The sequence below is a fragment of the Lithobates pipiens genome, unplaced genomic scaffold (genome assembly GCF_037356315.1).
Source record: "Lithobates pipiens isolate NorthernLeopardFrog02 unplaced genomic scaffold, aLitPip1_a1.2 Scaffold_18, whole genome shotgun sequence".
In the NCBI taxonomy this organism is placed as follows: Eukaryota; Metazoa; Chordata; class Amphibia; order Anura; family Ranidae; genus Lithobates; species Lithobates pipiens.
Genome location: NW_027507758.1, coordinates 492,791,649 through 493,259,241, shown reverse-complemented (window position 1 = coordinate 493,259,241; position 467,593 = coordinate 492,791,649). Strand labels below are relative to the sequence as shown.

At 43.8% G+C, this 467,593-nt stretch overlaps 2 protein-coding genes across 4 annotated transcripts; both read right to left on the bottom strand.

Moving 5' to 3' along the window:
* Positions 1–54,244: 54,244 nt before the first annotated feature.
* On the bottom strand, positions 54,245–61,834 carry LOC143986756 (serotransferrin-B-like). The gene is made up of 5 exons (XM_077485161.1): positions 61,741–61,834; positions 59,139–59,283; positions 57,606–57,670; positions 55,460–55,644; positions 54,245–54,415 (listed from the first exon to the last, which is right to left on the bottom strand). The coding sequence occupies exons 1-5, from the start codon at positions 61,832–61,834 to the stop codon at positions 54,245–54,247; spliced, it is 660 nt and encodes a 219-aa protein (XP_077341287.1).
* Positions 61,835–118,431: 56,597 nt separating this feature from the next.
* LOC143988774 (thyroglobulin-like) lies at positions 118,432–427,349 on the bottom strand. 3 transcript variants are annotated; one of them, XM_077488625.1, is made up of 34 exons: positions 427,203–427,326; positions 405,933–406,096; positions 400,203–400,311; positions 387,390–387,599; positions 384,109–384,324; positions 380,072–380,281; positions 345,269–345,484; positions 319,394–319,603; positions 316,865–317,080; positions 310,555–310,764; positions 307,995–308,210; positions 302,016–302,225; positions 299,480–299,695; positions 293,422–293,631; positions 289,950–290,165; positions 284,820–285,029; positions 282,428–282,643; positions 281,667–281,876; positions 276,670–276,885; positions 267,540–267,755; positions 179,066–179,260; positions 165,669–165,807; positions 164,096–164,151; positions 149,991–150,154; positions 144,307–144,457; positions 142,877–143,025; positions 133,758–133,854; positions 128,231–128,272; positions 127,150–127,314; positions 125,644–125,794; positions 122,189–122,253; positions 121,069–121,253; positions 120,489–120,687; positions 118,432–118,575 (listed from the first exon to the last, which is right to left on the bottom strand). In XM_077488625.1, the coding sequence occupies exons 1-34, from the start codon at positions 427,243–427,245 to the stop codon at positions 118,541–118,543; spliced, it is 5,733 nt and encodes a 1,910-aa protein (XP_077344751.1). In that variant the 5' UTR covers positions 427,246–427,326; the 3' UTR covers positions 118,432–118,540. The 3 variants fall into 3 exon arrangements, with proteins under 3 accessions (XP_077344751.1, XP_077344749.1, XP_077344750.1); XM_077488623.1 differs by lacking the exons at positions 118,432–118,575; positions 120,489–120,687; positions 121,069–121,253; ... (9 more) ...; positions 165,669–165,807; positions 179,066–179,260 and adding exons at positions 233,375–233,886; positions 239,028–239,119; positions 239,605–239,672; ... (1 more) ...; positions 257,512–257,727; positions 258,271–258,486 and having other exon boundaries at positions 427,203–427,349; XM_077488624.1 differs by lacking the exons at positions 118,432–118,575; positions 120,489–120,687; positions 121,069–121,253; ... (9 more) ...; positions 165,669–165,807; positions 179,066–179,260 and adding exons at positions 239,027–239,119; positions 239,605–239,672; positions 256,743–256,958; positions 257,512–257,727; positions 258,271–258,486 and having other exon boundaries at positions 427,203–427,349.
* Positions 427,350–467,593: the final 40,244 nt, after the last annotated feature.

Below are 467,593 nucleotides of genomic sequence, written 5' to 3'. Positions count from 1 at the left end.
TACAAAAAAAAACACTTCTTTTTAAAAGAAAGCTCTCTCTATAACCACTTCCCATCTGGCCTTTGTACATAAACAGTTGGATTGAAGCTTCATCAATGCAGGAGGGTGTATATAGCATCCCACATCTGCCATTCCTGCACAGCTTCTACGGCATGCAGCAGTGTGCCCTGTTATCACAGATTGGGGTACAAGGTTAGGTTATGTTATGAAAGAGTCTCACACGTGGTACCACCATCCTCAGAAGGAGTAGCAGAATGTGTTTTGAGGTGTAATTTTAAAGCGGTAGTAAACCCGCTGAAATTTTTAATTTTTTTTCATACCTGTAAGGGAAAAGGCATAATGAGCGAGTATGCACCGCATACTCGCTCATTATGAAATACTTACCTTAGAACAAGGCCCCGACATCTCTCCCGATACACGCTGAGGGAGCTGACATGTTCCCTTAGCGTGCCTTCCAGATATTGTGGCTCCGGCACTGTGAGTGGCCGGAGAGGCCATATCATCACTCCTGTGCATTCGCGTGGGAAATTTCTTTCTGGCAGCCCGGCGTCTGCTGGGCTTCCAGCTGAGAAACCCCTGTGCGCATGCGCCGCTGCAGTCAGCGGCTCATTGCCAGGGGAATATTTCCGAAACCATACAGATATTTTTTTTTACCTACAGGTAAGCCTTATTATAGGCTTACCTCTAGGTAAAAGTAAAAAAATAGACTATACAACCGCTTTAAGAATGCCTATGCTGTGTGTTAGAAATATATTATTAATTGACACATTTTTGTAAAAAAAAAAAATTAATTTTCCTACATTTTCTAAATACTTGTGCAAAGGTTGCATTTTCAAAATGCTCACTATGCCTTTCAGAAAGGTGTTTGCTTTCCAAAATGTGGCACTTCAGGGACACAAGAAATATGATGGGTAGTCAATAAATTATCCTCTTTTAAAGTCAAAAGGTGCTCCTTAGATTTTGGTAGATATACGATAGTTTGTAGACTATAACTTTAACAAAGGCTAAATAATATACAGTAATACAGTAGCTCGTATTGCAAGTAACGTGGTTTACGTGCGTTTCACAATATGAGCTATTATTTTTTTTTTATTCTGACTCGGGTGGTTAGCGTTGTCTCGCAAGACGACCGGGATTCAAGCCTCTGGGGTGTACAGTACCGCATTTGGCCAGAGGTGTGGGGCGCCGATGATGCTCGGAGCTGCTCTGAGATATTTGGAAACACTCGAAAACGCTCCATTCCTGAGTGTCTCCGAGTCTCCCCGAGTGAATCCGAGGTGCTCTGATCGGTCTCTGATTGTTTCTGAGTGTCTCCGACACCCCCCCCCCCCCATCTCTAGCCACATGCAGTACTGCATACAATAGCAGTGCCCACTGGAACAAATTATCTGAGTTTCCAGTGACTCCTATGGGGAAACTACTTTGATATACAAGTGCTTTGGATTACAAGCATTCTTCTGGAACGAATTATGCTCGTAATCCAAGGTAGCACTGTACACTGATTTGTCTTTCTTTTCTCAAAAGAAATGTAGCGGAATACTGTTGGCCCAAATGTATGAAAAAATATTCTTTATTTGCAGTTTTTGTAACAGAAACTATTTTTTTTTCAAAATGTTCTGTCTTTTTTCCTTTTATATCAGGGGTGTCAAACTGGTGTCTCTCCAGCTGTTGTGGAACTACAAGTCCCATTATGCCTCTGCCTGTGGGAGTCATGCTTGTAACTGTCAGCCTTGCAATGCCTCATGGGACTTGTAGTTCCACAACAGCTGGAGGGCCGCCAGTTTTTTTTACACTTGCACCAAAATCTGGCATTGTACACACTTTTATAAAGCACTCTGAATACCTGTCACTAAATAAAATGGTTACCTTACAGTCCTGTTCACATAATGTGTTTGCTTTGCTTCTCTTCAAAAATGATACCCCACGTTGCTTTCCTGATGCCTCAAAGTGCCTGGAAAGCGGCCCGCTCCCGCTGTGATTACACACAGCAAGAGCTGATCGGTGCGTACCATGGACTCAATGTCCGCTGGCACCCGCTGATCATCCAGCAAAGAGAAAGAACAGCGGTTTGCTATGTAAACAAGGCAGATTGCTGTTCTGACAGGAGGAAAGATGAAATTTGTGTCCCTGCAAAGCAAGGAATACATTTTGCCTCTTCCCCTAATTAAAGCACCTCACCGAGTCCAGCTCCCACAGCCGCCTCCCGCACAAGATATACAGTCCTCAGTTTGTTCTCCTTTCAGCACTTATTATTATGGGCATTACAGGCCGAGGGGGAGGAGAGCGACTGGTATCATCATAAAGTGGTAACAGGCCAGACCTGCTGCACGTATTTCAGTTGGCAAAGGAGGAGCCTAATACTCCACCTACCCTCTGTGTTGGATCCTTACACTGCATCTTCTCCCAGCCCAAGCGGGGTCTGTGTGTGACGACAGGAGGAGGAGGAGAGAGAGAGGAAGACAAGGGGAACCCCCAGGCCGCAGCGAGATCAGCATTGCTGCAGGTACAATTAATTAGTTACTATTACTTTTGTAAGTCCTCTACCAAGCAGCCAATATAAAGTGCTAAATATGGATTGAATTAATATACAGATCGTATTGTAAGTAAGTGATCCGTGCTGCAAACTCATTAAACCGTCCACATTCAGTGAAAGAACATGTACTGCAAACATTGAATGTGGATGTTTTTTATTGATTTCAGCATGCATGGAACACTTTGCAGTAATAAACTTTCACTGAATGTGGACTATTTGCATTGATTTCATTATTTGCAAAGTGCTCCATGCATGCTGAAATTGCAAGTTTATTACTTAAAAATGTAGCGCCGGTACTCCTAAAGAGTACACGCTATGTCTGTAAATTTAGTTTTTTTCCCAAGATTATAGTTGAGTCTTGGGGTTAATTGTTCTATATTGTGGTTTTAGCATCAGTTTGGCTGGGCTGTACTAATGTTCTGCCTGGTCATAGGTGTAGGTAGCACCTTTGACAGGCATTGGAACACAGTCTGGTTGGACGCATTGGGTACCAATCTCTCTCACTGAGCCAATCAGTTGGTGTGTTGTCTCACTGTGTATTCTGGGAGAGAATACTTAAGATGCTGAGGTCACATGGTTCTGGGTTTCCGGTCCATAAGTATGTTCTGACTCCATGGTCCTGGTCCTCCTGACCAGCCCCCGGGGGCCCTCATGGCCTGGGGTGCGGATCCATCCATTTCCGAGTCTTGGAACTGGCTAGTCCGAGGCACAGTAACTGTAAGGAGGATTCTAAAGTGGTCCGGTGCCATCTCGGGTTTTGGAGAGGCTCAGCAACTCGTCATGCAGCCAGGGGAGGACTCTTCAGAAGAGGGCCACGCACGAGGCTGGCTGCTTGGATGCTGAGCTGTATGGACACTAATTGAATCCACATTTCTTATGGTATCGCTAGACCGGCTGCAAGATTCTGGTACCATAAGAAGGTTCCTATTTTCATCCTTCAGTTACAACTAAGTTCCTGTGTGAGATTTTCTGTGTTCATCTAAAGTTTTACAACCAAGTCTGTGGCAAAGACTTTGCTAAATTTGAGTCATTTGTCGGCTGCTAAGTCCATAAACCAGGATTTATCCGGCAGTGGAAATATCCAGTTGCGAGTGGCTATTCCCTGGATTACTTAGAGAGAGAGACATTTATTAAGTGTCAGCAATTTCAAAGTGCCTGAGCTTCCATACCTATACCCTCTATTCCCAACTGAGAGACTGTGTTTCTGTTCAACATTTTAAGCAAATAAAATTCCTAAAGGAATTCAACTGTCGGCCTCTGCAGTGATTGGGCTATCAACCTTGGGAACCCCTAGACAAGGACGACTAGTTACAAGGCAGAGGGGGTAAACAGTAAGCCCAAGAAAACCAGCCGCTCCTTCAGGGGTCAGTGATACACAAAATGAATGCAAACCCCTTAAACAGTCCACATTCAGTGAAAATGAATGTACTGAAAAGTTCCCCAGTGCTATAATCTATACATAAATCACATACACCAATAAGTTGTGATTTATAAGACTGATGTGGCTGGACTGATTGCCACTGATGATGCGGCACTCTTAAGCTGCACTGATAAAGCAGCATTGATGGGCACTGATAGGCTGCACTGGTGCCCCTTGATGAGGCTGCACTAAAGGGCACTGATAAGCTGCACTGATGGGTACTGATAAGGCAGCACTGATGGGGCTGCACTAATAGGCCGATTTGGTGGCTCCTGATGAGGCCGCACTGATGGGCACTGATAAGCTGCACTGATGGGCACTCATAGGCTGCACTGGTGACCCCTGAGGAGGCTGCACTGATGGGCACTGATAAGACAGCAATGATGAGGGCACACTGATAGGCTGCACTGGTGGCTCCTGATGAGGCTGCACTGATGGGCACTGATAAGCTGCACTGATGAGCACTAATAAGACAGCACTAAAGGGCACTGACAAGCTGCACTGATGGGCACTGATAAGGCAGCACTGATGGGGCTGCACTAATAGGCCAATTTAGTGGCCCCTGATGAGGCCGCACTGATGGGCACTGATAATCTGCACTTATGGGGCTGCACTGGTGACCCCTGATGAGGCTGCAATGATGGGCACTGATAGGCTTCACTGGTGGCCCCTGATGAGGCTGCACTGATGGGCACAGATAAGTTGCACTGGTGGGCACTGATAAGACAGCACTGATGAGGCCGCACTGATAATCTGCATTGGTGCCCCCTGATGAGGCTGCACTGATGGGCACCGATAAGCTGCACTGATGGGCACTAATAAGTCAGCACTGATGGGGCTGCACTGGTGGCCCCTGATAAGCTGCGTTGATGAGGCCACACTGATGGGCACTTATGGGCACTGATGAGGCTGCACTGATATGCTCCACCGATATGCACCGATAAGGCTGCAATGATGGGTACTGACAAGGATGCACTTTTCATTATTTTATTTTAGGATGACTATCTCTTAAAATAATAGATACAACATTTGAAATGGTATATAATACAACAAAATATACAAGTAGGCACTTGTTATCCACTTTTGATGTATAGAGAGGAAGAAAAGGTGAAGCCTAAAGAGGAAGGGGTGTGGTTTACAGACAGCAACTTCCGGGTGTCATTCTGACAGCTGGGAATTGATGGCAAGTGGGAGGAGTGTGTGGGGGTGGTAGATGGACAGGATGTACTACACACGTCTGGTGTACTTTGATTAAGAGTTAGGTCATGTGTATCACACCCAGGGATCTATTTAACCAGTTGTCGACTCAAAATAAAATTGTCGCTCTTTTTTTTGTTTATAGCGCAAAAGAAAAAAAAAAGGTGATCAAATACCACCAAAAGAAAGCTCTATTTGAGGGGAAAAAATGGATATCAATTTTGTTTGGGTACAGCATCGTACGACCACACAATTGTCAGTTAAAATAACGCATTGCCGTATCGTAAAAAATTGCCTGGTCAGGAAGGGGTTAAACAGTTGCACGAATGTCTGAAGCATTTGTGCATGTTGAATAAAATGTCCAGTATTTTCCTAAGAGAATAATGCATGTCAGCTCAAATCTACTGGCCAAAATGCATTATAGTTTTTTTTTTTAACTACCCCAATGAGAAAAATATACAGCATTTTGACCACTAGATGGAGCTGTTGATACAAGCATTAATCTCTTAGAAAAAATGTTGGACACTTTGTACAATTTGCACAAATGCTTCTGACATTCCTGTTAGGAACGTTTTATAAACGGAACCCCCCGGTGTCCACAACTGTTTAAAAGTATAGTTCACCTGTCTATGCAGGCAAATGATGTTTGTAGATTGAACAGCCACAAGCCCTGTGAGTGGGGGAGTTGCTGGGCGCAGTGGCTGCATATGATGGGCACAAGTTGCTGCATATGATGGGCACAAGTGACTGCATTTGATGGGCACAAGTGGCTGCATATGATGGGCAAAAGTGGCTGCATATGATGGGCACATGTGGCTGGATATAATGGGCACAGTGGCTGCATATGATGGGCACAGTGGCTACATATGATGGGCACAGTGGCTGCATATGATGGGCACAAGTGGCTGCATATGCTGGGCACAAGTGATGGGCACAGTGGCTGCATTTGATGGGCACAATGGCTGCATGGGCAGAGTTAGGCTGCAATTAATGGGGGGGTTCAGTATTTTTCAGTTCGTTTGTACCCCTCCCAAAAATGTTGAGCACCAGCCGCCACTGGATTAGCAGATGACTGATCAAGAGCACTTAAAGCGGGGTTCCACCCTAAAGTGGAACTTCCGCTGATCGGAACCCTCCCCCCCTCCGGTGTCACAATTGGCACCTTACAGGGGAGAGGGGGGTGGAGATACCTGTCAAAGACAGGTATTTACACCCACTTCCGGGCATAGACTCCCATGGGAGTCTATGTCATTTCCTGTCCCGCCGCGCTGTCTGCTGGAACACACGCGGGTCCCAGTGACAGCGCGGACAATTCCTATTGCGCTGCGCGACTTGCGCATGCGTAGTAGGGAACCGGGAAGTGAAGTCGATTCGCTTCACTTCCTGATTCCCTCACCTAGAATGGTGACGGCAGCAGCCGAGAGCCGAGCGATCGATCGGCCTCGGCTGCCGGCATCGCTGGAACCCGGGACAGGTGAGTGTCCATTTATTAAAAGTCAGCAGCTGTAGTATTTATAGCTGCTGGCTTTTAATATTTTTTTTTTAAGTGGAATCCCTCTTTAAGTTTGCTGATCAGAACTCCCCCCAGCTCCCCCCCAGCACTGCCACTGATACCACCCCAACAAGGAGCAAGAGAAGGGAAAAAAGAATACATGGAAGAGAGAAGAAAAGAGGGGAAGGAACAAAGAAAAAGGGAGAGAAAGAATTAGAGAAATAACAAGAAAGATGGATAGAGAGAAAGAGAGAGATGGGGAGGAAAAAAGACAAGAAATGAGGATAGAGAGAGGTAAATGGGAAAGAAAGGAGAACAAAGAGAGAGATAGTGATACATCCAAAAATGTACCAGAAGGGGTTTTCATACTGTATGAGTGGAAGGGACTCAGGAAGCACTAAATGTACATGAGTTAAAGAGGGATTCCACCAAAAAAAAAATATTAAAAGCCAGCAGCTATAAATACTACAGCTGCTGACTTTTAATAAATGGACACTCACCTGTCCCGGGTTCCAGCGATGCTGGCAGCCGAGGCCGATCGATCGCTCGGCCCTCGGCTGCTGCCGCCACCATTCTAGGTGAGGGAATCAGGAAGTGAAGCGAATCGGCTTCACTTCCCGGTTCCCTACTGCGCATGCGCGAGTCGCGCAGCGCAATAGGAATTCTCCGCGCTGTCTCTGAGACCCGTGTGTGTCCCAGCAGACAGCGCGGCAGGGCAGGAAATGGCGTAGACTCCCACGGGAGTCTATGCCCGGAAGTGGGTGTAAATACCTGTCTTTGACAGGTATCTCCACCCCCCTCCCCCCTGAAAGGTGCCAATTGGGACACCGGAGGGGGGAGGGATCCGATCAGCGGAGGTTCCACTTTAGGGTGGAACCCCGCTTTAAGGGTGCAAATTGCTGACAATCCACACTACGAATATAACTTTACCGTTAGGGGTCTCCATAACTTGAGAAATTTTATCAAGGGGTCACGGCACAAGAGAGGTTGAGAACCACTGATGTAGGCCATTTACATAACGTAAAAAGCCAGACTGGAATCTCCCAGGATGTTGCTAAGTGAGGCCTAGTCATCACTAGAACATGCACTTTCTCTCCTGATGCAGTGGCTCTGAGATCAGTGTTTGAGAGTTCACTCCTGTGATGGTGGAGGTGAGCAGTGATGACTAGGCCTCACTTAACAACATCCTGGGAGTACCTAACAATGTCCCGGGAGTGTTCCAGTCAGGCTTCATAGGGTATGTAAATGGCCTACACCTAGGGTTGCCACCTTTTCTTCAAGTCAAACCCGAACACTTTAGCGGCGCACAGCAATTTTTATTTTATAGTATAAATTATACATATATTTTGCTATTAAATAACATTCCTAATCATATGAAGTTAAAAACAAGAGTCTCCCTTTACATCTGAGTCCACAGAGTTCCCCTTTTACATCAGAATCTACAGAGCTCCTCTTTTAAATCTAAACTGGCAGAGTTCCCTTTCACTGTAAGGGGGGACTCTGCAGACTCTGATGTAAGGGAGAACTCTGGAGACTCTAACATAAGGGTTGCTCTGGGAACCCTGATCTAAGGGGGGATACTGAGAACTCTGATGAAAGGGGGAACACTTAGAACTCGGATATAAGGGGGAACTCTGAAGTAAGGGGTGCTCCAAGAACCCTGACTCACCCAGAGGCAGGAGAGAGAAGGGGGGAGACTTCAGTCACAGATAGGGATGGATGGTGAGCTCACTCACCCCTTGGCAGTCAGCACCTGTCATCCAGATGTATCTGAGGCTGCTGGACTTCAGATTTCTGGCCCCCACTTTCCTTTTCTGAGACACAGCACCCGGGATTGGAGTTTGGGCAGACACAGAGGGTTAGGGGGGAGGAAGAGGTGCAGGTCAATTCCTCTCTCCTCTCCCAACTGTATGTGGGGGGATTGTTAGGGCTGGCTCTGGGCAGTGCGAAAGAGAATGTAACAGACACTCAGCTTACACAAATGCAGCCACCAACCCTGCTGGGAAGCCATAGTCCAGTCTGAAACCCGGACGCATGATTCCAAACCCGAACTGTCCAGGTGAATCCCAGACAGGTGGAAACCCTACCTACACCCATGTCAAGGCCTTTATTCAACTTTAGTCAGAGCTGAACAGTTTGTTTTTTATCTATGGATGCCCCTTATCTGCATACACAGTTAAGTGGTAAAGATGAACTATCCCTTTAATGATAAAAGGTACAGCTTCTAAGAACACTGTTGCTGAACGGAAATAGTTCATGCAAGCTTGTAAAGAGAGGTCCACTTTGCAAAGTGGACTAAGGTGTCCGACATTCGGCCCGTGTGTTATTTCGGTCTGTCTGAAAGAAGCTGCCATGCTGGCAGTTTGTCCGACTTCTGTCGGATGAACATGCTGGAAAACCAGCAGCCGACCGGCTCCTGATCAGTACTCTCAGCCAATGGCAGAGAGCGCTGATTGGAGTGTTCTAGTGGGGGCGGGGGGGGGGGTCAGAGCACAACAGCTCAGCAGGGAAGATCGCTGTACTAATGTCAGATGGTTAGTACAGGGTCTCCAACAGGAGCTGACAGGTTTTTTTTTGTGCAACCCATCAAGCTTAAGTCTTTATTATAATTGTGTCAGCTCTCTGATAACTAGAACAGCTCCACGACTCACGTATTGCTTTGGTCATTGAGCCCGCCTTTCCATTGTGACAAAATTCATTGTGTCGTGTTGACAGTTCCAGGGGTGAGGAATTCTGCATCTATTCTGTCCCCACTGAACATAACCATGGCAAGTGACAAAGCCCTGGTGCTCATCAAGTGTGTGTTTGCAGAGGGGAAGTGTCATAGAACAGCAGTTTACATCTGACAGATGGATCATCTCTGTGTTTGTGGGACAGGAACAAGCCATCTGAGAGCTGCTACTAACAGCATCAACATTGTTATTCATTAACTATTCATTTTGAGGATACTCTCTACACGCCCCTGTCTTTGTTAGACAAATCATCTGCCCACAAAGGTAAACAGGACAATTTCATTAAGCAAAGAAAGAGGAGATAAATTTAAGTGCAGCTCTGTAGTAATTACATGGAAAAAAACAACCCACAGACAGTGTAGGGAGATCATTAAGGCTTTGACATTACTATTGTTAATGGCTGTGATGGTGCAGAGGTATGACCTGTGCTAAGCACAATTTAACCACCTCAATACTGGACACTTTAACACCCCCCCCCCCGTACCCAAATGAAATTTTTATAATTTTTTTCACACAAATAAAGCTTTTGGTGGTATTTAATCACTGCTCGGTTTTTTATTTTTTGCTAAAAAGTTTTGGCTAGTTTTTGTCAGAAAAAATTGTAAATAAGTAATTTTCCTACTTCACTGATGTGTGCTGATGAGGCTGCACTGATGGGCACTAGGGATGAGCTTCATGTTCGAGGCGAACATACGTTCGCCTCGAACAACGTCTGTTCGCCTGTTCGGCGAATATCGAACGTTATGGGCCGTTCGCGCCAAATTCGTGTGGCGCTCACGGCCCACAATGCACCGCACCATCGCAGTGCATTGCTGGCTCATGATTGGCCAAGCATGCACTGTGACCCCGCATGCTTGGCCAATCACAGCGCCGGCAGCGAGGAGAGTATGATTGGCCAATCATAGCTCAGGCTGTGTAGTACACGCCCCACACTATATAAGGCCGCCAGCGTAGCGGCCTTGTGTAGTGTGTTGGTGTCTGTAGCAGTTAGTGGGTGTTCTCTGTGTACCTTCAACACAGTATTTACCGTTCATTATCGGCCGATTTTGCGTTCTTGCTCTTCTGTAATTGAGCTGTTAGCAATCTGCAGGAGTTTGTGCCTATTTTCTGCATGCCCTGACCGCAGTATACACCATTATATCCACCTATATAGCTAGCTATATTGCTCTTTTGTAATAGAGCTTGCAGTCAGTTGTAGAAGATTGTGCGTGCTGTCTGCGTGCCCTGACCGCAGTATACACCATTATATCCACCTATATAGCTAGCTATATTGCTCTTTTGTAATAGAGCTTGCAGTCAGTTGTAGGAGATTGTGCCTGCTGTCTGCGTGCCCTGACCACAGAATACACCGTTATATCCACCTACATAGCTAGCTATATTGCTCTTTTGAATAGAGCTTGCAGTCAGTTGTAGGAGATTGTGTTTGCTGTCTGCGTGCCCTGACAGCAGAATACACAGTTATATCCACCTATATAGCTAGCTATATTGCTCTTTTGTAATAGAGCTTGCAGTCAGTTGTAGGAGATTGTGTGTGCTGTCTGCGTGCCCTGACCGCAGTGTACACCGTTATATCCACCTACATAGCTAGCTATATTGCTCTTTTGTAATAGAGCTTGCAGTCACTTGTAGGAGATGTTGCCTTTGATGATTTCTGCCCAGCGGCTGACTTCTTTTCCAGTTCTTCCTAAATTTGCGGCCGGGCCTGTAGTGACGTGCACTCCTGTCTGGACTGAGCTCTTATTTGACTCAAAAGACGGCAGTCCTGGGGTAAAAATCCAGATTTACCACCAGTAGCACAAGTAATAGCTGAATGATGTTTATTCCCAAAGAGGGAAGAGCCCTCAAAAGGAATTCTACACCATGCCTGTTTAGAGGCAGGGTCTGCAACCCAAGGGTGTGTGGGCTCCATCGGACTGTTTCCGTCTGAGTATCCGACGGACCAAGTTTTCCAGCTGGGCTATAAAATTTTCCGACAACATGATCTGATCGGACTTTGTCCGATTGTGTGTAGAGAATTCCGATCGGACAAAGTGCCATGCATGCTCAGATCAAATTCCTAGACAAAAGCTATTGGCTACTAGCCTGAACGTAGTCCCAACGTAACAAAATTACGTGATCACATTCTGAACGATCGGATTTTCAGACAACTTTTGTCCGACCGTGTGTATGCAACAGTTTCGGACAAAATCCAACGGATTTGGTTGTCAGAATGTCCGACCGTGTGTACAAGGGCTTAGAGAGAAACAACATCGAGAAGGATCCACAGTCTCAGGATCAGCCGTCTCAGGAATTATAGCTGGAACAGAAGGAGGAATAAATGTTCGATCTGAGTCTGTTTTGCTCAATGATTCTAGAACCACCTTTCTGACCAAAGCCTCCATTTGTTGGTCTCCTCCTCTCTCTTTCATGGCTCGGGAGTAACACAACTCACACAGAGACTTGACCTCTGGAACCTTAGCCCTACATCCCCAGCAAGATTTTCCTTCAGAGCGGCTGGAATGGCGGTAAGAATGATGACCGGATCTAGATTTTGATCCTTCCTTATGGTGTTTGGATGATGAGCTATGTCTAGAACTTGACATTGAATGACGGTGTTGAGATCTAGACCTGTCGATATCGTCGCGTGACGAAAATTGAGGTTCAGATCTAGAAGGGCTATAGGAAAGAAAAAGGATATAACCTGCTCCTAAACAAACCCCACAAAAAAAAATACACAGGCAAAAGGAATAAGAAATTCCATCCTACCTGCAGCATAAGAGTTGGCCACTAGGGGGCGGTGACACATCACACCAATAACAGCAAATGCAAACAGCTAAAATGATAGATCCCATTAGTGAGCAAGTAGGTAAAGAAACAATTTAAATTAAGAAAATAAAAATATACAGCAGGGGAACCATACCTTGAATAGCAAGCCTGTGAGTAGGGACAAGCTGCCAAACGATTGCAAACAACTCAAGGAATAGCTGCCGACTGACAGCTATTTGAATCTGCCGCCAGTGAGGTCTCCACGTCCATAGCGCGCCTGCTCTGTAAAATGATGCCGTTCCCGAAGCTCGCGCGCATGCGCGACTGCCGCCATCTTGTCCATAAGGCAAGAAAAACACCTTGGAGCACAAAAAAGGAACGCGGTTTCTAGAAGCAAAGAAAATCTGATCATGTGTAGATGGCATAAGACTTTGCAGTGAGTAATAAAATCTGTTTCTCACCCCAGGAACAAGGTAAAAGTAAAATATAATGCTGGGATATACTCCTGAGGAGAAGAGGGATGTTTGGGGGAACATTTTTTTTTTTTTTTTTAACAAGCCTGAACATTTTTTTTTTTAGGCTATAACAAAACCAAAAATAAGCACAAGTAAATAACATTTTATATTTTTGTTACTAAATTCTTTTTTTTCTGTGTCACATAAACCTAACCAGAATAAATTATAAACATTAAAGCGGACCTTCAGTCATTTTTTCATCTATCTATTAAATCTTCTACCCTTGTTGTTTTAACTTTGGATAGTAAAAACATTTTTTTTACCAGTATGTTATTCAGCCCACTTCCTCTTTCTTCATCTCTTTATCCTACATTGAAGACTATTGTGGGACTGTTTGTTTTCCTAACCGCTTAAGGACCACCTCCTGCACATTTACGTCGGCAGAATGGCACGGCTGGGCACATCAACGTACAGGTACGTTTCTCTTTAAGTGTTCACCCGGTCCTGAGCTCCGTGACCGTGGCTGTGGGACCCGCGGACCCGATCGCCGCTGGTGTCCCCTGATCGGGTCACAGAGCTGAAGAACGAGGAGAGGTAAGTGTAAACAAACCTCTCCTCGTGCTTCCTAGTGAGACTGTCACTGATCGTCTGTTCCCTGTTATAGGGAAAGACGATTAGTGCTGTCACATGCCAAGCCATGCCTCCAACAGTAAAAACACACACACACACACACGTCACACTTTACTCCTTCACTGCCAGTGTCATTTACAGAGGAATCAGTGCATTTAAATAGTACTGATTGCTGTATAAATGACAATGGTCCAAAAAATGTGTCAAAAATGTCCGATGTGTCCGCCATAATGTAGCAGTCACAATAAAAATCACTGTTCGTCTCCATTACTACTAGTAAAAAAAAGAATAGTAATAAAAATGCTATAAAACTATCCCCTATTCTGTAAACGCTATAACTTTTGTGCAAACCAATCAATAATCACTAGAAAATGTAGAGTAGGTACTCCTGCGCTAAAAGGGAATATACATATATTTTATAGGTGCTGCATCCACCATCAGGGCCAAACTGATACCCAGATGTGCGGAAGAAAGTGAAGGTAAGTGGTGTTGTGCTCCTAGAGGGTTATTTCGAATTGGGGTTCCTAGCAGATGCTGGTTTAGGGAAATATTGACTTAAAGTTGGGTATTAATTGGGGTTCATAACGTAATTGTCATGTATCCAAATACCAATGGGTCCAGATAGATTACTGTCTGTTTTCAATGAGGTATTAAAACCAGATCAAATCAATAATAAAAAAAAACAATAAAATCGATATAAGATCCAAAAATATATAAAAAAAGTTAATACTAGACAATAATTCTGTGCAGATAAACAAAATATACAGATATTGATCAGTGCCACTAATTAATGTGCAAAAAAGCAACCAAGTGCAAATGAGCAAATATATGGCAGAAATGTGCAAAATATGCAAAGTGAATAAATAAATACATAAATTCCAATGTGGAGTGTGAAGCTCTTATAGGGTCCACTGTGCAAAATAGTGCAAGTGTGGCAGTGTTTTCCAGGGACACTGAGTGATATCGTAATACTCTTCGGTGACAGTGTGACTTTTTTAATGTGGCAAAAATCTTCAGTGTCACTGACACTCGTGGCTGTGCTAGATCGTTACCTTACTGCATGTAGAAGAGTAGGGGGGGGAGGGTTTAAGCTCCTTCAAGCTGTGGTGTTCCTGCGCATCCCTATAGGGTATGCAGAAAAACCTGGGGGGGGGGGGGTCCTTTCGTTCTTTTTCCGCTGAATCAATCTCATATATTCAGTGTAACAGGGTATAAAGAGGGGATAGAGAGCCTACCATGGTGTAGTAGTTTTCAATCAAATGAAGTTTATTAACCACTTGCTTACTGGGCACTTAAACCCCCCTCAGTCCCAGACCAATTTTCAGCTTTCAGCGCTGATGCACTTTGAATGACAATTGCGCGGGCATACAACACTGTACCCAAATGAAATTTTTATCATTTTTTTCCCACAAATAGAGCTTTCTTTTGGTGGTATTTAGTTACAGCTCGGAGTTTTATTTTTTGCTAAACAAACAAAAAAAGATGCAAAAAAAAAATAAAAAAATCATGTTTTAATAGTTTGTTATAAAATTTTGCAAACGGGTCATTTTTCTCCTTCATTGAAGTGCGCTGATTAGGCGGCACTGATAGGCTGCATTGGTGGGCACTGATAGGCTGCATTGGTGGGCACTGATAGGCTGCATTGGTGGGCACTGATAGGCTGCACTGGTGGGCACTGATAGGCATAGTTAAGGCGGCACTAGTAGGCACAGATAAGGCGGCACCGATGGGCACAGATAAGGCGGCACTGATGGGCAAAGATGGGCACAGATAAGATGGCACGGATGGGTGGCACGGATAAGTGGCACGGATGGGTGGCACGGATGGGCACTGATAGGTACCACAGATAGATGGGACTGATGGGCACTGATAGGTGGCACTGATAGGTGGCTCTGATAGGTGGCACTGCTGGGCACTGATGGGCGGCACTGCTGGGCACTGATGGGCGGCACTGGGGTGCAGCACCTTTGAGGCAGATTGTGGGCACTGTGGGGGGCACTGTGGGTGGCACTGTGGGGTGGCACTGTGAGTGGCACTGTGGGTGGCACTGTGGGCACTATGGGCACTGACGGGGGGCACTGATGGGGGCACTTACTTTTGCTTTTACTTTTACTTCAGGATGGCACTGCGGGAGGCAGGTGGGCACTGGCAGGTGGCAGGTGGTCCCTTGTATTGATGGCCGTGATCGGGACTGATGTCCCGATCACGGCCGCCGGTGATCGGCTTTTTCTTTTTCTCCTCGCGCTGTCAGCGCGAGGAGGAATAATAGCCGATTACCGGCTCCATTCTATCACATGATCAGCTGTCATTGGCTGACAGCTGATCACGTGATAAGGGGTCGGGATCGACCCCTTGCACGGATCGGTGATCAGGCGAGTCTCATGGACTCGCCGATCACAGAGCGCGCCGCGCGCGCCCCTCAGGCCGCTCGTACACGGGACGACGTCAATAGACATAGTCCCGGAAATGTAGGTCCGCGCTAATGCCGTCAATTGGCAATAGCGCGGATCCCAAGTGGTTAAGTAAAATGATTTCCATATGTAGGTCGCACAGTGTAAAAACGAGCACTAAGCTCGTACCTGACCGTCTCTTCCGGTGTCTGTATGCCTCTGTATCCTATGCGTTACATCACAAGACACGTGATCCCAGTCGAAGTCACGTGTGTTGTGACGTAACGTAAAGTGGCAAATTTTTTCGTGTTTAGAACAGTCCTGCACAAAAGGACATTTCTAAAGGAAAAAAAGTAATTTAAAACTACTAGCTGCTATATTAACTAATTATCGGGTCATTGTAAAAAACGGGATCCCCCAGTCCAATACCAGGCCATTTGGGCTGGTATGAATATTAAGGGGAACCTCGAACCAAAATGTAAAAAAAAAATTGCTTGTGGGTCCCCCCAAATTCCATAGCAGGCCCTTCAGGTCTGGTATGGATATTAAGGGGAACCCTCCACCAATTTTTTTTATAAAAAATGGCGTAGGGGACCCCCTCAAAATCTATACCAGACCCTTCAGGTCTGGTATGGATTTTAAGGGGAACCTCGCGCCAAAATGTTAACAAAATGGCATGGAGTCCCCCCAAAAATCCATACCAGACCCTTATCCAAGCACACAACCTGGCAGGACACAGGAAAAGAGGGGGGTGAGAGAGCGCCTCCCCTCCAGAATTGTACCTGGCCACATGCCCTCAACATGGGGAGGGTGCTTTGGGGTAACCTTTGTCCGGTGGTTGTGGGTGTCTGCAGGCAGGAGGCTTATCAGAATCTGGAAGCCCCCTTTAACATGGGAACCCCCAGATCCCGCTCCCCCCTGTTTGAAATGGTAACCTGTACCATTTCACAAAAAAAGTGTCAAAATGTAAAAAAAAAACAAGACACAACTTGGGACAAGAACTTTATTAAAAAATAAAAAAAATAAAAATGTCCCACGAATTCCCCTTAATATTCATACCAGACCCAAAGGACCTGGTAATGGACTGGGGGAGATCCCATGCCATTTTTTTCAATGACTTTTATCTGTATTGCCGGGACCCGACACTTCATTATAGCCACTAGTAGTTTTAAATGAAATTTTTTCCTTTAGAAATGACATTTTGTGCAGGGACTGTTCTAAACACAGGAAAATGTGTCAATTTACAGGCATACTATAGACAACCCCCAGGTACGAAATTTAAAGGAATATTTCACTTTTATTGTTTCACTTTAAGCATTATTAAAATCACTGCTCCTGAAAAAACTTCAGTTTTGAAAACGTTTTTTTTGCATTGATACATGTCCCCTGGGGCAGGACCCGGGTCCCCAAACACTTTTTTTATGACAATAACTTGCATATAATCCTTTAAAATTAACACTTTTGATTTTTCATGTTAATGTCCTATAGACTTTAACAGTGTCCGGGCAGCTTTCGAATTTGGCCCGAACACCGCATATTGTTCAGTGTTCGCAGAACATCCGAACAACCAAAGTTCGGCCCGAACTTATGCTCGGGCTGAACCATTCGCCCATCCCTACTGCTGAGGGGGGAGGCTCTGATGGGGACACTTGCTGTGGTGGGGGGACTCTGATGGGGTCACCTGCTGTGGGTGGACTCTGATGGGGTCACCTGCTGTGGGGGGGACTGTAATGGGGACACCTGCTGTGGGGGGGTACTCTGATGGGGACACCTGCTGTGGGGGGGAACTCTGATGGGGACACCTGCTGTGGGGGGAGGGGACTCTGATGGGGACACCTTCTGTAGGGGGGACTCTAATATAAGGGGGTCCTCAGGTGGGGACCCTGACGTGAGAGAGGGGGGACTCTGATGAGGACTGTGATATAAAGGGGTCCTCCGATGGGGACCCTGATTTATGGAGGGACTCTGATGGGGACATCTGCTGTTGGGGGGACTCTGATGGGGACTTTGATAGAAGGGGTCCTCAGATGGGGACCCTGATGTGAGAGAGGGGGGACTCTGGTGGGGACTGTGATATAAGCGGTTCCCTGATGGGGACCTTGATGTAAGGAGGGATTCTGATGGGGGCACCTGATGTGAAGGGGGGACTCTGATAGCGACTGTGTTTCTGCTTTCCATGTACCACAGTGATCCTGCGTTCCATGTACTATAGTGATCCTTCCTCCCTTTCATGTATCATAGTGACCCTTCTTTTCTTTCTTCCATGTACCATAGTGATCCCTCTGATAGCGACTGTGTTTCTGCTTTCCATGTACCACAGTGATCCTGCGTTCCATGTACTATAGTGATCCTTCCTCCCTTTCATGTATCATAGTGACCCTTCTTTTCTTTCTTCCATGTACCATAGTGATCCCTCCTTCCTTTCTTTCCATATACCATAGTGGTCCTTCCCTCTCTCTCTCCACTAAGGGTTCATTCACACTGGAACACAGTGCAGGAAAGGGGATGTTCCATGTGCATTTCCCACACTGAATGCAACCATGCTGCCCTTGTGAGACGCACATGGTTGCCATTAATTGCTAATGGTAGTGTGTTTGCGGCCACCATACTATGTGGTACTGCAGTATTATGTGGTTTGGTGTGGTAGGATTTGAAAAAGTAGTGCTTTTCAGAACATCCCAATTCACTTGAATGGATTGTGGTCAGAGGGCAGTAATGCCCACCAATGCCTCTGCAGTTAAAGGGGGAGAACTTGGCGAGGTTGTAAAACCTTGTGGTTAAGTCACGGTTTTACCACTCCTATAACCACTAGTGTGAATGAACCCTAATGCCGCGTACACACGATCAGACTGTCCGGCAGACTTAGCCCGGCGGACAAACCGCCGGACTTTGAAGCGGAGATCTGCCGGACTTTCCGAACAAGCGGACCGGCGCACTAGCTCCGCCGGACTATGGCGGGAGTCTGCTGTACTTTTGAAATGAACGGACTTGCCCACACATGGAGGAAAGTCCGTTCATTTTGAACGCAGGTCCAAGTAGACTGGACTAGCGCAGAAGGTCAATGTCGCCGCCTTTGGCGGCGAGATTGACACTTCGCTGGCCCCGTCACCTGGTATGGACTTAAAGGGGAAGCCCTACACCGAACAAACGGTGTGGGGGTCCCCCCCAAGGTCCAAATAAGACCCTTATCCGAGCACGCAACACGGCCGGTTGGGAAAGGGGGTGGGGACGAGCGAGCACCCCCCGAGCCGTACCAGGCCGCGTGCCCTCAACATGGGGGGGTGCTTTGGGAAGGGGGGGCCCTGCGGCCCCCACCCCAAAGCACCTTGTCCCCATGTTGATGAGGACAAGGGCCTCTTTCCGACAACCCTGGCCGTTGGTTGTCGGGGTCTGCGAGTGTGGGCCAGGGTTGTCGGGAAGAGGCCCTTGTCCTCATCAACATGGGGACAAGGTGCTTTGGGGTGGGGGGGCTGCAGGGCACCCCCCCATGTTGAGGGCACTCGGCCTGGTATGGCTCAGTAGGGGGGGCACTCGCTCGTCCCCACCCCCTTTCCTGACCGGCCGGGTTGCGTGCTCAGATAAGGGTCTTATATGGACCTTGGGGGGGACCCAAGGCTTCCCCTTCAAGTCCAAACCAGGTGACGGGGCCAGCAACGTGTCAATCTCGCCACTGTAGGTGGCGACATTGACCTCCTTCGCTAGTCCCATCTACCTGGAGCCGCGTTCAAAATGAACGGACTTTCCTCTGTGTGCGGGAAAGTCCATTAATTTAAAAAGTCCAGCGGACTAGCACACACACGGCCGGATGGTCCGCCGGACTCGCAGTCCGGCGGACAATTTCTGAGTCAAAGCTACTTTCTAAGTCCGCTGGACTTTTGGGGAAAAAAAGTCCGCCGGAGCCCACACACGGGCGGATTGCCCGGCGGACTCTGGTCTGCTGGACCAAGTCCGCCGGATAGTCTGATCGTGTGTATGCGGCATAAGTGTTATGTTGCATATTTCTGACATTTGAGATACAATTTCTTTCTGATGTACATGCACTGTATACAGCAACTAGGCTCAGCTTCTGTTTAATCATCCCTCTTTAAGCCACTCCCACTGTTAGGGGCAACTTTACCATGACCATCATTTGCTAACTTGGGTTCCTCAGATCCTTCCTAGTCCTTTATAAGCTCTCTGTCTAATTCCAGATTATAAAAAATCAGAAACACAGTGGCCCCGATCATCCTTTTCTGGGGTCTCCTGGCAATGTTATCAGCTCCTCCCCACATCATATAACCCCCTGGGAGAAGCGATGTTCCGGGGGGGAGGGTTTGCTTGTGGGCACGCTTCTGAGTCTAGCTTTTGCGTCCATAGACGCAGAATGTAGGACTCGGCCCCACCCCCCTTCCCCCGTGTCACTGGATTTGATTGACAGCAGCGGGAACCAATGGCTGCGCATAGGTTGCATAAAAGGGGAAAAACATGAGGGTTTAATGATTGTGTTGAGGTTTATATGTAACCCTGAGACTAGGGTGACCAGATGTCCCCAGTTTCAGGGGACAGTCCCCGGATTGAGGACACTGTCCCTGGACCAAGTCTGTCCCCGATTTTGTCCCCGGATTTGACTTCAACAGGAGCTGGAGCAATTTTCAAAGACAGTGCAGAATAATAAAAAAAAAAGAATCTGAATTACACACCCCGCTCCTACTAGCTTAGGGGGTGTATTTTTTCCATTATCTGTGTCCCTTTCTGATGATGATGTGCTGGTCAGAGCGGACTATTTAGTCAGTTTCCGGCACACGCCCATTCAGCTCCGCTCACATGTTCTTCTGCCTTGGCTCAAATCCCGGCCAGCCGCCTGCCTGCTTATCTCCTTGCCTTCCCTGGCAAAGTAATTTTTCTCTGCTTCCCACCCAGTAGTATCCGGGGGCCCGGAGAGTGAGGCCGCGTACACACGGGCGGACTGTTCGCCCAACCTTGTCCGCTGAACAGTGTTTGGGCGGACAGTCCGCTCGTGTGTGGGCTTTCAGCGGACAGTTTCAGCGGACAGTTGGACGGACAAGGTTTTTCGGAATTTCCGAAAAACTGTCCGCTGAAACCTTGTTTGAGCGAACAGTCCGCCCGTGTGTAGGCTTGTTCGTCAAACAAAGTTGCGCGCATGCTCAGAAAGGATTTTCACGCCGAAAGCTATAATGCAGTGTATAGGATGTCGTATTTTTCGTCCCGTCGTACGTGCCGTTCACGTCATCGCGCACGGTTTCAGCAAACTGTTCGTCCGTCGTGTGTGGCCATGTCCGTCCATGCTAAGTTTGAGCGGACTGTTTGCCGAAACTGTTGGACGGACAAAGTTGGGCGAACAGTCCGCGCGTGTGTACGCGGCCTGAGACCTGAGAGGCTGTGAGGCAGGTGGCGGCGACGGGCAGAGAGAGGCAGCTTAGCTCAGCTGTCAATGTCCAGCAGCAGGAATAGAGGGGAAGCAGATCCAATGGTGGGGCTGCCAGTGCCTTCAAGGTTTCAACACAGGTGTGCTTTGGGGCTGTCTGTGAATAGACTACATTGCACTGTGTCTGTCTCTCTGGCATAATGAATGGTATCGGAAATCACAGGCAGCAGTCACTTATTGGTCAGAAATTAACAATATCAGCACCCAGCAGCCATGTTATGTGACACACTGTGACAGAGCCAGCCAGAGCCATGATAGAGTGCCTGCTGCCTGTGAGTTATAATAATGCTAATGATCTTAATCAGTTGCCGATCGCCTGATAGCTGATTTACTGCTACAGGGCAGTCGCGTTGCGCGGGATCACTTATATACGTGATCCTGCATTTCTGGATATCAGCGGATCCGGCAGACTCGCCTAGTGGTCTGCCTATGTAAACAAGGCAGTTCGCCATTCTGTCAGTGTGGAAGACATTGATCCTGTGTTCCTGCAAAGCAAGTACAGGGATCTATGTAGTAAAAAGCACCTGCCCCACAGTGAGAAAACACTTGTTAGGTACACATTTAACCCATTGATTGCCCTAGATGTTATCCCCTTCCCAGCAAGTGTCATTAGTACAGTGACAGTGCATATTTTTAGCACTGATCACTGTATTAGTGTCACTGGTCCCCACAAAGTGTCAAAAGTGTCACTAATACTGTGTACACACGAGCGTAATTTCCAACAGAAAAGTATTTTCATCGGATATTCCGATGGTGTGTGGGCCTCATCAGACTTTTTTTTTTTAGAAAATTCTGATGGACCTAGAAATAGAACATGTTTTCAATATTTCCAACAGAACCAATTCCTCTTGGGAAATCCGCTCGTCTGTATGCTGTTCCGATGGACCAAAAGCGATGCATGCTCTGAAGAAAGTACGAGACGGCAGCTATTGGCTACTGGCTATTGAACTTCCTTTTTCTAATCCCGTCATACGTGTTGTAAGTCACCGCGTTCCAGGCGGTCGGACTTTGGCGTGATCGTGTGTACGCAACACAGTTTCACCGGAACGCCGTAGGAAAAACCTTCGGTCTATTCCGACGGGGAAATCGGTCGTGTGTACGTGGCATTAGTCCACCGCAATATCGCAGTCCTGCTATGAGTCACTGATTGCTGCCATTACTAGTAAAAAAAAAAATGACCCAGATTTCATTTTAAAAATCTGGTCACCTTACTCATGAGACCACAGGACATGGTTCCAGTAATCCATGTGCTTAGTCTGCTTGTCTTCAACACACTGTTTGCCGGCTTTCTTGTGCATCATCTTTAAAAATAGCTTCCTTCTGGGATGACAACCATGCTGACCAATTTGATGCAGTGTGCGGCGTATGGTCTGAGCACTGACAGGCTGACCTCCCACCCCTTCAACTTTTGCAGCAATGCTGGCACCACTCATATGTCCATTTCCCAAAGACAACCTCTGTATATGACGCTGAGCATGTGCACTCAACTTCTTTGGTCGACCATTGCGAGGCCTGTTCTGAGTGGAATCTGTCCTGTTAAACCGCTGTATGGTCTTGGCCACCGTGCTGCAGCTCAGTTTCAGGGTCTTGGCAATCTTCTTATAACCTAGGCCATCTTTATGTACAATTTTTAATTTCGGATCCTCAGAGAGTTCTTTGCCATGAGGTGCCATGTTGAATTTCCAGTGGCCATTTTGAGAGAGTGAGAGTGATAACACCAATTTTAACACACCTGCTCCCCATTCACACCTGAGACCTTGTAACCTAACAAGTCACATGACACCAGGGAGGGAAATGGCTAATTGGTCCAATTTGGACATTTTTACTTAGGGGTGTACTCACTTTTGTTGCTGTGTGACGAGTTATTTTGAGGGGACAGCAAATGTACACTGTTATACAAGCTGTATACTCACTACATTACATTGCAGCAAAGTGTAATTTCTTCAGTGTTGTCACATGAAAAGATAGAATAAAATATTTAAAAAAATGTGAGGGGTGTACTCACTTTTGTGAGATACTGTATGTGCATGAGCCCAGAGCTGGACTTGCTAAACATGTCCTTGTGCCCATAATGCTTGTTATGCCCCATTCTGGTTTGTGAGGTGTAATGAGGAGTCCTAGCAGTGCTGAGAGCCTACGCCCGGGGAATGTATTCCTTACCTCTTGCTGCTCGTCTTCCACACAAGATTTAGTACTTATGGTGTGGAAGAGGAAGGGGCATCCATGAGGTATCTGGGACATTTTCTCATAAAGGAAACAGTAAATCTGACTGCAGCACCACCTTCCAGAGAATGGGATGAAGTATATTCTTGTGCTGTGTACTTGTGTGGGGAACTGGTTGTCTCTATACACTGTATCACCCCCTAGTATTTGTTGGGTGACCAGGTCAGTGGGACTTCCGCTTTACCTCCTGAATGCATTTGTGAAACAATAATTGTGCTCTACTCCTTTGTTTCACAAAGCTAGTATGGGAGTATGTGCGGTATAATTTCTCTCAGAAGTTAAAGCAGAGTAATAACACTGAGCCGTTGAACGCTCCCCCTAGTGTCTAAACTGCAAAATGCACTAAGATGTGTTGGGCCCCTTCCACATGGAGTCTGTCTGCACAGCAGGGAATCCGTCAGCTAATCCCCACTGAGCAGGCAGATGGCTGGTCCATGTCCACTCCGCTTACACAGACACAGCCTGCTCTATGACCCCTTTCACACTGGGGCGCTTTGCAGGCCATACATCGCAAAAAATACGCCTGCAAAGCACCCTGAAACAGCTGCTGCTGTGTCTCCAGTGTGAAAGCCCCGAGGTCTTTCAGACTGGAGCGGTGCGCTTGCAGGAAGTTAAAAAACTCCTGCTAGAAGCATCTTTGGAGCGGTGAAGGAGCAGCTCCTGCCTATTTAAATCAATGGGGCAGCGTTGCTATATCGCCCGCAAAGCGCTGCTGCATCGGCACTTTGCGGGCGGTTTTAATCCTTTTTCGGCCGCTAGCGGGGGTTAAAACATCCCACTAGTGGCCAAATAGCGTTGCTAAAACGACGGTAAATCGGTGCTAAAAAATAGTGCCGTTTTACCACCCAGCGCCCGCACCGCACCAGTGTGAAAGGGGCCTGCGGGCGGTCAAATGTAAACGGACCGACTGTCTGTCTAACCCGACTGTTATCTGATCCACCAGTTGGACAGGGAATGGATCCTGCCTGTTTTTAGCGGATGCCCATATAGCAGACTGGAGGGTCCAATTGAGTCCGCCCGATAAATTGACAGGTGGCCCTGATCGGTCCTCTCGTGTGAAAGGAGCCTTAAAATATCCTACCTATTTTCTGGATGAAATGTCAGAGATCCCGACACAAAAAAAAATCTGCAAATGCGTGCTCAAAAATAAACACATGGCAAAAAGTCCCTGCGATCTTTCATGCGTGAAACCCAATGTAATATTGTGCTATAATTATCCACTTAAAGTGGAGGGCCACCCTGAAAAAAAAATACATAAAAAATTTGAAAAAAATGAAAAAAAAATTTTTTTTTTTTTACTTGCCAGAAATGCCTGTTGCTAGGCACATAATCCAAATCTGCCTCTTCCTCCTCCGTGGAGATCTTCTCTCTTCTCTCCTCGTCACGTTGTCTTCTGGGTAATGGGTTGCGCTGTGTTCTGGGAACTGTGTGTCCCAGAACACAGCGCGTCCCAGTCACAAAGCGCTGCGCGCCTCACACATGCGCAGTAGGAAACGGGCAATGAAGCCTCAAGGCTCCACTGCCTGTTTCCCTTAGAAAGAATGGCGGCGCCGGGACCCGAGAGCCGAGGGACGGGTCGGCCTCAGGCGGCCAACATAGCGGGCGCCCTGGACAGGTAAGTGTGCTTATTAAGTCAGCAGCTGCAGTGTTTGCAGCTGCTGACTTTTAATTTAAAAAAAAATTTTTTAATCCTCTTTAAGCCCCGGACCAATTTGCAGCTAAAGGACCAGGCCCCTTTTTGCGATTCGGCACTGCGTTGCTTTAACTGACAATTGCGCGGTCATGCGACGTGGCTCCCAAACAAAATTTGCGTCCTTTTTTCCCACAAATAGAGCTTTCTTTTGGTGGCATTTGATCACCTCTGCGGTTTTTATTTTTTGCGCTATAAACAAAAATAGAGCGACAATTTTGAAAAAAATTTAATATTTTTTACTTTTGTCTATAATAAACATCCCCAAAAAATATATAAAAAAACATTTTTTCCTCAGTTTAGGCCGATACATATTCTTCTACATATTTTTGGTTAAAAAAAATCACAATTAGCGATTATTGAATGGTTTGCGCAAAAGTTATAGCGTTTACAAAATAGGGGGTCGTTTTATAGCATTTTTATTAATATTTTTTTTTACTAGTAATGGCGGCGATCAGCGATTTTTATTGTGACTGCAACATTAAGGCGGACACATCGGACATTTTTGACACATTTTTGGGACCATTGTCATTTATACAGCAATCAATGCTATTTAAATGCATTTATTCCTGTGTAAATGACACTGGCAGTGAAGGTCGTTAACCACTAGGGGGCAGTGTAGTGTTATGTATGACGTTATGTGTGGTTTTTTATTGTAGGAGGCGTGGCCTGGCATGTGACGTCACTGATCGTCCTTCCCTATAAAAGGGAAGAGACGATCGGTGGCAGCCACACAGGGAAGCACGGGGAGAGGTTTGATTACACAGACCTCTCCTCGTTCTTCAGCTCTGTGACCCGATCGTGGGATACCAGCGGTGATTGGGTCCGCTGGTCCCGCGGCCACGGTCACGGAGCACAGGGTCGGCGGCACGCTCCCGAACCTTGGCTAGGCACTTAAAGAATCACGTAATGGTACGTGATTGTGCCCAGCTGTGCCATTCTGCTGACGTATATTGGCGTGAGGCGGTCCTTAACCACTTCAGCCCGGACCATTTTGCTGGCCAAAGACCAGACCACTATATGCGATTCGGCACTGCGTTGCTTTAACTGACATTTTGCACGGTTGTGCGACGTGGCTCCAAAACAAAATTGACATCCTTTTTTTCTCACAAATAGAGCTTTCTTTTGATGGTATTTGATCACCCCTGCAGTTTTTATTTTTTGCGCTATAAAGAAAAATAGAGCCACAAAAAAAACACATTATTTTTTACTTTTTGTTATAATAAATATCCCCCAAAAATATATCTAAAAAAACATTTTTTTTCCCTCAGTTTAGGCCGATATGTATTCTTCTACATATTCCAGTGTAGGGGTTAAGTGTTTCTAGGGGTGTGTTACTAACTGTTGGGGGCTGGGCTTTCGTTTAGTGAACACTGATCTCTGCTCCAATCACATGGAGCAGAGATCAGCGTTGCTAGGCAGAACGGAGAGATGCTGTTTACAACAGCATCTCTCCGTTCAGCCGCCCTGTGAGACGATTGCGGGTATGCCCGCGGTGATCAAGTCCGCAGAACCCGCGACCGGACTCACGGGGGTCCCGACCAGCTGGCGGCACGCTCGTGATGGCAGGGCGGCATTAAAGATTGGACGTACCTGTATGCCAATATGCCTGCCCGCACCATTCTGCTGACGTACATCGGCGTGCGCTGGTCGGGAACTGGTTAAGTGGTTATATAAGTGAGTCATGGTCTGACTCACACAGACAACACCCACAAACTCCTGCAGATGGCTGATGGCTCAATTAGAGAAGAGCAATATAGGTAGATACAGGTGTATACTGCGCTGAAGGCACACAGACAACACCCACAAACTCCTGCAGATGGCAGATGGCTCAATTAGACAACAGCAACAAAGGGTAGATACAGGTGTATACTGCACTGAAGGCACACAGACAGCACCCACAAACTCCTGCAGATGGCTGATGGCTCAATTAGAGAAGAGCAATATATGTAGATACAGGTGTATACTGCGCTGAAGACACACAGACAACACCCACAAATTCCTATAGATGGCTAATGGCTCAATTAGAGAAGAGCGATATAGCAATATATGTAGATGCAGGTGTATACTGCACTGAAGGCACACAGACAACACCCACTAACTCCTGCAGATGCCAGAACACTACACAAGGCCGCCACGCTGGTGACCTTATATAGTGTGGGGCGTGTACTACACAGCCTTAGCTATAATTGGCCACAGGCATCCTGCCTGTGGCCAATCATGGCTCTCCTCTCTGCCCGCGATGTGATTGGCCAAGCATGCGTGGTCAGTGTATGCTTGGCCAATCATGAGCCAGCAATGCACTGCGATGGCAATTGTGGGCCGTGAGTGCCACACGAATTTGGCGTGAACGGCCCACAGAGTTCTGGCTTCGCCGAACAGGCGAACAGCCGGTGTTCGAGTCGAACAATGCGTTCGACTCGAACACCAAGCTCATCCCTAGTGGCCAGGCTGTGGAAGTCTCACACATGTGGTATCGCCGTACTCAGGAGGAGTAGGAGTATCTATTTTGGGTGTCATTTTTCGTATGTGCATGCTATGTGTAAGAAATATTGTATAAATGGACAACTTTGTGTTAAAAAAAATGCATTTTAACAACTTCCCACCCGCGGGCCATCATATGACATCCTTGACTTTGTGCGGGGATATCTGAATGATTCCTGTAGCTACAGGCATCATTCAGATATTAGCTTTTTCAGCTGGAGATTCCCTACACCATAAGAATGAACATTGTGGCTGTTCCGCTGCTTGATCATTCTAAGCCCCTGTACACACGGTCAGACATTCTGCCAACCAAATCCGTTGGATTTTGTCTGACGGATTTTGTCCGACGGATTTAGTCCGAAACTGTGGCATACACACGGTTGGACCAAGTTGTCGGATTTTGCGGTTGCCAAGAATGTGGTGACGTAAGCCGTGTACGGCGGGACTAGAAAAGAGAAGTTCAGCACCATGTCCGGCACCCTTTGGGCTCCTTCTGCTGATCTCATGTTTAGTAGAAGTTTGGTGAGAGAAGATTCGCGCTTTTCAGATTAGTGATTCAGATCGCTACTGCTCTTCAGTTTCAGCTTTTTCTTTCCGTATCTGATAATCAGTTAGTGTAGTCAGTAAGTATTTGTTTCTCATTGTGGACTATATCTTGGTATAGTACGCTTTGAAAGGCATTTTTTATTGTCTGCTTGCTTCTGCTATTCAGTTAGTTCTTTCAAGCCTTGCTGTTTATCGATGCTTTCTGGTGTCCGTTCTGACCAGCTGACCGTTTTCAAACCATGTTTCGTCTACGTACTCGTGGTACAGTCTGTGCTGTGCAGGGGCTTCGTGTTGGGGTTCTTACTTTGACACAAGCCCGGTCCATGAACAGGGAGGGGAGGCATTTGTGGACCAAGAATTGGTTGCGCCAGCGTCACCAGTTTTCGCACATGTATTTGCTCTGTGAGATCCGTGAGAATAATCCTGATGATTTCAGGAATTATCTCTGGATGACGGACCCCGTTTTTCACCATCTGCTGGCTTTGCTGACCCATTATATCACCAGGCAGGATACCTGCATGCGGCAAGACATCACTCAGGAGCAGAGGCTCATCGCCACGTTGCGCTACCTGGCGACAGGGAGAAGCCTTCAGGACCTCAAGTTCTCTACAGGCATCTCCCCCCAGGCTCTGGGGATCATTATTCCAGAGACCTGTTCTGCCATCATTCAGGTCCTGCAGAAGGACTATATGAAGCTAAGTTTTATCCTTTAACATCACATTCTATGTATTTAATGCTTGCTAATGTCTTGCATTTCTTTCCTCATTCCCTAATTACCATTATTGCAATATTCTCTAATTCATATGCTCTGCCCCTTTGTCCTCAGGCATATTTGCCTCACTAACTTCCCCACCATGCTCTTCTTGGCCCATAAAACTATAGTCTAGTCACTTACCAATGTTTTTTGTCAGCTCCATAGTATTGCTTTTCCTTAAACACCCCCTAAAATGTCTACAAATGTGATGTGTGTGCTTCAATTCATGCAGAGTGACTTTTTTGAAATTTTTGGGGTTGTGCCAAACTCATTAGTAACCCCCCTCCCCCCAACTGCTAGCTCAGCTATTAGCAATCCTCTATCTGATGACTTTACCAAACCCAATACACACTATACCTACCTTTTTGATGCTCACATTTATGGACGAGTTCACCTAAGTATGTAGTGTAAGGGCCTGCCTCAATACTTTCAAATGCTATTTTTTATTTTAACATATTAATTATCTTGATATGTAATAGCAGAATGTCAAAATGTGCTTCCATTTTGGTTTCATTTTGTTATTATGACAATTCTTACCTGTCCCGTGGGCTGCCAATAGTGTAAGTAAGGAGGGGCTTCCCAAAGTATCACACATTATTTAGGCATTCAGCTCTCAATCAAGTGGAGAGGGTTAAATGTCCTAAACATCCCCCCTCATTTTTTATAAGGGGACCTTATACTTTAGGCTTTAAATACTAATTTCCCAAAATGTTATACTAATTTTGACCAAAAATGTGGGTGTCTAATCTGCTTGCAATGTTGATTTGTCAAATTATTAATTTTTGATCTTGTTTCACTACCCAGTGTCCTTCAATGCCACAGGAATGGCAGACTGTGGCCTCCCACTTTGCCAGTTTTTTTCAAGTTGTGCCTTTTTCACCAACAGTGCAAACCCAAGTTCAGAGCAAGATGAGGGGACAGTCTCTTCTTCAGATAATCTTATTATGTTGTGGGTCTGCTACACACACACCTTGTTTTTGTAACTAATGTATGTAGTGCATTACTGACCAAAATAGTGCTCATTTTCAGCACCATGGCAGGAAAATGGCATGATTGTCCAAATTTACACCTCACTGTGGGTGCTTTTTACTAAAGGCACATCCACTATGCACTACAAGTGCACTGCAAATGTACACTTGAAACTGCACTTGGAGGGCAAAGTGGAGTTGCCTTTAGTAAATCGCACTCCTTCTCAGCACAAACTAAAATGTTACTACAAATACATTTTTTGCGCAATGAAAAAGGAAGCCACACATTATTGATAATTAAACTTTTTAATACAAGCACATTCACATGTGCGTTTAAAAAAGGTTTTTTACAACAAACCAAGAAATTGTGTGTATCTAAAACAGAGTTTAATCAGAATTTTGTTTACTTGTTGTTTTTGTGTAAACAGGCATGTATCAAACCGTAAAATACAGAACACAGGAACTTACAACTTTGAAAAGTGAAGACAATATCAGACATGAGTATGCACAAACTGGGCTGATATTGCCTTCATCACATCGGGTGTGACCCCTGAAAAATCCAAATTTGGAAGATGCACACAGTGTGTCAACATGTGCTATCTCCCATCATGGGGGATCAATGTACATGCTTTGGGGCTGCAACCCCTTCATCTCAGACACTTTACACAAAACATGTACATTGATCCCCCATGATGGGAGATAGCGCATGTTTACACGCTCTGTGCATCTTCCAAATTTGTAATTTCGATAAATACAACATTTTTTTTTAAAATAGCAAAAATAAAACCCTATCTATTTTTTTGTGTTTCACACTCTCCCCAAAACATCAATGATGTTCTTCATTTTATTTTTAACATCATTGATGTTTTGCTGTATGTTTTCCAAATCCCGATTGCACCCCATTATCTCCCCAATCAGGATCTGGGCACTTTCACTGGTAAAACGGGAATCTTCTTCCACATCACCTACAAAACAAAGCAAAAAAAACACACACCATGTAATCAAAATATGGTGACATACATTGCTGAGCTTACCGGAAGCTATGTTCTCCATCACTCACCTGTTGTGGTGACAATTTTCTCAACCTCCACGATCTCTCCTTCCTCCTCCTGCTCCTCTGTTTGTGCTTTTGGAAGTTGGCCTTCTTTGGGAGGGGTGTGGTCCCTGGTGTCCTCATACTTGCCGAGTCTTCTCTTCCCTATGAGAATGTAAACAAAGAATAATTAGCACACAGAGGGTAGAAATAGGAATCTGAAACATAGATTGGAAGAGTTGTACAATTGTATTTTTTGGCCGAGTTCCAAGGTGAGAACATTATTGTGGACACTTTGTTAAGCTGGAATACTTCCCTGCAGAACAATGTTTCTTACGAACGAATGAAACCATGAACTTGAAAGTGGCCATTTTAAAATGCACAACATGAAATCAAAGCACATGGAGCAGTATGCAAGCAAGAATAATCATATGAACACACGACAACTACTTACTTTTTTTAAGAACACGCTTGATCCTTAGGTACTGCTCATGCTCCCTCAGTTTCAGGTCTGACCAGCGTTTTCTCAGTTGATCCTTGGATCGGCTTACCCCAAAATTATTATAAAGACTCTTCACAACTTTAGACATGATCTTGGCCTTTCTGATGTTTGGGTAAGGTCCATACTTCCCATCATAGTCGGTCCTGTTCAATATGTCGACTATCTCCAACATCTCTCCAAAATAATATTTGAGGCCTTAAATCTTGTCTTCCTGGATCGGGACTTTTCAGGCTCCGGGCTTTCCTCACCCTCCTCCTCATTAGTGGAACTATTATTAGTGCGCACCTGCATTCTCTCTGCCATATGCTCTCCCCACTGCGCCGGAAGCGAAGGGGTGGGGAATAGTCTAGAACAGGGATATGCAATTAGCGGACCTCCAGCTGTTGCAGAACTACAATTCCCAGGAGGCATAGTAAGACTCTGACAGCCACAAGCATGACACCCAGAGGCATGATGGGACTTGTAGTTTTGCAACAACTGGAGGTCCGCTAATTGCATATCCCTGGTCTAGAAAGAACGTCAGGGGTGGGCGTAGTTTCACGCATGTGCACTGTATATAAAACGCAACACGCGTGTATCGTCCATACGATCTGGGAAGAGAGTGAGGTGTGGACGCGACGAACGTGCAAACTAAGGTAAAAATTTTAACTTGGTGCTTCACTAGACTAGACTGCTTCTATATAGGCCGATGTTGGGACAAGATTAGGAGGGTTTTTAATGGCATTATTAGTATTTGAGGGTTTGTCTTGTGTTGTGTCTTGCAGACAATATGGATCCATTCCAAAACCCAAATTTTATGGGGCTATTCCTAGAACTCTACAAGGAGATGCCCTGCCTGTGGCAGTTCCACAACGAGTTTTATGCCGACATAACAAAGAGGAACGCAGCGCTGGAGAAACTGCTTTCTTTGGTGCGGATCATGGTCCCCATGGCAGACATGGCCTATCTGAATAGGAAAATTGGGGCCATGAGGATTACATATTTCAGGGAGAGAAAGAAGTACCTGGAGCAGGAGATACAGATGCCGTTTATTACAACAGGATGGTTCACTTTGACAGGCTGCATTTTCTGGTAGACCAGGGGGTACCCAGGCCACCACTCAGGCCACCACTCTCCAGTCTTCCTTCAAGGCATCCTTCACCCCCAGCTGAGGCTTCCAACGTCCAACCTGGGCCTTCCAGGCAGCAACATGTGGTGGGGCCCAGCTTGAGACAGGCATTGCATTGTTGAACATACTTCTTGTGTTACATTGAATGATGTTAACTAGATGTTCTTATTGATCAGTAAGTTGTGATTTATCAAAGTGGCTTACATCTCAATAGACAGTAGTGACCAAAAATGATTGGGACGGCAAAGAAAAATGCTGGGCTCAGAATGATAGTCTGTTCTATTTGGTAACATTCAATTATCAAAAGCCAGGAGCACAAAATGGTGTGATTGATGATCAAAAAACTAAAACTATGTCCCCTTTTCATACACAGGAAGACCTCAGTCGGGGGGGGGGGGGGGGGGCTGTGGCAAGTGGCAGCCAGGAGGTCGACCAACGCCCTCCACCTCCTGCCCCAACTACAGGAGCCCAGCCACAGCCTCGAAGGATGCCTGGTGGGAAGTGCCCAAGGAAGACGAGTGAGTGATGGCCTGGGTTCAGTCTGGTCTGCCAGAAGATGCAGCCTCTTGAAGATCCACATCCTGTGGACATAAATGGCATCTGAATTTCCTGTTCTCTAGGACTTCGGGACCAGACTTAGCTCCCTGAGATATGTACTCCTCAGGCCACCAATTTTTTATATTCTAATTTGTTCATGTCTGCCCTGGGGGCCAAAGGCTGCACCAAAGTAACAAGTTTCTCCAGCGCTGCGTTCCTCTTTTTAGTTTATTGAGGCCTAAATAAAGGTATTTTTTGTTTGATGAAATACTTGTGTATGTGTTTTCCTTCCAAAAGGCCAGTTTATTTGTGAGCAGGCAGGTACATTTAAAAAAAAAAAGTGAAATGAATAACAAGGGGTACCAACACTAAACAACCTCCTGTAGATTAAAAAATAAAAACAAAATATCAAAAATACAATAATGTTGTTGTGGTAAGTTTACACACACAAAACACCCCAAAAAAAGGAGAAATTAGCAAACTGTCTTTAAAGGAGATTTTTACGGAATCCAAAAAAAGAAAACATTCAAAAAAGAATAAACAAAATCTAAAATTGTGTAGATGTGACGCAAACTAAAATTGTATTGCTGAAATGGTTAAAAAAGAGTCATGAAATACGTTCGGGAGAAGTGTGTGTGACTATGAGCATCAAAAGAAGTTCGTATAGATATATAAAAATAGCCGCGCTTATGGAGGTAAATACGAAGAACAAGAAATATATATATAAAAGGAAGGGGATAAGTGCTACTGCACGGAGAGGAGAAGAGGCAGACAGGTTGCAGCCGCCCCTAAGTACAAGGGCTTTTGTTAAAGTCCGTGCCTGAAAGTTAATATAGATATTTATTGGGGGCTATTGGCGCTACCTTCAAGTGTTGGTTGTACTATTAGACCTCCGGTAAGTGACCAATATCAATATGCCAAACTAATTTGATAATACAGATCTTTCCCTATTTTTTATCTGTATATATCTATTGTGGCAGCACGCAGGTAAAGTCACCTGGTTGTATCCAGGATGGGAAATATGTGTGCCCTAGATTCAGGCTTTATGCAGACCTTTACAATTAGAGGGGAAGAGTTAATGAGCCCAGCTGAAGTAAGTGGGCTCATTAAGACCTCTACAAAAAACCTGACAAAAGGGAAAGAGTCGGTCATGGTTAAATGGTCCCCAGAGGCTGAAGAAGCATTTCAGTCCTTAAAAACAGCCTTATGTAGCCAGCCAGTGTTGTACTCACCAGACTTCTCTAAGGACTTTGTTGTACAAACTGATGCATCAGACGTTGGGTTAGGAGCAGCGTTATCCCAGGTCTGGAACGGGGAAGAGCACCCAGTCATTTACCTTAGCAGGAAGTTGAAGTCCCATGAGGTAAATTACGCCACGATTGAGAAGGAATGTTTACCAGTGAAGTGGGCTCTAGATTCCCTTCGGTACTATCTGCTAGGTAGGCACTTTGACCTGGTGACTGATCACGCTCCTTTAAAGTGGATGGCTCAGAACAAGGAGACCAATAGAAGGGTAAATAGGTGGTTCCTGGCCCTACAAGAATTTAACTTTACAGTTAAGCATCGCCCTGGTGTTAAAATGGGGAATGTGGATGCTTTGTCTCGGATACATGCGTGTCTGACTGCTTGTGTTACAACCCCAAGGTTGAAACAAGAGGGGGGGGTATGTGGCAGCACGCAGGTAAAGTCACCTGGTTGTATCCAGGATGGGAAATATGTGTGCCCTAGATTCAGGCTTTATGCAGACCTTTACAATTAGAGGGGAAAAGTTAATGAGCCCAGCTGAAGTAAGTGGGCTCATTAAGACCTCTACAAAAAAAACCAGCATGCTTAGGGAGATGCTCCATCCTGGAACCAGTTTTGTGTTGTATAGACTGGGGAGTGTGATATCTGTTCTGTGCGGTGAGTTAACGCCTGTGTGGCAACCCTCTACAACAGAGACAGGGACTGGTGCAGCACAAGGCTGCACTCAGTTGTTAGACAGGGAATCTAAGTGTGTAGTTAGAGGTCAAGCTGACCAGGATTTATTTTCATGTTTTATTTTTTTGGCTGTTATATGTATCACTGCATGTAGCATAAATAAACTGCATCTTTTGTTTTTTGCACCTACAACGCTGTCTGCTGTGCCGGATTTTGTGTTGTGAACCCATCCAGGGGGTCACACACACCCGCTGCCGAGCTAACCCCTCACAGTTGGTGGAGAATTTTGGCAGTTTTTTTTCAATTTTTTTAAAGGCCAGCATGGAGGAGATACTGAGACAGCTGGCTCTAGCAAATGCAAACCAGCAGCAAGCAAATGCAAATCAGCAGCAAACAAATGCAGCTTTACAAAAGAGCCTTGCAGCTCAGCAGAAAGCTCACCTGCAGAGTCTGGAAGCTCAGCAACAAGCCCAGCAGCAATCTGAAGCCCGCTTTATAGACCTGTTGCAGAAGCAAGAGCAGAATTTTCAACAGAAAATAGAGACATTAATACAGCAACGTCCGCAGACCAATGAAGCAAGTGGTTACAATAATACCGCATCCTTTGGTGTGAGCCGTTTATTGACAAAAATGATTGGAGAGGATGATCCGGAGGTGTTTTTGACCACATTTGAAAGGACTGCTGAAAGGGAAAAGTGGCCTAAGGAGCAATGGGCTGGACTGGTGGCCCCTCTGTTAACTGGGGAATCGCAGAAAGCTTATTATGACCTAGAGCCTGACCAAGCAAAAGACTATGTGGTGCTAAAAACAGAAATATTGGCACGGCTGGGTGTCACCCTGGCCGTCCGGGCTCAGCGTGTGCATAATTGGACTTTTCAGGTTGGAAAACCCCCCAGGTCTCAAATGTATGATCTCATTCACCTGAGCAGGAAGTGGCTGCAGCCAGAGACTTTGACCGCACCAAACATTGTGGAACGTGTTGTTATGGATCGTTTCCTGAGAGCTCTTCCTACTGCCATCCAAAAATGGGTAAGCCATGGAGACCCAGAAAATGCAGATAAACTTGTGGATCTGGTTGAGAGGTACTTGGCTACAGAGAACCTGACCACCTCTTCCAGGGACTCACGGACTTTCCACCCTAAGACCAGATCATTCCCAGTGGCGGGTAAGATGACTCCAAGGGGTGAGGGTGGAGAGAGTGAGAGGGTGGGAGTTCTACCTAAGGTCTGGCGGGAGCAGCCCAGGAAGCCCATGCTGCAAGAGACAGCGAAAAAGATTATTTGCTACCGCTGCCGGCAAGAGGGACATATTGCCGCCAATTGCCCCGTTGTGGATGAGCCTATGCAATGTGACTTTATAAGGGAGAGACATCAGTCGCTGTTTGCGACAGTTGCATGCACTGCCATTCGGGGACCTGAGAAACATTTATGTAAAATGTGTATTAATGGTAGAAATGTTGATGTGTTGCTGGATTCAGGTAGCCTGGTAACATTGATAAAAGCTGAATTAGTTACTACAGAGGTCTCTGGGAAGAACAGGGTGGCTGTTATTTGTGTGCATGGGGACACCCGAGAGTATCCTGTAACTTCAGTGTTTTTTGAGACCCCCAAAGGTAACCTCTCTCATCAGGTGGGGTTAGTGTCTCACTTACCACATGATGCTATTGTGGGAAGGGATTTTCCAAAATTCTGGGAACTCTGGGATTGTTCTGAGCCCCCCACTGGTGCCCCTATAAACCAGGAAGATGACCAGAATTCCTCTGGGAGTGGTGAGGACTCTCCTGAATTTCCCTTGTCGGTATTGGCGGGGGAAACTCAAGAAACTGGGAGGAGCCAACATTCTCAGATGAAAACATGCCGTCTGTGGAGTTTTCGGATCTTGAGGTTCACAGGGAAAATTTTGCCACAGAACAGTTAAAAGACCCCACCCTAATAAAGGCACGGGAAAATGTGGTGAAAATAGATGGCGAGTTAGTGAACCCAGATAAGACTTGCCCTTATCCTTACTTCACTATGGAAAGGGACCTGCTGTATCGAGTGGCTCAAAGGGCAGAAGAAACCATTGAGCAACTTGTAGTGCCCAAACCTTACAGGAAGTTGGTGTTAGAATTGGCTCATGGGCACATTCTGAGAGGTCATCTGGGGACAGAGAAAACCAGAGAGAGGGTATTGCAGAGATTCTATTGGCCTGGGGTCATGAAGGAAATAGAAAATTATTGTTCCTCCTGCCCTGTGTGTCAGAAGTCGGCACCTATGCCACATTTCCGTAACCCGCTGGTACCTCTTCCTATCATTGAGGTCCCCTTTGAAAGGATCGCAATGGATTTGGTAGGTCCGATAATGAAGTCCGCCAGGGGGCATCAGTACATTTTGGTTATATTGGACTATGCCACCCGTTATCCGGAAGCAATTCCTCTCCGAAATACCTCGGCCAAAACCATAGCCAAAGAGCTATTTCTTGTTTTTAGCCATGTGGGTATTTGTAAGGAACTGCTTACGGACCAAGGTACACCCTTTATGTCCCGGGTTATGAAAGAATTATGCAAGTTGTACAAAGTGACGCAATTGCGTACATCTGTGTATCACCCCCAAACAGATGGGTTGGTTGAAAGATTCAACAAAACCCTTAAACAAATGTTAAAGAAGGTGGTGGATAGAGATGGAAAGAATTGGGACTGTCTAATACCCTATCTAATGTTTGCCATTAGGGAGGTACCCCAATCCTCTACGGGTTTCTCACCCTTTGAGTTGCTCTATGGGAGACACCCAAGAGGGCTGCTGGATATCGCCAAGGAAACTTGGGAAAATGAGAGTTCTCCTCACAGGAGCGTGATTGAGCATGTCACCCTGATGCAAGATAGAATTGCACAGGTAATGCCAATTGTAAAGGAACATTTAACCCAAGCGCAGTTAGCACAGCAGAGAGTGTACAACCGTGGGGCCAAGACCCATACTTTTTCCCCGGGGGATAGGGTCTTGGTGCTAGTCCCTACGGTTGAAAGCAAATTTCTGGCCAAATGGCAAGGTCCATATGAAGTAATTGAAAAAATTAGTGAGGTGAACTACAGGGTTAGACAGCCAGGAAGGCGAAAGCCGGAGCAGATCTATCACGTCAATCTGCTGAAAGCCTGGAGGGATAGGGAATCCCTAGTCGCAGAGACTTTGTCACAAGTACAGCCTGATTGCTTAGTTCCTGAGGTTGGAATAGCAGACACCTTATCGAAACCCCAACAACAGGAGGTTAAAGAGTTTGTACTTCGTAACAAAGAGATTTTCTCTGAGCTTCCGGGACAAACATCTGGCGTAGAGCATGACATTATCACCCCGCCAGGAGAAAGGGTAAAACTAAAACCTTATAGAATACCAGAGGCCCGACGGGAGGCAATACGTGGGGAGGTTCAAAGGATGTTGGAATTGGGTGTGATAGAGGAGTCCCAGAGTGACTGGTCCAGTCCTATCGTACTAGTGCCCAAACTTGATGGGAGCTGGCGGTTTTGTAACGATTTTCGACAATTAAATAAAGTTACAAAATTTGACACCTACCCCATGCCGCGTATAGATGAGTTGATTGACCGGCTGGGAACAGCCCGATATATGACAACTCTTGATCTCACCAAAGGCTATTGGCAAATTCCCCTGGCCGAGTCGGCCAAGGAGAAAACTGCGTTTGTAACCCCAGATGGGGCATTCCAATATAAGAGAATGCCGTTTGGGTTACAGAATGCACCGGCAACATTCCAGCGGAAAATGGATAAGATTCTGAGGCCCCATCAGAAATATGCTGCAGCTTACCTGGATGATGTGATTATCCATAGCACAGACTGGGTCTCACATTTGCCGAAAGTACAAGCAGTCCTAGACTCTATCCGGGAAGCTGGGTTTACGGCCAATCCAAAGAAGTGTACCATTGGACAGGTGGAGGCAAAATATCTTGGGTACACTATTGGGAGGGGGGTGATAAAACCCCAAGTCAATAAAGTCGAGGCCATACAGAGTTGGCCACGTCCCAACAGCAAGAAACAGGTACGAGCCTTTCTGGGAATCGCTGGCTATTATCGACGATTCATTCCCCATTTTGCTTCTCAGGCTGTGCCCCTCACCAACCTGACAAAAGGGAAAGAGTCGGTCATGGTTAAATGGTCCCCAGAGGCTGAAGAAGCATTTCAGTCCTTAAAAACAGCCTTATGTAGCCAGCCAGTGTTGTACTCACCAGACTTCTCTAAGGACATTGTTGTACAAACTGATGCATCAGACGTTGGGTTAGGAGCAGTGTTATCCCAGGTCTGGAACGGGGAAGAGCACCCAGTCATTTACCTCAGCAGGAAGTTGAAGTCCCATGAGGTAAATTACGCCACGATTGAGAAGGAATGTTTAGCAGTGAAGTGGGCTCTAGATTCCCTTCGGTACTATCTGCTAGGTAGGCACTTTGACCTGGTGACTGATCACGCTCCTTTAAAGTGGATGGCTCAGAACAAGGAGACCAATAGAAGGGTAAATAGGTGGTTCCTGGCCCTACAAGAATTTAACTTTACAGTTAAGCATCGCCCTGGTGTTAAAATGGGGAATGTGGATGCTTTGTCTCGGATACATGCGTGTCTGACTGCTTGTGTTACAACCCCAAGGTTGAAACAAGAGGGGGGGGTATGTGGCAGCACGCAGGTAAAGTCACCTGGTTGTATCCAGGATGGGAAATATGTGTGCCCTAGATTCAGGCTTTATGCAGACCTTTACACTTAGAGGGGAAGAGTTAATGAGCCCAGCTGAAGTAAGTGGGCTCATTAAGACCTCTACAAAAAACCCCAGCATGCTTAGGGAGATGCTCCATCCTGGAACCAGTTTTGTGTTGTATAGACTGGGGAGTGTGATATCTGTTCTGTGCGGTGAGTTAACGCCTGTGTGGCAACCCTCTACAACAGAGACAGGGACTGGTGCAGCACAAGGCTGCACTCAGTTGTTAGACAGGGAATCTAAGTGTGTAGTTAGAGGTCAAGCTGACCAGGATTTATTTTCATGTTTTATTTTTTTGGCTGTTATATGTATCACTGCATGTAGCATAAATAAACTGCATCTTTTGTTTTTTGCACCTACAACGCTGTCTGCTGTGCCTGATTTTGTGTTGTGAACCCATCCAGGGGGTCACACACACCCGCTGCCGAGCTAACCCCTCACACTATATATATAGCTATAATGATCTTATATATACATATATATATATACACTAGTGGCACCAATAGTGTGCGTCCACCATACATATAATAGCTTCCACAGATGGGTACAGAACTGTACATAAGAGAACTTCAGTTAAGAGCCTTATCCAAGTTCAAAAGGGTGTGCAGATATACCAGTAGGGAAATGTAAAATATAAAAGTGAGTATAGATAAAAATAAATAAATAAAGATAGAGCACACAAATCTGCAAGAACTTTTAAAGTGCTATGTGAATAATTGTGATTAATTCCTCTACATATATGAATAAAAAATCCTTATGTTTAATATTTATACTAACTCCCCCTATAGATAATATACTCAGTCGATAATAGTGCAATGCAGACCCTATATGACCTTATTACTATGAGTACCGGCTGGTGTGAATTAAACCGAGGATTGTATAGATCAACAACCCCTACATAGGTGATGCCTGTGGAAGATCCCAATATCCAACGAGCCTTAGTCCTGGTAGAGCGAAATATCCGGCTTCCAGAGAACCTCGCGGGCGAGTGGCGTGCGTTCCAGCTGCGCCTCAGTGGGTAAGACAAGCCGGAAGTGACGTAATGTGCACGGTGACGCTGTACGCATTTCGTCAGAGACGTCTTCAGCCGCTGAAGACGTCTCTGACGAAACGCGTACAGCGTCACCACGCACATTACGTCACTTCCGACTTGTCTTACCCGCTGAGGCACAGCTGGAACGCACGCCGCTCGCCCGCGAGGTTCTCTGGAAGCCGGATATTTCGCTCTACCAGGACTAAGGCTCGTTGGATATTGGGATCTTCCATATCCTGACAGCTATTGTTACTGGCTGTGTTCTTAATTTTTATTTTTAACTTTTATCTATTTTTTACCCACACTGGTGCTCTGTATCAAGCAAGTCCTCTGGGAATACAGTGCATATAGAGAGCAGGAGGGCTAGTCTCCATCTATGTACACCTTCACTGGGGCTCCAGTGAGGTGTTAACACTAGCTCTCTCTCTAAATATCTGCATAATAGGAACCTATCTTTCATGGTGTCCTTAGGCATACGTGCCATGTCCCCTACTGACTAAAGTGTGTGGCACTGCTACTTGATTATTATTCTGATAATTTTTTATTGTGACACAATTTTTTTATAATATAGTTTTTTGTATTTTTTCCTGTAATTTTGTAATAAAGCAATATACAATTTTGACTTTTTATGGTGTTTTTTTGATTTTTTATCACCACCTTACAAACCTCAAAAAAGTATTTGTGGTAAAAGGTTTGCCCTGAATAAAAGCGTGTTTCCTGGGTACCTGACATACTATACCATGAAAGCTGTTTTTTCTCCTTTTTGAGGAATTATCGCATCTGGCAAAGACCTTTTTCCTGCACGAAAAACCAAACCCTGAAGCAGAGTGTGGAGGTCATAGCCGGCAGGTGGAACCCTCAACAGCATACAGCGGAGTAGAACCTATACGCTTGCAACCCCTTAGGGGGTACGTGGATCTGGTGAGTGGGGACCCAAAAGGGGAAAAAAGCACGGAAGTCACTAAAGAAAATTATATGATCACGAAAGTCACCTTTCTTTTTTTTTCTGAGTTGGAATCTTACACACTGTTGGACGTTTATCAGAAGAATTTTTGTGGACTATTTTCACTTTAACCTATATATCTGTTTTTCACTGCATAATTTGCATTTTTTATTTTTTTCAATTTTCTATTTATATTTTTTTGCATTTTCTATCTATTATCTGGTTTATTTGCTATATGTGGATGGGAAGGTCACTGTAAACCTAAGTATAGCTTTCATCATTAATACAAGGTTTCACTTATTGGGGCATATATATATATATTTTTTTTTTGTGGTATATCCCTTGTGGTATATAATATTTTATTTTTGACACATTTTTTTGGTTTTGTTTTTAGACATATATATGTACTGCCTGCCTTTACAGGCATCACCTATGTAGGGGTTGTTGATCTATACAATCCTCGGTTTAATTCACACCAGCCGGTACTCATAGTAATAAGTTCATATAGGGTCTGCATTGCACTACTATCGACTGAGTATATTATCTATAGGGGGAGTTAGTATAAATATTAAACATAAGGATTTTTTATTCATATATGTAGAGGAATTAATCACAATTATTCACATAGCACTTTAAAAGTTCTTGCAGATTCGTGTGCTCTATCTTTATTTATTTATTTTTATCTATACTCACTTTTATATTTTACATTTCCCTACTGGTATATCTGCACACCCTTTTGAACTTGGATAAGGCTCTTAACTGAAGTTCTCTTATGCACAGTTCTGTACCCATCTGTGGAAGCTATTATATGTATGGTGGACGCACACTATTGGTGCCACTAGTGTATATATATATATGTATATATAAGATCATTATAGCTATATATATATATAGATATATATACAGATAAAAAATAGGATCTGTATTATCAAATTAGTTTTGCATACTGATATTGGTCACTTACCGGAGGTCTAATAGTACAACCAACACTTGAAGGTAGCGCCAATAGCCCCCAATAAATATCTATATTATCAAAAGAAGTTTGTTCTTGCAGCATTGTAAAGAACAAGAGAATGCGTTTCATGAAATAATTTTTAACATTGCAGCGTGACGAATGTGCTATATTGCTTACGAGCATTATTTTTGTCCTGAACAAGTGCTTCCACGTCGGAATTTGAGTCTGCATTCACACCTCAGCGTAGTGGTTTTGAGCGTTTTTACCGGCGTTTTGTCACGCGTATGCGCGCGTTTGCATACAGCGTTTTCCGGCGTTTTTTAACTTCTGCGGTTTTTTTTCAGCCAGTAGGGAAAATATTCATCTTTTTTCATCTGCTTCCTGGGTACTGTACTTGGTTATTGTACTTCCGGTTCAGCATTGTGCTCCCTGCTCCATATCTACTATCTACTACAAAGATGAGTGATGATGAGATGGCATGTTTTGTGGCAGCATCCGCTGTTGCACATTTTTACTGCACGAACGAGAGAGGAGGAAGAAGAGGGCACGCAGATATTTGATCCACCCCGTAATTGCCGATCGGGAAGAGAGAGGGCAATTTTGGGTTATGTACAGTGACCTACGTGACCATGAAGATACATTTTTGGACTACACCAGGATGTCCATAAAAAGGTTAGTCAAAATAGTTGGATTCACAATGTTTGACATTGTTCCTGTCTTATTTTATAACGTCCACTAATAAACGCCATATTTGTTATTTTTTTTCACAGCTTTGATGAGTTACTGGGTTTACTCAGTAGTCGGTTGCAACGAATGGACACATATTTTCGGAACAGTGTACCCCCTGTGGAACGACTAATTATCACACTTAGGTAATATTTTCATATTTCTATTTAATTTTTTAACCACTTACCACCTCATGTCAATGATCATCGGCAGAATGGCACGGCTGGGCACAAGCACATACCTGTACGTTGCTCAGTGCCCAGCCGTGGATCGGGAGTGCCCCGCCGGTGGTGCGTTCCTGACCCGGTCCTGAGCTCTGTGACTGTGGCCGCAGGACCAGCGGACCTGATCGCCGCTGGTGTCCCGCAATCGGGTCACAGAGCTGGAGAACGAGGAGAGATCCGAGTAGACAAACCTCTCCCCGTGCTTCCTACTGTGGCTGTCACCGATCGGAAAGACAATCAGTGACGTCACATGCCAGGCCACGCCCACTAAAATAAAAAAACACATAACGTCATACATAACACCTGCACTGCCCCCTAGTGGTTAACACCTTCCTGCCAGTGTCCAAAAATGTGTTAAAAATGTCCGATGTGTCTGCAAAAATGTCTGCAAAAATGTTGCAGTTAAAATAAAAATCACTGATCGCCGCCATTACAGGAAAAAAAAGATAAAAATGCTATAAAACTATCCCATATCCCCTATAAAGGACATAAATTTTGTTTTGGAGCCACGTTGCACGACCGCGCAATTGTAGCGACGCAGTGCCGAATCACAAAAAGGGACCTGGTCCTTTGGCTGCAAAATGGTTTGGGGCTTAACTGAGATTAATGAAGAACCTAATATGAATAATTTTTTATATGCATAAAATAAACACCAATCACACATTTTTAAAGCCAAATAAAAACTTAATTTTTTTTAATTTAAAATATTACTGAAATATAACTTTTTCTATTATAACCTTTTCTGTTCGTTTATTCGTTTTGCACATCTACAGCTCAACAAAGAAATAGAGCTAACGTAGCTCATAAACCAAAAAATAAATAAAAAATTAGAGGCGATGGAATGTTTGGGAGGAGTTGACTCCCTCATTGGGTGTATTCACCACATTCATTGCATTGCCATATTGTGACCAGGTGGAGGTAGAGGGATTCTCATTTTGCTGCCAATTAGTAGGTGGTGGTGGTGTTGGCAGAGGAAAGTAATTTGAAGGTGGTGGTGTTGGCAGAGGAAGGTAATGAGAGGGTGGTGGTGCTGGCAGATGGGGCTGGGGGGTGATTTGCATAGGGACCATAAGGTGGTGGAGGCTCTGAGGACCTATATGTGGGGGTTGGTGGAATAAAAGTCGCAATATAGCGTATGGTACCTGCCAACATGTCTGCCTGGAGTTCTGATGGTACCTTCTCCATCAGACATTCCAGACATCTTGCAGAAACCTGCACATGAGACCTGTTGCTGTTCATTTTTTCTGACGTACTGGCCATAATGTCCAGCATGCGGTTGAAGTCAGGTTCAGGAGCCCTCCTTCTTGTTGCTCTAGCAGGTACACAAGCAGAAATGGATGGTGGGGACTCCTCATCTCCCACAGGTGTCTCAGATGTAGACCGTGCTGGAGTCGATAATTGGCTCTCCAGATCTCGGCCTGCTTGATCACTTGATGCTTGGCTTGCTTGCTGACTTTGATCACCTGATGCTTGGCTTGCTTGCGGACTAGCATCTGTGTCCAAATCATCATTTGGATTACTGTCCTCCCAGCAGTTTTCAGTCCTGAAAATAGAATTGAATTATTATAACTTTCTCTTTACATTTTGTTTAATGACATTTGTACAGATGATAGCTTACCGCCCCAAAGCCAGAAATGGCCGAAGGAATTCCATTTCTTTTGCATGCAGATAATCTCTCCGAGCACATGCCCCAGATCCACTCCTAAATTCCCTTTGCAGTCTTAGATGTCGAGTGTAGGCATCACGTATACTCTTCCACTTTATTTTGAGCAGTTTAACTGTTAAAAAACACATTAAAATATATATGTTTATTTCTTTGTAGGTACCTAGCAACCGGACAATCTTTATCGAGTTTACACTATGCCTTTCGAGTTGGAAAATCCACAGCAAGTTACATAGTTCGTGACACTTGCTCTGCTATTTATGACATACTAAAGGATATTGTTTTCAAAAAAACCTACAGCGGAAGATTGGTCAAGGATTGGTCAGATGTTTTCTGGCAACGCTGTAACTTCCCAAACTGTGTTGGAGCCATCGATGGGAAACATATTCGCATCATAAAGCCCATGGGTAGCGGAAGCCAGTATTTTAATTATAAGAAATATTTTTCTTTTGTGTTAATGGCAGTGGCTGATGCTAATTATTGCTTCAGCTACATTGACATTGGATCATATGGCAGCAGCGCTGACTCTGCTATTTTTTCACATTCATCATTTGGACACCTGCTGTGTAACAATTCTCTGGACCTTCAAGAAAACAGGCCACTCCCTGGCACAAATGGCCCTCCCCTACCCAGTGTTTTTGTTGGAGATGAGGCCTTTGCTCTGAGTGAGCATCTTCTACGGCCTTACTCGGTGCACAACCTGACTGAACAGATGAGTGTGTTTAATTATAGACTAACAAGAGCACGTCGCATTGCCGAATGTGCATTTGGCATATTGGCCAACAAATGGCGGGTACTGCACACTCCCATTGTTCTGAACATGCAAAATGCAGTTTGTGTTGTTAAAGCTGCATGTGCCTTGCATAATTTTGTTCGCCAGTGGGATGAATTTGACTTCAAGGACCCAGTACATGAGAACATGGAAAGAGCTCATTGGACCATTGTTCGTGGAAGCAGACAAGGGACACAGGTCAGGGATCAATTTGCCTCCTACTTCATGTCTCCAGCAGGACAGGTCCCATGGCAGCTTGAGGCAATATAATAAATTAAAAACGTTAGTTCTTTGTAAATACGACCATATACTATGCTGTACTGAATTATTAATAAAAACGCTTGAGGTATTGATAAGAAGTCCCATGTTTTTTTTTTTAAATATATATTTATCTTTGTGTGCAGTATCCTTACAATATCCACTAGGCTTCAGAGTGTGTCATCATGTATTTATGACATTCTGCTAATTCTATACTCTTACTCCCATGCATAGGCCCCTTTCACACTGATGCATTGTTCAGGCAGAAGCAGTGAAGGAGCGGTGTATTCACTAGCTAGCGCACCGCTCCAGTGTGAAAGCCCTCCGGCTTTCACAATGGAGAGAAAGGAGCCTGTATAGCACCTGAAAAAGCGACTCCTTTCTAGCTAGCAGGACGGTAAAAAAAGTCCTGCTAGTAGCATCTTTGGAGTGGTGAATACCGCTCTTAACCATTGAAATCAATGGGTCAGCGTGGCTATACCACCGGCAAAGCGCCGCTGCTAGCGGCCGCTAGAACGCTGGCAAAGAGTCGCTGCAGCGGTGCTTTGTGTGCGATTTTAACCCTTTTTCGGCCACTAGCGGGGGTTAAATCCGCCCTGCTAGCGGCCGCTAGAACGCTGGCAAAGCACCGCTGCAGCGTTGCTTTGTGTGTGATTGCAGCCCTTTGCCAGCATTCTAGCGGGCGCTAGCAGGGTGGTTTTAACCCCCGCTAGTGGCCGAAAAAAGGTTAATGCAGCGGTGCTTTGTGTGTGATTTTAACCCTTTTCGGCCGCTAGCGGGGGTTAAAACTGCCCTGCTAGCAGCCGCTAGAACGCTGGCAAAGGGCCGCAGCAGCGGTGCTTTGTGTGCGATTTTGACCCTTATTCGGCCGCTAGCGGGGGTTAAAACCACCCTGCTAGCGGCCGCTGCAGCGGTGTTTTGTGTGCGATTTTGACCCTTTTTTGGCCGCTAGCGGGGGTTAAAACCGCCCTGCTAGCAGCCGCTAGAACGCTGGCAAAGGGCCGCTGCAGCGGTGCTTTGTGTGCGATTTTGACCCTTTTTCGGCCGCTAGCAGGGGTTAAAACCGCTCTGCTAGCGGCCGCTAGAACGCTGGCAAAGCGCCGCTGCAGCTGTGCTTTGTGTGCGATTGTAACCCTTTTTTGGCCGCTAGCGGGGGTTAAAACAGCCCCGCTAGCAGCCGCATACCGCCAACAAAACGATGGCAAAGCGCCAACCCACCAACACCCACACTGCCCCAGTGTGAAAGGGGCCTTATAATGTACTAATCATCCTATTATGTCCCTATTGTGGTTATGTTTGCAGGGGTTTCTCTTACCTTTCTCACCCTTCACACGGCCAGTTAGGTCTGCCCAGTTTGTAAAAACTTGGATGGTAATCTGGTTCCATGCCCTCCTCTTGCTCGCTCGCAGTTTGTAGCATGGATCTCTAGTCTCATACAGACAGGGGTGCTCCTTCACCATTCTTATGAAGCTCTCCTGATCTAGGAGACATACTGTCTCATCCAGTTCTCCTTCCATATTGCTGGTCTCCTTTGAGCTAAAAATGGTGATCTGTGCGCTTCCTGTGTATTTTTTATGTCCTTTATGTCATTTCCTTATGTAAATTATGTAATTTCTCTTGAGCAGATACAGCGACAAAACACCCATAGAAACGCTCGTTGTCGCGCTAAACGCTTGAATCGAGCGTTTCCATTAGTTTCTATTTTGAATAAAAACACCCAAATCAGCCCGATTCGCGCGACAAAAAAGGGTCCGGAACTTGTTTGAGCTTCAGGCGTAGGGCTTCAGGCAACTTGGAGTGGAGATGTGAACCATCTCCATTGAGAATAATGGATTTTTTCCCCTCCAGCGTTTTGTAGCTTCAGGCGTCAAGCTACAAAACGCTCAGGTGTGAATGGGGTCTTAATGTGAGCATACGTGCCACTTTGTCCGTCGGAGTATGTCCTATCGGACCAGTTTGTCGGAAAATATTTCCAGCAAGTTGGAAAATTTTGGTCCGAAGGATGTTCCGACGGAAACAGTCCAATGCATACCACACACAGTCGGATTATCCAACAACACGGTCCGATAGGACACATTCCGACGGATTCTCCGACCGTGTGTACAAGGACTTACAGGAGGCGAGAGGGGACTCCCCCTCCTCCCGCCGCCCTCTGGTGCTTCTACCAGCTCGCCAATACGATCAAAGCCAGAATCATTTTTTATTTTTTTATTTCAGGCTTCCCAGCCTAGAGGGGAGATGTGGGGTCTTATTGACCCCATATTTCACTGTAAAGAGGACCTGTCATGCAATATTCCTATTACAAGGGATGTTTCCATTCCTTGTAATAGGAATAAAAGCGATCAAAAAATTTATTTTTGGGGAAAAAGTGTCAAACTAAAATAAATAAAGTAAAATTAACAATATTTTTTTTTTTTTAAAGCACCCCTTTCCCCATGTGCTCGCATGCAGAAGCAAACGCATACACAAGTCCCGCCTACAAACGGTGTTCAAACCACACATGTGAGGTATTGCTGCGAACGTTAGAACAAGAGTAATAATTCTGGCCCTAGACCTCCTCTGTAACTCAAAAAATGTAACCAGTAAAAAAATTGAAAACGTCGCCTATGGGGATTTTTAAGTAGCGACGTTTGCCGCCATTCCACGAGCGTGTGCAATTTTGACATGTTAGGTATCTATTTACTCGGTGTAACTTCATCTTTCACATTATGCAAAAACATTGGGCTAACTTTACTGTTTTGGTTTTTTTAAAGCACAAAACTGTTGTTTTTTTTCCAAAAAAAACGCGTTCGAAAAATTGCTGCGCAAATACCGTGCGAGATAAAAAGTTGCAACGACCACCATTGTATTCGCTAGGGTCTTTTCTAAAAAAACATATATAAAGTTTTCGGTTCTATGTAATTTTATAGCAAATAAATTATGATTTTTACATGTAGGAGAGAAATGTCAGGATTGGCCTGGGTGCTCCAGAACACCTGATGGTGCTCCCTGCATGTTGGGCCTCTGTATGTGACCACGCTGTGTAAGAGTCTCACACATGTGGTATCACTGTACTCGGTAGTAATAGCAGAATGCGTTTTGGGGTGTAATTTGTGGTATGCATATGCTGTGTGTGAGAAATAACCTGATAATATGACAATTTTGTGAAAAAAAATCTTGATATTTCGAAGAATTGTTGGAAAGAATGACAATTTCAAAAAATTCACCATGCCTCTTACTAAATACCTTGGAATGTCTTCTTTCCAAAAAGGGGTAATTTGGGGGGTATTTGTACTTTTCTGGCATGTTAGGGTCTCAAGAAATGAGATAGATCGCCAGTACTTCAGGTGTGATCAATTTTCAGATATTGGCACCATAGCTTGTGGACTCTATAACTTTCACAAAGACCAAATAATTTCCACCAATTTATACTTATTTTTACCAAAGATATGTAGTAGTATAAATTTTGGCCAAAAAAAGAAAAATTACTAATTTGCTAAATTTTATAACAGAAACAAAGAAAAAATCTTTTTTTTTTTTTACAGAATTTTCAGTCTTTTTTTCTTTTATAGCACGAAAAATAAAAAACCCAGCGGTGATTAAATACCACCAAAAGAAAACTCTATTTGTGTGAAAAAAAGGACAAAAATTTCACATGGGTACAGTGTTGCATGACTGAGTAATTGTCATTCAAAATGTGAGAGCATCGAAAGCTGAAAATTGGTCTGGTTATTAAGGGTGTTTAAGTGCCCAGTGGTCAAGTGGTTAAAGCATATGTCAAGGCAAAAAAACCCCCCAAAAAAACATATTTAATCATCTCTGGAATACACACACATTTTTCCATGTTTTATCACTTTAAGCATGCTGTAAGTACAGAAATATCTCGGTTGGCATACAAGGAATTTAGTATGCTGTTTTAGGCTGGGTTTACCCTGGTGCACCGTGGTGTGGTTACAGCGCAGGTATAACAATGGTATTCATGTGTTTTGCCTGTGGCTTTAGCCGCAGTCTCATAGACTTCTATTAGGTCGTGTATCTTAGCTGAACTTTCTGAAAGAGCACAAAAGATTCAACAGGCAGGAATTTAATGTGATTTCAGAAAATGTGGCAAAAATGCATAACCTTATAGAACTCTATGGGACCGCGGCTAAGAAGGCAGGTAAGATGCACGGAAAAAAAAGGATACACCCGGACTGCCCAACCACAGTACACCAGTGTGAATCTGGCCTTCTTCCTCTTTGACATAATAACATAGCTCTGAATTCCAAAGCCTGTCAGCCATGCCTACATCATTACTGATGGGTTACAACGGAACTTAGACTTCTCCTTCCCATCTTCATCTTCTAACTAAAATAAATAAAGTAAAATGAACAATAATGCACAAGGCAGAGTGAACAGAAAGTTATCCACTCACAAGATCACAAGGTATTTTTTGCACTTATCAAACAGATATAACAAGACACCATCAATGGCATATTTAACAGACCAAAAGGGAGCAAATAAGTTCACTGTTAGAGTCTACATAAGGATTAAAACCCAGAGATCCATTTTTAACCTTCTACACCTTCTTAAAAATAATTTACTGAGGACTTTGGTTTTGACATCTACATTTTAGTACATAAAACCAAGATTATATTTGATTGTACGGTAAAGTATGAAATCATATCTGAGAAAAGGTGGATGAGCCTTATATTCACTATTCATTCTGTCTATCCATGTCTCAGGAATGACATTTACCAGACTGCTTAGTGCCATCAAAGGCAGCATTCATCAGAGAGTTTTAGTCTTCATTGATTTATTTAATTTACCTAATGTGTTCAGTGATGATTCACATGAATTAAGAAACTAAAAAAACTGCAGGCTGAGAAGCAAAAACAGTATGTTACCCCTGTAATTACAGGCATTCATATAATATACATTTGGGTTATACATTCAATAGTTTCCAATGTGAACAGTATAAGAAGCTGCATTAAATGGATTGGAGTAAATCAAATAACATTAAATTAAACATTAAAGTTATAATTTCCACCATTTTTATTATGTTTCTTTTTGTGATGCCATTGTGGATTTCTTTGCTTTCTTGCTTCCTGTCTCCGTAAAATCAGGACAATACATGAAATGTTGAGCATAGTTTTTTACTGGGATAAGAAGATGCAGACATCACTTAAAACAGGGGTCTTCAAACTATGGCCCTGCAGTTGTTCAGGAACTACAATTCCCATCATGCCTAGTCATGTCTGTGAGTTTTACAATGTCTCATGGGATGTGTAGTTCCGCAACAGTTGGAGGGCCGTAGTTTGAAGTTTCCTGATTTAAAACATTGCCTGACCCACCCTATGGGATTGTGTATATAGGATTGTATTTTTTTCCCCTTTTATTGGTTGAATAAACCCTCACGCTACTAAAAATTTATTTTGTTTTGTCTTTGACAAATCTATACAAAACAAAATGAAGTTTTAGCTGGAATTCAGCATTACAATGTTCCTTTATTTTAAAATAGAACTTTAGAAAAAAAGTGCTTCTCCTTGCCAGTGCTAATGTACATTAAGTCGTGCATGTACAGCTCAGTGTACATTTACGCCATGTTCTGTGCCCTGATGTTGTGACTCCCATGCACATTTGCAGTAGTGACATCATTGTTGCCTGGCCAGTCAAGTGATCGCAGAGTCCGAACCTGTAAGGAAGACCAGGAGAAAATGGAAGCGCCGTAAAAAGTTGAGAACATAGACACTGCAGTGCTTGAGGGGATCGTTTGGCAGGCACGTCTGCCATAATGTGCTAATATGTGGTGCATACTAGTACAATATGACATAAGGCAGAAAGGGACCAGTTTTATTTTTTTTAGACACAGGTTATACCTATGTTATAAATTATATGTAGCGCCAGCTCCTGAAGAGCATGACACCTGAACTGCAGTTTAGTTTGTGTACAATTGTCTAAATTTGGACCTTCGCATCGGTCTGACTGGACTATGAGATGTTCAGCCTGATAACAGGGGGCACTGTCTCTTCTGGCAGGCATAGAACTATGGTCTGGCCAGTTCCTCAAGTTATTCTCTCTCGGAGCCCACCCAGTGGGAGTGGCACTCTTTCTGTGCTTTCTGGGAGAGGGTATTTAAGATGCGGATGTTACGTGGTTTGGGATTCCGGTCCAGAAGGATGTACTGACTTCATGGTCCTGGTCCTCCTGACCAGCCCCCAGGAAGGCTATGGCCTGGGGTGCGGATACACCCGATCTTGTTGTCTCGGGGCTGACTAGCCCGAGGCAAGGAAACTAAAGGAGGATTCTGAGGTGTTTGGTTGCCTTCTCCGGTTTGGGAGAGACCCAGTGACTTCACGTTATCCAGGGGAGGACTCTTCAGAAGAAGGCCACGTACAGGTTGGTTTCTTAGCAAGAGCCTGGAGGAGTTGAAGTACCCAAGAGAACATGGTCTTGTGGATATCGCCAAGCTGACTGAAAGATCCAGGTATCATACGTGTGTTCTACAAGTTTAGTTTTCCTACGGGTTCTACAACAATGTCTGTGGCAGAGACTTAGCTTTGTATGTTCTACAACAACGTCTGTGGCAGAGACTTGTTCCTGAGTAAGCACCTTGTTGGCTGCCAAGCCTTGTGAGAGAGAGACTATCCAACTTTGGTGAACATCCAGTTGTGAATGGCTATTCTCTGGAAGCAGTCAAAGTAAGCAAGTTCTTCAATATTGACTTTGACACTAAGAGTACCTGAACTTCCTTTCCAACCCTCTGATTCCATTTTAAGAGACTGTTCATTGTCTACGTTTTTGCAAATAAAATCCCTTTAAGTGGATCTGTCGTCAGTTTCTCAAGTTACTGGCCCATCTACCACGGGACACCCCTAGACGTGAAGTCAGGAAAAAAGAAGGTAATGGTAAGCCCAATCTAACCAGCAGCTCCTTCGGGGGTTAGTGCTACATATAGATGGACACTATCATTTCTGTTAGTGTAAGTCTTTTATGTGCAGTTTTACCTGACAATAAAGAAAAAAAAATAGTAATATAATGCTTAAACAATGTTGTTTTTTTTATAAAATGAAAAATTTATACAGGATGGATTTTCTAAGCTGTCTGTAACATATAGTTTGGTAGCAGTTAAATATGTTTATGAAGTCTGTAAAGTGATTTGACGACTATTTGAAAATTAGCAGGGAGGCAAAAGTAAAAAAAAAGGTTTAAGATTTTGGATTTTGGATTTTTTCTGTTTTACAAGCATGGAATCTACAAATCCATGGCCAACCAGCATTTGTCATTTTCAAATGGCTTATTTGAGTGGGAGAGCTGTTGAGTGGCAATTAATTTTTTTTCCTCTTGGCTCTCACACTCTTATACCGCATACACACGATCGCAGATTCCGACAACAAAATCCATGGGATTTTTTACGATAGATGTTGGCTCAAACTTGTCTTGCATACACACGATATTGTCAGAAATTCTGAACGGCAAGAACGCGGTGACATACGATGAGCCGAGAAAATTGAAGTTCAATAGCCAGTGCAGCTCTTCTGCTTAATTCCGAGCATGCGTGGAATTTGTGCGTCGGAATTGTGTACACACAATTGGAATTTCCAACAATGGATTTTGTTGTCGGAAAATCTGATATCCAGATCTCAAATTTTGTGTGTCGGAAATTCTGAAGGAAAATGTCCGATGGAGCCTCCACACGGTTGGAATTTCTGACAACAAGCTCCCATCAAACATTTTCCGGTGGAAAATCCGACCGTGTGTATGGGGCATAACACTACCACTATGTTTTTTTTGTAATTTATTTAAATGAGATACATGTACCAGCAGTGATACTTTTAGTTGGTACATTGCAGGGCTGAGATTTTATGTGCCTTAAAGATTTTTGGCTAGATATGCACATTCAAACGCTGGCTACTACTGGCAGGCACAAGATGGAGCATTCTGATGTAGGCATCATTCTAAATGAGTTTGCTACAATGTGTTGGAATGAGAATGAAAGTTATTGAAGAATCCTCATGTAGGCAGAGGAAAGTGTGAGTTTGTGGGCAAGTCATTAGTCAAGACTCTGCAAAGACATTTAATGTAACTCTCGGACAGTTTTAGCTGTGTGATGGGTAGTTTTTCGTTTTACAGGTGGCTCTTAAAGAATGCAATGGTTGTGATGGTGGTATGCAGATTCTTAATGTTTGGGAATTTACTAATCAAATGCGTAATATAGCAGGATATTTTTCTCCAAGATATTCCTTTAGTGTGATTTTCTGCCCGATTTCCACCAAGCATTTTGTGTCATCGCCGAAGAGGAGATCATGGCCTCCTGTGGACTCAAACATCTGAAATATGTACCTTTGGAATGCATTTCTTCCATACAATGACTGTAGAGACACAACAATATGTGAAAGTGAGCATATCAATATGAAGACAGAATCATTTAAAATAAACATCTTTTGATCCCATTACTCCTATGGATATGTAAAACATAAAAGCCTAGCACTGAACTAAGAGGAAAAACAGGTTAGTGGCTCAATCAAAACATAATATAATAGTAGCAGTAGTAATAATTAATACTAGTAGTGTTTTCTAGTGTATTAAAATTAGGAAAGATCAGTCATAGTCATTCCTAAAAGTCTATGCCAAATATTACTAAATACAAGGTTGAAAAAACAATATAGTCATCTATGGTCCCTTATACATATTTTTGTTAAAAATTTTTTTTCATAAACTACTGTATTATCTAGCTTCAACTGTTCTCTAATATGTAAAAAAACTGCCTTCATTCTAATCACTGAACAGAGTTTTTTTTTTCTACCTTAAGACCAGGGCCCATTGCATTCTAACAAATCCTTCTTCTCTTCAACAGTAAAAACGTTATTCTCAGGTACTCTGTAGGAGACTTGGTGGCCTTATAGGAGATAAGATTTCTGGAGAGAGCTGGGATCAACTGTGGGGCTGGGATTTCTGAAGGGATCTGGCAGTCTGGCAGTCTCTTGAGGCAGCTGGAGGCATTGCAGGGGCACTGGGGGGTTACTGCATGCATGAGGTTCTGGGGCACAGTGGGACACTGTTGGATGTTGGAGGCACTCTGGGGGTCTGGAAGCTGTGCAGTAAGCTTGAGGACACTGCAGGCTCTCAGGGAGCCTGTGGGATGTTGAGGGGTCTTGCAGGCCACTGTGGGAGGTTGGGTGGTACTGTAGCAGGTTAGGAGATGTGCAGCTGGCTGAAGGCCCATGAGGAGGAAGGCTGCGGCCCGGCAGTGGGCCAGTGGTTGGAAACTAAAGACAATTGGGATTTCTAAGCGCTGTTGGCAGTTTTCATAATTTCCTGTAGCAGGGCCAAATAATTAAGCCGATCCCTGATTGGATACAGCAGACACCAGCTTTGATAAATCTAGCCTGAAGCTTGTCATAGCATATTCCTACCTGTTGATTTTTCAGAATTCCTGCAACAATGTCCCTCTTTTGAGGCAAAGTGAAGACAATGCCCGGTGGGAGCTCCGCAATATTGCACTTCTTGTATTCACTGACAGGGACACGTGAGCCATCAGGACACAACAGCTCAAAATCATCACATTTCAGGTCTTTTGCCCAGTCTTCAAGGTTATTACCTGGATAGTAAGAATATCATTAGCATATAAAGGCTAGGGATACCAGGAAGTAGATATATACCCTAACGTAAAGAGGAACTGCAGTCTGCTCCCATACTTTGTAATAAAAACATCTTTGCCATTCTGACGCTTCCCTCCAACTACTTTGCATATTATTTTATATATACTGTGATTCTGTACTTGCCAAATATGCTGCAGAAATCTCCCTCCACTAAGTTTGGCTGCAACATTTTTAAAGCGGGAGTCCGCCGGGCAATGCAGGAGCATAATTTGGAGACAGGGATGTTGGCAGTACATAATAGGCTTGTGCAATTCGTTTCGTAACGAATGGAAATTCGGCCGAATTTTGCATCTTTCGGACATTCGGTTGCATCCGAATGTCCGAATAAAAAAATAACAAATTACAACGAATACGAAAGAAATATAACGAATGAATTCGAATGAATTCGACATGATTCGAAATTATTTCAACCGCATTCGAAATTATTTCAACATGATTGGACATTATTTCAACCGCATTCGAAAATATTTTGTGACCCGACTTTAGGGCCATGTATCTCGGGGTCACTTGGTGCTAGACACTTCAAATTTGGATATGTTGTATTGCTAGTATTATTGTGTTTGCATACCAAATTTGGGGTTTCTAGCTATAAGTGACCCCAAGATATGTGGCCCCAAAATCGGGTCGCAAAATGTTATTAGTTATTAGAGCAGAGAATGACATTTTGCGACCCGATTTTGGGGCCACATATCTCGGGGTCGCAAATTTGGTATGCAAACACAATGGTACTAGCACTACAACATATCCAAATTTGAAGTGTCTAGCACCAAGTGACCCCGAGATACATGGCCCTAAAGTCGGGTCACAAAATATTCTTGAATGCGGTTGAAATAATGTTGAATCATGTTGAAATAATATCGAATGCATTCGAAATTATTTCAACATGATTCGACATTATTTCAACTGCATTCGAAATGATTTCAACATGATTCAACATTATTTCAACCGCATTCGAAAATATTTTGTGACCCGACTTTAGGGCCATGTATCTCGGGGTCACTTGGTGCTAGAAACTCCATATTTGGATATGTTGTAAAGCTAGTATTATTGTGTTTGCATACTAAATTTGGGGTTTCTAGCTATAAGTGACCCCGAGATATGTGGCCCCAAAATCGGGTCGCAAAATGTCATTCTCTGCTCTATTAACTAATAACATTTTGCGACCCGATTTTGGGGCCAGATATCTCGGGGTCACTTATAGCTAGAAACCCCAAATTTGGTATGCAAAAACAATAATACTAGCAATACAACATATCCAAATTTGGCCTCGAGATACATGGCCCTAAAGTCGGGTCACAAAATATTTTCGAATGTGGTTGAAATAGTGTCGAATCATGTTGAAATCATTTCGAATCCGGTAGAAATATTTTCGAATTTCGTTGAAATATTTTCGAATGTGGCCAATTTTTCGAATTCAGCAGAAAACTAAACAAAATCCGAAAACGAATTTAAGGAAGTTAACGAATATAACTAAACGAAATTAATGAATTAACGAATTAAAACGAAACGAAATTAAACAAATTTTTTCCTTTTGCACATGTCTAGTACATAACAGGGAGTCCTGAACAAGAACATTCATGGCAGGATCACCACATAGCATTTTAATGAAAGCTGCGGATTTAAAAAATATATTCTCATATTCTTGGGTGATTGGGTCTAATTATAGATGGATAGCTAGTGTTATTGAAGAAATGGACATGATCTCATCCACGCTTGATGTGCTGAAATTTATGAAGGTCACCAAGAAGAGGAGGAGGGAGCAAACAGCTTTAGTCTGTGTGTGTTTGTGCATACTCCACTGCAAAGGTGGTCAACATAATAACATGGTTGACCTCAACTCATATAATAAAGTGTCTGCACCATTTAACATATATAGAGTAGCCAAAGAATTATCACTTACCGTCTGTGTTCTCAAATACAGTACTATGCTTTGCAATGGCAACACCTCCCATTTCCACTAGACACCTAAAACCAATGGACAAATGTTTGCATTACAGTAGGCTTTATAAGTGTATTAAAATATGATTTGTTTCTTGACAAAAAAAATGGAGTTGGAATAATTGCTCAATACCCAAACACAAAACTCTTCCCTGTTACATAAAGATTTTATCAGTGGTGACTGGTGTTTAAATCTTTTGGGGGGGGGGGGGCAAACAAACTTAAAAATTCTGAAAAACATCAATTGCAGCCACACTGTGCCCATCAAACACAGCCACTGTACCATCAAACGCAGCCACTGTGCCCCATCAAATGTAGCCACTGTGCCAATCAAACACAGCCACTGTGCCATCAAATGCAGCCACTGTGCCCCATCAAATGTAGCCACTGTGCCAATCAAACACAGCCACTGTGCCATCAAACTCAGCCACTGTGCCCATCAAATGCAGCCACTGAGCCATCAAATGCAGCTACTGTGCAAATCAAATGCAGCCACTCTGCCCATCAATTGAAGCCACTGTGCCCATCAAATGCAGTCACTGTGCCCATCAAATACAGCCACTGTGCCCATCAAATGCAGCCCCTGTGCCCATCAAATACAGCCACTGTGCCCATCAAATGTACCCACTGTGCCATCAAATGCACCCACTCTGCACAGCAAATGCACCCACTCTGCCCATCAACCGCAGCCACTCTGCCCATCAAATGCCACCACTGTGCCCATCAAATGATGATGGGCTTTCCGTCTGCCCGGCACTTACCCTATCTTGGTGGGGCAGTGGGTGATGGTGGCGAGCTGTGTCCTCCATGCGTCTCCTTCCCTCCTCCTGATAGGCATCATATCACAGTGTCTGTCATTTCAGATAATCAGGTGACGGGTAACACACCCATGTTTCCTGATTGGTGGAGAGGCAGTTCAGTGTTAGAACAGCAAATATTAATTCGCTGTTCTAACACACCTGGGTGAACTGCGAGCACAATCTTCTGCGCTCACAGTTCACCCTTTTGAAGCCTATTAGAGCCTATGGCTCTAATCAGGTGCTTCAAAATTACACCCCCGCCTCTGGAATTCAGGTGCCTGGTGTCGGAAAAGGGTCCAGAGGTCTTACTAGGGGGTGGCAGCAGCAATGGATAAATTCATGCTATGCATGAATCTATTCATTATTCATGTAGGGGAGTGGCTGGAGAGAGGGGGCGTGCCCGTGCGCCCTTAATGGAAAAAAATAGTTCTCTCTCAAGTTTAAACATTAATTCTAAATAATTTTCTAGCAGATATTACAATATTATCCCATCTGTTCTGTCAGTCTCAGGCGTTCCTCGATTACGGTATGCGCTAACCATTATTGTGATGCTGAAATATATAATTCTCCCTTCTGAAGATAAAATACACAATATCCAGTTTAGGTTTGAATAGTAAGATGTGGTGAAAGTGTAATGGCTTAGCCACTGCATAGGAAGGTTCATAAACTTTTACTGCTGGTTTTATTTCCATTACCTAAAAGCTGCAGTAAAGTCTTGATGATTTTCTTTATCTCCAGAAGTACAAACTATATTTGACTCAGTAGGCAGTTTCTTCAGGTGATCATTTCTGTATAGCCTACAGAGATTTTCAGTGATGTCATATGATGGAAAATCGATACCTATATATTGAGAGAGGTAACATTAGTAGTTGATTTTTGCCTAATGTTCATTTTAAATGGCCCAGTTCTTTAGGCTTTTATGTCACTGATACTGCATACACACAATCGCACATTCCGACAACAAAATCCATGGGATTTTTTTTTCCGACGAATGTTGGCTCAAACTTGTCTTACATACACATAGTCACACAATGTTGTGGGAAATTCCGAACATCAAGAAAGCGGTGATGTACGGCGAGCTGAGAAAATGAAAGTTCAATAGCCAGTGCAGTTCTTCGGCTTGATTCCGAGCATGTGTGGAACTTTGTGCGTCGGAATTGTGTATACACGATCGGAATTTCCAACAACGGATTTTGTTGTCGGAAAATTTGAGATCCAGATCTCAAATTTTGTGTGTAGGAAATTCTGAAGGAAAATGTCCGATGGAGCCTACACATGGTTGGAATTTCCGACAACAAGCTCCCATCGAACATTTTCCATCGGAAAATCCGACCATGTGTACGGGGCATTACAGATCAAGCTACAGACACTCCAACTAAAGCTGATCAAAGATCACAGATTTTTTTATAAACTTATGTCAATAAATATTGATTTGATTCATATATTGATTGATAATGTCATAATTTCTTCATAAGCCATGAGCTCTCCCTGTCAAATATTTCACATGCTTCCCGCTCCACACACCACTATCACGTGTCAAGTGCTGGCTTGGCTCATCTTTACTGAAACAATCAACTGCATTATGAGCTCTTCTTGTTCCCTAAAGGCTTAGCCCACACTTTTGACAGTGTTTCGTGGTACACTTATATTTAGGGTATAGCATGAAGCATGGTGGCATGCATTACCCCAAAAACCCACCCCCCCCCGAATCACAGGATGCTTCCTACTGGAGTAATCTGTACTTTTTTCAAGCCAATCATCTAGGTCTGGGATCATAAAAATGATTAGATGTTCCCTTTGCCACTGTGCCTGCAATCTCTTCTCCCTCTCCCCATTCTGTAGTTCAAGCCACGTTTCCTCTAGCTGTTCCAGTAGGCCTTGAGTACCATTTACGAACAAATCTCAGCCTTGGTCTGTTTTAGAGAACTTTGGCCTCTCAATTTCTAGTTGAAGTGGTTCCAAAGGCAGGACATTTTCATTTTTTACTCAGTGCAGTCCTATATTAAAACAGTGTTGTGGCCAAGTGGGGGCAGGGCTGAGCCAGGCTGTGTGCATCTATAGACACACAGCATGGCTCTGCCCAGCGCCCACTTAGGCACAGTGCAGGGTCAAGCCTGCAAGTGCACTCCTATAGTTAGAAGCTCGCATTGTAGCAGACTGAGAAGAAGAGGAGGGGAGACCATTGGCAGGGGACCTGAGAAGAGGAGTTTTGGGGCCGCTCTGTGCAAGGCAATTGCAAAGAGCAGGTAAGTATAACATCTTTATTATTTTAGTAAATATAAGTAAGATTTACACTTATTTTAAGCCTTTTGTTTAGGAAGTAGCACATCTCTCCCTTGGATTGTTCCCCAGTATCCCCTAGGGATCTCAATCTGGTTCTCTCGACAGAAGAAATGATTTATTTCATATTTTTTTCTACATACTGTCACCAGTACAGTACAGTGTCATCATATTACTAATGTGGTGGTGATCAGGGACACTGGTGATAGTATGTTAAAAAAAGTATCCCTTTTTTAAACATTTCTTCATTATTTAATATATTTTTGGACATTCTTTATTATTTTTTTCATACTTTCATTATAGTTCAGTATCATCATAGTAACACTGAACTACTCTGAGGGGGTGATAAGGATTTTTTTTTTTTTTACCATTTTGTTTGCTGTTACAATGAAGATCATTAGTTTACATTTATAGCACCCAGGTGTTTACGCAGGGTTGCTAACAAATTTAGTTTTCCAGGTAGTAATTGTCTTGGTCAATTGTTATTAGATCCACTGATTCCTCTCTAATTCTGGAATTGCTGCACATTTTCTCTTCTGCCACTAGTTGGCATGGTGGCTGGTGACATTAGATTGACAAGGGCTCTGCAAGGTCAGATTATAAATGGATGGGCATATCAGCCAATTGGCAGGGGTTTCTTTAGTCTCTTGGCCTGCTAGGCTGAAAGCCTAAGGTCTATCCTGAGGACACCTGGCTGCTAGGCTGCCTGAGGCCTATCCAGGAGCAGGAGATGCAGCGTAGGGTTTGGACTGCAGGATTGGAGTCCAACCGAGTTTCGGAGGTTCAGCCAGACGGGGAACCATTTGTGGTCAGAGGTAAAAGGGAAGCAGTCGCCACTAAGGGACCGTCCACCTTGTTACCAGAGACCACTGTGAGTAAGCTTGAGCAAGTACCAGAGCAGTTTTTTCACCAGCCGGGGACGATTGGATCTGGAAGTTTAGTGAGAGACTGGGAGCTCAGCCAGTGAAGATCTACAGTGGGATACTGTGAGATAAGAGAAGAACTATTCTGTGTTACCAAGAGTTATGTTGCTGTGGGGACATTCCTGTTTGGCTGTACTGTTGGAACTGTGTTCTGCTAGGCAGAAGCCAGGAGTTCCCACTGGAGTCATACTGGCCTGTGTTCTGAAATCGCCAGTGTGCCTCCCTTTGAAAAGTGACAGGCTGATTTATAGCTGAGAGACTTGAGTGTGTTCTGTTTGTTCATTAATGACAAAACTAATCTCAGTTCCCAGCTGTTTGTGGACACTGAGATTACAAATGCAAGGGGATCTGTTGAGAGACAGTGCCCTCAAGAAGTACGGTCCCTTGTACCATGGCATGGTTTATTACTGCTGATTACAGCCATGTTTTTTTCCCCGGAGTTGTCCCTGTGAAGAAGGGAGACTGCTGGGAATGTTGCTGATATGTTATTGCACCACCTGTGAAATATTGATGGACTTTGGGGCTCAACGGACACTGGGGTGTTAGTTAGATAGGTAGGATAAGCTGTGGCAAAAAGGGCACGTTCTCACCTTAACTTTGATAATGGACTAAACGGGAAAAAATACTATGTACACACAAGGACTGTTCGTTGGATATCTTGGCCACCAGGTGGCGTGAGAGTGCCAGCCTGAGAAAGCTATTGTTCATATTATGCAAATGTTAGATAGGAATTGCTAGAGTAAGTTTATTTCTAGGATTGTTATGGAAAAGGGGTGGCACCCTCAAGGGGGTGGGGCCCATTGTCCTCTGTATAGATGTTTAGAAATAGTCACTGAATTATACGTGTAAAGTAAGATATGCTGTAATGTGCATTTATACTGCTTTACTGCTCTCGGCTAAGGGTAATTAACATTCACTAATGTATGAATGAATGAATGAATGAAATACTTGTATAGCGCACAATGCGAACTGAATCGCATCTAATGTATAACGTGCACTGTGCTATTGTAGGGATAGGATGTGTTTCTATGCTGTCTATTTTCTCTCTTTCAAATGTTCCTGCATCCATTGAATCTTCCTTGGCTAAGGAGAGACAGTGACTTCAGCTTGTATAACAATGCTAACATTTTCTATTTTTTCCTACAGGTGTATATAGTAAATAGATAGATAGTTAGGATATGAGGCTACTGTTTGTATTTCCCCTTTTATTTGTTCAGGTGGTATGCCACACATAAAATGATACATATTGTCTGCTATTTATCTGCCATTGTATGAAATGCCACTTGCCTATGTAGTTTTTGCCAGGACATCCACTCTCAGGTTCGAGAGTCCATTTTTGTTTTCCACAAACTCAGAGAGTTCGTTTCCTAGGCAGGGGGAGGATGTAGCGATCTGGTGTTTGCCAGGTAGTAATTGTGTTGGAAAATAGGGAACACTGCCCTAACACAAATCCACTCCTAAGCCCTTGTACACACGGTCGGAGAATCCGTCGTAATGTGTCCTATCGGACTGTGTTGTCGGATAATCCGACTGTGTGTGGTATGCATCGGACTGTTTCCATCGGAATATCCGTCTGACCCAATTTTCAAACTTGCTGGAAATATTTTTCGACAAACTGGTCCGATAGAACATACTCCGATCATGTGTAGAGAATTCCGATCGGACAAAGTGCCACGCATGCTCAGATCAAATTCCTACATCAAAGCTATTGGCTACTAGCCTGAACGTAGTCCCGTCATAAAAAAAATTATGTCATCACGTTCTGAAAGATCGGATTTTTCGACAACTTTGTCCAACCGTGTGTATGCAAGAGTTTCGGACAAGATCCGACGGACAAAATCCGACGGACAAAATCCGATGGATTTGGTTGTCGAAATGTCCGACCGTGTGTACAAGGGCTTACTCTGAGCTGCAGCTAGAAAGTGAGATACACACCAACAAAGAATAAAGCTGCGCTAAAAAATTTGAAACCATATACAGTGATATATGAAAAAATAAATCCTAATATAAAGCTCCACCATATGTGACTAATTAAAGCATTGACAAAAAATGTACGTAAACAGTGATTAAATATTGAAAAGAGTCCAAAAATAATCAAATGAAAACAGTTAGACTAAAGATGATTAGATGAGTGACATCCTAGGAATAAAGTCAATCCACAGAATCACCAAGAAGCACCAAGGGACTTGTGTACCTCCACCATATAAATTGCAAGCTTACCGGACAGCAAGAAAGCCTGTAGCTATGCCCCAGCCAGGGTCCCTGATCCAAGGCAGCAAGGCAGCATTTCCAGGTACAGCCGAAGGCAAGCTGCCAGGCAAGTATTTGCAAATACTCGGGCCACAGTAGTATTTGCATATACTTGCCTGGAAACTTGCCACTGTGCGGCTGTGCCCGATGTCTATGGCGCATGCACCGTAGACATCGGTGCCAATATTTCTGCAAATATTTCCTAAACCTTTTAGGTTTGGGAGATATTTGTTGCACCTACAGGTAAGCCTTAATCTAGGCTTACCTGTAGGTTAGAGTGGTTGTAATGGGTTTACAACCCCATTAATGTAACAATTGTTTTAGCTTTATAACCACTTTATGGCACACTGTACCAGATCTGTCAGTGCTTTCTGGGCTTTTTCAGCTTCTAACATCTGTCTCACAGATTTGCAAGGAGGCCACCTGGGTTACTGTTCAAACATTTTTTTAGTGGATGTTCAAGTTTTCTCCGATGCCAGTTCCAGGCGTAGGGTGCTACAAGTTGCTGTTTGAATCTGTCATGCCCTTCTCAACCTGTTGTTACATAGGCCTGTTAGCGTTGTTTGCTGTGTTGCCCATCCCTCAGATTGATTGACCCTGGTCATCCCAGACAAAATGATTTTGAGAAGCCCAGATTGAGAAGCCCATGTCCTGCACTATACCATCAGGAAAACAGGATTGACAACTTGCCAGTAAGATCTGTTTTCTGCAGTACAGTACAGGACATAGGACGCTCCCATCAGTTCTTATTATCTCCCGTTTTCTTGCTACAAAACTGAGGCTAACTGACTGGGAGTGGGAGGGGTTATACAGGGGGATGCCCCTGCAGCCTTCCTTTTACCAGTGTCCTGTCACCTGAAGGTAGTAGTGATTTCAAGAAGCTTGTCTCATGTACTGGACCCCAGGAAATGGATTTTACTGCTAAGTCAAACATTTTTTTTCCCCCTTAAGTGGATATAACTGCAGTGATGCCTTTTGAGCTATCCATGACATAGGTGGGGGGAAAGGCACATTTCTAAAATGGTTGCCTACATTTATTGTGCATGGAATCCTGCCTCTATTGCAGCATGTGGAAATGTCTAAATTGGTGTTAGTATTTTGAACTGAAAGTGTTTTAGGGAGTTGGAAATCACCCAAAGCTCAAATAATGAGTGTAGGTAATTCTCAGAGCTGGGATATTACCTCTAAGAGCCTCCCATGATATGGCTCTGTTCTTTTTCATTACGACTGCAACAACGTAGTAGGTGTCCTTCAGGAGATCATCTATTAAGCAATGGTTAATATTATAGTTATTAAATTAATGCAGACAAATCATAGACAAGACAAGTCTGTAAATGCTCACACTTAATCCTACTGTATATACAATATATATATATATATATATATATATATATATATATATATATATATATATATATATATATATATATTATCAATGACACACATTAGCACACATAATGAATGACCTTTCATCAAGACGATCTCTCAATATCTCAACCAAAAAAATAAAAAATAAATAAAAAAGATATTTTAATATACAAAATACCACCAACCCACCTTTGCTAGCCCACTAACCTAATCTAACCCTAACCCCTCCCATCCAGGTTATATTAGGCTAGGTAGGATAGGAATGGTGGGCTACAGTGATAGCCTTCTATAGTCTTTGCCTTAAATCTCCTCCAGTGTTTATTGTTTGAATATGGTGTGGTACAGAGCAGAATGAGGCGAGACCTATCCTGCCTTCTGGCCTGGGCGGGCCCCGGGGCCCCTTACAGTTGAAACTGCTGTACCCACCTGATGGCGGCCCTGACTTTAAACAGGGCTGCCATCAGGGGGTTACATCCCTTACAACTGTCAGGGGCACGAGGGTCCCCTCCAGGCCAGAAGAAGGCAGGACAGGTGAAGGGGAGCATTACAGAATCAATTTAGTCTCATTCTGCACTCTGTGGCATTGGGCTCAGTCATTGAGCTCTTTACTGCCATCTCTGGCTACTGTGTGCATGTGCACCCCTAGTGTACAGTGCTTCTCTGTGCCAGCAACATGTCAGCATTGTGAAACTAGCTGGGACAAGCAGGAAGATCTTCTTTACAAGTAGGGGCTGTGAAGGAAATGGAGGGGGGCTGTTTGTGTACAGGGCGGGGCCAGAACCTTGTGTGTTTACAGGTTTGTATATATGTAGGGCTTTCATATATACAGGCTTGTGGTTGGGGGGCTTTCATATATACGTGTGTGTGTGGGGGGGCTGACATACAGTGGTGTGAAAAAGTGTTTGCCCCCTTCCTCATTTCCTGTTCCTTTGCATGTTTGTCACACTTAAGTGTTTCGGAACATCAAACCAATTTAAACAATAGTCAAGGACAACACAAGTAAACACAAAATGCAATTTGTAAATGAAGGTGTTTATTATTAAAGGTGAAAAAAATCCAAACCATCATGGCCCTGTGTGAAAAAGTGATTGCCCCCTAAACCTAATAACTGGTTGGGCCACCCTTAGCAGCAACAACTGCAACCAAGCGTTTGCGATAACGTGCAATGAGGCTTTTACAGCGTCCTGGAGGAATTTTGGCCCACTCATCTTTGCAGAATTGTCCTAATTCAGTTACATTAGAGGGTTTTCGAGCATGAACGGCCTTTTTAAGGTCATACCACAACATCTCAATAGGATTCAGGTCAGGACTTTGGCTAGGCCACTCCAAAGTCTTCATTTTGTTTTTCTTCAGCCATTCGGTGGTGGACTTGCTGGTGTGTTTAGGATCATTGTCCTGCTGCAGAACCCAAGTTCGTTTCAGCTTGAGTACACGAACAGATGGTCGGACATTCTCCTTCAGGATCTCTTGGTAGACAGCAGAATTCATAGTTCCTTTTATCACGGCAAGTCTTCCAGGTCCTGAAGCAGCAAAACAGCCCCAGACCATCACACTACCACCACCATATTTTACTGTTGGTATAATGTTCTTTTTATGAAATGCAGTGTTCCTTCTACGCCAGATATACTTGGACACACACCTTCCAAAGAGTTCCACTTTTGTCTCATCGGTCCACAGAATGTTGTCCCAAAAGTCTTGGGGATCATCAAGATGTGTTGTGGAGAAATTGAGACGAGCTTTGATGTTCTTTTTGCTCAGCAGTGGTTTTCTCCTTGGAACTCTGCCATGCAGGCCATTTTTTCCCAGTCTTTTCCTGATGGTGGAGGCATGAACGCTGACCTTAACTGAGGCAAGTGAGGCCTGCAGTTCCTTGGACGTTGTTGTGGGGTCTTTTGTGACCTCTTGGATGAGTCGTCGCTGCGCTCTTGGGGTAATTTTGGGCGGCCGGCCACTCCTGGGAAGGTTCACCACTGTTCCATGTCTTCGCCATTTGTGGATAATGGCTCTCACTGTGGTTCACTGGATTCCCAAAGCTTTGGAAATGGCTTTATAACCCTTTCCAGACTGATAGATCTCAATTACTTTCTTTCTCAATTGTTCTTGAATTTCTTTGGGTCTCGGCATGATGTATAGCTTTTAAGGATCTTCTGGTGGACCTTAGGCCGCGTACACACGGGCGGACTGTTCGCCCAACTTTGTCCGTCCAACAGTTTCGGCAAACAGTCCGCTCAAAATTAGCATGGACGGACATGGCCACACACGACGAACGAACAGTTTGCTGAAACCGTGCGCGATGACGTGAACGGCACGTACGACGGGACGAAAAATACGACGTCCTATACACTGCATTATAGCTTTCGGCGTGAAAATCCTTTCTGAGCATGCGCGCAACTTTGTTTGACGAACAAGCCTACACATGAGCGGACTGTTCGCTGAAACAAGGTTTCAGCGGACAGTTTTTCGGAAATTCCGAAAAACCTTGTCCGTCCAACTGTCCGCTGAAACTGTCCGCTGAAAGCCCACACACGAGCGGACTGTCCGCCCAAACACTGTTCAGCGGACAAAGTTGGGCGAACAGTCCACCCGTGTGTACGCGGCCTTACTGTGTCAAGCAGCTCCTATTTAAGTGATGCCTTGATTGTGAACAGGTGTGGCAATAATCAGGCCTGGGTGTGGCTAGAGAAATTGAACTCAGGTGTGGACAACCACAGTTATAGTATGTTTTAACAAGGGGGGCAATCACTTTTTCACACAGGGCCATGATGGTTTGGATTTTTTTTCACCTTTAATAATAAACACCTTCATTTACAAATTGCATTTTGTGTTAACTTGTGTTGTCCTTGACTATTGTTTAAATTGGTTTGATGTTCCGAAACACTTAAGTGTGACAAACATGCAAAGGAACAGGAAATGAGGAAGGGGGCAAACACTTTTTCACACCACTGTATATACAGGTGTGTGTGGGGGGCTGACATATATACAGGTGTGTGTGTGTGTGTGTGGGGGGGGGGGGCTGACATATACACAGGATTGAGTGCGTAAGCTGTGTAAGGGCCAACAATTTCTGATGGCTTCCTGAATTTAGAAATGCATTAGAGGATTTATTTTTTGTTTTGAAGGCAGTAGTATGTCTGCTGTTAACCTATACCACTGCTTTACAAATCAGCCTATTAGTGGTGGAGTATGAGCCCTTTCAAATCTATGTACTGTGGCAGAATGGCTCGGCTGTCGAAATCGCTGTCGTTATTTAACATCACTTCACCCTGTGGCCACTAGGGGGGCCCTGAGCCGATGCGATTGCCCGGCAGTCACAATCACTGCCGGCTCCCACGATCGCTCTTGGCACATGGAGAACTGGGACCTGTATGTGTAAACACACAGTTTCCAGTTCTCTAAGGGGAGAACAGACAGATCGTCTGTTCATTCATCTCATCTGCACAGTCCCCTCCCTCCTTCAGTTATAACACACACTAGGGAACACATTAACCCCTTGATCGCCCCTAGTGTTAACCCCTTCACTGCCAGTGACATTTTTACAGTAATAAATGCATTTTATAGCATTGATCGCTGTATTAATGCCAGTGGTCCCACAAATGTGTCAAAATTGTCCGATTGCAGATCGCCGCCATTACTAATAAAAAAAATTAAAAAATGCCATAAAACTATCCCCTATTGTAGCTTTTGCGCAAACCAATCAATATTTTTTTTTTCACGAAAAATATGTAGAAGAGCCTAAACTGATGAAAAAAAAATATATTTTTATATATTTTTGAGGGATATTTATTATTGCAAAAAGTAAAAAATAATGTGTTTTTTTCAAAATTTACAAATTTTTTTGTTTATAGCGCAAAAAATAAAAAACGCAGAGGTGATCAAATACCACCAAAAGAAAGCTCTATTTGTGGCAAAAAAAAGGAAATCAATTTTGTTTGGATGCAATGTTGCACGACTGCACAATGGTCAGTTAAAGCGACGCAGTGTCGAATCGCAAAAAGTGCTCCGGTCAGGAGGGGGTAAAATCTGAAGCGGTTATTGTCTTTAATCTTTGTTTTAATTATCCAACCTGATCCAGCAAGATTCTCACACTTTCTTTATTATATTGTGTTGTGCTGTGCTGGCTGCTTTCCTTTAAAATTAGTTTAAAAAAAGGGGGAGGGGGGGGGTTGGCATTGCTAACCTGATAAAATAATTTACATACAAGGTGTAACACACATTTCTCTTTGCTTGTCCATATCCAGTCAGAGTCCCAACAAACTTTATTAAATATATTTGGAGTGGAGTCTAATTTTACATTTCTTATTTTAAATAATTTACTGTAGCAAGGTTTCTGGCCTCCTTCAGGCTAATGAGAACCTCCAGGGCAAGAGATAGCTAACATCCTTCTGTATGTAGTGGGTTGTGAGGCATAATGGGTGTAAGGTGCAAGTTATTGGGTGCCAGACACTTCTTGAATGCAAAAGAGATGTTTATTTCTCTTACAAACTTTTTTGGGGGACCAGGGTTAGGGCCAGGACACCCTTTAGTAGTTGTAAGTTCAATTAGCAGACTCCGAGACTTCAATAAGAGGACAGCCGTGCAGGGAAAGGCCTCCAGAAAGAAGCCACATCTGCATGTGCAGGAATGCTGTCTCCTATGGCAACAGTCTTTAACAGTTCCTAACACAAAGCATAACAGTTCTTTCATCTTCACTACAATGTCTCCTTGTAGTTCTTCAGCACACTGAGCTCCCGCTCTCTCACTAGACCTACTGATTCACTGCCACTGAATACCTTGATCTCCTCCAATCTTCAAGATGGTTTGACACACAAGGCTTCTCTGCAAGTGTCAGCTCTGCTGGCTGGGTCCCTGACTTAATCACCGTCTGAAATTTCCAGATTCTCCACTGTACCCATTTGGTGAGAATACTACTCCGGTACTTGCTTCAGTTACTCACTGTGGTCCCTGGTAATAAGGTGGATGGTCTCCTAGTGGTGACAGCTTCCCCTCTACCTCTGAACACTACAGGTTCTCTGGCCGGCAGAACTGTCACTTCTGGTTGGACTGCAAGTCGCAATCCCAACCCTGCACTGCTCTTTTGCTTCTGGATAGGTCCTCAAACAATCTAGCAGCCAGATGCCTGCGGGATAGGCCCAAGCTCTGGCCTAGCAGCCCGGGGCAACATGACACACATCCACCCAGACAGCTGTTCAGGTGGCGCAGAACATAGATCACCTGACTCCACACAGATATATAAGTGCTCCCAGCAGGCCAAGGGATTCAAGAAAACTCCTGCCCATAGGCTGAGAGTACCCCATATACCCATAACCTGAAATTGAGTTGCCCTTCTCATATCTAATACCACCAGGTACCCGGCCACCTAGTTGAAGAAGAGAAAAGTGCAACAAGGCCAAGCTTAGGAAGAAATCAATTGATCTCTAACAACTGACCAGGATAACTACTCCTGGCAAGTAAATTTGTGAGGAGCTCCTTGCCTAAACTTCAGTGTGCTACATTACTATTTTGGTAAATGGATATAGGACCAACACTATCCTAAATCAAGAGTGGCTTGAATAAAATTCTTTAAATACGAGGCAACATCTGAAGAGAAGAACAGAAGATGGCGACATCGGTGACAGAAGACCGGGCCGCTGTCTGTAAAAGAGCTAGAAGAAGGCGCGGTGGCCCGGCAAGAAAAACCGAAGAGGGGGACAAGACCCCCGAAGTCGGAAGAAGAGGGCGGCGGTGAAGAAGAAAGCCGGGCTCCTCCGCTAATAAAAGAGCTAGCAGAAGATAGCGGAGGAGTCCGGCGAGAAGACCCCCGAAGACGGACAGAAGACCCCCGGAGCTGTGCAATAAACTATTTTAACCCTTTTGTGTTGTGTTTTTTTTTTACTTTTTTTCACAGGTGAATGGGTAGGGGTACATTGTACCCCATACTTATTCACATAGGATGGGGGGCCAGTATCCGGGGGCCCCCTTATTAAAGGGAGCTCCCAGATTCCGATAAGCCCCCTGCCCGCAGACCCCGACAGCCAACGGCCGGGGTTGTCAGGAAGAGGCCCTTGTCCTCATCAACATGGGGACAAGGTGCTTTGGGGTGGGGGGGCGTGCGGCCCCCCTTCCCCAAGGCACCCCCCCATGTTTCATAGTTTCATAGTTAGTAAGGTTGAATAAAGACACCAGTCCATCCAGTTCAACCTGATAGTCTACAATTGCCCCATCCCTGTACATTGCACACTAACATCACACATCCCTACCCTCAGGGAGCCCGCAATCCAAGGTCCCCATTCCTATACCAGGGCCAATTTTAGACAGAAGCCAATTAACCTACCTGCATGTTTTTGGATTGTGGGAGGAAACCGGAGTACCCGGAGGAAACCCACGCAGGCACAGGGAGAACATGCAAACTCCAGGCAGGTAGTGTCGTGGTTGGGATTTGAACCAGCAACCCTTCTTACTGCTAGGTGAGAGTGCTAACCACTACACCACTGTGCCGCCCTAGGGCACGCAACCTGGTACGGCTCAGGAGAAGGGGGGCCGCTCGCTCATCCCCACCCCCTTTCCTGGCCTGCCGGGTAGCATGCTGAGATTAGGGTCTGATATGGGCCTGGGGGGTTCCCCTTTAAGTCCATACCAGGTGACGGGGCCAGCGAAGCCTCCTTCGCTGGCCCCGGCTACATGGAGACGCGCTCAAAATGAGCGGACTTTCCTCCGCGTGTGTGGGCGAGTCCGTTAATTTCAAAAGTACGGCGGATAGTCCGGCGGACTTAGTACGCCGTATTAGTCTGCTGAAAAAATGCCGTGTGTGGGCAAGTAGCTTGTTCGGAAAGTCCGGCGGACAGTCCGGCGGGAAGTCCGCCAGACTAAGTCCACCGGATAGTCCGCTACGTGTGTAGGTGGCATTATGAGTCTCTTTATGTGAGAACAAAATATTTGTTAGAAATGCTAGAGTAACCTTTTGCTGAGAAAAAAACAAAAACACAATCTCCTATGGGTGATCAATCTACATTGCAGGGCTTTTAACAAACTTTGTTGCAGATTCCTACCTGTTTCTGCTCTGAAGAAAAGCTGTTTGTCATCCAGTTTCTTTTTGATACTGATCCTGGGTGTGACATTTTCATTATTTTTCAGCTTATGTACTTGCAATGCTCTGATGAAGAGAGTGGCAGGGTCTGCATCCCTTTAGAAGTGATTAACCCTTTAGGAGCACCTCGCAAAAATTGACTTTTTTGATGTAGAAGATACATTTTTTCCCAAGAAAGTGGAGTCACCCTTTAAGGAATATACTAACCCTGCTGAGAAATTACCCACTGTGAGCGAGTGCAAAAATAAAAAGATCTGTGTTCTCGTTTACAAAAGGAAATCATTTTAGATCTGTATATCATTTTTTTGCTTGCAATCACTAGCAATAATCATGTGAGCATTGCAAGAAGTTTATTCAGGCCACTCTTGATTTAGTATAGTGCTGACCCTATATCCACCTTACAAAAAATAAATTATTTCAAATGAAAAATGTAAAAAACACTCCACACTTTTTATAAGATAGTTTTAAAAAAGTTTGGTGGGATATGAACATGCACAGAGGAATGTATATTATTGTATGCAAATTATTTAAGTTGACGGTCCAGAGTCAAAGTTTATATATATATATATATATATATATATATATATATATATATATATATATATATATATATATATATATATATATAAAGAAAAATCTCTCAATATCATTGCCAACCTGTGAAGCTGATTCACTAAACACATAAAATCAAAATCTAACTATATAAATTGAAACTTCCGCATTACCTTGATTATGTTGTGTTTTGCAAGGTTTTAAGTTATCTGTTAGAAATAAAAATAGAAGTAAGCTAATTCATATAATTCTAAATTAACATACAGTACATCAGCAAAACATACATATGCATACATATATATATTTTTTCACTTTGGCACACCATTTATTTCTAATGGAAGTATATTGGGTGAGGGGCAGGTGTCAGAAAGAAAATTCATAAAAATACCTCTTCCGAGAATACTATCCGTAACTTTGTAATCTATGGCCTTGGGTATATCACATAGTTCACAATGTCTCATCCACTGAATACATCTTTTTGACCCTTTAGCTGGTTATATCTCTTCATATGCACTCTTCCTGCTACTCTAATGTATTACTCCCATGTTGCCGATTTGTATTTATTTATTTAAGATTCTTTTGTCATATCTCTATCCCTAGGATCCTTTGTAATAAACATGGCTTGTTCATTCTTGACTAATATATTTATTTAATGGGGGAACCCTCTCCCCCTCTAGTGCTCTAAACTAGTTCATGATCTCTGTCCTTCTAGGGACCAACAGGCTCTAATACTTTATATGGTTAACCCCACATACTGCTTTGTAGGAGTTGAAGGTCATCATGGTTTAGGCAAAGATGTTCACCATGGATAAGCTGAGGACCTGCACTGCAAAAGGACACGTGGGTGGGAAGACCCCATTCCCATTTTACAAGTGAATCAATTAATTCAGCAGAAAGAACCAGAAATTCACTGTAGGTTGGTATGAAGGTTTGTAAATCTGAGTTCAAGCAAACCAGTTCATCAATACATTTAAGTGCGGACGTCAAATGCCACCGTTTTTAATCAACTGCTGCTTCACACGTGGTAGAGAACTAGGGAACTGGTGAGATGAATACTTCTGGTATGTTTTCATAACAGTTAACATGCTGACTTTGCTTTTAAACAAAATCATCAAATCACCACTAGAGATCTTGAAATTATTACTCAATTAATTTTTTCATCCCACTTGAACACTATCTAAATAGATAACAACCAGACAGAAAATCGATGGAAGTCCATGCAAGTACCACCTATTTGCAAATTAGGTTTGTAATGTAAATTAACACCTTTAGTTCTTTTCACAATAGAATGTGGTCTTACCCTTGTTATAGTACTCAGCCATTACTGGTACTAGGCCAGAGCATACTGCTAGGTGCAAACGTCCTGCATGTAGTGTCACAGCATCAGCTTTATCTGCCTGCAAGTAGATGGTAACACAAAACAAACATTTTTGTGAAGGCCTTAACTTCTTTTATAGTTTTGGATAGAGAATAATTGATGGCTAAAACTATGATAATACCCAAAGTGAGGGGAAATCTACTCTTAGCCCCTGTACACACGGTCGGACATTCTGCCAACCAAATCCGTCGGATTTTGTTCGTCAGATTTTGCCTGCCGGATCTTGTCCGAAACTGTGGCATACACACGGTCGGATTAAGTTGTCGAAAAATCCGATCATTCAGAACATGATGACGTAATTTCGTTACGATGGGACTACGTTCAGGCTAGTAGCCAATAGCTTTGATGTAGGAATTTGATCTGAGCATGCGTGGCACTTGGTCCGATCAAAATTCTCTACACATGATCGGAGTATGTCCGATCGAACCAGTTGGTCGGAAAATATTTCCAACAAGTTGGAAAATTGGGTCCGACGGATATTCCGACGTAATCAGTCCGATGCATACCACACACAGTCGGATTATCCGACAACACGGTCCGATAGGACACATTCTGAAGGATTCTCCAACCATGTGTACAAGGGCTTAGATAGTTGTGTTCAGAACATTTGACTCCACTTTATACATTTGAATTTCTTCTTTCTGTTTCACTTTCCGTCCCATTGACAGTGTGAATCTCCCCATAAGGGAGACATATGGCATTAAAAACCTAACAGGGTAAAAGCCTTATCTACTCTATTCAAAACTAAAGTTTTAATGTTAGATATACAGTACTATAATGTCACCCATAAATATTAAATGAAAACCATCCAGTTGAGAGGATTTGGGCCAATTTGAGCTATGATTGTTAAGTCTATGGGTACCTTTGGATCAGAGGCTGGCCAATGAGTCTTCAGTAAAAGTTAGTGAAACAATATTCAGGAACCAGGATTGGGCATTTTGCTTAGTGCCCTGTTTAAACTCACTGAGCGATGTATTAGAAACCCTGTACTAACAGTGGTGAGGGCTTCCCAGTTACTTTCAGAATATCCTCAGTTGTTTATGGCTTGAATTACAGTATCCACAAACATCGCTCTGAGAGTCTGGTCCATGTAACATGAATCACACAGTTTGTGAAGCCTTTTTGTTGCACAATCATGATACCAATCTCTCACACTATAATACCCTAAAGATGTTCTATTGGTTGCTGATCTGGTGACTGGCCTACCTTCTCTGTGCCTCAGGAGTGATAAAGATTAATCAAAGCAGACAATAATTTTCTAGTGTTTAGCTGTGTAGTTATGCTGACCTTATGCCCACCGCAGCCACAGCTTTCTTTTCTTGGCTAGTAGGAGTGGAACCCAACATGGGCTTCTGTTGTTGTAACCTATTTGTCTAACGTTTTTGTGCATTCTTGTGCAACCACTTCAGCCCCGGAAGATTTGGCTACTGAATGACCGAGCCATTTTTTGCAATTTGGCACTGCATCGCTTTAACTGACAATTGCACGTGCGACGTTGTACCCAAACAAAATTGACATCCTTTTTTCCCACAAATAGAGCTTTCTTTTGGTGTTATTTGATCACCTCTGTGGTTTTTATTTTTTGCTCTATAAACAAAAAAAGGGACACAATATCCCCCCAAAAATATATTAAAAAAAGATTTTTTCCTCAGTTTAGGCCAATATGTATTCTTCTACATATTTTTGGTTAAAAAATTGCAATAAGCGTATATTGATTGGTTATAGCATCTTCAAAATAGGGGATAGTTTTATGGCATTTTTATTATTATTTTTTTTATTAGTAATGGTGGCAATGCAATTTATATCATGGCGGACACATTGTACCCTTTTGACACTATTTTGAGACCATTGTCATTTATACAGCGATTAGTGCTATAAAAATGCATTGATTACTGTGTAAATGACACTGGCAGTGAAGGGGTTAATCACTAGGGGCAATGAAGGGATTAAGTGTGTCCTAGTGAGTGATTATAACTGGGGGGTGGGGCTACCTAAGATATGACAGCGATCAGTGTTCCCGATCGCAGGGAGCAGTAGATCTCTGTCATTACACAAGGCAGAATGGGGAAATTCCTTGTTTACAAAGGCGTCACCCCATTCTACCTCTCCCCACTGCAATTGCGGGCCGCTAGAGAACATAGAGGGCACACTCCTGAGGCGTGTGGTGGGCGTGCTTGCCCAAAAGGCGGCTAATTTAAAGGGATGTACCTGTACGCCAATGTGCCTGCCTGTGCCATTCTGCCAACGTACATATGTGTGCAGCGGTCGACAAGTGGCTAATGTGTTCCTGCCTGTCACACTTGTAAAGTGTTGTTATCTGAATAACTGTAGCCTGTCTGAGAGCTTGAAGCAGCCTGTCCAACAATTCTGAGTAAAGTCTAGAAAGCTGCTGCTCAGTAACTTCGGCCAAGTTGTTATTTTATGTGGAGAGTTCAATACAAGTTCTAATATAAATCTGCAAAGTCACTGTTTTCTCTGGTCCATCCAAGTTTATTCTGTTTTTAGTCCTGGTGAAAAGGGACCGTGTTTCCCCCTAAACGCGTTTTATAGGACTTTTCTACCAACAATTAAATTATTTGGGACTCTTTTTTTCTGGTTTTGACCTGGCACTTCTTTCTGTATTTCTATAGCTACTGTTGGGTGCCAACCGCGGCACATCTTGCTGTGGAGGAACTGCTTCACCGGTGCTTATGAATTTGTTTGAAGTTCTCCTTCATCTGATTACACATGCAAGTCTAAAAGTTCCCATTGCCTCCTTGGGTATGTTGTTCTCAACTCAGTGCACATTTTCATACTTTTGTTGGTTTTCTCGAAAGACTTTATACCACTTTTAGTCATGATATCTATATTACTTTGCATTGGCACTTCGCCAGTAGCCAGTCAAAAGTCATACATTAGACATCATCCAGTGTAAAAGAATCGCAAAAGCACAGAAACAGACATTGCTGCTGCTGGATACCGTGCAGTACGCTAGACATAGCAATGATTCTCATTTATGGTGAGTGCTACATCAACCATTCAATAAAGTACAGAAGGATGTCGCTTTAAGTGGATTTTGTCCTAGTAAACAGGTAAATCTTCATCTAGCCCTTTACATACTAAAGCTAATATGCTCATTTTTAGGGAATCTAATTTTGGTAGCTTATTATTTATACAGTACATGGGCACTTGCCACCTGTGCTTAGAACAGGCAGGCTTGCAGGCAATTTACTGCACCTCATTGGACCATTAGCACAAGTTAGAAGCTTAAATATTTTGGCCATTATATGAAGTAATTGCTATTTGGGGAATATCTAATAAAATACATTTTTAGCTAAACAGTCTAATGCCGCTTACACACGAATGGATTTTCTGACAACAAATGTTCGATGGGAGCTTGTTGTCGGAAATTCCGACCGTGTGTAGGCTCCTTTGGACATCTTTTGGCGGAATTTCCGACAACAAAAATTTGAGAGCTGGATCTCAAATTTTCCAACAACAAAATTCGTTGTCGGAAATTCCGAGTGTGTGTACACAATTCTGACGCACAAAATTACATGCATGCTCTGAATCAAGTACGAGACTGAATCACTCGTTCTGGTAAAACTAGCGTTTGTAATGGAGATAGCACATTCCTCACGCTGCAAATTATGAAATCTTTCAATGCAGCAATTCTCTTGTTCTTTATAATGCTAGAGTTCTGACAAACTGATTTCTTTCTTATTTCTTGTGATTTCATGAATAATTTTTTTTTGCCAGATCTCCAGAAATAATATTTTTAGTTTTTGTTTATAGTAATCTCCTTTTTTTTTAAATCAAGATCTTATGTTTTTTTTTTCTAGTGATCTCCATAGTATTTTTTTTTGTTTTGTGTGTCAAGTTACCACAACGCCATTATTATCTTAATGGCTAGTATTATTATTAGTATTTATAACCTTAAGGAGATATAACACATAGCCAATAATTTATTAAAAAATGTATACATTTATTAGAGGTCATAACAAAATAAAGAGGAAGGCAACGCTGGCTAAACTGGTGAAATTAGTGAAGTCTTTGTACCCCAGGGCACACATCAATTATTTGACAGGCAAAATTGGGAGCCTGAGGAGTTCATTTAATAGGGAGCACAATCCAGGCCAGGACTCCGAGAGATCAGGAACAGCAGCAGATGACATATATGTCCCCAGGCTGTGGGCTTACAACAGCCTGCGTCTTTTACCAGACCAAACTGAACCCAGGTCATCACTCTCTTGTCTTCCTTGTATTCCTTACACGCTTGCTTCCAGGCTGTGGCTCTGGTGTTGGAGTTGTGGCAGGAGGTGGAGGTGGAGTGGAGGATGGTCCAACTCACACAGGTGGGTTTTGCTTGTGATTTTGCCCCTCAACCCCTTATTTAGGAGCATTTATATCAGTTCCTCACAAAAGAGGCATTGGCCCACCTCCATTTCCTGCATTTTGTTGGCAGCCATGCAGGCTTAGGCCTCAAGAAGACTGGTGAGAGTTCAGAGGGCCGCAGAAGCCTGCTGAATTAACCCAAATGCTGACTCCTCCACGCTTCTCCCCTTCCTGGGTCTTTTTTGTGGAAGGCGGAGGGGAGGGACCTGGGAATTGGTCAGGCTACTGGGCCCGGCCGCCTCCTGGCTGCCCCTTACCCCCGCCACCTCCTGGCTGCCACTTTCTACAGCCTCCTCCTGGCTGAGGATTTCCTGTGTATGAAAAAGGGACATCATTTTAGTTTATTGATCATCAGTCACACGCAATTTCGAGAAATATGTTGAACAATGCTATACCTGACTCAAGCTGGGCTCCTCCACATCTTCCTGGGTGGAAGGCCCAGGTTGGACTTCGGAAGCCTCAGCTGGGGTGGAAGGAAGAGTGGAAGGAAGGATTGAGAGTGATGGACTGGATTCAGTCTAGTCTGACAGAAATCGCAGTCTGGGAACATAAATGTCATCTGCTGCTGCTACTGATCTCTGGGAATCCTAGACCTTCTTGCACTCTCTATTATATGTGCTCTTCAGGCCACCAATTTTGTACTTCAAATAGTTTATGTTTGCCGTGGAGATCTGCGGCTTCACAAATTCAAGCAATTTATCGAGCGCTGCCTTCCTATTTAGTCGATTTGTATAAAAGGGGTGCTTTGTCTGCCACAGACAGGGCAGCTTTCTGTACAAATCAATGAATTGGGGGAGGAAATCCTGATCGTTGAATCGATCCATTTTCTCTGCAAGACACAACACAAGACAAACCCTAATGTCAGGCTAAACTCGCATAATCTTGTCCCAATATAGGCCTCAAACCCTAAGCAGTCCTCCGCTCACAGATCGTACATACGACGCACTAGTTTTATGCTTTATATACACTGCGCATTCATGAAACTGACCTTCTTTACAGTATATTCCCCACCCCTTGTCTTTCGCCGCAGTGGGAGAGCACATGGCGGAGAGACAACAGGTGCATGAAGACAGCAGCAATGACGAAAGCCCAGAACCACGAACGCCCTGATCCCAGAGGAGATTTAAGGCCTCTATAGTGTCCTTTGTAGAGATGGTGGAGATGGTGGACATCTTGAGGGTTGACTATGATGGGAAGCATAGACCTTACCCAAACCCAAATGTGACAAAGGCCAAGCTCATGACTAAAGTTGTGAAAAGTCTGCAGAAGAATTTTGGGGTACGGCGATTCAAGGATGAATTGAGGAAACAATGATCAGATCTCAAATTGAGGAAGCAGAATCAGTACAGAAGAATCAAGAAAGTGCTGCAAAAAAGTAAGTATTTTGTCGTGTGTTCCTATTCTTCTTATTATGTTCGTGCTGCTCCATGTGCTTTTCCTTACTGTTGTACAGTTTAAAATGGCAAATTTCAGGCTCGTGGGCACAGCAATCATTTGTAGTAAGCATTGTTCCTTCATCCTTCATCCACTAATACAATGTTTTTGGCAGATGCAGGTTAACTACATTTGTTCAGACCTATTTGTATTAAAAGAAGTTTAGTACATGGTTGTCTAGATGAGTTTGTAACTAGAATGAAATGCAAACTTGTTTCAGCATAAGGAGAGGACGCTCAGCAGCTGTTTACACATCTGGACGCAGGAGCACTAGTGTGGGACACCAGAACAAATGTTTGGGTGTCCCACACAGGCGCTTCAGTGTATACTAGGGGTGTCTCTATGTGTGAAACTTTACCAAAAAAGGTAAGTAAGAGAAAAAAAATCATGTCTTCAGCTTGGATCTCTGCCAAAACAGACAATTTTACAACACTTCCAAGCAATGTTTCATATTCCTATTTCTTGCCTCAAATATCTCAAATATATGTGTGCTAAGTATACATTTATTTTATTCACATAGAGGAGAAAAGAATCGGGACATCAGAGGAGACCAGGGACCCTCAACCTTCTAAAGAAAGGGAAGTCACCACACCACAACTTCAGGATGTGGAGGAAGGAGAGGTTTATGAAGTGGGGGAAATAGTGACCACAACAGGTGAGTGTCTGAGACCACTGCTTCAGGTAATAGATGTGTGCCTTCATATTTCTAATACATGGTGTGTTGTTTTCTTTCAGGTGATGTGGATTTTGTGGAAGAAGAATCTAATTTCACAAGTGCAAGTGCACATGTCCTCATCGGGGAGATCATGGTTTGCAATCGGGATTTACAGAAGAACAAGGAAGACATCAATGATGTTGAAAAAAGACTCAAAAACATTTGATGTTTTAGGCAGAATATAAAACACACCAACATTTTTGAATATTTTTATTTTTATTCAAACTTTTCTTAAAAAATGTTGAAAGCCAAATTTTGAAGATGCACACAGTGTGTCAACATGTGCTATCTGCCATCACGGGATATCAATGTACGTGTTTTGTGGGTGCAACCCCTTCCATGCAACTCAAGCAGCTGAGAGGAAGGGGTTGTACCCCGAAACATGTCCATTGATCCCCCATGATGGGAGCTAGCACATGTTGACCTTAGGCATGGGATCAGGAGTGAAATCCCCATTTTGACTCCCAACTTGTGTGCATCTGAAAAAATTGGCTTTCACAGGGTGACATCACCCCATTTGATGAAGGCAATATCAACACAGTTTGGACATACTAATGTCTGATATTGCCTTAAATTTATCAAAGTTGAACTTTGTAAGTTCCTGAGTTTTGTATTGTTTTATGTTTTAAAAAATGTGCCTGTTTACCACAAAAAAGGATATTTCTACTGTCCCAAATAATATATATATATCCCCAAAAATATGTTGGTTTGTTCAAAAGCCCTTTTCTAAACACACATGTGAATGTGCACTGAGTAAGAATGTTTCTACTCAACAATGTGTGGCTTCCTCTTTCAACTGCTTTCAATAGCAGTTCTTTGCTTTAGTCAGTGTTTGCAGTGACCATGGCGGTTATTTCCTAAAGGCAAATCCACTTTGCACTACAAGTGCACTTTCAGTGCAGTTTCATTGCACTTTCAAGTGCACATTTGCAGTGCACTTGTAGCGCAAAGTGGATTTTCCTTTAGAAATAACACCCACAAGTGTTATAATTTGCATCAATCAGGCCATTATCGTCACTCCAAAAAATTAATTTAGGGTGCTGAAAATGATGAATATTATTATCATTAATGCATTACATACATTAACAACAAAAAGAAGGTGTGTGTGTAGCAGACCCACAACATAAATAATAGTTAGCTGAAGAAGAGATGTATCAAAGAAATTACATTGGAACTATTGAAGAAAATGGCAAAAATAAAAAAAAAGAACCTAGGAGACAGCTAAAAGAAACACAAGCAGTAAATCAAAGGAAATATTTTTCAGTTTAACCACCTTCAGACCGGACCATTTTGCTGGTAAATGACCAGAGGTCTTTTTACAATTTGGCACTGCGCTGCTTTAACTGGTAATTGCGCGGTCATGCAATGTTGTACCCAAACAAAATTTGCGTCCTTTTCTTCCCACAAATAGAGCTTTCTTGTGATGGTATTTGATTGCCTCTGCGATTTTTATTTTTTGCGATATAAACGTAAAAAGACCGCAAATTTTGAAAAAAAATGATATTTTCTACTTTTTGTTATTAGAAAAATCCAATAAACTCAATTTTAGTCATACATTTAGGCCAAAATGTATTCAGCCACATGTCTTTGGTAAAAAAAAAGTCAATAATTGTATATTTATTGGTTTGCGCAAAAGTTGTCACATCTACAAACTAAGGTACGTTTTCTGGAATTTACGCAGCTTTTAGTTTACGACTGCCTATCTCATTTCTTGAGGTGCTAAAATGGCAGGGCAGTACAAAACCCCCCCAAATGACCCCATTTTGGAAAGTAGACACCCTAAGGAAATTGATAAGTGGCATGTTGAGCCCATTGAATATTTTATTTTTTTGCCTCAAGCGATTGAATAATGACAAAAAAAAAATTTTTTTTTTTGTTTTACACAAAGTTGTCACTAAATGATATATTGCTCACACATGCTATGGGAATATGTGAAATGACACCCCAAAATAAATTCTGCTGCTTCTCCTGAGTACGGGGATACCACACGTGTGGGATTTTTTGGGAGCCTAGCCGCGTACGGGGCCCCGAAAGCCAAGAACCGCCTTCAGGTTTTCTAAGGGCGTAAATATTTGACTTCACTCCTCACTACCTATTACAGTTTTGAAAGCCATAAAATGCCAAGATGGCACAAAACCCCCACAAATGACCCCATTTTAGAAAGTAGACACCCCAAGCTATTTGCTGAGAGGCATTTTGAGTCCATGGAATATTTTATATTTTGCCACAAGTTGCGGGAAAATTACAAACTTTAATTTTTTTTTATTTTTTTTTCACAAAGTTGTCACTAAATGATATATTGCTCACACATGCTATGGGCATATGTGAAATGACACCCCAAAATAAATTCTGCTGCTTCTCCTGAGTACGGGGACACCACATATGTGGGACTTTTTGGGAGCCTAGCCGCGTACGGGGCCCCGAAAGCCAAGAACCACCTTCAGGTTTTCTAAGGGCGTAAATATTTGACTTCACTCCTCACTACCTATTACAGTTTTGAAGGCCATAAAATGCCAAGATGGCACAAAACCCCCACAAATGACCCCATTTTAGAAAGTAGACACCCCAAGCTATTTGCTGAGAGGCATGTTGAGTCCATGGAATATTTTATATTTTGCCACAAGTTGCGGGAAAATTACAAACTTTTTTTTTTTTTCACAAAGTTGTCACTAAATGATATATTGCTCACGCATGCCATGGGCATATGTGAAATGACACCCCAAAATAAATTCTGCTGCTTCTCCTGAGTACGGGGATACCACATATGTGGGACTTTTTGGGAGCCTAGCCGCGTACGGGGCCCCGAAAACCAAGCACCGCCTTCAGGCTTTCTAAGGGCGTTACAGTTTTGAAGGCCATAAAATGCCAAGATGGCACAAACCCCCCCCAAATGACCCCATTTTGGAAAGTAGACACCCCTAAATTTAGGGGTACACTAGTGAGACTAGGTAATAAATGGCGGGTGCCCTGAAACTATAAAAAAAAATAACTAACCAACCAGCGTCACCTGTAACAGTTATATGGTGATCACTGGTGAAAGGGTTAACTAGGGGGCAATCAGGGGGCTTTATGCGGTAGTATATGGAGGTCCCTGGCGCTATAAAAAGCTGCGGCGAACCTAAATACCTACCTGCCTAACAAGCGTCACCTGTGACACTAATACAGTGATCAGAAAAACGATCGCTTATTAGGCTGGGTTCACACTGGAGCGATGTGGGAACGCCACGAATGCGCGGCGGGTTCCCGCATCGCATGCCTCCCGGCGGCAGTTCACACTGCCCTATGCGAACTGCTGGGAGTGTCAGTGAAATGTTAATGACACCCCCAGATCAGTTCGCATATCGCAGTGCGATCTGCAAACTCGGATCGCATGGTGTGAACACCCATGCGATCCGATTCTGCTGCGGACCAAAAAAAGGGTCCCGTGCGAGTTTGCGGCGGGTGCGACACGAATTCAGCCATACTATCTGTATGGCTGAACTCGAATCGCACAGAGATCGGATGTGATTTGCACTGCAGTGCGGTGCGAATCACATCCGTTCTCATAAACCGCTGCAATGTGAACCCAGCCTTAGTGACACTGGCAACGGGGGGTGATCACGGGGTTAAACCTTTATTGGGGGGGTTAGGGGGGTACCTTAGAACTAAAGGGGGCTAACCCTAACTGCCCTAACAGTTATTACAGTCACAAATGACACCCGCCGGGTGATCAGGGGGTTAAACCTTTATTAGGTAATAAATGGCGGGTGCCCTGAAACTATAAAAAAATAACTAACCAACCAGCGTCACCTGTAACAGTTATATGGTGATCACTGGTGAAAGGGTTAACTAGGGGGCAATCAGGGGGCTTTATGCGGTAGTATATGGGGGTCCCTGGCGCTATAAAAAGCTGCGGCGAACCTAAATACCTACCTGCCTAACAAGCGTCACCTGTGACACTAATACAGCGATCAGAAAAACGATCGCTTATTAGGCTGGGTTCACACTGGAGCGATGTGGGAACGCCATGAATCCGCGGCGGGTTCCCGCATCGCATGCCTCCCGGCGGCAGTTCACACTGCCCTATGCGAACTGCTGGGAGTGTCAGTGAAATGTTAATGACACCCCCAGATCAGTTCGCATATCGCAGTGCGATCTGCAAACTCGGATCGCATGGTGTGAACACCCATGCGATCCGATTCTGCTGCGGGCCAAAAAAAGGGTCCCGTGCGAATTTGCGGCGGGTGTGGCGGGTGCGACACGAATTCAGCCATACTATCTGTATGGCTGAACTCGAATCGCACAGAGATCGGATGTGATTTGCACTGCAGTGCGGTGCGAATCACATTCATTCTCATAAACCGCTGCAATGTGAACCCAGCCTTAGTGACACTGGCGACGGGGGGTGATCACGGGGTTAAACCTTTATTGGGGGGGTTAGGGGGGCACATTAGAACTAAAGGGGGCTAACCCTAACTGCCCTAACAGTTACTACAGTCACAAATGACACCAATGCAAAAAAAAAAAAAAAAAAGCAATTGGTGTCACTGTGACTGGGGGGGCAGGGGTAATTGGGGGGTGATCGGGGGTAAAGGGGGGGTGTGAGTGTGCCTGGCATGTTCTACTGTATGTGGGGTGTGTTGGTGCAACTCACCGAACCTCTCTCCTCGGTGCCGGAACGAAAACTACCGACACGGAGGAGAGAATACATCACTTCCTCTCCTGTGTTTACATTACAGGAGAGGAAGTGATGTCACCGGACATTTTCATTCGCCGGGAGCGATCGAGAGGGGGTGGCCATGAATGAATGGCCGTCCCCTCGTCCGGGATCGCTCCCGAATGAATACCGACCGCCGCAGGCACCGGGCGGGGGCCCGATCGGGCCCCCGACCGGCGGGCAGGCAAGGACGTACATGTAAGCCCTTATGCCTGCCCGTGCCATTCTGCCGACGTACATCGGCGTGCGGCGGTCGGCAAGTGGTTAAAATACAAATTTATTTTAAAAATACATTTATTTAAATACATATAATGTGATGTTAAAGGATAAAACTTACCCTTATATAGTCCTTCTGCAGGACCTGACTGATGGCAGAACAGGTCTCTGGAATAAAGATTCCCAGAGCCTGGGGAGAGATGCCTGCCGAGAACTTGATGTCCTGCAGACATCTCCCCATCGCCAAGTACCACAAGGTGGCAATGAGCCTCTGCTCGGGAGTGATGGCTTGCCGCATGCAGGTGTCCTGCTTCGTAGTATAAGGGGACAGCAAAGCCAAAAAATTGTGAAAAATGGGGTCCATCATCCGGAGATAATTCCTGAAATCATCAAGATTATTCTCACGGACCCTGCGCAACAAAGGCATGTGCGAGAATTGGTCATGCTGGAGCAACCAATTCTTTCATCCATGAACTCCTCGCCTTGTTCATGAACTGGACTTGGGTCAAAGTAAGAACCCCAACACCAAGCCCCTGCACAGCACGAACTCTACGGTGAGTGCGTACCCACAACATGGCTTTAAAACGGTCGACTGGTCAGAACGAACTAACAGAACGCACTGAAAATCAGAAAGGCCTGAGAAGAGCGAGCTGAAATTCAGAAACGAGTGGACAAGAATGCACCGAAAATCAAATACGTACTATAAATAGCATGCACTAAAACCCAGATGCGAACTGACTACATGCACTGAAAACCAAATACAAACCCACAAGCACAAACTGAAGAGCAGTAACGATCTGAAAAGCACGAGGTTGAAAAGCGCGAATCGTCTCTCACCAAACTTCTACTAACACGAGATTAGCAGAAGGAGCCCAAAGGGTGGCGCACTGGTTATTGAATTTCCTCTTTATAGTCCCATCGTATGTGTTGTACATCAGAGCATTCTTGACGATCAGAATTTCCGACGTTTGTGTGACTGTGTGTATGCAAGACAAGCTTGAGCCAACATCCGTCGGAAAAAATCCCAGGATTTCGTTGTCGGAATGTCCGATCGTGTACGCAGCATAACACTACTGCAAACAATTTTCATGGTGGCCTTCAAATTAACACATGTACACTGTGTTGACAAAAGTATTGGGATGCGTGTTTTTACACATACAAGAACTTTAATGGTATCCCAGTCTTAGTCCGTAGGGTTCAATATTGAGTTGGTCCACCCTTTACAACTATAACAGCTTCAACTCTTCTGGGAGGACTGTTCACAAGGTTTAGGAGTGTGTCTATGGGAATGTATGACCATTCTTCCATAAGCATATTTGTGAGGTCAGGCACTGATGTTGGACGATAAGGCCTGGCTCACAGTCTCCGGGTATAAATCATCCCAAAGGTATTCTATCAGGTTGAGATCATGACTGTGTGCAAGCCAGTCAAATTCCCCACCCACCAAACTCACACATTATGTCTTTATGGATCTTACTTTGTGCACAGGTGATCATGTTGGAACAGGAAGGGGTCATCCCCAAACTGTTCCTACAAAGTTGGGAGAATGAAATTGTCCAAAATGTCTTGGTATGCTGATGCCTTAAAAGTTTCCTTAACGGGAACTAAGGGGCCAAGCACAGCCCCTGAAAAACAACCCTGCACCACAACCCCCCCCCCCCCCCCCCTTCACCAAAGGATTTGGACCAATGCACAAAGCAAGGTCCATAAAGACATGGATGAGCGAGTTTGGGGTGGAGGAACTTGACTGGCCTGCGCACAGTCCTGACCTCAACCCGAAAAAAACACCTTTTGGATGAATTAGACTGGAGACTGCGAGCCAGGCTTTCTTGTCCACATCCGTTTATTGCAGTTACCAGTGGTAGCAGCATTCACCTTCTTTTTTTATTTTCTTCCCTTTATTTTCACCTGGTGATCCTGTCAGTAACAGACTTCCTGTTTTTAGAGTGGCTCCTCTATCTATGGAGGAGCAACGGACACGGCCTTGGACAGCAGCATTGTTTGGGTAGTGTTAGATAGACTAGTAGCTTTAGATGGACTTTACTTGACTGACTAGAACTTTTTTGATGACTTTTAAGCAGTTATAGAAACAGTTTTTTTTCCTTTTGGGGTAAAGGTTTTAAGTTAATGAATAAAAGTTGATTATTGTAAGCACTCCTGTCAGTGTTAAATGGGTTGTCTCCACTCTATAGCTGACACTTTTGCTTCACAGCATGGTCTGTTAGAGTAAGTTAAAAAATAACAGTAGGATGAACAGGCGAAAAAAAAAAAAAGTTATGGGGAGACTTTACATTTTCAGCAATTTAACACTTTGAATGACAATTCAGTTATGCAAAAAGGTACCTAAATTACATTTTTATAATTTTTTAAGACAGATATAGCTTTTTTGGGGGTATTTAAGCACCACTGGGTTTTTTCTTTTTTTTTCTACATTAATGAAATAATACCAAAATTTTAAAAAAACAACCCATGCTTTTCTTAGTTTCTGTCATAAAATTTTGCAAATAATCTTTCTTCGTAAATTTTGACCAAAATGTATTCTGCTACATTTCTTTGGTAAAAAAAAAAAAATCAGTGTATGTTATTTATTCTGTGTGAAAGTTATATAATGTACAAACTATGAATATATTATGTATATATTTTAATTGACATTAAAAATGGGGGCATGCTTTTTTGGGTATGACTACAAATGGGGGTCTGATTTTTTTGGTGTGTATGATTAAAACTGGTTGTGGTCAGTAGGGTGTACCTGGATTTAATTTTAAATTTCCAGTTAAACAAAATCACAGTTTCCATATTCTCTCTGTACAGGTTTTCTTTAATCCTCTGATTTAATTTTGGTAACCACCTGCTGCATGGTGCAGATTGTATATCTGCTTAAGGACCACCTCACGCCGATATACGTCGGCAGAATGGCATGGCTGGGCACAATCACGTACCTGTACGTGATTCTTTAAGTGCCCAGCTGTGGGTCGGGAGCGCGCCACCGGCGGCACGCTCCCGACCCGGTCCTGAGCTCCGTGACCGTTGCCGCGGGACTAGCAGACCCGATTGCCGCTGGTGTCCTGCAATCGGGTCACAGAGCTGAAGAACGAGGAGAGGTCTGTGTAAACAAACCTCTCCCCATGCTTCCTACTGTGGCTGTCACCGATTGTCTGTTCCCTTTTATAGGGAAAGACGATCAGTGACGTCACATGCCAGGCCACGCCCCCGTACAATAAAAAAAACACATAACGTCACACATAACCCCTACATTGCCCCCTAGTGGTTAACTCCTTCACCACCAGTGTCATTTACACAGGAATCGGTGCATTTAAATAGCACTGATTGCTGTATAAATGACAATGGTCCCAAAAATGTCCGATGTGTCCGCCATAATGTTGCAGTCACAATAAAAATCGCTGATCGCCGTGCCATCACTAGTAAAAAAAAAATTAATAAAAATGACATACTACTATCCCCTATTTTGTAAACGCTAAAACTGTTGCACAAACCAATCAATAATCGCTAATTGCGATTTTTTTACCAAAAATATGTATAAGAATACGTATCATCCTAAACTGAGGAAAAAAATGTTTTTTAATATATTTTTGGGGATATTTATTATAGCAAAAAGTAAAAAATATTGAATTTTTTTCAAAATTCTCGCTCTATTTTTTTTTATAGCGCAAAAAATAAAAACCGCAGAGGTGATCAAATACCACCAAAAGAAAGCTCTATGGGAAAAAAAAGACGTCAATTTTGTTTGGGAGCCACGTCGCATGACCGCGCAATTGTCAGTTAAAGCGGCGCGGTGCCGAATCGCAAAAAGGGGCCTGGTCCTTTGGCTGCAAATTGGTCCAGCGCTTAAGTGGATACACGACGTTACAAGAAAGCCGGGGACTAGGGTATCTTGTCACATGTACAATATTTTTCTGCATTGCAGCACAACAACAGTAGCAGCCAGGTTGGATTTACCTCTTCATGCAAGTAGGCCCTTGGCAAAAAACAACAACGGCTTTGTTTTATTTCCTTTTGAAAAATTGCAAAATGTAGCTCACCATTATCAGCTGTACACAGTGTTCCACAGACAGAGCTGCTGTACATGTTATGGCATCTCCACTGACAGAACTCCAGGCATCACATTTTCTCTTCTCTGGTGCATTGAGTGTACACCACCGCACCTGTGCTACAGCAGAGATGCCTGTCAGGGTAAATAAGAACATATGTTAGAATTGTTTCAACAAGAATTATCTTTCCTAGCTGCCTTGGAGCCTGCTGCCATTAGGAGCCTTGGGCAAGCCATTGCAGGTCAATGATTGAGAAACCATTGGATCTGCATGAAAGCCAGGGAACTAGTGTTATCAGAAGAAGAGATGAGCAATGGCAGCATTCACACCTCCACAGTACAGTTTTCCATTAAAATAAACGCACCAAGTGTTGCTATTATGTAGTTTCCAGCAGGCTATATTCCAAGTACAGTAAAATCTTGGTTCGAGAGTAACTTGGTTTGAGCGCATTTTGCAAGACAAGCTATTTTTTTAAAAATAAATTTTGACTTGATATACAAGCAATGTCTTGATATACAAGTAGAGCTGCACGATTAATCGTAAAAAAAATTGCGATCTCAATTCCCCCCCCCCCCCCCCCCCGAAGATCTCTCCTGCTGAGTAGGCGATTCTTTCATATAAACAAGTGGAGAGATTATCTGCTCACTCAGCTGTCAAAAGAAAGCATCCTGGGCAGTCTGCCAAGTTTAGAACTTGAAACATTGTAACTACCGCTTACTTCTTAGATCAAAGGGATAGAACTTCTTGTGTAAACAAATAATCTGGGCAGTCTGTTAAGCTTTCAACCACGTGTAAATGCAGGAAGTTTAACCACTTAAAGTCTAAATCTTCTTAAAGAGGGATTCCACCTGCAAAAAAAAATATTAAAAGCCAGCAGCTACAAATACTGCAGCTGCTGACTTTTAATAAATGGACACTCACCTGTCCCAGGGTCCAGCGATGTCGGCAGCCGAGACCGAACGATCGCTCGGCTCTCGGCTGCTGCCGCCGCCATTCTAGGTGAGGGAATCAGGAAGTGAAGCGTTGCGGCTTCACTTCCCGGTTCCCTACTGCACATGCGCGAGTCGCGCAGCGCACTAGGAGTGGTCCGCGCTGTCTCTGGGACCAGCAGACAGCGCGGCGGGACAGGAAATGGCATAGACTCCCGTGGGAGTCTATGCCTGGAAGTGGGTGCAAATACCTGTCTTAGACAGGTATCTGCACCCCCCTCCCCCCTGAAAGGTGCCAAATGTGACACTGGAGGGAGGAGGTTTCCAATGAGCGGAAGTTCCACTTTAGGGTGGAACCCCACTTTAAGTTAAAATGCTAGAAAATTACTTGGAACCCCCAAACATTTTTTATATATATATATATATATATATATATATATATATATATATATATATATATATATATATATATATATTAGCAGAGACCCTAAGGAATAAAATGGCAATTGCTACAATATTTTATGTCACACTGTATTTGCCCAGTTTTTTTATATACAAGTAGCGTCATGTCACAACTGGGTATAAAAGAGAAGACAGTCGCCTCAAAGCCCCCGTACACACGGTCGGACATTCTGACATATTTTGTCCGAAACTGGTGTTGCCTGCACACGGTCGGACAAAGTTGTCGGAAAATCCGATCGTTCGGAACGTGATGCCGTTTGTTTGCTGCGACGGGACTACGTTGCGGCTAGTAGCCAATAGCTTTGGTCTCGTAATTTGATCTGAGCATGCATGGAACTTTGTCCGATCGGAATTCTCTACAAACAATCAGAAAAAGTCCGATCGGATTTTGTTATCAGAAAATTTGAGGTCCTGCTCTCAAATTTTTTTTCTTCAGAAATTCTGACGGAAAAAGTCCGATAGAGCCCACACACGATCTGATTTTGCGAGAATATAATCTGATCGGACCTTTTCCGTCTGAATTTCCGACCGTGTGTACGGGGCATAAGTGTAGAAATATGGTTACATTGAATGAAGGTACATTTAGCAACTCACATGGTTGATGATTAAAAAGGCACATCTAAGTATACAGGCATCCTGGGTAAAGCTGTTCACATAAACCATCCTCTTCACCGCCATCGACGTCATCCCACTCTGCGCTCCACGAGCGGTTCAAGTCATGCTTTCAGATCGCTCTACTGCAGGGTAGTCTTGCAGACTGACAGCGGTGAGAGCCGATGGTGGTGCAGAGGATGGATAATGGGGACAGCTTTACCCCAGATGCCTGCATACTTAGATGTGCCTCTTTTAATCATCAACCATGTGAGTTGCTAAATGTAACCATATTGCTGCACGCTTCTCTTTTATACTCTGTATCTCCTTCTGGATTTTACTTCTAATCCCCTTGTGGAGGCTGCCATTTGTGGATGGGCATTTTATGGTTACACAACCTATCATATTGCTATCATCTTTTTATATGGACTATAAACGGAAGGACTTGTGAATAAAAAGTTGTGGAACGAATCATTTGAGTTTCCATTATTTCTTTTGGGGAAATTTGCTTTGATATACAAGTACTTTGGATTACAAGCATGTTTCTGGAATGAATTATGCTCACAATCCAAGGTTTTACTGTGCAGTTAGATGATTACTAGTATATTAATACATTATGTCAAGTTAGTAATTTTTTTAAATATCCAGGATTTTGACATCTTCTGGGATGCTTTCTGGGTATTACTGCTAAATAGGTTGCATCTAACTTTCAAAGTACCAGTTATTTACTTTGATATAATATATATATATATATATATATATATATATATATATATATATATATATATATATATATATATATATATATATATATCAAAAAATATATAATAAAGCTACAGCATGTTCACAGCTTGGCAAAAGTTTAATATTACTCATTTTAACACACAGTTTTTAACATTAGCACAACAAAACAATTTTGGAGTTTTATATTGTAGTCCTGCAATTCTTACGAATAACTCACTTAAATCTGTCCAAACCAGAGTCTAGCAGACATCTCGGGTATGATAAAGTTTGAAAAATGAAATCATAAATTATAATATAGTAAATAACTATAAATAATTTTACCAAATAATAATATAACAATCATAAAAATTATTCAATAATGTAATAAAATCAAAAACAATGAAATTTGCTCAGTTGCAGAATTGTCACTGTCATTACTTTTCAGTGTTTGATGACGGATCTCCCCACAAATCACTATCGCTCAATTCTGCGAGTGATTCCAATTTATTATCGCTGTTTTCTAGCTGGTCTAAAATCACTTTTGAAGTAAAGGGACAGTTTTGGTTGCTATGGACAATCTCCAGTTTCCAGGCAGAGAGAACAGTTTTTATAATATAAAACTACATGCAGGGCACTGGAGAAACCACTAGTGACAAAGGGGATGTGAAATAATTACATACAGCAATGTAATGTGTGTGTTTTACTTTTTGAATTTGGTGCCGTTCTCCATCCCTGTGCGTCGCAACGCTCGCAGGGAACAGAGCCCAGCGATGTGGTAGATCGAGCCGAGGACGGCTTGCTTGCACTGCGGGGAGACATCGCTGGATCCAGGGAACAAGGTAAGTAACCTCTTCGTGGATCCAGCGATGCGGTCCAGAGTCTGGCTCAGGGTAACCACTAATGGTACTAAATTTTCACACCAAGCCAGACTCGGGAATACTGCCAGGGGGGTTAAACTAAATCTCTCTAAAACTGAGCTATTAATATTCTACCCTGCACATGCCCCCTTCCATGACTTTTCTATCAAAATCAACAAGGCAACCATCAGGCCCTCCCCTCACGCCAGGGTACTAGGTGTAATCCTAGACTCCGACTTGTCATTTCAGCCCCAAGTCCAATCGTTGTCAAACGTTTGTAGAATTCACCTCCGTAACATATCTAAAATTCGCTCCTCATTCACTCCCTTGTTATCTCTCGCCTTGACTATTGCAACTCCCTTCTCATTGGCCTGCCTTTCCATAGGCTATCCCCTCTTCAGTCTATCATGAATGCTGCTGCCAGACTTATCCACCTTGCCAACCGCTCAGTGTCTGCCAACCCTCTTCTCCAATTCCTACACTGGCTCCCAATAACCCAGAGAATTAAATTCAAAATACTAACCACAACATACAAAGCCATTTGCAACTCAGCCCCGAGCTACATCATCAATCTTGTCTCCAAATATCACCCAAATCGTCCTCTCTGCTCTTCTCAAGACCTCCTACTCTCAAGCTCTCTTGTCTCCTCCTCCCATGCTTGTCTCCAGGACTTCTCCAGAGCCTCTCCCATCCTCTGGAACTCACTACCTCTACTGGTCTGGCTATCCCCTACTCTCGCTACCTTCAGGCAATCTCTGAAAACTCACCTCTTCAGGGAAGCCAACCATGTCTCCAACTAATCTCCTACCACTTCCATCAGCTCATTCCCCACAGTTACAACCTTTTGTACCACCTTCCCCACCTTATTAGATTGTAAGCTCTTCTGAACAGGGCCCTCTTAATCCTCTTGTATTTTATTGTATTGTAACTGTATTGTCTCCTTCTATATTGTAAAGCGCTGTGTGAACTGTTGGCACTTTATAAATCCTGAATAATAATAATAATAATAATTTTTGAGATCTTCGGAACTATTTCTGAACGTTCTGACTTCAGTAAGCTGAAGTCATATGTGTTTTTAGGGTAAAACTTTAAAGATCAGCACACTCATCACTTTTTGTGCTGTTTTATGGAATGAGGCAGAATCACTGTGCAGAGTCACTGTCAATCCTGTCTAATCCTGTCCTTGCACTGCATGTGCAGTAATTTAAAAATAATTCCCAGTAGGTACATCAGTGAACATTGTGCAGTGCCGACCCCGTACCAGGTTAAATGAACTTCATACAAGCAACAAGTTGGCCATCAACATACCAAAAGACTGGCATCTCACTTACCTAGCATGACAAGACAAAGGACTGCTGAGATGTAGAAAGACATTCTTCTTTGTCTCTGAAGATGAAATGTGAGCACACAAAGGTAGGAAAGATTTTATGTACCTGGGATGTTTACCTAACAGATCTTCTTAAATCTAACTGTTCGTTCCCATAACATGTCATTTTATACGGCAGTTTATGTTTTTCTTCATGTTAGATCACACTTAAAATACGAAATTGAATACATCGCAGCTTATCAATTCATAGATGAGGTAGTTTCATGAGTTTACTTTTTTTACTTTATTTTCAACTGATGATCCAGCCATTAAGTCTGTTTCAGCAAAAGTGGTTAGAGGATTGAAATAAGCCATTTAACAATGACAGTGGTGCTTAAAATGGTTAGCTTTGATTTGCTTATGTAAAATCTTTATCCCAAAAGGGGAAAAAAAAACTGCCCCGTAACTGCTTGCAAAGTGTTAGCTAAAGTCCAGCTTTAATCTCCCATGCCTCGTACACACGATCAAACAATCCGGTGGACAATCCCCCCATGTGTAGGCTCCGGTGGACTTTTGTTACCCAAAAGTCCGGCGGACTAAGAAAGTATTTTTGCACTCCAATCTGTCCGGACTCGCATTTCGGCGGACAATCCGGCCGTGTGTGTGCCAGTCCGCCGTACTTTTTGAGCACGTCTCCAGGTAGCCAGGGCCAGCGAAGGAGGAGTTGCTGGCCCCATCACCTGTTATGGACTTAAAGGGGAACCCCTACGAAAAATCGGCGTGGGGGTCCCCCCTAGGTCCATATCAGACCCTTATCCAAGCACGCTACCCGCCCGGCCAGGAAAGGGGGTGGGGACGAGCGAGCGCCCCCCCCCCCCCCTCCTGAGCCGTACCAGGACCCCCCACCCCAAAGCACCTTGTCCCCATGTTGATGAGGACAAGAACCTCTTCCCGACAACCCTGGCCGTTGGTTGTCGGGGTCTGCGGGCGGGGGGCTTATCAGAATCTGGGAGCCCCCTTTAATAAGGGGGCCCCCGGATACTGGCCCCCTACCCTATGTGAATGAGTATGGGATACAATGTACCCCTACCCATTCACCTGTGGAAAAAAGTCAAAAAAAAACACAACACACAAGGGTTAAAATAGTTTATTGCACAGCTCGGGGGGTCTTCTTCCGACTTCGGGGGTCTTATCCCCCTCTTCGGGGGTCTTGTCCCCCTCTTCGCTTCTTCTTGCCGGGCCACCACACCTTCTAGCTCTTTTACAGGCGGTGGCCCGGTCTTCTGTTGCCGCTGTCGCCGTCTTCTGTTATCGGCAAGAAGAACGGAAGAGGGGGACAAGACCCCCGAAGTCGGAAGAAGAGGGCGGTGGTGAAGAAGAAAGCCAGGCTCATCCGCTAGTAAAAGAGCTAGCAGAAAATAGCGGAGGAGTCCGGCGAGAAGACCCCCGAAGACGGACAGAAGACCCTTGTGTGTTGTGTTTTATTTTTACTTTTTTCCACAGGCGAATGGGTAGGGGTACATTGTACCCCATACTCATTCACATAGGGTGGGGGGCCGGTATCCGGGGGCCCCCTTATTAAAGGGGGCTCCCGGATTCCGATAAGCCCCCCCGCCCGCAGACCCCAACAACCAACGGCCAGGGTTGTCGGGAAGAGGCCCTTGTCCTCATCAACATGGGGACAAGGTGCTTTGGGATGGGGGGGCCACGCGGCCCCCCCTTCCCCAAGGCACCTCCCCATGTTGAGGACACGCGGACCTGGTATGGCGCAGGAAGGGGGGCTGCTCGCTTGTCTCCACCCCCTTTCCTGGCCGGCTGGGTAGCGTGCTCGGATAAGGGTCTAATATGGACCTAGGGGGAACCCCCACGCCGATTTTTCGGCGTAGGGGTTCCCCTTTAAGTCCATACCAGGTGACGGGGCCAGCGACGCCTCCTTCGCTGGCCCCGGCTACCTGGAGACGCGCTCAAAATGAGCGGACTTTCCTCCGCGTGTGTGGGCGAGTCCGTTCATTTCAAAAGTACGGCGGATAGTCCAGCGGACTTAGTACGCCGTATTAGTCCGCTGAAAAAGTGCCGTGTGTGGGCAAGTAGCTCGTTCGGAAAGTCCAGCGGACAGTCCAGCGGGAAGTCCGCCAGACTAAGTCCGCCGGATAGTCGGCTACATGTGTATGCGGCATAACACTACTCCCCCACCCCCAGTTTGACAATGCTGCTGTCCAAGGGTGCCTCTTTTTGTCCTCCATCCAGAATGGAGACACTCCAAAGCAATGGTTCTCAACTCTGTCCTCAGGACCCAATAACAGGTCAAATTTTATGTACTACCCCCGGAAGATGCAGACGAGAATACTGCAATCACTGAACAGAAAATGATATCACCTGTAATATAATTCAGTTGTCTTGCAACCCTGGCCTGTTGGTGGGTCCTGAGGACAGGAGTTGAGAACCACTGCTCTAAAGCCTCATACACATGATCAGATTTTCAGCAGGGAATTGTTTGAGGACAGACTGCCTAAAATCTGACCATTAGAAAGCTCATTCAGACAATTTTTGGCCAACTTTCCGCCGACAAATGTTTGATGGCAGTTTAGTAAAATTTTGTCGGACAACAGCCTGTTGTCATATTTTCGGTGTGGAGTGGACACAGACACAGCCGGCTTTCCTCTATGGGGCGGTCGGATGTAAATAGACAACCTGTCTATTTCCATTCAATTGTCATCTGATCCGCCAGACGAATAGGGAACAGATCAACTATCCGTCTGTTTTTTTGCTGACAGGATCTGATTGGATATTACACAATGGGGTGGATTAATAAATATTTTTTTGTCTCAACAGGGGCACAGCCAATCAGCTTTTACATAAAGATAGAACCTGAATGCTTGTTATGGGCAAGTGTATCAGTTGATTCAGAACTTATCTTTAAAACACACAGTCAAACAGAGATGAGCAAATATTGGAAAATCAGCTGTCAGTAAGTCCGAGGGGACACCATTATTTGTATATGTAATTTGAGGATCAAATTTTTACCGGAGGCTATGAGATGGAAATCCCCAGCCCTGTAATGTAACTGCCAAAATAGGGAGCTTAGAGCCTTATTAAGTACCCCCTGTAGTAGTTATTAGGGCAGCAACATCACAAAGCATACCTGAAGGTGGTTGGAGCACAGGTAGGTAGCGTGGGTTGTCTGAGCCCGGGGCAAAGCAAGTCCCCCTAACCTGCAGACTTTAGCATTCCTTTACTCTAGTACAGTAGTTCTAACCTACCTGATTTCTACACTGACCTAACTGACCATTAAATTGACCTACCTTCCCCCTACACTGACCTACCTGACACCTACACTGACCTACCTGACACATACAATGACCTACCTGACTCCTACACTAACCTACCTGACACCTACACTTACCTACCTGAAAATTATACTGACCTACCTGACATTTATAATGACCTACCTGACACCTACACTGACTGATTTCTACTTCCTGCACCACTTACACCCCCCACCCCCACACACAGTACGATGTAGATCAGTGGATCCATCATCCTCCTTACCTCTTAATGGTCTGATCATCTATTTGATCAAAGGTCTCCCCAGCACCAGGTGGGCAGTATTGTAGGAGTTCCCGCTATCCAGCCACTCCTTGGTATCCCTGCTACATACCAGAGGGACAGGCTGGACCAAAGTAGTCCCAGGGCAGGGGGAGCTGGAATAGGGTGCCCTAGAGAGCAATGCCTAACCAGAGGTTTAACCAGGGGAAGCAATAAGCTGCAGCACAGACCCTCGGGACGGCAGAGGAATAATTTTGTGCCCGCCTAAATGTTGCGCCCGGGGCAAGATGACCGGCTGCCCCCCCATGCTACGCCATCGGTGGGAACCCTCATAAAAAATATGCTGTCCCCTTTAAGTGAAAACTCATTTACAAATCAATACTCATGGTTAAAACATTACACATCAGTGAACAAGGTTCAATATATATAATCCGTGAAACCTGTGTAAATTCATATCTTCATATAAATCAGTACTTAATATTAAAAAATGAATAGACAAATCACACATTCAAAGTCCGTGACCAATGAATTCATAATTCAACAAAATGGGGTTGATCTACTAAAACTGGAGAGTGCAAAAATCTGGTGTAGCTGTGCATAGTAGCCAATCAGCTTCTAATTTCCACTTCAATTAATTGTTGACCAAAAAAAACTGGAAGCTGATTAATTTCTATGCACAGCTGCCCCAGAGTTTTAGTTACATAGTAAGTGAGGTTGAAAAAAGACACAAGTCCATCAAGTCCAACCTATGTGTGTGATTATATGTCAGTATTATATTGTATATCTCTGTATGTTGCGGTCGTTCAGGTGCTTATCTAATAGTTTTTTTAAACTATCGATGCTCCCTGCTGAGACCACCGCCTGTGTAAGGGAATTCCACATCCTTGCCATTCTTACAGTAAAGAACCCTCTACATAGTTTAAAGTAAACCTCTTTTCTTCTAATTTTAATGAGTGGCCACATGTCATTAAACTCCTTCCTGTGAAAAAGTTTTATCCCTATTGTGGGGTCACCAGTTTGGTATTTATAAATTGAAATCATAACCCGTCTCAAGTGTCTCTTCTCCAGAGAGAATAAGTTCAGAGCTTGTAACCTTTCCTCATAACTAATATCCTCCAGACACTTTATTAGCTTTGTTGCCCCTCTTTGTACTCGCTCCATTTCCAGTACATCCTTCCTGAAGACTGGTGCCCAGAACTGGACAGCATACTCCAGGTGCGGCTGGACCAGAGTCTTGTAGAGCAGGAGAATTATCATTTTATCTCTGGAGTTGATCCCCTTTTTAATGCATGCCAATATTCTGTTTGCTTTGTTAGCAGCAGCTTGTCATTGCATGCCATTGCTGAGCCTATCATCTACTAGAACCCCCAGGTCCTTTTCCATCCTAGATTCCCCCAGAGGTTCTCCCCTCAGTGCATAGATTGCATTCATATTTTTGCCACCCAAATGCATTATTTTACATTCTTCTACATTAAACCTCATTTGCCATGTAGTTGCCCACCCCAATAATTTGTTCAGATCTTTTTGCAAGGTTTCCACATTCTGCGGAGAAGTTATTGCCCTGCTTAGCTTAGTATCATCCGCAAATACAGAGATTGAACTGTTTACCCCATCCTCCAGGTTGTTTATGTATAAATTAAATCTGAATGGTCCCAGCACAGAACCCTGGGGGACCCCACTACCCACCCCTGACCATTCTGAGTACTCCCCACCCTCTGAACTCGACCTTGTAGCCAGTTTTCAATCCATGAACTTGCCCTATGGTCCATGCCAACGGACCTTATTTTGGGCAGTAAACGTTTATGGGGAACTGTGTCAAATGCTTTTGCAAAACCCAGATACACCACGTCTATGGGCCTTCCTTTATCTTTCACGCTCCAGTTTTAGTAAATCATCCCCAGAGTGTCCATGTGCCTTCAAAGTGCTCTGTGCTCAAAAATGCAAAGATGTTCCAGTGCAATATTAATATTAAAGAGGAGCTCCAGTCTCCTGTGACAAAAATAAAAGTCAGCAGCTACAAAAAACTTTAACTGATAGCCACCTGTCCAATGATCCAGTGGTGTTCTCACCACCATCAATTTCACTCACTGTCTTCTTTCCTCAGCGCTGGCATCTTCAGTATGGGCACCCGGCTGTGACAGCTTTGCAGCTGTGTGCCCACTGCACATGCACAAGTTGAGAGCTGCGCATCGTGAATGGTGGATGCAGTTTTTTGGGACCTGTCAGTGTCTCAGAACACTGCAGAGTAGGGGGAGGGAGAAGAGCTTTCGGCGCGATCACCCAGGAGGTCGGAGCGGAAGTGGGAGTGGGTACCTGTCAAAATCAGGTACCTGCCCCCCCCTTTCTCAAAAGTGGCAATTCTTCAAGAGGACAGGTGGGACAATTCCTTAAAGCAGAACTTCCCCTTTTGGGTGGTGCTCCGTTTTAAGTAGATGGATATATGAATTTACAAAGGTTTTACAGATTTTCTATATATATATATTTTTAATTCTAATGTGTAACGTTTCAATCATGAGTATTGGTTTGTGAATTAATTTTCACTTGAAGGGACAGTACACTTTTTTTAAATTTGCTGTATTCTATTCGGTCCAGTATTCAGGATTAAATTGCAGCAATCCTGTAGCCACAATAACTAAGCACAAGGTTTCATTATCCGAGTATAACTATTTGTAATACTCATTGTTCTGCCTGTGTCAAAAGTAATATCTGATGAAACATGAAATTGGTCATAGCTAAAAAAAACAAGATTTAAAGCATAAGTGTAGCTAAAATTAAAACCAGAAAAATCAGCACAAGAGACAAACTGCAGCCTGCATAGGTCGGATCCAGGCCTTAAAAATCATGTTTTGTTCATAAAAACTATAGTACAGCTTCTATGAATGGAGGAGCTTGGTGGAAAGGACAAGCATAGTCAGGATCTCATGATGAGAGCCTTTAAGCACTTCCAGACTGCCGCACGCCGATGTACGTCCCTATTATGGGGATGGATATTGTTAATATGGCAGCAGCTAGCTGCCATAAGCCCAGTATCCCCGTGTTCGGGTAACGGTCCAGTACAAGATAAAAGTGGTCTCTGCGGCTGATTCGCCACATGATCACATTTATCTATGGCGGGAGAAGGTCCCCCCCCCCTCCTGCCGCAATCCGGTGCCCTCCGTCACTTACCGCAGCTGTCGGAAGCGGCAGAGGCGATCGCGTCTGTCCCCTGGGCTGACATGGAGACAAGTGAGGGGAAGATGACCCTCACCCGTCTCCATGACACCGCAGGGGGGAAGGGATGTCATAAAGTCACTTCCGCCCATAGCTCTTAAAGGGGCATTTTATTTTTTAAATTTTTTTTATATGACAATTTTTTTTTTATTGCATTTTAGTGTAAATATGAGATCTCGGGTCAAAAAGACCTCAGATCTCATATTTACACTAAAGTGCAATAAAAAAAAAATTTGTCATATAAAAAAAATTAAGAGGTCCTGTCATGCTTTTTCTCTATTACAAGGGATGTTTACATTCCTTGTAATAGGAATAAAAGTGATAGATTTTTTTTTTTTAAAACAGTGTAAAAATAAAAAGTAAAAGGTAAAATAAATAAGAGAATTTTTTTTTTTTTAAACGTGCCCCGTCCCGCCGAGCTCACGCACAGAAGCGAACACATACGTGAGTAGCGCCCGCATATAAAAACGATGTTCAAACCCCACATGTGAGGCATAGCTACGATCCGTAGAGTGAGAGAAATAAGTCTAGCCCTAGACCTCCTCTGTAGCGCAAAACATGCAACCTGTAGAATCTTTTAAATGTCGCCTATGGAGATTTTTAAGGGTAAGGCCGCGTACACACGCGCGGACTGTTCGCCCAACTTTGTCCGTCAAACAGTTTCGGCAAACAGTCCGCTCAAACTTAGCATGGACGGACATGGCCACACACGACGGACGAACAGTTTGCTGAAACCGTGCGTGATGACGTGAACGGCACGTACGACGGGACGAAAAATACGACGTCCTATACACTGCATTATAACTTTCGGCGTGAAAATCCTTTCTGAGCATGCGCGCAACTTTGTTTGACGAACAAGCCTACACACGAGCGGACTGTTCGCTGAAACAAGGTTTCAGCGGACAGTTTTTCGGAAATTCCGAAAAACCTTGTCCGTCAAACTGTCCGCTGAAACTGTCCGCTGAAAGCCCACACACGAGCGGACTGTCCGCCCAAACACTGTTCAGCGGACAAAGTTGGGCGAACAGTCCGCCCGTGTGTACGCGGCCTAAAAGTTTGTTGCCATTCCACGAGCGGGCGCAATTTTGAAGAGTGACACGTTGGGTATCAATTTATTCGGCTTAACATTATCTTTCACAATATAAAAGAAAAATTGTTGTCTTATTTTTTAATTAAAAAAAGTGTACTTTAAAAAAAAAAAAAAGTGCGCTTGTAAGTCCGCTGCGTAAATACGGTGTGACAGAAAGTATTGCAATGACCGCCATTTTATTCTCTAGGATGTTAGAAAAAAAAATTATAATGTTTGGGGATTTTAATTTTCTAGCAAAAATATTTTTTTTAACTTGTAAACAACACATCTAAAAAAGAGGCCCATTCTTAAAGTGGTTAACAGCACCTTAGTTATATTAACTTCTGCTTCACCAGAGGATTACAGCACAAGGGTGAGAGGGGGTTGCAGGGACAGATGAGAATTTCAACAGTGGAATCAGCACAAGGGCACATCCAACTGACTGTATCTTATGTCCCTTGTGCTGATTTTTCTGTTTTTAATTTTAGCTTTCATGTTTCATCAGACAGCCCCTCAGTTCCTTTGACTGGGGTGGTGGGGTGGGGGTGCAAGGACAGAGGAGTATTTCAACTGAAAGAAGAGGAATGAGCACAAGGGACACATCCTACGGACTGTACATTATGTTCCTTGTGCTGATTTTTCGGTTTAATATTTTATTAAGACCAGGGCAGACAGAATCTGGAGCAGCTGTGTATAGCTTCTAGCTTTCATTTTCATATCATTTTCATATCTAAGGATATTTAAGGCTATGTTCACACTATTCTGACATAGAAGTTTCAGACTTCTGATCTGACTTTTCCCTGCAACTTCATGGCTGACTTTGATTTAACTTCAATGAACAGGATCCGACTTTGAGTCTGATATGGATCTTGAGGGGGGAACCCTACTCCCCCCCCAAAAAAAAGCAGTGTAGGTGTCCCTCCCCTAAGACCATACCAGGTATGCATTTTAAGGGGAACCCCAACACCAAAATTAATAAAAAAAAAGTGCGGGGGGGCAGCCAGCCCTTAGCCCCTGTTCACATCGGGACCATTTGATATGTCAAATCGCATGCTAAATTGCAGCCTTTTGCCGGCATCTGCACTTTCCAAAACGGTTTTCAAAAATAGTTTCTGCACTACTTTTGGCGACTTCAAGGGTGGTTTCAATAGACATCTGTGCATGAACCTGCACAGATGTCTTTCAAATCGCCCCTGAACTGGCAATGAAATTCAGACCCACCTTCAATGTGAACGAGGGCTTAACCGAACAAGCTGAAGATAGAAGCTGTATGGTTATTGAGCACAGTTGCTCCAATTTCTGTCTGCCTTCAGTTTTAGGAAATTCCCCCTTTAGTCCCCTTTCACACAGCAAGCCCGCTTGGATTCCCCTGCCCGTTTTTCAGGTGGATCCGAGCGGGCCATTCATTGACTCCTATAGGCAGGCGGATGTCAGCAGAGCGGTGTCCACTGACATCCGTCTGCCATCCGATCTGCTAAAATCAGAGGTATGGTGATACGTTCGCCATCCATCTTGGTGGATCAGATTGGCTCGGCTGAGATCTGATGAAAACGGACACGCTGTTAGTTTTCATCCGATCTCCCCATAGGAATCAGCGGCTCTCTGGCAGGTCCCTCCTCAATCAGTGAGCAGAGACAGACCTGTCATCTGCCGGCTCAACAGAGATTAATGAAGAGCTCTCCTGCTGAAATGGTGGACTCCGCTGAAACGGATATGACTCGTGTGCAGGGCCGCTGATAGGCCAGTACAACTGGCCCTGTTGTACCGGGCCCGGCCAGCAGGGGGGCCCGGGCAAGCTGAGCAGATAAATAATTAATATATAAAAAACAAAAAATAATCCTCCAGCCATGGCCGATCAGAGTCCGTCCGGCTCAACTACCAACCAAATAGCCCCCACCACCCCCCGGTTATTTTTACGTTTTTTTTTTTTTGTGCAGATAGGTGGCGGCAGGGGAGGGACTATTTCCTCTATTTCGGGTGCGGAAGAATACCTCTTCTGCACCCGCTCTTCATGCTGGCTGTGGCTCAAGTCCCACCCAGTGCGTCCTCTATCATGCCGTCCCCCTTGGCGTGGAGTGATTCCTCCCCCTCCTCTTGCGAGAAGTGTCAGTGAGGCGAGCAGCGGTGGCAGAACACAAAAAATAAGTAGCTGGCATAATTGACATCGCATCTGAATGGAATCATTTGTGGACACTCCAGTCCAGGCAGCAGCAGGATCAGGGAAGAAGTGTCTCATGGAGCCCAACTAAAAATGACACAGGTATGTGCTTACTTTGGGGGGAATTCAAAATCTACTACTGATGCAGCAGCGTATATACATTATGGTATTAGCAGCATGGGTGGCACTGTCTGCAGCAGAATATGGCATTGGTGGCATGGGTGGCACTGTCTGCAGGTAGCACATGCATTATGGCCCATAAGACATGTGCTGCCTGCAGACAGTGCCACCCATGCTGCCAATGCCATATTGTGCTGCAGACAGTGCCACCCATGACGCTAATGTCATAACGCATGTGATGCCTGCAGAGACAGTGCCATCCATGTTGCCAATGGCATTATGCCATTGGCGGCATGGGTGGCACTGTCTGCAGCACAATATGTCATTGGCGGCATGGGTGCCCTGTCAGCAAGTAGCACATGCGTTATGCCATTAGTGTCACGGCTGGCACTGTTTGCAGCAAGTTACAGCATTGGCGGCACTGTCTTCCCGTAGCACATGCTTTATGGCTCATAACGCATGTGCTGCCTGCAGAGACAGTGCCGCCAATGCCGTAATGTGCTACAGACAGTGTCACCCATGCCGCCAATGCCGTAATGTGCTACAGACAGTGCCGCCAATGCCGTAATGTGCTGCAGACAGTGCCACCCATGCCGCCAATACCGTAATGTGCTACAGACAGTGCCAGCCATGCCTATCACTTTTAGACAAACCTGCACTTTGTTTCAAGGCGGGGTCTTAGGAGGGGCTGGGACAGGGTGGGGCTGAAGGAGGGACCATGGGCGGGGCCAGGGGTGGAGCTGAAGGGGGCCCCGTCAGGTAGGCTGTACGGGGCCCCATGATTTCTATCAGCGGCCCTGCTCGTGTGAATGAGACCTTAGGCTTTAAATTGGTAATGCCCCACAAATAAAACATGTTGTCATCTAAAAAGGTTTATGTTGCAATTTCAGGGTGCAAGATAATCAATAAGGGGAGCTTCGCATTCTGCCATTCTTTAAAAATAAAAATGAAAAAACTCGGTTAGCGACTCACAGCAAATTATTTGTTGTGACTTACATATAGGGCAGATCCCAGCTTTGAGCTAATCTCCAGTAAAGTGGCCTTGGCATGCTTTGCTAATCACTAATTGCAAACACTGGAGGAAATGGATTACTGGGTATAGTACTTGTTAATGCTTCCAACTGATTTTCTTCAAGAACAAGAAAAAAGAAAAGAAAACATCTTATCTGTTTTCAAATATGGCACTGTGCTAGGAATTCAATATTTACACAGTTTGTTTTACTTAGCATTTCGTGTCTCACAATGACCTATATATCTTTGAAGAAGGCTTTATTTTATTTGTTTTTAGGCTATGAGTGTATGCACTTGCACTTGTTTTGATATTTGTACATCCCACCCTAGTTTGTGAAATTATTTTGCACAATTAGTAAACGCCAAAAACAAATTACAATCTACTCCAATAAGTAAACACAATATTTTACAATATTATAAAGGAAATATTATTACAACCCTCCCCTAAAAAAGAAAAGAAAAGTGAATTGCACACAGAAACAACTTTTTCTTGTGCTTTTATTCAAGTTAAACTCTAGCTTACAGCTGAATACACAGACAATTTTTATTTATTTTTTTACCTGCCAAAAGTATTTTTTTTTTTTTTGATAATCCAGCCCTATAATTTACACAGCTCTGCCGCACAGCACAGCCCTGGCTAGCAACTCTTCTGTAGTTCTACTTTACCATACAGGTCCCTGCCTACTTCCATCTTGGGACTGGAGAGTGAAAAGAGGAAAAGAACATTGATGAACTCATACTGCTTTGTCAATCCGCTCTATCTCCTCCTAATAGCATGCCTCTTGGACTGCAACACACCGGCTTGGCTCCTTGTGCTACTTTTCTTACACTACAAAGGGCTGATACCTTTTTAAATGCAAGTTTTTTTCATTTTGGATAGAGCAAGGAAGGGTTATAACCCCTATCAGATTTTGATTTGTCATCTGTGACCCATTGCAGAGATTTCCCATCATTTCCTGTCCCATAGTTAAACAGGAAGTGAGAGGAAATCCCTGCAAATTAAGGGAATTTCTAGTACTAGTACTAGGGTCCTAGTGTACCCATTAGAAGTTTTCCCATCTGTTACTTTTCTGGGGACAACCCAAAATTTTGGATTTTCTTTTTACTTTCACTTTCAAAGATAATGGTTTACAGGGCAAATAGAGATGGCAAATCTCCAAAATGGGGGCACAGACAGCAATGGAAACTGTCAGGTGTTTAAATTCCTCTCCACTCCATCCAAAACTAAAAAAAAGTGTTTTACTTTTTGTGACGGGCTCCCATATTCAAGATGAGTCTGTACACCGTAAATGCTTCCTCTGTCTGGTACCAGCACAATTAAAGGTCCCTTAGCCCACCCAGTCACTTGTCGAGACAGCAGTGTAGGGTGGAAAACATCAGACATCATTCAAACACATGAAGCAAGAGATATACAACTCAGGGGACAATCACCCCTCCCTTTCATTTAGGGTGGGGTAATCAGCAATAAGGGATACACAATTAAATCAAACATTTCACCAATAGACCACCTTATCAGCAGGGAGGGCTGTTGGAGGAATTGCCCCCCCCCCCCCCCCCCCGCCCCTGGTCTTCCTGCAAGATACACATAATACAAACAGTAAGGAGGAGACGGGCATGGTAACAATGGTGAGCGATAATAGTTTCACAAGCCTGGCTGGGAGAAGTGTGACTACCTGGTAACTTAGAGACACGGGACAGCAGTCACACGTAAATCTGGGTAACAAAGTGCTGTATGGTCAGTGAAATTCTCTTACAAGAGTCCTGCAGTCTTAAAGTTGAAGGATATTGCTCACAAACATTAATGTTAGAAGTGAAAAGAGCCCCTTCACTTCTTCATCACAAACCACACACAGAGAATCCCGGACAAAGGTATCAAAAAGTGTGGTTGTATGGTGAGTTCCCAGACGGATTGACTCCGAAGTTAGTCTGTAGTTCCTGTCCCCTAATGCCGGTATCCACAGTGTACCCCAAATAAATTGTCTCAAACATAGCCAACCTCTGCCTCTCTCAGAGGACATACCCGCCGCTGGGGAGAAGTGCGGACTGACCCTTCTCCCTGGAGTCCTTTTGGCCGCTGGATAGAAGACAGGGTGACTGGGCTCATCTTGCTGTTGGGGATCGGGACCGACCGCCCAGCATCCCTGGAGTACACAGATGGACACTACATCCCCTGTTGGCCAAGAGCAGAGGCCAGCAGCACTCTGCTCTGTTGCCAGCTCTTCTGCTGGGTTGGTGGCATCAATCGGGGGTGCTATCTACTGCTGGGAAGGGAATCTGGCTGCTCCATCTCCCTTACTCTCATCTGGCTGCTGGGATGACATGTCTCTGGTACTGTTTCCCAGGTGCACTGATCTTTGCTGGGGAGGAAAGAACGCTTCCTCCACCCTGGCCAACCATTGTGAAAGGAGGACGAACAGCTCCTCTCCCTTCTCCCCCTGGATACAAATGCGCTGCTGAGAAGTGTCCACCACCTTCTCACCCTGGGCCTCCTGGAACTAGCACAGGTGTGGGACAGAAGTCTTGAACCCTCTGTCCATTTGTCAGTGCTTCAGCTGGGGAAGTTTCTGGCAACTCCACAGATGCTGCTGGCAGAAAATCCCATGCACCTGTCAGTATAGTGGGAAAAAGGCCGACTACCCCTTCTCTCGAGGAGGCTGAAGCTGCTGTTGGTGCTGGGCAGAGCTCAGTGATGTTTGGCCCTGATGCCAGCTCTTCTGCTGGAGGCTCACCAGGTTGTCCTTCCTCAGCAGAGAAGTCTATTAAATCCCCAGTCTCTGGAACTGGTGTCTGGGGACAGAAGTTCACCATCTCCTGCCTGTAGAAGGAAGAAGATGTTACCGGTGCTGGGCAGAGGCTAGCACAGCTCTGCCCTGATGTTTGCACTTCAGTTTGAATTTCAGTAAAGGTTACCTCCTTCAATGAAAAGTCAATCAAGTTCATACTTTCTGTGATCTATGGCTGGGGATTGAGGACAGCTTCCTCTGGCTGCTGGACAGACAGATTCCTCCATTCAACCTCATCTTGTGCAGAAACAGGTTAATCTATATGAGTTAAATTTTACTTCATCCGCTCCGCCTCCATAGCTGGAGGTGAGCAATGCACACTGTTACTCTGCCCCATTGCCAACACTTCAGCCATGATTTCAGGACTGTTGATGGTATTTCTGGATGGTCCCAGGCAATGGGAGCCCTGCCCTGCTCCTGAGCAGAGTCTAGCAGCTGTCTGTAGGCGATCTCAAGATCCCATTCCTGAATGGCCAGAAATTCCAAATCTTTCTGTGCCCAGAGCACTTCCAAGACATTCAGTCTTTGATCTCTGTACTCTGTTATTTCCTCCAAATGCCACTCCAGATCATTCCCAGTCAGGGTCCTTGGACAGCCTCCAGTACAACAGTCCCAGGCCACCATAGTAAAGCCTTCCATGGGGCTGTCATCCACTGTCCATGGGTACACTTGGGCTACATACCACTGGAGGGCTCTGTAGCTCTCGTCCAAGTGCATCTCTGCCTGGATCAGGCTGTTTAACTTAGCTGTCCAATCCTGGTTCGGTTGTTTCCCCAATAACAGCACTCGCACTTCATACTGCGACCAGTACCTTACTTGGATTGAGGGGAGAATTTTTCCCTTATAACGCTGCTCAAGAGCTAGCATATTCTTCCATCATTGCTGGTGGACAGAATCATACCATCCCAGCAGGACCTGCACTGATATTGGTCCCCTGTGCTGTATCCGCATTTTCTCACAACTAGACATGAGCATTCGTTTTCGTCTGAATGCATTTTCGTCCGAATTTTGGGTATTTTCGTTATCGTTTTAACAAACGATAACGAACATGCAGAATCCGAAAACCGAAAGATCTGACATAAACAAATGCTTTATTTTTGTTTTCGTTGTGACAACAGTTCGATATAGATAGGAGATTCGACATGACGCTGACAATAGCAATCTGTGTCCATCGAACCTGTGGTCGAATGTGCCTAATCTTAGCTCTCTTAGTCCAAGATTATTCTGCATAGAGAGAAAAGATTCGACATAGAGAGAAAAGATTCAACATTATAGAGAGAAAAGATTTGACATTATAGCACCCTCCTGCCTGCCCCTGGTCTTCTTGCAAGATACACATAATACAAACTGTAAGGAGGAGATGGGCGTGATAAAAATGGTGGCCGATAATAGCGCCACAAGCCTGGCTGGGAGAAGTGTGACTGCCTGGTAACTTAGAGACATGGGACAGCAGTCACACTTAAATCTGGGTAACAAAGTGCTGTATGGTCAGTGAAGTATTTTTACAAGAGTCTATCAGTCTTAAAGATGAAGGATATTGCTCACAAACATTAATGTCAGAAGTGAAAAGAACCCCTTCACTTCTTCAGCACAAACCATACACACACACAATCCAGGACAACAGTCCGGTATAATTGTACAGTGAGTTGGGTTAGGCAGACCCAACTGGAGTTCTCGGTCACCCTGTGCCCCTAATAGACACACAGCTAACATACACCTAGGAGGGGCCGAGGAAGTTGGACAAGGACCTTCCAGTGCTCTTCAAGGTACGTTGGATTCCACAAGCACCCTGCCCAAAGTGACTCCCGTCACACCTTTATTTATACTTTAAGGTACTGACTGAATTAAAAACACAAACAAAACCAAAAAAAACATACATTTAACGATGTATTGATTATGAATACAGAACTTTGTAAATTTGTGTGTTATATCAGGCTGAAATTCAGCTTTAAAGTGAACCATGCTGGTATGCCCACATCCCACTAATATGTGTAGCACACCCCCTTAAGAGCTGCTGAGTTAGGGTTCCCCACTGTTGCACAGCCCCTCACTTAGTATTTCCTCCCTTCACTCCAACACAGAAAGATCAGTCTTTGTAGTTTTTTTTTAAAGGATGATAATTTGGATGGGGTAGGGAATTTATGGGATGCCCAACTTAAAAAATGTCCAAAACATGAACAAAGGGACAACTTCCTCCCTATTTACACAGGTTGTCTTGTTTCTTCCTTCTGCACAAATTTGGTTCCTTTGTACAGCACCCGCTGCTCAATCCTGTTAGAACTAGCAGAATATTGTTTGTTCAGCAAAGGCCCATTACAGACAGGAACTCTTAGTCCCTTGACAAAAGTAGCACAAATGAAGTGAACAGCATAACATTTCCCCTTCTGCTCCCCTGTGGCCACTGATCCCAGTTCCATTTGCCTGCAGAAGGCTAGCCCATCTGGCTTCCACCAGCCACGCTTGGCTAGTCTTCTTCCAGTCCTCACAACTGACTCTCTGCACCAGTCTTGTCCAACTGAAACACACATGGAGATTTCCCAGGGCAAGGTTAGATGAAGACTTGGCACAAGAGACCACTGTTATAGCTGACAGTCTCTCCCTTTGTCAATTCCCTGCAATGTGCTGATCTACTCACTGTCTCTGCTTGCTCCTTCTCGCTGCCTCTCCAGCATGAATCCCTCTGACTGCCTTGTGTGGTAGGATCCTTCCAGGCCAGCTTTCCTGAGCTTCAAACCCAAGGTAAAACCCCACCCCAGCAGGGGTCACTTTAAAGGCCACCAACAGCCTCTCCTCAACACTGCTTCTCCATCTTCCACCCAACTCCCCTGCTGGCACATCTCTTGTCTATTTAAAGGCTTCTTTAGCTCCCCACCAGGCCCCCAACCTGGGGATTGGCTAAAGACCCCTAAATATTCAAGGCAGCTACTCCTCACCTCCACCCACTGGTTCCAGAACATTCTCCAACATTCCATTCCAGACATGGGGGGAATCAGTGAGCTGCCAGGATGAGTCATCCAGCCCTGGCCTCTAGTAACCCTGACCTATTTTAATGACTCAGGTGTAGCCCACGGCCAGCAATGCTTTTACCTACTCTCACTTTTAGTAGCATACACTAAAGGGTGCTACATATGTACAACCAAATGTAGGAGATTTACTAAAGCTGGTGCACACAGAATCTGGTGTAGCTGTGCATATAACCAATCAGCTTCTAACTTCAGCAATTAGGTTTGAAAATAAAACCTGGAAGCTGATTCTGATTCTGTGTGCACCAGTTTTAGTAAATTTCCCCCAATGTGTGTTGTAGCAAAGGAATTGTAAAAGGGCATGCATGTAGTGACCAAAACCAACAAAACAGAAATATATCACAAACAATTCCAAATATATTATACAAAAGTTAAAAGTTTACATCTATAATACAAAGGATATTCCTGTTTTTACAAAACTGGTCCACATAAGAAGCTTGACGGGTTTCAAAAACACTCTTTTGTTACCAGGAGAAAATGTGAACACATTCAAAAACACATAACACATTATTGTAAAGAACCATATCAATAGAGAAATGGTTGACACACCAGCAGACAGTCTAGTGCTATGGCATTGCTACAATCAGGGGCACAGTGCTAAAAAGATGTATAAACAATTGAATAATATAAAAAAAAACTATTCTATACCAAAAAGTTCATGATTTATCTCCTTACATGAACATATATTCAAACCATAAATATATGAGTAAAATATTACTACAAATCATAAAGTACACGGCTCAAAACCGTGTTCTAAAAAAAACAAATAAATGCATAAATAAATAAAGTGCTTATAAATATAGCACCCTGATGTCTAGGCAGGGATGCAGTTAAATTTAGTTGCCAGGCAGTAGTTGTCTTGGCCAATTGTTAGGCGGTCAAATGATTTCACCCTAATTCTGGAATTGTGGCACTTCTCTCTTCTGTCCCTAGGTGGCCGGGTACTTGGTGACATTAGATAAGACAAGGGCATTGCAAGGACAGATTAGTAATGAATGGGGTGTCTCAGCCAATGGGCAGGAATTTTCTTTGATCCATTGGCCTGCTGGGAGAGCTTATGGGTGGGGTCCGGTGATCAGGGTTTTGTGCCACCTGGACATCTATCTGGGTGGATGTGTGTTGTACTGCCCTGGGCTGCTAGGCCAGAGTCTGAGGCCTATCCCGGGGGCATCTGGCTGCTAGGCTGTCTGAGGGGCCTATCCACAAGCAAGAGAGCAGTGTAGGATTGGGACTGAGGCTTGCAGGCCAACCAGAAGTGACGGTTCTGCCAGCCAGAGAACCTGCCATGGTCGGAGGTAGAGGAGAAGCTGTCGTCGCTAACAGACCATCCACCTTATTACCAGAGACCACTGTGAGTAGCTGAAGCAAGTACCAGAGCAGTGATCTCATCAACCGGGGATGGTGAACAATTGGGAAACTTCAGCAGGTGCAAAGCCAGGGACCCAGCCAGTGGAGGTGAGGTTTGCAGAGCAGTATTGTGTGTCAAGCCAGGGACTGAGCAGGCCAGTGGTGTGATGCTTGAGGAGTATCTGTGAATGCCAAGCTAGGGACCCAGCAGGGACATGGGAATGACCCTTGAGGAAAATACTGTGTGAGAAGATCGGAAGAGCTCAGGGAATCCAGTGGCAGTGGATCACTAAGTCTAGTGAGAGAGAAAAAGAAAAAGGGCAAAGGACAGCCCAGGGCCAGACTTTAGAGGTACATTGGACAATATTAAATATAAAAATATATTTTATTAACAATTCATATTACAAACAGAGCAAAAATGGAGAGTTTGATAAGGTAGCTATATGGGTTTCATGCATGTTACTCATATATGATGATGATTCATGTTTTTATACCTATGTTGTTATTATTACACAAAGTCTTCCCTCTGTGTTTAATCTTAGGCCGCGTACACACGCGGGGACTGTTCGCCCAACTTTGTCCGTCAAACAGTTTCGGCAAACAGTCCGCTCAAAATTAGCATGGACGGACATGGCCACACACGACGGACGAACAGTTTGCTGAAACCGTGCGCGATGACGTGAACGGCACGTACGACGGGACGAAAAATATGACGTCCTATACACTGCATTATAACTTTCGGCGTGTAAATCCTTTCTGAGCATGCGCGGAACTTAGTTTGACGAACAAGCCTACACACGAGGGGACTGTTCGCTGAAACAAGGTTTCAGCGGACAGTTTTTCGGAATTTCCGAAAAACCTTGTTCAGCGGACTGTTCGCTGAAACTGTCCGCTGAAAGCCCACACACGAGCGGACTGTTTGCCGAAACACTGTTCAGCGGACAAAGTTGGGCGAACAGTCCCCGCGTGTGTACGCGGCCTTAGATAGTGAGACCTGTTTTTTTCCCAACAACCCCTGAATGTGTCCTGATGAAGCAAAACAGTGAAATGCGTTGACGCACAGGAGCTCACTGTTATTCACATGGTGCATATACTCTTTTGCGCCCATGTATCCTGTTTAGTATGTGCTACATGTTTTTAATTCTTTATCTTTTTTGCTCTGTTTCTATTATGAATTGTTAATAAAATATATTTTTATATTCAATATTGTCCAATGTGTCTCTAAAGTCTGACCCTGGGCTGTCCTTTTCCCTTTTCCATTTTCTTTAGTTACAATTTTGCCATATGAATGTGGCCATAGGAGTGTTGTCTTTCTCTAGTGAGAGAGACTGGGAGCTCAGTTGAGTGAAGATCTACAAGAGCAGATTGTAGAGGAAGTAAAGGAGTCATTCCAATTTGTATTAGAAACTGTTACAAGATTGTTGCCATAGGAGACAGCGATCCTACTCATGCAGATGTGGTGTCTTGCTGGATGCCATTCCCTGCATGGCTGTCTACCTATAGAAGTTTTGGAGTCTGCCAATTAACATTGCAACTACTAAAGGTTGTCCTGACCCTAACCCCCTCTCCGACAGTTCTGTTTAACCACTTAAGGACCGCCGCATATAAATATACATCACTAGAATGGCACGGACAGGCACAAGCACGTGCCCGTATGTGCCTGCCTTCCAGCGGGTGGGGGGTCTGATCGGACCCCCTCCTGCTGGCTGCGGCGGTCCGTTTCGCTTCAGGAGTGATCCGGGATGAGAGGATGGCCGTTGGTTTCTGGCCATTCCCTCTCGACCGCTCCTGGTGAATGAGAAGCTTCCCCTGCCTGTGTAGTGTAAACACAGGCAGGGAGGAAGTGATGTCATTCTCCTCGGGGTGGTCTTTTTGACTGGAAGGCGAGGAGAGAAGACATAGTAAGTGCACCAACACTACACTGACATGTAGGTACACATAGGCACACTGTCACCCCCTGATCACCCCCCGATCACCCTGACCCCCCCCCCCCCCCTCTCAGTCACAGTGTCACTGATTGCAATGATCATTTATTTACTCATCACTGCATTTAGTGTCAGTTGTGACTCTAAAAAGTGTCAGGGCAGTTAGTGTTAGGTCCAGGGTAGCCCCCTACCCCCCAATAAAGCGTTTAACCCCCTCATTGCCCCTAGAGTTAACCCTTTCACCCCCTTTTGCCAGTGTCACTAAGCGATCGTTTTTCTGATCGCTGCATTAGTGTCACTGGTGCCGCTAGGTAGCTAGTTATTTTTTAGGTTCACCGCCAGGTTTTTATAGCGTTAGGTACCCCCATATACTACCTAATAAAGGTTTTAACCCCCTGATTGCCCCTAGAGTTAACCCTTTCACCAGCGATCACCGTATAAGTGTCACTTGTGACGCTGGTTAGCCAGTTAGTTATTTAGGTTCCCGTCAGGTTTTTATATAGCGTCAGGGACCCCCATATACTACCTAATAAAGGTTTTAACCCTCTGATTGCCCCTAGTTAACCCTTTCACCAGTGATCACTGTATAAGTGTTACGGGTGACTCTGGTTAGTTAGTTTGCTTTTTATAGCAGGGACCCCCATATACTAGCTAAAAATTTTTTTTAACCCCCTGATTGCCCCCAGGTAACCCTTTCACCCCCTTTTACCAGTGTCACTAAGCGATAGTTTTTCTGATCACTGCATTAGTGTCATTGGTGCCGCTAGGTAGCTAGTTATTTTTTAGGTTCACCGCCAGGTTTTTATAGTATTAGGTACCCCCATATACTACCCAATAAAAGTTTTAACCCCCTGATTGCCCCGAGAGTTAACCCTTTCACCAGCGATCACCGTATAAGTGTCACTGGTGACGCTGGTTAGTTATTTAGGTATTTAGGTTCCCTGTCAGGTTTTTATATAGCGTCAGGGACCCCCACATACTACCTAATAAAGGTTTTTAACCCCCTGATTGCCCCTAGAGTTAACCCTTTCTCTAGCGATCACCGTATAAGTGTCACTGGTGACGCTGGTTAGTTATTTAGGTATTTAGGTTCCCTGTCAGGTTTTTATATAGTGCCAGGGACCCCCATATACTACCTAATAAAGGTTTTAACCCCCTGATTGCCCCTAGTTAACCCTTTCACCAGTGATCACCGTATAAGTGTTAAGGGTGACTCTGGTTAGTTAGTTTGCTTTTTATAGCATCAGGGCACCCACCATGTATTACCCAATAAAGGTTTAACCCCCTGATCACCCGGCGGGTGACATCAATTAGGTTTTAGGGTCATGGTCTGTGTCGCCCCAGGCAGCGCTAGGTTAGTGCCAGTACCGCTAACACCCACGCGCAAAGCATTCACCTCCCGTAGTGGTATAGTATCTGAACAGATCAATATCTGATCTGATCAGATCTATTCTACCGTCCCCAGCAGTTTAGGGTTCCAAAAAAATGCATTGTTAGCGGGATCAGCCCAGATACCTGCTAGCACCTGCATTTTGCCCCTCCGATCAGGCCCCTCAGTCAGGCCTGATCCCTGCGATCGCTAACAGCTTTTTTTGTAGCGTTTTATATTTAAATCCTGAAGGCGGTGCTTGGTTTTCGGGGTCCCATACGTGGCTAGGCTCCCAAAATTTCCCCACATGTGGTATCCCCGTACTCAGGAGAAGCAGCAGAATGCATTTTTGGGGTATAATTTCCCATATGCCCATAGCATGTGTGAGCAATTTATCATTAGAATACCGGGCTGGTCGCTTGACTCCTCTGCGGCAGAAGAGAGGAGGAGTCCGAGTCAGCAGTGCAGCAGCGCCAGGCCAGCCTTTCAGTGAACGAGCATGGCCAAAGCACACCACACTGTAGGAAGAGCGAGGGCTGGTGGCCATGCTACAGTGCTGTGTACGTGAGCTGCCTGGGCTGGACTGACTTCACTGCATCACTGAAAATAGTATATGAAAATAGTGAAGAAAGTGATGTCAGTTATTGTGAGCAACTGAGCTTCATAGATTCGGACACTAGCGATGAGGAGTTCTTGGGGTTCCCATAAAACTAGAAAATTACTTGTACCTTAAAGTCTCTCCTCATTTGTTAATGACAGTGATGATGGTTCCTAACCTCCCTGGCGGTATGATTATTTCAGATTTTAGGTGCTGTAATTCTTAGAAATAATTCACTTAAATGCATCCAAACAAGAGTCTTATAAACATCCCGGGTATGATAAAATTTTAAATACGAAATCATAAATTATATATATATATATATATATATATATATATATATATATATAAAATAAATAACTATAAATAATTCTAACAAATAATAATAATACAAATTATTCAATAAGGTAATCAAATCAAAAACACTGAAATGTTCCGAGTTACAGAATTGTCGCTGTCATTACTTTCAGTGTTTGATGAAGAATTTCCCCACGAATTACTATCGCTCAATTCTGAAAGTGATTCTAATTTATTTTTGCTGTTTTCTAGCTAGTCTATAACCACTTTTGATGTAAACTGACATTTTTTGGTTGCTATAGACAATCTCCTGTTTCGTGGCATAAAGAACAGTATTTATAATATAAAACTGCATGCAGGACACTGGAAAAACCACTAGGGACAAAGGGGATGTGTAATTATTTGATACAGTACTGTAATCTGTAAGATTACATTATACTGTATCTATACTGTGTTTTTTACTTTTTGAATTTGGTGCCGAACTCCGTCCCCGTGCGTTGCAACGCTCGCAGGGAACGGAGCTCGCCACTGTCACAGATTGGAGACACAGGAGCTTGCTGATCACAGCGGGGAGACATCGCTGGATCCAGGGGTAAGTAACCCCCTACATGGATCCAGCGATGCGATCCCGAGTCTGGCTCGGGAATACCGCTTATGGTAATGAAATCTCACCCCGAGCCAGACTGGGGAATACCGCCAGGGAGGCTACTGCCATTGTTGACTGCTGTTCACTTTACATGGTTAAAATATTATTCTGTTAAATTTTATTAAATATTTTAGTACACCATTTGGATCAGAATATTATTTTTTCTTGTTTTCCTTCTCTAAAACCTAGGTGCGTCTTATGGCCAGGTGCGTCATATGGAGCGAAAAATATGGTACATAAATTAGTCTTGTCAAGTTATTTTTGATAGAAATAGTGGAGAAAGCTATATTCAAGTTCATATAATGGATGGCATCTGACCATTTAATTCCGTATTGTTTGTGGTTGGCTGTAAAAGGGTAGTGGGAGTACACAGCTTACTTTCTGTTTTATTTAATAGATTTAGTAGAGTATGAAGACTTACCAAACTGTACTGGAGCAGGAGTATATAGGAGACCCGCGATGCTATTTTATCACATTATTACCCCAACAGTTTTACTTTGATGTATACATTTGATTGTTTCTGCATCTAATGTGAATTTCTGTGATATCTGAATCTGTTTGTTAAAAAAATGGTGCCCTGGGAGATGTATAACTGGTTGACATGCATAATGAAGGGCCAGTGCAGGCATTTCATGACCTGAAAAATCTCTATTTATGGTGGAAAGGTATGTGTTTATCCCAGCATAATTTATTAGTACATCACAAACACCACAAATGCAATTTGCATGGTAGGCTAAATATTTATTTAAAAAGAAAACAGAAGTGATATATGGATTAAAAAGAAGATCAACGTGCCAACCAGGCAGAAAGTTATAGCACAAATGTCTTCTTAACAGTGTTTAACTGTGCAGGCAGATATCAGTTCTGTGAAAAGAAAAAAAAAGAAAAACAGTGATGAAATTATAAAAATCTAGCAACGATAAAACATGAGCTGAAAGACACTAGTATTTCTAGTCTTCATTAATAATATTCATGTATTAATACCTAAACTCTTAGCGATGTGCTAAATATTCAATATATGAGTGACTACATATGCAACGCATGCAGTAACAAATGTTTTTAGTAATATATTGGCTGGTCAGGTATTAATTGGTAGATGACAGTAATTTGTAAAATACTATTTCAGACTGAAAAACCTTACATACAGCAAAATGTATTTAATATAACAGAACACGTTCAGATGACTAATACTACTGGCTCTACCATGTCTTGGATGAAAAAGAGCCTTTACAGACTATTAAACATGTTTACATTTTTGGTGTTACAGCAGATCCTGCTGAAAATATATCTCCTTGTTCAGTGTATTATTTTAGTGTTATGCCCTGTTCACACAATCGGATTTTCCGCCAACAAAACCGTGAATTTTTGTTCGAAGGTTGTTGGCTCAAACTTGACTTGCATACACACGGTCACACAAATGTTGGCCAACAATTACAAATGTAGTGACGTACTAGACGCACTACATGGTTTTCCAGCTTTTTAGAGCCACCATTTGGGTTCTTTCTGCTAATTTCGTGTTAGTAGGGGTTTGGTGAGTGTTGATTCACGCTTTTCTTTTTGCATTTTTTATTTTGCGCTATTATTATTATTATTACTATTATTCTTGATATCACTTGGAAAAAAAGCCTTTGAAAATTTGTTTGCAATAACTCCATCAGTATCACCAGCAAAGCAGCTTCATTATTATCCCATTGAAGAAGAAGAGAATTGTGCGCTGCATTTGGAGATTTCCCAATTTGTCACGTCACGAATGTTAATTCTCCATTACGAACGCTAGTTTACAAGACCGGTCGCTTCTGCTTCTGAGCATGCGTGGACTTTTGTGCGCAGACTTGTGTACGCGCAATCGGACTTTCTGACATCAAAGTTTTGTTAGCGGAAAATGTGAGAACCTGCTAGGCAACATTTGTTGGCGGAAAGTCCAATAGCAAATGTTTGATGGAGCATACACACAGTCGGACTGTCCGACAACAAGCTCACAGCCAAGATTTCCCGTCTGAAAATCCGACCGCGTGTACGCGGCATTAGACTTTTCATTTATGGGCAATTCTGTAATATCACTCATTTTATTTTCATACCATACTGCAAAACAATTTCATGCACAAAAAAAGTATGCCATGATATGATGACAATAGTATTTTTATAGATAATATGCTCTCTGCCAGCCCCAGAAAAAAACAACAACACAGTTGCTAAACAGTTTCCCCCAAACATGGCAAACATGTACGATACAACTTTTGTTGTGACATCCAGTCAACACTAAACCTATTTTGCATGCAAAATGAAACATTTAATGCCGGAGTTTGTGGAGTGTGTTCTGTAATGGTTGATGTCTACTCGTTTACTTCATAACTCTCCATCTTCTAGTAGGAAGATATTTTCTGTTCAGTCATAAGAACACTTGTAGGGACCAGTTTAATTTTTAAATGTAGCTTTGGCTATTTCATTCTTGCTTTGTACAATTAAGGAAACAGGACTTTAAAATCCCTAAGTAATAAAACAGACCATTTCAAATTGACAAGGCTGTGGAGTAGAGCCAGAAACTTCAACGCTGAGTCGCCAAGGAAAATTAGAAGACAATGAAGGATCAAACCTTCTTCCACCAACTCAAAACTGGTATAACAGTCCTCAGTAGACTTCAAATTGTGTAAGTTACATATGATTTCTTCATCACTGACCTCAGTTATTTGTAATTTACCAATAAACTTAATGAATTACAAAGAAAACAGTTCATTATATAGGTTATCTTTGGAGAGAGGTAAAAAAAACGAAAATACCTGATGACATGGCAGATCTGCTCGCACCATACACTGTAGTGTAGTAGGGTTTCCCAAAGTAATCCTCCATAATGTCTTTTGGTTGTCTATCAAATTCAACCAGGCACTGAGTGTTGTCATTGAAGAGGAGGTTTTTGCCTTTATTTGAAGAAAACAACTGGAACATATCTTTTTCAAATCCATCCCGTCTATACAGTGACTGAAAAAATACATAACAGTGCAAGTGAACCAACTAACTCTGTTAACATGCATATAGTATATTAACTGTAACATACACTGAACTCAACCAGCGTATCCCGTCAGTAGTCAAAAACTAAAAAAATCTAAAAAAAAAAAAACCTGTCCCTACCTGAAAAATTGTCTTATTTAAGTGGTCACAATACCACAATTACTCTCTTCACCATCCTCTTGAGAAGAGAGGGGGGCATGGTTCTACAGCATTTCCTTACTACTAGTATTAGTACTGTCAAAGATGCAAGCCCATGGTAACTAGCTATTTGAGCTGAGGGTATCATATAAACTAATCAGATCCTCTGCAATTTATGTACATTCTAATGAAAAGCAGCAAAAAATGATTTACCTGTTGATTAGTAACAATTCTTACAACATCACTGACGCTCTCTTCCCGGGTGACAATGGCAGGTGGTGGGATGCCTAAAAGTTTGCAGCTCTTGTAATTACTGACAGGGGCACGTGAGCCATCCAAACATAATAGTTCAAAATCTTCTGATTTCAAATTTTTTGCCCACTCTGCTGGATTTTTACCTGCAAGGTACAATTCCTTTCTTCAGTCAAACACTTAAAACCAAGCAACTCACAGGTTCTGAATTTTAATTCAAATCCCATTGAAGTCAATGGGAGCCAAATCTTTAAAATCAATTTTAACCACTTACAAGCCTAATAGGCAAAGGATTATCAAACAAATGGCATGCATGAGACATGTAGCAATGGAAGAAAAAATATTAACATACCATTTTGCAGGGAGTGTAGTAATGTTTGAAGTGAAACATTCAAAATGCCCAATTTCTTTCAAAAAACATTTTACAAAAGAAAAGAACGCGACTGAGAAAGGTAAGTTACTGGCAAATGTTTTTTTTTATCTAAAGAGTCATACCAATCCCTAATCCAAGCATACAGCAAGGGGGCACAAGCATGTGCCCATGCCCCCCCCTGCACCATACAAGTCCACATAAATGACATAATTTTAGGCAGGTGCCATTAGAATACATTATCCAACAGCTTCTTAGAGGTTTATGGACTACAGTAAACAAATCTCTATATCTGAGGTCTTAGCTCTTCCCATTCGCCCATCCTTAGACTTATTGCTCTGTATGTATAATTATTAATTTAATGGGACAGAGCTAGAACCTCTGGCAAGGTGATTATATCCCTAGGGTCCCTGTGAGATATAAGAAGCCTCTTAAGGAATCTACATACTGAAACATTCTAACCCAGTGTTTTAAAGAAAAAGAAGCAATATATTCATCACTCAGGTGAGGACTTGCTTAGGATTTTATACTACTTAAAATAAATATATTTTGGAAAACTATACTGTAAGTTTTTAGTAGATTAGACTTTTTCAATATATCTTGCTATGATTGAGCAACATATCCAAAAGCAAATTTAATTAGGAAACTTTACAGACTTTTTTACTTGGCATTAGACTGTGGCAAATGATTGGTATCAAATTATTTGCTTACCATCTGTGTTTTCAAATACAACAGTGTGAGGCACAAATGCCACATCTCCTTTTTCCACCAGACATCTAAAATAGAATTGAAGCAATATAAAATAAAATTATAATATCAAAAGTATTTTATGTCATAAACCAGTCCTACTCCACTTGATCACACAGTACAAACAGAAATCCATTCTTGTCGCCAGCCTAACAAATAAACACTGTACCTTTCGAATCAGGTTTCAAATGACTGATCTGCTTGTCTATACCTTGCTCATCATATTGTACAGAATGTACCCAGCCAATCATATTGTACAGAATGTTCTCCGTCCATCATATTGTACAGAATGTACACAGCCCATTATGATGTACAGAATGTACACAGCCCATCATATTGTACAGAATGTTCTCTGCCCATCATATTGTACAGAATGTTCTCTGCCCATCATATTGTACAGAATGTACGCAGCCCATTATGATGTACAGAATGTACACAGACCATCATATTGTACAGAATGTTCTCTGCCCATCATATTGTACAGAATGTACCCAGCCCATCATGATGTACAGAATGTACCCAGCCAATCATCTTGTACAGAATGTTCTCTGCCCATCATGTTGTACAGAATGTACCCAGCCCATCATGATGTACAGAATGTACCCAGCCAATCATCTTGTACAGAATGTTTTCTGTCTATCATATTGTACAGAATGTACACAGCCCATCATGATGTACAGAATGTACACAGCCCATCATATTGTACAGAATGTTCTCTGCCCATCATATTGTACTGAATGTACACAGCCCATCATGATGTACAGAATGTACACAGCCCATCATATTGTACAGAATGTTCTCTGCCCATCATATTGTACAGAATGTACACAGCCCATCATGATGTACAGAATGTACACAGCCCATCATATTGTACAGAATGTTCTTTGCCCATCATATTGTACAGAATGTTCTCTGCCCATCATATTGTACAGAATGTACTCTACCAATCATGATGTACAGAATGTACCCAGCCATTCATATTGTACAGAATTTTCTCTGCCCATCATATTGTACAGAATGTACTCTACCTATCTCAATGTACAGAATGTACCCAGCTCATCATATTGTACAGAATGTTCTCTGCCCATCATGATGTACAGAATGTACCCTGCTGTTCATGATCTACAGAATGTACCCTGCTGTTCATGATCTACAAAATGTACCCAGCATAGCATGCATAATGTACTTTGCTTATCTCAAATGAAGACTTGGCAGTACACTGTACAAACAACAAACACACTGTACAAATAATCTGGTCCTCACATGGTTGAGATTAAGGGCAAGCCATAGAGGATCCAATCCCTGTTATTGCTATGGGAATGCCTCCCATGGAGCTATTGTGTTCTGCCCACAGAAGAAAATAGCTCCGTGGCAGCTGGCAGAACACTGGCAGCTGGCCAGCTGGCAGAACACTATGATTGTTGCTAGTGGCTATATCCGCCGAACACAATGAGTACTGCTTGCGGCTATATCCACTGGACACAATGATTAGAATTAGCAGCTATATCCAAGAAACCCAGTGATTACAGCTGAAATATATACGCTGCGCTTTCAAATATACTCTTTACATTATATATATGTGATAACCAAAGTGCAAATATGCATGAGAATCACACACAGTGATACATCCAGTAACTAGTGACTGTAAAAAGTGATAATAGTGCAACAAATAGCTATGAATACTTAAAAATTAACATATAAATGAAAATAAATAATCACTGTCCTATTAGGATGGACGTTCAGCAGGTGACCTGTCAGGAAAGTCCATACCATTCCAATACCGATCTGGCATCTTTATGTACTGTTTGCTGTTTGCCTAATGCAGAGTGTCACACTGATGTGCCTATACTATGTGAGTACCCCATAGGGGGGTTTTATGTGATTAATAAACTGTTAAAACGTTATTACACCATCCAGTCCTTTTTTACTCAACTGAGGTATAGTGCTGACGGGTCCAGGAGTCTGGTTAAAACTGCAGAGCCCCAGAGGTGGTTCACATACGTGTATTTACTAAGCTTAAGTGTAAAGTCACACGCTCAGAAATGAGTGTTTAATACCTAGGGGGGGGAGCACCTGAGTTTGATCACTGCGGCTTATTTTGGATTATCTACACAGCAGTTTTCAAATTGCATGGACTTTAGAAGCACTTTAAAAATTGAAATAATTGGATGACACATATGCATATAGAAGCACTTTTTATTCATCTATATGCTTTGAGTCCACTATATGTTTTTATGAACACTATGTAATTTTATGAACAGTAATTTTGATACAACCAATCACCATATTGATGCACGTTATAGCACTTCGCACTAGTGTGATTATTTATTTTCATTTATATGTTTATTTTTAAGTATTCATAATTATTTGTTGCACTATTGTCACTTTTTACAGTCATTGGTTACTTAATGTATCATGGTGTGTGATTCACGTGCATATTTGCACTTTGGTTATCACATATATATATAATGTGAAGAGTATATTTGAAAGCGCAGTGTATATATTTATTTCTGCTTTTATCTGCATGTTTTTATGAGACCTGTTTAACACTTGCAGCTGTTTCACTGTGCCATTTAGGCAATTTATAATCAGAGGAGGCTCACAGGGTCTTTTATATATAACAGTGATTACTGCTAGTGGCTTTATCCGCCAAACACAATGATTACTGCTTGTGGCTATATCCATTGGACACAATGATTAGACCCCTTTCCCACCACACCGCCCATAGCATGGGCGGTAAAACGCTGCTATTTTTTCTGACGTTTTACCGCTGGATTTGCAGCACATTTCGGCTGCTAGCGGGGCGCTTTTACCCATAGCGGCTGAAAAAGAGTTAAAACCGCCGGCAATAAGCCGCAATAGCGGCATTTTGCCAGCGGTATTACAGCGCTGCCCAATTGATTTCAATGGGGAGCAGTGGTGGAGGAGCGGTAAACACACTGCTCCTTCACTGCTCCAAAGAAGCTGCTGGCAGGACTTTTCCCTGACGTCCTGCCAGCGCACTGCTGTGGTGTGCTATTTCTAATGCTATAGTGCCTGCAAAATGTCCTGGTGTGAAAGGGGTCTTACTGCTAGCGGCTATATCCGCTGAAAACAATGATTACTGCTTAAGTCTATATGCGCCGAACACAATGATTACTGCTTGCAACTATATCCGCCAAATACAATGATTACTGCTAGTGGCTATATCACATGTAAAAAAAATCCAACAGCCTGGTTGTACCCAAGTCGATCGATTGATCAACTTGGGTACAATCAGCCTGCCCATAGATCGATTGAGTCTCGGACGGTCACTGTTGAACCAGCCAAGATTTGATCCATCTACGTTCAACTTAAGACTGAGGGAAGCTGCCAACTGAATAGAGCATCAGTGTGTCCTAAAACATTGGTATTTCTGCGCAAATATTAATTTATTTTACCTAAAGGCACCTTGGTTTCCATAATAAGCCTCCTTATCACTGAGAGAACATTTTGTATTGGCTGCGGAATTCTTGGGGTCACCAATGCACAGTTTACAGAGGTTGGATTTAATATCTGATCCAGGAGCACAGCTCTCACCGAAGAAGGAATCTGTCCAGGATTAACACAATATAAGTCATAAACCAAATAAGTCAGTCAGTCAGTTCATAAACTTAACATTGCACCCTGGTTGTGATGAGTGCTGGTAATACCAATGTTTCTGCCTCTACCTAAGCTTCTAATATGCAGTATATAAACCATAAATATCTTTCAGCTATAACCTGGGCATGGACGAGTTTGATATGATGTACTGGCTCTTTAGCACACTGAACATCTGTAGAACAGGGCTTCTGTGGCCTTGTGTATTTATGTGGTCACTGAACCCCTTGTTCAAGCCTAATGTCCTTATAATTTACATGTACATTATCCCATGTCTATTATTTACAGGCAGGAATTCAAAAATTAGTTAAAATCTTTTTTGGGAGACTGACATTCTATATATGGGGATTAGTTGACGCCTTTTTGATCTGTAGAGGAATTTTGCACATTTATGGCATGTCAATTCTAGGAGTATGGATTATTTTTTTTTCAAGTTCATATTTAGACCCTGTGGCATTTCATTTGTACCATCATTATGAATTGACTGACTCCTGTCAAAGGCATGGGAACTGCAGTCTGAGCAGACCACTGAAACCCTCTCTTTTATGGACTACACACCTTTCAGTGGGTTCAATAATAAACCTGGGGATGTACATAATAGCTACAGAGTGTTTGCCTCTAAATATTTCTTCTATCTGGACCTGCCTGGATAAGCTATAATGAGATCTTCCCAGGGGACATCTGTGTTATCTGTGTATGACACATGCCCTGGGTGCCACTTAAAGGGGATACCTCACCACCCAGCAATAGGGATAAGGGTCATCAATAGGAGATACAGGCAACCCTATACTGTAATGTGAAAGGGCTATGATTTGAGGTAGGGGGCTAGAATGTGAGGGTGAAGGACCCTGATGTGAGTGTGGGGACTCTGAGGAACAGAGGACAAAATACGTAAGGTGTGGTGATAATTTGCATATAGTGCTATAATTTGTTTTAAAAAAAATATTAAAATAAGTTTTATTTGCATTTTTGAGTTGATATTATGGTATAGTTATCTAAAATATTTGCGGCAGATGTTTTCACAGGGGCTCAATTTTAGGGCTTGCTATAGGTTTCTATTTTCCACAGATATGTTCCTCTGTAAAATGGTCAGTCATTTTCACTTGACTTTTATACATTTTGAGGAAATGATTATATTCCTTTCACTTTTTTCAGAGGCATTTAGCATTAGCACTTAATGTAGAAATTAGATTTAAAAAATTGATATTGTTTCTTTTATTGTAACTCCTCTGTGCAATCACAGATGGAGACAAGTTTAGATGGGTCACACGATCAGAAGACAAAGCCTGTGGCTGAGTTGTACTCACCAATGTCACAATTGTCATTCTGGCTTCTAATAAGAGGAACAGGGATAACCCAGCCAGCAATATCACCAACACCGGTAAGACATGCCTTCTTGCCCTTAATGTTGTTCCAGTTGATTTCTTTGTTGCTTTTTTTTACCAAGGCTACAGCACGCAGTGTCCCAAAATCTAAACCAAAAGGAATAATAAAAATGATACTGTGTCATACGTGTACCTAGATTAAATGTTGAGTGTAAGTCTAAAATAAACATACCCTTGACGTTTACTAACAGTTAACAGTTAAACACCTTTAACATTGTAGCCAGGATTGCAGTAGTTACGGATGTGTTTACCTGTTTGGAAGCTTTGCCCCTTACCTGTGGCACAGGGCCAGTAAATGTATTTGTGAGTGAGTAACTTCTGCTCTACCAAGTGTGTTCAAATGATGTCAATTATCACAGAAAAATCAAATCAAATCAAAATACTGTTAATGCATAGGAACTGCATGCACAAAAATGTGTTCAACCAATTCATAAGTGACCAAATAAATATGTGCTGCACTACCACTAAAATGTGTCACAACATACTAAAAAGTTCCATCATGGCCCACAAATACATTTAAAAAATAATTTATATTGATATAATATTTTATTTGTGGGCCATGACGAAACTTTTTAGCATGTTGTGACCAGCAGTGGGCGATCCACAAGGGGCGCCGCCCACCTAATCTCTATGCGCCCGCCACACTCTCCAATGCGGGTTGCCGGACGCATAGATTTCTACAAGGTTATTTCTTGTTTTTGAAGCACATGACTAAAGCCTGAGGCTCTAACTGGCTTCAAAAAGGTTGAAAGCACCCACAAAAGGTAATACCTGTGGGGGATGAACTGATGGAGGAAATCAAAGTACAATAAACTAAGTTTTACAAATGTACAGTAGGAAGTGAGTTTCCCAGTGTGGTATCCAAGTTTAAGAAGGCCAGTACAGTAATTACAGTGGATGTATAAACGTTTGGGCAATTATGAAGCAAAGAAAACTATTATTAACAATGAATAACACACACAACCTTTTGAATTCAAGAGTAGCAAGACATTTTAATTAATACCTGTATACGGGGATCCAGGGATTTTACAGGGACCAAGATCATCTGCAAAAGCAAAAACATACTACATCAGACTGAAGGGCAATGTACAAATGCATAACTAGAAATTATACAATCTAAAGGAGGAATTTAAGGGCCACAGTGTATATTTTACAAAGATTCATGGGCTGAAAAAAAATCGGTATTATAAATTAACCACTTCAATACAGGGCACTTAAACACCTTCCTGCCCAGACCAATTTTGAGCTTTCAGCGCTGTCGTACTTTCAATGACAATTGCGCAGTCATGCTACACTGTACCCAAATTAATTTTTTATCATTTTTTTCCCACAAATAGAGCTTTCTTTTGGTGGTATTTGATCACCTCTATGGTTTTTATTTTTTGCGCTACAAATAAAAAAATACCGAAAATTTGGAAAAAAAAATGTTTTTTTTTGTTTCAGTTTCAAAACTTTGTAAATAAGTATGTTTTCTCCTTCACTGATGGGCACTGATGGGGCTACACTGATGGGCACTGATAAGGCGGCACTGATGGGCACCAATGATGTGGCACCAATGATGTGGCACTGATGAGGTGGCATTGATGGACACTGATATGTGGCACTGATATGTGGCACTGATAGGCGGCACTGATGGGCGACACAGATGGGCGACACGGATGGACACTGATAGGTGGCACAAATTGGCACTGATAGCTGGCATGGATTGGCATGGATGGGCGGCACGAATTGGCATGGATGGGCGGCACAGATGGGCATGGATAGGCGGCACAGATGGGCATGGATAGGCGGCACAGATGGGCATGGATAGGCAGCACAGATGGGCATGGATAGGCAGCACAGATGGGCATGGGTGGGCACTGATAGGCGGCACAGGTGGGCACTCATAGGCGGCATTGGTGTTATACTGTACTAATGGATGCCAATCAGTGCCAAACAATAATGCATGCCAATCAGTGATGCCCATTGTGGGCACTGATTGGCATCCATTATGGGCACTGATTGGCATCCATTGTGCTGACTGGCATCCCTGGTGGTCTAGGGAGGATTACCTTTTCCCTGGTGGTCTGGTGGCGTCCCTGGTGGTCCAGTGTGGGCATCCTCGGGGGGGCTGTGCTGATAATCGATCAGCACAGACCCACCTGTCAGAGGAGCAGCCGATCGGCTCTCCTCTACTCGCGTCTGACAGACGCGAGTGAGGAAAAGCCGATCACCGTCTCTTCCCATTTACACTGTGATCAGCCGTGATTGGACACGGCTGATCACGTGGTAAAGAGTCTCCGTCGGAGACTCTTTACCGAGATCGTAGTTGCCGGGTGTCAGACTGACACCCCGCAACAACGATCGCCGCGATGCGCGCCCCCGGGGGCGAGCAGCGGCTCATAATCCTGATCACGTCATATGACGTCCGATCAGGATTATGAAACCACTTTGCCACCGTCAATTCCCTATAGGGCAGGCGGCAAGTGGTTAATCAAATTAATTTTAAATGAATGAATAAATCCAAGAAAATAACTTCACATCAGAATCCCCCCCATTACATCAGAATTAACCCCTTTCACATTATTCGCCCCTTCACTTCAAAGACCCCTATCACATCAGAGATCTTCCATCTGTATCAGAGTTCCCCTTTCACATCACAGCCCCCCCCCCCTCTTTGTGCATCAGAGTTCCCAGTTTCCGCATCAGAGTCCTCCATCACATGAGAGGTGCTCCTTTATGTTAGAGTCTCACATCAATGTCTCCACATCAAACCAGAATTTCCCCCTTTCACATCAGTAGGGATGAGCTTGATGTTTGAGTCGAACGTAAGTTTGTCTCGAACATTGGGTGTTCACCCGTTCAGGTGTTCGTGTGTTCGCCTGTTTGCCGAAATTCGAGCGCCCACGGAATGCCCAATAAGGAACTGCGAGACGATCAATGCACTGAGATCGCAGTGTATTGATGGCAGCTGACTGGCCAAAGCATGCACCTGACATGCATGCTTTAGCAAATCACAGCGCGCTGGCTGTGAGAGCCATGATTGGCCAAAGGCAGGGTGCCACATCCCATGTAAGCTTACACAGCGTCCGTACGTAGTGTAATGAATGAGAGCAGCAAAATGACAACTGCAACTGCTCGCAGCTGTAATGTATTGTCGGATCTGGGCAATACAGATAAAATCATTGAAAAAAAACAGCGTGAGTCCCCCCCCCCCCCCATTCCATACCAGGCCCTTCAGGTCTGGTATGGATATTACGGGGAACCCTGTGCCAAAATTGAATAAAAAAATGGCGTAGGGGCCCCCCTAAAATCAATACCAGGCCTTTCAGGTCTGGTGTGGATTTTAAGGGGAACCAAGTGCCAAATTGTTTTAAACAAATGGTGTGGGTACCACCCAAAATCCAGAAGGGGGTTGGGTTACACAATTTTTTTTAGATTTTGGCGCTGGGTTTTCCTTAAAATCCACACCAGACCTGAAGGGCCTGGTATGGATTTTTGGGGGGACCCCCACCCCATTTACTTTTTCATTTTACACGGGGTTCCCTTTAATATCCATACCAAACCTGAAGGGCCTGGTATTGATTTCGGAGTGGACCCCCACTCTATTTTTTTTTATTTTGGCACGGGGTTCCCCTTAATGGGCCTGGTAATGAACTGGGTGGGAACCCACACCTTTTTTTTTTAATGATTTTTATCTATATTGACAGGATCCAACAATACATTACAGTTTTAAGTTATTTTTGTTCCTTTAGAAACGGTACTGTTATGAACATGGAAAAGATGCACTACTTTACAGGCAGACAAAGGACACCCCATAGGCACTATATTTAAAGGAATATTTCATTTTTATTGTTTCACTTTAAGCTTTTTTTAAATCACTGCTCCTGAAAAACAGCAGTTTTTAAAACTTTTTTTTGCATTGATATGTCCCCCGAGGCAGGACCCAGGTCCCCAAACACTTTTTATGGCAATAGCTTGCATACAAGCCTTTAAAATGAGTAGTGATGGCCGAACGGTTCGCCCGGCGGTCGTTTCGCTGCGAATTTCGGCTGTTCGCGGTCCGCCCGTTCGTCGGACTATTGGTGCCGTTCGCCCGGCGGACTTCCGTGTTTACTGTGTAAAAGAACTTTGACCTATGATGACACATCCATCATGGGGTACAGGACAGCCAATTGAGACATTACAGCACATGGACACTTGGACATTCCCCCTAACTTATAAATACACCCGATCCGGCGGCCATTTTACATTCTTTCTTCTGTCACTATAGGGAGAGGTTGCTGTGTGGAGCAGGGAGAGATTACAGTGACCCAAATCGCTAGCTATTTGGTACACAAAAGTTATTTTCAGGACTGGTATAGGTGTTAGGTGTAGTTCAGGATAGGCAGTGCTGTGCTACTGATTGTTGCAGCAGCCTGAGTGTCTTTTGTCAGTTTAGAGAAAGGGACAGGACGGTGTGTGCTGCAGGGACAGCCAGTTTAGTCATTAGCTGTTACTATCAGGTCCACAAAAGTGCTATTTCAATTATTGTTCCAGTAGCCTCTGTTTTGTCAGTTTAGATAGACAGGCAGGAAGCAGTGCGTGAGGCAGTGAGGGTCAGTTTAATCAGTAGCTGTTAATATTAGTTCCACAAAGGTTCTTTTCAGGACTGGTATCAGTGGTATGGTAATAGGCTTGTACACGTATAATACTCTTTCTTCCAAATATAGAAAGAATATTATACTTGACTGCTGCCCTTCTGCTGCAGTCTGCTAATCATTCACAACCCACTTGTTCCACAAAGCTCCTTATAAGGACTGGTAACTTGGTCTGTCTAGGGTGCTACAGTACATAGGATTGAGTGAGGTACAGTCTGCCATTCCATAAGGACTGGTATAGGTCCACAGTACATAGGGTTGAGGTGCACCACTGCTGACCGCTGCCCTATACTGCAGCAGTCCTTCATCGGTATAGGGACTGACGTACAGTCTGCTAATCACTCACACACAACCTACTTGGTCCACAAAGGTCCTTATAAGGACTGGTAAGGTATAGGGTACTACAGTACATAGGGTTGAGTGAGGTACAGTCTGACAGTCTGCTGCTGTCAGTGCTGTATATCACGGTGCTGGTGTGAGTGCTTTATGTCACGCTGCTGATGTCAGTGTTCTCTATCACGGTGCTGCTGTCAGTGCTGTATATCACGGTGCTGGTGTGAGTGCTTTATGTCACGCTGCTGATGTCAGTGCTCTCTATCACGGTGCTGCTGTCAGTGCTGTATATCACGGTGCTGGTGTGAGTGCTTTATGTCACGCTACTGATGTCAGTGCTCTCTATCACGGTGCTGTTGTCAGATGACTCTATCACGGTGCAGGTGTCATTGCTGTATGTCACGCTGCTGGTGATCATCTCCTGCACCCTTTTCTTTGCCTACCCTGGTCCCTGACCTTCCCTCTCCTCCATTGCTTTCATGCGCTCCACAGTCCTGAATTGTCACAACAATTTCCCATATAAAAAAAGAATGCTTGTAGTTGTCGATCCCAGATTCACCTCATACATGTGTTATGTCATTGGCCATGTGGTGGGACTACGTTTGCACAGCTATTAATTATTTTGTGGCTGCAAATTTGACCTGTAGGTTTGCGAAGTTCGCCTCCCATTGAAGTCAATAGGGGCCCGCCGCGAACGTTCCGGTTCGCGAACTATCGGCCGTGTTCGCGGTCCGCGTTCGCAAAACATCCCGTCGGAAGTTTGTCCATCACTAAAAATGAGCACTTTTGATTTTTCACATTCGCGTCCCATAGGCTTTAATGGTGTTCGCACAAATTTTTTGTCTGTTTGCATGCTCTGCTGCGAACAGAATCGGGGGGGGGGGGGGGGGGGTGTTTGGCTCATTCCTACACATCCGAGTCCCCCCTTAAAGGAGTTGTAAATCCTCATGTTTTTTAACCTTAATGCATCCTATGCATTAAGGTGAAAAAACATCTGACAGTGACCGCCCCCCTAGCCCCCCATTTTACTCACCAGACCTCTCTGCCCAGCGTTCTCAGCTCTTGATTGGATAGAATGATAGCAGCGCAGCCATTGGCTCCCGCTGCTGTCAATCAAATCCAATGACATGGGCGCTGGGGGGGCAGGGCCGAGTCCTAAATTCTGCATCTTTGGACACAAATGCTGGAAACTAGAGCGCACTTGCAAAATAACCCCCCGGGAGAACGCTTCTCCTAGGGATTATATGATGCGGGGGAGGAGCTGATAGTGCTGCCAGGGGACCCCAGAAGAGGATGATCGGGGCCATTCTGTGCAAAACAAACTGTACAGTGGCAGTAAGTATGACATGTTTGTTATTTAAAAAAAAAAGAAAGCTTTACAATCAGTAATGCCAGAATTTCCCACATCACATCAGAGCCCTCTTTTGCACCCTAAGCTCTCCCTTGCTCATTAGAATTACCTCTTTACATTAGAGCCACCCCCTTCACATACAGGATAATAATTGGATATTGTTTGCCAATACTGACATCATAATGATGTGGTAATATATTTTTTAAACATTTAACTTTTGCTCTTACCTTTATTGTGGTATTCTTCTACTGCTGGCAGCAGTCCACACATCAAAGCCTCATACATGTATTGTACCTCAAGTTTCACTGCATCAGCTTCACCTTTCTAAAGAAACAAGAGACAATGTGGGTTATTTACTAAAGGAAAATCCTCTTTGCACTGCAAGTGCACTTGGAAGTAAAGTCGCTGTAGATCCGAGGGGGACATGAAAGGAAAATAAAAAACAGCATTTAAGCTTGTACATGATTGGATGATAAAATCAGCAGAGCTTCCACTCATTTCAGATCTACCCCTTAGATTTAGAGTGACTGCACTTCCAAGTGCACCTGCATGTGCAAAGTGGATTTGCCTTTCGTAAATAACCCCCAATAAATTAGGACAACTAACACCTAATAAACCTGGGACAACTTCAGGTACTTATTTACAATTAGGGATGAGCCGAACACCCCCGGTTCGGTTCGTACCAGAACCTTCGAACGGACCTAAAATTCGTACGAACTTTAGAACCCTATTAAAGTCTATGGGACTCGAACGTTCAAAATCAAAAGTGCTAATTTTAAAGGCTAATATGCAAGCTATGCAACAAACAACACCAGCAATAAGGGGTATCTTCAGGTGTATACTGTACTGGAGGCACACAACACCCACTTTAACTCCTGCAGATGCCTGTATTAGAGAACATCAGCAATAAAGGGTAGATACAGGTGTATACTGCGCTGTGCTGGAGGCACACAACACCCACTAACTCCTGCAGATGCCTGTATTAGAGAACACCAGCAATAAAGGGTAGATACTGCGCTGGAGGCACACAACACCCACTAACTCCTGCAGATGGCTGTATTAGAGAGCAACAGCAATAAAGGGTAGATACGGGTGTATACTGTGCTGGAGGCACACAACACCCACTAACTCCTGCAGATGGCTGAGAAAAGAACACACTGTCCCTGCTTATCTAGCTCTTTCCCTGCACGTCAACACACTACACAAGGCTGCTGCGTTGGCGGCCTTATATAGTGTGGGGTGTGTACTAAACCCCCTGAGCTATAATTGGCCACAGACATCCTGCCTGTGGCCAATTATGGCTCTCCTCGCTGCGGGCGCTGTGATTGGCCAAGCATGTGGGGTCACAGTGCATGCTTGGCCAATCATGAGCCACCAATGCACTGCGATGGCGTAGTGCATTGTTGACTGTTCGTGCCACACGAATTTGGTGCGAACGGTCCACAAAGTTCTGAATTAGCCAAACAGACAAACGCCCGATGTTCGAGTCGAACATGCGTTCGAATCGAACACCGAGCTCATCCCTATTTACCATATCTGGAATTTTATATACAATTTAATATAATTTTATATAATGCAATGCAACCAATTTTTGAAAGCTCCCCAAAGGGCTTCTAGGTATGACTGCAGTATCTTGTCACGATTTTATGATGTGCAAATTCCCTCTTTAAACTCTTGAAGCTCCATGCACACTGTTTTTGATTACAAACGTTTTTATTGGGGGTAAAAGAAAAATAAGTCGATCCACAGAAACAAGTACATGACTGCATCAGGGGGTAGCATAAAAAAAAATACACAACATGCAAATATAGCTGGAGCAGCAGCGGACCAGGCACAAAGGAGAACATACAAAAGTAATTTACGTATATAACCTAGACCGTGTGCACCAGGTGATGCTTATCAGGTTCAAGTTTGCACAAAATAGAAGGCTAGTAAAACAAAAGAAAACAAAACTAAACAGTAACATGTAACAGTGCTATAACTATTACCGTTGACTTCACAGGCAAACATCGAATAAACCTTAGTTCTGGCTCCAAGCTGATGCTAGTCATAGGCCTGGGTCGAAGAGGTGGGAGAACAGACCATCCAGCGCGGTAATATAAGGATTCAGCAGGACCGTCCGGACCCCGCTGTATCCCCTACTGGGGGTGTTCGGGAGAAGGCTCCCCCGTGGGACCGGAATATATTGGCCAGTCGGCCCATTTAGCAGTATGAATATGCATGGTGTCCATAATGGTGTGATGAACACGCTCCATTAGACGGATAGCGTCCATCATACCAAGGACTTGTGACCAGGAGGTTATCTGCGAGCGCCAATGTAGCGCAATCGTCCAGTGGACAGTGCAGAACAGTGTGTTGATCAACCTTTGGGTGGGACGGGGAACCCCCGTTATAGGAGCGAACAATAAACAGTGTACAGGTGATAAGTTGACCCCAGAACCCACAATGGAGGACACCGTGGCGCGAACATGATCCCACACCCCCTGGAGTCGAGGACAGCTCCAGAAAATATGGATCAGAGAGCCCGTTTCCGGGCAGCCCCAAAAGCAAAGATCGGGAACTGTTGGGTAAAATCTATGAATCCTATCCGGGGTTAAGTACCAACGGGTGTGAAGTTTCACCACAGTGTCCTTCACCGCCATTGATCTGGCACACCCATGCATATTCACGAGCATCTTACGCCACTCATCAGGCGAGAACTCTGTGTCTAGATCAGATTCCCAGAGACCCATCGCCCTGGTCTTCTCTGGCATTAGTGATTCCAGAAGATGTTTATAAACCGTAGAGATAATACCCCTGTCTCTGGAGTGTCCATAACATAAAGATTCAAATTGTGTATTAGAGGTGGTGAGGGAGGAGCTATAATGTGTTTGAAAAAAGTGGCGAATAAGATATTTGTAAAATTCCGCTCTAGGTATCTCATGTTGTGATTGAAGTTGAGAGAAGGAGGTGAAGACACCCCGTCTAACAGATAAGGCCCGTAGAGTGATCAAGGACTTATGGATCCACCATCTAAAGGCGGCAGGAGACCCAAAATGCCAGGGGGAATCTCCTATCGCCCAAAAACGATGCCATAGAGGGTCTATCGGGCCGCAGCTTAAATTTAGTACTATACAACGACCAGAGGTAGAGGGACTCACTCACAATATTATTAAGGGGGGTTAAGTCCCTAGGACGCAAACTCTCCTGCCATAGGACGCCCGGGAGAAAATAAGGGCGCAACGATTGAGTCTCAAATTGCAACCATGGTATACCAGCCGAAGGGGCATGCCACTGAGCCGTCTGGGCTAGTCTGGCCGCTAAATAATATAGCCATACATCTGGGAGGCCTAAGCCGCCCTGTAGAAGTGGTCGGTGTAATAGGGGCCTCCCTAGTCTGGGCCTCTTACCCTGCCAGAGAAAAGTGTTAATGTCTCGTTGTAGAGCGGTGAGGGACTGGCGCGACACATAAATAGGAAGAGCCCTGAAATAATACAGTAGTTTTGGTAAGATGGACATTTTAATAGCTACAATTCTCCCTATCAAGGGGATGCGATAAGTCGACCACAAACGCAGCCACCTCCGAACCATCGTAAAGGCCGGCGGATAGTTGGCACTATAGATTTTCGGTAAGGAAGGGGCTAGATGGACCCCCAGGTATAATATGGTGCCTTTAGAAAGGGAGAATCCAAAAAAGGAGCGAAGGTTAGATATGTCTGCAGGGGTAAAGTTGATGGGAAGGGCAGTACACTTAGCTAGATTTACCCCCAGGCCCGAAAGCTTGTGGAAGGAGCGCAAAAGCTCGAGAAGATTAGGAAGTGCTATCAAGGGATTGGGTAAAAACAAAAGGACATCGTCCGCGTAGAGGCTAATCTTGTACTCCCCTTCCTCTTTCAAGTATCCCCCTATGTTCGGGTTAGTAATAATGGCCCTGGCAAGGGGCTCCAGGGCCAAGGCAAATATTAGTGGGGAAAGGGGGCAGCCCTGGCGGGTGCCCCTGCCTATAGGGAAAAATTCTGAGGAACTACCGGGAAGTTTGATCCTAGTATGTGGACCGTTTATAAATTCATCCCCGAACCTGGCCAAGACCCGATCCAAATAGGGCCAAATGACACTATCGAATGCTTTTTGGATATCCAACCCCAGAATCAGAACTCTACGGGAGAAAAGGTTCGCATCTTGAATGATATTTGTTGCCATCCGGATGTTGTCAGTGATCTGCCTATTGGGGATAAAACCCGTCTGTTCCGGGCCTACCAGGGTGCCAACAATAGGGGCCAATCTGTTCGCCAATATCTTCCCAAGGATTTTAATATCATTATTTAACACCGAGATGGGCCTAAAGTTCTGGGGTAGGGAGTGGTCCTTATGAGGTTTGGGGATCAGAGTCATATTAGCCTGTAACATCTCATCGGGGAGAGACTGTCCTTGTAGCGTCCGGTTGATAAGTCTAGACAATTTAGGGGCCAGGATCTGGGAAAATTTCTTGTAATATGACGAGGTATAGCCATCTGGGCCAGGGGCCGTAGATGATTTGAGCGTCTTAATAGTGTCCAACACCTCTTGGTCAGTGCAGGGGGCGTTAAGTGCGGTCCGCTGTGATTCGGAAAGGGATGGGAGAGGGATAGAGTCCAACCACTGACCTACCGAGTTTGGCAGGGGATGCGCGGGAGGAGATAATAAGTCTCGGTAGAAGGACTAGAACATTTTCAGTACTTCGTTAGGGTGCGAAACTAGATTGCCCTTGTCATTTCTCAACTTGTAAACATGAGCAGGTTGTAGGGATTGGTGTAATTTGCGGGAGAACATCCTAGAAGCTGTATTACTGTGTAGCAAAAATCTAGCTTTTGACCACCGAAGCGATTTCTCCGTGCGTTCCGAGAGGATAGTGTCTAGTTCGGTCCGTTTTTGGCTAACCAAGAGGAGAACATCTGGGGGATGTGTCTGTGCATGGGACCGATAGAGGAGACGTAAATCCCGTGTGAGGACCTGGATCCTAGCATTACTTTGTTTCTTCCTAGTGACTGCAATTTCAATTAAGTGGCCACGAAGAACCGCTTTATGGGCAGTCCAGAGAACCTGGGGTGAAATGTCAGGGGTGTCATTAATAGCGAAGTAGTCTGTCAGGTGGCCCTCAATCTGAGTATAAGTAGTGGGGTCGGAGAGTAGAGAGTCATTCAGTCGCCATGAGGCAAGAGAGGGAGAAAGGCCCACGTGTGAGGTATGGAAGGCCACGACCTGATGGTCAGACCATGGGCACGGGTGTATAGTGGTGTGCGTGGAATTGGCTAGGAGAACAGGAGAAGCAAAAATATAATCTAGTCTAGCGTAACTATCATGGGGATGAGAGTAGTGTGTATATTCCCTAACGCCAATATTAAGGGCCCTCCAGGAGTCGATAAATTGTAATCTGTCAAATGATTTAGTGAGGAATTTAGGGAATACCTTAGCGCTATGCGAAGTTCTGCTTCTGTCCTCCACAGGATTAGCCACTAAATTAAAATCTCCTCCCACTATCAGGTGAGGAGAGACATATCGGTCAAGAGTGCGTAGGAATAAGTGATAGAAGGCACCCTGTGCAGTGTTCGGGGCATACAGATTAGCAATCGTAATCTCCTTGCCCTGCAATTTACCCTGAACAATTAAGAATCTGCTATCCTGGTCTTTAAACACATGTGAGGGTTCAAATGCAACCGTATTACGAATATAGATTGCCACTCCTCTGGTCCTGGACTCAAAAGTAGTAGTATAGTGTAGTTTATATGACTTATCAAAAAATGTAGGGCAGGCCCCCGAGGAGAAGTGCGTCTCCTGTAGCAAAATGATATCCGCCCCAATCCGCTTATAATATCGGAAGGCTTTCCTCCGTTTGTGGGGGGAATTAAAGCCCCTCACATTATGTGAAATAACATGAAGACCCATATCATCACGTATTTAAACGCAGATGTGCGTATGATGCGTAGGATGGACTAAGATCACTATAGTAGGGACCAGAACCAGAGGAGCTACCAGCGGCCAAAATCAGGCTAAATCTAGTGCCTACAAGGCCTTCAGGAGATCCGAAACGAATTGGAGGACCATCAGCCCCAAGGCTATATTCAAAGAAAGTACAGTCAGTTGTGAAGTCAGCAAAACAAATAAACAAAAACGTAAAAAGAAAACTTAACACTCTATGGGGTCTGGGTGGAAAAACCAGCCAGACCAAGAATATTGTGTAGATACCAGGCCTTGCGGCCCAACTGCCACCTGCTCCACACATGCCCCACAGTATGTGAAGGACGATAACGATCAGAGTAATTAATCAGTGATGAGAGTAGTCCAACAACACGGTACCCAGAGCCCTGGGACCAAGGAGACGTGAGGAATGGTGTGCAGGTATGGAAGGGGGGGAGCGCTGCTCCGAACGTCAGAAGAGAAAAGACTCAGGAGAGATAACACAAAAACAAAGTTGCTTCCCTAAACTTCCGGGGACATGGAGAAAACAAATGATAAATGAGCCGAGTCCATGCTGGGCATTAGGAAATGGGGACTCCGGAAAGTTCAAAAAAAAGAAACCACCACCAACTGACAAAGGGAAGACCTCTTGATGAATTACGGTCAGGAGAACAAGACGTCAAACGTCCGGTAATGGCTGAAGTCTGCGAGACCTTCTGTCTCTTTGAGGCGAAGGCGTAGCCCAGATGGGGGATGGTCGTGGAGTCGGTGGGTGTCTGGGTGAACGTTGTCCTTCCAAGAGACCCAGTTTCACCAAAATGTCCTTGCCCTCGGAGATCGTGGAGGCGATGTCAGTGGAACCGTTGTGAGGCACGATCAGTTTAAATGGGAAACCCCAGCGGTACCGTATGTGGGCCGTCTGCAAGGTGGAGGTAACTTCCTTCATTTTCCTTCGCTTCTCTAGCGTTGCCGGAGAAATATCCGGGTAGATCTGGACGGAGGCCCCATCCAGTTGAATGTGCGGCGTGTTTCGTGAGGCACGAAGGATTTCCTCCTTTATAAGATAGTCCTTGAGACACAATACGATATCCCTGGGCGGCTTCTCGGGAGGAGGTTTAGGTCTCAGAGCGTTATGTAAACGATCGCATGTAAAGGCTTCGTTAGGTTGGTTCGGAAGCAGTAGTTGAAATAAGCGGACGATCGTAGCCGGGAGGTCTGTCACGACTCAGGGATCCCACACACACGAACGTTATTCCTTCTGTTGCGGTTGTCGAGGTCTTCCAAGTGGTTTTGAAGTTGAACGACCGTGTCCCTGAGCAGCTCATGATCCCTTCGTAAGTCCGAATAGGCAAGGTGTAGTTCGTCGTGTTTAACTTCCAGGAGGTCTGTCCTATTACCAAGGGCCGCCATTTCTTGCGATAGCGTGCTCGTGGATTTGTGCAGCTCCGCTTGGAACTTCTTGGCTAGCTTGTCATACATGGAAGACAGGCTGTCCTCCAGGTCAGCTTTAGTTAGGTGAGTGTCACTCATACCTTTGAGCGAGCCCGCCGGCCGCGAGGCTTCCTCGGCCATGGGGGTTTGGGCGCCATCTTGGGACATGTCCTGTCTGTCTGTGGTCCGCAGAAGGTAGGCCGTAAGAGAGCGTTGAGCGGTTTTCCGCTTGCCTTTCTTGGATGTCGGCATGCACAAGTGGTCCCGCAGGAGAGCGATGTTATTTATGGGCCGGTAAACGGTCCGAATCGTCCTGGGGAGTGTTGATTATTCTCCTCTGTCCTGGGAGCTCTGAGTCTTAGCTGCTACCTCGTTCCGCGCCGCGCATGCGCCCTCACACTAGTGTTTTTGTACGCTCCTAGAAGCTATTATGAGCATTTTTTGTTCTGCTCTTAGAAGCTAATAGTGTTATCCTAAGTGTCCACACACACTATTTTACACTGGAAGCTTTTTCAAGTTTCAGCGTTTAGGAGCAGAAAAAAAAACAAATGTTTTTGTAGAGTTTTTGGGAGCATTTTCCTGCCAGCTAAACGCTTCTAAATGCTACTAAAGCACTCCTAACAGTTTTTTTCCAGCATTTTTTTCCTTTTATGCGCTCTAAAAATCCTAATAAAACGCTAACGCTTCTAAAAGCTACTAAAATGCTACTACAAGCCGGACCAAAAAACACTATTATCAGCATTTTTAATCTGTTTCTTTCTAGCGTTTTTTGAGCTTAAAGAAAATGCCAGTGAGTATTGTGCATGGATCCTTTAACTATAGAGGGCAGTGTTCAGAACCAGGGAACATGCTGGTCAACAAAGTTTGAGTTCCGTGATTTTCAGAGTAAAGTTATGCGCATACAGTATCAAGGCAGCTGGATACAAAAGATTAGTGTGAAGAAAGAAAAAAAAACATTGCGTTTGTCTACGTCTTCTGAAAAAATGTAAATGCTAAGTTTTTAGGTTTGACTGAAATGTTCCATTTAACCCCTTCCCACCCAGCACTGGCATCCCTTTAAGTTGGGGGGGGGGGGGGGGCAGACCTCCTTACCATGTGACCACTGTGATGAGGCCTGGTTCACACTAATGAGATTTCAGATGTGATTCCTGTCTCATAGCTTTGCATGACAATGGAAATCACATACATGTTTATGGTGTCTGTTCACATCAATGCAGCACAGTGCAGCACATTTTTGGAAAGGTACATTTGCTATTTTGGTGCGGTCGGTTGCAGCATGATTTTGGCCCCATTGACCCCATGGGAACTGCGCCAAAAAAACACACATGAAAAAACATATGTACATGTGTTTTTGCCTGCGTTTTGTGTTGTTAAGCTTGTTAAGAGCCGTCACTGTCACACTACTTAGATCGCACTGAAAATGGGATCATGCTGCAGGTGCACTAGTGTGAACCTAACCTGACAGAGCACTCAGTGAGTCCACCCTTTTCCAAGAAAAGAGCAAGTGGATATTTTATCCACTTGACATGTTGATTAACTAAATGGTTTACCAATAGTGAAGGAAAAAAGAAACACGGCTTTTGCCACAGCAGTGAATCAGTATTTAGCTTCCATATTTTAAAGCAGAACTTCACCCAAAAGTGGAAGTTCTGCTCTTCCTCCTCCTGCCCCCTCTTCTGCCATATTTGGAAGACATTTTTTTGAGGGGAGTGGGTACTTAAAGTGGAAGTAAACCCTCTTATCGCTTTCAGCCAAGGAAGCTGCCATCTTGCCCTCTGTTTAATCTTCAACTGCCATGATGCTGCACATGTGATCAGCTCTGACACCAACCATTGGATGGTTTGACAGTTTGTTTGGCATGTGTCGGAAATATAACTTTTTTGAAACTGTTAAATCTATGGGTTTACTTCCGCTTTAACTCAATTACACAGTGGATTGATGGGATTAGTAGTTTATACAATTACACAATTTTGTTAGTACTCGTATAGAATATTTAACTCACCAGAATCTGTTTAACACAACCCTTTGGACAGGATGCCTCTGTGCATGCAATGGCCCCTCCGCTTACAGCTGACCAATCATCACACTTCATCTTTTCCAGTTTATTTATTGTACACCAACGCACTTTGTTTTTGGCTGGAAGATGTGCATCTAAGTAAAGACACCATTCTATTTACTATGTGACTGTAACAGTGCGTTATTATACACATAATACATACAATAAGTGTTAACAGGTAGCATGGTGAACTTTTGATTATCACTGCGGATTTGCAGTATTGGACCTTGGGTTAATTTTCCACCAGAATGCTTCCTATGTTTATCTCCCTTACTATTGAAAAATATACTGATAGGATCAGCTCCAGACTGATGTGCAGACAGAAGAGACATCCAACCTGGGAGCACCAGTATGAGGGATTCACAGGTACTACATCTGGTTCCTTGAAGGATCTGAGTTGGAGGAGACCAAGACCAGTCTGATGTGACAGGATTTCGGGAGACGTGATTGCTCAATGTGCACAGTTCTCTTATTCCTTGGTGCTGTGACTGGTTTATTGTTTGCCTACAAGTGTTTATATCAGCACATAATTAGATACAAGTACCCCATCTGTAGATATACTATTCATAGTTGTTGTTTTGGGCTGGTAAAAACAAGCAACAAAGGTAGGGCAAGCAGCAAGAAATAGGTCAGGTGACTGAGTAAGCCTTTCAGTATATACTTAGTAGCAAGTAAGAGGTCAGGTGACTGAGTAAGCCTTTCAGTATATACTTTTTTTAAATGAAGGCTGAAGCTTGCATACTGTAGATTTGCTGAGGGTCTGGAGGTCAACGTTACTATATATTATGAGTACTTTTATTCAGCAAGGCAGCAAGCAGTTTTCAATGTAGATGACTGTATACAGCAAGTCCATAGTATAAACAAAACATCTGTTCATCCAAGCTACAAACTAAACAGTTCTTCTCCACAATCTTGCTTTCCACTGCCTCACATACCTCTCCCCTGTCCACTCTGCTGAAACGTGGAAGGCGATTATTTTGCCAACATACATTGAATGCCTGGCAGTTCATCATCATTTTCTTGCTGGATCCCTGACCTTTGTTCTTTATAAAATGTATACATTGCAGAACCAGAAACTGACTTGTGACCCTTGCACTGTTGTCTTTGCTCCGAGTCATCCAGTGTAGTAGAGAATGGTCTGTAATCAATTGGAATGATAATGTCTTAATAAATTTAGTGCCCACTTCACTAGATACTCCTTTCCATTATTGAATAGTTCCTCTCTGCAGAGGTTATTTTCTGGCTGGATTGGCTGTTAACCTGGCCTTAGGAATGGACTCTAAAAGTACCTGGATGGTCTATAAGCAGGAATCAAAGTCAAGACTAGAACAAAAACATCATCAGACATGCCAAAGCACATGCTTTGCACCACATACCTCCAGTCAGTGCTTTCATGGCATGGAACAATTTCACTCCGAGATAGAGGAACGCATCCATCTCAGACGAGAGAAGAGCTAATTGTAAGGTAGAATCATCAAACATCAAATCTTTTCCATGTGCAGAACTGAACAATTTGCATTGCCTTTTCTATAATCAACCAAGGGAAGAAAATTAAAGAGTTCATTTGGAAATATCTATGAAGAAGATCTAATAATTGTGTCATTATTCTTGGTAACATGGGTCCGAGCAATTTTACCAAAATAATATTACAAGTAATTCACTTGGACATTTTAACCACTGCTAGAATAATCCAGCAGAGCTTCTATAACCAAGGCCTCGTTCACATGGGGCATATCAATCTGTATCCCATGTGAGGGGTGTGTTTACCCACATGGGGATGGCACAGGTGTTCCATGCATCCCCATGTAGGAGGTCCCATTGCTGTCAATTGGGATGCAAAGGCTGCATGGACACAGCCACTGTTCCCAATGGGACATTGGTGAGGGTGCACAGCCCAGAATGTACCCAGAAAAACCTCTGCATCCCCATGCAGCTATCCACAGCCCTCACGTGCGGCACAGATTCATATGCCCCATGTGAATCAAGCCTAAGAAATAAAGGACTAAAAAAAAAAGGTTTGCTCTAAATTAACCACACAAATATGAACACAAAAATGTTTCACTATACAGAATAAAGATTCCAATTCATTCACATTAACATAAATTGAATGAATGGCAAATCACGTGAAATCATCAGTGCAAACAAATTGAGTTCTAAAAGGCAAAAGCCTATAACTCAGCCCAAATATGACCATAAAAGTGCAGGTGTAAGTATATATAGAGTCTGGGCATGATGACGTCAGCACTATGGTCCATCCGGCGCATTTTGTCATAGAAGATGTCATCAAGTGGCTGATAAATCTAATGTAAGTACTTTTCTTTTTCACAATAAACAGCAGATTTACATATACCATGGAGTTCTTTTACTTGTTTTTGCTTGCTTAAATTGGTGCAATTACCTTGGTTGAGATCACTGTGGCTGATCAACCCTTGCTAACCATTCCAGAGTTTTCCTTTCCACTTTTAAAGCACATCTAGACCTTTTATAACGTGGGGTCTACCCATCTGGTAAGCAGTTGGCATGTTTTTTTTGTTGATTGAGTACAAAAGTGGATATGCACAGGATGAAATCTGCACTTTTATGGCCACCTTTGGGCTGATTTATGGACATTTGCCTTTTATAAATTGTTTTGTTTACAATGGTGATTTCACATTATTTGTCTTTCATTCAACTTATATTAACCACTTGCCGACCGCCGCACGACGATATACGTCGACAGAATGGCACGGGCAGGCATATGGGCGTATATATACGTCCCTGCCCCCCCCGGTGCCAGCGGCGGTCGGTATCCGTACAGGAGCGATCCGGGATGAGGGGGCGGCCATTCGTTCATGGCCACCCCCTTCGCGATCGCTCCTGACGAATGGAAGTGAGGCGTGACATCACTTCCTCTCCTGTAATGTAAACACAGCACCGAGGAGAGAGGATCGGTGAGTTGCACCAACACGACACTACACAGTAGAACATGCCAGGCACACTCACACCCCCCTTCACCCCCCGATCACCCCCCCAATTACCCCTGCCCCCCCAGTCACAGTGATACCAATTGCATTTTTTTTTTTTTTTGCATTGGTGTCATTTGTGACTGTAATAACTGTTAGGGCAGTTAGGGTTAGCCCCCTTTAGTTCTAAGGTACCCCCCTAACCCCCCCAATAAAGGTTTAACCCCATGATCACCCCCCGTCGCCAGTGTCACTAAGGCTGGGTTCACATTGCAGCGGTTTATGAGAACGGATGTGATTCGCACCGCACTGCAGTGCAAATCACATCCGATCTCTGTGCGATTCGAGTTCAGCCATACAGATAGTATGGCTGAATTTGCGTCGCACCCGCCGCAAATTCGCACGGGACCCTTTTTTGGTCCGCAGCAGAATCGGATCGCATGGGTGTTCACACCATGCGATCCAAGTTTGCAGATCGCACTGCGATATGCGAACTGATCTGGGGGTGTCATTAACATTTCACTGACACTCCCAGCAGTTCGCATAGGGCAGTGTGAACTGCCGCCGGGAGGCATGTGATGCGGGAACCCGCCACGGATTCGTGGCGTTCCCGCATCGCTCCAGTGTGAACCCAGCCTAATAAGCGATCGTTTTTCTGATCGCTGTATTAGTGTCACAGGTGACGCTAGTTAGGCAGGTAGGTATTTAGGTTCGCCGCAGCTTTTTATAGCGCCAGGGACCCCCATATACTACCGCATAAAGCCCCCTGATTGCCCCCTAGTTAACCCTTTCACCAGTGATCACCATATAACTGTTACAGGTGACGCTGGTTGGTTAGTTATTTTTTTATAGTTTCAGGGCACCCGCCATTTATTACCTAATAAAGGTTTAACCCCCTGATCACCCGGCGGGTGATATAAGTTTGAGGGTCAGATAAGGTCTGCGTCGCCCCAGGCAGCGTCAGGTTAGTGCCAGTACCGCTAACACCCACGCACAAAGCATACACCTCCCTTAGTAATATAGTATCTGATCAGATCTATATTAGCGTCGCCAGCAGTTTAGGTTTCCCAAAACGCATTGTTAGCGGGATCAGCCCAGATACCTGCTAGCACCTGCGTTTAGCCCCTCCGCCAAGCCCAGACCAGCCCACCCAAGTGCAGTATCGATCGATCACTGTCACTTACAAAACACAACACGCATAACTGCAGCGTTCGCAGAGTCAAGCCTGATCCCTGCGATCGCTAACAGTTTTTCTTGTAGCGTTTTGATACAGTCGCTGACAGCCTAGGTGCTTTTTTACCTGTGAGTCTCACTAGTGTACCCCTAAATTTAGGGGTGTCTACTTTCCAAAATGGGGTCATTTGGAGGGGGGGGTTTGTGCCATCTTGGCATTTTATGGCCTTCAAAACTGTAATAGGTAGTGAGGAGTGAAGTCAAAAATTTACGCCCTTAGAAAGCCTGAAGGCGGTGCTTGGTTTTCGGGGCCCCGTACGCGACTAGGCTCCCAAAAAGTCCCACATATGTGGTATCCCCGTACTCAGGAGAAGCAGCAGAACTTATTTTGGGGTGTCATTTCACAAATGCCCATAGCATGTGTGAGCAATATATAATTTTGTGACAACTTTGTGAAAAAAAAAAAAAGTTTGTAATTTTCCCGCAACTTGTGCCAAATATAAAATATTCCATGGACTCAACATGCCTCTCAGCAAATAGCTTGGGGTGTCTACTTTCTAAAATGGGGTCATTTGTGGGGGTTTTGTGCCATCTTGGCATTTTATGGCCTTCAAAACTGTAATAGGTAGTGAGGAGTGAAGTCAAATATTTACGCCCTTAGAAAACCTGAAGACGGTTCTTGGCTTTCGGGGCCCCGTACGCGGCTAGGCTCCCAAAAAATCCCACACATGTGGTATCCCCGTACTAAGGAGAAGCAGCAAAATTTATTTTGGGGTGTCATTTCACATATGCCCATAGCATGTGTGAGCAATATATAATTTAGTGACAACTTTGTGGAAAAAAAATAAAAAAAAATTAAAGTTTGTAAATTTCCCGCAACTTGTGGCAAAATATAAAATATTCCATGGACTCAACATGCCTCTCAGCAAATAGCTTGGGGTGTCTACTTTCTAAAATGGGGTCATTTGTGGGGGTTTTGTGCCATCTTGGCATTTTATGGCCTTCAAAACTGTAATAGGTAGTGAGAAGTGAAATCAAAAATTTACGCCCTTAGAAAGCCTGAAGGCGGTGCTTGGTTTTCGGGGCCCCGTATGCGGCTAGGCTCCCAAAAAGTCCCACATATGTGGTATCCCCGTACTCAGGAGAAGCAGCAGAATTTATTTTGGGGTGTCATTTCACATATGCCCATAGCATGTGTGAGCAATATATAATTTAGTGACAACTTTGTGAAAAAATAAAAATAAAAGTTTGTAATATTCCCGCAACTTGTGGCAAAATATAAAATATTCCATGGACTCAACATGCCTCTCAGCAAATAGCTTGGGGTGTCTACTTTCTAAAATTGGGTCATTTGTGGGGGTTTTGTGCCATCTTGGCATTTTATGGCCTTCAAAACTGTAATAGGTAGTGACAAGTGAAATCAAAAATTTACGCCCTTAGAAAGCCTGAAGGCGGTGCTTGGTTTTCGGGGGTTTTTGGGGTGTCATTTCACATATGCCCATAGCATGTGTGAGCAATATATCATTTAGTGACAACTTTGTGTAAAAAAAAAAAAGAATTTTTTTTTTGTCATTATTCAATCGCTTGAGGCAAAAAAATAAAATATTCAATGGGCTCAACATGCCTCTTATCAATTTCCTTAGGGGGTCTACTTTCCAAAATGGGGTCATTTGGGGGGGTTTTGTACTGCCCTGCCATTTTAGCACCTCAAGAAATTAGATAGGCAGTCATAAATTAAAAGCTGTGTAAATTCCAGAAAATGTACTCTAGTTTGTAGACGCTATAACTTTTGCGCAAACCAAAAAATATACGCTTATTGACATTTTTTTTACTAAAGACATGTGGCTGAATAAATTTTGCCCTCAATGTATGACTAAAATTTAGTTTATTAGATTTTTCTTATAACAAAAAGAAGAAAATATCATTTTTTTTCAAAATTTTCGCTCTTTTTCCATGTATATCGCGAAAAATTAAAATCGCAGAGGCAATCAAATACCATCAAAAACTAAAAGCTGCGTAAATTCCAGAAAACGTACCTTAGTTTGTAGATGTGACAACTTTTGCGCAAACCAATAAATATACAGTTATTGACTTTTTTTTTACCAAAGACATGTGGCTGAATACATTTTGGCCTAAATGTATGACTAAAATTGAGTTTATTGGATTTTTCTAATAACAAAAAGTAGAAAATATCATTTTTTTTCAAAATTTGCGGTCTTTTTACGTTTATATCACAAAAAATAAAAATCGCAGAGGCAATCAAATACCATCAAAAGAAAGCTCTATTTGTGGGAAGAAAAGGACACAAATTTTGTTTGGGTACAACATTGCATGACCGCGCAATTACCAGTTAAAGCAGTGCAGTGCCAAATTGTAAAAAGACCTCTGGTCATTGACCAGCAAAATGGTCCGGTCTGAAAGTGGTTAAATAGCATGAACGGAATCTTTACTCGTAAAGGTACAATGCAACATTTTTGTGTTCATATTTGTGTGCAGCTGTACAGACATGTATACACTTTTTGTATTTAATTTGCACTTAGCACAGTTTTTTGTTGGCTAAATCACATATGTACAATAGTGCTTCATTTGATTACGAAGCACTAATGGATTGATGAGTTCAGTCATTGGTCGATTATATGTTTCTTTAGCAAATAAGAGAAGTATGTCTTTTTATTACTTCTGTGAGTGCAATATATTTTTTTAACCAACAAAATATTTTTTTAAGATCCTACACCATGGTAGTGTGATTTCTGTTTCATTTATAGTAATTCAGAGGACTACCCTTGCTGGAGAGAGCTGCAACGTAGTAAAAGTTTTTTCTACTACATTATGTTGACGAGAGAGATTCTGTGCCAATAATTTGAACATTTGCATACATAAACTTGTAGATTCCATTGCTACTGAGTGCTTACATTAGTATATCAGTATAGGAACCATGCTTTTACCTGAGCCTCCATGAGAAATTTATTGATGTCCTCAGTCTTGTCACCGATTTCTCTGGTCACCACTGCGCCTGCTGGAACTCTTCCTAGGTTACACTCCTTGTATTTGTTAAGGGGCTTCTTGGTATTGTCTGGACACAGAAGCTCATACACCTCTGAATGTTCATCTGCAGATACAGGGGTTAATAATTATGATAAAAATGCATATTAAACCTGATTCTCTATATCATTTAGTGTTGTCTTTGTTGCATAAATATATTTATATTTAGTCATTCAGAATTTAATTTTTTATTTTTTTTGTTGCAGTGTAGAGGGGAATCACACTGCACCTGAGGTCTTTTTTTTTTTTTTTATAATTCTTTATTTTTGAGATTTTCCAAAATTTACAGACAACCATGCTATATATAAACCGTTTCACATACCTAATAATAAATACAGCATCATTTCTTATAAAAGTTATCTTCCTTTTCCCTCCCTCCCCCCCCCCTTCCCTCCCCTCTCTCACTCGATCCTTCTCCATGGGTTTCTTTTTAACTAACATTCCAACATCTTCAAGTAATTTTCAGTTTTACCATATAGTACCCAGAGGCGCCACTTATTCTGGTACCTCCCCTCCATATTCTCCAATTTGTACATTGACTCTTCAATAATTTGTGTCCTTTCTAATCTTTCTACCCACTCCCTCATCGAGGGAGGATCGGATCTTTTCCATCTTAGCGGTATCAATGATTTAGCAGCGTTTAATAAACAGGGGATCAAGGAATACCCATACTCCCTCTCCCCTTTTTCCACGTCATGAAATAGGCATACCCATGGATCCCTCCTGATCCTTTCACCTGTTATTTCAAAAATAATTTCTATTACTTTATCCCAAAATGTCTGTATCTTGGGGCACAGCCACCATATATGAGCAAATGACCCCTCCCCCAAGCAACCTCTCCAGCATGACCGGGGGGTCGCACTGCATATTTTATTTCCTTGTTGTGGGGTTATGTACCATCTTGTTAAAAGTTTATATGACATCTCTCGTGTTTGTGAGTCTATAGCAACCAAATAGGTTCGTCTAATTATCCTAATTCTATGATGATCGTTACTTAAGGGCCCAATTTCACTTTCCCACTTTTCTAGGTGGGGGGGGGGGGGGGGGTAGTTTTGCTCTATTCTTTCTATTAGGATTTTATAGAGTTTTGAAATCCTTTTTTCTAGGCACTGACGGTTCACTAATAGCTTCTCCAATGGTCTAAATTGTTCCTTACCCCATAATGGCTGTGATAGAGACTGAATGAAATAATATAATTGATAATATCTCCATTTATCTAATGGTTTGTGACCCCATTTCCCTATAATTTCCTCATATGTGCAAATCCTATTTCCTTCCATCACCTCCTGTAATTTAATGTTGTCTTTCTTAACCCATCTACTATAATATAAATATTCCTCTTGACCTGGGATAAAAAATTTAGTGTCCAATAGTGGCATTAATGGTGAGTTGTGCTCCCAGTTATGTCTCTTATTTATTGTGTCCCATATCTGAAGTAGGTTTTTTGTCAGTGTATTTGTGCTATGGCCTAATTCTCTATATTTAGCAGGTATCCATACTATTTCCCCTAATTCCCTTCTATTTAACTTAATTTCTAATTCCACCCAGTCCTTTCCCTTTTTATTGTGTATCCAATCCGGGATTCGTGAGATTGCTATGGCCTCATAATACTTTTTAAAATCAGGCATTGCCAACCCTCCCCTATCTTTACTTCTTATCAAGGTATTCAGTGCCACCCTCGCCGCTTTTTTTTTCCATATAAATCTATTAATCATAGTTTTAAGTTTATTTAGATAGACCTGTGGTAACGCTATTGGGATCATTTGGCATGTATAAGTGAAAATTGGTAAAATAAACATTTTAACTACATTTATTCTACCCGTCCATAATAGAGCTTTATATTGACACTTTTCCAAATGTTGTTTAATTTTATTTAGTATGGGTATATAGTTGGCCTCAAACAGATCACTCATCTCTGCTGTCAACCTTATTCCTAAATAGGCCAATTCCCTCCCACACCATCTAAAGGGAAATTTAGATTGGAGGATGCTCTGCTCTGTTATTGGCGTGTTTAGATTCAAAATTTCGGATTTAGTTATATTAACCTTAAAGTTAGAAACCTTCCCATATTTTGATAATTCTTCCATTATCGCTGGTATGGAAGACCCAGGGTTGGTAATATAGAGCAAAAGGTCGTCCGCAAACGCTGCGACCTTGAACTCCCTCTCAACAGCCCGTATCCCATGAATGTTTTGATTCATCCTAATGGCCATCAGCAGGGGTTCAAGCGACAATATAAATAATAATGGGGATAGCGGGCAACCCTGTCTTGTCCCGTTGAACAACTCAAGGGGACAGGACAGGGCCCCATTTATTCTTATTTTAGCTTTAGGGTGGGTGTATAGGGCTTCAATCCAGCCCCTCATCCGCTCCCCTAATCCATACCGTTCCAGCACTTCGAACAGGAACCCCCACCCCACTCTGTCAAATGCCTTTTCCGCATCTATCGACATGAGTACCGTGGGGGCACCCTGTCTTACAGCTTCTTGGCATAACATAATGGTCTTTAGTGTGTTATCCCGTCCTTCTCTCCCTTGAATAAATCCAACCTGATCCTGCAGTATCCACTCTGACACATGGGGTCCTAATCTTTCAGTGATAATTTTTGCAAACAATTTAATGTCTGAGTTTAGTAGGGAAATTGGCCTATAGCTTTCTACTGCAGTTGGGTCCTTTCCCTCTTTCAAGATCAGGACCACATGTGTCAAGAGTGTTTCTTCTCGAAATTTTTCGCCCTTCCCCACTGCATTAAAGTAGTCACATAATTTTGGGACTAGCTGTTTTTGGAATTGCTTGTAATATGAAATCGGGAAACCATCAGGCCCCGGGCAACCTCCCTTAGCTGTATTTTTGATCGCCCTCTCAACCTCCCCCCTTGATATTGGGGCTTCTAGTGCTTCCATTTCTATTTGCTTGGCCCTGGGGATATCTATCCGATTTAAGTAATCCTTTATTTCCTCCCATCTTCGATTCTCTACCTTATCCTGTTGACCGATATTGTAGAGGCCCCGATAATATGTATAAAATGTGTTCACAATATCATCTGGCATATTTTGTATGTCCCCCTCAGCATTTCTCACTTTTGGGATAAAAGTTCTACTTTTCTTTTCCTTCACCCTCCTAGCCAGCCATTTACCTGGTTTATTCCCCCACTGGTACCTTTCTCTTCCCAAAATGTGGTAAGCAGTTCTCCTATCCTGCTCCAAGCAATCATCTAGCTCTCGTTTTTTTATTATTAAATCTTGGGTGTCCCGAAGCCCCCTTGGTCTCCTCATCTGCTCCAATCTCTGGATTTCCTCATATAGTAGAGTTTTCCTCCTCTCTCTCTCTCTCTTTTTCCCTGCACCGATCCATATTAATACCCCTCTTATGACTGCTTTGTGCGCTTCCCATAATACAGGGCTAGAGATTTCCGGTATGTCGTTCAGACTAAAAAATTGTGCAATCTCATGCTCGATCCTTCCTACTGTATCTTTATCCTGTAGTAGAGATTCATTCAGTCTCCAATTCATCCTCGGTCCATGATCCTTCCCGATCTCCAGCTGGATCAACACAGGAGCGTGATATGAAACTGTTCTTATTTTTATTTCGGCCTTCTTAAGTGCCCTTAGAAATGAGTGTTCCAAAAAAATATAATCTATTCGGGAGAAGGAACCATGGACCGAGGAAAAACATGTATAATCCCTATCTTTTGGATGCAGTGTTCTCCAGGTATCCTGTAATTGATATGCGGTTAACACCCTTAAAAACATTCTCTGTTTATGTTCAGATATCCTGGGGCCCGCCCCTGTAGTATCTATTTTAGGGTTCATACTCCAATTGAAATCCCCTGCCAGGATTAATTTCCCTTCTTTAAAGTCTTCTATTTTATTCAATACTTTCTTCAGGAATCTACCCGTATTCTTGTTTGGGGCATATATGTTGACAATTGTACATTTAAAATTAAACAGCCTGCCCTTTAGACACAGGTATCGACCCTCCGGATCCACTAGTCGCTCTTCTAGGTTAAACCTCATTGTTCTACTGAAGCCTATAGCAACCCCTCTCGAGTAGGGGGATGGGGAATCCCCATAAAACCAAACCGGAAAATTAGCCGAATTCAATCTAACCCCAGAAGTGCATGTTATATGCGTCTCTTGAAGACATACTATATTTGCTTCCATGTATTGCAATTCATCGTTTATCCTATATCTTTTCCTTTTTGTATTTAAACCCCTTACATTATAATTAATAACGTTAAGAACTACCATACCTCCCTACCCAGGGTAATTCCCCCTCTTTTTTTTTTTTTTTGAGGCGTCCAGTGGTACCTGTCCCTACTAGCCCTATGGGAGGACCGAGTGAGAGCCCCAAGAAGCAACCAAAAACACCCCTCCCCCCTCTCCCCTCCCTCCTCCCCCCTTGTCCTATAACGGAACGTCTTGTGAGACTGGGTAGGACACCCCCCTTCCCGTTAGGCCTATGGCACTGGTGGACCGATATTTGTATTCGCCTCACCCCCATAGTGTCCCTGGGGCTCGCACCCTTATCCGTCTGAGACTCCCCCAGCCTTCCCTCCCACCCTCCCCCCATCTTCCCTCCCCCCACACTCCTCAGCTCCCAACGCGGCCCATAACTCAACTCACTTCAAGTAATCGGATTCTTTCGTCTCCAAATGCTCGGTCCATCCTGCCTCTTCCTCCCCTGGGTGCTATTCCCCTCACCCCCTAATGCATCTTCACAAGCCCATTCTATCTGTGGGGCAGGGTGTATACCTAACTGCTCACTAAATTCTGGGAGGTCTTCTGGGAAGCGTAGAACTGCAGATCGTCCCTCTTTCTTTCCTATGAGGCATGCTGGAAATCCCCATTGATATGAGATGTCCGCCGCTCTCAATAATTCAGTGAGTGGTTTTAAGCATCTCCTTCTTCCCAGTGTCTCCCCCGCTAAATCAGAGTAAATCTGCAGTTCCGTGCCCTCATGGGCCACCCCAGACTGTATTCTCACTCTTCTCATTACCTGCATTTTTTCTGCTACGTGATGAAATCTCACTTTGACGTCTCGAGGTGCTTCTGATCTAATTCCCCGAGGTCGTGTCGTTCTGTGTATTCTATCAATTTTCAACGGGACTGTAACGTCCTTGTCCAGTAGGGGGGTTAAAAATCTGTTGAGCTATCCCTCCAAGGGCAGAACCGCTATATGTCTCAGAGAGACCTTTTATCCGTATGTTCTTCCTCCTACTTCTATTTTCTTGGTCCTCCAACTTATATCTAATTGTTCTATTTGCCCTCCGAAGTGCTGTTATCTGCTCTAAAATTCCATCCATCTTATGCTCTTGAATCTCCACTCTGTTTTCTATCTCCTCCACTCTCCCTAAGACCAAACCTATATCACTTCTTATTGTTGCGATATCCGCCCTTAGAGAGACCTCCATTCTCGAGAACATCTCAGAGAGCATCTCCCTAATTTGTGGGGGCTGGGGGGTTTCCCCATGACTATCCGAAGCCATTTCTTCTGCCTCTCTGTTAACCACCTCCACCTCTCCCCGGGGATTATTCTGACCTACTTCTTCATTCTGTGGGTTTACTCCACTTTTTTTTTTAGGCTCACTTGACTTTATGACAGGATTTTTTACCCCCCTACCCTCTTCCCCCTTCTGTCTACTAGGGCCCAAGCGGGATGGCTTTTCTGTCCTGGGGCTACCGGTCACTTCATCCTCTCTTATACTAGAATTTGCAGCCATGTATTTTTGGATTCCGACCGGGCTTGCAGCCGGGGTGATCGTCTTATTTGCTTTACCTGTCTTTCCCCTCATTTTGGTAGGACCTAGGCTCCCCTCCCACTATCTAACTATCACCAGGTTATTCTCTTTACTATTTTCCCCCTCCCTTTTTCCTCTTCCTTCCTTTCCCCCCTATCTCCACCCTAATCTAATATACCTCCCTCCCAAACCGCTGAAAATCTCCCAGGGATCTAATACCACCCACAATGAGGTACAATTAAATCAAAAGTATCGACAACAGCCGTTATCTTGCTTTTCAAGGAAAAAAAAAAAAAAGAGAAACAAGAAGGGGACATAATTCAATTACTTTCCACGTTATGAGTAAATCCTCTGTCCAAGTCCATACCGTATAACTGAATGGGGACCTTGGATTGTGGGCACCTTGAGGGTAGGGACCAATGTGAGTGTGCAATGTACAGGGATAGGGTCTATTGTAGACACCTCACTCAGGTTGAACTGGATGGACTGGTGTCTTTATTCAACCTTACTAACTATGAAACTATGAAACTCCACGGTTTACTTATAGCGTAGTAAACTAGGTAACGGAAAGTTTTTGATATTAATATTGTTATAGCTGTTATAATGAATTCGTCTTACACTGGTAATAAATTATCTCGCCCTAAAATCAAAAAGCGATATCAAATATATCCAGTCCTTTAACTACCAGATGGAGGCGAGCAAAATAATCACACAGCAAGGGAAGGTTTTAAATGCATTTTTCCATTTTTCCAGCGAGAGAAACTCTTACGTCAGACATCAAACTTCAAGATACATCCAGTGCCTTCTGTTCAAAGCGGCACAGACTTCACCCTTTGGTTATATACATATATATTAAACTGTTCTTTTGTGTTCAAAGGGGGGTTCAAAAGATGGAGCAGGTTCCAGCAGCAAACAGTTTATTACTTTTCTCTTCTTATCTCTTCCCCCTCTCCTCTCCAACAACACTTAAAGCATAGCTGCAACAGGTATGGGGCATGCAGGGGAAGTACTGTCCTTCGGGGGTCCGCATTCAAAACCAGCCTACTTGTTCCATAAAGGAGCAGGGGGGAGGGGTACACTCCCAATAAGCCCGAGCTATAACCAGGGGGATATCTTCCTGTCTGATATACTGTCCGTGCCCTCCTCCAACCTTAGGCTGCCCCCGTCCCCGTCTGACCGCTTGCCTTACCGCTGTCCCGACATCATGGATCGACCGCCAAGCACAGCTCCTTAGATCAGCAGCTCCTCACCAGGCGCCAGGTTCAGCTGTCTTCTGGACAGGGGTCTTCCTCGCTGAGGGGTGGGCATCCGCCGGACCTTCCACCGATTCACGGGCCCGAACAGAAGCAGGATGTGAGCGTTTTACTGTGTGTTAGAGCTCAGGCCGCGCCGGCCAGCCGACTAGCGCGCGTGCCAGGGCCACGAGAACCGCCGCAGCCGGTTCGAATCGGCGCGGCGTTGCTGGAGCTCTCCGTGGGCCAATAGAGTGGCACGTAGTGCAGCATCGAGAGCACGCCGGGGGGGAGACAGAGCAAGGTCCTCAGGAGATCCGGCGAGCGGCTGCTCCTACGTCATGGCGCTCCGCCCCCGTCGCCCCCCCCTACCACACTGCACCTGAGGTCTGAGATCATTGGCATACTACTTAAGGCAGCTGGGGTAATCATATAGACAATATTTTTTTTAAAGAGTATGCTGTACTTTAAAGGGCGGATGGAAAAAATACAGGATTCATTGCTGCAGACAAAGTAGAAGTGACACCCTTGGCTTTCCACATTTACAAGGGATACAACAAGAAAGGAAAGGGAACAATTAAGAAGACTAATACAAAAAACACATTGCCACTCCATGTGAAATAGATCTAACATACCAATAGTTAAAATGTTATGAAAAAACAGATAGGACCCATAACAAATAAACTTGGGAAGCTGTTCACAAATCACAGGGAAAGGGCAGATGTATTCATTTTCTTTTCTCTTCCCGTTTTTACAGATGAAAAAGAAGGTTAAATAGACTTAACAGTAACACTAATGGCGTTTTAAAAATGGTACCTTTGTGGCTGACAGGAGACCAGGTACAAAAAAATCTAAAGGAACTCAATGGGGTTGATTTACTAAACGGAAAAAGACTGTGCACTTTGCAAACTGCACGTGCACTCTGCACGTGCAGTTGCTTCAGAGCTTAATAAATGAACAGAAATTCTGTTGACTTCCATCATCAAATCATGCAAGCAAAAATGCAATTTAAAAAAAAAAAATTCCTTGCACATGTTTGGGTACTCTTTTCAGGGTGAAGCCTTACTTCATTTACTAGGCTCTGGAGCAACTACACTATGCAAAATGCACAGCCTGTTTGCCTTTAGTAAATCAACCCCAATGTGAACAAACAAACCTGGTGCAAATGGCTTAGGCCTCATTTACACGGGTGTAATTATGAGTACACCTGTGCAAGGGCTATGTTTGCCTGCATGGAAATAACTTCCAGTTTTCTAAATATTCCTATATTCATGGGACAAAGTGTCTGAGGAAAGAGAATTATCGCTTCCAGTAATTTTGAATTAAATGACAGGCTCCCCAGGACTTAAATTGTTATATGTATCTATTTTATCATCTGTAAAACATCTTTATACCAAGCTAAGTAAATTCTTTTTATTATTATACTTTTGACTTTTTAAATTTATTGCACCACATCCACATATCTGAAAGGGTAAATATCAGAAACTGCAACTAATACACTTTAACCCCTTAATGGCGCAGTGAGCAGGATATTTAACCGTTCAGTGCTGGTATGACATGCAATAATCTTGAATTTCTGGTCATGGCGTCCGCAGGTAGGGGCAAGGGGGGGTCAAGTGCCCCCCCTGAAATCAGGGATTGAATCTAAGATTCAGCACATTTGCGTCGCTATCGGGGTGGGGGCTCCGTTCCTTCCCTATTGGCAATAACTGAGGGCCAGTCAAAGGAGACTAGGTAGAGCATCGTGGTACATGGGGATCACTTGTCCTAGGGACTGTAGTGTCTGACCATGATAATGTGATAATGACATTGTCGAAAAGGGGTGGTGCATGGAGTCACCCTAAAATGATGCCCCCCCCCCCCCCCCCCCTTGAAAACAGTTCTGCAGATGCCCATGTTTCTGGTGGATGTATAGTGTGTTAGCACGTGGTAGACATGCTTATTTTTAAACTGGATAAATATAGCAAAGTGGCTAGATGGTCCAACGTTTCCAATCAGTGTGTGTGATTTGTGGACCTCCCAGCAAGAGGTGCAAAACTTAGATTTTTTTTTCTATTAGCACTGAACTGATGCAAACCAGTTTGACCACGTCCACATATCTGAAAGGTTAAATAGAGGAACCTGGAAGTAATACATTTTCACAAGTCACCTGGGTATTTAGCTCACTTGTAGCCATGCTACTATTTCAGATTTTTAAAGGTTAGTTAGTTACTGACTGGAAAGGTACCAACTGATTGGGGTGCATACCAGGAAACTACAGATCAGTCGGTCTAACATCAATATGTATATAAAGTATGTAAAGTATTTGAGGGGATGGAAAAAGGACTTTACAATAAAAATATATAAAATTATTCTCACAAACAAATGCATATATCAAGCAAAATGCAGTCCGCCAAGTGATGCACCTAGCATGGTCTGCTGTCAAGTGCCAATTGTGGGATTAAGAGTCCAAAAGAGCTGAAGTGTTTTCGAGGGGTGTCCAATCTTCCTCAGAGCTCAGAGGGGCCAGAGGTGCTGTTCAATGTGTTTATTGTTTATTAAAGAGGAAGTAAAGCCTCTAAAAAAAAAAAAAAAAAAAAATACACACTGCAAGGCAAAGGCATAATGAGCTAGTATGCATAGCGTAGCATGTATTATATCTTTCCATGTGACAACACTGAAGAAATTACACTTTACTACAATGTAAAGTGGCTCCGGCCACTCACAGCACCCAGAAGACACGCCGAGGGAACATGTCAGCTCCCTCTGCGTTTATCAGGTGAGATGAGGAAGGGAGGAAGAGACCTGCATGCTGTCTGGCAGGCTCCACAAATGGACTGTGACCTGCTGGGTGAGCTGGCCTGTAAAATAGACTTTAGCTTTGGCTAGCCCTATAAGCCTGTCTGCTGATGAACTGAGGTTTACCTGTGTGTGGGAACTATATTTAAAGCGGGAGTCCGCCGGGAGTCCACCATTTTTTTTTTTAAAGCCAGCAGCTACAAATACTGCAGCTGCTGACTTTTAAAATAGTGACACTTACCCGCCTAGCGCGCCTGCGATGTCGGCACCCGAAGCCGATCTCTCGATCATCTCTCGGGTGCTGCCGCCGCCATCTTGGGTATGGGAATCAGGAAGTGGAGCCTTTCGGCTTCATTTCTTGGTTCCCTACTGCGCATGCGCGAGTCGCGCTGCGCAATAAGGATGGTCCCCGCTGTCTCTGGGATCCATGTGTTTCCCAGTAGGCAGCGGGGGACTTTCGGAAAGGGGTGTAGATTCTGCGGAAAGGGGCGTACCTTCTGCAGAATCTACACCGGAAGTGGGTGCAGATACCTGTACTGTACAGGTACCTGCACCCCCCTCCCCCCTGAAAGGTGCCAATTGTGGTGCCGGAGGGGGGGAGGATTCCAATGAGCGGAAGGTCCACTTTAGGGTGGACCTCCGCTTTAAGACAAACCTGTCATTTTTGTTTGTTTGTTTTTGGTTTCATGCTGAATAAAGCACACTTTATTTTGATTTTGAACTGTCTCCCAGCTGGGTGTTCACCCCTCTGATCCCCCCAAAAATAAAGTAAATAAAATAAATAAATATATGTAGGAAGACTAAGTCATTAGGCAGAGAGGAGTCTCTCTCTCTCTCTTTTTCTCTCTCGGTTCCGCCCTTTGTTTGCTGGAAGCCGACTCCTCCATTTCCTTTTACAAACTACTCCAGGCCAACACTGGCTGTCTGAGGTTTTCTCCATGTTACCCCGTTTCTTTCATTGCGGCTCTGTCCGCTTCTATTGTGTGTCCCTTGTCCTGCACAGGCTGCTGAGCCTCGGTTTATGTGGTTGGGTTCAACCTAATACTCGCATACATACCTGTCTGTGTTTTGTCTTTTTTGTAGTGACAGGATGGCTATTGAGCTCTCCACATGCTGTCATTTGTTGTCCATCAAGCCACCTTGTTAAAACAGCTCCCCTCCTCTCAGTACTGCAGATAGGTCTATGCCTTCCTATGCTGAAAACCATCAGCTTCCGAAGCCTGCCATTTGCTGATCTATATATATATATATATATATATATATATATATATATATATATATACATATACACACATACATACACCGTAGGTTCGCCAAAGCCTATCATCCCATTTTAATTTCAATGTATCAGCTGTGTCTCGATCGCATTTATTTGTTCTGTGTTCCCACGTATGTCATATCTTTGTATTGTGTGTTTTGTGTTTCGCAGCCATACGGCCATACACTATTTGTCGCCGTCTATACTTTCTGATTTGGTTGCTAGGTTGGCGCATGGTTGCACTACACATACTACCTACCTATATACTCGTGTTCAGGTTCGTACGTTCTGAGGAATCCTTAGACTGCTCGCAGTTAGGCGAGTTCCTCGTTCCTTCCTCATACATCATACTCTTTTGCAACATTCATATCGACATCAGGTGTGTGTTAGGTCTGAGGTTGTTGTAGGTAACCTGTTCACTGCAGGTTGTCTCGACCACACATAGGGCCGACACGATTTAGACCCATGGGAGCAGGCTTAGCCGGCCTATTGTTAGCCTGAAATTGGTCTCCTTGCTTTTGTGAAAGGCCTCCTCAAAAGTTAAATTTGTCAATAATTTTTTTTTATTTTCATTCTTCCTCTATTTATATCTTTTCCCTTTTTTATTTTCGTATCCTATTCTTTATACTTTTTTTTTTGTCCTGTCTCTGTCTATATTGTCTGGTTGTCTTACTAGTGTCATCTCTCATGTTACTGTGCTCTAAATCTAGCTTGCTTTGTAGCTGGCAGTGTACCTCACGTCATGTCACGTGTCGGACAGTGACGAAGTTGCGTCCATTCCGGCATCATCAGCTAGGGGGTTGGAACATGACTGAGCCCCATCCCTCAGAACATAGACTATTCCAGTGATGGCGAACCTTGGCACCCCAGATGTTTTGGAACTACATTTCCCATGATGCTCAACTACACTGCAGTGTGCATGAGCATCATGGCAAAATGTAGTTTCAAAACATCTGGAGTGCCAAGGTTCGCCATCACTGGACTATTCCTATCCTGAATTACAGTGTAGGAGCATTCCTTTCTCTGCCACAGCTAGGAAAGCAGAGCTTTCAAATTACTATTAGACATGCGCGGTACGTTTCGTTCCGAATTAAAATTTGGATGAATTTTCGTAAATTTGAATGTATCCGACTTTTCTAATTAGAATAGTAACGAATTTAAACAAATCTGAAATAATGAAATTCAAACAAAATTCGAATTCAAATCATTTTAGAATATTTTTCAAAATTCGAATTTATATAGCTTTCCAATTTTTTCTGTACACAAAACCTCTTAAAATGATCAGTACGTGCTTCAGCTGCACTGCAAGAAGACCCACCAAGTCAGGCATGGTGTCGATGTTGAATATTTTAATACTCACAATTAGTGGTGTCTAGTGGCGGTGCTGAGTTCACTGGGGCCTAGAACGGCCGCGTTTTCAGTACCATTCCCAGTGCATCCCCTTACTACCACTCGGTTCATCAACCATGCACGCATTCTTTTGGCAATTTAGGCCTTAATCCCATACAATATTTCTGGCCATTCCTTCTGCATTGGAGCAGCATCTGGTGCCTCCCATCAGGGAGTTCCATCTCATGTGATTGGACAGATGGCCTTCATCTTGCTTTTCCAGATACATCCCCGACCCACGAGTGGAGATGGCTCAGGCTTTCAGCAGGCTGTTGCAATAAGCGTTTGGATGTATGGCACACCACAATAATGCTGTCACCCTATACCTGGTCTTATTTTTGCCCCCTTTTAGGCATACTTTTCACTCTGACCTCGATACAACTCAGGTCCAATTTCCTCCCCTAATCACTCGTCACAAGATTCCTATCACAAGTAGGAAGACTAAGTCATTAGCCTGAATTTGTGGGAGGTGTCTCTCTCTCTTTCTCTCCCTTTATGAATCCCATCCTGCAGCTCCTTAATGTCAGTTCTGTATTTTCCCCACCCACCATCCCCTTTTCTCCCCACTCTCATTATAGAGTAACGACACTATATTGTCTTTACATTAATGACATCCCAGTCTTAGGCCGCGTACACACGCGGGGACTGTTCGCTCAACTTTGTCCGCTGAACAGTGTTTCGGCGGACAGTCCGCTCGTGTGTGGGCTTTCAGCGGACAGTTTCAGCGGACAGTCTGCTGAACAAAGTTTTTCGGAAATTCCGAAGAACTGTCCGCTGAAACTCTGTTTCAGCAAACAGTCCCCTCGTGTGTAGGCTTGTTCGTCAAACTAAGTTCCGCGCATGCTCAGAAAGGATTTACACGCCGAAGTTTGCATTGCAGTGTATAGGACGTCGTATTTTTCGTCCCGTCGTACGGGCCGTTCACGTCATCGCGCACGGTTTCAGCGGACTGTTCATTCGTCGTGTGTGGGCAAGTCCGTCCATGCTAATTTTGAGCGGACTGTCCGCTGAAACTGTTTGACGGACAAAGTTGAGCGAACAGTCCCCGCGTGTGTACGCGGCCTTAGTCTGTAGGGTTCAATATTGGGTTGGCCCACCCTATGACAGTTTCAACTCTTCTGGAAAGGCTGTCCATAAGGTTTAGAAGTGTGTCTATGGGAATGTTTGACCATTCTTCCAGAGTTGCATTTGTGAGGTCAGGCACTGATGTTGGACGAGAAGGCTTGGCTCAGTCTCTCCTCTAATTCATCCCAAAGGTGATCAATCAGGTTGAGGTCAGGACTCTGTGCAAGCCAGTCAGGTTCCCCCACCCCAAACTCGCAAACTGTCTTTATGGATCTTGCTTTGTGCACTGGTGCGCAGACATGTTGGAATAGGAAGGGGCCACCTGGAAGAATGGTCAAACATTCCCATAGACGCACTCCTAAACTTTGTGGACAGCATTCTCTGTAGAGTTGAAGCTGTTATAGCTGAAAAGAGTGGGTCAACTCAATATTGAACCCAACAGACTGGGATGTCATTAAAGATTATGTGCGTGCAAAGGCAGGTGTCCCAATGCTTTTGGTAATATAGTGTATGTAACTATGCAGGCATTCCGAGCTGTTCAATTACCTGACAAAGCTGTGCTTCTCAGAAAAGCTACATCTCCATTATCTTCTTTCAAACATCTGCAATTAGAAAAGACACATATGCAAATATTACATCTTCGATACATTATACTGTAACTCGTTTCTTTACTATACAGAATATACACCTAGGAGATCATTTTCTACAGTGTAACGTGCGATAAAGTGACTCCAATATTTGTAGTAAAATTGAACAATTGGCTCCGATTAGAAAAATTGGTGCATCATCAGTGAAAATATACATTTTGAGTGAAAACATTTCTAAATAGACCCCAAAGTCCTTTATTTACATTTTAGTATTAATGCCTAAAGATTAAAGTGTTGAAGTAGAATTCCAGCTTACACCTAATTCGTCTTAAAAATATCTCCTCTACTAACACCCATGCTAAATTAACCTGTGTCAAAAATGCATATACACTATATTACCAAAAGTATTGGGACACATGCCATAGGGTTCACTATTGCGTTGACCCACCCTTTGCAGCTTCAACTCTGCACAGAGTCTTGCCCTCAACCCGATGGAACACCTTTGGGATGAATTAGAGTGAAGACTGCAAGCCAGGCCTTCTCATTCAACATCAGTGCTTGACCTCAAAAAATGCGCTTCTGGAAGAATGGTCAAACATTCCCATAGACACACTCCTAAACCCTGTGGACAGCGTTCCAAGAAGAGTTGAAGCCTACAGACTAAGATGCCATTAAAGTTTATGTGCATGTAAAGGCAGGTGTCCCAATACTTCTGGTAATATGGTGTACTTATTTTCACTCCACTCTGGTCCATTCACATGACCTGTAACACACATGTGTAACACGCACATACACCCTTAAGTTGTATAGGGACACAGTGGCCCTATCCGTGCATTTGCAAGTCACAATAGGACAATCTATGGACTCCCATCACAGGTATACACACAATACCTCTACATCCCTGTGCAGGTCTGTGTTTTCCCAGCAATGCAGTCAAGTGTCCTCTTTATATAGTTTTCTTTAGATTTACTTTCCACTATGTTGTGCAAGGGCCTGCTTGATTGCATACAAATTGAAAGTGTTTAGGTCTGACCTCATATTGGTTATATATGGTTTTGAGAAATCTAATGGAAACTTGTACAAGAATATTGTACAAGTATGGCTAGCCTTAAGCCCTATGCACACGGGCTGTATGTCAGGAGACATCGGCCCGTTCAATGAAAACTGGCCGACATTTGGCCTGCGTGTGCGTCAGTCTGTCCTACAGAAGCTGGAAATTTGGCTGGCTACTGTCAGACAAGCATACTGGAAAATCAGCAGCCAACTGACTCTTGATCAGTGCTCTCAGCCAATGGTGGAGAGTGTTGATCAATGTTCTGGCGGGGGGACAACATCTCAGCAGTGGCGATTGCTTTACTAGCTTTCCATAGTTGGTAAAGCGGCTCTGACCGAAGCTGTCAGTTTTTTATATATATGTATATTTTCAAAAAGCCAGTGCATCTAATTAGAATACTCCAAATAAAGGCTACATATTTGCTTTGGAAGAACAAATGTAAGCTGATGAGTGGGATGTTTGGGCTGTGTGTACTTACCTGAATGCTCCATGGTTGCCATAGTAGGGCTCGTCATGGCTGTTCTTACAGTTCTTCCCTTCCTCTCCCTTACATTGCTTGCAGAGGTTGGTTTGGGTTGCTCCAGGGATGCAGCTGACTGAGAAGAACTTTGACATGGCTGAATGAAAGTAAGTTCATTAACAGTCTGAACCAGAGGAAGGTGAACAAAATAATACAATGAAATGTATGTTGTTTTATGTTGTAAGTTTGTTAAAAGTTATAAGTGCGGTCCTTTTTCATCATAGTTTAATTTTGCTAACAACTTGTTAAGACAGGTAAGTGTCTGAGGAATATGAACAGGAAAAGCTTCATGCAGGACTAACAACTAGTGATGGACGAACTTCCGACGGGACGTTTCGCGAACGCGAAATGCGAACGGACCCAAACGTTCGCGAAACAGAACGTTCGCCGCGGGCCCCATTGACTTCAATGGGAGGCGAACTTTGCAAACCTTCATGTCGAATTTGCGGCCACGTGGTAATTATTAGGGGGTAAAACGTAGTCCCACCATCTGGACAATGACATAATACATGTATGAGGTGAATTTGGGATCGATAACTACAAGCATTTTTATTTTATTTGGGAAATTGTTCTAACAATTCAGGACTATGGAGCTAATGAAGGCAATGGAGGAGAGGGAAGGTCAGGGACCAGGGTAGGCAAAGAAGAGGGTGCAGGAGATGATCACCAGCAGCGTGACATACCGGAATGACACATGCACCGTGATAGAGGCATCTGACAGCAGCACCGTAATACAGAGCACTGACAGCAGCACCGTGACATACAGCGCTGACAGCAGCACCGTGACATACAGCGCTGACAGCAGCACCGTGACATACAGCGCTGACAGCAGCACCGTGACATACAGCGCTGACAGCAGCACCGTGACATACAGCGCTGACAGCAGCACCGTGACATACAGCGCTGACAGCAGCACCGTGACATACAGCGCTGACAGCAGCACCGTGACATACAGCGCTGACAGCAGCACCGTGACATACAGCGCTGACAGCAGCACCGTGACATACAGCGCTGACAGCAGCACCGTGACATACAGCGCTGACAGCAGCACCGTGACATACAGCGCTGACAGCAGCACCGTGACATACAGCACTGACAGCAGCACCGTAAGCAGCCCCAGGAGGAAGTCAGCACAGCACAGGGATGGTGTGATCCCCTCATAATAAGAACCCCCAGGAGGAAGTCAGCACAGCACAGGGATAGTGTGATCCCTTCATAATAAGAACCCCCAGGAGGAAGTCAGCACAGCACAGGGATATCATAAGCAGCCCCAGTAGAAATATGACACCGCTCAACCTCTTCAAAGAGGAGGGTAGGGGCATATAGTACGGTGTGCTTTTTTGGGTCAAGGAAGTGAGCCAAATGAATTAAGAAGGTCTGTGTGCTTGATTAAAAAAATAGTTTATAGACATATACATGGTCTACTGGTCACATGTGTTGAATTCCTCCGAGATCCATGCCTCATTCATTTTTAGAAATGTGAGGTAGTTAACACTGTGGTGAGCTAGGCGAGTACGCTTATCGGTCACAATCCCCCCTGCTGCGCTGAACGTCCTTTCGGACAGGACACTGGATGAGGGGCAAGCCAACAGTTCGATTGCAAATTGGGCAAGCTCTGGCCAGAGGTCAAGCCTGCCCACCCAGTAGTCTAGGGGTTCATCACTCCTCAGAGCGTCCACATCGGCCGTTAACCCAATGTAGTCGGACACCTGACGGTCTAGGCGTTCCCTGATGCTGGATCCGGATGACACCTGTCGATGGGTCGGCTGAAAGAATGACCTCATATCCGAAGTCACCAACACATCTTCAAACCGGCCTCTTCTTGCAGGCGCTGTTGGATTGGTACCCGCAAATCCTTCTCTGGGAGTGGGAATTGCTCCTCTGCCAGCGCACGCAAAAGCAGAATGCAGCATTTCTCGAAGCAAGGCCTGGAAGTGCTGCATTCTGACAGCCCTCTGCGACGGCGGTAACATTTCCGCCATTTTGTGTTTGTACCGGGGGTCTAAGTACGTTGCCACCCAGTACTGGTCCTTGACCCTCATGCTTTTTATACGGGGGTCCCTATTAAAACACTGGAGCATGAAGGCCCCCATTTGCACTAAAGTGGAAGCGGTGTGGTGGCCTGGCTCCTGCTCATCATCCAGGATAATGTCGTCCTCTTCATTCTCCTCTCCCCATCCACGCACAACAGGGATCCCAGAAAGGTTTAAAGCATGCTCTTCTTGCTCCTGCTCATCCGCCCCGGCACCATCCTCCTCTGACTCCTCATCAGACTCCTGTTGTTGACTTGTCTCAGATAGAGTAGCCCCCCCTGGGAATTCATCCAGCATTGCGACTTCCTCATCTTCCCGCTCCTGCTCCTCCACAGCCTGATCAATGACACGACGCAATGCACGCTCCAGAAAGAAGGCATAAGGTACCATGTCACTGATGGCGCCATGGCTGCGACTGACCAGTTTGGTGATCTCCTCAAATGGCCGCAGAAGTCTGCATGTGTCGCGCATGAGCAGCCACTGGCGCGGTGAAAAAAAACCCAGCTCCCCAGAACCGTTTCTTTCGCAGAGTTCATACAGGTAGACGTTAACTGCACGTTTCTGCTGGAGCAGCCTATCAAGCATATAGAAGGTTGAGTTCCATCGCGTCGGGCAATCGCAAATAAGACGTCTGACCGGCAGATGGTGTCGCCGCTGAATGTCAGCAAGGCGAGCCATGGCCGTGTAAGATCTTCTGAAATGGGCCGAGATTTTCCTTGCCTGCCGCAAGATGTCCTGGACCCCAGGGTATTTGACAAGGAATCGCTGCACGACCAAGTTTAAGACGTGTGCCATGCACGGCACGTGCGTGATTTTGCCCTGTTTCAATGCGCTAAGCAGATTGGCACCGTTGTCACACACCACTTTACCAACTGTCAAATTGAGCGGTGTTAGCCACTCATCTGCCTGTGAACGCAAAGCTGAAAGGAGTGCCGGGCCAGTGTGGCTCTTTGCTTCCAGGCACAACAGACGCAGCACGGCATGGCAACGTCTCACCTGGCATGTGGAATAGGTTCTGGGGAGCTTGGGCGGTGCAGTGGAAGAGACGCTAGCAGCGGAAAAGGAGGAGGCAGCTGAGGAGGAGAGGGAGGAGGATGGAGTAGGAGGAGGAGAAGAAGAGTCAGGCCTGCATGCAATCCGTGGCGGTAAAACCAAATCTACACGGGTGCCACGGGTTACATGCTTGACGGCCGTCAGAAGGTTCACCCAGTGGGCAGTAAAACTGATATACCTTCCCTGCCCGTGTTTGCTAGACCACGTGTCTGTGGTCAGATGTATCTTGGCACCGACACTGTGTGCCAGAGATACATTCACTTGCCGCTGAACATGGCCATATAGCTCTGGGATGCCCTTCTCTGAGAAATACTTCCTTCCTGGGACCTTCCATTGTGGTGTTCCAATGGCCACAAATTTGCGAAAGGCCTCCGAGTCCACCAGTTTATATGGCAGTAGTTGGCGGGCTATGAGTTCTGACAAGCCAGCCGCCAACCGTTGGGCAAGAGGGTTATCCGGCATCATCATTTTTTTACGCTCAAACATTAGGCCCACGGAAGCCTGCCTTTTTGCAGAAAAATGTGAGCTTGGCGTGATGGAAGGTGGAGTGGAGGACAATTGTGAGGAGAGAGGAGAAGGAGAAGTAGAAGACGAGGCTGGACGGTGAGAGCCTGCAGTGTGGCTTTGTGTGTTCCGTTGCTCCCACTGGGCTCGGTGATGGCTGCTCATGTGCCTTCTTAAGGCGGTCGTCCCTAGGTGAGTATTGGGCTTACCGCGACTAACGCGTTGACTGCAAAGATTGCAGATGGCAACGCTATTGTCAGCAGCGGACACGTTAAAAAAAGCCCACACTGCGGAGCCATGTGCCGGTGTCCTGGGAGCGCCAGATGTGACCGTACATGGTCGATGACTCGCTCCTGATACATTTGCAGTCTGCTTTGTCCCTGCTGTGCAATGTAAGTCATTGCTGCTTCTCCTCCCTATCTGCTGGTCCATATCTCCCTCTGAACTCCCCTCCTCTTCCTCTCTTGTGGGCACCCACGTGACATCACTAGACACGTCATCATCAACGTCACCTTCCCCACCGCTATAAGTAGAGATCTCGGAGTAGGCAGCAACACCGGGGACCAACCTCCTCCTTGGGCTGATCTGGGTACTGGCGTCAGACTGCTGAGTAGCGCTTGTTGCTACCTCCTCTTCCTGATCCAATACCAAGAGTGGCTGCGCATCAGAAATGTCCTCTTGATATGGATCGGAAAATAATTCCAGTGACTCAAGCGGAAGGTATGTGGTGGTGGTGGTGGTGGTCGTGTTGTTGGTGGTAGTGTCTTTGGGGGTGCACATAGCAGAGAGTGAAGAAGAGGGTGCAGATCGAGAGGATGAGGAGGGTGCAGAAGAGTAAGGCTGAGCGAGCCACTCAACCAAGTCTGGTGCATCCTTTAAAGTAATTGAACGCACCTTCTGCAACTTCCCACTTTGGCTCAAGCCTGTTGCTCCTGCCCTACCCCTACCACCCCTGCGGAAGGGCCTGCCTCTTCCTCTGCATGTCATTTTTTAAATGACCCTGTGACAAAACTCTTAGTCCCTATACCGCTGAAGGACTGCTGCAGTATAGGTGAGCGGTCAGCAGTGGTGCACGTCAACCCTATCTATTGTGGACCTATAGCGGTCCTTACAGAACAGCAGACTGTACCGCACTCAAGCCTATGTACCGTAGCACCCTATACCAAGTTACCAGTCCTTATAAGAACTTTTGTGGAACAAGCAGGTTGTGTGTTAGTGATTAGCAGACTGTACGTCAGTCCCTATACCGCTGAAGGACTGCTGCAGTATAGGGCAGCGGTCAGCAGTGGTGCACGTCAACCCTATCTATTGTGGACCGATAGCGGTCCTTACAGAACAGCAGACTGTACCGCACTCAAGCCTATGTACCGTAGCACCCTATACCAAGTTACCAGTCCTTATAAGAACTTTTGTGGACCAAGCAGGTTGTGTATTAGTGTTTAGCAGACTGTACGTCAGTCCCTATACCGCTGAAGGACTGCTGCAGTATAGGGCAGCGGTCAGCAGTGGTGCACGTCAACCCTATCTATTGTGGACCGATAGCGGTCCTTACAGAACAGCAGACTGTACCGCACTCAAGCCTATGTACCGTAGCACCCTATACCAAGTTACCAGTCCTTATAAGAACTTTTGTGGAACAAGCAGGTTGTGTGTTAGTGATTAGCAGACTGTACGTCAGTCCCTATACCGCTGAAGGACTGCTGCAGTATAGGTGAGCGGTCAGCAGTGGTGCACGTCAACCCTATCTATTGTGGACCTATAGCGGTCCTTACAGAACAGCAGACTGTACCGCACTCAAGCCTATGTACCGTAGCACCCTATACCAAGTTACCAGTACTTATAAGAACTTTTGTGGAACAAGCAGGTTGTGTGTTAGTGATTAGCAGACTGTACGTCAGTCCCTATACCGCTGAAGGACTGCTGCAGTATAGGGCAGCGGTCAGCAGTGGTGCACGTCAACCCTATCTATTGTGGACCGATAGCGGTCCTTACAGAACAGCAGACTGTACCGCACTCAAGCCTATGTACCGTAGCACCCTATACCAAGTTACCAGTCCTTATAAGAACTTTTGTGGAACAAGCAGGTTGTGTGTTAGTGATTAGCAGACTGTACGTCAGTCCCTATACCGCTGAAGGACTGCTGCAGTATAGGTGAGCGGTCAGCAGTGGTGCACGTCAACCCTATCTATTGTGGACCTATAGCGGTCCTTACAGAACAGCAGACTGTACCGCACTCAAGCCTATGTACCGTAGCACCCTATACCAAGTTACCAGTCCTTATAAGAACTTTTGTGGAACAAGTGAGTTGTGAATGTTTAGCAGACTGCAGCAGAAGGGCAGCAGTCAAGTATAATATCCTTTCTATATTTGGAAGAAAGAATATTATACATGTACAAGCCTATTACTGTACCACTGATACCAGTCCTGAAAAGAACCTTTGTGGAACTAATAATAACAGCAAGTCTTTAAAATTACCCTCACTGCCTGACAACACTGCTTCCTTCCTGTCCCTATACAAATTGGCAAAAAAAGAGAACGATTAGTGGTTACTGGAACAGCTCTTTTGTGGACCTTGATAGTAACAGCTAATGATGATGATGATGATGATGATGATGAAAGACTAATCTGGCTGTCCCTGTAGCATACACCGTCCTTTCCCTTTCTCTAAACTAACAAAAGACACTCAGGCTGCTGCAAGAATCAGCAGCACAGCAAACCTATCAACACCTAACACCTATACCAGTCCTGAAAAGAACTTTTGTGTACCAAATAGCTAGTGGTTTATCTCTCCCTACTCCACACAGGAACCTGTCCCTATCGTAACAGAAGAAAGAATGTAAAATGGCCACCGGATCGGGTGTATTTATAGGTTAGGGGGAATGTACAAGTGTCCATGTGCTGTCATGTCTCAATTGGCTGTCCTGTATCACATGATAAACGTGTCACCAAAGGTTAAAGTTCTTGTATACATTAAACACGTAAGTCCGCCGCGGCGAACGACGGAAAAAGGCGTTCGAACGTGCGGACCGCGAATGTCGGAAATTCGCCGCGAAACGACCGCCGGGCGAACCGTTCGGCCATCACTACTAACAACAATCAAGGGAATTAAAAAATTCAACAACAGATTTGCCACTACTTTAAGAACAACCAATTCAGGCACGTATTTGTGCCAGTGTTGATAAAATTACAAACACATGTGGCAAATTCAGGTAGTTCTTACTACGGTCACTTTAAGAATCTGTCACTATGGCAGCGATAAATTCTTAAAGAATTAGCAATGCCCATATTTGGGAAATTTCATGTCACTGGTGGGGCAAGGCCTGGTGGGGAACATTTTAAGAATTCCCCAGAATGTCAGCCATCACTCTATCTGAAATACTATAATAAAATAAAGGAACTGAAAGTGGAAGTAAACCCATGGATTTAAATAGTTAAAAAAAAGGCATGCTGGGAATGCTAACTGCACATTGGCTGTGCTCTCCGCCAAACTATCAAACCATCCAATGGCTGGTGTCATAACGAATCACATGTGCGGCACCATAGCAGTTGAAGATTAAACAGAGGCAAAGATGGCAGCTTCCTTGGCTGAAAACGATAGGGGAGTTTACTTCCACTTTAAGTACAAAGCTCTCACCAACCAGGCAACAGTTCCATAGCCGTGGTTACCAATTCCTGGTGAGATGTAACTCTGAAATTCGGAAGTTCCCAAGCAAGCCCCCTCTCAGTAACCACCAAGGAGAATGAATATAGTAACAAAAGAACTAGGTGGCCTTCAAAGCGACTCCTAGTAAAGTGAGCAGGTATTCCTACTGGCGCTAGCCGCTATACAGTTCCATAGCCATGGTTACCAATTTCTGGTGAAATGTAACTCTGAAATTCGGAAGTTCCCAAGCAAGCTCCCTCTCAGTAACCACCAAGGAGAATGAATATAGTAACAATAGAGCGAGGTGGCCTTCAAAGCGACTCCTAGTTAAAGTGAACAGGTATTCATACTGGCCCTAGCCGCTATACAGTTCCATGCAAATGTGGCTAGGACCATGTGAAATGCTGATGGAGTGCCCAGGCTAGATGGAAGTCCAGATGGTCTTTTTTTGTTTTTGTTTTGGGTAAAATGGAAAAGCGTTAAAAATCCTGTCAAGTTTTTATTTTTGTCTTTGGAGACTTTGGGAAGAATTTTCTTCACTTCCTGTCCCTGTGATGCTTGTACAAGTAACAAGGGCTGCTGATGTCACCAGAACAGGAAGGTGCATCAATAAAAACACTGTTGGACATGTTAGGCTTTCCCAGATATAATAAAAATGTCTTTTCCCCATATGGGAATCAGAAGACAATAAAAAAAAAACTTGCCAGAGGGTCTAGTTCATCCTTGCTCTAGTCAAAATTAGGTAAAAATGTTTTGGCTGTACTTAGGCTTCAATTTGCACACCATGGGGTTGATTTACATTTGAAAGTGCACTTGTAAGTGCAGTCACTGTAGATCTGAGGGGAAGCTCTGCTGATTTTATCATCCAATCATTTTATTTTCCTTGCATGTCTCTCTCAGATCTACAGCGACTGCACTTCCAAGTGCACTTGCAGTGTACTTGTAGTGCAAAGTGGGTTTTACTTTAGTAAATAACCCCCACTGTTTCATTTTCTTAACTCCAGCTGTTGGTCATGATCTATAAATATATATTAGTGAAAATGAGTGTGGCTGGTGATTTGCAGGTGCGACTAGAGGTAAAATGAGAAGCTCTTGTATGCCAATCTCAGCAAGTATAATATCCCCAGGCATGTTCGGCTTGTTGATGCTTTTTGTAGCAAGAGGGATGCTCCTGCAAACCTGTCTCTCTGGAAATTATATTTGGCTGGTTGTCCTGTTAGTCAATGTTACATTGCTGATAAAATAAAAAATAAAGTAGCAACTGAAAAACAACAGGTTTTGTATGTGCCCCTTGCTGACACACGGCTCCACATCACTTCTGTTCTCGGGACAGACAACCCCTTGGTCCCCGGCTCTATGGCCGCCGCATCTCATTGCATTGACTCTATGTAAGTATTCAGGACGGGCTAATTTGCCTTTCTCTGATATGATCAGTTACAACAAGATTAATTATATTTTATTATACTTTATAGATATTTTTGAGCATCCGCCCCTGATGAGTGTTCTTACATGAAACGCATTGGGAAATTGGGATGCAGACTCATGTCTGTACTAGACTATCAATTCAGATTTTCATCTATTAACCAATCATGGTTTTACTGTTTTGTGCTGCTTAGATGATATATGTACATATATGAATTCATTTTATGTATTAATTATACATGTGCACTGAAAAAAATTGTGTTCATTTTAGTTTTCGTTTAATTTGTTTTTTTGCTTTTTTTGGAAATTCGAAAATTCTGAAATTTCGGTAATTTCCAAATTTAGATTTTTCGCATTTTTGGATTTCTGAATTTCCAAATTTTCTAATTTCCAAATCTCGGATTTTCCAAATTCCGAATTTTCGGATTTCCGAATTTCCGAATTTTCGGAATTTGGGAATTCAAAAATGTGAAAATGTGAAAATCTGAACTATTAAATTATAGGTATTGGAATTTCCTTTCAAATTTGGCTGTTAGTGAACATAAAGAGTACAAATTTATCCGAAGTTACAAATTATCTGAAATAATCAATGCCGCATCTGAACAAATGGAACAGAATAAATTAATAATAAATAATAAAAAAAAGGTTTTATTATTATTATTGTTATTTATTATTATTCGATCGTTATGTTCCATTTGTTTAGATGCAGCATTCGTTATTTAAGATCATTTGTAACTTTGGATAAATTTGTACTCGCTATGTTCACTAACAGCCAAATTTGAAAGGAAATTCCAATACCTATAATTTAATAGTTAGTTACTATTTCGAATTAAACTGATTTTCTTTCTTTTTTTCAGATTTTCTCATTTTCGGAATTTCCAAAGTTTTGAATTTCCGAATTCCGAAAATTTGGAATTCCGAAAATCCAAAAATTCGGAATTCCAAAAATCTCAAATTCTGAAATTTGTAAATTCAAAAATTCAGAAATCCAAAAATTGGAAATGCAAAAATCCAAAAATTCGAAATTCTGAAATCCGTCATTTCGGAAATTTGGAAATTTCGGAAATTGAAAAATTCGGAAATTCGGAAATTTTGGAATGAACGAATTTGTCAAAATTCATTAAAAAACTAATTTGGAACTAAACGAATTGCACATGTCTAGTATTAATGTCTAGTAGATATATATGTAAGTATCCTTGATGGCCATGCTACATGTGTATGTAGATGTGTGGGTGGATATATATGAATGTGTCAATGTGGTCTTTATTACTGATACATTTTTATACATCTTTTCATGATCAATAAATATGTACCCTTATCAAATTACCTCCACAATGTCAATAGCCTCATTTAATGTTCCAACTTTCCCGCTTTATTTACTTGTAGTAGGGATGGAGGCACACCACATATGATTTTTGGGACTTTGAATGACAAAGTCCCAAAAATCCCCTCTTTTTTTTTTTCTTGAGTTAGGACAGAGGGTGACTAGAAATATGAAACTCAAGTAAGTGTTGAATTCTGAAGACTTTTTGGGCAGTAGTTCTTCATTACAGCTGAGACCAGTGATGTGAGTATAATTTTTTGCAGGGAGGCATCAAGGCGGTTGTAACCCTAATAAAAAAAAAATCCTGTTCCTTTCAGGCCGGGTTCACACTATAGCGATGCGGGAACGCCGCGAATCCGCGGCGTTTACCCGCATCGCACACCTCCCGCCGGCAGTTCACACTGCCCTATGCGGACGGCTGGGAGTGTCAATGTTATGTTAATGACACCCCCAGATCCGTCGGCATATCGCAGTGCGATCTGCCGACTCGCACAGGAATCGGATCGCATGGTGTGAACCCCCATGCGATCCGATTCTGTTGCGGACCCAAAAAAGGGTCCCGTGCGAGTTTGCTGCGGGAGCGCTGCGAATTCAGCCATACTATCTGTATGGCTGAACTCGCATCGCTACGGAGATCGGATGTGATTTGCTGTTCGAATCACATCCGGATCTCCCCCCGCAGCGGTGTGAACCGGGCCTCAATGCTGTAAAAAACCTGGTTGATCCAGTCTGTTCCTGTAGTGAACTGACCACGGCAATCATGGCTGCTAAACCATGATACCATGGTCAGTTTATGTGCCTCTGTCATTCCGCTGTCTTAGTCTTGCCTCTCTCCCCCCCCTCCCTCCCTGCCTGTCAGTTCCTAGTGTGTGAGTGATCTCCAAACTCGCCTCTCCCCTCCCGTTGCTATTTAGTGTGGCAGTACTACAGTCAGTGAATAGCATTACTGCCTTGTAACAAGGTATAATACACAGGGGTTTATTAACTAAAGTCAAATTCACTTTGCACTAAAAGTGCACTGTAAGTACACTTAGAAGTGCAGTCCCTGTAGATCTGAGGGGGGCATGCAAGGAAAAAAAAACATTTTTGTTTGTACATAATTGAATAATAGAAATCAGCAGAGCTTCTCCTCATTTCAGATCTTCCACTCAAATCTACAGCGACTGCACTTCCAAGTGCACTTGCAGTGCACTTGTAGTGCAAAGTGGATTTGCCTTTAGTAAATCAATCACACAGTGTTAATGTTTTTTAAAAATGATGCCGCTAAATACGTTTTTTCTGAGCCCCGCTGTGTTGTCATGTGACCTCCCACTTCCCTCCTCTCCTGATTTAAGGACTACAGCGGGAAGGGCTGACCGGACAGCACAACAGTCATGTGACTTCCCGGCTGATGTCAGAGGAGAATCTCAGCCCCGCCTGCTTTAGCCCTTAGATCGCAGAAGGAGAGCAGCAGGTGGTCACAAGACCGCATAGTGGTGCTCTGAAATAAGTGGCATCATTTTTAAAAAAACATTGACACTGCGGGGGTTATTTACGAAAGGCAAATCCACTTTGCACTGCAAGTGCACTTGGAAGTGCAGTCACTGTAAATCTAAGGGGTAGATCTGAAATGAGTGGAAGCTCTGCTGATTTTATAATCCAATCATTGGCAAGCTAAAATGCTGTTTTTTATTTTCCTTGCATGCCCCCCTCGGATCTACAGCGACTTTACTTCCAAGGTCACTTGCAGTGCAAAGTGGATTTTTCTTTAGTAAATAACCCCCTGTGTATTATATCTTGTTATAATGGAGGGGCTGGCAGTAATGTTATTCACTGACTTTACAACCACTTTAATCACTGTGTCCCTGGCCTGGAAAAAGTACGCAGATTGGAAGTTCTGTCTTCACACTAATGCAACGTGTTACATTCTATGTCAGTGAGTTAGAAAGTATTGAAGCCAAATATAAACAAGCAACAAGCATTTTCAGAAGAAGGCCAGTAATGGCAGCTCATACGGTGTCAATAAAAAGTATGTGAAATCCTTGGAATTAACATGTTTTCTGCAGTAATTTGTCATAAAAATTTCTTCATATCCTCATCTAAGTCACAACAATAAACAAACACAATGTGCTAACCGCTAAAGGCAAATCCACTTTGCACTGCAAGTGCACTTGGAAGTGCAGTCGCTCTAAATCTAAGGGGTAGATCTGAAATGAGTGGAAGCTCTGCTGATTTTATCATCCAATCATGTACAAGCTAAAATGCTGTTTTTTATTTTCCTTGCATGTCCCCCTCGGATCTACAGCGACTTTAATTCCAAGTGCACTTTCAGGTGCACTTGCAGTACAAAGTGGATTTTCCTTTAGTAAATAACCCCCTTAGTGTCCGATTTGTCCGTCACAATATCACAGTCATGTTATAAGTCGGTGATTGCGGACATTGCTAGTAAAAAAATATATAAAAATTCCATAAATCTATCCCATAGTTTTGTAGACGCTATAACTTTTGCACAAACCAATCAATATACGCTTAATGGATTTTTTTTTTACCAAAAACATGTAGCAGAATACATATTGGCCTAAATTTATGAAGAATTTCAAATTTTATGGCAAAGTACTGATAGCTGAAAAACAGTTAATTCTAAAGCCTCGTACACAAGGTACGGAAATCAGAAGGCGATTGCCATTTGACAGGCTGTTGTCAGAAGTTCTTACTATTAATATGCTCCTTTCAACAATTGTTTTCCAGTTTTCAGCCAACAGATGTTGGATGACAGGCTAGTAAATTTTTGTCAGCTCCACATCAGATTTTGAGATGGTCAGTACACAAATCCGTCACACAAAATTTGAAAGTACAAACACGCATGCTCGGAATCAGTGCTCACCAAACATAAAATTAGGTGGCGCTCAAGAGCTGAAATTCCTCGTAGTCCGTCACTATGTTCGTGTTTGTGGCACGACAATTTGTGCAACGTTAGTATGCAAGACAAGATCCTGGCACACGCCCTTTTGACAAAAATTAGACACTCGGTTGTCCAACAATCGTACCGTGTATACGAGACTTTAGGAGTTTGCATGCTTTTTTTTCTTGCAACTGTATGTTTCTCTCATTCCATTTTTTTTAATCCTGCACCCATGAAACACATGCTAAGTTTATTTACTATATTCATTTATTTAGGAATCAACAATAAAAAAACGTTCTACATGGTGAATTTTGTATTGGTCAAAAAAGCTAATATTCTGAAAGAGAATCACTCTGCTTGTAATAAAAGCAGTGACTTACCAATTCCTTAGACAATGGGCATTTCATGGATGTTTCATCAGAGCTACATATTGATCTCAGCTTCACTCTACCATTCTTTAGCCACTTTGTACACTAGATGTAAGTTTTTTTATACCTTGTTGAATGGATTCTTTGGCAGGTCCATCCCAGGACAACAACTTCTTTTCAACAAGAACAGTCACAAGAGCTTTCCAGCCATCTGTCTTTGATACACCTGAGTGACAGGACCTCTTTCCTTTCAGCTGGTTAAACTGGAACGCGCTGGACTTTTTCACCACAGCAACTGCATAATGACATGAAGTAACCAAATCTACAGAATAAAATATAGCTATGATTAATGGAATGCAGCTTGAAGTGGTTTAGTAATCCTTAAAGTAGAAATCCAGCCTATTCCTAACTAAGCATAAATCTGTTCCCACCCACTTCTAACTCCTATTCTATCTACCCTGTGAAAGGAAGAAGTGTAAACTTACCTATTCTGAGAGCTATCCAGTCTGGTCACATGATCTCTCCAGCAGCCTCCCTCATTCAAGAGGAGAGGTTGCCAACAATGGCTGCAGAGCCTGGGAGATGATGCCACCCATAAGTTTGCTATGGGGCATCCGTTGTTGGCTTTCTCTCCTCTACACTATAGCTGTCACTGGAAGCCGGTCATGTAACCGGACTGGACCACTCTCAGAATAGGTAAGTATACACATTTTCCTTTTACAGGGTAGATAGAATAGGGTTTAGAATGGGGGTGGCAGCACAGTAGTGTATAATTGCAAAATATATGCACAAACATATAACACAAGGTCTTTTACATTAAGCTGACCTCTTTTATGTGTATATTTAAAAAGAAAAAATATGACTATACTTCCTCACAAATCCATGTTTGAGACAATCCTAACCCCCAATTTACAATGTGTAAATGACCAATCTAAAGCCCCATTTACACCTGAGCATAACGTTTTCAGGCAGAAAGTAACGTGATTTTACCGTGATTTGCAGTAAATTTTCCTGTGTTTTTTACGGCGTTTTGTCGCAATTTTGTGTCGGTCAAAAGGTCACCAAAGTATAAAGCAGAAACACCCAAATCTGCCTAAAAAAAGTTCCAGAACTTGTTTGAGCTTCAGCCGTTTTGGAGCTTCTGGCTTCAGGCGTTTTGGAGTGGAGATGTGAACCATCTCCATAGAGAATAATTGATTTTTTTCTCCTCCAGCATTTTTTAGCTTCAGGCTTCAAGCTACAAACCGCTCAGGTGTGAATGGAGCCTATGGGCTAGAAAACAGCAATGTCCATCTACAAAAAAGATAATCTGAGGGCATGATAAAGTTGAAAAATTAATATTTGTTTTTCCATGATTCCCAATTAAGTGAAATCATTTATATCCCGTGGCAGTCAGTGAAACGCTCATCTTGCGCAGCCTTTCTCAATATGAAATGAATGCTTTAGAGGCAGACCTTTGTTGTGCATCTACAAAATGCCTGCACAATTTTAACCTGCATTTACCTTATTTATCGGCGTATATCACACGCGCTGGCATATAACATGCACCCCAAGTTTAGGAGGGAATTTTAAGGAAAAAAACTTTTAGGAGGGAAGCTTAAGGAAAAAAAACTTACATTTAAATGCCCATTAATGCAGCCTTGTCAGTGTCATATGCAGCCTTGTCATGCAGCCTGTCCATCATTGCAGCCTTGTCAGTGTCATATGCAGCCTGTCCATCATTGCAGCCTTGTCAGTGTCATATGCAGCCTTGTCATGCAGCTTGTCCATCATTGCAGCCTGTCTATCATTGCAGCCTTGTAATGTAGCCTTGTCCATCGTTGTCCCCTTGTCAGTGTTATTTTCAGGTTCTATTTTTAAAAATGGTGCTGTGTATCTCGGCGGCGCCCGGTAGTTCTCGGCTGCCTTCGGCCCTTCTCGGTGGCTTTCGGCCCTTCTCGGCGGCTTTCGGCCACTCTCGGCCATTCTCTGCGGTCTTCAGCCACCGAGAAGGGCCAAAGGTGGCCGAAAGCCGCCGAGAAGGGCCGAAGGCGGCTGAAAGCCGCCCAGAGGCTCAAAAATCGCAGAGGATCGGCGTATAACACGCACCCGCGATTTCCCCCTGATTTTAAGGGGAAAAAAGTGCGTGTTATACGCCGATAAATATGGTACTAAGCTAATTTCAGAAGCCCAGACACTTTTTATTGATTGGACTCCTACAGCTAGAACCAAGCTACAACCGGAATAGGGTGATAGTGTAGTGATAAAGAGTAGGGAAACGGTTTATTTAATCTATCCACCCCCAGCACTGGTATGCCTAATATAGCTTCTGATCTTGTGATTCTAAGGCTAGAGAGACCACAGGGGTAGGAGGGAGGCAGCAGAAAAACTTGGCCTAGGGAAGAGAAGTAGAATTCCAATCTTGCCTGTAAGGCAATATCTTGCTTTTCTAAGCCTGCATTAACTAAACACCTCTCCCAAGTTGATCAAAATGATAATGTAAATAAGTATATTTTAGGACAGGGATATGCAGAGAAGTCTTAAAACAGAATATTACCGTGTTTTTGACATGCAGCTGGTATTTTTCCAGGTGGAGTTTTTGTTCCAGCAATCTCTTCACCGATTGCATTAACACACCAGCTGTACCCAGTGCTGCCATGGAACTGCTGTGGTTGGTAATTGCCCTTTTCATCACACTGAGGAACAAAATGACCTAGCACTTTATCGTCTCCTCCCAGTGCTACCTGGCGTTCCTTCAAGCATTTTGGCAATTCTGTTAACATAAACAGGAAAGAACAAAGATTATCAAGAACACATTCATAAGTGTTTAAATGTCCAGAAACAGTAGCAGTGTAACAATGACACTGCTATATTGAAAATGTATTAAAGTGTATCTAAACCCAACCACCTAAATCCAACGTTGTGCACCCATCTTTGTATTTAATAGTAAAAAACTCATTCTTATTTGAACATGCACTGATTTTAATTAAATGAAGTGTATCCACAGCCATTTCTTTTGTTTAGCAACAAAGCTTATTCAGTTTAGCTTTAGCATTGTCACCCTTTTCTGTGTACTCTTGAACTTTATTACAAACAGTGATGCCAATGCGCATTGTACTAACATGTTCTTCTGTAGTTACCATAGTAAAATTGTGATGTACAACCACTTCTAGAGTGTGCCCTCATCCATTTTAATTCCTAGTAACTAGCTTTTCATTGGCTAAAAAAATGTAATCCAATTTTACTCTGTACTTTATTAAACCGAGTATTCTTTTGTGAGAGATTAGTTCTACTTAACCATTTACACCTGAGCATTTTGTAGCTTAAAGTTCCAAAATGCTCAACATCAAACTCTTTTGAATATGTTTGTTCACACCTGAGCATACAGTCACTTGAAGCTTGTAGCTCAAAACAGTATATGAGTTTCTTATGAGCTCCAAGCTTCAAGTGTTTTTGGCTCCAGTAGACTTTAATGGGAATGAACAAAAGTACACAAAACTCTGCAAAAACATGTACATCAAGTGTTTTTTCTTCATTGACCAAAAAATAAAACACACTCAGCACTCAAGCAAAAACAGCCAAAAATGCCTGTATAGAGACTAAAAAAATAAATAAATCTATAAACACAACCAATGACGCTCAGCTCAAGTGTGAATGCAGCCTTTGAGCCATGCAAATTCCAATGGTTTGTGAGATTGTGAGCATGCATTTTTAGGTCTCCTGTAGATTGCTGCTGATAAACGCACGTTTAGGGGCAGTTGGGTGGGGGTTTTTTTCAGCAGCCCCTGAACTCTGTTATCTTATCTGTACATGTACAGTGAGTAGTTTATAGTCATTTAGAGACAGTTGAGTCTAGTGGCATTTTTTTAAAGCAAAAAATTGCGTTCACGACAGATGTTTATTGGCATTTAAAACGCTAAATGCTTGTACAAAAGTGCAAACGCAGAGAGAGAGAGGGAGAGAGAGAGAGAGAGGTTCTTCTTGCACTGTAGGTATTTGGGAGGGTGTAAAAAGCGCTTCTAAACTAAAATGCTCATGAATGCTGATAAATGCAGCTTGCTAAAGTGGAAAAACTGTTTTTTTTTCCTTAAATGGCAGTTACTAGCTGTCAAGTTCAGGCGTTCAGAAGAGGTTTTCAAATGTCCTGTGTACATTAAGCCTTATGCCGTGTACACACGACTGGACTTTTCGAAGGCCTAGGTCCGACGGAACAAATCTGCTGGACAGTTCCATCGTGTGTGGGCTTCATCGGACATTTGCTGTCTAAAAATCAGATGGACTTTAGATTTAAAACATGTTTCAAATCTTTCAGACAGACTTGAGTCCGGTCGAAAAATCAGTTCGTCTGTATGCTAGTCCGATGGACGAAAACCGACGCTAGGGCAGCTATTGGCTATTGGCTATGAACTTCCTTATTCTTGTCTGGTCGTATGTCATCACGTTCAACACCTGTCAGACTTTGGTGTGCTTGTGTGTGGCCAAGTCCGTTCATTCGCAAAGTCCATCGGAACTCCGCCGAAAGTCCGTCGGGAAGACCGTCGAACCTAGTCCATCGAAAAGTCCGATCGTGTGTACGTGGCATAAGAGATAACATTGTCACGTCATAAGTTTACTATTTTTTGTTCAATAAATTCTAATAATCATAAAATAATTATATACAGTATATGAGTCTCATAGAGAGTGTATAAACTTTTTTCCAGACAGTCTCCATGGCAGCATACATTTGGGTAGCTCCACCCTCACCCCTACCCCATAGGACCCCATTTCCATAAATTTTGAGGCTGAGCCAGAGGCCACTTTCCTTTTTTTATCCTCCTCACTCAAAAGGGCCCATTTTGTTTGAAGGCTTCCTACATTTTGGAAGTTTCGGTGGACAGATCTCATATGGGAGCAGTTATGGGGATGTGAGGAGCGTCCTGTGGCATCCAGAAGTCTTCCAGGGTGGCTGGAGTGGTCACTGAGTCCCCAGATATCAATGGGATGGTGTTATGGCACATATATGCAGAGGAATGGAGAGTGGGCATTTGCATTGGCTGGGAGCCCTGCTAACAGCAGATGGCTGTTAGGTATGCTCAGTGTGAATAATCAAGTGATTGCTGTACCCCCAGCTATCGGCGGGGTGGTGTTATGGCACACATATAGTCCCATGACTATCGTGTTATTGGTGTGTTGTTGAATATGCAGACAAATTTGTAGAACAGCGTCTTACCATGCCTTTCACATGTAGCTCGTGTTTGTCCGGGTGGAGTATTTGTTCCAGAAATCTTTTCACCCATTGCATTAACACACCAGCAGTGCCCAGTGCTGCCATGGCATTGCTGTGGTTGGTAATGACCCTTTTCATCACACTGTGGAATATAATGACCAATCATCTTCTTTGCCAGAGCTTGTTGACGCTCCTTCGGGCATTTTTGCAAGTCTGTCAACATATACAGGAAAGATTAATGATAACAGAATCTGCATGCAAGGAAAAGGCTCCAAATCTATGAACAGGCTCAGTATATCTTGAACTGGTGTCAGGAAATGCTAAAAAGTTGCAAACTGTATACAATGAATGCCAAAGCTTTACCCCTAGAAAAAAATCTGAGCATCTTGTTGCGCTAGTAGACCTTTTATTACAGTCAGGTGCAAAACTCATTCCTGCACTCTATTTTATTGTACTACACAGTGCTGTCATCCTAACATGTTTTAGGTACTAGGAGCTTAGGGGAAATGTATTTTGTTGGGCTTACAGGAGTAAACGTATGGTAATAATAAACAAATAATGTTGTTGTCTAGTATAATGGCTGTAGACAATTTTGTTGTCTACAGAGAGGAGATCTGGAAGCAGCCTGAAAGACTTGATAGTCTGAAATTTACCTGCTTGATTGCTGACAGAGAGCTTTCACCCCAAAAATATATTTTTTATCTTCCATCATATCCTTTATGCTGACAGAGCAATCCTGACTGGATGCATGCCTGGTGCCTGAATCATTTAACAAGCGCTTTCGACCATTTATCTAATGGTCCACTGGATTTGGTAAGAGGCTCATTTATACGGCATTAAAAGTGTCAATGTTTTCTTCAATTGTGGGGCATTGGAACGGGTTATATTTAGTACACTTAAACATATTTTTACATTAAAATGCACAAGAAAAGGAATTCTTGAACTCTGAACTAACATTTATCTTTGCAACATTTTCTTGAATAACTTCTTTGTTTTGGGTTTAAAGCGGAGGTCCACTCTAAAGTGGACTTCCGCTCATCGGAACCCTCCCCCCCTCCGGCGCCACAATTGGCACCTTTCAGGGGGGAGGGGGGTGCAGATACCTGTACAGTACAGGTATTCTGCACCCACTTCCGGGATAGCTCTCTGCGGAAAGGGGCTTAGATTATGCCCCTTTCCGCAAGTGCCCGCCCCTTTCTGCAAGTGCCCTGCTGCCTGCTGGGAAACACACAGATCCCAGAGGCAGCGGGGACCGTCCTTATTGCGCAGCGCGATTCGCGCATGCGCAGTAGGGAACCGGGAAATGAAGCCGAAAGGCTCCATTTCCTGATTCCCATACCCAAGATGGCGGCGGCAGCACCCGACAGACAATCTAGAGATCGGCTTCGGGTGCCGACATCGCGGGCGCGCTGGACAGGTAAGTGTCACTATTTTAAAAGTCAGCAGCTGCAGTATTTGTAGCTGCTGGCTTTTAAAAAAAAAAAAAAAAACGCGGAGTCCCGGTGGACTCCCGCTTTAAGTCCATACATAACCACAATGCTTTTCAATTACAGTTATTGGGGAATCCTTGATATATATTTTTTTCAATATGATCTCATAAACAATATGGCCAAAGGTTTTTGGGCACCTAACCATCACACCTATATGGGCTTGTTAGGCATCCCATTTCAAAACCCTGGGCATTTATAGTATATGAATTTGTTCCCCTCCCTCTTTTTCAGATATAACAACCTCCGCTCTGGGAAATGCTTTCCACAAGTTGTTTGGGTGTGTCTATGTGAATTTGTACCTATTCAAACAAAAAAAAAAAAAAAAACATTTGTGAGGTCAGGTACTGGCATCAAACAAGAAGACTTGGCATGCAATTCATCTCAAAGGTGTTGACTAGAGCTGAGATCAAGATTACCTGCAGGCCACTTGAGTGCCTTCACATCAAACTAATCAAACCATGTCTTAATGAACTTTGCTTTGTTCACAGGGGTCTAGTCATAATGCAATAAAAAAGATCCTTGCCCAAACTGTTGCTACAAGGTTATAAGTACATCATTATCTAAAATGTCTTTGTGTGCAGACCTGAACACACCTCAAATCAATAATTTAGAGCAGTTGTTCTCAACTCCTGTTCTCAGGACCCACTAACAGGCCAGATTTGAAGTATTACCTTGGAGATGCAGACTAGAATACTGCAATCACTGATATCACCTGTGATGTATTTCATCTTGCAAACCCTGGCCTGTTAGTGGGTCCTGAGGACATGAGTTGAGAAACACTGATTTAGAGGGCTATCCACATACTCCTGATTAGGGATGAGCTTCGAGTTCGAGTCAAACTCATGTTCGACTCGAACATTGACTGTTCGCCTGTTCGGCGAACAGTGAACAATTTGGGGTGTTCACGGCAAATTCGAAAAGCCGCGGAACACCCTGTACAAATCTATGGGAGAAATCTAAAGTGCTAATTTTAAAGGCTAATATGCAAGTTATTGTCCTAAAAAGTGTTTGGGGACCTGGGTCCTGCCCCAGGGAACATGTATCAATGCAAAAAAAAGTTTTAAAAAAGGCAGTTTTTTCGGGAGCAGTGATTTTAATAATGCTTAAAGTGAAACAATAAAAGTGTAATATTCCTTTAATTACGTACTTGGGGGATGTGTATAGTATGCCTGTAAAGGGGCGCATATTTCTTGTGCTTAGAACTGTCCCTGCACAAAGTGTCATTTCTGCAGGAAAAAAAAGTAATTTAAAATCACTCGCGGCTATAATGAATTGTCGGCTCCCCATAATACAGAGGAGTCATTGAAAGTCATTGATTTAAAAAAAAAGCGTGAGGTTCCCCCAAATTCAATGATCAGGTCTGGTATGGATATTAAGGGGAGCCCCGCATCAAATAAAAAAAAACTAACGTGGAATCCCCCCTAAATATCCATACCAGACCCGAAGGGTCTGGTATGGATTTTAAGGGGAACTCCACGCCAATTAAAAAAAAAAATGGTGTGGAGTTCCCCCTAAAAATCCATACCAGACCCTTTATCTGAGCAGGCAACCTGGCAGGCCGCAGGAAAAGAGGGGGGGGACGAGAGAGCCCCCCCCCCCCTCCTGAACCGTACCAGGCCACATGCCCTCATCATTGGGAGGATGCTTTGGGGTCTGTGTCCCCTCAAAGCACCATGTCCCCATGTTGATGGGGACAAAGGCCTCATCCCCACAACCCTGGCCAGTGGTTGTGGGGGTCTGCAGGCGGGGGGCTTATCAGAATCTGGAAGCCCCCTTTAAAAAGGGGACCCCCAGATCCCCCCCCCCCTGTTTGAAATGGTAAGGAGGTACAAAAGTACCCCTACCATTTCACAAAGAAAGTGCAAAAAGTGTCCCAATGTTGAGGGCATGTGGCCCGGTATGGTTCAGGAGGGGGGGTGCTCTCTCGTCCCCCCTCTTTTCCTGTGGCCTGCCAGGTTGCGTGCTCGGATAAAGGGTCTGGTATGGATTTTTAGGGGGACTCCATTTAAAAAAAAAAATTGACACGGGGCTCCCCTTAATATCCCTACCAGACCTGAAGGGCCTGGTCATTGAATTTGGGGGAACCCCATGCTTTTTTTTTATCAATGACTTCTCTGTATTACGGAGAGCCGACAATTCATTATAGCCCTGAGTGATTTTAAATGACTTTTTTTCCTGCAGAAATGACACTTTGCGCAGGGACAGTTCTAAGCACAGGAAACATGCTCCCCTTTACAGGCATACTATACACCCCCCCCCCCCCAGGTACGAAATTTAAAAGAATATTACACTTTTATTGTTTCACTTTAAGCATTATTAAAATCACTGCTCCCCAAAAAAAAACAGCGGTAATTAAATATCACCAAAAGAAATCTCTGTCTCAAAAAATAATATAAATTTCATTTGGGTACAGTGTTGCATGACCACACAATCGTCATTCAACGTGTGACAGCACTGCAAACTGAAAATTGGACTGGGCAGGAAGGGGGCACGATATTGAAGTGGTTAAAGGATATTGTGGGTACTGAGAGTGGTGATGAAACTCGATACACATTGCTCCATGTACTGCATATGTTCCTTGAACAACCGTTAAAGGGCAAATACCATTGTGCCTAGTTGCATGATGTTGGAAATATCAGCTCAGGAGTTGCATTGCTGGAGCAGAGTACCTCTCCAAGCTGCCAGGGGATTGACTACTCCAGTAAGCATGGGGGCAGGGGTACAAGCAAAATATAAACAGATACTGGTTGCAAGGGACTTAATTATTAGAATGATAAATTGGGTTATCTGTCACAAGCACCGTGATCGCCGAACATGTTGACTGCTGGTTGCTGAGGTTCAGCACATTAAAGGGGTTTTAAAGGGACAAGATTTTTTTTTTATATTAATGCATTCTATACAGTAAGATAAAAAGCCTTCTGTGTGCAGAAGCCTCCCTCATCCCCTCTAATATTCACCTGAGGTCCCTCTCTATCCAGCGTTATCCACAAAGGAATGTCTCAGCCATCTGAGATTCTCCTTCCTGATTGGCTGAGACACAGCAGTGGCGCCATTGGCTCCCACTGCTGTCAATCAAAGTCAGCTAGCCAATCAGGGGAGAGAGGGGGCGGGCCGTGTTGGGGACTCCGTGTCTGAAAGGACACAGGGAGATGTGACTCGGCTCGGGTGCCCCCATAGCAAGCTGCTTGCTGTGGGGGCACTGACCTGGAGGGAGGGGACAGGAGCAGCAAAGAGGCACACACGAAGAAAAGGGTCCGGGCTGCTTTGTGTAAATCCACTGCACAGAGGAGGTACGGTATCTCACAAAAGTGAGTACACCCCTCACATTTTTGTAAATATTTTATTATATCCTTTGATGTGACAATACTGAAGGAATTACACTTTACTACAATGTAAAGTAGTGTACAGTTTGTATAACAATGTCAATTTGCTGTCCCTTCAAAATAACTCAACACACAGCCATTAATTTACTAAACCGCTGGCAACAAAAGTGAGTACACCCCTAAGTGAAAATGTCCAAATTGGCCCCAAAGTGTCAATATTTTGTGTGGTCACCATTATTTTCCAGCACTGCCTTAATCCCCTTGGGCGTGGAGTTCACCAGAGCTTTGCAGGTTGCCACTGGAGTCCTTTTCCACTCCTTCATGATGACATCATGGAGCTGGTGGATGTTAGAGACCTTGAGCTCCTCCACTTTCAATTTGAGGATGCTCCACAGATGCTCAACAGGGTTTAGGTCTGGAGACTTGCTTGGCCAGTCCACCACTTTTACCCTCAGCTTCTTTAGCAAGGCAGTGGTCGTCTTGGAGGTGTGTTTGGGGTCGTGATCATGTTGGAATACTGCTCTGCGTCCCAGTCTCTGAAGGGAGGGGAATCATGCTCTGCTTCAGTATGTCACAGTACATGTTGGCATTCATGGTTCCCTCAATGAACTGTAGCTCCCCAGTGCCGCCAGCACTCTTGCAGCCTCAGACCATGACACTCCCATTACCATGCTTGACTGTAGGCCAGACAGACTTGTCTTTATACTCCTCACCTGGTTGCCACCACACACGCTTGACACCATCTGAACCAAATGAGTTTATCTTGGTCTCATCAGACCACAGGAAATGGTTCCAGTAATCCATGTCCTTAGTCTGCTTGTCTTCAACAAACTACAGGCTTTCTTGTGCATTATCTTTAGAAGAGGTTTCCTTCTGGAACGACAGCCATGCAGACCGATTTGATGCAGTGTGAAGCGTATGGTCTGAGCACTGACAGGCTGACCCCCCACCCCGTCAACCTCTGCGGCAATGCTGGCAGCATTCATATGTCTATTTCATATGTCTATTTGCCTGGATATGATGCTGAGAATGTGCACTCAATGTCTTTGGTGGTCCATGGCAAGGCCTGTTGTGAGTGGAACCTGTCCTGTTAAACCTCTGTATGGTCTTGGTGACCCTGCTGCATCTCAGTTTCAGGGTCTTGGCAATCTTCTTATTGCCTATGCCATCTTTATGTAGAGCAACAATTCTTTTTTCAGATCCTCATAGAGTTCTTTAACATGAGGTGCCATGTTGAACTTCGAGTGACTAGTATGAGAGAGTGAGAGCGATAGCACCAAATTTAACACACCTGCTCCCCATTCACACCAGAGACCTTGTAACACGAATGAGTCACATGACACCAGGGATGGAAAATGGCTAATTGGGCCCAATTTGGACATTTTCACTTAGGGGTGTACTCACTTTTGTTGCCAGCGGTTTAGACATTAATGGCTGTGTGCTGAGTTATTTTGAGGGGATTGGAAATTTCCACTGTTACACAAGCTGTACACTCACTACTTTATATCGTACGTAGCAAGGTGTAATTTCTTCAGTGTTGTCAAATGAAAAGATATAATAAAATATTTACATAAATGTGAGTGGTGTACTCACTTTTGTGAGATACTGTAAGTATAACATGTTTGTTATTTTTATAGGGAAAAAAAAACAAGCCTTTACAATCACTTTAAAGCGGAGGTCCACCCTAAAATGGACCTCCGCTCATCGGAACCCTCCCCCCCTCCGGCGCCACAATCGGCACCTTTCAGGGGGGAGGGGGGTGCAGTTACCTGGATAATCCAGGTAACTGCACCCACTTCCGGGCTAGCTCTCTGCGGAAAGGGGCGTATGTTACGCCCCTTTCCGCAAGCGCCCGCCCCCTTCAGCAAGTGCCCCGCTGCCTGCTGGGAAACACACAGCTCCCAGAGGCAGCGGGGACCGTCCGGATTGCGCCGCGCGGCTCGCGCATGCGCAGTAGGGAACCGGGAAATGAAGCCGAAAGGCTCCATTTCCTGATTCCCACACCCAAGATGGCGGCGGCACGAGCGAGCGATCGGCTTCGGGTGCCGACATCGCGGGCACGCTGGACAGGTAAGTGTCACTATTTAAAAGTCAGCAGCTGCAGTATTTGTAGCTGCTGGCTTTTAAAAAAAAAAAAAAAAAACGCGGAGTCCCGGTGGACTCCCGCTTTAAGGATCAGATAGACAGATTGTTGAGTGGGGCTGGTGAGGGCCCAGCTGTCATGGTAGATATTGGTACAAATTACAAAGTTAGAGGAAGATGCAGTGTCCCTTTAAAAATTGTTTCAGGGACTATATTAAAGAAAAAGACCTAAACGGTAGGATTCTCAGAAATACTGCCTGTACCACCATTCGTTCTGAATTGAAATTGAGAAAATATGTTGTTATTCTAAAATTCAGATGTATCCAAATTACAATCGTAATGAATTTAAATAACTCTGAAATAACAAAACAAAATTTCGGACAAAATTTGAATTTGAATAGTTTTCGAATCGAATTAGAATTTCCGAAGTGAATAGAATAGAATAGAAAAGAAAGGAAAAGAATAGAATAGAAATAATAGAATAGAGTAAAAACAGAACAGAATAAAAAATAAAAGAATAGAAAAAATAGAACAGGAAATAAAAAGGATTGTATAGAAAAAAACAGAATAGAACAGGAATAGAGTAAAACAGGACAAAATAGAATAGAAAATAAAATAACTGAATAAAATATAAATATAAAATAAAGGAAATTATTAAAATAGAACAAAGAATTGAATAGAATAAATAAGAATATAACCATCTTCTGAAATTAGAATTTCAAATATAATAAATGGAATACAATAGAAAAGAATAAATAATATAATTTAAAAAGAATAGAATAAAACTAGAATAGAATAAAATAGAAATAATATAACCTTCTTCCAAAATTATAATTTCAAATAAAATACATTCAAATTTGAATTGAAAAGCTGCAGCAAACAAAGCTAGCAGAATATTAGCATGCAAAACCACTTCCTGCTGATGTGGTATATATATGTGGCCTCTCAGCAAGTGGGCTTTAACGCAGAGAGGTCGCATTAATAGGGCCTTATGTAAACAGTGTTCTGTCCTCAGAGAGTCCTGAGTGCTCCCAGCAAAGTCACTGGTGGGAACCAGAAAACTCTCCATAAATGCGATCAGGAGCTGTCTGATCGTGACTGCTGTGACAGCCAATCACAGTGATCACATGACCCAAATGCCCGCCTCTGCCTCCCAGCATTTAGTAGTTCTTAAAGGGCCAGGAGTCAGTGCAAGGAAGGTGTTAAAAGGGTATTAGCCCTTGTACACACGGTCGGACATTCCAACAACCAAAACCGTCGGATTTTGTCCGACGGATTTTGCCCGAAACTGTTGTATACACACGGTCGGACGAAGTTGTCGGAAAATCCGATCATTCAGAACGTGATGGCGTTATTTCGTTACGACGGGACTACGTTCAGGCTAGTAGCCAATAGCTTTGATGTAGGAATTTGATCTGAGCATGCGTGGCACTTTGTCCGATCGGAATTCTCTACACATGATCGGAGTATGTCCGATCGGAGCATTTTGTCAGAAAATTTTACCAACAAGTTGGAAAACTTGGTCCGACGGAAACAGTCCGATGGAGACCACACACAGTCGGAATATCCGTCAAAATGGTCCGATCGGACACATTCCGTCGGAATCTCCGACCGTGTGTACAAGGGCTAAGACTATAATTCTGCCACTTTATAAAACTTTGGTTCAGCCACATCTGGAGTATTCCGTACAATTCTGGTCATCAATCCTCAGGAAAGATGTGATGGAATTGGAGAGTCCAGAGAAGGGCAACAAAGTTAGTAAGGGGGCTGGAGGACCACAGTTATGAGGAACAACTACAAACATTAACCGTATTCTTCCTGGAGAAGAGACGATTGAGAGGAGATATGATAGCGATATACAAATATCTGAATGGTGATTCTAGCATGGGGAATAAACGATTCAGTCTCAGGGAGTGTAAGAAAACATGGGCCACTCAATGAAGTTGGAGGAAAAGTGGTTTACCTTAAACTGCATAGGGGTTTTTTCACTGTTAGGGCATTAAGGATGTGGAACTCTCTTCCTCAATAGGTGGTGTCAGTTGGAAGTATTGATAGTTTCAAAAAATTCTTGGATGGGCATCTTAGCAAACACACCCACACAGGCTGAACTGGATAGACTGGTGTCTTTATTCTACCTTACTAACTAGGTAACTATGCAAAGCACTGGCCTAATATACTGTATGTGTTTTTCATTGCAGCCACATGGGGCTGAAAGGATCTAAGAGAGGAGAGGATAGAAAGATAGTGTGTATTATACACTCCTGATTTTTTTACTGCTCCCCCAGATCAGACAGGCTAAATCCAGCCTTGGGTCTGCAGGTTTTCAGTTATATAGTAGAACGAATACAAAAATTAACATTGTAACAATATTTGGTCCAGTGTTAGGCTAGGTTCACATCTATGCAGTAGCGGGTGATGCGGTTTTCAGGCACGTATTATGTTTTTGAACATGCGTTTTTGATTTCTCCCAAAAAATTACCCGCCTACCATGCATTCTCTTTCTTGAATTTTCTATTCTAGCACAAATCTACTCCCCCAAATTCCCCCTTCCAGCACAACCCCCCTCCCAATCTTTTCTCCTAGCAGAACCCCCCCCCCATCCCTCCTTCTAGCAAAAATCCCCCCGTTATCTTTTCCTAGCAGAAATCCACCCAATCCTTTCTGCTAGCACATATCCCTCCTAATCCCTCCACAAATCCACACCTCCTCCAAATTACCCTTCCCAGTACAAATTCTTCCTCCCTACCTAAACCACATTCCCAGCACACATTCCCCCCAATCCCCCGCTCTTAGCACAGATTCCTCAACCTCCCCCTAGCACAAACACCCCCCCCCCCCAATACCCCCTCCTGGCTCAAATCCCCCCAAACTCTCCTCCTAGCCCATTACCCCCCCAATTCCTCCTTTTAGCAAATATCCCTCCCCCCAAATTCTCATTATACTTTTCAGCACAGATAGCTGCCCATCCCCCTCCTGCAAAAACATTGAAAGCACAAACTATTATTCCCTCCTCATTGTGTACTGTACAATTTCCCTGTAACCTCCCCCTTCACCCTCTACTGTAAGAACAGCGCTCCTTCAGCACATGAGACAGGATCAATCTTAGATGACATCAGATTGTGCACACTGTGCAGCCCTTGGAGGAGATAGGGGGCAGTAATTAAACTGTGTGTGTGTGTGTGTGTGTGTGTGTGTGTGTGTGTGTAGTCCAAAGAGTGATCCTATCTCATGTGCTGGAGGAGCGCTGTTCTGAAAGGAGAGCTCGGAGAGTACAACACAGCTCACCTCCTCCCAGAGCTCTACACTCTGTCCTTGGCCCAGCTCTGAGTACTGGCAGGGTTGGGGTGAGACCAGTGGCCACTCAGGCATAACATCTAAGGCAGGGCATCCTTTAGGAGTGGGGGAGCACAACTGAAATCTGGTCACCCCCTGTATTCGGCCATGTCTGTGCCTCACCCTGCAGTAGCTGAAAGCCAGTGGGAGGTAGAGGGGGAGAAACCAGCTTTCAGCTGCTGCACAGTTCTGCAAATGCTCTTATCCGCCCCACCATCTGATCCTCTTGCTTTACAAAAAAAAGTAATCCAGTTTTACACAGCACTTTATTGAACTGAGTATTCCTTTGTGAAAGTTTACTTCGAGTTGAAAGAGGAACTTCAGACATCGAAAATTAAAAGGGATCAGCTACAAATACTTTTAACAAGAAGACACTTATTAGTCCAGGAGTCCAGCGCTGTCTTCACCTGGGCCATTTCTTTGCCAATCCTTGGTTCCCCGGTGCCACCATCTTGACTGTGGGAAGCTGGCTATGATTTCCTGCTGTTTCACAGCTGGCTCCCCACTGTGCATGCGCAAGACATGTTGATCCTACTGACTGGTCCCGCAGCCTCCTGGGATATGTGGCATGTCCCAGGAGGTTGTGGGTGGGGAGGAGGGAAAATGTTCATAATTCCCTGATCAACTAAAGACACATGGCCATATTAAATCAATGTCATTGTGTCATTGGAATCTCCTGCCCGCAGTTCATTGGCCCAGCAATGACAGCTAACTTCTGGGTTCAGAACGCACCCAAGTTAATGCCTACTGGCCTCTTCATCTTACTTGGCAGCTGGCACAGCCCCTGTGTTAATAGGATTGAAGGCTTGTGTACTTTCTTCTGTCACTTAAAGAGGTTGTAAAACCCTGTTTTTGCTTTTTTCAAATAACAAACATATCATACTTACCTCCACTGTGCAGTTCATTTTGCAGAGTGTAGCCCTAATCATCATCTTTTGGGGTTCATTCAGTGACGCTCCTCCTCGCATCAGTAAACCCCCTAGGAGAAGTGCTCTCCCTGGGAGTTATCTTGCGGGCACGTTCCTGAGTCCAGCATTTGCGTCCATAGACACAAAATGTCGGACTCGTCCCCGTTTCCCAGCGCCCACATCATTGGATTTGATTGACAGCAGCGGGAGCCAATGGCTGCGCTGCTATCAATCTATCCAATCAAGAGTCAAGAACCCCCGGGAAGAGAGGAAGAGTGTGTCTCCATCGTGGAAACGAACAGGCTTAGGTGAGTAAAATGGGGTGCTGCTCAGTGACATATGTTTTTTCACCTTAACGCACAGGATGCATTAAGGTGAAAGAACACGAGGGTTTACAACCCCTTTAAAGACTGTAATGGTCTCTCTGATCGGGGAGCTACCCGGCCTTTAGAGTTTTGAGTCCTGCATTTGTACATTGTTCTCTTCTAGACGCAAATGCATTTGAAACAAATAACCTCATAAAATACTTGTTTATTTTAACTGATTTCAGTGTAGTGTAATTAGTTAATTTTCTGTGACAACATTCTATTCTTAAGAATTCTATTTTTAAGACTTACCTCTATTGGAACTGTACGGTTCTGCAATAATTGGCTTCAGATTATAAGGATCAATTGAAGCTTCATAAACCTCTCCACTATCTAAGAACATGGCATCTGCTTGTCCATCCTGAAATAGGTTTGATATTGAATCAGTTTTTTATTGGCAGTGAATTTTTGTAGTTTATTATTTAGTATAAATAAAACAACAGCTATTATATGGTGTCCATCATTATAAGGGTAGCTGAAATGTTCTGAAGTATTTAAATGCAAAATTATAGAATATAGTATTGGTTTCATAAGCTATAAAACAGTCTGGAGTCTCAAAGCTCAGTTCCTTTTTGTTAAAGGGAGGTGGAAGGTTTAATGCAGTCTCTTTATAGAAAAGTTCTCTTACTTTTTATCCCTATGACACCAGTATAATAAGTGGGTGTCTAAGCAGCGGTTAGTATCACTTTAGAGAAATCCCTTTAGAGAAACTGCTCCCCTTGGTGGACATAGTGGGTAGGGCTAGTAACTTTTATAATCTTGATCTAGAAAAGCCTGGGGCAGAGGGTGGTGGAAAAAGACTACCCTTAGTATACTGATATGCAAGCGTATATCCTTAAAAATTAAACCCTTTGTGGTAGGCCTGTAATAAGCTGGAAGCAGAACCCACTTATGGTGAACCTATGGTGAGGACTATAGAAGAGTTGGGCAGCCATCTGTTGTTAATGTTGGACTTACATTGTGTAGAATTATGATTTCAGGACTAAAAGAGTGGAGGTGAAAAGAGAAGGTGTGTTGTGAAAGAACTATTCATTATTCTTCTGCTACAGTAAATATGTTAAAAGGTTAAACGTGAGGACATTCCTTATTACGGGAGATATGGGCCTTAAGCCTACAGAATGTGAGTGATTAAATATGGCAGCACTTCTCCACATTACAAATGTGTGCATACCCAATCCTGTTCCTGAGCAAGAGGATGGTGGGAGGAGCTCTTGGAGAGACACAGTGAAAGGGAATTCCCCATTGGAGTCCTTTATCATCTCTTTGTGTTCCTCTGAGCTCTATCATATATTACCCTAGGACAGTGATGGCGAACCTTGGCACCCCAGATGTTTTGAAACTACATTTCCCATGATGCTCAACTATACTGCAGAGTGCATGAGCATCATGGGAAATGTAGTTCCAAAACATCCGGGGTGCCAAGGTTCGCCATCACTGCCCTAGGAGGTAAGGGGAAATCTCTACAATGGGGACAAGGCAGCAACATGGCAGAATGATGAAATACCCAGTTGGTGAAATTTACAACTCCAGATCTGGACTTTGTATATAGGGTAGTTTTCTGTTCAATAATATGAAGTAAATATAAAAGAATTTATGTATAAATACTTGGTATAATATTGCAGTTATAGCTCTCTGAATGTCGTCACTGTGCAGTGCAGAAAAACAGTTTTGTGTTGTGACTGTATAAACCAGCAACAATGATTACCTTTATAGCTGTCATACAGTCCTCAGTGGAGGATCTAAGCACACACACAAGGGTAATGTCCGGAACATTGCAGGATCCCACTAGATCATTGCACTTCTTCTGCTCAAGATCTGATATCGCACACCACCGGACTTGTTTTGCATTTGGTGCTGCAAAGCTTAAGCCTAGATAATAAGAAATAATATTCATTATATAACATATATAGTAGTATAAGTGTCAAAAATAAAAGTAATGTGGCGTAAAGCCCCATACACACTATCAGATTTTCTGCAGATTTTTTCTTTCAGATTTACCAAAACCATATAATATGAGGCCAAACCTTAGGAGTTTCAATTTGTATGCAATCAGGAAGGCCCTTGCACTACAAGGTTTTGGTAAATCGGAAGACAAAAATCAGCAGAAAATTAAACAAATTAAATATTATATTACTTCTTTTACCTAGTCAATAGTGTTGGGTGAATGGTTTCAGGCTGAGCATAAGTTCAGCCCAAACATTGGCTGAATTGGCAGTGTATTGTAGTGCCTCAGTGCAGTTTTACTGCAGTATTTTGTAGTGCATCAGTGCAGTTTTACTGCAATATACTGCAATTTTACTGCAGTATATTGCAGGTTTTCTGCAGTATATTGTAGTGCATCAGTGCCGTTTTACTGCAGTATATTGTAGTGCATCAGTGCCGGTTTAGTGCAGTATATTTTAGTGTATCAGTGCCGTTTTAGTGCAGTATATTTTTGTGCATTAGTGCCATCTTACTGCAGTATATTGTAGTGCGTCAGTGCAGTTTTACTGCAGTATATTGTAGTGCATCAGTGCAGTTTTAGTGCAGTATATTTTAGTGTGTCAGTGTTGTTTTAGTGCATTATATTTTTGTGCGTCAGTGCCATTTTACTGCAGTATATTGTAGTGCATCAGTGCCGTTTTACTGCAGTATATTGTAGTGCATCAGTGCAGTTTTACTGCAGTATATTGTAGTGCATCAGTGGAGTTTCAGTGCAGTATATTTTAGTGCTTCAATGCAGTTTTATTGCAGTATATTGCAGTGTATCAGTGCAGATTTAGTGCAGTATATTTTAGTGCTTCAGTGCCGTTTTAGTGCAGTATATTTTTGTGCGTCAGTGCCATTTTACTGCAGCATATTGTAGTGCGTCAGTGCCATTTTACTGCAGTATATTGTAGTGCGTCAGTGCCATTTTACTGCAGTGTATTGTAGTGCATCAGTGCAGTTTTTCTGCAGTATATTGTAGTGCGTCACTGCAGTTTTACTGCAGTATATTGAAGTGCGTCAGTGCAGTTTTACTGCAGTATATTGAAGGAGGTCAGTGCCATTTTACTGCAGTATATTGTAGTGCATCAGTGCCGTTTTACTGCAGTATATTGTAGTGTGCCAGTGCAGTTTTACTGCAGTATATTGTATTGCATCAGTTTAGTTTTACTGCGGTATATCGAAGTGCATCAGTGCAGTTTTTATGTAGTATATTTTATCGTGGCAGTGCCATCTTACTGCAGTATATTGTAGTGCATAAGTGGCATTTTACTGCAGTATATTGTAGTGCGTCAATGCAGTTTTACTGCAGTATATTGTAGTGTGTCAGTGCAGGTTTTCTGCAGTATATTGTAGTGCATCAGTTACGTTTTACTGCAGTATATTGTAGTGCGTCAGTGCCGTTTTATTGCAGTATATTTTTGTGCATCAGTGCCATTTTACTGCAGAATATTGTAGTGTATCAGTGCCATTTTACTGCAGTATATTGTAGTGTGTCAATGCAGTTTTACTGCAGTATATTGTAGTGCATCAGTGCAGTTTTAGTGCAGTATATTTTAGTGCGTCAGTGCCGTTTTAGTGCAGTATATTTTAGTGTGTCAGTGCCATCTTACTACAGTATATTGTAGTGCTTCAATGCAGTTTTATTGCAGTATATTGCAGTGTATCAGTGCAGATTTAGTGCAGTATATTTTAGTGCTTCAGTGCCGTTTTAATGCAGTATATTTTTGTGCGTCGGTGCCCTTTTACTGCAGCATATTGTAGTGCGTCAGTGCCATTTTACTGCAGTATATTGTAGTGCGTCAGTGCCATTTTACTGCAGTGTATTGTAGTGCATCAGTGCAGTTTTTCTGCAGTATATTGTAGTGCGTCAATGCAGTTTTACTGCAGTATATTGAAGTGCGTCAGTGCAGTTTTACTGCAGTATATTGAAGGAGGTCAGTGCCGTTTTACTGCAGTATATTGTAGTGCATCAGTGCAGTTTTACTGCAGTATATTGTAGTGTGCCAGTGCAGTTTTACTGCAGTATATTGTATTGCATCAGTTTAGTTTTACTGCGGTATATCGAAGTGCATCAGTGCAGTTTTTATGTAGTATATTTTAGCGTGGCAGTGCCATCTTACTGCAGTATATTGTAGTGCATAAGTGGCATTTTACTGCAGTATATTGTAGTGCGTCAATGCAGTTTTACTGCAGTATATTGTAGTGCGTCAGTGCAGGTTTTCTGCAGTATATTGTAGTGCGTCAGTGCCGTTTTATTGCAGTATATTTTTGTGCATCAGTGCCATTTTACTGCAGAATATTGTAGTGTATCAGTGCCGTTTTACTGCAGTATATTGTAGTGTGTCAATGCAGTTTTACTGCAGTATATTGTAGTGCATCAGTGCAGTTTCAGTGCAGTATATTTTAGTGCATCAGTGCCGTTTTAGTGCAGTATATTTTTGTGCATCAGTGCCATCTTACTGCAGTATATTGTAGTGCGTCAATGCAGTTTTATTGCAGTATATTGTAGTGCATCAGTGCAGTTTTAGTGCAGTATATTTTAGTGCGTCAGTGCCGTTTTAGTGCAGTATATTTTTGTGCGTCAGTGCCATCTTACTGCAGTATATTGTAGTGCGTCAATGCAGTTTTATTGCAGTATATTGTAGTGCATCAGTGCAGTTTTAGTGCAGTATATTTTAGTGCGTCAGTGCCGTTTTAGTGCAGTATATTTTTGTGCGGCAGTGCCATTTTACCGCAGTATATTGTAGTGCGTCAGTGCCATTTTACTGCAGTATATTGTAGTGCGTCAGTGCCGTTTTACTGCAGTGTATTGTAGTGCGTCAGTGCAGTTTTACTGCAGCATATTGAAGGAGGTCAGTGCCGTTTTACTGCACTATATTGTAGTGCATCAGTACAGTTTTACTGCAGTATATTGTAGCGTGCCAGTGCAATTTTACTGCAGTATATTGTATTGCATCAGTTTAGTTTTACTGCAGTATATCGAAGTGCATCTGTGCAGTTTTTATGTAGTATATTTTAGCGTGGCAGTGCCATCTTACTGCAGTATATTGTAGTGCATCAGTGCCATTTTACTGCAGTATATTGTAGTGCGTCAATGCAGTTTTACTTCAGTATATTTTAGTGCTTCAGTGTAGTTTTACTGCAGTATATCGAAATGCATCAGTTCAGTTTTTCTGCAGTATATTGTAGTGCATCAGTGCCGTCTTACTGCAGTATATTGTAGTGCATCAGTGCAGTTTTACTGCAGTATATTGTAGTGTGTGAGTGCAGTTTTACACTGGTGATAGATATCTAGGGGAGAAAACAAACATGGAGAGATTTCCAGTCGACGATCCACTGGGTTACTGGGTCATGAGAATAGATCACTGGCCAGAATTTGTACAGTATGCAAATGAGCTGCTGGGCTGCCCTGCATCCAGCGTGCCTTCCGAGCGGGCATTTAGTGCTGCCGGAGGTTTTGTAACAGATAAGAGAGCTTGCCTGTCCACAGACACTGTTGACTGGCTTACAATCAAATTAATAATTAATATTAATAATTCTTGGATTAGCAAGCAGCTATCAAGCCTCTGATGCTGATGTTGCCAATAAGTGTTTTTGGGATGTGAAATCTCTGCAAGACTGTCTAGGCTGTCAAGCTTTGTGAATGCTGACTTTATCTGGAAGGAATTTTTTGGTATAGGTTCCATGGGCACAATTAACACCCGAGGACCAAATTTTCTGCACCTGTTTGACAGGTACATATCATTTCAATTTTTTACAGCAAGGCCAATTCTTTCTTTCATCAAGAGTACCTCTATAGGGTTATGGTGTGAAGGCACCACCAACACCCAAAGCTCGATTTTTCCACACCTGTTAATAATTAATAATTATCTTAAGTCTATGAAACAGACACCAGAACATAAATCCAAAAAATCTCTAACCGTGTTCCAAACGCACTAAATTGTGGTCTCATCATACAGACAAAATAAAGAAAGCTGGCGGGGAAAATTTCACTTTCTTTTTACTTTATAAATATAATTTTTGCTGCAACAGGTTCTATACACCATACAGATGTGCCCTATGCCTATAGGCACTATATTTAAAGGGGTTGTAAAGGTAAATGTTTTTTCACCTTAATGCATTCTATGCATTAAGGTGAAAAAACATCTGACAGTGTCGGCGCCCCCAGCCCCCCCGTTTTACTTACCTCACCCCTCGAATGTCCCACGCTCGTCCCCCGACGTCCTTTCCACCGTTCAGCCTGGCCGCTGATTGGCTGGAGTGGATGGATGGAAAGCAGCGCAGCCATTGGCTCGTGCTGCTGTCAATCACATCCACTGATGCAGAGTGCTGGGGGGCGGGGCCGTGTGATACAGCGAGCAGCTATAGCAGCCGGATGTATCACGGGAGCGCGCCCGCAGATGCTTCTCACCATGCGAGGGAGCTCGCATGAACGTGAGAAGCATCTGAGGGAGGAAGCAGAGACAGCCGCAGAGGGACCCCAGAAGAGAAGGGTCAGGGCCACTCTGTGCAAAACGAGCTGCACAGTGGAGGTAAGTATAACATGTTTGTTATTTAACCACTTCCCACCCGGCCAATGCATATATACGGCCGGGTGGGAGCCGTCTACTCCTGATAGGACGTTCAGGAACGTCATTCAGGAGTAGCGGGATCGCGCGCGCGCGTGCCCGCGCAGCGGCGCGATCCTGATGTGCTCGTGTCACCCGGACACGGCACATCTCAGATCGGCAGGAGGGCTCTGTGATTGGCCCTCCTGATCACATGACGGCCGTGTCCAATCACGGCCGTCATGTGATGTAAACAAACAGCCGGTTGCTAGGCAATCGGCTCTCCTCTCCTCACACGGAAGTCACCGCTGAGGAGAGGAGAGCAGAACGCTGCAGCCGGCTGATGATCAGTGAGTATGGGCTGCTTTTTACAGCTTTTTACTCACTGATCATCAGTGTAGTGTAAACACACAACACACCACACAGTACAAACACAGTCCCCACACATGTCCCCAAAACACACATGTCCCCAAAACATACATGTCCCCAAATAATAAAAACACATGTCCCTAATAATAAAAACATGTCCCCCACATATGTCCCACTAAAATCACATGTCCCAATGATTATCTGCACACATATGTACGTGATCACCTGCACACATATGTACATGATCATTTGCGTACATATGTCCGTGATCACACAAACCAATTATTATACACCTAACGGAATTTTTTTTACCAAAAACATGTAGCAGAATACATTTTGGCTTAAATTTATGACAAAATTTGATTTTATTGGATTTCTTTTCAAATAGAAAAAAGAAAATATTGTTTTTTTTCCAAATTTCCGCTTTTTTTGCGCTTATATCGCAAAAAAACGGAGTCGTGAATAAATAACACCAAAATAAAGCTCCATTTGTGCGAACAAAATGATAACAATTTCATTTGGGTACAGTGTAGCATGACCGCGCAATTGTCACTGAAAGCGCTAGAGCGCTGAAAGCTGAAAATTGGGCTGGGAAGGAAGGGGGTGAAAGTGCCCTGTATTGTAGTGGTTAAAAAAAATATAAAAAATTCACTTTACAATCCCTTTCACCACTTCAATACCGGGCACTTAAACACCTTCCTGCCCAGATAAATTTTGAGCTGTCGCACTTTGAATGACAATTGCGCGGTCATGCTACACTGTACCCAAATGAAATTTTTATAATTTTTTTCCCACAAATAGAGCTTTCTTTTGGTGGTATTTGATCACCTCTACGGTTTTTATTTTTTGCGCTACAAATAAAAAAATGCCGAAAATTTTGAAAAAAAAATGTTTTTTTTGTTTCCGTTTCAAAACTTTGTAAATAAGTACGTTTTCTCCTTCACTGATGGGCACTGATGGGGCTACACTGATGGGCACTGATAAGGCGACACCGATGGGCACCAATGATGTGGCACCAATGAAGTGGCACTGATGAGGTGGCATTGATGGACACTGATATGTGGCACTGATAGGTGGCACTGATGGGCACTGATAGGCGGCACTGATGGATGGCACTGATGGGCGACACGGATGGGCACTGATAGGTGGCACAAATTGGCACTGATAGCTGGCACGGATTGCATGGATGTGCGGCACAGATGGGCATGGATAGGCGGCACAGATGGGCATGGGTGGGCACTGATAGGTGGCACGGATGGGCACTGATAGGCGGCACAGGTGGACACTGATAGGCGTCACAGGTGGGTACTGATAGGCGGCACAGGTGGGCACTGATAGGCGGCACAGGTGGGCACTGATAGGCGGCATTGTATTGTTATACTGCACTAATGGATGCCAATCAGTGCCAAACAATAATGCATGCCAATCAGTGATACCCATTGTGGGCACTGATTGGCATCCATTATGGGCACTGATTGGCATCCATTGTGGCACTGACTGGCATCCCTGGTGGTCTAGGGAGGATTACCTTTTCCTGGGCATCCCTGGTGGTCTGGTGGCATCCCTGGTGGTCCAGTGTGGGCATCCTTGGGGGGGCTGTGCTGATAATCGATCAGCACAGACCCCCCCTGTCAGAAGAGCAGCCGATCGACTCTCCTCTACACGCGTCTGACAGACGCGAGTGAGGAAATGCCGATCACCGGCTCTTCCTATTTACACTGTGATCAGTCGTGATTGGACATGGCTGATCACGTGGTAAAGAGTCTCCGTCGGAGACTCTTTACCGAGATCGTAGTTGCCGGGTGTCAGAGTGACACCCCGCAACAACGATCGCCACGATTCGCGCCCCCGGGGGCCCGCATCGGCTCATAATCCTGATCACGTCATATGACGTCCGGTCAGGATTATGCAACCACTTTGCCACCGTCAATTGCCTATAGGGCGGGCGGCAAGTGGTTAAAGGATTTTTTTTATTTTTATTGTTTTACTTTAAGCATCATTAAAACACTGATCTTTTTTAAAAACTTTTTTTGCATTGATACATGTCCCCCAAGGCAGTACCTGGACCCCCATACATGTTGACTGCCCAATAACGTGCATATAAGCCTTCAAAAGGGGCACTTTTGATTTTTACAGTTCAGGTCCCATAGAATTTAAAGGGGGTTTGCTGTTTAGCTCTGAACTTCAGCCCATCTTTACTAGTCAAGTGAATGCCTTTAGTTCTAGAACCTGTATATTAAAAGGGAAGTATGGGTAAGGCGGGACTCTGATGGGTGCTCCAATGAAAGGGGGGACTCTGATGTAAGGGGCAGGAAATTACATCAGTTCCTCATTGGAGCAGCAAGCAAAAGGTCCTTACCCACCCTCCTATTTTTCTCCTCACTTGTTCTGTTTGATATATAATTTGCTTTTGTATGTGTACATGTTTCTCTGCTGGAATGTATTTTATTTTGATGACAAAAAAATTACTTTTCTGTTTTGTCTTCTGATTTTACTATTTGTTTGCATGCTCTTGTTTTGTTTTTGTTTTTTTCCCTTGTAGATGCATTGTGTGTATCTTTCACATGTAGTTGGTATCATTGTCACAGCAAGCAGTGTACTTTGCCTGACTGAGATGGCAGTAAAAAGTCTGGCGGAGTGGGCCCAGCTTGGTGGTTGTTGATGAGGACTAGAAGCGGCACAAAAAACTGGTTGGGTTATCAGTCCCACTAACACCAAGGGAATGAAAAATGTTTTCTTTTTTAGATATGTTAGTTATGTTTTTTAACATTTATTGCAGGTTTTGGAGCGGCTGAAGCCCTGGTAAGCTCCCGAACCAGAATAAGCCGTTGGGGGCAGTATTGGCTTCGGGCATCAATTGTTGGTAACATCTCAGATCAGCCAAAAGGGGATTGTTTTTGGTATTTGTATATTTTAAAACATCAATGTATATAGTGTGTTATTTTTGAAGCTGTGTTCGATATATACATTTACATAAAATATATATCATTCCAACAAAACAGCTGTGCAAGTGTAATTTATTCTCAGGGGCATAAGGTCATTGGGAAAGGGTTGTAGTTATCGGGGGAGTAAAGATGACCACTCCACCGTCATGGCTGTGGACGTGGTATACTTGTATTTTAAGTCTTTGACACAGTGACCCACATACGGCTAATGTGTAAGGTACAGTCTATAAGCCTGGAAAAATCTGTTTGTAAAGACAGAATTCAGAGAGTAGTGGTTAATGATTCCTACATATTTCCATATTTGGAGGTTAAATCTCCTTTCATCCAGATGTATAGAGCGTCTCCTTGTCTTCTATAATGATCTTCAAGTGAATAACTCAACACAAACTTCACTATATGGACCACTTACAGTATCTCACAAAAGTGAGTACAACCCTCACATTTTTGTAAATATTTTATTATATCTTTTTATGTGACAACACTAAAGAAATGACACTTTGCTACAATGTAAAGTAGTGAGTGTACAGCTTGTATAAAAGTGTAAATTTGCTGTCCCCTCAAAATAACTCAACACACAGCCATTAATGTCTACACCGCTGGCAATAATAGTGAGTACACCCCTAAGTTAAAATGTCCAAATTGGGCCTAAAGTGTCAAAATTTGGTGTGGCCACCATTATGTTTGAGCACTGCCTTAAACCTCTTGGGCATGGAGTTCACCAGAGCTTCACAGGTTGCCACTGGAGTCCTCTTCCACTCCTCCATGGCAACATCATGGAGCTGGTGGATGTTAGATACTTTGCGCTCCTCCATCTTCAGTTTGAGGATGCCCCACAGATGCTCAAAAGGGTTTAGGTCTGGAGACATGCTTGGCCAGTCCATCACCTTTACCATCAGCTTCTTTAGCAAGGCAGTGGTCATCTTGAAGGTGTGTTTGGGGCTGTTACCATGTTGGAATACTGCACTGCAGCCCAGTCTCCGAAGGTAGGAGATCATGCTCTGCTTCAGTATGTCACAGTACATGTTGGCATTCATGGTTCCCTCAATGAACTGTAGCTCCCCAGTGCCCCAGACCATGACACTCCCATCACCATACTTGACTGTAGTCTGTAGGCAAGACACACTTGTCTTTGTACTCCTCGCCTGGTTGCTGCCACACACACTTGACACCCTCTGAACCAAATACATTATGCATCATCTTTAGAAGAGGCTTCCTTCTGGAACAATAGCCATGCAGACCGATTTGATGCAGTGTGCAGTTTATGGTCTGAGCACTGACAGGCTGACCCCCCCCCCCCCCACCCCTTCAACCTCTGCATCAATGCTGGCAGCATTCATATGTTTGTTTCATATGTCTATTTCCCTGGATATGATGCTGAGCATGTGCACTCAATGTCTTTGGTGGTCCATGACAAGGCCTGTTGTAAGTGGAACCTGTCCTGTTAAACAGCTGTATGGTCTTGGCCACCCTGCTGCAGCTCAGTTTCAGGGTCTTGGCAATCTTCTTATAGCCTAGGCCATCTTTATGTAGAGCAACAATTATTTTTTTCAGATCCTCAAAGAGTTCTTTACCATGATGTGCCATGATGAACTTTGAGTGACCAGTATGAGAGAGTGAGAGCAATAACACCAAATTTAACACACCTGCTCCCCATTCACACCTGAGACCTTGTAACACTAATGAGTCATATGACACCGGGGAGGGAAAATGGCTAATTGGGCCCAATTTGGACATTTTAACTTAGGGGTGTATTCACTTTTGTTGCCGGCGGTTTAGACATTAATGGCTGTGTGTTATTTTGAGGGGACAGCATATTTCCACTGTTATACAAGCTGTACACTCACTACTTTACATTGTAGCAAAGTGTCATTTCTTCAGTGTTGTCAAATGAAAAGATATAATAAAATATTTACAAAAATGTGAGTGGTGTACTCATTTTTGTGAGATATTGTATATGATGTGGCGCCCGTACTGAAACTTTGGAGACCCCCTGCTCTAAAAAATTAATTTTGAATGAACGTTCTAACTCTAGGTCATGAATATGTATGTTTTGCGGCACAGTGGGTCATGATGTGAACCAGACCTTAGACCCCTTTCACACTGAGGATTTTTTCAGGCGTCTAAGCACTAGAAATATGCCTCCCATTCAGTGCATTGGATGGGCAACGCTTCCAAAGCGATTTGAAAGCGCCGCAAAACTGGACTATTTTTCCTTTTTTTTTAAGGTCCCGTTGTCACTTGACCTTAAAAAATCCGCCCTGCTAGCGCCTAAAAAGCACAGCAAAAATGCAACTAAAGCACCATAAAAACAACCACCGTTTTAGCGGCACTGCAGTGTGAAAGGGGTCTTATTGTTATGCACAATTGCCAGTGGTTCTAAAATGCCTTATTTATTCAGCTGCTCACACACAGAGCCCAGGGGATCTTGGAAAGTTTGGAAAGTTTCATATAATTTAAAATAAAGAAATGGAAATTTGATAGCTGTTTGCAAAAAGCTATATCTGCAGGCTTGAATGGATTAAAAGGAGAGGCTAATTTTACTATGCTTGCGTGGGAGTGATGTAATCGCGGCTCTGGCCAATCACAGTGCCGGAGCCTGCAAACTGGGAGGAAGCTCTGGGAAAGATATCAGCCCTGACAGCGATGCATACTAACTCATTATGCCTTTGGCTTACAGGTTGTTGTTTTTTGGAGGGGGGGGGGGGGATTTACAACCTCTTAAACTACTTTTAGAACAGCCGCCGCAGTTATACTGCGGCAGGTTGGCTCTATTGAGCGAATCACCGTAGCTGTACGCCGCTTCGTGCAATAGATACAGTTGGTGCATGCACAGTGCCGCAAGCGATGCACGTGGCCAGCAGCAGCGATGTTCGCCGGCCAACCGCGATTGATCCACAGAGAGGCAGAATGGGGGTCTGTCAATGTAAACAAACAGATTGTCTGTCTGTTTCTAGTGATCAGGAACAGCAATCTCTCTCTCTTCCTCCAGTCAGCCCACTCCCCCCACAGTTAGAAACACCTCCTAGGGAACACAGACCCCTTGATCACCACTAGTGTTAACCCATTCCCTGCCAGTGTCATGTCTACAGCTATCAGTGCATTTTTATAGCACTGATAGCTGTATAAATGTCACTGGTCCCAAAAAAGGGTCAAAAGTGTCTGATTGGTCTGCCGCAATGTCGCAGTCCTGCTAAAAATCACTAATCAACATAATTACTAATAAAAAAAAAAAACAATAATAATAAAAATGGCATGAATATATCCCTTATTTTATAGATGCTATAAATTTTGTGCAAACCAATCAACATACGCTTATTGCATTTTTCTTTTTTTACCAAAAATATGTAGAAGAATACATATTGACCTAAACTTACGAAGAAATACATTTTTTTAATTTTATTTTTTTTTGGATATTTATTATAGCAAAAAATAATTTTTTTTTTTTCAAAATGGTTGCTTTCTTTTTTTGTTTATAGTGCAAAAAATAAAAACTACAGAGGTGATCAAATACCATCAAAAGAAAGGTCTACTTGTGGGAAAAAATGGACATCAATTTTGTTTGGGTAAAATGTCACACGACTGCACAATTATCAGTTAAATCGACGTGGTGGTTTATCACAAAAAATGGTTTGGTCATCAAGGGGTTCCTTCCGGTTCTTAAGTGGTTAATGGTATATTGGTACATTTAGAAAAAAAGTGAGCTTAGTATTATTTAATATCCTATCAATATACTATATACTAGCTTGGAAAACTACCTATGGGCTTATTATTTGCACCTTTGTGTTTAGTTGCACATATCTATGTAAAGATTGGTAAAATTCCTACCTACAGTATATATATATATATATAACAGCTGTACTTACTAATGATGGTGAAAAATAGGGCTGTTTGGAAAGTCAGAGCCATCCTTCTCAGTGCCTCCTGTGCCCGGCTATGTCAGTTCAACTTTCACATATTGCCAACTTTCTTATATGAGAGTGTGCAGACCCGTTGTCCTTGACCCTTGGTATCTGTAAATAGACACTGTTTTTTTACACAAAATAACAGCAAACTCATACCTCCCAACATTTTGAGATGGAAATGAGGGACACCTACTAGCAAACGTATGTAGGCATAGGTCTCAGCCCCCTACCACACCCCATTAAAGGAGTATTATTTAATTAAATCCACAACTGCTTTTTTTTTACCACTACTATTCCTTTATATTGGCTTTAAACATGTACAAATGCAGCAATTTAGAATTTGGATGAAAGGTTTAGCATCGGGAAACACTTTTTGAAAGATAAAAAGTGCATTTTATATATAATTATATAGATCAGACCAAAATGAGGGACAAATTAGGGGGCAAGAGGAACAGAGGGACATGGCTCCAAATCAGGAACAGTTCTTTTAAAATCAGCGACAGTTGGGTGCTATGGCAAAATAGTCCTGTCAGGTCTCTAACCTGGTTTATGAAAACCAGTGCTAAGAGAAATAGAGGGGCTGATTTTGTTGATCTAATTTTGAAAAAAATAATGTTCCTGGCTATCGCGCTGATTCAATGGTTTCATTTCTTTCTGACTCCCTTACCCGGGACAAATATTCAACAACAGTTTCATAGTTAGTAAGGTCAAATAAAGACACCAGTCCATCCAGTTCAACCTGAGTGTCTACAATTTTCCCTATCCCTCAATCCAAGGTCCCCATTCATATACTAGGGCCAATTTTGGACAGAAGCCAATTAACCTACCTGCATGTCTTTGGTTTGTGGGAGGAAACCAGAGTACCTGGAGGAAACCCATGTAGGCACAGGGAGAACAAGCAAACTCCAGGCAGGTGGTGTCGAGGTTGGGATTTAAACCAGCGACCCTTCTTACTGCTAGGCGAGAGTGCTACCCACTACACCACTGTGCCACCCAGCAGATCTGTGTACTTGATCTGTATACTTGTACAGTGGCTCAGTCAGAAAGCCCTTGTATTAGCGTGGAAGCCCAGAAACTAGCATTTTCAGGGGGTCAGCTTTGGCAGTCTCTGCCTTTTTCTGTATTTCTCCCAGGCTTTCCGCAGATAGCAAATTCCCAGTAAATACAAGTAGACTGAAATGTCCCCTGGCTTGGACAATGTAAGAAGCCTTTAATAATGACTAAAAATGTATGCAACTAAATGAAGCAGTAAAAATTAGTACCTTGACCAATGAGCTTATATATCTGGGATCAGCCATATCTGGGATCTAAAGGTCGACTCCCACCAAGGACACAGTCTGTGTAGCGGCGGCACTTGTTTGTAATATACCATTGTGTTAATTGGCTTTAGCCCAAATTAGCCCTACAGAGGGTGTATAAATATGGAAGAGACACTATGCTGTAAAAAAAATTCTGGAACAGGAACCGTGACTATAATTTTTTTTTTAGAAAAAACAGCAGTTATATATACATTTAGGACATGAAAAGGTCAAATAAAGCTCTATTTATTGGACAATAGCATTTAATTGGTGCTCTACTTACATACCTTGGTAACAGGTACTAGACAGAATGGAACAAATTAAACTTTCCAAGCGCATCCACCATGTTCTTTCAGATACAATGCATATTTTTGACAAAAAATGGAAACCGTGGGATATCTCTTTAGATAAGATAAGATACTTCCAAACACCTGGTGTTAGCACTTCAGTCATCCTAGCACCATGGTTGTTATGGTGTCAGGATGATTGAAGTGCATTATTTATATTATTACATTGTAATATAAAATGAAATAATTCAACTCACCATAATGCAGAATCAGTGGGATCCCTGAGTGTGTCACTTGCCATGTTGCCTGCCACCAGATGCCATCAGGTGTCCCCAGCGGAGTCTGTCCCTACATCAGGTGCCCCCAGCGGAGTCCCTCCTTACATCAGGTGCCCCCAGCAGTGTCCCTCCTTACATCAGGTGCCCCAAGCAGAGTCCCTCCTTACATCTGTGTTCCCGTCAGTGGAGTTCCTCCTTACATCTGTTTCCCCATCAGTGGAGTCCCTCCTTACATCTGTGTCCCCGTCAGCGGAGTCTCTCCTTACATCTGTGCCCCGTCAGTGGAGCCCATCCTTACATCTGTGTCCCTAGCAGAGCCCCTCCTTACATCTGTGTCCCCAGCGAAGTCCCTCCTTACATCTGTGTCCCCGTCAGTGGAGCCCCTCCTTACATCTGTGTCCCCAGTGGAGCCCCTCCTTACATCAGGTGCACCCAGTGGAGTACCTCCTTACATCTGTATCCCTGTCAGCGGAGTCCCTCCTTAGATCTGTGTCACTGTCAGTGGAGCCCCTCCTTACATCTGTGTCCCCAGTGGAGCCCCTCCTTACATATGTGTTCCTGTCAGCGGAGCCTCTCCTTACATCTGCGTCCCCAGCGGAGTCCCTCCTTGCATCTGTGTCCCCAGTGGAGCCTCTCCATACATCTGTGTCACCAGTGGAGTCCCTCTTTACATCTGTGTCTCCAGCGGAGCCCCTCCTTACATCTGTGTCCCCAGCAGAGCCCCCCTTACATCTGTGTCCCCAGCGGAGCCCCTCCTTACATCTGTGTCCCCATCAGCAGAGCCCCTCCTTACATCTGTGTCCCCAGCGGAGCCCATCCTTACATCTGTGTCCCCAGCGGAGCCCTTCCATACATCTGTGTCCCCAGCGGAGCCCCTCCTTACATCTCTGTCCCCATCAGCAGAGTCCCTCCTTACATCTGTGTCCCGGTCAGTGGAGTCCCTCCTTACATCTGTGTCCCCAGCGGAGCCCTTCCATACATCTGTGTCCCCAGCGGAGCCTCTCCTTACATCTGTGTCCCCATCAGCAGAGTCCCTCCTTACATCTGTGTCCCTGTCAGCAGAGTCCCTCCTTACATCTGTGTCCTCGTCAGTGGAGACCCTCCTTACATCTGTGTCCCCAGTGGAGTCCCTCCTTACATCTGTGTCCCCAGCAGAGCCCCCCTTACATCTGTGTCCCCAGCGGAGCCCCCTCCTTACATCTGTGTCCCCAGCGGAGCCCCTCCTTACATCTGTGTCCCCAGCGGAGCCCCTCCTTACATCTGTGTCCCCAGAGGAGCCCTCCATACATCTGTGTCCCCAGTGGAGCCCCTCCTTACATCTGTGTCCCCATCAGCAGAGTCCCTCCTTACATCTGTGTCCCTATCAGTGGAGTCCCTCCTTACATTTGTGTCCTGCTCCTGTGATACCGCTCAATCGTATTCTGGCCACTGTTCGTACTAGTCTCACTTCACCGTTGGGTGACAGAAATCTTGCTGCTCAGATCCATTCTCCTCCTGAGAAACCTGGTGACCACTGCTTTATCAGTAAGAATCTCCGCACTGCTTTGCTCCAGACTTAGTATTCTCCCAAAGCAGCTGGCCACCCAGGGAAGAATCAACTAATTTGGGCTATTTTTCAACAATTCTGGTGACCTAGTCTCCTCGCTGATGTAACTGCCTTCATAGCTGCTTGTTCCGTGTGTGCTCAGAGTAAGACAACCTGACACCTTCCAGTGGGCCTCCTACAACCCATAACCAATGGAGAGAGGCCTTAGACCAGGTATGTCCAAAGTCTGGCCCGCGGGCCAATTGCGGCCCGCGGTCCGGTTTTGAACGGCCCGCCTGGTCTTTCTCAATTTATTGTGCTGCGGGATCAGGGCTGTCAGATCAGCCGATCCCCGACACTGTGAGAAGCTCCGTGAGCTTCAAAAGTGAAAGTAAAGTGCAGAGGAGTGTGCTGTGCTCTCTGCTTCCCCCTACAGTGCAGTACCCGGCTGAATGAGGAAGCTGCAAAGGTACTGTACTACAAGCTAGATTAGTGTTAAAAAGGCCTTTATTCATGTGTCTGTATGTGTGTGTGTGTATGTGCACATGTGTCTGTATGTGTGTGTGTATGTGCACATGTGTCTGTATGTGTGTGTGCACATGTGTCTGTATGTGTGTGTGCACATGTGTCTGTATGTATGTGTACATGTGTCTGTGTGTGTGCACATGTGTCTGTATGTGTGTGTGCACATGTGTCTGTATGTGTGTGTGCACATGTGTCTGTATGTGTGTGTGCACATGTGTCTGTATGTGTGTGTATGTGCACATGTGTATGTATGTGTGTGTGCACTAGGGTTGCCACCTGTCCAGGATTCACCCGGACAGTTCGGGTTTGGAATCATGTGTTCGGGTTTCAGACCACCTGAAACCCGGATACATTATATAGACTGGACTATGGCTTCTAGGGATGAGCCGAACACCCCCCTGTTCGGTTCGCACCAGAACCTGCGAACAGACCTAAACTTCGTGTGAACTTTAGAACCCTATTAAAGTCTATGGGACTCGAACGTTCACAATCTAAAGTGCTCATTTTAAAGGGTAATATGAAAGTTACTGTCCTAAAAAGTGTTTGGGGACCTGGGTCCTGCCCCAGGAGACATGGATCAATGCAAAAAAAAGTTTTAAAAACGGCCGTTTTTTCAGGAGCAGTGATTTTAATAATGATTAAAGTGAAACAATAAAAGTGTAATATTCCTTTAAATTTCGTAGCTGGGGGGTATCTATAGTATGCCTGTGAAGGGGCGCATGTTTCTGGTGCTTAGAACTGTCGCTGCACAAAGTGTCATTTGTGCAGGAAAAAAAGTCTTTTAAAATCACTTGCGGCTAAATTGTCGGGTCTCCGTAATACAGAGAAAACTCAATGAGTGTTCTCTGTATTAGCCGACAATTCATTCATTCATTGATTAAAAAAAAAAAAAAAAAAAAAGCGTGGGGGTTCCCCTAAATTCAATCAAAAGGCCCTTCAGGTCTGACATGGATATTAAGGGGAACCCCGTGTCAAATTTTAAAAAAAAATTGACGTGGGGGTCCCCCCAAATATCCATACCAGACCCTTCAGGTCTGATATGGATATTAAGGGGAACCCCGCATCAAATTTAAAAAAAAAATTGACGTGGGGGTCCCCCTAAATATCCATACCAGACCCTTTATCCGAGCACGCAACCTGGCAGGCCGCAGGAAAAGAGGGGGGGACGAGAGAGCGGCCCCCCCTCCCTCCTGAACCATACCAGGCCACATACCCTCAACATTGGGAGGATGCTTTGGGGGTCTGTGACCCCTCAAAGCACCTTGTCCCCATGTTGATAAGGACAAGGGCCTCATCCTCACAACCCTGGCCGTTGGTTGTGAGGGTCTGCGGGCGGGGGGCTTATCAGAATCTGGAAGCCCCCTTTAACAAGGGGACCCCCAGATCCCGGCCCCCCCCCTGTTTGAAATGGTAAGGGGGTACAAAAGTACCCCTACCATTTCACAAAGAAAGTGTCAAAATGGTTAAATAAGACAAACACACTTTTGAAAAATTCCTTTATTAAAAATAAAAAATAAATTCCAGCGGTGCTAATCCACTCTTGCTATCCAGCGACGGGTCTCCGGGGTCCAGCGATGGATGATCATATCCAGCGACGGGGGATCTCTCAGTCCAGCGCTGTCCATACCTCCTTCTTCTGTCTCCACTGCGGAGACACTGCAGAGAGCCGAGCGCTGACATTTCTTATATTGGGAGGGCGGGGCCACCCGTCACCTGACCCCGCCCCTCTGACGCAGGAGAGGGAAGCCAGGGGTTCCCCAGTGACGTGTGGGTGACCCCGCCCCCTCTGATGTAACGCAGGTTTCCGTTACATCAGAGGGGGCGGGGTATTTTTCAAAAGTGTGTTTGTCTTATTTAACCATTTTGACACTTTCTTTGTGAAATGGTAGGGGTACTTTTGTACCCCCTTACCATTTCAAACAGGGGGGGGCCGGGATCTGGGGGTCCCCTTGTTAAAGGGGGCTTCCAGATTCTGATAAGCCCCCCGCCCGCAGACCCTCACAACCAACGGCCAGAGTTGTGAGGATGAGGCCCTTGTCCTTATCAACATGGGGACAAGGTCCTTTGAGGGGTCACAGACCCCCAAAGCATCCTCCCAATGTTGAGGGTATGTGGCCTGGTACGGTTCAGGAGGGAGGGGGGGCCGCTCTCTCGTCCCCCCCTCTTTTCCTGCGGCCTGCCAGGTTGCGTGCTCGGATAAAGGGTCTGGTATGGATATTTAGGGGGACCCCCACGTCAATTTTTTTTTTAAATTTGATGCGGGGTTCCCCTTAATATCCATATCAGACCTGAAGGGTCTGGTATGGATATTTGGGGGGACCCCCACGTCAATTTTTTTTTTAAATTTGACACGGGGTTCCCCTTAATATCCATGTCAGACCTGAAGGGCCTTTTGATTGAATTTAGGGGAACCCCCACGCTTTTTTTTTTTTTTTTTTTTTTTTTAATCAATGAATGAATGAATTGTCGGCTAATACAGAGAACACTCATTGAGTGTTCTCTGTATTACGGAGACCCGACAATTTAGCCGCAAGTGATTTTAAAAGTCTTTTTTCCTGCACAAATGACACTTTGTGCAGCGACAGTTCTAAGCACCAGAAACATGCGCCCCTTCACAGGCATACTATAGATACCCCCCAGCTACGAAATTTAAAGGAATATTACACTTTTATTGTTTCACTTTAATCATTATTAAAATCACTGCTCCTGAAAAAACGGCCATTTTTAAAACTTTTTTTTGCATTGATCCATGTCCCCTGGGGCAGGACCCGGGTCCCCAAACACTTTTTAGGACAGTAACCTGCATATTACCCTTTAAAATGAGCACTTTAGATTTCTCCCATAGACTTGTATAGGGTGTTCCGGCTTTTCGAATTTGCTGCGAACAGCCCAAATTGTTCACTGTTTGCTGAACAGGCGAACAGGCAATGTTCGAGTAGAACATGAGTTCGACTCGAACTCAAAGCTCATCCCTAATGGCTTCCCAGCAGGGTTGCTGGCTGCAGTTGTCTAAGCTGAGAGTGTCTGTTACACTCTTTCACACTGCCCAAAGCCAGCACTAACAATCCACCCCCCCCCAAACACACACAGATGGCAGAGGAGAGAGGGCTCGACCTGTACCTCTCCCCCCCCACCCCTACCCCTCTGTGTCTTCCCACACTCCAATCCCTGGCGCTGTGCCTCAGAAAAGGAAAGTTGGGTCCGGAAATTTGAATCCAGCAGCCTCAGATACATCTGGATTAGAGATGCTGACTGCCAAGGGGTGAGTGAGCTCACCATCCATCCCTGTCTGTAACTGAAGTCTCCCTTCTTCTCTCACCTGCCTCTGAGTGAGTACACTAAGGTAAATCAGGGTTTTCAGAGCACCCCCTTACATCAGAGTTCCCCTTTACACCAGAAGCCAGTGTTTCCCCTTACATCAGGGTTCCCAGAGGATGTGGGAATTATGTTAGAGTCCCCAGAGTTCTCCCTTACATCAGAGTCTGCAGAGTCCCCCTTACTTTGAAAGGGAGCTCTACAAGTTCAGATGTAAAAGGGGAACTCTGTGGACTCTGATGTAAAGGGGAACTCTGTGGACTCTGATGTAAAATGTGAACTCTGTGGACTCCGATGTAAAGGGGGACTCTTGTTATTAACTTCATATGATTAGAAATGTTATTTAATAGCAAAATATATGTATAGTTTACACTGTATAAAAAATTAAAAAAAATCATGCGCTGCTAAAGTGTTCAGGTTTGACTTGAAGAAAAGGTGGCAACCCTAGTGTGCACATGTGTCTGTATGTGTGTGTGTGTGTATGTGCACATGTGTATGTATGTTTGTGTGTGCGCACATGTGTCTGTATGTGTGTGTGCGCACATCTGTCTGTATGTGTATGTGTGCACATGTGTCTGTATGTGTGTGTGCACATGTGTCTGTATGTGTGTGTGCACATGTGTCTGTATGTGTGTGTGTGTGTGTGTGCGCACATGTGTATGTATGTATGTGTGTGTGTGTGCACATGTGTCTGTATGTGTGTGTGTGCACATGTGTCTGTATGTGTGTGTGCACATGTGTCTGTATGTGTGTGTGCACATGTGTCTGTATGTGTGTGTGTGTGTGTGTGTGCGCACATGTGTTTGTGTGTGTGTGCGCACATGTGTCTGTATGTGTGTGTGTGTGTGTGTGTGTGTGCACACATGTGTCTGTGTGTGTGTATGTGTGTGTGTGCACATGTGTCTGTATGTGTGTGTGTGTGTGTGTGTGTGTGTGCACACATGTGTCTGTGTGTGTGTATGTGTGTGTGTGCACATGTGTCTGTGTGCGTGTGTGCACATGTGTCTGTATGTATGTGTGTGTGCACATGTGTCTGTATGTATGTGCGCACATGTGTCTGTATGTGTGTGTGTGCACATGTGTCTGTATGTATGTGTGTGTGTGCACATGTGTCTGTATGTATGTGTGTGTGTGCACATGTGTCTGTATGTATGTGTGTGTGTGCACATGTGTCTGTATGTGTGTGTGTGTGCACATGTGTCTGTGTGTGTGTGTGCACATGTGTCTGTGTGTGTGTGCACATGTGTCTGTATGTATGTGTGTGTGAACATGTGTCTGTATGTATGTGCGCACATGTATCTGTATGTGTGTGCACATGTGTCTGTATGTGTGTGTGTGCACATGTGTCTGTATGTATGTGTGTGTGCACATGTGTCTGTATGTATGTGTGTGTGCACATGTGTCTGTATGTATGTGTGTGTGCACATGTGTCTGTATGTATGTGTGTGTGCACATGTGTCTGTATGTATGTGTGTGTGCACATGTGTCTGTATGTATGTGTGTGTGTGCAGATGTGTCTGTATGTATGTGTGTGTGCACATGTGTCTGTATGTGTGTGTGCACATGTGTCTGTATGTATGTCTATATGTGTGTGTGCACATGTGTCTGTATGTATGTCTGTATGTATGTGTGTGCACATGTGTCTGTATGTATGTCTGTATGTGTGTGCATTTATGTCTGTATGTATGTGTGTGTGCACATGTGTCAGTATGTATGTCTATATGTGTGTGTGCACATGTGTCTGTATGTATGTCTGTATGTGTGTGCATTTATGTCTGTATGTGTGTGTGCACATGTGTCAGTATGTATGTCTGTGTGTGTGTGTGTGTATGTGTGTGTCTGTATATATGTCTGTATGTACGTGTGTGTGCACATGTGTCTGTATGTGTGTGCATGTGTGTCTGTATGTATTTCTGTATGTGTCTGTAAGTATGTGTATGCATGTGTCTGTATGTATGTCTGTATGTGTGTGTGTCTGTATGTATGTGTGTGTGCACATGTGTCTGTATGTATGTCTGTATGTGTGTGCATATATGTCTGTATGTATGGGTATGCATGTGTCTGTATGTGTGTGCGGCGTGCATTTGTCTGTATGTGTGCCTGCATTTGTGTGCTTGTGTCTGTGTGTATGTTACTTTTAATCCGGACCCCCCTCCCCCTATTCTTATACCATTAAAACTGCTTTTGTAGGGCTTGTGTGTGATATTAGCCAGGACTCCTTCTCCTCTGAAAAGCAATCCATGCACAGATCTCTTTGCAGAGGCATTTGAATGGCGGTAAAGAGGCATTATGTTGCCTCCTCACCACCTGTTTTAAGCCCGTAAATGCAACATCTGTGTGGCTGCGTACTGTGTGTAGGGCAGCTCATTAATTTCAATGGACTTCCCTACTCACAAAAATGCAGGGAAAGAAGTTCCCGAGCTTTTTTTTTTTTTTTTTATTGCACTGCACCAAAAGCACCCTACATTTTCCAATGTGTGGGGTACCATTAAGAATTAACGGTGCCCCCTAAAGTGCAGAGCATTCGTCTGTGTGTCGGGAACGAGCGCGACAAAGGCAAGAGAATTCTTGTTGGGCTGTGTATTAGTGCTCGGATGGACACACTTAAGCCCCGTACACACGAGCGGACTTTTCGACATCCAAAGTCTGACGGAATGATTCCGTCAGACTTTTCGATCGTGTGTGGGCTGCAACGGACTTTTGATTCGCAAAAGTCTGACAGACTTTAGAAAATGGAACATGCTTCAAATTTTTCCGACGGAACTCCGCCGGACCCAGTTCCTACCGAAAAATTCGCTAGTGTGTATGCTATTCCGACGGACTAAAACCGACGCTAGGGCAGCTATTGGCTACTGGCTATGAACTTCCTTATTCGAGTCCAGTCATACGTCACCACGTTCGAATCCGTCGGAGTTTGGTGTGATTGTGTGTGGCCAAGTCCGCTCATTCGAAAAGTCCGTCAGAACTCTGTCGGAACTCCAGCAGAACTCCGGCAGAACTCCTTCGGGAAGTCTGTTGGACATAAGTCCGCTCGTGTGTAAGGGGCTTTAGACCGAATTTTCAATGGTTCAAAGAATGTCAGGCAAAATGGTCGGCCCTCAGGCATGTTCACTTCATCAAATCCGGCCCACTTTGAAAAAAGTTTGGACACCCCTGCCTTAGACCCACCTGTCTATGGATTTTATTTAGGGCAACACAGTTAATCTTATGGTGGATGACAGGTTCTTGGAAATGTCACATTGTATTCCATTAAATAAATTGCCCACATCCAAAGATCTGTCATGCATTTTTGCTCGAGAGATCTTCCAGTAACGTTATCGTCTCGGATAGGGGTAGCCAGTTTTTCTCCAGTTTTTGGTGAGCCTTTTGTGCACAGTTGGGAATTCAGCTTCCCTTCTCTTCTGCGCATTACTCGGAGTCTAATGGGGCCACAGAACGAGCCAACCAAGCCTTGAAGCAGTTTCTATGTTGCTATATATCTAACCAACATAATAACTGGTCAGACCTCTTACCTTGGGTGGAGTTTTCTCACAATAGTGTCGTCAATACCGCTTCCTGATTGTCTTCGTTTATGGTGAATTATGGTTTCCAACCATCCATGTTGCCTGACTCATTTGTTCGGCAAAGAATTCCTGCATTAGAGGAGCATCTCTGTGATTTGTGTTACACTTGGATGCAGGTCCAAGAGTCCTTGCGACGTGCCAGTTATAGGTACAAACTCCATACTGATCGCAGATGCTTACCAACGCTGACATCAGCAAACCGCTCACCCACACGACACCATACACGCTGTCTGCCCTGTACAGGATTTAGTGCCAGAGCATTTGCCCACTCAAGTCAGTTATGACGATGAACTGCATTCAGGGCGAGACCCTGATGAGGATGACGAGTATGCAGATGAGCTTCCCTGAGAGGGTTTCTGACAGTTTGTGCAGAAATTCTTTGATTATGCAAACCAATTGTTGGAGCAGCTGTCTTGGTGGCTCGTCTCAGATGAACTTGGAGGAGAAGATGCTGGATGTGGAGGTCCTGGGCTGGTGTGGTTACACATGGTCTGCAGTTGTGAGGCCAGTTAGATGTACTGCCAAATTCTCTGAAATGCCTTTGGAGATGGCTTATGATAGAGAAATGAACGTTCAATTCAAGGGCAACAGCTCTGGTGGACATTCCTGCAGTCAGCATACCAATTGCACACTCCCTCAAAACTTTCAACATCTATGGCATTGTGTTGTGTAATAAAACTGCACATTTTAGAGTGGCCTTTTAATGTGGCCAGCCTAAGGCACACCTGTGCAATAATCATGCTGTCTAATCGGCATCTGGATATGCCACACCTGCAAGGTGGATGGATTATCTCGATAAAGGAGAAGTGATCACTAACACAGATTTAGACAGATTTGTGAAGAATATTTTAGAGAAATAGGCCTTTTGTGTACATAGAAAAAGTCGTAGATCTTTGAGTTCAGGTCATGATAAATAGGGGCAAACACAAAAGTGTTGCGTTTATAATTTTGGTCAGTGTGTATGTGTGTGTATAATATAAAGTGCTGTAAGTAAAAAAGTGGCAAATGTTGCTAGCAGATCATTCAGATTCACAGTAGTCCACCACCACACCTCCTGTGCAAATCCCTATAGGTTATGCACTTACTAGAAAACCCTGGTTTAAAAGCACATCTCATATCACCGGAAGACCGATCGTATCGTTAGCTCTCACGTATAACGAGGCATCGGATATATCTCATCGGCTGTATAATAGTCACATTCCCAGAAGGTGTTTTGCACATATAAAGGAATGGAGAAACATTGAAGAAAAATGTCTAACTGAAGTCTCAGGAAGTCATCCTTCTAATTCAAAAGATGCATGGGTTTTCTGGTAAGTGCATAACCTATAGGGATTTGCACAGGAGGTGTGGTGGTGGACTACTGTGAATCGGAATGATCTGCTAGCAACATTTGCCACTTTTTTTACTTACAGCACTTTATATTGGCAGGATTTGTGCTGAATATGAACTACTATTGAAACACTAATGGACTTTTTTTGTTTCTGGCATATGTGATATCATTTACGTTTTCAGTTTGAAATTGATTATATATATTATACGGTTTCTTACTGGGTGCAGTTTGATATTCTGTATTCCATTTCAAATTTCAACTTATACAGTGACGTTTAAGTTTTTAAAAACAATAAAGCGCTGCTAGGGCCTTAGTGCGGTTCACCATTGGTGACTGTCTTGGGCTCCATTTTTTAATACAATACTTAGGATTGTGTGTTAGCTTAAATGCAGGCACATCACTATGTGTGTTTGAAGCTGCAAAGAAGTGCTGAGCCCCAGACCTGGCATCTGTCCCAGCAGTTTGGGTACGTGTACTGTAGTTAAATAGTTTGTGCAAATTATTAGGTAACAAAATTAACCAAAGTGCAGGTACATGACCTAGCTTTCACATTGTATCATCTAATAAGTACAAAGTATTCTAATTAAAGAAGTTGAAAAGAAGCCAAACCGTGCTATGATGATAAACGTAAAAAGCTAGATAGGGTGCTGCCGTCCCTATACCTCACACCCCCCGAAAAGAGGCCGTGAGCTGTGATTGCTGTAAGATTATATATACAGGGACCCAGGCGCTACCTGTAATATATGGAAATCTAAGTGAATCTATCCTAGATGACTTGAAAACTCTAAAATAGTATTATCTCCTAGTTATTAATATATTACAGGGGGACCTAAATACCACCAGTAGTATAAGTAATCGAAAGGAAGTGGGCCAGGAAATTGCAGAAAAAAAAAAAAGAATTATAAATATAAAATGAATGACGGCTACAGCGCGGATCTACATTGCCGGGACTACGTCTATAGCGAGCGCGCAACGGGGAAAATCTGTGTTGGCCGTGTCTCCTGGACACAGCCAATCACAGATCACTGTAAACGGCCAATCACAGCGGCCGTTTACAGCGCGATCGCCGCCTCCAATGAGCGATGATCTCAAATGTAAACATTTGAGATCATCGCTCATTGCTGACTCTCTCTCCTCACACAGAGACAGAGTGTGAGGAGAGAGAATCTGTGAGTTAAAGTTGCTGCTGCTGAACACAAAGTGTGCCCAAACAGTGCCCACAGTGACCCATCTAGTGCCATCTGTGCCCACTTGCGCGCATCAGTGCTCACTTGTGCCATCAGTGCACCATCTGTGCCCATCAGTGCACCATATGTGCACCATCTGTGCCCATCCATTAGATCGAGACATTTAAGCATTTGATATATGTAGATCTCAACTTTCCCTGTGAAAGCTGAGCCCAGTCCCATTCTGTCCCATTTTGCAATCTTCCCCATTGGTACTTTCATGTAATAGGCATCCAGAAGGTGTACAATATTATACATGAAAAGTCTCAATTTGCATACATAAGCAGCCTATATCTCTGAATATATGGCTCATTTTGCCATGCACTTTTTGACTGTTGGTAGCATTAATTATGCGATAGTCATCAAATGTCCATTGTGATTTGCCAAGGTTTGTGATATGTTTACTTTAAAGAGAGAGGTTTTTTAGAACATTTTAATAGAAAAAAAAAAACATTCTTTAAAAAATGAGGGAAGAATTGTGCATATTTTTGTTTGTATTTGTATATAATATTTAACTCACCAGTGTAAGAAATGGCATTGCCCAATAAACTATAGATTTGTAGGAGAGATATGAATTTTATATATTTTTATGGGGTTATTATAAGAGATGGGCCAAGAGAACAGTTTTTCCTGTTTCCTTTTTATTAGTAGACTAAAGTCAACAGCATTGAGGTTGTTGGTTCGAATCCCATCCAAGGTACTACCTACCTGGAGTTTGCATGTTCTCCCTGTGCCTGCGTGGGTTTTCTCTGGGTACTCTGGTTTCCTCCCACATTCCAAACACATTCTGGTAGGTTAATTAGCCCCTGTCTAAAACTGGTCCTGATATGTAGAATACAAAAATGATGTAGCACAAAATTTAAAAAAATGTTGAAAAAGTACAAAAGTCCATTGCCATTACATTATATGTGAAAATTTCTATAAACTTCCCAAAATGTTGTGTCTCCAGCCACTAGACTGTGCAGAATGGAAAAATCTGTTTCATTTTGGATATATTTGTTATTTTACTAATTTAGTCTTGTTGATTTGTTTCGGAATTCATTTAGTTACGTTCATTTTTTATTTAGTTTATTAATTTCCTAACGAATTCCAAATTTTCAGAACAATTCAAATTCAGGTCGGTCGAAAAATGATCGACCAAATTGAATTCTGTGTGAAGAATATCTGGTTAAGCAGCAGGCCGGGAAGCTAAAAGCCAAGTCCTTAACAACCAATGACTCATCAGTTGCTAGCGGGCTTCCCCGCTGAGAGCCTGGAATGTAAACAAAAGAATGCCGGCAAGCAATAAAAAATTCAGAAAAAAAACAGTGTGGGCTCCCCCTAATCCATACCAGGTCCTTTGGGTCTGGTATGGATTTTAAGGGGAACCCCAGGCCAAATGTAAAAAAAAAAAAAAAATGGTGTGGGGTCCCCCCAAAATCCATACAAGACCCTGGTATGTTTTTGGCAGGCCAGTTAAGGGGGGGGGGACAAACGAGCGCTTCCCCCTTCTGAACCATACCAGGCCACATGCCCTCAGCAAGGGGGGGATGCTTTGAGGCAGGGGGGCTCTGACCCCTGTCATAAAGCACCTTGTCATGGGAACAAGGGCATCTTTCCCACAACCCTGGGCGGTGGTTGTGGGGGTCTGTGGGTGGGGGGCTTATCGGAATCTGGATGCCCAATTTAACAAGAGGGCTCCCAGATCCCGCCCCCCCCATGTGAATAAGTATAGGGTATATAGTATGATAAAAACAATGTAGGTCCTTAAGCGCTAAACCTGATATCATAATAGAACCATTGTTTTGTCTGACTGATATTTCATCAAAAGGCCAGAGCCCAGTGCAGCTGCCAACTCCTGGAGGGAAGTAAATAGCAAATGGACAAAAATGCATGGGTTGGGTTCCAGCAATAAAGGATTGTTGTCATGTGAACAATCAAATACATTTATTGCATGCACATAAAGTTCAAATTGAAAAGTCTGACATTGGAAAATAAAATCCCACTGTAAGATCAATGTTGGTTAAAAACAATGTCATGATTGGATGTACTCTGAAATTATAGTATCAGCGATCTGCCAGGAATCCAGTAAGCAAAGGGTTAATATCAGCAAGTGTGCTGTGTGTGAAATATCAGTCAAACCTCAGCTGCAAACTCTGTGGCTGTAATGTGCATTACAGCTCACTGGAGTGCAATAGGGGATGGAACGAGGATTGCCGAACTCACTGTGGCCGGAGGTGTGGTGTCAGTCGCATCATAAGAATCCCCAGGTCCCGCTGGCTCGCAAACCCTGCTGAGACCTGGCTTCCTGAACAGCGCTCTGCCTTGTGTAGCTGGATCAGAGGAGCGGAATCACCCGACCAGGCCCGCTCCTTAACAAACAGCTACTCTACACACAGAATTCAAATTGGTTGATCATTTTTCGACCGATTCCAATTCAAATCCTTCTGAAAATGTGGGGTTTTTTAGAAAAGGAATAAACAAAACTAAATTAAACAAATTTTGAACTAAATTTTGTTACTATTTCATTCAAAGATTTGGATACATCCGAATAACCAAAAATTGCACATATCTACCAGCCGCCTAGTGCAACATATCTGATCACCTTCAAATGTGGACCCCAATATAATACTGAGGTCATAAAAGCTTAATTAATCAACACGAAGGGGATGTCTCCTCCAGCATGCTAATGTATTCTCCTCCTCCTGTTCTCTGTATAAAAGGATATATTTATGCAGTTGCCAAAAAATCACTCACAAAGACAGCCTTAAATGCATTTAGATGATAATCCTCCATCCATAGCCCATGCTATTCCCACTATGCATGTGGCTAATAAGTAGAATTAATCTGCTCACCTCCCTCTCTGATATGTGTATGTATGAAAGGGGGCTAAGGGTCTTAAATTGTAAGCTCCTCGAGGGCAGGGACTGATGTGAATATACAATATACAGTATATGTAAAGCACTGAATAAATTAGCGGTGCTAAATAAGTACCTACAATAAATAAATATGTTATGCAGTGTAATTAAGATTGCCCCTTTCGTCTTTAGGATTGGTAAAAAGGTGGTAGCCAGTTTCCAGACACTGCATTACTATTTGGTAATAGCGCTTTAGTGTATGCTAATTTAGGAACTGTTTATTCAAAAGTCTAGCATGGTGGCAGACTTAACAATTGTATACTTGCATGAGACACGGTGACTGTGATTAGCAACAAGAGATCTATAGAGAAAGAAATATTGGAGAGCCATCACATTTAAAAAGGACTTGAGTTCCATCCAATCACTTTCTTGAGAATTATTTGAGTGTGTGATTTGGACCAATCAGAGATTCCTCAATGATTTCAAATGGAGGCAACCGGTATAATAAAGCCAATAAAGAGACATTTGGGGGGACCTTGACTGAATGCCAGAGAGGACTGAGGCTATCGGTAATAGTGGATGTGCTTACTTGCTAGATATCTTGCCAGTTTATAATTGCCTGACTTTTGACTTTGGTACATCTTTCATATTGCAGAAGTTGTATTGCATGATGGTATTGGTTCTTGTTGCTGGTAATCTTTGTCTGTAATGCTTATTTGTCTAAAGCATGGCTTTAGGTAACATTTCATTGTCTGTAGCAAAGCTGTTTATGTTAATTCTTTATACAATATCATCTATTTCACCTACAGTTTCTGTTGTGTGTTTCATTGTTGACCTACCTCCAATACACAAGTGAGATGTGAGAGTGGATTAATAATATTGATATTATGGATGTCCATATTATTATTTGATTAAGCAAGCCCCCCCCCCCCCCCCTCCATTTTCTTACATAACTGGTAAGCTAGGTACGAGAAGCCTCATAAAGATGAAATACAGTCGTAACTGTGGTGTGTGGCATCATAGAATTTTCTGTACAGCCTGTTTTCAGATGAGTGTTTTGTTGAGCGCCGTTAGCATTTTTTGCTTGGTTATTGGGAACCTCAGTGGCTGTTGTGGTCATTAATTGCTCAAGTTGGATGCATATCTGTGAATTGTTGTTGCTTTTGTTGCAGTGTAGGTGTAACTTTCTCTGCAACTTAGTGTTAAAGTGTTATGAAGTGTTATGAAAATACCCAATTATCATTGAAATTATAATGATATCTGGAACAGCTGCATTCAATAGTAATCTGACACCATTCAATTAGTAATGTAAAAAATAATAGTGTGCTTATCCTTAGAATTTGTGGATCAAATAACATACATAAAAAAGGGTACTATGTAAAATAGTACCATATATAGACATCAAGTATATATAAAAATATATGTGCAAATTATATGTGTATATATATATATATAGTTACACAGTTACATAGTAGGTGAGGTTTAAAAAAGACACAAAGCCATCAAGTCCAACCTATGTGTGTGATTATATGTCAGTATTACATTATATATCCCTGTATGTTGTGGTCATTGAGGTGCTTATCCAATAGTTTTTTGAAACTATTGATGCTCCCCGCTGAAACCACCGCCTGCGGAAGGGAATTCCACATCCTTGACGCTCTTACAGGTAAATAACCCTCTACACAGTTTAAGGTTTAACCTCTTTTCTTCTAATTTTATTGAGTGGCCATGTGTCTTATTAAACTCCCTTCCACGGAAAAGTTTTATCCCTATTATGGGGGTCACCAGTATGGTAATTGTAAATTGAAATCATATCCCTTCTCAAGCGTCTCTTGTCCATAGAGAAAAAGTTCAGTGCTCGTAACCTTTCTTCATAATTAACATCCTCCAGTCCTTTTATTAGCTTTCTTGCCCTTCTTTGTACTTGCTCCATTTCCAGTACATCGTTCCTGAGAACTGGTGCCCAGAACTGGACAGCATACTCCAGGTGAGGCCAGACCAGAGTCTTGTAGAGTGGGAGCATTATAATTTTTTCTTGAGTTAATCCCCTTTTTCATGCATGTCAATATTCTGTTTGCTTTGGTAGCAGCAGCTTGGCTTTGCATGCCATTGCTGAGCCTGTCATCTACTAGGACCCCCAGGTCCTTTTCCATCCTAGATTCCCCCAGAGGTTCTCCCTCCAGTGAGTAGATTGCATTCATATTTTTGCCACCCGAATGCATTATTTTAAATTTTTCCACATTCCTCGTTTGCCATGTAGTAGCCCACCCCATTAATTTGTTCAGATCTTCTTGCAAGAAGTTATAGCCCTGCTTAGCTTAGTATTATCCGGAAATACAGAGATTGAACTGTTTAACCCATTCTTCAGGTCATTTATGAACAAATTAAACAGGATTGGTCTCAGCACAGAACCCTGGGGGACCCCACTTCCCACCCCTGACTATTCCGAGTACTCCCCATTTATCACCACCCTCTGAACTCGCCCTTTTAGCCAGTTTTCAATCCATGTACTCACCCTATGGTCCATGTCAATGGACCTTACTTTGTACTGTAAACGTTTATGGGGAACTGTGTCAAATGCTTTTGAAAAATCTGGATACACCACATCTACAGGCTTTCCCTTATGTAGATGGCAGCTCACCTCCTCAGAGAAGGTTAGTAGATTGGTTTGGCATGAACGTTTCTTCATCAATCAATGCCGATTACTGCTAATGATACAATTTTCTTGCTAAAATCTTGTATATAGTCCCTTATCATCTCCTCCAAAAGCTTGCACACTATTGATGTTAGGCTAACTGGTCTGTAATTCCCAGGGATGTATTTTGGCCCTTTTTTAAATATTGGTGCTACATTGGCTTTTCACCAATCAGCTGGTCCCATTCCAGTCAGTAGACTGTCAGTAAAAATTAGGAACAATGGTCTGGCAATTACTTGACTGAGTTCCCTAAGGACCTTCAGTTTTCCAAGTCAATTTCTAATTCTGTCCTCTGTTAACCACGATGGCGCTAATGTGTCATGAGGATAAACACTGCAGTTTTGGTTACTAAAGCCCCCCCGATTCCCTCGTCAAGACTGAGGAGAAGAATAATTTCAATACCTTCGCCATCTCTCCATCCTTAGTAACCAAATTTCCTTCATCATTCTTTATGAGGCAATAAGGTCTGTCCTCCCTCTTTAACTAATTATATACTTAACAAATGTATTTTTTTATTTTTTTGTTCTCCTCCACTGTGTGTCTTTCATGTTCTATCTTATCCACCCTAATTGCACCCTTACATTTCTTGTTGCTTTCTTTGTAAAGTCTGAATGCTGATGATGGTCACTCAGCCTTGTATTTCTTGAAGGCCTTCTCCTTTGCTTTTATATTCATTTTTACATTGGAGTTAAGCCATCCAGGACTTTTGTTTGCTCTTTTAAATGTATTTCCCATTGGGATGCACTGTCTATTGCCCTTATTTAATATGCTCTTAAAGCAAACCCATCTCTCGTCTGTGTTCTTTGTTCCTAAGATTTTATATGAAACAGTCCACATGAAATCCAAAATAGTCATGCAGATTCTATTGTGATAAATGTAGAATAATTCACTCCACAGTCCGTGCCACACATTTATAATAAAAGTGTGTGATTAAGGGATAAATTATCATCACCACCTATGTGTGCAATGCCTGCTGAACAGGTTGCTGCATTTAGCATTGAGAACAAACATCTGGCAAATCACAATAATGAGTTACGCAATGAGATTACAAGATTACATTTCTTACAGAATGTTTGACTGATTCCCAGGCTGCTGTAAGGGTGATATGTTTAAGCCATGGCTACATGTAATATCTATGATGAGTATTTAGATAAAGGCTTTGTAGCAGCTGTTCAGACAGACTCAGGCATGGAAACAGACAAAGTTTGTGATATTTAATGGAAAAATTATGATACTGTAGCAGTGGCAGACAGTATTCAGATGCCCTTTTCCTAGCAAGGGGATCTGAGTACAATACTCTGAGGGAGGAACTCATGGAGAATTCTGGACAAGTCACTGACACGAGTACAGCTGTGCCTTGGTCTATGGAATACATACTTGATGAAAGTTGCCATTGGGATAGCCACTTCATCGGATAAAGGCCTTGAATGGGTATTAGCTACAAGCGACCATGACCTTGCGTAATAGGAGATCTACATCAGCTGGTAATGGAGCATTTCTTGCGGTGGAGGTTGCACTTTTATCTGTGGTGGTGGATGTTAACATCTTTTGGAAGGACAGTCTATTTCATTTGGACTATGTTCACTGTTCACATCAGTATTATATCAACTCACTGGCTATCCAGCAATCCATATGTGGGATCATTTTTTATTATTTACATGAGTACAATTTATCACAATTTATGTTTGAGTCAAGGGAGGATCCGGGGGGGGGGGGTGTTGGCAACAGGGCAATTCCCCCTCCGAGTTCCAGGTGAGTGTGCGGACAGCTTGGCAGGCATGTGAGCGAGCGAGCGGTATGGCAGGCGGGTGACTGAACGGGTGGGCAGCTTGGTGGGTGAGCAGTCCGGCCAGTCGGCAGGTGAGCAGGCTGCTGGCCAATCAGCAGGCCGGCGGGCGTGTCAAGTGACAATCCGCAACTTCTGGCAGGTGACATGGCATGCGACAATCTGCAACTTCTGGCAGGTGAGGTGGCAAGTGATAATCTGCAACTTCTGGCAGGTGACGTGGCAAGTGACAACCTCAGGGCTCCCACTGATTCTGCATCGTGGTGAGTTGAACTATTTCATTTTATATAACAATGTAATAATAGAAATAATGCGCTTCAATCATCCTGACACCATAACAACCATGGTGCCAGGATGATTGAAGCACCAACACCAGCCATTTCCTGATAAATTGCCAGCAAAAAATGTATTTTCTGGCAGTGCCCCTCCAGAGATTAGACTCTGGATCCACCCCTTATTTGAGTATTTACCATCTTTATCCAATTAATGTGTATATCTCGCAGGAGAATTGCTACTTTATTGGGATTTATATTTTTAGCGCAGTTTTTTATTTTTATTTTACTTTTTTATTTTCTTTTACAGCTGAAGAGCTCTCTGCTTCACAAAGTCATCCAAGTAAAGAAAGACTGAGAAATTTCTTCTGGAAGGAGACATGTGAGGTGTCTTATGTCTTGTGTCTTAACACGCTTCTTGTGAGTGGCAAGGATTTCATCCAGTGGCTGAAGGGTTTAAATAATGGGGATAGTATAATATAGATATATTATTTGAGATAAGGCACCTCTGTCTCAGTAAACCAGAACTCCTGTATTTCTAGGTGTGCACCAATTAATAGGACTCCTAAAATGTAAGGAAATATAACAGGAAGACTGAAGATTAAATGTGGCAATTATGGACTCTATAGTGCTTCATAATCATAGCTTAACGGTTTCCATTTTTTTACATATCTTGGTGAAACTCTATTGAGACTGAGCAAATCCATTGTTTTATCAAGATGCCTTCAAAGGAACCATTGTGAGGGCTCTCTAATCTAGGATGTGTTCATCCTCAAGGGGGAGATCTGTAAAGAAAAATGGCATTGCCCGGCAAAATATAGATTTGCAGGACATATAAGAATTTTACATATTTTTATGGTATTATTATGAAAGATGGGCCAAGAGTACTGTTTTTTTTCTTCATTAGTAGACTAAAGTCATATGTTATGCAATGTAAATAAGATTTCTGTTTTTGACTTTAGGATTGGTAAAATGGTGGTTGACAGTTTCCAGACACTGCATCTCTATTTTCTCAATAGGGCTTTGGTATGCTAATTTGAGAACTGTTTATCAAAAAGTCTAAGGAGGAGGCAGACTTAAATGTATATTTGCATGAGATATGGTGACAGTGAATAGCAACAAGAGATCTAATGAGATAGGAATATCAGACAGGCATCTCATTTAAAGAGGACTTGAGTTCCATCCAATCACTTTATTAAGAATGATTTGATTGTACAGTTTGGACCAATCAGAGATTCTTCAATAAATTGGAGTATCCCCGCGCTATCATAAAAAAAACATAGACTATCACTAAGGGCAGGTTGCAGCAAACCACTGACAGAGGTATAAACCCTACCACCAAAAAATTGTTTGTAAAAATCAAATAAATAGTGTTGCGCTACCTTCAAAGATTAAAATAAGCTAAAGTGCCTGGTGCATAGGTGTCTGTTGTAATTAATACAAACTAAATAACAAAATAACAACCCCTAATATAAAATATAGCAAATTCTCACTGGACCAAACAGTTAAATAATAGTGCAAGGGGGTATGATCCAGAAGTGTAAATACCCCAAACAAATTATACAGAAACAACAAACAATCCAATATGTGAATAAAGTGTCCAGTGCTTTAACATACCAACAGAAATCCAAAGAATAATAAAGTGTCTAGTGCTTAAATATCCATAGACCATAATCGCATATATAAAAAAACAAAAACTCCAATAGTGCAGTAGTGGAGTGCAACCAGGTTTCTCATAAATAAATTAAATCAAGTACAATAAATTAGAGAGTAAATCATTACTAATACAAATGTGAATCACACAGTGCAAATAAGCAAGTAAACAAAAAACAAGGGGAATTGAGTCTCTATGCGAACATCAATGAGTAAAGTGACCAGTGACTCATTTAGTGCTTCTCCAAATAGAAAGTGCCAAAACCAGTGAGTTTAGCTCTTGTGCCTCTTCAGTGTTCACGGCACACCAGGTGGAGTGGCCCCTTACCTTACTGCTGTAAGATAAACAGCAGAACAGCAAAATGGCAAAATATCCAGGAACTGTATCCCCACTCCTGGCAGGTTAACACTGTCCCCCACGGCTGGTGCTGGTACCTCAATAGTTTTCACAAGGATCTCCAGCTTGTTGTATTAAAAAAAAATCACCATTACTTCCTGGCCAGACCTTAGGATGTGACACAGGAAGGAGTTCACCAGCTGATCTCATTAGCACACACCCTGCATTATGATAGGGTGTGTGCTAATGAGATCAGCTGGTGAACTCCTTCCTGTGTCACATCCTAAGGTCTGGCCAGGAAGTAATGGTGATTTTTTTTTTAATACTCAATTGCCCTTGTTTTTTGTTTACTTGCTTATTTGCACTGTGTGATTCACGTTTGTATTAGTAATGATTTACTCTCTTATTTATTGTACTTGATTTTATTTATTTATGAGAAACCTGGTTGCACTCCACTATTGCACTATTGGAGTTTTTGGTTTTTTATATATGCAATTATGGACTAATGGGTCTATGGATATTTAAGCACTAGACACTTTATTATTCTTTGCTATTTCTGTTGTTATGTTAAAGCACTGTACACTTTATTCACTTATTGGACTGTTTGTTGTTTCTGTATAATTTGTTTGGGGTATTTACTTCTGGATCATACCCCCTTGCATTATTATTTAACTGTTTGGTCCAGTCAGAATTTGCTATATCTATATTAGGGGTTGTTATTTAGTTTGTATTAATTACAACAGACACCTATGCACCAGGCACTTTAGCTTAGTTTAATCTTTGAAGGTAGCGTAACACCATTTATTTGATTTTTACAGAGATTCTTCAATGATAGCGAATGGAGGGAACTGGTAAAATAATGCCAGGGAAGGGATACTTGGTGGGGACCTTGACCGAAGGCCAGAGAGGACTGAGAAGATTGGTAATAATGGATGTGCTTACTAGCTGGATGTTTGACTTTTGTCCTTGGTTCTTTCGGTATGTCTTCCAGCTTTTCATGTTAGTGGGTGTGGCAAGTGGGAGTGGGTAATAATATTGATATTATTTAATAATGCTTGTATTATTTGTTTATCCACCCCCCATGTTCTTACACCGGAATCATCAGACTTAATTTTTTCCACTTTTTTTATTGTACATCAGCGCACTTTGCTTTGGATGGAATATGTGCACATAAGTAAGGACACCATTCCATTGACTATGTGATTTTAACAGTGCAATGTAATGCATACAATTAGTGATAACAGGTAGTATGGTGAGCTGTTGATTATCACTCCATATTTGCACTATCTTGGGTTCATTTTCCACCAGAATGCTTCTTAGATTTGCTTTGTCTGTGTTTCTGTGGATTTCGTTTGAATACCTCTGCTTCCATAGTACTGAAAAACATTCCAATGGGATCAACAGCAGATTGATGTGTAGGCAGAAGAAGCATCCACCATGGGAGCACCAGTTAGAGGGATTCATAAACACTGCATCTGGTTCCTTGAAGGGTCTGCACTGGAGAAGAGCCAAGACCAGGGTGGTGTGACCGGATTTTGGGAGATTTGATTGCTCAGTGTGCACAGTTCTCTTATTTCTTCCGCTGCAAATGGCTTATTGTTTTCCTGCAAGTGTTTATAGCAGCACATCATTAGATACAAGCACCCTATCTGTAGAAATACTATTTATAGTTATTGTTTTGGACTGGTAAATACATTGCAACAGAGAAAAGGCAAGAAGCATGAAAGAGGTCAGGTGACCGAGTAAACATTTCAGTATATTTTAAATGGCTGAAGCTTGCATACTGTAGATGAGCAATTCATTCGCAGAAGGTTGATCTGGGGGTATGGAGGTCAATATTACTATATATTATGAGTACTTTTATTCAGCAATGCAGCAAACAAACACAGTTTTCAATGCAGGAGACTGTGTAAATCAAGTCCATGGCATAAACAAAAAATCTGTTCTTTTAAGCTACAAAATAAACTCAGATCAAGTCTGATCGACAACACTGCTTGCCGCTGCCTCACATACCCTTCCCCCTCTGCTAAGACCTGTGGAAAGGTGCATATTTTGCCAACATACACTGCATACATGGCAGTTTATCAGCATTTCCACACTGAGTCCCTGACCTCTGTTCTTCATAACATTTATAATTTTGCACAACCAGAAATGGACTTGTAACCCTTGCACTGTTCTCTTTGCTCTGAACCATCCAGTGTAGTGAAGAATGGTCTGTAATCAATCTAGTGCCCACGTTATGACCAGACACCCCTTTCCATTATTGAATAGTTCCTCTCTGCATGTGGCTATTTTATGACTGCACTGATTGTTAACCTGGCCTTAGGAATGGAATCCAAAAGTGCCTGGACCTTCTGTAATTGGGAATCCGAATTGACACTTAGGGCAATACAGTTTGACTGCTTTAGTTAATTCCAAACCAGAAAATCTGCTGCTCTATACGTTCTTTTGTTTTTTCTACCCTAAATTACCACCCAACACATTAGAATTGGCCAGATCCAACACCTTCATTGTGTAAGACTGGGGAACCACTTGCTGCTCAACAATTTTCTCCCATTAAGTCTTTACACGTTACAGTAACTTATTGTATACTACGCAATGGTAGTATACCAGGGCCAACTAGGTTTCTGAGGTAACCTGTTTACGACCTTTATATACCTTTTTTTTGTCTTTGCCAAATTGGGATCCCACAACCGTACATAACCACTCATATATCTGTTTGTTCTGGCATTGGGGAGTTTCCTCTGACTTCCCAACCATAACTGCTACTAGGAAGTTATCAAGTACTTCTGACGTAGGGGTGTCAACATCCCCCTTTGTATTTCAGGCATAATAGTAAAATAATTTTACATCAGAAACATTTTCAAAACTGGTTAACTGGTCCCCCCCCCCCCCAGTTCCCAAAACAGTGGAAAATCACAACTCAGTAGTGCACAGTAGTTAGTTCTCAACCTCACCAACAACATGATTTACAGTTCCACTTGATGTCTCCACTTAGAGCACCACAGTAGGGTAGTCTTTTGCATAACTGTATATAAAAGGTATTTCCATTTGGTCTTGGACAAGCTTTGCAGGGTTGACCAATGCGATGAGGCTCCCAGGGTGCCTCTACCCTATGTCCTTCTGTTGTAATAGAACATAACTGCCTTCCAGTCTTAGTTCCTCAGTATGCTGTAAGAACAGGCTTGGCAAATAGTGACATACACTTCCCCAGGTTATATATGCTCATGTAATATTGGGAAATTGGCAGATACATGTTCAATTCCTTGACACTGCCAGCAGAGTATTTTGTGTTTCTCTCAAGGAAAAGAGTATTTTTTTAGGCTAGGGGGTTGTTCATATCTGGCACCCTTGGGTGTCTCACTTGCCTCCTTAACCTGTTTCCCTCTTTGAAAAAAGAAAAAGTCTTCAAGGGTTACTGGCTTGGAGGGCAGATCTCCAGAGTAATATGTTGCACCACAAAGGACACCTGTTCATCCGTAATGCCTAATATCTTAGCAACAAGGGCTCTAATTTAATTACAGAAGAGGAGGGAATTTCAGACTTTAATCTAGGCAATTTGACTTCATAAGTGTAATTTGATATAAATGTATTGGTGTGTTGGCATAATGGCTGGATATAAATAGCATAGGATACAGTATAACTCATACACAGATAATTTCATATTTATACACTGTATAGCATAGATCATATTAACATCCATATGCATACAACCATAGGTTAGGCAGCACAGTCAATTTTGCAGTACACAACAGTTTAGGATAAGATTAGTACCAGATGTGTGGAAGTATGTATGAAAAATAATGAAATCGGTTGAAATAAAATAGTTATATATTGTGTTTTTCCTTCTCAGCCGATGCTATGGGGAATGTTTGGCAGTGGCTGCTGGCGGTGGTTACCGCACTGTCTGCTGGCCCCTCCCCGCAATTCCAGTGCTAGCGTGACACTGGTATGGGCCCATTGGCAGGTGGGATGTATATAAGGCACCTTCCCTGTCACAGTCTTTTTAACTGCACATTCATTGACATTGTATCTTGCAGGAGGATCTGCTTATTGGTAAACACTTAAGGTAACTATCTCAGGATTTCTACATATTTATTTTTCTGACACTTTTTATATCTTTCCTTATTGCTTGTTTGAGGTTCGGGTTATTTAAAGCATCCTCACTTATGGGCACTCATCACTCCCACTCCCCACACAGGTTGTGGTCTACAACCACAACCCTGTTTGCACATGTCATCTCTTCAATCTCTCACCTTGGTATCCAGTTTCTACTCACTCTTATTTCACCAAGTATAACATCTGATGGATATTTTATGTATCCAATACAGACCCTTCTGTCAAACTTACTTTTGGCCATCACACCTTACCATATTATGAAGATGGATATTTCTTTGTTTGGGGTTATTTTGCCTGCATCCGACTGCTGTGGGGCTCTTCAATACCTCAGCTCCTGGGACAGACACATTTTCAAGCCCTGGCAGTTCCCACCTTACACAGCTGCATATATATTTTTTGCCTTTGGTTGTATGTAAGTATCTAGGATTGGGGACCCTGTTTCTTCTTACAAAATTTAGTTTTAAAGCTAGATATACTCATACTCTGTTTCTTGCAGATATTCTTTAACAACCATCCCTGAAGAAGTGTTTAAATACATGAAACGCATTGGGAATTTAGAATGTAGCTATATGGTTTTTAAGGACCCCATCTCTATATATAACTATTTTATTCCAACCAATTTCATTATTTTTCATACATACTTCCACACATCTGGTACTAACGTTATCCTAAACTGTTGTTTACTGCAAAGCTGATTGTGCTGCCTAACCTATGTGTGTATGTATATGGATGTTAATATGACGATCTATGCTATACAGTGTATAAATATATATACATAGATGAAATGACCTGTGTATGTGTTATGTCTATGCTATGTATTTATATCTAATCATTATGCCAACACACCAATAAACTTATATCAAAATACACTTATCAAGTCAAATTGCCTCATTTAAAGTCCCAAATTCCCTCCTCTTTTGTACTTGAATAAGGATGGAGGCATATACACATATATGTGCCTCATCTAAAGTACCACATTTTTTCCCCCCACTTTTATTCCAAGGGCTCTAATTTAATGGTTGCAGACTACTCACTTTACAATCTAAGCAGGTTTGAGAAAATACATTTTACATCTGATGCTTTGTAGGCTTGCTAGGGGCATATTCTCATGTGAACACATGCTGCTTGGACCGCCATTGTAACCCCAAAATTGGCAAGGATTTCTCCTGTGAGTTTGGGATACTTATTGGTAGCCTGAGGTTGCAAGTCAAAGTAGGCCTTTAAGGGCTCCCAGTATGATACACATAAAATAAAAAAACATAAATAAAAACAAAATAATAAAAACCAGTGCTAACAAAGTCAGTCTACTGATCCCAGGGTAGCTACTCACTTTCAGTGGCTTTCTCAAAGATGCTAAGATGGCTTCAGCATCATCTTCCAGGGAAATTTTCTGTAACTTGTCTTGCAGCAGCTGGCAAGGTGTAAAAGTCAGCCCCTGCAATACCATCTGCCTCTCTAACAAGGCCTGTATCTGCTACAGTTAGCTGTAACATCTGTTGAGTGGTAAAACAGTTTGCCTTTTTCTGGTTAGCATTTACCAACATAACAACCAACATGTTGTCCTCGACTAAAAACTGATATGCAAGGGGTTTAGGCACAACTAGCATTATCGGCTATAAACCATGCATGAGGTAGGGGCACCCAGGATTACTCTGAGAGGGTTTTCAAGCACTTTTATTTAGCAAGGCAGCAAGCAAACTCAGTTTTCAATGCAGGAGGGCTTAGTGCAGGGGTGCTCAACCTGTGGCTCTCCAGCTGTTGCATAATTACAAGTCCCATCATGCCTCTGCCTCTGGGTGTCATGCTTGTGGCTGTCTGAGTCTTGCTATGCCTCATGGGACTTGTAGTTCCGCAACAGCTGGAGAGCCACAGGTTGAGCACCCCTGGCTTAGTGCAACAAATCTGTAGCTTAAAACAAACAAAACATCTACTTGCCTGAGCTACTAATTAAGCTCAGGTAAGTTCGTAACTAACAGGTTACCCGCCAATGGGCTTCCCAATCCAAACATGAAGCACTTGTACCTTTAAGTGTTACCACTAAGCTTTTGCACCCAGCAGCAGGCTCCCACAGCAGAGAGAATGAGAGAGCCCTTAGCATCAGTCAGCTCACATATATAAAGGCCTGTGAACAGCTGATACTAATAATGCGGTCTAGCTACCAGGTATGATGTGATCTAGGAATGGAGGCTTTATCCACCCAAAGCTCTAGAATGCCTCTGGGTTCCAGGACAATAGACAAAACATTTTAAGATTCTGAGAAAACAATGTTTTTTTCTCCATATCAGCCATACATGCTGCTCATCATGTGTATGTGAGATTCCTAGGTGACACATATACATTATTCACAATCCTGCCTGCCAGTATTACATAATATACAGTATATAAAGAAAATATAGTCAGCAAAATGTTACTATAAATCCTTATGTCATAGTAGAGCATCTTGTCCTGACATTGAATGGGTTTATTGTCTACACACAAACCTCATCCAAGAGTATGTTTGTGATTGTAGGAAGAACTTCAGATTTTAAGGAGTCAGTTACTGATAGGAATGATGTAATGCTCTCTATAACGTGGGCAAATATGTAAACAACTTGTGAATTGAGCAATTCAACTTCGCCCCACATACCTTCAATGAGAGAGAAGAGCTAATTGTATGGTAGAGTCATCAAACATCAAATCTTTCCCATGTGCAGAACTGAACAATTTGCATTGCTTTTTCTATAATCAACAAAGGGAAACAAATTCAGAAATGTGTATGAAGAAGATATAATAATTTTCATTATTCTTGGTAACACAGGTGCCAGCAATTTTAACAGAATGATATTAGCAGTACTTCACTAGAAGTTTTAACCACTAATAGAATAATCTAGCAGTGCTGCTTTTAATAAGGCCTCATTCACATGAGGAGTATCAATCCATACCCGTGTGAAGGCTGTGTTTACCCACATGAGGATGCACAGGTGTTATGTGCATCCCTGTGAAAGTCAGCCTCATTGCTGTCAATTGGGACGCAGTGGCTGCACAGACATGGCCACTTCTCCCAATGTGACATTGGCGTGGGTGCACAGCCCTTGAATGCACCCAGGAACACCTATGCATCCCCATGTGGGTAAAAACAGACCTCACATGGGCACAGATTCATACGACCTGTGTGAATGAGGGATAAAGGCCTGTATAGGTCAGTATAAGAACCATACTTTTACCTGAGCCTCCATGAGAAAGTTATTGATGTCCTCAGTCTTGTCACCGATTTTTCTGGTCACCACTGCACCTGTTGGATATCATTAAAAAAAATGCATATTAAACACAATTCTCTATAGCACTTGTTGTCTTTTCTGCATAAATATATTTATATATTTCTCTGAACAAACCCTCTGTTCATACAAGTCATTCAAAATTGAATTGTCACTTTTTGTATGCAGTTTAGAGGATAACCACGCTGCATCTGAGGTCTAAGATCTTTTGCATACTACTTAAAGTGATATTAAAGGTAATTTTTTTCAAATAAATATTTTACACTTATCTGCTCTGTGCTACAGTTTTGCCCAGAACTGCCCCGATCCTGCTCTTCTTGGGTCTCCCGCTGGCGCTCCAGGCCCCTTCCCCAAATACCCCGGCTTGCTATTGGGGCACTCATGCGTGCTTGCTTCCGAGCCCCACTCTGTGAGTCCATAAGATACACAGGACAAGGCTCAGTCCCCCCCCCCCCCCGCTCCATTCCCACTAGCTGTGATTGACATAAATTAATAAAAGCTGACTATTGTAAGTATCTGTTTCAGAGTTCAACGGTTTATTTCAACCCTCTGTCACTTTTGCTGGACAGTTTGTTCTGATAATGGAAGCTGAAAATTACTAGCCTTACTAGCAGGATCAACAATGCAAATTAGAGGAACAAAAGTCTAAAAAAGAAAACGAATGCAGCCACCACTTCTATGAATTGGTAAACTGAAAAATAAATACCGTATATACTCGAGTATAGGCCGACCCGAATATAAGCCGAGGTCCCCAATTTACCCCCAAAAAACTGGAAAAAATTATTGACTCGTGTATAAGCCGAGGGTGAGACATGCCTGTCCATCCCTGTGTGTCGTCCATCCCTGTGTGTGTCCATGCATCCGTGTGTGTGTGTGTCCATGCATCCGTGTGTGTGTGTGTGTGTGTCCATGCATCCGTGTGTGTGTGTGTCCATGCATCCGTGTGTGTGTGTGTCCATCCATCCCTGTGTGTGTGCATGCATCCGTGTGTGTGTGTGTGTGTGTGTCCATGCATCCGTGTGTGTCCATCCATCCCTGTGTGTGCATGCATCCGTGTGTGTGTGTGTGTGTGTGTGTGTGTGTGTGTGTGTGTGTCCGTGCAGCCTACCTGTGTCCAGCCTGCCTGTGTCCGTCCAGCCTGTGTCCGTCCAGCCTGTGTCCGTCCCGGCCTGCGTCCCGTCCCGGCCTGCGTCCCGTCCCGGCCTGCGTCCCGTCCCGGCCTGCGTCCCGTCCCGGCCTGCGTCCCGGCCTGCGTCCCGTCCCGGCCTGCGTCCCGGCCCGTCCCGCAGCTCTTCGTCGGTGGCCATTCTAGGATTCAAAAGCCGCGCCTCCGTCGGTGATAGGCGGAACACTCAATTTCCCACTGACTGCTGGGAAATTGAGTGTTCCGCCTATCGGATGTCCGTGATAGGCGGAACACTCAATTTCCCAGCAGTCAGTGGTCCGCCTATCATGGACGTCCGCTCATCCTCATACTACGGACGAGGATGAGAGGACGTCCGTGATAGGCGGAACACAGACTGCTGGGAAATTCAGTGTTCCGCCTATCACAGGCGAAGGCGGAGACGGAGGCGCGGCCTTTGAATCCTAGAATGGCCGCTGTCTGTCTGCTCGACACGCTGATCGGGCAGACAGACAGCGATGACTCGAGTATAAGCCGAGGGGGGCACTTTCAGCCTCAAAAAAGAGGCTGAAAATCTCGGCTTATACTCGAGTATATACGGTAATAATACATTTTTGTTCCTGTGTTAGTACTGCTTTAACAGCATGTTGGTATCCAATACAAGAATAAGCTTTAAACAGGACACTATATGCACTATACATCATGAATAGAAATAATAAGAATAAAATATCTCCAATCACTAAATTTATTCACACACATAGTATAAAAAGCTATGTTCGTCTAAGTTCCAACCAGGATTGGTATGTAAATTGTTTAGATATGCATTAATATTTTTAATATTTATAGTTTAATTCATAACCAATTTCTTTTTATGAGGGGGTAAGTCAAACCTCGAAAAGAGGGGTGGCTGCAGGGCAAGACAGGGAACGAAAATCAGCCCTGGAAATAATTTCATACCAGCCCCATAGCATTATTTTACCAGTCCAACAGCATAACGCCATTATTTTCTTGTTCATAAAAGGGAAAACCATGCATTTTAAAGCACATTTGAAGAGTGTATTATATATAGATAAGACATATATAAAAGCACATAGGGCTTTATATATATATATATATATATATATATATATATATATATATATATATATATATATATATATAGCAAATTACAGTTAAGAGTGGTAAAAGTGGAGCAATCATTAAGAACATTACACTTATTGCTATGGTGATATATATTGCCAGAATACAGAATAATCAAAGAACGTTACTTCAAAGTATGGAAGACATAAACATTTTCAAAACTTTATTAATGTAACATAAATAAATTACTCACAAAGACACAAAATATTAGTAGATAAATACTACACATAAAAAACAGTAGTTAAATATTGTAACAGTTACAATAAACCGTTTGAGATAATAAAAAGTGCAAATCTGTTGCTGTTAATTCTGTAACAGTACCAAATGTGCTAAAACTTTTAGAATTTTGACAAGTCGGAATACCTTGAAAACATATTGTTAACTTGCTTTCCAGTCCAAGTTTAGAAATTAAAAAACCTTTCAGATGTATCAATATAATGGCAAGCAACTCAACAGTTTTCAAAAGATAATGTTCAAACATTACTCAAAAAAAGTGCTTTAAAAACAAGTAAACGACTTTAACAGTAAATTTAAAAAAAATGCTCATTTACTTTTAGGAGGTTGCAATGTGCAAACTATCTTCTAAAGTTTTATCTTCAAATCCAAACATGCCAAATCTGCAAATAGCTGACACCGTTTTGTAAATCGGCTCCGCAGACTATTAATAATCTTGTCTAAGGTCACATTGTACACCTCCACCCTGAACTGATCACTTGCCAACAAGATTGGTTCGTCTACTGCAAGCTCACCAGCCATTCTTTTCTTTTGTTGTATTCTTTTAGTTGGTGGAAAGTCTTCCTCAATCACAAATTTGCAATCATTTGTATCCAACTTGCCATTTGCCCAAACTGCAAATATCTCTGCAGAATCTATAATCATTTGAGAATCATGATCATGTGCTTGTAAGTTGTCTACCATTTCTGACACCATTCGGTATGCCTGCAGTATATCCATACCCTGTGTTTGCAGGTACAAGGATAGTGGAGTGGTATTTTTAAAAATAAATAAGTACAGCTGTGCTGTTATACATTAAAGAAAAGGGGAGTAGCCATTTGGCAGACGTTGAGGGGGACAGGTACTGTAAACTGTGCCTTACCTTCGCATTGTATTATGCCAGACGCGAGATTCTATTGAAATGGAAACTCGAGGACCCCCCTACCCCTGCCTTGTGGAGGAAATCAGTGAACCTGGTGCTCCCCCTGTATAAGCTGACCTATGAAAGTAGACAATGCCCGGGGAAATTTGATAAAATTTGGTCATCCTGGATAGATGCGTCTGCTGATCTTGGTTCCCCCTCCCCCTAACTTTGAGTTGAGCTGAGACGGCGGTGATCCCCCCCCCCCCCCGGCTGACCGCCCTGTCCTCTCTCTCCCGACCATTTCCTCCCTGGCCCCCCCCTTCCGCGGGCCCGCGCAAATGTCAGGTACCTGCATAATGGCTGTGAAGTTCCGCTGGGGATGTCCTGCATTTATGATAGAGTAATGGATACTCCTGTTATCTGTACTGCTGGATTATTGATTTGAGAATGGTTCCTGGATGAAGGTGTTTTTTTTTTTTTTCCTTTCTACAACTGTGTAATATCGGATCTACTGTACTTTGCAATGTAATGCTGATTTGTCTAATAAAATTTTCTGTTAAAAAAAAAAAAAAAAAAGAAAAGGGGAGTAGTGTTGAGCTTCTAAGAGGAATTGAGCACTAGATTAGAACTAAAAGGAATTTAATTATTAGAAATTAATAGAGTGTAACCTAATGGTGTGTAATCACCTTAGAAAGTTTAGAACCAGCCCCAAAAATACTTTTTTGTTAAAGTTAAACTCAAATATATGTAAAAAACCAAGCACAGCGTGAGAAATAATATGACCCCCAACTAAAGTGCTCATATGAATCAAGCTGTGTATAAACAAACAAAATTGGATATCAAGGTGCTAAGTGCATCTTATAACTGTGAAACAGAGTTGTATCAAAAGTGCTAAGTGCATATAATAAACGAAAATCAATTAAAACACACACATGTTTACTATATGCACTCAGCACTTTTGATTCAAATTTGTTTCACAGTCAGATTCCTGTGTGTGTTTTAATTGATTTTCGTTTATTATATGCACTTAGCACTTTTGATAAAAATCTGTTTCACAGTTATAAGATGCACTTAGCACCTTGATATCCAATTGTGTTTGTTTATACACAGCTTGATTCATATGAGCACTTTAGTTGGGGGTTATATTATTTCCCACGCTGTGCTTGGTTATTTACATATATTTGAGTTTAACTTTAACAAAAAAGTTTTTTGGGGCTGGTTCTAAGCTTTCTAAGGTGATTACACACCATTAGGTTACACTCTATTAATTTCTAATAATTAAGTTTCCTTTTAGTTCTAATCTAGTGCTCCACTCCTCTTGGAAGCTCAACACTACTCCCCTTTTCTTTATTGTCTGACTACATGAGTAGGTGACTCATGAAAGTGTTTGCGGCATCCAGTTAATCAGACTATTACTCCCTAATTCCATATAGAGCGCAGGAGCCCATTTAATATGTGCTGTTATACATGTTTTGAATTTCTTGAGGGAGTCTAAGAAAGTTCCAGCCTTGTATCTTTTGTCAGCATTAAAATGATCAAAACATGATATCGCTGCCATGGTCTGAATCAAATTTACATACAAGGCTTGACTTTTTAAATGAACCAAACATCTTTGTAAGTGCTGCATCTGTGGACCACCATCTTGTTTCTCCAATCACAGAAAGTGATCAAAATCTTTCTTCCTGAGACTTATCCCGCCATACATTCACGGTAAGATTCACGGATAAACAGAACACATGAATTTAAAATGCCGAACAATGATATTGCCTGAACAGATATCTTTGTGATATCCATCATCACCAGATTTAGTGCATGTGCATAAGACCAAACATGAATCTGGCCAGGCGCTTTTTTACTCAGCCATGAGCTGAATCCATTGTACTGCCCCTGCATATTAGAAGCTCCATCTGTTGAGTTCCCAACACAGTTTGCTTAGGAGTGGCAAAATCTCAAGGAAATTTCCATGGTCCAAATTTTGATAATCGAAAGTATATGCTGCTTCAGCTGTTGCCCTATAGCTTAGACCTCTTTTTCCAATCAACTTGATGGTGTCAATCACTCTCTCCAGAATGGCACGTTTTCTCGTCACTTTCTCCTTTCTGGCTGTTTGTTTCTCAAAGAAATGACTAGATATGTTCATATTCTTTGATCTGATCAAGAAGGATTCAAAGCTATAATTGTGGAGGTTGTTTTTTTCATGCTCTTCAATTCTCTGATACATATGTTTTTCATCAAAGCAACCATCAATAAAAGCACTGATATCTGCCTTTCTACTTAAAGCAGGACACACTATGCAGAAAAAAAACACCATGTTCATGTGAATAGGTCAACCAGTGATTCTTCTTTCCATCCCTCCTCTCATATAACTTTTTCAAATTAAAAGAATGGAAATTTGCTTGACATGGATGAAACCGGAAAAATTAATCCAAATTTTCAGATTTTAGTCTGATAAACCACATTTTATTATCAACTGTGTCAGGTATGCCCTCATTAATGCCCACTACGTCTGGAATCTCTTCTGCTGCTAATGATTCATCCACAATTTCTTCTTCATATTCTTCATCAGTTTCTAGCTCAATAGCAGGTCCAGTACTATTGTGAATATCTTCACCTGCATCAGTATCCATATCCACTTGTGCTATAGCTAGTGCCACTGTCTTTATGTGGAGATGCAGGTGGTAAGTCATGCTTTGTTGCCACTATCTTAAACAAGCTACTGACTTTTTGATACTGATTTGCAGCTTTTTCTAAGAGTTTTATTTTTTTTCACGTTCTTTTTCTGCTCCTCCTTTCTGTTTTCTTTTAACTTCGCCTTTCTTATCCATTTCAATCACTAACAAAAAAAATACATATTTCCTAAATCTCTCCTAGATCAAAACACGCTGTCAGCAAATTCATCTAATAACTCATTCCCTAACTGAACATATTTACAAATCCGCAACTTTCTACATGACAGTAACCATGATTCGACGGTTTCCCAGGCACTCTCCCCTTTTGAAATCCTGGGCTCCCAATCCTCACCCCAGCAGCATGTACTATCAAATATTCATAATATGCTTTACACGTACTCCTCCCTAGACATGTGCAAAAGGAAAAAATTTGTTTCGTTTCATTTCGTTTTAATTCGTTAATTCATTAATTTAGTTTAGTTATATTCGTTAACTTCCTTAAATTAGTTTTCGGATTTCGTTTAGTTTTCTACCGAATTCGAAAAATCGGCCACATTCGAAAATATTTCAACCAAATTCGAAAATATTTCTACCGGATTCGAAATGATTTCAACATGATTCGACATTATTTCAACCAAATCCGAAAATATTTTGTGACCCAACTTTAGGGCCATGTATCTCGGGGTCACTTGGTGCTAGAAACTCCATACCAAATTTGGGGTATCTAGCTATAAGTGACCCCGAGATATGTGGCCCCAAAATCGGGTCGCAAAATGTCATTCTCTGCTCTAATAACTAATAAGATTTTGCGACCCGATTTTGGGGCCACATATCTCGGGGTCACTTATAGCTAGAAACCCCAAATTTGGTATGCAAACACAATAATACTAGCACTACAACATATCCAAATTTGAAGTGTTTAGCACCAAGTGACCCCGAGATACATGGCCCTAAATTCGGGTCACAAAATATTTTCGAATGCGGTTGAAATAATGTCAAATCATGTTGAAATCATTTCGAATGCGGTTGAAATAATTTCGAATCATGTCAAATTCATTCGAATTCATTCGTTATATTTCTTTCGTATTCGTTGTAATTTGTTATTTTTTAAGATGCAAAATTCGGCCGAATTTCGATTCGTTACGAAACGAATTGCACAAGCCTACTCCTCCCACATATCTGGGAAAGCATGCCAAGCCTGGGAAAGGGAAAGGGAATTGCAACTGGAGCTAACAGAGGATCAGTGGGAGTGCATTTTCACTATTGCCCACAAAGGCATCACTAAATGTCTCGATCCAGGAGAATAACTATAAGACCCTCACTAGATGTTATCACTCACCTGTTATGCTTAATAAATATCACCCAGACACCCCCAACACTTGCTGGAGATGCTCCAGGGAACCTGGATCACTACCACATATGTGGTGGTCATGTTTACTAATACAGCCTTTCTGGTCACAGGTTCACAAAATAACTACACAAATCTCCACCAACTCCCTGGAACACACCCCAGCCCAGTTTATCCTCTATCACTTCACTACACCTGTACAGTCTTACTGTAAGTTCCTGGTTATCAGAGTAGATAAAAACCAATGATTTAAAAAAAATTAGATTTTTGTTTGATTTTTATCAAATTTATTCTAATAAAATGCTTTTGGAGTAAAAATCTAAAAGATTGTTTTCTATTTAACATGCATTAATTGATCTGTATGAGGCTGTATATTCACCTACACTCACCTGCTGCCGCCACGTCCCTCACCTTGTTGCGTCACTGTTGCATCCCCAGCCATCCCATTACAGTGAATAGGACTGTTGTGAGTCAACTGTGGGTCAGAGGAGGAGCCGCTGCAGGACAGAGATGACAGTTGCTCTTTAACCACATCCCACCCGGCCACTGCACATATATGGCCGGGTGGGCGCTTCTTCCTTCTGAGTGGACATTCAGGAACGTCCCTCAGAAGGAGGGGGATCACACGCGTGCATGCCCGAGCAGCGGCGCAATCCCAATGCGCTTGTGTCACCTGGAGACGGAGCATTTCCGATTGACAGGAGGGCTCTGTGATCGGCCCTCTTGATCACATGATGGCTGTGTCCATCCAGCCGTCATGTGATGTAAATAGAGAGCCGTTTGCTAGGTGATCAGCTCTCCTCTCCTCACATGGAAGTTGTCAGTGAGGAGAGGAGAGCGAATCTCTGCAGCCGGCCTGTGATCAGTGAGTATGAGCTGTTTTTTTACAGCTTTTTACACACTGATCACCAGCCTAGTGTCCCCACACATGTCCCAACACAATGTAAATACACAAAATCCCCAAAATAGTGTCCCCAAAACACTGACTCCACACACATGTCCCCACACAGTAAAACACCTGTCCCCCACATATGTAACAGTAAAATCATATGTCCCAATGATGATCTGCACACATATCCGTGATCACCTGTGTACATCTGTCCATAATCACACAAACCAGCTATTATACACTTAACAGGATTTTTTTTTACCAAAGACACATAGCAGATTACATTTTGGCTTACATTTATGACAAAATTAGATTTTATTGTATTTCTTTTAAAATAGAAAGAAGAAAATATTGTTTTTTTTTCCAAATTTCTGCTCTTTTTTTGCTTATATCGCAAAAAATAAAAAAGTCGTGAATAAATACCACCAAAAGAAAGCTGTATATGTGTGAACATCGTTGCATGACCGCACAATTGTCATTGAACGTGCGAGAGCGCTGAAAGCTAAAAATTGGCCTGGGAAGAAAGGGGGTGAAAGTGCCCAGCAATGCACACAAAAAATAAAAACAAATTGCTTGCACACAATTGTCCTTTACACATGTATGGTGTATCAAAATTTAGGAGGTGTTTACTCTGTCCCTTAATGCCCACCTCCTTTTTATAGGGCACACAGTGTATAGGGACGTATAATGTAAAACATGGTGGTATTTCCCCACACAGGAGAAATACAACGGGGCAGTGGCGGTGCATCCATAGAGAGCGCAGGAGCGCCGCTCCCTCTCACCTGTATCTGTCAATCTTCTAGATTCATGCATTGCCCCTATTCATGCATTGCCCCTATTCAGGTGTCCGTCCCATTGTTGGGCACCGGGCATCTGAATTACAGCGGCAGGGGTGTTTTTGGAAGTGCCTGATTAGAGCTGTTGACCCTAATAGGCATCCTGATTAGAGCCGTGGGCTCAAATAGGCTTCCAAATTGGTAAACAGTGGGCACACTTCTGTGCATTCGCTGCTTATACAGTGCTGTGTTAGGGAATCAAATAAATCGCTTCCCTAACACTGACCCATCTCTCAACCAATCAGGTGCACCAGGTCTGGTTACCGGTCACCTGATTGGCTGAAGTGATGGGAGCTGTAATTAGATGCCTATTTTCTGCGATCTGGTTATTGGCCTACACACATCAGTGGATGTGTATGGGAATTCCTTCTCTGTGCTTATTCTAACTGCCTCAGTGAGAGGTAAGAGGTGATTCTGATGCCAGGTCTTCACTGGCCCAGTGTTTTCTTCCAGCCCAGTGTTTCCTTCTGGCTTAATACATACACTGGGAGCCCTGGAAGTTTCCTACACACCAAATAAGGCTGTGATCTCCAACGATCAGCCAGCTTGTTTGCCTGGGAGGCCTAGATTCCTCAGCAAAACCAGGTCACCTGGTTGAAGATCTTGAACTCTTACTTTCAGGTCAAAGCTCTTCTTGTTCCTGTTTTCTCTAGAGTTTGAGGTGGCTTGGGCCTGCTCATAAGCTATCTTCAAGTTCCTTCTCAGTCTATCCACATACCCTCTATGGGAGGTCTCTGATGTGTGATCCAAGGAGGTACCAAAAGCCAGGTCCACTAGTAATCGGGCTTCATGGCCGAACATTAATCTGTAGGGTGAATACCCGGTGGCATCACTTTTGGTGCTATTGTAGGCATGTACCATTGCAGTGATATGTCTACTCCAATGGGGTTTCTGCTCTGCAGTCAATGTGCCCAACATATTCAAGAGGGTCCTGTTGAACCTTTCCGGTTGAGAGTCCCCTTGTGGATGATAAGGAGTAGTCCTGGACTTTTGTATGCCCAATAGATTCAGCAGTCTTTTGATCAATCTGCTCTCAAAGTCCCTTCCTGGGTCTGAATGTATCCTTTTGGGTAAGCCATAATGGACGAAGAACTTCTTCAAGAGAGTCTTTGGAATGGTGGCCGCTTGCTGATAGTAGTAATTACCTGTGCATAGTGGGTAAAGTGATCTGTTACCACTAAGATATCACCCTGCCCACTCAAGTCAGATTCTAAACAAAGAAAGTCTATGCAGACCAGGTCCATTGGGCCCTGGCTTTCCAGATGACCCATTGGGGAAGCCCTCTGGGGCAATGTCTTCCATTGTATGCACCAGAGGCAGGAATGACCGTATATCTCCACTTCTTTCCTCATGTAAGGCCAGTAGAACCTGTCCCTAATTGAAGAGTCCTCTTGGCTCACAAATGGCCATGGTGATCGTGTAGAGCAATCAGTACCCTTTCTCTGTGCTTTTCTGGCAAGAACAGCTTCCACTTCTCTTCCAGATCATCAGAGGGGCCCCTTCGGTAGACCACCCCTTGTTGCAACTGCAACCGATCCCATTCCTTCAGTAACAGCCTACCTTCCTTTCTTGTGCTCTTCTGCAGTACATCAGACTGTTGATGTTCCAATGCCTTCAGCACCAGCCCACACAGTGGATCTTCCTCTTGATCTCCTCTGAGATCCTTTCTGGATAGCTTGGGGAGACCTTCTTGTACAACCTGGAAGACATTGCAATAGCACTGGGGGACTCCCACTGAGGACACTCCTTCAGCTCTGGCCCCTCCTTTTCCATATCGACTTGTCCCTTCACACAGGGCTCTTACCCCTTCTGGAATAAGCTGAGTCCAGTCTTCTGAGGGATTTTGAGGGTCGTGAGGCCTTCTGGACAGAGCATCCGCATCTCGGTTACCAACCCCTTGTCTGTACTTCAGGCTGAAGGTAAATGCCGAAAGAGCAGCTAGCCACCTGTGTGTGGCGTCCAGCTTTGCGGTGGTGAGCAAGTAAGTGAGAGGGTTGTTGTCCGTCTTCAGTACAAATTCAGCCCCATACAGATAGTCCTTCAGTTTGTCTACTACTGCCCACTTCAGAGCCAGAAATTCAAACTTTTTTAGGATAGTTCCTCTCGGCAGAAATCAAACTTCTGCTCACATAAGCGATGGACCACTTGGTGACCTTTGGCCTGCTTGGTGGCTTGTATTTTTGCCTTAGGTTTTGGGGGTCGGAGTCGGTGTGGAGTCAGTTATAGCAACCGGATGCCCAGTTGACTCCTTCACTGGGGCCCTCTGAAGTTTTCTGCCGACTGTTTGGACCTTGTCTCAGCTACTGGGCTTGGGCACACTTGCCTGATGTGTCCTATTCCTCCACATTTGAAGCAGATTCTCTGTACTGGTTTCATAGGGCGGTTAGTGGTAGGGGTCTCTGGGGCTTTTAGTGGTGAGACTTCTTCTGTCTGGTGTTTCACCAGACGGTTCATCAACATTGTCATAATTTTCAGTATTTCTTTTTGGGTCTGAAGTAATTTCTCCAGTCCCATCTGACTTGCGGGGAGGTGCTGAGTAGGTGAACACCATGATCACTGTTCAGTGCTTGCTGCCAGTATACTGAGTTCCCAAGTGTCTGAGGGGACATCTATCTGCTGTACCTTAGCACTTCAGGTGCTAGAAGATTGGAGTTTCCTCTGTTTTTGGTCCCTCTCCCATCTTATCTGCTTCATTTACTTTCTCAATGAGTACTTCATCCGGAATTGAAAGATCTTCCAAATACTGCTTCAGCTGCAGCTCAATCCCGTAGTCACAGATCTCCGGAATTTCCTTTGAACTAGCTCGGCTCCAAAGTGTTCTCCAATTCCTTCTTCCTTTGATGCAGACAGCAAGTGGTCCTTGAGCTCGATGGCCAGGAATAGGAAGTTCTGAGGAGTCTCTTTGCTATCCTGGGTCATATTTATCAGTCTATGATACAGCTCAGCGGTATCTTCCTCCTCATAATAGCTTTTCAGTATCCTCATTAACTGGTTCAGGGCCAATCCAGTCTTTCTTTCCAACATGCCCCTGACACTTGAACCCGGGCTGATGGCATGGATCACAGCCTCTCTAATTTCGGATTCCAGATATCCTTTCTGTAACCCCAACTCTACACGGTGTAGGAGGCTGGTGTAAGACAGTTTGTCCTTCTGCCCTTTTTCTCCTATCTGGCCTTCAATGCGGAAATCCTTCTGGATAGTTATTTCCTGCAAGCGACCCGGAGCGTGTTTCTTCTGTACCTTCCCAGGGTTGGGCGTCATCTGGCCGTCTTTCTGATCCTACAGAGAGCGACACGTAACCCATTGATGCGTTCAGCCATCAAACTGGAGGTCTCCTGAAACTTCTCCTGTATGTTACGGTACTGTCGTACCGTAAGCCTTTTTGTCTGGGGAAAATGCTTGTACCACCTCTTTAACTTGTTTCTCTTCCCAGTCGCTCCCTGGGAGTATGCCGCAGCACTGGATACTTAACCAGAAATATATTTTTACTGTAGAATATTAAAAACAGGTGGTTACAGAAATTGTGCTGTCATCCCAACATAGGACGACAGCACAATATATTTCAATAGGAACCATTTAAAACATATATATATATATATATATATATATATATATATATATATATATATATATATGGATATATGGATTAATACCTGGGAGCTCCCCTCACTTTAAAAGCTGTGAATGAGATCTGACTTAAAGTACTTAGTCCATGATCTTCTTTCTTCGCTAGCTAAAGTAACTCCTTTGTGATTTGTAATCCACAAAAAAAAGTTAGGTTGAGGTGCTCCTGATGTGGCTCCGATAACCAATTTACAACGCTTGAGGCGCCAGAGTGGATGGGCCTCCAACCTGCTCAGTGTCAGTCGCTCTGCTCCTCCTCTGTGGAACTACAAATTCCAGTGAGGCTTGTATGCGAGTCTAACTGCGTGTAAAGGTTAACAACCGGTGGGCCGTAACCTGCTCACGAACTGGATCTGAGCTCCGTGTGGTAACTTGGGTCCAGTGACTGCAGCTTGCTTCTCTATCAGCTGGGCCAGTTGCTCTGTACCGCTCCACTGGATGTATCCAGTCCTCCACTGCTCTGATGAGTGTCGCTGGACCTTCTCAATCTGGCCACTGCCTCTCAGGCACCGTCAGGTCACTCCACAAACAAACGGAGTTGCGCTCCGCAATGGCTGTGGGCAGCTGTCTCCAGGAAGCCTCCTCACAGATCCACACAGGCCAGCAACGGGACCCCAAGAGACCTAAATTGGCCATTTGGGTCCCTTTTTATCTCCTACCCAGCATGCACTGCGTAAGAGAGTGTTCATGGGTAGGTCACGCAGACTCCTGGGTAACGAGGTCAACCTTCTGAATCAAAACAGTCACTTCCTGTATAAGTCTTTTGGGTTGTTCAGAGGTAACAATATACAAGTGCATTACCCATATTTTGTCACTAGATGGCTCTGGATACGGAACCATAGTAATGTCCATTAACCTTATATTACAGTATGCATAACCACATCAATCGACAAGGATGTCACGCTACATACAGTAAAAAAGTGGATGGAGGGAAATTAAAACACTACTAGGTCCATCGTTGGAGTGTGGGGGAAAATCGGAGTACCTGAAGAAAACTCCTGTACGACATTTGAACTGTGCACACTAGTGCTGCGAGGCTAACCACTAAGTGACTTTTGGGTGGAGACCGTTTTAAAGTATTCTCTACAAGTTGTTTATCAGTAGGGTAAAATCATTGAATTAAGCTATGAAAAAATAAACCACTTTATTCACCAAAGATTACCCATGTATTTTGGGGCACGCATGTTTTGAATTTAATACACAAAAGAGAAAATATCAGCTATAAATAACAAGGTCACTTATTTCCCAACAGCCCCAACTGGCTTAAGAAAAAGTATTTTTATATAATCATTTATCAGGCTAAGAATTCAGTTGGTGCTTCCCATGACTGGTGTGCCAAAATTAAAGGCACCTTTTACCCTTTATTGAAACAATGTATCTGTACCCCCCCCCCCCCCCGTCTTCTAAATGCTTCTAAAAGTATAGTGGGAGGGAGAGCAGGACAGACAGCCTAAATATTTATGAGACTCCAAACTATCCTTAGGGAGATGTGCCTAGACAAAATTGAAGACATTGAAGTTCCAGCTAGGCTTATCCAAAGAGCTTTTGAACTTGGTCAGGAGCAGGCTCACTGGAGAGGGATTGGACTGGTAATTAATTAAATTGTACCGAGATAGTCCGCTTGCCTTTTTTGTCCTTGATGGGTCTTGGGTGGAGTCCAGACTCTCAAACCTCTAGGGATTGGACTGGGTCAGGAGAAGGCTCACTGGAGAGAGCCAGGAAAAAGTTGATGGGAAGAAGTTCAACTGTCCTGTAGAGGTGTGAGCCTACATCTCCCTCACCAGAAGGAGCCTTTGGATATTGGTAGGAGGCAACCAATGATCCTGTGGCTGAGTGTGGCTTTTCTACTGAGGAGAAGTGACGGTGTGGTGTATTCAATCTCCTAAGGAAGTGCAGGTCACTATCAATATAAAGAATCCTGTGGAACAGTCAAGTGCAGCCAGCAGTGTGTGAAGAGTAGCCACAAGTGCACAGTGTAAAGCACAGCCAGAAATTGAGGAGTGCTTAAGTTGTTCCGGTTACAGTTCACTAGGGGAATCCTATGTTCCTTATCCCCATTCAAGTTCCTGATCAAACAAAAACCATAAAAAGAACCCCTAGACTGTTTCCTGAGCAAGTGAAAAAATTAAGAAAATGATGTGTGCCTGGCTGTGTGTACTATAAAGGCAGAAATAGGACCAAAATCACCAGTGATTCTTTAGGGGGTGCGCTACATGTAACACCTTAGAATCTTTCAGTGTTAAAGATGTTTGTCCAGGTTAAGTTTAGTACCATAAATGTCTTTGTTATTTTCATTAACACTCTAGCAGTAAGCTGTGCTGCCATGGAAATGCTATGATATGTAGTTGCCCTTTTCATCACATTCATGTGCATAATGTCCTGACACTCCTTTAAGCATTTTGTTAAATTTGTAAATATGTGTGAATATGTACTGTACTTTGGTGTAAGGCAATTAATCTAATGCTAAAAAGTACATCACATACTACAGAATTCTTGCTTAGTGGGATATTAAACACACATAATCCATATCCATGACATTTACATCAAGCTTATCTATTTCACATTTGAATCTAAAAAATGTTGAAAAGTCTACAATTTGCCTTCAATGGACCTAACATTATAATGCATGCTATTGCGCAAATCAGAGGGCACATGTCCCCATTACCAGATTGTAATATAATTCAAGCTATAATAAACAAATGTAGCAATATACCCGTAGAGCTTGCTGAGTATTGACATCTTAGGCCTCTCTCTGATTACCTGCAGCCAATTGATAGGGTTTTTCACTTATCCCCCCCCTTACTCCAGCTTGCTCGTTACTCAATGACCAAAATATATTGAGTCTACTGTGGAAGAGTCAGTGACCAGAATCATGGAACATGACAATATCTTGCAGGAACATACTAATCAGATCCAACATTTGTTCTACGGTCTAGATGACTAGGAGGACAGAAACCGCCGCAATAACATCCGTATCCGCGGCATGCCAGAGTCAGTGGAAAACAAAGGTTTAACAATGGCGGCCACTGCCATGTTTAACCAACTGCTGAATAAGCCCAAGGAAGCACCGCTTGAAATAGATAGGATCCACAGGTCCTTGGGTCCTCGCAACCCTAATCCAGCCTACCCCAGAGACATTATTTGCCGCATACATTTCTTTAACGTCAAATCTGAGATAATTCAAGCAGCACATGCCCAGAAATCCATTCTGTTTAATGGCACTCCTATAATGCTCCTGACGGACTTGTCAAAATAGACGCTACTCATGCGGAAAGCCCTGAAACTGGTAACAGATGCCTTACAATCCAAGCAGATAAAATATAGATGGGGATTCCCCTTCCATCTTTTTGCATGCCAGAATGGTAAATCTGCCACCTTCCACACCCTTGGAGACCCGACTAATTTCCTAGGCACTTTTGAATTGCCTCAAATCAGGATCCCTGACTGGCCACTGAGTGCAGCTACACCAGGCTTTACAAGATTCTCTGGATGGGAAAAACAATCCAAGAAGAAGAGGTCCCACTCCCGTACATCCAAATCCCCTCCAGGATGAACAGTTCTCTTCCCACCAGCCGGTGGGCTTTCCTCCGCATGTGTGGGCGAGTCTGTTCATTTCAAAAGTACGGCAGATAGTCGGGCGGACTTAGTACGCCGTATTAGTCTGCTGAAAAAGTGCCGTGTGTGGGCAAGTAGCCTGTTCGGAAAGTCTGGCGGACAGTCCAGCGGGAAGTCCGCCGGACTAAGTCCGCTGGATAGCCGGCTACGTGTGTACGCAGCATTAGGCTAGAGAGACCACAGGGGTACGGTATGGAAGAAAGAAGTATAACTGTGATCTTGTCTGCTAGGCAACAGCTTGCTTATCTTAGCCCACACTCACCAAAGACCTCTCCTGATTCAATCAATATAAAAATGTAAATAAAAATGAATATTTTGTAGAGAAGTTGTAGAACTGAGTCTAAATCTTCTGTAATATCTGTGTAATTTTAAAAAGTAAATCATTTTTTTAATACACCCTGATTAAAATTAACCGCTTGCAGCCTGGGCTAATTTTAACAGTTTTCACATACATCTCAAAATCAAGCTTATAGTGTAGTGATACAGAGTGGGAAAATTGTCTCCACCCTCAGCACTGGCATGCATGATATGGTTTCTGATCTTGTTTGTGATTCTAAGGCTAGAGAGACCACAGAGCTGCGTAGGACAAGAATTCGGCCTATGGAAAAAAGAAGTATAACCGATCTTGTCTGCAAGACAATAGCTTGCTTTTGTTTAGCCCGCACTCACCAAAAGACCTCTCCTGAGTCAATCAATATGATGATGTAAATAAATGAATATATTTATTACAGAATTATGCAGAGAAGTTGTAGAACTGAGTCTTACCGTGTTTTTTACATGTAGCTGGTGTTTGTCCAGGTGGTGTTTTTGTTCCAGCAATCTCTTCACCCATTTCATTAACACACCAGCAGTACCCAGTGCTGCCATGACACTGCTGTGGTTGGTAATTGCCCTTTTCATCACACTGAGGAACAAAACGACCTAGCACTATCTCGTCTCCTCCCAGAGCTACCTGACGTTCCTTCAAGCATTTTGGAAAGTCTGTCAACATATACAGGAAAAGGATTACAGGGAACACACATGTAAGTGTTTAAATGTCCAGAAACAATAGCAATGTAATAAGGTATTACGGATCCTGCTTTACTGATGTGAAAATGTATTAAGGTGTATCTAAATCTTCTGTAATATCTGTGTAATTTTAAAAAGTAAATAATTTTTTAATACACCCTGATTAAAATTAACCGCTTGCAGCCTGGGCCAATTTTAACAGTTTTCACATACATGTCAAAATCAAGGTTATAGTGTAGTGATACAGAGTGGGAAAATTGTCTCCACCCTCAGCACTGGCATGCATAATGTGGCTTCTGATCTTGTTTGTGATTCTAAGGCTAGAGAGACCACAGGGGTGCGTAGGACAAGAATTTGGCCTATGGAAAAAAGAAGTGTAACTGATCTTGCCTGCAAGACAATAGCTTGCTTTTGTTTAGCCCACACTCACCAAAAGACCTCTCCTGAGTCAATCAATATGATGATGTAAATAAATGAATATATTTATTACAGAATTATGCAGAAAAGCTGTAGAACTGAGCCTTACCGTGTTTTTTACATGTAGCTGGTGTTTGTCCAGGTGGTGTTTTTGTTCCAGCAATCTCTTCTCCAATTGCATTAACACACCAGCAATACCCAGTGCTGCCATGGCACTGCTGTGGTTGGTAATGACCCTTTTCATCACACTGAGGAACAAAACGACCTACCACTATCTCGTCTCCTCCCAGAGCTACCTGACGTTCCTTCAAGCATTTTGAAAAGTCTGTCAACATATACAGGAAAGACCAGAGATTACAGGGAACACACACGTAAGTGTTTATATGTCCAGAAACAATAGCAATGTAATAAGGGAATAAGGATCCTGCTTTACTGATGTGAAAATGTATTAAGGTGTATCTAAACCTTCTGTAATATCTGTGTAATTTTTTTTAATACACCCTGATTAAAATTAACCGCTTGCAGCGTGGGCCAATTTTAGCATTTTTCACATACATGTCAAAATCAAGGTTATAGTGTAGTGATACAGAGTGGGAAAATTGTCTCCACCCTCAGCACTGGCATGCGTAATGTGGCTTCTGATCTTGTTTGTGATTCTAAGGCTAGAGAGACCACAGGGCTGCGTAGGACAAGAATTTGGCCTATGGAAAAAAGAAGTATAACCGATCTTGCCTGCAAGACAATAGCTTGCTTTTGTTTAGCCCACACTCACCAAAAGACCTCTCCTGAGTCAATCAATATGATGATGTAAATAAATGAATATATTTATTACAGAATTATGCAGAGAAGTTGTAGAAATGAGTCTTACCGTGTTTTTTACATGTAGCTGGTGTTTGTCCAGGTGGTGTTTTTGTTCCAGCAATCTCTTCTCCAATTGCATTAACACACCAGCAGTACCCAGTGCTGCCATGACACTGCTGTGGTTGGTAATTGCCCTTTTCATCACACTGAGGAACAAAACGACCTAGCACTATCTCGTCTCCTCCCAGAGCTACCTGACGTTCCTTCAAGCATTTTGGAAAGTCTGTCAACATATACAGAAAAAAGATTACAGGGAACACACATGTAAGTGTTTAAATGTCCAGAAACAATAGCAATGTAATAAGGTATTAAGGATCTGGCTTTACTTATGTGAAAATTTATTAAGGTGTATCTAAATCTTCTGTAATATCTGTGTGATTTTAAAAAGTAATAATTTTTTTTAATACACCCTGATTAAAATTAACCGCTTGCAGCCTGGGACAATTTTAGCCTTTTTCACATACAGTGGATATAAAAAACCCACACACCCATGGTAAAATGTAAGGTTTCTGTGATGTAAAAAAATGAGACAAAGATAAATCATTTCAGAACATTTTCCATCTTTAATGTGACCTATAAATACCTAAATACAAAGAATAACAGGGATCTCATTGTTAAAAAGGTATCAGTTGGGAGAAGGATACAAAAGAATTTCCAAGGCATTAGATATACCACAGAACACAGTGAAGACTGTCATCATCAAGTGGAGAAAATATGGCACAACAGTTACCGAGAACTGGACATCCCCCCAAAATTGATAAAAAGATGAGAAGCAAACTGGTCAGGAAGGCTGCCAAGAGGCCTACAGCAACATTAACCACCTCGACACTAGGCAATTAACCCCCTTCCTGCCCTGCCCATTTTCCAGCTGTCAGCGCTGTCACACTTTGAATGGCATGCTACACTGTAACAATGTGACATTTTTATCATTTTCTTCACACAAATAGAGCTTTCTTTTGGTGGTATTTAATCACTCCTGTTTTATTTACCCAAAATTTTGAAAATAATAAAGTTTTTCTTAGTTTCTGGCAGTAAATTATGTAAATAAGTAATTTATTTCCTTCACTGATGAGCGCTGATGAGGCGGCACTGATGGGCACTGATAGGCTGCACTTATTGGGCACTGATGAGGGCACTTAGGGGCACTGATTAGGTGGCACTGACGAAGAGGCACAAATATGCCACACTTATGGGCACTGATAGGTGGCACTGATATGTAGCAATGATGAGTACTGATAGGCAGCACTGATGAGTGGCACTGGTGGGCACTGGGCACAGATAGGCGGCACTGGTGGGCACAGATAGGCAGCACTGGTGGACATTGATGGGCAGCAGTGATGAGCATTCATGGGCAGCACTGATAGCCAGCACTGACTGGCATCACTAAGGGTCACCGATTGCTGGCACTTGTGGGCACATATTGGTGGCAATTGTGGGCACTGGTTGGCACTGATTGCTGTCAGAGGTGGGCAATCATTGCTGGCACTGGTGGGCACTTAATTGTAATCAGGGCACTGATGATCAGTGCCCTGATTACATACCTAGCTGTTCCCTGTGAGGAGATGCAGCTGATCAGCTCTCTTCTCCTCACACTCTGTCAGTGTGAGGCGAGGAGCGCAAATTACCAGCATCTCCATGTTTACATGTAAAAACACAAAAAATAGTGGCGCTGTTACTCAGTTTGAAATGGTTAAGACTAATTGTCCATTCAAAAACCATGTAATTATCAATTCCAGGTGAGGAAAAATAAATAAATAAACTGTAGGAAGCAAGTGGGAAAGAGAACCTGTGTGTTTTTGACAACAAGTCCGTGTTCCAGGGCAAGCCTTTAGGGGGAAATTGAGAGCGGACTCCAATAGCATGCAAAAAGAAACAAAATAGGCACCACTGGATTAGAGCCAGTTACATTTAATAAACATACAGTTGCATACATCCACTTACATATAATGCAAAAGAATTTCAGCACAATGTCCTCTTTGTGTGGGAGGCCGTTATATGACATCCACCCACAACGAGAGCCGCACCGCCCAGCTGTCATTTGATGGTGGGCGGCGGCAAGTGTTTAAAGGAGCTGCAGGAATATCTGGAAAGTACTGGCTGTGCGGTACATGTGACAGCAATCTCCTCTATTCTTCTGTATGTCTGGGCTATGGGGTAGAGTGGCAAGGCGGAAGCCTTTTTTTTTTTTACAAAGAAAAACATCCAAGCCCAGCCAAATTTAGCAAAAACACGTCTGAAGTCTCTCAGAAGCACGTGAGAAAATGTGTTCTGGTCTGATGAAACCAAGGTTGAACTTTTTGGACATAATTCCAAAAGAGATGTTTGGCACAAAAATAACACTGCACATTACCAGAACACCATCATACACACAGTGAAGCATGGTGGTGGCAGCATCATGCATGGGGCTGTTTTTCTTCAGCTGGAACAGGGGCCTTATTTAAGGTAGAGGGAATTATGAACAATGACAAATACCAGTCAATATTGGCACAAAACCTTCAGGTTTCTGCTAAAAAGCTACATGAGAGGAACTTCATCTTTCAGCATGACAACGACCCAACACATACATCCAAATCAATAAAGGAATGGCTTCACCAGAAGAAGATTAACCACTACAATACAGGGCACTTTCGCCCCCTTCCTTCCCAGCCCAATTTTCAGCTTTCATCGCTCTAGCGCTTTCAGTGACAATTGCGGGGTCATGCTACACTGTACCCAAATTAAATTTTTATCATTTTGTTCGCACAAATAGAGCTTTATTTTGGTGGTATTTATTCACGACTCCGTTTTTTATTTTTTGCGATATAAGCGCAAAAAAGCGGAAATTTGGAAAAAAAACAATATTTTCTTTTTTCTATTTTAAAAGAAACCAATAAAATCAAATTTTGTCATAAATTTAAGCCAAAATGTATTCTGCTACATGTTTTTGGTAAAAAAAATTCCGTTAAGTGTATAATAATTGGTTTGTGTGATCACGGACATATGTACGCAAATGATCATGTACATATGTGTGCAGGTGATCACGTACATATGTGTGCACATAATCATTGGGACAAGTGATTTTAGTGGGACATATGTGGGGGACATGTTTTTATTATTAGGGACATGTGTTTTTATTTTTTGGGGACATGTATGTTTTGGGGACATGTGTGTTATGGGGACATATGTGGGGACTGTGTTTACACTGTGTGGTGTGTTGTGTGTTTACACTAGACTGAAGATCAGTGAGTAAAAAGCTGTAAAAAACAGCTCATACTCACTGATCATCAGCCGGCTGCAGCAATCTGCTCTCCTCTCCTCAGCGATGACTTCTGTGTGAGGAGAGGAGGAGCCGATTGCCTAGCAACCGGCTGTTTGTTTACATCACATGACGGCCGTGATTGGACACGGCCATCATGTGATCAGGAGGGCCAATCACAGAGCCCTCCTGCCGATCTGAGATGCGCCGTGTCCCGGTGACACTGGCGCATCGGGAACGCGCCGCTGCGCGGGCACGCGCGCGCGCGATCCCGCTCCTCCTGATGGACGTTCCTGAACGTCCTATCAGGAGTAGACGGCTCCCACCCGGCCGTATATGTGCATTGGCCGGGTGGGAAGTGGTTAAAGTTTTGGAATGGCCCAGCCAGAGCCCAGACCTGAATCCGGTTGAAAATCTGTGGGGTGAACTGAAGAGGGCTGTGCACAGGGGATGCCCTCGCAATCTGACAGATTTGGAGTGTTTTTTCAAAGAAGAGTGGGCAAATATTGCCAAGTCGAGATGTGCCATGCTGATAGGCTCATACCCAAAAAGACCGAGTGTTGTAATAAAATCAAAAGCTGCTTCAACAAAGTATTAGTTTAAGGGTATGAGCACTTATGCGACCATATTATTTTATTTTTTTATTTTTATGTCCCTTCACCTAAAAGATTTTAGCTTGTTGTTCAACTAAGTTGTACAGTTTATAGCTCACATTAAAGGTGGAAAAAGTTCTGAAATGATTTATCTTTGTCTCATTTTTTTCCATCACAGAAACTTGACATTTTAACAGGGATATGTAGACTTTATAAAACCAACTGTACATGTCAAAATCAGGATTTATTTGCTAGAAAATTACTTAGAACCCCCAAACATATATATTCTAAAAGCAGAGGAACCGGAGAATAAGGTGGTGGGTGTTGCAATTTTTCATATCGTAATATTTGCGTGGCCAAATCAAACACAAATTTTCAGGACAAAATACACATTTACGTGAATTTTAGTGCACACAAATACAATACTCAATTTTTTGTAAAATATAAAATATGATGTTGTACCTAGTAAATAGACCGAACATGTCAAGATTTAAAATTGTGCATTGCTGTAAAATGACAAAAAACTACAGCACCTAAAATTATTTATAGTCAACTTTTTTTGTTTTTCAGATTTATTGCTATCACAATGCATGAACAACAAACCTTGTTACAGCTTGGGCAGTGACAGATACTCTTTATAGAGAGATCAAGAGTATAATAGTCTGATCTCTCCTCAGCCTTTGAAGACAGCTGGGTTTTGATCTGCTGCTTCCAGCCAGGGAAACACAACATGGAAACCTGAAGTGATGTGATGAAATCCTTGTCATTTTAAAATTAATTTGCCACAGAAGAGAGGGAGGAATATATGTTCCTCTTTTTTTCTGTGGGCAGCTGACCTGAATGTTTATTGGGCTCCAAGGGAATCCTTTACCCCCCCCCCCAAGCCCTCAGAAATAGTGTCCCCACTCGAAAATGTCAGGGCGGGTCTTAAACAGCAAGGGGTGTGGCCTTGACAGGAAGAGGAGAATCGTATTTAAATTAGGGGGTGCACGAGTTTAGTCGGGCCTTGGGCAGCACAAAACCTAAACACACTACTGGATGGCGGACAGGCTTCCGACAGCAAGATTATCCCCGAGAAATTATTAGAAAACAGGAAAATTTATTCCATCACATATAAAAATATAGGCACTCGGCGCCTGTCATTCATCTCACAATTCCATCCTTTTCCTACAAAAGTTTTCAATACCATTAAAAAACACTAGTCTATCTTGAATGATAGTTATCCATCTGTAGGGGAATTTAAGTTTCCTCCTATGCCTTCTTACCATCGGGGCTGGACCATATATGACAGATTAGTTATAGCTGATCAATATCATCCCCCAACAGCACCTGTTACATTCTTGGGACCTCGTAACTTTGGTTCCAATCCATGTCTTAGCTCTATCCAATGTAACAGCATGATAAAGGGGAAATCTTTTGTCATCCACATATAGGTTATAATATCCAAATCAAAGATCACTATTCCTGTCAATCTTTTTATGCAATATACATAATAAAATGCCCTTGTGAGCTATCGTATGTTGGAGAAACTGACCAAAAAGTAAAAGACAGGATTGCCCAACATAAATATTCGATAGAGATAAATTGGATAAACTTCCCCTGGATAGACATTTTATAGAAAAGGGACACACTGTTTCTCAACTCAAGTTTATGGTAATAGATGGGCTACTGAAAAATATATGTGGAGGCAATAGACCCTTAGAAAATGCGAGGTACAATGGATTAATCTTCTAAAGTGGTTGTAAATCCTATCCGACCACTTTTATCTACAGGTAAGCCAAAAATAAGACTTTCCTATAGTTACTGGAAATATCTCCTAAACCTGCACAGTTTAGGAGATATTTACAATTTACGCTTGCGCTGACGTCATCGGCGCATGCGCACTATAGAAAGCACGATCGTGCCGTTTCTATAGGGCCCATGCCATGCCACAGAGCCGGAGTAAATGACCCCAGAAGGAAGAGAGGTGAAGATGGATGCTTCCATCAGCGGGGACATTGCAAACATTGCGGGGCTTCGTTTGCAGGTAGGTTCATACATGCGCTGCATACTAGCCCATTATGTTTTTACTTTGCAGGAGAATAAAGTGGAAATAAAACCCATCAGGGTTTACTTCCTTTTTAAATACATTGTTTCCTTATGGATTGAATTCAGACTTTGAGCTATACTTATTTTCGTGATTTATTTTGGTTTAGATTTGTTTCTTGATATATTTATTAGTTATTACTAATATTTATTAGTAATTCGTTTGTATTGTGCATTATTATTAGGTAATTGTTCTAATTACATGCATTCTTTTTTTGATAGAACTTGATTGTGGTGAGGAGAACGATTGTACTTGATAAACCATCCCTCTGCATACATCTATGGACATTTACCCTGTTGTCAATTAGCTTCATTGAATTTCAATAATCGGTTAACGGATTCCAGGTGTTGATTAGATCATATATACAGATATACTTTTTATAAGATTTTCATTGTTGGATGTGTTTAATTCTGATGAAGGGCACTATCTGTATAACCTGAAATGGTTATATTAGACATTGAAATGACTATTTCTTTGTAATGTCGTTTTTACTACATTCATTGTTAAGTGCAGCAAGCATCTTTCTGTTTTTATATATATATATATATATATATATATATATAAAACAGTATCTCACAAAAGTGAGTACACCCCTCACATTTTTGTAAATATTTTATTATACCTTTTCATGTGACAACACTGAAGAAATGACACTTTACTACAATGTAAATTAGTGAGTGTACAGTTTGTATAACCATGTAAATTTGCTGTCCCCTCAAAATAACTCAACACACAGCCATTAATGTCTAAACCGCTGGCAGCAAAAGTGAGTACACCCCTAAGTGAAAATGTCCAAATTGGGTCCAAAGTGTTAATATTTTGTGTGTCCACCATTATTTCCCAGCACTGCATTAACCATCTTGGGCATGGAGTTCACCAGAGCTTCACAGACTGTCACTGGAGTCCTCTTACACTCCTCCATGATGACATCACGGAGTTGGTGGATGGTAGAGACATTGCGCTCCTTCACCTTCCGTTTCAGGATGCCCCACAGATGCTCAATAGGGTTTAGATCTGGAGACATGCTTGGCCAGTCCATCACCTTAACCCACAGCTTCTTTAGCAAGGCAGTAGCCATCTTGGAGATGTGTTTGGGGTCGTTATTATGTTGGAATACTGCCCTGCAGCCCAGTCTCCAAAGGGAGGGGATCATGCTCTGCTTCAGTGTGTCACAGTACATGTTGGCATTCATGGTTCCCTCAATGAACTGTAGCTCCCCAGTGCAGTTCATGCAGTCCCAGACCATGATACTCCCACCACCATGCTTGACTGTAGGCAAGACACACTTGCTTTTGTACTCCTCACCACTCACTCACACACACTTGACACCATCTGAACCAAATAAGTTTATCTTGGTCTCATCAGACCACAGGACATGGTTCCAGTAATCCATGTCCTTAGTCTGCTTGTCTTCAGCAAACTGTTTGCAGGCTTTCTTGTGCATCATCTTTAGAAGAGGCTTCCTTCTGGGACGACAGCCATGCAGACCAATTTGATGCAGTGTGCGGCGTATGGTCTGAGCACTGACAAGCTGACCCCCCCCCCCCCCCCCACACTTTCAACCTCTGCAGAAATGCTGGCAGCATTCATTCATTCATTGACGCTGAGCGTGTGCACTCAACTTCTTTGGTCGACCATGGCAAGGCCTGTTCTGAGTGGAACCTGTCCCGTTAAACCACTGTATGGTCTTGGCCACCGTACTGCAGCTCAGTTTCAGGATCTTGTCAATCTGCTTATAGTCTAGGCTATCTTTATGTAGAGCAACAATTTTTTTTTTTCAGATCCTCTGATCCTCTTTGCCATGAAGTGCCATGTTGATCTTCCAGTGACCAGTATGAGAGAGCGATAACATAAAATTTAACACACCTGCTCCCCATTTACACCTAAGACCTTGTATCACTAATAAGTTACATGACATGGGGGAGGGAAAATGGCTAATTGAGCCCAATTTGGACATTTCCACTTAGGGGTGTACTCACTTTTGTTGCCAGAGGTTTAAACATTAATGGTTGTGTGTTGAGTTATTTTGAGGTGACAGAAAATTTACACTGTTATACAAGCTCTACACTCACTACTTTACATTGTAACAAAGTGTCATTTCTTCAGTGTTGTCACATGAAAAGTTATAATAAAATATTTCCAAAAATCTGAGAGATGTACTCACTTTTGTGAGATACTGTATATAGAGATATAAATGTGTGTATGTATATATTGTGACAGTACAATTCCCTGTCCTAGTAATTGTCGCCCAGGGTTCTCAAATAGGCAGGTTGAGGGGCTCCAGGAGTAGTTAATGTGGAGGAATCTGTTTTATCAGTTTCCTCCAAAGTATGTAAAATCCCCTTGGGGACCTGGAGCCCGGAGATTCCATAGCGTTATGGGTGGGATGGAATCTCCAATCCTGGGACCAGGTTTTTGGAACAGCCAGGAGTCTGGCTGGTTGATTGAGCAGGTGGGTCCTGGGCTTATAGCAGAGTCAGGATTAGGGTTATGGGCTCCACCCAGAGAGACTGGAGGTCTCCAGGAGTCCAGAGAGTGCAGGTGTGCACTAGAGAAAGCCAGAGACCCAAGTCTGAGGATCAGAGCAGTGAGGGGCTGCTTTCTAGATAGATGCTGTGTGTGTGTTGAAGCTGTGTGCATCTAAGGAGACAGATGGGAGCCTGAAGTGGAAGGCCTGAGCAGCTAGGAAGCTGAAAAGAGGTACAGTAATTGTACGGGAACCCTGTTATATGGCCAAGAGGGCTGAAGTGTAAAGCCTAGGTGGCAGTACTGCTGAAGAGAGCCAGGTGGCTTGGCATTTTTGATGTATTGTTTTTGGGAGAAGAACCCCTGTGTGGGCAACCAAGTGCATGTATGAACTTTATTTTGTTCTTTTTAATAAAAGTGGGCTGCCATGCCCTTAAACTAAAGTTCCTGTTCGCTGTGAACTTACTGAAAAGGCATCTACCACTGAGTTAAACATCCCCTATGTCACTATATATATATGATATGATATTTTAGCAAAAAGGTCAGGGCTTGTGAGAGGCCCTTGTGAGGAACCCTAAGGTTAGTCATATTTTTAAAGATTCTATCATTTCAGGTCAATCTGTTGTATTAACCACAGTTGTTCTCGTTTTTGCCTATAATTCTCCAAAGTGAAGCTTGAGTTTGCCTTTTTCTTCAGTTGTGGAGTGCTGGAACTATGTATATTTAGTACACTTGAAAATATATTTTTTTACATTAACATCCACAAGAAAAGGAATACAGTTTTTATGAGAGATGAAGAAATACAAAAATTGCTCATCTCTGAGTGAAGAGATTATTAAAAACAAAATTATTTTTATGACAAAGATATGCAGAGAATTTGTAGAACTGAGTCTTACCGTGTTTTTTACATGTAGCCGGTGTTTGTCCAGGTGGTGTTTTTGTTCCAGCAATCTCTTCACCAGTTGCATTAACACACCAGCAGTACCCAGTGCTGCCATGGCACTGCTGTGGTTGGTAATGGCCCTTTTCATCACACTGAGGAACAAAACCACCTATCATTTTCTCATCTCCTCCCAGAGCTACCTGACGTTCCTTCAAGCATTGTGTCAAGTCTGTCAACATATACAGGAAAGAACAGAGATTACAGAGAACACACTCATAAGGGCATAAATGTCCAGAAATAGTAACAGTATAAGGAATGTCCAGAAATAGTAACAGTATAATAAGGAACACTGCATTACTGCTGTGAAAAAGTATTAAGGTGTGTTTAAACACTCTGTAATATCTGTGTAATTTTAAAAAGTTGAATTCTTTTTTTTTTTTTTTAAATGCTGTGATTTAAATTAACTATTTGCTGCCTAGGCCAATTTTGGCATTTTTCACATTCATAATAAAATCTGATTTTTTTTTTTTTTGCCAGAAAATTACTTAGAAACCTCAAACATTATATATATATATTCTGAAAGCAGAAGTCCTGTACAATGAAATGGCTGTTGTTGCAATTTATCATGTCACACAATATTTGAGCAGCGTAAAATCAAACACAAATTTTCAGGGAAAAATATGCGTATTCATTTTTGTGCACACAAACACAATATAATACCCAATTCTTTGGTAAAATATAACATAGGATGTTGTGTTGAGTAACTAAATAAGAAAAATATCAAGATTTAACCTCCCTAGCGGTAATCCCGAGTGTGGCTCGGGGTGAATTTTCATTACCAAAAGTGGTAACCCCGAGCCACACTCGGGATTGCATCACAGTATCCTGGTAAAGTTACTTACCTTGTCCCCAGGATCCTGCGGTGTCCCCCCGCTGTGTACTCTGCTTCATTCATCACTGTGCCAGACTCCGTTCCCTGCGAGCATCGTGACGCATGGGGGGAGGAACCCGGCGTCCAATTAAAAAAAGTGAAAAATACATAATACATACAGTACAGTGTAATCTATAAGATTACATTACTGTATCAAATCATTTCACCTACTTTTTGTCCATAGTGCTTTGTCCAGTGCCCTGCATGCACTTTTATATTATATATACTGTTCTTTCTGCCTGGAAGCTTGAGAATTTCCATAGCAACCAAAAAGTGTCCCTTTAACAAAAGCGGTATTAGACCAGCTGGAAAAGAGCGTTAATAAATTAGAACACTTGCAGAATTGAGCAATAGTGATTCGTGGGGAAATTTGTCATCAAACACTGAAAGTAACAACAGCGACAATTCTGCAACTGAGCAAATTTCAGTGTTTTGATTTGATTACATTATTGAATAAAATGTATTATTATTATATTATTATTTTTATAAATATTTATAGTTATTACAATTTATGATGTTGTGTTTCAAACTTTATCATACCCGGGATGTCTACTAGACTCTTGTTTGGACAGATTTAATTGCGTTATTCCTAAGATTTACAGGACTACAATATAAATGGCAAATTTCCATGCGAAACAATGTTTGAGCTTCAAAAATCTGACATAATCATACCGGCAGGGAGGTTACATTTGTATATGCCTGTGAAATGGTAACAAATGACAGCAACTCAAATTATCCATAGGCAACTCTTTTTTTCATTTAACTTTATTGCTATCACAATGATTGGGCAACAATCTTGCCATAGATTGGGCAGTAACAGGTACCCTTTATGGAGAGATCAGGGGTCTATTAGACTTCAGCCCTCCAAGATAGCTTAGTTCGATTGGCTGCTTCTGGCCAGGAAACAACAGCATAATGAGTGATGTAATCCACATCACTTCTGGATTAATTTGTTACAGAAGAGAGGGAGGAATCTATGTTCCTTCCTCTTCCCTGTGGGCAGTCGACCCATCTGCTTGTAATAATTCCTGGCTCCACAGTGGAAGAGGAGACCCTGGGAACAGAAGCAGGCTCCAGTGGGAGGCAGGCCCATTTGCAATCACTGTAAAAATGATAGGGTGGCTATAGAGCCGCTCAGGTCACATTTACATAAATAAATAGACAGCATGGCTGGAACTGGTATCAAAATGGGATGCCAACAGGCCCCATTCACACCTGAACATTTTTAGCTCCAAAAAGCTTTACATTAAAAGTACAGTGTGGCTTGACGCTTGTATCTGGAAAAAATTGGACTGCATTGAAGTTTCAAATTTTCTCCAGCAATCCTGCCCCATTTCCAGGTGAAGTACTAGATGTGTCAGATCTTAGGAATAGTGATGGACGAACTTCCGACGGGACGTTTCGCGAACGTGGCTAAAAGTTTGTGAACCGCAAAGTTTGCGGTGGACCCCTTTGACTTTAATGGCAGGCAAACCTTAAAAACCTACAGGTCATATTTTCAGCCGCAAAACACTTACTAGCTGTGCACACATAGTCCCACCACATGGACACTGACATAACAAAAGTATTAAGTGATCGAGAAGACAAGCATGCTTTTTTTATCTGTGAAATTTTGACAATTCAGGAGCGCATGAAGGCCATGGAGGAGAGGCAAGGTCAGGGCAGGCTATGAAGGGGGTGCAGGAGATTATCAGTGCTACAGTCAGGGCAGTGCAGTCCTGTGCCAGTGTCCCAGTGTGCCAACCTGTGCTTGAGCCCCTCCCTCTGTCCGGCCCTTACCCCCACCTATGCAGGGCTCCACTGCGGTGGTCCGGAGGTGCCAGTCCAGTGCTGATCCTTGGCCATGGTGCTGGCACTGCCTGCTGATTGGCTTCTCCACTGCTATCTCCCTCACTGTCTGAAACTAGCACAGCGATAGAGACTAAGCACTGACACCAGCACTGTGATAGAGAGCACTGACGCCAGCACAGAGATAGAGAGCACTGACACCACACCAGCACCGTGATAGAGAGCACTGACACCAGCACCAAGATAGAGAGCACTGACCCCCACCTATGCAGGACTCCACTGCAGTGGTCCGGAGGTGCCAGTCCAGTGCTGATCCTCAGCCATGGTGCTGGCACTGCCTGCTGATTGGCTTCTCCGCTGCCATCTCCCTCACTGTCGGAAACCAGCACCGCGATAGACTGAGCACTGACACCAGCACCGTGATAGAGAGCACTGACACCACACCAGCACCGTGATAGAGAGCACTGACACCAGCACCCTTTGTAGTATCGCTGCAGAACCACTCAGCAGTCACAATGCTGCACAGTGGAAATGCACTATACTATGCTTTCTATATGTGCAAGTATTTTATACGTATATTACACCCCTATATCCTGCACACCAAATAGTACATCTATACCAATCCTTAAAAGGACCTTTGTGGACCTAGTAGCTAGTGATTTGCAGACTGTCCCTCAGTCCCTACACTGATAAAAGACAGCTGCAGAATCGGTCAGCAGTCAAGTATAAATAGGCTTTCTATATTTGAAAGTTTATTATATGTGTAGAACCCTATATACTGTACACCTATACCAGTCCTTAAAAGGACCTTTGTGGACCTAGTAGCTAGTGATTCGCAGACTGTCCCTCAGTCCCTACATTGATAAAAGACAGCTGCAGAATCGGTCAGCAGTCAAGTATAATAGGCTTGCTATATTTGAAAGAAAGTATATTATACGTGTAGAACCCTGTATACTGTACACCTATACCAGTTCTTAAAAGGACCTTTGTGGACCTAGTACCTAGTGATTTGCAAACTGTCCCTCAGTCCCTGCACTGATAAAAGACAGCTGCAGAATCGGTCAGCAGTGCACTCAGTAATCAGTAGCACAGCAGCAGTGCACCAGAACCCTATATACTGTACACCTATACCAGTCCTTAAAAGGATCTTTATGGACCTAGTAGCTAGAGATTTGCAGACTGTCCCTCAGTCCCTACACTTATAAAAGACAGCTGCAGAATCGGTCAGCAGTCAAGTATAATAGGCTTTCTAGATTTGAAAGAAAGTATATTATACGTGTAGAACCCTATATACTGTACACCTATACCAGTCCTTAAAAAGGACCTTTGTGGACCTAGTACCTAGTGATTTGCAGACTGTCCCTCAGTCCCTATACTGATAAAAGACAGCTGCAGAATCGGTCAGCAGTGCACTCAGCAATCAGCAGCACAGCAATCAGCAGCAGTGCACCAGAACCCTATATACTGTACACCTATACCAGTCCTTAAAAGGGCCTTTGTGGACCTAGTAGCTAGTGATTTGCAGACTGTCCCTCAGTCCCTACACTGATAAAAGACAGCTGCAGAATCGGTCAGCAGTCAAGTATAATAGGCTTTCTATATTTGAAAGAAAGTATATTATACGTGCACAATCCTATATACTGTACACCAATTCCAGTCCTTGAAAGGACCTTTGTGGACCTAATAGTAATAGCTAGTGATTAAACTGACTGTCCCTGCTCCACACAGCCAGACAGCTGCAGAATCGGTCAGCAGTGCACTCAGCAATCAGCAGCACAGCAGTCAGCAGCAGTACACCAGAACCCTATATACTGTACCAGTCCTTAAAAGGACTTTTGTGGACCTAATAGCTAGTGATTTGTGTCACTACAGTCTGTCCCTGCTCCACACAGCAACCTCTCCCTACACTGACAAAACACAGAATGTAAAATGGCCGCCAGATCAGGTCTATTTATAAGGTAGGGGGAATGTCCAATTGTCCACGTGCTGAAATGTCTCAATTGGCTGTTCTGTATCAAAGTTCTTTCACAATGTAAACGCATGTAAACGCATATGTCGGCCGCGCGACCAGCGCCAGAAGTCCGCCGGTTTGGCGAATTGCGAACATGCCGCGAACCGACCGCCGGGTGAACCGCAAGGCCATCCCTACTTGGGAAGGCAACTTGCAGAGCAGTTACAGCTTCAAAAGTACAGAGCGGTAATGGAAAGACCACAAAAGGGAGAACAAGCAGAGGTTTGTGGAAACTAGATGATGCTAAAGATTCTTTTTGATGTCTGCATGCACCTGTGTTATTATTCAAATTGATCCCTGTTCCTGTGGAGTCCTGAGGATCTTAGGTCCAGGCTGTACATAGGGTCACAACTTTTCTTCATTTTGAGACTATCCCTTGCCCATGCTCAAACCCATCCCCTACCACTCAACTGTCAAAAGTCAAAGCCTATACTATCTACTGAAGCTCTTGCATCTGATAGTTTAGCAAAAAGGTCAGAGCTTGTGAGAGGTGCTTGTGAGGAACCCTAAAGTTGGTCATACATTGAAGGACACTAAAGGTTTTTTACCATAATGCGTGAAGGTAAAAAAAAAAACGTCACCTTTTACAACCGGTTTAAGTTTAATCTTTGCAACATTCTATACGATGTAGTCTGGTATGGGCTGGCGGGTCAATAGGGGAGTCCGGTGTGCCCATTCAGTCTAGAGCGGGAGTGAGGGTCATATTGAAGTCCCCCATCCACACTGCCAGCACCGAGGGGTATTGTGCCATAAATGCAAGGCCCTCCTTAATTACAACTGAATTATAGGGAGGGGGGACATAGCAGGCTAATATCAGGATAGGGGATCCGTTGATGGTGGCGTGTAGAAATACATATCTGCCCTGCCAATCCGTCTGGAGCAGCACTAGGTCAAACGGCACCCTTTTAGCAATTAGTACCGAAACCCCCCTGGAGTATGAGGTGTGGGCGGCATGATATGCCCAACCTATCCACGGCTTTTTGAGAGAGGATTGAAGATGGCCTGTAATGTGGGTCTCAACAAGCGTGATAATGTCAGCACGCTGGGACTTAAGAAATGTCAGGGCGGCAGTGCGTTTTATCTTATTCCGCATGCCTCTGACATTCCACGTAAGGAACTTTAGAGAGCTCATGGCGGGTGCAGAGCGCATACAATAAACCATAGGTGGACTAGAATCAGCAGAGCAGTCATGGCCAAATCAGTTCGCATAAAACACAATAACAGCCAATACCAATAGTGCATGTATGACTTTAACATAGTACCTTCAGCATAAACAAACGTTTGCAAACATAGTGGTATAAGAAAAATAACCACAACACCCCCCCCCCCCCACCCAGTCCAGCGCCACCCTAACACGGCTTGGACATTATACCCCATAACCGGGTACCAACAGGGGACATCCAATGCTTAGGACCCATTGGAGGCATGGAACTTAATTGCAGAGGAGCATAGATACCCATGGTAACAAAGAAAAAAACAAAGGGGGGGAAAAAAAGTCAAACAAACGGGGGAGGAAGAAGTACACAAAAATCCTAGGGGGGCGACTTCTTCTCTGGAAAGTGCTTGGGGAGTAGGATCCAGAAAGGTGTAACACCATTATGGCTGAGCAGGGGGAGCTCCGCCCACCATAGGGATGGTGGATAAAGTATAGTAGAAAAGTTATGGATGACGCTTAATCTACAGTCTTCCCCAAGCGCTCCTCAGGTATAGGGGAGACAGGGATCGCAGGTCGGTGAGGTCGCCTGCAGGCAACAGTTATGCTGTGAGATCCAGTACGGGGTGTAAAGGAATTTCCGGGTTTGCCCCCTGCTTCTGCAAAGGACATTTATTTGTAATGTGCCCATCAACGACTTAATCATCAAAGTAACAGCAGTTGATATCGCGGGCACCTAGGGGGGCGGGAGAAAGAAAGAAAAGCATCCACAGCTTATAGGTAGGGTACATGTTCAGTCTCGGTGTTCCCTCTGATCAATCCAGGTGGATGCCAATGCAAGGTCTTCAAAAAAGTGGGTTTGGCCCTCGTGTTCCACGCGAAGCTTCGCAGGATACAACATTGCGTATTTGAGGTGTAGAACCCGGAGGCGTCGCTTAACATCCTGAAACCTGGATCTCTTCCATTGTACCTCACTGGAGAAGTCTGGGAATACGGCCACATGCGTATTGGTATGAGGGATATTACCCCTCTCTCTAGTCAGGTGGAGGATTTTGTCACGATCTCTGAAGTTAATAAATTTCGCTATAAGGGTGCGTGGTGGGGCCCCCTGGGGAGGAGGACGGGCAGGAATTCAATGAGCTCTCTCCACCGCGAACATCACCGAAAATGCCTCTCTTCCGAAGGTGAAGGTCAGGAGATTTTCAAGAAAACCCGCCAGATCGTTGCCCTCAGCTGTCTCAGGGAGGCCGATAAAGCTGAGATTGCATCTCCGGAGGCGATTTTCCATGTCGTCCTGTTTCGCGCTAATCTGTTGCAACTGGCGGCGCACCTCATCAGTGGTGTGTTGCAGGGGGTGTATGATGTCTTCAGCTCTACTAATGTGGGTCTCCGTCTCCGCCACGCGGTCCCGGAGGGTAGAGAGGTCTTGCTGGATGAGGGGCACATCAATTTTGACCTCCTCAATTTCGGAGGTGAGCGTGCTCTGGCATAGGGCTATAGCATCAAGGACTTGGTTAGTGGCCATCGCAGAGTGGTCTGTGTCAGAGGGAGCTCCAGCGCCATCTTTGACCCGGTGTTCCTCTTCATTGCCGCAGTACCTGGCAAGCTTGTCAGCGGCCTCGTTGGACTTTTTAGGTGGGGACATGATCAGGAAATGGTCCGGGGTGTTCCAATATGGCCACTGTGTATTAGGCCAACTCTTCAACTTCCCCGCTCGCCATGACTGTAAAGTGTCGCAATTAGGGTTTTGGATAGGGGCTAGGTGCCTGCAAAGATCAGCGGCTGCAGCAGGGAAGAATCGGGCACAGGGCGGTCAGGGGATCGTATAATACTTGACACAGGGCTGCAGTGGGTGTAGCAAGATGGCCACTGCTCCAAGGCCCAGGCCGGCCCCACGGCTATCCCACTGGCTGCTGCAGGGTAGAGGGGCACCACACAGGTGGCAAGGAGTAATCTGGTGGCCACGGAAGGTGGATGTTAACATGTAGGCAGTCAGAGAAGCCTATAGGGGCTGCCGTGGGTGGAGCAAGATGGCCACCGTTCCAGGGACCAGGCCGGACTGTCCCACCGGCTGCTACCGGGAAAATAAGCACCACACCCACGGTCGGGGGCGATCCGGCGGCCGGGGGTTCTGCGGATTGGTTCTGGAGTATCTTGGAGGGCTGGGGAGGCCTGAGAGAGCCGCCGCTGGGCGGAGCAATATGGCCGCCGCTCCGGTGACTAGGCCACGGTCTGTCCTACAGGCAGCCCCCTGGTGGGGAAATCCTACCAGAGCGGCTCAGTGCGGCGTCCGAATAAGGCAGATGGCTCCAGGGATAGTGCGAGGGGTGAGGCAAGGTCGTCCGGGAACTAATCCGAGGAAGGATGGTGCAGGATGTAGATTACAGGAGTGTGGACGAGCGGAGCTCCTACTGCAGACGTCCTACTCCATTGCACCTCAGGCCACGCCCCCCATCTTTGCAACATTCTATTGAAAAACATTTTTTGTGTGTTTAAGTTAATACATACATGAACAGGACCCTGCACTGGACACGCCCAAACTCAATAATTTAGAGGAGTGTCCACATACTTTTGGTTATATAGTATGTCAGGTGGTCAGTAGGGATGAGCTCAGTCTTCAGTCTGAACAGAAGTTCAGACCAAACATGTGACCTAAATTAAATGTCGCATGATTGAGGGCTGTCCATAGTATTGTGAGTGTTTTTTGTAATTGGAAACTGAAGACTGCTCTCAATCCTGCTGACCACTTCATCGGTAATATAAGAGTATCTGAAAGGCACAATCGGGAAGCAGAGCTTCTATATTTACATTTATAAGGGGCTTTCCAGCCCTCTGATAAACCTGAGTGACAGAACCTTTTTCTTTTGAGCTGATGTGCCTAATATGACTGTGTGTTTTGATTATGTGATCTTAAGGCTAGAGTAACCACAGGTGTAGGTGGGTGGTAGCACAAGAACTTTCCCTTTGGAAGAAGGAAGTATGATTCCCATCTTGCCTGCAAGACAATGGGGGGTTATTTATGAAAGGAAAATCCACTTTGCACTGCAAGTATTTTCCTTGCATGTCCCCCTCAGATCTATAGTGACATTACTTCCCTTTCAAGTGCACTTGCAGTGAAAAGTGGATTTTCCTTTAGTAAATAACACCCAATATCTTCTAAGCCCTCATTCACCAAAGACTTCTCCAGAGTCAATCAATAAGATGATATAAATTATTTTTATCACAAAGATATGCAGAGAAGTTGTAAAACTGAGTCTTACCTTGTTTTTCACATGTAGCTGGTGTTTGTCCAGGTGGAGTTTTTGTGCCAGCAATCTCTTTGCCAATTGCATTAACACACCAGCAATACCCAGTGCTGCCATGGCACTGCTGTGGTTGGTAATGGCCCTTTTCATCACACTGAGGAACAAAACCACCTATCCCTTTCTCATCTCCTCCCAGAGCTACCTGACGTTCCTTCAAGCATTGTGTCAAATCTGTCAACATATACAGGAAAGAACAGAGATTACAGAGAACACACTCATAAGGGCATAAATGTCCAGAAATAGTAACAGTATAATAAGGAACACTGCATTACTGCTGTGAAAAAGTAGTAAGGTGTATCTAAACCCTCTGTAATGTCTGTGTAATTTAAAAAAGTTAATTCTTTTTTTTTAATACGCTCTGATTTAAATGAACCATTTCCTGTCTGGGCCAATGTTGGCATTTTTCACATTCATGTTAAAATCTGAACTTAGAAACCTCAAACATTATATGTATTCTGAAATCAGAGGCCCCGCAGAATGAAACAGTTGTTGTTCCAATTTTTCATGTCACACATCATTTGCGCAGTCAGAGCAAACACAAAGTTTCAGGTAAAAATAAAAATATGAATTTTAGTGCACACAAACACAATATCCAAATTGTTGGTATAATATAAAAGATGACGTTGTATCGAGTAAATAGATAAATTAATGTATATAGGCTATTCCCACGCTACTAATGTGAGTGAAATAAATTTAAATTTAGATGATGAATAATGGTTGCAGCAAACCACCGACAGGGGTGCACCCCCCCCCCAAATAAGTTAAAAAGAAAATCAATATGTGGTGGTGCGCGCCTAAAAAAAAAATTACTATGTGCTAAACATCCACACTAATGTGAATAACACACTAATAAGTAAACGCTAAAATCAAAGAAAATAATTGCATTAACCCCCCTGGCGGTATTCCCAAGTCTGGCTCGGGGTGGAAGTTTTGTACCAAAAGCGGTAACCCCGAGCCAGACTCGGGACCACATTGCTGTATGCAGGAGGAGATTACTTACCTTCTCCCCTGGATCCAGCGATGCCCCCCCCCCCCGCTGTACAAGCGGCTCGTTCTCCGCCGGATCTATCACAGAGCCGATCTCCGTTCCCTGTGAGCGTTGCGACGCACGGGGACGGAGATCGGCGCCAAATTAAAAAAAGTAAAACACACACATTGCATACAGTATAATGTAATCTTACATTGCTGTATGTAATTATTTCACATCCCCTTTGTCCCTAGTGGTCTGCCCAGTGTCCTGCATGCAGTTTTATATAATAAAAGCTGTTCTTTATGCCTGGAAACTGGAGATTGTCCATAGCAACCAAAACTGTCACTTTACATCAAATATGATTTTAGACCAGCTAGAAAACAGCGATAATAAATTGGAATCACTCGCAGAATTGAGCGATAGCGATTTGTGCGGAGATCCGTCATCAAATACTGAAAAGTAATGACAGTGACAATTCTGCAACTGAGCAAATTTCAGTGTTTTTGATTTGATTACATTATTGAATAATTTTTATTATTGTTATATTATTATTTGGTATAATTATTCATAGTTTTTTATTATTTTATAATTTATGATTTCATTTTTTAAACTTTATCATACCTGGGATGTCTGCTAGACTCTGGTTTGAACTGAGTTTTAAGAGAGTTATGCCGCGTACACACGGGCAGATTGTATGGCGTACTTAGTCCGTCGAAACACATTTCAGCGGACAATCCGCTCGTATGTGGGCTTCAGCTGACTTTTTCAGCGTGCAGTCCGGAGTACTAAGTATTTCGGTTTTTTCGAAATTCTGTCCGTCATACTTTGGTTTCAGCGGACAATACGGTCGTCAGTATGCTAGTTCGACGGACTAAGAATGGCGCATGCCCAGAAAGGATTTACACGGCGGAAGGGTGCTTTGCTGTGTCTTGGACTTCCTATTTCTAGTCCCGTCGTACGTGCTGTACATGTCATCGCGCAAGCTTTCGACGGACTGTTTGTGTATCCGTGTGTGGTCAAGTCCGTTCAGTGGAAAGTACGACGGACTGTCCGTCGGATTGAATGACGGACTAAGTACGCCATACAATCCGCTCGTGTGTACGCGCCATTATTCTTAAGAATTGCAGGACTACAATATAAAACGTAAAATTTTCATGCAAAATAATTGTACCGCTTTTAGCGCCTAAAATCCGAAATAATCGTACCGCCAGGGAGGTTAATAAAGTGCATGTGTGTCATTAACAAACGTATTGCTGAAGACTACTTGCTGAAAAAGAAATCCACTAATCATAAGGTGCAAGGTGCCACAGATGTGAATAAATATTGATGTCCAACTGAATAAGTATATCCACATTAAAACACAATATTAAAGTCAAAAGACTTAATCGCATTAATAGATAAAGTGCATGTGTGCCATGGAGGAACACATTGCTGAAAAAATAATTGCTAAAAATAAAATCCACTAACAGAGTGCATAAGTGCCATACATGTGAATAGATGTAAGTGTCTAACTGAATATATATATATATATATATATATATATATATATATATATATATATATATATATATATATATATATATATATATATATATATATGCACAGTACCAATGAAACAAAACACATATATGAATCCGTGAATGCACACAGTGCCACTATAAATTAAAGAGTCCGTTAATCGTGTTTAGGCTGGGTGACTCAAATGGGTGACTGGGATTATCCTGCAGCTTCTCAGTGCCCGCAAACATCAGGTGCAGTGGCTCCTTACCTTACTCCTGTCAGGCAAACAGCATAAATAGGTCCAACACACTGTACTCTGTAGATGGTTTGGCTGGGTCTATGACTCTGTAAGCCTGCAGGTAAATTTCCACTATACACTCTGGCGGTGTAACACAATGTACCATAAAGGAAATGAAAGGAGATCCAAGGGTGAAGTATATAAAAATATTTCCCAAATTTATTGAGAAAAACGCATAATGGGTACTCACATTAAACAGTAAAAAGCATGCAAAACAAAACGAGCGCTGCGCTCGTGCTCTGGGCACCAGAAGTGACGTCCTGAGCATGAGCACGGCTCTCGTTTTGTTTTGTGAATATGTGTATTTATTCACATCTGTGGCACCTTGCACCTTATGATTAGTGGATTTCTTTTTCAGCAAGTAGTCTTCAGCAGTTTGTTTATGGCACACACTTTATTTATGAATGCAATTATTTTCTTTGATTTTAGTGTTTATCTATTAATGTGTTATACACATTAGTGTGGACGTTTAGCACATAGTAATTTTTATTTTGGAGCGCACCACCACATATTGATTTTATTTTTCGAGTAAATAGATACCAAACATGTCTTTCTAAGAGGGAGGGTCAGGAGATACATGACGTAATAACTGTGGGAGATGTGCTGATGGAGAAAATAAATGTACAGTTGTTAGGTGGGGGCCAGATAGGCTTCTCTGAAGAGATGCGTTTTCAGGGATCATTTGAAAGTGGAAAAAGAAGGAAATAGTCGGACAGATTGGGGTAGATCATTCCAGAGGATGGGAGAGTGCTTAGGAGAAGTCCGGAAAGTGAGCATGGGATGAGATGACGAGGAAGCTAGAGAGCAGGAGGTCTTGGGAGGAGCAAAGAGAGCAATTTGGTTGGTATTTTGAGATCAGGTTAGTGATTTACCTGGGGGCCAGGTTGTGGATGGCTTTGTAAGTTATTGTTAGTATCTTGAATTTAATTTGTTGGCAGTCAATGGAGGGATTGGCAGAAAGGGGTTGCGGACACCGAGCGTTTTTTAAGGTGGATGAGCCCATCAGAAGTGCTCATGAAAGCCAATCGACAGCTTGGCTTGAGCTGGTGGGCTGCCTACAGGCCCCATTCACACCTGAGCATTTTGTAGCTTCAAGCTCCAATAAGCTTAGCATCAAAGGTGTACTTGTGGCTTGACGCTTGTATCTGGAAAAAGTACAAGCTTAAAGTATTTTTGGCTACAATAGAATTCAATGAAAACTCATGAAAACATACAAAAAGGAGGCCAAAATGCATGCATTCCACATTTTTCATGCTATAACTATTAGCTTTATATTGGCTAAAACTTAAAATAAGAAACACTTAAGTGAAACAGCTAAAAAACAGCTCGTAAAACTACCAGCTGAAGTGCGAGTTCAGCCGTAGTGCCACACAAATTTTCTAGTGGTTTGTGAGACTGTGTATATGTGTCTTAGGAGAATTGCCGTATTTATCAGTGTATAACCTGCACCCCAAGTTTAGGAGGGAATTTTAAGGAAAAAAACTTACATTTAAATGCCCATCAATGCAGCCTTATCAGTATCCATCTGCAGCCTTGTCCATCATTGCAGAATGATCAGTGTCCATCTGCAGCCTTGCCCAGTCTGATTGCAGCCTTGCCCAGCCTCATTGCAGGCTGATTGTTTAAAATTGGCGCAGCCAAGATACACAGAGCGGGATGTCCTGTGTCTCTTGGCTCCTCTCTCAGTCCCCCCCAGCCCCGCCCCTTGGCCCAGCTCCTAGGATGGACATAACACAGGTCCAATGGTGGGACTGGGAGTGACTGTGAGCAGAGCCGAGAGGAGCCAAGCCTAACCGAGTACACTGGGCTATGTGTATATCGGCGACACTCGCTCCTCTCCCCTCACAATCAGCGGAGATCGGCGGGGATCGGCGTATAACACGCACCCATTATTTCCCCAAAAAAGTGTGTGTTATATGCCGATAAATAAAGTATATCATGTGGTTAGTATTGAGGATTTTTAATAAATATTTGATTTAATTCAATTTCATTAAACTTATATATATACATACATACATATACACACATACATACACATAGTATATATTATTTACATTTATATGTGTCTAATAAGAACAGTATAAACTTTCCATTGTTTTGTGTGTTATTTCTAGTTTTAGAAGTAAATACTAGTCTTGTAGATATTTTTCCTGATGAGTTCTGTGGCCTAGAATGGAGACTTACCATGCCTTTCACATGTAGCTCGTGTTTGTCCAGGTGGAGTTTTTGTGCCAGCAATCTCTCCTCCCATTGCGCTGACACACCAGCAGTGCCCGGTACTGCCATGGCACTGCTGTGCTTGGTAATTGCCCTTTTCATCACACTGTGGAATATAATGACCTATCATCTTCTTTGCCAGAGCTTCTTGACGCTGCTTCAAGCATGATGTCAAGTCTGTCAACATACACAAAAAATATTATTGATAACCAATGTTCTTTGCAAGGAAAATGCTCCAACTTTATGAACAGGCTTTGGAAATCTTGACCCCTAGAAACAAATTTGAGCAGTTTGTAGAGCTAGCACCTTTATATTATACTCAAGTGCAAAGAAATGTATAATATACCACCACTCCCCCACAACATATATAATATATATATATATATATATATATATATATATATATATATATATATATATATATAGTTGTCTAGTATAATGGGGCTCCAGTTGGAGTTATACTGAACTTTTAAGAACTGAACTGCTGGATCACATTGGATGAATTACAGATTTTCCCCAGCAATCCTGCCCCATTTCCAGGTTAGCGTTCTAGATGTAACAGAACTTGGGAAGGCAATTTGCAGAGCCATTACAGCTTCATATGTACAGAGCATAATGGAAAGAATGCAAAGGGGAGAATAAGCAGGGATTTCTGGAAACTAGATGATGATGTAAATAAGTATATTTATGACAGGAATACACAGAGAAATTGGAGAACTGAGCCTTACCGTGTTTTTTACATGTAGCCGGTGTTTGTCCAGGTGGTGTTTTTGTTCCAGCAATCTCTTCGCCAATTGCATTAACACACCAGCAGTACCCAGTGCTGCCATGGCACTGCTGTGGTTGGTAATGGCCCTTTTCATCACACTGAGGAGCAAAACCACCTATTACTTTTTTATCTCCTCCCAGAGCTACCTGACGTTCCTTCAAACATTGTGTCAAGTCTGTCAACATATATAAAGAGGAAAGAACAGAGATTACAGAGAACACACTCATAAGGGAATAAATGTCCAGAAATAGTAACAGTATAATAAGGAACACTGTATCACTGCTGTGAAAAAGTATTGAGGTGTATCTAAACCCTCTGTAATGTCTGTGTAATTTTATTTTTTAATACGCTCTGATTTAAATGAACCATTTCCTGTCTGGGCCAATGTTGGCATTTTTCACATTCATGTTAGGCCTGAGACCCTGCAGAATGAAATAGCTGTTCCAATTTTTCATGTCACACAATATTTGCGCAGTCAAATCAAACACAAAATTTCAGGTAAAAATACACATATGAATTTTAATGCACACAAACGCAATATCCACATTTTTGGTATAATATAAAAGATGACGATGTATCGAGTAAAGAGATACCAAATATGTGTTTCTAAGAGGGAAGGTCAGGAGATACAAGACTTAATAATTGTGGGAGATGTGCTATTGGAGAAAATAAAAGTACAGTTTTTAGGTGGGGGCCAGACAGGCTTCTCTGAAGAGATGTGCTTTCAGGGATCGTCTGAAAGTGAACAAAGTAGGAGATAGTTCGACAGATTGGGGTGGAGCATTCCAGAGGATGGGAGAGGCTCGAGAGTAGTCCTGGAGGCTAGCAAAGGATGAGGTGAAAAGGGAGCTAGAGAGTAGGAGGTCTTGGGAGGAACGAAATGAACAATTTGGTTGGTATTTTGAGACCAGGTTAGTGATGTAGCTGGAAGCCAGGTTGTGGATGGCTTTGTAAGTTATTGTTAGTAGCTTGAATTTAATTTGTTGGTTGAGTGGCAGCCAATGGAGGGATTGGCAGAGAGGGCAGCAGACACAGAGTGGTTTGTAAGGTAGATGAGCCTGGAAGCAACATTCATGAATGCCAATTGACAGCTTGGCTTGAGCTGGTGGGCTGCCTACAGGCCCCATTCAGTCCTTAGCTTCAAGCTCCAATAGGCTCAACATCAAAAGTGTAGTGTGGCTTGATGCTTGTGTCTGGAAAAAGTACAAGCTTAAAGTATTTTTGGCCACAATAGAATTCAATGAAAACACCTGAAAACATAGAAAAGCAAGCAAAAATGCATGCATCCCACATTTTACTTCCTATAGTTATTAGCTTTCTATTTGATAAAACCTAAAATAAGAAACACTCAAGCAAAACCGCTGAAAAACAGCCAGGGAAACTACCAAAGATGCTCAGCTGAAGTGTGAGTGCAGCCATAGTGCCACACAAATTCTAGTGGTTTGTGAGACTGTGTACATGTGTTTTAGGAGAATTACCATATTTATCGGCATATAACATGCACAGGCGTATAACATGCACCTTCATTTTAGGAGGGAAGATTCAGGAAAACAACTCAAATTTTAAATAAAGATCTTTGAAGCAAAATAAGAGTCAGTGCCCATCAATGCAGCCTAACCATCGCCCATCTGCAACCTGATCAATGCCATCTGCAGCCGCACAATTGCCCATCATTGCAGCTTGATCAATGCCCATCTGCAGCCTGATCAATGCCATGAATGCAGCTTGGTCATTGCCCATCTGCAGCCTCACCTCAGATTACTGCTGCCTCGGAGGGGACAGGGAGGGGGGCGGGACGAGCACTGTCAGATTACTTGCAGTGAAAATCTCCTGTTTACTCGGCGGCCTCTTTAATACAAAGCCTTGGACTGGCTTCTATGATAGACAGAACACTGGTCAAATCCCGGCCCAGGAGACGGTACTTCCTATTACTGAGGCCGTTTAGTAAACGGAAGATTCTCGCTGTATATAATCTGATGGCGCTCGTCCTGCCCAAATCCCCCTTCCCTCCTAGGCAGCCCAAATTGCAGAATCGGCGTATAACATGCACACACTATTTGCACCCCATTTTCAGGGTGAAAAAGTGTATTATACGCCAATAAATATAGTATATCATGTGGTTGGTAGTGCAGATTTGTCATAAACATTTAATTTAATTTTAATAAACGTAATATGTATACATATACATACATATACATACATACATATACACATACACATATATTCTACAGTATATATTATTTCCATATATATGGAATATATTCTTATATACATAGATTTCCAATTATGTAGATAAGAACAGTATAAACTTTTATTTGTTTTGTGTTCTGTGGCCTAGAATGGAGACTTACCATGCCTTTCACATGTAGCTCGTGTTTGTCCAGGTGGAGTTTTTGTGCCAGAAATCTCTGCTCCCATTGCGCTGACACACCAGCAGTGCCCGGTGCTGCTATGGCACTGCTGTGCTTGGTAATTGCCCTTTTCATCACACTGTGGAATATAATGACCAATTATCTTCTTTGCCAGAGCTTCTTGACGCTGCTTCAAGCATGATGTCAATTCTGTCAACATACACAGAAAAGATTAATGATAACCAAAGCTCTTTGCAAGGAAAATGCTCCAAATTTATGAACAGGCTTGGGAAATCCTTGAATTGGTGGCAGGAAATGCCCAAAAAAAACTGTAGACAATGAATGGAGAACCTTTACCCCTAGAAACCAAATCTGAGCAGTTGGTAGAACTAGTACCTTTTTATTATACTCGGGTGCAAAGACATTTATAATATACCACCACTCTATTTTATTTCCCTACAGAGTTTGGTCATCATAACTGGTTTTAGGCACTGGGAGCTTGAAGAGAATTTATTTGGGCCTACGGGACTAATAAAAAAACTCAAAAAAAAAAAAAAAGAAGCAATATTTAACCACCTCAATACAGTGCACTTACACCCCCTTCCTGACCAGACCAATTTTCTGCTTTCAGCGCTCTCACAGTTTGAATGACAATTACTCAGTCATCCAGCACTGTATCCATATGAAACGTGCGTCCTTTTTTCCACACAAATAGAGCTTTCTTTTAGTGGTATTTAATCACTAGTGGGTTTTTTATTTTTTGTGCTATAAATAAAATAAAATGTAAATTTTGTGAAAAAAATGCCTTTGTTTCTGTCATAAATTTTTGCTAATTAGTAATTTTTCTTCATAAATTTTGGCCAAAATTTATACTGCTACCTATCTTTGGTAAAAATAACCCACATTAGTATATATTATTTGGTCTTTGTGAAAGTTATAGAGTCTACAAACTATGGTGCCAATTGCTGAAAATTGATCACATCTGATCAGGCCTTCAGTACATCAGGTGTATCTCATTTCTTGAGATACTAACAAGTCAGGAAAGTACACATATCCCCCAAATGACCCCTTTTTTTACAAAGTAGACATTCCAAGGTATTAAGTAAGTAGCATGGTGAGTTTTTTTAAGTTGTCATTTTTTCCCACAATTCTTTGCAAAATAAAGATTTTTTTTTTATTATTATTTTTTTTTTTTTTTACAAAATTGTCATATTATCAGGTTATTACAATATACAAATTACACCACAAAATACATTCTGCTACTCTTCCCGAGTACGGCAATACCACATGTGTGAGACTTTTACACAGCCTGGACACATACAGAGCACCAACATTGATGTAGTACCTTCAGACGTTCTATGAGCAAAAATGACGCATCTCATTTCTCAACCACCTATTACATTTTTGAAGGCCCTGGAGTACCAGGACAATGGAATTTCCCATAAAATGACCCAATTTTGGAAACGTATAATAATCTGTGAGGCATAATGAGTCTTTTGAACGGTTCATTTTTTTCCAGAAGTTTTTGGAATATGTGGAAAAAATTAAAACGCATTTTTTTTTTTTTTACACAAAATTGTCAATTTATAAGATATTTTTAACACATAGCATGTATATAGAAAAAATTACACCCCAAAATACATTCTGCTACTCTTCCCGAGTATGGCGATACCACATGTGTAGGACTTTTACACAGCCTGGCCACAAGGAGAGGCCGAACATTGAAGTAGTACGTTCAGGCATTCTAGGAGCATAAATGACACATCTCATTTCATTCCTACCTATCACATTTTTGAAGGTCCTGGACCACCAGGACAGTGAAAATTACCCACAATATGACCCCATTTTGGAAAGCAAACACCCCAACGTATATTCTATGAGACATGGGCTGCAAATAGGTACTCGGGTACTCTGATGGCCTGGTGACAGGTACTCGGGTACTCTGATGGCCTGGTGACAGGTACTCTGATGGCTTGGTCACTGGTATTTGGGTATTCTGAAGGGCATGACAACCAATGGCTGCTCACCCCCTTCGGTGGCGAGTGGTGTGCGCCACCATGCTGGACCGCATTGGATGAGTTTCAGATTTTCTCCAGCAATCCTGCCCCATTTCCAGGTGGAGTTCTTGATGTGCCAGAACTTGGGAAGGCAATTTTCAGAGCCATTACAGTTTCATATGTACAGAGCGTAATGGAAAGACTACAAAGGGGAGAATAAGCAGGGGTTTCTGGAAACTAAATGAAGCTAAAGATTATTTTTGATGTCTGCATCCACCTGTATTATTTTTCAAATTGATCCCTGTTCCAGTGGAGTCCTGAGGATCCAAGGTCCAGGCTGTACACAGGGTCACAACTTTTCTTCATATTGGCAATATCCCTTGCCAGTGCTAATCCCCACCCCCTACCACTCAACTTTCAAAGGTCAAAGCAGTCAAACCAGTGGTGGCAAACCTTTTTGAGCCTGAGTGCCCAAACAGCGACACAAAACCAACTTATTTATTTAAAAGTGCCAACACTTTATGACTTATCATCCCTCTGAATGAGCCCTAAGGGACCAAAAATGTACGATTCTGCCAGATTTGCGGGAATGCACTGTGCTCAGAATGCAGGGTTCAGGAATGCGCTGTTTTCATAATGCAGGGTTCAGGAATGTGTTTTGCTCAGAATGCAGGGTTCAGGAATGCGTTGTGCTCAGAATGCAGGGTTCAAGAATGTGTTATGCTCAGAATTTAGGGTTCAGGAATGTGTTTTCCTCAGAATGCAGGGTTCGGGAATATGTTTTGCTCAGAATGCAGGGATCAGGAATGTGTTGTGCTCAGAATGCAGGGATCAGGAATGTGTTGTGCTCAGAATGTCAGGAATGTGTTTTGCTCAGATTGCAGGGATCAGGAATGTGTTTTGCTCAGAATGCACTGAGCAACATACACTGACCTACCTGACACATACACTGACCTACCTGACACATACACTGACCTACCTGACACATACTTCCTGCATTACTCACACCCCCCTCCCCCCACACACAGTGCAATGTAGATCGGAGGATCCATCCTCCACCTTACCTCTCCATGGCCTCATTGTCCATCACATCAGGGCTCTCCCAAGCACTGGGCAGGCAGTATTTCAGGAATCCCTGCCATCCAGTCGCTCTTTGGTGTCCCAGACACCAGAGGTCAGCTAGCAGCCACTGCAGCTCTCCCATGGTCATGATATGCTCCGAGCACTGCCCCTCCCCCTCTACTGTTCCACAGGTTGCATTGCATTTGCCAGAGGGACAGGCTGTACCAAAATAGTTCTGGGGCAGGGGGAGCTGGAATAGGGTGCCACAGAGAGTAATAGGGGTCCAGGGGAGGCAATAAGCTGCAGAGGATGATGCAAGAAAAAGGGAGTTGGCTCCTCCATGCCTGCACCACCAGTGCAAGTGACTGCCTGGCTGGGGGATCCCCCCCCATGCGTGTTGCATGCCCACAGAGAGGCTTTGGCGTGCCAGCTGTGGCACACGTGCCACAAGTTCACCATCACTGGCCTATAGTAGTATCCACTGAAGCTCTTGCATCTGATAGTTTAGAAAAAAGGCCAGAGCATGTGTGAGGTCATTGTGAGGAACCCTAAAGTTGGTCATACATTACAAGATTGTATCAGAACAAGTCAATCTTTATTATGAACCAAAGCTGTTCTCATTTTTCCCTATAATTGTCCATAGTAAAGTTAGAATTTTGCCTATTTCTTCAATTGTGGGTTGTTGGAACTATCTATATCTGGTAAACTTAATGATATACATTTTATATTAACATCCACAAGAAAAGGAATCCAGTTTTTATCAGTTTGACATAACTAAAGATGAAGAAATACAATAATATCTTATCTCTGAGTTAAAGATTTACTAAAGATTCAGATAAAAAACACAAGCATGTAATACTTACCTGCTCTGTGCAATATTGCACAGAGCAGGCCCAATTCTCCTCTCTGTTGGCACTCCTGACCTCTCCCCCCTGCTGAGTGTGCTCTGGGGGTACTTGTGCGTGTTTGCTTCTGAGTCTCCTCTGTGTTTTTGTGAGACACACTCGCTTCCTCCTTACTGGCAGTCACTGACAGCAGCGGCAGCCAATGGCTTCCATTGCTGTGTTTCAGCCAATGAGGGGGGAGAGACCCAGGAGAGCCGATGCTCTTATTCATCTCGCTGGATAGAGATGGAGCTTTGGTAAGTATTAGGAAGGGCTGAAGGGGGAACTAAACACTGAAGTTTTTTTATGTTTATGTATAGAATGTATGAAGGTAAAAAAAACCTTCACCTTTTACAACCACTTTAAGTTTAATCTTTGCAACATTTTATTGAAGAAAATCTTTGTTTTGCTTTTAAGTTTATACATAAATGAACAGAACCCTTCACTGGACACACCTAAATTGATAATTTAGAGGAGTACTCACATACTTTTGGCCATATAATAGGTGAAGTGGTCAGTAGGGATGAGCTCAGTTTTCAGTCCAAACAAAAGATTGGACCAAACATGTGACCTAAAGCAACGGTAGCGTGATTGAGGGCTGTCCATAGTATTGTGTGTTTTATGTAATTGGAGATTGAAGGCTGCTCTCAATCAGATTTTAGAACCATTGCATCAGGAATATAAGAGTATATAAAAGGCACAATCAGGAAGCAGAGCTTCTATATTTAGTAAGTAAATATGGCTATATATATTTGTTGACTGGGCTTGTACACCTAAAACCAAGCTGAGTGGGCAAGTTTTCTCTTTATTTTTTCCTTTTCAAATGAGTCTTTTGCAGGTCCATCCCAGGTCAACAACATTTTTTTCAACAAGAACATTTATAATGGGCTTTCCAGCCCTCTGATACACCTGAGTGACAGAACCTGTTTTCTTTCACCTGGTGTTCCTAATATGACTCTGTGTTCTAATCTTGTGATTTTAAGGCTAGAGTAACCACAGGTCTAGGTGGGTGGTAGCACAAGAACTTGGCCTATGGAAGAATGAAGTATAATTCCCATCTTGCCTTCAAGACAATATATTCCAAGCCCACACTCACCAAAGTCCTCTCCAGAGTCAATCAATATGATGATGTAAATAAGTATATTTATGACAGGAATACACAGAGAAATTGGAGAACTGAGTCTTACCTTGTTTTTTACATGTAGCCGGTGTTTGTCCAGGTGGAGTTTTAGTTCCAGCAATCTCTTCGCCAATTGCATTAACACACCAGCAGTACCCAGTGCTGCCATGGCACTGCTGTGGTTGGTAATGGCCCTTTTCATCACACTGAGGAGCAAAACCACCTATTACTTTTTTATCTCCTCCCAGAGCTACCTGACGTTCCTTCAAGCATTGTGTCAAGTCTGTCAACATATATAAAGAGGAAAGAAAAGAGATTACAGAGAACACACTCATAAGGGAATAAATGTCCAGAAATAGTAACAGTATAATAAGGAACACTGCATCACTGCTGTGAAAAAGTATTGAGGTGTATCTAAACCCTCTGTAATGTCTGTGTAATTTTAAAAAGTTAATTCTTTTTTTTAATACGCTCTGATTTAAATGAACCATTTCCTGTCTGGGCCAATGTTGCTATTTTTCACATTCATGTTAGGCCTGAGGCCCTGTAGAATGAAATAGCTGTTCCAATTTTTCATGTTACACAATATTTGCGCAGTCAAATCAAACACAAAATTTCAGGTAAAAATACACATATGAATTTTAATGCACACAATATCCACATTTTTGGTATAATATGAAAGATGACGATGTATTGAGTAAAGAGATACCAAATATGTGTTTCTAAGAGGGAGGGTCAGGAGATACAAGACTTAATAATTGTGGGAGATGTGCTAATGGAGAAAATAAAAGTACAGTTTTTAGGTGGGGGCCAGACAGGCTTCTCTGAAGAGATGTGTTTTCAGGGATCGTCTGAAAGTGAACAAAGTAGGAGATAGTTCGACAGATTGGGGTGGAGCATTCCAGAGGATGGGAGAGGCTCGAGAGAAGTCCTGGAGGCGAGCAAAGGATGAGGTGACAATGGACCTAGAGAGTAGGAGTTCTTGAGAGGAACGAAATGAACAATTTGGTTGGTATTTTGAGACCAGGTTAGTGATGTAGCTGCAAGCCAGGTTGTGGATGGCTTTGTAAGTTATTGTTAGTATCTTGAATTTTATTTGTTGGTTTGAGTGGCAGCCAATGGAGGGATTGGCAGAGAGGATAGCAGACACAAAGCGGTTTGTAAGGTAGATGAGCCTGGAAGCAACATTCATGAATGCCAATTGACAGCTTGGCTTGAGCTGGTGGGCTGCCTACAGGCCCCATTCAGTCCTGAGCATTTTGTAGCTTCAAGCTCCAATAGGCTCAACATCAAAAGTGTAGTGTGGCTTGATGCTTGTGTCTGGAAAAAGTACAAGCTTAACCACTTTCAGACCGGACCAATTTGCTGGTCAAAGACCAGACCACTTTTTGCGATTCGGCACTGCGTCGCTTTAACTGACAATCGCGCGGTCGTGCGACGTGGCTCCCAAACAAAATTAACGTCCTTTTTTTCCCACAAATAGAGCTTTCTTTTGGTGGTATTTGATCACCCCTGCGGTTTTTATTTTTTGCGCTATAAACAAAAATAGAGCGATAATTTTGAAAAAAACGCATTATTTTTTACTTTTTGTAATAATAAATATCCCCCAAAAATATATAAAAAAACATTTTTTTCCCTCAGTTTAGGCCGATACGTATTCTTCTACATATTTTTGGTAAAAAAAATCGCAATAAGTGATTATTGATTGGTTTGCGCAAAAGTTATAGCGTTTACAAAATAGGGATAGTTTTATAGCATTTTTATTAATAATTTTTTATTATTATTTTTTTTACTAGTAATGGCGGCGATCTGCGATTTTTATTGTGACTGCGACATTGTGGGGGACCCATCGGACATTTTTGACACATTTTTGGGACCATTGTCATTTATACAGTAATCACTGCTATATAAATGCAGTGATTCCTGTGTAAATGACACTGGCAGTGAAAGGGTTAACCAGTGGGTGGCAGTGTAGGGGTTAAGTGTTCCTAGGGGTGTGTTACTAACTGTGGGGGGGTTGGGCTTTCATTTAGTGTACACTGATCTCTGCTCCAATCACATGGAGCAGAGATCAGCGTCACTAGTTGCTAGGCAGAATGGAAAAATGTTGTTTATACAGCATTTCCTCCATTCGGCCGCTCCGTGAGACGATCGCGGGGATGCCCGCGGCGATCGAGTCCGCGGGTCCCGCGACCGGACTCACGGGGGTCCCGACCAGCGCGGGAGAGCGCCGCCGGCGGCGCGCTCCCGATGGCACGGCGGCAACGAATATTGGACGTACATGTACGCCAATATGCCTGCCCGTGCCATTCTGTCGACGTAAATCGTCGTGCACTGGTCGGGAAGTGGTTAAAGTATTTTTGGCCACAATAGAATTCAATGAAAACACCTGAAAACATAGAAAAGCAAGCAAAAATGCATGCATCCCACATTTTACTTCCTATAGTTATTAGCTTTCTATTTGATAAAACCTAAAATAAGAAACACTCAAGCAAAACCGCTGAAAAACAGCCAGGGAAACTACCAAAGATGCTCAGCTGAAGTGTGAGTGCAGCCATAGTGCCACACAAATTCTAGTGGTTTGTGAGACTGTGTACATGTGTTTTAGAAGAATTACCGTATTTATTGGCATATAACATGCACCTTCATTTTAGGAGGGAAGATTCAGGAAAACAAATTTAAATAAAGAACTTTGAAGCAAAATAAGAGTCAGTGCCCATCAATGCAGCCTCACCATCGCCCATCTGCAACCTGATCAATGCCATCTGCAGCCGCACAATTGCCCATCAATGCAGCTTGATCAATGCCCATCTGCAGCCTGATCAATGTAATGAATGCAGCTTGGTCATTGCCCATCTGCAGCCTCACCTCAGATTACTGCTGCCTCGGAGGGGGGGGGAGGGGCGGGATGAGCGCCGTCAGATTACTTGCAGTGAGAATCTCCTGTTTACTCGGCGGCCTCTTTAATACAAAGCCCCGCCTCTTGGACCGGCTTCTATGATAGACAGAACACTGGTCCAATGCCAGCCCAGGAGACGGGACTTCCTATTACTGAGGCTGTTTAGTAAACGGAAGATTCTCGCTGTATATAATCTGATGGCGCTCGTCCTGCCCAAATCCCCCTTCCCTTCTAGGCAGCCCAAATTGCAGTATCGGCGTATTTTCAGGGTGAAAAAGTGTATTATACGCCAATAAATACAGTATATCATGTGGTTGGTAGTGCAGATTTGTCATAAACATTTGATTTAATTTTAATAAACGTAATATGTAATATATATATATATATATATATATATATATATATATACATATACATACACACACACACACACACATATACTCTACAGTATATATTATTTCCATATATATGGAATATATTCTTATGTACAGAGATTCTTATATGCATAGATTTCCAATTATGTAGATAAGAACAGTATGAACTTTTATTTGTTTTGTGTGTTGTGTGACGTTTTAGAAGTAAATACTAGTGGTGTCGATATTTTTTCTGATGAGTTCTGTGGCCTAGAATGGAGACTTACCATGCCTTTCACATGTAGCTCGTGTTTGTCCAGGTGGAGTTTTTGTGCCAGCAATCTCTGCTCCCATTGCGCTGACACACCAGCAGTGCCCGGTGCTGCTATGGCACTGCTGTGCTTGGTAATTGCCCTTTTCATCACACTGTGGAATATAATGACCAATTATCTTCTTTGCCAGAGCTTCTTGACGCTGCTTCAAGCATGATGTCAATTCTGTCAACATACACAGAAAAGATTAATGATAACCAAAGCTCTTTGCAAGGAAAATGCTCCAAATTTATGAACAGGATTGGAAAATCTTGAATTGGTGTCAGGAAATGCCAAAAAAAAACTGTAGACAATGAATGGAGAACCTTTACCCCTAGAAACAAATCTGAGCAGTTGGTAGAACTAGTACCTTTTTATTATACTCGGGTGCAAAGACATTTATAATATACCACCACTCTATTTTATTTCCCTACAGAGTTTGGTCATCATAACTGGTTTTAGGCACTGGGAGCTTGAAGAGAATTTATTTGGGCCTACAGGACTAATAAAAAAACTCCAAAAAAAAAAGAAGCAGTATTTAACCTCAATACAGTGCACTTACACCCCCTTCCTGACCAGACCAATTTTCAGCTTTCAGCGCTCTCACAGTTTGAATAACAATTACTCAGTCATCCAACACTGTATCCATAGGAAACGTGCGTCCTTTTTTCCACACAAATAGAGCTTTCTTTTAGTGGTATTTAATCACTAGTGGGTTTTTTATTTTTTGTGCTATAAATAAAATAAAACATACATTTTGTGAAAAAAATGCCTTTTTCTTTGTTTCTGTCATAAATTTTTGCTAATTAGTAATTTTTCTTCATAAATTTTGGCCAAAATTTATACTGCTACGTATCTTTGGTAAAAATAACCCACATTAGTATATATTATTTGGTCTTTGTGAAAGTTATAGAGTCTACAAACTATGGTGCCAATCGCTGAAAATTTATCACATCTGATCAGGCCTTCAGTACATCAGGTGTACCTCATTTCTTGAGACACTAACAATTCAGAAAAGTACAAATACCCCCCAAATGACCCCTTTTTACAAAGTAGACATTCCAAGGTATTAAGTAAGTAGCATGGTGAGTTTTTTTAAGTTGTCATTTTTTCCCACAATTTTTTGCAAAATGAAGATTTTTTTTTTTATTATTATTTTTTTTTTTTTTTACAAAATTGTCATATTATCAGGTTATTTCTCACACACAGCATATGCATACAACAAATTACACCACAAAATACATTCTGCTACTCTTCCCGAGTACGGCGATACCACATGTGTGAGACTTTTACACAGCCTGGCCACATACAGAGCACCAACATTGATGTAGTACCTTCAGACGTTCTATGAGCAAAAATGACGCATCTCATTTCTCAACCACCCATTACACTTTTGAAGGCCCTGGAGTACCAGGCCAATGGAATTTCCCATGAAATGACCCCATTTCGGAAAGCAAACACCCCAACCTATAATCTGTGAGTCATAATGAGTCTTTTGAACGGTTCATTTTTTTCCAGAAGTTTTTGGAATATGTGGAAAAAATTAAAACATTTTTTTTTACACAAAATTGACAATTTATAAGATATTTTTAACACATAGCATGTATATAGCAAAAATTACACCCCAAAATACATTCTGCTACTCTTCCCGAGTATGGCGATACCACATGTGTAGGACTTTTACACAGCCTGGCCACATAGAGAGGCCGAACATTGAAGTAGTACGTTCAGGCATTCTAGGAGCATAAATGACACATCTCATTTCATTCCTACCTATCACACTTTTGAAGGTCCTGGACCACCAGGACAGTGAAATTACCCACAATATGACCCCATTTTGGAAAGCAAACACCCCAACGTATATTCTATGAGACATGGGCTGCAAATAGGTACTCTGGTACTCTGATGGCCTGGTGACAGGTACTCGGGTACTAAGATGAACTGTGACAGGTACTCAGGTACTCAGATGAACTGTGACAGGTACTCGGGTACTCAGATGGACTGGGACAGGTACTCGGGTACTCAGATGGACTGGGACAGGTACTCGGGTACTCAGATGGACTGGGACAGGTACTCGGGTACTCAGATGGACTGGGACAGGTACTCGGGTACTCTGATGGGCCGTGACAGGTACTCGGGTACTCTGATTGGCCGTGACAGGTACTCGGGTACTCTGATGGGCCGTGACAGGTACTCGGGTACTCTGATGGGCCGTGACAGGTACTCGGGTACTCTGATGGGCCGTGACAGGTACTCAGGTACTCTGATGTGCCGGGACAGGTACTCGGGTACTCTGATGGGCTGGGACAGGTACTCGGGTACTCTGATGGGCTGTGACAGGTACTCTGATGGACTGTGATTGACAGGTACTATGAGGGGTGGTGACAGGTCCTCTTTATTGGGGGAGGGCAATCAGTGTGCTTGATGTGTACTGTAGGCGGTAACGAGATGTTACCGCAATCTCCTCCTCACACACGATCGGTGTGTGAGCAGGAGAACCCAGTAACATCTCGTTACCGTGGTTTGTTTACATTTTAGTGAAAGGATCACAGCCGATCATGTGGGTAAACAGCCGGCCAATGGCTGTTTACCAGCGTTGGTGATGAGCAGTGTTCCCGCATGCGCCATGTACAGTCGGGGTGTGACCATCTGTGATCGGCTGTGACTTCATCCCGGCCGATCACGTGGTAAACAGCCATAACCAATGGCTGCGCACCCCCTTCGGTGGTGAGCGGTGTATCCGTGACACGCCGCCACCTAAGAAACAGGGATGCGCGCGCATGATCGCGCGCATTCCCTGTTTAAACGGGAGGCCATCATATGACAGCCTCCCGCCACAATAGGTGCGCCACCATGCTGGACCGCATTGGATGAGTTCCAGATTTTCTCCAGCAATCCCGCCCCATTTCCAGGTGGAGTTCTTGATGTGCCAGAACTTGGGAAGGCAATTTGCAGAGCCATTACAGTTTCATATGTACAGAGCGTAATGGAAAGACTGCAAAGGGGAGAATAAGCAGGGATTTCTGGAAACTAGATGAAGTTAAAGATTCTTTTTGATGTCTGCATCCACCTGTATTATTTTCAAATTGATCCCTGTTCCAGTGGAGTCCTGAGGATCCTAGGTCCAGGCTGTACACAGGGTCACAACTTTTCTTCATATTGGCAATATCCCTTGCCAGTGCTAATCCCCACCCCCTACCACTCAACTTTCAAAGGTCAAAGCAGTCAAACCAGAGGTGGCAAACCTTTTTGAGCCTGAGTGCCCAAACAGCGACACAAAACCAACTTATTTATTTAAAAGTGCCAACACTTTATGACTTATCATCCCTCTGAATGAGCCCTAAGGGACCAAAAATGTAAGATTCTGCCAGATTTGCGGGAATGCGCTGTGCTCAGAATGCAGGGTTCAGGAATGCACTGTGCTCAGAATGCAGGGTTCAGGAATGCGCTGTTTTCATAATGCAGGGTTCAGGAATGTGTTTTCCTCAGAATGCAGGGTTCAGGAATGCACTGTGCTCAGAATGCAGGGTTCAGGAATGCGCTGTTTTCATAATGCAGGGTTCAGGAATGTGTTTTCCTCAGAATGCAGGGTTCGGGAATATGTTTTGCTCAGAATGCAGGGTTCAGGAATGTGTTGTGCTCAGAATGCAGGGATCAGGAATGTGTTTTGCTCAGAATGCAGGGATCAGGAATGTGTTTTGCTCAGAATGCACTGAGCAACATACACTGACCTACCTGCAACATACACTGACCTACCTCACACATACACTGACCTACCTCACACATACACTGACCTATCTCACACATACACTGACCTACCTCACACATACACTGACCTACCTCACACATACACTGACCTACCTGACACATACTTCCTGCACTACTCACACCCCCCTCCCCCAGTGCAATGTAGATCGGAGGATCCATCCTCCACCTTACCTCTCCATGGCCTCATTGTCCATCACATCAGGGCTCTCCCAAGCACTGGGCAGGCAGTATTTCAGGAATCCCTGCCATCCAGTCGCTCTTTGGTGTCCCAGACACCAGAGGTCAGCTAGCAGCCACTGCAGCTCTCCCATGGTCATGATCTGCTCCGAGCACTGCCCCTCCCCCTCTACTGTTCCACAGGTCGCATTGTATTTGCCAGAGGGACAGGCTGTGCCAAAATAGTTCTGGGGCAGGGGGAGCTGGAATAGGGTGCCACAGAGAGTAATGCTCGAATGCCTCACTGGAGGTGTAGGGGTCCAGGGGAGGCAATAAGCTGCAGAGGATGATGCAAGAAAAAGGGAGTTGGCTCCTCCATGCCTGCACCACCAGTGCAAGTGACTACCTGGCTGGGGGATTCCCCCCCATCCTGGCAGCGTGCTGCGTGCACATAGAGAGGCTTTGGCGTGCCAGCTGTGGCACGCATGCCACAAGTTCACCATCACTGGCCTATAGTAGTATCCACTGAAGCTCTTGCATCTGATAGTTTAGAAAACAGGCCAGAGCATGTGTGAGGTCATTGTGAGGAACCCTAAAGTTGGTCATACATTACAGGATTGTATCAGAACAGGTCAATCTTTATTATGAACCAAAGCTGTTCTCATTTTCCCTATAATTGTCCATAGTAAAGTTAGAATTTTGCCTATTTCTTCAATTGTGGGTTGTTGGAACTATCTATATCTGGTAAACTTGATGAAATATATTTTATATTAACATCCACAAGAAAAGGAATCCAGTTTTTATCAGTTTGACATAACTAAAGATGAAGAAATACAATAATATCTTATCTCTGAGTTAAAGATTTACTAAAGATTCAGATAAAAAACACAAACAAGTAATACTTACCTGCTCTGTGCAATATTGCACAGAGCAGGCCCAATTCTCCTCTCTGTTGGCACTCCTGACCTCTCCCCCCTGCTGAGTGTGCTCTGGGGGCACTTGTGCGTGTTTGCTTCTGAGTCTCCTCTGTGTTTTTGTGAGACACACTCGCTTCCTCCTTACTGGCAGTCACTGACAGCAGCGGCAGCCAATGGCTTCCATTGCTGTGTTTCAGCCAATGAGGGGGGAGAGAACCAGGAGAGCCGATGCTCTTATTCACATCGCTGGATAGAGATGGAGCTTTGGTAAGTATTAGGAAGGGCTGAAGGGGGAACTAAACACTGAAGTTTTTTTATGTTTATGTATAGAATGTATGAAGGTAAAAAAAACCTTCACCTTTTACAACCACTTTAAGTTTAATCTTTGCAACATTTTATTGAAGAAAATCTTTGTTTTGCTTTTAAGTTTATACATAAATGAACAGAACCCTTCACTGGACACACCTAAATTGATAATTTAGAGGAGTACTCACATACTTTTGGTCATATAATAGGTGAAGTGGTCAGTAGGGATGAGCTCAGTTTTCAGTCCAAACAAAAGATTGGACCAAACATGTGACCTAAAGCAACGGTAGCGTGATTGAGGGCTGTCCATAGTATTGTGTGTTTTATGTAATTGGAGATTGAAGGCTGCTCTCAATCAGATCGACCATTTCATCAGGAATATAAGAGTATATAAAAGGCACAATCAGGAAGCAGAGCTTCTATATTTAGTAAATAAATATGGCTATATATATTTGTTGACTGGGCTTGTAGACCTAAAACCAAGCTGAGTGGGCAAGTTTTCTCTTTATTTTTTCCTTTTCAAATGAGTCTTTTGCAGGTCCATCCCAGGTCAACAACATTTTTTTCAACAAGAACATTTATAATGGGCTTTCCAGCCCTCTGATACACCTGAGTGACAGAACCTGTTTTCTTTTAGCTGGTGTTTCTAATATGACTCTGTGTTCTAATCTTGTGATTTTAAGGCTAGAGTAACCACAGGTCTAGGTGGGTGGTAGCACAAGAACTTGGCCTATGAAAGAATGAAGTATAATTCCCATCTTGCCTTCAAGACAATATATTCCAAGCCCACACTCACCAAAGTCCTCTCCAGAGTCAATCAATATGATGATGTAAATAAGTATATTTATGACAGGAATACACAGAGAAATTGGAGAACTGAGTCTTACCTTGTTTTTTACATGTAGCTGGTGTTTGTCCAGGTGGAGTTTTAGTTCCAGCAATCTCTTCGCCAATTGCATTAACACACCAGCAGTACCCAGTGCTGCCATGACACTGCTGTGGTTGGTAATGGCCCTTTTCATCACACTGAGGAGCAAAACCACCTATTACTTTTTTATCTCCTCCCAGAGCTACCTGACGTTCCTTCAAACATTGTGTCAAGTCTGTCAACATATATAAAGAGGAAAGAACAGAGATTACAGAGAACACACTCATAAGGGAATAAATGTCCAGAAATAGTAACAGTATAATAAGGAACACTGCATCACTGCTGTGAAAAAGTATTGAGGTGTATCTAAACCCTCTGTAATGTCTGTGTAATTTTAAAAAGTTAATTCTTTTTTTTAATACGCTCTGATTTAAATGAACCATTTCCTGTCTGGGCCAATGTTGGCATTTTTCACATTCATGTTAGGCCTGAGACCCTGCAGAATGAAATAGCTGTTGTTCCAATTTTTCATGTCACACAATATTTGCGCAGTCAAATCAAACACAAAATTTCAGGTAAAAATACACATATGAATTTTAGTGCACACAAACGCAATATCCACATTTTTGGTATAATATAAAAGATGACGATGTATCGAGTAAAGAGATACCAAATATGTGTTTCTAAGAGGGAGGGTCAGGAGATACAAGACTTCATAATTGTGGGAGATGTGCTAATGAAGAAAATAAAAGTACAGTTTTTAGGTGGGGGCCAGACAGGCTTCTCTGAAGAGATGTGTTTTCAGGGATCGTCTGAGAGTGAACAAAGTAGGAGATAGTTTGACAGATTGGGGTGGAGCATTCCAGAGGATGGGAGAGGCTCGAGAGAAGTCCTGGAGGCGAGCAAAGGATGAGGTGACAATGGAGCTAGAGAGTAGGAGGTCTTGGGAGGAACGAAATGAACAATTTGGTTGGTATTTTGAGACCAGGTTAGTGATGTAGCTGGAGGCCAGGTTGTGGATGGCTTTGTAAGTTATTGTTAGTATCTTGAATTTAATTTGTTGGTTGAGTGGCAGCCAATGGAGGGATTGGCAGAGAGGGCAGCAGACACAGAGTGGTTTGTAAGGTAGATGAGCCTGGAAGCAACATTCATGAATGCCAATTGACAGCTTGGCTTGAGCTGGTGGGCTGCCTACAGGCCCCATTCAGTCCTTAGCTTCAAGCTCCAATAGGCTCAACATCAAAAGTGTAGTGTGGCTTGATGCTTGTGTCTGGAAAAAGTACAAGCTTAAAGTATTTTTGGCCACAATAGAATTCAATGAAAACACCTGAAAACATAGAAAAGCAAGCAAAAATGCATGCATCCCACATTTTACTTCCTATAGTTATTAGCTTTCTATTTGATAAAACCTAAAATAAGAAACACTCAAGCAAAACCGCTGAAAAACAGCCAGGGAAACTACCAAAGATGCTCAGCTGAAGTGTGAGTGCAGCCATAGTGCCACACAAATTCTAGTGGTTTGTGAGACTGTGTACATGTGTTTTAGGAGAATTACCATATTTATCGGCATATAACATGCACAGGCGTATAACATGCACCTTCATTTTAGGAGGGAAGATTCAGGAAAACAACTCAAATTTTAAATAAAGAACTTTGAAGCAAAATAAGAGTCAGTGCCCATCAATGCAGCCTCACCATCGCCCATCTGCAACCTGATCAATGCCATCTGCAGCCGCACAATTGCCCATCAATGCAGCTTGATCAATGCCCATCTGCAGCCTGATCAATGCCCATATGCAACCTCACCAATGCCATGAATGCAGCTTAGTCATTGCCCATCTGCAGCCTCACCTCAGATTACTGCTGGCTCGGAGGGGAGGGGCGGGACGAGCACTGTCGGATTACTTGCAGTGAGAATCTCCTGTTTACTCAGCGGCCTCTTTAATACAAAGTCCCGCCTCTTGGACCGGCTTCTATGATAGACAGAACACTGGTCCAATTCCAGCCCAGGAGACGGGACTTCCTATTACTGAGGCCGTTTAGTAAACGGAAGATTCTCGCTGTATATAATCTGATGGCGCTCGTCCTGCCCAAATCCCCCTTCCCTCCTAGGCAGCCCAAATTGCAGTATCGGCGTATAACATGCACACACTATTTACACCCCATTTTCAGGGTGAAAAAGTGTATTATACGCCAATAAATACAGTATATCATGTGGTTGGTAGTGCAGATTTGTCATAAACATTTGATTTAATTTAATTTTAATAAACGTAATATGTAATATATATATATATATATATATATATATATATATATACATACATACATACATACATATACACACACACACATATACTCTACAGTATATATTATTTCCATATATATGGAATATATTCTTATGTACAGAGATTCTTATATGCATAGATTTCTAATTATGTAGTTAAGAACAGTATTAACTTTTTTTCGTTTTGTGTGTTGTGTGACGTTTTAGAAGTAAATACTAGTGGTGTCGATATTTTTTCTGATGAGTTCTGTGGCCTAGAATGGAGACTTACCATGTCTTTCACATGTAGCTCGTGTTTGTCCAGGTGGAGTTTTTGTGCCAGAAATCTCTGCTCCCATTGCGCTGACACACCAGCAGTGCCCGGTGCTGCCATGGCACTGCTGTGCTTGGTAATTGCCCTTTTCATCACACTGTGGAATATAATGACCAATTATCTTCTTTGCCAGAGCTTCTTGACGCTGCTTCAAGCATGATGTCAATTCTGTCAACATACACAGAAAAGATTAATGATAACCAAAGCTCTTTGCAAGGAAAATGCTCCAAATTTATGAACAGGATTGGAAAATCTTGAATTGGTGTCAGGAAATGCCAAAAAAAAACTGTAGACAATGAATGGAAAACCTTTACCCCTAGAAACAAATCTGAGCAGTTGGTAGAACTAGTACCTTTTTATTATACTCGGGTGCAAAGACATTTATAATATACCACCACTCTATTTTATTTCCCTACAGAGTTTGGTCATCATAACTGGTTTTAGGCACTGGGAGCTTGAAGAGAATTTATTTGGGCCTACAGGACTAATAAAAAAACTCCAAAAAAAAAGAAGCAGTATTTAACCACCTCAATACAGTGCACTTACACCCCCTTCCTGACCAGACCAATTTTCAGCTTTCAGCGCTCTCACAGTTTGAATAACAATTACTCAGTCATCCAACACTGTATCCATATGAAACGTGCGTCCTTTTTTCCACACAAATAGAGCTTTCTTTTAGTGGTATTTAATCACTAGTGGGTTTTTTATTTTTTGTGCTATAAATAAAATAAAACGTACATTTTGTGAAAAAAATACCTTTTTCTTTGTTTCTGTCATAAATTTTTGCTAATTAGTAATTTTTCTTCATACATTTTGGTCAAAATTTATACTGCTACCTATCTTTGTTAAAAAATAACCCACATTAGTATATATTATTTGGTCTTTGTGAAAGTTATAGAGTCTACAAACTATGGTGCCAATCGCTGAAAATTGATCACATCTGATCAGGCCTTCAGTACATCAGGTGTACCTCATTTCTTGAGACACTAACAAGTCAGGAAAGTACAAATACCCCCCAAATGACCCCTTTTTAAAAAGTAGACATTCCAAGGTATTAAGTAAGTAGCATGGTGAGTTTTTTTAAGTTGTCATTTTTTCTCACAATTTTTTGCAAAATGAAGATTTTTTTTTTTAATTATTATTATTTTTTTTTTTTACAAAATTGTCATATTATCAGGTTATTTCTCACACACAGCATATGCATACAACAAATTACACCACAAAATACATTCTGCTACTCTTCCCGAGTACGGCGATACCACATGTGAGAGACTTTTACACAGCCTGGCCACATACAGAGCACCAACATTGATGTAGTACCTTCAGACGTTCTATGAGCAAAAATGACGCATCTCATTTCTCAACCACCCATTACACTTTTGAAGGCCCTGGAGTACCAGGACAATGGAATTTCCCATGAAATGACCCCATTTCGGAAAGCCAACACCCCAACCTATAATCTGTGAGTCATAATGAGTCTTTTGAACGGTTCATTTTTTTCCAGAAGTTTTTGGAATATGTGGAAAAAATTAAAACGCATTTTTTTTTACACAAAATTGACAATTTATAAGATATTTTTAACACATAGCATGTATATAGCAAGAATTACACCCCAAAATACATTCTGCTACTCTTCCCGAGTATGGCGATACCACATGTGTAGGACTTTTACACAGCCTGGCCACATAGAGAGGCCGAACATTGAAGTAGTACGTTCAGGCATTCTAGGAGCATAAATGACACATCTCATTTCATTCCTACCTATCACACTTTTGAAGGTCCTGGACCACCAGGACAGTGAAAATTACCCACAATATGACCCCATTTTGGAAAGCAAACACCCCAACGTATATTCTATGAGACATGGGCTGCAAATAGGTACTCTGATGGCCTGGTGACAGGTACTCGGGTACTCTGATGGCCTGGTGACAGGTACTCTGATGACTTGGTCACTGGTATTTGAGTATTCTGAAGGGCGGTGACAGGTACTCATATGGACTGTGACAGGTACTCGGGTACTAAGATGAACTGTGACAGGAACTCGGGTACTCAGATGAACTGTGACAGGTACTCGGGTACTCAGATGGACTGGGACAGGTACTCGGGTACTCTGATAGGCCGTGACAGGTACTCGGGTACTCTGATTGGCCGTGACAGGTACTCGGGTACTCTGATGGGCCGTGACAGGTACTCGGGTACTTTGATGGGCCGTGACAGGTACTCGGGTACTCTGATGTGCCGGGACAGGTACTCGGGTACTCTGATGGGCTGGGACAGGTACTCGGGTACTCTGATGGGCTGTGACAGGTACTCTGATGGACTTGATTGACAGGTACTATGAGGGGTGGTGACAGGTCCTCTTTATTGGGGGAGGGCAATCAGTGTGCTTGATGTGTACTGTAGGCGGTAACGAGATGTTACCGCAATCTCCTCCTCACACACGATCGGTGTGTGAGCAGGAGAACCCGGTAACATCTCGTTACCGCGGTGTGTTTACATTTTAGTGATCGGCTGTGAAAGGATCACAGCCGATCATGTGGGTAAACAGCCGGCCAATGGCTGCTTACCAGCGTCGGTGATGAGCAGTGTTCCCGCATGCGCCATGTACAGTCGGGGTGTGACCATCTGTGATCGGCCGTGACTTCATCCCGGCCGATCACGTGGTAAACAGCCATAACCAATGGCTGCGCACCCCCTTCGGGGGTGAGCGGTGTCTCCGTGACACGCCGCCACCGAAGAAACAGGGATGCGCACGCACGATCGCGCGCATTCCCTGTTTAAACGGGAGGCCATCATATGACGGCCTCCTGCCACAATAGGTGCGCCACCATGCTGGACCGCATTGGATGAGTTCCAGATTTTCTCCAGCAATCCCGCACCATTTCCAGGTGGAGTTCTTGATGTGCCAGAACTTGGGAAGGCAATTTGCAGAGCCATTACAGTTTCATATGTACAGAGCGTAATGGAAAGACTGCAAAGGGGAGAATAAGCAGGGGTTTCTGGAAACTAGATGAAGCTAAAGATTCTTTTTGATGTCTGCATCCACCTGTATTATTTTCAAATTGATCCCTGTTCCAGTGGAGTCCTGAGGATCCTAGGTCCAGGCTGTACACAGGGTCACAACTTTTCTTCATATTGGCAATATCCCTTGCCAGTGCTAATCCCCACCCCTACCACTCAACTTTCAAAGGTCAAAGCAGTCAAACCAGAGGTGGCAAACCTTTTTGAGCCTGAGTGCCCAAACAGCGACACAAAACCAACTTATTTATTTAAAAGTGCCAACACTTTATGACTTATCATCCCTCTGAATGAGCCCTAAGGGACCAAAAATGTACGATTCTGCCAGATTTGCGGGAATGCGCTGTGCTCAGAATGCAGGGTTCAGGAATGCACTGTGCTCAGAATGCAGGGTTCAGGAATGCGCTGTTTTCATAATGCAGGGTTCAGGAATGTGTTTTCCTCAGAATGCAGGGTTCGGGAATATGTTTTGCTCAGAATGCAGGGTTCAGGAATGTGTTGTGCTCAGAATGCAGGGATCAGGAATGTGTTTTGCTCAGAATGCAGGGATCAGGAATGTGTTTTGCTCAGAATGCACTGAGCAACATACACTGACCTACCTGCAACATACACTGACCTACCTGACACATACACTGACCTACCTCACACATACACTGACCTACCTCACACATACACTGACCTACCTCACACATACACTGACCTACCTCACACATACACTGACCTACCTCACACATACACTGACCTACCTGACACATACTTCCTGCACTACTCACACCCCCCTCCCCCAGTGCAATGTAGATCGGAGGATCCATCCTCCACCTTACCTCTCCATGGCCTCATTGTCCATCACATCAGGGCTCTCCCAAGCACTGGGCAGGCAGTATTTCAGGAATCCCTGCCATCCAGTCGCTCTTTGGTGTCCCAGACACCAGAGGTCAGCTAGCAGCCACTGCAGCTCTCCCATGGTCATGATCTGCTCCGAGCACTGCCCCTCCCCCTCTACTGTTCCACAGGTCGCATTGTATTTGCCAGAGGGACAGGCTGTGCCAAAATAGTTCTGGGGCAGGGGGAGCTGGAATAGGGTGCCACAGAGAGTAATGCTCGAATGCCTCACTGGAGGTGTAGGGGTCCAGGGGAGGCAATAAGCTGCAGAGGATGATGCAAGAAAAAGGGAGTTGGCTCCTCCATGCCTGCACCACCAGTGCAAGTGACTACCTGGCTGGGGGATTCCCCCCCATCCTGGCAGCGTGCTGCGTGCACATAGAGAGGCTTTGGCGTGCCAGCTGTGGCACGCATGCCACAAGTTCACCATCACTGGCCTATAGTAGTATCCACTGAAGCTCTTGCATCTGATAGTTTAGAAAAAAGGCCAGAGCATGTGTGAGGTCATTGTGAGGAACCCTAAAGTTGGTCATACATTACAGGATTGTATCAGAACAGGTCAATCTTTATTATGAACCAAAGCTGTTCTCATTTTCCCTATAATTGTCCATAGTAAAGTTAGAATTTTGCCTATTTCTTCAATTGTGGGTTGTTGGAACTATCTATATCTGGTAAACTTGATGAAATATATTTTATATTAACATCCACAAGAAAAGGAATCCAGTTTTTATCAGTTTGACATAACTAAAGATGAAGAAATACAATAATATCTTATCTCTGAGTTAAAGATTTACTAAAGATTCAGATAAAAAACACAAACAAGTAATACTTACCTGCTCTGTGCAATATTGCACAGAGCAGGCCCAATTCTCCTCTCTGTTGGCACTCCTGACCTCTCCCCCCTGCTGAGTGTGCTCTGGGGGCACTTGTGCGTGTTTGCTTCTGAGTCTCCTCTGTGTTTTTGTGAGACACACTCGCTTCCTCCTTACTGGCAGTCACTGACAGCAGCGGCAGCCAATGGCTTCCATTGCTGTGTTTCAGCCAATGAGGGGGGAGAGAACCAGGAGAGCCGATGCTCTTATTCACATCGCTGGATAGAGATGGAGCTTTGGTAAGTATTAGGAAGGGCTGAAGGGGGAACTAAACACTGAAGTTTTTTTATGTTTATGTATAGAATGTATGAAGGTAAAAAAAACCTTCACCTTTTACAACCACTTTAAGTTTAATCTTTGCAACATTTTATTGAAGAAAATCTTTGTTTTGCTTTTAAGTTTATACATAAATGAACAGAACCCTTCACTGGACACACCTAAATTGATAATTTAGAGGAGTACTCACATACTTTTGGTCATATAATAGGTGAAGTGGTCAGTAGGGATGAGCTCAGTTTTCAGTCCAAACAAAAGATTGGACCAAACATGTGACCTAAAGCAACGGTAGCGTGATTGAGGGCTGTCCATAGTATTGTGTGTTTTATGTAATTGGAGATTGAAGGCTGCTCTCAATCAGATCGACCATTTCATCAGGAATATAAGAGTATATAAAAGGCACAATCAGGAAGCAGAGCTTCTATATTTAGTAAGTAAATATGGCTATATATATTTGTTGACTGGGCTTGTAGACCTTAATCCAAGCTGAGTGGGCAAGTTTTCTCTTTATTTTTTCCTTTTCAAATGAGTCTTTTGCAGGTCCATCCCAGGTCAACAACATTTTTTTCAACAAGAACATTTATAATGGGCTTTCCAGCCCTCTGATACACCTGAGTGACAGAACCTGTTTTCTTTTAGCTGGTGTTTCTAATATGACTCTGTGTTCTAATCTTATGATTTTAAGGCTAGAGTAACCACAGGTCTAGGTGGGTGGTAGCACAAGAACTTGGCCTATGAAAGAATGAAGTATAATTCCCATCTTGCCTTCAAGACAATATATTCCAAGCCCACACTCACCAAAGTCCTCTCCAGAGTCAATCAATATGATGATGTAAATAAGTATATTTATGACAGGAATACACAGAGAAATTGGAGAACTGAGTCTTACCTTGTTTTTTACATGTAGCTGGTGTTTGTCCAGGTGGAGTTTTAGTTCCAGCAGTCTCTTCTCCAATTGCATTAACACACCAGCAGTACCCAGTGCTGCCATGGCACTGCTGTGGTTGGTAATGGCCCTTTTCATCACACTGAGGAGCAAAACCACCTATTACTTTTTTATCTCCTCCCAGAGCTACCTGACGTTCCTTCAAACATTGTGTCAAGTCTGTCAACATATATAAAGAGGAAAGAACAGAGATTACAGAGAACACACTCATAAGGGAATAAATGTCCAGAAATAGTAACAGTATAATAAGGAACACTGCATCACTGCTGTGAAAAAGTATTGAGGTGTATCTAAACCCTCTGTAATGTCTGTGTAATTTTAAAAAGTTAATTCTTTTTTTTTAATACGCTCTGATTTAAATGAACCATTTCCTGTCTGGGCCAATGTTGGCATTTTTCACATTCATGTTAGGCCTGAGACCCTGCAGAATGAAATAGCTGTTGTTCCAATTTTTCATGTCACACAATATTTGCGCAGTCAAATCAAACACAAAATTTCAGGTAAAAATACACATATGAATTTTAGTGCACACAAACGCAATGTCCACATTTTTGGTATAATATAAAAGATGACGATGTATCGAGTAAAGAGATACCAAATATGTGTTTCTAAGAGGGAGGGTCAGGAGATACAAGACTTCATAATTGTGGGAGATGTGCTAATGAAGAAAATAAAAGTACAGTTTTTAGGTGGGGGCCAGACAGGCTTCTCTGAAGAGATGTGTTTTCAGGGATCGTCTGAGAGTGAACAAAGTAGGAGATAGTTCGACAGATTGGGGTGGAGCATTCCAGAGGATGGGAGAGGCTCGAGAGAAGTCCTGGAGGCGAGCAAAGGATGAGGTGACAATGGAGCTAGAGAGTAGGAGGTCTTGGGAGGAACGAAATGAACAATTTGGTTGGTATTTTGAGACCAGGTTAGTGATGTAGCTGGAGGCCAGGTTGTGGATGGCTTTGTAAGTTATTGTTAGTATCTTGAATTTAATTTGTTGGTTGAGTGGCAGCCAATGGAGGGATTGGCAGAGAGGGCAGCAGACACAGAGTGGTTTGTAAGGTAGATGAGCCTGGAAGCAACATTCATGAATGCCAATTGACAGCTTGGCTTGAGCTGGTGGGCTGCCTACAGGCCCCATTCAGTCCTTAGCATTTTGTAGCTTCAAGCTCCAATAGGCTCAACATCAAAAGTGTAGTGTGGCTTGATGCTTGTGTCTGGAAAAAGTACAAGCTTAAAGTATTTTTGGCCACAATAGAATTCAATGAAAACACCTGAAAACATACAAAAGCAAGAAAAAATGCATGCATCCCACATTTTACTTCCTATAGTTATTAGTTTTCTATTTGATAAAACCTAAAATAAGAAACACTCAAGCAAAACCGCTGAAAAACAGCCAGGGAAACTACCAAAGATGCTAAGCTGAAGTGTGAATGCAGCCATAGTGCCACACAAATTCTAGTGGTTTGTGAGACTGTGTACATGTGTTTTAGGAGAATTACCATATTTATCGGCATATAACATGCCCAGGCGTATAACATGCACCTTCATTTTAGGAGGGAAGATTCAGGAAAACAACTCAAATTTTAAATAAAGAACTTTGAAGCAAAATAAGAGTCAGTGCCCATCAATGCAGCCTCACCATCGCCCATCTGCAACCTGATCAATGCCATCTGCAGCCGCACAATTGCCCATCAATGCAGCTTGATCAATGCCCATCTGCAGCCTGATCAATGCCCATATGCAACCTCACCAATGCCATGAATGCAGCTTAGTCATTGCCCATCTGCAGCCTCACCTCAGATTACTGCTGCCTCGGAGGGGGGGGGGGGGGGGGGAGGGGCGGGACGAGCACTGTCAGATTACTTGCAGTGAGAATCTCCTGTTTACTCAGCGGCCTCTTTAATACAAAGTCCCGCCTCTTGGACCGGCTTCTATGATAGACAGAACACTGTTCCAATTCCAGCCCAGGAGACGGGACTTCCTATTACTGAGGCCGTTTAGTAAACGGAAGATTCTCGCTGTATATAATCTGATGGCGCTCGTCCTGCCCAAATCCCCCTTCCCTCCTAGGCAGCCCAAATTTCAGTATCGGCGTATAACATGCACACACTATTTGCACCCCATTTTCAGGGTGAAAAAGTGTATTATACGCCAATAAATACAGTATATCATGTGGTTTGTAGTGCAGATTTGTCATAAACATTTGATTTAATTTAATTTTAATAAACGTAATATATATTTATATATATATATATATATATATATATATATATATATATATATATATATATATATACATATATACATATATTTTCTACAGTATATATTATTTCCATATATATGGAATATATTCTTATATACAGAGATTCTTATATACATAGATTTCCAATTATGTAGATAAGAACAGTATAAACTTTTATTTGTTTTGTGTGTTGTGTGACGTTTTAGAAGTAAATATTAGTGGTGTCGATATTTTTTCTGATGAGTTTTGTGGCCTAGAATGGAGACTTACCATGCCTTTCACATGTAGCTCGTGTTTGTCCAGGTGGAGTTTTTGTGCCAGAAATCTCTGCTCCCATTGCGCTGACACACCAGCAGTGCCCGGTGCTGCCATGGCACTGCTGTGCTTGGTAATTGCCCTTTTCATCACACTGTGGAATATAATGACCAATTATCTTCTTTGCCAGAGCTTCTTGACGCTGCTTCAAGCATGATGTCAATTCTGTCAACATACACAGTAAAGATTAATGATAACCAAAGCTCTTTGCAAGGAAAATGCTCCAAATTTATGAACAGGCTTGGGAAATCTTGAATTGGTGTCAGGAAATGCCAAAAAAAAACTGTAGACAATGAATGGAGAACCTTTACCCCTAGAAACAAATCTGAGCAGTTGGTAGAACTACCCTGTTTCCCCTAAAATAAGACCTAGTGTGATTGTCTGTGATGGCTGCAATAAAAGCCCTACCCCCCAAATAAGCCCTAGTTAAAGTCCTTGTAGGTCTTCTTTTCAGGGTACGGCTTATTTTTGAGGAAACAGAGTAGGGCTTATTTGGGTGGTAGAGCTTATATTGCAGCCAACACCGACAATCACGCTAGGTCTTATTTTAGGGGAAACAGGGTAGTACCTTTTTATTATACTCGGGTGCAAAGACATTTATAATATACCACCACTCTATTTTATTTCCCTACAGAGTTTGGTCATCATAACTGGTTTTAGGCACTGGGAGCTTGAAGAGAATTTATTTGGGCCTACAGGACTAATAAAAAAACTCCAAAAAAAAAGAAGCAGTATTTAACCACCTCAATACAGTGCACTTACACCCCCTTCCTGACCAGACCAATTTTCAGCTTTCAGCGCTCTCACAGTTTGAATAACAATTACTCAGTCATCCAACACTGTATCCATATGAAACGTGCGTCCTTTTTTCCACACAAATAGAGCTTTCTTTTAGTGGTATTTAATCACTAGTGGGTTTTTTATTTTTTGTGCTATAAATAAAATAAAACGTACATTTTGTGAAAAAAATACCTTTTTCTTTGTTTCTGTCATAAATTTTTGCTAATTAGTAATTTTTCTTCATACATTTTGGCCAAAATTTATACTGCTACCTATCTTTGTTAAAAAATAACCCACATTAGTATATATTATTTGGTCTTTGTGAAAGTTATAGAGTCTACAAACTATGGTGCCAATCACTGAAAATTGATCACATCTGATCAGGCCTTCAGTACATCAGGTGTACCTCATTTCTTGAGACACTAACAAGTCAGGAAAGTACAAATACCCCCCAAATGACCCCTTTTTACAAAGTAGACATTCCAAGGTATTAAGTAAGTAGCATGGTGAGTTTTTTTAAGTTGTCATTTTTTCCCACAATTCTTTGCAAAATGAAGATTTTTTTTTTATTATTTTTTTTTTTACAAAATTGTCAAATTATCAGGTTATTTCTCACACACAGCATATGCATACAACAAATTACACCACAAAATACATTCTGCTACTCTTCCCAAGTATGGCGATACCACATGTGTGAGACTTTTGCACAGCCTGGCCACATACAGAGCACCAACATTGATGTAGTACCTTCAGACGTTCTACGAGCAAAAATGACGCATCTCATTTCTCAACCACCTATTGAAGGCCCTGGAGTACCAGGACAATGGAATTTCCCATGAAATGACCCCATTTCGGAAAGCAAACACCCCAACGTATAATCTGTGAGTCATAATGAGTCTTTTGAACTGTTCATTTTTTTCCAGAAATTTCTAGGAATATGTGGAAAAAATTAAAACGCATTTTTTTTTACACAAAATTGTCAATTTATAAGATATTTCTAACACATAGCATGTATATAGCAAAAATTACACCCCAAAATACATTCTGCTACTCTTCCCGAGTATGGCGATACCACATGTGTAGGACTTTTACACAGCCTGGCCACATAGAGAGGCCGAACATTGAAGTAGTACGTTCAGGCATTCTAGGAGCATAAATGACACATCTCATTTCATTCCTACCTATCACACTTTTGAAGGTCCTAGACCACCAGGACAGTGAAAATTACCCACAATATGACCCTATTTTGGAAAGCAAACATCCCAACGTATATTCTATGAGACATGGGCTGCAAATAGGTACTCTGGTACTCTGATGGCCTGGTGACAGGTACTCTGATGGCTTGGTCACTGGTATTTGGGTATTCTGAAGGGAGGTGACAGGTACTCATATGGACTGTAACAGGTACTAGGGTACTAAGATGAACTGTGACAGGTACTCAGGTACTCAGATGAACTGTGACAAGTGCTCGGGTACTCAGATGAACTGTAATAGGTACTCGGGTACTCAGATGGACTGGGACAGGTACTCGGGTACTCTGATGGGCCGTGACAGGTACTCAGGTACTCTGATGGGCCGAGACAGGTACTCGGGTACTCTGATGGGCCGTGACAGGTACTCGGGTACTCTGATGGGCCGTGACAGGTACTCGGGTACTCTGATGGGCCGTGACAGGTACTTGGGTACTCTGATGTGCCGGGACAGGTACTCGGGTACTCTGATGGGCTGGGACAGGTACTCGGGTACTCTGATGGGCTGGGACAGGTACTCGGGTACTCAGATGAACTGTGACAGGTACTCGGGTACTCTGATTGGCTGTGACAGCTACTCAAATACTCTGATGGACGGTGACAGGTACTCTGATGGACTGTGATTGACAGGTACTATGAGGGGTGGTGACAGGTCCTCTTTATTGGGGGAGGGCAATCAGTGTGCTTGATGTGTACTGTAGGCGGTAATGAGATGTTACCGCAATCTCCTCCTCACACACGATCGGTGTGTGAGGAGGAGAACCGCGGTTTGTTTACATTTTAGTGATCGGCTGTGAAAGGATCACAGCCGATCACGTGGGTAAACAGCCGGCCAATGGCTGTTTACCAGCGTCGGTGACGAGCAGTGTTCCCGCATGCGCCATGTACAGTTGGGGTGTGACCATCTGTGATCGGCCGTGACTTCATCCCGGCCGATCACGTGGTAAACAGCCATAACCAATGGCTGCGCACCCCCTTCGGTGGTGAGCGGTGTCTCCGTGACACGCCGCCACCGAAGAAACAGGGATGCGCACGCACGATCGCGCGCATTCCCTGTTTAAATGGGAGGCCGTCATATGACGGCCTCCCGCCACAATAGGTGTGCCACCATGCTGGACCGCATTGGATGAGTTCCAGATTTTCTCCAGCAATCCCGCACCATTTCCAGGTGGAGTTCTTGATGTGCCAGAACTTGGGAAGGCAATTTGCAGAGCCATTACAGTTTCATATGTACAGAGCGTAATGGAAAGACTGCAAAGGGGAGAATAAGCAGGGGTTTCTGGAAACTAGATGAAGCTAAAGATTATTTTTGATGTCTGCATCCACCTGTATTATTTTCAAATTGATCCCTGTTCCAGTGGAGTCCTGAGGATCCTAGGTCCAGGCTGTACACAGGGTCACAACTTTTATTCATATTGGCAATATCCCTTGCCAGTGCTAATTCCCACCCCCTACCACTCAACTTTCAAAGGTCAAAGCAGTCAAACCAGTGGTGGCAAACCTTTGAGCCTGAGTGCCCAAACAGCCACACAAAACCAACTTATTTATTTCAAAGTGCCAACACTTTATGACTTATCATCCCTCTGAATGAGCCCTAAGGGACCAAAAATGTACGATTCTGCCAGATTTGCGGGAATGCGCTGTGCTCAGAATGCAGGGTTCAGGAATGCACTGTGCTCAGAATGCAGGGTTCAGGAATGCGCTGTTTTCTCAATGCAGGGTTAAGGAATGTGTTTTGCTCAGAATGCAGGGTTCAGGAATGTGTTTTCCTCAGAATGCAGGGTTCGGGAATATGTTTTGCTCAGAATGCAGGGTTCAGGAATGTGTTGTGCTCAGAATGCAGGGATCAGGAATGTGTTTTGCTCAGAATGCAGGGATCAGGAATGTGTTTTGCTCAGAATGCACTGAGCAACATACACTGACCTACCTGCAACATACACTGACCTACCTGCAACATACACTGACCTACCTGCCACATACACTGACCTACCTGCCACATACACTGACCTACCTGCCACATACACTGACCTACCTCACACATACACTGACCTACCTCACACATACACTGACCTACCTCACACATACACTGACCTACCTCACACATACTTCCTGCACTACTCACACCCCCCTCCCCCCACACACAGTGCAATGTAGATCGGAGGATCCATCCTCCACCTTACCTCTCCATGGCCTCATTGTCCATCACATCAGGGCTCTCCCAAGCACTGGGCAGGCAGTATTTCAGGAATCCCTGCCATCCAGTCGCTCTTTGGTGTCCCAGACACCAGAGGTCAGCTAGCAGCCACTGCAGCTCTCCCATGGTCATGATCTGCTCCGAGCACTGCCCCTCCCCCTCTACTGTTCCACAGGTCGCATTGTATTTGCCAGAGGGACAGGCTGTGCCAAAATAGTTCTGGGGCAGGGGGAGCTGGAATAGGGTGCCACAGAGAGTAATGCTCGAATGCCTCACTGGAGGTGTAGGGGTCCAGGGGAGGCAATAAGCTGCAGAGGATGATGCAAGAAAAGGGAGTTGGCTCCTCCATGCCTGCACCACCAGTGCAAGTGACTGCCTGGCTGGGGGATCCCCCCCCCCCCCCATCCTGGCAGCGTGCTGCATGCACATAGAGAGGCTTTGGCATGCCAGCTGTGGCACGCATGCCACAAGTTCACCATCACTGGCCTATAGTAGTATCCACTGAAGCTCTTGCATCTGATAGTTTAGAAAAAAGGCCAGAGCATGTGTGAGGTCATTGTGAGGAACCCTAAAGTTGGTCATACATTACAGGATTGTATCAGAACAGGTCAATCTTTATTATGAACCAAAGCTGTTCTCATTTTCCCTATAATTGTCCATAGTAAAGTTAGAATTTTGCCTATTTCTTCAATCGTGGGTTGTTGGAACTATCTATATCTGGTAAACTTGATGAAATATATTTTATATTAACATCCACAAGAAAAGGAATCCAGTTTTTATCAGTTTGACATAACTAAAGATGAAGAAATACAATAATATCTTATCTCTGAGTTAAAGATTCACTAAAGATTCAGATAAAAAACACAAACATGTAATACTTACCTGCTCTGTGCAATATTGCACAGAGCAGGCCCAATTCTCCTCTCTGTTGGCACTCCTGACCTCTCCCCCCTGCTGAGTGTGCTCTGGGGGCACTTGTGCATTTTTGCTTCTAAGTCTCCTCTGTGTTTTTGTGAGACACACTCGCTTCCTCCTTACTGGCAGTCACTGACAGCAGCGGCAGCCAATGGCTTCCATTGCTGTGTTTCAGCCAATGAGGGGGGAGAGAACCAGGAGAGCCGATGCTCTTATTCACATCGCTGGATAGAGATGGAGCTTTGGTAAGTATTAGGAAGGGCTGAAGGGGGAACTAAACACTGAAGTTTTTTAATGTTTACTTTAAGTTTAATCTTTGCAACATTTTATTGAAGAAAATCTTTGTTTTGCTTTTAAGTTTATACATAAATGAACAGAACCCTTCACTGGACACACCTAAATTGATAATTTAGAGGAGTACTCACATACTTTTGGTCATATAATAGGTGAGGTGATCAGTAGGGATGAGCTCAGTTTTCAGTCCAAACAAAAGATTGGACCAAACATGTGACCTAAAGCAACGGTAGCGTGATTGAGGGCTGTCCATAGTATTGTGTGTTTTATGTAATTGGAGATTGAAGGCTGCTCTCAATCAGATCGACCATTTCATCAGAAATATAAGAGTATATAAAAAGGCACAATCAGGAAGCAGAGCTTCTATATTTAGTAAGTAAATATGGCTATGTATATTTGTTGACTGGGCTTGTACACCTAAAACCAAGCTGAGTGGGCAAGTTTTCTCTTTATTTTTTCCCTTTTCAAATGAGTCTTTTGCAGGTCCATCCCAGGCCAACAACATTTTTTTCAACAAGAACATTTATAATGGGCTTTCCAGCCCTCTGATACACCTGAGTGACAGAACCTGTTTTCTTTTAGCTGGTGTTCCTAATATGACTCTGTGTTCTAATCTTGTGATTTTAAGGCTAGAGTAACCACAGGTCTAGGTGGGTGGTAGCACAAGAACTTGGCCTATGGAAGAATGAAGTATAATTCCCATCTTGCCTTCAAGACAATATATTCCAAGCCCACACTCACCAAAGTCCTCTCCAGAGTCAATCAATATGATGATGTAAATAAGTATATTTATGACAGGAATACACAGAGAAATTGGAGAACTGAGTCTTACCTTGTTTTTTACATGTAGCTGGTGTTTGTCCAGGTGGAGTTTTAGTTCCAGCAATCTCTTCTCCAATTGCATTAACACACCAGCAGTACCCAGTGCTGCCATGGCACTGCTGTGGTTGGTAATGGCCCTTTTCATCACACTGAGGAGCAAAACCACCTATTACTTTTTTATCTCCTCCCAGAGCTACCTGACGTTCCTTCAAGCATTGTGTCAAGTCTGTCAACATATATAAAGAGGAAAGAACAGAGATTACAGAGAACACACTCATAAGGGAATAAATGTCCAGAAATAGTAACAGTATAATAAGGAACACTGCATCACTGCTGTGAAAAAGTATTGAGGTGTATCTAAACCCTATGTAATGTCTGTGTAATTTTAAAAAGTTAATTCTTATACGCTCTGATTTAAATGAACCATTTCCTGTCTGGGCCAATGTTTGCATTTTTCACATTCATGTTAGGCCTGAGACCCTGCAGAATGAAATAGCTGTTCCAATTTTTCATGTCACACAATATTTGCGCAGTCAAATCAAACACAAAATTTCAGGTAAAAATACACATATTAATTTGAATGCACACAAACGCAATATCCACATTTTTGGTATAATATAAAAGATGACGATGTATCGAGTAAAGAGATACCAAATATGTGTTTCTAAGAGGGAGGGTCAGGAGATACAAGACTTAATAATTGTGGGAGATGTGCTAATGAAGAAAATAAAAGTACAGTTTTTAGGTGGGGGCCAGACAGGCTTCTCTGAAGAGATGTGTTTTCAGGGATCGTCTGAAAGTGAACAAAGTAGGAGATAGTTCGACAGATTGGGGTGGAACATTCCAGAGGATGGTAGAGGCTCGAGAGAAGTCCTGGAGACGAGCAAAGGATGAGGTGACGAGGGAGCTAGAGAGTAGGAGGTCTTGGGAGGAACGAAATGAACAATTTGGTTGGTATTTTGAGACCAGGTTAGTGATGTAGCTGGAGGCCAGGTTGTGGATGGCTTTGTGAGTTATTGTTAGTATCTTGAATTTAATTTGTTGGTTGAGTGGCAGCCAATGGAGGGATTGGCCGAGAGGGTAGCAGACACAGAGTGGTTTGTAAGGTAGATGAGCCTGGAAGCAACATTCATGAATGCCAATTGACAGCTTGGCTTGAGCTGGTGGGCTGCCTACAGGCCCCATTCAGTCCTGAGCATTTTGTAGCTTCAAGCTCCAATAGGCTCAATATCAAAAGTGTAGTGTGGCTTGATGCTTGTGTCTGGAAAAAGTACAAGCTTAAAGTATTTTTGGCCACAATAGAATTCAATGAAAACATCTGAAAACATACAAAAGCAAGCAAAAATGCATGCATCCCACATTTTAAATCCTATAGTTATTAGCTTTCTATTTCATAAAACCTAAAATAAGAAACACTCAAGCAAAACCGCTGAAAAACAGCCAGGGAAACTACCAAAGATGCTCAGCTGAAGTGTGAATGCAGCCATAGTGCCACACAAATTCTAGTGGTTTGTGAGACTGTGTACATGTGTTTTAGGAGAATTACCATATTTATCGGCATATAACATGCACAGGCGTATAACATGCACCTTCATTTTAGGAGGGAAGATTCAGGAAAACAACTCAAATTTTAAATAAAGAACTTTGAAGCAAAATAAGAGTCAGTGCCCATCAATGCAGCCTCACCATCGCCCATCTGCAACCTGATCAATGCCATCTGCAGCCGCACAATTGCCCATCAATGCAGCTTGATCAATGCCCATCTGCAGCCTGATCAATGCCCATATGCAACCTCACCAATGCCATGAATGCAGCTTAGTCATTGCCCATCTGCAGCCTCACCTCAGATTACTGCTGCCTCGGAGGGGGGGGGGGGGGGGGGGCGGGACGGGACGAGCACTGTCAGATTACTTGCAGTGAGAATCTCCTGTTTACTCGGCGGCCTCTTTAATACAAAGTCCCGCCTCTTGGACCGGCTTCTATGATAGACAGAACACTGGTCCAATTCCAGCCCAGGAGACGGGACTTCCTATTACTGAGGCCGTTTAGTAAACGGAAGATTCTCGCTGTATATAATCTGATGGCGCCCGTCCTGCCCAAATCCCCCTTCCCTCCTAGGCAGCCCAAATTGCAGTATCGGCGTATAACATGCACACACTATTTGCACCCCATTTTCAGGGTGAAAAAGTGTGTTATACGCCAATAAATACAGTATATCATGTGGTTGGTAGTGCAGATTTGTCATAAACATTTGATTTAATTTAATTTTAATAAACGTAATATATATTTATTTTATATATATATATATATATATATATATATATATATATATATATATATTCTACAGCATATATTATTTCCATATATATGGAATATATTCTTATATACAGAGATTCTTATATACATAGATTTCCAATTATGTAGATAAGAACAGTATAAACTTTTATTTGTTTTGTGTGTTGTGTCACGTTTTAGAAGTAAATACTAGTGGTGTCGATATTTTTTCTGATGAGTTCTGTGGCCTAGAATGGAGACTTACCATGTCTTTCACATGTAGCTCGTGTTTGTCCAGGTGGAGTTTTTGTGCCAGCAATCTCTGCTCCCATTGCGCTGACACACCAGCAGTGCCCGGTGCTGCCATGGCACTGCTGTGCTTGGTAATTGCCCTTTTCATCACACTGTGGAATATAATGACCAATTATCTTCTTTGCCAGAGCTTCTTGACGCTGCTTCAAGCATGATGTCAATTCTGTCAACATACACAGAAAAGATTAATGATAACCAAAGCTCTTTGCAAGGAAAATTCTCCAAATGTATGAACAGGCTTGGGAAATCTTGAATTGGTGGCAGGAAATGCCAAAAAAAAAACTGTAGACAATGAATGGAAAACCTTTACCCCTAGAAACAAATCTGAGCAGTTGGTAGAACTAGTACCTTTTTATTATACTCGGGTGCAAAGACATTTATAATATACCACCACTCTATTTTATTTCCCTACAGAGTTTGGTCATCATAACTGGTTTTAGGCACTGGGAGCTTGAAGAGAATTTATTTGGGCCTACAGGACTAATAAAAAAACTCCAAAAAAAAAAGAAGCAGTATTTAACCTCAATACAGTGCACTTACACCCCCTTCCTGACCAGACCAATTTTCAGCTTTCAGCGCTCTCACAGTTTGAATGACAATTACTCAGTCATCCAACACTGTATCCATATGAAACGTGCGTCCTTTTTTCCACACAAATAGAGCTTTCTTTTAGTGGTATTTAATCACTAGTGGGTTTTTTATTTTTTGTGCTATAAATAAAATAAAACTTTTTGTGAAAAAAATGCCCTTTTTCTTTGTTTCTATCATAAATTTTTGCTAATTAGTAATTTTTCTTCATAAATTTTGGCCAAAATTTATACTGCTACGTATCTTTGGTAAAAATAACCCACATTAGTATATATTATTTGGTCTTTATGAAAGTTATAGAGTCTACAAACTATGGTGCCAATCGCTGAAAATTGATCACATCTGATCAGGCCTTCAGTACATCAGGTTTACCTCATTTCTTGAGACACTAACAAGTCAGGAAAGTACAAATACCCCCCAAATGACCCCTTTTTACAAAGTAGACATTCGAAGGTATTAAGTAGGTAGCATGGTGAGTTTTTTTAAGTTGTCATTTTTTCCCACAATTCTTTGCAAAATGAAGATTTTTTTTTTTTTATTATTATTATTATTATTATTATTTTTACAAAATTGTCATATTATCAGGTTATTTCTCACACACAGCATATGCATACAACAAATTACACCACAAAATACATTCTGCTACTCTTCCCGAGTACGGCGATACCACATGTGTGAGACTTTTACACAGCCTGGCCACATACAGAGCACCAACATTGATGTAGTACCTTCAGACGTTCTACGAGCAAAAATGACGCATCTCATTTCTCAACCACCCATTACACTTTTGAAGGCCCTGGAGTACCAGGACAATGGAATTTCCCATGAAATGACCCCATTTCGGAAAGCAAACACCCCAACCTATAATCTGTGAGTCATAATGAGTCTTTTGAACGGTTAATTTTTTTCCAGAAGTTTTTGGAATATGTGGAAAAAATTAAAACGCATTTTTTTTTACACAAAATTGACAATTTATAAGATATTTTTAACACATAGCATGTATATAGCAAGAATTACACCCCAAAATACATTCTGCTACTCTTCCCGAGTATGGCGATACCACATGTGTAGGACTTTTACACAGCCTGACCACATAGAGAGGCCGAACATTGAAGTAGTACGTTCAGGCATTCTAGGAGCATAAATGACACATCTCATTTCATTCCTACCTATCACACTTTTGAAGGTCCTGGACCACCAGGACAGTGAAAATGACCCACAATATGACCCCATTTTGGAAAGCAAACATCCCAACATATATTCTATGAGACATGGGCTGCAAATAGGTACTCTGGTACTCTGATGGCCTGGTGACAGGTACTCGGGTACTCTGATGGCCTGGTGACAGGTACTCGGGTACTCTGATGGCCTGGTGACAGGTACTCTGATGGCTTGGTCACTGGTATTTGGGTATTCTGAAGGGCGGTGACAGGTACTCATATGGACTGTGACAGGTACTCGGGTACTCAGATGAACTGTGACAGGTACTCGGGTACTCAGATGAACTGTGACAGGTACTCGGGTACTCTGATGGGCCGGGACAGGTACTCGGGTACTCTGATGGGCCGGGACAGGTACTCGGGTACTCTGATGGGCCGGGACAGGTACTCGGGTACTCTGATGGGCCGGGACAGGTACTCGGGTACTCTGATGGGCTGGGACAGGTACTCGGGTACTCTGATGGGCTGTGACAGGTACTCAAATACTCTGATGGACTGTGACAGGTACTCTGATGGACTGTGATTGACAGGTACTATGAGGGGTGGTGACAGGTCCTCTTTATTGGGGGAGGGCAATCAGTGTGCTTGATGTGTACTGTAGGCGGTAACGAGATGTTACCGCAATCTCCTCCTCACACACGATCGGTGTGTGAGGAGGAGAACCTGGTAACATCTCGTTACCGCGGTTTGTTTACATTTTAGTGATCGGCTGTGAAAGGATCACAGCCGATCATGTGGGTAAACAGCCGGTCAATGGCTGTTTACCAGCGTCGGTGACGAGCAGTGTTCCCGCATGCGCCGTGTACAGTCGGGGTGTGACCATCTCTGATCGGCCGTGACTTCATCACAGCTGATCACGTGGTAAACAGCCATAACCAATGGCTGCTCACCCCCTTCAGTGGCAAGTGGTGTCTCCGTGACACGCCGCCACCGAAGAAACAGGAATGCGCGCACGATCGCGCGCATTCCCTGTTTAACCAGTTGCCGACCGCCGCACGACGATGTACGTCGTCAGAATGGCACGGGCAGGCATATGGGCGTACCTGTACGTCCCTGCCTTCCCGCGGGTGTGGGGCCCGATCGGGCCCCCCCTGGTGCCAGCGGCGGTCGGATACCGTGCAGGAGCGATCCGGGATGAGGGGGCGGCCATTTATTCATGGCCACCCCCTCGCGATCGCTCCTGACGAATGGAAGTGCAGCATGACATCACTTCCTCTCCTGTAATGTAAACACAGGCAGAGGAAGTGATGTAATCTCTCCTCCGTGTCGGTATTTTTCTTTCCGGCACCGAGGAGAGAGGATCGGTGAGTTGCACCAACACTACACTACACAGTAGAACATGCCAGGCACACTCTCACCCCCTCTTCACCCCCCCAATCACCCCTGCACCCCCAGTCACAGTGACACCAATTGCATTTTTTTTTTTATTGCATTGGTGTCATTTGTGACTGTAATAACTGTTAGGGCAGTTAGGGTTAGCCCCCTTTAGTTCTAGGGTACCCCCCTAACCCCCCCAATAAAGGTTTAACCCCGTGATCACCCCCCGTCGCCAGTGTCACTAAGACTGGGTTCACATTGCAGCGGTTTATGAGAACGGATGTGATTCGCACCGCACTGCAGTTCAAATCACATCCGATCTCTGTGCGATGCGAGTTCAGCCATACAGATAGTATGGCTGAATTCGCATCGCACCCGCCGCAAACTCGCAGGGGACCCTTTTGGTCCGCAGCAGAATCGGATCGCATTGGTTTTCACACCATGCGATCCGATTCCTGTCCGAGTTTGCAGATCGGACTGCGATATGCGAACTGATCTGGGGGTGTCATTAACATTTCACTGACACTCCCAGCAGTTCGCATAGGGCAGTGTGAACTGCCGCCAGGAGGCATGCGATGCGGGAACCCGCCGCGGATTCGTGGCGTTCCCGCATCGCTCCAGTGTGAACCCAGCCTAATAAGCGATCGTTTTTCTGATCGCTGTATTAGTGTCACAGGTAACGCTAGTTAGGCAGGTAGGTATTTAGGTTCGCCGCAGCTTTTTATAGCGCCAGGGACCCCCATATACTACCGCATAAAGCCCCCTGATTGCCCCCTAGTTAACCCTTTCACCAGTGATCCCCATATAACTGTTACAGGTGACGCTGGTTGGTTAGTTATTTTTTTATAGTTTCAGGGCACCCGCCATTTATTACCCAATAAAGGTTTAACCCCCTGATCACCCGGCGGGTGATATAAGTTTGAGGGTCAGATAAGGTCTGCGTTGCCCCAGGCAGCGTCAGGTTAGTGCCAGTACCGCTAACACCCACGCGCAAGGCATATACCTCCCTTAGTAATATAGTATCTGATCAGATCTATATTAGCGTCGCCAGCAGTTTAGGTTTCCCAAAACGCATTGTTAGCGGGATCAGCCCAGATACCTGCTAGCACCTGCGTTTAGCCCCTCCGCCAAGCCCAGCCCAGCCCAGCCCACCCAAGTGCAGTATCGATCGATCACTGTCACTTACAAAACACAACACACATAACTGCAGCATTCGCAGAGTCAGGCCTGATCCCTGCGATCGCTAACAGTTTTTTTTGTAGCGTTTTGATACAGTCGCTGACAGCCTAGGTGCTTTTTTATCTGTGAGTCTCACTAGTGTACCCCTAAATTTAGGGATGTCTACTTTCCAAAATGGGGTCATTTGGGGGGGGGTTTGTGCCATCTTGGCATTTTATGGCCTTCAAAACTGCGATAGGTAGTGAGGAGTGAAATCAAAAATTTACACCCTTAGAAATCCTGAAGGCGGTGCTTGGTTTTCGGGGCCCCGTACGCGGCTAGGCTTCCAAAAAGTCCCACACATGTGGTATCCCCGTACTCAGGAGAAGCAGCAGAATTTATTTTGGGGTGTTATTTCACATATGCCCATGGCATGTGTGAGCAATATATCATTTAGTGACAACTTTGTGAAAAAAAAAAAAAAGTTTGTAATATTCCCACAACTTGTGGCAAAATATAAAATAATCCATGGACTCAACATGCCTCTCAGCAAATAGCTTGGGGTGTCTACTTTCTAAAATGGGGTAATTTGGGGGGGGGTTTGTGCCATCTTGGCATTTTATGGCCTTCAAAACTGTAATAGGTGGTGAGGAGTGAAATCAAAAATTTACGCCCTTAGAAAGCCTGAAGGCGGTTCTTGGCTTTCGGGGCCCCGTACACGGCTAGGCTCCCAAAAAATCCCACACATGTGGTATCCCCGTACTCAGGAGAAGCAGCAAAATTTATTTTGGGTGTCATTTCACATATGCCCATAGCATGTGTGAGCAATATATCATTTAGTGACAACTTTGTGAAAAAAATAAATAAATAAATAAAAGTTTGTAATTTTCCCGCAACTTGTGGCAAAATATAAAATATTCCATGGACTCAACATGCCTCTCAGTAAATAGCTTGGGGTGTCTACTTTCTAAAATGGGGTTATTTGTGGATGTTTTGTGCCATCTTGGCATTTTATGGCCTTCAAAACTGTGATAGGTAGTGAGGAGTGAAATTACAAATGTATGCCCTTAAAAATCCTGAAGGCGGTGCTTGGCTTTCGGGGCCCCGTACGCGGCTAGGCTTCCAAAAAGTCGACCACATGTGGTATCCTCGTACTCAGGAGAAGCAGCAGAATGTATTTTGGGGTACAATTCCACATATAACCATGGCATGTGTGAGCAATATATCATTTAGTGACAACTTTGTGTAAAAAAAAAATATATACCGTATATACTCGAGTATAAGCCGAGATTTTCAGCCTCTTTTTTGAGGCTGAAAGTGCCCCCCTCGGCTTATACTCGAGTCATCGCTGTCTGCCCGCTCGATCAGCGTGTCGAGCAGACAGACAGCGGCCATTCTATTCAAAAGCCGCGCCTCCGGCTCCGCCTTCGCCTGTGATAGGCGGAACACTGAATTTCCCAGCAGCCTGTGTTCCGCCTATCACGGACATCGTATCATCCTCGTACTACGGACGAGGATGATACGACGTCTGTGATAGGCGGAACACAGGCTGCTGGGAAATTCAGTGTTCCGCCTATCACAGGCGAAGGCGGCGGCGCAGCTTTTGAACTTTACAATGGCCGCCGACGAAGAGGGCACGGGACGGCACGGCAGGGGACGGGACGGGACGGGGGCAAGGCAAGGCACGACACGGGACGGATGCAAGGAGGCAAGGCACGGCACGGGACGGAGGCAAGGAGGCAAGGCACGGGACGGAGGCTCGGGACAAAGGTAGGCTGGACACACACACACACACACACACACACACACACACACACACACACACACACACACACACATGGATGGAGACACACACAGGGATGGATGGATGGATGGATGGAGACACACACACACAGGGATGGATGGATGGATGGATGGAGACACACACACACAGGGATGGATGGATGGAGACACACACACACAGGGATGGATGGATGGATGGACACACACACACACAGGGATGGATGGACGGACACACAGGGATGGACGGACACACAGGGATGGACGGACACACAGGGATGGACGGACACACAGGGATGGACGGACACACACACAGGGATGGACAGGCATGTCTCACCCTCGGCTTATACACGAGTCAATAAGTTTGCCAGTTTTTTTGGGGGTAAATTGGGGGCCTCGGCTTATATTCGGGTCGGCCTATACTCGAGTATATACGGTATATTTTTTTGTCATTATTCAATCGCTTGAGGCAAAAAAATAAAATATTCAATGGGCTCAACATGCCTCTTATCAATTTCCTTAGGGTGTCTGCTTTCCAAAATGGGGTCATTTGGGGGGGTTTGTACTGCCCTGCCATTTTAGCACCTCAAGAAATGAGATAGGCAGTCATAAACTAAAAGCTGCGTAAATTCCAGAAAACGTACCTTAGTTTGTAGATGTGAAAACTTTTGCGCAAACCAATAAATATACAGTTATTGACTTTTTTTTTTTACCAAAGACATGTGGCTGAATACATTTTGGCCTAAATGTATGACTAAAATTGAGTTTATTGGATTTTCCTAATAACAAAAAGTAGAAAATATAATTTTTTTTCAAAATTTGCGGTCTTTTTACGTTTATATCGCAAAAAATAAAAATCGCAGAGTCAGTCAAATACCTTTAAAAGAAAGCTCTATTTGTGGGAAAAAAAGGACGCAAATTTTGTTTGGGTACAACATTGCATGACCGCGCAATTACCAGTTAAAGCAGCGCAGTGCCAAATTGTAAAAAGACCTCTGGTCATTGACCAGCAAAATGGTCCGGTCTGAAAGTGGTTAAACGGGAGGCCATCATATGACGGCCTCCCGCCAATATAGGTGCGCCAGCATGCTGGACCGCATTGGATGAGTTCCAGATTTTCTCCAGCAATCCTGCCCCATTTCCAGGTGGAGTTCTTGATGTGCCAGAACTTGGGAAGGCAATTTGCAGAGCCATTACAGTTTCATATGTACAGAGCGTAATGGAAAGACTGCAAAGGGGAGAATAAGCAGGGGTTTCTGGAAACTAGATGAAGCTAAAGATTCTTTTTGATGTCTGCATCCACCTGTATTATTTTTCAAATTGATCCCTGTTCCAGTGGAGTTCTGAGGATCCTAGGTCCAGGCTGTACACAGGGTCACAACTTTTCTTCATATTGGCAATATCCCTTGCCAGTGCTAATCCCCACCCCCTACCACTCAACTTTCAAAGGTCAAAGCAGTCAAACCAGTGGTGGCAAACCTTTTTGAGCCTGAGTGCCCAAACAGCGACACAAAACCAACTTATTTATTTAAAAGTGCCAACACTTTATGACTTATCATCCCTCTGAATGAGCCCTAAGGGACCAAAAAGGTACGATTCTGCCAGATTTGCAGGAATGCGCTGTGTTCAGAATGCAGGGTTCAGGAATGCGCTGTTTTCATAATGCAGGGTTAAGGAATGTGTTTTGCTCAGAATGCAGGGATCAGGAATGTGTTTTCCTCAGAATGCAGGGTTCGGGAATATGTTTTGCTCAGAATGCAGGGATCAGGAATGTGTTGTGCTCAGAATGCAGGGATCAGGAATGTGTTTTGCTCAGAATGCAGGGATCAGGAATGTGTTTTGCTCAGAATGCACTGAGCAACATACACTGACCTACCTTACACATACACTGACCTACCTGCAACATACACTGACCTACCTGCCACATACACTGACCTACCTGCCACATACACTGACCTACCTTACACATACACTGACCTACCTGACACATACACTGACCTTCCTGCCACATACACTGACCTACCTGACACATACACTGACCTACCTGACACATACACTGACCTTCCTGCCACATACACTGACCTACCTGACACATACACTGACCTACCTGACACATACTTCCTGCACTACTCATACCCCCCTCCCCCCACACACAGTGCAATGTAGATCGGAGGATCCATCCTCCACCTTACCTCTCCATGGCCTCATTGTCCATCACATCAGGGCTCTCCCAAGCACTGGGCAGGCAGTATTTCAGGAATCCCCGCCATCCAGTCGCTTTTTGGTGTCCCAGACACCAGAGGTCAGCTAGCAGCCACTGCAGCTCTCCCATGGTCATGATCTGCTCCGAGCACTGCCCCTCCCCCTCTACTGTTCCACAGGTCGCATTGCATTTGCCAGAGGGACAGGCTGTACCAAAATAGTTCTGGGGCAGGGGGAGCTGGAATAGGGTGCCACAGAGAGTAATGCTCGAATGCCTCACTGGAGGTGTAGGGGTCCAGGGGAGGCAATAAGCTGCAGAGGATGATGCAAGAAAAAGGGAGTTGGCTCCTCCATGCCTGCACCACCAGTGCAAGTGACTGCCTGGCTGGGGGATCCCCCCCCATCCTGGCGGCGTGCTGCATACCCACAGAGAGGGCTTGGCACACCAGCTGTGGCACGCGTGCCACAAGTTCACCAGAGCATGTGTGGCCAGAGCATGTGTGAGGTCATTGTGAGGAACCATAAAGTTGGTCATACATTACAGGATTGTATCAGAACAGGTCAATCTTTATTATTAACCAAAGCTGTTCTCATTTTCCCTATAATTCTCCATAGTAAAGTTAGAATTTTGCCTATTTCTTCAATTGTGGGTTGTTGGAACTATCTATATCTGGTAAACTTGATGATATATTTTATATTAACATCCACAAGAAAAGGAATCCAGTTTTTATCAGTTTGGCATAACTAAAGATGTAGAATTACAATAATATCTTATCTCTGAGTTAAAGATTTACTAAAGATTCAGATAAAAAACACAAACATGTAATACTTACCTGCTCTATGCAATATTGCACAGAGCAGGCCCAATTCTCCTCTCTGTTGGCACTCCTAACCTCTCCCCCCTGCTGAGTGTGCTCTGGGGGCACTCGTGCGTGCTTGCTTATGAGCCTTCTCTGTGTTTTTTTGAGACACACAGAGCGTGGCTCGCTTCCTCCTCACTGGAGGTGATTACCAGCAGCGGCAGCCAATGGCTTCCATTGCTGTGCTTCAGCCAATGAGGTGGGAGAGACCCGGGAGAGCCGATGCTCTTATACACATCGCTGGATAGAGATGGAGCTTTGGTAAGTATTAGGAAGGGCTGAAGGGGGAACTAAACGCTGAAGTTTTTTTACGTTTATGTATAGAATGCATGAAGGTAAAAAACCTTCACCCTTTACAATCACTTTAAGTTTAATCTTTGCAACTTTTTATTGAAGAAAATCTTTGTTTCCCAAGTGTTCTTCCAGGACAGCCCTTGAGAGATGGAGCTTCTCCCATTGACACAGGAAACACATTGCCACAGTTCAAAAGGCGGTCCCTCAGGTCCTTGGTCAGTCATTTGTGTTTCCTCCGTCGGAGGAACATGTTGCCAGGAACCTGGAGACCCCTCTCAGGGGCTGCCTGAGAACCTGTAAGCCATAAGGGACCGGGTCCTGTTTTTTGGCTGCAGTATGGTCCATACCTATTTTTTGTGGCTCGGGTACCGTCCAGCTGAATCGGAGCAGACCCATTACCCTCCTCCTTCCAGTGCCGAGGTGGCCAGGGGCAGAATGACGCCGGTTTCCCCCAGGAGCAGTGAGTGGAACCTTCCATCTCTGCTCCTTGTTGCAGGGGGTCGGAGACGCCGAGCGTCATTTCCGGCGGAACCGCGTCATCACTGTGTGCCGAGACTTCCGGTTCCGGGTCTCTAGGGTACAAGGAGGAGAGGGAGAGCCAGCGTGGTGCCTGTGCAGTCCCGACCAGCGTCCAGCAATACCGGACTAGCGGCGGGATCCGGAGCGGCAGAGGGGGACCATGGAGGCTATTCCCCAGGACACTCTGGCGGAGGCAGGCACCAGCCAATCCCAGGTAGGCTGCTGGGCATGCTATTACTCTGGTGGTTTAAGGAGTGGTGGTGTTTGTAGGCTGGGTTCTGTAGTTCCCCACGGTGGTGGTTAACTCACAGTTAAGGATGTATGCAGTTGGTGGTGATTCTAAGGAGGGACATGGAGCTGACGCTAAAAAATTCTTTGTCTTCTTATTTTCAGGCTAAAGAGTTACCAAAGGAAGACAAGGCAGGCCGCAAAAAGTGCCCTAATTGTGGGAATAGGTTGTCCTCTGGCTCTAACAAAGCCCTATGTAAGCAATGCATTGCAAGCTTGCTTAAATCTGAGGCAGATTCCCCCTTAACAAAATTTCTGGGCTCCTTTAAAGAGGAAATGGCGTCGACCTTTAAGTCCCTCCGGGAGTTAATTACTGACGTAGGATCAGCTGCCTCCACTAATAAAACAACTGCAATCTCCTCCTCACCATGCCTTACAACACCCAGCTCAGGGGAGCCCCGTATGGTCAGGGAGCCTAGCCCCACGTTGATTAGCCCCAATTCCTCTGACACAGACTCTGATCAGGAAGAGGATCAAGCAACATCTAAAGCCTCACAGTATAGATTGTCTCTTGAGGAAGTAGATGAGTTAATGGGTGCTATCTATGATACGCTGGAAATTGAGGAGGAAGAAACTCAGTTATCCAGACATGATAAGATGTATGAGGCTCTGGGGAAAAAGAAAGCAAGGGTTTTCCCTATACATAAGGTGCTTTCTGACCTTGTCCTTAAGGAGTGGTCTGAACCAGATAAAAAGGTTTTCTTTCCTAAATCCCTTAAGAGAAGGTTCCCTTTTGATGAGAGCCCAGAGGCGGTCTGGAATAAAAATCCTAAACTAGACGCCCCTCTGTCCAAAGTCTCAAAGCAGGCTGATCTGTCCTTTGAGGATATGGGCCATCTGAAAGATCCAATGGACAGGAGAACAGACATTTTCTTAAATAGGGCCTGGGATGCCTCTATGGCAGGCTTAAAACCAGCTCTAGCCACTTCTTGTGTAGCTAGAAACCTTGAGTTCTGGTTGTCGCAACTGCAGGAACATCTAAAAGCAGGCACTCCTAGGGGGGAGCTTCTGAAATCCTTCCCTATGCTTTTTAAGGCCACTAGTTTCATCTCTGATGCCTCCACGGACTCCGTAAAATTTACGGCTAAGTCAGTAGCACTTTCAGTGGCAGCAAGGAGGTCAGTATGGATGAGAACTTGGGGGGGAGACACAGCGTCTAAAACCCGCCTGTGCAGCGTCCCTTTTACAGGAGACTTAGTCTTTGGGCCTGAATTAGATTCCGCCTTAGAAAGGACGGCGGATAAAAAGAAAACCTTTCCTGCAAAAAAGAAAAATTTTCAAAGAAATTTTTTTTCGTCCCTTTAAGGAACCCTCTAAATCAGAGAAGAGTTCAACCCCCAAAAAACATTGGTCGGGACATAAAGGGAAAGGGGGCATACTGTTTAGCCGCCCCAATCAGGATCCCAAACCCCAGTGACGTCAGGGTTCCTGTGGGAGGAAGATTAAGCAAATTTATTCCACAATGGGAAGAGACAACCTCGAACGAGTTTGTCTTAAATATAATAAAAAGGGGTCACGCGCTGGAATTCCACAGCAGCCCTCCCTCAAAGTTTTTGGTGACAAAACTTCCAAGTCACTCAGAAAAGGCCAGGGCCTTACCTTTACTGATAGGGGAAATGGTGGATCAAGAGGTATTGACACCAGTCCCTATTCAGGAACAAGGAGACGGTTTTTACTCGCACATTTTCGTGGTAAAAAAGCTGTCAGGGAGGTTCAGACTAATTATGAACCTCCGACCACTGAATCTCTCCATCCGTTACAAGAGATTTCGGATGGAGTCCATTTATTCCATAAAGAATCTTCTCCAGAAAGAGATATTTATGGCCACCCTGGATCTAAGGGATGCTTATCTGCATATTCCAATAAGGGAGGAATGCCAGAAATTCCTTCGGATGGCAGTGCAGATAGACACAAAAGTTTACCACTTTCAGTGCAGAGCGCTTCCCTTCGGTCTTTCATCCTCCCCAAGAATCTTTACCAAGGTTCTCGGAGAGGCTCTAGTTCCACTGAGGCTTCAATCAGTCTCAATTATTCCCTATCTAGACGACCTGCTCCTAACAGCACACTCGGAGAGTCGTCTTTCTCAGGATCTGGAGTTGACTCAACTCAGCCTGAGTCGATTAGGGTGGATTGTCAGTCAGGAGAAATCCAAGACAACCCCAACACAGGAGATCCTGTATTTGGGTTACTGGATCAAGTCTGTAGATCAGAAAATTATACTGCCGGAAGAAAAGATTTTGAATCTGTGGCAGAGAACATCTTTTTTTCAATGCAGCCCCAAATGTACAGTGAGGGAAGTAATGTCGGTCTTAGGTCTTATGACGGCAGCCATTCCAGCCGTACAATGGGCCAGGTTCCACCAAAGAGACCTTCAGGGATTTCTGTTGGAACAATTAAAGGGCAGAGATCTGGAGGAGGAGGTATCGATCCCCTCAAAGATAAAACGCTCCCTCTGGTGGTGGAAGGACAGGGAGAACCTAAACAAAGGGGTTCCTTGGGTCCTTCCTATCACTTCAACACTGACAACAGATGCGAGCAGCTGGGGCTGGGGAGCCCACCTCGGCTCAAGCTGGGTCCAGGACAAGTGGACCCCGGAAGAGAAATGTTTATCTTCCAATTGGAAGGAGCTAACAGCGATCCTGAGAGCTATTTTAGCCTTTCACCTCACAATACAGGGTCACCATCTACAAGTCCGTTCAGACAATATGACGGCTGTAGCATACATAAACAAACAAGGAGGTACCAGAAGTCCTCGTTTGATGTTGATAGCCAGATGCATTTTTCAGTGGGCAGAAGCCAATCTGGAATCCATTTCTGCAGTTCACCTGAAAGGGGAGCTGAACAGCACGGCGGACTTCTTGAGTCGACAAAAAGTTTCGAACCAAGAATGGTCCTTACACCCAGAGGCATTCAATCTCATAACAACTCACTGGGGAAAACCAGAAGTAGACCTTTTTGCGAGCAAAGAGAATGCAAAGGTTCCCAATTTTTGCTCGCTAAACCCAGGAGATCAGCCCCTGGCTGAAGATGCCTTGCAAACTCCATGGACTTTCAGTCTGGCGTATGCATTTCCCCCTCTTCATCTCATTCTGAGGGTCCTAGCAAGATTCCTCACGGAAAAAACCTGTTTGATTCTAGTGGCACCATTCTGGCCCAGGAGACCATGGTTCACAACGTTGCTACAATTGACAGACTGTCCGCCTCTAAGGCTTCCCTGCAGACAGGACCTCCTGTCCCAGGGACCTCTTTATCATCCACAGGTGGCCACACTGAAGCTTTCAGCGTGGTTACTGAGGAGGAAATCTTAAAGAGTAAGGGCCTGACAGATGAGGTAATTGCGACCTTACTACAGAATCACAAACCAGTCACGAGGGCTATTTACAAAAAAGTCTGGAAAAAATGTAATAGCTGGCTGAATAGCCGTAACATAAATACGGCTAATATTCTACAGTTTTTACAGGAAGGTGTAAACCCTAAGTACTATTAAGGTACAGATAGCTGCCTTAAGTGTGTACCTAGATGAACGCTTACAGGAAAATCCTTTTGTCGCTAGGTTCTGTAAGGCAGTCGCTAGACGTAAGCCGGTCAGAGTCAGCAAAGTCCCATCCTGGGATTTAGCAGTTGTACTAAAAGCTTTCTTGGGGTCACCCTTTGAACCTATCTCAGAGGCCTCCCTAAGGCTTATTACATTTAAGACAGTAATCCTGGTGGCAATCACTTCAGCCCGTAGGGTCAGTGAAATCCAACCCCTTTCCATCAGGGAACCATTTCTACAGATCCTAGAAGACAGAGTCATCCTAAAGACAGACCCTGGGTTCTTACCAAAGGTAGCATCTAGCTTCCATAGGTCCCAAGATATTGTCCTCCCCTCATTTTGTCAAAATGCAGCAAATGAGAAAGAACGTTTTCATTTATTAGATGTGAGGAGGTGTATTCTAGAATATCTTAAAGTAACAAATCCTTTCAGAATCTCTGACTCCCTTTTTGTCCTTTTTTCCGGGCAGCGTAGGGGGCAAAAAGCTTCAAAAGTAACCATAGCTAGATGGATTAGGCTAGCTATAGCAGAGGGGTATAAGGCCTTGAATAGAGATCCTCCTGAGGGTGTTAAAGCTCACTCAACAAGAGCGTTGTCTGCATCCTGGGCAGAAAGAGCGGGTGCCACCCCAGAGCAGGTATGTAAAGCAGCCACATGGTCAAGCTTTTCCACCTTTACAAGGCATTACCGACTGGACCTAATGTCTAGTCAGGATCAGGCCTTTGGGAGGAAAGTCCTCCAGGCCGTGGTCCCCCCCTAATCTGGTAAGTACTTGGGGATCCTCTCAAGGGCTGTCCTGGAAGAACACTTGGGAAAACTGGAGTTAGTACTTACCGGTAACTCCTTTTCCGGTGGTCTTCCAGGACAGCACGATCCCACCCTTTATTTGATTATAGTGATGTACTAATGTTATTACCTGTTATGGTTTATATGTTTTTCAGTTCCATCCTTCGGTTCTTGGTGAATGACTGACCAGGGACCTGAGGGACCGCCTTTTGAACTGTGGCAATGTGTTTCCTGTGTCGATGGGAGGAGCTCCATCTCTCAAGGGCTGTCCTGGAAGACCACCAGAAAAGGAGTTACCGGTAAGTACTTACTCCAGTTTTTGCTTTTAATCACGGGCCGCTGCCTGTACATTTACGTCAGCACAATGGCACGGACAGGCACATCCACGTACCTGTACATGCCTGCCTTCCAGCGGGTGGGGGGTGCGGTCCGTTTGCTTCAGGAGCGATCCGTGATGAGGGGGCGGCCATTGATTTCTGGCCACCCCCTCACGATCACTCCTGGCGAATGAGAAGCTTCCCCTGCCTGTGAACTGTAAACACAGGCAGGAGGAAGTGATGTCACTCTCCTCGTGGCAGTCCTTTTGACCGGAACGCCGAGGAGAGAAGACATCCAAGTAAGTGCACAAACAGTACACTGACACATAGGTACACATAGGCACACAAATCACCCCCTGATCACCCCCCAGATCACACCCTACCCCCCCCCCCCCCCCAGTCACAGTGTCACTGACTGCAGTGGTCATTTATTTACTGATCACTGCATTTAGTGTAATTTGTGACTGTAAAAAGTGTCAGGGCAGTTAGCTTTAGGCCCCTTTAGGTCCAGGGTAGCCCCCTACCCCCTCTAATAAAGGTTTAACCCCTTGATTGCCCCCCAGGTAACCCTTTCACCCCTTTTTTGCCAGTGTCACTAAGCAATCGTTTTTCTGATCGCTGCATTAGTGTCGCTGGTGCCACTAGGTAGCCCAATTTTTTTTAGGTTCACTGCCAGGTTTTTATAGCGTCAGGTACCCCCATATACAACCTAATAAAGGTTTTACCCCCTGATTGCCCCTAGAGTTAAGTCTTTCACCAGTGTTCACCGTATAAGTATCACTGGTGACGCTGGTTAGCCAGTTAGTTATTTTGTTATTTAGGTTCCCGTCAGGTTTTTATATAGCGTCAGGTACCCCCATATATTACCTAATAAAAGATTTTAACTCCCTGATTGCCCCTAGTTAACCCTTTCACCAGTGATCACCGTATAAGTGTTACGGGTGACGTTGGTTAGTTTGTTTGCTTTTTATAGTGTCAGGGCACCCGTCATTTATTACCCAATAAAGGTTTAACCACCGATCACTCGGCGGGTGATATCAATTAGGTTTTGGGGTCAGATAGGGTCTGTGTGGCCCCAGGCTGCGTCAGGTTAGTGCCAGTACTGCTAACACCCACGCACAAAGCATACACCTCCCTTAGTGGTATAGTATCTGAACAGATCAATATCTGATCTGATCAGATCTATACTAGTGCCCCCAGCAGTTTAGGGTTCCAAAAAACGCATTGTTAGCGAGATCAGCCCAGATACCTGCTAGCACCTGCGTTTTGCCCCTCCGCCCAGCCCAGCCCACCCAAGTGCAGTATCAATCGATCACTGTCACTTACAAAACACAACACACATACAGTGGTGTGAAAAAGTGTTTGCCCCCTTCCTCATTTCCTGTTCCTTTGCATGTTTGTCACACTTAAGTGTTTCGGAACATCAAACCAATTTAAACAATAGTCAAGGACAACACAAGTAAACACAAAATGCAATTTGTAAATGAAGGTGTTTATTATTAAAGGTGAAAAAAAATCCAAACCATCATGGCCCTGTGTGAAAAAGTGATTGCCCCCTAAACCTAATAACTGGTTGGGCCACCCTTAGCAGCAACAACTGCAACCAAGCGTTTGCGATAACGTGCAATGAGGCTTTTACAGCGTCCTGGAGGAATTTTGACCCACTCATCTTTGCAGAATTGTCCTAATTCAGTTACATTAGAGGGTTTTTGAGCATGAACGGCCTTTTTAAGGTCATACCACAACATCTCAATAGGATTCAGGTCAGGGCTTTGGCTAGGCCACTCCAAAGTCTTCATTTTGTTTTTCTTCAGCCATTCGGTGGTGGACTTGCTGGTGTGTTTAGGATCATTGTCCTGCTGCAGAACCCAAGTTCGTTTCAGCTTGAGTACACGAACAGATGGTCGGACATTCTCCTTCAGGATCTCTTGGTAGACAGCAGAATTCATAGTTCCTTTTATCACAGCAAGTCTTCCAGGTCCTGAAGCAGCAAAACAGCCCCAGACCATCACACTACCACCACCATATTTTACTGTTGGTATAATGTTCTTTTTATGAAATGCAGTGTTCCTTCTACGCCAGATATACTTGGACACACACCTTCCAAAGAGTTCCACTTTTGTCTCATCGGTCCACAGAATGTTGTCCCAAAAGTCTTGGGGATCATCAAGATGTGTTGTGGAGAAATTGAGACGAGCTTTGATGTTCTTTTTGCTCAGCAGTGGTTTTCTCCTTGGAACTCTGCCATGCAGGCCATTTTTGCCCAGTCTTTTCCTGATGGTGGAGGCATGAACGCTGACCTTAACTGAGGCAAGTGAGGCCTGCAGTTCCTTGGACCTTGTTGTGGGGTCTTTTGTGACCTCTTGGATGAGTCGTCGCTGCGCTCTTGGGGTAATTTTTGGCGGCCGGCCACTCCTGGGAAGGTTCACCACTGTTCCATGTCTTCGCCATTTGTGGATAATGGCTCTCACTGTGGTTCGCTGGATTCCCAAAGCTTTGGAAATGGCTTTATAACCCTTTCCAGACTGATAGATCTCAATTACTTTCTTTCTCAATTGTTCCTGAATTTCTTTTGGTCTCGGCATAATGTGTAGCTTTTAAGGATCTTCTGGTGGACCTTACTGTGTCAAGCAGCTCCTATTTAAGTGATGCCTTGATTGTGAACAGGTGTGGCAATAATCAGGCCTGGGTGTGGCTAGAGAAATTGAACTCAGGTGTGGACAACCACAGTTATAGTATGTTTTAACAAGGGGGGCAATCACTTTTTCACACAGGGCCATGATGGTTTGGATTTTTTTTCACCTTTAATAATAAACACCTTCATTTACAAATTGCATTTTGTGTTTACTTGTGTTGTCCTTGACTATTGTTTAAATTGGTTTGATGTTCCGAAACACTTAAGTGTGACAAACATGCAAAGGAACAGGAAATGAGGAAGGGGGCAAACACTTTTTCACACCACTGTAACTGCAGCACTTGCAGAGTCAGGCCTGATCCCTGCGATCGCTAACAGTTTTTTTTGGTAGCATTTTATACAATTGCTGACAGCCTATGTGCTTTTTTACCTGTGAATCTCACTAGTTGTACCAGTAAATTTAGAGCTCAAACTGGCAAATCGAAGGTACACTAGCGAAGAGGCCTACACATTTCTGAGCATGATAGATAGTGAAAAGGAGGTCACTCATCTGTCAGATTCAGGCTCAGAATATGATCCTGTAGACAACAGCGGCTCCATGACAGATAGCTCTGGTGACGAAGGTGAGATCCCTGCTAAGGTCAGGCGTACTCGATCCCGATCTTCTGATGTTGTTGAGGTGCAAGAACCGCAGGTCACTCGTATGGAGCAGAGAGCCAGTACTAGCGCCGCTATTCCTTCTGGTGAACTGGCAAGCACCAGCAGCCTAGTACACCCTGGACGTACATCCAGCACTGCGGTAACACTTGGTGACGTGGCGAGTCCCATAAGTGCAGTTCAAGCTGGCGAGGTGGCAAGCACAAGTAGTGTCTCGCTGCCACCAAGAAGAAGACAAAGGCAGGCCCGTCATTCCCATAGTGTCCTTGCTGAAGAATTCGCCAATCCTGATTGGGTGCCCACCACTTTTGCAGAACCCGTACTTCCCCCATTCACTGGCCAACCCGGTATTCAGGTGGAAACAACTGATTTTACGCCCCGTGATTTTTATTTGCTGTTTTTCAGGAAAGATCTCTATAGCTCTATTGTGGACCAAACTAATTTATATGCTGGTCAACACATCGCCGCTAATCCCCCTTGCCAGAGGTTGGAAACCAATTACGGTTTCCGAATTTAAGACCTTTCTGGGCCTTTCCCTCAACATGGGCATACATAAATTCAGGAAATTGCGGACGTATTAGTCCACGCGCCCAGTTGACCATATGCCGTGTTCTCTGCCTCCATGTCCAGAAAACGATACGAGCAGATCTTGCGGTTCATGCACTTCAACGACAATGAACTTTGTCCTCCTCGTGGAGACCCTGAATACGATCGGCTCTACAAAATTCGGCCCCTCATAAACCACTTCAACCAACGTTTTGCAGCCTTGTTTACTCCCGATCAAGTTGTCTGCTTTTATGAGTCCCTGATTCAATTTTCTGTCCGGTTGTCTTTCAAACAGTACCTTCCCAGCAAGCGTGCCAGATACAGTGTCAAGCTCTATAAGTTCTGTGACAGGACAACAGGCTATACATGGAGCTTTATGGTTTATGAGGGAAAAGATAATTACGTAGAGCCAGAGAACTGCCCAGATTACATAGGGAGTGCTGGCAAGATAGTGTGGAACTTGGTGTCACCCTTATTCGGAAAGGGGTACCACTTGTACGTGGACAATTACTACATGAGTGTGCCACTGTTTAGGAATTTGTTTGATCAGCAGATTGGAGCATGTGGCACCATGCGACCTAATCTCCGGGGCTTTCCCCAGCGACTTGGAGATTCTCGTCTTAGGCTGGGGGAGAGAGCCTGCTTGCAGTGTAATAACTTGCTTGCTATGAAGTGGAAGGATAATAAGAATATTTTCGTTCTTACCTCCCTTCATGCAGACACGACAGTCCAAATTACTACGGCGACTGGTTTTGTGTAGAAACCCCTCTGTGTCCACGAATATAACCAAAATATGGGAGGGGTGGACCTCAACGACCAGTTGTTGGCGCCATATCTAGTTGCCGGTAAGGCCAGACGCTCGTACAAAAAAGTGTCTGTTTACTTATTTCAATTGGCTTTGCTGAACGCTCATGTGCTATACAAAGCTTCAGGTGGGACTTTATCCTTCCTTACATTCCAGGAAGAGATTGTCACAGACCTTCTGTATCCAGACGGTTGTGTACCTCACTATTCCCAACCAAATTCAGTAACCCCGGCTGCATGAGAGGCATTTTCTGTATGTCCTCCAGAGTACCTCTACCCAACGAGCCCCCCAAAGAAGATGTTGTGCCTGTACCAAGCGCGGATATAGGCCTGACACCCGTTATTATTGTCCACGCTATCCTGACAATCCTGGTCTTTGCATTGGTGAATGTTTTGAACGCTACCACACACTAGTGAAGTTTTAGCGTAGGGTACAGCTTTTCACAGACTAGGGCACACTTACACAGGGTCTCTCAAGGTGCCATTGCATTTTGAGAGACCCGAACCATTACAGTTGTTACAATTACAGTTACAAAAAAAAACACAAAAAAAATATAAATAAATAAAAAAATAGTTGTTGTTTTATTGTTCTCTCTCTCTAGTCTCTCTCTATTGTTGCTCTTTTTTACTGTATTCTATTCTGCAAAGTTTTATTATGTTTTATCATGCTTGCTTTTCAGGTATGTAATTTTTTTATACTTTACTGTTTACTGTGTTTTATTGTTAACCATTTTTTTGTTTTCAGTTGCGCCATTCAGCTGCAGCGCGGATTTATTTATCTTGACAGCAACAGCGTTTGCTCCCTCAATACATAAAGTCGTGACTCCAGTGCTGTAGGAAGTGATTTCACCACCACAGTTTAAAAAAAAGAGCATATATGCCGAAGCATGGGGGCAGCAGGGGCGGAGGAGCCATTTTGCTCCTAATGCGACGTACATACGGTCGAAATTCCGAAGGAGGCTTGCCCGTTGAAAAGTCCGACCATGTGTACGCGGCATAACTTTTTTGCGGGAGGATGCCCCCATGCTTCGGCATATATATGTTTTAGGCACAGGTTGCATTAAAAAAAAAATTTCTTTTTTACTATGTTTTGCAGGTATGGTATGGTAAGGTCTTACTGTTATATTGTAATGTTACTTTGTTTTAATGTTAACCATAATTTTTTTAGCAGGCATGCCATTCAGTTGCAGCACAGATTTATTTATCTTGACAGCAACAGCGTTTGCTCCTACGATACATAAAGCCGTGACTCTAACGCTGTAGGAGGTGATTTCACCACCACAGTTAAAAAAAAAAAAAGAGCATATATGCTGAAGCATGGGGGCAGCAGGGGTGGATCATTGATTTGCTCCTAATGCCGCGTACATATGGTCGAAATTCAGACAGAGGCTTGCCTGCAGAAAAGTCAGACTGTGTGTATGTGGCATAACTTTTGCGGGAGGATGCCCCCATGCTTTGGCATATATAAATGGTGCATGTATGCCCATCATTAGAAGTGGGTGGATGAAGGGAGGTATTGTAATGGTGGGCACACCCACCGATCAATCTCTTTTTTTCGTTCAGCCAACAGGCTGCATGAAAAAAAAAATTACAATATATTTCCAACAAGGACCAGCAACGTACTGGTATGTTGCTAGACTTTGAATGGTTATACCAGAATGATGCCTGTGGGTTTAGATATCATCTTGGTATCATTCTTTTCGGCCAGTGATCTGCTTTCATGTAAAAGCAATCCCAGCGGTTAATTAGCCTCTAGACTACTTTTACAAGCAGTGGGGGGGAATGTCCCCCCTCCTGCATATAAACAGCACCATTGGGAAATTGGGAAAGCATTTTATCACGCCGAAGTTGGTGTGGTGAGATGCTTTGAGGGCAGATGAAAGATCTAGGGTCTAACAGACCCCAATTCTTTTAAAAAAAAAAGAGTACTTGTCACTACCTATTGCTATCATAGGGTATATTTACATTCTCTAAGATAAATTATAAAAATGATAAAAAAAGAAAATGGAAGGAACAATTTAAAAATCAAATCAAAAAAGCAAAGGCGAACGCAAGCGTCGGTCTGACGTCATATGTAAACAGCAATTGCACCATGCATGTGAGGTATCACCGCGAAGGTCAGATCGAGGGCAGTAATTTTAGTAGTAGACCTCCTCTGTAAATCGAATGTGGTAACCTGTAAAGGCTTTTAAAAGCTTTTAAAAATGTATGTAGTTTGTCGCCACTGCGCGTTTGTATGCAATTTTAAAGCATGTCGTATTTGGTATCTATGTACTCAGTCTAAGATCATATTTTTAATTTCATCAAAAATGTGGGTAATATAGTGTGTTTAGTGCATGAAAATTTAAAAAAGTGTATTTTTTCCCCAAAAAATGCGTTTGAAAAACCACTGCACAAATACTGTGTGTAAAAAAAAATGCAACACCCACCATTTTAATCTGTAGGGCCTTTGCTTTAAAAATATGTATAATGTTTGGGGGTTCAACGTAATTTTCTTGCAAAAAAAATATGTTTTCATGTAAACAAAAAGTGTCAGAAAGGGCTTTGTCTTCAAGTGGTTAGAAGAGTGGGTGATGTGTGACATAAGCTTCTAAATGTTGTGCATAAAATGCCGGGACAGTTCAAAATCCCCCCAAATGACCCCATTTTGGAAAGTAGACACCCCATGCTATTTGCTGAGAGGCATGTCGAGTCCATGGAATATTTTATAATTTGACACAAGTTGCGAGAAAAATATATATTTATTTTTTTTGCACAAAGTTGTCACTACACGATATATTGCTCAAACATGCCATGGGCATATGTGGAATCACACCCCAAAATACATTCTCTTGCTTCTCCTGAGTATGGGGATACCACATGTGTGAGACTTTTTGGGATCCTAGCCGCGTACGGGACCCCAAAATCCAAGCACTGCCTTCAGGCTTTCGAATGCCCCGTACACACGATCGGACTATCCGGCAGACCAGAGTCCACCGGACAATCCGCCCGTGTGTGGGCTCCGGTGGACTTTTTTCCCCCAAAAGTCCAGCGGATTTAGAAAGAAGTTTTGACTCAAAATTGTTGACAATCCGCCCGTCTGTGTGCTAGTCTAGCGAAGGAAGTCAATGTCGCTGCCTCCATCGGCTAGATTGACACTTCGCTAGCCCCGTCACCTGGTATGGACTTAAAGCGGAAGCCCTATGCCGAAAAAATGGTCCATATCAGACCCTTATCTGAGCACGCAGCCTGGCCAGTCAGAAAAGGGGGTGGGGACGAGTGAGCACCCCCCCTCCTGAGCCGTAGCCAGGCCGCGTGCCCTCAACATGGGGGGGTGCCCTGCGGCCCCCCCACCCCAAAGCACCTTGTCCCCATGTTGATGAGGATAAGGGCCTCTTCCCGACAACCTTGGAATCCGGGAGCCCCCTTTAATAAGGGGCCCCCAAATATCGGCCCCCCACCCTATGTGAATGAGTATGGGGTACAATGTACCCCTACCCATTCACCTTGGGAAAAAAAGTGTAAATTAAAAAACACAACACAAGTTTTTAAATTAATTTATTGGACATTTATCGGTCTTCTGTCGCCGCCGCTGCCTTCTTCTGTTTTTTTGGTGTAAGGCTTCCCCTTTAAGTCCACACCAGGTGATGGGGCTAGCGAGGTGTCAATCTCGCCGATGGAGGCAGCGACATTGACTTCCTTCGCTAGTTCTGTCTACCTGGAGCCGCGTTCAAAATGAACAGACTTTTCTCCGTGTGTTGGCAAGTCCGTTCATTTCAAAAGTCCGGTCCTATGTAGGACCTAGTCCGCCGGAAAAGTCCGGTCGTGTGTGGGCAGGTCTGCTCATTCGGAAAGTCCGGTGGACCTCCGCTGCAAAGTCTGACGGTTTGTCTGCCAGACTAAGTCCGCCAGATAGTCCAATCGCGTGTACGCGGCATATGGGTGTAAATTTTTTATTTCACTCCTCACTGCCGATCACAGTTTTGGAGGCCATGGAATGCCCAGATGGCACAACCCTCCCCCCCCCCCAAATGACCCCGCTTTGGAAAGTAAACAACCCAAACTATTTGCTGAGAGGTGAGTGGTGAGTATATTGCAGATCTCGCTTTTTGTCACAAACTTTTGAAAAAAAAATTTTTTTTTCTTTACTTTCTTCATTTTCAAAAACAAATGAGAGCTGTAAGATACTCACCATGACTCTCAGCAAATAGCTTGGGGTGTCAACTTTCCAAAATGGGGTTATGGGGGGGGGTTGTGCCATCTTGGCATTTTATGGCCTTCAAAACTGTGATAGGTAGTGATAGTTAGTGAGGAGTGAAATCAAAAATGTATGCCCTTAGAAATCTTGAAGGCGGTGCTTGGATTTCGAGGTCCCAGACGCGGCTAGGCTCCCAAAAAGTCCCACACATGTGGTATCCCCATACTCAGGAGAAGCAGCAGAATGTATTTTGGGGTGTAATTTCACATATGCCCATGGCATGTATGAGCAATATATCATTTAGTGACAACTTTGTGCAAAAAAAAAAAGTTTGTAATATTCCTGCAACTTGTGTCAAAATATAAAATATTCCATGGACTCAACATGCCTCTCAACAAATAGCTTGGGGTGTCTACTTTCCAAAATGGGGTCATTTGGGGGGGGGGGGGTTTGTGCTATTTTGGCATTTTATGGCCTTCAAAACTGTGATAGGTAGTAAGGAGTGAAATCAAAAATTTGCACCTTAGAAATCCTGAAGGCAGTGATTGGTTTTCGGGGTGCCGCGCCTAGGCTCCCAAAAAGTCCCACACATGTGGTATCCCCGTACTCAGGAAAAGCAGCTAAATTTATTTTGGGGTGCAATTCCACATATAACCATGGCATGTGTGAGCAATATATCCTTTATTGACAAAAGAAAATATTCAATGGGCTCACCATGCCTCTCAGCAATTTCCCCGGGGTGTTTACTTTCCAAAATGGGGTAATTTGGGGGGGTTTTGTACTGCCCTGCCATTTTAGCACCTCAAGAAATGAGAAAGGCAGTCATAAATTAAAAGCTGCGTAAATTCCAGAAAATGTACTCTAGTTTGTAGACGCTATATAAATACGCTTATTGACATTTTTTTTACTAAAGACATGTGGCTGAATACATTTTGGCTTAAATGTACAACTAAAATTGAGTTTATTCAATTTTTCTTATAACAAAATGTAGAAAATATATATTTTTCTCAAAATTTTCTGTATTTTTCCATTTATATCGCAAAAAAAAAAATCACAGAGGCAATCAAATACCATCAAAAGAAAGCTCTATTTGTGGGAAGAAAAGGACGCAAATTTTGTTTGGGTACAACATTGCATGACCGCACAATTACCAGTTAAAGCAGTGCAGTGCGAAATTGTAAAAAGACCTCTGGTCCTTAGGCTGATAATTGGTCCAGGGCTTAAGTGGTTAAGTTTATACATAAATGAACAGAACCCTTCACTGGACACACCTAAACTTGATAATTATGTATAGAATGTATGAAGGTAAAAAACCTTCACCCTTTACAACCACTTTAAGTTTAATCTTTGCAACATTTTATTGAAGAAAATCTTTGTTTTATACATAAATGAACAGAACCCTTCACTGGACACACCTAAACTTGATAATTTAGAGGAGTGCTCACATACTTTTGGTCATATAATAGGTGAAGTGGTCAGTAGGGATGAGCTCAGTTTTCAGTCCAAACAAAAGATTGGACCAAACATGTGACCTAAAGCAATGGTAGCGTGATTGAGGGCTGTCCATAGTATTGTGTGTTTTATGTAATTGGAGATTGAAGGCTGCTCTTAATCAGATCAACCATTTCATCAGGAATATAAGAGTATATAAAAGGCACAATCAGGAAGCAGAGCTTCTATATTTAGTAAGTAAATATGGCTATGTATATATTAGTTGACTAGGCTTGTACACTTAAAACCAAGCTGAGTGGGCAAGTTTTCTCTTTATTTTTTCCTTTTCAAATGAGTCTTTTGCAGGTCCATCCCAGGTCAACAACATTTTTTTCAACAAGAACATTTATAATGGGCTTTCCAGCCCTCTGATACACCTGAGTGACAGAACCTGTTTTCTTTCACCTGGTGTTCCTAATATGACTCTGTGTTCTAATCTTGTGATTTTAAGGCTAGAGTAACCACAGGTCTAGGTGGGTGGTAGCACAAGAACTTGGCCTATGGAAGAATAAAGTATAATTCCCATCTTGCCTTCAAGACAATATATTCCAAGCCCACACTCACCAAAGTCCTCTCCAGAGTCAATCAATATGATGATGTAAATAAGTATATTTATGACAGGAATACACAGAGAAATTGGAGAACTGAGTCTTACCTTGTTTTTTACATGTAGCTGGTGTTTGTCCAGGTGGAGTTTTTGTTCCAGCAATCTCTTCGCCAATTGCATTAACACACCAGCAGTACCCAGTGCTGCCATGGCACTGCTGTGGTTGGTAACTGCCCTTTTCATCACATTGAGGAGCAAAACGACCTAGCACTATCTTTTCTCCTCCCAGAGCTACCTGACGTTCCTTCAAGCATTGTGTCAAGTCTGTCAACATATACAGGAAAGAACAGCGATTACAGAGAACACACTCATAAGGGAATAAATGTCCAGAAATAGTAACAGCATAATAAGGAACACTGCATCACTGCTGTGAAAAAGTATTGAGGTGTATCTAAACCCTCTGTAATGTCTGTGTAATTTTAAAAAGTTTATTCTTTTTTTTTAATACGCTCTGATTTAAATGAACCATTTCCTGTCTGGGCCAATGTTGGCATTTTGCACATTCATGGTAAAATCTGAATTTTTTTTGTTGGAAAACTACTTATGCCACACACGATCAAACAATCCGGTGGATCAATCCAGAGGATGCTGGGACTGTGACATCATAATGGGCGGGGACATCATCCGGCGATGTCCCTATATAAGTCGCCGCATGCCGCGTGCCTGTCCTTGTGGCCAGAGACAGCGACGAGGCAACAGCTCAAGAAGAAAAGAACAGAAGGCCAGAAGGCGGCAACTACGAAGACAGCGGCGACAGAAGACCGGGCCACCGCTTGTAAAAGAGCTAGAAGAAGGCCCGGAGGCCCGGCAAGAAGAACCGAAGAGGGGGACAAGACCCCCGAAGTCGAAAGAAGAGGGCGGTGACAAAGAAGAAAGCCAGGCTCCTCGGCAAGTAAAAGAGCTAGCAGAAGATAGCGAAGGAGTCTGGCGAGAAGACCCCCCCAAGATGGAAGAAGACCCCCGGAGCTGTGCAATAAACTATTTTTTAACCCTTGTGTGTTGTGTTTTTTTTTACATATTTTTTCACAGGTGAATGAGTAGGGGTACATTGTACCCCAAACTCATTCACATAGGGTGGGGGGCCGGTATCCAGGGGGCCCCTTATTAAAGGGGGCTCCCGGATTCCGATAAGCCCCCCCCGCCCGCAGACAACAACAACCAACAGCCAGGGTTGTCGGGAAGAGGCCCTTGTCCTCATCAACATGGGGACAAGGTGCTTTGGGATGGGGGGCCGCAGGGCCCCCCCCTTCCCCAAAGCTCCCCCACATGTTGAGGGCACGCGGCCTGGTACGGCTCAGGACGGGGTGGTGCTCGCTCGTCCCCACCCCCTTTCCTGGCCGGCCAGGTAGCATGATCTGATAAGGGTCTGAAATGGACCTAGAGGGGGACCCCCCAGGCTGCTTTTTTGGCATAGGGCCTCCCCTTTAACTCCATACCAGGTGATGGGGCCAGCGATGCTTCCTTCGCTAGTCCCGGCTACCTGGAGCCGTGCTCAAAATGAACGGGCTTTCCTCCATGTGTGTGGGCAAGTCCGTTCATTTCAAAAGTACGGCGGATAATCCGGCGGACTAAGTCACTTGTGTGGGCAGGTCCGCTCGTTCGGACAGTCCGGTGGACTTTGCGGCGGTTTGTCTGCCAGACTAAGTCCACCGGATAGTCTGATCGTGTGTATGCGGCATAAGAAACCTCAAACAGTATATCTTTTCTGAAAGCAGAGGCCCTGCAGAATGAAATAATTGTTGTTCCAATTTTTCATGTCACACAATATTTACGCAGTCAAATCAAACACCATATTTCAGGTAAAAATACACATATGAATTTTAGTGCATACAAACACAATATCCACATTTTTGATATAATATAAAAGATGACGATGTATCGAGTAAATAGATACCAAACATGTCCTTTTAAGAGGGAGTGCAAGGAGATACAATACTTAATAATGGTGGAAGATGTGCTAATGGAGAAAATAAAAGTACAGTTGTTAGGTGGGGGCCAGATAGGCTTCTCTGAAGAGATGAGTTTTCAGGGATCGTCTGAAAGTGGACAAAGTAGGAGATAGTGGGACAGATTGGGGTAGAGCATTCGGGAGGATTGCAGAGGCTCGGGAGAAGTCCTGGAGGTGAGCATGGAATGAGGTGACGAGGGAGCTAGAGAGCAGGAGGTCTTGGGAGATGTGAAGAGAACAATTTGGTTGGTATTTTGAGACCAGGTTACTGATGTAGCTGGAGGCCAGGTTGTGGATGGCTTTGTAAGTGTCAAAAACCATGAATCAGACCAATAGTGATGGACGAACTTACGACGGGACGTTTCCCGAACGCGGCCAAAAGTTTGCGACGGACCCCATTGACTTTAATGGCAGGCGAACCTTAAAAACCTACAGGTCATATTTTCAGCCACAAAATACTTACTAGCTGTGCACACATAGTCCCACCACATGGACACTGACATAACAAAAGTATTAAGTGAATCTGGGATTCGACAACGACAAGCATTCTTTTTTTATCTGTGAAATTTTGACAATTCAGGAGCGCATGAAGGCCATGGAGGAGAGACAAGGTCAGGGCAGGCTATGAAGGGGGTGCAGGAGATGATCAGTGCTACAGTCAGGACAGCGCATGTCCTGTGCCAGTGTCCCAGTGTGCCAACCTGTGCTTGAGCCCCTCCCTCTGCCCGGCCCTTACCCCCACCTATGCAGGGCTCCACTGCACAGCACCGAGATAGAGAGCACTGACACCAGCACTGAGATAGAGAGCACTGAAACCAGCACCGAGATAGATATAGAGCACTGACACCAGCACTGTGATAGAGAGCACTGACGCCACACCAGAAAAGAAAGTATATTATACAGTGGGGATCGAAAGTTTGGGCACCCCAGGTAAAAATGTGTATTAATGTGCATAACGAAGCCAAGGAAAGATGGAAAAATCTCCAAATGGCATCAAATTACAGATTAGACACTCTTATAATATGTCAAATAAGTTAGATTTTATTTCCATCATTTACACTTTCAAGATTACAGAAAACAAAAAAATGGCATCTGCAAAAGTTTGGGCACCCTGCAGAATTTATAGCATGCACTGCCCCCTTTGCAAAGCTGAGACCTGCCAGTGTCATGGATTGTTCTCAATCATCGTCTGGGACCAGGTGATGTCAATCTCAAAGGTTTTAAATGGCCAGACTCATCTGACCTTGCCCCAACAATCAGCACCATGGGTTCTAGTTGACTATAAAACGGAAACTGAAAATAGTTGACGCTCACAAAGCTGGAGAAGGCTATAAGAAGATAGCAAAGCGTTTTCAGATGTCAATATCCTCTGTTCGGAATGTAATTAAGAAATGGCAGTCATCAGGAACAGTGGAAGTTAAAGCAAGATCTGGAAGACCAAGAAAAATATCAGACAGAACAGCTTGCAGGATTGTGAGACAAGCAATTCAAAACCCACGTTTGACTGCACGATCCCTCCAGAAAGATCTGGCAGACACTGGAGTTGTGGTACACTATTCCACTATAAAGAGATACTTGTACAAATATGGTCTTCATGGAAGAGTCATCAGAAGAAAACCTCTTCTACGTCCTCACGACAAAAATCAGCGTGCAAACTTTGCAAATGAACATATAGACAAGCCTAAGGCATTTTGGAAACAAGTTCTGTGGACCGATGAGGTTAAAATAGAACTTTTTGGCCGGAATGAGCAAACGTACGTTTGGAGAAGAAAGGGCACAGAATTTAATGAAAAGAACCTCTGTCCAACTGTTAAGCATGGGGGTGGATCAATCATGCTTTGGGGTTGTATTGCAGCCAATGGCACCGGGAACATTTCACGAGTAGAAGGAAAAATGGATTCAATAAAATTTCAGCAAATTTTGGATGGTAACTTGATGCCATCTGTGAAAAAGCTGAAGTTAAAGAGAGGATGGCTTCTACAAATGGATAATGATCCTAAACACACCTCAAAATCCACAGGGGATTACATCAAGAGGCGTAAACTGAAGGTTTTGTCATGGCCTTCACAATCTCCTGACCTCAACATTATTGAAAATCTATGGATAGACCTTAACCACTTGGGATCCGCGCTATTGCCGAATGACGGCATTAGCGCGGACCTAGATTGCCGGGACTACGTCTATTGACGTCGTCCCGGTTACGAGCGGCCTGCGCGCCCCCTGAGGGGCGCGCGCGGCGCGCTCTGTGATCGGCGAGTCCGTGAGACTCGCCTGATCACCGATCCGTGTAAGGGGTCGATCCCGACCCCTTATCACGTGATCAGCTGTCAGCCAATGACAGCTGATCATGTGATAGAACGGAGCCGGTAATCGGCTAGTATTCCTCCTCGCGCTGACAGCGCGAGGAGAAAAAAAAAAAGCCGATCGCCGGCGGCCGTGTTCGGGACATCAGTCCCGATCACGGCCAGCAATTCAAGCGGACACCTGCCCCCTGCCAGTGCCCACCTGCCACCCGCAGTGCCATCCTGAAATAAAGTAAGTGCCCCCCTGTCAGTGCCACCCAGCAGTGCCCATAGTGCCCACAGTGCCACCCAGCAGTGCCCACAGTGCCACCCAGCAGTGCCCACAGTGCCACCCACAGTGCCACCCACAGTGCCACCCAAAATCTGCCTCAAAGGTGCTGCACCCCAGTGCCGCCCATCAGTGCCCAGCAGTGCCGCCCATCAGTGCCCAGCAGTGCCGCCCATCAGTGCCCAGCAGTGCCACCTATCAGAGCCACCTATCAGTGCCACCTATCAGTGCCCATCAGTCCCATCTATCTGTGGTACCTATCAGTGCCCATCCGTGCCACCCATCCGTGCCACTTATCCGTGCCACCCATCCGTGCCATCTTATCTGTGCCCATCTTTGCCCATCAGTGCCGCCTTATCTGTGCCCATCGGTGCCGCCTTATCTGTGCCTATTAGTGCCGCCTTAACTATGCCTATCAGTGCCCACCAGTGCAGCCTATCAGTGCCCACCAATGCAGCCCATCAGTGCCCACCAATGCAGCCCATCAGTGCCCACCAATGCAGCCCATCAGTGCCCACCAATGCAGCCTATCAGTGCCGCCTAATCAGCGCACTTCAATGAAGGAGAAAAATGACCCGTTTGCAAAATTTTATAACAAACTATTAAAACATGATTTTATTTTTTTATTTTTTTGCATCTTTTTTTGTTTGTTTAGCAAAAAATAAAACTCCGAGCTGTAACTAAATACCACCAAAAGAAAGCTCTATTTGTGGGAAAAAAATGATAAAAATTTCATTTGGGTACAGTGTTGTATGCCCGCGCAATTGTCATTCAAAGTGCATCAGCGCTGAAAGCTGAAAATTGGTCTGGGACTGAGGGGGGTTTAAGTGCCCAGTAAGCAAGTGGTTAAAAGAGCAGTGTGTGACAGACAGCCCAGAAATCTCAAAGAACTGGAACACTTTTGTAAGGAAGAATGGGCAAAGATACCTCAAACAAGAACTGAAAGACTCTTGGCTGGCTACAAAAAGCGTTTACAAGCTGTGATACTTGCCAAAGGGGACAGTACAAGATATTAACTCTGCAGGGTGCCCAAACTTTTGCAGATGCCTTTTTTTGTTTTCTGTCATTTTGAAAGTGTAAATGATGGAAATAAAATCTAACTTTTTTACATATTATAAGAATGTCTAATCTGTAATTTGATGCCATTTGGAGATTTTTCCATCTTTCCTTGGCTTCGTTATGCACATTAATACACATTTTTACCTGGGGTGCCCAAACTTTTGATCCCCACTGTACGTGTAGAACCCTATATACTGTACACCTATACCAGTCCTTAAAAGGACCTTTGTGGACCTAGTAGCTAGTGATTTGCAGACTGTCCCTCGGCCCCTACACTGATAAAAGACAGCTGCAGAATCGGTCAGCAGTCAAGTATAATAAGCTTTCTATATTTGAAAGAAAGTATATTATATGTGTACAACCCTATATACTGTACATCTATATCAGTCCTTAAAAGGACCTTTGTGGACCTAATAGTAATAGCTAGTGATTAAACTGACTGTCCCTGCTCCACACAGCGTCCTGTCCCTATACTGACAAAAGACAGCTGCAGAATCGGTCAGCAGTGCCCTCAGCAATCAGCACCACAGCAGTCAGCAGCAGTGCACCAGAACCCTATATACTGTACACCTATACCAGTCCTTAAAAGGACCTTTGTGGACCTAGTAGCTAGTGATTTGCAGACTGCCCCTCAGTCCCTACACTGGTAAAAGACAGCTGCAGTACCAGTCAGCACTCAGCTCAGCAGTCAAGTATAATAGGCTTTCTATATTTGAAAGAAAGTATATTATATGTGTACAACCCTATATACTGTACACCTATACCAGACCTTAAAAAGGACCTTTGTGGACCTAGTAGCTAGTGATTTGCAGACTCAGTCCCTACACTGATAAAAGACAGCTGCAGAATCGGTCAGCAGTCAAGTATAATAGGCTTTCTATATTTGAAAGAAAGTATATTATATGTGTACAACTGTGTACAACCCTATATACTGTACACCTATACCAGTCCTTAAAAGGAGCTTTGTGGACCTAATAGTAATAGCTAGTGATTAAACTGACAGTCCCTGCTCCACACAGCGTCCTGTCCCTACACCGACAAAAGACAGCTGCAGAATCGGTCAGCAGTGCACTCAGCAATCAGCAGCACAGCAGTCAGCAGCAGTGCACCAGAACCCTATATACTGTACACCTATACCAGTCCTTAAAAGGACTTTTGTGGACCTAATAGTAATAGCTAGTGATTAAACTGACAGTCCCTGCTCCACACAGCGTCCTGTCCCTACACCGACAAAAGACAGCTGCAGAATCGGTCAGCAGTGCACTCAGCAATCAGCAGCACAGCAGCCAGCAGCAGTGCACCAGAACCCTATATACTGTACACCTATACTAGTCCTTAAAAGGACTTTTGTGGACCTAATAGCTAGTGATTTGTGTCACTACAATCTGTCCCTGCTCCACACAGCAACCTCTCACTACACTGACAAAAGACAGAATGTAAAATGGCCGCCAGATCAGGTCTATTTATAAGGTAGGGGGAATGTCCAATTGTCCATGTGCTGAAATGTCTCAATTGGCTGTCCTGTACCCCATGATGGATGTGTCATCATGGGTCAAAGTTCTTTCACAATGTAAACACATATGTCCGCCACGCAAACAGTGCCAGAAGTCCACCGGTTTGGCGAATCGTGAACACGCAAAACATTTGTTGCGAACCGACCACCGGGTGAACCGCAAGGCCATCCCTACAGACCAAGACAGAAGTACAATTAAATCACACTTGTTCATTAAATAAAAATAAAAGGGTAAATAGAAAAAGCATAGTCAAAGCAGAGTCCAGTAACCAGATCGAGTAGTCAGCCAGGCCAGAGTTCAATAACCAGATCAGGTAATCAGCCAGGCCAGAAGTCAGGGATCCAATTAGAGCAACAGAAAGCAGGATAAGGAGCCAGAAGGGATATCAGCAAGCCGGTCTTTAAACAGAACCGCAGGAGATGGTTTCTTGTGATGTGATCAAGGCGAAGGCAGATGTGAAGTGAGCTGGACAGCTTTAAGTAGGCAGGTCAGACGAGCATGATCAGGAACAGCTGGTAACTGTGGAGAGAGATGAGAGCTGGCAATTAGACGACAGCTGAGCAGCCAGCCCAGAGAAGGAAGGGCTAAGCCAGCCCTGACAGTAAGTTATTGCTAGTTTTTTGAATTTGTTGGTTGAGTGGCAGCCAATGGAGGGATTGGCAGAGAGGGTAGCAGACACCAAGCGGTTTGTAAGGTAGATGAGCCTGGAAGCAACCTTCATGAATGCCAATTGACAGTTTTGCTTGAGCTGGTGGGCTGCCTACAGGCCCCATTCACACCTGAGCATTTTATGACTTCAAGCTCCAATAGGCTCAACATCAAAAGTGTAGTGTGGCTTGACACTTGTATCTGGAAAAAGTACAAGCTTAAAGTATTTTTGGCCACAATAGAATTCAACAAAAACACCTGAAAACATTTTATTTTTTTAAACTGAAGGGTGGTTGGGACTTTAAATGAAGCAATTGTATAGTTGAGATAAATTATAAATAAATAATATTTAATTGATGACATTCATCTAAAATCTTAAAGAATATTTATTTATTTGATATGTGTACATAATGAACATAAGGCATAAACATGATGAGTAGAATAATACAGTCATAACGACACAAGGTCAAAGTCAAATAAATAAATAAGAAAGAGAAAATATTATTTAAAAAAATATAAATGCTATGGCACAAAAATGCCACAGCGACAAACCGGTGGGCTCTCTCATTTCTCCTACATTCACATATTCTCACCATTTAATTTTTTACACCAATATATTTCTTCACTTTTTATTCATTCATTTAACCCTTCATCATTATTATTATTTTTTCTTTGCCTATTTATATATTATGGTAATTACTCTTTGTGTAGTCACACTGGGCTCACTATTCAAATAATTTACTTACAATACACTTTTGTTATGTACCATACACATACTCAGTATAAAAAATTTTGTTTATTCCCAGATATTCTTGCTCCACTGATTACATATCACCACGTTTGGCTATACTGAAATTGGCTGTTCACACTATACATATCCTCTGCTTGTCTGATGTTGCACCTCTATATTATGCCGCCTCAGCTCCTGTGGTGGGGTCTATATCCGTGGCCTACCCTGCGGCGGTCACCATGCGCTGCATGCGCTGTCCGGGTTGGTGAGTGTGTTTAGTGAGCCGTCTATTGACATACAATACCATGTATAATTCTATTTTAAACATTGACATATCTTATATATCTTATAGGAATTTCTGGTGCATCTGCTCCTGAGTGGAAAAATCCATGAAACACGTCAAGCTATATTTGATGACACAGTTGTACTCTATATGGATTGATCCTTACCCAGTTATTATTAATACTTCACAATATTGTTTTTATACTAGCCAATAGACATATATATACCTTGTGGGTGCACTTGCCAGTCTTGGGTTTGTCGCTGTGGCATTTTTGTGCCATAGCATTTATAGTTTATTAAATAATATTTTCTCTTTCTTATTTATTTATAGATTTGACTTTGACCTTGTGTCGTTATGACTGTATTATTCTACTCATCATGTTTATGCCTTATGTTCATTATGTACACATATCAAATAAATAAATATTCTTTATGATTTTAGATGAATGTCATCAATTAAATATTATTTATTTATAATTTATCTCAACTATACAATTGCTTCATTTAAAGTCCCAACCACCCTTCAGTTTTTATTGATTATCGGGCTGGAAGCACCTTGTTGTGCTTCATTTAAAGTCCCAAACTCCCCCTTTTTGTTTATTTTATTTTGTTAACTTCCTATAGTTTTTATAAATTACTAAAAGAACCGCGCTGTCCTAAGTGTGAACTTAGGTCGTATGTAATCCCAATAAAAGAGTCAAATATTACAATACCACAAATCGTGAAAAAATGTGTCAGTAAATACTACTACAGAAAATAAAATATGGTGCTAGGAAAAAGAAATACCGTATATACTCGAGTATAAGCCGAGATTTTCAGCCTCTTTTTTGAGGCTGAAAGTGCCCCCCTCGGCTTATACTCGAGTCATCGCTGTCTGTCTGCCCGATCAGCGTGTCGAGCAGACAGACAGCGGCCATTCTAGGATTCAAAGGCCCCGCCTCCCTCTCCGCCTTCGCCTGTGATAGGCGGAACACTGAATTTCCCAGCAGTCTGTGTTCCGCCTATCACGGACATCCTCTCATCCTCGTCCGTAGTATGAAGATGAGCGGACGTCCATGATAGGCGGACCACTGACTGCTGGGAAATTGAGTGTTCCGCCTATCACGGACATCCGATAGGCGGAACACTCAATTTCCCAGCAGTCAGTGGGAAATTGAGTGTTCCGCCTATCACCGACGGAGGCGCGGCTTTTGAATCCTAGAATGGCCACCGACGAAGAGCTGAAGGACGGAGGCTCGGCTCGGGACGGGCCGGGACGGGCCGGGACGCAGGCCGGGCCGGGACGCAGGCCGGGACGGGACGCAGGCCGGGACGGGACGCAGGCCGGGACGGGACGCAGGCCGGGACGGACACAGGCTGGACGGACACAGGTAGGCTCTACTGTGTCTTTACTGTGCCTCTCCTGGAAATGAAGAAATCAATGCATGTGCCCTATTCCATTTTTCTTTCAGTTTGTACCATATGGAACCCATTACTTCAATGGCTACTTCCTCTGACTGGTGTTTATGATGATCAAACAATGTTTAGCAAATAATATACATACACATATGCTTATTATAGTGCTTTTGTAACAACAGCAATGTAAAACCTTTCTATTACTGGTGTTACTGGTTTATTCCTTAGTAGCCTATTTGACAGTTGTTTCTAATTCCTTAGGGCAATTTTGATATATTAATGAACCAATCAAACTAAGGTGGGAAAAAGCACACACACACACACGGATGCATGCACACACACACACACACACACACACAGGGATGGATGGACACACACACACACACGGATGCATGGACACACACACACACACACACACACGGATGCATGGACACACACACACACACACACACACACACACACACGGATGCATGGACACACACACACACACGGATGCATGGACACACACACACACACGGATGCATGGACACACACACACACGGATGCATGGACACACACACACACACACGGATGCATGGACACACACACACACACACGGATGCATGGACACACACAGGGATGGATGGACCCACAGGGATGGACGGACACACAGGGATGGACAGGCATGTCTCACCCTCGGCTTATACACGAGTCAATAATTTTTTCCAGTTTTTTGGGGGTAAATTGGGGACCTCGGCTTATATTCGGGTCGGCCTATACTCGAGTATATACGGTAATATATGTATATAGTAACGTCTGTAACCACAGCTCAATAGGTATAAATGAATGCCCTATAAGTTTAGTTAACAGATGGTGATGAACAAAATATTGATTCAAGTGAAAAAAATATATTAAATTGTTAACAAATTAATAATAATCCCATAAATTGCCCAATTAGTTATAATCAGTCCATAAAAATGAAAACACCACGTGTCAAAATGTGATATTAACGTGTTTCCAAGATCTTGTTCAGAAAATCCAGCAGCTCAGCGACTGTAAACGTGCACCACCACCATAAGTGAAAATTGGCTCCTTACCAGATGTTCTAAGATTGTATGCTCTAAAATTCAGACCAGGCTGTATATACTCCTCAAACGTCCGTAGGCTCCACCCATAGGTCAAATCGTTAAACAGTCAGGTTCCAATATTTGACAATAACCGATCAGCCATAAAGAGGAGGAAAAAAACTCCAAATAGTGTAAAAACGTTTTATTAAAATAATAAAAAACAGAAAATGCACTTACAAAAAGTCAAACACAATGGGGCATGTCACAGTAGGTAGCGCCGGCCGGACGCGAATCCTCCACTCCAATACCCTCACCAGTTAGTTCGTTCAGAGGCAATGAATAGCGTGTCACACCGCCCGACGCGTTTCGTGAAATGTCACGTCTTCTCGAGGCTCGGGTGACACGCCATGTTGCCCCCTTTTTTAAATGGTATCCCAAAGTCCGGGCCTCCCCCTCTCATGGGCGGTACAAACATCGTGGGCAGTTCAAAGGCGGTAATGGCGCCAAAAATGCGTCATAGCACATCAGCCAATCACTAACCCACTAGGTGAATCACTTGGCCTATCACCGTTGGTTCCCCGCTGGATATCAGCGGGAACCGAGCCTCGATGTCATACCTGTATCGGAGAACCCCTCTCAGCGTAAATCCGGAAGTGACGCACTGTCAGACGTCACGAACAATTGGCCATTCACCGTTGGTTCCCCGCTGAACTTCGGCGGGGACCACGCCTCGATATCAGAGCCACGCCAGGACTCACATCTCCGCACAAATGCGGAAATGGCGTCCCGAGCGGCACAGCCTCCCCGCTGGCAGCGTGATTACGTCATACCGACGCATCGCTCCCTGCTGGTCATCATACGTGAACTCACACCCGGAAGTGAATAGAGGCGAGGCAAGGACCAGGCCTCGCTTTCAATCCCCACCCCGCATTCAAAATACACAGGGAGTGAACGGAACAAAAAGGGACAAAATCGCTATTGCCCCCCCACAGAAACGGGCAATAAGCAATCCCCCATATCCTTGTAGGTGTCCTAGTGGCAAAAACATCGGAAAAAATAATAATTTTTTTTCCACTTGCCACACAGGGAAAAATATGTATGTAGCCACTGAGGGGCAGGCCCGTATCCAAGGGGACCATGGTAAACAAAAAGCAAACATTATCAAAATAATAAACATAAATGATAAAATTACATTAAATGTATAGCGCTAGACATATGAACATCTGCCCAATCTAATTATTATAAAAATAATTACATAAAATCAAACATCATGTTATTAAAAATTATATTCTCTTTACAGTGGCACCATTAACATGTATATAAAATATATAAGGTGGAAGTGTAATGTTAGTGACGCAAATTATTCTCCAACAGATTTGAACAAAAACCATACAAAGACCACATCCGATATAGTCCTCCATTGTAACACTAATTATCCATAAATATTGTATAGAAGAAAGATATAATAGTCTGAGTGACATATGGCAAAGGGAAAAATTTAGGGGGGGGGGGGTCACCCCCTCTTACGTTAAGCGTTATTTATGAACGCATTTACGTCAATGTCGACGTTCATCCCAAAGGGGGCGTATGTTTTTAATCTATGTATCCATGACATGTCTAGACGGGAGATATCCCTTACTAGTGACCCTCCCCTCCAATGGGGTCTGTACTTATCTATTCCCATGTACAGGGTATTAGAGGGATTTCTGTCATGTACCTCATCATAGTGTCTGGAAACAGGGTGCTTGTCGAAGCTCCGCTTAATATTGCCAATATGTTCATTTAGCCTAACTTTAAGGGCTCTCTTGGTCCTCCCCACGTATTGGAGTCCGCACGGACACTGGATAAGATATACAACCGCCGTCGAGGAGCAAGTTATAAAAGGCTCCACCTTGTATGATTTGAGTGTACTGGTAGAGGAGAATTCACAGATTTTGGAATTCCTATTCACATTTAATGTGCATACCTGACAGTTTTTACATTTATGAAACCCTGTTAAGTTTTGAAAAAAACATCTATTTACTTTCGGGGGGCTCTGTACACTAGGGGCAACCTTGCTACCCAGTGTTGGTACCCCCCTGAAAATAACTCTAGGGTTTTCAGGTAAAATCGGACCCAAAACCGGATCATTGGTCAAAATATGCCAATGTTTGTATATTAATTGCTTAATTTGCCGATGTTGCATCGAATAAGTAGTCACGAAGGGTGATAATGCCTGGTTCTTGTCTCTCTCAGCGTCAGTAACTTCTGCCAGTAGGGATAACCTATCCCTATTGCGTGCTGTATTCAGGGCCTCAGTCAGGGCCTCGGTCGCATACCCTTTCTCCCTAAACCTTTGGGATAATATTTCAGCTTGTTCGTCAAATGTGGTAACGTTAGTACAGTTCCTCCTAAGGCGCATGTACTGTCCAAAGGGGACCGATTTTAACCATGAGGCATGGTGACAGCTACCTATAGGGATATAAGAATTTCTATCCGTTGGTTTAAAGTACGTCGATGTGACAAACATGTCGCCCGCCACTCTAACATTCAAATCCAAAAAGTTACCCGCCTCTCTACTGGACTCATAATTGAGTCTAATGCCTCTATTATTCTGGTTCAACGACTCCATATAATTGTGTAAATCCAACTCCTCCCCATCCCATAGGAGGAGGACGTCGTCGATATAACGTACCCATAACACAACTTCGGGGCGCCTTGGGGTATCGACCATGTCCTCCTCCCATTTGGCCATGAAAAGGTTGGCCAGGCTGGGGGCATATTTAGCCCCCATGGCCACACCCCTATCCTGGCGGAAATATTGGTTGTCGAACCAAAAATAATTGTGCCCTGCAGCAAATATTAACAATTCTAAAATAAAATCTATTTGGGTCTGGGCTAGACCTGAACCTCGTTCTAAAAATAATCTCACTGCCTCAAACCCCAGTTCATGGGGGATGATAGTGTACAGCGACGTGACATCAGCCGTCACGAGCCAAAGGCCTTCTCTTGGTTTAATTTTACTGAGCATATTGATGATCTGCTTAGTGTCTTTTACATAAGAAGGGATTTTCTGCACCAGCGGTTGCAGAAAAAAATCAATGTATTTGCCCGCCCGGGACGTCACCGAGTCGATCCCATTGCTTATTGCCCGTTTCTGGGGGGGGGCAATAGCGATTTTGTCCCTTTTTGTTCCGTTCACTCCCTGTGTATTTTGAATGCGGGGTGGGGATTGAAAGCGAGGCCTGGTCCTTGCCTCGCCTCTATTCACTTCCGGGTGTGAGTTCACGTATGATGACCAGCAGGGAGCGATGCGTCGGTATGACGTAATCACGCTGCCAGCGGGGAGGCTGTGCCGCTCGGGACGCCATTTCCGCATTTGTGCGGAGATGTGAGTCCTGGCGCGGCTCTGATATCGAGGCGTGGTCCCCGCCGAAGTTCAGCGGGGAACCAACGGTGAATGGCCAATTGTTCGTGACGTCTGACAGTGCGTCACTTCCGGATTTACGCTGAGAGGGGTTCTCCGATACAGGTATGACATCGAGGCTCGGTTCCCGCTGATATCCAGCGGGGAACCAACGGTGATAGGCCAAGTGATTCACCTAGTGGGTTAGTGATTGGCTGATGTGCTATGACGCATTTTTGGCGCCATTACCGCCTTTGAACCGCCCACGATGTTTGTACCGCCCATGAGAGGGGGAGGCCCGGACTTTGGGATACCATTTAAAAAGGGGGCAACATGGCGTGTCACCCGAGCCCCGAGAAGACGTGACATTTCACGAAACGCGTCGGGCGGTGTGACACGCTATTCATTGCCTCTGAACGAACTAACTGGTGAGGGTATTGGAGTGGAGGATTCGCGTCCGGCCGGCGCTACCTACTGTGACATGCCCCATTGTGCTTGACTTTTTGTAAGTGCATTTTCTGTTTTTTATTATTTTAATAAAACGTTTTTACACTATTTGGAGTTTTTTTCCTCCTCTTTATGGCTGACCGGTTATTGTCAAATATTGGAACCTGACTGTTTAACGATTTGACCTATGGGTGGAGCCTACGGACGTTTGAGGAGTATATACAGCCTGGTCTGACTTTTAGAGCATACAATCTTAGAACATCTGGTAAGGAGCCAATTTTCACTTATGGTGGTGGTGCACGTTTACAGTCGCTGAGCTGCTGGAATTTCTGAACAAGATCTTGGAAACACGTTAATATCACATTTTGACACGTGGTGTTTTCATTTTTATGGACTGATTATAACTAATTGGACAATTTATGGGATTATTATTAATTTGTTAACAATTTAATATATTTTTTTCACTTGAATCAATATTTTGTTCATCACCATCTGTTAACTAAACTTATAGGGCATTCATTTATACCTATTGAGCTGTGGTTACAGACGTTACTATATACATATATTATTTCTTTTTCCTAGCACCACATTTTATTTTCTGTAGTAGTATTTACTGACACATTTTTTCACGATTTGTGGTATTGTAATATTTGACTCTTTTATTGGGATTACATACGACCTAAGTTCACACTTAGGACAGCGCGGTTCTTTTAGTAATTTATGTGAGCAGATATATTTTTGGGTATATAGCAGGACTGCAGCAGTATTGATGTGTGCACAAAGACACATTCTTTTCGTTCTTTTCTGAATAGTAGGTAGTAGCGCCATTTTTTCACTATTTTTCTGTTTATATTTCACCAATTTATTATCGCTGCACTAGAGGTTAACACCTAGAATACTTGTAATGGATATTTTTGAATTCCGTACCAAAAGGGTGATCGATATCACTGGGGTCTTTGATTCCACCCAGGGGCCCCTTGATACCGACACCAAGGGTCTATTTACCAGACTAAAAAATCTCACTGTGTCTGAGGTTCATGCCCAATGGGATATTGCCTTCTTTGAGACCTACATCAAGGAAGGCATGGTCCCTAAAAGCTTGAGGTGGGAATTGAGTCCACATAGAGATGAACCTGACTTAGAAGGCTGGTCAAAGTTTTTTAACGATTCCGGCCTGTGTTTGTTGCGTTTTCTTGCCCAAAGAAAGAGCGATAAACTAGCCCGCCTTGATGAGGAGATCAAAAAGATCAAAGATATATTGGTTCCTCTCAATGCGAGTGAAGAGTACAAGGAATGTTCTAAAAACCTTTTAAAAACCCTTGAAAAGGAGGAAAAGGAACAGAAATTAAAAAAGAAGAAAAAATATGCAAGAGATAGAGAGGACTATCAGTCAGGTTTGGTTTTCCTCTGGCAGAAAAAGTTAGCCTCCGAGAGGGAAAGCGAGCGTATGGACACGTTCCCTCCTAACAGCTCTAGTGGAACCATGATAAACCCCTCAGGGACTATATCAGGAAATCATATCATGCACTATCCTGTAGGTGAAGGACAGACTCAAACAAGGGGGAGCCATAACCAAGGTCATCCTGGTCGTTATCCGCAGTGGCCCTTAAGGGGAACCCCGGGGAAGGGACCTAAGAAGGGTCCTAAGAACAATAAGAGGGATTTTCCTGGCAATAATACACGGAGAGTCTCATATGATCAGAGATTAGGGGAGTATGAACCATGGGGTTCTATCCCAGGTTTTGATCAGGAGAGATCTATATATCATAACAGAGATAGAGTGCCTCAGACTTATGATATACCAACTCAGAATCGTTTCCTCCCTCTATCCGATGTGGAGGCGTCGAACGGATGGAGACGTAACGGTAATATTTACCAACAGGAATACAACTCAAATGGACAGTACCAGACAGGGTATGGTCCTAGACAGGGTATTTCACAATATAATTACAACAATAGGGCCAACCAGGGATGGGATTTTCCGGTAGACAACAGAGGTCTGAAAAGGCCCATAGAACAAAGAGAGGGGTCCGAGGGGGGAGGCGACTACAGTCAGCAAAAACGAAAAAGACCCTAGGGAAAGGGATTTTCAATCTCAGCAAGCAAGTACTTACTGATTCGGAACAACGAATTTTAGACAAGGGCCTCAAATTTGCTCCGCCTAGAGGCTTGAGCAAGTTTGGGACCTATATGGATGTCCATAAGTACGTGCGCAGACTGAGTATTAAGAGATATATGCTGGGAAATCCCATCACAGGGAATCATGAAATTAGATCAGAATTTAAACATTCTGGCCTCGCTAATGCGTCACTCTTTAATCCCCCGGGACCCTTAGCCCCTAACATTAGGGTCTTTAGAGACGTGGTATTACGCGACTTGGAGAAAATCGAATTAAAAAAAGTAAGGATGCACGGGGATTTACAGAAAGGTTTGGATACCTTGTGTAGTAATAAATCTCTTGTAATTAGGCCAGCAGACAAGGGAGGAGGGATCGTGATTTTGGATGAATGCGATTACCTTAAAGAAATGCACAGGATTGTGGACGATAGTGAGACTTACACAGTGATTAACAGGGACCCCGTGATAAAATACAAGAAGGAGTTGGAGAAAATCGTTGATAGGGGATTCCAGAAGGGAATCCTCAGCGACAGAGAGAGGTTGTTTCTAGTACCGGTTGCTCCGCGCACACCGGTCATTTATTATCTCCCAAAGATACATAAAAATGCTATTTGCCCCCCGGGACGCCTGATAGTCAGTGGGATCGACTCGGTGACGTCCCGGGCGGGCAAATACATTGATTTTTTTCTGCAACCGCTGGTGCAGAAAATCCCTTCTTATGTAAAAGACACTAAGCAGATCATCAATATGCTCAGTAAAATTAAACCAAGAGAAGGCCTTTGGCTCGTGACGGCTGATGTCACGTCGCTGTACACTATCATCCCCCATGAACTGGGGTTTGAGGCAGTGAGATTATTTTTAGAACGAGGTTCAGGTCTACCCAGACCCAAATAGATTTTATTTTAGAATTGTTAATATTTGCTGCAGGGCACAATTATTTTTGGTTCGACAACCAATATTTCCGCCAGGATAGGGGTGTGGCCATGGGGGCTAAATATGCCCCCAGCCTGGCCAACCTTTTCATGGCCAAATGGGAGGAGGACGTGGTCGATACCCCAAGGCGCCCCGAAGTTGTGTTATGGGTACGTTATATCGACGACGTCCTCCTCCTATGGGATGGGGAGGAGTTGGATTTACACAATTATATGGAGTCGTTGAACCAGAATAATAGAGGCATTAGACTCAATTATGAGTCCAGTAGAGAGGCGGTTAACTTTTTGGATTTGAATGTTAGAGTGGCGGGCGACATGTTTGTCACATCGACGTACTTTAAACCAACGGATAGAAATTCTTATATCCCTATAGGTAGCTGTCACCATGCCTCATGGTTAAAATCGGTCCCCTTTGGACAGTACATGCGCCTTAGGAGGAACTGTACTAACGTTACCACATTTGACGAACAAACTGAAATATTATCCCAAAGGTTTAGGGAGAAAGGGTATGCGACCGAGGCCCTGACTGAGGCCCTGAATACAGCACGCAATAGGGATAGGTTATCCCTACTGGCAGAAGTTACTGACGCTGAGAGAGACAAGAACCAGGCATTATCACCCTTCGTGACTACTTATTCGATGCAACATCGGCAAATTAAGCAATTAATATACAAACATTGGCATATTTTGACCAATGATCCGGTTTTGGGTCCGATTTTACCTGAAAACCCTAGAGTTATTTTCAGGGGGGTACCAACACTGGGTAGCAAGGTTGCCCCTAGTGTACAGAGCCCCCCGAAAGTAAATAGGTGTTTTTTTCAAAACTTAACAGGGTTTCATAAATGTAAAAACTGTCAGGTATGCACATTAAATGTGAATAGGAATTCCAAAATCTGTGAATTCTCCTCTACCAGTACACTCAAATCATACAAGGTGGAGCCTTTTATAACTTGCTCCTCGACGGCGGTTGTATATCTTATCCAGTGTCCGTGCGGACTCCAATACGTGGGGAGGACCAAGAGAGCCCTTAAAGTTAGGCTAAATGAACATATTGGCAATATTAAGCGGGGCTTCGACAAGCACCCTGTTTCCAGACACTATGATGAGGTACATGACAGAAATCCCTCTAATACCCTGTACATGGGAATAGATAAGTACAGACCCCATTGGAGGGGAGGGTCACTGGTAAGGGATATCTCCCGTCTAGAGATGTCATGGATACATAGATTAAAAACATACGCCCCCTTTGGGATGAACGTCGACATTGACGTAAATGAGTTCATAAATAACGCTTAACGTAAGAGGGGGTGACCCCCCCCCCCCCCTAAATTTTTCCCTTTGCCATATGTCACTCAGACTATTATATCTTTCTTCTATACAATATTTATGGATAATTAGTGTTACAATGGAGGACTATATCGGATGTGGTCTTTGTATGATTTTTGTTCAAATCTGTTGGAGAATAATTTGCGTCACTAACATTACACTTCCACCTTATATATTTTATATACATGTTAATGGTGCCACTGTAAAGAGAATATAATTTTTAATAACATGATGTTTGATTTTATGTAATTATTTTTATAATAATTAGATTGGGCAGATGTTCATATGTCTAGCGCTATACATTTAATGTAATTTTATCATTCATGTTTATTATTTTGATAATGTTTGCTTTTTGTTTACCATGGTCCCCTTGGATACGGGCCTGCCCCTCAGTGGCTACATACATATTTTTCCCTGTGTGGCGAGTGGAAAAAAAATATTATTATTACTATTTTTTCCGATGTTTTTGCCACTAGGACACCTACAAGGTTATGGGGGATTGCTTATTGCCCGTTTCTGTGGGGGGGCAATAGCGATTTTGTCCCTTTTTGTTCCGTTCACTCCCTGTGTATTTTGAATGCGGGGTGGGGATTGAAAGCGAGGCCTGGTCCTTGCCTCGCCTCTATTCACTTCCGGGTGTGAGTTCACGTATGATGACCAGCAGGGAGCGATGCGTCGGTATGACGTAATCACGCTGCCAGCGGGGAGGCTGTGCCGCTCGGGACGCCATTTCCGCATTTGTGCGGAGATGTGAGTCCTGGCGCGGCTCTGATATCGAGGCGTGGTCCCCGCCGAAGTTCAGCGGGGAACCAACGGTGAATGGCCAATTGTTCGTGACGTCTGACAGTGCGTCACTTCCGGATTTACGCTGAGAGGGGTTCTCCGATACAGGTATGACATCGAGGCTCGGTTCCCGCTGATATCCAGCGGGGAACCAACGGTGATAGGCCAAGTGATTCACCTAGTGGGTTAGTGATTGGCTGATGTGCTATGACGCATTTTTGGCGCCATTACCGCCTTTGAACCGCCCACGATGTTTGTACCGCCCATGAGAGGGGGAGGCCCGGACTTTGGGATACCATTTAAAAAGGGGGCAACATGGCGTGTCACCCGAGCCCCGAGAAGACGTGACATTTCACGAAACGCGTCGGGCGGTGTGACACGCTATTCATTGCCTCTGAACGAACTAACTGGTGAGGGTATTGGAGTGGAGGATTCGCGTCCGGCCGGCGCTACCTACTGTGACATGCCCCATTGTGCTTGACTTTTTGTAAGTGCATTTTCTGTTTTTTATTATTTTAATAAAACGTTTTTACACTATTTGGAGTTTTTTTCCTCCTCTTTATGGCTGACCGGTTATTGTCAAATATTGGAACCTGACTGTTTAACGATTTGACCTATGGGTGGAGCCTACGGACGTTTGAGGAGTATATACAGCCTGGTCTGACTTTTAGAGCATACAATCTTAGAACATCTGGTAAGGAGCCAATTTTCACTTATGGTGGTGGTGCACGTTTACAGTCGCTGAGCTGCTGGAATTTCTGAACAAGATCTTGGAAACACGTTAATATCACATTTTGACACGTGGTGTTTTCATTTTTATGGACTGATTATAACTAATTGGACAATTTATGGGATTATTATTAATTTGTTAACAATTTAATATATTTTTTTCACTTGAATCAATATTTTGTTCATCACCATCTGTTAACTAAACTTATAGGGCATTCATTTATACCTATTGAGCTGTGGTTACAGACGTTACTATATACATATATTATTTCTTTTTCCTAGCACCATATTTTATTTTCTGTAGTAGTATTTACTGACACATTTTTTCACGATTTGTGGTATTGTAATATTTGACTCTTTTATTGGGATTACATACGACCTAAGTTCACACTTAGGACAGCGCGGTTCTTTTAGTAATTTATGTGAGCAGATATATTTTTGGGTATATAGCAGGACTGCAGCAGTATTGATGTGTGCACAAAGACACATTCTTTTCGTTCTTTTCTGAATAGTAGGTAGTAGCGCGATTTTTTCACTATTTTTCTGTTTATATTTCACCAATTTATTATCGCTGCACTAGAGGTTAACACCTAGAATACTTGTAATGGATATTTTTGAATTCCGTACCAAAAGGGTGATCGATATCACTGGGGTCTTTGATTCCACCCAGGGGCCCCTTGATACCGACACCAAGGGTCTATTTACCAGACTAAAAAATCTCACTGTGTCTGAGGTTCATGCCCAATGGGATATTGCCTTCTTTGAGACCTACATCAAGGAAGGCATGGTCCCTAGAAGCTTGAGGTGGGAATTGAGTCCACATAGAGATGAACCTGACTTAGAAGGCTGGTCAAAGTTTTTTAACGATTCCGGCCTGTGTTTGTTGCGTTTTCTTGCCCAAAGAAAGAGCGATAAACTAGCCCGCCTTGATGAGGAGATCAAAAAGATCAAAGATATATTGGTTCCTCTCAATGCGAGTGAAGAGTACAAGGAATGTTCTAAAAACCTTTTAAAAACCCTTGAAAAGGAGGAAAAGGAACAGAAATTAAAAAAGAAGAAAAAATATGCAAGAGATAGAGAGGACTATCAGTCAGGTTTGGTTTTCCTCTGGCAGAAAAAGTTAGCCTCCGAGAGGGAAAGCGAGCGTATGGACACGTTCCCTCCTAACAGCTCTAGTGGAACCATGATAAACCCCTCAGGGACTATATCAGGAAATCATATCATGCACTATCCTGTAGGTGAAGGACAGACTCAAACAAGGGGGAGCCATAACCAAGGTCATCCTGGTCGTTCTCCGCAGTGGCCCTTAAGGGGAACCCCGGGGAAGGGACCTAAGAAGGGTCCTAAGAACAATAAGAGGGATTTCCCTGGCAATAATACACGGAGAGTCTCATATGATCAGAGATTAGGGGAGTATGAACCATGGGGTTCTATCCCAGGTTTTGATCAGGAGAGATCTATATATCATAACAGAGATAGAGTGCCTCAGACTTATGATATACCAACTCAGAATCGTTTCCTCCCTCTATCCGATGTGGAGGCGTCGAACGGATGGAGACGTAACGGTAATATTTACCAACAGGAATACAACTCAAATGGACAGTACCAGACAGGGTATGGTCCTAGACAGGGTATTTCACAATATAATTACAACAATAGGGCCAACCAGGGATGGGATTTTCCGGTAGACAACAGAGGTCTGAAAAGGCCCATAGAACAAAGAGAGGGGTCCGAGGGGGGAGGCGACTACAGTCAGCAAAAACGAAAAAGACCCTAGGGAAAGGGATTTTCAATCTCAGCAAGCAAGTACTCACTGATTCGGAACAACGAATTTTAGACAAGGGCCTCAAATTTGCTCCGCCTAGAGGCTTGAGCAAGTTTGGGACCTATATGGATGTCCATAAGTACGTGCGCAGACTGGGTATTAAGAGATATATGCTGGGAAATCCCATCACAGGGAATCATGAAATTAGATCAGAATTTAAACATTCTGGCCTCGCTAATGCGTCACTCTTTAATCCCCCGGGACCCTTAGCCCCTAACATTAGGGTCTTTAGAGACGTGGTATTACGCGACTTGGAGAAAATCGAATTAAAAAAAGTAAGGATGCACGGGGATTTACAGAAAGGCTTGGATACCTTGTGTAGTAATAAATCTCTTGTAATTAGGCCAGCAGACAAGGGAGGAGGGATCGTGATTTTGGATAAATGCGATTACCTTAAAGAAATGCACAGGATTGTGGACGATAGTGAGACTTACACAGTGATTAACAGGGACCCCGTGATAAAATACAAGAAGGAGTTGGAGAAAATCGTTGATAGGGGATTCCAGAAGGGAATCCTCAGCGACAGAGAGAGGTTGTTTCTAGTACCGGTTGCTCCGCGCACACCGGTCATTTATTATCTCCCAAAGATACATAAAAATGCTATTTGCCCCCCGGGACGCCCGATAGTCAGTGGGATCGACTCGGTGACGTCCCGGGCGGGCAAATACATTGATTTTTTTCTGCAACCGCTGGTGCAGAAAATCCCTTCTTATGTAAAAGACACTAAGCAGATCATCAATATGCTCAGTAAAATTAAACCAAGAGAAGGCCTTTGGCTCGTGACGGCTGATGTCACGTCGCTGTACACTATCATCCCCCATGAACTGGGGTTTGAGGCAGTGAGATTATTTTTAGAACGAGGTTCAGGTCTAGCCCAGACCCAAATAGATTTTATTTTAGAATTGTTAATATTTGCTGCAGGGCACAATTATTTTTGGTTCGACAACCAATATTTCCGCCAGGATAGGGGTGTGGCCATGGGGGCTAAATATGCCCCCAGCCTGGCCAACCTTTTCATGGCCAAATGGGAGGAGGACATGGTCGATACCCCAAGGCGACCCGAAGTTGTGTTATGGGTACGTTATATCGACGACGTCCTCCTCCTATGGGATGGGGAGGAGTTGGATTTACACAATTATATGGAGTCGTTGAACCAGAATAATAGAGGCATTAGACTCAATTATGAGTCCAGTAGAGAGGCGGTTAACTTTTTGGATTTGAATGTTAGAGTGGCGGGCGACATGTTTGTCACATCGACGTACTTTAAACCAACGGATAGAAATTCTTATATCCCTATAGGTAGCTGTCACCATGCCTCATGGTTAAAATCGGTCCCCTTTGGACAGTACATGCGCCTTAGGAGGAACTGTACTAACGTTACCACATTTGACGAACAAGCTGAAATATTATCCCAAAGGTTTAGGGAGAAAGGGTATGCGACCGAGGCCCTGACTGAGGCCCTGAATACAGCACGCAATAGGGATAGGTTATCCCTACTGGCAGAAGTTACTGACGCTGAGAGAGACAAGAACCAGGCATTATCACCCTTCGTGACTACTTATTCGATGCAACATCGGCAAATTAAGCAATTAATATACAAACATTGGCATATTTTGACCAATGATCCGGTTTTGGGTCCGATTTTACCTGAAAACCCTAGAGTTATTTTCAGGGGGGTACCAACACTGGGTAGCAAGGTTGCCCCTAGTGTACAGAGCCCCCCGAAAGTAAATAGGTGTTTTTTTCAAAACTTAACAGGGTTTCATAAATGTAAAAACTGTCAGGTATGCACATTAAATGTGAATAGGAATTCCAAAATCTGTGAATTCTCCTCTACCAGTACACTCAAATCATACAAGGTGGAGCCTTTTATAACTTGCTCCTCGACGGCGGTTGTATATCTTATCCAGTGTCCGTGCGGACTCCAATACGTGGGGAGGACCAAGAGAGCCCTTAAAGTTAGGCTAAATGAACATATTGGCAATATTAAGCGGGGCTTCGACAAGCACCCTGTTTCCAGACACTATGATGAGGTACATGACAGAAATCCCTCTAATACCCTGTACATGGGAATAGATAAGTACAGACCCCATTGGAGGGGAGGGTCACTGGTAAGGGATATCTCCCGTCTAGAGATGTCATGGATACATAGATTAAAAACATACGCCCCCTTTGGGATGAACGTCGACATTGACGTAAATGAGTTCATAAATAACGCTTAACGTAAGAGGGGGTGACCCCCCCCCCCCCTAAATTTTTCCCTTTGCCATATGTCACTCAGACTATTATATCTTTCTTCTATACAATATTTATGGATAATTAGTGTTACAATGGAGGACTATATCGGATGTGGTCTTTGTATGATTTTTGTTCAAATCTGTTGGAGAATAATTTGCGTCACTAACATTACACTTCCACCTTATATATTTTATATACATGTTAATGGTGCCACTGTAAAGAGAATATCATTTTTAATAACATGATGTTTGATTTTATGTAATTATTTTTATAATAATTAGATTGGGCAGATGTTCATATGTCTAGCGCTATACATTTAATGTAATTTTATCATTCATGTTTATTATTTTGATAATGTTTGCTTTTTGTTTACCATGGTCCCCTTGGATACGGGCCTGCCCCTCAGTGGCTACATACATATTTTTCCCTGTGTGGCGAGTGGAAAAAAAATATTATTATTACTATTTTTTCCAATGTTTTTGCCACTAGGACACCTACAAGGATATGGGGGATTGCTTATTGCCCGTTTCTGTGGGGGGGCAATAGCGATTTTGTCCCTTTTTGTTCCGTTCACTCCCTGTGTATTTTGAATGCGGGGTGGGGATTGAAAGCGAGGCCTGGTCCTTGCCTCGCCTCTATTCACTTCCGGGTGTGAGTTCACGTATGATGACCAGCAGGGAGCGATGCGTCGGTATGACGTAATCACGCTGCCAGCGGGGAGGCTGTGCCGCTCGGGACGCCATTTCCGCATTTGTGCGGAGATGTGAGTCCTGGCGCGGCTCTGATATCGAGGCGTGGTCCCCGCCGAAGTTCGGCGGGGAACCAACGGTGAATGGCCAATTGTTCGTGACGTCTGACAGTGCGTCACTTCCGGATTTACGCTGAGAGGGGTTCTCCGATACAGGTATGACATCGAGGCTCGGTTCCCGCTGATATCCAGCGGGGAACCAACGGTGATAGGCCAAGTGATTCACCTAGTGGGTTAGTGATTGGCTGATGTGCTATGACGCATTTTTGGCGCCATTACCGCCTTTGAACCGCCCACGATGTTTGTACCGCCCATGAGAGGGGGAGGCCCGGACTTTGGGATACCATTTAAAAAAGGGGGCAACATGGCGTGTCACCCGAGCCCCGAGAAGACGTGACATTTCACGAAACGCGTCGGGCGGTGTGACACGCTATTCATTGCCTCTGAACGAACTAACTGGTGAGGGTATTGGAGTGGAGGATTCGCGTCCGGCCGGCGCTACCTACTGTGACATGCCCCATTGTGCTTGACTTTTTGTAAGTGCATTTTCTGTTTTTTATTATTTTAATAAAACGTTTTTACACTATTTGGAGTTTTTTTCCTCCTCTTTATGGCTGACCGGTTATTGTCAAATATTGGAACCTGACTGTTTAACGATTTGACCTATGGGTGGAGCCTACGGACGTTTGAGGAGTATATACAGCCTGGTCTGACTTTTAGAGCATACAATCTTAGAACATCTGGTAAGGAGCCAATTTTCACTTATGGTGGTGGTGCACGTTTACAGTCGCTGAGCTGCTGGAATTTCTGAACAAGATCTTGGAAACACGTTAATATCACATTTTGACACGTGGTGTTTTCATTTTTATGGACTGATTATAACTAATTGGACAATTTATGGGATTATTATTAATTTGTTAACAATTTAATATATTTTTTTCACTTGAATCAATATTTTGTTCATCACCATCTGTTAACTAAACTTATAGGGCATTCATTTATACCTATTGAACTGTGGTTACAGACGTTACTATATACATATATTATTTCTTTTTCCTAGCACCATATTTTATTTTCTGTAGTAGTATTTACTGACACATTTTTTCACGATTTGTGGTATTGTAATATTTGACTCTTTTATTGGGATTACATACGACCCAAGTTCACACTTAGGACAGCGCGGTTCTTTTAGTAATTTATGTGAGCAGATATATTTTTGGGTATATAGCAGGACTGCAGCAGTATTGATGTGTGCACAAAGACACATTCTTTTCTGAATAGTAGGTAGTAGCGCGATTTTTTCACTATTTTCCTATAGTTTTTAGCTTTCTATTTGCTAAAACCTAAAATAAGAAACACTCAAGTAAAACCGCTGAAAAACAGCAAGGGAAACTACCAAAGATCCTCAGCTGAAGTGTGAGTGCAGCCATAGTGCCACATAAATTCTAGTGGTTTGTGAGACTGTGTATATGTGTTTTAGGAGAATTATCATATTTATCGCCATATAACATACACAGGCATATAACATGCACCTTCATTTTAGGAGGGAAGATATAGGAAAACAAGTCTACTTTCCCTCTCTACCCTTCCCTTTTAAAACCAACGAGAGAGCGGCTTAACAGAGCCTTCGTACCAGCCACTGATAGTCTCCCCAGGGCGTTATAACCCACCCCGTCTTTGACTGAACGAAAGGAGCGCGAGAAGGAGGGTCATCCCTTCCACCCTTTTTTGACTTCCGGCAATAGGTTTGTTAGCCCGACTTACTTCTTAAATCCCCCCCCCCCCCCCTCCGACTGGCTATCCCTAAATATTTTAATTACTCAATACTGTATACCACCATGCTTTCCCCTTGACCAAGGCTCCCACATTCTAATAAACTCTTTGAGGTTACATCTCCTTACATAAGCCGCTCTCTCTTTGGGGAGGGTTTTATTCATAACAGCAATCCAATTTTTGACAGTAGGGGCCACCTTCGATTGCCATCTTATTGCTAGCAATTTCCTAGCTTGGAATAAACTTCTCCAGATGGCTACCGTTTTACTCCTATTTTCCCCTAACTCCTGCCTGTATCCCAATAGACAGACCATTGCTTCTTTTTTTAATCTAATATCAAACGTTTCCTGCAGAATGTTAATCACTCCATCCCAATAGCGAAATAGCTTGGGGCATTTCCACATCAAATGTAGTAGGTCCCCCGAACCCCTACATCTCGGGCAGCAGTCATCTTCTATCTTACCAAACTTAAATAGCCATTTAGGAGTATAATATGCCCTGTTTAGCAGCATTAGCTGTGATATTTTTTGTGACGGAGCAACGGATACCAAGGAAGATGCCTCCAGTATCCTCCTCCACTGTTCTTGTGTTATTATTCTTATATCATGTTCCCATTTTAATTTTACTGAATCTAATTTCCTCTCGCCATTAACCTGTTTACTTATTTGTCCATATATTTCTGAAATTAAGCCTTTAATGACACTAGCCTGAGCTATACGTTGCAAAAGAGGGACTTCTTTCCAATACAGGGGTTGGTTTCTAAATTGAACTTTCAAAACCTGACTCACCTGAAGATAAGTAAAGTATGTATTTTGCGGTATATTAAATTCCCTTTTCAATACATCAACATTTTTCAGTGTATTTCCCATATATAGTTGCTGCAGTCTTTTTAATCCCAAGCCTTATTTTTTCCTATTGGTAATAGTTCCTGCAGATTGCTATTATTCCAAATAGGGGTAAATATATTAAAACCACTGTATTTCATTGCCTTTTTAATTGTTTTCCATATTTTAATAATCATTCTAGTTGTTGGATTCTTATAACTGAAAGAGTTAGCCTCTAATGTTTCGACTATTGTGTCATGCAGTGCTCCCGTTAGTAAGATTTTCCAGTTAGGGGTCCCTCCATTCGAATCCTCACAACCCATCAGATGTTGCAATTGTGAAGCATAATTATAATGCTCAGGATTGGGCAATGAAACCCCCCCCCTTCCCCTATTGGGAGTTGTAAAATATGCAGCCTAATTCTAGCTTGCCCCCCTTTCCAGATTAATTCCCTAAATAAACTTTCTATTTTATTAAACCATTTTTTAGGTATCCACACTGGGGCATTTTGTAATATGTACAGAAGTTGGGGCAGCCACACCATTATTATCAAGCTACATCTGCCTGCTGTTGATAATGGCAACTGTTTCCAAATATACATTTTTTTTTTCATCTAGCAAGTAGTGGGACAAGATTTTTATTTAAATATTGGTTGGGATCTCTAGTTATTATAATCCCCAAATATTTCAATGCGTCTACAACTGCCAACTAGGACAGCACAGGTATTATTGCTTCTTTAGTTATATGTAGCGGAAGTAATTCAGACTTCGTCCAATTTATTTCCAACCCAGAAAACCCACCAAACTTTACCACCGTGCCCATTGCCCTCAATAATGAGTCCCTCGCATCTCCCAAGAACAATAATATATCGTCTGCATATAACGCTATTTTCTCCTCACCCGTAGTTATCTGAAAACCCATTATTTCCGGGTTTTTCTTATGGAGATAGCCAGAATTTTTGCATCTGCACATAGAAGTGATATTGGCCTGTATGCAGCAACATCCAGTGGATCCTTCCCCTCTTTGTGAAGCACAATAATAATTGCTTCCAACATTGAAGCGGGTAAATGACCCACCTCCAGTGCGCCTCTCAATGTTTTTAAAAGTTCAGGGATCAGTACTTCCCCATAGTATTTATATGTTTCGACTGGCAAGCCATCTGGGCCGGGGGCTTTTTGATTGGCCATATCGGTGACTGCCTGCTGCAATTCCATAAGTGAGATTGGTGTTTCCAAATCCTCCCTCTCTTCTTGTGTTATTTTAGGTATCTCCAAATTCTCTAAAAACTCTTCCATTTGTTCCCTCCCACTTCTTGCCCTAGCGGTATATAATTCCTTGTAGTATTCCTTAAAGGTAAATATTTTTTTGGGGGTTTGAAGTTATCTCCCCACCCATAGTCCTGATAACAGAAATAGTGGATGCTGGGGCATTGGACTTTACCACTTGCGCCAGCATCCTCCCTACGAATTCACCTTCCATAAAGTGGGCCTGACGCTGTAGAAGATGTTTTGTCTCCACCCTCTGCATACAGATCAGTTTATATTCCTATTTATCCAGCCAGGCTGTTTTCCTTTCTAGTGATGGAACAGATATATAGTTGTTCTCAGTGGTAACTACCTCTCTTCTGCATCTTTCCTCACGGGCCCCCTCAGTTTTATTATATTTAGCCACCTGTTGTATTAAGTTACCCCAGAGAAATGCTTTCAACGTATCCCAGATTACTCCTGGCGTTGCTGTACCCACATTGAATTCTCTAAATTCTTTTAATTTTTGTAGAATACCATCCCTATCTTTGATTAATTCAAACCAGTATGGGTTTATTTTCCACTCCTTCTGCACCCTTTCCTCATTTGATATAAACGTAATTAACGGAGAGTGATCTGATATCCCTCTTGGCCAATATATTACTTTTTCTATACCCTGTAGTATTTTTTCCTTACCCAATGACAAATCAATTCTGGAGAGTGTGTAATGCATAGCTGAATAACAAGAATATTGCTGAACGCCTGGATTCCGCACTCTCCAGAGATCATACCATCCCGCTTCCTCTAAAAACTGATAAAATGTTCCCTTCTCCCTCCCCTCTATTATCTTCTGGGCTGGCAACCTATCTAACTTATTATCCAGGACTTCAATGAAATCACCTACTACTATAGTTGGAACTTCTTGCTTATCCAACGAGAACTCATTGAGTTTAAGCAGAACGTCTATTTTAAATGGTGGAGGAATATAAGCGTTTGCCAGCACAAACGCACTATTATCAATTAAACAATAAAGAAAAGCATAGCGACCGAGAACATCTATACTAGATTGCCTGTATGAAAAATTCACCCTGGACTTCACCAACACCCTTACCCCCTTACTATATGCACCATGTGTTGAGTGGTACTGATTTTGATATTTTTTCTAATCTGTTGAGCTGTTAAGTTGTTAAGTGCGTTTCCTGCAGGCAAACCAGTTCTACCCCACCTTGCTCTAGTAAGGAAAATACTGCAGCTTTCTTACCTACTGTACCCAACCCTCTTACATTCCAAGATTACATTTTTTGTGTTCTATTTTGCATTTAAGCATCTACCTTATAATATGTACCATATGTACTATCACCCATTACGTACCTATATTTATTCCCTTTTTCCCCTGTCTACCTCCCATTTATATTCATCCCTATATAATACACACCTCATTTCTCCATATTTGCCTCATGTGCCTTATGTGTCTTACTTTAGTGTCACTTACTCCCTTCTTTAGCAAAGTGCTATTCTTTAACCCGTACTTCCTCAAACTTATACCTTGAGTCAAGCCAGTGTACCCCTTCCCTCCTCCCACACCAATCTCCCCCCCTCTTGTCCCCCCTTAACCCCCACCAGTTCCTACCCCCTCCCTCCCCCACTTTTTTTGGTGACCCCCTAGGGGGCTTACAGTGCCCATTTCCCATTCCATTTGCACCTCCCTTCCTTGCGCCCTTTCACTACCTTCCATCACTCCTTTTGCACCCACCCATTGTGCTAAACTCCCCTCTCCACCCAGAATTCCGCCCAATTCCACCCGAGTGTTGTAAACTATACCTTTATAAGTTATAAAACAACATTAATACATTTATCAGAGTGTCCATAATTGCTCCATGTTTTCCTCCAGCCAGTTCTCAACCCCAGCCGGTGAATTAAAAATCTGATTAGCGCCCAACGCCATTACTGTCAGTTTTGCGGGGTAGAGAAGGGCATAAGACACTTTGAGTTTTTGTAGGGCACGTTTAACCTGGGCATACTCCATTCTTCTTTTTTGAAGGTCCAGTGAAAAATCAGAATAAAAAGAAATTTTTACACCATTGAAAAATATAGTTCCTGCTTCTCTAGCTTTCTGTAGTAGTAGTACTTTATCCTTGTAATTCAAAAATTTCAATAATAAAGCCCAAGGGTATCCTCCTGCAGGGGGGTGGGGTTTAAAAGGGACTCTATGTGCTCTTACTATACAAAATTAAGCTGAGAATGCCTCCTTCCCAAAAAGCTCAATTAGCCACTTTTCAAAAAATTCTGTAGGGTTCAGACCCTCACTTTTTTCCGGTAGACCAACCACCCGTATGTTATCTCTTCGGCTTCTATTTTCCATTTCTTCTAATCTAGAGGCCTGTTTGAGCATCTGACCTTGTATCATTTTCAGTTATTTTACCACAGGTGCCATATCATCTTCCAGCTGGCTAACTCTTCCCTCAAGTGCCGTTGTCCTTTCTACTATTTTCTGAAATTCACCTGTCACCGTGTTTATATCCTCCTTGACCCCCTTTATTTGTTCCCCTAGGTCTTTAACTGACTCATTGCATGTTATTACTGCTTTAACCCCCCTAGCGGTAATCCCGAGTCTGGCTCGGGTTGGGATTTCACTAACAGGAGCGGTAACCCCGTACCAGACTTGGGATCGCATCGCTGGATGCAGGGGAGGACACAGGGAGAGTTACTTACCTTGTCCCCTGGATCCAGCTATGTCCTCCGCGCTGTGTGATCGAGCTGTTCTCCGCTTGATTCACAGTGCCGAATGCCGCCGAGCTCCGTTCCCTGCGACGTTACGGCGCACGGGAGCGAAGAACGGCGGCAAATTCAAAAAGGTAAAAAGACACAAAACACACACAGCACTGTAATCTTACAGATTACAGTACTGTATTAAAAAATACACACACCCTTTGTCCCTAGTGGTCTGTGCAGTGCCCTGTAGGCACTTTTATATTATAAATACTGTTTTTTCTGCCTGGAATTTGGAAATTGCCCATAGCAACCAAAACGTGCCCCCTTTTCAGTGTTTTAGGATTTGATTACATTATTGAATAATTTTTATTATTCATTATTATATTATAAACTTTATCATACCCGGGATGTCTGCTAGACTCTGGTTTGAACAGATTTAAGAGAGTTATTCCTAAGAATTACAGGACTACAAAATAAAACGCCAAATTTCCATGCAAAATAATTGTACCGCTTTCAGCACCTAAATCCAGACTGAATCATACCGCCAGGGAGGTTAAACCCATCTAATAATGTTGGCTCTCGCTCCATTAAAGTGTAGTCCGTAATTTCTGAGATCCCGGTTGCTTTTTCCCCTTGGTCAGGTAACCCCGGGTTTTTACTATGCTGTCCCCGGGATGGCTGTACCCGCGGTGTGGAGCCAGATGCATGAGCCTGGCCCTGGCCTTGGCTTTTTCTATCCGCAGTGCTCCCTTGTTGCGATTTTGTCTGCAACCCCTTCTTAGGGGCAGATTGTGCTGGAGTGTGTGCATACTGCTCCAATTTTGCGGCTGCTGCAGTAGCAGCTGAACCCGCTTGGTGAGGGTTTTTATCCTTGGCAGAGCGTAATTGCTGCATTCTGCCCCCCTTTAACTCACAGGGATTTACTCCCACAGGGCTACTTTGCACCCTTACTTAACTTCACAAGTCGCAGGGGGGGGGGGGAGGAGAGACTCTCTCTCTTTTTTTTTATAAACAGATTATATTTCAGCGGGGAACACCGTTAAATGTCTGTATTCAATAATACTTCTGTGAACATTTCCATACACTCTTCACATACGTTCACATGTTTATTTCTATTGGCACCAATAACCAGGATATAAATGCATTTCAGCCAGAGTTTTAACCAATATACATAGGCTCCACTTCAATTAATTTCACCAGCAGTATCTCAGTCTTAACAAGCTAGCAAGCATGTAGCACACATTTAGCAGAGGTTAGGAATTCACAGGCACTTTGCTTTCATAAAGATTACCATAATGAAATAGAGCCCAGTCCATATTAATGAAGCCACTGTAGAATCAACACAAGCCAGAGCAGCCTTCAAGGCACATGTTATGTCCACACAAAGCCAAAGCTCTCCCTTCCTCTGGCCCCCACCGTGCTGCTAAGGAAAGAGTGGATGGATGGATGGCTCTCACCGCACAACAGCATCACCAGCAGCTGCCTCTGTACCTCATACTCCTTGTGCTGCCTTGTGCTGCCTCCTGACCACCGTTATGCCGTTATACCGCCAGGTTACCCGCCAGTGTCAGTTCCTCCGCTCTGTCAAGCAGTGAGAGAGGGCGGGATGGGGGAGTCAGTACTCCGGGGTCACAGCCCTCACTCAGCTCCACTCATCTCCAGTGTTCACCACCCTCCACACACCTGCAGCTCCACACACACTCACACGTCCAGCCAACTCAAATTTTAAATAAAGAACTTTGAAGCAAAATAAGGGTCAGTGCCCATTAATGCAGCCTCACCATTGCCCATCTGCAACCTGATCAATGTCATCTGCAGCCTCACAATTGCCCACCAATGCAACTTGATCAATGCCCATCTGCAGCCTGATCATTGCCCATATGCAGCCTCACCATTGCCATGAATGCAGCCTGATCATTGCCCATCTGCAGCCTCACCTCATATTACTGCTGCCTCGGAGGGGGGGGGGAGGGGCGGGATGAGCGCCGTCAGATTACTTGCAGTGAGAATCTCCTGTTTACTCGGCGGCCTCTTTAATACAAAGTCCCGCTTCCTGGACCGGCTTCTATGATAGACAGGACACTGGTCCAATGCCGGCCCAGGAGACGGGACTTCCTATTACTGAGGCCATTTAGTAAACGGTAGATTCTTGCTGTATGTAATCTGATGTCGCTCATCCTGTCCTCCACCCCCTTCCCTCCTAGGCAGCCCAAATTGCAGTATCGGCGTATAACATGCACACACTATTTGCACCCCATTTTCAGGGTGAAAAAGTGTGTGTTATACGCCAATACATACAATATATCATCTGGTTGGTAGTGCAGATTTGTAATAAACATTTGATTTAATTTTAATAAACATAATATATTTATTTTATATATATATATATATATATATATATATATATATATATATATATATATATATATATATATATTTCCAATTATGTAGATAAGAACAGTATAAACTTTTATTTGTTTTGTGTGTTGTGTCACATATTAAAAGTAAATACTAGTGGTGTAGTGGTGTAGATAATTTTTCTGATGAGTTCTGTGGCCTAGCATGGAGACTTACCATGCCTTTCACATGTAGCTCGTGTTTGTCCAGGTGGAGTTTTTGTACCAGCAATCTCTGCTCCCATTGCGCTGACACACCAGCAGTGCCCGGTGCTGCCATTGCACTGCTGTGCTTGGTAATTGCCCTTTTCATCACACTGTGGAATATAATGACCAATTATCTTCTTTGCCAGAGCTTCTTGACGCTGCTTCAAACATGTTGTCAAGTCTGTCAACATACACAGAAAAGATTAATGATAACCAAAGCTCTTTGCAAGGAAAATGTTCCAAATTTATGAACAGGATTGTAAAATCTTGAATTGGTGGCAGGAAATGCCAAAAAAAAACTGCAATCTGTAGACAATGAATGGAGAACCTTTATCCCTAGAAACAAATCTGAGCAGTTGGTAGAGCTAGATGGGCCACAACTTGGGAAGGCAAATTGCAGAGCCATTACAGCTTCATATGTACAGAGCGTAATGGAAAGACTCCAAGGAGGAGAATAAGCAGGGGTTTCTGGAAACTAGATGAAGCTAAAGATTCTTTTTGATGTCTGCATCCACCTGTATTATTTTTCAAACTGATCCCTGTTCCAGTGGAGTCCTGAGGATCCTAGGTCCAGGCTGTACACAGGGTCACAACTTTTATTCATGTTGGGAATATCCCTTGCCAGTGCTAATCCCCACCCTTACCACTCAACTGTCAAAGGTCAAAGCAGTCAAACCAGTGATGGCAAACCTTTTTGAGCCTGAGTGCCCAAACAGCGACACAAAAGCAACTCATTTATTTCAAAGTGCCAACAAAGAATTAAACCTACCAGTGGCTCTGTACAGAGGATGGGACTGATCATCCCTCTGAATGGCACAATCAGGAAGCAGAGCTTGTATATTTAGTAAGTAAATACGGCTATATATATTTGTTGACTGGGCTTGTGCACCTAAAACAAAGCTGAGTGGGCAAGTTTTCTCTTTATTTTTTCCTTTTCAAATTAGTCTTTTGCAGGTCCATCCCAGGTCAACAACCTTTTTTTTTAAACAAAAACATTTATAAGAGCTTTCCAGCCCAGTGATACACCGGAGTGACAGAATTTTTTTCTTTCAGTTGGTGTTCCTAATATGACTATGTGTTCTAATCTTGTGATTTTAAGGCTAGAGTAACCACAGGTCTAGGTGGGTGGTAGCACAAGAACTTGGCCTATGGAAGAAGGAAGTATAATTCCCATCTTGCCTTCAAGACAATATATTCCAAGCCCACACTCACCAAAGTCCTCTCCAGAGTCAATCAATATGATGATGTAAATAAGTATATTTATGACAGGAATACACAGAGAATTTGGAGAACTGAGTCTTACCCAATAGCGGTCCGTCCTTAGGGGGCGCTCGGGCGCCGCCCCCCAAGCTTATAAAAAAAAGTAACTTTAAGAGTGACCGGGCGCCGGACATGCGGCGGTCTATGGGAAACTTCCCAGCCTGCGATCAGCTGATTGCAGGCTGGGAAGCTGATTTGCCCGTGTTTAGGGTGTGTGCAATGCACAAGCTGTGTGTCCGCACACACTCCCACTCTCCTGGGATTGGTCAGATTTACTATTATTAGCCTAGGATTGGCTGGCAGGGACCGGAGGAAAGGACAGTGGGCGGCCGCTCACTGGTTTCCCGGTCACAGGGGGAGGAGTCGACCTTTAGTATGTGTGTATGCATGCAGTGCGGTGGACTGGATTCAGAGAGACAGAGGAGCGGCTGCGGCGCCATTGAAGGTAAGTCAGTGCACTGCTGTGCAGCGCTGACACACTGTTTCTTTCCCCTCATTCCGCACAGCCACACACACATGCTGCCTCTCTGTCTGACTCTCTGCACAGCGCCCAGTCCCACACTGTCTCTCTGCCGGGTCTGACAATTTTATCACAAGCAATAAGCAGATGATGGCTGACCCAAGCAGTGAGTACAGTGATGGGGGAGGAGCTGCAAGAGATCACGGCCGCTGTGTGAGTTCACACAGAGACACAGAGAAATGCAGGGGAATCCCCAGCGCTGCCATTGCCAATGAAGCCAATCCCCACCACCACCGCTGATTCCATCCCACCCCCCAGCACTGACACTGACTCATCCCAACTCCTCTCAGCGCTGATACTCCTCCCATCTCACCCCAGCACTGACACTCCTCCCATCTCCCCCCAGCACCGACACTCATCCCATCTCCACCCAGCACCGACACTCATCCCATCTCCACCCAGCACCGACACTCATCCCATCTCCCCCCAGCACCGACACTCATCCCATCTCCCCCCAGCACCGACGCTCATCCCATCTCCCCCCAGCACTGACACTGACGCCACCTCCCCAGCGCTGACACTGATGCCACCCCCCCAGCACTGCCACTGAAGCCAACCCCTAGCAATGACACTGATGCCACCCCCCAGCAATGACTCTGACGCCAACCCCCCCCCCAGCACTCACACAATGCTACATGCCAATGGAAAAAATATACCGCGCTAAGAAAAAAACATAAATACAAATCAACTATATGTGAAACAGGCTGCAGAAATAGATGTGATATAACACCCAACAAATATGCAAAAATAGAAAACTGCGCCAACCCTATACTAATGAAATTAATAATACTAAAAAATATATATTAGAAAATATTATAAATAAAAATAAAAATAAAAAATGAAATATATTATCAAAATGTGTGAGTGATTAACACAAATAATTATAACAATAAGAACACCTTAAGTGCAAAATAAAACACAAAAATACATCAAGAGATAGTGTCATAAACAAAAAAGTCCCATCGGAAAAAGTTCATATGTGAATCTGGATAAACGTTTGTGACACCGCAGTGATTCAACACGATCCAAAAGCGCATAAAAGTGCCCGTCACCGTATATTAGATGCGCTTACCAGAAAATAGGCAAGTTAGGGCGTTTATATAAACTCAATGGGTCCCATCAGAAGATATCCTCCTCTTTAGTGGGTCAACTCTTCATCTCATACTAGTGCCCTCCAGATAATAATGATACTTCGTGATCCCAAATGGGGAGCTCAGTGATGCCCAAAAAAGAAAAGAGCTAACATGGCATAATATCGTTTGGATACTTTATTAAAGGAAAAAAGGTAGCACACTTACATGTGTATGGATAGTTTACAGCTTGTATAACGGTATAAAAGCAGCCGGCCGGCAGAAACAGGAGCCCGTCCTCCTCTCAAACAGCGTGGATAGCGTCACTACGTGCCCTCCCAGACGCGTTTCGTCACATCTGACGTTGTCAATGGGGAACCTGCTACATGCCAGGCTTGTGAGAAATGCTATATGCCAGGCTTGTGAGAAATGCTATATGCCAGGCTTTGTGAGCAATGCTATATGCCAGGCTTTGTGAGCAATGCTATATGCCAGGATTGTGAGAAATGCTATATACCAGGCTTGCGAGAAATGCTATATGCCAGGCTCTGTGTGAAATGTTATATACCAGGCTTTGTGAGAAATGTTATATACCAGGCTTTGTGAGAAATGCTATTATATACCAAGCTTTGTGAGAAATGCTATTATATGCCAGGCTTTGTGAGAAATGCTATTATATGCCAGGCTTTGTGAGAAATGCTATATACCAGGCTTTGTGAGAAATGCTATTATATGCCAGGCTTTGTAAGAAATGCTATATGCGAGGCTTTGTGAGAAATGCTATATGCCCGGCTTTGTGAGAAATGTTATATACCAGGCTTTGTGAGAATGCTATTATATACCAGGCTTTGTGAGAAATTCTATATACCAGGCTTTGTGAGAAATGCTATTATCTTCCAGGCTTTGTGAGAAACGTTATATACCAGGCTTTGTGAGAAATGCTATTATATGCCAGGCTTTGTGAAAAATGCTATATGTCAGGCTTTGTGAGAAATGCTGTATACTTCTAACACTGAGTGGAAGCAAGTGGAATACAGGGGACGGAGTGAGTGGATTATATAAGGGGTGTGGCTTATAATAAGTGGGAGGGACAAACCAGGAAGGGGCGGGGTCTGGCCCCCCCTATCCTAAAACGTCACCAGCCGCTACTGGTCTTACCTTGTTTTTTACATGTAGCTGGTGTTTGTCCAGGTGGCGTTTTTGTTCCAGCAATCTCTTCTCCAATTGCATTAACACACCAGCAGTACCCAGTGCTGCCATGGCACTGCTGTGGTTGGTAACTGCCCTTTTCATCACACTGAGGAGCAAAACCACCTATCACTTTCTTGTCTCCTCCCAGAGCTACCTGACGTTCCTTCAAGCATTGTGTCAAGTCTGTCAACATATACAGGAAAGAACAGAGATTACAGAGAACACACTCATAAGGGCATAAATGTCTAGAAATAGTAACAGTATAATAAGGAACACTGCATTACTGCTGTGAAAAAGTATTAAGGTGTATCTAAAACCTCTGTAATGTCTATGTATTTTAAAAAGTTAATTCTTTTTTTTTTTAATACGCTCTGATTTAATTGAACCATTTGCTGTCTGGATTAATGTTGGCATTTTTCACATTCATGTTAATATCTGAATTTATGGGGTTGGAAAACTACTTAGAAACCTCAAACATTATATGTATTCTGAAAGCAGAGGCCCTGCAGAATGAAATAGTTGTTGTTCCAATTTTTCATGTCACACAATATTTACGCAGTCAAATCAAACACAAAATTTCAGGTAAAAATACACAAATTAATTTTAGTGCACACAAAACAACATTTTTGGAATAATATAAAAGATGACGTTGTATCGAGTAAATAGATACCAAAAATGTCTTTCTAAGAGGGAGGGTCAGGATATACAAGACGTAATAACTGTGGGAGATGTGCTGATGGAGAAAATAAATGTACAGTTGTTAGGTGGGGGCCAGAGGCTTCTCTGAAGAGATTCGTTTTTAGGGATCTTCTGAAAGTGGACAAAGTAGGAGATAGTCGGACAGATTGGGGTAGAGCATTCCAGAGGATGGGAGAGTGCTTGGGAGAAGTCCTGGAGGTAAGCATGGGATGAGGTGACGAGTGAGCTAGAGAGCAGGAGGTCTTGGGAGGAGTGAAGAGAACAATTTGGTTAGTATTTTGAGACCAGGTTAGTGATTTAGCTGGGGACCAGGTTGTGGATGGCTTTATAAGTTATTGTTAGTATCTTGAATTTAATTTGTTGGCAGCCAGTGGAGGGATTGGCAGAGAGGGTAGCAGACGCCAAGCGGTTTGTAAGGTGGATGAGTCCTGCAGAAGTGTTCTTGAAAGCCAATAGACAGCTTAGCTTGAGCTGCTGGGCTGCCTACAGGCCCCATTCACACCTGAGCATTTTGCAGCTTTAAGCTCCAATAAGCTTAACATCAAAAGTGTAGTGTGGCTTGTATCTTGAAAATGTACAAGCTTAAAGTATTTTTGCCCACAATAGAATTCAATGAAAACACATGAAAGCATTCAAAAGGAGGCAAAAATGCATGCATCCCACATTTTACTTCCTATAGTTATTAGCTTTCTATTGGCTACAACTTAAAATAAGAAGCACTCAAGTGAAACGGCTGAAAAACAGCTGGTAAAACTACCAAAGATGCTCAGCTGAAGTGTGAGTTCAGCCGTAGTGCCACACAAATTTTCTAGTGGTTTGTGAGACTGTGTATATGTGTCTTAGGAGAATTATTTCATGTGGTTAGTATTGAGGATTTGTAATAAATATTTGATTAAATTCAATTTCAATAAACTTAAAAAAAATATATATATATATATATATTTATATATGTACCGTATATACTCGAGTATAAGCCGAGATTTTCAGCCTCTTTTTTGAGGCTGAAAGTGCCCCCCTCGGCTTATACTCGAGTCATCGCTGTCTGTCTGCCCGATCAGCGTGTCGAGCAGACAGACAGCGGCCATTCTAGGATTCAAAGGCCGCGCCTCCCTCTCCGCCTTCGCCTGTGATAGGCGGAACACTGAATTTCCCAGCAGTCTGTGTTCCGCCTATCACGGACATCCTCTCATCCTCGTCCGTAGTATGAAGATGAGCGGACGTCCATGATAGGCGGACCACTGACTGCTGGGAAATTGAGTGTTCCGCCTATCACGGACATCCGATAGGCGGAACACTCAATTTCCCAGCAGTCAGTGGGAAATTGAGTGTTCCGCCTATCACCGACGGAGGCGCGGCTTTTGAATCCTAGAATGGCCACCGACGAAGAGCTGAAGGACGGAGGCTCGGCTCGGGACGGGCCGGGACGGGCCGGGACGCAGGCCGGGCCGGGACGCAGGCCGGGACGGGACGCAGGCCGGGACGGACACAGGCTGGACGGACACAGGTAGGCTCTACTGTGTCTTTACTGTGCCTCTCCTGGAAATGAAGAAATCAATGCATGTGCCCTATTCCATTTTTCTTTCAGTTTGTACCATATGGAACCCATTACTTCAATGGCTACTTCCTCTGACTGGTGTTTATGATGATCAAACAATGTTTAGCAAATAATATACATACACATATGCTTATTATAGTGCTTTTGTAACAACAGCAATGTAAAACCTTTCTATTACTGGTGTTACTGGTTTATTCCTTAGTAGCCTATTTGACAGTTGTTTCTAATTCCTTAGGGCAATTTTGATATATTAATGAACCAATCAAACTAAGGTGGGAAAAAGCACACACACACACACGGATGCATGCACACACACACACACACACACACACAGGGATGGATGGACACACACACACACACGGATGCATGGACACACACACACACACACACACACGGATGCATGGACACACACACACACACACACACACACACGGATGCATGGACACACACACACACACGGATGCATGGACACACACACACACACGGATGCATGGACACACACACACACGGATGCATGGACACACACACACACACACGGATGCATGGACACACACACACACACACGGATGCATGGACACACACAGGGATGGATGGACCCACAGGGATGGACGGACACACAGGGATGGACAGGCATGTCTCACCCTCGGCTTATACACGAGTCAATAATTTTTTCCAGTTTTTTGGGGGTAAATTGGGGACCTCGGCTTATATTCGGGTCGGCCTATACTCGAGTATATACGGTATATATGTATATACATACATGCATACACACACATATATATATATATATATATACACATACACACACATTATATAATATATATATATATATATATATATATATATATATATATATATATATATATATATATATATATTATAAGAACAGTATAAACTTTCCATTGTTTTGTGTGTTGTTTAAAATTTTTGAAGTAAATACTAGTGTTGTAGATATTTTTCCTGATGAGTTCTGTGGCCTGGAATGGAGACTCACCATGCCTTTCACATGTAGCTCGTGTTTGTCCAGGTGGAGTTTTTGTGCCAGCAATCTCTGCACCCATTGCGCTCACACACCAGCAGTGCCCGGTGCTGCCATTGCACTGCTGTGCTTGGTAATTGCCCTTTTCATCACACTGTGGAATATAATGACCTATCATCTTCTTTGCCAGAGCTTCTTGACGCTGTTTCAAGCATGATGTCAAGTCTGTCAAAATATACAGAAAAGATTATTGATAATCAAAACTTTATGCAAGGAAAAGGCTCCAAATTCATGAACAGGCTTGGGAAATCTTAAATTGGTGGCAGAAAATCCTAAAAAGCTGAAATCTGCAGACAATGAATGGATAACCTTCATCCCCAGAAAAAAAAAGCTGAACAGCTTGTTAAACTACCCTGTTTCCCCGAAAATAAGACCTAGCATGATTATCGGAGATGGCTGCAATATAAGCCCTACCCCCCAAATAAGCCCTACCCTGTTTCCCCCAAAAATAAGCCCTACTCTGAAAATAAGACCTACAAGGACTTTAACTAGGGCTTATTTGGGGGGTAGGGCTTATATTGCAGCCATCACCGACAATCACGCTAGGTCTTATTTTGGGGGAAACAGGGTAGTTGTCCTCTTTATTACACTCTGGTGCAGATATATTTATAGTATAAAAACTATATAGGATTGCGCCAAGCATACAAATATAATAAATTCTGATTAAAAATGATAAACAGTCCTCAAGTGTTGTGCTATAAACTCCTGGTGTCAATCTCCCCCATCCACCACCTTTTAGTGATCTTAAACATCAGTGCCTCCACCAACAGCTGAAAAACTCGCTTAGCAGCTCCTGTGGACCCCTCATTACAAGGGGTCTTTTTTATCAGTGGCTTTAGCCTTTCTCCAGATATAGTTACTCTCCTACACAGGATCACCCCTTGGCACCATGTTACATGTGAGGATTTCTCAAAAAAAAAAAAAAAATGTTCCACATAGTGTAAAATCTATTGGAATATAAAATATTGTACTTACAGCATCAGCTGATTACATGCATCTTAGGTTTAGTGTGTCAGTCGGCACCCAAACAGAACCCGTCCTTCTAGAACACGTGTGGGTTTGGTGATGTTGTTTATTGTATACTAGCTAACTATTTTATTGCACTACAGAGTTGCTGTCACCCTAACATGATTTACGCACTAGGAGTTTGAAGAGAATATATTTATCTGGGCTTACAAGAGAAATATAAATCACCAATAAAGAAGCAGTAATGTTTATTAAAATATTGTTTTTTAGTATAATGTGGCTCCAACTGCGGTTATACTGAACTGAAACCTAGGTTCCTACATGTTAGACATGTTAGACTGCATTGGAAAAGTTGCTGATTTGTCCAGCAATTCTGCCCCATTTCCAGGTAGAGCTCTAGATGTGCCAGAAGTTGTGAAGGCAAATTGCAGAAAAGTTGCAGCTTCATATGTACAGAACAGCAATGGAAAGACCAAAAAAAGGGAGAACAAGCAATAAGAAGAGGGGTTTATGGGAACTAGATGAAGCTAAAGATTCCCTTTGGTGTCTGTATGCGCCTGTGTTATTTTTTAAAGTGATCCCTGTTTATATGGCGTCCTGAGGATGCTGGGTCCAGGCTGTACATAGGGTCACAGTTTTTCTTAATGCTGGGACTTTCCCTGGCCAGTGCTAAACACCATCCCCTGCCACTCAACTGTCTAAAGCCAAAGCCTATACTACCTACTGAAGCTCTTGCATCTGTTTGTTTTCTATCACTTCAGGTCAATCTTTTGTTTTAAATACTTAGCTATTCAATTTTTTCCCTATAATTCTAGAAAGTAAAGCTTTTGTTTTGCCTTTTTCTTCAATTGTGGGGTGTTGGAATTCTCTGCAGTTAGTGCACTTAAAGGCTAAGTTCACCTTTAAAAAAAAAAAAAAAAAAGAGATGAACATCTTTTTTGCAAGTAAAAAATGTGCATTTATTATTATTATTTTTTTTTAGGAGCCTTTAAAGCATTGCACCCGAAATCAGAAGATTACGGGTGCAATGCGAGACTCCTGCAGACTGTCGGTGTAGCTTCCTGCCACTACCTCATACAGGCAGGAAGTTGAATGACATGAAGAAACAATGAATTACCTAGAGCATTCACCAGTGCCCTGGTAGTTAATTGAAAACTGCAAACCATTAGTCACATTGGCCAATGGTATTTGTAATGCTACCATTCACGGAACTTTGCTTGTTTAGTAACATGTTATATGTTACACCCTGAATATGGGTGTAGCATGTAACATGTTATGAAAGGTGAACTTAGCCTTTAAAGATTTTTTTTTTTTTTTTTACATTAACATCCACAAGACCAGTTTGGCATAACTAAAGATGCAGAATTACAAACATTCCTGATCTCTGAGTTCAGGTTCATCTTTGCAACATTTTATTGATTAACATCTTTGTTTTGTTTTTAAGTCTATATGTAATTGTTTTCAGTTATAGCTATTATGGTGTCCCTGATAAAAATATATAGCCAACAGTTTGTGGGCACCCAACCACCACACCTATATGAGCTTGTAGGAGGTCAGGTACTGACTGACGTTGGGTGAGAAGACCTGGAACGTAATTCATCTCTAATGTCTTCCATAGAGTTGAGGTCAACACTCTGTGTAGGCCAGTTGAGTTTCTCCATATCAAACTCATTAAACCATGTCTTAAAGGGGAGGCCCACCGTAAAAATAAATAAAAAATGTATAAAAAGGCTAAAAAAAAAAGTCTGTTGCTAGGCAGATCGTCTTAATCTGCCTCTTCCTACTAGGCGGCGATCTTCAGTCTTCTCCTCGCGTTGTCTTCCAGTGAATGGGGCGCAGTGTGTTCTGGGAACTGTGTGTGTCCCACAAAGCACGTCCCATTCACAAAGCGCTGTGTGACTCGCGCATGTGCAGTAGGAAACAGGAGGTCCACTGCCTGTTTCCCTTACTTTGAATGGCAGTGCCGGGGCCCGAGAGCCGAGGGACGGGACGGCCTCGGGAGGCCGACTTAGAAAGGTAAGTGCTTATTCACTGGACACACCTGAACTCAATAATTTAGAGAAGTGTCCACATACTTTTGGTCATATAGTAGGTGAGGTGTTCAGTAGGGATGAGCTTAGTCTTCAGTCCAAATAGAAGTTCAGACCAAACATTGGCTGGTCAGATGTTAAGGGGATTTGGTGCGGCTTGCATGTAAGAAAATGGAAGGGAATCAGAGGAGTTACATCATTGCCTAAATATGGGCACTTGGTCATGGTCATATTTGGACAAGGATGTCACCACCTCTTCCCTTAAATAGCCAATGACAGCTTGGGGAGCTGCCATTCAGCTATGAATACTGTCATAATCATGTGTGTGCATTGGGTTGTCCATGTGTTTTTTTTCTTGTGAGTCAACAGTCAACAAGCATCATGATGGACAACAGAGGTACAACGAAGGACATTTTTTAATAAAGGAATTTTTAAACATTTGAGGGTCTTTGTTTCTAGGTGACATTTTTTGCGAATCAGTAGGCATACTATGTACCCCTACTCATTCATGAAAAATGCAGTATCTGGGGACTATCTTATTAATAGAGAGGGCTTCTAGATTCCAAAATACCCCTGCCTGCACACTCCCACAAAAAATAGCCAGGGTTGTGGGGAAGAGACTCTTGTCCTCATCAATTGGGGAAAAGGTGCTTTGCAAGGGGGAAGTCCCTCCTGGCAAGGCACCCCCCTATATTGAAGACATGTGGCCTGGTTGGGTTTAGGAGGGTGGGCTGCATGCTCACCCCCCCTTTTCTGGGCAGCCAGGCTGCTTGCTCGAATTAAGGGCCTGGAATAAATTTTCAGGGGGACCTCACATATTTATTTATTTTTGCGTGGAAAGTCCCTTAGAAATTGCACCAGACCTGACACTTTTTTTGTTTGTTTTTTTTGCACAAGGTACCCACTTTAAATCTGCACCAGACCATTTTGCGACGTATATGTGTAAGAGCTAATATCTAGGGCTTTCCAATTGACAAGTCAGATCATAAAACTGCAGCCTTTGTGGATGACATATTGTTTTTTATTACATCTCTGGAAACTACGTTGCCAAATTTATTAAGCTAGTTTAATCGGTACAATATATTTTCAAACTTTAAAATCATTAGTCAAAAATCTGCTTAATATTACGTTGGCCCCTGTTCGTGTGCAAGCCCTACAATCATCATTTTCTTTTCCATGGGCATCCTCCCGCCTGACATACTTAGGGGTCAAATAGATTTCTTCAGTGGATAAAATATTTTTAGATAATTTTCCACCAATACTACGGGATCTTTCCTGATTTGGAGAGATGGAACAAGGGCTCTTATACATGGATGGGTAGGAACGCTATTCTTTAAATCAATATCTTGCCAAGGCTATTGTATTCCTTTCAGACACTACCAACAGTCATCCCGGGGTCTTTTTTTTGTTTCAATCATTTTTATTGAAGATATAAGTAGAAGAGTGAACAGTCATTGTCATAGATCCCACTTGAATTGAGATACAAATTATGGAAAGTACATAGTAGAACATAGTTGTCAATTATGGTCAAAACATAATATCTATAACAGGTGCTGAAGGTAAGGCGAGGTGTGTAATCCAATACCCCCAGACACCACATATGGGCGCATACTGTGTCATGGGGGGGGGGGTTGTGGAACACATCTTTCCTATTGATTTAGTGAGGTTTTAAGAAGTACATTTAACAACTTAGAATAACATTAACAACTCATATCAGAAGATGGTAGTAATACAGCAATAGAGATTGCGAATCTTTCATGTATGAGGTTGTGTATGAACTGGTAAATGTCAAAAGTACTTGTAGTACCTTGAGTGTACATAGTAAAGCATGTGTACTTGTATTGAACTTTATGTAACTTTTTTAATAGATAAATTAATAAAATAAGGTAGGTTAAAATAAAGTAAAGATGGGGAGGGATGGGGGGAGAAAAGAAGAGGGGAGGGAGGTAAAGAGCAGTGGAATAGACTCAATAGTCATAGCAATTTAAATCAAGTGCATGTTAGTGATATCAAAAGATTATCAGGTAAGCTTTTTAGCATACCAATGTGTCCAAAGGTGCCATAGATTATGGATTTTTAAGTACGAGGGTTTTCCCTTTGATAGGATCGATTCATATGCGTAATGAGAGTGAACTAATGTTACGACTTCTGTCAAAGTTGGGGATATGTTCATTTTCCAGCCTAGTTACTTTCTACTCTAGTTATGAGTAGTCTGGTGGCTAGGAAAATGTGTCTAATTACTAGTCTGAAAGATGGTGGCAGTAATTCAGTGTTAATATTCAGTATGGCTAATTGTGGAGTAAGTTTGATATGGAGGTGACATATATCCTGTATAATGTGTTCCACCTCATTCCATAGGTTTGTTAACGCTGACCAGGACAATAAAATATGGAATAGGTGCCTCATGACTTCCCAGGCACAGCCTCATCTCCCTGGTGGGTGACCCTTCATGAGGAGGTATGTGGAGACGCACAGTTACTTTCCTCGAACATAGGACCAACATCCCCAGCCTCCACAATCTCACTTATCAACCAGACCCTGGAAGATATGAGCATTCCTCCCACAGTTACAGTCTCACAGAGGCCTGCCATGCAGCTACAGGATACAAGCCAGATCACCTCACAGCCCCATGACATTGCTGTACTTTTTACAAGCTTTGCCGAAATGCTGGTTAAAGGTCTTTTCCCCAAACGGCTGCTAAAATCCCCTCAGAAATTACATCTGACATTAAATCAGACCTCCACCTCTTGGGCTCACGCATTGAGCACATTGAAAATAAATTGGATGCCACGATTGACCAAGTCAATCAAAACACTGATCGTTTTCAAGAGCTAAATGAACAGATAGAGGGGGCGATGGCCAAAATTGATGACCTTGAAAATAGGTCCAGAAGGCTGAATTTTAGGATCAGAGGCCTTCCTGAGACTTTCACTGACATTCCGGAAGCTGTACACACCCTCATTAAACACCTTATACCGGACATCAGAGCCCACAAATTGGAATTGGATCGGGCACACAGAGCACTGGGTCCACCTCGCTCGGATGGCCTACCCCGGGATATAGTGGTGAATCCTCATTACTATAATGTCAAACAGGAAGTCATGAGGAGTGCCTGCACTATTCCACAAATCCAACTTCTGTGTCATACGGTTCAAGTGTATGCTGACATTTCTCCCTTTACCATTCAAAGAAGGCGAGCACTCAAACCCCTTTTGTCTGTTCTGCAACAGAAAAACATTAAATATTGGTGGCTTTTTCCCTTGAGCCTGACATTTGACTATAAGGGTAAGCTCTTCAGATTCTCTACGATCACAGAAGATGAACTTCTGCTGAAGAAACTAGGGCCTCCTGCCCACAGATCCAACCTCACCGATGCAAGCATCTCCTTCCAGCTTGACCAAACGACCTCCTCCTTCCAGTCCTATGTGGCAAAGACCCAAGCACCAGAGAACCAAAGAAGGGACTACTACATGAGCCACAGACTCACAAATTTTTCTTTTTTGCTTCTTTCATACCCCTCTGTGGGAATTGGACACGACTGGCCTTTGGGCTCTCATGCCCTTCTTATTTTTTTCCATTGAACCTCCCATCTACCCTTAGGTTCACGCAAGCCTTGATGAACTCTATGATTACTACAGTTTTCCTCGGCAGTGGTTCATTCTCTTATAGGTTCTATTCGGGGACTCTGTGGGACTCGCCCAAAATTCTGTACCATAGGCTCATGAGTTCCTCTTGGGTTTGAATAATCCCCCCCTGTGATGATAAGACTTTGGTTATATGCAAATGACTTCTTTACTCCCCACTTACTTTTGTCTAGGTCATCTGGGTGGATGCTGTCCTTGCTAGCTATTATTGTTGGTCACTGAATAACATAGTGATTATCATTGCACAGAATTGTTTTACCCTGGGTCCTCCTAGTGTCCCACCTCTCTCACTCCACAGGCTCTTTGCTCCCCACCCCCTTCTTAGGAGACCTCCTTCACGATTTTAGGGGACGGAAATTTTTTTTTAAAATTTTTGTTTTATATATATATTCTCCACCAGGCGGGACTCTTTTGTTTGTTTTTTTTAGTTGTTTTTGGTGTTTTGCTTTCTTTCTTCCCGACCCCATACATTTTTGAGTTTCCCAGTGTATACAATGTTTTTGACAATTTACAAGTCATAGCTGGGGAAGGGAGTGTACCCTATCAAGTTTTGTTGTTAGCTAGCGATGTTATAGGGGGTGCCGTGGGTGGAGCGGTAACCATGCACCTCCTCCTACACTCGGATCCGGAGTTTTTTTTATTCTCCTGTTGCTGGTTGGGATCTCCCCCACTAGTGCCATTTTCTGTACCTAGGAATATGGTGAACACCTGTTTCCCATATTCCTGGATTCTTCTTTATTTTCTCTTTACTCCTATCCTTTTCTTTTCTTTTTCATCCTCTACTATATTCTCATTTTTTCCAGTTACATGTGCAGTCTTGCTTGTCTGCGGAATCTGGGTTAGTGCTCTGTTGGAATTCTGGATGGATGTTGCCCACGGACTACACCTCCGATGGAAGGTAAGTGATTGGGGTCTGCTGGCATCTCGCCCCTCACTGCTCTATGGCTGATCACACCACTCCTACACAGGCCCTGCGCTTCACTTCTCACAACGTACAGGGAATTAACTCCCCTATTAAGCGTCGGAAAGTCTTTCAATACTATCATGATCACAAAATAGATATATTATTTCTTCAGGAAACGCATTTTATACATGTTAAGTTCCCTACGTTCTATCTCGCCAATTCGGATAAGAAAACCAAAGGTGTAGAAATATTAATTTCCTGCAAAACCCAATTTACACTGATTTCGGAATTTAAAGACCCAGATGGCAGATTTATACTCATCAAGGGACACATTAATAATCAGCTTTACTCCCTGATCTCATATTATGCACCCAATCATCTCCAATCCAAATTTTTTCAGTCTCTTTTCCACACCCTGACACCTATGCTGGAAGGCCTGGTCCTTTATGGTGGAGATTCGAACATCGCGTTTGACGCAGGAAAGGATAAATCCCGTTCCCCAGGCAAGGATGGAGTTCGTCACACCAGACAGAACCTTACAATTGCCAGACAGATTTTTCAACAGGGCCTGATTGATGCCTGGAGGGAAATGAACCCCGAGACTCGGGATTATACACACTATTCCAGTCCCCACAATACTTTTGCCAGAATCAATCACTTTTTCATTCTGCAAAAACATGCTCCGCTAGTACAAAAAGCGATCATTAAGGACTCTGTCTGGTCGGACCACTCTTTCCTCCTATTGGCTTTACAAAAACCAACAACTCATCAACAAGGGTTCCATTGGAGATGCCTCAATCCTAAGTAATCCTTCGCACGTCAGTGAAATTGCAAACAGATATCAAAGAATATTTCTTGCTCAATGATATTGATAATATCTCTCCTATAATGCTGTGGGCAGCACACAAAGCTTATATACGCGGAAAACTGATCCAAATGTCTACCCGGATAAACAAAGCCTGCAAACTAGGTATAGACAGACTAGAGCAGGAATTCTCGTATTTCAGCAAACAACATAAAAACAACCCCACCTCTGGTTCGAAAGCTAAGTTAGAATCAACACGCACGGCTCTTAATTTGTCCCTCACTACCATAGCTGAGAAGAGCTTACGATGGGATAGAGGGAGGTTTTACCATAATAAAGATAAATTAGGTAGTATGTTATCACGCAGGCTAACCCCTAAGATACAGACACGTCCCTTACCTAAGATACTAAGAATAATGGTTCCCTTTCACAGAGCCCACAGAAAATCATGGAAGCAATGAGAAAAGGGTAAACAGGAAGACAGCAAGAACTGACAGCAGTCAAGTAAAACTGGGACTGCTGCGTTGTTGTGGGGTGCAAGTTCGTGGAGCAATTTGCAACGAGCAAGGCATCCAACCAGAGGTTTGGTAGAGTGGATCATGTGTGATCCCACTATTCAGGTAGAAGTTATTGCTTACCAGCATTTAGTTGGAGGGTTGAGAGTTCTCCCTGCAATTGAGTTGTGCTGATTTAGACGGGTCAGGAATGATTCCCCGTATGTTGATTAGCTTGAGGCCTTGAGAAGGAAAACCCCATTGGTAAGAGATTTTGTGGTTATTGAGTGGTTTGGTAAAAAGTTTATGTTGTCTCCTCAGTTGACGAGTATGCTGCAAGAAATCAGCGTACAGTTGTAGATTAGTATATGAGACTGGGAGTTGGCCAAGATGCCTCGATTTGAGTAGAAGTTGGTCTTTAGCATGAAAAAAGTGTATTCTCGTGGGACTTCTGCTGGGAGGTGTGGGGGTTTGGGGAGGCGATGAATTAGATTGATTATAGTTTCCATTGGAGTGAGATCAGGTAGAGTGTGGAAATTTGATTCCTGGTGTATGTATTGAGATCATGTGGCAGGACGGTTTCAGGGACCCCTCTGATCTTTACATTTACATTATTACAACGCGACCTGTCCTTGAGGTCCACCATTTTGACCCTCATCCATTGTTGTACCTCTTGTGTATGGTCGTGGGTACCTACAAGGTCATTGACCATTTTGGTCATTTCTCCCACTTGTCTTTCAACAAGGTGCATTTTTTGTCCCATATAGTCCATTTGTAAGGAGAATCTGTTGAACATGGTGGAGATGTCATTGTGAAGGTAGCTCTGAAGGGAGATAAGCATCTCCTTCATGGTAGTGTCTAAGGTTACAGGCTGGTTTGTGGTAGAAAAGGCCACGATGGGGGATGGAGGAGCTGGTATGGGATCAGATACAGATGCATCAAGTCGCATCTGCTGGGCTATTGCCAGCTGATGAGGCAAGGGATGATGGGGAAGAATCCAGGAAGTGAAATTGTGGGGATTTTTCCAGGCTATCAATGTCGGGGAGGTCTGTATAGGCCGCCGCTGCTCCGTGCAGGGCCGCGGACACCATCTTGGATTCTCGGCAGTGTAAAGAAGTCTTTAGAGGCCGGTTTAGGCCAGACATTTTGGGGGTGTAATCCAGTGTGCTGGGGATCTGTGCAGTCGCTGGAGGCTACCAGGATAGCGGGGATGCTGTGTTGTATTCCGGTCGGTGTGTAGCGTCTTTATCAGTTTTATCTGGGCAAAAAAAAAACCCCGCCTGTGCTTGGCGCTCGCAGTTCACTCACCTGTGTTAGGCAAATGAATATTTGCTTTCCTAACACTCAACCGCCACTTCGCCAATCAGGTGCTCGGGTCTGTAACCTGTCACTTGGAGTCGGGAGATGAGGACGGCAGGAGACGCTGGCTTAAAAGACCCCACTCTTCATCGTCACCCGCTGCCCCACCAAGACAGGGTAAGTGCCAGGCAGATGACGAGCGGGCGGCATTCAATGGCACAGTGGCAGCATTTAATGGACACACTGGTAGCATTTAATGGGCACACTGAGAAAAATTTGACTTTACAATCACTTTAAAGAGAACACACTCATAAGTGTTTAAATGCCTACAAACAATAGCAATGTAATAAGGATACTTTTTTAATGCTGTGAAAATGTGTATCTAAACCCAACCCCCTAAATCAAATATGTTGCATATGGCTCTGTAATGTTAAAAAGTTCATTCTTTTTTGTTTGCACTGATTTAAATTAAAGCTTACAACGAGGCGTTACCTTTCGTAGGGTGATAATATTTTCTTAGTTGAGCAGGAGCATTGTCACTCTCTCCTGCATGCAGCCTGGTACATTCTACTATCTCTACTGCAGGTGGCACTCTTCCATAGTGGCACGGTAGTTGGAGAGGAAGTCAAGAGGAAAAGGGTTCCTTTTTGGTTTCCTGGGTCACGAGGGAATCCTATCCTATTGGATGCCACTGCCCTATGTGACTCTAGCATCCATCTTGGGTCAGGCTGAGCTTATGTAAAACCCTGGCTCCCAGGTATGGCATGCATTGTGTGAGCTGATAGAGTAGGGGCAGGTACCCTGCCTGTTAGGAACAGCACTAGCTGTAAGGGAAAGAGTAGGGTTGCTACTCCTTGGACGTCTTCACGCTTGAGGCACGAGACGGCCAGGCCACAATTCAGTTGATATCCACTCTATTTACATTACTGGAAACCATGAGTGTACCCAGATGGGCAGAATTCTAGGGGGGCTCTGGGGGAATCTAGGATAGAAAAGGACTTGGGGGTCCTAGTATATGATAGGCTCAGCAATGGCATGCAATGCCAAGCTGCTGCTAATAAAGCAAGCAGAATATTGGCATGCATTAAAAAGGGGATCAACTCCAGAGATAAAACAATAACTCTCCCACTCTACAAGACTCTAATTAGGCCGCAACTAGAGTATACTGTCCAGTTCTGGGCACCAGTCCTCAGGAATGATGTACTGGAAATGGAGCGAGTACAAAGAAGGGCAACAAAGCTAATAAAGGGTCTGGAGGATATAAGTTATGAGTTTGCGAGAACTGAACCTATTCTCTCTGGAAAAGAGAAGCTTGAGATGAGATATGATTTCAATATACAAATACCATACTGGTGACCCCACAATAGGGATAAAACTTTTTTGCAGAAGGGAGCATAAGAAGACACGTGGCCACTCATTAAAATTAGAAGAAAAGAGGTTTAACCTTAAACTACATAGAGGGTTCTTTACTGTAAGAGCGGCAAGGATGTGGAATTCCCTTCCACAGGTGGTGATCTCAGCGGGGGGCATTGATAGTTTCAAGAAATTATTAGATAAGTACCCGAACGACCACAACATACAGGGATATACAATGTAATACTGACATATAATCACACACACAGGTTGGACTTGAAGGACTTGTGTCTTTTTTCAACCTCACCTACTATGTAACTATGTAATTCCCATTGGATTTGTTGTGAACTGTTTCTGTGCTATTTCAATACAAGTTTTCCATTGCACCTGACTGTGTGAATTATTGCAGCTGCACCACGCTTAACCCCACCTACATACGTACTCCTGAGTAAAAAGTCTGCAGGATGTACACTGTCTGGGAGAGAAAACCAAAAAAAGTTATCCAGTTTAAATCAGCAATTAAACTGAGTATTCTTTTATGTGAGTTTACTTCTATTTTAAGGATGAACTTCAGACATTGTTAAAAAAAAATGTAAGAAGTCATCTGCTCCAAATACTGTAGCTGCTGATTTTTAACAAAAAGACACTTACCAGTCCAGGAGTACAGTGCTGTTTTCGCCTAAGCCAGATCTTTGCCAGTCTTCGGATCCCCAGCACCACCATCTTGACCGTGGGCAGCTGGCTTTGACTTCCTGGTGTTTCACAGCTAGCTCTGCACTGCACATGTGTGAGACGTGCTACACTTTCAGACTGGCCCTGCAGATTTTAGGTGGGGTGGGAACTCCCACAATTCTCTGACCTAAGATGCATGACCATATTAATTCAGTGTCATTGGGATCTCCTGCCTGAGTGTTAATTGGCCCAGCAATAACAGCCAACTTCTAGGTTTGGACAGAACTGAAGTTCATGCCTCCTGGCATCTCCATCTTTCCTGTCAGATGGTGCAGCCGCCATGTTAATAGGGTTGAGGGCTTGTGTACTTTCTTCTGTCAATTAAAGACTGTGAATGTCTCTTTGATCTAGGGAGCAACCTGTCTTTCACTGCTTTCAGTGCTGCATTTGTACATTGTTCTCTTCTAGACGTGAACGAATTGCAAACAACCTTGACAAATACTTGTTTGTTTTAGCTGTTTTAGATATTGTCTAATTAGTTAATTTTTTGTGACCACATGTTAATGTGGTCTGTATCATAAATTCTATGCTTAAGACTTACCTCTATGGAAACTGTATGGTTCTGCAATAATTGACTTCAGGTTATAAGGATCCATTGAAGCTTTGTTGACATCGCCACTATCTAAGAACATAGCATCTGCTTGTCCATCCTGAAATACGTTTGTTAATAAATCATTTTTTTTTACTGACAATTCATTTTTGTAGTTTATTATTAGCATAATAAAAACAACAGCTACCATATGTTGTCCATGATAAAGGTAGATGAAAATATTCTGAAGTACTTAAATGCAAAATAATATAAAATAGTATTGGCTTCATAAGCTATAAAACAGTCTGGATTCTCATCTAAAGTTCAGTTTCATTTTGTTAAAGAGAGAGGAAAGGTTTAAGGGTAAGGTTAAGGTTTTTCCTTAGGGAAAGGTTCTAAATTAGGATGTAGGCAGGGGTTAGTATCCCTTTAGGGAATTCCCTCCCCTGGGTGGACATAGTGGGTGGAGTTAGTCTATCTTTTATAATCTTGATCCAGAAAAGCCTCTTTCAGAGGGTGGTAGGAAAAGGCTACTCTAAGTATACTGATATTTAACCACCTCAATACTGGGCACTTCCACCCTCTTCCTGCCCAGGCCAATTTTCAGCTTTCAGCGCTATCACACTTTGAATGACAATTGTGCAGTCATGCAACACTGTACCATAATTAAATTATATTTTCTTTTTACAAAGATAGAGCTTTCTTTTGGTGGTATTTAACCACTTAAGCCCCGGACCTTTTGGCTGGCCAAAGACCAGAGCACATTTTGCGATTCAGCATTGTGTCGCTTTAATTGACAATTGCGCAGTCGTGCAACGTGGCCCCCAAACAAAATTAACGTCCTTTTTTTCCCACAAATAGAGCTTTCTTTTAGTGGTATTTGATCACCTCTGCTTTTTTATTTTTACGCTATAAACTTAAATAATATAAAACTGCACTGATTACTGTAAAAACGACACTGGCAGTGAAGGGGTTAAAGTGGTAGTATGGTCGATTTTTTAACTTTTACCTACAGGAAAGCCTATAATAAGGCTTACCTGTAGGTAAAAATAATATCTCCTAAACCTGTACGGTTTAGGAGATATTCCCCTCGGTATGCGCCGCTGACTGCAGCGGCGCATGCGCACAAGGGGGTTCTCTCCGTGAAAATCCGGCAGCGCTCGTGCGGCCGGACTGAAATCCCCCGCGCGCATGCGCGGGAGTGACGATATCGCGGCTCCGGCCACTCACAGCGCCGGAGCCGCGATACCCGGAAGAGACGCCGAGGGAGCATGTCGGCTCCCTCGGCGTGGATCGGGCCAGATGTCGGGGCCTCGTTCTAAGGTAAGTATTTCATAATGAGCTAGTATGCGGTGCATACTAGCTCATTATGCATTTTGCTTTGCAGGTTTAAAAAAAAAAAAAAAATGCGGGTTTACTACCGCTTTAACTGTTAGCTGGTTAGGAAAGGGTTAAGTGTGTCCTAGGGAGTGATTCTAACTGTCAGGGGGAGGGGCTCTGTGGAACACATCACTGATCGTAGCTCCCGATCACAGGGAGCTATGATCAGTGACAGTGTCACTAGGCAGAATGCTTGTTTACATTAGCATCTCCCCGTTCTTCAGCTCCGTGAGACGATCGCGGGTATCCCCGCGATCCTACTCACGGATCTCCCGGCAGGGTCGCATGTGCGCTGCCGGCAGCGTGCATGTGACCACACAGTGGCAAATTAAAAGGGACGTACCTGTACGCCATTTGCCCAGCCGTGCCATTCTGCCAGCGTATATGTGCGTGCAGTGGTCGGCAAGTGGTTAATCATCACTGGGATTTTTATTTTTTTGCTAAAAAAATACCAAAAATTTTGAATACAATTTTTTATTAGACCCCTTTCACACTGGTGCGTTTTTCAGGCGTTTTTCAGGCGCTTTAGCGTTAAAAAAGCGTCTGTGAAGCGCTTGAAAGAAGCCTCATCTGCAATTCCAGTGTGAAAGCCCAAGTGCTTTAAGAGCCCTTTCACAATGTCAGCGCCCCAAAAACACACGTAAAGAGCCGCTTAAACTAGCAGCCTTTTACCAGCGTTTTTCGAGCGCTATTGGGGAGCTTTTAACCCCTGCTAGTGGCCAAATAAAGGGTTAAAAGCGCTCACAAAACGCTGATGCCAAAAGCGCTTTTCAGGCGTTTTGCAGGTGCTTTCCATTGATTTCAATGGGAAGGGGCACTTTAGGAGCAGTGTATTCACCGCTCCAAAAGCGCTGCAAAGAAGCTGCTTGTAGGACTTTTTTTGACCCCCTGCCAGCGCAGCGCCTCAGTATGAAAGCACTCGGGCTTTTACATTGGGATTGCAGTTGCGGCTTCTTTCAAGCGCTTTACATGCGCTTTTTTTAACGCTAAAGCGCCTAAAAAATGCCCCAGTGTGAAAGGGGTCTATTATAAAATTTTGCGAATAAGTAATTTTTCTTCTTCACTGATGTGCAATGGTAAGGCTGCACTGATGGAGCTGCACTGATGTAGACTGATGAGGCGGCACTGATCACCTGGAACTGATGGGCGCTGAAGAGGAGGCACTGACAAGACGGTACTGATGGGCACCAATAGGCGACACTGATAGGGGACACTGATGTGCGTCACAGATAGGCAGCACTCATGGGTCTGTACTGATAATCAGGGTGTACATGCTGTATTCACTGTGCCCTGTCAGATCATCTCTCCTTTCCTCACATGCTGTCTCAGTGTGAGGAAAGGAGAACCAATAACTGGCAGGAATCTGTACATTGATTGGGCACAGCTGATCACATGGAAAATGGCCACTGTGATTGGCCCTTTACCCTGATCTGTGATCCAATGTGTCCAAGGGACACAATGATCACAGACACTTCCCAATACACACCCCAGTGGGCATGCAGGAAGCACGTTCTTGGGAGGACATCCAGGATGTCCAGGGACACCCTCCCAGAACTAGAAAGCCATACTGTAGTTATATATCGGCTATAGTGCAGTAGCCGAGTGGTTAAAAAAAGTATGCCAGTCTAGGCATCTGGGTGGATCCTGACTATATGGATTTTTTTAGAGCCTAGATCGGCTCAGTGATGTCAGGAGACAGCGGGCTTTTCCCTGCTGTCGGCTGAAAAGTTGTCACAGGAGCAGAATTTAGTGCACTCCTGCAACCCTCATAAGAAGTAGAGCCAAAATAGCTTTTGTTATACTTCTTCTTTAAGCTTGTAGCCTTAGGAAATTAACCATTTGGGGTAGGCACATAACAGCCTGGGTGAAGAACCAACTTATGGAGAACCTATGGTGAGGACTGTAGAAGAGTTGGATGGCCATCCAATATTAAAGTGGTTGCCATATTCCCTTTGCCTCCCCCCAATACTTACTTAAGCCTGGTCCTGATCCAGCGATGTGTACGAGAGAGGCTGCTCTCCTGGGTCTCTACCTGGTCATTGACTGAGACAAAGCAGCGATAGCCATTGACACCCGCTGTTGTCAATCATAGCCAGTGAGCCAATGAGGAGAGAGCAGGTTGGGGCCAAATTTGGTTCTGTGTGTCTTATGGACAGATAGAGTGGGGCTTGGGAGCAAGTACACACGAGTGCTTCCATAGCAAGTGGTTTGCTATGGGGTCACTCGGAAAAGAAGAGAAGCCAGGAGTGCCACCGAGGGGGAGAGAAGAGGAGGATTGGGGCTGCTCTTGTCAAAACTATTGCACAGAGCAGGTAAGTATAACATGTTTGTTATTTAACCGCTTCCCGACCTCACACATATATACTGCAGCAGAAGAGCACGTACAGGCAGAAACACGTACCTCTATGTTGCCCTTTAGGAGGTGGCTTCCGAATGCGTGCGCCCCGCCGGGAGCTTCGTCAGCGGGATCACAGGTCCTGCAATCATCTCACAGAGAGGAAGAATGGGGAAATGCTAATGTAAACAAGCATTTCCCTGTTCTGCCTAGTCACACTGTCACTGATCATAGCTCCCTGTAATCGGGAGCAGAGATCAGTGCTGTATCACACATAGCCACGCCCCCCACAGTTAGAATCACTCCCTAGGATACACTTAACCCCTACAGTGCCACCTACTGGTTAACCCCTGCTAGTTACATTTGCACAGTAATCAATTCATTTTTAATTGCACTGATCGCTGTATAAATGTGAATGGTCCCAAAATCACTCCAAAAGTGTCCGATCTGTCCGCCATAATGTCACAGTCATGATAAAAATTGCTGATTGCCACCATTACTAATAAAAAAAATAATAAAAATGCCATAAAACTATCCCCTATTTTGTAAACGCTATAAATTTTGTGCAAACCAATCAATAAACGCTTATTGCAATTATTTTTTACCAAAAATATGTAGAAGAATACGTATCAGCCTAAATTGAGGAAAAAAAATTTTTGATATTTTTTGGGGATATTTATTATAGCAAAAAGTAAAAAATAATGTGTTTTTTTCAAAATTGACGCTATTTTTTGTTTATGGGGCAAAAAATAAAAACCGCAGAGTTGATCAGATACCACCAAAAGAAAGCTCGATTTGTGGGAAAAATAGGATTAGCATATAATCCTTTTCTCTGTATTCACCGACTGACACAACTCCTTTCTTAGACCATTGGGTTGTTATGCCACCTTCAGGAGAGGACTAGGCATAACATGTTAACATGTGATAATAAAACGAGAACTTTCTAGTTCTGCCCAAGTGGAGGTCCCTTAGGTAACAACCCCTCAGCCTGCTACTGCAGCCTTAGTACGTCAACAAGCAGTATAACGTAGACAAAAATAGGAGGGGAGGGTGCTGTGTCAGTCATGACATGTTATGCCTAGTCCTCTCCTGAAGGTGGCGTAACAACCCAATGGTCTAAGAAAGGAGCTGTGTCAGTCGGTGAACGTAAGAGAAAAAAGGGTGTCAATTTTGTTTGGGAGCCACGTCGCACGACCGCGCAATTGTCAGTTAAAATGACGCAGTGCTGAATCGTAAAAAGTGCTCTGGTCTTTGACCAGCCAAATGGTACGGGGCTATAAAAAATATATATTCTTTAATATCACTTTAATGGTGGACTTGCATTGTTCAGAATTATGTCGGGACTGAAAGAAAAGAGGTGAAGGCTGTGTTGTTAAAGAATTGTTCATTATTCTGCTATAGTAAAAACATTACAGGCATTACTTATTTCGGGAAGTGGCCCCAGGCTTAGAGGGTGTGAGTGACTGATTATGGCAGAGCTTCTCCATGTTTAAGATGTGTGTGTGTACCCTTGTTCATCAGCATGGGGATGGTGGGAAGGGCCGTTTGACAGCATGGTCATTGCTGGCAAAGAATTAGGGCTCTGCTAACAGAAGCAAAGTGAATTATCCATTGGAGACCTTTCCCATCTCTTTGCGTTTCTATGAATACTATCACCTTACCAGTAAAGGAAGTAAAGGGAAATCTCAACTCCATATCTGCACCATGTTTATAGAGCAGTTTTCTTCTCAAGAATATGACAGTATATATAAAAGATGAGGCTGGTGTATACAGTAGCGGTTTAGAGAACAATAATCATACCAAATATAACATGTAGAATTCCGTCTACCGTAGTCAGATCAGCGAAATCCTACTTCTAACTATCTGATATATGATATTGATCTTTGCACACTGCCCTTTTATATTGTTTCATGTATAAATACTTGGTACAATATTGTAATTATACTGTAGCTCCCTGAATGTCTTCACTGTGCAGTGCGGCAAAACAAGGTTGTTTTATGACTGTATAAATCAGCAACAATTATTACCTTTATAGCTGTCATACAGTCCTCAGTGGAGGATCTAAGCACACACACAAGGGTAATCTTCGGAACATTGCAGGATCCCACTAGATCATTGCACTTCTTCTGCTCAAGATCTGATATCACACACCACCGCACTTGCCTTCCACTTGGTGCTGCAAAGCTCAAGCCTAGATCATAGTAAATATAAAGAAATAAAAAATAATGATAATATACATATGTTGTTGTATAAGTGTCAACAATAAAAGCAATGTGGTGTTAGTTTGATCATAAAAGATAACAGCATCATTGTTTTAAAACGTATTAAATATTATATAACTTCTAGTCAAGTTAATGTTTTCAATTCTAGGACCTGTAAATTAAAAAGCTTTAATACAGCACATGCCTTCATGAAATTTTCAAAAACAGATGTACAAAATAAAAATAAAAAAAAAACATGTAGAAAGAGAACATCTCCAGAGGCACTTTATCTGGCTTTAGTCTATATGAGCTCTCCTAGGATATAGAGATTCAGAGCTCATTTTCACCAGCATATTGCAGTGATGCAGTACATACACATTGGTGCTTTGCAGTGCCATTAATTTCTAATAGCATCCCAACACAGCACCAGAATGCACCTGTGTTGCAATTACGTGCATTGCGGTTGGCTGCACTGTAAACAAAATGAAGCATACTCTGAAACAGCAGTCAAGTTGTGGCTCATTGGCCTAATCAGATATGAAGTGGTCCTCTGATGTAAGAGAGGACTTTGATTGGGACCTGGATATAAGAAGGGAGTCCAATGAAAGGAGGGACTGTGATGGGGACTTTTCATACTGAAAAGTTTGGATACCCCTGCTCTAAAAAAAATCTACTTTGAACGGACTGCCTTTAACACCAGAGCCAAGAGAATCTTGGAAAGTTGCATACAATTTAAAATAAAGAAATAAAACTCTGATGGCTGTTGGCAGAGAGCTATATCTGCAAGCCTAAATGGATTCAATTAAATGGCTCAATTTACTATGCTATACAGCATATCAACTTTTATTTGAACCAGTAAGGTCTAGAAAAAATAAATAAAACATGTTTCACAGATTCCCACAACTGGGAGTGTAAATGTCTAATTATTCTAATGTGTAGCCTGTCTCTAAAAGAGAAGATATCTATTATAGATGTAATCTCAATGTAGATTGTGAATCAAGCCTGCCCAATGAAAACGATTTTTGCTGAGAACTGGTATAAAAATAGTTTTATGAATCTTGTGACCCTCTAACACATGCAAATAAAAGCACATGAAAGAGACAAATACAAAAATTCAGATCTGTGTGTATGGTGGTCTACACTCCATATGTAGCAGATTATTTAAGGCCAGCCTTCTCCCAGTTCCTGGATGGAATATGGCAGAATTACAACTGCATCTTTCAGCCTAATGCCGCGTACACATGATCGGAAATTCTCGTCGGAAAAGCCTTGGATGGTTTTTCCGACGGAATTTCACTCAAGCTTGAGTTGCCTACACACGGTCACACCAAATTCCGACCATCAAGAACATGGTGACATACAACACTACGACAAGCCACGAAAATGAAGTTCAATGCTTCTGAGCATGCGTCTAATTATTTCCGAGCATGCATCGGAATTTTGCGCGTCAGAATTTCCACAGGCGATCCGAATTTCCGATAGAAACTATATCTGTCTGAAAAATTGAGAACATGCTCTCAATCTTTTACTGGCCGAAATTCCGCCAGCAAAAGTATTATGGAGCCTACACGCAGTTGCATTTTCCGATGAAAAGCTCTCATCGGTCTTTTGCTGGCTGAACTTCTGATCGTGTGTACATGTCATTAGAATCCTGCAAGGGCTTTCTATATGTAGCATCCTCTACCTAAGGTAGGTAGGTTCTAGAGTTCGTTTTTTTTTGTAGCCAGTGCAGGTAAATTTAGATAAACCTAGCCAAAATTTCATTTAACAAGGGTTACAGCAGCGTTTTCAAGGAGTTTGCTTATCAGTTCCACAGGCGCCTGGCCATCGAGAAGCTGGAGGGTGGTTCCCTGAAGGAAACTAAAAAGTTCCTGCTAGCAACAGACACGAGGCAGAGGAGAAAGATGGCAGAGGGTAATCGGTTGATGCCCACTTTGCAGTGGTTATCTGACATGCAGGAGCGGGTGCTGGTGGACACAGGCGTCCAGCTGGGGCCATGCGGAGGACTTGCCTTAGGGGTGATAGACGGAGCCGGGGCGACTCTGCCTGCTCTGTCATCTGGCTGGGACCTGTCCAGCAGGAGCTACAGTATTACAATGTGAATCTGCTGTTAGGACTCTGTGTACTGCAGCTGTGGAAAACTCAGAAGCAAAGCCTCCGCAAATACTCAAGGCATAGTAGCAGAACAAGATTGTCATGGCCCGCGGCCTGGTCGGGACTCAGCAACTGTAAGTACTGTTGTGCCTGAAATGCCGCCTGCCATTGTGTCGTTAGCTATCCCGTTCCAGAAGGAGCCAGTTCTGGTGGGGGGGTGCAGTCCCAGGTGAGCTGGATGGGGAGTGCAAGGACAGGGCCATAGATTGGGCTTCTCACAGACTGTTGTTAGAGTTCAGTTCTATGGAGAAACTGGTAGAGTGGTCACCCACTGTCACGTACCTTACAGCGGAGTCCAAAATGACGGTGGTGGTCTTTTGCACGGTACCGGTCCTAGCACACCTGGAGGTGGAGACAGGAACTGCTAGGGCAGCGGAAGGGTGCAGGTGCCTAAAGGCAAGCAGGTAGCAGGTCAAAGGTCAAGCATGAGTCGGCAATGATCTGGCAGAGAGGTACACAGATGGCAGGCAGGCTCGTGGTTGGGGACAGGCAGAGGTCAGCAACAGGACAGGCAGCGGAATCAGGAGACAAAGCCGAAGTCAGAGGTTCAAGCCAGGGTCGGTGCAGGTAAACAAGGCAGACAAGGTTGCAAGGGTATTCCAAGAGGGTGGTCAGGAAGAGGCGGGTGTTCAAGATCCAGGGAGGTCACACAAAGTAGTAGCAGGTACACAGGAACGAGCTGAGACAATCCAGCACTGATGCTAAGTTGGCTGCTTATTTAAATAGGGTGCTGTGCTCCGTGATTCGCAGGCGTGTGCGCTTGCGCACAAGAACGTTCACATTGCGCATGTCCATTCCACAAAAATGTGCTGATGCGCACATCCGTGCGCTAGTGTGCATATCTATTACATATGATGCGCTGATGTTCACATATGTTCAGAAAAGGTGCGCAAATGTGCATATTGGATCAGGGATTCACCTGCTTGGTGCGAAGGTTCCCTGACATTGCCCCCTCCTTAGGGGCAGCCTCTGGATGCCCTTCTGAGCCAACTTTTCCAGATGGGAGCTGTGAAAGGCTTGTATGAGTCTTTGAGCATGAAGGTTTGCCTCAGGCTCCCAGGAGTTTTCCTCCGGGCCAAACCCCTTCCATTTAATCAGGTATTGATTTTATCCCTGCCTTCTTCTGCAGTCTACAATGGCCTCAATCTCAAACTCCTCTTCTCTGTCCACCACTATAGCTTCTGGGGGTCCCACTTCACGACCTGCAAAGGAATTTGCCACATCGGGTTTCAGTAGGGAGGTATGAAACATAGGGTGTATTTTAAAAGAATCCGGGAGTTTGAGTTCGTATGCCACTGGGTTCATTTTCATTTTGATCCGGAAGGGTCCCAAATATCTAGGTCCCAATTTCTTTGATGGGCAGGCCATCTTTAGGTTCACAGTTGAAAGCCATACAAGATCTCCAGGTTTTAAGTCCAGGTCCCCTCTTCTCCTTCTATCAAAAAAATGTTTTATTGTCCCTTTGTGCTTTGGTGATGGTCTCTCTCAGCACCTGATTATTAGTGGCGAGGAAGTCTAGTCTGTCCTGGATCGCTGGCAAAGGGGAGTGGCGGCATGGGTGGAATTGTTAAATGCAAATTCTGCTAAAGGCAGTAATGAGGCCCAATCTTCCTGGGTAAAGGAGAAAAAGCAACGTACAGTAGGTATTGTTCTAGCGTCTGGTTAGTACGCTCTGTCTGTCCATTAGTCTGAGGATGGTAGGCTGAAGAGAAACTGAGCTTGATACCTAAGGCTTCACATAGTGCTTTCCAAAATTTCAAAGTGAACTGCACTCCGCGGTCAGAGATAATGTCACTAGGGATCCGTGCAGTCTGATTATCTCTTTAATGAAAACTTTGGCAGTTTCTGTCGCTGATGGGGTCCCATTCATTGACATAAAGTGCGTCATTTTGGAGAGACGATCAACTACCACGAAGATGGATGAAAATCCTTCCGAAGGAGGAAGCTCCACAATAAAATCCATGGTGATTTTATCCCAGGGTCTTTCAGGGATGGGCAAAGGCTGGAGCAGACCCCATGCTTTGCCTTTGCTATTCTTGTTTCTGAGACAGGTTGGGCAAGAACTGACATATTTCCTGCAATCACTTACTAGGTTAGGCCACCAAAAGGGTCTTTGGACCAGGTCCATAGTTTTTAACCCCTTCCCGCCGAGCGTACGCAGATGTGCGTACTCGGCTTCCGGGGGGTATACCGGGATGATGCCCGCATCTGCAGGCATCATCCCGGTACCGTTTTTTTCAGCAGGCGATTGGCTATCCAGGCATAACAACCGATGCGGCTAAAAGCCGCTCGGCTGTTATGCCGGAGGAGCGGGAGGGGACGTCCCCCCTCCCGCCGCCTCCCGCCGCTGTTACCGGTGCTCCCGCTCGATCGGGAGCACCGATTCAAATTCCGCTGCCTCCGGCTGCTGGGAAGGGACTGGAATGAAGCCGTAATCGGCTTTGTTCCAGTCTCCTCATCGTAAACACGGAAGCGACGTCATGACATCACTTCCCATTTACTCGGCTGCCAATTTGCGCCGGTTTTAAAAAAATATCCGGTATTCAGAATCGCCGTTTTCGGCAATCTGAATACATTGAAGTGTAAAGGAGGGGTGGGGGGTCTTTTAGACCCCCGATCCCTCCATAAAGAGTACCTGTCACCACCTATTACTGTCACAAGGGATGTTTACATTCCTTGTGACAGCAATAAAAGTGATCAATTTTTTTTTTTTTTTTAAACAATTTAGTCATTTTAAAATAAATAAAAAAAAGAAAAAAATTTAAAAAAATGTTTTAAAGCGCCCGCCGTCCCCGCGAGCTCGTGAAGCAAAGAAAACGCATACGGAAGTCGCGCCCGCGTATGTAAACGGTGTTCAAATCACACATGTGAGGTATCGCCGCGGTCGTCAGAGCGAGAGCAATAATTCTAGCACTAGACCTCCTCTGTAACGCTAACCTGGTAACCGTAAAAAAAAATTAAAGCGTCGCCTATTGAGATTTTTAGGTACCGTACTTTGTCGTCAATCCACAAGTGCGCGCAATTATAAAGTGTGACATGTTTGGTATCTATTTACTCAGCATAACATTATCTTTCACATTACACAAAAAAATTGGGCTAATTTTACTGTTTTGTTTTTTTAAAATTCATGAAAGTGTCCCTTTTCCCAAAAAGTTGCGTTTAAAACACCGCTGCGCAAATACCGTGTGACATAAAATATTGCAACAATCGCCGTTTTATTCTCTAGAGTCTCTGCTAAAAAAATATATATAATGTTTGGGGGTTCCAAGTAATTTTCTAGCAAAAAATATGGATTTTAACTTGTAAACACCAAATTCCAAAAATAGGCTTAGTCATGAAAGGGTTAAGCCCTGCCGAAATGGCCTGCTAAAGGGTAGTCATGGCATGCCTGCAAGATGATAGTAGGCAGATCCCGTGGTATGAAAATCTTGTTATTCCGCCAATAGAGTCCATCTCTTTCTTGCAGGAGTGTATCCGGAGGTGGGGAGGTTCTCCTGGAAGCTTGGCGGATTTGTGACATTAGATCGGGTTGGGTTAGCAAGAAATCTCCAGCCTGCAGGATAGTGTCCAGTTGAGGTGGGACTTCGACTTTGGTGAACATCCTGGAGAGTGCATCGGGCTTCACGTTTTTGGACCCGGGCCGATAGGTAATGTGGAAATTAAAATGAGAAAAAAAAAGAGCCCATCTTGCTTGTCTAGGTCTAAGACACTTGGCGGTTCTAAGATATTCTAAATTTTTATGATCGTGAAGATCAGTATTGGGTGTGCTGCTCCCTCCAAAAGATGTCGCCATTCTTCCAAGGCCATTTTGATTGCCAACAATCACGGTCACCTACATCGTAATTCCTCTCTGATGGCCCCAACTTCTTTGAAAAGAAAGCCACAGGATGCATTAGGGATTTGGGTCCCTGGCGCTGGGACAGAATGGCTCCAACGGCATTTTCTGAGGCATCTACTTCCAAGATGTAAGGAAGGGCAGGGTCGGGATGCTTCAAAATTGGAGCAGAGGTAAAGAGGTTTTTTAATTTATCAAATGCAGCCTGGGCTGCCTCAGTCCACTGGAACTGGTTCTATTTTTTGATAAGGTGGGTAATGGGTGTGATGATGCCCGAGAAGTCTTTAATTAATTTTCTGTAAAAATTAGCAAAGCCGATAAAGCGTTGAACCCCTTCCTTATCGGTTTGTGGTGGCCAGGATGTTATAGCCGAGACCTTCTGGGGGTCCATGGCTACACCTTCAGTTGAGATTACAAACCCAGGGAAGTGGATGGTCTGCCGCTCGAATTCACACTTCTCGGCTTTGGCGTAAAGTCCATTTTGTCTCAACCTGAGGAGAACTTGCTTTACATGGTCACGATGTAGTTTCAGAGATGCCGAGAAGATCAGAATGTCATCCAGATACACAATCATGAACAGGTCTAAGAGATCCCTGAAAATGTCATTAACAAAATGTTGGAAAGTTGCCGGTGCATTACATAAGCCGAAGGGCATGAGGAGGTAGTCAAAATGGCCGAAGCGAGTCCGGAAGGCTGTTTTACCCTCATCCCCTTTTCTGACTCTGATTAAATTGTATGCCCCTCGTAAGTCCAGTTTGGTAAATATTTTTGCAAACTGAAGTCTCTGGAGTAGCTCCGGGATTAAAGGGAGAGGATATAGATTTTTGACAGTGATGCGGTTTAATTCTCTATAGTCTACACACGGACGAAGTGAATGATCTTTCTTTTCAACAAAGAATATCCCAGCCCCGGCTGGGGAGGACGAGTGCTGGATGAACCCCTTTTTAAGATTTTCATTGATATAGTCCTTCAGGACCAGCAGTTCAGGTTCTGAGAGGGGAAAAATTCTCCCGATAGGAAACTCTTCCCTGGGTAGGAGTTCAATTTGGCAATAGTAGGCCCGGTGAGGGGGAAGAGTGTCTGCCCTTTGCTTGTCGAAAACATCCAGAAAGTTGTGGTATACAGATGGAACAAGGTTCTGGGATTCGGATTCAGGCTTTAGGCAACTGATGACTGGGGTTATGTGGGGAAGAGTTTTGAGGCAGTTGTGAAGGCAATAGGAGGACTGGAGGATCACTTTGCCGGAAGTCCAGTCAATCTGAGGGTTGTGGGCTTGCAACCACGACATCCCCAAAATAATTGGAAAAAATGTTGAGGAGATTACATCTAGGCAAAGCAACTCTTGGTGGTTCAGCAAAATGTCCGCAGGCAAGGGTTGTGCCTCCTGAGTAACGGGTCCAGACTTGATGTTAGAACCATCTACCAGCCGTATGGATAGCCCATGTTGCTTGGGTCGCAGAGGGATATGATGCTGCAGTGCAAAGGTGTGGTCAATGAAGCAGCTACAAGCGCTTGAGTCAATTATGGCTTGAACCTGAAGTGTCTTTTCTGGAAGCTGTAGGGAAACAGGAATGGCAATATGAGTAGGTTTTGACAGAGCCAGTACATAGAGATCATGAGGAGAGGGCTAGCTGGACTTACGAGCCTTGTTGGGACACCGATTAGCATAGTGGCCGGCTCCTCCGCAGTAGAGAAACAGGTTGTGCAGGTGACGGTGCAACTTTTCTTCCGGTGTTAATGGTGCACGTAGCAGACCTATCTGCATAGGCTCCGGAGTCACGGTAAATGCAGAAGGTGGTGGGGGTTCCGGAATAGGTAGACTGCTCGGAACTGGCACCTTAGGCAGCATCCATACAGGTCGGTACTGGCTGGTTCTTTCGGAACGTCTTTCCCTTAACCTGCGATCAATCTGGATGGATAACTGGATTAATTCTTCCAGGGAGTCAGGAACCCCAACACGGGCCAGCTCATGCTTGAGAGCTTCTAATAGTCCTAGCCGAAATTGGAAATGGAGGGCAGCGTCGTTCCATTGTGTATCGGAACTCCACCATTTGAAGTCTGTCACGTAATCCTCCACAGGTCTGCGGAATTGATGGAGGGCATGAAGGCTAGTTTCAGCTGTGGTGGTACATTTGGGGTCGTCATAGAGTTTGGCCAACTCATTAAAGAAAGAGTCCATGGTGTTCGGGAGAAGACTTGCCTGTTCAAGGAGGTGATGAGCCCAGGTCTGGGGTTCCCCCTGGAGCAAGGAAACAATGAACCCCATCTTGGTACTTCCAGGGAGAAGGTACAGGGTTGTAGTAGAAAATACAGCTGACAAGCATTCCCGAAAGCATGGAACTTGCTACGGTCTCCAGCAAACTTCTAGGGAGCAGGAACCCGTGGTTGGAGGCATGGCACCACTACTGTAGGTATGGATGCTGGAGAGGAAGATGCAGGAGCTGGAACTGTTGGTGGTGTTGAGGTGCTTGGAGAGAGAGCCTTTACACATTGTTCTAGCCGTTGGTACCCATCTTGTAGACCCTGGACAGCCTGGTTAAGGTTTGCAATTTGTTGGCACAGTGCGTCCATAGCTGAGGCCCCCCTTTCGGACTCCATGTGGTTGGATTGTACTGTCACGTACCTTACAGCAGAGTCCGAAATGACGAGGGTGGCCTCTTGTATAGTCCCGGTCCTAGCACCCCTGGAGGTGGAGACAGGAACTGCTAGGGCAGCGGAAGGGTGCAGGTGCCTGAAGGCAAGCAGGTAGCAGGTCAAAGGTCAAGCAGGAGTCAGCAATGGGCTGAAAGAGGTACACAGATGGCAGGCAGGCTCGTGGTCGGGGACGGGCAGAGGTCAGCAACAGGTCAGGCAGCGGAGTACAGAATCAGGAGATTCTGCTAAGTGGCTGCTTGTTTAAATAGGGCGCTGTGCGCCGTGATTCGTCGGCGTGCGCGCACGCGCACAAGAACGTGCACATTGCACATGTCCGTTCCACAAAAATGCGCCGATGCGCATATCTATTACATATGATGCGCTGATGCGCACATATGTTCGGAAAAGGTGCGCAAATGTGCATATTGGATCCGGGATTCACCGTCTCCCTGACACCCCCTGATGAGAGTCCAGATGAGAAGGAATGGAAACCCTCAACCAAAGCAGTCAGCTTTTCTAGCCAAGCTATCCGCAACCCAGACCAGGGCCCCCACATATCACCAGTGGGTTATGAGTTCTCCAGACACCCATATCCTGCCAGAGAAAGGAAAACTTAAGGAGTTACCCCAGTTTTCCCGCTTCCAGCAAGAGGTACAGAGGAAGGTTGCCCTGGAGTGGGGCTTGGATTACCCCTATGTCTCTCCCCAGATCATGGACATTGTTGAGAGCTCACGAGAGAAGTGGAAGGATGACATGATCTGGGACTTTCTGCATGTTCTAAAGCTTCTGCGGGTGCCAGAGAGTGATGCCTGGGCACGTTTTGTGAACATTTGTCAGGAATGGAGGCTGGGACATGCTATTTACAGAGATCGTCGGCCTACCAGGAGCCACTCGAACAAGGAGTGTCCTGATCAGGAGCAGGAGAGGACAGCGGGGAACACTGCCAGGCAAATCTTCAGAAGGGATTCACCTGTGGTTCGGTGAGTGACAGGTACAGTCAGAAGATCTGGGAGAGGCATGCCAGGAGTTGATGTAGAGTCAGAGGGAAAGACTGTAATGTTACTGGCATTGGAGACAGACTGCTGCAGCCAGGAGGGCTGACAGAGTCTGCACAGGACTGACAGGGACCAGTAGTCCACCTTGATACAGCTAGCACTAAAATACTATTTTCTGTTGCTATTGGTTGCTACACCAAAGGGGCCCGCAGTCCCTGCCAGCAAATGGCAAATCCTTCAATGTTATTAAGAAGCGTTGTGCTGGAGGAGTCTGGAGCTTTAGAGACTGTGAATATAGGTTCCAATCGACTATTTAATCTATTAATACTAATGATTAGGGATGAGCTTCGTGTTCGAGTCGAACATACGTTCGACTCGAACATCGGCTGTTCGCCCGTTCGGCGAATTCCGAATGTTATGGGCCGTTCGCACCAAATTCGTGTGGCGCTCATGGCCCACAATGCACTGCGTCATCGCAGTGCATTGCTGGCTCATGATTGGCCAAGCATGCACTGTGACCCCGCATGCTTGGCCAATCACAGCGCCAGCAGCGAGGAGAGCCATGATTGGCCAATCATAGCTCAGGCTGTGTAGTACACGCCCCATGCTATGTAAGGCCGCCAGCGCGGCGGCCTTGTGTAGTGTGTTGGCGTCTGAAGCAGTTAGTGGGTGTTCTGTGTACCTTCAACACAGTACACACCGATCGTTATCGGCCGATTTTCGATCTTGCTCTTCTGTAGTGGTTGTTGTCTGCTTGCCCTGACCGCAGTTTATACCGCTATATTCACCTCACCTATATAGCTAGTGATCTATCTTTTATAATAGAGCTTGCAGTCAGTAGTGTTAGGAGCTTGTGCGTGCTGTCTGCGTGCTCTGTATCCAGTACACACCGCTATATCCACCTACATAGCTCTTCTCTATTTGAGCCCACTTGCCATCTGCAGGAGTTATTGGAAGTTGTGTGTGCCTCCAGCACAGCACAGTATACATCTGTATATACCCCTTTATCTCTGGTGTTCTATAATAAAGGCATCTGCAGGAGTTAGTGGGTTTTTTGTGCCTCCAGCACAATATACACCTGTATCTACCCTTTATTGCTGTTCTCTAATAGAGCCATCTGCAGGGCTTAGTGGGTGTTGTGTGACTCAATTACAGTATACCCCTTTATCTCTGGTGTTCTATAATAAAGGCATCTGCAGGAGTTAGTGGGTGTTGTGTGACTCCAGCACAATATACACCTGTATCTACCGTTTATTGCTGTTCTCTAATAGAGCCATCTGCAGGGCTTAGTGGGTGTTGTGTGACTCCATTACAGTATACCCCTTTATCTCTGGTGTTCTATAATAAAGGCATCTGCAGGAGTTAGTGGGTGTTGTGTGCCTCCAGCACAATATACAGTACCCAACTGCTGTTTTACCCAACTCCCTTCAGGCCATTACCATGTCTGGAAGGCCAGCAAGGAGAGGCAGACAGGAGCGAGCCGATAAAAGAGGGCAAGCAGGCTCTGTGTCTAGAGACAACAGTGCTGGTCGTGGACGCGGTGCATTGTCATCAGCACGTGGCCATGGGACACGCTTGTCCTTCTTTTCGGCAGCTGGACATGTTGAACCGCAACATGCCAATGACTTGGTAGAGTGGATGACCAAGCCCTATTCATCCTCCTCATCCTCTCTCACCCAGTCTCAGGGTACTAGCAAAGCAGCTGCCAATGCATCGTCTTCCCTCCTCTCAATGACTCCTTCCCTAGACCCACCACGTCCTCCTGAGGAGTCTCCTGAACTCTTTGAGCACAGTGTTGGGTACATGCTCCAGGAGGATGCCCAGTGTTTTGTAGGCTCAGATGATGACACTCAGCTAGAGGAAGGCAGTAGCGTGAGCGCAGAGAGAGGGGATGCTCAAGAAGGACAGCAATCTGGCAGTCATGTTCCACAAGCTGCAGCATACTGCCAGGTTTGCTACAGCGATGAAGAGGGAGGGTATGATGAGGGCACTGACTCCACGTGGGTGCCTGGTAGGAGAGAGGAGGAGGAGGAGGAGGAGGCACATGTCCAACGAGGCAGGATGCCCTCCGGGGGCCAGCTTAGGGGCAGCACACCGACTGAATCACACCACAGAGCTCCGCCTGTGCAGGGCGCTGCCTCTGCGCGTTATTCTAAAAGTTCTTTGGTGTGGGCCTTTTTTGAGACGAGTGCATCAGAACGCACCGCTGCTATTTGCAACATATGTCTCAAGCGTATCTCGCGTGGCCAAAACATCAGCCGCTTGGGCACCACATGCTTGACCAGACATATGTTGACCTGCCATGCAGCTCGTTGGCAAGCGTACCTCATAGACCCACACCAAAGAACAAAGCGGACCTCTCCTTGCTTCTCATCAGCTGGCATCTCCAACCCCACTAGACCTTCAGTCCTCTCTGAAACCTGCTCTGAGAGGAATGAAGGTGTAGAATTAGGTGTGTCACAGCCAAGTGCTTCCAGGCACTCTGCTAGCAGTACACCCACGTCCGATTATAGCAGGCAAATGTCCCTGCCCCAGCTGCTGGACCGGCGAAAGAAGTTCACTCCCAGCCATCCACATGCCCAGCGGTTGAATGCTAGCTTGGCTAAATTGCTAGCACTTCAACTGCTGCTTTTTCAGTTGGTAGACTCGGCCCCCTTCCGTGAGTTTGTACAATGTGCGGTTCCTCAGTGGCAGGTCCCCAAACGCCACTTTTTCTCACGGAAGGCGATTCCGGCTCTCTACCGGCATGTGGAAGGCAATGTCCTTGCCTTGCTGGACAGGGCGGTCAGCGGTAAGGTGCATATTACTGCTGACTCATGGTCCAGCAGGCATGGACAGGGACGTTACCTGTCTTTCACGGCCCATTGGATCACTCTTCTGGCAGCTGGGAAAGATGCAGGACAAGGTGCAGTAGTGTTGGAGGTTGTTCCACCACCACGCCTCCAAAATGCTACTATTGGTTGTGACACACCTCTCTCCTCCACCCCCTCCTCTTCTTCTTCCTCCATGGCCTCTTCCAGTGCTCTGTCCTCAGAACCAGCGGTGCTCCGTAGGCGTTCCAGGGGCTACGCAAGTACGCAGACAAAACGATGCCATGCCGTGCTTGCGCTGGTTTGTTTGGGGGACAGGAGCCACACTGGGGCGGATGTTTTGTCAGCTCTGCAGGGGCAGGCCGAGAGGTGGTTGACGCCACGCCAGCTTAAGCCAGGAATGGTGGTTTGTGACAATGGCACCAACCTCCTCTCCGCCCTCCGACAGGGACAACTGACCCATGTGCCCTGTGTAGCTCACGTCCTTAACCTGGTGGTGCAGCGGTTCTTGGGCAGGTACCCCGGCTTACAGGATGTCCTGAAGCAGGCAAGGAAAGTCTGTGTGCATTTCCGCCGATCATTTAATGCCTGTGCTCGGCTGGCTGAGCTCCAAAAGGAGTTGAACCTGCCCAAGAACCGCCTTATATGTGACATGCCCACCAGGTGGAACTCAACGTTGGCCATGCTGAAGCGGCTGCACACGCAGCAGAGGGCCATCAATGAGTACCTGTGCGACTACGGCACCAGGACAGGGTCAGGGGAGCTCGGTTTTTTCTCACCACGCCAGTGGGGCATGATCAGGGATGCATGCACTGTCCTGTCACCGTTTGAGGAGGCCACAAGGATGGTGAGCAGTGACAGTGCATGCATCAGTGACACTGTACCTCTTGTCCACCTCTTGGAGCATACGCTGCGTGGAATAATGGACAGGGCACTTGAGGCAGAACAGAGGCAGGAAGAGGAGGACTTCCTTGCCTCTCAAGGCCCCCTTTATCCAGACAGTGTTCCTGCTGTGCCACCAATCACACAGGAAGAGGATGAGGAAGAGGAGGAGGAGGATGATTGTGTCAGCATGGAGGTGGAGGCTGGCACTCAGCATCAGCAGCAGCAGCAGTCTTGTAGGGATGATTTACAGTCCCAAGAAACACGTGGACTTGTACGTGGCTGGGAGGAGGTAGCTGTGGATCATGTTGCCCTTAGAGACCCAGAGGACTCCGGACCGAATGCCTCAGCTAACCTACGCTGCATGGCCTCCCTGATCCTGCAAAGCCTGCGGAAGGATCCTCGTATTCTTCGGATCAAGGAGAGGGACCATTACTGGCTGGCCACTCTCCTTGATCCACGGTACAAGGGCAAGGTTGCCGACCTTATCTTGCCATCGCAGAGGGAGCAGAGGATGAGACATCTCCGGGAGGCCTTGCAGAAAGGTCTGTGCAACGCGTTCCCAGAGAATGGGAGGTTACAAACTCCTGGTCCTGGACAACGTGTTGCTGAGGCATCGGTCAGAAGGAGCGGTGGAGAAGGTGGCCGTCTGACTGATGCTTTCAGACAATTTTTTAGTCCGCAGCCCCAAGGTATGATCGGTTCCAGCAACCATCGCCAGCGTCTGATTTACATGGTGCAGGAATACCTAGGGGCAAGGTCAGACTTGGACACCTTTCCCACCGAAAATCCTCTGGCTTACTGGGTCTTGAGGATGGATCACTGGCCAGAGCTTGCACAGTATGCAATTGAGCTACTGGCCTGTCCTGCATCCAGCGTTCTTTCGGAACGCACCTTCAGTGCTGCTGGTGGCTTTCTTACCGATCACAGGGTGCGCCTGTCCACCGAATCAGTTGATCGACTGACCTTCATCAAGATGAATCAGTCTTGGATCACCCACAGCTACCAAGCACCTGAAGCTGATGTAACCGAATATTTTTTTTTGAAATATCACATCCCTTCAAGACCGCCTATTCTGATGCTGAGTGACTGTCCTGTTATGTTGATTGTCTATCCTCTTCCTCCTCCGCTGATATGTTGGAAGAACATTTCTGGTTCTGGGTGATCAGCCCAATTTTTCTGCCCCTGTTTAACAGGGGCGTTTAATTACTATTTTTGATGCAATGCTTTGCAGCAGGGCTAATTCCTGCAATAAAACTAGAGTATATGGGAGAGGTTGCAGTGTGGTGGCACCAGCACCAGTGCGTAAGGCCCAATTTTTCTGCCCCTGTTTAACAGGGGCGTTTAAGTAAAATTTTTGATGCAATGCTTTGCAGCAGGGCTAATTCCTGCAATAAAGCTAGAGTATATGGGAGAGGTTGCAGTGTGGTGGCACCAGCACCAGTGCCTAAGGCCCAATTTTTCTGCCCCTGTTTAACAGGGGCGTTTAAGTACAATTTTTGATGCAATGCTTTGCAGCAGGGCTAATTTCTGCAATAAAACTAGAGTATATGGGAGAGGTTGCAGTGTGGTGGCACCAGCACAGCACCAGTGCCTAAAGCCCATTTTTTCTGCCCCTGTTTAACAGGGGCGTTTAATTACTATTTTTGATGCAATGCTTTGCAGCAGGGCTAATTCCTGCAATAAAACTAGAGTATATGGAAGAGGTTGCAGTGTGGTGGCACCAGCACCAGTGCCTAAGGCCCAATTTTTCTGCCCCTGTTTAACAGGGGCGTTTAAGTACAATTTTTGATGCAATGCTTTGCAGCAGGGCTAATTCCTGCAATAAAACTAGAGTATATGGGAGAGGTTGCAGTGTGGTGGCACCAGCACCAGTGCCTAAGGCCCAATTTTTCTGCCCCTGTTTAACAGGGGCGTTTAAGTACAATTTTTGATGCAATGCTTTGCAGCAGGGCTAATTCCTGCAATAAAGCTAGAGTATATGGGAGAGGTTGCAGTGTGGTGGCACCAGCACCAGTGCCTAAGGCCCAATTTTTCTGCCCCTGTTTAACAGGGGCGTTTAAGTACAATTTTTGATGCAATGCTTTGCAGCAGGGCTAATTCCTGCAATAAAGCTAGAGTATATGGGAGAGGTTGCAGTGTGGTGGCACCAGCACCAGTGCCTAAGGCCCAATTTTTCTGCCCCTGTTTAACAGGGGCGTTTAAGTACAATTTTTGATGCAATGCTTTGCAGCAGGGCTAATTCCTGCAATAAAACTAGAGTATATGGGAGAGGTTGCAGTGTGGTAGCACCAGCACAGCACCAGTGCCTAAAGCCCATTTTTTCTGCCCCTGTTTAACAGGGGCGTTTAATTACAATTTTTGATGCAATGCTTTGCAGCAGGGCTAATTCCTGCAATAAAACTAGAGTATATGGGAGAGGTTGCAGTGTGGTGGCACCAGCACCAGTGCCTAAGGCCCAATTTTTCTGCCCCTGTTTAACAGGGGCGTTTAAGTACAATTTTTGATGCAATGCTTTGCAGCAGGGCTAATTCCTGCAATAAAACTAGAGTATATGGGAGAGGTTGCAGTGTGGTGGCACCAGCACCAGTGCCTAAGGCCCAATTTTTCTGCCCCTGTTTAACAGGGGCGTTTAAGTACAATTTTTGATGCAATGCTTTGCAGCAGGGCTAATTCCTGCAATAAAACTAGAGTATGTGGGAGAGGTTGCAGTGTCGTGGCACCAGCACCAGTGCCTAAGACCCAATTTTTCTGCTCCTGTTTAACAGGGACATGTAATTACAATTCTTGATATAATATTTCACAGGAGGGCCCGTTCCTGTGCCCACCCAGAGTAACTGTGAGGACTTATAGTGTTGTGGCACCAGCACCACAACCACCAAAGGTAAATTTTTCTACCACTGTTCAACAATGGCATGTAATTACAATTCTTGATATAATCGTTCACAGCAGGGCGCTCCAGCACCCACCAAGAGTCACTTTGAGGGCTTACAATGTTGTGGCAAAACCAACACCTTGTTCCGCCATTTCTGCAGAGCATATAGGGCCGGCCCCTACTTTCAAACATCCAACTTACAAACATCTCCTACTTGCAAATGGAAGGAGACAACAGCAAGTGAGATGAAAAAAGATGTACGACAAAACAAATTATACAGGGGTGATAACCCTTCCCTATGTTTTCCAAAAAGCTTAAAAATTGTTTTTTTGAGTGGAGCTACACTTTAAAAATGTACCAGTTGAAAATTACAAACAGATTCAACTTAACACAACAAACCTACACAGTCCCTGTCTTGCTTGCACCGCCTGTATACTGCTGTTCTGAGTATATAGGGCCTGGGGGCCACACGCATTTCCTTTTTTTAATATGGGTACGGGGTTCCCCTTAATATGCGTACAAGACCCAAAGGGGCTGGTAATGGGCAGGGAGGGCTACCCATGTCATTTTTCGCAATGATTTTCAACCATATTGCAGGAACCAGATATAACATTAAAACCGCAAGCAGTTTTCAATGATGTTATTTCTGTTTAATGTCATTTTGTGCAGGGACTGTTCTAAACACGGGAAACACGTGGCACTTCACAGGCATACTACAGACACCCCCCAGGCACCATATTTAAAGGAATATTTCACTTTTTTTTTCACTTTAATCGTCATTAAAATCAGTGCTCCTGCCAAAACGGCCATTTTTAAAAACATTTTAGGCATTGACTCATGTCCCCTGGGGCAGGAGCCAGGTCCCCAAACCCTTTTTAGGACAGTATCTTGCATATTAGTAGTTAAAATTAGCACTTTTAATTTCGAACGTTCGAGTCCCATAGACTTCAATGGGGTTCTAAAGTTCGTTCGAATTTGGGGTCTGTTCGAAAGTTCTGGTGCGAACCGAACCGGGGGGGTGTTCGGCTCATCCCTACTAATGATCTGGGCATCCCATATTCTTTTACCCCATACAAGTTGAATCCCTCAATAAAACAACAAAAACAAGCTGATGTCAAGCTGTTCATTGTCTAGTGGAGAATGACTGGAAGTGAATGCCGGGTGGAGCAGGGTGACAGGTGGAACTACTACACACAGCAGCCCTACAGGGGTACCACTACATATACATTTCAGATATAGGGGGGTCAGTAACCCTGGCCATATCTACAGCTCACCATTACACAGTTTAATATCAGGAGGGGTATTCCTTGACTCGAGAGGCCTTTATATTCCCCATAGCTCCAGGCATTGTACGGGGGGATTCTGCAGCCCTGAGTGGTCAGTCCACTTCAGTAACTGGGAGACCAAAGAGCTTTTTTCATCACAATGCCCTTCCTTGCACAGACCCACTCAGACAGTGTTCATGGGGGAATGCCTCCATTGCATGTATTCTGTCAGCAGGAAGGGGGGGCACATGGACACAATGTTTACTGCTAGTGGCTATAGCCGCTGGCAGTAATCGCACGTAAAAAACCTGAATGGCTGGTTGTACCCAAGTTGATCAATGGACAATCACTGCACTCATAGATCAAATTCTGATCTATGTATGGCCAGCTTTAGTGTTGTCAGCCAGCAACAGGAAGTGCTTTACTGTCAGGTTCTCCAGGTAAGACATTTTGTAAGAGGGTCACAAACTTTTATATGCTGTATTCAGTAGGAAATGAAGCGATACATACTGAAAATTGATTTTGGGTTTGCATACCCTCTAAATAACTTGATGACTAACTATATTTATAGGCAATGTCAATCATTAAACAATTGGGTTTTGATGTCAGCCTATTTAATATCCCATCAATATATCCACTTTAGGACCGCCGCATGTAATTATACGTCATCAAAATGGCACGGACAGGCACAAGCACGACCCGTACGTGCCTGCCTTCCAGCGGGTGGGGGGTCCGATCGGACCCCCTCCCTCTGGCTGCGGTGGTCCGTTTCGCTTCAGGAGCGATCCGGGATGAGGGGGTGGCCGTTGGTTTCTGGCCATCCCCTCTCAATCGCTCCTGGCGAATGAGAAGCTTCCCGTGTCTGTGTAGTGAAAACACAGACAGGAGGAAGTGATGCCATTCCTCGAGGCGGTCTTTTTGACCAGACGGCAAGGAGAGAAGACATCCCAGTAAGTGCACCAACACTACACTGACATGTAGGTACATATAGGCACACTTTAACCCCCAGTCACCCCCTGATCACCCCCCTGCCCCCCCCCCCCCCCCCAGTCACAGTGTCACTGATTGCAGTGATCATTTATTTACTGATCACTGCATTTAGCGTCAGTTGTAACTGTAAAAACTGTCAGGGCAGTTAGTGTTAGGTCCAGGGTAGCCCCCTACCCCCCCAATAAAGGTTTAACCCCCTGATTGCCCCCCAGGTAACCCTTTCACCCCCTTTTGCCAGTGTCACTAAGCGCTCGTTTTTCTGATCGCTGCATTAGTGTCACTGGTGCCGCTAGGTATCTAGTTATTTTTTAGGTTCACCGCCAGGTTTTTATAGCGTTAGGTACCCCCATATACAACCTAATAAAGATTTTAACCCCCTGATTGCCCCTAGAGTTAACCCTTTCACCAGCGATCACCGTATAAGTGTCACTGGTGATGCTGGATAGCCAGTTAGTTATTTAGGTTCCCCCTCAGGTTTTTATATAGCGTCAGGGACCCCCATATACTACCTAATAAAGGTTTTAACCCCCTGATTGCCCCTAGTTAACCCTTTCACCAGTGATCACTGTATAAGTGTTACGGGTGACGCTAGTTAGTTAGTTTGCTTTTTATAGCATCAGGGCACCCACCATTTATTACCCAATAAAAGTTTAACCCCCTGATCACCCGGCGGGTGATATCAATTAGGTTTTAGGGTCAGATAGGGTCTGCGTCGCCCCAGGCAGCGCTAGGTTAGTGCCAGTACCGCTAACACCCACGCGCAAAGCATACACCTCCCGTAGTGTTATAGTATCTGAACAGATCAATATCTGATCTGATCAGGTCTATACTAGCGTCCCCAGCAGTTTAGGGTTCCAAAAAAACGCATTGTTAGCGGGATCAGTCCAGATACCTGCTAGCACCTGCATTTTGCCCCTCCGCCCAGCCCGCTCAAGTGCAATATCGATCGATCACTGTCACTTACAAAACACTAAACACATAACTGCAGCGTTCGCAGAGTCAGGCCTGATCCGTGCGATTGCTAACAGTTTTTTTTGGTAGCGTTTTATATTTAAATCCTGAAGGCGGTGCTTGGTTTTTCGGGGTCCCGTACGCGGCTAGGCTCCCAAAAATTCCCCCACATGTGGTATCCCCGTACTCAGGAGAAGCAGCAGAATGTATTTTGGGGTATAATTTCAAATATACCCATAGCATGTGTGAGCAATATATCATTTAGTGACAACTTTGTGCAAAAAAAAAAAAGTTTGTAATATTCCCACAAATTGTGGCAAAATTTAAAATATTCCATGGACTCAACATGCCTCTCAGTAAATAGCTTGGGGTGTCTGCTTTCCAAAATGGGGTCATGGGGGGGGTGTTATTTTGGCATTTTATGGCCTTCGAAACCGTGATAGGTAGTGAGGAGTGAAATCAAAAATTTGCACCCTTAGAAATCCTGAAGGCAGTGATTGGTTTTCGGGGCCCCGTACGTGGCTAGACTCCCAAAAAGTCCCACATATGTGGTATCCCCGTACTCAGGAGAATCAGCAGAATATATTTTGGGGTGCAATTCCACTTATAACTATGGAATGTGTGAGAAATATACCATTTAGTGACAACTTTTTATAAACTTTTTTTTTTTGTCATTATTCAATCACTTGGGACAAAAAAAAAAAATATTCAATGGGCTCAACATGCCTCTCAGCAATTTCCTTGGGGTGTCTACTTTCCAAAATGGGGTCATTTGGGGGGGGGGGGGGTTGTACTGCCCTGCCATTTTAGCATCTCAAGAAATGAAATAGGCAGTCATAAATTAAAAGCTGTGTAAATTCCAGAAAATGTACTCTAGTTTGTAGACGCTATAACTTTTGCGCAAACCCATAAATATACGCTTATTGACTTTTTTTTACTAAAGACATGTGGCTGAATAAATTTTGGCCCAAATGTATGAATAAAATTGAGTTTATTCGATTTTTCTTATAACAAAAATAGAAAATATCTTTTTTTTTTCAAAATTTTCAGTCTTTTTCCATTTATATCGTAAAAAATTACAATCTCAGAGGCAATAAAATACCATCAAAAGAAAGCTCTATTTGTGGGAAGAAAAGGACGCAAATTTCGTTTGGGTACAACATTGCATGACCGCGCAATTACCAGTTAAAGCAGTGCAGTGCGAAATTGTAAAAAGACCTCTGGTCCTTAGGCCGCGTACACACGGGCGGGTTGTCTGCCCAACTAAGTTCGTCAGACAATCCGACAGACAGTCCGTTCAAAATTTGCATGAACGGACTTGACCACACACGATGAGCAGACAGTCCGCTGAAAGCGTGCGCGATGACGTGTACAGCACGTACGACGGGACTAGAAAATCGACGTCCTATACACTGCAATGCAACCTTCGGCCGTGTAAATCCTTTCTGAGCATGCGCCATACTTAGTTCGTCCAACTTGCCTACACACGAGCGGACTGTCCGCTGAAACCAAGTTTGGACGGACAAAACCAAGTTTGAACGGACAAAATTTCGGAAATTCCGTAAGACTTTGTTCGTCAGACAGTCCGCTTTACATTTGTTCCTAAAACCACTTATGGGCTTATTAATTGCACCTTTGTATATAGCTACACATATCTATGTGAACATTGCTGAAATTCCCACTTAGAAATAACAGCTGTACTTACCAATGATGGTGAAAAATAGGGCTGTTTGGAAAGTCGGAGCCATCCTTCTCAGTGCCTCCTCTGCCCTGCTATAGCACTTCAATTTTCACATATTGTCACAGCTCACTCTTTTATATGAGATGATGAGTGGGCGATCGTGTAGACCCATTGTCCTTGACCCTTGGTATCTGTAAATAGACACTGTTTTCTTTACACAAAGACTTCTCAAAAACAGCATACTAGTCCTGCCAGGTCCAATTTTGGATTGTTCATCACAACCAGTGTTGACAGAAAAAGATTTTGCTGCTCTTTTGAAAAAGTTATGTTCCTGGCTATCATGCTGATTCAATGGATTTATTACTTTCTGACTCCCTGACACGGACAAATATTCAACAAGAGCTGATCTATAGTATGTACATATAGAAACAAATTGCAGCAACACAATTAGTCATATATCAATAAATACATGAAATGAATTAGGTTAATCAGTACTAGCCACAAATCCACCTGTAAACATCTACTTAGTGCACGTGAAGAAATAGCAAACCAAATTTCACATACATTTAAATTTGTCAAAAAAAATCCCTTGTGCAAACTTCAGTACTAATAAACATAAATCATTTAACAAATCAGTTCTTATATACTGTACATATATATATTTATCAGTAAATAAATATAATAAAAAATGTCCCATGTGCATAATGATTCACAAAAAGTTAATGAAGTAAGTGCAAAATTGAATAGAATGAAAACACGGTAAATGCAATAATTAAAGTGGAACCCTAATAGAGAAGTTCCACTTTAGCACCTCCTTCCCCCCTACTCTTTTGGAGGCTTTTTTTTTGGGGGGGGGGGTGCAGGCACCGAGTTTTAACAGGTATCTGCTCCCACTTCCGGTCTAGCCACCTAGGCAATCAGAGCAGAAGTCCCCCCCGCGCTACATTCTGGGATGTGTTACGTGTTCCAGAAGGCTGCGGGACCATTCACAAAGTGCAGTGTGGCTTGCGCACGTGCAGTGGGAAGCCAGCTGTGAAGCCACAAGGAATCACAGCCTGCTTCTCTTAGTAAAAATGTCGGTACCAGAGACACGAAGACGCGCAAAGAATCCGCCCTGGTGAAGACGGTGCTAAATCCTTGGATGGGTAAGTGTCCTTTTTATAAAAAGTCAGCAGCTACAATGTTTTTCCATTTTTTTATTTTAATTTTTTTAAGATTAAAGATCCTATTTCTGCATGAGCTTGCAGCATGCAGCTTCCTGACGGCGCTCAAATGCGAAACGCGTAGGAGTTGTGGGAGACATACGGTCCTTGAATACAAGCCAGGAACAGGTCGGCCCAGTGGAGGGAGACTATCACCACCTGCGGAACATCAGTGGCTTGCCCGATTTTAGAACGGTTTTCTCATTGCTGGAAAGGCTTGGTGTCGGCCGATAGACACATTGAAATGTGAGTGCAATACGTTTTTTTATTGATTTTCCATTAAAGTTAAAACGGTTTTACACTATATTGGTTCCATTTAATTTTGTATGAATATACGGACGTTGAGGAATTGCTAAAGGGAGGAATGCATTGTGGATTGGTTATCCGTTGAATGAACCGAAGGCTTACTGATTGGGGACATCTGGTGAGTGGCCATTCTGCTTGGTGACGGTGGCACAGATTTGGTTATTTTAGTTGACACAAGTGGACTTTTGATTAGAAGATGAACGGTGATTAATACGGCACAGTTGGAGCAATCGAATTAAAATATCGCACAATAAGAACGCTATATTTTTTTCAAATATAAAATAATGTCTTGTGTATATATTTTGGATGATATGGGGGCACAGTGATTATTTAGTGAATGTATGTATTATTAAGTGTAATCTATTGAGAAGGGGGTAGTTAAAATAGTGAGTGGGAGGCGCAATCCTCTAAAGATATATATACATCATTTACTTTCCCTGGTTTTTCTGGGGGGAGGACTAGGACTGGGATTGCAGCGGACCCTTAAGCACAGAAGGGGGAAGGTTGAGCGCCGGTACAACTTGGTTTTTTGTTTTTTATCTCTGCATGAGACACTATTCTCAGCTAGGAAAATAATAGCCAAAAAATGGATAAGACAATCACCCCCAGGGATGTTAGAGTGGAAACTTGAAGTGAATACTACTTTACCTTACAAAAAATGTATATACATTTACAGAGGCTGCCCCGATAAGTACAATAAGATATGGGACCGTTGGTTACAAGAGTCTGATACCTGTGTATAGCGTAGCAAAACCACAGTAAATTGAAGCAACTATTATGCCATGTACAGTTGAATGTGATGCTCCATTTATTGTACTATATGCTTTTATAGAACTCATCCTTTTAACGAAGGTACCTGCTTTCCTTTATATCTTATCTGAACTATGCAATGCAAAATCTTTTTTGAGTATGTATATGACGTCAATATACCATGTATGCACCGTATGTTTAATAAAAACCTATGTTTAAAAAAAAAAAAGATCCTATTTAAGATGTGTCCGTGCCTTCCACACTTTACATTAATAAATTCCAGACATGAAGTAAGCCCACAGATCCAGGGAACCCAGCATAAAAGGTAGGTAATATGCACTTACCAGACCCCCAACCTTAGAGAAGCTAATTGCATGTGTATAACTAATCCCAAGATGAATGGATCCTCACCCCCACCATCGAGTTCAGATCCAGCTCCTCACAAACAACTCAGTCATAGAGCATATAAAGGAAAAAGCTATGTGCCTGACTATCATGCCGATTCAATGGTTTCATTCATTTCTGACTCCCTGGCCCAGGACAAATATTTAACCACTTGGGTACCGCGCTATTGCCGAATGACGGCATTAGCGCGGACCTAGATTGCCGGGACTACGTCTATTGACGTCGTCCCGGTTACGAGCGGCCTGCGCGCTCTGTGATCGGCGAGTCCGTGAGACTCGCCTGATCACCGATCCGTGTAAGGGGTCGATCCCGACCCCGTATCACGTGATCAGCTGTCAGCCAATGACAGCTGATCATGTGATAAAACGGAGCCGGTAATCGGCTAGTATTCCTCCTCGCGCTGACAGCGCGAGGAGAAAAAAAAAAGCCGATCGCCGGCGGCCGTGTTCGGGACATCAGTCCCGATCACGGCCAGCAATTCAAGCGGACACCTGCCCCCTGCCAGTGCCCACCTGCCACCCGCAGTGCCATCCTGAAATAAAGTAAGTGCCCCCCTGTCAGTGCCACCCAGCAGTGCCCATAGTGCCCACAGTGCCACCCAGCAGTGCCCACAGTGCCACCCAGCAGTGCCCACAGTGCCACCCAGCAGTGCCACCCACAGTGCCAACCAAAATCTGCCTCAAAGGTGCTGCACCCCAGTGCCGCCCATCAGTGCCCAGCAGTGCCGCCCATCAGTGCCCAGCAGTGCCGCCCATCAGTGCCCAGCAGTGCCACCTATCAGAGCCACCTATCAGTGCCACCTATCAGTGCCCATCAGTCCCATCTATCTGTGGTACCTATCAGTGCCCATCCGTGCCACCCATCCGTGCCACTTATCCGTGCCACCCATCCGTGCCATCTTATCTGTGCCCATCTTTGCCCATCAGTGCCGCCTTATCTGTGCCCATCGGTGCCGCCTTATCTGTGCCTATTAGTGCCGCCTTAACTATGCCTATCAGTGCCCACCAGTGCAGCCTATCAGTGCCCACCAATGCAGCCCATCAGTGCCCACCAATGCAGCCCATCAGTGCCCACCAATGCAGCCTATCAGTGCCGCCTAATCAGCGCACTTCAATGAAGGAGAAAAATGACCCGTTTGCAAAATTTTATTAAAACATGATTTTTTTTTTTTTTTTTTTGCATCTTTTTTTGTTTGTTTAGCAAAAAATAAAACTCCGAGCTGTAACTAAATACCACCAAAAGAAAGCTCTATTTGTGGGAAAAAAATGATAAAAATTTCATTTGGGTACAGTGTTGTATGACCGCGTAATTGTCACTCAAAGTGCATCAGCGCTGAAAGCTGAAAATTGGTCTGGGACTGAGGGGGGTTTAAGTGCCCAGTAAGCAAGTGGTTAACATAAGCGGATCTGTGTACTTGATCTGTATACTTGTACAGTGGCTCAGTCAGAAAGCCCTTGGCTCAGCATGGTAGCCAAAAAACTAGCATTTTTAGTGGGTCAACTTTAGCAGCCTCAGCCTTTCTTTGTATTTTTCTCAGACACCCTTTAAATAGCAAATATTACAATTCTCAGGAAATACCAAGAGACTGAAATGTCCCCTGGCTTGGAAAATGTAAGGGCATGCAATGCTTTAATAATGACATAAAATATATATGGAGCAGTCAAAAGGAGTACCTTGACCAATGATCTTACACATATCTGGGTGTTTGTAACATAGACAGCCAGATGAATAAGTGATAATAATTTTGATGTGCAGCACTGGTATCCTGGGGTCAATTCCCACCAAGGACACAGTCTGTGTGAGGTTTGTGGGTAGGTGCAGTGGCAGAAAAAGGCTCAAAGTTTCAGTGCAAAGAAACATTATTATATTCTAACTAAAGATCTGCAATACAGGACAGGCCTGGTGGGAAGGCAACCCAACCAGGAGCACTCATAGCATGTAACAGCGATTTGTCAATAGAAATAGGCTTCAGGTGTGCTGACAGCATCTGTCTTGTGGGGTGGAATGAAGCCTGGCCAGTTCGTACCCAAGTGGGAGGCTTCCAGATAGGATAACGGGTTCCGCACTTTCCCTACTCCTCCTGAACCTCTCCCTGACGCCAAGCCCTTTCCCTGTCAGACAGGTTGCCTGCCGCCGACTCTAGCTACACAGGAAAATTGGAGGAGAATGAACAGGTGCCAATCTAAATGTAGCAAGTTAGTAAGTTTTAATACACATATAGATAAGGGTACTCACACGGGAAATGCATGCCAAGCCAGTGAGCCAGGGTCTTAGATACACTCTGCCTGACCCAAGATGGCCACTAGAGTCACATGGGGTGCCAGAATCCATATGGATAGCAGCCCCCTGTGACCCTGGAAACCATAGAGGAACTAAGTTCCCCTTGACTTCCTCTCCCTCTGCAATATAATAAACCATTAAGTTAATTGGATTAAGCCCAAACTATAAGTTGAGGCTATTGCATCATAGTCCCACTGCATGACAATGCAAAATTCCTTGTTTCTCCTATGTCCTGTTGCCCCTCACTATGTTGCAGGCAGTACTTTTTTTCAGTGCAACACAGTGAGAGGCAATTCACCACCTCATACCACGTGGTGGCTAATTGAACTTTATGAAATTATGCTGTTTGTTCACTAAGGTTCTCTAACAAACCTCTGAGGACTTCACAGAACAGCTGTATTGATGCTGAGATTAAACTACATACAGGTGGACTTTATTTACTAATTTGGTGACTTCTAAAGGTAATTGCTTCCACTAGATTTTAGTTAGGAGTATCAGAGTAAAGGGGGCTGAATACAAATGCACACCACGCTTTTCAGATGTGAAAACTATTCATAATTTTCCTTCCACTTGACAATTATGTGCCACTCTGTGTTGGTTTATCACAAAAAATTTTAATAAAATACATTTACGTTTTTGGTTGTAGCATGACAACATTTTCAAAGGGTATGAATACTTTTCCAAGGCACTGTAAGTGGTCTATATTCAGTAGTGAACTTGGTGTTGAGTTATTCACTTTAGGGTCATCACATAGGACAAGGAGGCACGCTTCACGTCTGGAGAAAAAGAGATTTAACCTCCAAAACAAGCATTTCCCAGTTCTGCCTAGTGACACTGATCACAGCTTCCTGTAATCGGGAGCGATGATCAGTGATGTGTCACACATAGCCCCTTCCCCCCACAGTTAGAATCACTCCCTAGGACACACTTAACCCATACAGCGCTCCCTAGTGGTTAACCCCTTCATTGCCAGTCACATTTACACAGTAATCAATGCATTTTTAATCGCACTGATCGCTGTATAAATGTGAATGGTCCCAAAATGGCACCAAAGGTGTCCAATGTGTCCGCCATAATGTCGCAATCATGATAAAAATCGCTGTTCACCGCCATTACTAGAAATAAAAATATTAATAAAAATGCCATAAAACTATACCCTATTTAGTAGATGCTATAACTTTTGCTCAAACCAATCAATAAACGCCTATTGCAATTTTTTTTTACCAAAAATATGTAGAAGAATACGTATCGGCCTAAACTGAGGAAAAAAAATATTTTTTATATATTTTTTGGGGATATTTATTATAGCAAAAAGTAAAAAATAATGTGTTTTTTTTTCAAAATTTACGCTATTTTTTTGTTTATAGCACAAAAAATAAAAACTGCAGAGGTGATCAAATACAACCAAAAGAAAGCTCTATTTGTGGGGAGAAAAGGACAATAATTTTGTTTAGGAGCCACGTCGCACAACCGTGCAATTGTCAGTTAAAGCAACGCAATGCCAAATCGCAAAAAATGCTCTGGTCTTTTGTCAGCCAAATGGTCTGGGCTTAAGTGGTTAATGTACAAATTATAACTGGATACTAATACTTACTGTAAAGGTAAAGTTGATCCAGGGAATATCCAATTGCCTCTTGGGGGATCAGGAACACATTTTTCTCCCCTGCTGGAGCAAATTAGAAGATGCTTTATTGTTTTTTTGTCTTCCTCTAGAATAGATCAACTGTGTGTAAAGGATTGTGTATATAGAGTTTTTCCTTTTGTGTGTGTTTTTTTTCTCTGTGGGTTGAACTGTATGTGTCTTTTTCAACCAGGCTAACTATGTAATTATCTAACCTGTCAGCTTGTTAGTTACATGTGTCAGCTTTGCCTCCTACCCATTACCTGGGGATTCCTTTATCCAGTCCTTAGGATCAGGGCAGGACTTAGGGTAGTGGGGGCCCCTGGATTTGAGTCACTTTCGGGCCCTATCTTCTATACATTACTGTATTTATCGGCGTATAGCATGAGCCGGTGTATAACACGCACCCCAAGTTTAGGAGGGAATTTTAAGGAAAAAACTTTCTGTCGCTGCCATCTTGCTACACCCCACACTCGTCCACAGTTAGGATACACTAAGAAGAGGTAAAGCGGCCATGTTGTTACACCCACCGGAGTTTTGCATTTTACACGTATTTATAACAGTAAGGTCTGTTTATATAGTGAAATACAGGACTTAGAGCTCCGTCTGACTACTTAGATGTTGAATTTTAAAAGCAGCGGCAGCCCTGCTCATTTTAAAATTCAACATCAAAGTAGTCAGACGGAGTTGTAAGTACTGTATTTCACTATATACTAACTATAATGTTATAAATACATCTAAATGCAAAACTCTGGTGGGTGTAACAACATGTCCGCTTTACCCCTTCTTATGCCGCGTACACACGATCAGACTATCCGGCGGACTTTTTTTTCCCCCAAAAGTCCGGCAGACTTAGAAAGTAGTTTTGACTCAAAACTTTTGAAATGAACGGACTTTCCCGCACAGAGAAAAGTCCGTTCATTTTGAACGTGGCTTCAGGTAGACGGGACTAGCGCAGGAGGTCAATGTCGCTGCCTCCATGGGCGAGATTGACACCTTGCTGGGCCGTCACCTGGTAAGGACTTAAAGGGGAAGCCCTACGCCGAAAAAATGGCGTGGGGGTCCCCCCCAAGGTCCATATCAGACCCTTATCCGAGCACGCAGCCCGGCCGGTCAGGAAAGAAGGTGGGGACGAGCGAACGCCCCTCCCTCCTGAGCCATACCAGGCCGCGTGCCCTCAACATAGGGGGTGCTTTGGGGACTAACTCCAAACCACTCCAAAGCACCATGTCCCCATGTTGATGAGGACAAGGACCTCTTCCCGACAACCCTGGCCGTTGGTTGTTGGGGTCTGCGGGTGGGGGCTTATGGGAATCCGGGAGCTCCCTTTAATAAGGGGGCCCCCAGATACAGGCCCCCCACCCTATGTGAATGAGTATGGGGTACAATGTACCCCTACCCTTTCACCTGGTGAAAAAAAAAAAAAAAAAAACACCACACAAGGGTTTAAAATAACTTATTGCACAGCTCCGGGGGTCTACTTCCATCTTGGGGGGTCTTCCCACCGGATTCCTCCGCTATCTTCTGCTAGCTCTTTTATTAGTGGAGGAGCCCGGCTTTCTTCTTCGTCGCCGCCCGGGGGGTCTTCTTCCGACTTCGGGGGTCTTGTCCCCCTCTTCAGGTTCTTCTTTCCGGGCCTTCGATTGTTCCTTTAGCTCTTTTACCAGCAGTGGCCCGATCTTCTGTCGCTGCCGCTTCTTCTTTCCGACTTCGGGGGTCTTGTCCCCCTCTTCCACCGCCAGTAAAAGAGCTGGAAGAAGGAGCGGAGGCCCGGCAAGAAGGACCGAAGAGGGGGACAAGACCCTCAAAGTCGGAAGAAAAGGCGGCAGCAACAGAAGACCAGCCACCGCTAGTAAAAGAGCTAAAGGAATAAGCAGAGTCCCAGCAAGAAGAACCGAAGAGGGGACAAGACCCTCGAAGTCGGAAGAAGACCCCCGGAGCTGAGCAATAAATTATTTTAAAACCTTGTGTTGTGTTTTATTAAAAAAATTTTCACCAAGTGAGTGGGTAAGAGTACATTGTACCCCATACTCATTCACATAGGGTGGGGGGCCGGTATCTGGGGGCCCCCTTATTAAAGGGGGCTCCCGTATTCCCATAAGACCCCCCGCCCACAGACCCCGACAACCAATGGCCAGGGTTGTCGGGAAGAGGCCCTTGTCCTAATCAAAATGGGGACAAGGTGCTTTGGGGTGGGGGGGCCGCAGGGCCCCCTTCCCCAAAGCACCCCCCCATGTTGAGGGCACGCAGCCTGGTACGGCTTAGGAGGGGGGGTGTTCGCTCGTCCCCACCCCCTTTCCTGACCGTCCGGGTTGCGTGCTCGGATAAGGGTCTGATAAGGAATTTGGGGGGACCCCCACACCGTTTTTTCGGCATAGGGCTTCCACTTTAAGTCCATACCAGGTGACGGGGGCCAGAGAGGTGCCAATCTCGCCGCCGGAGGCGGCGACATTGACTTCCTTCGCTAGTCCCGGCTACCTGGAGCCGTGTTCAAAGTGAACAGAATTTCCTCCGTGTGTGGGCAAGTCCGTTAATTTTCAAAAGTCCGGTGGACTCCTGCCAAAGGTCCGGAAAAGTCCAGTTGTGTGTGTGGTCAGGTCCGCTCGTTCAGAAAGTCCGGCGGACTTTCCGACGGTTTGTCCGCCAGACTAAGTCCGCCGAATAGTCTGATCATGTCTACGCGGCATTAGTGTATGCTAACTGTGGACGAGTGTGGGGTGTAGCAAGATGGCGGTGACGGAACATCATTTCCGTAGCAAACTGTGATGGGTCGCCAAATATGTCATTACAGTGGCTCTCGGGTCCTCTCGCAGTCCCGAGAGGAGCCGAGTGTACTCGGCTTGGCTCACAGTCACGCCCAGTCCCTGTGTTATGTCCGTCATAGGGCGGGACTGGGCATGACTGTGAGTGGAGCCGAGTCGAGTACACTCGGCTATGTATCTCGGCAGGGCCCATAAGCTTGAACCCAGTCAAGCCCAATGATAAGTCTGGCCCTGCTTAGGATTGTGTGTTAGTATTAAGGCAGGCACATCACTATGTGTCAAATAAATGTGGTAGTACCTGTAAGCGCAATACAAAAGATGCATATATAGCGATACCCTCACTTAAGAGGGCCGCAAGTTTGGTTTGGGTCCTGAGCACAGCTCCGCCAACCCCCAGGCAATCTGCACTACCCACTCTGGCACAGTTAGTATCTAGCAATACACATTAAATCGCTTATACTCTAAATATGTGTGTGTGCGTGGGTGGATAACTCAAGCTCATAGACAATCCCTTGAAAGTATATAACTGACTTTACTTATTGTTTTTATAAAAGGAATAACATGAATCAAACATTTGGATTGCAACACATAATCAGGTCCCTGCAGTAACCAGTAATAGAGATAAACAGAGTAATCAGCATAATAAAGTATTGCTATGCAACTCTAACGCTGCCCTTTTTCAGCTACTTCCCTGCATGGGTAAACTAACACCCAACACTATCTACCTATGCAGTCAGGCCTGACTGATCTAGATGGAAGTCCAGTGAAACAATATTCGCTAGCAATCTTTCGGTGGTGCACTTGAAGAACAACTTTGTAATCCAAACGAATAATAAAGATAAAGCATCTGTCTTTAAACAGCTCTCACCACCCGGACAAGTCCAAGTCCAGTTTCTCTGCCTTTTCGTCTAGGAACAGGAATCCACCGACCTCCGAGTCTTCAATCCTTCTGGTGTACTGCAGCAAAGATGAGAAAATGTCTCTCAGGTGCAGCTAAGCTGGCAGAGGGCTCTTTGGAAAAGAGCACAAGGCCCAGGCTTTAGGCCTCGTGCCTCCAGCAGTTCAGCACAGACCTCCTCTTGCTAGGAGAGAGGGGGGTGTCCAAAGAGACCGAACTAGGCCTCTCCCCCTCCTTATATGCCCTCCCCCATAAGTCTCTGGGGCATAACTCAAAACATCCTGGGAACCAGCGGGGTTCTGGGAACAGTCGTTTTATAGTCCTTAAAGAGACCCCGCTACACATACAATAATTGGACAATTATAGCTGACTGAGTATTAAGTCCATGGTACTCAAACTGGCAGTCCAACGGTTAAAATGTTATCTGGCAGTTCAGGGGTTTAAAACAAAGTATAATGGCTGATCAGAAAGGTGGCTGCTGTCCTCAGAGAGCTGGCTCTGTGATAAGCAAGAGAAGGGTAAAAAGGGAAGCGCCACCTGAGTGCAGTATTAAAATGTATGTTTTAGTGACACAACGTATGATTACACTTACAGGAAAACAAAGATAAAAAGGCTCATCTGTTATTCAGTGGTCCATGGAGATTTCCTCAATTCCCAATCCGGGTGACGCTGCAGAGATGTGGGGCTGCAGGTGGATGATTATCTGCAGAGAGTACTTCCTGTGGCCATCAGGAAGATGCTGGGGCTGGCATGGAATACTTCCGGGAGAGGGCTTCCAACAAGAAGACAAGCTGGTGCTGGATGGGCAGATATCCAGCACCAGCTTGTCTCCTTGTTGGAAGCCCTCCCCCGGAAGCCCACCACTGAATAACAGATGAGCCTTTTTATCTTTGTTGTCCTGTAAGTGTAATCATTCGTTGTGTCACTAAAACATACATTTTAATACTAGACTCAGGTGGCGCTTCCCTTTTTACCCTTCACTTCACATGTGTGTATGAAGCTGCAAAGGAGTGCTGAACCCCAGACATGACATCTGTATCAGCAATTTTGTATGTTAACGCTTGTGCAAATAATTAGGTTACAACATTAACCAAAGTGCACGTACTTGACCTAGCTATTGCATTGTATTCAAATTGTATCCAGTGTTATTGCACTGAGAATGCCAAAGTACAGTGTACTCATTTCTGTGGTAATATGAGGCTGCATTACTGACATTTAAAGTGGTTTGACATATTTACTAAATCTCTTGTATAAAAAACATCACTGGTTTAAAGCCTGCAAAATACTGGGAGTCCTACTAGACTCAGCTTTTCCTTAGTCCAAAATCGTGTAAATTATTATTTTGAATGTCCTTAAAGCGGAGGTCCACCCTAAAGTGGACCTTCCGCTCATCGGAACCCCCCCCCCTCCGGCGCCACAATTGGCACCTTTCAGGGGGGAGGGGGGGTGCAGATACCTGTACAGTACAGGTATCTGCACCCACTTCCGGGATAGCTCTCTGCGGAAAGGGGCGTAGATTACGCCCCTTTCCGCAAGTGCCCGCCCCTTTCCGCAAGTGCCCCGCTGCCTGCTGGGAAACACACAGATCCCAGAGGCAGCGGGGACCGTCCTTATTGCACAGCACGACTCACGCATGCGCAGTAGGGAACCGGGAAATGAAGCCGAAAGGCTCCATTTCCTGATTCCCATACCCAAGATGGCGGCGGGAGCACTCGAGAGACGATCTAGAGATCGGCTTCGGGTGCCGACATCGCGGGCGCGCTGGACAGGTAAGTGCCACTATTTTAAAAGTCAGCAGCTGCAGTATTTGTAGCTGCTGGCTTTAAAAAAAAAAAAAAACGCGGAGTCCCGGTGGACTCCCGCTTTAAAGTGTGACTGCACCTTTGATGTCCTCTGTTCTGTAATGACTCTTTAAACTGCTCAGTCCCCATTGAAACACCTGGTTACAGACTAAAGGCCTCTCACACCTGAGTAACATAACGTGGTTGTAAAGCCTAACATTTTTTACCTTAATGCATTCCTTATAAAAGGGTTTAGGCATCGAATTTGCCCCCCCCCCCCCTTACACTTACACAAGCCCTCATTCAAGCCAGCACTGTGCACATCTGCAGCTCTTCTCTCCCCTCACTTCCATATCTCTTGCCTTTGCTGGGGCATCAGGAGCCATTGTCTCCCAGTGCGGTAAATCAAAGACAGTGATGAGTGAGTGGTGCTGAGTACCACTGTCTGTGTCAATGGACACAGCAGCGGGGCTCAGGAATGTACACACATGAGCGAGCACAAGCGGCTTCCTGTGGGGACACTGAACAGAAAGGAGGAACCAGGAGTACCGGCGGGGTATCCGAGAAGAGGAGGATCGGGGCCACTCTGTGCAAATCCTTTGCACAGAGCGGGTAATTAAAGAGATGCTTGTTATTTATTTATTTACATTTCTTTTACAATTACTTTTAAGCATTAGTATAATATGCCCAATGAATAAATCATTCAACAGGCAGATAAACAGATTTACAGATGCTATACTTGATAAATGAGCACTAACATATAAGCTGGCATGACATGTGAAGGACCTAATCCACAGTCGGTTAAGCCACCCGTTACACATAATATCCAAACCCTCCAAACCCCCTCACAAATGACATGACAAGATTTTGGAGTAAATGGCCTTGACGGCCTTTTATTAACAATTACTTTAAACTTAAACAAATAACATTTTTTTTAATAAATCTTAACCCAACTTATGTCCTCTTGGGGTATTCGAGGGTAACACACATCACTGGTCACTGCGACAAACTTCTTTTAACTTTAGGCCTCCAGTCGCAAGCCCCCTGACCCGGAGACGGTACTCAACTTTCGCAGTGACCTACCTTTTACCCCTTCCAGGTTAACCCCTCATTAACCGGAAGGTACCTGATAACCCCATCCACAGATGGGTACCACCATGTTAATCCCATACCACAAATGGGTACCAACCATGTTAACCCCATACCACAGATGGGTACCAACCATGTTAACCCCATACTACAAGATGGGTACCAACCATGTTAACCCCATACTACAAGATGGGTACCAACTATGTTAACCCCATACCACATATGGGTACCAACCATGTTAACCCCATCCACAGATGGGTACCAACCATGTTAACCCCATGCCACAGATGGGTACCAACCATGTTAACCCCATACCACAGATGGGTACCAACCATGTTATATATGCATATAACATCCATATTCTCATCCTCCGAAGACCCAACCACTGCCACAGGCTTTCCTTACCGCCCCTACTATAATGAACCATACTCGGGAGGGTGGGTGGGAATCTTCTCCACCGTCGCTCAGTGCTGATGTCACTCCCCCTCCTTCCTCCTAGCTTCCTAACCCAAGTGCCTCCCCTGCTCCGGCCACTCCCCTTTTCTTAAAGGGGACACATTTTTCTTTCCCAATAGCCTGACTGTGCTGTCCACACCTGTCATGCCGTCCCTGCGCTAATTGTTTTCTCTCCTTCTGCTCCGGGACTCTCTATAAGTTTAACTGTAGCAAACTGAACCCAAATTACAACTGGTGCAGGCAGGGTTAAATCATCAGCACAAACTAGCCCAGACAGAGGAATGAGTTCTTGTGTGCACACTAGAGCCGATGGGTCCATACGTTCTTGATGGAAGGGTACACCTAGCAGAGATTGCAAAGCATCTGTTGCCTAGATGTTAATGTTGGCCGACTTTCGTTGGGGCACTTCTATGGGTGGTGCACATATATCTGTCCCATTAAGAGTGTATAATTTAAATGGCTAATAGGCTGCTAAATAAGGTGGAGTTTCTCCTGCTTTAACTGTGTCAGCAATTTAAGATAAGCACAGATGTTCAGCTTATCCTTCCTGGTACACAGGAGTCCGGTCTAGGTCAGCTGGCATCAGGTCCTGGTGGCTCAGTCTCTCAGCAGGTCCTCAGCGACTTGCCTCTGGTTACACATGGTTCTAGGTCTTTCTAGTCCCTGTGTGGCTGAACCCCAGTTGCTTGGTATTCATGCTCTGTCTCTCTAGCGCAGCTGGGTCCAAAAACAGGTCTGCTCAGCTCTCCTAGTTCTCTAGATTTGCCTGGGAAAACTCAGTTCTCTCCTCCTTTTGTGTGCAGGGAATCATGGATATGGTACTTTGCCACCCCATAGCCTCCCCAATGCAGTGTCTCTCCAGAACTACACTTCCCAGTGTTCATTGCAGAAAGTCCAAGCCCTCATCCTCTTCCTGTTGATTAGTCTTGCTGCTGCCAGGAGAGAGTGGATGAGCAGGGGAATCCACACAGCCTCTTCTGACACATTGCAGCAGAGATAGGGGAACTTTACAGCAAAGTCAGTAGGAAGAGCAAAAGCCACACAAACACACACATTCTGTTCAGTCACTGCACAGCAGAGAAGAGAGTGGGTAATGAAACAAGTCAGCACATCAGGACGCCTCACAGCCCCAATATTTACAGGGAGGGTCTTGTTCAGGATCTTTGCAAAGACAATGAGCCGAAGCACCTCCATGTCTAACCAGTTTCCAGTACACTCGGTCCTCCTGTTCTTCCGGGGATGTCACTTCTGCCTGTGCGTTCCACGCTAGTCGGCATGGACTTTCTCCAGGCTCCTGGTCCCAGCCACTACCATCTCCAGTAGCAATAACGGTCTTGCGAGATGTAAAAGGAAAGACTGACATCAAATCTTTCAGATGAGAATGCCTTTTATTGAATACTTGTGAATGTTCTTAACCACTAGAGATCCACCGGACCTGCTTTGCCGGGATGACGTCTATTGACATCGTCCCATGCATGAGCGGCCTGAGGGGCGCGCGCGGTGCGGTCTGTGATCAGGGAGTCTATGAGACTTGCCTGATCACAGATCAGAGCAAGGGGTCGGTCCCGACCCCTTACCACGTGATCAGCTGTCAGCCAATGACAGCTGATCATGTGACACAACAGAGCCGGTAATTGGCTATTTTTCCGATCACCGGCGGCCGTGATTGGGACATCAGTGCCCACAGTGCCACCCATCAGTACCCACAGTGCCACCTGTCAGTGCCCACAGTGCCACCTGTCAGTGCCCATAATCTGCCTCAACAACAGTGCTGCACCCCAGTGCCACATATCCGTGCCCATCAGTGTCATATACCAGTGCCCATCAGTGCCACCTATCAGTGCCCATCAGTGGTACCTATCAGTGCCCCTTAGTGCCACCCATCCATGCCACCCATCAGTGCCATCTTATCTGTGCCCATCTTTACCCATCAGTGCCGCCTTATCTGTGCCCATCAGTGCCACCTTATCTGTGCCTATTAGTGCCGCCTTAACTGTGCCTATCAGTGCAGCCTATCAGTGCCCACCAGTGCAGCCTATCAGTGCAGCCTATCAGTGCCCACCAGTGCAGCCTATCAGTGCCCACTAGTGCCGCCTCATCAGCGCATTTCAATGAAGGAGAAAAATTACCTGTTTGCAAAATTTTATAACAAACTATGAAACGTGATTTTTTTTTTTTTTGCATGTTTTTTTGTTTGTTTAGCAAAAAATAAAACTCCCAGGTGTAATTAAATACCACCAAAAGAAATCTCTATTTGTGGGAAAAAAATGATAAAAATTTCATTTGGGTACAGTGTTGTATGACCGCGCAATTGGCATTCAAAGTGCATCAGCGCTGAAAGCTGAAAATTGGTCTGTGTAGGAGGGGGGTTTAAGTGCCCAGTAAGCAAGTGGTTAAAGAGGAAGTAAACCCTGATGAGTTTACTTCCTCTTCATTCCCTGCAAAGGTAAAGCATAATGGACTACTATGCATCGCATAGTAGTCCATTATGTGTCACTTACCTGACACAGGAGCCAGCGATGTCACCGCTGTCCCCTGTAGTCCGGCGCATCCATCTTCTCGGTGGGTCTTCGCTGCTCCGCATTCGGCGAAGCCGCGATGACGTCACTCCCGCGCATGACGGTGCATGTGCCTGTCTTTCGGCAAATATCTCCTAAACCGTGTAGGTTTAGGAGATATTTCTTGGACCTACAGGTAAGCCTTAATCTAGGCTTACCTGTAGGTCAAAGTGTGTTGTAAGGGTTTGCAACTACTTTAAGGCCCCTTTCACACTGAGGCGGGAGATGCGTCGGAGGTGAAATGGATCCTTTATAGATAGGCAACTCCTATCCTCATATTGATTAGTGGTTCCAATTTAATAATAACTACTGCAGTAGGGAGCAGACACAAAAGATACGCTCAGCATCTTTCCAAATAGCCGTTCTCCTTTATTATGACGCATTTGAAGGTTTTTATACACATGATTACGTAGGTATTACAATAATATTACAATTGTACATTTATGGTAACAAGGGGCGTTACATAGGCAGGCCAATTCTAATCAGGACTCGAAAGAATGCAAAACATGTACTGAAAACATTATTAGTGCCGTGTGCACAGTGAGGGCATAGTGCAATACATATAAAATAGAATACAATTATATACAGAACCTACAAATTTCCATTACAGTCTCCTCTCTTTTGATCAATATTTTGATCACTAACCATACCTGCTATCACCTTTAACCTGGAACCTCCACACGCTTAGGTGGAGGTAGTCCTGGCCAAAGAGGCAAAAACTCCATTGTGGAGAAAATAAGAGCTGAGCAGCTTTTTTCATTACAAAATGACTTTTCATTGTGAAAAACAAAGACATATTTACAGAGTACTGGCTGTACACTCCTGTGGCCAGAATAGCCTTCTAGCTTAATTGTTGGTTTGCTGACTTATCAGCACATGTAAACACAGACAATTCTACATACAATGGAAGAGATACAAAAGGCAAATACAGTGCCTTGCGAAAGTATTCGGCCCCCTTGAACTTTTCAACCTTTTGCCACATTTCAGGCTTCAAACATAAAGATAAAACATTTTTATTTTTTGTGAAGAATCACCAACAAGTGGTATGGAAGAGCCCTGGGGCCATCAAAAAAAATAATAATTCAGAATTCTGACTTTGAATCTCAGAATTCTGACTTTCAAAGTCAGAATTGTAAATTAAATTTTCTTTTTTTTTTTACAGAATTCTGAGATTCAAAGTCAGAATTCTGAGATTCAAAGTCAGAATTCTGAGTCTATAAATATAGTAGTCTCTATTAAGAAGATTTTAGGACCAATGAGCAATAATGTATTAACACCCACAGACCATCATTCTGCAGACATACATGTCTGCTCTGTACATGGATATGTAAACTTTAATCTTAGTTATAGCACACAGTATAGGGAAGCAGGCAGTGCTGGGTTCTCTGGTTCATCTACTGTATTAACAGTTCCTCGGTTTGCTGTCTTATCATTCCTCTCTGCCATCTGCTCCAACAAGAAGAGCCATGCTGAAAACGTGTGTATTGTGTGTATGGGGGGGACACAGCTTCCATACATAACAGAAAACAATGGCCAGCACAGCTCTGCACCCCAACTTGTAGGGAACATTGCTCTATTGTCCCTAAATTGAGGGAATTGTGAATGGCTAGAAGGCAGCAGGACAATGTGTTTTATGGCCCTAATGGATTGATCATGGCAATTACTTATCTGAACTAACAGTTGTTTCACAAACAATTAACCTCCTATTAAACAAAAAAGAGCACAAACATAAATAGTGAGAGTTAGTATAGTGGTTAGAGCAGCAGGCTTAAAGTGGTTGTAAACCCTTACAAACCACTTTGACCTACAGGTAAGCCTAGATTAAGGCTTACCTGTAGGTCCAAGCAATATCTCCTAAACCTATATGGTTTAGGAGATATTTGCCCGAAAACGGGCACCGCTGTCTACGGCGCATGCGCCGTAGACAGCGGCGCGCAGGCGCACTGAACGCGGCAGTTCCAATAATGGAGCTGCCGCATTTGTCGACTCCCGTGCGCATGCGCGGGAGTGACGTCATCGCGGCTTCGCCGAATGACAGCGGCGGAGCTGCGAGACGCCACAAGCAAGATGGATGCGGCGAACTACAGGGGACAGCGGCGACTTCGCTGGCTCCTGTGTCAGGTAAGTGACACATAATGGACTACTATGCGATGCATAGTAGTCCATTATGCTTTACCTTTGCAGGGAAAAAAAGAGGAAGTAAACTCATCAGGTGAGCGGTGCAAGTGGGGAAACACTGGGGCTGACAATTACAGTGTAGGGCAGAAACTAGCACGTCATTTAAAAAGTACAAATAAAAAAATGAATTAAAGAATAGGTTGCATCTGAGTAAATTAAAAGATGACAGCCAGCAATGTAGTAACAAAAGGTTCGGCACTGACAGTGCTGCAAAAGGGGGCCTCCCTATATATTATGTGTATCAGACAAATCTGCTTATTATGTAATGGAGTAAAGAGTATTGAGATATCAGATATCATCTGTATAAATAAACAAATATACACTGAATAGCACAAGCAAAATTCACCTTAGAGCGCATGTGCCCCGGGAGTAGCAAGATGGCGCCGGGCCGGGGACACGCCCACCACACCCGGCGCCATCAAGACGCCACCCCGGGGGACAGCGCATGCCCCCAGGGAGTAGCAAGATGACGCCAGCATACAGGACGCGAGACCACGCCCACGACGCCGGCAGAGAGGCCCGAAAGCGTCGGAGCGAGGCGGCGCCCACTCCCCCCACCGGCACAGAAACTCCAGCGGGCAGGGGTGTCCGCAGGAGAGACAAGATAGGCGATAGGTCCACTAAATTTGAAGTAGTGGATTCTGGATATTTAATGTTATAATTTCTATTGTTTATTGTTTTCAAAAAAATGTTCATCTCTTTTCTGATTGTACTTGACCCTGCCTATGCTCATGGTTACTACCCTTTGTCTTCAGCTATTATACTAGCTTTTGTAAATATTACCATTACCATCAGTAAAGTTTACCCTTTTTTTTTTGCTCCATGGTGGTTGTGCAATCAGCATCAGCTGTTGATAGCTAAAGGGGCCTTTATTATCAGAGCCGCCCTAACCGGTGTCTGCAGACCTTATTGGCAGGACGCCCCTCTCATCCGCTCCCACGACTCCATATGGTGAAGTAAGTTATCAAAGTGCGGTTCACCCTGTGTTTTTTACTCCTATGCAATATTGATCACAGCAGGTATAGTTTTTCCCTGTTGTTCTATACTTCTAAGGTGAATTCTGCTTGTGCTATTCAGTGTATATTTGTTTATTTATACAGATGATATCTGATATCTCAATACTCTTTACTCCATTACATAATAAGCAGATTTGTCTGATACACATAATATATAGGGAGGCCCCTTTTGCAGCACTGTCAGTGCCGAACCTTTTGTTACTACATTGCTGACTGTCATCTTTTAATTTACTCAGATGCAACTTATACTTACATTTTTTTATTTATTTTTTGCTCCATAGTGGTTGTGCGATTGCGGGTGGGGTTTGCCCTCGGCACATCTGGCCACCCGGGAATTTTTTCCTACGTGCGGCCGAAAAGATGGCGATGGGGTTGCCTGTGCTCTTGGGCTGCCTCTCGCCTATCTTGTCTCTCCTGCGGACACCCCTGCCCGCTGGAGTTTCTGTGCCGGTGGGGGAGTGGGCGGGGCCTCCCTCCGACGCTTTTTCGGGCCTCTCTGCCTGTGTCGTGGGCGTGGTCTCGCGTCCTGTATGCCGGCACCATCTTGCTACTCCCTGGGGGCATGCGCTGTCCCCCGGGGGTGGCATCTTGATGGCGCCGGGTGTGGTGGGCGTGTCCCTGGCCCAGCGCCATCTTGCTACTCCCGGGGCACATGCGCTGTCCCCGGGATGGATGCTCTGATGGCGCCGGGTGTGGTGGGCTTGTCCTCAGCCCGACGCCGTTTTGCCACTCCTGGGGCACTTGTCTCGTCCCCAGGTTGGGCGCTTCAGTGGCGCGGGGGGTGGGTCCCCGGCCCAGCGCCGCTTGTGGATTGGTCTGGGTGGCGTGGGGGCGTGGCCCCGCGCACACCGCCCAGGGGGCTGACCTGTAGCAGGGAGATACGTGCTCACCAGCAGCTGATGGACTGCAATCAGAATCAGCTGTTGATAGTTAAAAGGGCCTTTATTATCAGAGCCGCCCTGACTGGTGTCTGCAGACCTTATTTGCAGTACGCTGGCTGGACGGACCTCTCAGCCTCTCCCATAACTCCATATGGTGAAGTAAGTTATCAAAGTGCGGTTCACCCTGCGTTTTTTACTCCTATGCAATATTGATCACAGCAGGTATAGTTTTCCCTGTTGTTCTATACTTCTAAGGTGAATTCTGCTTGTGCTATTCAGTGTATATTTGTTTATTTATACAGATGATATCTGATATCCCAATACTCTTTACTCCATTACATAATAAGCAGATTTGTCTGATACACATAATATATAGGGAGGCCCCTTTTGCAGCACTGTCAGTGCCGAACCTTTTGTTACTACATTGCTGGCTGTCATATTTTAATTTACTCAGATGCAACCTATACTTTAATTAATTTTTTTTATTTGTACTTTTTAAATGACGTGCTAGTTTCTGCCCTGCACTGTAATTGTCAGCCCCAGTGTTTCCTCACTTGCACCGCTCATCCGGTGGGGTCAAACCTTTTACTTTTTATTTATTTTCTATTTATTTATTATTTTTTTATTATTTCATATTTATTTATTTTTTTATATTTTGTTAGCATTGTTTAACCACCTTCAGACCGGACCATTTTGCTGGTAAATGACCAGAGGTCTTTTTACAATTTGGCACTGCGCTGCTTTAACTGGTAATTGCGCGGTCATGCAATGTTGTACCCAAACAAAATTTGCGTCCTTTTCTTCCCACAAATAGAGCTTTCTTTTGATGGTATTTGATTGCCTCTGCGATTTTTATTTTTTGCGATATAAACGTAAAAAGACCGCAAATTTTGAAAAAAAAATGATATTTTCTACTTTTTGTTATTAGAAAAATCCAATAAACTCAATTTTAGTCATACATTTAGGCCAAAATGTATTCAGCCACATGTCTTTGGTAAAAAAAGTCAATAATTGTATATTTATTGGTTTGCGCAAAAGTTGTCACATCTACAAACTAAGGTACGTTTTCTGGAATTTACGCAGCTTTTAGTTTACGACTGATTTATCTCATTTCTTGAGGTGCTAAAATGGCAGGGCAGTACAAAACCCCCCCAAATGACCCCATTTTGGAAAGTAGACACCCTAAGGAAATTGATAAGTGGCATGTTGAGCCCATTGAATATTTTATTTTTTTGCCTCAAGCGATTGAATAATGACAAAAAATTTTTTTTTTTTTTTTTACACAAAGTTGTCACTAAATGATATATTGCTCACACATTCTATGGGCATATGTGAAATGACACCCCAAAATAAATTCTGCTGCTTCTCCTGAGTACGGGGATACCCCATATGTGGGACTTTTTGGGAGCCTAGCCGCGTACGGGGCCCCGAAAACCAAGCACCGCCTTCAGGCTTTCTAAGGGCGTTACAGTTTTGAAGGCCATAAAATGGCAAGATGGCACAAACCCCCCCCCAAATGACCCCATTTTGGAAAGTAGACACCCCTAAATTTAGGGGTACACTAGTGAGACTAGGTAATAAATGGCGGGTGCCCTGAAACTATAAAAAAAATAACTAACCAACCGGCGTCACCTGTAACAGTTATATGGTGATCACTGGTGAAAGGGTTAACTAGGGGGCAATCGGGGGGCTTTATGCGGTAGTATATGGGGGTCCCTGGCGCTATAAAAAGCTGCGGCGAACCTAAATACCTACCTGCCTAACTAGCGTCACCTGTGTCACTAATACAGTGATCAGAAAAACGATCGCTTATTAGGCTGGGTTCACACTGGAGCGATGCGGGAACGCCACGAATCCGCGGCGGGTTCCCGCATCACATGCCTCCCGGCGGCAGTTCACACTGCCCTATGCGAACTGCTGGGAGTGTTAGTGAAATGTTAATGACACCCCCAGATCAGTTCGCATATCGCAGTGCGATCTGCAAACTCGGATCGCATGGTGTGAACACCTATGCGATCCGATTCTGCTGCGGACCAAAAAAAGGGTCCCGTGCGAGTTTGCGGCGGGTGCGACACGAATTCAGCCATACTATCTGTATGGCTGAACTCGAATCGCACAGAGATCGGATGTGATTTGCACTGCAGTGCGGTGCGAATCACATCCGTTCTCATAAACCGCTGCAATGTGAACCCAGCCTTAGTGACACTGGCGACGGGGGGTGATCACGGGGTTAAACCTTTATTGGGGGGGTTAGGGGGGTACCTTAGAACTAAAGGGGGCGAACCCTAACTGCCCTAACAGTTATTACAGTCACAAATGACACCCGCCGGGTGATCAGGGGGTTAAACCTTTATTAGGTAATAAATGGCGGGTGCCCTGAAACTATAAAAAAATAACTAACCAACCAGCGTCACCTGTAACAGTTATATGGTGATCACTGGTGAAAGGGTTAACTAGGGGGCAATCAGGGGGCTTTATGCGGTAGTATATGGGGGTCCCTGGCGCTATAAAAAGCTGCGGCGAACCTAAATACCTACCTGCCTAACTAGCGTCACCTGTGACACTAATACAGCGATCAGAAAAACGATCGCTTATTAGGCTGGGTTCACACTGGAGCGATGCAGGAACGCCATGAATCCGCGGCGGGTTCCCGCATCGCATGCCTCCCGGCGGCAGTTCACACTGCCCTATGCGAACTGCTGGGAGTGTCAGTGAAATGTTAATGACACCCCCAGATCAGTTCGCATATCGCAGTGCGATCTGCAAACTCGGATCGCATGGTGTGAACACCCATGCGATACGATTCTGCTGCGGGCCAAAAAAAGGGTCCCGTGCGAATTTGCGGCGGGTGCGGCGGGTGCGACACGAATTCAGCCATACTATCTGTATGGCTGAACTCGAATCACACAGAGATCGGATGTGATTTGCACTGCAGTGCAGTGCGAATCACATTCGTTCTCATAAACCGCTGCAATGTGAACCCAGCCTTAGTGACACTGGCGACGGGGGGTGATCACGGGGTTAAACCTTTATTGGGGGGGTTAGGGGGCACATTAGAACTAAAGGGGGCTAACCCTAACTGCCCTAACAGTTATTACAGTCACAAATGACACCAATGCAAAAAAAAATAAAAAATAAAAAAAAGCAATTGGTGTGACTGGGGGGGCAGGGGTAATTGGGGGGTGATCGGGGGGTAAAGGGGGGGTGTGAGTGTGCCTGGCATGTTCTACTGTATGTGTGGTGTGTTGGTGCAACTCACCGAACCTCTCTCCTCGGTGCCGGAACGAAAAATACCGACACGGAGGAGAGAATGCATCACTTCCTCTCCTGTGTTTACATTACAGGAGAGGAAGTGATGTCATGGGACATTTTCATTCGTCGGGAGCGATCGCGAGGGGGTGGCCATGAATGAATGGCCGTCCCCTCGTCCGGGATCGCTCCCGAACGAATACCGACCGCCGCAGGCACCGGGCGGGGGCCCGATCGGGCCCCCGACCGGCGGGCAGGCAAGGGCGTACATGTAAGCCCTTATGCCTGCCCGTGCCATTCTGTCGACGTACATCGTCGTGCGGCGGTCGGCAAGTGGTTAATGTTTAACTTTCAGTCTTTATTTATATATATTCTTACCCCATTCAAATTACTATCATTACTTTTTTATTTCTCATTTTTTCCTATCCAGGTGTTATTCTGGGTAAAACAACTATAAAAGTCCCAGTTCATATGAAAAAAATCTTCTCCCCCCCCCCCCAATAGGGGACTGCAGACCTGTTTTCACACCACTCCTGCAGGATCTCTACAACAATTTATTGAATAGAGATAGACTGGGGCATATACCTCGAGCATTGGCGGAGTCAAATATACCCATATGGTCCTGTACAATTGTTTGTTCTTTTATCAAATGGTGCCCAGCGGCTATTGTCATATATGTTAACAGTATTGTAAGTATTTTGAAATTGTGTCTGTTTAACTATTTTTTGTACCCGTGTGTCACCACCTGTTTAGATACTATATAACTGTGCTACCCTGTTCCTTGCCATTTATTAGACTCTACAGAAACATTGTATCCACACACCCCTGAAGAAGGACACGCTTTTCCAAGCTTCCGAAACTCGTAGGGTGTTTCTGTTCAAATGAATGATATGACATAGCATCAATACTGGTTGTATATATACCTGTTGGTGTACTTTTTAATGTATACTCTATATTCAATTACCTTTTGTTGGTTTTATGTAATAAAATAATTTGTATACTATTATAATTTGTACGTGCCTTAAAAGTCCACCCCCAGGAAACCCCCTTTTCTTTGTTGTGATGTTTTAGGATGTGGCACAACAAATTTACGTGACCCTGTCATACCCTCTCTTTTGTCTCTACTATTCATTGGACTCTAGGCAAACATTTTATTGCCCCCCCCCCCCCCCCCCCCCCACCTAAGAAATACAACAGATAGCAGCTAGACTCAAGAATCAGTTTACTGCAGGAGATCAGGTAGCAATTGTGATTGGTTGCCAGAGGTTGAAGCACATCATTGCCGCTGATTAAATGGTTGCTAGAGGTTACTGCACATCATTTCTGCTTGCTGAGTGGTTGCTAGAGGTTACTGCACATCCTTAACACTCACTGATTGGTTGGTAGAGGTTACTGCACATCATTATTGCTCACTGATGGGTTGCTAGAGATTACAGCAGATCATTACTAAATTAACACAAATCTATAAAAAACAGATCCAAGCAGCGCTAATTACAAATAACTACCACAATAAAGCAAGTATTTTAACATCCGTCCCTTTTTCGTAATCCATGCTCTGTGTAGCTAAACATATAGTCCATATATCAGATCATGGAAATCACTATCAGACGCTGTATAAAAAATTCTATTGCAGATTCATAAAGCGGAATGAATGCAGAATGCTGACACCGACAAACACCACCTTCACACGTGCGCAGGTTGAAACAGGGGGCGTGTGGAAGAGACCCCCCTTGATACAACCCTTACCAGAAAAAAGGTTCAATCTGGCGTATAAATATACAATCAAAAGTGGCAGCAATCTTCATTTTTTTTATCCACCTCTGCGCTCACCCCCCTCAAAATTCAGTGAAAGAGAATAACAGCGGACATAGCGTAATCTAATTTAAAACATCTTTAATGCTATTTATATAACTTCAGTGTACACTCACAAAGGATAATGTCATAGCGTTGTTCACAATATGTCAGAAGAACCAGATACAGCGTCTCCTACCGCTCACTGCTACTATAGCCGACGGAGGATCCGACTGCCTTCCTAAGACTTCTGGCGTGGTTACACTTGTCATATGGCTGTTCACTGATTGGTTGCTAGAGGTTACTGCACATCATTATCTCTGCATCAACTTGTGGGTGTGGCTAAACTGCACTAAACAGTGAGGCATTGTTGCATACCAAGATTTTAGGAGTGTACTATATACAGACTGCAGGGTTGAGGAGTGCGCTACGTACAGAGTGCAGAGTTGAGGGGTGCACTATATGCAAAGTGCAGGGTTGAGGGGTTCTCTATGTGCAGGGATGAATGGCCCTCTATGGGCAGAGTGCAGGATTGAGGGCAGAGGCATAACTAGAAACATTAGGGCCCTGGAGAAAGAAACCATGAAGGGACCCCCCTGACCCCCCCCCCCCTTTGCACCAAAGCCCCGGGCTTCCAGTTCTGGGAGGGCGTTCGTGGACAAACTCCCAGAGCCCTGCCTCCTGTGTGCCCCCTGGGGCACGCATCCAGCGCACTCTGTAACTGCTGTGTCCTTCAGACACAGCTGATCACAGATAGTGATGGACGAACTTCCGACGGGACGTTTCGCGAACGCGAAATGCGAACGGACCCAAACGTTCGCGAAACCGACCGTTCGCCGCGGGCCCCATTGACTTCAATGGGAGGCGAACTTTGCAAACCTTCATGTCGAATTTGCGGCCACGTGGTAATTATTAGGGGGTAAAACGTAGTCCCACCATCTGGACAATGACATAATACATGTATGAGGTGAATTTGGGATCGATAACTACAAGCATTTTTATTTTATTTGGGAAATTGTTCTAACAATTCAGGACTATGGAGCTAATGAAGGCAATGGAGGAGAGGGAAGGTCAGGGACCAGGGTAGGCAAAGAAGAGGGTGCAGGAGATGATCACCAGCAGCGTGACATACCGGAATGACACATGCACCGTGATAGAGGCATCTGACAGCAGCACCGTAATACAGAGCACTGACAGCAGCACCGTGACATACAGCGCTGACAGCAGCACCGTGACATACAGCGCTGACAGCAGCACCGTGACATACAGCGCTGACAGCAGCACCGTGACATACAGCGCTGACAGCAGCACCGTGACATACAGCGCTGACAGCAGCACCGTGACATACAGCGCTGACAGCAGCACCGTGACATACAGCGCTGACAGCAGCACCGTGACATACAGCGCTGACAGCAGCACCGTGACATACAGCGCTGACAGCAGCACCGTGACATACAGCGCTGACAGCAGCACCGTGACATACAGCACTGACAGCAGCACCGTAAGCAGCCCCAGGAGGAAGTCAGCACAGCACAGGGATAGTGTGATCCCTTCATAATAAGAACCCCCAGGAGGAAGTCAGCACAGCACAGGGATATCATAAGCAGCCCCAGTAGAAATATGACACCGCTCAACCTCTTCAAAGAGGAGGGTAGGGGCATATAGTACGGTGTGCTTTTTTGGGTCAAGGAAGTGAGCCAAATGAATTAAGAAGGTCTGTGTGCTTGATTAAAAAAATAGTTTATAGACATATACATGGTCTACTGGTCACATGTGTTGAATTCCTCCGAGATCCATGCCTCATTCATTTTTAGAAATGTGAGGTAGTTAACACTGTGGTGAGCTAGGCGAGTACGCTTATCGGTCACAATCCCCCCTGCTGCGCTGAACGTCCTTTCGGACAGGACACTGGATGAGGGGCAAGCCAACAGTTCGATTGCAAATTGGGCAAGCTCTGGCCAGAGGTCAAGCCTGCCCACCCAGTAGTCTAGGGGTTCATCACTCCTCAGAGCGTCCACATCGGCCGTTAACCCAATGTAGTCGGACACCTGACGGTCTAGGCGTTCCCTGATGCTGGATCCGGATGACACCTGTCGATGGGTCGGCTGAAAGAATGACCTCATATCCGAAGTCACCAACACATCTTCAAACCGGCCTCTTCTTGCAGGCGCTGTTGGATTGGTACCCGCAAATCCTTCTCTGGGAGTGGGAATTGCTCCTCTGCCAGCGCACGCAAAAGCAGAATGCAGCATTTCTCGAAGCAAGGCCTGGAAGTGCTGCATTCTGACAGCCCTCTGCGACGGCGGTAACATTTCCGCCATTTTGTGTTTGTACCGGGGGTCTAAGTACGTTGCCACCCAGTACTGGTCCTTGACCCTCATGCTTTTTATACGGGGGTCCCTATTAAAACACTGGAGCATGAAGGCCCCCATTTGCACTAAAGTGGAAGCGGTGTGGTGGCCTGGCTCCTGCTCATCATCCAGGATAATGTCGTCCTCTTCATTCTCCTCTCCCCATCCTCGCACAACAGGGATCCCAGAAAGGTTTAAAGCATGCTCTTCTTGCTCCTGCTCATCCGCCCCGGCACCATCCTCCTCTGACTCCTCATCAGACTCCTGTTGTTGACTTGTCTCAGATAGAGTAGCCCCCCCTGGGAATTCATCCAGCATTGCGACTTCCTCATCTTCCCGCTCCTGCTCCTCCACAGCCTGATCAATGACACGACGCAATGCACGCTCCAGAAAGAAGGCATAAGGTACCATGTCACTGATGGCGCCATGGCTGCGACTGACCAGTTTGGTGATCTCCTCAAATGGCCGCAGAAGTCTGCATGTGTCGCGCATGAGCAGCCACTGGCGCGGTGAAAAAAAACCCAGCTCCCCAGAACCGTTTCTTTCGCAGAGTTCATACAGGTAGACGTTAACTGCACGTTTCTGCTGGAGCAGCCTATCAAGCATATAGAAGGTTGAGTTCCATCGCGTCGGGCAATCGCAAATAAGACGTCTGACCGGCAGATGGTGTCGCCGCTGAATGTCAGCAAGGCGAGCCATGGCCGTGTAAGATCTTCTGAAATGGGCCGAGATTTTCCTTGCCTGCCGCAAGATGTCCTGGACCCCAGGGTATTTGACAAGGAATCGCTGCACGACCAAGTTTAAGACGTGTGCCATGCACGGCACGTGCGTGATTTTGCCCTGTTTCAATGCGCTAAGCAGATTGGCACCGTTGTCACACACCACTTTACCAACTGTCAAATTGAGCGGTGTTAGCCACTCATCTGCCTGTGAACGCAAAGCTGAAAGGAGTGCCGGGCCAGTGTGGCTCTTTGCTTCCAGGCACAACAGACGCAGCACGGCATGGCAACGTCTCACCTGGCATGTGGAATAGGTTCTGGGGAGCTTGGGCGGTGCAGTGGAAGAGACGCTAGCAGCGGAAAAGGAGGAGGCAGCTGAGGAGGAGAGGGAGGAGGATGGAGTAGGAGGAGGAGAAGAAGAGTCAGGCCTGCATGCAATCCGTGGCGGTAAAACCAAATCTACACGGGTGCCACGGGTTACATGCTTGACGGCCGTCAGAAGGTTCACCCAGTGGGCAGTAAAACTGATATACCTTCCCTGCCCGTGTTTGCTAGACCACGTGTCTGTGGTCAGATGTATCTTGGCACCGACACTGTGTGCCAGAGATACATTCACTTGCCGCTGAACATGGCCATATAGCTCTGGGATGCCCTTCTCTGAGAAATACTTCCTTCCTGGGACCTTCCATTGTGGTGTTCCAATGGCCACAAATTTGCGAAAGGCCTCCGAGTCCACCAGTTTATATGGCAGTAGTTGGCGGGCTATGAGTTCTGACAAGCCAGCCGCCAACCGTTGGGCAAGAGGGTTATCCGGCATCATCATTTTTTTACGCTCAAACATTAGGCCCACGGAAGCCTGCCTTTTTGCAGAAAAATGTGAGCTTGGCGTGATGGAAGGTGGAGTGGAGGACAATTGTGAGGAGAGAGGAGAAGGAGAAGTAGAAGACGAGGCTGGACGGTGAGAGCCTGCAGTGTGGCTTTGTGTGTTCCGTTGCTCCCACTGGGCTCGGTGATGGCTGCTCATGTGCCTTCTTAAGGCGGTCGTCCCTAGGTGAGTATTGGGCTTACCGCGACTAACGCGTTGACTGCAAAGATTGCAGATGGCAACGCTATTGTCAGCAGCGGACACGTTAAAAAAAGCCCACACTGCGGAGCCATGTGCCGGTGTCCTGGGAGCGCCAGATGTGACCGTACATGGTCGATGACTCGCTCCTGATACATTTGCAGTCTGCTTTGTCCCTGCTGTGCAATGTAAGTCATTGCTGCTTCTCCTCCCTATCTGCTGGTCCATATCTCCCTCTGAACTCCCCTCCTCTTCCTCTCTTGTGGGCACCCACGTGACATCACTAGACACGTCATCATCAACGTCACCTTCCCCACCGCTATAAGTAGAGATCTCGGAGTAGGCAGCAACACCGGGGACCAACCTCCTCCTTGGGCTGATCTGGGTACTGGCGTCAGACTGCTGAGTAGCGCTTGTTGCTACCTCCTCTTCCTGATCCAATACCAAGAGTGGCTGCGCATCAGAAATGTCCTCTTGATATGGATCGGAAAATAATTCCAGTGACTCAAGCGGAAGGTATGTGGTGGTGGTGGTGGTGGTCGTGTTGTTGGTGGTAGTGTCTTTGGGGGTGCACATAGCAGAGAGTGAAGAAGAGGGTGCAGATCGAGAGGATGAGGAGGGTGCAGAAGAGTAAGGCTGAGCGAGCCACTCAACCAAGTCTGGTGCATCCTTTAAAGTAATTGAACGCACCTTCTGCAACTTCCCACTTTGGCTCAAGCCTGTTGCTCCTGCCCTACCCCTACCACCCCTGCGGAAGGGCCTGCCTCTTCCTCTGCATGTCATTTTTTAAATGACCCTGTGACAAAACTCTTAGTCCCTATACCGCTGAAGGACTGCTGCAGTATAGGTGAGCGGTCAGCAGTGGTGCACGTCAACCCTATCTATTGTGGACCTATAGCGGTCCTTACAGAACAGCAGACTGTACCGCACTCAAGCCTATGTACCGTAGCACCCTATACCAAGTTACCAGTCCTTATAAGAACTTTTGTGGACCAAGCAGGTTGTGTATTAGTGTTTAGCAGACTGTACGTCAGTCCCTATACCGCTGAAGGACTGCTGCAGTATAGGGCAGCGGTCAGCAGTGGTGCACGTCAACCCTATCTATTGTGGACCGATAGCGGTCCTTACAGAACAGCAGACTGTACCGCACTCAAGCCTATGTACCGTAGCACCCTATACCAAGTTACCAGTCCTTATAAGAACTTTTGTGGACCAAGCAGGTTGTGTATTAGTGTTTAGCAGACTGTACGTCAGTCCCTATACCGCTGAAGGACTGCTGCAGTATAGGGCAGCGGTCAGCAGTGGTGCACGTCAACCCTATCTATTGTGGACCGATAGCGGTCCTTACAGAACAGCAGACTGTACCGCACTCAAGCCTATGTACCGTAGCACCCTATACCAAGTTACCAGTCCTTATAAGAACTTTTGTGGAACAAGCAGGTTGTGTGTTAGTGATTAGCAGACTGTACGTCAGTCCCTATACCGCTGAAGGACTGCTGCAGTATAGGTGAGCGGTCAGCAGTGGTGCACGTCAACCCTATCTATTGTGGACCGATAGCGGTCCTTACAGAACAGCAGACTGTACCGCACTCAAGCCTATGTACCGTAGCACCCTATACCAAGTTACCAGTCCTTATAAGAACTTTTGTGGACCAAGCAGGTTGTGTATTAGTGTTTAGCAGACTGTACGTCAGTCCCTATACCGCTGAAGGACTGCTGCAGTATAGGGCAGCGGTCAGCAGTGGTGCACGTCAACCCTATCTATTGTGGACCGATAGCGGTCCTTACAGAACAGCAGACTGTACCGCACTCAAGCCTATGTACCGTAGCACCCTATACCAAGTTACCAGTCCTTATAAGAACTTTTGTGGAACAAGCAGGTTGTGTATTAGTGTTTAGCAGACTGTACGTCAGTCCCTATACCGCTGAAGGACTGCTGCAGTATAGGTGAGCGGTCAGCAGTGGTGCACGTCAACCCTATCTATTGTGGACCGATAGCGGTCCTTACAGAACAGCAGACTGTACCGCACTCAAGCCTATGTACCGTAGCACCCTATACCAAGTTACCAGTCCTTATAAGAACTTTTGTGGAACAAGCAGGTTGTGTGTTAGTGATTAGCAGACTGTACGTCAGTCCCTATACCGCTGAAGGACTGCTGCAGTATAGGTGAGCGGTCAGCAGTGGTGCACGTCAACCCTATCTATTGTGGACCGATAGCGGTCCTTACAGAACAGCAGACTGTACCGCACTCAAGCCTATGTACCGTAGCACCCTATACCAAGTTACCAGTCCTTATAAGAACTTTTGTGGAACAAGCAGGTTGTGTGTTAGTGATTAGCAGACTGTACGTCAGTCCCTATACCGCTGAAGGACTGCTGCAGTATAGGTGAGCGGTCAGCAGTGGTGCACGTCAACCCTATCTATTGTGGACCGATAGCGGTCCTTACAGAACAGCAGACTGTACCGCACTCAAGCCTATGTACCGTAGCACCCTATACCAAGTTACCAGTCCTTATAAGAACTTTTGTGGACCAAGCAGGTTGTGTATTAGTTTTTAGCAGACTGTACGTCAGTCCCTATACCGCTGAAGGACTGCTGCAGTATAGGGCAGCAGTCAGCAGTGGTGCACGTCAACCCTATCTATTGTGGACCGATAGCGGTCCTTACAGAACAGCAGACTGTACCGCACTCAAGCCTATGTACCGTAGCACCCTATACCAAGTTACCAGTCCTTATAAGAACTTTTGTGGAACAAGCAGGTTGTGTGTTAGTGATTAGCAGACTGTACGTCAGTCCCTATACCGCTGAAGGACTGCTGCAGTATAGGGCAGCGGTCAGCAGTGGTGCACGTCAACCCTATCTATTGTGGACCGATAGCGGTCCTTACAGAACAGCAGACTGTACCGCACTCAAGCCTATGTACCGTAGCACCCTATACCAAGTTACCAGTCCTTATAAGAACTTTTGTGGAACAAGTGAGTTGTGAATGTTTAGCAGACTGCAGCAGAAGGGCAGCAGTCAAGTATAATATCCTTTCTATATTTGGAAGAAAGAATATTATACATGTACAAGCCTATTACTGTACCACTGATACCAGTCCTGAAAAGAACCTTTGTGGAACTAATAATAACAGCAAGTCTTTAAAATTACCCTCACTGCCTGACAACACTGCTTCCTTCCTGTCCCTATACAAATTGGCAAAAAAAGAGAACGATTAGTGGTTACTGGAACAGCTCTTTTGTGGACCTTGATAGTAACAGCTAATGATGATGATGATGATGATGATGATGAAAGACTAATCTGGCTGTCCCTGTAGCATACACCGTCCTTTCCCTTTCTCTAAACTAACAAAAGACACTCAGGCTGCTGCAAGAATCAGCAGCACAGCAAACCTATCAACACCTAACACCTATACCAGTCCTGAAAAGAACTTTTGTGTACCAAATAGCTAGTGGTTTATCTCTCCCTACTCCACACAGGAACCTGTCCCTATCTTAACAGAAGAAAGAATGTAAAATGGCCACCGGATCGGGTGTATTTATAGGTTAGGGGGAATGTACAAGTGTCCATGTGCTGTCATGTCTCAATTGGCTGTCCTGTATCACATGATAAACGTGTCACCAAAGGTTAAAGTTCTTGTATACATTAAACACGTAAGTCCGCCGCGGCGAACGACGGAAAAAGGCGTTCGAACGTGCGGACCGCGAATGTCGGAAATTCGCCGCGAAACGACCGCCGGGCGAACCGTTCGGCCATCACTAATCACAGATCACGGTAAAGGGCCAATCACAGCGGCCCTTTACCAGGTGATCAGCTATAAGTGCCCATCTGTGCCGCCTTTCAGTGCTCATCAATACCATCTATCAGTGCTTCTCAATGCTGCCTATCAGTGCTCATGGATGCCACCTATCAGTGCCAACTCTGAGCTGAGAGCATCTCTCTTAGAGCCCAGAGCCTGCAATGACAGTTCCCCCTGCCTCCTCACTTGCACGGATTGGAGAGAACTAAGCGGATCTGCCCCTCTCCCTCTGTGTGCACCCTGGGAAGTGGGAATGATCAAATTCAGCTGCTGGGCTTCACAATTCCCACGGTGCACAAAGGTGGAGCGGGGCAAGAGGGAAAGGAGCATATCAGCTCTCTCCTCTCCCATCCGTGCATGTGAGGAGGGAGGGGGAACTGTCAGTGCAGGCTCTGGGCTCTATGAGAGAGACGCTCTCTGTTCAGAGCCCTCCAGTCAGCAACCCCGCTGGGTGCCCCCTACAGTGTCGGAACACCAGGGACGGTCGCAAGTGCGATCTTTGTTTAATTCAAAATTATAATATCGGCGTGCGGTGGTCCGTAAGTGGTTAAAATGCCACAATTTACACCACCAGATTATCAAGTATCTGGAATAAGAACTATATGAGCTGTCCACTGGCAGCCAATCAGCTCTCATGTTTCCTTTTTTTTTTTTTTTTTTTTATTCTTTACTTAAATTTTTTCACTTATATTGAATACAATACATAACCAAGTATTAAAAGAAAACCATAGGACCACAATACATTCATGCCCTTCAATTTTCACATTATCCTAGTTTTCTTTCTTTACTTCTCAAATTCTTCTAAAATATCTCCCTCCCCCTCTCCCCACCCCTATCGACCCATTACCTCGCTGAAGATCCTAGATTGTCTAAAGATTTTCCAGTATTTCCATTTCACATGGAATCTTTCTTTCCCTCTCTTCCTCCATTCCCAGCCCTTCAATACTATATATTTCCTCTACTTTTCCTAACCACTCCCTTACTTTGGGTGCTTCTATTTCTTTCCATTTTCTCGGTATCAGACTCTTTGCCGCATTTATTAATGAGCTTATAAGGGAATTCCTATACTCCTTAATTGGGGTGTCTACTGCATGGAATAGGCATAACCATGGGTTTTCTGGTAACTGTATTTTAGTTATTACTTCTATATATCTTATTATTTCTTTCCAAAATTCTTTAATTTTGGGACAATCCCACCATATATGGGCCAAACTTCTCGTTTGTCCACAATTCCTCCAACATTTCCCAGATTGTCCCTCCTAATACTTTGCCATTATATCTGGGGTCCTATACCATCTTACTAAAATTTTATAATTTGTTTCTATCATCTTATTGTTTTCCGTGGATCTGTGGACCATCTTCATTATTTTTTCTATATTTTGGTTTTCACCCCGTGCTCCTATCTCTTCTTCCCATTTTTTTATGAAAGTTGGTACCTCGGCCTCACATTCCCGTCTCAAGACCTTATAAAACTGGGCTATGCCTGCCCTTGGGGTTTTTCCCTCGCATATCCGCTCCAAAGCAGACAGATTTTCTCCATCTCTAAGCGGTTGTGGTAGTCTTGAGACGAAATGTCTAAGCTGCAGGTATCGCCACTCATTCAAATCCATCCAATCATTTTCTTTCTGTAATATTTCTAGTGTTTTCAATTTCGTAATTGCATATTATCTTGTTTTATCCATTTCCCTCCTATTGTACTTTTACCAGGTATAAATAAATCATTATCTTTTAAGTATATTAAAGGGGAATTATATTTCCACTTGTTATGTTTGTGTATTCCCTCCCATACTCTAAACCAGGGGTGCTCAACCTGTGGCTCTCCAGCTGTTGCGGAACTACAAGTCCCATGAGGCATAGCAAGACTCCGACAGCCACAAGCATGACACCCAGAGGCAGAGGAATGATGGGACTTGTAGTTTTGCAACAGCTGGAGAGCCACAGGTTGAGCACCCCTGCTCTAAACACATCTTTTGTGAACAGAGGTGTTGTCTCCCCTAGTGATCTATATTTTAAAGGTGTCCAAATTTCTCTACCTAAATTTGTGCCTGCTAGACTATGTTCTATTTTTCCCCATCTTTTTTTACTTTCTAATTTTGCCCATTCCACCACCCATGTTTAATACTGCTGCTTCGTAATATTTCTTAAAGTCTGGGACATTCAGACCTCCCTCATCTTTTCCCTTTTGCAAAGTCTTCAGTGGGGTTCTAGGTTTCTTGTTGTTCCAGATAAATTTAGAAATGAAAGAATTTATAATTTTAAAATATAAAGGGGGGATATATATTGGTAATAGTTGAAATTTATATAGAATTTTAGGTTGAATAATCATTTTTAAGGCATTAATTCTTCCCACCCATGACAGGGGTTTTGTTCTCATTCTCCTTATTTCTTCTCTCAATTCTTCTAAAAGGGGGATATAGTTTATTTGATATATTTTTTTTTCTATTGATGCGGTCAGTTTAATCCCTAAATATTTAATTTCTTTCTGCCATAGAAATGGGAATTCTCTCTTAATGTCTAATTCTTCTCTCGAATTTATATTTACGTTTAAGATTTCTGACTTGCTTGGGTTAATTTTAAAGTTAGATAATTCCCCGTACTCCTGTAAGGCTTTTAACAAGTTTGGCATGGAAATTCGTGGGCTAGATACATAAAACAGAATATCATCCGCGAATGCGGCTGTCTTATATATTTCCCCCTCTATCTCAACCCCCTTTATATCTGGGTTTCCCCTTACCATCTCCAGGAGTTGTTCCAGTGCCAGAACGAACAATAGGGGAGACAGCGGACACCCCTGTCTAGTCCCATTGTTCATTCTGAAGGCTGTTGATAGTCCCCCATTAACTCTTACCACTGCCTTGGGGCTGTTATATAGTACCTTTATCCACTTCAAAATTTTGGGTCCAAACCCCATTTCCCTCAGGGTACCCATCATGAATCCCCAGTCTACTCGATCAAAAGCTTTCTCAGCGTCTATTGATAGGAGTAGACTGGGGATTCTACTCTCCTTCATCCTCTGAAGCAACAATAATGACCTTACTCCATTATCTTTTCCTTCTCGCCCCTCAATGAATCCCACCTGATCTGCATGGACTAAACTAGGCATCAACTTCTTTATTCTAGCGGCCAATATTTTTGCGAACAAATTAACATCCGTATTGAGTAATGAAATCGGTCTATAATTTGAGCATATTGTATTCTCTTTTTCCTCTTTCAGTATCGTGGAGATTGTCGCGGTGGAGGCCTCCTCGCTCAGTCCATATTTTGTACCTAGTCCATTATAGTATGCACATAGAATTGGAGCTAATATGTCTCCAAACTTTTTTAGTTATTCTATTATATAGCCATCAGGCCCTGGACTCTTTCCTCCTTTGGTCTTTTATTGCCTGTATTATTTCTTGGACTGAGATTGGATTCTCCAATTCCTGCGCCAATTCCCCCGGTATTTTAGGGATATTTGCTTGAAGTATATATCTTTAATTTTTCCCCTTCTCCATCTCTTGTTTTTCTGTGTCTTTATTTCTCACGGAATATAACTGCCCATAATATTCTCTGAAAACTTCTGCTATTTCCTTAGTTTTATAGACCGGCTCTCCCTCTTTATTTAATATTTTCTCTATATAATTCTTCGATCTTTTTTTTCCTCTATCTTTGCTAAGATCTTACCATTTTTAATGCCGCTATATTATCTCTCTTTAGTAATCCTATTATATATCGTCCTCATTTCCTGTTCCATTAGTTCCCCAAGTTCCTCTCTTTTAATAGTCAGTTTATGTAATAGGTCCACTACCTGTCCACTTTCCCTGTCATTTGCCTTTTTTATGGTCTTGCTCTAATCTATGGATTTCCTCCCTCAACTCCCTGCTCTTTTTAATACCTTCTCTCTTCCTATTTGTACCTAATGAAATATATATCCCTCTTATATAAGCTTTATGTGTCTCCCAAACAATATTTTCCGTATTCTCTCCATTTAAATTAGTGGCGAAAAAAAAACTCCAATTCCTTTCTAATTATTTCCTCTCCCTTCTCATCCAACAGTTCCCTATTCAATTTCCAAGAGAAGGTAGGTTTCTGGAATCCTGGGATTTTGATCTTCAGGCGTATTGGAGAATGATCAGACAATGTTCTAATTCCTAGATCTGTGGATATCACCTCGTCCAAAACCCTGTGTTCCACTAACCAGTAGTCGATCCTAGTATACGTCCCGTGTACAGGGGAGTAGAACCAGTAGTCTCGTATCCTTGGATGCATAGTTCTCCACACATCTATAAGCTGATACTGATACAGCCTATGTTTTATTATTCTCCTCTGCTCCTTCCCAATCCCCTGTACACGGGACGAACTATCCATTTGCGGATTCATACAAAAGTTCATATCTCCAGCTATGATTACTCTTCCTCTCTTAAAATCCCATAATTTCTCTAATATTCCTCTCAGAAAAACCATATATATTGGCGAGGGTATAGTCTACTCCCCATAGCTTCCCCTTCAGAAAAAGGAATCTACCCTCCGGGTCCACTAATCTTTAATCTATTTTATGGTATACCTCCCATCCTATACCGATAGCTACCCCTTTTGAGTTCCTTGAATAAGAATCTCCATAAAACCACACCGGGAGCCTAGGAGAATATATTCTAATCTTGCTTTCATGAGATAGTTAGGTTTCCTGTAGGAGCACTATACACGCTTCATATTATTCTATTTCTTTCAAGATTTTAAACCGCTTTGCTGATTCATTTAGCCCCCTAACGTTATATGACAAACAATTAACTATGGACATAGATTTTTAATCAGGCTGATTTTCTCACTTTTCTCACGTAGCGATGTTCTCTACTGTCGGGTCTTCTTTCTCCCCCCACCCCCCCCTCCCAACCTCCTCAAAAACCCTCCCGGACCCCTTTTTGGTCCTTGTACCTATATCCAGAATATCTCCCCATTCTGGAATATGTACCTCACCCCTTTCGGTGAAGCTCCGAGCCCGGCATTCTGTGTCCATCCCCCCCCCCCATTAAGGCCAGGTAGACATAAGGGGGAGAGGAAGGAGCAGATAGTCCGGGGAGGCTCTCCCCGTTTCCACCCGTACCCACATTAACTTTTCTTTACTTTACATCTCAATCTCGTTTCTTTTGTACTAAATTACCAAATTACACCAGCCCCCCCCCCCCCCCCCCCCCCCCTCTACATTAAGTTCTCTGCCATATTCCCTCTTCAATTAGTCTTTCTTCTCTTTTCGGTCGCTCGGGTATACTAATGGCTGGCATCTGTAACTTTGTGCAAAAGTCCTGTACTTCTTCCAGAAATTTCAATCTAACTGTCTTTCCATCCCTATGCACTACCAATGCTGCAGGGAAACCCCAACTATATTTAATATTAGCTTGTCTTAAATGTTCTAATAATGGTTTTAATTGTCTTCTTCTGGTTAATGTTTCACTTGACAAGTCCGCAAATACTTGCAAAGTAGTTTGCTCGTATTGCAACGGTTGTCTCTCTCTGAGGTTCCTCCATATTTTCTTCTTGTCTGTGTACCGATGGAATTTAACAATGACATCTCGTGGGGCTTCCTCCTTCAATCCTAGAGGCTTTCTGATTCTATGTACTCTATCGATCTTTAACTCCTCATCCTCTTCTCGTCCTAATAGGGGGTTAAATATTTTCCTTATTTTTTTCTTCCAGTTTGTCTCCATTTTGCTCTGGAAGGGCTCTTATCCTTAGATTTTGGCGTCTATTTTGATTTTCCTGTGCTTCCATTTTATAGAAGCTATTGCTCTGGTTTATTTGCAGTGCTTTCACTTGCGATTTTAATTCTGCGATCTCTTGTGTTTGTTTCTCAGTTCTCTCCTCAGCCTCTTCTACTCTCCGCAGCAGATGGCCCAAATCCATCCGGACATTTGTAATCTCACTTTTAATTAAACTTTCCATCCTTTCAAACATTCCCATCATCTCAATCTTTGTGGGCATTTGAGCTATACTTCGCTGTTCTTCCCCTTCCCCCTCGTTAGTTTCTATCTCCTTCTCTGTTTCTGTATCTTCTCTTGTTTTATCTCCTTGGGCCCCTTTTAACTTAGCCATTTCCTTTTTTGCGTTTTTGGTTGGCCGGGATGTTTTTTTTTCCACATGTGGGCTTTTTTGGTTCCCCTCTTTAGTTGTCAGATATTTTTGTATTGAACTAGCAGTTACACTAGTATTTAAGCTCTCCCTCTGGGTTTTAGGTTCTGTTGTTTTATGTGATCTTCCCCTCATCATGTATCTTGTTCGTTTATCTTATTTGACAAATTACTTGTCCTATGTAGGGGGGGGGGGGGTACCTCTCGGTTCCAATCTTTGCTTTTATTGATTTGATAGGAGGGGGAGAGGAGAGTATCCTGCTGTTTCACCACAAGTGTGATCTTTGTGACCCTGGTAGTTCCGCCACTGTCCCCCAGGTCAGTCTGTCCCCATTATAATCCCCCCATGTCAGATGGATCATACTGGGGTATATACCAATGTGGGGGGATTACACTGGGGGACAGACTGACCTAGGAAATGGGAGGACTGTACTAGAGGACAGACTGACTTGGGGGGGGGTTATATTAGAGGACATACTGGACGATCACAGTGTGCACAAAAACAATCTAACCCCCCCCCCCCCACCCAGATCAGGCTGTCACAGTGTGCACAATCACTCCCCCATCCATACTTGCACACAGTACTTAAGCAGCATGTGGAATTTCTTTTCTCCCGGGCTCTTGCAGGTGCAGTTAGAATGGCATCATTGCCCCCCCCCCCCCCCCGATGCCGATCCCACCCACATGCAGTCGCGGTCTGCTCCTGGAAAGCAGCAGGATCTGACTGGAAGGGAAGTCACACGATTCTGTTGTGACAAAAAGCATAACTTACACAGAACGTCCATGCAGGTTGCTGGCTTCACGAGGATCGTGTAGATTCTTCGCCCCTCTCCCTCGTCTGCTCTCATGTAGAGATGTAGAGAGCAGAGAGGATTCTGAACGGCAGCTAACAAAGCAGAGCAGCCAGCAAATGACCAGCGCAGGTTGTGGAACTCCGGCTTAAAAAAAGACCTAGCGGGCAGGAGCGTGGGTTTCAGTGCAGCTACTTTGGGCCCCCCTGCAGCAAATGGGCCCAGGGCAGCTGCCCTGTTTGCCCTGCGCTAAAGACGGCCCTGGCCACTACATACACTAGTTACTGTGCATGGCCCTGTACATCTTTACTACTAAAACTTCCTGCATGTCACTAATTGCCTCCCCAGTTGCACAATCTCTGCATAC

What these genes read in the sequence shown, in the direction of transcription:
- LOC143988774 (XM_077488625.1), bottom strand. Translation starts at nt 427,245, where the DNA reads ATGGCTCCGACTTTCCAAACAGCCCTATTTTTCACCATCATTG. An exon ending in AGCTACATGTGAAAGGCATG is followed by an intron (nt 282,644 to 284,819) that starts GTAAGTCTCCAT and finishes ATATGTTGACAG; the next exon opens with ACTTGACACAATGTTTGAAG. An exon ending in AGCTACATGTGAAAAACAAG is followed by an intron (nt 267,756 to 276,669) that starts GTAAGACTCAGT and finishes ATATGTTGACAG; the next exon opens with ACTTGACACAATGCTTGAAG.
- LOC143986756 (XM_077485161.1), bottom strand. Translation starts at nt 61,834, where the DNA reads ATGACTCCAGTGGGAACTCCTGGCTTCTGCCTAGCAGAACACAGTTCC. An exon ending in CCACAGCAACATAACTCTTG is followed by an intron (nt 59,284 to 61,740) that starts GTAACACAGAAT and finishes CTCAATATATAG; the next exon opens with GTATCGATTTTCCATCATAT. An exon ending in TGTATTTGAGAACACAGACG is followed by an intron (nt 55,645 to 57,605) that starts GTAAGTGATAAT and finishes CTTACTATCCAG; the next exon opens with GTAATAACCTTGAAGACTGG.